This window comes from Eptesicus fuscus, chromosome 11 (genome assembly GCF_027574615.1).
Source record: "Eptesicus fuscus isolate TK198812 chromosome 11, DD_ASM_mEF_20220401, whole genome shotgun sequence".
NCBI classification, from domain to species: Eukaryota; Metazoa; Chordata; class Mammalia; order Chiroptera; family Vespertilionidae; genus Eptesicus; species Eptesicus fuscus.
In genome coordinates, this window is record NC_072483.1 from 37,372,604 (window position 1) to 37,895,000 (window position 522,397).

Genomic DNA, 522,397 nt, shown 5'->3' on the forward strand with positions numbered 1-522,397 from the left:
GGCATACTTCTTCCCCCTGCATGATCTCAGCACACCACGGAATAGGATTAGAGGCTTACGTTTGCCTATGTTTGTGGTTTCATCATGAAATACAATCACATTTATTTTCAAATGAAAACCCTCAGTAATGCAAAGAAAGATTCTCCTTTTTCTTCAGAAATCACAAATGATTCAATCACCTTCTAGCATTCTTTTTTTCCTTTGAAGGAGATATATTTTGAGGAGGCTGTATTTTTTATGTTATTTCCATGTTTACCTAGTAAATGGAGAAATTAGTCACAACTGACTTTAGACTTGAGTTCAAAATGTGAAAGCCTTCCTTTGGTGTGACTTTGAAGCAGGTCCTGCCCACACCCTGCCTGTCCTCCCATTCAGTTAGACCCTCTGGGAGGCGCTCTGAGTTGATGCTCCTGGGGAGCGGGGGGCTGATCTAAAGCTGAAACACTTAAGAGTTGGGGAGCATGAATGGGGGTTGAGTGCAGGAGAGCTAACAATCTTGTATAGTATGTCACGTTGTGTATATATATTTATATGGTTGTGACTCAAATAAAGTTTAACTTCAACCAGATAGAGATTATTTGCATCTTTTTACTCAACGACAATGAACAATCCCCCAAGAGGTACATCAGTTTGGGAATTTCTTTTGGCAATAGATATGTTTGGAGCACAATTTTAAGGTACCCCAATAACTGACCAAAGATCAGAACTAAAAGTTAAGTAGAGTAATATTGTCATCATTAGTGGAGTATGCACTTTGTCCCATCTTTTGTAGACCAAGTGGGAATAACCAAAATGCTCTTCATAACCTTTCAAACCCCAGAAGTTTGAACTTCTTTCTTGTCTGCTCCTAGAAAATCTTTATTTCTGTTTTATTGAGAGAAGAGGAGGCCATGGGAGAGACAGAAAAATAAAAATTACGGTTAACTCCTGACTGGGCGCGTGTGAGCCTGTGCGGTGCATCTGCATAGGTTCATGTCTGTGTTTTCATGGTATCAGCTGCACAAGCCAGAACCTTGGAAACTTCTCTGGTGATTCAGTCTCCTTCTTTCCTACTCCAATCAGTTGCCAAGACCTGTTAATTGATTCTCCTAAATACTTCTCCATTTGTTTACCAATGGAAAGCCTTCCTGGTCCTCAAACAAGTTTCCATTTGCAGCCATGACCAGCTCTTCTACTTCCATGTTTCACTCCCAAATACCAACACAGTGGAAGTTTAATGATTACTTTTTGGTCCAAAATAGACTAAATAACTTTCCCTGGCTTATTTTTACCTAGGTATAGAATATTATTTAGTACTTTGTACCCTGTGGGTGCTCAATAAGGACTATTAACCATCAGTCTCAACAACATCTCAGTCAGTTGGAATTTTATTTCTTTCTTTTAAAAATATAGTAGCTCTTGACATTTGGGACTCGTTTTGCAGAAGGTCGATAACAACCTATGGACCCACTCTGCAGGAAAAGGCACATTCATATGTCTACCCCTGAATTTGCATATCATTTCATGAGTTCACATACCTTCCTTAGGCTGGGTCATGGCAGGATACCTGTGTCCTCTATCGAAGACCACAGTGCCTGTGGGTGGCCCCTGCCACACCCCTGCCTTCTCTAGCTTCTTACAATTACTCACCCTCCAGCCCCCTTCGATCAGGGCTGGTAGCAGCTGTTCCCAGCTGCGCCATCCTTTGTTGTTCCCTAAATCCTGCTTACCCTTTGTTAACAGTCCCATCAGTAAGTTCTGTCAGTTCCCCAGTTTAATTGTGCCACTTGGTTCCTGCTGGGAACCAGAACACATTGGAGAACCCAACATTTTTTGGAAAAACAGTGACTTGAGAAACTGAAGTCATTCTATATGAAGATCTCTCCATTACAATATTTTTTCTACTGCAAAACAGAAATTAGGATTTTTGTTTTTAAACTGGTAGAGAACTTTTAAAAAGGCAATCCTTTATAAAAATATGTATTCTTGCATTTAAAAGTCCTCATGGAACTCACCAGGGCTTGCAGCTTGAGAAACACGGGTTTTGATGTATTTTCCTAGCCGGGTGCTGGGCATCACATGTATGATAGAATTGAAAGCTTGAGTCAAAGATAGATAAATGGCCTCTATTGCTTGCTTCTGAGCTACGTGTCCCATCATTCTGTCACGGAAGGAAATTAAAGTTGTCTGGCACATACTGCATTGCAGACAGCCACACTGTTCCTCATCAGGATCCTGTGTGCCTCTAGATGTCTATGCACAAATATATTTTTTTAAGATTTGATCTACAATCTTCATGTCAGGATTAGAGATAAGTAAACTAATCTTCAGTTATTAGGCTCTCACTTTGTCCCTTTAAAAAAATAATAAAGGAAGCAGGACTTTTCCTACATCTTCCAGGACGTTCTCTATCTTCAAAGAATCCTGAAATGATACCCAGTGGCTCCACAACCAACGTCTCCTAAGATGAAAACTGAAAGTACATATAATGTTCAACGTGTTTTATTATTTATTTACTTAACAGTTTTCCATTTCTCAGCTCCTTTTTTACTCCTTTCAAATAGGTGGTACTCAATATAGAATCAATTTAACATTTATTTCTCTAAAATTGAGCATAGCAATTTTCCCTTGAGAACAAAACCCCACCATTAAACCACTTCTTTCCCTCTGAAACATTAAACATAATTTAAATGTTACTTTTTCCATAATATAGCTTATATTTTAAAATCATCAGGCAAGAAACCTAGAAATGAATATCATAAATTTTATAGAGAATTAGTCAAAATTATCCCACCAAAAGGTAGTTTCTTAGGGTTATGTCCATTTTTTCTAAATGTCTAAAGTGTCTTGGAAAACATCTTATTCTCTATAGCACCTTAATCAATAACATTGTGAAGCATTGGGCATACCAGTGTTAGAGAAACTAACTGAATAATCTGATTTTTTTCTATCCCTTGTCAGAAAAGGAAAAACAGGTCTTTAAAAATATGGATTCTTCTTTTCATTTTCATATTAATTTATTTTTTATCTGAATTTAAGGTCCTTTGCATTTATATTCCTCCAGACACCACAACCAAAAACAAACAAAAAACAAACACTAAAACAAAAACCAAACAAAACAAAACGCTGTAGCAAACAAAATGTCACCAAATTCCCACTTGCTCTGGGTAAATAATCAGCAGTGACCACCAGTCCACCACTCAGATCTGTTTCCTATACTTCAGGGTCCTCCCATCTCCCTCCTTCCATCGGGACTGGGGGGTTTCACCTGTTACAGAGCTGGTTCCGTGATTAATTTAAGGTTGCAATCCATGGACCCACTCTAAGTAAACAGCAAAGGCTAAAACAGACATATTTGTAAAGGACTTTATGCAAGTTGCAATGCTAGGTGTTCTGAGAGAGCAAGACAGTCAGTTCCTTTAAATAACTCACAGCATATTAAGTTTGAGGCACTATGACAAATATGTGGCTAACTATAATTAAAAATATAATCTGATAGACTCCAAAAGAGAGATAGAAATAAAAGTGCTTTGAGGATTCAATAGAGGGAATAAGCATATGAAGGGGGAGGGATTTGAAAGGTTTCTTGGACAAGGTAAATATTTGAGATGATCTTTATTTAAGGATCATAATTTTAAAAGACTCTGGGGAGGATTTTGCCATCAAAGGGAAAAGGCATGAAATAAGACAACAAAGGAAAATTTAGGACATATGATTAGAATAGTAAAGAATCCTGTTTGGCTGGGTCTGGAAGGGTAATTTGGGGTTCTATTATTTGGAGCCTCAAGAGTCAGGTTAAGGAGATTGGACCTTATTCCTCCACAAAGGGAAGTGGTTGAAAGGCATAGAGCAGGACTGATCAGAAGTTTGTTGGAACTAAGTGGGAGGAGGAGGAGCAAGGTTGAGATAAGTACCAGTAACAAGAAACTGTGCCTGGGTGTGGATGACCAAGACTTGACCTTTCCCGCTGTTCGAGGTTAGGGGGAGGGCAGAGATGGGTTAAAGGTAAGCTGAGGCCACCAAAGACATCCTTTTCTTGTTAGACCCGTCAGCTCCCCTGCTTGTGAAGGTCAGTGCTTTCAAATTTTCACCTAAGAAATCAAGCAGCTAACATATTTCAGAATAAAAATTCCCTCTTCAGGTGAAGCTGGTGTGTTTCCAAGGTCCTTCCTTTTGTTAAAAGGCTCAGGAAAGTTCAGACACGACAGAGCCGGAGCTGCAGCTGTGGGAGAGATGGCATTTAAAGGGCTGATGAGTGAGAGATGTCAGCGATGATCTCAGCGTCTATGCAGATAAAACGCTTTATGGCTTTGTGACTAATCAAAAATCAGCTTACCCAAAAGGGTATAAAGTTCAATACATTATAAAGTAAAGGCTTAATAAAATTCTGACACATGCTAAACCATGGATGAACCTTGAGGACATTATGCTAAGAGAAATAAGCCAGTCACAAAGGAACAAATGCTGTAGGATTCCACTTATGTGAGACACTTTAGAGAGTCAAATTCATCGAGAAAGAAAGTAGAACAGAAGTTACCAGGGGCTGCGGGAAGGAAGAAAGGAGATTAGTGTTTAATGGGTGCAGAGTTTCAGCTGGGATGATAAAAAGTTCTGGAGATGGGTGGTGGTGATGGTTGCACAATAACATGACTGTACCTAATGCCACTAAACTATACTCTCAAAAAATGTTCAAATGGTAAGAACTCCTGTATGCACATTTTACTACAATAAAAAATAGTAAATCCTCAATTCTAATTTACTAACCTGCAGGGAGAAAATTCACACAATGTGGCCCAATGGCAGATGCCTGCTGGTTGGCATTTCTACAGGGGCTTCTTTGTTCTACGGGAGTGAAATGATCTAAGAAAGCTGCTTAGTAAGTGAGGAATCAGAGCAAAGGAATTGGGTATGGCAACGGCTACCAGGAGAGAGGCAGTTTTGCCTAACGCCCTCATCTTCGTTATAGGAATGTATCTGCCAAGGAGGCCTGAGCCTTTGCAGCAGCCAGTCTGGGCGACAGCACAGCCAACCACAGTTATTTTGCAAAACACAGTTCATCAGAGTCAGGAATGCAGTGAGGAAATATGACTAACACATCAGAGCTATAAAAAAGAATGATTAAATCTAAAATATTCACTAGAGAACAGAGCAGCGTGACACCAGGGAGTATTTCTACAGGATTAAAGTCGGTGACTTTAAAATGAAATTTTCTTGCACCAGCCCAATATGCGTTGCCCTTGGCATAAATGCTTGGGTGTCCCAGTGACAGTAGAAGACCAATTAATAATGTTATTTTTCTTTTCCGGTTGGTGAAGCACATATGGGACTCTGTAGGATCACAATATGCTACCAGAGAAGGAGAGTAACTGGTACAAAGTGGAAAATAATAAGAAAAAAAATGAAAGTAAATACGGAGAGGGAAGGGAGACTAGGAAGAAAGGAAGACGGCTGTGAAATAGTGTGATGAGAAGGACCAGGTCTACTGGGAGTTGTGCAAGATGGAGACCTAGACACCCCAAAACACTGGAAGCATCTACCAAAACCCCATGATAGTTCCGGAAGAGAATCAAAGCTGGCTCCTGAGAAGGAAGCGTAAAGCCAGAGTAGTGACTTGAGCAGCTACCTGATAACCCGGAGGCTTCCATTTAAAGCTCATGGAGACATGAGGCCTCCATTTGGGTGAGGTGAGGTGTGGGGACTAAGGCCCAAGAGGGGGAAAAAATCTGCCCACCTGGTCTTCAGGATTCCTTTTTGGAACTGGGGAAGAGTCCCTATGGCTATTTTTAAAAGGAGGGGGTTTCTTATTCATCATTATGAAGCAGAGTTTTATTCACTTAAAATGTCATTTAAAGATACCACTAGTACATCTTGTCTGTCTCTGTCTAGGCAACAAGGTGGGGTGTGGGGGAGAGACATAGAATCCCCTGAGAGATCCAAACTCTGTATTTGATCCTTTTTTAGGCTTGGGGTTTACATTTTTTATTATATTCCGTAAAACCCCATTTCAAGATATGAACAGAAAATTTGGCTCTAGAACAGAGTGTTCCTGGCACTGCTGGCATAAGCACATGCAAAATCATTTGGGGGAACACAGGCACACCAAGTAGGCAGGGGATTCTCACAAAATAGCCAGCTTCGGTGAAGGTGAGCTCATGATAAGAAGTGACAGAATAAGCAGGTAACATTCATATGGGAGGCCCAGACAGTGGACACAAGGTGCAAGAGAATTAAATGAAAAACATGTATTACTAGAAAGGGACTTAGAAAGTGACTACAAAGAAATTATCTTTAAAACAAGTAACACTCTAATAGGAGTAATTAAAGCACAGAGATAAGAAATGCAAAACGACAAGGCTACTTTGAATGATGTTGATGATAATAATAATATACAGCACTGACCACTTGTTAGGTGTTTTTCTAAGTGCTCTGCAACTGTTAATTCATTTAATCCTCACAACAATCCTGTCTTTACTGCATTATAAAGTATTAGTATTTTTCCGTTTTATAGATGAGAAAACGGAGGCACACAGAGATTAACTAACTTGTACCAGGCCACAGATCTAATAAGGACGGGGATGAAATTTGCAGACATTCTTTATCAAATGCCTTAGTTCCTTTCAGGCTGCTGTAGCAAAAATACCATGGGCTGGCCCTAATCGGTTTGGCTCAGTGGATAGAGCGTCGGCCTGCGGACTGAAGGGTCCCAGGTTCGATTCTGGTCAAGGGCATGTACCTTGGTTGCAGGCACATCCCCAGTGGGGAGTGTGCAGGAGGCAGCTGATCGATGTTTCTAATCGATGTTTCTAACTCTCTATCCCTCTCCCTTCCTCTCTGTGAAAAATCAATAAAATATATTTTAAAAAACATACCATGGACTGGGGTGGCTTAAACAACAAACATCCATTTCTCACAGTTCTACTGGTGGGGAGAACTAAGATCAAGGTGCTGATAGACTCAGTGTCTGGCCGGGCCCATTTCCAGGCTCACAGACAGCCGTCTGTTCACTGTAACCTCACATGGTAGAAGGGGCAAGGCTGCTCTCTGGGCTCTCTTTTACACCGGCACCGAAACCATTGTATGTGGGCTCTCCCTTTATGATTTAACCACCTCCTAGAAGCTCCATCACCTAATACCATCACATTGGAGGTTAGGATTTCAACATATGGTGTTTGGGAGGACACGAACTTTCAGTCTCTAGTACCAGAATACAGGGTTGTTAAACACTACACTAAACCAAGAACCAAATTTTACTTCCAAGTGAAATTTCAAAATTTGAAAATTATAAAAAATGAAAAAATTTGTAATTGTAAAGAACACTTGGTCAATGAGTTAAATAGCACATTAAGCACAGCTGAAGAAAGAATTAGTGAAGTATAAAATAGAACTGAAAAAACAATCTGAAAATGCAGCACCAAAAGAAAAAAAGATTGGTAATATAAAAGTGAAAGTAAGAAACAAAAAATAAAATGAGAAGACCCAACATATTACTAAAAGAAATTGCAGAAAGAGAGAATAGAAAGAACAATAAAGAGGCAATATTTAAAAATCTACTGACTAAGAAATTTCCAGAACTGGTACAAGATATGAATATTTAAGAAGCACAGTATAAAGGTAAATCACACATGAAAATATTGCAGTGAAACTATTAAAGGAAACTAAAAGAAAATGTTAAAAGCAAGCATAAAAAGAGAGAGGGGGGTTCTCTACAAATGAATAGATCAGCAGCATATATCTCAACAGCAGTAATAGAATCTAAAAGATTCTGGATTATCTAAAAGATAATATCTTCAGTGTCCTGAGGGAAAATATTGTCAAGCTAGAATTTTATACCCAGGCAGAATATCATTAGGTATGAGGTCAATGTAGAAATAGCTTTTAAAGCAAAGGTGAAGAGAGTTCCCTACCCTTAGATTCTTACTAAAAGAACACCTAGATACGGTAGGTCCTCGGTTTATGTTGGAGATCCATTCCTACAGTGTGGTGTAACGCGATTTTCGCTGTAAGTTGGAACCCACCTACATAAGCACCTACGTCACTCACATGGAGCACATACACAGCAGTAATGAAGTGAAACAGTAAAAAAAAAAAAAAAAATTAAAAGAAATATAACAATTCCTGACCTTTACTTGTGGTAAATAAATAAAATAAAAAACCATAAAGCACATATGTACATATGTCGAAATAACAGAACTTTTTTTTATATAAATAAATGGAAGATGGCGATGTAACCATGAAACGACATACGTCGAGTCCAACGAAACCTGAGGACTGCCTGTAATGTACTTCAAGGAAACTAAATTGAATTCAGAAGGATGTCTAAAATTCAAGAAGCAATGGTGAGCAAAATATTGGTAAAAATTGACTGAAAAATAAATTTGGAGGAATTAAAAATCAGTACTAGATAACACTAAAATGGAAACTGAAGTGTGATCAGCTGAAGGGATTTAAGGACCCACCATCGTTGGGGAGGAGAGTGGAGGTCTGGAAAGATGTTAGACTTTATTTAAGTTATTTGTGTATTAATTTTTTTTTCTTTTTATAAATGTCCTCCCCCACTCCAGTTTTATTGAGCTTGTATTAAAATATTAAGGGCTACCAGCAAAAGAATTGACATTTAATGTTGAATATCCAATAATTAGAGTGGAAAAGAAAAGAAAAGAAAACCTGATTAATATAGTATAGAGAAGAAGAAAAACAAGAATGATTAGAAATAGCATGGTAAACAGGGAATAAAATATAAGATATCAGAAATAAATATAAATGTACCCATACACAGAGTAAGTGTAAGCTGACTTAACTCAGTTAAATGACAGATACTCTCAGATTGAAAAGTAAAACAAAATCCAGCTATATTCTGTTTTTGAAAGAATTTCTAAAACATAATGACACAGAAGTTGACATTTAAGAGGGAGGAAAAAAAAAGTACCAGACATATTTCCAGCAAATGGAAAACTAGGTATTAAAAAAATCCCTCTGCCATGCAAAACACCCAGATCTGGACAAACCACTTTACTAAAGTAAAGAAACTTTAAAAGGTATCTATAATAATAAAAGGATAATATGCTAATTAGACCAGACATCATTCCAGATGTCCTTCCGGACGAAGCTGGGGCTGGAGGGAAGCCTTGGTCCCAGGTGCCTGCCGGCAGCTGGAGCGAAGCCTGGGTACTGGGTGCCTACAGGCAGCCGGAGGGAAGCCCAGGTCCCAGGTGCCTGCCAGTGGCTGGAGCGAAGCCCAGGTCCCGGGTGCCAGAGGGAAGCCTGTGCCAGCAGCCAGGGGAAGGAAGGCCCACTCTTGCATGAATTTCGTGCATCGGGCCTCTAGTTATCTATGGATATAAAAGCCTAAGTGACCGAATGACCGAACAACCAAATTACCAAATGACCGGTCAACTGGTCGCTATGATGCGCACTGACCACCAGGGGGCAGATGCTTAATGCGAGAGCTGCCCCCTGATGTCAGTGCGCACCCACAGCCAACCTCCTGTGGCCGGCCAGCCTCCTGCGGTCCCTGCCTGGCCCTGATGACCCCGATCGGGGCTGCTGGCCAACCTCCCATGACCCCTCCCCCCACCGGCCAACCTCCTGCAGCCCCAATTGGCCCTGATCACTGGACAGACCAAGGGACCCCACCCATGCATGAATTTGTGCACCAAGCCTCTAGTTAAGTTCATAAGAAATGAGGGGACATCCTTCAGAGACAGAGAAAGCAAAGAGGCAGCCCGCAGCTCAGAGGTAGAGAACATAAACACAGAAACTGGTGCTGTTCTGGGTCGGGGTCAGGGGCCTGCAGCCTGGGAGCTAGCCCCTGCCTGCCTCCTGCTGTTGTCCTGTGTGATGGGAACCAGCCAGGCTCAGCGTTCACATACTGTCTCTGGTGCCTGCTGCCCTACAACAGTCCAGTTGAGTAGTTACGACAGAGATCACATGACCCTCAAAGGTGAAAACCCTTACTATCTAGCCCTTCATAGAACAAGTTTTCTGACTCCTGTTCCTTGGGCCTAGAGATATGGGGGTTATTGGCCACTGGGGTGGCACAGGGTGAGATGCAGAAACAGAAGCCCAGGACTTCGGTTCTGTGCACAGTGAGATGAACTGCAGACCCCCCACACGTGAAATGATTCTGTTCTCTGTAAAAGAATGGGCTGCGGGGAAATCTGCCTCTCTGCACAGGGCACGCATGAGGAGACCTGTTGGCCTGTGACCCTGCTGTGGATGGGTTACTCTGAGCTGGACAGCCACTACCTGGACTCACACTGCCCACCACGAAAGCAGCCTGCGGGCTCAGGAGCCCACTCCCAGAGACATTTTTGCAACGCTTCCCAGCTGTGCTGTAAATGAGCTGTCACCAGCACGTCCTCCCTGTGGTTTCTGTGCATTTTTTCATTCACTGTGGTAGACTCCTGTGTGGTCCAAGCCAACACCCCGGGTGACAGTTGTTGATGTGAATGTTCTGGTTACAAAGTTGCATATGCTTGAAGTGATCTGTCCCTAACCCCAACTTCCTTATTTTCTATTACTTTTAATGCACAATATTACAGTGTGCAGGTATTTTCATATACCCACACACCAATGTTCCTTTTGGAAAACCTGAATGCAGTGGAAACACCTGAATTCAGATACGTTGGGTTGAAATATTTTATTTCATTGAATAATGTGTTTGGATTTATTTTTTTAGTAGAATGATTACACTAAGAACTATTTTTTTCTAAATCTATATTGAGATGGCTCTATGCCTGAAAACTGTTCTCGTTCCTGAGCGCTCTGTATGTTTTTGCCTAGGCATTTGCTTGTAGGAAATTTTGGATAGTGACTGAGTAATGAGAGGAGGTATGGGGCACCTGACTGTGCCCCATTCATGTCATACTGGAGAAGAGATGGACAAATAAAGTTGGGTTTAGTGCAGTGAATTCTTGGTGTCCCCAGCACAGTACTCTTCAAAGATAAATAGTTCTCTGGAGAAGGGTGCCCCATCACAGCTTCTGATGGGTACTTTGGTGGTACCTGGGGGCAAGTCAAACCCAGCAGGAAGGGATGGATCTCTCCGTTTTCCCTGGAGCCCCTCCCCAGGCCCAATCAATAGTTCTGGGAAGACTCTAAGGCAGGGGAATAGTTTCATCCTTGGAGCCTGAGAGCCGGAGCCTGGCCTTCAGGCCAAGAAGACACCTAGGCGATGCCGAGGAGAACGGTGGCTGGTGGCAGGCTTCCTGTGCAAGAGCTGACCTGTGGTCACATCTAGTATATCAGTTCTTTATCTCTCTGAACAGCATCTCCTCTTAGAACCCAAGCTGTCAATAAATGTTGTGAATTGTTACAAGCTGATCATAGCTCATAGGGTGTGGAATTAAGGAAATTCCATGTTCATGCTTAGAGCAAAGTTCGGAGGGAGACCAGCAAATGCCAAAGTGAGGCAAATATGAGATGGCAAAAAATGATCTGCGGGGCAGTGGGGTTGGGGGGGGGGGGGCACAGGCTCTGAGATGCCACGCTTCAAGCAGGACACATCCTGTAACATGTAGGGGGCTTGCTAGGGCACTTTCTCGGCATTTCTTAAATCACGCCATTATAATCCATTTGAGTCCATATGCAGTAAAAACCCAAAGAAGAGACATCGCTGACTTGTGGTTATGTCCCATCATATTCCGAAGATGCCCAACAAAATTCTAGATATTTATGACAAGAGAAGGATGGTCAGACTGGCAAATCCTGAGAGTAGCAGGCAGTAGAGTTCAAGGTTTAGAAGCCAGTTTATAGGGCTTTAAATCTAGGCTCTATGAGCTGTGTAACATTAGGCAAGGCAAGTCACCTTATTGTGCCTTAGTTTCCCTCACTATACAATAAGGCCAACAATAGTGCACATCTCATAGGTTGTTGTGCATAGCAAATTACTTCGTACATTCAAAGCAACAAGAACGGTGCCTGGTATGCAGTTAGTGCTCAATAAATGTTGGCTGTTCCCATTAGAAGTTCAGGCAAAGGACTAGAATGGTCAAGGATTTGTTGAGTATTGATTCACATATCTGCTGTTACACAACTAACCACCTTAAAAGACTATTGTGGTGTGTGGTTTTTTTTTGTTTTTTTTTTTATGATTTCTCCTAATTCCATGGGTTGACTGGGCTCAGATAGATGGTTATCCTGGGGCTCTCACTGGTGCTCTGGTGTCTATGGTCAAAGTGGCCATATGGCGGCTGGGACAGGAGTCATTTGGGGGCCTGACTGTGCAGGCTGGTCCCAGATGATGTCTTCCCCTGTGGCTGGTGCTTTATGTCCCGCCCCATGGTGTCTCTCCCCACAGAGCTCCTCATTTTTTAGGGCTCCCTATGTGGCCTCTCCTCCAGCCGGGTAGTTGGACTTCACACAGCAACTGGCTTCTGAAAGCACAAAAGCAGAAACCACAGGCCTTTGCTAACGCTTGGGCCCAGCATCACTGGCACAGCATCACTTCTGCCCATTCTATTGGTTAAAGAAGTCAGAGACCACCCAGATCCAATGAGGGGGGGTGGGGCGGGGAACAACAGAGGGGCTTGCTTGCTGGGCGGTATGGTTTCTCGAGGTTGTCTTTGGTGACAGCTACCAAAGTGGACATGTGGAGATGAGTGTGGAGAATGTGTTTCTTTCCAAATGAAGGATGGATAAGGTGTGAGTCCCAGTGACTGAAGTGAACAGAGACAAAGGCCTGGCATAGAGAGAGCTAGGCCGGGGAGGAACAGGGTAGACTGTTGGCAGAACTCCGTGCAGGTGATTGGAGGCAGATGAGTGAAGGTAGGCATCACAGGAGCTGGAGGTTTTGGTGACAGAACACAACCTCTGCGTCCTGGAAGACCACAGGAGCAAAACCATCACCAAGGAACCAGAGAAGCAGCCACAGACAGGACCTGGGCAGCAGACCAGGCCCTGGGCACAGGTGACGGGCTGACAAGAGGAGCAGCAACCTCAGGGCCTCAACGCGGAGCGAGGGGGGAGCGTCCTTCTCACCCCCTGTTGGGGATCCAGGTTGATCACAGATTCTGGAAGAGCACTAAGTGTCCTAATTGGGATTCAGAAGCACTTCATTTGGACAAGAGGAAAGGAGAAGCTAGAGGCAGGCCAGTCATCACACCTTCGCGCTCAGGAGTTATGTTTATTTTCATCTCTATGTCTGCTTGCCCAGGGCTTCCTTTGTAGGTGGACCTGCTTCCCCAAACCTCTAAGGGAACTTTGCAAGAGGGAAAGGAATAAATGAATTCAGAGTTCAGTTTTCCTCCTTAAGTGACAAGGATCAGAGACTCCACTGATACCCACTTTCACTTCACCTCACACCTGATTTATTCTAAATAACTATAAATGGCTTCCTCCATCCCCTCTTTCCCCAGATACCATCCAACTTGTACCCGGTTCTCATATTAGCCTTCCAGAGCACTTTGTTCCTATGCCCAACAAAGCTTTTACTATTTTGTAACGTCGACATGATAAAGGTTAAACATCATAGGCTGTTATTCAAGGGTCCATAGGCTGGCATCTGAGAAGAAGGGGGCTAGGTTAGAGGATGATGGAAGGGAAACGCACAGATACCAATAGGTACTGCTTTCTAGCTTTAATAAGCCTGAAAGGGGACAAACAACACAAAAGAAACATCTGAATAGTGTATCATGTCCTCCCTCATGGCACAGACCAAGGAGGTGACAATGGTTGGTCAGCAGCACCAGGTCGGAACAAAAGGGCTCCTGGAAATTTATCTTCCCTTCTGGAAGGGCCCAATCACGTAGAAAAAAAAACACCTTCTGCTACCTTGTAAAGCCTCTCAACAAGCCACGCCACTTAGAACAAGCTTCCATGCCTAAGGTTTGAGTTCTGGGTCCCAACATCCTTGCTGCATAATATTCTACCACCTTATTTTTTTTCCCTGTGCCTGCCCACAGGTTATTCATTTCCTTTCTCTAAACTGTGTAGAGGACTAGGAGATTTTCCATTTCTCCACAGAGAAGTTTTCTGAGGATAATCGTGGTCATGCTCAACCACAGAAGTCTTCTGCAATGTGTGGATTTCAGGTTTTCACTTCAGACGCATATGCCACACAAGAAGTCTACTATAAAACTCCCCCTACTCTACAACCCTTTGGTCCATTCAGACCCATTCTGTTCCCTTCACTTCCTGGTTCCTTCTTATTCCTGTGCACTAGGTGGAAAGAGACAGGAGGGAAGGCGTGAAGATGCCAGCTGATCCCGTGTCCCAAGAAGCTGAGGGGTTGGATCACATCCGTCAGGGAAGCAAGTATGACAAGAGGTGTCTGCTCCGTACTTCTCTCATAGCTACTGCCTTTTTCTTGTATTTTTTTCTTAAATGTGTGAGACGTTTTATCTCCTCAGCCAAATTCTGAGCATGCTTTAGGAAGAGAAAGAATTTATTTTAAACTATGTCTGTTTGTACCTTGTCTATTTCTTTTTACTCAGGGTAGCTATAGATAATTGTTGGCCATAGGCAAAGGCAAAATTCATACAGATCACCCATCCGTCCATTAATCCATCCATTCATCGAGTCAAAAAACCTTTATCAACTGACCCCAATCCACCTCACACCCCTGCTGGGTGCTGCCCATCACAGAAGATGGTTTATGCAGGTTTGGAACTCTTAGATCCCCCATGCCTGATACATTGCACCCTATAAAAATTCATATTTAAAAATCATTATTCCAAAAGTAATACTGGCTTGTGATACACATTAAAACAGTATAGAAGGGTATAAAGGAAAAAGTAAAGCTTCCCTAATCTTCACTCCACCTAACTTCCCATTCCAATCACCCAGAAGTAACAGTTGCCAACAGCTCCTTATATATCCTTCCAGAAATGTGCATTCTTTTGCACATAGGGAGGGTCATTCTATAGGTATTGATCTGTCGCTACTCCCTGATCTTCACCTATACAATGTATCTTGATTTTCTTTTCAAACACCATACAATTTACCCACTTAACGTACATAATTCAATGTTTTTAGAAAGTTGTACAACCATCACCACAATCCTCATTCTTTTTCATGGCTGCAGAGACTTTATTCAGTAAATATTTGTTGAATCAAATTAAACCCTAGGTTTGGACTGAGAAAGCAGGGAGAAGAGCAAATTGTCTAGAAACATTGAAATGCAGAAGCCCTGAGGCTTCTACTTTGATGGCAGTTTTAAGCAACAGTGTTATGGTGATATGGCAACATGGATGAGAAAATACTCTCTTCACATTATCTGGATCTTTTCTCTCCAGATAGCATGGTCCTAGCCCATGTGGACATAAACCCATGTAACTTGTGCTGGATTTCCTTTAGCAAGTCAAGAATTTTCACTTCCAAGTAAAGTTTTACTTCATTTTAGTAGATTCAAAAATAAATATTACTTTTAATCATCATCCCAAACTAAGTTAGTTCATAGTAATAGTAACAGGACATCTTGTGCAGCATTTGTTTTAAATATACTGTGAAGGTAAGCATTTGAAATTAATACAATATTTATAAAATGTCTAAAGAGATGTAAGCAAATTGCTTTTGAAATTGTTTATAAATATTAGGAGTTTTAAGCATATGTGGTGCTAAGTAATATTAACATGTCTGGGAAAATGTGCAAAATAGAAGGAAAATAATACCACTACTCTTTCCCACACTTACATTTCCACATATAAAATAACAAATTCTCTGAGAGAAAAAAAAAAGGTAATTGGTAAAATTAGTAAGGCCTACAATGACATTAAAAGCATGTACTCAAAAACAAACCTAAATCGGTTTAAACAGTGAAAAACACAAGGCTCAAATACTCTTGAAAGTAGAAAAGGAAAGGAACACAGGCAGTTTTTAGTGTAAAAAGAGAAATTCCCAGAGAGGTTGAAAAACATCTTTCTAGAGATTTTAAAAACTTGGTACGAACAGGACAGATTTGATGCCACATTCCTCTCTAAGGATTGAGACTATTCCACTAGAGGTCATGCAGTTAGTGAATTCTATTATTATTATCCAGTCCCGCATTGAGTCTCAGAGTGAAATATTCACTGTTCCTAAATCTCAATGAGTAAGTTCCTGAACATTTTCTCCCTCAGGACCTCTCTGGTAGTTGGCAGCATCTATCAAGTGTTCATCCTCAAATGCACCAGCAAGCATACAACTATTTTTCCGAAACACATCGATCAGATGTCAGAAACAGTAGAATACTCAGACCTTTTTTTCTTCATAGGTCAAACTTCATCATTTCTGGGATTTGACTGAGATCTTAAACAGTCTGTATCTTAGAGCCATGGCCGGGTATCAGTTGTGGATTCGATCCCCAGTCAGGGCACATACAAAAAGCAACCAATGAATGCATAAATACTGTAAGTGGAACAACAAGTCGATGTTTCTCTCTCTCCCCCCGCATTTCCCTCTCTCTCTAAAAATCAATCAATAAATTTTAAAAGTCTGTATCTTAGATTTTCCTCTTGAGTTTTCCAGGCAATGTCTTAATTTTAAAAACTCTTCAATTTCCCTAGGTTTCCTTCAAAATGGCTTGTTACCTTCAGCTAAATAGATAATGAAGTTATTTTAATGATGGCAACATAAAACCCAAGAAAATAGATGTCCCATAAAACAAACAAACAAAAACTAAATAAATGTCCGAAGAAGGAAGCCCTACTACTCTTTTCATGATTTTAAAAAATATTATTTAGGACTTCGGATATGGACAAGTGGGCTGAACTCTTTGAGCAGAAAGTAATTTTTAGTTGGCCTTCCTCCCATTACGAGTATGTTAAAAATAGTATTTAGCAATTAAGAGTCTGTTTTTAAAAATGGAAATGTTCTCTTCTTTCTACTTTCTGAAGAGGGAAAATGATAACTGAGAGGGCAGATTACAGAGCTGGAGAGATTATCTATAGAGGGCATGAGACCTGAGAACTCAAACAGAGCCAGGAAGTACCCACAGGAAATTGTTTCAGTGGAAACTGAGAGCTTTACACTTTCTAATAATGAATGAGTACAAAGAGTTGGCAGTCAAGTCTGAAGGGCCAAAGAAGTCTGGGCCCCATGAATTCCCACAATGACTAGTCAAATCTCACTTCTAGGACAAAGGCCCACAATGCCGAGAAACTGCTGCAAGGAGAATACAATTGAGCAGCACAGAAACAGCAGAATCAAAGGAAATAGCAGGTAGAGAAGGACATATCTCCAGAAAAGAAGCTGCCAACTTTTTTTAACCGTGCACAAATACAACTTAACAGAGAATTTCAGAGCTGTAGAATTAGAAGAACTATTTTGAGCCACAAATAATTCTAAAAGTTAAGCAAATTAATTTCAAGTAGAAATGAATAAAACAAAGGATCAGATATTAATGTTGATATAAAAAAACACAGATTAAGCAGCATAATAACATCCCTACAGATAAGAAATGAGCACCAGAGAGACATTACTGCAATATAGGTTAACATTATAAGCTGAAAGTTAAAATCCATAAAAATGATATAAGGTATGAGAGCATGTTAATCAGAATTAGGAAAACTCAGGAATTAGGTGCTATATTCTCAGGAAAAAATTATAGATAAAAGGAAAACATTTCAGAAATGAGACAACTAAAAAATACCCCAAATTAATGAAAGATATAACAGATAAGGCCTTAAAGAAAATAAAAGCTAAGAAATAAAAAAACAAAGACCCAAAATAATTTTCTATTTTTAAAATATACATTTTATTGATTTCAGAGAGGAAGGGAGGAGAGATAGAAACATCAATGACGAGAGAGAATCACTGATTGGTTGCCTCTTGCACACCCCACACTGGGGCTCGAGCCTACAACTTGGGCATGTGCCCTGACTGGGAATTAAACCATGACCTCCTGGTTCATAGGTCAATGCTCAACCACAGCCAGGCAATTTTCTATTTTTAAAAAATGAAATCATATTTTTCAAAAATGTTGATGTCATTCTCAACAAAATACTAGCAGACTGAATTCAGCAGTATATTGAAAGCGTTGTATACAATGAACAAGTGGGATTTATTCCTGGAATGCAAGGATGATTCAACATATGAAAATCAGTCTATGTAATACACCACATTCACAGAATGATGGTAGAAAAACTACATGATCTTGAAGATATCTGAGAGAAAGGGCATAACGAAAAAAGAGAAATTATCATGAAGTTGAGAGGGGATGAAACCCAAAACACACTTTGGTGTTTGATAGAGAGAGAGTTGCTCCCACTGCTAGAGGAAGCAAAAGGAAAATGCAGACTTGGATGTACTAGTATTTGCAGATTTGGTGGTGGGGACTTAAGGGACTTCCTACCAGATGGAAGGATTCCAGTCTTTCCACACAGTTTGAGACAAATAATGAGGTGGAGTTGAACAGGCTATATCTTTATTAACTGTGGGATTGAGAGTAGTGGTTTCTAATTTTGGGGGGCCATTAATAAATACATTTTTGTTTTTATCTACTATATACACACGAATAGGTGAAATCGAATTTCATGGCACAGTGCTGATTCCTATTGGGTATGTATTGTTTTCTCTTTTATGCCCACCTGAAAAGCTAGACTGACGAAAGTCTAAGTGAAGCAGAGCACAAGGACTGGGGGGAGGAAAATAAAAGGGACGATAACCTATGTCAGGGTAAATATGACTCCCAGGCAGGGACTACCCTTGCTACCACAGAAATTCCTATAAAATAGAGATATTTAATCAGAAACTGGCTAAATAGACTGTTTCTGATGAAATTATACTTTTAATAACTTGCTTTCTTAATATTCTTTTCTTCGGTTTATTATGAATTTATGGCATTGACCTAAAAGTATATAAACACTTATTTACAGTGTAGAGAATGGAAACATCATAAAATCTTGGATGATGTTTGGAAACCCCCCACCCTGTCAGCCTTCCTATCCCCAAGAGGGAATCATTACCTTGATGTTAGTGTTAATCATTTGCCTATTTTCCTCGATTGTTTCACCACCTACCCTTAAACATTATAGGTTAGTTTGGTCTGTTTTTGTACTTCAGATAAATAAAATACAACACAGTATGTATACTTTTGCATCTGAGTCCTTTCACTAAATATTATGCTCATGTTAATTTTTTTCATTTTTATCTCTATTTGCAATTCCATATATGAATATAACACATTTTTTATATCTATTTTACTATTGATGAACATTTGGCTTGTTTTCATTTAGGAATCCCAATCCATGTGTCCTCATACACATATGCAGGGGCTCCTCAAGGGCATATATTTAGGAATAGAATTGCTCTATCCAAGTGTATAAACAGTTACAACTTTATCTGATAGGTCCGGACTTTTCCAATTTACACTTTCACCACCAGTGGGTGCTTCCTATTATTCTGTAGGGTGTTACTGATATCGTTAGGTTTCTTGGTATTGGTGCCAATCTGGTGGATGCATATTGGTATTTCATTGGGTTTTTAATTGGTATTTCCATCTTTTCATATGTTTCTTAGCCACTTGGATTTCAGAATTATTTTATTTTGTTTCATTTTTTAAAATGCTGGTCAGGACTCACTAAATTAATTTAATGACTCACAGTTGAAAAACAAGTGATCTATGGCATATTATTCTACCTTTCTGAACCTGTTTCCTTATCTGGAGAAATGGAAATAAGCTCATAAGGTTGTTATCATGGTCAAAGAAGACTTTATATGTAAAGTATATTCATGGCACTGAGCATACAGTGTGTGTTCAACAAATGGTACTATCATAAATACTGTTTTTAAAAAATGAAAGAAAATTAATAAGGTCTGAGTCAATAGCTACACTGCTTCCGCATAACCTCAAATATGAACTCCCTGTGGCTCTCAAAATAGTGGCACCCCCTCCTGCTGTACATCACCAGCTACTCGTATTTGTGTGGTTCTTTAGAAATAGTAAAAAGAAAAAACTTATGCTTGACTTATATTTGAAACATTGCCTTTCTATAAAATCATCTAGATATTTAATAGATAGTGAAACTTTTGATAGCATTCTAAATATTATCAATGTTAAAATATTCCTTCCAAACAGCCATACACATTTTTCCCCTAACCAAAATAGATATTCTGATGTCTGAAATGCTATTTCTAATTTCTAATTTATTCTTATGGGCTAATTTGCAAAATGAGATTGTCTTGGATGATTGGTTTGCAGTAAACATGGTATACCAAATTGGTTTCTAAATTTAGAGAAAGGTTGAGTCTTCTATTATAATAATCAAGAAACAATAGAAGTATTAATGGTAATGAAGCTTCCATGATTAAAAAGTTAAATTCTGAAAATAGCAAGCAGAAATGATTGTTAGCAGGTAGCAGTAACATAAATTATAATTCTCGCAAATGGTTATTTTGATCTCTTTTTATGGGATAAGGCAACTTCCAAATTGCAATTTACTAAATGCTAATATATGTACCAAATGTGTCATAATTAAGTTCCATAATGTTGGAGAATTTAGTACCATTAAAGAAACAAAGATATTGGAAATAGTGCATAAAATTCTAAGAATCATTTTTTTAAAAGGCAAGGCTGTTTTAATAGATGCTATGATTCTATGTCAATATTTTTAAAAATTTTAGAAAGCAGTAATCATTGTTATCCATATAAATGTATTCAGAGAAAAATTTTGTTTACATTTAATAGGATTTGAAGATGAACTCTAGGTTTTAAATACAGTAGATTCCATGTCCTTTCTTGGTGGTTTTTGAGGACTGATTTTTGGTAACATCTCTTTGGCATAAAAGGTTTTATGAAGTCCAGCTTCTCGAAGGGCTAACTCAAAACGAAGTCTAGGGTCAGAAATTATCTGTAGAAATAAAGTACAATGTAAATAAATAGCAACTCATTGAACTACAGTAAATAGTTTAGTGCCATATTTCCCTAAGCTGCATAATTTGTTTTTGCTAGATAAATGACTAGATGACAGTAAATTTTGTGCATACAGTGACTATATCATGGTTATTTTTACTGAAAACATCCAAACCTTTTTGACAGTGCCACTTTCCAGTGAATCAGTGGTTTCCAACAAAAGGTGTATAGACTGTTGCATAGTAGATGAGTCAAAATACAAAACATTAGAATTATTAAAAGATGAGATGAAAAAAGTTTACTTTCAATAATATCATTGATTCATTATTTATGGATGGCTGGAATATGCAAATATAGACAATCACTAATTAAAATAAAATAAATCTAAACCACAACCTTCTGCATCTGCCTTTAAACAGACATTTTAATTTCTCCATCACTTGGCAATATGTAAATTAAGTTTAAGCACATGGCCACTACCTGAAAAACAAAAATCAATAGAACCTTCTTCCCAAGCCAGATTTCTATTTCAAGCAGAACTAGAAAATGCTTCCATCTATCTGACTCTAAGTGGGACTAGACATACGAGTAGTTCGATTTCTGTGTTCACTTATAGCTGATTGGACTTTACTCCTCCTTCTGTGAATATTAAATGTCAGGGGTGCCGTTTGCAATGATAAGAAGGTAGTCACATGTGGATTTCAGCTAGGGAAGCATTTTACTTGGATTTAAAGTCCCCCTAGAGCAGGTACGGAGAACCTTTTTTTCTGCCGAGGGCCATTTGGATATTTATAACATCATTTGAGGGCCATACAAGATTATCAGCTTAAAAATTAGCCTGCTATATTTGGTCAAACATTTCATTAATTCACTCCAAATGCCTTGGCAGGGCCAGACCAAATGATTTCGAGGGCCTTAGAGGGCCCTCGGGCCAGACCTTCCCCACCCCTGCCCTAGAAGATTGGATAATAAGCTGTTGAAAGCAGCCCCTCCTTGAAGGAGCTCTTTCATAGGGGTAATAAGATTATACCCAGATAACTACCGTTTGTGGCAACATGTGATAGATACCCCTAAGTGGTACGTCTCTTGGTGCCGGTGAGACTAGCATGGTCTCAGGTAAGGAGGAGCACCGAGCTAAAGTCCAACATACTCTTTTCTAAAGCAGATGGGGGAGGAAGAAAGATTGAGCACGAAAGGAAGGAACATGCAAACTTAGAGGTCAAATCGGTCCATTTGGAATCACCATTGGGGAACACTGGAAAAGGACACTGCTTTCTTCCCCTGGGACTTGAATTTGAAAGGCTTTTGGGCTCTGCCAAGGAGTCTGGAGAGCTACTGAGGTTGTATTTGTTTCTGTTTGGGGCATGGAATTAATATAATCACTGTCATTATATAAAAAGATGGATCTTATTGTAAGTTCAGGATAAATTAAGAAGGCAAGGAAAGAAGAGATGGAAGCAGAGAGAGTGGTTAAGGTGGCTACTACAATGGTCTAGACATGAAGTAATAAATATGCCTAAACTAGGCTGGTAGCAAGGAAGAGATAACTGTCAGAAACACTGAAGGGAAGAATTAATAGAACTTGGCAACTGGTCAGATTCCGGGACTAGGGGCAGTGATGCATACAGTCAAGAATAATACAGAGATTTAGGTCTGACAAGCAACATATGTGATCCTTAGCCCTAGGTTTCTCCTCCTCTGCTCCAATCCAGGCTCCCTGGTCCCTCTCACCTACTTCCGGTGGTTCATGCTCCACCTGCATGTGTTCACTCCTGTTCAGCTCCTGGGGGGTGAGGTTTAAACTGCTTTAATTATTCTACTTTTTGAATAAACAAAGTGAAATGGAGATCTCCTTTGAATACTGACCACAATCTTCCCAATTTCCCAGAGGCAGCCAATCGGTTTCTTGTAAATGTGTACTAGACATTTTCACCCAACACATGACTTGAACAAAAGTTCTCTCTTCCCAAATCTGTTTCTCCTTCTATATTCTTACACTAGAGGCCCAGCACACGAAATCGTGCATGGGTAGGGTCCCTAGGCCTAGCCTGCGATCTGGGCCATCTTCTGCCCGCTCGCCAGTCCCCAGTTCTGCCCCGCCACTAATACCCACCCCAGTTCCCCGTGGTTCCCCGTTGGCCATCCAGTGATCAGAGCCTGCAGGCTCGGGGGAGGGACCAAGAGGTGGTCAATGCACCTAATAGAAGCTGGTCAATCGGTTGTTCTGGTCATTACGCCATTATGGTCACTGGCCTTTTATTATATAGGATGGTTGATGGCAGCAACACCAAATACTTACCATTTACTGTATTACTACTCGGTGCCAGGTAATATTCTAGGCCAGTGGTCGGCAAACTCATTAGTGAACAGAGTGGCAAACTGCGGTTTGCCGACCACTGTTCTAGGCAATTGACATTTATTATCTTAATCCTCATAAGAACCGTGCAAATTATTGTTTTACAGATGAAGAAACAAGACAGGAAGATGTTAAATAGTGTATACAACTTCACACAACTAGCAAATAGTGGAACAAACTGTCTGCTTTAAAATTATTCTCACTTTCAAAATCTCTCCTTCCTTCTCCTTCCTCCTCCCTCCTCCCTTCTCCTCTCAGCCAGAGCCATTCCTGCTCCTCCCCCACTTCTGTGAGGGTGCCATTTGACCCCACATGACCTCCAGCCCCCACCCCCCAGCCTCACCAATTTTCCATTCAGGACATGTTGCTAAAACATAAATTCCGTTCTGTAATTCAACTGCTTCAAAGTCTCGCCTCTGCTCAGGATAAAGGTGAAATGCAAGCAAGACCCCTAGGACTTTTCACAGTCTGACCCTAACCTATGTTCTGAGTCTCATCTCCCAGCACCCACCCTTGCCCAGTACTTTCCATTGAAGACACAGCAGTAAGGGCCTCTTTCCACGCTCTTCTACCTGGCGAAACTACTTCTTCGGCCCAGGTGGGGAGAGATTTCCAGCCTCTGACTCAATTCTTTGCAAGCCCCCGCTGCCCTCCCCACTGTGGCTTCTGAAGACTCCCTTGACTCTATGATTTGTCCCTCGCCCTATGGCCACTTCCTCCCACTAATCTATTTTTTGTTTGTTTTTAGCTTAAATCATCTGGAATGAATTTTGTTTCTGCTGCTATGTCTTCAACTAAGATACAGCTTAAGTTTTCTCTTTGACACTTTCTCTGATTTCCCTAAGCCATTCCCTTCCCTTGGTGGCTGCGGCCCTTAGACCTCCGTTATGGAGGTGTCCTCAGCTTAGTGGCATTATTCCCATGCATGTTACTGTCCTCCCAGCCCAGCTCCCAGCTCCCCACTTCCACACAGGACATGTCTGCGTTGTTCAGGAAGGCACCTGGCACAGTGCCAGGTGTAGTATCTGTTCCGTCAATAGGTGTCCAATTAATAAATTAATTGTACATTTTTTAATCCCTAGCAAAGTATGCAGCACATACTACAGGCACACTTGATTTATTTGTCAGTGGGTGAATGGATGAAGTTTCCTGCCTTTTAAATAATTAAATAAGCATTTAGCAGGTCTCCTTAGATTTGCAAAATTAACTACTTTCTCCTTTAATTTCAGGGATACACGTTCATTCATCTGTCCTCCCTTCCTAGAAATGGTTAAATTACCCCTTAATACTTGTTTTCACAGAAAATGTTGTATCATTAACTATCATGAATTATCTTCTGCTCATTTTAATTTCTGAAAACTTCGCTCTGCTTTGTTTAATCATCATCAGCTTTTTCTTCAAAAGGATTATGGTATGAATTTAAACAAATTCTGAATATGATAGAGCAATATTCACCAACAAAATACAGTACTAACACAACTTTAAAGTATGATTTTGTAAAATTATTTTTAAGTTTAAAAAATAATTTTCAATGACAGATTCATAACATTTCCAGATAAACTGCTTTTTCTATGCTCACCTACCAACTATATTATAATATTAACAGTTGTTCTATGTAACTATGTGCTATCATTTAGAAGTAAAAATTGTGTTGATATGTGTAGTATTCAAATATAAATGTTGAAAATTCTTTGTAATGCAAAACACACACTTCTACAATTCTTATAATCATCATAGCTTTTGTACCAAACATGCTAATTCCCATAATTACCTGCTGTTCGTTGTATGTATTCAATGTGAAGAGTGGCTTTTGAAGAATAAATTCTTCCTCAATTCCAATACCCATCCTCGCTTTCGATGCCATTGTATCTGACATCATTCTAACAGGATCAAATTGAGCAACAATAGCAACCTAAAAGAAGAGAAAGCATAGCAACTTGGAACAAGATACAAGCTAAATGCTCTAGGCAATATTATTAATGTTTCATGTCCATTACAGTTCAGAAATGTTATTAAAGATAAAATCCTAAGAGGGGAGAGTAGAAAGCATATTGAACCAGGCCAGTCCTAGAGATCCACAAAGGAGTTGGTAGTTTAAAAACAAAATATAATATTAAAAGGCTGTGATATATCATTGTTTCTAATGACTAAAATTATAGTTATTATTACATTTAGACAAAAATTTGTCTTTCTGATACAAAGTCATAGGAAATCTTATATAGAAAACCTACATATTCAAACACCTTGAAAGTAACCAAAAGTAAAATAAAAACAGTAATCTTTAACCACTAGCGATCTGTGGCCATGGTGACAACCTCATGAAACTTTCTAGAAAGTTTGATCTGAATAAACTGAATCTAGAGCATATTATTCATGGGTAAAGTTGAGTGTGTTGGCATTATAGGGCCAGGTGGGTAAATTTCCATTGTACCAGGCAACTAGATTTCCAGGGGCTGTTATACACCAGTGCTCCCACTTCTGCTGAAAAACTTTAACCCAAGTGCCCTTGTTCTTTATTATAATTGAAATAATCCAAACCTGTGTCCTGATGAAATGAAGCCACTAATTTTGTAAATCATATGCACCATTAGTAACACCTGTCTGTTAACTCCTAAAGTCAAGAATTAGCATTAAAGCCCTGCCTGGTGTGGCTCAGATGGCTGAGCATCATCCCATGCACCAAATGGTTGCTAGTTCAATTCCCAGTCAGGGCACATACCTAGGATGCAGGCTCAATCCCAGTAGGGGTGTCAGGAGGCAACCTATCAATGTTTCCCTTTCACATCCATGTTTCTCTCTCTCTCTCTCTCTCTCTCTCTCTCTCTCTCTCTCTCTCTCTCTCTCTCCCCCCCTCTCCCTTCATCTTGCTCTAAAAATCTATTTTAAAAATCTTTAAAAATAAAAAAAACTTAAGAGAAAAAATATAATTATCATTAAAATGGCATTTTTAATGCATTTATGAACTATAATGACATAACTGGGAATTGAACATACTTTCATTATTATAGGTTTCCTGATCAAAATCTTACATCATAGTTCTGAACACGATTTATAGATAATAGGCACAGATATTTCCTCTTTCCAAGGATTCACAGATGGAAACAATTCTAACCATATGGATTCCATAGTTGTCAGAGTTCTATTTTGAACAAGGATGTGTTTAGTAATAGTGACATTAAGTTTTGTCCCCAGAAAGCCATGGTATATACTTATTTGCTAATGACTGAATAATTTAAATTTTGTTGAATCTAGCATGACCAGGACTTACATTCCTATGCTTTGAATTTCTCTAATCTATTTTATCAAAGAAGATGAGATGTGTTTATCCCTCCTCTATACCACCTCACCTAACTAGACTTGGTTTGAATCCAGCCTGATCTTTACTAGCGGTGTAACTCCGGGGAACCTCTGTGTCTCCTTGGTTTTCCCTTCTATAAAACAGGAATATTAATAACACCTATAGGATAGGGTTTTGTAGAGATTAAATGATTTAAAACCCCAGGGTGTTTATAAGAGGACTTTATACTTAGTAAATATTCAAAAAATGTAAACAGACATTACTACTGACCTACAAGGCAGGGACTAATATTGTTATTCCCATTTTTCAGAGGGGGAAATAAAGCAACGGGAGTTAGGTAAAAGGTCTAAGTTTCTTCTGCCAGTGAGTAGCAAACCAGGTTGTACCAGGTTTGAAGGACACCAGAGGCCAAGTTCCTATCCAAGATCCTATGTTGCCGCCACTGGCACTAACAGAAACCCATCATTCCCTGTCAGCTGGGAAATGGTGCCAGTGAAGACGTCAGAGCTTGTGGGTTAAGCTAATCACTCCCTGGCTAAAAACTCTGAAAAATTACCAAATAAAACTATTTTATCACATTTCCCAAGTTCTTAAATTTCTGATCTTGTCAAGTACTATCTACTTTCTAAACTTTTGCCTACTTTTATTAGGCAAAGCAATGGGAGACTTTTATTTCTCCACCAAAAAAAAAAAAGTGAGGTTATATTTTTTTAAAGTACTTTTGAACATGTTTATTTATTATGGGATATATCCAAACAGAGGTTCCTACCCCAAAGAAGATTATCTCGGTCAAGCACCACCCATTTTTTGAGGAGAGTAAAATCTTTGGGCTAGATGCAGAGTTTCACTGCGGTAAATGGATACTATTCAGCTATTAAACTGGAGGTAATGTGGATGCATTTAAATCTTGGGAGAGCTTTTTAAAAGGTGCTGATAAAGTCCTTTTAATATACGAAGAAACTGGAAATGGTTCAACATAAACCTAATTGCTCCCCGGAATGAAGATCAGTGTCTCAATTGGGACAAGTTACATTTTATACAGCAGAACGCCTAAACTAAGCCCTAGGAATAATGTTATTAGGAGCACTTAGCAACATTCTTTTAAACCACCCATGAACATTTCAAATTAAAAACACCTGTTTCCTAAGGGCTTCAAGCCGCCTCTCCCTTTCTTCTTCTTCATGTGCTTCTTGAAGAGCCACCTCTTTTTTCTCCATCAAACGCTTTTCCAATAATTGTTGTCTGTAGTTAACCCTTTAAAAACAATGCACAGGGAAGTTGGGAAAACATCACCATAATCTCAGACATTGTAGGGTAAAAGCTTAGCGGCTGAAGGCCCCTCAGGTTTTGTTTTCAGTTGCTTTGGGTTGATTCCTCATATCCAAACAATAAAAGACATTTGTGGAAAATGCACTTTACTAATAATTCTAATAATAGCAGGAGAAACTACAGGCCACAGGGCAGGCAAACATGGGATAAAATCCAATCCATCTCTTTACTCATTGAAATAATTGTTTTGACTCTCCAACTGCCTGTTGGCTGCCGCACCTACAGCTCATTTGAGTCTTCTGATGAGTTTTAACAATTTGAGATTTTTAAAAGGTGATGTTACTTATTAAATATATATACACACACACACACACACACACACACACACACACATATATATATATATATATATATATATATATATATATATATATATATATATATATATATATATATACTTTTAGAAAGAATATTAAATAAAATACTAAAGTAACATGCCCAAATTATCTTCATTTCTAGAACTTAAACCAAACTATTTATATTGTCACTTATTTTGTCAAAATGTTCTTTCTGAATGTGTGTGTGTGTGTGTGTGTGTGAGTGTGTGTGTGTAGCAACTTTAAACATTGCACTTTGACTGTAGATGGCAGCAAAACATGACTTTGCCTTCGCATTATGCTTCCATCCTCCTTAACATCAGCAGCTATTAGAGCAGGGCATAAACAACTGTCTTAATACCCCCGCAGCTCATTTGGCCTAACAACGTTGTCTTTTTTGGGCAGCCTCTCTTACCATCTTCTTGTCCAAGCTACTCTTTTACTGAATTATAGAGATGAGATTTGTCTTCTCAAAAAGAATAGTCACCTGGGTTCTCCAGGGAGTATGAGGTCATTGCTTCTCTCTTCCATCATTGATGATTTAACTTTATTTGTGACATCAGTCACAGATGTGCTTTCCCCTTAGTGTGTACACCTGCATTTTCCATGGATGTATCTTCCCTAAACCCTTTTTATTCTGAATCCTGATGTTTACTGACTAAGATGTTCCCTGTGCAACAAGGCTTGTGCTAAGTCCTTTACATGAGTCTAAGTCTCATTTAGATTTCACAGCAGCCCTATGTTGGGGTGCCATTATTGATCCCACTTTAAAGATAAAGACATGGAAGCCTAGACAGACGATATAACATGTTCATGCTCTCACACCCAGGAAGTGGCAGAGCCAGAGATCCAACCCAAGCAGACTGGCCCCAGGGCCCATGTCAGACCCTCTCACCCCTATGCCATTAACATTATATGCTCTTTTCTCTTCTCCCCTTGATGGCTCCACTCACCTCACTGGCTTGTGAATCCTGACGCCATGCCAAACCCTGTGCTAGATAATGACTGAGAAAAAAGACTGTCCTTAAGAAGTCGTAGCTTAACATCGAGATAAAAAGGCAAGCCTAGGAACTAAACAAGGTAAACAGAGAGGTATAAGTAAGGCCTCTGGGAATCTGGGGAAGGGTGAGATGACTCTTGCTGGGAAGGGGAAAGGACTGCTGGTTTAGCAAGGGCTTCACTGAGAAGACAGCACCTGAGCTGGGGCTGGAGGATTAGGAGCCGCAGAGGCAAGGAGGCATGACGGCTGAGCGGGGCGGCCTTGCAGGCAGAGAGCGAGGGATGAGTCAGGGGAGGCGCTCAGGCTGAGCAAGTGCAGGGCTGGCATCTGCGAGGGGGTGATTCTCCAGTTCTGTCCCTGGGAACCGGGCTTGCCCCACCTGGTCACAGCCTCAGAAGGAAAACACTGGGGTGGCCTGCACAGAGTGAGCGAGTGACCAGGGACCGGTAAAGAGGGGCCCAGGAAAGCATCGGCGGCCGAGCCAGGTCTTTCCCCTCAGGAAGATTTGCCTCTAGGGAGGAAATCTCTTTAAAACCAGGTTGCTCCTGCCCTAGCTGGTTTAGCTCAGTGGACAGGGCGTCGGCCTGCAGACTGAAGGATCCCGGGGGTCCGATTCCAGTCAAGGGCACATGTCCGGGTTGTGAGCTCGATCCCCAGGAGGGGTTGTGCAGGAGGCAGCTGATAATGATTCTCATCATTGATGTTTCTATCGCTCTCTCCCTCTCCCTTCTTCTCTGAAATCAATAAAAAGTGTATTAAAAAAACACAACAACAAAAAAGAAAACCAGGTTGCTCCTGAGGCTGGCATTGAAGAGAAAGCCATTGAAGAGGAAGCTCAGAGAGAAGAAAGGGGGGGAGCACACAGTAAATCCCTGTGGAGTACAAAACCCGGAATGGGATTGAAAAGGGCAATCCTGGCCACTTTGGTGGCTGTGGCTGTCCTTCCCACCATCTCCTGTATCAGGAGCTGGTCCAGTCAGACACACAGAATAAAGAGTCCCCAGACCAGATTGCTCCCTTTCCCCGACGCCTCCATGTCATGGAAAGCTGTATTTCTCATTCTCTCCATTTGCACTAAGGCATCCCTAATGAGGTTCTACTCAATTTAAGCCCTGAGTACAAGCTAAGTGAACCACTGCGAAGGTTCGATTAAAAGATACCCTGGGATTTGACAATTACCATATGCTAATTCTCAGAACCTCTGGAAAGTTTCTCTCCCTTTGGGATGCACATGTTGCTTTGTCAGCAACAAAGTTTTATTTGCTTTTTGGAACTGGACTAGTGAGGAAGAAACTGCAGGTAAGAGTAAGGCATTTTGAACCTGTGTCATACGAAAAGTTCATGGTTTACTGGGAGGCTCATTCATTCATTCCACAAATATATACTGCATACCAGCTCTGCATCAATCACTGCGTGAGTCACTGGAGATACAATTTCAACACAAAACACATGCTCCTGTCCCCACAGAAGTGGCAACCTAACGGGAATACAAAGACCCAGGAAATTATGACACAGGATGGCTCTTGCTCTTGCTCTAATGGGACAATGGGGCAGAGGCCGTGAGAGAGGCACCTCTGCCAGGCTTAGGACATTCAGGGGAGCATCCAAGAGGCAGTGCTCTCAATTTTAGACCCAAAAACTGAAGCAGGAATTCACCAGAGGGGTAGTAGGAATTTTCCAGGCAGGAAAAACAACAACAACACAGAATCCAGAGGTCAGAAAGCACAGTATGTTTGAAAAATTGAAAGAAATTAAGTGTGACCCCAAAAGAACAAAGCAAGGTTAGGAGTCCCAGGAACTGAGGCTGGAGAGGGGAGAGGGGCCAGATTGTGGGGGCTTTGTAAGGGTGGGGGCTTTTGATCAGGGAAATGCAGTGATCAGAAAAATCTCTCCAGTGATATGGGAGATGGATTGGTAAAGGGGAAAGGCCAGAGAGAGTTATTGAGATGCGAGTTGCTGGTTTCCTGAACTAAGGCAAGGGGAGAGGTACTGGTAAGAGGTAGGGAGAAGATATGAATTTAAAATTTATGTAGAAAATAGAATAAATAGAATAAACTTGTTAGTTTATTTAATGGGAGAGGGGAAACATTAGAGAGGAAGAAGTTAGGAAGGTTTCTGTCTTGCACAGTGAATGATGGACTCCCTCACTAAAAATTGAAACTTAGAAGGAGAAACAGAGAGGAATTAGGTTTAATTAGGACATAAGCCTGCCTTCCCAAGATCTGGACTGAAGAAGTGGATGGGGAATCTTACCCATGGCATGGAATTGAGGCCATGGGGCAGATGATATCCATCAGGACTAGAGTAGGCATACCTCGCTGTATTGTGCTTTGCAGATATTGCTTATTTTACACCAACATAAAGATTACAACTCGCTTTATTGAAAAACTCGCTTTATTGGGGTGGTCTACAATGGAACCCCCACTACCCCAAGGTATGCCTGTATAGAGTAAGAAGAAAAGTTGGCCTAGGATTGATTCCCAAGGAAATAACATTTAGAAAGGGACAGAAGAAGAGGAAATTCTCTGGGAGAAATAGGAGAAATGGTGCAAAGAAGCTAAGGAAAATGGGATCAGTGATATCAAATGCTATGAGAAAATCAATTATAATCCAAGGTATTCTTTGGATTAAATAACAGGGAGCCATCGGTGATCTTGACAAAAGCAATCAATAGAGAGGTGGCTGAAGAATTAGTTGGAGGTGAGGAGGGAAGAGAGGAGTGGAGACCAGAGTAGAGACCACGCCTTCAGTAAGACGTATGCAAATGGGGGTGGGGGAGGGAGATAATAGAGGGGAGCTGAAGAAAGCACAAAGCTGACCACTGGCTCTAAAGTGGTCAAGATTACTCTGATTCCCTTAAAAATCTGCCAAAGGAAAATTTAAGAAAACAGGCGACACACTCCAATTCTCTATTTTTACAGATGCTATGGTTTAAACTCAAATAGTAATTCACTTCACAGGGGTAACTCCTGGTGCCTCTTTGTTCTTCCTCTCTGGATAGAAAAACTTCTTTGCCTAAAAGGAAGTGATGCAGAAAAACTTCTGGAAGAATGCCAAAAACTCACATATTTACGGAGAAAGAAAATTAGCAACGTAGTGAAGTCAATCATTTGGAAAATTTTCCACGTAACTACCTTTAGCCATTTGGGGTAGCAGCTTTCCTCCAAATTAAACTGCTGCTATGAAAGTCAATGTCAGAAAGTGGCTAAACTCAAAGGTCTTTAAGTTGTGCCCTGAATTCCCAAACAGAATCCCAGGCGCATCTCCCAGTCTGTTTTTTTGCACCCTGAGTCCACAGAGGTGGAAAAGGCTGCAAAAGAGGCATTTTCACCTTCTCTTGGGGGAGGAGAAGCATCGAATTGTTCAAAAGCAACAGCTGCTGTAGAATCAGGCACAGCATTAGCAATAACGTGAGAAGGATGTATGTAAGCCTCCAGGCCTGAGTGTAGTTGAAGGGACAGGAAGCTTTCATGTAGAAGTGGAGAATTTACGGATCATTTAGGAGACTTTTTTCTGTGCATCCTGCACTCTAAGAGATAAATGCATATGATTTGGAATCACCCTGGGCTTCAGTGAACCTTCAGTAAGAACTTGGCAAATTCTTTAATAACACAGAACCTTGAACTCTCTTTATCTGGAGCCACAAGTAACTTTGATCTAAAAAGAAGCTACAGAAAGCAAGAGGGGAATGAAAGACTTCTGAAGAACAGCTGATAGTGGCAGGTTCTACATCTAAAAAAATGCTTCAAGCAGTAAGTAAAGCAACCTAAAGATGTCTTAATTAGAGTATTCTAATTCTAATTAAGTATTGAATTTTCCTTCCCTTTCCCCTATGTTTCAGGGAAGTAATCTGCCCTACCGAATTAAAGGCAGTTTTATGAACAAACGTGCTACTCAGTGTTTAGGTCATGTGGCTTACTCAACATTGAACACGAAATCGGTTAACGGCACATGCCCTCAGTGCTACTGCCAGAGGTATTTTGCCTGCTGGGAAATTCATTTTTAGCTCAAACTCACTCAGAAAGTTGTTCTTGCCACCAAGCAGAAAGAATCCCTCCATTCGCCTACAGGGCATTTCAACAAAGGAGAATGTCCAGATGAAAAGAGAGGTGGGCCAGGTGGCAGAACCCCCAAAAAGTGGGGGGAGGAGAGGAGGAAAAGAGAAGTGGGCCCAGAGGAAAGAAGGGAAATTACATAACTGGGTACTCAGATCAGAGGGCATAACCTGCCTAATGAAAATGGCAATGAGGCCCGACTCAATGGTGATTCTGGCTAAGGGCATAAGCAGGGGCCAAAGATAATGTGAATCCTAATACAAGGCAGTGGCATCCTGGTACAGATGGGTGTGGGACAAGAACAAAGAGGATTCATTGAGAATTCCCAGAACTAGAAGAAGTTGAACCCAGGCCAGCCCCAAACAGTGACCATTCTTCCAGCTCAGAGCACTTACTGGTTCCTTTATGAGGTGTAAAAGCAATTTCCTATTGGAACCCATTCTTCAATGGATGAATTTAATTAGTCAATGTAGTGATTTGAGCACCTACTATGTGCCAAGCACTGCCCTGGGTGCTCAAGATACAATAGTGAAAAATAAAAAACGGACAGAAAGATCCCCACCCTCTTAACTCTTACATTATGTGGGGTTTGTTCTATATAAGCATGCCTAAACTAACACTCTAGTAAAATGAACAAAGTTGTTCTCAATAAATTGTTTTTCAATTCATCACAAAGCCCTAAATTAGAGAGCCCATTCTCACATTATAACAGAACGATGGTTCTCAACTATGACGGTCATTAGCATCGTTGGAACTTACAAAATCTAATGCCAAGGCACCACGCCAAACTAATTAGATCAGAATCTGGTGGTGGGGCCCAATCACTGGTATTTTTAAAATTTATAGTTGCCTCAGATGATGCTAATGTGAGCCTGGGCTGAGAACCAACACCACCTGGCCCAGTGGTTCCCTAACTGGAACTAACATCAGGATCACCAGGAGGGCTTGTAAAACACAGACTGCTGGACCACCTCCAGAGTTTGTGATTCAGTAGTGGTGAGGCAGGGGGTTCAAACTTTTGCATTTCTAACAAGTTTCAGGTGATGTTGATTCTGCTGATCTGAGGACCACAATTTGAGGACTATAGCACAGATAAATAATTCAGATTAGAGGGACTCTACCTGACTATCGTTATCAAGATAAAACCAGGTATAAATTGCTACCTAGACGAGGCTTATTTCTGATTGCATGCATGGAACATCACAGTTATATGCCTCAGGATTGTTCCAAACTAGACATTCCTGCTTTGGCACCAAGAGACGTTCAAGAGCAGAATTTTTCAACCACACCCCAATACACATGGATGACAGGTTCCCTCAGTGACAGTGGCCCTCTGAGGCTTGGGTCAGTGTTGGTGATGGGCAGCCACAACAATGGCTGTCACTGAACTTCTTTCCTTCCCTCGGATGGACAAAACACTGGTATATCTGATGACAGTTGAAACCTCAGGCTACTGGTGATATTTAAAGGATCTATTCAGTAAAATCAAAGAAGGAAGAAATAACTTGAAAGCAATTCAGCCTTAAAAAGGAGGTGTGAGGCACTTGCTTTGCGAATAGTCCTTGAAACTCTAAGTGGGTGGATGCTTTATCATGCTGGATGTGAAAACCCGTAAATGAGAGTAAAGTACATTTTCTCGTGGGTTATAATCAATCCCAGCCTAGCTGTCTGAGTTCACTTGAGTTGGAAGTGCAGAGATATAAACAGTTGTGAAACAGGGACTTAAACCTGGGAATTCAGAACTGAGCAGAGGACAATATGTGAGGAGGAGGTTACTGGAACAAGGCCGCAAATATCATAGTAGCCCTTTCCCCAAATTAGTGCAGAACAACATTTCTGCCACAATGTATGTATCCTCCTCTTTTTGAATAATCCTAACTCTTTCCATCTAGCTTTCAGTAATCCTTTTATTTCTTCAGATGTCCTCAGAATTTTCCTAGAATAGTTCTTTTCAATCACATTTCAAAAGTGGGGTATAGACAGTAAGAGGTACATTGTCTGTAGGGAATTAAAAATAATAATACTGATAGAGGCCTGTCTTGTGTTTTTAATTGCCATGCACCAGCAAGTCTGAACAAAGTCAGTGATCAAATACGCCCTCCATGGGAACACACAACCCTCTCTCACTCCACTCTCCATTGCTCCTTAGCAAGGTTTTCCTTCATTGAAAACCAGTGCCTCCCAGATGATGCTACTTCCATTGCTACCCTTTGAAAAAGTCAGGGAAGGAGGGTTCCCAATGACAATTCCAGAAAAGTTCTACCCATTGACTTTGGGATTAGACCATCCTCATTCTAAATGGGTTCTTGGAATCAACTGCTAGCTGCCCAGGTCACAGTTCCCAACGTTACTGAGGGTTATTCAAAACTATGCCATTGATCCCCAATAGCATTCACTTCTCTCTGCTTTAACAGCCACTCCTTAGACCAAACTTGAGCTTGGCATCACCTCGAACTAACGGTTCCCCTGTCAAAATCTTAAACTGGGGGATTCAGTGCTGACTCCAGTCTCCAAAGTCACTGCATATATCTGATAGAGATCTGCACTGCATCGCGCTAGGAATGGACTGCCTGCAGACCTCCTATCTTCCTTATGTTCTCACTCGACCTTACTCAGCCTGCTGCCTTAGCTTACCAAGCTCACCATTTTCCTACAATATTTATTCACTGTGCACTGTGTACCAGGCACCGGGCTAGATCTTCCCTCATGAAGATTATTGTCATTTCACCTCTTCCTTTCCCCCAGCCTATAAGATACAATCAGACTTTACTTCATTCTCTCGCAGCTTGGGATCCCTGGGTCTCGCTCTTCAAGGGCATCATCACCAATATCCTTTAATTATCTCATCTTCTTTTCTTTCCACACCTGCCCTACCAACTCTCAGCCCTAATTCCTTGTTGGATTTATTACACACTTATGAGGTTGAACCTTAATTAGACAGTCAACACTCCTCCAGTATCACTTTATTTACCCCCAGATGATGGACGTTCTCCATATGTTTCTACCTCATGCTTAATTCTCCCTCTTAGCAGAAAACCTCACCTCTTACATTATTGAAAAGAAAAGGCCACTAAACATCCATTTTCCCAACACACTTTGTGCGCTTCCAATCTTGTCAAGAGTCATCTTCACTCATTTCTTGCTCCTTACTCCTGGGCTTTTAATCCCATAAACCTAGTTGTCTCCAGGATCTTGCTCCAAAAAACGAACATCTTGCTTTGCTATCCTATTTCTTCAGTCTCTCCCCCCCACCCTCTCTCCCTCTGTCTCCTTCCTTCCCTCCCTCCTTCCCTCCCTCTCTCATGTTACCTTTGTATCTCCAACAACTATCATAGTGCTTAACAGAAGGCATGTGCCAATACATGAAAAAATAATGAATTTAAAACGTTATGGAATGTATTCAATTGAATTTCTTCAGTTGTAGATAAATCACAGGATATAGGAATTGACAAAATAAAAATTTATGAATAAATTCAATATATACTTTTATATTAATTAGTCAGTAGGTATTCCTTTGTAAAATATGTAATCATCTGAGAAGTTTACTAGTAAATAGAAGTTGAGTCGCTGAAGAACAGATCAGGTGTCTAGTTCCTTTGGACAATAAGAACCCTGAGTGCTAAAAGGCAAATCAGACATGATATCCACGACACAGACTTGCCGGTACTGTGGTTTTGGAGGGGAAGCACAAGCAGGAATGGCATGTTGGCTTTAGGGGATTATTTATTATGAACTGAAATTTATAAGGCTACCCGGACAGACCAGCATTTACTTGCCTAATTGCCTCCATACATCCACTTATTCAACATATTTATATTAAGTGCCATATATAAATGTGTAAAAATCATATAATACAAAACATAAGCCCAGAGCAACCGGAAACACCTATCAAGTAGACAAGAGCAGAGCCTACATCTGGATTTTTTAATACATACAGGAGCTCACCACTTGTCATCATATGAGTTCACTAAGAAAAGCTACGTGCCATTCGACACTAATTGGGTAATTTGCATTGTGACTCTTGAATTCACAAATGATTTATAGTAGAAAAATTTACTTCATAATTAATATGTATTGCATTTTTAAAATCCTTAAGATGCTGTAAGTATTTTATTGGATACAAGAGAGAAACTCACATTGAGGGGTTTTCTCACAATATTGGAAGCTTTCTTTAAATTCTTTTCCCATTTCGATTTATTTAAAAAATAAATGACTTAAAGGTAAGAAAATGACAAGCATGGGTGACTAGTTTTATTGGAGTTTTAAAAATAATTCTTATAGATACATATAATTTCTGACCCCCCAAATTTCAGTATTTTCAGAATCACAAATACTGAAAGAAGCATTGCTTTAGTGTGAAACTTTAAAAAGCCATGTTATTAAAGTACTGATCTGTTGTCAGATCTGTTAATAAAGTACTGATCTGTTACCAGATCTGTTAATAAAGATCTGTTACCAGATCATAATATTTCCATCTGGCTTTATCTATTTTTCACTTCTGACTTAATTGGTCCTCATTTCCCCAGAGACAGACAGCGGCATCATTCTGATGGACCTGCTTTCTCTTCTTCAAGACTGGCGGGGGGGATGGCACTGACACAACAAAAGAAACTACTGTCGTCTCCCTCAAACAAATGGCTGAAGTGAGCTTAATAAAACCTGCCTTCCCTAATTGCTGTTTGGAAACCGCACCCCCCTTACCTTCCAGGTCTCTCAGAACTTCTGTAGTCAGCAAACATCAAAGGGACCAAAGATTCCTATAGTGATTCAGCCACCCACGGCAGCGAGCAAACCCTGATTCCCGGCCAGCCTAGGCGACCATCAGCAAAGAGACTTCACCAACAGCCTCTTTAGCATTTGAGGTTTAAAACAAGTCAGTGTCACAGAAAGGTTACTGTCATAAACACCTTTGGGGACTTGTTTTCTTCCTCCCTCCCCTCCTTCCCCCTCTCTCTCTCTCTCTCTCTCTCTCTCTTCTCTCTCTATCTCTCTCTTCCTTCCTTTCTTAACCCTTCTAATTCCCCCGTCCCCTCAGTCTACAAACATAATATTTTTTAACAAAACTTTTGGTTAGGCATTTTAAATATGCTTTTTAAAAAACAAATGATAAAATATATTTAGTTTTTTTGGGTGAGTGATGTTCCGTGCACTTTTGTCCTTGGCTCCCTCCAATGCTGACTGACTCCCCCTGCACTTGAGTTTCCGCCTTCAAGTTTCAACTCGCTCCCCCAGGGACTTGCTGCCAAGCCGCGCTTGTCTGGGTCTCCTTTAGGTCTCAGCTCAGCCCGCAGGACTGAGCTCTGGAATCATTCATCATCCCTCTTTTCTTTACAGATAGTCACCTCCACAAAGCAGGAACCCCAAAGCCCCGGCGTGTGAACCCTGGCCTTGGGTCTCGGGGGACAGGGCCCGTCCCTGGTGCGAGCTTGCTGAGCTCCGCTGTCTACAAGGCAGTTTTGTCAGGTGCGATGCTAAAGTTTCTGTTCTAGAAAGGCTGTCACTTGAGGCCACGAGAGACATGAGTGGCTTTCCCCAGAGCCCAAGCAGATACATAAAGTTGGAAACAGCATTATTGGCTAAGTTGACAGAAACACAACTGTACTGGAGAAGATAAAATAATAGACTGGACAGAGATCCAGATAAATAAACAAATCATACCTAGATCACTGATCCTCAGTCCCGTTTTTACAAGATGCATATAGTTTCTCAACAGCACTATTTAGGTTTGGGCAGAACTAAATCACCCCAAACCCTCTACTTTCCTTTCCTAGATTAAGCTGGAGATGTCCACGCCCATATTCCTTGGGGCCTCTCTCTGGCTGGCTTTCACAGGAAATGGAGAGCTTCCTAGAGGAGGGTTAGATAGGAGCCAGAGAAGAGTAAAGCAGACTTACAAAAATGCACAATTTGTACAATTTAACATTATATCAGAATTTAATTAATTCTCAAACTTGGGGAGGGGGGTGAGTGGGGAGACGATGGATAGGCTGGAAGAAAAATAGGGCAGAGTTTCCTAAGCCAGTTCACAGTATAAAAAGAATAGATAATTCATTTTTATGGAATTTTATTTTAATGAAAGTTACAACAGCCAAGTTCTGCTCTATCTAGACACAGCTTTGTTAGGACACGAAGAGGGGGCTGTGTCTCTTTGTTCCCATTTTGCACAAAGAGTAAAGCATGATCTGAGAGGCCCCTTAGGAAGGAGAGTTCCCTCTGGTCCCGAGGACGTCACAGGAATGGAGCTCAGAAGACAGACCAACCTGGCTCTCCCAGGGAGCCTGCGCATGGTCCCCCAAACGGTGAGCCCACCGCAAATTCCACTTAGTCCACGGTAAGCTGACAAAGGGACATTAATCTTGCTCCTCGGAGGTAGATCCTTCACTCTAATCCAAGCTACTGGGCAACCCAAGGCCTGGACAGCAAAACAAAGGCTATTTCATTCTCTCTCAAAGCTATAAGCTGACTGTCCACACAATTCCAATATCTCACAGATACAGCCAACCTTGTCACATTTATACTAAAAAGCAACTCACATGTTCTCTCCAAGTGACTCTAAATTTTAATCTTTATTGTCCTCTCCCAGATGTCACAGCTCCTCTCTGCCAGGTTCCCTGTTATTTCAAGAGACAAGAATATTCCCTAAGGCCTCCGTTTGAATATACATCTTTCTGAGATTGTGTCTCTGGTTTCCCCGAAGATTGTCACATCAATAAATCTATCTTCTGCCTGGATCCTTGGTTCTGAAAATAATTTTATTGCCTTAGCCAGGCACAGCCAACATTTCTCTCTTCATGTATTCTTCAGTTAAAGCAGAAAGTCTTGCTTAGACTGCTCCATTTCTATGGATGAAAATGTTCATATGCAGAGCTCGGCATCATTGCAAATGGAGACAAGACTTTTTGCAAATAGACCAGTTGCCACACCTGGGCCATTGCCTGAGCCTGGTCCAACATAACATCAGTTACATCCATTACCTGGAAGCCCTAGGAAGGTCTGGCTTGTGGAGCAATAGTCTGACAGATCATAAGGATTAACGTGCACCAAAAGCTCCCAGTATTTTTTTTTTTAAAAAAAGCATCTAAAAGACTTGCTGTTTTAGAGACATTCAGAGCTTTTCAAGCCCACACACACTCAGATAGTACTGATAATCCTCTCTGTGTTTGTGGGATTTGGAAGAGCTACAAAGAATAAAGAGCCACAATATTGTGAAAAGTGATGTGTTCCTGTCTTTGTGCAAATGTTTGGACTCCCCCACCCCAACATCATAAATACAAGAACATGTGAATATATAAAAAATTTACAGAACTACAATAGATAAAATACCCATACTTATTTGTTATATATAAAGGAATGTATTTTCAAATTACCTATTTGTATAAAACTTTACAGTTTTCAAGGTATTCCCTCATACATTAACAAGACAGATTTAGTAACATTATTATCCAACTAATAATTAAACAGCATCTCTCTCTTTCTCCACTTCTCTTGATGATATGAGAGAGGGCATCAGCAATTAAACTTTTTATTTAATTAGGATCTATACCCCATCTGCTTCCAAAGAAAGTTTGAAAATATATATATTATTAAACCCAAGGTAAAATGTCAACATTCAAAATCAAAGATTTAAAAACAAACAAGTAAAAGAAGTAGAGATTTTCAAGCAACTATAACAGGTTGTGACAGCTGGGCCATGAATTTGCCTCGCAAAGGAGTCGGCATTTGCTCGCCAGGTGAAATGCTGAACCCCTGGGACTGCTTAGCAGTATGTCTCCAGACACGTCTCTCCAGCAGGCCCCTGCATTAATTATCCTGCCGCAGTTCTCAGAAAGTGCTGGGTAAACCAACTGAGTTGGAATTTTCAATGATGCTTATTTTTTAAATGCAGATTCCTGGGCCCAAGTGAAGAACACCGGTGGTAGGATCCTGGGATTGATATTTTCACATACCCACCACTCCCCAGGTGATATTTTTGTTCTCTAATGTTTGGAAACCACTGCTTTTCTGGGATTGATGCCTGTTGCATGGGAACAATAGAAAACCCAGCACCAGGAAAGTAGAGAATTATCCTCATGATCAGCCCCTTGTACACGGCTGTATGCCTTCTTATTTCTGCCTTGCGCTCATAAAGCTTTCAAACGCCTGGTTCATTGCCCACTTGGTGTTTTACTTTGAATGGTCGCACGTGCTTGGCCTCTTCTGAGGTTACTAATGTTACTCTCCTTCCAGCACCCTCTCTCCTTCATTGTCCATTTCTTTTTTTATTCCTGCCACAGACTCCTGATATCTGTGTATGTTCCATTACCTGCTGGTTACTCCTGAGCTCACTTTGATAGCTCTGCACATAAGACCGCCTCTGCTTGTCTCACTTGGGATCAATTTACTCCACAGCTGTTCATGGGAACATGTGAGACACTGCCTCCCCAGCGTCTGGCCGTGATGCCCGGATGTGGGCCTAGGTATGAGGAATGATGTGTTCTCTGCTCATTAATATTTCCAGTTCATGGGCTTTATTGAATTACTCTCATCTTATATGCTTTTCCTACTCTCCAAATTCTCTCAGACACATCACTGCCCCGTTACTCTCCACTTTCCTCCATACACTCATTGGCTTTTACAGCTGTCTTTGGATTTTCCCCCTATGTTTGCCAATTTCACATGAAAGTACATCCAACATCCCGACTTTAAAGTTTATGGTCCTATTTCTGCACTGACATTATCAGTTCTCTATTCACATAATTGGGAATTCATCATCGTTTAACATTCATTGGTCTCCCAAGTTTTTTCTCCTGTTTTCTGTAAATTTTTGTCTTTTCTTTTAGACAGCTCTGGTGGGGGTGGTTGGGGGGAGGGAAGGGATCGAGCAAAAAAGAAAGAGAAATCAGGGACATGGACAACACTCTGGTGATTGTGAGGGGGAGGTAGAAGTGGAAGAGGGCATAGAAGAGATGGAAAAATAAAACAATTTATGCACTAAATAATAATAATGAAGTAAGCTCATATTTAGTGATGTAAACAATTTCAAATATTTTCTCTACCTTTGAGAACTATCCTTTGTCCATAGCTCAGAGCCTCTCTTTCTGGTCATAGACTGCCCAGGAAATCATTTTTAAAAGATCATATACAGCACATACTAGTACTGAGAAATTTATATGTTTGACTTTGCTTCCAAAGCTACCAGTAATCAACAAAAGACCGGTGGAAACATTACCTCCAGTCTTCTACTCAAGAAGTGGAAAAACCTTCCACTTTCCTTCCAAGTGACCATCCAAGTCAAAACAAGTGCGGTGTCTGGTGAGAGCATGAGGATTAGGACCTCATTTCTGAACATGAGGTGAGTTCACAGGGGAGGCAGCACAGCATGAGGATTAGGACCTCATTTCTGAACTTTGGGTGAGTTCACAGGGGAGGCAGCACAGCAGATAGAGCATAGCAGGTCCGTACACGCTATTCCACAGTAATCTGTAGGGAACCACAATTATCTCTTCATGGGACTTAGTCGTGTAATTTCTTTCATCTGCTGGGTACCTGTGAACCCTACTCAGGTGCCAGAGCTGCCTCCCACCAGCTACACAGAGCCGATTGCTAAACCTTTAGGACCTGTGCAAGCTAGCTGTTAAACACAGGCATTAACAAACATTAAGTTATATAAACTTAAAATGAAATAAAAACAAAGGTAGCAAATACTCAAAACTCATTTCCCAATTATTTTACTATTATCTATGCTCTTGGGGTTATTTATGTCTATTATATCTGTCTGACAGAAATTATATATAATGACATGCAACTGTACATTTCTTCCTGATTCTGTGTTTAGTAACATGAAGTTGGTAGTTTGAAATAAGCCATGGTGTATTTACACCACAGAAATCAGAAAATGCTACAAATCAGGGCTTACCCGTGCCCCTCCTCTCACCTCCAGCCAATTGTTAAATGCTTACCAGTATATAACTGCTGTGCACCCTCTTAGTATGAAGATGGGAAAACACAATAGTACAATACAGCTATGTAAAATTTCCCAACTTTACTTAAAACGTTTGCATTCCCTCCAACCTGCTTTCCTTTGAATGTGGTCTAACATCTCCCAAGTCAAGGCCTGTGGAAGTATAACCTATATCAAACAATGGATGTGAATAATGTTCACATGGAGTTGTTACTTCATGTATTGCTTTCCTTCTCTAAGATGAAGTCAGAAGTTCCTTTGCATAAATTTTGTCTAATTTTTCTCTGCTCAAAATCCCTGCTGTTTTACCTACATTATCTCTTAGACCCTATTTACACACGTTTGCATCTGTGTTGTGTTTGTGTATGCATATCTGTATGTGCTGTATAGTTGCTGCACAGTTACTTATAACTGGCTAACTTTAACTTAAAATAGCTACAATTTAAGCCCAGCTCAGTATCTACTAATATACTAGAAAGGGAGATCATTAAATGTCTTAGAATCAATATTTGAATTCTTAAGAGGGAATTCAGGAAGAGGTCGGCAAACGATATTAAAGGATCAGGAAACTGACTCAGGGAAATCTAAAGAAAGTGAGACTCCTTCTATAGCAATGAGAAGGCTAATGGGAAACTGAAAGTGATCGTGGTGGATGATTGGGAATTTAATACAGAGGCGTCATTGTTCCCTGTTTCCACTCAGGATAAGTCAAGAGGGATTCAACTTACAGCACTTTATAGAAAGAACTTTAAAGAATTCAGCAAGAGAAAATTATCTTAAGGTTTTTTTCCCCTAAAGTTGTTTTTAATCAGCCATTTTAATCAATGATCCCATAGAAGCTTAATTTAAAGGCAGAGTCTTATTACTAAAAAGTCAAACAAAAATGCAGTCAATGGAAGAGGGATGTCTGCATTTCCCCCACAAACAGATATGGACATTAGCTTTCTAAATATTCTCCAAAGAGCTAAGCTTAATGGAAGATCGTATTTACTAAGGCTACTCCAAATAGGTGGGTATGTGTAATTAAGGGATAAGGGAATGACTCCCTAACACACATAATACGGAATAAGACCAAAAAAAAAAAAAACATTCTGTTTGGAACTCAGTTTCTGATCATGTCAATGAGGTCTTTTTGTGGGAAGGCCTATGAAGGCCTCAAATAAACAATTTCCCTTAATAACCCACTATGTCCATTTGTGTGTCTAGTCCCATTTTAAACCCATTTATGTATCAACCTTCTAGGGTAATTACTTTCCTAGTTTTTACTACCCCTCTAATGGTAGATATGATTTCTATACAAGGTTCTTCTAGTATCCTGGATTTTGTTAAATCTCTAGGTATGCATTAAAATTCTTTTGAAAATACAAAAGGTATAAACCACTAAATTCACTCATTAATTGTTTAATGCAGTTAATGATAATTAATTAATTAATTAATTAAAACAGTAAGTAAAAATTTAGCCTACTCAAACACTACAAGATTTAATTCTTCCAAGGACTTCCATAATTTGGCTTCTACGTATCTATTCAATGTCTTCTCTTACCACAGCCTTCCCTCAACTTACTCCAAATTTTATGCTTCAACTATACTAATTTATTCACAGTTCCTTAAAATTGCCATGGGTTTTTGGCAGGAAGTCAATTCCCATTTGTAGAAGACGTTTTCCTTCTATTTTCTGCTTCACCCCTGCTACTCCCTGCTCTAATATATTACCATAGTACTTTGTCTTGCCTTCACCAAGAATATCCAAATTTTCCATTAGACTGTCAGATCCTTGAAAATAGGGACTGTGTCTTTTTTGTTTATCACTCTATGCCAAGATAGTAGTAATTCAATATAATTATTTAATTTATAAATAAAAATTAATGGATTTAAAATAATATCAACACTAGGTTTCCACACTAGAGGCTCAATCCATCAACTCTGTCCTCTACAAATAGCCCAGTTTCATGGCGATTATACTCATCAGTTTCTGAATCACACCAGGAATCATGTAATCCCCCAAATGCAAATTTATGATGATTTTATATACATGCCAGTTCATGTTTTTGCTTTCTTTCCTAGTGGTGCCTAGGATTTTATTGGAATTTTTGGCTGCTTCAGACAATACTTGTAGTAACCTCATGATCTCTTTTTCAGGTTAGAAAGAATCATTTAGAACTATCATCCTATAAATATGGTTTATAGGTTAGAAAAAGCAGAAACAGTGAACTGAGGGTAAATTTATCTTGTTTGATTTTATACGTTACTGGCAGCACAAACTTTAGCCCTTTGTTAAACAGAACAGAAAGGCTACTATAAAGTTCAAGAACATCTTCTCCCCTAAGGAACAAAAGCAGGAGAAACTTTCATCATGATGAGGGAAATCAAACAAACCTTGATTTTGAAACAGCTTTGTCCTCACAAAGATGAGTTCTTAAGGGAGGAGACCAAAACAAGAGTGGAAAAACAGAGGCCAGGATGAGCAGCCTAGTAAAGATCAGTTGAGCATAAACAAGTCAGCTCTACAGTTGTATGTAGGCTTTACGGGCAGAATGGAAGAATAGCATGGAAGTGAGGTGTGAATTATTTTTAATGTCTTGGTCTGTAAGAGATCTTACTTGGCTTTATTAGTTTGCTCTAAAGTATATGATACTTTAAGCTTGAAAAATAACTCTCTTGTAAATAGTTTCAATAAAGAGATATGTTGATATTCATTTAAAAACCAGTTTTCAGCTTCTCCGTTATTTTAAATTATTTTTCTATAACAGATCTTATAGATGGCATTTTTTGAAGTAAGTTGAGACTTTAACTTCAAGTCCTATCTTGTAGGAAAATTGCAAGTGAGTATAGAAGAACACTTTACTATAATTTTTAGTAAAAACATAGTTATCTGCTTATATTGTTATTAGGAAGAAGCAAAATTTTTTTCCTTTGGGCACAAAAGTGTCACATGATTCAAATGACTTGCTTGTGACTAATGATAATTAAAGACTGGTGATTAGAGCATAGCTGTTTTTTCTCTGCCTCTTGCTCTTCATAAACTTGTTTTCTTAATGCTTTTAATAAGTTTAGAGAAAAATAGTATTGATTTTATTTCATGAAATTTTGAAAAGCAGCTAAAGTGGGCTAAGACACTCTCAAACTAGTCATCCTGGTAGTGATTGCAAATCATTCCGATAGAGGGAAGGAAATAACTGAAAGATTCTGCACAGAATAGAGATGTCCTAAAAAACTAAAAATTAGATCTACCATATGACCCAGCAATTCCACTTCTGGATATTTACCTGAAGAAACCTAAAACACTAGCTTGAAAAAACAACTGCATCCATATGTTCATTGCAGTATCTACACTAATAAAAGAGAATCATGCAAATTAACCATCACTCCACTACACCCACAAGCCACGCCCACCAGCCAATCAGGAGCAAGTATGCAAATTAAACCAACCAAGATGGCTGCAGCCATGGAGCTGCAGCAAGCAGGAGGCTTGGGTTTCCCCAGCAATGGAGGAAGCCAAGCTTCCCTGCCGCCCTGGCCAGCCCTGACCTCCACTCAAGGCTACAAAGTTTCAATTATAGAAGATAAGTAAATCCCAACAAAAATGGCGGCAGCCACGGAGCTGGAGCTGAGCAGGAGGCTTGAGTTGCCCTCAGCGATGGAGGAAGCCAAGCTTCTCACAGCCCTGGCCTGCCCTGGCCTCCGCTCAAGGCTACAAAGTTTCAATTATAGAAGATAAATAAATCCCAACCAAGATGGCTGTGACCATGGAGCTGCAGCAAGCAGGAGGCTTGGGTTTCCCCAGCAATGGAGGAAGCCAAGCTTCCCTGCCACCCTGGCCTGCCCTGGCTTCCACTCAAGGCTATAAAGTTTCAATTATAGAAGACAAATAAATCCCAACAAAAATGATGGCAGCCATGGAGCTGGAGCTGAGCAGGAGGCTTGAGTTGCCCCCCGGCAATGGAGGAAGCCAAGCTTCTCACAGCCCTGGCCTACCCTGGCCTCTGCTCAAGGCTACAAAGTTTCAATTATAGAAGATAAATAAATCCCAGATACCAGGGCCTCCGCTTGGGTTGCCAGAGGGCGTGGTCGGCCTGCAAACCACCACAGGCCCCTCACCCAGGCCGCCCCACGCCCCAAGGAAATCCCCACCCTGATCCGGGATACCCTTCAGGGCAAATCAGCCGGACCTCACCCATGCACCAGGCCTCTATCCTATCTAATAAAAGAGTAATGTGAAAATTGACTGTCACTCCAACACACAAGATGGCTGCCCCCATGTGGTCAAAGATGGCTGCTCCCACGTGGACACAAGATGGCGCCACAAGATGGCCAGCAGGGGAGGGCAGTTGGGAGGGACCAGGCCTGCAAGGGAGGACAGTTGTGGGCGATCAAGCCTGCAGGGGCAGGCAGTTAGGGGTGACCAGGCCAGCAAAAGAAGGAAGTTGGGGGTGACTGGGCCTGCAGGGAAGGGCAGTTGGGGGGGACCCAGGCCTGCAGGGGAGGGCAGTTAGGGGTGACCAGGCCTGCAGAGGAGGGCAGTTAGGGGCAATCAGGCTGGCAGGGGGGCAGTTAGGCATCGATCAGGCTGGCAGGGGAGTGGTTAGGGGGTGATCAGGCTGTCAGGCAGAAGCAGTTAAGGGCAATCAGGAAGGCAGGCAGGTGAGCAGTTGGGAGCCAGCAGTCCTGGATTGTGAGAGGGGTGTCTGACTGCTCATTTAGGCCCGATCCTACCAGGCAGTCAGACATCCCTCGAGGGGTCCCAGATTGGAGAGGGTGCAGGCTGGGCTGAGGGACACCCTCCCCCCATGCACAAATTTTGTGCACTGGGCCTCTAGTTATTTATAATAGCCAAGATATGGAAGCAACCTAAGTGTCTATTAATAGACAAGTGGATAAAGAAGAGGTGGTTTAGCTCAGAGGATACAGCGTCAGCCTGTGGACTGAAAGGTCCCAGGTTTGATTCCAGTCAAGGCCACGTACCTTGGTTGTAAGCTCAACCCCTAGTCGGGGCATGTGCCAGAGGCAACCAATTGATGTGTCTCTCTCACATTGATATTTCTCTTTGTCTCTCCCCCTCCCTTCCACTCGCTCTCTAAGAATCAATGGAAAAATATCCTCGGGTGAGGATTCAAAAAAATAAAAAGAAGAAGAGGTGGTACATATATGCAATGGAATATTCTCAACTATAAAAAAAAGAGTGAAATATTGCCATTTGTGACAACATGGAAGTACCTAGAGGGTGTTGTGCTAAGTGAAATAAGTCAGAGAAGAAAGAAAAATACTGCAACGTTTCACTTATATGTGAAATCTAAAAAACAAAATAAACAAGCAAAACATAAATAAGCTCATAGATACAGAGAATACACTGATAGTTGCCAGATGGGAGAAGGGTTTTGGAGCTGGGAGAAAAAGGTGAAGGAATTATGATGTGCAAATTTTCATTTATAAATATAGTCATGGGGTGTAAATAGGGAATATAGCTAATAATATTGTAATAACTATGTATGGTATCAGATGGGACTAGACTTATCAGGAAATCACTTAAGTTATAAACATGTCTAATCACTATGTTATACACCTAAAACTTAATATTGTATGCCAACTGTAATTTAAAAAATTAATTTATAAAAATAAAAAAGAAATATCATGTGCACAAGACAGGGGAGGGGAGGTAGGGTTTAGTATCTCCATGTATGAAAAAGATGGTTGTTATCTTGGTTCACACATTCAAACTGGTTTTTATGTCTCACTAGTTTACATAAGTCTGAATAGTTTCATCACTTTTTTTTCCCCCCATAACACTAACTTTTTTGAAGCATTTAAGAATCTGTATTGTAAAGTGTTCCTCATTTTGGATTTGCCCAATTATATTCTCTTGTTATCTGTTTTCTTTTGTTCCTCTTTCACCTGAATTTTCTGTAAACAGTTAATTACTTTTCAAATGGGGGTTGACAAACTACAACCAGCAGGCCAAATTGAATCTACCACTTACACTTGTAAATAAAGCTTTATTAGAACAGGCACAGCCATTTGTTTACATGTTGTCTATGGATGCTTTCCTGATATAAGGGCTGAGTTGAGTAGTTGTGACAGAGACCATATGGCTCACAAAGTCTAAAACAATTACAATCTGTCTCTTTCCAAAAAAAATTTCTCAATTTCTAGGAAATTGGTTAGATTGAGGTAAATGTTTTTGGCACAAAGGTGATATATTTTATATTGCATCACCTGTTGGGACACAATGTCAGGCGGCCCCACTATTAGTAATGCTAAATGAATATACTTGGTTCAGGTGGCAATAGCCAGATCTCCGAATTGTAAAGGTACATGTTTTGTTTGTTTGTTTGTTTGTTTGTTTCATTTACTAAGTAATTCATAGAGTAATACTTTGGCTCTGTGTAAATATCCCATTTCTCAAAAATCTTTCATCTAAAGGTTTTACCATCCATTGATGATCTTTGCCTGAATTATTACATGAGGGATTGAAAAATGTGGTTTTTCTAAAACTATCATTTCTTCAACATTTATAAGCTGATACAATACAATAGCCTAAGGCCACCTTGCAAATTTCCTACTCCAGACCTGGAATCAACCTTTTTTTTTTTTTTTTTTTTTTTTACAATTAGCCCTGATTCCTTTGAGTGAAAAAGATGTTAAAATCCATATTAGGAATGCTCATTGCTTCAGATGTGTCATTGTTTGTAGGCCCTTTCAGTGACCCTTTCAAGTGGGAGAAAAATATTTGAAAAAAGAAAAAAAATCACAAGTTTTATTGATATTTTCATTTTACAATATTATATTTGTAAAAAATGTATTTAATACTAGAGGCCTGGTGCATGAAAATTCGTGTACTTAGGGGGTCCCTCAGCCCAGCCTGCACCCTCTTGCAGTCTGGGACCCCTTGGGGAATGTCCACCTGCTGGCTTAGGCCTTCTCCCATGGGGATCAGGCCTAAGCTGGCAGTCAGACATCCCTCTGGCAGCCCGGAGGGGGATGTCTGAGTGACCACTTAGGCCCACTTCCCATGTGGAGCGGGCCTAAGCCGCAGTCGGACATCCTTAGCGCTGAGAAAGTGGGAGTGGCTCCTGCCACCACCGCTGCACTTGTAGCCATCAGCCCGGCTTGTGGCTGAGCGGAGCTCCCCTGTGGGAGCGCACTGACCACCAGGGGGCAGCTCCTGAGTTGAGCGTCTGCCCCTGGTGGTCAATGCATGTCATAGCGACTAGTCGTTCTCGGTCGTTCTGCCGTTAGGGTCAATTTGCTTGTTATCCTTTTATTATATAGGATTGGTATCTTTTCTTGTACACTGAGTCCTAGTTATGTTAACGCTAAAATGTTTATTTATACACGTTATCTTACCACGAAGGTAAAACATTTCAAGGTCATGATATCAATGTTACTACCAATAAAAAGCCTACTAAGTCAAGTTTAGGATTTCCTTCCAGTGCTTTTCCCCTTAGAATATATCCAAATGAGGATGTAAAGAGTACTGTTTTCAAAGGTTACAAAATAAATTTTTTTCTTTATGTGGCAACATTATCTTAGTCGGAGAGGTAATAAAAACATTCTAATAACAATTAGGAAAATGTGAATATGAACTGAATGCTAGATAATACTATGGAATTATTGTTCATCTTATTGTGTTTGTATATATGTATGTATGTGTGTGGGGGAGAGAGAGACAGAGACAGAGACAAAGAGAGAGATAGAAACAGAGCAAGAATATAAACAATAAAGCAAATAGGGCAAAATACTAAAAATTAGTATATCTGGTAGATATTCTTTGTACCACTCTTGCAACTCTTCTTGCAACTGATGAACAAAATAGGTCCAGAGCCGAAACCGGTTTGGCTCAGTGGATAGAGCGTCGACCTGCGGACTGAAAGGTCCCAGGTTCGATTCCGGTCAAGGGCATGTACCTTGGTTGTGGGCACCTCCCCAGTGGGGAGGGTGCAGGAGGCAGCTGATCAATGTTTCTCTCATCAATGTTTCTAACTCTCTATCCCTCTTCCTTCCTCTCTGTAAAAAATCAATAAAATATATATTTTTTAAAAATAGGTCCAGAGGCATGGATATGTAGAACAGAATGACAGACCTCAGAGGAGAGGGATGTGGAGAGGACAGGAAGAGATGAACCAAAGAACATAGATGCGTGTATGCATTGCCCATGGACACAGACAATAGTATAGGGAAGGCCTGGGGTCGGGTAGGGGCAAGGTGGGGGGGGGGTGGTAAAGGGAGGAGGAATGGGGGACATCTGTAATACTATCAACAATTATAAAAAGAATTTTGTTTTTTATGCAACAGCATTAATACCCATTCCTCCTACCATCCCACTAGACCTAGGGTCAGCAAATGTTTTTTGTAAAGGGCCAGATAACAAATATCTCCGACCTGTGGGCCATACAGGCACTGTGTGTGTCACTGTGGCCCACAAAAGCAGCCATAGACAAATGAATGGACATAGTTATGTTCCAATAAAACTTTGCTTATGGAAATAGACATTTTAATTCCATATAGTTTTGCATAACATGATTTCTTCTTTTTTCCAACCATTTAAATATGTAAAAAACATTCTTAGCTTGCAGGTAATACAAAAAATAGGCAGGAGGGATAGATACGGTTCAACCCAGAAAACAAAAGGGGAACACTTACCAGTGCACCTTTGTTGCCTGCCTTTTGGCTGCCTCGCTTGGCTTCGATGAAGGAAGGGGCTCCTTTGGATACTGTAACAGATCTAAGCAGCCCTGTGCTCTGAAGCCATTGAGCAGACAGTAGCAGATCTCCAAGATTGAAGTTCATGAGCTGCTCAAAATAGAAAGGCTCATTCCAAGTTTGTCATCAGTGTAATTGGGGGGAGCCATAAAGTAGGTGATAACTATCAACCCAGGATCCATCTGGAACTAGAGGGAGGCATGCCATTCTCTCCTTCTGCATATGATGCCACCTCACTCATGGTGCACTCTGGACCTCTACCTAGACAGGCCAATCTCACGTTAATACCTCTGTGCAATCAAATCAATTTGCCTCAAGATAGAAACTTGTCTTATTTAAATTAATGTATATTAGGTACTGATACAAATAAGTCCCTACATTATAACCTTTATATACAATCATTTATATCCTTTGACAATACTATTTCCATAGTGACCCTAAACCATGATATATGGTGAATCATGATGAGGGTTTTCCCTTAAACCCTTCTCCACTGTAAATGACAAATGAGCTGAAAACATATCCTTCCAAAAAGACCTTATAAAAGAAAGGATTTATAGTGATGGAAACATGTATGGGGCAAGAAAAATACATAACAATCCTCAATATTTAAGTGGTTGTCAGGGGAAAGAAGGTACAGACTTGTTCCACATGGTCTCAACAATAGAAGGGGGATTGATGTGTGAAAGTAAGTGGGACAGAGCTGGGCTTACTACCAAAAACTAAATCAAGAAAAGAGGGAAAGCAAAAAATCCAATAGCTGCCTGAAGATGGAACGGACTGCTCTGGAAGACAGCAGGTTTAGCATCAAGAGATATATCCACAGCTAGGATGTATTACCGCTTAGTGGAGAGGCAGTAGAAGAGGTTTAAAAATGGAAATCATTGAACTAGATAACTTTTAAAATTTATGACCTTTTACAATTAGGCTTGAAAGTGTTGGCATGGCATTATTTTCTTTGTTAAAAACACAAAGGCAACCACAGATAACCAAAAGAGTGAGGTAATTCCTTATTCTTCTACTTTAACCACAACAAAGACAAGTGTGGCTCAATCACCTAACCCTAATCAAGGCCCTACCATTTGCCTAGTAGTGGTGTACTCTAGTTATAGTCATTCCTCCACGTAATAATTATTTGTTGCGATTGAGTTACCAGCAATGTACCAAATATGAGGGTATTGTGGTGAAGACAGATACAGATTCCACTCTCATAGAATTTACAATTTCCTGGAAAAGATAAAAATGCAACAAGTAATTTCAATTTTAAAAAATGAGAGTTGAGACTGTGCAGATATAGGGGACTATGGTGGTCTTTAAACATGATTACAAGTCTTTTGGTACTCCTGCTGTTAGAAGTGTGGGTCTAAATTCCCTTCACCTGAATCTGGATGGGCTTATAACTACTTTTACCAACAGATAAAACAGAAGTAACACTATGTGACTTCCAAGGCTGGGACATAAAAGTTGATTTGGCTTCTGCCTTGTGTGATGGGGCCCTGAGGGACCCTGCAGGAAGTCCTGCTACTCTGAGCCCATTTCATGCTTTGCAGAAGTCAAGCTTCATGCATAAGACCATGCAGAGCTCCAGTAGACAGTCCCCAGCTACCCCTAGTTTTCTAGCCACCCCAGTCCAAATGAAAGAAGTCAGGTTATTTCAGCCATTCACTCTCAGCCATGTGCGTCTTTCTGGCTGCTACTCCAGACACCATGGAGCAGAGACAAGCCAGCCTGTCTGTACCCTGACCAAATTCCTAACCCAATGAATCCATAAGCACAATAATAACATGCTGTCTTATGCTAGTAAGTTAGGAGTGGTTTGTAATGTAGCAATAAGCTCCATGTAAACATATATCAAGAAGAACCAACCTTGCCTACGGGCCAGAGATGCTTTCTCTGAAGAAGTTACGTTTGAGCTAAGACATGAAGAAGGAGTAGGAGTTAGCCACAGGAGGGTTCTGGGTAGAAGAATCAGTTGGTCTGAAGAGCCAGTGGAGGCAAGAGAAATCCTGAGGCCCTTTAGGAGGTGGTAGAGGTAGGAATGGAATGGGTAGAAGTGAGGCGGGAGATAAAAGATGAAGCAGACTAACCCTGGCTCATCTCATAGGCAAGATTAAGGCATCTGAACTTTGTCAGTGCAAACTTCTGAACTTTGTCAGAACTGCAGGGTTTTCAGTATCAGAATAACGTGATTAGATGTGTTTGCATTGCAGGCAAAGCTGAAGTAGAGGGAAGCTGTAGGGAGGAGAAAATAGTGGGGTGATCAGGATAGCAAAGGCGATCAGTATTTAAAAGGTAAATTCAAGGGACCTACTAAGCCCTTGCCATGGGAATGGAGAGTGAAAAAGGGAGTCACCTGAGCAGTGGTGTCATTTACTAAATGCAATGCAAACACATCTACTAAAAAGGCAACACGAACAGAGGACCAGACAGGAGTGGGTGATAAATAACTCCATCTGGGACATGGAGAATGTGAAGTGCCAGGACACAGCTGGCTGGTCATTATCGATAAAGAGGAGAGAATGGAGAGAAACGAATATTACTGAGTGTGCATTTTAATCCAGGTATTTTGTAGATGTTCTTTCCCTTAATTCTGAAAACAACTATGTAGGAGTCTTCAGAAAGGTAACTAACTTGCCTAACATCAAAGAAACAGGATGTGGCAGGATAGGGATTTTAATACAGACCCTCCATGTTCAAAATGACAGACACGTGGTACTTTTTTCCAATAAAAATAACACAATGTGAGGTGATGCTCTTTGGGTTTTGAAGGCAGCAAAATCAGCTCTGGGGAATGCCTCTCTGGTCGGTTGAATGGGTGACCTGAAACGCCAGCAGTTTCGAAGAGGAGCCAGAGCCAGAGCAAGCTGCCCAGCTGGTCCAAGCCACAGGGAGACAGCAATGCCACCTGGCCCGTGATGCAGGGGATTCGCTGGCGCGCTGTGAGTTCTGGATGACCAGAGGTTCCACAGAGCCCGCCAAAAACACATGATAGGTCGTTGTATGGTAGAGACCCTCAGAGTTCAGCAGCACACCCATGCCTTCTCTGCAAGTTAAGAATTTTCTTTTAACAAATAGCTCTTGGCTTGTCATTGGGCCCTGGTAAGAATTATGGTAGCTATCATTTGTCAGGCAGATACAATGTGAGAAGCATTCTAGTGAGTGCCTCCCTGTTCAAACTTATCCCTCAGCACAACTAGATGAGGTATCACCTGGACTTTTTGCCTTTAAGACACCGGGTGACAGTGAGACTCTGGGTACTCAAAATGAGCTGGGTGCTCTCTGAGACACCTGGCCATAAGGCTGGGCGTGACTAACAGCACAGACTAACAAAATGAAAGTGGGCTGGACTTGAGCAGGAACTGAAGACACAGGTAATTCTCATGAACAGGTGGCTCACGCTCCTTCCACACTGACATTCCTCCCTGAACCCACCCCTGTGGCCCCTGGGGCATTCTCAATGACTAGCTGAGTGAGGAATAATTTAAAAATGAGCCAGTTTTACAGCGGGGTCTATACATACTGGCCCCAGACGAGAGCGCTGCTATGGCAGACCGCACTGCTCTAAGGTGCCCCTGAAAGGTGGCAATGAAGGGACATTTTCCGTGTGGGTATGATTTCAAGAGGAGTATCTCAATGTTCACTTTACCTGAGGTAAAGGATTAGTAACTGTTACATGCTAGCTATTCAATAAATATTTTTGGGTAAACGAATAAATGATGGATTAATAATACTTGGTGGGCACTAGTTAATGGTTTGGCCAACTGGTTAGGGGCACTGAAGGGATATGATTGGAGGAGTTGTGACAGGAAGACTCAGAGAGATGATGTGGGTGGACCTGTTGGAATTGGTCCAGAGGGCAGGAATACTGTATGGAGGTGATCTGAAAGACTGGGGTGGAAGAGATTATCTTTCATGTGTGTATGAGTCTCCTTCCCCAGCAGCCTGGTACTTGCTCAGTGGGGTCATGATAAAATGCTCCCAGCAGTAGGCACAGAAGCTATGCATTGCTCACCATCCCTCTGAGCTCTTGACAGGGTATAACACTCTGGAGAAATGAGCCTAATGTTAGCTGGTTACAACATTATATCTCACCGTTTTATAATGGGAAAGGGATTTTCTGTCCCTATTCACCAGGTTTGCGTCACCCGTGCACTGATAGTGTTCAACTGGACAGCGCTTCTTCCTTCGGGAGAAGAAGCAGGGCAATGAGCTGACCCAGGGACCCACTACATCACCCGTATGCTGCTGTCCTTACAAAGTGGAGGGATGGCCTATTGAAGACTTAGGTAATTATGAGCGTGGAGATAATACTTTGTAAAGTTGGATGCTATTTTATAGGGAGTGGTTTTGTTCTGAAGTAGTGACCCATATATGATTCTGTTTCTCAACACTGACAGAAGACGTACATAGGTGGACCAATAAGCACAAGTGAGAATGGTGCTTTCCGTAATTAACCCTGAAGAACCATTTATAAAATTTGTTTCCCATCCCTGAGATTCTAGGCTCTGCTGGTCTTAACTTCTAATACTTTCACCAGGAGGATAAGCATGGTTAGATTGAATTAGGAGCTGATGAAGTACTTGCCTTTTGGGGTTTATCAAACTACTAAGCAAATAGATAGAAAAGAAGTTACAGTGGTGGCTGGAACAATGGCCCATCACAAGGAAACAGGGCTGCTGTGATTTAACAGAGGCAGGGAGAAGTAGACGGAATCCAAGGAACTCCCAGAGGAGGAGACAATCCGGGGCAGCTAATGGTCAGTGGTTCGATTCACTGGGATGATTCTGATGAGGGAATTGGGGTACAGTCTTGACTCTTCCCTATCTTCCCAGCCATTTTCAAAGCTTGGTTCCACAGATGATTCGGTGAGCTACCCAAATATCTTCCAATAAAATATGTTTACTATAAAATTCAACTAAAAAAGATTTCTCTTGTTTGCAAACCAGAACCCGAGTTACTACAAGGAGGCTGGACTGGATGCTTTCCAAGATTCCTTCCAGCTTTAAAATTATATGATTCTATAAAACTCATATTAAAATATATAAAATAAGACTGTTAATATATAAAATAAGATTGTAAATATGCTTTCTTCACTAGCTAAATAAACCATTACCTGATCGCTCTGTGTGTGGGTATGCTCTGCAAGAGTTCCAAACAAAGGATACACATCAATGCTTGAAGCTATATTGTATCCAGTACAGTGGTTGCGCTTCGTAAAGTGGCCATTATATTTCTCCTAACCCATGGCTTTATACTTCCTTCGTGTGACTATGGCTGCTAAGTTTCTGCCTACCTAGCCCTGCAGCTTTATAACATCTTCCTAGAGTTTGTCTAAAAGGTCAATATTTCATTACCTGAAAGTGCTCAGTAAAACTCCCTACGTAAGGGGTTCGTGGCAAAGACATCAATACATACACAGTGGTTGCCGCCATTTCATTCACAAATACTCTGTGTGGTCCTGGAGAGCACAGCACCGCTTTGCAGCTGGAGAGGAACAGCAAATTGTTTACCTCTGCGGAGCGGTGTACATGTTGATGTGGAGAAAGAGAATGCAGTTTCAAACACCCCAGTGCCCCAAAAAGAAACCTTCAATGTGTCTGCAGCACTAATTATGGGCCAAGATAAAAGTCTGTGTTTCTGAGGAAGAAAATATGAGATAATTGGTTCTTGAAAAGACCAGAGCATCTAGCTGTTCCATTTATAATTACAGCATCTGTGGTCACTTCATTGACACATAACTAGTACATGTGAAAGAAAAATAGTGGTGGGCACTAAAAGGATTCAATCATGCTCGTTTTGCATAAAAATGTTTTATAAAGGGTTTCTGAATATTGCCTGCTCCTACCAAACGCACACATTATGATATTCCATTTTATGTCGATTCGTGGGGTCCCTCAGCATAGCCTGCGGGGATCAGGCTGAAACCAGCAGTCCAACCCCACCTGCCACTCCTGCCTGCCGCCCCTGCTCACCCCAACCCCCACTGCGCCTGCCGCCGCTGGGTAGGCTTGCTGCCACTCCACTGCAGTCTCCAGGTTGCAGTGGCCAGCCATGAGCCCTGCTCTGGCACCCGATGGTCAGCTGAACAGCGCTCCCAGGAGCACACTGACCACCAGGGGGCAGCTCCTGCATTGAGCGTGTGCCCCCTGGTGGTCAGTGCACATCATAGCAACTGGTCGACCATTTGTTTGCTCACTTAGGCTTTTATATATATACACTAGAGGCCCAGTCACGATTTGTGCACAGGTGGGGTCCAGCCGGCCCAGCCCCAATCAGGGCGGATCAGGGTTGGGCCTGTCGGGAGGAGGAGATGGCGGGAGGTTGGCTGACTGGCCTGCCCAGATCAGGACCCGATCAGGGTCGAGCTGGCTTGGGGAGGGGCCACGGGTGATTGGCCAGTGGGCCACGCCCCCTATTTGGGTGGGCGGATGATCAGGAGCAGGGCCAGCTGGGGGTAGGGGCTGCAGGAGGTTGGCCAGCCAGCCCCGCCCCCTATTGGGGTGGGTGGTGTGATCAGGGGCGGGGCCAGCCAGGGGGAGGGACTGCGGGCCTATCATGGTGGGGCAGGCCAATCAGGGGCAGGGCTGGCGGGGGCGGGGGGACGGAAGGGGGTGTTTGGCTGGCCAGCCCGCCTTTGATCAGGGTGGGAGAGTCCGATCAGGGGCGGGCTGGCTGGGGGAGGGACCACAGGAGGTTGGCCAGCTGGCCCCACCCCCTGATCCAGGAGGTTGGCTGGCCACAGTGGACGTCATAACAACCAGTCGTTCCGGTCGTTACAGTGTTATGGTTGCTGGTTTTTTATATATATATAGATGAGTAACTGCAACAGACAGATCAAGGTGGCATACAGAAGAAGTCCAATAGCTTTTGAAATGAGCTAAGATTTCTAAAATCAAACATCAAAGTCATAAACAATAAAGTAAAGGCAGTCCGAAGCACTAAACAACAGGCCCTCTCTAATTGCCTGTGGTTTGGAAAAGACCACAGATCTGAAGCTGGACTTGCATACCTCAGGAGGTAAGCTGTCATCCAAGACCATGAGGATGACCTCGGCTGAGCTTGTCTGCCTGGCTGAGCTAGTCTGCCCAGCTGCTGCTCCGTCTGCCCACTGGCGCATGCTTGCTTGTTCATTTTCACATTAAAATAACTGCACATTGTTTGTCCATAAATTTCTTAGCTTCCCTCTGTCAATCATGCTTGTCAGCTCCAATCCATTCAAGGACCACTACAATTATGTCCAAATAATCTGTGTATCCATGCCTCAACTTATGAAAAAACACACACATGCCATAGTTAGTTATGTTATACTGATGAGCAGGTTCTAAGTGTTAGTATTATTTGACAAAATTACCTCTACATTTGGAAGATGGCATGTTGGCTATCAGTGGGATCTTTTAAATTAATGTTAATTTGTGGAACATTTCTAACTTCATTTAAAAGGCAAAACAGACAGACTCACTGAGAATGATATCTGTTTAATGCCTCCCAGTAATCCCTGGTTGACATCATTTGGCACCTCTACTTGGAATGGAGATTTGGTTGACAGAGATTTAATGAACAAGAGCATTTCCACTAATTTGGGGAAATCTCATGCTGAGAGGCAAAAACATGACAAATGTTTGCAAAGTCTCTGTTGACTTCACTTTACTCAGCGTACTCTAAAAATCCCAAAGATTAAACTATGAACCCACTTTAAATGCCCTTAATGTCTTCCAATAAAACATGCTGAATTTTGCATATTGGTAAGAAAATACATGGAAAATAGAGAGAAACATCTGGTTTTACCACTTAGAAAATGCAATAACTGTCCATTCACACTGTTGGCAAGCACCCAAAAGCACACACTGGATTAACAAAGCCAATTTAGTGCTAGGAAGGCAGCTGGTTCCAGTGTCTTCCTTCCCAATGGTCATCACCATCTTAAACTTCAAATGCTGATTGTCTTACAACATAGGAAAACAATAATGAAACTAGTGTTTGTTACTATAGAAAGCAATGTTTTCTCCATTAAATGTGCACTGTGCACACACACGCGCGCACACACACACACACACACACACACACACACTCTGCTTGGAGAGAGACACCCAAGGCTTGTTCTTGCAGAGGATTTCTAGAATTCTTCCAATGAATGGAAAGTTTCACTTACATGACTTACTTGAACTATTTCCGTGAGGGTATAGCATTGAGAAAAGAGAAGTGAGGGCCACTTCTACAAAAAGTGGGATCTTCTCAAGAATTTAATAGGTGATTAGAGACCCATACTGCAGAAAACATGCAAAGAATCCTAGTACACTAGTTCTCAAACTTCACTGCACTTCAGAATTCCCTGGTGATTTTCAAAAATTGTTGCAGAAACCCCATTGCCAGAGATTCTGATTGACTTGGAGGGGTCCCTGGCCTGAGCATCAGGACTTTAGACAGCTCCCCACGTGACTCTATTGAATGGAACCACTGCTCTAGTATTACATTAACATTGACCAATAAAGTTCTTAACAACCCATACCTTCCTTTCGTTGGGTATGCCCAACTTCATTCAGTTTCTTCTGGTTATGAAATGATATCCAGAGGAATTTCCTGGCCAAGTAAATTTGCCTTTAGAAATCTTTAAAATTATTAGCTAGAGTATATAGTGGAAAAAAAATTAAGTGTATTAAAACTATTACAAAGGCGGTAAATGGGAGAGGCAGACTATTAACTTACAAGAACAGTAATGAATAGAACTGAAATGCCACGATCATATCTACCCCTGTAAAAACACACATTGTACAGAGAAAGGAGTGTACGTGTCAGCTGCAAGAGAGCTGAACTTCAGAAAGTTACAGATTGAACATTCTAACAAGCATTTATAAAATGTCATAACAATAGGAGAGAGGCCTCGGTGCAAGGAAGGGTGATCTTATTTCTGCTGGTTTAGTCCGCAGCTTTCAGTGGTAATGGGAAGCAACGGTGCTAAGAAAAGATACAAAAATGAGGTCTGACCATTGCATGTCCTTGTTTTCTACTCCTCCCTATGTGTATCTAACATAAGGAGTGCTCAGTAAAGAAAATATACATACAGAGTGGGGCAAAGGTAGGTTTACTGTTGGTTGCATGGAAAATAATACAAAAAAAATAATACAAGAATAAATTCTGTGTTTTGCGTGCTCACAACTGTAAACCTACTTTTGCTCCACTCTGTATATATATTTAAAATTACATCAAACAAAAGAAACAAAAATATCACAGAACCACTGCAGCTTACAGGGCTGCACACTGCAGTGACGAGGGCTGCGACACTGGCCCCGAACAGGCACCAGTAGGAATACTGTGGGGAGCTAGTACATTCACAGCCTGCCGGAAGGAAGGAAAGAACCACTGTCTGCGAAAGAAGAGAGTTCAGCTTCCGGCTGTGGGTGGGGAAGGAGTCTGTGGAGACAGCCCTTAAGAGTTCAAATGACAAGGAGGTGGGATGGCTAGAAAAGGACCTGGAATGTAGAATTAGAGAAATTAGACAACACAAGCTATAAACATTATGGAAAAAAAAAAAAGAAGAGGAGTATATGCTCTTATAATCTGTTTTGAAGATGATTTCTATTACCTGAAAATACTCTTATATGTGGAGTAGTATATTCACTTTTATACATTGCACATTATTTTCTACTTTGCCTACCAGTTTCAAGCTCACATTCAAATCACCAATGAAAATGGAAAAGTATGTTTTACTTATTATTTTCAAAACGACTATGGGTTTTTCTTACTATCACATATGTCTTCTCGTGGTGGAAAATACAAAAATATACCAAAGAAAATCAAAACTATCCTTCATCTCATTACCTGGAGACAAAAACGATTATCATAGGGCTATGTTTCTTTCCAGACTTTTTCTTGACATAGATATCACAGAAAGAACATTTTGAAAATATTAACTTCATCTATTTTATTTCTCCTGGAAATTATGTTTCCCTTTGGCCATCTCTGGAATGGAAAAGAGAAGTAGGCGAAGTTCTCAGACACCTGCTCCATCACTTCCTGTGCCGTAGTGGGTCACCCTGTGATGCTTGGGGGCTAAGTAGAAATACTGAGATAGCTAAGGGAGCATCCAAGGACATGGGGCTGGTCCCCCATTTACCTGGTGTGAAATGCCTCCCAGGAAAATTCTGCATTCCATGAAACAGAAGCAGGCGGGGGTGTTTAGTAGAAATTATATGAGAAAACATTTGTTTCTCACAGCTTGCACAAGGTCTAATTGGAAGCCCGTGCAGGGAAAACCAGGGCTGTAAGACCTCAGGACCAGAGGCAGGTTCAGCAGTAGCACATGTTGGCCCACACCCTAAGACTAAGTGGGTCCAGTTATGTTACCAATGAATTGGATAAGGCCCAATGCCAACCCCAATAGAAGAGATACCATAGACATCCCGGCAAGGGTAGTGAAGACACTGAAAGATGCAAGAAGAGGAAAATAGCAGGGTTCACCATATATGTAAAATGTGATATCAAATTCTAGAAGGGAGTCAGAACCTGCAGGAGGAGCAGCCACTCACTTCCCATCACCAGGAAACTGGGAAAGTTTCCTATAAGCTCCACTGGCCAAAACCCTACCCATTAACCACATGAGGTTATTCTGCACTTGAAGCGTGACTACTCCCAATTGAAATGTGCTGAAAGTGTAAAATGTACAGCAGATTTCAAAACTTCATATGAAAAAAGAACATAAAATACCTCAATAATTTTGTATTGATAGCATACTTAAAGGATGTTTCTAAATATATTGGGTTTGATAAAATTTATATTAAAGTCAATTTCACCTTTTACTCTTTATATCTTTAAATGTGGCTACTTGAAAATTTAAAATTACATAAGTGATTTGCATAATATTCCTATTGGATAGTACTGCCTTGTACCCTGGGAGGCAAAGGGATGAGGTGATATAGCGAAGAGTGATGAGGGCCCTCAGGGGCATCAGAACCTGCAGGCTGACCAGCTGCCGTCTCCCCCTTCCACTAGATGAGGTGGCCTGACTTCCAGAAGAGAGTTTGTACTTTACCCCCAAAGGGATAGAGATGACCCAAAATGGAAGAGCTTGAGATACTTTTATTTAAAAAGTTCTCATCTTTCATCACTACCCTGAAGAAAGGGGGTTCATAAAGCAGTTGAGATCAGTTACTATTCTTCACACATTTGGGAGTGGTGTGAGTGAATATTTGACCTTGGTACAAATGAAAGTCTTTTATAGAATTGACTAGAGGCCCGGTGCACAAAATTTGTGCACAGGGGTGGGGGTGTCCCTCAGCCCAGCCTGCACCCTCTGCAATCTGGGACCCCTCGGGGGATGTCTGACTGCTGGTTAGGCCCGATCCTTGTGGACAGTCGGACATCCCTCTCACAATCCGGGACTTCTGGCTCCCAACTGCTCACCTGCCTGCCTGCCTGATTGCCCCTAACCACTTCTGCCTGCCAGCCTGATCACTCCTATCCACTCCCCTGCCAGCCTGATCAACACCTAACTGCTCCCCTGCTGGCCCGATCACCCCCAACTGCCCTCCCCTGCAGGCATGGTCACCCCCAACTGCCCTCCACTGCCAGCCTGGTCGCCCCTAACTGCCCTCCCCTGCAGGCCTGGTCACCCTCAACTGCCCTCCCCTGGAGGCCTGGTCACCCCTAACTGCCCTCCCCTGCAGGCCTGGTTGCACCCAACTGCCCTCCCCTGCCGGCCATCTTGTGGTGGCCATCTTGTGACCACATGGGGGTGGCCATCTTGTGCAAGGGCATGACGGTCAAATTGCATATTACCTCTTTATTATATAGGATATCATACTTAGTGGTTGAGTGTTGACCTATGAACTAAGAAGTTATGGTTGATTCCCAGTCAGGACACATGCCTGGGTTGTGGGCTCAATCCCCAGTAGAAGGTGTGCAGGAGGCAGTCAATCAATGATCCTCTCTTATCACTGATGTTTCTATCTCTTTCTCTCCCGCTCCCTTCCTCTCTGAAATCAATAAAAATATATATTTTTAAAAATTAAAAAAAAACAATTGATTTTTGTATATTGGTCCCGTATCTTGTGACCTTGCTAAATTCATTTATTAAACATTATTGAATTGTACACTTAAAATGGGAATTTAGGATATGAGTTATTCTTCAATAAAGTCTTTAGTGATAAAAGTAGCAGTGTTATCCTGGCTAGTATGGCTCAGTTGGTTGAACATTGTCCCATGTACCAGAGGGTCACCAGTTTGATTTCTGGTTCAGGTACATGCTTGGATTGTGGGCTCGATCCCCAGTAGGGGGCATGAAGGAGGCAGCTGATCGATATTTCTCTTACATTGATGTTCTCTCTCTCTCCCTCTCCTTTTCTCTCTCTCTAAAATCAATCAATATATATATATATATTTTAAGTAGCAGTTTTAGTAGCTTCCGATAAGCAAGCTGAATTTCTGCACATTTTTATGCAATGACCTGGGAAGTAGAGCTGTAGAAAATGAAAACTATCAGCAACCTCGCCTCTGGCAAGCACCCCAATATCTACCAATTTATTGTTAGGACATCAAACGTGAAATGTAAAAATTTAGTAATTAGATAATAAAAACATATTTCAAACCTTGTATAATGTGGCCAAAGATATAGAGAAAAGAAAAGCCTATAGCCAAATACATTTATTAGAAAATAAAAGAGACTGAAAACAAAATAACTAAAGCTTTCGACCCAAAAGGGCAGAAAAAGCTCAGTAAGGTTCAGGATCACGCTTCTTTCTCTGTCTGTGCTCCAACTCCACCCCTATGAAATGAGCCACCATATCTTACCTAATCTAAATACTTTATAAACATCTGTCATCTCTACAACCCCACTGCCACTTCCCACTTCAGACATTATTTCTGACAGACCTACGAAAGAAAAAATGTTTTAATCTGCTTCTTACTAATTCCAAAATAATATCCAAGCCTTCACCAGAAAACTACAACAACAGAAAGCTATGAAATTTTCTAAAGAACCTACAAGAGGATTTGAACTGAAGAGCTATTCTGGAAGCATGATCCTAGATTAGAGATTAAATTTGGTTTATATATCAGTTCTCCTTAACAAAATTTCAGGGCAAAAAATCAACAGGATTTTTTAAATGAAATTTCGCATTACTAATTAAGATATTTTTGAAAAGAACAATGAGTGAACACTTGCTCTATCAGATAGCAAACAGAATAATTAAAATAGCATGTGAAAATATAAATATAGATCAGGTTTTATTTCATCTAATCAAGAGTCCATATGGATAGAAAAGCATAATTAGAAGTGTAATATACGATAAAGATGGCATTTCAAATCAGTGGGTAAGAATGAATCATCAAATAATTGGTGTTGAGATAACTTGCTATCAATTTAGGCCTAAAAATGAAAATCAGACACTTAGCTCCTATCATTCATGAAAATAAATCCCAGATGGCTAAATTTTAGAAGAAACATGGATAATATGTAATATTTTGAAAGAATTCAGTAAGTCTATTTGCAAGGATAGCATGTATCATTTTGTACTTTGCAAAAGTGATGCCCAGCCAGGAGTAGAAATGGGGAATGATGTCCGTCCAGCTTTGCCAGTACTTGTCAAGCTGTGTCCCATGGTTCGGTAGTCTTTCCTTTTTCTAATTTTCTACTTCTAACACTTTGCCACCAGAAGGAAGCAGCTTTTCTAATTGGAACAAAAACCTTACATGACAGCAGCAACCAATAAATAGTATTAATAACAAATAGGTAATTTGTATGTACATATATTCTTTTCCCCACACACACAAATGGTGGCTATAAATGGAATGTGCCCCTTCACAATCCATATGTTGAAGTCCTAACCCCCAGTGCAATGGTATTTGGAGGTAGGGCCTTTGGGAAATAATTAGGTTTAGATGAAGTTATGAGGGTGTGCCCTCGTAATGGGATTAGTGCCCTTAAAGAAGAGGCATAAAGAGTTAGCTGCTTCTCTCTCCCCACTGTATGAACACAAAGCAAGAAGACAGCTGTCTTTACGCCAAGAATATAGTTCTCAGCAGAAACCAATCATGCTGGCAACTTGATCTTGGACTTCTAGCCTCCAGAACTGTGAGAAAATAAATTTCTGTTGTTTAAGTCACCAGTTATGACAGCCAAAGCTAATAGAGTGGTATGTTATCATAAAATGTATTGTTTTTTGTTGCTGTTCTTAAATTCATTTTTATGTAGGTACACATAGGTGGCATGTATATATAATGTATATATATGTATATGTATATATATGCCTATGTATTAAACAACTGATAACAGAAATAATTTCTACCGAAGAGATTGTATGAAGATAGTGATCAAAGTTTGCTCCTGATTTAACTTTAATGTTTTATTTATTATAAGACTGTTCTCATATTACATGTTGTATCTAAAATATTTCAAATGCTTATGTATTTTGAGAAAAATTTATGTTGGAAGGTGTCTCATGTTTTCAAATGTCAATTGATAGTAATAACATATATTTAATAAATACCTACTATGTTCCAGGAAGTGAGTATGTTAATTCAATATCTCCTTAATCCCTTGCAACAATTCTATGAAGTATAGACTATTTATGCCTTCATTGTACAGAAGAAGAAACTGAAATTCAGAGAAGTTAAATGACTTAGCCAAGGGTATACAGCTATAAAGGGTAGAGCCAGGATTCTAACCTCAAGAACCTGACTCTAGACTATAGCCTTCCCTTTTAACCTCTACAGCATGTTGAGAAATGAAAATAAGGCATCAGGAAATTAGCAGGGTAGTGAAAACTCTGGCAATAATTTCAGTAGAAAGATGAAGGCAAAAGATATTTTATAATAGAATGAGAAGGGAAATATAATTAATAAATGAATTGCTATTTTTTAAAAATTATGTTGAACCACATGAAATTGTGAATACTTAACCATTTTTTACACAAAAAGTGAAATTTGCTTATGGTTCAACCTAATATATGTGCTAATTTATGAATATTATTTTCAAGAAACTTTCTTAGAATTATAAAAAAGACAATAAAGAGCAGAAGTTTCCAAAACCCTCAAGGCTGTATGTGTGTGTTTTTAACAAATCTGAAAACTGTGTCAAGCCTTCTTATTCTGACATGAGAAAAATGTGCCTACAAGTATAATATCAAATATGAGATTTGTGAATTGTATTTCAGTAGTGGAGAAAAACATTTTAACCAATCAACCAATTTCTTAGTTTCAGGATGGTTATGAAAAAATACAACTTTTGGTTCAGAAGAAAAAGCCACCAGCAATTTTTACATGCTGAACTTTATTTCCCTAAATCGCAGAATGAGGACTATGCTTTTAACTACAACATCACCCACAATTTTCTGAGTATTATTTCCTAATATATTATCCTAATATTTTAATGACCTTTTTCATGGATTTTCCATTGGCATGCAAGTATTGGATTCATAATAATCTTAATCTACAACATTTCACATGAGCAGAACATACAGATCATAGACCCTTAAGAGTTAATAGCTCACTTAACTCACAGAAATCATCCAGTTCACATTGACAAAGCACAAAACAGAGCCTTGTAGAGGTGAAAAGAATGCTTTTCCTTAGGTCACCCACTATTCAGGAAGATTTAACACTAAAACCCTCGTCGTCTGGTTCCTAGTCCTTAGTAATCTTTTTACTTTGTTATAATGTGCCTATTTTTATCCTGTTACATAATGCAGATTAATCTGACTTTCCTTTTCTTCTTTTCAACTGGAGTTCTGAGTCAGCTAATCTTGATAATTATTGGGACAGGAAGCAAAGGACTAAAATGGCTCAGTAATCAAATAAACCCCCGGCTATGAGGAGAGATTCTATTAGATACATGTCCCCTAGCTGCTGGGACCTCGAATCTGTTCTGTTTTTCCCACCCCCTTTAATTCCTGTGGCTCACTTTTGTTTCCCCGGCATAGTTTCAGACTATCAAGCCAGCCTTTTGACCCTCACCTTGGCCTTGTCCTTGTCCTTTAGTACTTAGTTGTCTGAGAGTTTTTGTCTCTGACCCATGGCATGGCCTGTCTTCTGATTTCCACTCATCTCTTGGTTTGTGCTTGTTTATCCGGTTTCTCACTGGCTGCTTCACCTCCTAGCCTTGAGCCCGGACTTTGCTATATTCTGTTTTCTTTATAATAGACTAAATTGAACTCTAAAATCCTGAGATACCTGGAAAGTAATGTGAATTTCATCTAGAAAATCCTTAGGGATTTCCTGGCATCTATGTGGAACTCCAGATTCACGCCCCAATCTTGTGATTGGAGTCTGCAATGACTGTCCCACAGGTCACACCGGGAACTTCCTGGATACAAGGGAACCCACTGTATCAAATGGTAAGACCTTCAAAGTTATTCACAAGTCTAAGGAGCAATATTTAAAATTGATTTCTATTTTAGAGCAGTTTTAGGTTCCCAGCAAAATTGAACAGGAAGTACATAGTTCTGGGCAATTTTTTTTTTTTTACATTGACTAACTATAAAGAACCTTTATTGTGATTTAGAAATGAAAGATCTATCCTTAATTTATCTTTTGTGAAAGTCCACTCATGAGCTAGCAAAACTAGATAACTATGCCAATTACCAATTTATTGTCTCTCAAATCCAAATCCACCCTTCATTGTCTGCTCTAGGACAAGATCTGAACCCTGTAATTATTTCTCTCTCGCAGCTCGTACAATGTTATGTCAGAAAGGAGTGCTGGCAGGACGCTAAAGAAGGAAGCGGTTTTCCTTTCCGGATCCAGTGTTTACCCCTTCTTGCTCCCACCATGTGGCAGCCGGTGGCATGTGAGAGACACACGCCCTGGTGCTTGTGCCCATGAAGTTCCAATGGCACCTCATAATCAGGTGCCCATCAGATTTTAGAGGCCCTCCCATGGTCAGAGTCCCAGGGAGTCTCGCAAGCATATCAGGGGTTGGTTTTCAGCTTTGGCCTCTTGCACCAAGGAGGGGGTTTCCTGCTTGCCTGCTGACTGTGCACGAGATCTTGCTGAGACCACCCAAGAACTTCTCACCATTCAACGGGCCACAACCACACCTTCGACAATGAGGGCTGAATCCCAACCATGGAGAGGGATGGGAAACAAAGCTCCAAATTTCTTTCTTTCTTGGGAACCCTCCTTTATCCCTGGGATAAAGTTCTCTTTTTAAAGTTCTCTTTATCCTTTTATGTAACAGATTTTTCTGTTAGAATGAATAATTCTTTACTTAAAGATTTTCCTATTCAAATTACTATGTTGTCTCTGTCTTTTCCACTGAATCTGATTGATACAGTAACATTGGGAAAATAGCTTTAATTTCTCAGTATACTCATTCATAGAATGAGGAGATTGGGTTAGTTGATCTCAAATGTCCTTTCCAGTTTGAAAACAAACAAACAAACAAGCATTATTCTAGGACATTTGGTTTTTTTCCAGTTCAAAAACAAACAAACAAATATTATTCTAGGAAATTCAGGGATTTTTTTCTATACCTAGGTATAGGAAAATGAAGTATACTACAGTGAATACCATACAGCACAATGTAATTGTGTATTGTCTTCCCCAGCCTCAGCTATAATAAGGGGGTATCCCTTCTCATCTGAATAATGCTTTCCTCTTTCTGGGTCAAAATATTAAGTGACAGCAGCAGCCAGTATCATTCATGTACACAGTGGGCAATCAAATACTATGGAATCTTCTGTGAGGGTTTTAACTAGGGAACTATCTAAGGAACAAAATAAAAAACTAGAGGTTCATGTATGAATGTGAGAGTTTAAAATACATCAATAAGGACACATATGTAATACCATAATCAATAAAGTAATTTAAAAAAAGAAAAAAATACATCAGAAGTATCAGTTAGCCATTTGTGAATATAAATACTGTAAGTTTATATTAAGTATAAAAAAATGTTCCTACTGATATTGTTTATCCTAACACAGGATAGAAGATTCCATCCACTACCTCCATCACCACACAATTTAATTTTTTTCTTTTACCTTTCTCTGTCTTTTACTGACTGTTCAGCCATTATTTTCTTCAATTCTTCTAGACGCCGAAGATCTCTCATTTCCATTTCTTGCCAATTCTGTTCTTTTTTAGCCCAGTATTTTCTGATCTGTTGTATAAATGTTACATAAAATTTAAATTAACAACAGAGATATAAAAACAAGGAGAAAAGTTATAACATTACCCATTGGCTCATAGAGTGAAGATTGAATTTAAATGGCACTTCATCCTTTTCATTTTTTAGATCTGCTTACAATATATTGGCAACAGAAAAAATAAATTAAAACACGAAGGGTCACATTCTGAGACACTGTATGGTTTAACAATTTCTGAAGTGGAAATGTGACTTGGGCTGAGACCTAAGGTTTTAATCTACGGTTAAAATAATTGACTTTCAGGGAACCACAATAAAGGCATGTTATTGTCTCTAAAGTATATGATCTACCTGTCACTCAAGAATATTTTTATCCCTTCTGGTAATACAGTCTTTAACAAATACAGCATCAAGCCTATTTATACTTTAAAAGCATGAGTTTATTTATGCTAATGGACAGCAGGATGTTGAAAGCTTTATGCTTCTGGGGAAGTAGCAGGAGATAGGTGGGAGGAAGGAAGAAAAGAAAAAATTAGCCGTGTTGTGATATATAGCAGGTATGACTTACGCGGTAAAATAAAGGACAAATTTAGCAAACATTGTTCTTGTTAGGCCTGCTTCGTTTTCCTTCTCTGGGGGCAGATGAGAAAACCAGAATTACACACGTGCTATCATCAGGGGCTGAAACCATCTCTCAGGGCTCTCCCACTGATGGGGCAGTTGAAGTTGATGTTTATTTGACTCTGGCCTACCATGTTTTGTCTGGGTCGAGAGACTGGATCTTACTGGTAAAAAACTGAGTACCTCACAGGTGAACGATAGTGAGTGACTCACAGAGGGTCTGCCTTAGAGGATGGGTTAGCCCCACCCCCAATGTGGCATTTTCTCTTTTTAAAAGTGCATGTGAAAAGCTCAGAGGTTTCCGGATTTTCCCTAGCAACGCGGTTTCTGAGCCCTGGGAGGACCAAAAGGAGCATCCGGAGCACCGTGGCCACTACGACTGCCCATCAGAGCCTGCAACCTCAGCAGCCACATCCGTTCACCACTTAATGAATAAGTGGACGAGCTCCGGGTAAAGCGACTCCACTACAAAAATGATTGAAATCTGAATTTGGGGAGATCAGGGATGAAGCCTGAAAGGGAGCAGCACCACAGATGGGCGTGAAAGAGAGGACAAGCGAGGGAGAGGGAGAAAACTGACTGACAGGTGCACTTCAGAGCCCTAACGAACAAAGGCCAGGGCGTTCTATCAGTGCCAGACAGGGCTCTGTTAACAGTGATTATATTGTCTCCCTCTGGAATTTATAAGTGATCTTTATTTTATTCCTTATACTTTTCTGTGTTACTTTATTTTTTGCAATGAGTATGTATTTCTTTCATAATCAGAGAAAATAAAGCTACTTCAAAACTAAAATTTGAAATAGAACAGACATTGGATTGAAGAGCATTTTTCTCAGGGTTCCAGTGTTTGCTTACTCCCAGCACTGGCCTTGGAGACAAGTCAGTGATCCTTTGTCGACAATGCCTTGACTACAAGTAGACCCACCCCGGGTTCCTAACATCCTGAGATCGCTGACGCCATTTGGTGCAGTGTCCTGTGCAGGCCCTAGAAGTACGTCACACCTGAGACTTTTTGACATCTCAGGATGAATTGTTTTCATTCTTTACTCTCTGGTATCCTCATCTATTGCTGTACCATGAGTCAGTCAAACTGCCTCTCTCTCTCTCTCTCTCTCTCTCTCTCTCTCTCTCTCTCTCTCTCTCCTCTCTCTCTCTCCCTCTCTTGATTTACTCCTTTCCAGTTCTTTCTACCAGGCCTCTGAAACCTCTGTGTCATCATACATCCAATCCTCTACTTCTTTAACCTTCCAAACACTATTCCATGATTTTGACTGAAATTCTCTTAAGTGAGGGAAGGGATGCTCATCTTCTGATGCCTCATGTGCCAAGAAGCTGGGAAATGGTTTGGTCATTTTCCTCCTTCACCACTCCCTCCTGTCGGGTACAACACCTTCTTCCTTTGATGTCCAAAACAACTCCTTCCACCTTCCTAGGCAACTTCAGCATCTGTCTGAATGCCCTTCCCACCTGCAAATCTCAGTTCCATGACTTCCTGCATTCCAATGAGCCACCTCCTTCTCCTCCTCCTCCTCCAGGATTCTATTACCATCAAGAACAGTTCCAGTTCCGAAATCTTTCATTATAGCCTTTGATCCTCTAGTATAGCCCTCATCACAAGGCTTTGCTAATTAATATACTTGTTTCTCTCCCCCATGAGATGGCAGAAACTGTGATTTATTTACCATGGCACTTACAAAGGGAACTAAATTATAGAGAAGGTAGTATATACCTAATAAACATTTGATTGATTAATGAATTACACAACCGTAGAAACTAGTGCCATAGTCATGATTTCAACTGATAATCTTCATTGACAATCAGCACTCCTTTTATGGATTCCTGGTCAATGCCTCTCAGTTTCTCATGGTGGTATTCCAAAACCTGTTCACTATGTTAAGCTCTATACCAGCCTCTACTTCTTCACTTTATCAGAGGTAAGGGAGATCAAGTTCATTTATCTCCCTTTGAGGGGCAAGATATCTAAAAGATACCTTCCTTGATGTCTTGCCCCTCAAAGGAAGAGGTGTCCTACCTTCTGTCCAAGATTTTCCCCTCAGCTGGGCACCAGATCCTTTTCCCCAATCCCACTTTTTCATAACCTTGCTCTGTCATCTACCTCTCTCCCCGCTGTACCTGCAGCCTTTAGTCTTTGCTGTTTCCTTTTCCTCACATGGAAATATACATAAATCTCACCCATTAATAAAAATCTAAAAGAACTTTCTTTAGACTCCCAAAACTGTAACCACACACTCTTCATTGTTCCCTTTTCAGTCAAGCATCTTATAATATTTATTGTTTGACATCTCCTATTTTACTCCTCACCCATGGCATTCCTACATTGCAAATTCACTGTTCTCTGAATACACTACTCTCACCAGTGACTTCCAAAGGATCAAACCAAATGATCCTTTTCAATCCTTATGGTACATAATGCATTCATGTATTTGATTCTTTCAACCCTTATCTGTAGTTTTAAGACATTACTGATTTTGGCATTCATTTGTTCAACAAATGTTTATATGGCACATGCTGTAGGCCAGATACTGTGCCATGTATGTGGGATATGGTGATTAAGGAGAGATAAGACCTCTGTCTCATTGAGCTGGGACTTTCTAGAAAGAGAGATAAATGAATGAACAGAATATTACACTAAGAAGAAAATAAGTATGGTGATTATTTAGAAAAATGTGGGTAGAACTATTAGAAGGCATAATTTTTAAATGACATTTGTATCAAAACTTGAATGAGTGAGACAACCACGGAAAGAGATAAGGGAGATCTTCCCACTACAGGAAGTGGGAATTTTAGGTGCAATTGCACTAAGTGGGAAGGACCTTGCACATGTTCAGAACTGGGCAGAAGAAGCCAGTGTAGCTGGAGCAGGTGGTGTGAATTAAGACTGGAGGTGAGATCAGCAAGCTAGCTCGGGACTTGATATTAGACAATGATTTAGTTCTAGAAAAAAGGAAAAGCTACCAAAGTGCTTAAAGCAAGGAGTGACCTGATCTGGCTGATATTTGTAAAAGATAGCTCGGCTATTGAATGATGAATGGATGGTAGAGCAGGGAAGAAGAAACAAGGAGGCCAGAGAGAATAAGGCAAAAATGATCACTTGCACTCAGAAAATGAAGTGAGATTACTTCTTGGCCTCTTGGCTATGATCAAGTATAGGAAATGAAGTGTTCAAATCCGAGATATGCTTTTGAGTGTAGTCAAATGCTCATTGAGGGAGTAGATATGAAGGGTGAAGGAAAAGGAATCAAGAATGATGCCTAGCCCATGCCAGTTTGTCTCAGTGGCTAGAGCATCGGCCTGTGGACCAAAGGGTCCTGGGTTGGATTCCAGTCAAGGGCCCATACCTTGGTTGCAGGCTCCTCCCCAGCCTGGGCCCTGGTCAAGGATTGTGCAGGAGGCAACCAATTAATGTGTTTCTCTCACATCAATGTTTCTCTCTGTCTTTCCCTCTCTCTTCCACTCTCCCTAAAAATCAATGGAAAAATATCCTCATGTGAGGATTAACAACAACAACAACAACAACAACAACAACAACAACAAAGAATGATGCCTAGGTTTTTGCTAGAGCAGCTGGTTGGATGATGGTACCAATACTGAGATGGAAGAGAGGAAGAACGACAGGTTTGAAAAAAAGACAATCAGGAGTTCAGTAGTGAACATTAAACAGTTGATATAACTATAAGACCTTTAAGTGGAGCTTCCATACAAACATCTGAAGGTATAGATAGGTGGCTCAAGGGAGGATTCAGAGCTGGAGATCTAAACAAAAGAGACATCCACTTAAAATGGTGTCTGATGCTACAGGACTGAACACCATCTCTAGGGTGACAATGGAAATAGGAGAGAGATGGCGGCCATGCACTTGCATGCTTATTTGCCTTTTGCAGATTTTTCTCAGCTAGAATAATTTTATTTCCCTCTTTCACTTGCTAATTTTACTCTACCTGTAAGACCAGAACAAAGGCCACCTCCTTGCATCTTCCTCTGAACACTGCAGTAAAAATGTTAGCAGTGTCCTTGGCACACCAACGACCTTTGATTAAGGTTTATTACTTTCCATTCTTTGTCCTATCTTGTATTCCTTGATTATTTTTCATGAGGCTCTGCCACTGGATTGTTATTGAGATATTTGGGCATTTACTATATGCCTGGCAAGCTCTCCCTGTCTTGTTGCCTGCTAAAACCCTCCTGTCCAGCTAGCATTCAATTTCAGTATTGCTTCCTCAGCCTTCCTCCCTCTCCCTCTTCTCCAGACATAGCTAGGTTTACCTTCTAAGGCACTATTTATGTATCCTTAGCATAGCACTTTCCATATTGATCTGCATTATTCATCTTTTTATCCCTGGTACCTTGTATTGTGTCTGACACATAATAAGGCTTAATTGATCATCGTTAGCTGAGTGGAAGCTTCTTCTGGTCTCTGGTCCAAGAATAACAAACTTGTGGATGGGAACTAGCCAGCAATTTTATATGCAGGATGATAAACTCTGAAATAAGCACTTCCCTAAGGACAGTTCCTTTCACTTTCCATCAATTAATAGGAACAGGAAGTGTGTGTCAAGAATTATTGGAGTTGCAAGACAAACTAAAGTTAAGGCTAAGTGTATTTAACTAGCCCTTTGGGACATTTGTTGAGACAGATTTTAAATACATTGCTTTTTAGAATTCTTGAGTGATTCTGGATAGGGGGATGAGAAAGTCAGTGCAAGTGATAAGAATTGAATTTAAAGCTTCTCTCTTGACTTCCAGCTGATGGTCTAGAGAAAGCTTGTTTTTCTTAAAACCAATACAGGCGCTCATTGTTCCGCATATCCTCATATTATCTCTGATTTGTATTGAATGTTACTCTTTCATAGTTCCACATTTTGTTCATTTTACCAAAAGCCAGTAAACGTGTAAATAAACCAAAGAAACTATTCCCTATAGAAATTTGTGAGTCAAAATAATGCTATGTTATTTTTTTCAGAGTTTTAAGATCACTTTTATATCTCATCTTACTTTTGTAATCTTTCAAGCAATTTGCTTCTCATTAAAAACATGATGTTTATGATACTGGAGTACATCAGAGTTTAATTTTTAAAGATTTGGATTAATATTACACAACCATTAAATTATATATTTTCTACTCCTTCAGTCCAAGAATTATTACAACTCAGCATGAAATAAGAATTTCTTGTTTGTAGATAGAAAGTATAAAGTTAGTACTAAAGCATTATTAGGAAGATGGTTTGGTGTCTGATTTCAAGCAATCTGTATAATATTGAATCTTTGAACAAATAGACTTCTGTACCTTGCTTCCAGGTCATTATTTCAAATGCTTTAATGGCTTATTCAGGAGGAGGTCATAATTCTTAACTAGATACACAAAATATATATTATTCACAAACAAGAGCTAAATGCTTCCTTTTAACTTTAACTATGTTCAATTACAGCACCCTTTTTTAGTCTTGGTTTGAGGACATAAACTATATTCCCATTCTCTTAATTTTTTTGTCTCTCGTTCTCTTACTGTTTTTCTATATTAATGATTCCTAATAGGAAACGGATAGAACACGCAAAATTAGGATAAGTCCAGAAGAATGTAAGAGGACAATTGACAAGGGAGGGTTGGAATGCAGGGCAATCACAAGGGGCCATTCAGTAGCTTGGCTGCTTCAGAGCCATAGAGCAGAGTCAGAAAGGCTGATGTGGGGAGAGCCACTTGACAGGAGCTGAGACCTTTGGTAGAGGACACAGTTAGTCAGCACAACTCTGCAGGGCAAGGAGTTGGGGACATAATGCTTCCAACCTCACTGTCCTCCCTTATCCTCATTTCCAATGTTTCACTTTGACTGAGCCCAACCAGGAGCCAGAGGGTAGGGACCCATGTAGGACAACTCCCTGGTCACAGAGCAGAATGAAGAGTAGATACAACCTAAGGGGAGGACGTCCAGCATGACAGTATTAATGCATTTTATTATAAATTATTTAGAGGTAGGTGATGTCTACATGCGTAAGTAAATAACATGAATGTTTTGTAGGTGGTATTTAATTTCATCACTTATGTGAGCCTTTTTTCATGCCAGAGCTGCCTACTCAAATGGTAATAGCTATTTTCTGCCGTGATGTAGTCTTAGGTTCTTAGAACATGATGAGCCAAGAAATGGAATAAACACATTAGTTATCTCCCTTTTAATTGAAATGTCAGGTAGATTACAAAATAATTCTGATGTCTTCTTTAGGAGTAAGGCCTATTTTCAGCAGAGGCATTGAAATATTACATAATGATCATGTCATATGTTGATATTACTAAAATGAATTTGTCTGTAATCTTGTTTAATTTCTCCCTTTTCACTATTCATTAAGAAGGGAGTATATACACTGAGGATGCTGTATTTCACTGCCTGAAATGTCAGGGAGAGTGAAAAGTAATCAAATCTCAGTCATTCAATCATGACTTCTTAGAGCTGTGTTGATTTCAGCAATCATTCAATCCAAATACCTCATTTTACAATTGAGGAGGTAAAATCTCATGGAACCTACATAACTTGTCCAAGGTTGCCCACCTTGTTATGGCCTCCTATTTTGGAATATTTTCCTCTATACCCCAACAAGGAAGAATAGTCTACTGCTTGTTCATTAAATTCATTCATTCAACCAGTATTTAATGAGGGCCTTGCTAGGCATTGGAGATAAAGCAATAAAGAAAACAGACATAACCCTCTTTTTAATGGTGCTTATATTCTAGAAGAGGAAGAGAAAGCAGTCAACAGATAGATACATGTCAGGGGGATGATAAATGCTTAAAAAAAAAAGTTGGGGCCCTGACCAGTTTGGCTCAGTGGATGGAGCGACGACCTGCGGACTGAAGGTCCCAGGTTCGATTCCGGTCAAGGGCATGTGCCTTGGTTGCGGGCACATCCCCAGTAGGAGGTGTGCAGGAGGCAGTTGACTGATGTTTCTCTCTCATCAATGTTTCTAACTCTCTATTCCCCTCCCTTCCTCTCTGTAAAAATCAATAAAAGTGTATTTAAAAAAAAAAGTTGGGTAAATGAACAGAGTAACAGGGGAGGAGGATGCTGTTTTAAGTTTCGTAATTGGGGTTGAACATTCTCTTTGATGACATTTGAGTGGGGCCATGAATGAGGTAAGAGAGTGAGCAGATCTGGGAGAGAAGAATTCCAAGCAGAGGGAACAGCCAGTGCAAAAGCTGAGGAGAGATGTGGTAGGGTACTCAAGGAGGAGGAAGTGGATTGGTATGGCTAGAGTAGGATGAATGAGGAGAAAAGTGGTAGGATGTGAGATCCAAGAGATATGGAGTGTAGTGCAGGGAGTGACATATCTGTCGTGACTTTTAAAAACATTACTGTGACTGTTGTGTGGAAAATACACTAGAGGGTGGTGGGAATGGAAAAGAAGGAGGCAGAAAAATTAATTAGAATATTAAGATGTTATTAAAATCATTCCAATGTGAAAGGAAGAGCCTTCTATTCATGACAATGAACTTTGGGGAGCCAGGTGGGAATAAGAATCAAATATAATACCAAGGCTTTTGGCCTGAATACTGGGAGCATATGTTTTCATTTTTTGAGGAAAGAAATACTGGGGAAGGAACAGGTTTGGAGGGAAAAACAAAAATAGATTTGAAGCAGTGGGATGAGCAAGTTTAGAGTTCAAGAGAGAAGTCCAGACCAGAGAAATTAATTGGTACTAGTCAGCATATCATTGCATATAAGTTACATTGGATTGATTGAGATCACCTATAAGATATACATACTTAGAGGACTGAGTACCCAGGCCACTCTCAGACATTAGAAGCTAGAATGATGAGAAGGATCCATCCAAGTTTATTGAAAAAGAGAAAACAGTGAGACAAGAGAACAAAAAGAATTGGCTTCCTAGAAGCCAAATATCAAGTCTTCCAAGGAGGAGGCAGTAACCACTTTCATCTGAATGTTCCTGTAAGGTAAGAACTGAGAAGTGATCCCTGGAATTAGCAACATGAACATCAATGATGACCTTGGCAAGCACAGCTTTGTTGAGGGGAGGGACAAAATGGCTCAAGAGAGAATGGGCAAAAAGAAGTTGGAGACAGTGTGTATGTGCTATAGAATGGTGCGATTTTCCTAAGGGAGGAGGTGAGTGGTCAAGGGAGATTATTATTTTTTTAAATACGAGCCATAATGATATATTTGTAGGTTAGTAGGAAATAACTTGTAGGAAAGATGTAGAAGAAAAGGAGGAGATGGTGGTGGAAGAACGGTTGGGATAACCTTGACAGGGAGAGAGGGAATAGGATGCAGTGTGTGAGTGAAGGGTCTGGCCTTAGACAGAAATGCAGACACTTAATTCATGCATTGCAAAAGGATGGAGGTGGGTACTAGGTACAGATTCTGATAGGTTGGTAGATGTGATATTGGAAGACTATGGAAATTATTTTCTTGTAAAGTAAGATACTGATAAGTAAAAAAAAATCACATCAAAATCATTAATATTTAATTCAGTCTACTACTTAACCAAAGAACAGCACTAAGGAGGCAATGAAAGTGTTTTTTAATCTATCCATAACACAAGGTTATAATTTATGCTTTAATTGTGATCAAACTATAATGATCCATCTTCTTTTAGTTTAGAGTGGTTCATTAACCCAAGGAGAGAAATCCTGAGAGAATATTACGAGTAAGGAGACAAACACAGTGAAACTGTGTGCGCCTATAGAACATAAAATACTTCTAGTAAGCAGACTATTACAGAGGTAAAAGTATCAATTACCTATCTACTAACAGGTAAAGTGGGACAGGACTAGAGCCATAAAAATGACCCTAAAGCAAATAGTTTCAAAGCAAGACTTCTCAAAATTGATTAATCACAAACTTAACAGCAATTATAATGATGGGCAGCATACCAGTGTTTAAAATCATGAACTATGGAGTTAGCCCTCCTGAGTTCAAATCCTAACTGCACCTCTTAATGGATATATTACTTTGGAAAAATTATGTACATTCTTTGTATCTCTGTTTCTTCATTTATAAAATGAAGATCATGCTAGTACAAACCCTTTAGGGTAATTAAGAAGATAAAATGAACATAGAGCAGTGACCTGCACATAGCAAGCACTCTGTAAAATTAAATCACCATCCTATATAATAAAGAGGTAATAAAGATCCTATATAATAAAGAGGTAATATGCAAATTGATCGTCACGCCCTCACACAAGATGGCTGCCCCCAGGTGGTCACAAGATGGCCACCACAAGATGACCAGCAGGGGAGGGCAGTTGTGGGCAATCAAGCTAGCAGGGGAGGGCAGTTAGGGGCAACCAGGCCAGCAGGGGAGGGCAGTTGGGGGCAACCAGGCCAGCAGGGGAGGGCAGTTGGGGGCAACCAGGCTGGCAGGGGAGGGCAGTTGGGAACGACTGGGTCTGCAGGGGAGGGCAGTTAGGGGTGACTGGGCTGGCAGAGGAGGGCAGTTGGGGGCAATGAGGCCTGCAGGGGAGGGCAGTTGGGGGCAGTTGGGCCGGCAGGGGAGCAGTTAGGCATCGATCAGGCTGGCAGGGGAGTGGTTAGGAGGTGATCAGACTGGCAGGCAGAAGTGATTAGGGACAATCAGGCAGGCAGGCAGGCGAGTGGTTGGGAGCCAGCAGTCCAGGATTGTGAGAGAGATGTCCGACTGGCAATTTAGATTTGTTACATTGGATTGATTGATTGATTCTTCCTCTTCTAGAATACAAAGCACCATCAAAACCAGCAGTCGGACATCCCCCAAGGGGTCCCAGATTGGAGAGGGTGCAGGCTGGGCTGAGGGACACGGCCCGCCCCCCCCCCCCCAGTGCACAAATTTCGTGCACCAGGCCTCTAGTAGATAATGAATTCCTACCCAGAAAATAGAACCCAAAATTGACACCTGGAGTTAATTTTTAAGACTTTTCTTCTAAAGCTGTCTATTGGGAAATATTTTACAGGAAAACAAATATATCTAGCTCTTGATCATCCAGAGGTTTTTTTCCCCCCTCCATCTGACTTTTTTAACTTAAAAAAAAAAAAAAAAAAACTTTCCCAAGAAGACATACAAATGGCAAACAGATATATGAAAAGATGTTCAACCTCACTAGCTATTAGAGAAATGGAAATCAAAACTACAATGAGATACCATCTCACACCTGTTAGAATAGCTATTATCAACAAGGTAAGTAATAACAAGTGCTGGAGAAGTTGTAAAGAAAAAGAACCCTCATTCACTGCTGGTGGGAATGTAAACTGGTACAGCCACTATGGAAAACAGTATGGCACTTCCTCAAAAAATTGCTAACAGAGTTACCATATGATCCAGCGATCCCTTTTCAGGGTTTCTACCTAAAAAACTCAAAAATATTTAATTGCAAAGATACAGGTCCCCCTATGTTCTTTGTAGCTTTATTCATGGTGGCCAAAACATGGAGACAACCAAAGCATCCTTTGATAGAAAATTGGATAAAGAAGTTGCGGTACATATATACTATGGATTACTATTCAACCATAAGAAAAGATGAAATGCTGCCATTTGCAACAACATGGATGAACCTTGAGACTATTATGGTAAGTGACATAAGTCAGTCAGAAAAAAACTAAGAACCATATGATTTCACTCATAGGAGGGACATAAAACTGAACCTCATAGACACAGACGACAGTAAAGGGGTGTAGTAAAGGGCAAAGGAGGCCAAGTATACAGTGACAAGAGAAGATTTGTCTATGGGTGGTGGGCATGCAATGTAATATACATATGATGTATCATAGAAATGTACACTCAAAACATATATGATCTTATTGACCAATGTCACCCCAATAAATTTAATTTTAAAAGAACAAAAAAAAGAAAAAGAAAAAATCTGTCCTGTCATCAGTTTTTTTACTTTAAAAAAAAAAAAGTTCCAATGGAAATTTCACTATTTAAAAAATATATGTTTTTATTGATTTCAGAGAGAGGAAGGGAGTGGGAGAGAGAAATAGAAAATCTATCAAACTATAATGATCCAGTTTCTTACAGTTCAATTAGAGTGGAACTAAATGACCAAAAAATCATCAATTGGATGCCTCTTGCACGCCCCCTCCTATGGATTGAGCCTGCAACCAGGGCATGTGTCCTGACTGGAATCAAACCATGACCTCCTGGTTCAGGGGTTGATGCTCAACCACTGAACTACACTGGCTGGGTGGAAATTTCACTTTTAAAAGACAGTTGAAACCAGAAAAGTGAGCTTCTTGGACTACCATCTGCCTTTCTGCCACTTACTGACTCATATACTGAGAACTGACCCTGCGTTCAGTCTCATATGGGAAGGTTAGAATTAGTTAATAAGCTTCTATTAATATTCATTTCCAAATTTTAATAGCAAAACAAGAAACATTATGAATATTTAAAAATTATATGATCTCTTGGATAATTAAACCTCCCATACTACACTAATTTCTTTACTCATGTAATATTAATCAGATGACTGATATTAAATATTCAGAAAATAAAGTACGAACCCACAGTTTGTTTTGGGAATCATTTCTACATAAAATATACATTGTCTTCTGATTTGGATCATTATAAAATTCTGATAGTTAATTTACTCATTGGGTTTCATAGCTCCCATGTTTGGAGTATTTAATCAGATTCTCAAAAAAGACCAATAATTAAAAGAAAACCACCCTGTTAAACTTTGATTGCAAGATCACATTTCTAGGAGTTAGTAGTTGAGAGAGCCTCAAAACTGAGGGTAGGAAGCAATTCAACAGATTGGTCCTCAGCCAGATGGGGATATTTCACTCCAGTGGCAGGTGGTTCCTTTGCAAAGAGGATGCTTATAGTGAGAGATTTGGGTGGGTGGATGTTAGAGCAAAGGTCAAACTGTTATAAAGGTTCAAAGACATGTTTTCAGGGTCCAAAGAGTCTATGAGAGTTCTTATATTCAATATTCTCCATTTTATGAAAATGTAAAAAAAGTGTTGTAAGCCAATTTTAGATCATCTGGATGTGACTGCATTAATGAGTACTGCCACAGTGTTTTTGTGTTCACAGTTCAGCTGGTCCCCTGTGATATCTACACTAATAAAAGAGAAACATGCAAATTGACCATCACTCCGCTACGCCCACCAGCCAATCAGAGTGAGTATGCAAATTAACCCAACAAAGATGGCAATTAATTTGCATACATAGGCAAGAGGAGCGAAGACTGAAGACAGTGTAGAAAGAAGAGGGAGGGAAAGTGGAAACCAGGGCGGCAGCAGCGGGAGGGAAAGCGCGGGGGTGGGGGGCGGTGGTGGCGGCGGGAGGGAAGCCTGCCTCGGCAGGCTTTGCTCCCTTCTCTGCTTCACTCAGGCCGCAGGAAGCCCTATTCTTGCAGGAATCTTCCTGCAACAGGCCTCTAGTATTATATAAATTGACAATATTTATACCTTGAGTTGTGTTTGTCTAAATGGGTTCCAGTTAGATATCTCTCTCCCTCCCCGCAACCTCCTCTCTCTCTCACACACACACACACAACCTTTTACTTTACTCATAGTTGAGAAGGAGCAGCATGAGGGAAAAGGAGTTGGAGGAAACAGACCACGGTCTGGACCAGACGGTCCCATTTCTGAGGGGCCTTTCTGCCAGGGATGCTTTCCAAGCAGAGTTCTGATTATAAAGGTCCTTTCTCCCACTAAGTCCCCAAGATCTATGTACCCTCCCTCTGCAACAGCAAGGCATTCATTACATGAAATGAAAGCCAATTCGTCACAAGTATTTGGAGGAAATTGCAGAGGACAGTTTCATATCCTGCAGCTCCTAGAGTGCACAAATGCACACAATAGCAATTAAAGGCCCAAGCAAAAAGAAAAAATTAGTAAAAAGAGAGATGATGAACCTTATTGGAATCAGTGCAAAAAGTTTATACTCCAAGGCCTACACTTTGATCAAATGTGTCAAAACTAATTACCTTTATTGGCATAGGAGCATTCACACTAGGAAGAAATCAGACCAACATGGGTCGGTGTGAGTATAGATGGCCAGTATAGTTTGATGATACAAGACCAGGAAATAAGAGAGGAGGAGGTCCAGGCATGAATGACTGAGGTCAAAGTTTCCATGCAATCCTCCTCAAGCTCAGGCCTTCATCAATCCCCACTGAGAGGGGCAGGAGGGTCACACAATAATTATGGGTGTAAGTGTACATACACAGATATACGCATTTGTACTTACTATGTATATGTGCAGATATATTTTATTTACTGTATGTAGTTATACTTAATTTAACTAATTGCAAACTCCATATAGTTCAATCCATTTTATATTTTTAGTTTTTCTCTACTAACCCTTTTGTTCTACTTATAAAGTTTGAAGCTAAAAAAAAAAATAAAAAATCCCGAACTAATAGTAAGAGCATCTACGGACATAACCAAGAATTGCATATTATCTTTGTGGCAGAACAGGCGAACACATCCCTTTAAAAAGATACCAGAAAAGGAGCAATTTCTGTTTGAGTGGAGTGACCTTACAATTGCATGGAGGACTGGGTGCACTATGTGTTATAATAAAGGCACTTGGTGCATACTTATTGAATAAGTGGACTAATGAATGAATGATCATCCTATTCGGACCTTTAGTGACGCCTTTGGGAGTATACACAGTCTTACTGTCAATATGCCTTACTAGGAGCTGACATAACTATTCTATGTGTAAGGTGGTGAGGAGGGAAGGGAAGCTTTTCCCAAGCCTGGATGGCTGGGTTTCATTGGGGGCTGGAAGTAAGAGGAATGTAGCCTGCTTCCAGCCAATAGAATTGGGGTGGAGGGGGAGGGTGGATCCATGAGCCTCCTTTCACTTCATACTTTCTCAGTTCCTTTCAGTCCAAGCTGGCAATGTTTTAGACAACATATTTTTGTCTTATCAGAAATCAGTGTTTCTAATAAAATTTTCTCAAGAACCAAATGAGCTATTGTGGATTTATGGGGATTCACGCCATTAGACAAATGCCACACCCACAGGTATTTTTGAGATAATCTCTTCTCTCTTTTGGCTTCCTGTTGAGGTGGCCAAGAAAAGACTGTCCTTAAACATCCTAAAGGCCTTCTAGTGTGAGAAGATCTGTAAGAAACACCATTACTTTCCTGGAAGGGTCTTTCATGTGACTAAACACTCTAATCTTTTCATCTTTTTGAGGTTATAACTAAGGGTTTTATATTAGCACACTCAGCCTTTTCTCCATCCCATGCTGTCGGCAACAATCTCTTAACTCCAGAGTAGGTTTGGAAGTTAAAACAAGAATATATTTTGGGCATATCAGATTTGAAGCAGTGAGATATGTGAGTCTGCAGTTCAAGAGAGAAGTCTAGTCTGGAGATATTAATTAGTATTAGTCAGCATATTAATGGCACATAAATTATGTTGGATAGATTAAGATCACCTAGAAGGTACACACACTTTAGAAATTGTTTTCAGTTCATCACACATGGAGTTCATTACTTAGGAGAGCTTTCCACCTACAAGACAGAATTTCCCTAGACTTTTTCCCACCACATTACTGTGATCTTCCTATCCCTAGTTTCCAATAATATATTCGCTGAATTTTTCTGAGCCCTCACCAGCCACACCTCTACCGTTTGTATTTCTATTAGCAGTCTGTTCAAGGCGTTCTAGTCTTGTTTCTATCATGCTCCTCAGATTCTTTCAGCATCTCCCCAGACCCCAATTCCAAAGCCACTTCCACATATTTCTAGATTTGTTTTGGCAGCATTTTACTTGTAGATACTAAATCCTGTGTTAATTTTTTAATTGCTGTGTAACAAATTACCACATATTTAGCAGCTTAAAACAACACTCACTTATTAGTTCAGAATCCTCTAAGTCAAAGTTCACTATGGTGTGGCTGGACTCTCTGCTCATGACGTCACAAGGCTGAAATCAAGGTGTTGACAAAACTGAGTTCTCATCGGGATGCTTTAGAGAAAAACCTGCTCATTCTTGCTTTTGGCAGAATTCAGCTCCTTATGGTTATACAACTACAGTCCAGGTTGTAGGTTCTCACTTCCTTTCTGGCTGTCAGCCATGGTCAGCCCCTAGAAGCCCCTCCTCCCATTCCTTGCCATGTGATCTCCTCAACCTTTAAGCCACAAACGTGAGTTATGTTCTTGTCGTGTTTCAAATCTCTGACCACCCCTCCTGTGAGCAGCCAAAGAAAACGCTTTGCTTTTAAAGGACTCATGGTTAGGTCAAGCCCACCCAAATAATCTCCCCCTTTCCCAAGGTGGTCTGTGTCGTACAATATAACCTAATCCAGGACATTTACCGCCCTGGCGGTTATACAGGGCATGCATCTCTCAGGAGCAGGAAATCTGGAGGCCCATCTTAGAAGCCTGCCTATTACAGGAGTTATTCATTGGCCCCTTTATGTATCAACAATCCCAAAGAAGCAGAGTTTAAAGTCTCAGAATTTAGTTTTTTATCATTCTCCTGTGTTGACCTTTCCCCTCTCACCACCCCCCTCCCCACTTTTAGCTTTTTAGATCAGTATATTATTAGATTAAGAAATAGCCCAAACCGGTTTGGCTCAGTGGATAGAGCGTCGGCCTGCGGACTCAAGGGTCCCAGGTTCGACTCCGGTCAAGGGCATGTACCTTGGTTGTGGGTACATCCCCAGTAGGGGGTGTGCAAGAGGCAGCTGATCGATGTTTCTCTCTCATCGATGTTTCTAACTCTCTATCCCTCTCTCTTCCTCTCTGTAAAAAATCAATAAAATATATTTTTAAAAAAAAAATACTGGAGAAGAGATTGTTATGATTTTATAACGAACTGCTCTCATAAGAACCCAGAGATTCCCACCCTGAGAGAATGGTTTTGATCTGAATTGGAAGGTACTGTGGATTCAAGCACAGAGCTTCCTGAATCTTCTATGAAGCAGCACTGCATTCTGTTTATGATAGCCTGCCCTCTTTTGTTTTAGACTCTTCCTCCTCTTTGCTGGTTATCTGTCTGCAGGACGAATATAATTCTGAGTATTTGCCAGGTCACCTGAAGACAAGGGGGAGCACCCAAGTGCCAGGGTTCTACTGGAGACTGGGTCTCTCGGTATTCACTGGTGCGATGTCCCTTAAAACTAAGAGATCACAAAATGATAGATTCCTCCCACCCAAAAATAAATAAATAAATCTCTGAGGTAAGGCTGAAGGCCACATGGCTGTGGAGTCATTCTGACTTCCCTGATAATGCTCCTCATCCCTCAGTCATACAATGTGGCTGGTTTCAATGCTGAATTAGGAGTTGGCTAAATTTGGGGGAGACTTGTGGTATGCCTGACAAAGGAAGGGGCAAGTCTCTTTTTTAGGTGAGCCTTGGTTGAAATCTTCATTTTGGGAGCAAGGCTGAAACTTTCCTTACTTAGGATTCCATAAAACTCTGAACATCATGCAGCAACAAACTCCTAAAATGCTGTGATACAGAGCAATCTTTTATGTTACTCAAGCCATCCGAAGAGCCACATCTACTGAAAAGGTGATGCTGAGACCAATATCACATATCAAGTGTTTTAAGGTTCATCTAGCACAGTAATTTTGTTTCTTGCAATAGCTCCTAGGGATAGTTTATAGAAAGGCAACATCTTTTGATTTTATCATGACAATAATTTCAAAAGTGGAAAGAGGCTTCTGAAATATTACCATTATCTCCTAACAGCTTATAAATCAAAACTTTCCTGGAGTCTAGAATAAAACCATGAAAACTGTGGGTATTATGTTCAACTAGAGTTTTAAAACACAGAAAAGAGTGATCTAATAACGTAAAGGTAGATTTTGACAGGAGATGGGCACCTACTAGGGTAAACTTTGACACTGAATACAAATCAAAATGTTATTCCAACAAAAATACAATATTATTCCAACAAAAAGACATTATTATTCCATAAAAGACAAACACCGGGAAGAAGAATTAGGACAAAGGTATCTCTTGTTCATGAGCCCTGCAGTGGGGTTTTACACATAGTTTCTCTATCTCTGTAGCTGCTCTCTTAAAATAAGAGAAAGCCAGGCAGGTGAAACAGCCTCAGCTAACACAGCAACCAGTCTCAAGACAGTGAATCTGCCTATGAGAGTTTTTCTGCCAAGCTAGTGGTATAATTAAAGCACTAAAATTGGTCACCAACATATAAATAGCTAAAATAAATAGAATCTGGATTTCTGGTTAGTATACGTAAAGGTAGCCAGAACTATGGTGAGTATGTCTGAGTTAAGATGGAAATCTCCTTTCCTACTTTAAACACATAAATATTTTGGACAAACTATAACACAACACTACACACACACACACACACACACACACACACACACACACCCCAATGTCCCAGTGCTGAAAATAAATGGAACTCAAAATCAGAGCAGTGAGAGGAAGCCAAAGCCTAGGGACTCTTGGGGAAATGGGGGCCTGAGATGGATCTGAGAACTTGGTGGCAGAACTTTTAATATTAATTAGTTGTAGGGCCTGTGCACACAGGAGCTAGAACCAAGCTTACAAAGAGCAAGAAGTCATGCAGGGATCGTCCATACACAAAATGGGAACTAGACGCACTATGACCAGCCCCCAGGAAAGTGACAAGGGGACCAGAGGAGTGAAGGGTCAACTGGAGAACCCAGGCTGGGGCTGTGCATCGGTGTTGAGTCAGCACCCACTCCAGCTCCCAGCACAGGTCCTGAGTCTCAAGTTAATATACCAACTGTTCTTGGGCCAATGAAAGGCATGGGGCCCTTAGCAGAGGCAAACATAAAAGGTCGCTGTAGAGATGCTCTCACTACCAGATCACAGTTCCTAAAGGAATGCACAACTCAAAAAGAGAAAGCTTAATAACTTCAATTACTTGATCATTTTAAATTTCTGTGAAACTACAGACGCCACCGAGAAAATTTAGAGGCAAGTGACCAATGGAAGAAAACATTTGGAACCCATATAACTAATGAAAAGAAATGCAGAATTTATAAGAACTTCTACAGATTAATAGAGAAAAAAATAGACAAATGGACAAAAAGTACGAACAAGCAATTCACAGATGAAGAAAACTGCCCAATGAATATGAGGAGATTTTCAATCTTGCAAGTGATCAGGAGAGTCCAATTTAAAACAATGAGACACTGTTTACATTTATAAGATTGGCACAAGTCAAGAAGAAAAGTTATAATATCTTATAAAATAAAAATAAAAAACCATATGAAATGGAAAGCATACAGATCCAAGAACGTAGTAATTCCCCTCCGAAGTGTACCCTAGAGAAAGCTGTGCAGATATGCCCCAGTGGACATGTATGCGGTGGCTGCTACAGCATGGTTGCAAGAACAAAACTTTAGAAACTTAAATGTCAACCACTAAGAGAAGGGATAGGTGGTAGCCTAGTTTTACAATGGAACACTGTGTTGCAGTTAAAAGGCATGAACTAGGTCTCTGTCTATTAACATAAATATATCTCAAAATTGTAAGGTTGAATGAAGTACATGCTGCAGAATGATCCAATATGATAGTATTCATGAAAAAGTTTAAATTCACAAGCTACATATTAAAATATGTGAAAAGCAATAATAGATGGCCTAGAAAGATAGAAATAAAATTAATGATGGAGATTGCCTTTGAGGAGGTAAGAAGGACAATGAGAATGAGTACATCCTCAAAAGAGGATTTCAACTTTATCTGTAGAGTAAAATAATCTGGAGGATGAAAATATTAACAGTTTCAAGGCTAGGTGGTGAATAGTAAAGCATTTTTTACATCATTCTCTGTACTTAAAAAATACTTTCTAAATGTACTTCTATCCTATATAATAAAAGTCTAATATGCAAATCGACCAAATGGCAAAACCACTGGCGGAATGACTGGTCGCTATGACGTGCACTGACCACCAGGGGGCAGATGCTCAATGCAGGAGCTGCCCCCCAGCCCGCAGGCCCCAGGCCAGCCAAGGGAGGCAACCAGCGGTGGTGGCGGGGGGCAGGACCAGTGAGCGGGCAGCACCAGGCCAGCCAAGGCGGGTGCCAGTGAGGGCTCCCCCGATTGCCCTGCCAGTCACTCCACAGATCAGCCCTGATCGCCGGCCAGGCCTAGGAACCTTACCCATGCACAAATTTTGTGCACCAGCCGATAGCTATGATGTGCACTGACCACCAGGGAGCAGACGCTCAATACAGGAGTGGAAACCACAGACACGGAAACATGGACTAGACTGATGAATCTCAGAGGGAAGGGGGGAGGAGGAAGGGTGGGAAGAGATTAACCAACGATCTTATATGCATAATAGTGGCCTGGTGCACTGATTCATGCACCGATGGGGTCCCTCGGCCTGGCCTACAGAAATCGGGCCAAACCCAGCTCTCTGACATCCCCCAAGGGGTCCTGGATTGCGAGAAGGTGCAGGCCAGGCTGAGGGACCCCACCGGTGCATGAATTCGTGCACTGGGCCTCTAGTAAATAAAATAAAACAGATGCCTTGGTCCTATTGAATTGTAAGAGGTTGACCATGAATTTGGCTTACAGCTTAATTATTCCTTTTATTACTCTTAGTTTAGTTGTTGTTTTTGTTTTTGTTTTGGTGTCAGGCCCAATATCAATAGCTCATCTGCAAGCTGATAAAAGTCTTTCTGCCATCTTTCAAAATGCCTTCTCACACGGACATTTTTTGACAGTCATTGACTGCACTACAGTCAACCAAAATGCTATCCCAGTACACTTGGTCTTTGCCATGGCCCTGCTCAGTACAAGACTTAACAACAGTCACAAAATCTGTCTTTTCTTTACCCTCAGCATCTTTTCTAATCATAAGTATCTGTGCTTATGCAGGTTAATAAAGTGGGTTCTCCTTCATGTCCAAAAATCTTCCTAAGAACTGCCTATGAAAATTCCATGCCAAACACCAAGGTTAATCAAAGCTCAATCAGGCAGTTAAACATTCATTCACACATTCACAGCAATAGCGAATTTTATACTTTTTCTTTCTTCTCTTTTCTTTGTAACAATTTCTTCTTCTTCCACAGTTTCTCCTTCTCCTCTTCCTTTTCCCTTCTTCTGGCAGAAATTTCCATTTCCAGCTGTGCTACCTCTTCCTGGTGGGCTCGCCATTGAAGAACCTGAAATAGAAATTCATTTCAATAACTACCCACACTCATGTGATTTTACCGATCACAATGAGACTAGGTTCTGTAACAAACAGATGTCAAAGTTTTTCCAAATACACATTAAAATTCTGTGTGCACATGAGTGTGATATGTGTGCCAATATGTGCGTGTCCTGTAGTGTTAAAAGGAGAAAACAACCTTAAAATCACCTCATTCAGAGATTCTTCACTTGGATTCATAGAGTGAAATCCTAACGACTCTGTGAATTGATTTAAAAGGATCTATGGATTCTCATAAATAGCATATGAAAATTTCTCTACACTGGTGTGTTTTTCTGGAGCAACAGTTCCAGCTTCTGTTCAACAATTTTTTAAAAATCACAAATGGTCCTAAGGTGCTAAAAAGTTTAAGAATCACTGATTATTTCATCCTCTTTATTTTATAAGTGAAGAAAATGAGCCCAAAGGAGGATGAAGAAACATTTTTTTCAAGACATTTAAAAGAACTTTTGGGGTACTGATAGGTGTTATTGGTAGAAATAAAGTGCTACAGCCCTTATTAGGCAATATGTATCATAATATAACATATGTATAGCCTTTGACCCACATCCCACTTTTAGGAAGTTACCCAAAGACAATTGGACAAGTGCACAAAAATGTACCCATTGTAACATTCACTGCAGTGCTGCTTAAACACAAAAATTGGAAAGAGTCTAAATGTCTGGCAATAGGAGACAGCTTAAATGAATTATGGTACCTTCATAAAATGACTGCCATTGAAAAATATGCTTTTTATTTATATTCACTTACATAGAAAATGCCCACAACATATTGTTAGGTGCAATAAAGCAGGTACAAAACCACTTTACAGTGTGATCTCATTAAAATAAATATCATCTAGGTATCTACACATAGAAAGAGATTTTGAAGGAGGTTTATCAAAATAATATATTGGCTATCTCTGAATAGCATTATTTCATGGAATTTTAAAAATTTATTCCTTAAGCCTGTCTGTGCCAAGGTATATTTTTACAGTGAACATGTATTATCTTTGTAAGCAAGAAACCAATGAAACTAACAAATAAAATCAAACCCTCACATGTTCCATGGACACATGTATATAAGGAAGCAGAGAGAAGGGAGATGGAGAAATGTGCAGAACTTTTTTTTAGTAAAGGAGGGAACTAGCATTCCCAAATTAATACCTTGCATTACATATTTGATATTAGCATGACTCATTATGGTAATATGTAAAATGAAAACTGAATAACTAAAATGTCCTAAAATATGATGAATTCAAGTGACTAAACAGTTAAACTCTTTTTGCACTTTAACTATTCTAAGTTTGTTTTCTAAAAATATATTTGCCCTATATATCAAAATAACAACAACAACAAAAAAATCAGATTCTTGGTTTTGAAACCTGGGACCCTTGAGTCTGCAGGCCAATGCTCTATCCACTGAGCCAAACTGGTCAGGGCTCATGTCTCTTTTCTTAATCATTTTGTTATTCCACTAGTGGCCCAGTGCACAAAATTTGTGCATGGAAGGGGGTGTCCCTCAGCCCAGCCTGCACCCTCTCCAATCATGGACCCCTTGGGGGATGTCTGACTGCCAGTTTAGGCCCGATCCCAGTCGGCCATCCCTCTCACAATCAGGGACTGCTGGCTCCTAACCACTCACCTGGCTGCCTGCCTGATTGCCCCTAACCACTCTGCCTGCCAGCCTGCTTGCCCCCATTGCCCCCCTGCAGGCCTGATCACACCCAACTGACCCCCACTGATGGCCTGCTCGCCTCCAACTGGCCCCCATTGACAGCCTGCTCACCCCAACTGCCCCCCCGCCACCAGCCTGATCACCCACAACTGCCATCCCATCCTGGCCTGATCACCCACAACTGTCCTCCCTTCTTGGCCCCTAACCGCCTCTACCTCAATCCCACCACCAGGGCTTTGTCCAGAAGAATGTCCAGAAGGTCTCCTGGAAGGTCTCCCACTTTAATTAGCATATTACCCTTTTATTAGTATAGATAGAGGCCTGGTAGGGGCCTGTCTGGTTTGCCCTGAAGGGTGTCCTGGATCAGGGTGGGGGTTCCCTTGAAGGGTGGGGTGGCCTGGGCGAAGGGCCTGTGGTGGTTTGCAGGCTGGCCATGCCCGCATTGGGGTGGGAGTCCCCACTGGGGAGAGTGCCACCCTGGGCGAGGGGCTGGGGCAGTTTGCAGGCCAGCCACACCCCCATGAGGTGAGGGTCCCCGCTGGGAGGCGTGGCCAGCCTGGGTGAGGAGCTGAGGACCATTTTTAGGCTGGCCACATCCCCTTCAGGGTGGGGGTCCCTGCTGGGGTGCCTGGCCAGCCTGGGTGAGGGGCTGATGGCTGTTTGCAGGCTGGCCACACACCCCAGCAGGGACTCTCACCCCATGGGGGTGTGGCCAGCCTGGGTGAGGGGCTAAGGGCCGTTTTCAGGCTGGCCACACCCCCTTCAGGATGGGGGTCCCTGCTGGGGTGCCTGGCCAGCCGAGGTGAGGGGCTGATGGCTATTTGCAGGCTGGCCACGCCCCCCAGCAGGGACCCTCACCCCATGGGGACATGGCCAGCCTAGGTAAGGGGCTGAGGGCTGTTTTCAGGCTCGCCACACCCTCTTCAGGGTGCTGGTCCCTGCTGGGTGCCTGGCCAGCCTGGGTAAGGGGCTGAGGGCCATTTTTAGGCTGGCCACGCACCCCAGCGGGGACCCTCACCCTGATGGTGGCGTGGCCAGCATGGGTGAGGGGCTGAGGGCCATTTGCAGGCCCCTCCCTTGGCAGCCAGCCCGGGTGACCCAAGTCTCCTGCGCGCTCAGGCCAGCTCCGTGACCGCCGCCTACAGGCCCCTCCTTCAGCGGCCAGACCAGACAGGCAGGAAGCTTGGCTTCCTCCATCACCAGGGGTGACCCAAGCCTCTCGCCCGCTCTGGCTGGCTCCATGGCCACCGCCATCTTTGTCCCACTAATTTACATGTTCCCTCCTGATTGGCTGTGGGCATCACAGAGTGATGGTCAATTACCATATTTCTCTCTTATTAGTATAGATAATTGCTCTTGACTTGTTTTGAGCATAATGCTTCTAGTTCTACTTAAAACAGAATTCATGATATATATTTATCTTCCCTTTTTATTGTCTTGCAAAGTGCTAGCACATCATAGATAATCAATAATTACCTATTTGTTTACCAAAATAAAATTTTTTAATTAAACCTAATAAATGAAGAAGAAATTATAACATTAGAATATATCATTTTGAAACATTTAATCAAATAATGGGTCCTCATTCATGATCACCAATGGCTACTAAAAACTGCACGTTAATAGCTGATGGGAAACTTTATAATGGTTTGGTCAGAGTGGCAACAATTGAGCACACAAAACAATTTAACATTGCAGAAAAGTAAGCAGACATTTTGGCATCTTTTTTTTTTATTTAATAAATCTTTATTGCTCAGATTATTACAATTGTTCCTCTTTTTTTCCCCTCATAGCTCCCCTCCACCCAGTTCCCACCCCACCCTCTGCCCTTACCCCCCCACACACTGTACTCATGCATAGGTATACAATTTTTGTCCAGTCTCTTCCCGCACCCCCCACACACTTTCCTCCCCACCCCTGAGAATTGTCAGTCCACTCCCTTTCTATGCCCCTGATTCTATTATATTCACCAGTTTATTCTGTTCATCAGATTTTTTTATTCACTTGATTTTTAGATTCACTTGTTGATAGATATGTATTTGTTGTTCATAATTTTTATCTTTACCTTTTCTTCTTCTTCCTCTTCTTAAAGAATACCTTTCAGCATTTCATATAATACTGGTGTGGTGGTGAACTCCTTTAGCTTTTTCTTATCTGTGAAACCCTTTATCTTCCCTTCAATTCTGAATGATAGCTTTGCTGGGTAGAGTAATCTTTGTTGTAGGTTCTTGCTATTCATCACTTTGAATATTTCTTGCCACTCCCATCTGGCCTGCATAGTTTCTGTTGAGAAATCAGCTGCCAGTCGTATGGGTATTCCCTTGTAGGTAACGAACTGTTTTTCTCTTGCTGCTTTTAATATTCTCTCTTTGTCTTTTGCTCTTGGCATTTTAATTATGATGTGTCTTGGTGTGGTCCTCTTTGGATTCATTTTGTTTGGGGTTCTCTGTGCTTCCTGGACTTAAGTCTATTTCTTTCACCAGGTGGGGGAAGTTTTCTGTCATTATTTCTTCAAATAGGTTTTCAGTATCTTACTCTCTCTTTTCTTCTGGCACCCCCATAATTTGGATGTTGGTACGCTTGAAGTTGTCCCAGAGGCTCCTTATACTATCTTCATATTTTTGGATTCTTTTTTCTTTTTGCTTTTCTGGTTGAGTGTTTTTTGCTTCTTTGTATTCCAAATCTTTGACTTGATTCTTGCGATCCTCTAGTCTGCTGTTAGATCTCTGTATAATATTTTTATTTCAGTCAGTATATGCTTAATTTCTAGTTGGTCCTTTTTCATATCTTTGAGGGTCTCGCTACATTTATCGGCCTTTTCTAGAAAATTCTTGAAAAACCTTATAACCGTGGTTTTGAACTCTATATCCAGTCATTTGCTTTCCTCCATTTCTTTCATTTGTGACCTGTTTCTTTGTCTCTGCATTTTGGCTGCTTCTCTGAGTTGATAGAGTGGCTTTGTGTGCTAGGTGTCCTATAGGGCCCAGTGGCTCAGCCTCCCCAGTTACCTGAGGTGGACACTCTTGGTGCACCCCTTTGTGGGTTGTGTGCACAGTCTTGTTGTAGTTAAGCCTTGATTGTTGTTGGTATCACTGGGAGGAACTGACCTCCAGGCCAATTGGCTGTGAGCATCAGCTGTGTCTACACTGAGAGAACTTCTGTGCTGGAGACAGCCTTATGGAAGAAGACTTGCAAAAGCCTCTGTGCTCAGCTTGAATGGGGTGGAGTCTCAGGGTGGAGCAGACAGCATTGGTTTCCCGTCAGCCCTGCACTAATAGGCCCCTGTGTCTCAGTGTCCCATGGTAATCGCTGCAAGTACCTCTGAGAGAAAGCCGCCCTCGAGTTCCACCCGCTGCCAGACAGTCCAGTTTCTCCCCAAATGAGTCTGGGTTCCCAGAGTCTCGCCCGGAACTGGAGTTCAGTGCAGTCAGGAGCTTTTGTCTCCCTACTGCTTGAGAAAGCCAGCCGCGCACTCAGTTGCCCGCCCTCTCCACGTGCGCGCCTTGGTACCTCTGCCTTCCACAGTTCCTCTGAGTCTCAGTGTGCTTTTCTCTTTCCTGACAATCCAGTTTCACCCCGTATGAGTCTGGGTCCCCAGAGTCTCGCCTGGAACTGGAGTTCAGCGCAGTCGGGAGCTTTTGTCTCCCTCTCGCTTGAGAAAGCCAGCCACGCACTCAGTTGCCAGTCCTCTCTCCGTGTGTGTCTCAGTACCTCTGCCTCCTGCAGCTCCTCTGAATCTCAGTGTGCTTTTCTCTTTCCTTCTAGTTGTAGAATTTCCACTCAGCCAGCCTTCCTGTGGTTCTGGATGATGTCCATTTTGTCTTTTAGTTGTAGTTTTGAAATTGTTGTGCAAGGCAGCAGTTTAGGTGTTTACCTATGCCGCCATCTTGGTTTCTCCTACTTGCCTTTTTTGCTTAACAGCCATTTTGGCATCTTGATGGAAGTAAGTAACATTCCCATAAACTTTTCTTACCAAAAAAATAAGAAGGAATATAATCAAACCTCGATATCCATGGACCAGGATATAGGAAATTCAGCCAATGGAGAAACACAAAGTGACAGTATGGGAATGCAGTCAGCAAAACTGAACCCTGAAAACTTTAAAGGACTTTGAGAAATTACAAGAAAAAATAAAATAAGGAGAACTATGGATTAGAAGAGATCTAAGAAACATAGCGACCAAATATAATATATGGATCCTATTTGGATTCTGACTTAAATAAACCAATGTGAAAAGAAATTATAAAACAATTAAGATTTCAATTTTGGTTAGTTAATTGATGCTATTAATGAAATATTGTTAAAGTTTTTAGGTTTGATTATAGTGTGGCTATGCTTTTTGAAAGAGTTTTTCATTTTAGAGAGATACTGAAGTACTAACAGATGAAATGATACGTCTGGGGATCTGCTCACTATTAGTTATCCTATGGGCATGGAAGAGTAGGTAAAGGCATAGATGAAACAAATTTGACTAATGAGGTGATGATAACTGTGGAAGCTGAGTGATGACAGACTTTTGTCTATGCCTAAATGTTTCCACACTAAAACTTGTATTTTAAAAAACCATAAAATATAATGTATGTCCAAAGATATTTGTATAATCAAATACTGTACTCGCAAGGTTCTCAGAGAGTAGGAAGAAAATTTGAGATGCAGTGAGCTAATGAAAAGAAAAATAGCATACACTTGGCCTTTCTGAGTACTGAGATTATTTCTGTAAATTCCAATAGAAAGAAGTTTGGGCCTTGGAACTACTCTTTTCACCTTTCGATTTAAGACTAACTTATGGAAATTATAATTAAATAACCTTTGCATAAGTGATACCACATAATGTGAAGATGCAAAAGTATAAGTAGCTACCTGTAACTGGAGAAGATTTCTGTTTCCAATGGCAAATATAGCAAGAAAATTACCAGAACAATAAAACTGGGATAACCCAGTTTACCCACCAATTTATCTGATTTCCCCTCCCTTGTCATTTGCAAGTCTAAATGATGTTTTTCCTGTTCTCCAGAAAGTATAAGATTATGGCTATTTTTTTAAACGGACATAAACACCATAAATGAAACAAATGTAAGTTCAGCAACCAAAAGCCAATGGGTTGTAGCTGCCAAGCAATATATGAAATGCTGGATCGGGGAGGGGAGGGGGACTCTCGGGCAAGTCAGCATCAATCTTTAGACTCTAAATTGCTTCCATTTGATATTGGAATCATGAGAATGGTCAGGGACTCTGAGAGGTTTATTGACTGAAATCAATAACTCACAACATCAACTGTAGTTACTACCATACCCCCCAAAAATGTGAAGAGTAAAGGAGAAAAGGTTGTTGAAGCTGGCATTATATCCCAAGTAGCCAGAGATGTGAGATCTTGATGAGAAACATACTCTGCAGCAGTCGGTATCCAGGCAGCAAGGTAAATGGGGCTTTTCAGAATGCACAATGGGGAAGGTCAAGAATCTAGTGGGAAAGGGGGGAGCATTGAGAAATCCTTAACCAATGGATGCCCACAGAGGCAGCCAAGGGCTTTGGATGGCTCCCATGTGGAGAGAATGACAACCGATTATGGTATTTTTGAGATGCCCAAGAATAAGAAAGCTGGCTGGTGGGTGAAGAAATCAATATTAGCACAATAGGCTAAAGCACAGAAAACTTCTGAGCAAACAGTGAGCAAAAAGGAAGAATAGACTGGAGAACCTTTTAGTGGTTTTATCTTAAAGTGTTGGCTAATTATGCAGCTTTAAACAGAGCTGGCGAACATAACTGTGTAATAACAATAAACACAAAAGAACGTTACCACATGGCAGTCAGGAGTGCATTGTAAGGAAAACATTATTTAGATTATTAACTTCGGGACACTTTACCAGATCTTTAGTTGATATTTTAATATTCCTGCCAGAGGTACAGTCTTTGAGTGAATCACTAGCCTAACAAAAATCAAGTAACGTTTAAAATATGTTCATCTATTGCAAATAATAAATTAAGGGTTGAAAATGAAAATGGTTAGCAGCATCACATATATTCCTTGCTCTTACTGTAAAAGTAAAAATGGTTCAAGTGAAATTAAAAACACATATATTTTCAGAATGAATAAAATACTAGAAAAACAAAAAATGAAACCCATAAAAACTTCAAAGGTAATAATGAAAACTAATATTAAGGTAACAATAGTAACACAATTTTATATCAAAGTTGAGAGCTTTGAAAAAAAACCTATTATAAATGGCAATGTGCTAAAAAAAAAAAATGAGTACAATGGTCCCCCTTTATCTGTGGGACATATATTTCAAAGCCCCCAGTGGATGCCTGAAACCATAGACAGTACCAAACCCTATATATACTATGTTCTTTCCTATACATACATATCTATGATAAAGTTTAATTTATAAATTAGGCACACAAAGAGATTAACAGCAATAACCAATAACAAAATAGAACAATTATAAATATACTAGAGGCCCGATGCACGAAATTCCATTTAATACTGGAATCGTGAGAATGGTCAGGGACCCTGAGAGGTTTGACTGAAATCAATAACTCACAACATCATCTGTAGTTATTACCATACCCCCCAAAAATGTGAGGTGATGCGGCCCGCCCAGTGGTCATTCCAGGTCCTTCGCCGTCCGTTCTAATTAGCCTATTAGCTCTTTATTATATAGGAGGATACTGTCATAGACTCTATGTGACTGTGGTGTCTCTCTCTTTTCTCAAAATATCTTATTGTACTGCACATACGGCATGGATATGCTGGACAAAGGAATGATTCATGTCCCAGGCAGGACAAAGCAGGACAGAGCGAGATTTCATCACACTACTAAGAACAGCGTACAATTTATCTTATAAACTCTTTATTTCTGAAATTTTCCACTTAATGTTTTCAGAGCACACTTGATGCTGGGTAACTGAAACGGCAGAAACTGAAACTGAGGATAAGGAGGGATGACAGTATTCAACTGTTAGTCGGTACACCTGCATTTTTGTCTTATTTCTTCCATTGTTACATTGTACAGTTTTCTCATGTATTAATGGAGAGGACTGAATCAGATGATTTCTATAGCTTCTTTCAAAAAATTTTTTAATTTAAATATAATTTGTATACAATATTACATTAGTTTCAGGTGTACACTATTGTGATTTGATGTTTCTATACCTTACAATGTGATCTCCACACTAAGCCTAGTAATCATCTGTCACTGTGCAAACTTATCACTACATTGACTATATTCCCCTCCACCTTTTTTTGCTACAGTTTTTAAATTCTATTATTCTGATTTTATTTTACGTTTTTCTTATATGGATATATCACAATATATGACATGCTCTGAATTTTCTTCTATAAGCAAAATGAATTGCAATGAGAAACATTAGTATTTTACCGACCTGTTAAATAATAATAGGCAATTAAATATTAATATGGCATTCTATCAGCCATATTTATGGAAACATTGTGTCATGCATGCTGTTTCATATAAGAAAAGTACCACCTGACCAGTGCCTGTAACTGACAAGAATAAAATATTAAAAACCACCATTAATGAGGGTTTATTGTGTGACAGGCCTATGCTTTATAAATGCATTAAACACATGGTGTGATGTAATCCTTGAAACAAGGAAGCTGTCTTCTTCACACTTCATCTGGCCAACTTCTGCTTATCCTACTCAAGTCTGAGCTAAGATGTAATTTTTTTTTAAATCCTTACCTGAGGATATTTTCCCCTTGATTTGTAGAGAGAGCAGAGAGAGGGAAAGATAGAGAGAAACATCGGTGTGAGAGAAACACATCAATTGGTTGCCTCTGCACGAGCCCTGACCAGAGCCTTGGCCGGGGAAGAGCCTGCAACCAAGGCACATGCTCTTGACCAGAATCGAACCCAGGACCCTTCGGTCTGCAATTTGACGCTCTATCCACTGAGCCAGTCCAGCTCGGGCTGAGCTTACATGTCATCTGCTCCAGGAAGCCTTCCCTAACTCTCCAAGTCCAGGACACGTGTCTCCTCTTCCTCCCTGGAACCCTGACCCTTTCCTCTATCACAGCATGCATCAAACCATTCGGATTTGCCTGTTTCTCTGACTTGGCTACAAACTTCTTTTTTTTTTTAAATCCTCACTAAAGATTTATTCATTTAATTTAGAAAGAGAGGAAAGGAGACAGAAAGGAAGAGACCGAGAGAGAAATATCAACCGGTTGCCTCCCATACATGCCTGAACTGGGAATCAAACAAGTAACCTTTGAACCTTTCGGTGTACAGTATGATGCTCCAATCAACTGAGCCACTCGGCCAGGCGTGGCTACAAACTTCTTAAGGGCAGGGACCAAATTTGTCTTATTCATAGTCCCTCTCCAGAACATAGAATGGTATCTGGCACTCAGGAAAGGTTCAAAAAATACTTGTTGGTGGAAGCATGAATAAGGCCCTGGGCCATGCCTGGAAGTTAGATTGACAACATTTCCCCTTCTCCCTGCTGAACTGGTCTTTAGAAAGAAAAGGTACCCTCACCAAACCAAATGCTACCATTTTCTGACCCTGCTGCTGTGGACTCTCCATCCTTGCTTTCCTCAGTTCTAGCTGTTTCTGGGCTTCCTATACTCCATGCCTGCTCGTCTGATAGCGAAAATATCCAGAAAAGCTATCAGGATTTTCAACAACTAATCTGTATTTCCGCAAAGTTAGAGGTCATGCGCAAAAAAGTGGCAAGCACACCCCTTTCTGTCTTCTCCCTACTTGTTCCTATACTAGTAAGCTTCTAAATTCAGTTCAGCTGAATAAATTTCATTTTATTAAATCTTTAATAGTCTGATAGGTCCATTAAATTCTTTCCCAATGTCCCACCACTTTCCAATATTACCTAAATAAGCTTTTTTCATCTCAGTGTCCCTTTTATGTTCAAATTTCTCCCATGAAATGTGGTGCCTGTGCTTTCGCACATGTTATTAAAACTCTCTATTCTCTCCTTGGCATTTTTGCTTAGCAGGAAGGTTTGGTTTTTCCTCTTGGTTTCACAACTGTCCTTTGGTTTTTTGAGTGACTTCGTAAGTGCATTTCTATCACCTCTCTTTGATAACTGCTTTCCGTTTTCTTTTTACTAGTTGTTCTCGGAATCTTAAAGATTATGCACTGTTATCTTGACTGTTTCATATCCTTTACTTTTCAAATAAAATCTTGCAACGTTTGATTTAATTAGGTCCTAAAGAGTCTTAACCTTTAGTGTAAAACAATACTTGTAAAGGAAGAAACAAACTAAATGTTAAGAAGAAAAAAACTATTAACAGATTTTTTTTTCCTAAGGAACAAATTTTACAAACCTATCAATTTTATTTATAAAGTTGCCAAAGCCAAATTGTATAATAGAATCAGAAAATGGAGCTAACCGTTAGGAAGTCGTTTGCCTGTTGATGATGAGATCTAGGGAAATCACTTCACATTTCTGGGCCTCAAATCCTCTTTGAAAAAAATGTATAGGACCAGATCAGCTTTTCAAACAGAGGGTCACAACTCCTTAGTGGGTAGTGAAATCAATTCTGTGGAAGGGAACTAGTGTTTTTTATAGAAGAGAAAATATCAGAGTGTATCTCATTATTATAGTAAGGCCGTTTCAAGAAATTTTTTCATGAAATTGTGTGTGTGTATTTGTAATGCAAAATACATTTTCACTGTAGGTCGCAGTCAAAGAAGCTTGAAAAACACAGCATGAAGTTCTCTATAATCTTTTCCAATCATAAAATTCTATGGCTCTGAGATATAAAAGACCAAAGCTATTGTCTTTCCATCATTAAGCCACAGGCACTCCTTCTGCAGTCAACCCAGAAACATGATATAGAAAAGAGAACCCAGGATTTGAAATCATAAAACAGACTTTGCATCCTATTTCTGAGACTTGTTAATGGTACTCCCTCATGTACATTGTTTAACCACCTGGAACTTCAGATTAATGTAAAATGTGATAACAGTGACATGCACCATACAGGGTTGCTATTTAAACACTACTAATTTACACAAGCCAAAAACTCAGGAACCATTCTGACACTCCACATATAATCCATTGCCAAGTCCTGTTGAATGTACCTACAACTACCTCTTGGACCAATTCACTCCTCTTCATCTTTATGGCCCCCATCCTAATGCTACAAGGATGCATCCTGCATCCCCTTTTTTTCAATCCCTGTCCATATCCTCATCCCGCTCTCCATAGTTTCAATGGTTTTTACTGCTCTGGGAGTGAAGTCTGAACTCCAATTATAGGCCTCCAATGTTGACTCTGCCTATGTCTGCAGCCCCAATTTATTTATTTTTTTATATTTTATTGATTTTTTTACAGAGAGGAAGGGAGAGGGATAGAGAGTTAGAAACATCGATGAGAGAGAAACATCAATCAGCTGCCTCCTGCACACCCCCTACTGGGGATGTGCACGCAACCAAGGTACATGCCCTTGACTGGAATCGAACCTGGGACCCTTCAGTCTGCAGGCCAACGCTCTATCCACTGAGCCAAACCGGTTAGGGCTGCAGCCCCAATTTAAAACCCACTCCCAGTGATAGACTCACCCTCTGGGTTCCAGGAGCACTGGCCATCTTACAGATACCTGAACAGGATCTACATGGATGTTGTATGTGCTATTTTCTTTGCTCTTCCACTCCTTGCCTCCTCCACACTCAGTTCTAAATTTTACCTACAATGCCTGTTGAAGAAATCTTATCTACTCACCCTACATGAGGAAAAGCCACCCCCCACCCCAGTTGCCTCCCATAACATTGTTAATTTTTCCTTCAAGGTAATTATCATAGTTTGAAAGTAGACATTCAGTCTTGTGATTACATGGACAGTGTCTGTTTCCTCACTAGACTGATCTCTATGAGGGCAGAGACTGTATTTGATTGGCTCACCATTGTATCTCCGGTGCCTTACACACCATCTGACACATAACAGGTGCTCAATAAATATTTTTGAATGGATAAATAAAGGAGATAAGAAAGCATAAATGTTAACCATGTTCCTAGACTGTTGCAATTGATTTTCTGCTGACTTTCCTGACTTCAGTGTCACTTTGATTCAACCCATTCTGTACACATTTGTCTATGAGAATAATTTTAAAATATTTTTGTTCCCTCAGTAGTAACTTTTTCAAGTGGCCACCCACCATTTTTAGTGGCTTTTATGGCTATTTCTTTCTTTATTTATTTGGACACCACTTTGATCAGAAGGTGGGCTCAATCTTGTAAGGCATATTTGGACTTGACCCAACACACATAAACTTGTTCCCTGTTATTCCCCAAAGCAAACAGGCTAGCCCTTCCTCTTCCTGTTCTCTCTGTCTCTCCTCCCCACCCCTACACACCCATATTTATCTCTGTCCCAGACCTTTGCCTGTAAAGCCTTCATTCCTGCTCATCTGTCCTTCAAGGGCATTCAGGGCTCCTGCCTAATGATTTTACCCAACATTTGTCTATCCCATCTCTGACCTGTATCCGTGAAGAGTATCCAAAATAGATACCAGCCACTTACTCTTTAACCTCTTCTTTATTTTCACTTCACTATACAAAATTATATTATCACTAGAGGCCCGCTGCACAAAACCGGCTCTCTGACATCCCCCAAGGAGTCCTGGATTGTGAGAGGGAGCAGGCCAGGTCGAGGGACCCCACAGGTGCACGATAGGGGCCGGGGATGGATGCGGGAGGTTGTCCAGCTGGGGAGGGACTGCTGGAGAGTTCTAGGGCATGTCCAGCCCATCTCACTCAATCCTGATCGGCCGGACCCCAGCAGCAAGCTAACCTACCAGTCAGAGTTTCTTCCCCCTGGTGGTCAGTGAACGTCATAGCAACTGGTCAACTGGTTGACTGTCTTCCCCCTGGTGGTCAGTGCACATCATAGCGAGCAGTTGAGCGGCCTTAGCATATCATTAGCATATATTGAATGGACAACCGGACGACCGGACACTTAGCATATTAGGCTTTTATTATATAGCATAAGAGTTCTTATGACAAAGAGAATTTTTTCTTTTCTTTTTATTGTACCTATATGAGCTGATGGATGTTAACTAAACCTATTGTTTACATTTCAGGATATATGTAAATCAGACCATCATGCTGTACACCTTGAACATAGAGTAATGTATGTCTACTTCTTAATAAAACTAGAAAAAATTATATTATTAATCAATTGATTTATTTTCTTCTCTGTGCTTCTCACTAGACTTTAAGCTCTATGATGGCAGGAACCTGGCCTTATTCATTGTTCTTACCCCACTCCTGGACAGTGCCTCATCTGAAGTGCTCAATGAATATTTCTTGGGCAGAAAAATAAGTATCTAAAATTCAGATTAGCAATCATATACTTGTTTAGTCTCTAAACCTTGGGTCCAGATGACTATCACCTAGTATGTCACTTCTGGGATTCCATAATTTCAATAGGAAATTTTAGGATGAACAATTCCTTATATATACTATACTTCCTTCTATGTCTTCTCCCCTCCTCTCCGACCTTTTATCAACATGATAGGCTAAAATCATCATGGTTTTATACAGCTAGTAGGACCTACACTCAGCTGTGAACTAGTCATAAGAAAGAAGGAGGCTTTAGACTGCAAGACAACATAATAGGTCAGAATGCGTTAAGACTCTGCTTTAGGGTATATACTCTATGAATGAAGTTGTTGAGAAAGGTTAGGCTGATATATGTGTACAGCTATCTTCCCCCAGTGGATAGAGGGGATTGACTTACTCTATATTTTATCTCCCATAGAAATTATCTCTGTTCCGGGCACACAGTAAATGCGTATTAATGTGTGTTAAAACATATTTAGCACTTTATTATCTTATATAAAAAGTTTTTATTTATAAAACTACTAGAAGAAAGCATAGAGGGTAAACTCCTTAGTTATGATATTTTGGAATTTAACAGAAAAGCACAGTCAACAAAAGCAAAAATAAACAAGTTGGACTACATCAAACTAAAAAGATTCTGAACAACAACAACAAGTCAACAAAATTGAAAGGCAGGCTACTAAATGAAAAAAAAAATTGCAAATTACTTAACTGTTAAGGGGTTAATACCCAAAATATATAAAGAACTTATACAACTCAATAGAGAAAAAGCAAAACATCCAATTTAAAAATGAGCAGAGAATCTAAAAAAAAACAACAAACATTTTCTAAAGATGACATACAAATGGCTAACATGAAAAGGTGCTGAACATCACTAACCATCAGGGAAATGCAAATCAAAACCAGAATGAGATACCATTACACATTTGTTAGAATGGCTATCATCAAAAAGATAAGAGCTAACAAGTGTTGGGGAGGATGTAGAGAAACTGTTGGTGAGAATATAAATTAGTGCAGCCACTATGAAAAACAGTATGGAGTTTTCTACAAAATTAAAAATTGAATTACTATATTATCCAGAAATTCCACTTTAGAGTATATATCCAAAGAAAACAAAATCACTTTCTCAAAGAGATATCTGTACACCAATGTTCAATGCAGCATTATTTACAACTAGAGGCCTGGTGCACAAAATTCATGCATGGGGGGGCGGGGTGGGGGGCGTCCCGCAGCCTGGTCTGCACCCTCTCCAATCTGGGACCCTACCCCCCCAGGGATCAAGCCTAAACCAGCAGTTGGACATGCCTCTCGCAATCCGGGACCACTGGCTCCTAACCCCTCGCCTGCCTGCCTGATCACCCCTAACCACCTCTGCTTGCTTGCCTGATCACCCCTAACCACTCCCCTACCAGCCTAATTGCCCCTAACTGCTCCCCTGCTGGCCTGATCGCCCATAACCACCACTGCCTCAGCCCCACACCCGGGACCCAGGATTCCCTCCTCCGGCTGGCTATAGGCACCCGGGACCTGGGCTTCCCTCCCTCTGGCTGGCCGCAGACACCCGGGACCACAGGCAGGCAGCTTCTCCCAGGCCCGCTTTGTCAGCAAAGATGTCCAGTATAATTAGCATATTACCCTTTTATTAGTATAAATAGCCAAGACATGGAAACAATCTGAGTGTCCATCAATATATAAGTGAATAAAGATGTCATATACAGCCATAAAAAGGAAGGAAACCCTGCCTTCTGACAACATAGATAGACATCGAAGGCATTGTATTAAGTTATTAAATGAAACAAGTCAAATAAGACAAATGTTGAATACTGTATGATTTCATTTATATGTTGAGTCTAAAAAAATGTGAACTCATAGATACAGAGAAGAGATTGGGGGTTGCTAGAAGTGAACGGATAAGAGTGGGTGAAATGGGTGAAGGAGGTCAAAAGATACAAACTTCCAGCTATAAGTCCTGGAGATATAATATACAGCATAATGACTATGGTTAACAATAATGTAGTGCATATTTAAAAGTTGCTAAGAGGGTAAATCTTAAAAGTTCTCATCACAAGGAAAAATAATAATTACGTGTGGTGCTGGATTTTAACTTTAACTTATTGTGGTAAGCATTTTGCACAGTATTTGCACAAATCATTAAGTTGGACACTTAAAACTAACATAATGTACTATGTTGCTTATATCTCAAATTTTTTGTTTATTAACCACTTCATATGTATACCCCACTTCCCAATTAGACGTAAGCTTCTTGCAGTCTGAGGTCATATATGCAATTTTTGTAACTTATAAAATCCACTACAATGCTAAACTCATAGAAGGTACTCTATAAAACTCATTATTAAAAATAGCTGTGTCAAACCTCAGAGGGAATGCAGGAGAGGGTGGAGGGTGAGATCAACCAATGAACTCATATGCATAACCCATAGATACAGACAATAGGGTGGTGAAGGCTTGGGAGAGGAGGTTGGAGAGGGCAATGGGGGGAAAAGGGGACATATGTAATACTTTCAACAATAGCAATTTATTTAAAAAAATAAATTGCTATTATCTTATAAACATCCTGTAAGAAAGTTAAGATGAATTCCTGTGAAGCCCTAAGTTCAATTTTGCTATTGGGAATTTTCTGTAGTCACTAACCCCCCAAATTACTCCACTTTTGATTTTGCAATTCAAAGCCTTCTTATCTTGGGCTATGATTGAAAATAAAATACATGTAAAATATCTAACACATTTGCCTAACAAGGCATTTGCCTAATTAATACAAGTGAAATGGATTACAGAGAAGAAGAGTTATCTAGAATCCTTTCCTGTAATTAGGTGGTATGATGTGAACAGAAAGTGGAAGATGTGTATTAAATAAGCATTAGTAAGCTATTTTTACATTCACAAGTTTACACTAGCATAACCATACACCTCCAAGCTCTGCTCTCTCCCTTAGAGTTATTATTTTAATGAACAGAACCTCAAGAGAAATGTTCATAGATCAGTAACCACTGGAACAGTTTTTGTTTGTTTTTTTGAGAATTAAATACTTTTGGAGCTATGAAATGGAGCCCACTGCTGAGAACAAAAATTAAGGAAAGTGATTATAGAATATGATAAAGGTGATTACAGTTTATGGATTCTCTAACTCATAGGACCCAAACAGGAATTCTTCAATGAGAATATTTATTTTCCCCCATCAGCTCAGTTCTTTCTGGATATAGCACAAAATCAAAGAATCAACAACCAATCATTTAAAGAACTTGGCAGTACTTGTAATCTCTTCACACAAACTCATTACTGCTTACCGATATAGGGCGCCAAGAAGAGGCAAGAAGCAGCGATCACAAGAAGATTAACTGGGAAAAATCATAAAAGCACATGACTTCCATTATCATCAACAGAACCCCCTTCACTTGGGATGTTATTCAGCAATAAATATTTCAAACTAGATGTAGTGCATGTTGCCTGAATGCTTTCCTCCAGAAAACATAGTCAGAACATATACAAAAAAAGAAGCAATACCGTCCTAAGAAAGAAAAAAAAGCAATAGAAAAAAGAGGTGAGGGGAAGACAAAAGATAAAATATAAAATCAAGGGACCATTATATCCATATTCAGGGGCCGCACCCAGATTATCCTCAAAGATGCTATGGAAGTTACACACATCAATTCCCTAAGCATTCATGCAAGATGATAAATTCCATCATCTTAAACTTTTTCTAAATAGATACTAAGAAAGAGGCAGGATGCTATACTGATATTACAATATGTTCATGGAAATGGGAAATCTTATTCTTTTCCATAAAATCTCAGTAAACCTCTGAAGTGCATGTTCTGAGCAGATAAATACTAGAACAATATGCACTGTTTTTAATTCATTTGTTTTATGTTCAACATTTAACCAGTTTTACTTTTTAAAAAACATTTTTTATTGATTTTGGAGCAGAAGGGAGAGAGGGGGAGAGAGAGAGAGAGAGAGAGAAAGAAAGAGAGAGAGAGAGAGAGAGAGAGAGAGAGAGAGAGAGAGAGAGAGAGATCAATGATTACAGAGAATCATTGATCAGCCGCCTCCTGCACATCTCATCCTGGGGATTGAGCCCGCAACCCGGGCATGTGCCTTGACTGGGAATCAAACTGTGACCTCCTGATTCATAGGTTGACACTCAACCACTGAGTCATGCCAGTGTGACACCCAGTTTTACTTTTAAATGACAACTTCACTGAGGCTCATTTATACATTTCTCCAACTTCCCTTGTCTTCTAATTACTTATTCTGCATATGTTTCTCAAAGAAATAGCTATGACCCCTTACATAAAAGTATATATTATTCTGCCAAGGAGACAATTCTGTTCTAACCCATAAAAATATATTAAATAACATATGAAGCAAGATGGTGTGAATCTAATTGCCACTTACGCTAGGAGATTTAGAAATTTGAATTAGGTTTTTCAAGACTATGTTCTATAGCAAGTTTCCTGCTTACAGATAATTACTCCCAGCTAGAAAAAAAGATTGTCATAACAGAGATAATGTAACTGACCAATAATTCTACACATCATTATGTGCAAAAGTCTTGGGGATTTTTTACATTTAAAACTACTCTGTCTCCTCATAGGAGTCAGAGGAGGTATAAACCTCCAGGTTTCTCAATGTCTGACTCCTTTATATCACACACACTCCATGGATCACATAGGGAGAGGCTGTGATCCTTGAATAATACTGTCGTTAGCATTTAAATTAAGACATACTCTGTGACATTAATAAGAAATGTCTCTAATTTATAACTGAATAAAAGAATATTTTGAAGAATCAGTAAGATGTCAGAATTAATAACCCTAATTGTGCACCTCCTCAGTCAGCTGGGTTAACCTCCTCTATGTACCCTCTGGTGTTCCCAGGGTTTCCTCTCTGGTTCTTTTCCTTTCACTCAACCTGTTGGGCCTCCAGTTCAAATAGCTTTGAGTTCTTCATTGATGTCTGAAAGAATTTAACTCCACTTGCATCTACACTAATAAAAGAGAAATATGCAAATTGACTGCACCTCCACGACGCCCACCAGTCAATCAGGAGTATGCAAATTAAGCCAACAAAGATGGCAGGTTAATTTGCATATGCAGGTGCGAAGCAGCTGGGTGGGGCAGGACGCCTGCTATGAGGGCAAAGACAGGGGTTGGAGGGAGCCACAGGAGTGGCGCTCCAGTCGGAGCTGAGAAGACTGAAGGCTTTGGCCGGAGTGAACACTGAAGGCTTTGGCTGGAGCGAACACTGAAAGCTCTGAACACTGAAGACTCCAGCCGGAGCAAAGATGGAAGGTGGTGGCCAGAGCAAAGGCATGGGTCCTGGGTGCCGGAGGAAAACCGGTGCCGGCAGCCAGGGGAAGGAAGACCTATTGCACGAATCTTTGTGCAACAGACTTCTAATATAAATATAACAACTTCAGCTTTAACTGAAAAATGATTTTACTCTGCCTCTTCTCCTGGCTGGCCAGTCCTCCATTCATTAGTAGTGGCTTTGGCCTGTTTTCTGACCCTATAGTTTTGCCTCTTCCAGAATTTTCTATAAAATGAATGATATAGCATATAGACTAGAGTTTGGCTTCTTTTACTCCACAGGTATTGGAAGTCGATTCCTTCATATGGCTGAGAAGTATTTCACTATATGTATGCACCATATCACAGATTGATTATCCACTCACTAGTTGCAGGACATTAGGGTTGTTTCAAGTTTTATAAACATTTGTGGCAGGGTTTTTTGTGTGTGTGTGTGTAAACATAAGTTTTCATTCCACTTGGATAAATACCCAGTAGGATTGGCAAATTGTACATAAGTGTATGTTTAACTTTATAAGAAACCATCAAACTATTTTTCCAAAATGGCTGCACCATCCTGCATTTCCATCAGTGATGTATGAGAGTTCCAATTGCTTCATATCTTGACCAGGACTTTGGACAGTCAATTTTTCTTATTTTGGGTGGAGAGGAGTGATTGAAGCCATATTGCATTGTGGTTTCAATTTGTCTGACCTCTCAGAAACCGTTTTTTCTTCACTCTCCTTTAGTAGCTAATGTGTTAGACATCTGTGTCCCACCTCACACCCTCTTGGCCCGCCTTTTAACTGCAACGGTTGTAGTCACTAGTTGCTTACAGGTAGGATCTAAAAGCAAGGACCTCACTTGCACCATGTATCTCTCACTTTCTGCCACATGGTTTCTCTGTCCCCACCTGACATGTGAAATATTTGCACTTGTAAACCTAGAAATGCAAGAAAACTTATGCCCTAATGGGTAACTCCTGACCAATGGTGACGGAAAACTGGAGAACACGTACTCCTCCCTTTGGAAGAATATTAGTAAGGCATTTTCTCTGTGGCTCCTCACAGGGTCCCCCGTGAGAATGAACAGACTGAGCACTCCGTAGTCCACAGTGAGGGGTCAGCAAAGTAAGATATCATGGCAAAGGCTTTCCTGCCTTACTTTTTGACTCTTTCAAAGCCCCTACTTTTCTTCCTTGAGGTCACTTTCTAAAACAGATTACCTGCACACAAGCTTGGGCTCTGCTTTAGGTGAAATTCAGGCTAAGCTATCTTTGGAAAGTACTTCAGCTTAAAGGGAAAGTAAAGGGCAAAACCAAGCAGAAGTTATACTGAAACTCGGGCACAATAACACAGTTTTTTCTCTTTGGTGAGTATGATTCTTTAGGCATGTCTTCAAGCGTGAAATATAAGATTGCAAAGTTATGTGACTAACGGTTGGATTTTCAATACTTAAATACGTCTCTTCAATTAGAATTTTAAGGAGGTACGTGAAGATAGTATTTTAGATGTATTGAAAACAAAATATTAATGTCAACTTGCTGAACATTAATATTTAACTTTTATTCTTTACCAAAATAATTTGCAAATTTGCCTTGTTTTCTTTTACTTTCACATTTTGTGACAGAGCCTCATGGGAGGAATCTGAATAATAACTGAGGTGGCTTGCCTAGGTGTGGTATCTATAGAAGGGGTGTTACTCTGCACAAGGACTCACACCAGGTCTAGAAAAAACAGATGAGTGATAGCAACCCTTGTTATTCAGGACAGAAGCAAATAGCAAAGGAAAAGATTATTTTATATGAGGAACAAAGCCTTGATCCTGATAATGCTGCTCACTAAAGCTACACTCAAATGGCTCAGATAAAACTTACCACTAATAAATGTCACTATAGAGAACAATTCATAGGTAAATTTGAAATCTTGTAAATGTTTGCATTACATCACTTTTGACAACAGATACCAATGTGCTGGCTGACCATACAAAAGTAGCTTTTGTTAGCAAGCAAGAGAAAGTCTATTCAGCAGAACAAATTTCTCAATTTTCTTGATGAAAATACAAGTATAACTCAGCTCTTCATGGCATGATCTTTCCGGCACATATACATCACATATATGTGTTGACTATATCTATGGCTCCTTTGTGTGAGGGTTCTTTTCATAGTGTAGAAAGCATTCTTAGTATTTTCATAAAAGGTAAAGCTGACATATTGGTAGACAAAAGCCACAAACGTGTACTATAGCAGAGGCTAGCTCCTGAATTTCATTCACAGTATATATGCTTCATGGATGAGTGCTGGAGAAAAAGCTCCTGGGAAAAATGAGCAACTTAAGTTGGAAGTGATTCCAGATAAAACTATGTAAGAGAAAATTATACAAATAATTGCTTAGTACTTATAATAATCAAGCATCGTAAACATTCACAACATCTTGCGTTCGTGAAATTGATCTATCCTCTGTTTCAGCATAATCATCATCACCTTCACTGTCACCAATGAATGAAATTAATGATGCAGATATTTTAGGTTAATAAGCTAATTTGGCAGGTTATGTGTACTCTTCTGAATTTCTCAGATAATAATTACCAATATAGGAGTAACTTGCAATATGTCCGTTTTACTATACTGAAATCAGATAAAATGTTCTCTGTTTATGATTTTTATTTGGGGGTACAGCTATCAGATAAACCACATACCTTGAAAATGAACTTAGTGATTTTGTCACAAAAGTAAATTGCTCTTCTCTTTTCTCTATTCTCTTAAACATTTCAGGTTGAAAATTTCAGGCATCTTATGCACTCTTTGCCTCTTTACAATAAAGCTCATTATACCCTTTGTTTTATTTGATTCTTCTTTTCCAATCCCTCTTCTCCTAGCCAAGTCCAAAAGTTTAGGCTGATACTCAGCTGGTTAATATCAGGACCAATTATAAGTGAGCTCTGAGCTTATAATTACCTAACAAGCTTAATTATAGCATTCCAAGAAGTTTTCATAAGATGACTTATAGTGGGAATTTCTGGGGGAAGCAACAAAGAGCTGTAGCTCAACTTCAGACTTACAAATGACCTTGGAACTATCTCAGGGACAAGCAGAGCATGTGCTAGAGGTAGAGACAAATATATGGGAACTAAATGCAAGTTGTTTTCCTTGATGGGGGAGAATGATTTGGTACTTTCCTTTCTACACTTCTCATTTATGGAGGGTGAAATATAGTTCAAGGATGAATGAAATAAAGTATCCTTGAACTAAAGTCAAATAGAAAAAGAGTACAACTACTGCCAATTCTTTGGCAAGTCTTATCTTTGACATAGATAAGAAAAAGAGGAAACTCCATAATGCCTTAACCATAGGTCAGGTATGAAACTTCCCCAGGCAGCGTGAACTCAGATCTGATGAAGCTGCAGAAGCCACAGAGAACAGGACATGGTGCTGTGCTGGAATGGATGTCTGGTCCTTACTGCAGAGGACGGGACAGTGGAATGCAAGTCTGATGTGGGAAATCAACCTTCCAGTCAAGATTCAGGGAGAGCATGCCTAGAGTCAAGTACACCAACCTCCACATTTCTGCTCATTCATTGGGAAATAATGAAACAATAAAATCCAGAATGTATCTCTTGGACCTTAAAACCTTGTCTCAGAAATTGAAACCTTCCAGACACAAGAGTGGATACATTTTTTTCTTCTAATTGGAGATTGTGTCTTTGGACGAGGCTGGAGAACGTGAGAAGTAAATACTGGCTCTGAACAAAGAGTCAAAGGAAGGTTTGCTTTCTGCACCACCAAGTATGATTCTAGACCAGCAAACTTCTATATGAGCATCCTATAGAATCAGGAAGAACATTTTTGTGGGAGTCATACAAACCTGATATAGACTGTGTCAAGATGAAGACTGGTAAAAAGTGCATGTAATGGTGATAACAAGCATGATATACAGAGAATAACAGTGACGGAGATATTTGATTATCAATAGTAAGTAACAAATATATTATTTACTACTAGAGGCCCAGTGAACGAAATTCATGCATGGGGGGGGGGGTGGGATAGGGGTTGTCCCTCAGCCCAGCCTGCACCCTCTCCAATCCGGGACCCTTCGGGGGATGTCCAACTGCCTCTCACAATCCGGGACCGCTGGCTCCTAACCACTCACCTACCTGCCTGCCTGATTGCCCCTAATCACCTCTGCCTGCCTGCCTGATTGCCCCTAACTGCTCCCCTACTGGCATAATTGCCCCTAACTGCTCCCCTGCTGGCCTGATTGCCCCTAACCACCTCTGCCTCGCTCCATACCCAGGACCCAGGATTCCCTCCTCCAGCTGGTTGCAGGCATCCGGGACCCAAGCTTCCCTCCCTCTGGCTGGCCGCAGGCACCCAGGACCTGGACCGGCTTTGCCTGGGCTATCCACAGCCACACGGGACCATAGGCGGGTGGCTTCACCCAGGCCATAGCCGCAGGTGCCTGGGACTGCGGGGCAGGCGGCTTGTCCCTCTCCCAGGCCGCAGGTGCAGCCGCTGGCGCCCGGGACCATGGGGACCGTGGGACATGCAGATTGTCCCTCTCCTGGGCCGTAGCCCCAACCGCTGGTGCCTGGGACCATGGGGCAGGTGGCTTGTCCCTCTCCTGGGCTGCAGCCTGGCTGGTCCCCATTCCTCTCTCACGAGCTCATTTGTGCCTGGCTGGTTCCCATTCCTCTCTTGCGAGCTCATTTGTGCCTGGCTGATCCCCATTCCTCTCTCCCCAGTGTTGAGTATCTGAGTCGTTATGGTGTGGCGGTGTGAGGGCGCGATGATCATTTGCATATTAGCTCTTTATTATATAGGATTGCTATCCCAATGTCAACTACCAATGAAGTCACATTAGCATTTGTGTACACAATTTATTGCTTCCTCCTGCTCACCTCCTCCCATGGGAATTCAGCCCACAATAAATTTCCCTCAAAGCATTTCTAGAGATTAACAGGGGGTATACTATCAAGTTCATGTCTGATAGGCATTTTCTCTTTCTTAGACCTCGGGGGAGGATCTGCCATCTCAACTTTGCATGCACTAAGTCTGAAGCTCTTACAGGGGCTTTGAAAGCCATTACCTGGTGCTTGCAAACTCTAGAGGTGCTAACCAGCCCTGCATTCCCTCCAGTCTTCCTATGCCACAGTGATTCTGGGTCCCTTACAGAAATGAGTCATGCTCATTACTCCCTGTTCCAAAGGATTCAGATGCCAGTTCATCCCTTTGTCAATATCTCTCATGCATTTTTCTCAGGCATATCAATACCAGAATAAATGCATGGCATGAAATTATAGAATCAATATAGGTTTTGCAGGATCTATCTTGCTCCTGTTAAATATTATAAGTCTCTGGGAGAGGATTCCAACCTCAGCCACTGATTCTTTCTTAAAGAAGGGAAGAGTGTTTACTCTGCAGCTCCCTGGCCCATGCCCCATGCTATGTTCCAAGATAGCAATATATTACATAAGATAGAATCTGTATATTACTCCAATATATAGATGACTCCTTGCTAAAATTCATGAAGTCTTGATGGAACTTCAAGATTTTACTGAACTATCATAGATGTTATTAGCCTCTGGTTACAAATGAAACTCGCCTAGTCCAGGCTCTGGCTATGCAACATGTGGTACATGGACCATCAGCTTAGCATTCACATGGGAGCTCATCAAAAAAGCATAATCTCCAACTCCACCTCAGGATGTGCAGTTTAAGGAGATCCTCAGGTGATTCATGTTTACATTAAAGCATGAAAAGATAGTATTATAAACTATGTCATTAAATTTCATTTTAGAAAATTATATCTCTGATGGCAACACGGCTCATAGATCTGAGTCATGAATACACATCTCTGTATCCATCAGCTGCTACAGCCACCACAGCCTCTGTGATTCACATATAGGTGCCAGCATCTGACCATTGTAGCTTCTGGTGGTGTTACACCCAAACATTTAAACATTGGAATATATATTATTTTATATTAAACTAGAGGCTTGATGCACAAAATTCATACAAGGGGCTTGGCCCCCCGCTGCTGTGGCTTCATCCGGAAGGACATCTGGAAGGATGTCTGGTCTAATTAGCATATTATGCTTCTATTATAATAGATTATTATAGACTAGAGGCCCAGTGCATGAAATTCATGCACAGATGAGGAGGAGGTTCTTTCAGCCTGGCCTGCACCCTCTCACAATCTGGAATCCCTCTCACTATCCGAGACCACTGGCTCCTAACTGCTCACCTGCCTGCCTGCCTGTCTGATCACCCCTAACCACTCACCTGCCTGCCTGATCATCCCTAACTACCTCTGCCTGCCTGCCTGACCATCCCTAACCACTCACCTGCCTGCCTGATCTCCCCTAATTGCTTGCTTGCCTGCCTGATCACCCCTAACCGCCTCTGCCTGCCTGCCTGATCACCCCTACCACTCACCCACCTGCCTGATAGACCCTAACCACTCGCCTGCCTGCCTGATCACCTCCAACCAATCTGCCTGCCTGCCTGATCACCCCTAACTGCTTGCCTGCCTGCCTGATTGCCCCTAACAACTCTGCCTGCCTGCCTGATTGCCCCTAACCATTTTGCCTGCCTGATCACCCCTAACTGCTTGCCTGCCTGCCTGATTGCCCCTAAGCACTTGCCTGCCTACCTGATCGCCCCTAACTTCTTGCCAGCCTGCCTGATCACTCCTAACCACTCTGTCTGCCTACCTGATCTCCTAACTGCTTGCCTGCCTGCCTGATCACTCCTAACTGCCTCTGACTCAGTACATGGCCACCTCTGCCTTGGCCCCTGCTGCTACAGCTTCACCCGGAAGGTTGTCCAGAAGAACATCCGGAAGGTCGTTTGGCTGTCAGGTCTAATTAGCATATTATGCTTTTATTATTATAGACTAGAGGCCCGGTGCACAAAATTCGTGCATGGAGGGGATGTTCCCTCAGCCCAGCCTGCACCCTCTCCAATTGGGGACCCCTTGGGGGATGTCTGACTGCCGGTTTAGGCCCGATCCCCTGTAGGACTGGCCCTAAACCAGCAGTTGGACATCCCTCTCGCAATCTGGGACTGCTGGCTCCTAACTGCTCACCTGCCTGCCTGCCTGATTGCCCCTGACTGCCTCTGCCTGCCTGCCTGATTGTCCCTAACCTATCTGCCTGCCTGATTGCCCCTAACTGCCTCTGACTGCCTGCCTGATTGCCCCTAACTGCCCGCCCCTGCCAGCCTGATCTCGCCCCCAACTGCCCTCCCCTGCTGGCCTGATCTCACCCCCAATTGGCTCTGCCTGCCTGATCACCTCTAACTGCCCTCCCCTGCTGGCCTGATCTTGCCCCCAACGGCCCTCCCCTGACAGCCTGATCTCACCCCCAACTACCCTCACCTGCCAGCCTGGTTGCCCCCAACTGCCCTCCCCTGCTGGCCTGATCTCGCCCCCAATGACCCTCCCCTGTCAGCCTGATCTTGCCCCCAACCGTCCTCCCCTGCTGACCTGATCTTGCCCCCAACTGCCCTCCACTGCCGGCCTGGTTGCCCCCAACTGCCTTCCCCTGCTGGTCTGATTGCCCCCAACTGCCCTCCCTTGTCAGCCTGGTTGCCCACAACTGCCCTCCCCTGCAGGCCTGATCTTGCCCCCAACTTTCCTCCCCTGCAGGCCTGATCTCGCCCCCAACTGCCGTCCTCTGCCAGCCAATTTGGTTCTGATTGGTTGGTATCTATGCCAGTCAGTGTCAAAAGCTCTGCCTCCTAGGCAACCATTGGTTCCTCACAGTTGACCCAGGTTTGGTTCTGATTGGTTGGTTTCTATGCCATTCAGCTCCTCTGGGCCTATCAATGGGGCCTGATCAGAAAGATGGGGCTGATCAGCAGCCCCGGTGGAGGCCTGGAGAGAAATGGAGGCACAGCTGCTGGCCCAGCCCAGAGAGAAAGAGAGAGGTAAGTGCTGATCAACAGCTGCCACACAGGCTACGGATCAGACCCTGCTTCTCTCTTCAGGCCTCTCTCCAGGCCTGATTCGCAGTCCCCTCAGCAGTCAGTGCTGGGTCACCATGCCTGCAGCTGCAGCAGTCAGTGCTGGGTCACCACGGCAACCCAGCGCTGACTGCAGGACTGACTTCCGGTTGGTTGAGCCTCCAGTCGTGACAGACCCTGGGTTTTTATATATTAGGATTATTTTCTTTTACTTCCATTTTACATTATTGCTAGGGTAGGATAGTGATTTTATTTTCAAGTTATGTATTTAGGTTGATAGTATTTCCTATGGATTTCATTTTGGGAGAGTAAATGAGATGTTATAGTATATTTGTTACAAATAGGAGGCATTGGGTCTGAGGGCATTGACAACTACTGCAAGATCCATGGGAAGCCATTCACAAATTTTATGCAGGGAAGTAACATGTTTTCTTTCAGGTAGTTTTTTCTGATGGCTCTTTGGGTTATAAGACTAGTGTTAGAGGAGTTGATTTCTGCAATCCAAGGGAGTCTGTGAAGTGGACAGAGATCAAAAGAAAAACTGAACAGAGGGGAATTTCAGAAGCAAGCATGGAAGGATTCAAGAAGAAAGGTGCAAGTCAACAAAGTTGAATGAATTTATCCTATCTAATAATAGACAAATATGCAAATTGACCATACCTCTGACACACCCACAAGCCACACCCACCATCCAATCAGAGTGAGTATGCAAATTAACCCAAACCAAGATGGCTACAGCCACAGAGAGCAAGGTTTCCTAGGTAACAGAGGAAGCCAAGCTTTCCGCCTGCCCTGGCCAGGCCTAAGCCTCCACTCAAGCTACAAAGTTTCAATTATAGAAGGTAAACAAATTCAAACAAATGGCAGCAGAATGGAGCTTGAGAGAGCAGGCCAGGGTTGCCGCCGGCAACAGGGGAAGCAAAGCTTTCCGCACACCCTGGCCGGGCTCACCCACTTAAGGCAACAAAGTTTCAATTATAACCCCAACACAAATGGCTGCCGGCCGCCGCGGAGGGAGCCCCAGGCTTGGCTCCGCTCCAGGCTACAAAGTTTCAATTGTAGAAGGAAAATAAATTCCAGATACCAGGGCCTCTGCTTGGGTTGCCAGGGGGCGTGGCCAGCCTGCAAACCACCACAGGCCCCTCGCTCAGGCCGCCCCACACCCCAAGGGAACCCCCACCTGATCCGGGATGCTCTTCAGGGCAAACCAGCTGGCCCCCACCCCTGTACCAGGCCTCTATCCTATCTAATAAAAGAGTAATATGCAGATTGATCATCACTGCAACACACAATATAGCTGCCCCCATGTAGTCAAAGATCCTGCCCCCATGTGGACACAAGATGGCCACCAAAAGATGGCCAGCAGGAGAGGGCAGTTGGGAAGCACCCTGCCTGCAAGGGAGGGCAGTTGAGAGGGACCAAGCCTGCAAGGGAGGGCAGTTGGAGGTGATCAACCCTGCAGGAGAGGGCAGTTAGGGGTGACCAGGCCGGCAGAGGAGGGAAATTGGGGGCAAACAGGCTGGCAGCAGAGTGCTTAGGGGGTGATCAGGCTGGCAGGCAGAAGCGGTTAGGGGCAATCAGAAAGGCAGGCAGGCAAGCAGTTGGGAGCCAGCAGTCCTGGATTGTGAGAGGGATGTCTGACTGCCCATTTAGGGATCCGACTGCCCACCGGGATCGGGCCTAAATGGGCAGTTGGACATCCCTCAAGGGGTCCCATATTGGAGAGGGTACAGGCTAGGCTGAGGGACAACCCCCCTCCGTGCACGAATTTCGTGCACCGGGCCTCTAGTATGAACTATAAAATGAGTACCTAGGTAACCACAAAATTCTTGCACAGCTGGGAACAACAAGGCTGACTCACTTAGCTTTGGCATGAGTGTTGAAGGAAGGAAACATGGAAAAGGAGAATGGAGAAACAATGCTACCTGGCTTTTTTCTGAACAGTATTTTCCTTTTGTCCCTACGTCCCTGCAAGTGGTCCTGCAGTCTTTAGGAAATGGCACTGCTAAGAATCTGCAGAGTGATTTCTAGTCCCAAATCAAATGCCATATACATCACTTCTGGCAGGCCAATTTTCTGTGGCTCCATGTCCTCATTGGTAGCTTAGGGATAATAAAGTGTGCTCGCTCATAAGATACTGGTAGCTTTGATGACAGAAAAATATTCATCAACATATTTGAAACCATTAAGGAAGATAACTAATTTGTAATTGTTATATTATTTAGATTTTCGCAATATAACAGGTTTCCATTCATAACCTGTGCACGCACAGGTGGCAGCCATGCCATTCGCTTCTAGGTAGTAATTAGGTTTCTCCTTTCTCAAAAAAGAAAGAAAGAACTTCTTGATATTAAGACTTCTTTGTGGCTTCCTACTAGGGAATTTATATGAACAAAGAGACCTAACAGCTCTGTGGCTTTTGGGAGTCTCTTTCTTCTCAAATCTCTATCAATTTAGTTTTACAATCAAAGTATATTCTTTGGAGACCTTTGGTGACAGCTGGAAGTCAGAGTTGCACTTGGTTATATTTATTCATAGCATTTTGTAAAAAGATTCTTGATGGGGAAATTTTAAATTGAAAATATATCTCCGGAGAAATTATTATTACTTTAGACAAGTGTAGATAGTCACAATGACATACTGTGGTGAGCGTTTTTCCCAGACGGAATCACCCCTGTGGAATGGCAGCAGTACTGTCAGTACCCAGAGTGTGTGGCCTGAGCATCTATTCACTTTCAAATAAAAGAATGACCACTATACCTATAGATTCCTGACAAGCTTTCTGATTTATTTTAAGAATGCCCAACTTTTCCCAAAAAGTCTATTGATATACTTAAATGCAAACATTAACATGTAAAATAGTGCTATTTAGTTATAGATTTATATGACTTGAAGTTTTTCAAGAGTCTCATCAGGCCAGGATGAGGCACTAGAAGTTTATTGGGTTTCAATTCAAAACTGCCTAATTGTACCATTGAGCCAACTTTAAGATCAAGTATAAAGTATTTCATTAGGTGAGCTGAAACTCCATTCAGACACAGAAAATGGTATTTCTATTGTCACCGATGAAGACTTTCTTCAGCCATATGAATTACTGTGAAGTAAGTAGGCATCCCATATGGTCATTTATACACAGACTAGAGGCCCGGTGCATGAAATTCGTGCATGGGGGAGGGTCCCCTCAGCCCAGACTGCACCCTTTCCAATCCGGCACCCCTTGGGGGATGTCCAACTGCCTGTCTAGACCAGCAGTCAGACATCCTTCTCACAATCCTGGACCGCTGGCTCCTAATAGCGCACCTGCCTGCCTGCCTAGTCATCCCTAACTGCCCCCCCCCCCACACCAGTCTAATTGCCCCTCACTTCCTCTGCGTGCCGGCTTGATTTCCCCTAACTGCCCCCCTGCCAGCCTGGTCGCTCCTAACTACCCCTGCTGCCGGCAAGGTCGCCCCCAACTGCCCCTTCTCTTCTGGTCTGGTCACTCCTAACTACTCCCCACTGGCCTGGTCACCCCTAACTACCTCCCCACTGGCCTGGTCACTCCCAACTATTCCCCTCTGCCAGCCTGTTTGCCCCTAACTCCCCCCCCCTGCCGACCTGGTCACCTCCAACTGCCCCCCTGCCGGCCTAGTCACCCCTCACTGCCCCCCCCTCCCACCAGCCTAATCACCCCAAACTGCCCCCTGCCAGCCTGGTCACCCCCAACAGCCTCCCCTGCTAGCCAGTTGCCCCCTACTTCCCTCCCCTGCCAGCCTGGTCACCCCTCGCAGCCTGCTTGTTCAGTCATTTGGTTGTCCCTCACCAACCTCGCTGCCAGCCTGGTCGCCCCACACAACCTGCTTGTTCAGTTGTTTGGTCGTCCCTCAGGCCGGCCCTGGGTGGCTGGGGGACTGAGGGGACTGGGGGTCTCGGGAGGCAGGCGTGCAGACGGCCAGACCTGCCTAGGGGTGAGCCCAGCCGTGCCACATGCCTGCCATCCCAGTGGGGCTGAGGGGACTGGGCGTTGTAATCTTGTGGCTGTGGGCGCCGCCATCTTTGAGGGCGTGGCAGTCAATTAGCATATTCCCTCCTTATTGGCTGTGGGTGCCACCATCTTTGTGAGGGTGTGATGGTCAATTAGCATATTCCCTCTTTATTAGATAGGATTACCATGGTGCTGGAACAGACTTTAAAAAGGTCTCTTAGGTCAGACTAAGCCTCATTATTTTATTTTTTATTTTTAATGTATTTTATTGCTTTTTACAGAGAAGAAGGGAGAGAGAGTTAAAAACATCAATGAGAGAGAAACATCAATCAGTTGCCTCCTGCACACTCCCTACTGGGGATGTGCCTGCAACCAAGGTACATGCCCTTGACCGGAATCAAACCTGGGACCCTTGAGTCCGCAGGGCAACGCTCTATCCACTGAGCCAAACCGGTTAGGGCAAGCCTCATTATTTTAAATGCCACATATTTGTTCTAGAAAATGTACATTTTGTTAACATGGCAAATAGGAGAAAAAGTATGATGCTTCATGCTAATTAACAACCTATACACAAATTCCAAACTGACCAGCTAATTACTAAAAATGCACTCAAAGATGCAAATGCACCACAGAGATACTAAAATGGCATTTACATGGGAATCACAGAATATTAGAGGTGGAGATAATTTAGTCTAACTCTCATCTTTTATGGACAAAAACATGAGGCCTGGAAATATTAAGTCCACACAGAAAGTGCCAGGGCATGAAACAGAATGCAAGAAATTCTCTTAAGAGGCAAAACTTGTTAGGAGTAATTACGACAGATATCTTAAGTCCAATTATGATTTGCAAATGTGTTAAGGCTATTCCCAGGGCTACTGCAAGTAGTTTCGAAGAATGAATGCGGAGAGCAGATCTAGTGGTAGAGACTAAAGTGAGGCAGCACAGCCTTAGGATTAAGATTTAGGGTTGTTTTTTGTTTGTTTGTTTGTTTTCATGTTTGACTCCCTGGTATTTAGAAATATGCAAGCATATACTCAGCACTCACTAAATATTTGTTGAATGGATGACTGATTGTATGAATGAATGAATAAAAGAACAAATGAATGAATCATCCATTCAATAATGAAAGCTATAAACCTGGCCATCTTTGGCTTTTTCTTCTCCCTCACCCCATTCTGTTGATTTAACTTTGTAAATATCCCTCCATCCCTTCCTTCTCCCTCTCTATAATCATCACTCTAGTTCACACCACTGTCATCTTTCACCCAGTCTATGGCAACCGATGCCTGACTTCCCTCCCTTCCATTAGCCCTGTCCCCATAAAATCCATCTTCCATGGAGCTATAAGACTGATCTTAAACTTGTCAGTTTCCTACTAAAACTCTTTAATGGCTCCTCATTACACACATTGACTAAATCTCCAGCCCCTCCACATTGCACACAGGGCCCTGCAAGATCCAATAAACACCCACCTCTCTCGCCCTCATCCCATTACTCTCTGGCCCACAATTTATGAAGAAGAAACAACAAAGTACTATTGAACCCTGACATGTTGGGTATCGATCTATAGGACACTGGCTCATCTGTCCCCAGGTCTGGAATGTCCTCTCACTTCTCATTTTACCAAGCTAACAAATGCCATCCTTTAGGATTTAGTTCAAACGGTTGCCTCTCCTGTTCCTTACCTGGTAAGACCGCTGGTCTCCTCCTGTAGGCTATGTACCCTCCTCTGTGCTCCCATAATTTCATACTTCTCTCTCCCAAGGCACTTACCACCCTCTATAATAACTGTATGTTTGCATGCCTGTATTTCCTACTAGAATCTGGATCCCTGATGGCATCGTATCCACCTCTGAGTGCCTAGCGCCTATCATAGTGCCTGGCACAGTGTAGGTGCTCAAAAAAATATTTGGTGACTAAGTAAAGGAATGGCTTATGCTATATACAAAGGAAAAGAATTTTTGTAATAATCACTAAGTAAATAGTAACAAGCAACTTGTGCCACTTTTAAATACTCAGCCATTCAACATATGTCTTTTACAAATTCCATCTTTTGTTAAAGTAAAGAAATAGGCACAGAGCCCAGAGGAATCACTTTTAACATGTCTTTTATGGTTCTTTCATGCCCGGAAATTTGATTCTCTTTATTATAAATGCTTCAGGCACCAACAGATTATTTTTCTCATTTTTTGGTTCAACTTTATCCCTTCCTTAGTCTGCCTCTCTCACCCACAACAAAGAACTTCCATCAAGCAAACACAACCAAATGTAACATTTGTTATAAGACAAAAATAGGAGAAACTTGATATACATTATTTTAGACATTTACAAAATGGAGATGTTCTCAAGTAGTCTGCAGTGAAAATACTCCAATGGGAATTCACTGGGTTAAAGTCAGCCTGATGCCAAGTAATCATTGTGCTCAGAGTACTAAATGCTTCACTACTTAAATACCATAGATATCAAAACAGAGATTTCCTTCAATAGCCAATTTATTTCATTTCTTCATTATCATCCAGAGTGCTATGAAAATACATGACACATTAAAAAGATGACCTCACCCACTCACTTATAACCTGTCGATCTTAAACTTGAAATTCTTTTGATGAAAGACTTCTGTGCCATCTGGGGCTAAGAGCAAGGAATCAGTGTTTCTACCCAATTATTCTCTCATTCGCCGCCTAAAGTTTCCCCAATCAAACAATGCTAGGGTGAAAGGGCAAACTACAAAACGCAAATAGATCAGCCCTCTGAGTTTTTGCTGGAGAAAAGTATATATAGAAACCAGAATGAGCTCTGGTGTTATGAAAGCCTTAGGGATTGCCTTGAACGGAATAAGGTAAGTTTGTACCATGAACCGATTTTAAAATACAAACTTTTTAAAACTATGACAAACAAGAAAGCCAGATGTGAACAATTTGAAACATAAGTAGATTATCAGAGGACATAAATGGGTACACAGGATTCTTTCTATAGCTCTTTTTTAAAGTTAAAGTCAATTTCATGCAAATATGACTTATTCAAGGGTATATGAAATTAATACTGGTGGTTATTGACTACTTATTATGCATTATAACTGGTGTTAGGCAATCCTATATAATAAAAGAGTAATATGCAAATTGACCCTAACAGCAGAACGACCGGTCGCTATGATGCACATTAACTACCAGGGGGCAGACGCTCAATGCAGGAGCTGCCCCCTGGTGGTCAGTGCGCTCCCACAGGAGGAGCTCCGCTCAGCCACAAGCCGGGCTCATGGCTGCAAGTGCAGCGGCGGTGCCTAAGCCAGCAGGTGGACATCCCTCGAGGGGTCCCAGACTGCAAGAGGGCGCACGCCGGGCTGAGGGACCCCCTCCCCCGAGTGCACAACTTTTCTTGCACTGGGCCTCTAGTAATGATACAAAGATGAATAAAACATATATCCTTCTCTTCTTATGTTTAGAGTCCAGCAACAGACGTACACACATTTATATCAGATCTAATAAATATAATGAGAGGTGAGAACAGGGAGAACAACGTGAGGTAGGAGGAAGATCACATTTACCTAATGCATAATGTGTAAAATCGGATCTCTAGAAAAATATAATTCATCATTATACATATAATGTAAAAAGAGCCCACACACCTACTTGTCTACATACTAGGTTGCACCATATGAAAGTGCTGGTATGCAGCCATTCTGACCTACAAAAATAGCAATTTGACATGTTTTAGCCTATGAGTTTCAAAGCAAAGTTTTATTTATTTATTTTACAATACTCTGTCTACACAAAGCAAGTACAGGTAGAGAGAAATGGAGAGGAGGAAGGTTACATGGCACCATGGGATTAAGAGAAGTTAGGGAATATAGTTACCTCTTAAACAAGTCTTTTTTTTCCCCCTTAAATTTTTCTAAAAATTACCAGATACTCAGCCTTCCAAAAGAGCTCGAGGGTCCTGTGTTTGTCCTTAGAGAGATTAGTCCATAGAGACCCTTTATGCAAATGCCTGAAGCAGAGGTAGAGTCTCAGGGAGGCAGGTACCCCCAAATCCTTGCTGGCAACTCATAGCCATAGGATCTGCTAGTTGTCCCTCTTATCTATTCATAGTAACACCTCTTAATTTTGGTGGACAATAACCACCTAAAATAAACAACACTGTTCAGCTTGCAGCCATGTATGGAAGGTATGAGTAAGTGCTGGTTCATGGGAGGTTATATGGGACCAATTGCTGGAAAATAAACTTGAAGGCAGTGGTGGTTTTCTCCTTCACTTCTTCCTGATGACTGGGGACGTCCCTCCTTCCCAGTTCGTATAGTTTTGTCTTTGCAAGACGATCATATAAATGAAATCACATAGTAGGTAGCTTTTGTGTCTGGCATTTTTCATTTAGCATCATACCTTTGAGATCTGTCCATGTTGTTGTGTATATCAGTAGTTCATTACTTTTTATTGCTAAGTAATATTCTACTATATGGAAGTATCATAGTTTACCTCTTCCCCAGTTGAGGCATTTGGGTTGCTTCCAGTTTTAGTAATTACAATAAAGCTGCCACACATGTTCATTTATAGGTTTTTGTGTAAACATAGGTTTTCATTTTAAATGAGTAAACATCTAGGAGTAAAATTGCTGGGTCATTTGGCAAGTGTATGCTTTATTGTGTAAGTGTATCACAAAGTGACTGTATCATGTTGCACTCCCACCAGCAATGCATGATAATTCCAGTTGTTCCACATCTTTGTTAACATTTGGCATGGCCAGATTTTTTTATTTTAGACTTTCTAGTAGGTATATACTGAGACCCCATTTTGGTTTAAATTTGAATTTTCCTAATGACTACTGATATTTAGCAACTTTTCGTGCCTTATTTGCCATATATCTTCTTTTGTGAAGTCAGTGTTCAAATATTTTGCTCCTTTTTTTATTGGGTTGTTTGTTTACTTATTATTAAGTTTTGAGAATTCTTCATAAATCTTGGTACAGGTCCTTCATCAGACATGTCATTGACAAATATTGTGAAGGCCTGTCTTTTTATTGTCTTCACATTGTCTTTCAATGAGCAGCAGATCTTAATTTTGAGAAAGTCCAATTTGTCCTTTTTTTTTTCTTTTAAGGGCTAATGCATTTGGTGTGATGTTTAAAAATTTTTGTGCAACCCAAGATTATAAAGATTTTTCTCCTATGTTATCTTTCCTTTTGTTTTGTAATTTTCAGTTTTACAGTTAGGTCAATGATCCATTTTGAATTAATTTGTGTATAGGACACAAGGTATGTATCTAAGGTTCATTTGTTTTTGCATCTGGATAAGCAATGGTTCCCACACCATCATAATAATAAAAGGCCAAGAGGCGTCACAACCGAAATGACCAAACGACCAGTCACCATGTGGTGCATGGAGCACCTCTCGGGCCCTTCCCCACAGCCCACAGGCTCCAATCCCAGCAAGGCTGGTGGCCAGTGGGTAGGCGAGGTGGCAAGGCGGGCACAGCTGCGAGTGCAGCAGGCAGGTGGGCGGGGCTGCACAATTTCGTGCACTGGGCCTCTAGTTCTCCACTGAACTGACTTTGTATCTGTTGAAAATCAACTGACTATGGACGTATGGGTCTATTTCTGGATTCTCTATTTTGTTAAATGAGACACACTTAAAAAATTTTTTTTAGTAAACATGTCTCTATTTTAAATAGAAATTTGAAAAAAATACTGGTTTTCAAAGCTATGGCTTCCACTCTTAAATTACCAGTCTTTGAGATTATGGCTGCCTGAAGTTATATCACGTAAAGTCACTGCAAAATACAAACATACAATACAATGTATGCCATACCACGTAGCCTCATTTCCAAAACATCTTGTGAGGTGATGTTATGACTTGTCACTGAAATATAAGGCTATCATTACAAAGACCATTAAAAAGTACAGCCTCTTTTTAGACTTTATAAAACAGACCCTAATACTATCACATTGGAGGTTGGGATTTCAGCACATGAATGGGAGGAATACAAACATTCAGTCCAAGCCACTATGCTTTTTAAAACAGATAGTTTAAGAGTAGGGCTATTTTAAGTATTTTACTTGGAACTAATACAAAGATTCATCAAGTCCCCAAACCTTGTGGAATTTCAATTAACTACCTGCCAAGAGCCATGGATACCATAGTACAGCCAAACAGAGGAAATACCATCTGCTTCTGTGACCCAAAATCACTCTAGTATCAATGCCTATGGCTCCTCAGAGCTCTCTTGATTCTGCCAATGTTATAGCCATGGTTAACCACAGAGAACTTCTCTGTGATGCCCCAACTGCAGAGGCTTTAGGGAAGCCAGTAATGCAAGGGGTTCATCAATATCACTGATTATGCCGATGGTTCATGGCACAGTTGATGACAGCAAGACATTCATGAACAAATGTCCTCAATTGGCAGCAGCTACTGAATGCTTGCCAATTGCTGTGGTAAACTAGACATCTACATTTTTTGAATTATGTTGTTTTTCTTTTCTGATCAAGGAGGTATATAATGTGAGGATTATTAATGTCCAAGAAGAAACTTGCTATATATCCCATTACCAAGAGAAAAAAATAACCCTGAGATGATGCCAGAAAGAGAAATGACAACGATGGACACTGATAGGTTGTTATGTGGTAAAAGCGTCCTTTCCCCTGCATCTACTCCCTCAGGCCATGTGACAGATGGGTAAGCTTTTTGTGGTCACTTCTCTCTTTCAGGTGATCTTATACAGCTAAGTGAAGAGTCAGTGCTGGTTCTGACTCCTGCTCATCCAACCTGCAGTCAGCAAGCAGTCATGTTAGACTAGCACAGCAGGACCCAGACAGCATTGGGGTCAGAGTTATTAATAGCTGCACACAACAGAATGCACACTAGTTAGCTTAAGAATAAAAGTATTAATTACAGGATTTTAGAAAGTTCACAAAGACTTTGGAAGGATCACAGAAGTAAGCTCTAGATTAAGCTTCCAGGAATAACATCCGGAACTGCATATCACAGAGCTGTCTGGTAAGTCACACTGCCTCTGGCCCAATTAGGAAATTGCTGCCATCACCACTGATCCCAGAACACGCTGCCTTTGCTCGTGACCACACCAGTAAAATGGATCTCTATGCCTTCACTCTCTTCACATAACTCCACCTCTCTTCAGCTTTTGTTTCAGTAGTTTGATAAGTATGTGCCTCGGTACCATTTTCTTTGTATGTATACATGTTAGGATTTCCTGAGCTTCTTGAAATTTGGTAAGTTCTTGGATATTATTTCTTCAATATTGCCTCTATCTCATTTTCTCTTACTTCTTTCTGGGACTTTAATCGTGTGTGTGTGTGTGTGTGTGTGTGTGATAAATAAATATATATATTTTTTCAATCTTTTTACTATGTCCTATATCTCACTTATGCTCTCAATTCTATTCTGCTTTTTTTTTTTTTTAATTTTCTCTTTATGTGCTTTAGTTTGAATATTTTTCAACCTGTCTTCAAGTTCAGTAATCATGTTTTCTACCCTGTCTTGCCTGCTTTTAAAGCTTATCCAATAAGTTCTCAATTTCAGGAATTGTATTTTGCATTTCTAAGATATCTATTTGATTTATTTATTTATTTATATGTATATTGTAATTCTTCCACTAAAATATTAAATATTTTTATCCACTTGCCCATCTTTTCTTCCATTTACTTGAATATATTAACCATAATTATTTTGAAGCTCCTCATTGCTTCTCGGCCTTTTGGCTAAGATCAAGTGTATTTTGAAGTTCTTGCCTTTCAACTACAATATACAGATCATTTCTATATCTGTTTTATTATCAGTCACTTTTTCCTGTTTCTTTGAATGTTTGGTAATTTTTATTGTGTGTTGAACATTGTGAAGGATCTATCATAGAGGCTGTAGATTATATTATTTTTCTCTAAACAGTATTGAATCTTTCATTTAAAAGGCAATTAAAATGCCAGAAAATCTCCTGGATCTTGTTGATGCTTTATTTTTACTTTTTTAGGTTAGGTCTCTTTCAGTTTTGTTCATAATCACAGAGTGCAGCCCATATCCTTAAGGCAAGACCATTCTGGAGTAATGGAATGTTTAGAGTATTCCCCAAGATTTCTCCTCTTTAGCTGGACTAGAAGTCCAATACTTATACCTCCCCAAAATGCGTGACCTCTGAAATCTCCATCAAATTCTCAGCCTTCCAGTAGTTGTTCTCTGTTGGCCTTTTGATATCTCACTCTATATATTCAGAGCTTACAAGTTGCAAAGGACTCATCAGGTATTTTTATATGCATTTTAGAGGCTCTTTATCCGCTGTTTCTTTATCAGTGGTACCTTGACCCCAAATCTCAGCTACCTTTACATCCCAAACTCCAGTCTCTGCTTCCTATAGTCTATCAGGACTATAATTTTCTGCTTTGGTTACATTTATTTGCACCTCATATTGAAAAAAAAAAAAAGACACCAGGAAGAAATACAGAGTGAATTAGGGCTCACCTTAGAAACATTTCTTATTTCAAGGATATTATCCACCACTGGCTGTCCAATACCTGCAAATGGTATTTTACCATGTTATCACAGTTGCTTACCATGATATCAGTCATTCATTATCACTGGAATTGGAACTAAAAAAAAATACCTATATTTTGAATTAAAATACAATTTACCATCTGATTTGTGAAACCTAAGTCTAAGTCTATACTCCAGCATTCAAGGAAACTGAAAGCTATGGAGAAGGGAGATCATGGAAGGGGTGGATGCTATGAGAAACTACCAAAATGAGAAAAGGTGTTCAAATAATATTTATTAAAAAAAGTACCTTCTACCTTTCCTAACTACTGTGGCTTCCTGATTAGGACACACAATTGGCTAGTGATGAGGATAAGGAGCACAAAAACAAGATGAACTGGAGAAGAAACCAAGTGCCTGGTAAATTAGTTCATGCCTGAAATGTGCCTCAGCTTTTTAGGTTACCAGGTTTTATTTTTAAAACCACATTTGACATCTCAGCATATTCAGTACTGACAATGAAGAATTGAAATTCACTTCTTTTGTGTGTGTGTGTGTGTAATTACTTCTTATGACTTTGCATATCCACATACTTGTTTCTACAGCAAGCTTCCTTCCTCATAAGTAAGGCAAAAAGAAGGTAATGAAAATAGTACTATATCAGGAGGCATTATAAAAGGGAGAAGATGCCTAAGACTTATTATATACTTTATTTCAACAAAGTTACTGAGCATCTACTGTGTTCCAAGCACTGAAAAATCTCTTATATTGGGAGAGGGGGGTGAAGGCATAGGGGAATTGGAGGGGATGTATATAATGCCAAGATGTATAAGATAGGGCTCTTCCTTGCAGTTGTGCAGGGGACATGGATTTTTCAGTATGCCATAATCGCTGGCAAGTCAGGATTATGTACAAGAGGTTAGGGAGCACCAAGAGAGGATTGAATCTAGCCAAGAACTCAAGGAGGTCTTCCTATAGCAGACATTTGAGCTCAATCTTGAAGATGAGTGAGACTTAGCCAGACAAAGAAAGGTAGGAGGGACATTCTAGGCAAAGCCAACAACAGCAGGAGCAAGAGCACAGAGTCAGGAAATAAAATGTTGTACAAAGGGAGAGGGAGAGTAGATTACAAGGAGTTTTGTATTTCTAATTTGTAAAGTGTGAGGTGGAATGTGTCAAGAAGGGAGGCTGGAGAGGGAGCTGGGGTCCATGCTACTGAGGACTCAGAAAGCCATGCTGAGGAATTTGGCCATTATTATAAGCACAGGGGGTGCCACTGAGGAGTTGCCATCAAGGGATGAGATAACCCAAACCGCACTTGAGGTAAAGCATTCTGCCTGTGGTTTAAAGGAAAGATTCCCCAAGGGCAGGGTGTGAAGCATCGCTGTCCAAGGACGGCTGTAGCGGTCAGGAACAATGTTCCAGGGCCCAGAGCTGACCCCGGAGGTTGGGAGGTGGGTTCATGGCTGCCACGGGATTGAGGCCTACTCCTCCACCTCTCAGTGCTGTTGTCCCTGGGTCCAGCCCCGACTGGGTCCCCTGGAGAGGCGAGTGCTCCAGCTCCATGGAAGATGCCGGACCAGGGAGCAGCTGCTCAGAGGGTGGGTCCACAGTGGCTCGCTGACCGGGATGAGCAATGCTCCCACAGCGGGCCACTTCCCGCAGGCCATACCCCCCACGAGTGAACGAATCACATGCACCGGGCCTCTAGTTAGCATATAAAGTAGGTAAAGTCATAAGGGGGTTTGGGAGCTAATGAAGTAGAGAGAGAAGAGCAAAGTGCAAGGACGGAAACCTGGAGGACACCAGGGTTTTACGAGTAATGACAATACATAGGCAAACTGAGAATCACCTTCAGATGTGGTAACATGAATAATTATTTACATGTTAAACGGAGTGAACAATGTCAAAGAACAAGTGATCAAAAGTGAGAAATGAAGCTGAGAGGTCCACTAGACTCAGGAAGGAAGAATGAATTAGTTAATATGGAGGTCACTGGTGACCTTGGGAGAGGGGAGGATTGTGGTAACATGAAGGAGTCAGAAGTCCTGGAAAAAACAATATAGATTATTCTTCCAAAAGGTTGATTTCGAGCTAAAGGGTGGAGATTATGGAGCACCCAGGAATCAGAGGATGACTTAGAGTCAAGAGAATATTTTATTTGGATAAGAAAGACTTAACCATATTTACAGGCTGGGAGAAATATCCCACAGAGTAAGAGAAAAAAAGATAAGGAAAGTGATAAACATTAGAACCAAGTTTTAACGTGCTTACATGGATCAGAATTCCAAACATTAGAGGGAAGGACTGGGCATGAACAGGTAGAAGGCATCACATTCCACATCAGGAGGAAGGCAAGAGGCTACAGGAAACAGAAAGACATAGGGTGGGGAGGCAGGAATTAGGAGTCAATTTCATCCCCCCATGACTTCTTTTTATTGATAAAATAGGAGGTGGAGAGTCTCTTGGGAATTTGGTGGGACAGTGTATGGTGTTAGGTAAGGGTCTTGTAAGGACTGGTGACCCTTTGAAACAGTCATAAGAGGAATGGGGAGAATTGGCAAACTAAAGACAGTCCTAAGGCCTCTCATGTGGCACTGGGAGTCCAGGTGAAGCTGACTTTTCCTAGCAACACCTGGCCACCCAGCATGGCTGCAGAGGACATCATCTGTGTGAGGGATCTGAGATGAGTTTCCCCAGCTGCTAAGGAAGCAAGCCCGCACCTCGCTAGTGATCTGGGCTGGACACTGGGGAGGGGCTGGTAGACTGGGAAAGATTAGATCAAAGAGCAGGTTTTGTGGGAGAAGAATGAGAGTTCTACTCCCCCACTTCCTTCTTAGCCTCTGTCGAGAAGCCTAAAAGCCTCCATTTGCTACAGCATCTATAACTGATAGAACACCAAAATAGAAAGAGAGAAAAAGAGAAAGAAAATTCATTATTTCAAAATTCTTCCAGCACTATTCTTAAAAGACAAAAACCATCTAAATCAACTCCTAGAAGCCCTTTCAAATTCCAAGACCGAAAACAAAATTATGGTTAAATGTTTAATTAATGTTTATTATAGCTAGCATGTTAGTTTTAGAAAGGTCAAATTTATGATACAATGAAGTGATATTTTTCACATTCTGTGGGTCTACTTTATAGCACATTGGAGCCCACAGCATAATAAATATCTTCTATTATTCTGTAAGATGATTGTATGCAAAGCTTTGTAGGGCTGAGATAACATTGAATTTTAAGTCAAATGAGCTAGTGTGAACCTCAGGCAAGTCAGTTTATCTCTCAGGACTCAGCTTTCAGACTTGGAAAATGCAGGAGAGGGATAAATCTCCAAGTTCCCTTCCAGGTTAAAAAAAATCATGAGTATAACTTGATATTTTAAATTACTATTAGAATCGATAGGGTTACCCTTTTTTATCATGTATTTTTGGTCCTAGCTATATATTCTTGCACCTCAGTCCCTGATCAGGAACACAAACACCAATGATAACACCATCTCTATGGGAAATAAAATCCATTTTAGCACAGTTTAATTTATGCACCAATTTCTCCATTCTCTGCCCGCATTTAATCCTGGGAGGCTTCATCTTCAAAAATTCAGAGATATTTGTTCATCCTCTTGTGACCATGGTCATAAGACACTCAGTATTTTGTCTCTAGGATCCAAGCAGCTAATTTCAGTGGGTAGGCACTTTGCAGAAACCCCTGCACCTCTTAACTTAGATTTGTCATTGATGATAAAAGGAGAAAATGCCTATTAAGCATCTATTGGAAGGCCGAGATGTAGGGGGCCCTTAATAGAGTATGCCTGATACACTGAACAGCACAATGTGTGGGAAATAATAAAAGCACAGCATTATGTTTATTCCCCATTCAGATGTTTCTGTCACTAGATGAAAAGTAGTGAGAGCCCATGGCTCCCTCTTGGGTTACAGAGGATCCCAAAGTCACTTGAAGTCACAAAATACAGCCTTGATTCAAAATTAAATGGTCTCGTTCCAAGATTAATTAACTCTTCCCTCTTTATTCAGAAGATGACATCTTTCATTGCCTAGATGCTTAGACCCTCAGTCCACAGGTGGGAGGGAAAAGGAGAAGAGAGGTCAGGGAAAGGACTGCAGAGTTCTGATCATACTGGTGACTGACACTGTCCCTAGCAAACCTGGCAGGTGGGTAATGCTAACTCTTGCTCTCCTGCTAGTTCTGTTGCCATGATCGTGAGCTGAACCGTTCTCAGGAAATTCCCCTGGTGTGGGCCATACACATTTTCCTCTGACTAGCTCCTTCACTTCCACCCATCAGATTCCCATTTATTGTAGTTCCACCGCACTGTTCTGGGGGTCTCTCTTAGCTGTGACAGGAGAATGCCTTTGAAAATGACCCATGCCACTAGCCAATGATTTCTTAAATAGGGTACATAAAAGACTGATAGATAACACTTCATGAGGTCATTCCAGCTTCCATTTAGGATGTAGAAAAATGTTGCTCCTACATTAAACACAATAAAAAGTGAAATAACCACCCTAACCGGTTTGGCTTAGTGGATAGAGCATCGGTCTGTGGACTGAAGAGTCCCAGGTTAGATTCCGGTCAAGGGCATGTACCTTGGTTGCGGGCACATCCCCAATAGGAGGTGTGCAGGAGGCAGCTGATCGATGTTTCTCTCCCATCGATGTTTCTGACTCTCTATCCCTCTCCCTTCCTCTCTGTAAAAAATCAATAAAATATATATTTTTTTAAAAAGTGAAATAACCTGTAACATCAGAACTTTTTTTGAACCCACCAGAGTGTAGAGGCCACAGGGCAATAAAGTAGCATGAGATTTAAAGAAAAGCAGATGGCTCCAAGAAGAGAGGCAATGTGAGAACCAGCTTACCTGAGGCAGAGCACCTGAGGAAGACAAGCCAACAGAGAAGTGGGGAGGAAGACTGCAGCTAACGCTCTGAAATGACTCTGTGGTAGGCAGTTAGACAGACATGTGTAGAGCAAGGCTGATGGGCCGGGTACAGAAGGTCACCAGGGTAGAAAGCCCTGGGTGCCTGTAATGAACAAAACTGGGAAAATGAGGACCTCGCCCTAGCATATCGGTGGTCATGAGGTTCAGACGCCCTGAATTTTCTTATTGCTGGCCATGCTCTTAGAGGGGGAACAAATAAGGAGGCTGAAGAATAGCCCTTAGGCATTAAGCCCCCAGGACAATGGGGATCGGACCCACATCAAATACATCTAGGCCTAGGTTGTGTTTCAGCTCCAGGCCTAGAAAAGCAGCAAAATCAGACAAGCGAGGCCAGAGCTGACCTCAGGACCAGCTACATTAACTAATGACCTCTACCCGGGCACCAACCAATCAGTGAAGCCCACAACCCTGAAAGGACACCAGTGGAAAGCTGATGAATATTCTATTGGGATCCTCCCCTGAGCCCTCCCCTAAAATCTTCACCCTTAAAAGCCATTAGGATGGAGGGACCCAGTCTGCTCTCTCTCCCCCCAGCCCCAGGAGCATACCTGTGCTTTTCCCCTTTTCCTCTCCTCCCTACCTCCCTCCCCCACTCCCATAACCTTTACCTTCCTCTTTCCTAAGCTCCAAGGGCCCTTCTTTTGCCTCTGCAACTTGTTTCCTGACCCCATTTCTTCTACCACTCACTTCTACTACCTCTGTGACTCTCTTATAGTTTGAGTCTTGAATCTGAATTCCTTCCTAGCCAGTACCGAAGTTGCTAAACCAAGGTCCAGTCTGACTCCAGCAGTCTAACATCTGGTGCCATTTCGCCACCAACAAATTTGTAGTTAATGTTTACTAATTTGCTGCTGTATAGAAGAACCCATGGAAGCTACAGACACAAGGGGAATTTACACCCCCTTACAGATTTTTCTCCACAAACCTCACAGAATGCTCATAAGAACATCAGGGTCCGAATGGGGGAGCAGAGGAAGCATCCTAAGGTGGTGTAGGTCTGTGAGGGAGGAACAAAAGCCCCCAGGGGTGGGGAGAGATGAAGAGCAGCAAACCCAGCAGGGCCCAGGGTGGACTCATTACAGCTGGGGAAGGGGAACAAAGAAACCCTCCTCCCCTGGGGGAGGGGCAGGAAGCTCTCTCCCACACAGGTACCACCAAGACACCAGGCAGGGTTTGTTTGCCATGGGGAGGAGGGCAGGATTACTGAGTAGGTTCTAACCCCAAAGCCCAGGGACATAGGTCCTGTCTGACAGACTGAGGCTGAACCAGGAGAGCAGAATGCCTCTTCCCCTACCAGACTGGCAAGTGTCTACTGAGAATCTACTGCAGGAGAAGGAACAAGAGTGGCAAGTCTCTCCCTCAGGCACAGGCTATAAACAAAGTGACACAAGTTGCCCCAAACTGGAAACAATGGTGAATGGATAAATGATGATAAAGCATACCATGGAATACTACTCAGAATTTTAAAAGAACTATTAATATATATAATAACATGGTTAGATTGCAAATGCATTATGCTAAGTGAAAAAAAGCCAGACTCAAAAGGCCACATACCGTATGGTTACCTTTATATGACTCTAGAGGCCCAGTGCATGAAAATCGTGCACTGGGGGGGGGGGGGGGGGGAGGGGAGGGTCCCTCAGCCCAGCCTGCACCCTCTGGGAGCCCTCCAGGGATGTCCGACTAAGCCGTCAGTTGGACATCCTTAGCACTGCCACAGAGGCAGGAGAGGCTCCCGCCACCGCCGCTGCGCTCCTGTGAGCCTGACTTCTGGCTGAGCAGCACTCCCGCTTTGGGAGTGCACTGACCACCAGGGGGCAGTTCCTGTGTTGAGCATCTGCCCCCTGGTGGTCAGTGTGTGTCATAGCAACCGGTTGTTCTGACGTTCAGACAATTTACATATTAGCCTTTTATTATATAGGATTCTAGAATAGGAAAAACTATATGGGCAGAGATTTCTTGCCAAAGGCTGGAGGTAGATGCGGGGCTAACTACAAAGGAGCATGAAGAATTTTTGAAGGGTGATGGGTCATTTCTATATCTTGATTGTGGTGATGTCATGCATTTGTCAAAACTCATAGAACAGTACACTTAAAGGGGTACTATACTGTATAAAACATATTTTAAACACATTTAAAAAATAAAAAGAAAACAGAATTTTATTTAAATTAAGAAGTTCTGTTCATCAAAAGTCACAATTAAGAGAGTGAAGAGACAAGTCACAGATTGGGAGAAAATAAAAAGAAATACAATGCCCTAACCGGTTTGGCTCAGTGGATAGAGTGTCGGCCTGCGGACTCAAGGGTCCCAGGTTCAATTCTGGTCAAGGGCATGTACCTTGGTTGTGGGCACATCCCCAGTAGGGGGTGTGCAGGAGGCAGCTGATCGATGTTTCTCTCTCATTGATGTTTCTAACTCTCTCTCTCTCTCCCTTCCTCTCTGTAAAAAATCAATAAAATATATATTTTTAAAAAGAAATATAACTTGCAAACAGAAAATATAGAGAACATACAAATGAATAAGAAATAAAAAAGACAACCCAATAGAATAAAAATAAGCAAAATACTTGAGTGGCATTTTACAAAAGAGGATATCCAAATGGCCAAAATACATATGAAAAGCTGTTCAATATCTTTATCCTAAAGGCAAATGGAAACCATAATAAGGTACTCCTACACCTCCACCAGATAAGCTAAAGTTAAAGATTGGCAATACCAATGTAGGTGAGGATATGGAACTGAAAGTGGTTGCAAATTTCTATAACCACCCTTTGAAAATCTATTTGGCAGTATTTACTAAAGCTAAACACACCTGAGTCTTATAATCCAGCAATTCCACTCCCAAGTATTTATTCAATAAAACTGAGTGCAAGAGAACCCAAATAAATAAAATCAGAAATAAAAAAGACTGACACCACATGCCAACAAATTGGACAAACTGGAAGAAATGGATAAATTTACAGAAACATACCATCTTCCAAAACTGAATCAAGAAGAAACAGAATATCTGAACAGACTGATTATAACTAACAAAATTGAAGCAGTAATCAAAAAACTCCCAACATACAAAAGTCCTGGACCAAATGGCTCCACAGGTGAATTTTACCAAATATTCAAGGAAGAACTTACACCTGTCCTTCTCAAACTAGTCAAAAAAATTCAAGAGGAGGGAAGACTCACAAGCTCATTTTACAAAGATAGCATAATCCTAACTTCAAAACCAGATAAAGATACTACAAAGAAAGAAAATTATAGGACAATATCCCTAATAAACATAGATGCAAAAATTCTCAACAAAATATTAGCAGACCAAAGTCAGTAATACTTTAAAAAGATCACCCACCATGATCAAGTGGGCATTTATTTCTGGGATGAATATTGCTACAATATCGACAAATCAATCAACATGATTCATAAACAAAATGAAGGATAAAAATCATATGATCATATCAATAAATGCACAGAAAGCTATTAACAAAATCCAGCACCCATTTATGATAAAAACTCTCAGCAAAGTGGGAATTGAGGGAACATACCTCAACATAATAAAGGCCATATATAACAAACCCACAAACAACATCATACTCAATGGGGAAAATCTAAAAGTGTTCCCCTTAAGATCTGGAATAAGGCAGGGATGTCCATTTTCACCACTCTTATTCAACACTAGAGGCCCGGTGCACGAAATTTGTGCATGGGGGCGGGAGGGTGTCCCTCAGCCCAGCCTGCACCCTCTCCAATCTGGGACCCCTTGAGGGATGTCCGACTGCCCGTATAGGCCCAATCCCACGGGCAGTCGGACATCCCTCTCACAATCCAGGACTGCTGGCTCCCAACTGCTCGCCTGCCTGCCTTCCTGATTGCCCCTAACCGCTTCTGACTGCCAGCCTGATCATCCCCTAACCACTCCCATGCCAGCCTGATTAATGTCTAACTGCTCACCTGCCAGCCTGTTTGCCCCCAACTTCCCTCCTCTGCCGGCCTGGTCACCCCTAACTGCCCACCCCTGCAGGGTTGATCGCCTCCAACTGCCCTCCCTTGCAGGCCTGGTCCCTCTCAACTGCCCTCCCTTGCAGGCCTGGTGCCTCCCAACTGCCCTCCCCTGCTGGCCATCTTGTGGTGGCCATCTTGTGTCCACATAGGGGCAGGATCGTTGACCACATGGGGACAGCCATATTGTGTGTTGGAGTGATGGTCAATCTGCATATTACTCTTTTATTAGATAGGATAGAGGCCTGGTACAGGGGTGGGGGCCAGCTGGTTTGCCCTGAAGGGTGTCCCGGATCAGGGTGGGGGTTCCCTTGGGGCATAGGGCGGCCTGAGCGAGGGGCCTGTGGTGGTTGGCAGGCCAGCCACGCCCCCTGGCAACCCAAGCAGAGGCCCTGGTATCTGGAATTTATTTACCTTCTACAATTGAAACTTTGTAGCCTGGAGCGGAGCCAAGCCTCCTGCTCGCTCCATGGCCGGCAGCCATTTCTGTTGGAATTGATGTATCTTCTATAATTGAAACTTTGTAACCTGGAGTGGAGGCCTGGGCCAGCCAGGGTGTGCAGAAAGCTTTGCTTCTTCAATTGCCAGGGGCAACCCTAGCCTCCAGCTCTTTCCAGCTCCGTGGCTGCCGCCATTTCTGTTTGGATTTGTTTACTTTTATAATTGAAACTTTGTAGCCTTGAGTGGAGGCTTAGGCTGGCAAGGGCAGGCGGAAAGCTTGGCTTCCTCCATTGCCTCGGAAACCCAAGCCTCCCTCCTGCTCTCTGTGGCTGTAGCCATCTTGGTTGGGTTTATTTCCATACTCGCTCTGATTGGCTGGTGGGCGTGGCTTGTGAGTGTAGTGGAGTGGTGGTTAATTTGTATATTACTCTTTTATTAGGTAGGATAGTACTAGAAGTCCTAGCCATAGCAATCAGACAAGAAGAAGCAATGAAAGGCATCCACGTTGGAAACAAGTAAAACTGTCATTATTCGCAGATGATATGATACTGTACATAGAGAACCCTAAAGATTCCACCAAAAACATCTAGAACTGATAAATGGACTCAGTAAAGTAGCAAAATACAAAATAAATATTCAGAAGTTGTTTGCATTTTTATACACCAAAAATGAACTACCATCAAGGGAAACTAAAAGAACAATCCCATTCACAATTGCTTCAAAAATAATAAGATACCTAGGAATAAATTTAACTGAGGATGTAAAAGGCCTGTACTCAGAAAATTATAAGATACTGCAAAAAGAAAAGAAAAAAAAGACAAATAAATGGAAGCATATACTGTGCTCGTGGATAGGAAAAATTAAAATCAGAGGAGCCACTGAGGCAGCTCCTCTGTATTTCCCTGTGAACATTAGACACCAGTCCTCAAGCCTCCAACTACAGGGGTGACCCACTAAACTCCCCAAGCCGTCCTGGAGGCGCCTCACTGGGTCTGAGGAGGAAGGAAACCCCATCTCCTCACCCTCTCACTTTATTGAGGACTCACACACAGCCCATCAAGCTCTCCAAAAACATCTCTTCAGAGACTCTCTTTCCTCTCCATAACTTGACCCTTTTTTAAATGTGAATGAGAGGTTCACGAATCTTTGAGCCAGCATCAGACGGTAACTTTACAATTACACTCTGCGTTTTCACCCAGCACCTCACTCTGGCGTGCAGCGTGTATGGTTTGGCATTGGCTATCTCCCAATCAGGACTTCCATATTAACCTCCTGTTATAGGAACTTCAGCTCGAACCATATGAAATTCTTGATTGTTGATGGTTTGAACTAACAATTTTATTCAAAATAGGCTTTTTAAGGAAAGTGAACTTTAGTTAGAATTTGAACAAGAGGGAAAAGTGGATTCTTAAATGAATACCCATGAAAACACTGAAATACCTTGTGCAAAGCACCTCACCTTGGCTTTCAGGTCAGCACACAAATCCTGCTGCTTTCTCCTGTCCTTAGCCAACGTGCTCTCCATTTCATGAGCCGCACAGGCCTCGGCAAGTGTCAGCACAGCCTTCTGTATAAAATCCCTCCTATTCTTATTCCAGTTTGATATCAGGACCCTTCGCTGCTCCCTTGCAAAGTGATATTGGTCACAACATTTCTCATGTTCGACCTGAAAAGAAAACGGATGGATATTAGTACACTCATTACACTATTAACGAAAGTGAGATTATGCCTTATGTCATTGTTATGAAAATGAATAAAATGAATTATAACAACTGATATTTACTGGGGACAAACATCTTAATAGTTCATACAGCACCCAGGACTTGGTTCCTGTCTCAGAGTTCTGAGCCTGTGGCTAACTGGTGACTGGGGACTATAAATCCATAGTTTTCTCATACAGGATGGAGTCAGACACAGGCGGCCCTATAATAAATTCCACTTCTACATGGCAATGAATCTATGAGCAGAAAGCATTATTTCCCCTATATATAATTTCAAAAATACTCCATCTTTAAATTAGTTCTGGTATTTTAGCAATTTGTTTAAGTGCTTCAGCAGTTTGACATGTGCTAATAAACATTAAAAAATTGTTACAATAATCCTGAAAACTCAATTTGCCCTTGATAATGGAAACATTCAGATGTTAAGTTGTCTAAACTTGAAGTAATTCTAGAAATGACATTAGCCCTTCCCATCCCACGCTCCTGAGGGACATGGCATTCTCACATCAGCACCGGAAGTTCCTGTTGCCCATGAATCCCAAGCCGAGGAGATCTCAGCCTTGAGGGGAGGAACAGGAATAGAGAGAGCCTGAGTGGTTGGAAAAATCTCTGTAGGTGATTCTGAAATGCTCATTATATAAATGTGTCTCCTGAAGTTGAGAGTCACTGACCTAAATAATTCTTTATTTTGCCAGTACTGTATCGACCATGTTTCTGAATTTGACACATTATTGAACCTCTAAATGGTGTGAAAAAAGAAGGTCGCAAGCAGGGAAAGGTTGGTCCCACCTAAAAGAATAATACAGGTTTGTTTAATTAGGCACATGATGAAACAGGCTATGGCTTCACTTACACCAAACATCCACTGCTCAAATCTGTTCTGTAAACTTTTTAGCTTTGTTCCCCAAAGCCAAAAATACACTTAAAACCTGTCAAACGTTAAGAAAGGAAGCATGCACCATGCAGAAATGCATACTAATCAGCCCACTGCAAGAAGTATATGTAAAAATCTTTATTATGTAAATAGTAGGCAAATATAAAAAGTCTACAAAGATAAAAATGACAGCTGGTCACAGAAGCAACCAGATTTGACAGGGGATAAAAAGAAAGATCTAATTTAATAAATTAAGACTTTTTAAAAATTCTAGAGTGAATTATTTATTATATAACATGTTTTTTTAATGTGGTGTGTTGTGTGTCTTTTTTCAGAGAGAGAGAGAGAGAGAGAGAGAGAGAGAGAGAGAGAGAGAGAGATCAACCATTTGCTTCTCATACACACTCCAACTGGGACTGAACCCACAACCTAGGTATGTGCCATGACTGGGAATCAAACCTGTGAACTTTCGGTGTACAGGACAATGCTCCAACCAACTGAGCCACACTGGCCAGGGCTAACATGTTTTTTATATAACAGGTATCTGCTATTTATAGCTCAAAATTAAAACAAATAATTATGGGAGGGTGGGGGAGAGGATAGATGATGATCATACAGCTGTGTGGCCTTTGCTTCAATTTCTTCATCTGTAAAATAAGAATAACAATGGTACTTCCCTTATCAACTGTTATGTGTGCTACAGGAGTTTACTATGCACATGCCCGACATAAGGTAAACTCTATATACATGTTAGTATTGTTCTTATTTGTGTAATTTAAAACACTTATAAAAATGCAGATTATGTGATAATATTTTATAGGCTGGCCCATTTAAAAGTTAAGAGTCTATGCATGCTTATTTACATACTAGGAGCCCAGCGCATGATTTGAAATTGCGCGGTGCCACCCACCTTGAGTTGCCGGCAGGCCTTGCCTCCCTCTCCGACCCTTGAAGCAGCCGCAGCCACTGCTGATCAGGCCCTCCCCAGCTCAAGTGCGTGGAGGCCCCTGCTGCCTCGCCCCCGAAGCTGCGCACGCAACCTCCTCCTGTCTGGTCGACCCATTATGGTGTCCCAGTTAATTAGCATATTTCTCTATTTTTTCTATATATATATATAAACAGAGAAATATGCTAATATTTATATTAATTAGCATATTTCTCTATTTATATATATATAAAAATAGAGAAATATACTAATATATATATATATATATATATATATATATATATAGAGAGAGAGAGAGAGAGAGAGAGAGAGAGAGAGAGATACTAGTATTTTAAGGTGACTTTTATTAAATTAATTGGTAACAAGCTAACTTTTGTGTTCTTGTCTTGTTAACTAGAAAAATGAAACAATAATTTCCAGGCCCTTCTCAGGGAAATTTCAGGCATGGCTATGGATTTGAGGCATTTGTGTGTCAGAGCCATGTAGAGGGATCAAACAGAGTTATGATGGTGGGGATGGTATAGATAAGAACCAGCCCGCAAGATGAGTGTTGACTTCCCCATGACTAGAAGGACTGAGGTGTGGCAGCTCTGTGGGCCACGGAGAAGGAGCAGGCATTCCACTTTCCAGCAAGACCCAAAGGTTAAAATAACCTCTGATGGCAGGCAGGTCACTGTATACACACCTGGAAGTCCAATACTGGCAGAGCAACCAGGGAGGCACAGTGACGATCTTCTGTGACGATCACAGAAGAGCAAATGTTGCCAGGGGGTCACCCACCTTCTTATGGGCCACACAGACTTGAAATATGAGACTTCAACCTAGAACACTATTATTTTCTAGACTGTAGGAATAACTAAATTTTGGAGCACCATTTAATATATATATATATTTTTACTTAACAGTTATGGACCATGAAAACAACTTGCCAGTACTCACCAAAGCATGCCTAGATTTGTGAGGAAAATACCGTTGTAACATGTCCAGATACAGAGTCCTTCTGCCACAGAGATCTCCAGGATACTGATCCAAAACAGCCTGGTACATCCAGTGTTCTTCTTCACTTAATTGGAAGTTTCTGGAAGCAACAAAAATATTACACGTTGTTAAGCAATCACGGAGTTTGAGGGAACTCTAACTATTCAAGCTATTACCAAGTAAGGATGATTACTTAAAATGAAGTCTCTCTCTCTTTTTTTTTTTAATACATTAGCCAAACTAAATATCTGCTATTGAAAAGGTTCTAAATTTTACTACAATTGGTTCTTCCAATCCTTTATTTGGTCTTGCCATGAGTTCTAGGCATAATTTGAAGAAGTTTGACAATGAGACATAGTATTGTTAAAATATTTATTCTATCTTGCCTAATTTTTAAAATATGACTAGTAAATTAAAATTTTAAAACATTGGGAAATAAATGATTAAACACTAGAGGCCCAGTGCATGACATTTGTGCACTCGGGGGGTAAGGGGGGTCTCTCAGCCAAGAATGCAAGAGAGCGCAGGCCAGGCCGAGGGATCCCACCGGTGCATGATCGGAGCCAGAGAGGGACGTGGGAGGTTGGCCAGCCATGGAGGGACCATGGGAGGGCTCCAGGGCATGTCTGGCCCATCTCACTCAGTCCTGATCAGCTGGACCCCAGCAGCAAGCTAACCTGTCGGAGCGTCTGTCCCCTGGTGGTCAGTGTACATCATAGCGAGTGGTTGAGTGGCCTTAGCATATCATTAGCATATTATGCTTTGATTGGTTGAATGGACAACCGGACATTTAGCATATTAGGCTTTTATTATATAGGATACAGATTAAAAAGAAATTTTGCTTATTCAACAAAGTTCCTATTTCTAGACTGGAGGAAAATACAAATGTAGACAGTTAAATGAACAATAAGATACAAGAAGCTAAGGCCTGAGGAACGTACTTCATTTCAGGTTTGACTTTAAAAGCAAGTCTAAAATTATCTTTTACTTTACCTTCTCAACATCTCACTTTCTGGAGTAAGAGTAGACACTGCTTGCGAAAAGATAACCAATAACATTACATTTCAGATCATTAAAAAAATCATTTGTAAAGAGGATCCCTTCAAGTCATCTTACCAATAACTGTACAATTCAAAAAAAATTTCATACGTCTTCTCTGACCTTGAAAAAATATTTGACAATTTAAAACAATAAAAAAACTCTTTAAACCAGTGATACTAATGGGAATTCCACTGTCTTCACACAAGTTTACCTAGTATCTGTAAAGCATTTCATTATTCTGGTAAGCAGAAAGAAAGAAAAGATATTTCTCAAAGAAGATAATCTCTAACAGCTCTATAACTGGGGGAGAGGGGAGAGGGTTACAGATGTTCTACCAGGAAGGATACTCTACAGTTCTTCTGTATGGCCTAATTTGCTGCAGAGAAAGAATTTGAGATGAATTCATTCATTGAACACCTTGAGTGTCTTGTTCTGTCTAAATCGGTTGGGCACGTATAGACAGTCAAAGGCTTCTGAAAATAAAGCATTTCAAATAGGGATATTGAGCCTGGAGAAAAAGCTTGCCTGAGTGTACTTGGCATTTAAAACACCCTCAAGTCTTCAAGGGCAATATCTCTGGTGCTCTCTCAAGGAACTCATTTTCATTCATGATAACATAAATGCATTTTAATAGCAGAGTTAGCCACATGAATTCTCTATTACTACACCACAGCCACAATAATGAGTAGACCTAAAGTCCATGTCCTCATTCGTGATTTTAAACTGTTTCCATAAGCAAAGGGACTTTAACACGGTTTGAATTTCTACCTTTATTTGATTACAAATGTGGGTGGGTGCCTGTGGGAATGTGTGCTGGGGAGGAGGAAGTGACAGAGTCTAAGTTCAGTAATTTTTTTTGGTTCTTTTATATTGTCATTCATCTGTATAAAGGATGCTTTGAAACCATGACAGATCACCTTGATTAGGTAGAATCCCCATTACCAAGATGCTGATAATTCACAGATGCACCTTCCTTCTGTGGAGAATTGTTCTGAATCAATTGGGAGTTGCTTCATGCAGAAGGCTACTCTCTTACACAAGAACTAACCACAACTGATGACTGATTATCTGATGGGGGGCTACAGAAGCCCAGCCTACTTACCCCAAGATGGGACCAACTATGTGATACCGTTTGTGCTGCAGAGTTTCACTGTGGGAGCAAACGGCAGCTCATTCCCACTGAGAGATCTCTGCATAGACATTTTCCCCTCCTCTATTTTGCTTCCCTTACTACCCTTCTCCGGAGAGCATTGCCCAACAAATCACTTGTTACAATCTCTGTCTCAGCATTGCTTCTACTGAACCGGACCTAAGGTAATATACAAGCTTTCTTACCCATCATTTTCAAAAATAGTTTCAATCCTTTGGTAAAGGAAGTACTTCTAAGCTAATTGCGTTGACAGTCTCTCATACTGAATGGCGGTACAAGATTTCTCTCAAAGAGAAACTGCAAATAGCAAACATTTATAAAAATGCTTTTCAAATAAAAGCACACATTAAGCAGTGTACGTTGCTATAAATAAATATAGCAGCAGTAGAATGTGTGGTGCTCACTGCATTTTTATACATCGTGTGAATTATTTAGGTGTCATTTTAGTGACAACATTAAAACCCCTTAAATTTCTGAAATGATAATATAACATTAAAACCAAATATGTCATGAACAATGATCACATTTATTTTGCTCTTCTTATTGATTTTAGAAACCTCATCTCAACAGCTTTTCCCAATTATCACAATTACACAAATTGTAAGTCATTTTCCAATATATGTGGAATAAAAAACATCTGAAAAGAAATCATACATAAATACTCACAACATTATTATTTTTAGAGTATTCATAGCAGTTTCCACAGCCGCAGGCTTAAATCTTGAGGCAAATATTCCCATCAGCAATACTAATGGCACAGTCATACATCTCCATTAGGATGCTGCTTGTGAGGGAGAAAACTCCCACCACTGTGTAAGGAGTGAGTCTTCTGAATGGTAAAATTCAAACACAATAGCCTCTTCACAATAACAAAGTAGTCATTTCTTATGTACCCTCTAAAACAAAATCAAATTTAATATATCTGCATTTCTAAATTCAGATCTGGACATTTTTTCTTTCCTAATCCAACCTTTACCTTTCCATTGTTCAGAAAAATCTATACAGACTAGCTTAGCTTTATAAAATAATTAGGATTAGCTTTTACCTTCCAAAGTTCTTGTTTAATTTAACTGCTTTGCTGGTGATGTGATGAAAGAACAAGCTAAATTACACAGATTGAAAGAATATTCTGATCACTTATCCCCTTTCTGAATTAAGCAAAAATGACTGTCATTTTAAAGAAAAAAATTTAAAGAAGACTTTACAATTATCCTACGCTTTTGCAAGTTTTAAAATATCCTTAGACAAAAGATCTTTGGCAGGTCTCTGCAATTTCTATTCTTTTCGTCCACCCAAATTTTCTAATTTAAGTTGTTTTGTAATTTTTATCTTTAAAATAGCACACTAAAATTCTACAGTTTCCAGGTTTATTGGGCACTTCTAACACTTCAGGGAATTGCAGCCTACGGATGTATGAGATATTTACCCCTCAATCCCACCCACCACCTCCTGCCCCCAAACATTGAAATCCACTGATCTCATTTCATCATGATTTCCCAGGATGTGAGGTAAAACAGATAATGTAGAAAAGGAGGACTATTGGGCTGTGAGAATTCAACCAGACTGAGGCTGGTTTTCTCCCTATTTCTACCTATTTGAATCATTCCGAAAATCCAAAACTGACTGACAATTAAGTTAGCTACCAGTTTTCTTAGTAGTCATATTAAAACCATTTCCCTGGAATCTGGTGTCATGACATCAAGATACATTTGGGGGTGTGTGTGTGTGGGGGGGGGGGGGGCAGCCAATAGTGGTAAATAAAATTCATAAGGGTGATATGATCAACAAAAACAAGTCTATGAAACTAAACATTGTGTTTACAAACTGGCTGAAAGTTGTTTTACATTTTCTCAGAGTGAAGGGAGTTTTCCAGCCAAAAAGGTAATTAGTGCTTCCTGAAGCTTGCTGATGCAGTGCTCAGCAAATGAGGGCTGCCTGCAGAGTGGGAAGTGGCCATGGTACATCTGGCCTAAAGAGAACCTCCTCCAGTGTAACACTGTCAGGGGACACCCAATGCTCCTCCACTAAGAAGCATGCTTGCAGTAGCCACTGTGGGTGAATGTGGGCGAAAGAGAGCTCTCACACCATCTGCTTGTCTGGCTGCATTGGGTCTGACCCTCTAGAAAAGATAACTTGACTTCACTTTTTAACACTGTCTTTCCAGATTCGGCCCATCCAAACACCAATTCTAATTAGCCCGGTTCCTGAAACTGTCTTCCCACCCACCACCCCACCACAGGTCTATTGTCCAAAGACAAATCTGTCTTTGATTTTCAGCCTGACTTACAGGGAGCTCCCTGGCCTCAGACTCATTTCTGACCAACGGAACCTGTATCTTGGGTTTTCTTTGGTGTGTACATTTTCTTCCCACGGGATCCATTCCCACTTAGCAGTTCTTGCCTCCAGGGTCCCTAGGCTCTGCCCAGTCTGGCTATGCAGGTGGGAGTTGACAGCTAGAATAAAGTGGGCTCTCAGGAGTATGGTCATAATTCACTGAATTGAAGAATCAACAACAGCAGAGTGGCCCACCAGACCTTGGACCACATTCTTCGGAGGGGTGACAGGAAAGTGAAAACATGGCAGAGTTCTAAAAGTAATGGCTCCAGAATTTCTTATAGGTGGGTTAGGGATGAGAATCTGTTCAGAAGAGAAGGCTACGTAATTATTTGGAAGGTGCAATTGTTATTTTCACAGCAAGCCTGTTGTTTTTACTTATAATTTTTAAAAACAATATTTTGCATAGAAAGCTCAATTTTTGCTCAGAATGTGTATTTGTTGGAGGTGGAATGTGTACTTTGGGATGATGGCAAGATGGTAACTAATCCATCCTTTTTTCCTACATCCATCGACCACTAATTTTAAGAGGCAATATAGTTACTAGTGGAAGTTTTGAGAAAAAATAATCAAGATAAAATAGATTGTTAAAAGTAAAAAGTAATGACTCAATTAAGTAATTATATTCATCATAAAAAGTGTAAGGAAAAGGTAATTGTAGAAAATATTGCCCTTACTCCTGCTCTTGTCCACCAGAATCCTGATTTTATTCAAGATCTACCTTCTTCCATAGCCCTCTTCCATAGCCCTCCCCGCCTACCCTAACCACTTCAGGGGAGGTGAGCTTTCTCCAGCCCTGGGAGTGAATCTTGATTAATCTTAAGACATTCACAAATGTTCATTCACGAGCTTCCTATTCCTCTGGCCACTGTTTGGAATAAGCATGGACAAAAGACCCAGTTCTGGCCAATGAAGTGTGAAAAGTCTTCTGGGGGAAAGGCTTCCTAGCTCTTAAGATACGTCAGAAGGAAGAAAGGGGCCTTTCTGCTCCTGAGTGTTGTGGTGTGGAGCAACAGCTGTCTGGTAGGAAGTCCTCTAACCTGCAGGAAGACAGGGCAAGAGAATGCAGAAAACCAGACCTCACTGCACTTGACTTCTCTACCTCTGCACTTCGTGTGAAATAAGAAATCACCTTGTTGTTAAAGTTGCTTTCACTTGAGTTGTGTATTCTCTTACTTACAGCTAAAGATATCCTATTTGATAGTTAAGTGAAGGAAAGAGAAATTTTTTTTTTAATGTAGCATCCTAATATTCACTTTGGAAGGAAAATATAATGAAAGATATAGAGATTAAAGAGATGCAGACCCAAGGTGGCCAGAGACCAGCATCTACAGTAACTCTCCTCAGCTCATTGGAAACAGACAAGTGTTCAACACCAACAGTTATTTTTAGGACAAATAAACTAAACAAAAAAACTCAAACTCAAATGAATCAGTAAAGACAAGATAATCTACAAACACATTATTTGCCCTCATTACTTTTTAAATCTTTCTATTGAGCCAAAATCTGCCTCCATGTTACCCCATTTTATTTTTCATTTTTAGAGCATAAGAACATATTAAATTGCAACAAAGTTGAACTGAATAAAATTACTTTATATAGACATTATGATTCAGTTTTCCAGGTTCAAAAGCAAGAATGATAAAACTGGTCTACTTCTTTGAAATAGCATGAGGAAACACTTAATTGACTATTTTAATTACCACTAAAGACTCTACAATATCACCTCAAACCTACCAGTAATCATTAAGAAATTAAAAAGATGAATTAGAAGAGTGATGGAACTCTTTCTGAGTTTGTTATTTGTTTAGACATTAACAATATTCAATGTTATGTTTCTTTATAGGCACTAATATGGCAAATAAACATAAACCTGTGAGCATGGCGATTATAATTCCTTACATTACTGGTTCTCCATAGTCTCAGTTTTAAAAATAGGGTTTCCTCTAAGTATTATATTTGCCACAGTTGATCTTCAAAATATAAGGAGTAGGAAAAACTTGTTCTGAACACTTGATTTGAAGTATAAATAGGTGTTATAATTCCTCTATGTCACAATTCGGCTATCGTGTCCATAGAAATTTTAATCTTCTCTTTGCTCAGAGCTACACATATTTTTATTATTTTAATAACAAATTCTATTTGTAGTAGCCAGGTTAGAAAATAACATGTCAATTGTCTTGGACACAAATCTGTCAAGCTGCTATGTTTCCATCCTCTCCAATCTGATTTACTCAAGGTTAATTTGATTTCACACCCAGAAACTTCTCATCAATGATTCTCACTCCTTGATTTTGTAAAACCCAGATTTTCTAGTCTCCCAACGTATTAGAAGTGTAGCTTCGTGCATCATTAACCTGTAGTTCCTGGCTGAAACTATTATATCAAGAAGGCAGATGTGGGCTGCAGTGATATTCACAAAAAAGACTGTTGACCTAGACATTTATAGCCACTATTCTTAGATACACTTTTCACAAATACATTTAAACAAACATAATATACAGATAATATACAAGCTGAGTTATTAATTAAGCAAAGGCAAACTCTAAGACCAATTTTGAGTATACCCTAGAAAATGGACCCATTGTTTTCCCTTGATAAAATGCATTCCACCACAGCCAAGAGAATTCCCACAACAAACCAAAGTAGGTTAAACAATCACAAAATATAGCTTTTGGTTCAAAAGTCATAAAATAATTGTTTTCAATGATGTGTTTATTTTAAGAGAAAGCTACTAAATCTATATGACAAAAATAAGCTCTTAACCTACAATTATTTCCTCCCCCAACCCCAACAAATATAAATTCCAAGGTCAGGCTGGACAATCCCTGTTGCAATACACCATGAGAAAATGGGAGTTGCAGTGACCCCAAATATTGCTTGAGTGGGTCATTTAACCACTTGATTAAGTGAACACATTAGTGTTCAAATAATTATGCTTCCGTTTCTCAGCACTTCTCCCCTTGTTAACCACCCTTGACACACAACCAGCCCAGACCAGAAACGTAGAACCTGAGACTGGACATGCCCAAGAACTGAAACTTTCCAAAAGTCAGAGACTACATTCTCAGAGAAAAACGCTACCTGGTAATTAAGGCTCCAATGCTCTAACTTGTTCTGAGTTCATCAAGTAAGCAAATGTCAGTTATTTATTATGCTCTTTTCCCTCCTCTTCTATCTTATATTCATCAAGCAACAATCAAACATGTAACTATTTGTTTAATCAAATATTTTTAAAATAAAATTATGTCAGGCCACTCACTGTCTCTTGAGTACTGGCTTCTGATACTGGCTTTTAACTATCTTATCTTTTATCTTTTTCATCTTTTTGCCACTTCTGCTGGCAAAAATTTCACATAAGAACAGGGATGCTACACCGCTGTGCTATGTAGATAAATATTGAAAAAGAGAAAGAGAATATTAACAAGACACTGGTGCTATTTATGGGTGATGGCAATATCCACTGCCCTAATCAACATGCCTACAAGATGGATCAAATGACAGACTGTTGGTGAAAGTATAAATTGTTTCTATTTTCCTAGAAAGCAATATGGTTAAACCTACTTTTAAAAAAATCATTATTAAATTTGCTGGGGTGACCCCAGTTAATAAGATCATTATAGGTTCAAGTGTACATTTCTATAACATATGATCTATATATTGTATTGTGTGCCCACCATCCACAGTCAAATCACCTTCCTTTACCATGTATTTGGCCCCCTTTACCCTTTATTAGGTTAAACCTACTTTTGTAGGTTTCACCTACAGTTAATACATTGTATTTCAATAAATACATAATTGAAAATACTTAATTACTTTATTACTTTTAACATTCTCACAAGCCTTAGACTTTTTCACACCCTTTGATTTATCAGTTCCATTTCTAAGAATTCATCTTAAAAGAATAATCATGGGATTACTCAAAATATAGTGAAAAAGTTATTTGTGTCAAGGTTTTTAAATAAATATCAAAATATGTAATAAATAACTTTGCAAAACCAGGTAGTGGGTTGAATTTTTGTGGTACAACCATATATTGTAATACCATGCAAGTAATAAAAAATAGGTTGTAAAAGAGTATTTAAAACAATGAAGGTTAGTAAACATAGAAGGTTAATAAACATTTATTGAAAAAAAATGGATAATATTGGACCTGATTCATCAACAAGAAAATCAATGGATATGTGTAGAATACTTTTTCATTTTTATAAACAACATACCTATAACTCATATAACTGACTGTCTTTACAAAAATCTGTACTTGGAAATCTGACAGCATCTCAAATTCAACATCATGTCCAAATCTGAACACCAGATCGTCCCCACAGGGAGGTTTCTGCTCCTGGGCTTCTTCTCGGTAAAATGTGACTCTTTGTATTGCCTGTCTCTCCAATTTGGAGGGCAGCAGTTTGCCCTGTGACTTTGCTACACGAATGTATCTAAGAAGAGTTGGTGATTTTTTAGCTTGCTCAGGTGTTTAGAGCAGAGTGACAAACTCTAAGCTCCTTACCTGCTGGACCAGACACTGGAAGTCCCTATGGATTATTTAAAGATTTAACTTGCCTGAGAAACCATCCTGTTAGATTTTTTTTTAATGCTTATGTCATTGCACTTATTTAAACCTTTTCTTTATGATTTTCACTGCAGGTAGCATACTTTAAAAGGCCTTCCCCATTCCAAGATTACTTAACATTTGTCTTGTTTTTTATCTCATTATTTTATGATTTTTCTTATTCATATTTTAATAAACCTAAAGTTTTTTAGTAATATGGGATAAGAAAGAGCTCTAACCTCAATTTTCCAATTTCCTGTTATTTAATGCTCCTATAAATAATCCAATCTTTACTATAGTTTTAAAATTTTTCCTTTATAATAAATTAAATTATTATAGATATGTTCTGTATTTCTATTTTCTTCTACTTATCTGCTACATATCCCACAGATATATAAAACTTTATAATCTATTTTGATATTATATATTTGTATTTGGCCATGCAAGTTTCACACCCAATCTCAGTTATTCTTCATTTGGAAACTCTGGCTGATTTTACAACCTTAATCTTCCTAATACATTTTAGAATACATTTTAATAATTCTTCAATTGTAATTGCACTAAACTAATAGATTATTTCATAAGTTATGGATACATTGAAATCAAATCAACTAGCATATAAAATTTTAGTTGCTTGCATTCCTACTCACACTGGCTTTAGACATTAATGTGGACTAATTACCCTTGAAAATCCAATAGTGAGGGTGGCTTCCACACAGTTCAAACAGGGCGCCAGCTCAGTTTCCCCGTGATTACCTGGGCTGCTTGTGTGCTGTTTTTCTTCATTCACACAACAGCTGCCAGCAGCAACCTCAACTATGTACTTTCTTGGTCCATCCACAAAAAAAAAAAAAAAAAAAAAAAAAAAAGGCACTATTCTTCAAGTACCTAACGAAAGTTCTGAGCTTTGTCCTTGACTTGGGGACCACCATGAGCTAGTAGCTGTGGCCGGGGAGATGTGGTGACGGACTGGTGCACAATCCCACCAGGGCCTACCTTTGGGTCAGTGATAGAGTCATTCCAAGCCAAACCAGTGAGCCGCTACAAAATGGGAATTAAAATAAATGTTGGGATTAACCTTGAGGTCCACTGCGGTTAGCCCAATGAAAACTTACAACTTAAAAATGTCCCCCGGAAATGTCAACATTCTTATATCATAGCAACAGACATCTATTTAAAATATGCACAAACTCACTTATGTAGTTATGTACCTACATGGGCATAATCTATGTGTATCCTTACAAAGCCTAATAACTGGAACCAAAAGGGGAAATGGCTATATCAAAATAATGGCAGATACTGGGCAAACTCATATAACAGTTGAACAAATAATTCATTGTGCTAGTTAGAATATTATTTTGCCCACCTTACTGCCCACAGTCAGATTGTTGATGCCCATGACCTCTGTGCTTATTCAAAATAGCCCATTTACTTTCTTTCTCCTCAATGAAGCTACGCCTGAAACGTCATTCAGTTTTATCTCATCATTCACAGGCAGCATATTATAAAATAGTCTCTTAGTTGCTGTGAGCATGTAATATGTATTTGATTAGGATACATGTAAATAAATTGCTTCTCTAAATATTTCAAGCCCTCTTAAAGGCAAAGCCATATCCTATCTAGTCTGTCTATTGAACACCTAGTAAGGAGCTTAGCAGAGATCACTGATACGTTAAGGATTACCCAATAAATATTCATGAAGTAAAACATCATTAATTTTATAAACTTTATTCTGTATAATTATATGTGGGAAGCACACTATTAAACAAGGATTCATGAACCTGTATTCCTCCAAACTAGATTCCTACTGGCCCTATAGCATGCCTTGCCATGCTCACCTTCATTGTTTGCAACTCAGTTGAACAATCATTTATTTTACAGCTATGATGTGCCCAGATATGCTAGGTGCTAAGGATACAAATGTTGTTAATAAATTACTTTGTCTTCAAGGGATCAGAGTCTAGTCATTTAATATCCCTTTTTAAAACATCCTCCCTAGCCCTTTTCTGTCTTGTTCTAATACTTGTTTCTTCCCTTAGCATGTAATTACATTCATCTTATTTTCTCCTTGATCTTCAGTAACATCAATGGAGCTGTGAATCTCATCTTTTTCTGAGTGTTCAGGGCTATAGGAAGGAAGAAGTCAGATTAAAAGGAAGGTAGGAAAGTGGGCTGTGAGGGGTAGGTCTTAGCAGGAGGGAGGCATTACAGGCTGCGGAAGGCAAACTCCTCCATGTTTAGGAGCTGCTAACCGAGAGACACCACCATCTCAGTTACCTGTGCTAAGGGGACAAAATGCCATGTGTAAGGAAAGGTCATGGGGCAATCAACTTGCTTTAAAAGGAGTCAGCCTGGCTGGTGTTGCTCAGTGATTTAGCGTCAACCTATGGACCAGGAGGTCACACTTTGATTCCCGGTCAGGGCACATGCCCAGGTTGCAGGCTTGATCCCCAGTAGGGGGCAGCCAATCAATGACTCTCTCATCATTGATGTTTCTATCTCTCTCTCCCTCTCCCTTCCTCCCTGAAATCAATTTAAAAATTTTTTTAAAAAAGGACAGAGTCAGATTTATCTTCCTCACAGCCCGAATCAGCCTGACGGTAATGCATCTGTCACAAAACACACACACACACACACACACACACACACACACACACACCCTCTTCTTTTTTCTTGCTGAGTTCTAAAACCTCTTTAATAAGGTTGGGATAGGAAAGGGAGAAAGGATGTTTACTTTACAATTAGTGACTTAAATCAAGTGCATGGTGGAGTCAATACATCACTGTGACTGATTTTCAATTATATCATCAATTAATCAACAGTATAAATGATATATTATTCATTTTTTCCTCAGCTTTATTGCAATATGGAAAGGAAAAGTGGAAGGCAGAGAGGTGGGAGAGATGAAGCTCTTAGGAGACCAAAACATGTTTGTTAGGGCAGTAGATGAGACCATCACCACAGAGATGTAAGAAAGAAGGTTAGGTCAGGAAAGACTCAGATGCCACCTAGGTCTGCCTCACCGAGTGTGCAGAGACAAGTAGTAACTGGGTCAAGAAGCTACTAAAGCAAATAATTCTACTTGGTTGGATTTAAGGTTTTCCTTGTTGTTATTCATTTCTTAACACTAGTAATATCATATAGAGGCATTTCATTTACAAACAATTCATTAAGAAATGTAAGAAATACAAATATTTGTCATTTATTTTCTTCTGTTTCAAAGTAACAGCCCTTAGTAAAAGGACATTATAAATGTATCTCTGCAATAGTTTTTCTTTCTTTTTAAATACATATTCTTTGGGGAAATTTTTTAGGTCAATGTAATAGAATAAAAAGCATATTTCCATACAAAACATTCCCCAGAAACTTCATATGCCAAACATTACATGAGGTAAACTATTGATCTGAGCCACATGGCATTTCTGAGTTTGTTCATGAAATGAATTTTAATATAGAATTTACACTAGAGAAGTTGACCCTGCCAAAACTGAATTTTAAATCACTTAACAGTGTATTTGTCATTCAAGAAAGGATTACAACTAAAAATACACTTTCTAAAAAAATTTTAGCATGTTTTTTAAAATTTACAAAATATACTTATGTTCACCATAAGACAAAATCATGGTGGATTACAAATAACCTAATTCCATAACTACATTTTTCATTGCAACCAATTGTTACTACTGATCTGTAAATCTCCACTGAAGAAGCGCTTCACATCTTAAAATGAAAATCCATAGTTACTAAAATTTCATCTTTGAAAAAAACTATTTCTTCCCTGTGAAGTAGAGTGCTCAGTGAGAAGGCTATTTTCATCATGTTTCAACTTATAAAAACCTTTAAAACCACTATTTCAGAGAAATCATTTTGGAGAGGGGAAAAAGAACCCTTTCCATTCAACAAATATTCAATCTAAACATTTATCGATTGACTGTATTCCAATCACATAGTACCTATGAAAATGGTAAATCAGAAGCATAGTAACCTCCCAGAAAAATAAAAATGTAGTAGCAAAAATCTACATAATTCAAGTAGTTTTATGTTATTACCTATTTATGTCTTCTAACTGCAGATCAAAATCTTGAAGTTTCTTTTGGTATTTCTCTGTAAAGTTACAGAACTCATTAAAAATTGAAGATTTCAAATCAGGGTATGGGCATTCCAAAGCTTCTAATTCTATTGGCAGTTCACTAAGCAGGTTCCTCCTTTCTTCTGAATAATGATCTACTATCTGAAAAATAAATTAAGTGATTGTTTTATTTAACACCAATGACAAATTGATAAACAAATTACTGTCTGTTTCACACTTACTTTAATACTCCAGTCTGAAAGATTATTTTCTAAATTCTGTTGCTCCAGGCTAAGTCTTTCAAAGACAGCTTTTAATTGTTTCTTCACAGAGTCAACCTATTGGAACATTTAGAACAAGTAGTATGCAAATTATTGTGATTCATTCAATATGCATATTTAAATTCACAGGAATTAATCTCAAAAGCCAGTAAGTGATGAGAAATTAGATAAGAGAACATGCCTTTGAGGACCTGGGGAAGAGGATTCGAGTGATGCCATAGCCGGGCGTGTGCTTATCAGACGGTCTTCTAGACACATAACTCAAAACTAAGCTGGGAAGTACATTGGGATCCTAGCCTCTGCACCCACATTTTGATTTTGTTTGTGGTTAGGCAGAGAGCTTACCAGATTGTCTGTTCTAATCACCCTTTCCTTCCCTTGCAATCTTGCCTCTAACCCCCAGATGGGCAAGATTTTAAATATAGTTTTATAAATTATTATTTACGAAAGCAATATAACAACACTACAGACAACTGAAAAATAGAGCGAGAAAAATCACCTAAAAGCCTACGTCTAGTGCAACTATGATCACGGAGTTTATGCTGTAGTCAGGGGAGATAGTCAATAAACTAATGAAAAATAGCTACGAGAGTATCAGGAGGAGGTAAGTAATGTAAAAACAGGGTGAGTAATAGGGAGTGACTATGGCTTCTCTCAAGTGGACTATCAGAATAGGTCACTAAGAAGAGAGGACATTTAAGCAAACACCTAAAGGACAAAAAGTACCCTCAGTGAAACAGAGGAAATAGTCAGCACACAGGCCCTGAGACAGGAAGGAGCCTGATAAGTGTGAGAAGAAATAGAAAGAAGTCCAGACCAGTGACAGTCTAGGAGGAAGGGGGTTTCAGGTAGGAGATGAGAGTGCAGAAGCAGGGAGGGGCATGATGTGGGCCAGGAGGAGCCCTGAGGGGATTTACCAGGGGAATGGCTTCATCCATCCCATGCACTGAAGGTAGGTCCCAGAATGCAATGGGAGGAGGAGCAAGAATGAAAGCAGGGAGAATAAGTATGAGGCCATTGTAACATTTCAGGTTCCAAATGAACAAGCTTGGACAGATTTAGGGATGTTTAAGATACTGAATAGACAGAATTTGCTGTATCTTCTATTAAAATACACCCATGTTGGTTCCTTATCTCAAACTGTTCTAGTTGGGACAAAAATGAAATATTACATTATTAAAAGTAAAGGTAATATACTGACCTCTTCCAGTACATCCACTGAGTTCAACTCACTGTGTGAGTGTGAATGCTGTGCAATGTGATGCTGTCTGTATTTTAGGTCTGCTATCAATTGCTGAATAGGATTTATCACATTTTTAAGATACAGGCACCATTGTTCAGATAACTCTTGTTCTATAGTGAAACAAAATTAAATCAAGATAACACATTATTTAAAATTTTTAAGAACAGGTTCTTAGAGTGCAGATTTATTTTTGGATTATTTTAGAAAAAAACAAACAGCAGTTAATAAAAGAATATGAAGTGAGTGGTCCACTTTCATTTTTAAAACATCCCTTTAAATATAGGATAAAAAAAAAATCTCACCAAAATTCTTAAGGTCAGACAGACATTCATTTCCAATGTTCTCTTCTTTAAAAAAAGATTTTATTTCAGATTCCACTTTACACCTGAAATAGACATTCCTGGGTTTTAAAAATATGGGTTTAAAAAATAGTAGTAGAATTTAATCTAATGTGGTTTTATTCACCAGTTTATTTATTCTGATCATATGCTAAATTCCTAACATGGATTTGGTACTTGCCTGACACAATCAGTGAACATTTGGTCTCTCTAAAATGTCCATTGAGACATTTGGTCCATACCAAAAGGTCTTTGATAGTTCATCCTGACCAAAACATCCATGGAGACTTTGATCTATGGCTAAAGGTCCTTGAAATTTGGTCCTGTCTAAAACATCCATGAGCATATTTGGTCCATGCCAAATGGTCCTTGGTACTGTCAAAAAATACCCATGCTTAGGAAATGCTGGATTCAGATAAAAATCTTTATTTCTACTTTTGGCTTACAGGAATAATACATCAAAAAGTACTATCATGACCATAGCTAAGATTTGGAAACAGCCTAGGTGCCCGTCAGCAGATGAGTGGATTAAAAAACTGTGATACATCTACACAATGGAATACTACACTGCAGTAAAAAAGGAGTTCTTACCATTTGCAACAGCATGGATGGAACTGGAGAGCGTTATGCTAAGCGAAATAAGCCATTCAGAGAAAGATAAATATCACATGATCTCACTCATTTATGGAATATAATGAACAACATAAACTGATGAACAAAAACAGATCCAGAGACAGAGAAACATCGATCAGGCTGTCAAACCTCTGAGGGAAGGTAGGGGAGGGTGGGGGTAAGGGGGAGAGATCAACCAAAGGACATGTATGCATGCATATAAGCCTAACCAATGGACACAGACAACAGGGAGGTGAAGGCATGAGTGGGGGGATGGGGAGGTAATGGGGGAATAAGGACACATATGTAACACCTTAATCAATAAAGAAATTTTTTTAAAAAGTACTATCATGTTTTATTGTTCCAATAGGGTTGTGACTGTATTGCCAGTAATAGCCCTTCTTGCCTCAGTAGCCTAGCTGGTAATGGCAAATGGGGCTAGCTAGATGGTTCCAGGTTGGAATCTTGCAGAAGAGAAGAATTTATATTAACTATGCATGTTTTTAACAAGACCAAATATCAAGGCGTGGACCAAATATCAACGTCTGTGGACGTTTTAGTCAAGACCAAATGTTTTGCAAGGAAAAGAAGCATAAGTGAACAGTCTGGGGAGAAGTAACAGCGAAAACCAAGGTGAGCCCGTGACATGCCCTAGCACCACTTCTTTAGAGAGAGCTCAGGGCACTGGGAAGCCATTGTGGGATATTAAGCTGACCTCCCCTGCTCAGCAGATTTGTGTTTCAGAAAGATTCCCGAGGCAGCAAGATGCAGGACAGACTGAAAAGAGGGGTGATCAATAGAAAGGGAAAATGAACAGGAGGGGACAAGGTAAATATGAACCAACAAGGAGGTTATTTTAAAAGTTAAGAGAAAATGAACTCCTGAACTAAGGAAATAAGGGTAAAAGTGTATTTGATTTTTATACAATAGTAAAAGGAATAAACCTTAATGACCTTTTACATATTATTTAAATATAGTGATTTTTAGCCCTAGTTGGTTTCTCAGTGGTTAGAGCATCGGCCCAGTCAAGGGCACGTACCTTGGTTGTGGGTTCAATACCCAAGCCCAAAAGGACTGAGAGGCAACCAGTTGATGTGTTTCTCTCATCTCTCTCTCTCTCTCTCTCTCTCTCTCTCTCTCTCTCTCTCTCTCTCTCTCTCTCATTCTCTCTAAAAATCAATGGAAAAAATATCCTCCAGTGAGAATTAAAAACAAACAAAAAATAAATATAGTCATTTTTAGAGTAAAAGCATAATCTGCTCTAAATGGCCATTCAAAAACATTGTAGTTAATTCTTTGTTTGTGGCAGATTTAATGAAATAATAGAAAAGAGTTTTGACTCATTATGATTACAAAAATGCAATATTAAAAATTGCATAAAATTAAATAGGAACAATTACAATACTTTAATACAACAATTTTTAAAATTTTGCTTATAAGTTTCTAGCTGTTGTCTACATGTATATATATTTTAAAGGGTTGTAATTATGGCATATTTACCATTTTATATTGAGGTTTTTTTGAATAATATTTTAAAGATATTTTAAAATAATTATCATGGTTACCATTTATTTAAATGGCTGCACAGTATTCCATGTTATATATGTGCCATCTTCTTCTAAACCTATTCACTTACATGGGCCAGGGGTTTTGTTTGTATGTATAAAAAAAAAAGGGTACTAGTGTAGATGACACTTCACTATGTTTTTCCCAGTGTGTAATTTTTGCCAGAAGTAACTTTAAGATCACATTTGAAACTATTAAATGAATGATAGGTACATAGTAGTGTAGTAAAACCAGAAATTATTTCATAATGAATTTATTTAAACAAAAACATAGTACTTATGAAACATCTAGCTTAGTTCCCTTATATGATATATATATACTTTATATATATTTTAAGATGATATATACTTTATATATATTTTAAACAATTTTTTTTTTCAGAGAGGAAGGGAGAGGGAGAGAGAGATAGAAACATCAATGATGAGAGAGAATCATTGATCAGCAGCCTCACACCCCACACTGGGGATCAAGCCCACAATCCGAGCATGTGCCCTTGACTGGAATTGAACTGGGACCCTTCAGTCTGCAGGCTGACACTCTATCCACTGAGCCAAACCAGCCAGGGCTGCCTAGATGATATATTAATCTACTTTCTAGATAGATATGCCCATTGGCAAGGCAACCACCTGCAAGGTAAACCAGCCTGGTGAAGGGTGTTTTGAGCTCTCAGAGTCTACCCTCAGTACAGGTCCTCCAGGATGGTGCAAAAGTTCTAGGTGTAGAATCAGTCTCTTCAGAACATCAAAATTATCCAGAGTTTCCTAGGGTAACCACTTAGATATGATTATGGAAAATCAAGTGAAACATGGGGTCCAAGAGGGTGGTAGAGTCGGAAGCCATTTAAGCAAACAATAAGCAAAGAGACATGGGTTGTAAAAGGCAGAGCAAGAGAGGAAGTTGAAGTTCTATAAATGAAACTAACAGCCAGGAGATCTGCAGAAAATTAGGGCAGCAGTGCAGGCTGAAGGCCAAAGCTTTAGTCCTCCAACAAGGAAGGAACTCAGCAGTGCAGACAGCTTGTACCTTAGACTCAGCTATTTGATCCACTTCTCACTCTTAAAAGTGTCCCAGGTGAGTGCACACAGAGGCCAGATAAGTCTCACACCTGTTAGCTAAGGAATGCGTAGGAGCTGGGCTGAGAGAGAGCCCTCTGGTGCCCTGAGTCACACAGTATGAGTAGTGATTGATCTCAGTGTCATTTTTAGAGATTCATTTCCAGACAGCATTTAATTGTAGGTAAAACCCCATGATATCCTCTGCGTAAAGGTGATACTTTAAAATAATGCTTTAAAGCAAAAATTGTGAGCAAGAGACTACATATATTACTAACAGATATTTGGTTATAAAAGCATCCCCTGCAGGAATGATAGTAAAAGTAGTAAGGCGAACAAGTAAGCCTTCAAACTTTATTATTCCAAAATCCTTATTAAAATAAAAATTGTAATTCTTTATCACACAACCAATATAAATAACTTTTTTTCTGAACCTCTAAACCTGCCATTCTGAAACAAAGGAGCAAGGGACCCTGGGAAGTACATCAAGGTCTTCAAGAGGTGTAGTTTGGAAAAAAACATTAATTATTGAATACAATTTTATATTTAGAGATTTTATGTGACTAGTTTCTTTATACAGATTTCAAAGAATTAAAGTTCAAGACCCAGAAACAAGGAGACATGGATCAGACTGTCGGGCCTCAGAGGGAGGGTAGGGAGGGTGGGGGTAAAGGGGAGAGATCAACCAAAGGACTTGTGTGCAAGCCTATGAGCCTAACCAGCGGTTAAGGACAACAGGGGGGTGGGGGCATGTGTGGGGAAGGGTGTGGGATGGGAATGGGGGGATGAGGACATATATGTGATACCTTAATCAATAAAGAAATTAAAAAAAAAAAAGAATTAAAGTTCAGCAAAATCTCGTGTGTTTTTCCTAGCAAGGCTAGACCAATTAGGTGTGGAAAAAGAAAAAGCTGCTCAACTCCAAGTACATGGAGCACAGCGTTAAAGGCAAATGCTCCAATCCCACATCCAAATAAACTAGCTCATTTGCTGTCTGCAAATAGCTTTAATCCTCTGAACCTCAAGATTCTCATCTGTAAAATGAGGACAGCATTGATACCTCCTCTGCAAGTATATTGCAGGGAGTAAATGAAATAAAGCATGTAAAGTAGTTAATACATATTAGCCAGCACATACTAATTTATCCCCCCAAAAGTTAGATGACATTGTAGGCCCAGAAGATAATTCTGCAGGCTTAAGATTCTCAAATGAAGTCTCTCATGATGATGTGTAAGAATATTTTGCTTTTTTTAAAGGTTGTTGATTTTTTACAGTTTAAGAAACACTGATGGAGCTTAAACTCCTGATTTCCTGGTAGCCCTCAAATTCTCCACAAATCTAGCCATACTCTAACTGTCCTCCTTTTGCTATTATTTTTTAATTTCACTGAACACATTTTGAAATTAGCCTACTTTCTAGAATAGCACAGAAAATTTTCTTGAACTTCTTCTTGTCCAGTTTTCAGCCCTTAAAAGTCTCAAGACATTAAGGTTATTGTTACATGAATGTTCCTCATCTTTGTGTCATGCCAGGTCAACAAAAAGAATTACTTTCCACAATGCCATGTACATTATATGCCTCTTCCATCTAGCTCAAGAACAACGCAGTAAGAGAATATAAAACAGCCATGATAAAAACCGTTCATGTCCTAACTGGTTTGGCTCAGTGGATAGAGCATCGGCCTGCAGTCTGTAAGGGTCCCAGGTTCGATTCCAGTCAAGGGCATGTACCTTGGTTGCAGGATTGATCCCCAGTAGGGGGTGTGCAAGAGGCGGCTGATCAATGTTTCTCTCTCATCAATGTTTCTCTCTATCCCTCTCCCTTCCTCTCTGTAAAAAAAAATCAATAAAAGATATTTAAAAACAAAACAAAAAACGTTCACTAGGGTCTTCCTTTACATTTGAGCTTGTTTCAGTGAGCAGCCACCTCCTGATGGCTTTCCTTTTTGTCATGTTTCAATTCATGCAAATTTTCCCAAAAAAACTTCTAATGAGCCCAAACTTTCTCTCCACAATAAGTGACCTTTTGAGGGATAAGTCTTATAAGATAGCAGCAGTATGGTGACAAAATCTATATAATTTTGTTTTTCTGTGTGTAAAATTATATAATGATGTAAAACCATTTCCAATCATGAGCCTTTTACTTCACATGTAGAAATCTCGTGGCAAAATAAAAAACTCCTATGAAAATACAAGTGTCAAAAGTAAAGTTAATGGTATTTGGCAATTTGACTTAGAATAAGACCACAAAATTTACCTATTTTGATATAAAATATACATTTCAAAATCTGCATTTTTTTTCCATTCATTTATTTTATTTTAAATATTTTTATTGATTTCAGAGAGGAAGGGATAGGGAGAGATAGAAAAACATCAATGATGAGAGAATCATTGATCAGCTGCCTCCTGCACGCCACTCACTGGGGATCAAGCCCACAACCTGGGCATGTGCCCTTGACCGGAATCGAACCTGGGACTTCTCAGTCTGCAGGCCGATGCTTTATCCACTAAGCCAAACCAGCTAGGTCCAAAATCTACATTTTAAAAAGCATACTTTAGAAATACTACTATCGTTAAAACTAGTATACATGCCTCTAATAGAGGGAACCATCTGCCTTCTCTTTTTGCCTTAACCTGTGGGAAGACATTTATTTTTCAAAGATTACAATTAAGATTAAGTATAGAATCATTATTTTGTTTTAATTTATCTTGAAGTGAATGCTGGAAATAATAACAAAGGTCAGAAATCAAAATTGAATAAATGAGTCATGATGTAGCTCCATCCAGAAATCACTGAGCAACTTAAGCCCCTTGGTTTATCTGTGCATTTATTTATTTATTTTTAATCTTTTCTTAAAAATATATTTTATTGATTTTTTACAGAGAGGAAGAAAGAGGGATAGAGAGTTAGAAACATCGATGAGAGAGAAACATCGATCAGCTGCCTCTTGCACACCCCCTGCTGGGGATGTGCCCGCAGCCAAGGTACATGCCCTTGACCGGAATCGAACCTGGGACCCTTGAGTCCGCAGGCCGACGCTCTATCCACTGAGCCAAACCGGTTTCGGCTATGCATTTATTTATTGAAAACATTTATATATCTCCTATAACGTATCCTACAATGAAAAAATGAATATGATGGGATGGTTGCCCTACTTACCACTTTTGCGGATAAAGATTATCTTTTTTTCTGAAGGAAAGCAAAAGTCATTTTAATATAGTCACTGAATTCCAAATTAAATTGAGGAAATGAAATTATTTTAATTTGGCTCACATTCAAACTGTAACTTTCAATTTTGGTTATAATAGTTTAATTAACATGGAGGGTTATAGACCATCTAACTAAATCAGTGCAAGTCTTAGTAATTCCTCTGTGTACTTACTGAGATCTCCCCCAGGCCTTACCCGACTTCCTTTAGCCTTTGGTGTTCCTGCCACCACACCTGCCTGTGCTGTTTTATTAGTTGTTGTTCCTTAGATATCTTTGAAGTCTGCACTGCTTTTCTGATCTAGATTTAGAGAAACAACAGATGAGCCATTTAAAATTCCTAAAATGTGTTTTCCACAATGGAAATGTTTAATCTGTATTTTCTAAATTAAATACTTACTCTTTTTCAATCTTATTAGTACATCTTTTAACACAAAATTTACCTTAAAGTAAGTATTATATTAAACAAGAAGCAGGGAAGTGAAAGAGAAAATGGTTTGGAATACTGACCAGTTTAAGAACTGTTTTTAAAGCATTTATGAAAAGAAAGATGAAGTGGTTATATTTTCCATACAAACAATAAATCCAACACCTAATTCATTCAGTCCCAGGACATTTTTCCATGTATTTTCTCACCTTCTGACATACCTTCCCTGCCAAGCACCGTGAACATCATTAGGCCCATTTTACAGATGAAGACACTGATGTTCAGAGAAGTTAAAAGACTTGGTCAGGGTCATAAAGCTCATAAACATGAGGATCACACAGAACCTCGGTGTCTGAATTGGTTTTTATCTGATCCTTTAGCAAAGGATGAAAAAAGTCACTGGATAAATTGTTAGGAGGCCTCGCTATATGACCATGAACATGCAATTTTAATCTTTCAACTCCATGACTTTGTAAATAGTTTCTTAAATATTTATTTGAAGATATTTGAAATTGCAAAAATTTATATACATTAAAACCCATATTTTTAAAATTGAAAATTTCCCCAAATTTTATGACTTTAAAAACGGTAGCATAGAATTAGTACCGGGGTTTCTGTTGACAAGTTCTGTCAGGCCGGGGTTTGTTTGCCCTAAGATCCATTCTTGGCCATCTCTCTGACCTGCTCCACTTCACAGGGTAGCCTGTGCTTCTCAAACACTCCCATCAGCTGGCTTCCTGTTGGGTTCAGCCAAGGGGAGACACTAGCAGTGGGAGATGGAAGGGAAGGAGGAAAGGAGAAGCCAAAAGATGACTGCTCCTACCTCTCTACTCTCACAGGGGTCTCCATTTGTTCCAACTTTTCTTGACAGTCTTACTACAGCTCCAACTATCTCTGGGTAGGTAAGCTCCATTCAGGAGATGGATGTGGTACAGCCTTGCTTTTGTTATTGACTTTATTGGGGTGATATTGGTTCACATGTCCCTTTGACTTAGGCATGGATGATTTCCTGCTGTTTTAATCTCATATTGCTTCAGGGTCCTGTTTGGCTTCTCAGCTCTATCACCTGGGTAACCACTTCCTGAATTAAATACCCCTCTGCTCAGTAAAAACCTCCTCAAGGGGTTTCTGTTTCCCGGTTAGACTCTGACCAATACTCATGTGTATTTCCAACTTGTGTATTCCATGTTCATACTTTTAAACACCTACAAACGTGCTACTCATATCAGAAACTTGATGAAATATGCATATTTTACATTTTATCTGCTACTAGTAGCCTAAAAGCTTTAACAGACCAATATTTAAAATGTAAAAACTTCAGAAGACAAGACCTAAAAAGTCTCTATAATGCATGCTATTTCTAGCTGTCATTCACTGATTACTTTAACCTTGAGTTTATCTTTCTGCTATTCTGGTTACTGATTCAAAATTAGGCCTGTAACAAAACAAAAAAAAAAATAACCCAAGCATTACTTTAAAAAAACACAGTCAAAGTCACATCTTTTCTTCAGAAGGTCTTAAGAGTGCTACAATCATGAAATTTAGAAGTACATTCAAATAACAGGACACCACCAGAATACATTCAGAATCTCTATTTTATCTACACACAAAAAAAGTACATAATGACACCATGTATTTCTAAAAACTGACACTCTCCTAAATTCATTCCAACTATTTGTCATCTATTGTCTCTAAAGTTTGTTGCAGCAGACACAACTTTTAAAATTAGATTTCTTTGACATATTTGGTCCATGTTGTACAAAAAGTTAAAACACATTGGTGAAAGATGTAGACACATTTTTATAGCTTAAAAAAAATCAATACTGTTGCCTTTGGGCCCAGGGAAAGACAAATTAAGTAGACTATAAACATCAAAATAAAGTTACTATTTTTCACTAGACACTTCCAATATCTTGCAGAACATTCTAATTTTTTTTTTGTAAATTCACTCATTGACTTCATTTCTATCCCCAAGCCAAAAATTAAGAAAAATAAAGTCTTAAAAAAGCAAAAAGTTTTAAGGTTGTATCTTTATCAATATAGAGATTTTTAAGGTTATTCCAATTCATGTTGCTGGGCAATGAGCCATATGAAATCAATATTTAAGGTGGATGATGATTTATGCAGAATGCTGATGAATTTAAAAGAACAAAAATAATAAATTCATAAAAGAATCAGAAACTAGGGTTCCTTATGGACTTCATTATGATGATCCGAGATAATAAAACTTAAACAGGCACCTTGAAATGCCATAAAAGCCCTTTACGCCAGATGGTCCATCTTTAAATATAAATAACAATAATTGGTGGACTATTTAAGTGTTGGTTACATGTGTGTAGATATTTGTTAAAATTCATTGAGGTGTACATTTAAGATTTGTACACTTTATTATATGTGAGTTATACCTTAATAGAGAATTGTTAAATAAATCAAAAGAAAAAACAACTATATACACTAAGTTGCAATTTCACATCTAATCAGGTTGGCAAAACCGCAAATGTTTAACAAAACTCTCTGAGGTTATGGGAAAACATGCTCTCTCTTTAGTTGCTAATGGAAATACAAAATGATGCCAACCCGCCCCCCAAGGGAATTTGGAGCTGTATAGCAAGATTTCATATGGATTTACCTTAACTTATAGAAATCTACCTGAAAAGTATCCTAGTAAAAGCATAAAAAGATAAATGAACAGAGCTGTTCATTCACTGAAGCACTATTTGTAAGAGAAAGACTGGAGCACAAAAATTCCATCAGTAAGTATTCTTGCTAAAGTAAATGGAACCTGAATCTGATCAAATCTCTACATACAACTATCAATTTACTGGAAATGCAAGAGACAGAAAAACATGTTAAATGACACCACCAGGATGTAACCAGCACAATCCAGACTGTGAGAAACTATAAAAAACAAACAATAAAATTTATTCAAGAGTCTGAGCTGGCTTGGCTCAGTGGATAGAGCATCGGCCTGTGGACTGAAGGGTCCTGGGCTCGATTCCGGTCAAGGGCACATGCCCAGGTTGTGGGCTCGAGCCCCAATGTAGGGCGTGCAGGAAGCAGCTGATCAACGATTCTCTCTCATCATTGATGTTTCTATGTTTAAATTCATAACAGTTGCCTTTTTAAAATATCTTAATAATAAAAAGCCATGCAAAATGAATGTGACACAAAAATATTAAATACAAATGAAAACTTGTGAAATACCAGATTTTTTATGCCACGACACAATTTATAATGTAATACTATGCATGATGTACTCTGTTATTTTATACAAGAGGGAAACATATTGCATGGTAATCCTAAACCATACACGGTCCTAAAATACTGTGCACAATCACTTGCACATAAACCCCTTTCAAATCTAGTCCAGATTCACCCTTTCTTAGGTCAGGGCAAAAACGGGCATTTAGAACAGAGGCACCAAGGACATACTTGAACAGTGTTGCAAAAGGAGCCTTAAATCAGAGGGTAATCCATGGCTGGCATTTACTCGCAATTTTTATTTTTCTGATTAAGATAGAAATCGTGGAAAGCTAATGAAATAGCAATCTTACTAAAAAATAAAGTTGAATTCATACTTCATAAGTTGTTATGAACATTAAGTGAGTAATGAATGTAAAGTGCATAGCACAGTGTCAGAGAACATTCAATAAAGGTTAACAGCTATTCACTATTATTAATAGAAGATTCTAAATACTATTTAAAATGTTATTTATTTTCACATTTACATTTAAATATTTTACTTCCTAGCAATTCAGTTTTATAAAACTAGAAAAACACCCACACACAACTTCTAACCTTTAGCTCTGTGGAGGCAGCAGCTAATTTCTTTGCTTCAGTTAATGTGTGCAATTGCTGATAGTCTACTGGCTTATAGTTAATGCTTCTCATTCCATTTTTCATACGAAATATCAGATTATCTGTTTTCCATCAAAATATAAAACGAGAAAGAAATAATATCACGTTATTGGACATCAAAATACAGTTATAGCAGCATGCTGACTACAGGTCTTATTTTAAGTATTTTAAAGTAAATGCAAGAAATAATATATTATAACATTCATAGTATATTTGAACCTATATCTGTAGAAACTTAAAATATATTACCACTATATTCCTTGCATAAAATTACTTCTAAATGGCTAGCAAAGAAATACTTACAGTTAAATTAGAATAGTGAGAATATTTTAAAGTATAATGCCAAGATACCAACTGTGACTACTTTTTTAATTTAAAAAACGTTAGGCAGCAACTATAAGTATTTAAGTATCACATTATTATGAATCAAATTAAGTAAATATATTTTTTAAAGTTACAGCTGTATTTCTTAGAAAAACAAAAAAAAATCAATTCAATTTGAAAAAAGGTTGAAAATGAAAGCTAAAATATGTAATAGGCCAAATAAAACCAAAATGGTATGAATGGATAGAGTGGGGCACTTCCTAGCCGCCCCATCTGCTCCGCAGCCTCGCAGGCCATACACACATGAGCTGCGCTGCCCTGAGCTGTGGCCAGCAGAGAGCTGCAGGCACCGTGAGTCAGAGGCAGGTGCTGCAAGTGTTGGAGCAGTTCCAGAAAGCCCGAGTCCAGTTCCTGCAGATGGTGGCAGAGCTGGCGACCAGACCCCAAAACGTGAGACCCTGCATAATGTGGGTGTAATGTCTTTGCTGAGGCCTATTCTTCTGGATGTGGTCCCAACAATTCAGCCAACTGACGCTCTGGCTCTTGGGAGACTGGCTAATTATAATGATGACCCAGCAGAAGCAGTTGTCAAGGGCAACATTCTTCCACAGTTTGTTGCTTCAGTGGTAGAATAGAATTCTGTTCTAGATATGGCCACATCCTGCCAAAGGAACATGCAGTTCATCTGGACCCCGCTGACTCCAGCTCCATCCCAGAGCCCCCACCTTAACCTTTCAATGGACCTTAAAAACCTCAGCCCCTGCCGAAACCGGTTTGGCTCAGTGGATAGAGTGTCGGTCTGCAGACTGGAAGGTCCCAGGTTCGATTCCGGTCAAGGGCATGTACATTGGTTGCGGGCACATCCCCTGGTGGTGGGGGGTGTGCAGGAGGCAGCTGGTCGATGTCTCTCTCTCATCGATGTTCCTAGCTCTCTATCCCTCTCCCTTCCTCTCTGTGAAAAATCAATAAAATAAAATAAATTAAAACAAAACAAAACAAAACAAAACCTCAGCCCCTCACAGAGATAGGGCCATTAGCTATCTATCACTCTTGGCCCCTTTGCTCCCTTGAAAAGTGAATACACCTCTTTCTGCTCAAAAATAAATAATAAAAATAAAGTGATATGAAATGTTTGGATAGGCATTCTCCATCCAGATACTTAGTTTAGTATATTGACTATTTTGATAAAGTAAAACGTAAGTAGAGGGTACTTAAGGCCAAGTTGCATAAAGAATAATAACCTGATTAATTCAAGAAAAAAAATTACTTTTACCTTAATTATGAATCATGTGTCATGTCATGTAATTAAGACTTGTTAAGTATATCATGGATCGCATAACTATAAGAAGGCTCTAAACAATTTAAGGACAAGCACAGTGAAGAAAAGCATGGTTGGAGATGATTAAAACACCCATTGTATTAATGGGCCAATATTGTATTAATGGCCCTATCTCTGTGAAATAGCATAGTACTGGCACAAGAACAGGCATATAGATCAATGGAAGATAACAGAGAGGCCAGAAATCAACCCACACCATTATCCTCAATTAATATTTGATAAAGGAGGCAAAAGCATACAATGGAGTAAAGACAGTCTCTTCAATAAACAGTGTTGGGAAAATTGGGACAGGTACAGGCAAAAAAAATGAAACTAGACTACCAACTTACACCATACACAAGAATAAACTCAAAATGGATAAAAGACTTAAATGTAAGTCACAAAACCATAAAAATTTTAGAAGGAGCCATAGGCAGCAAAATTGCAGACATCTCACATAGCATTTTTGCCTAGGGCAAGGGAAACAAAAGAAAAAATAAACAAATGGGACCACATCAAACTAAAAAGCTTCTGCACAGCAAAAGAAACCATCAACAAAATAAAAAGGACACAGTATGGGAGAACATATTCATTAATGATACACCTCATAAGGGCTTAATTTCCAAAATATATAAAGAACTCATTCAATTCAACAAGAGGAAGACAACAATCCAATTAAAAAATGGGCAAAGGACCTGAATAGACACTTCTCCAAAGAGAACATACAGATGGTCAATAGACATATGAGAAAACGTTCAACATCACTAATCATCAGAGAGATGCAAATTAAAATGAATGGCTATCATCAATATGTCAACAAACAACAAATGCTGGCGAGGATGTGGAGAAAAGGAAAAACCTGGTACACTAGTGGGAATGCAGACTGGTCAGCCACTGTGGAAAACAGCATAAAGTTTCCTCAAAATATTAAAAATGGAACTGCCTTTGGACCCAGCAATCCCACTTCTGGGAATATATCTTAAGAAACCCAAAATACCAATCAGGAAGAATATATGCACACTTCTGTTTGTTCATAACAGCGTTATTTACAATAGCTAAGATCCGGAAACAGCCCAAGTGCCCATCATTAGGTGAGTGGATAAAAAAGCTGTGGTACATTTACACAAGGGAATACTATGCAGCTGTAAAAAAAAAAAAAAGAAGTAACTCTTACCCTTTGCTACAGTATGGATGAAGCTGGAGATTATTATGCTAAGTGAAATAAACCAGTCAGAGAAGGACAATATCACATGATCTCACTTACTAGTATATGTGGAATCTAATGAACAAAATAAACTAACAAAATAGGATCAGAGGCATGGATACATGGAACAGACTAACAGATCTCAGACTAACAGATCTCACAGGGTGTTAGGGAGGACTGGAAGAGATTAAGCAAAGAACATACATGCATATATGCATAGCCCATGTACACAGACAATAATTCAGTGAAGACCTGGGGTGATGCAGGGGGGCTAGGTAGATGAGGGCATGGTGGGGGGGAGGGGGAATGGGGAACATCTGTAATAGTGTCACCAATAAAAAATACTTTTCAACACTCATTGTAAGGGAACTAAAGAAACCTTCAATTTGACCCAAAAAATTAGCTTTTCATAATTAAAATTTTAAAAATCAACATTCCAACTTTATATCATGCATAATCCACCATAAATCATAAAACAGACATGGAAATTTAAAAAAAAATACCTGAGTTATCTTTTTTCTGAATTGTCATGAATGGTCGGTCTCTTTCATTCATGCTTTCCATATCTGTCAAGGAAACAAGAGACAGCTAAATTTTACAATGTGATTTTTAAAAACATTTTTAAAGATGTGTTAATTGTAGTGTTTTTTAAAATAAGGCCCAGGACTAGGTGCACTTTATTAAAATTTTCTTATCCTTGCTCTTAGAAGCCTCCTTCCATTTGTTTTTTCCCCCCTCTTGTCTTCCTGTTTTTGGTCTCCCCAATCTCTAACTTCTTAATTCCCCCCTCTTAGATTGTGCCAGTGACTGATAAATATTTTGTAATTAAAAAATTATGTATGTTTTCCTTTGAGTTCCTGGGAGGAAAGAAACTACATAAATTAAAGAATAAAGCAGCTATCCAAATTACTCCCTACTTCGATTAAGCAATATTGCACTTGTGGTGGACATGGGATATGCCATCCACTTCTACAAAGCACCTGATGCCCGGCTGTCACCTCCTTCAGGGATGGACTCAGCGGCAGAGTCCAAAGACATACCATTGCTGGGGCAGCCTACACCTAATGAATGAGCAAGACAGGGAGGTAAAGACCCAGCAGCTTGGACCCAATGTGGGCCACTCTGATTTGCAATGTATGTTCCAAAGTTCCTTGCAGGGTTGACCCAGACTTTGTTGAACCTGCATTGAAATTTATTTTTTCATCTCTTCTATTTTTTCTTCCTCCATCTTCCTTTCACAAGTTTGGATCCCCGGATAAATATCTAGCACCGCAAATTCTGCCTCAGCATCTCCTTCCTGAGGAAGCATGCACTAAACTGAACTGAGCATCTCTAGGGCATCAGACTAATCAAGTGGTTCTCTAAGTAACACTACCCATTTTTCACAAATTTTTGCTCCATATACACCAGGCTGAATTGTAACCCACCTCTCTATTCTTTGGATATTGTTTCTGTTAAAGGTGTTTTTGTTAAAGATGAATTGTCAACTAATACGTAACCTGTGAATAAGCAGCATATTTGTGTTAAGAGTCTAGGAACCAGCTTTGGGGGAGGAGACTGACTCTAGCAACCAAATGTTCTGACTCCAAGAGACTTGCTGACTCTCAACCATAAAAACCAGACCTCTGTTTGACCAGTTTCAAGATAATCATAGGAATGGACTGTGCTGACTTACACGAAGAGAACCTTCAACCTCTTCCACCTGATTTCTTTTTTCTGTTTCCCCTCTCCATCCTAATAAAATTCCCTGCCTGCACTAAGACCTTAAAATGGCCTTTGGGATGGGAGTCTGCCATCTTCTCAAGCTGCTCAGGCACTTGAATAAACAAACCATCTTTCCTTGCACCAGCACCTGTCTGTCAAAGTGGCAGGCAGCCAAACCTGAGTTCGGTATCAGAACTACCCATGTCTAGTGGTCTTTGCAGTAGCCTAAGTCTTCCTAAATGGAAGGAAAAGTAGCACAAGTCCGTGACTTTTGGAAACTCTGCCAAGTTACCAAGAATCATGGTGATTGCCCACCAACTTTAAGAATGTAGGGATAAACTCCAGTGTGTAATTCTATAGGGTCTCTGGTCAAGGGATTCTTTTTTCAAGCCTTTAATAACATTGCCAAATAGTCTTGTTTCTCCTCACAGCCACATCCTACCCATTAAGATTCTTCTTCTTTTCAGAAGGTATTGCACATCCAATCTGTCCATCCACACTGCCTCAAGTCACCATCACCTTCAGCCAGGATGACAGGAGAAGTTTCACTTTGTACCCTTACAGTCCATTCTCCACACAGCAGCCCAAGTAACCTCTTAACATTCTAATCTGATCTTGCTTGAATTCCTTCAATGGTTTGTCATCAACCTTTAGAATAGTATCCAAACTTCTAATGGCTTTGCCTTATCTCATTCACACATTCCAACCACATTGTTTTTTCTATTTTTCATATACGAAGATCATTCTGCATCCAGGCCTTCCCACTTGCTGCTCCCTTTGGCTTAAAGACATTTCCTTCATTTTTTACCTGGTTGGTTCTTTCTCAGCCTTCAGTGTGACCAACATGTGACCACCTCAGAAAGAAAGATCTAAAGAGACTTCTCTATCTAAATAAGGGAGGACCCCTATTTCTCTCTCATCCTATTCTTTCATTCTCATAATAATGTGTACTAGTCTTCATATTTGCATGTTTACTGATTTGATGTCTGTCTCTATCCATAGACATGTGGCCCATGTTTGTCTTATTTCTGATGATAGCCCCAGTGCATAGCACACAATAGTAAATGCTCAATAAATATTATGTAAGGAAAAGGTAGCTGGTGGTAACTAGATAGTTTCTAGTCCCTCAGAAGAAATGTAATTACAATTCCTAAATCTATACTATAGCTTCTCTCTACAAACAAAAAGATTTCCATTTTTAAAAATCTGCTTTGATAGCATCGCCTACAGACAGGAGTAGCAAATTTAAATGCCCTGGGCCATCAGGTAAGTTAAATGAGGCAAGTGACAAGGTACACAACCATAGGGAGTGGCAGAAAACATGGAAAATGAAAGAGTATTTCATTCCTAAAAATAATCAAATACATTTTTTTTTTAAAACACAGGTGCTAGACAAATAAAGTAAGTCTCCAAAACAAATATATGCTGTCCTCAGCAGCCAGCTTGTGAGGTCTGGCCTACTCCATCTCACCTCTAGTTTTCACTTCATTCTCCCACCCTAAGTTTGTCATCTCCATTGAGGAGAGACCTCATCAGTACTCTGATTGATTAGTTTTAGTCTTTCCTTATTGGGGAGCTTAGTCTCTATGTATTTAGGACTCATTTTTTCTTGGGATTTAGATTGAGATTGAGGCTCTGAAATTAAATGGGGTTTTGCAGATTCCCTTTTGTTTACCCTAGGTCTAATCCTGTTTAATTTCTTCCTCTTGGTTTTCAGAGGAAAATTATGAAGCCTACACAATGTTTCTCACCATTTCTACATAGTTCAAATTTAATTATGACTATGGGACCTTATGAGATAGAATATATGGCAACACAGCTGCAATCAACAAAAGCTACAGGAACTGTCAAGAAGTAAGACCATCCCCCACCAGATTTATGGCTTCAAACCAGCCAGATCAGTTCAATCCAACATGGCAACTTATTTCACCTAAGGGTAACCCCAAGCCTCATTATACACTAGTTTTAATACATTAGCATGCTAAACGACACACCCTGTGCCATCATAATCAGAAACAAAAAGCCCATATAAGGACACAAAATGGTGACCAAGTTCCTCTGAGAAACCTCTACCCCTTTCCCAGGAAGCTCCTGAGTAGTCCCCTTTTTATTGAGCACCCTCCCCCCCTCCCCACCCTCTTTAAATGAAACTAAATAAAAGAAACAAATTCTGATAAAGGGGGGCTGCTCTGTCTGTGGAGTAGCCCATTCTCTGTCTAATGGCCTCACTAATAAACTCACTTTCACTTTAAACTCTATGCCGGCTCTATTTTTAATTCTTTCCTTTGTGAAGCTAGAACCCACAGTGGGTCATGAACCTCTGAGTCCCCAAACCCCCAGAACACCTGCATCACTTATACTAGAAGACATTCTGGAAATCAAAATTGCAAAACTAATCTGTCTTCATGAATTTGAAACCTAGTTTGTTTTCAACTATATAAAAGGCCAAGTGGAAAGACTTCTTGACCTACATTTCTTAATATTTATATATAAATCATAAATAGCTACTACTCATCTTTCAAGAATGTGGAGGGCCGCTGAAATAATTATTATACTGCGATATTATAAAACTGATTTAAGTGTAGTGTTTATTCATCAAGGAATTAAATAGACATTCAGATTTAGAATTTGAAAAGTTTATATATAATCTACTTATTCTAACAAATTGCCAGTTATAAAAATAGTCTCAGATGTAAAGTGTGGTATTGGGAATAGAGTAAAAAATAATGTAATAACAAATATTGTAATAACTGTGTATGGTACCAGATGGGTACTAGACTTATCGCATGACCACTTTGAAGGTATATACATGTCTAATCACTACTGTACACCTAAAACTAACATAATATTTTTAAAATGTTTTTATTGATATTAGAGAGAGAGAGGAAGGCAGAAGGAGAGAGAAAGAGAAACATCAATTTGTTGCCTCCTGCATATCCCCTAGTGTGGATCAAGCCTGAAACCCAGGCATGTACCCAGACAGGGAATCAAACTTGCCACCTCTTGGTACACAGGATAACACCCAACCAACTGCGCCACACTGGCCAGGTGCTAATGTAAATGTAAATTGTGTATCAACTGTAATTGAAAAATAATTTAATTTTTAAAAATGTTCTCACCACACACAAAAGAAATAATTTACATAGTCTAGCTTCTCATTTTAACATTTGAGATAATTGAGGCCCAGAAAATTGATCAAGATCACAGAGAACTTCAAGTCCAAAATCTCATATTCATAATATAAATATCTCTGAAAATGAAGGTTCATTTCATAATCAAAATGGTGGCCTAAGCCAATCTGAACTGAAATTGATTGGTAGCAAACTTGACCAGAACTGAAGTTTTTCCTGTTTAATGTGAACACACATACATTTGTGTAAAAGTGTTAATGTATTTAGTTATGGGATGTTGCTCAGGCACCACCAGTTTTAAGTAATATGCTCTACATCACATTTCTAAACATCTGAAAAATTCAAATACATCTGGCCCCACAGACTACAGATAAGAAATTTGAAACTATATTAAGACATTCTCTGATTCCCTAACAAGCATATGTCATCTAGGTCTTTTCAATTTCATGCTTACTAGTGAGAAATTCAAAGTGGCTACTTCAGCTTGTAGTTAAAATGCTTTTGGCTGAGTAATGGCTACTTGAACAGAATTTTCCATGTTCAATAATTTAAGAGCACTTAGTTTCAGAAATTATTCCATGTTCACATTGTGTGACATTTTAGAATTGCTTATGAGTGTTATCAAAATGTTAAGCCTTTACATCTACTCAATTACTGAAAATATTTAAAAATAATATATGTTATGGGAAATTACTTATAGTGTAGGAAGCACATTTGATATATAATTTAATGATAGCTTTGCAGTAGCTAGAAGGTTGAAAAACATTTTAATGTAAAGTTAATTTTTACAAATTTACTAGAGAATCTAAACTTTAAAAATAAAAAAAAAATACATGACCCCAACTAGTCTCCTCCAGGTAGCTAAGCAATCAGGAGTTTAGAGATGAGGGGAAAAATAGCAAAGAGATCATTTATATAATGAGGTAATCTTTTTACAGTATTAAAATCTGCATTCTTCTCTTTCCTAATAAAAATCTCTTTTAATACACTGAAGAAGAAAAGGTCAGTTGTACTTAAACTTAAAAATGCTTAACATGTGGACAGTTTGTTACTCTAAACTGCTTAGCTGTGTAGATATATAGATTAGCCAGTCACCCTCTGAGGATGTTTTCAAAGTTGATGGGGACTCTGCCAGGACAAAAGTGTGAGAACAATACAATCGGAAAAAATAGTTTGGATATAGCATCAAATTATAACTTTTTCATATGAAAAAATCTCAAGACATTTTAAATGTTAATTCAAATATTATAGCCAAAGTCTAACTTAAGCAGTATTTTTCCAACACGCAAAATTCTCTTTTAGATTTTAAGCAGAACAACACACATTATTTCCTTTATGAGACATTACGCATTATAGTTATCACAAGGTAAAATGATTGTCCTGGAAAAACTAATGGAACCTAACTGTACAGAAAACTGTAAGGTAAAAATTAAAATGTCCATCTCTATTTAGTCCTTATACCCCAGTTGTGCCATTTCTTTTTTTTAATAAATCTCTATTGTTGAAAGTATTACATATGTCCCTTTTTTCCTCCCATTGCCCTCTCCACCCTTCACCCCCCTCCCACCCACTCCCCAAAAAACACACAAACTTCACCATCTACTGTCTGTGTCCTTGGGGGAGCCGGGGTGGGGGTGGAGAGGGTGGGGAAGAGATCAACCAAAGAAAAGCCATTTCTTTAACAAGATCCTTTCTCCTTTCAGTTTGTCCACTTCCTTCCTTAATCATTAAGCCCTTAGGACATCAGATTCTGGTCAGCATCAAACTGTCTTAAGAACAAAGCCTCAGGTCAGTTGACCATAGAAGCAGAGTTTAATAAAGCTAAAGATAACAGATTGACTTCAGTTGTGTTTCAGCCCCAGGCCGAGGAAACCAATGAATCCGTGCACTGGGCCACTAGTATATGTATATTTATATAATTAAGAGTAATAAATATTATTTTCAAGTGCCTCAAAAACTTAAATATTTGTGATCTACCAAATGGTTTCCCACTGCTTTCTAGGACAACATTGAAACTCAGCATAGAATGACAAGGATCTTTTAAATTTAGCCCTATCTTATTTGGTCCCTTCCTTACCCATTATCTTGTATCCATGTTACACTCCAGCATTTTAAAACCTTTTGCAGATTCCTAAATACACAATGCCTGTGGTAGGCAGATCAATGGCTCTCCAAAGATGTCTACATCCTAGTCCTCAGAACCTGTGACTATGTTATATTACATTGCAAAGGAGAATTAAAATTGCAGCCAGCTAATCAGTTTACTTTATCCATAGAGATTACCCGGGATTACCCAGGTGGGCCCAATGTAATAACCAGGAATCTTATAAGAGGAAGACAGGAGGGTCACAGTCAGAGGAAGTAGGACGACAGAAACAGAGAGAAGGAAGATTTGAAGATGCTACTCTGATGGCTTTAAAGTTGGAGGAATCAGACCATGACCCACAAAATTCAGGCAACCTTTCAAAGCTGGAAAAGGCAAGGAAATAAATTTTCCCTCAGAGCCTCCAGAAAATGCAGCCCAGCTCAAACCTTGATTGTAATCCAATGAGCCCTATTTCTGATGTCTGACCTCCAGGATTATGAGATAATAAATTTCTGTTGTTTAAGCCACTAAGTTTGCGGTCATTTGTTACTGAGCAATAGGAAACTAGTAATGCTCTGTCACACTTCCCTGCCTTTGCACATGCTGTTACCTATGCTTGCAATGTCTTTCCCTGTTCTTGTCTCTCAGGCCAATGCCTCCTTATTTTTCATTCCCATCTTATGCATCCTACTGGAGCCTCTTTTAATCTAGGTAGAGATGATTTTTCTCTTCTCTTGTATGGATATTTACTTTGTGTATACCCCTACTGATGCAGTTATTCATTTATTCCAAAGGTTATTGAACATCTATCGTATACTAGACAAGGGATATATATTTGTTCAGGCTCTGCAGAGAGGCCTGTCCTGGCCATCTCATCTGAAGCGACCCCCTCCCTCCACCATTAATCATTCTTCATCTCCTCAATTTAATTTTTTTTCTTCATAGCACTTTTCACTAAGTGACATTATACTATGTACTGATTAGTTTGTTTATTTGTGTATTGTTCCCTTCTACCACTAGGAAGTATGCTCCACAAACACAAGGCCTTAGTGATCATCTCTATTTCTCCAGAGTGCCTAAAATCATGCCTGACATATATTAGACACTTAATATATACATGCTGAAATAGCATCGAGTGATTGCATTACAGATTACAGTCCTGTCTCTAAGGCTTGCTAGTATTAGAGACAAACACAAAGTTTTCACCTCCTCTTCTTCAATATTTAAAATCTAGGCTGGACTGTTTGAGATGAAAATGATTATCAAGAACAAACTCTACACCAAAATGGGCAGTGGATTGATGTGCATGTCAAGAAGTAAGGAAGGAGAAACAATCCCACTTTATCTTGGTGAGTTTCAGTACTGACCGTAAGTTCATGTTAACTGCAGCTGAATGTGCCCCTTGACCAGCCAGTGATTAAGCTGCCAGTCACAGCACACAACCCCCTACATGCAGAAACCTGGGCAATGTCTGCATTTATTAGAAATCTAAGGCTCTATATGCCATCTTACTTCTCCAAGGGCTGAAGGGTAAAAAGGACATTCTTTGCATAATAGACACATAACCTGTCTTTGCTCCAACATATACTGAGTGAAAAAGGCAAGTTGCTCCATGATACATACATTACATAAACATGCACAGACACAAAACAATATAATCTAATAATAGACAAATATGCAAATTGACCGCACCTTTGCTACACCTAAGCCACGCCCACCAGCCAAGCCACGCCCACCAACCAATCAGGACGAGTATGCAAATTACCCCAACAAAGATGGCGGCTAATTTGCATATCAAGACAGTGTCCAAAGAAGCCAAGAGCTGCAGAAGGGAGTAAAGCTTCGAAGAAGCAAGCAAGCCGGGGGGGGGGGGGGGGGACAAGGGCGGGGCGGAGGCGGGGCCGGGGCCGAAGGGAAACGCGGGCGGGCCAGAGGAGAAGGTGAGGCAGGCGGCAAGGGCGGAGTGGAGGCGGGGTAGAGTGCAGCAGGAAATCCTATTGCAGGATTTTTCCTGCAACGGGAAAGCTAGTATATGTATATTATAGACACACACACTTACACTCTACAAAGGGAAAAAGTCTAAAGGATATACAAATAGACCAAACTGGAGAGGATACTGCAACTAGAGGGTAGTTTCAAAGGGGATTTTAGCATTATCTGTAATGAAATCTTTGCATTTTTATAAAGAGAATATATATGTGTATATAATTAAGAGTAATAAACATTAGTCCAAAAGGTCTTATGTCTAAAGATTATATTATCTATCGTGGGATTAATGCAGTTACACTAGAAATGAAAAGTGATTATCCAGTGGGTTCAGCTAGTGAGAGCCCCAGAGCCTGATCACCCAGTCACACCCATTCCTGAGCCTGCTCAGTTTGGGCTACTTCTGCAGCACCCTGACCCTACCAAGTTGCATCAACTTTGTGAAGCCCAGCCTCAAATATCCAGTTAACTTTATTTTTAATTTGGAATATAATCAAATAATATTTATGCAAATTTGTTGTGCCTTGTATATTTCTTCTGATATCTTTAACAAAATGATTCAAAACAGAGTACTTTTTCTTCTGATTAATAGTCACAAATGCATTGCTTTTTCTGTTAAGTACAAGCGTGTTCATTAAAAAAAAACTGTCGCCATCAAGGCCACAAGTAAGGTTGTAGAGTTCAACAATTATGTGGAATTTTGATGTGCTTTTCACTATTATTGCTGCAGAAATAGTAGCATCTGAAGTTTAAAACTGTGGCAGACACAGCTAGCTGCTAATATCTGTCCTTATTTTCTTCCTAACAGAATCAATTTTGTTCAGGGTTAGAACATTGACCTTCCTTGATACCTCTGAGACTCTCAGTGACATGTGACACAGTTAAGGCCAATGAGATATAAGCAGAGGTCTTCTGGGAATTTGGAAACAAGATTTGCTTTTTCATATGGGCACTGCCCTTCTTCCCTGTCCTTTCTCTTTCTTCCCATCTCGAATGTGGATGTGAAACTAGACATAGGTAGGCTGTCTATGACTATGTAGTGAGTATCAGGATGAAAGATACACACTATTGCAGAGAGGAAAGCCAAAGGAGCCTGGGGCACTGATGATACCGAGAATCTGCTGGGCCCTGGCCTGGTAGCTTAATTGCTTAACATGTCATCCTGATAGGCCAAGTTTGCAGGTGTTTTTTGTTTGTCTGTTTGTTATTGTTTTTATTTTTTTTCTTTATTAAGGTGTCACATATTTGTCCTCATCCCCCCATTCCCATCCCACACCCCTCCCCACGGATGCCCCCACCCCCCTGTTGTCCTTAACCATTGGTTAGGCTTGTATGCATGCACACAGTCCTTTGGTTGATCTCTCCCCGCTACCCCCACCCTCCCCTCCCCACCCTCTGAGGCCCGAAAGTCGGATCGATGCCTCCTTGTTTCTGGGTCTGTTCTTGTTCATCAGTCTATGTTGTTCATCATTTCCCCTAGATGAGTGAGATCATGTATTACTAGAAGTATACTTATAAGAACCGAATGTGAGACGAGCAATAATAGTTATGCTGACAGGCAAATGAATCAGTCTGTAGTAAGTTTCTTTCTGGACCACCAGTTCTTTTGAGACCCAATTTCAATGTCCACCAGTCCCTTATGTGTACATGTCGGCACTGACTTTTCAGCTCTGGATGGTGGACAAATGGTGGTAATGCAGGTCCGACTCCCTCTGGTTTGGTCTCGCCCGGACCCAGGGGCGTTGCTTCACCTGGACTCAGGGGCACTCGGCCTCACCCAGACCTGGGACCCAGCATCACCCGGGCCCCGGGGCACGTAGCCTCACCCGGACCCAGGACCCAGCGGGGCTTCATCTTCTTGATCCCAATTCCTGTCGGTCAATTCCCTCTCAGCAATTCCTTCGGCCATTTTCTCAAAGCTCCGGGGCGGCTGCCACGGAACTCACTGGGCGGCGGGCTTGGCAAAGCTCCGGTGCACCCGGTGCACGGCGGCGGGCTGGTCCAAGGTTGCTGCGGCGGCACTCGGGTCTGCAGCGGTGACCAGTCGCCCGGCGAGCGCACCTGGATCTGGGACCCAGCGGGGCCTCGTCTTCCCGATCCCAACTCCCATCGGTCAATTCCTTCTCAGCAATTCCTCCGGCCATTGTTCTGGATGGTGTCTGCTCTATTTTCCAGTTGTAGTTTCAAAATTGTTGTGGTAGGCAACAATCAGGCATCTGCCCTATGCCGCCATCTTGGTCCTCCAGAAGATTCTTAAGTAACCTTATAAATGTGGTTCTGAACACTGTGTCGTCCAGTAGTTTACTTTCCTTCATCCCTTCTATTCGTGACCTGCTTCGGTGTCTCCACCTTTTGGCTGCCTCCCTATGTTGATGGGATGGCATTGTGTGGTCCATGACCTATAGGGGCCGGTAGCTCAGCTTCCCCAATCTCCCTAGGTGGTCACTCTTGGTACCCCCCTTTGTGGGCTGAGTGCAAAGTCTTGGTGTTGTTTAGCCTTGATTGCTGTTGGTACACTGGGAGGATTTGACCTCCAGTCCAATTGGCTGTGAGGATCAGCTGTGTCTACGCCGAGAGACAGCCTTATTCAACTAGACTTGCAAAATTGTAAAAGCCTCTGTGCTCAACTTGGATGGGGCGGAGTTTCAGGGTGGAGCCTACAGCCTTGGCTTCCCGTCAGCCCCGCCCTATGAGGTTCCTGGGTCTCAGTGTCCCTCTGTACTCCCTGCAAACACCTCTGAGAGAAAAGTGCCCTAGAGCTTCGCCGGACGCCAAACAGTCTAGTCTCTCCCCCAATGAATCTGGACTCCCAGATTCTCTCCCGGAACTGGGGTTCAGTGTAGTCGGAACTGGGGCTCAGCGCAGTCTGGTGCCTTTGTCTCCTTCCCACCAGGGCAATCCAGCGGCACAGTCAACAGAACATCCTCTGCGCGCGTTCCTGTGCACGCCTCCAGTGCTCTGCCCTTCGCCGATCCCTTGAGTCTCCGCCTCACAGCCCAGGTTCCTCCAGCATGAGCCTGGCTTCTCAGGGTCTCGCCCGGAACCGGGGCCCAGCGCAGCCGGAACTGGGGTTCAACACGGTCCGGAGCCCCTGTCTCCTCCCCGCCAGGGCAATTCAGCGGGACAGGCAACAGTCTGTCCTCTGTGCGCATTCACGTGCGCGCCTCCAGAGCTCTGCCTTTCGCCGCTCCTCTGTGCCTCCGCCCCTCAGCCCAGATTCCCCCAGCATGCGCCTGGCTTCCCAGGGTCTCGCCCGGAACTGGGGTTCAGTGCAGTTGGAGCTGGGGTTCAGCGCAATCTGGAGCTTTTATCTCCTTCCCGCTAGAGAACGCCGGCCAGGTCATCAGCCGCCCCGTCCTCTGCGGCTCCGTCCTCCCCGCATGCGCGCGTGCTCGTGTCTCCACCCATGTCTCCATACCTCAGGCTCCTACGGCTCCTCTGATACTCCTTGTGAATTTCTCTTTCCTTCTAGTTGTGGGCATTTCAGTCAGCCAGCTTTCCTGTGGGTTCTGGATGATGTCCATTCTGACTTTTAGTTGTATTTTTGAAATTGTTGTGCCAGGCTGCAGGTTAGGTGTTCAACCTATGCCGCCATCTTGGTTTCTCCTCGTATGTTTGTTATTGTTAAACCTCACTCGAGGATTTTTTAAAATTTATTTTTAGAGAGAGTGAAAGGGAGACAGAGAGAAACATTGGAGAGAGAGAAACACATTGATTGTTTGCCTCCTGAATGCTAGGGCAAGTTTGCAGGTTTGATCCCTGGTATGAACACATAAAAGAATCAACCAATGAATGCATAAATAAGTAGATCAGCAACTCTCTCTTCTCCTCTCCTCTCCTCTTCTCCCCTCCCCTCCCCAGTCCTCCCCTCTTCCCCTCCCCTCTCCTCTCCTCTCCTTTCCTCTCCTCCCCTCCCCTCTCTCTCTCTCCCTCTCCCTCTCTCTCTCTCTCAAACACACACACACACACACACACACACACACACACACACACCACACCCTTCCCTGTCCCTCTCTCTAAAATAAATTTTTTTTAAAAAAAGCCCTGTACCAGTTATGGACTACTTCTCTCTGGACTTGTTATTATAAGAAAAATAAATCCCCAAGTTTCTGCAATCAGGTTCTATAACTTTCAGCCAAACAAAATTTCCAACTAATAAAGACTGAAATTTTCTGAAGCACACAGGAAATCTTGATGCCTCTTCATAAAGAGCAGTATAAAAATTCTTCTAGAAAAGTACCCATCAATACAGGCACAGGATAAAATACTAGAAAATATTACTGTCATTGTTCTTCAATAGTAGCATGAGAAAATTACATCTAGCAAAACTTCTTATTTTAAAACTCCAGTAGAGTTTCATTTGTAGTTTCAACATCGATGAAAGAGAATAGGTAAAACGATGTGTAGGAGGTTCTGAAAGGTGAAACAAAAAAAATCCTCAGAAACTTAATTTCACTACCAAAAGGTACCACAGAAGAATGCTATTTGTGGGTTTTCAATACTCTAGAATAAATAGTTTTTCCACAAAGGATCAATTAAGAGAGTAGAAATGTTCTTTTAAAATGCTACATGAAAGTTTCTTTTAATTTTTAATAAAATGTAGCAATCTACCACTCCTTAAGAACAAAGACCATAAAACCCAGTTAAATGGCAGTTCTTGAAACATGGTAGCACTAGTACATTTTGAATAAATGAAATAATTATAATAGGTAAGAAATATTAATTTTTTATGTTATTGACAATTAAGGAAAAGATCTCTCAGCTAAGACATGAAGAAACAAAGGGAAAGATTAAAGGAGTTAGGTTTAGAGGGAGGGAGAGAAGTCGACATATGAGATATCCATGCATTGGGAGGTTTTAAAAAGATATTCCTATAGAAAACATTATATAAGACCAACAAAATAGATTTGTTTAAAATGTAATTGAAATCAAAGCATAACCTCAAAGGTAAGGTATGCCTTAGTTCTACAGTAGTGTTGGACTTTAGAATAAGGTTACCAAAGACTGAATTTCAACTCTATCCATCATAAACTGGAACTCTCAGCAAATTACTTACTAAATGGAAGATGAGACCAAAGAACTGTAAAGATGCCAACTATTCAAAATTGATTTATACAATATCAAATGAACTCCCAGAAGATTTTTTCTGCATATTAAAATTGGCAAGCTAATTAAAAAACGTGTACAGAAATACAAGGGACAAAGAATAGCCAAGGGAATCTTAGAAGAGAACAGAGCTGGAGGATTTACAGAACCATATATCAAAATCCATTATGAAGGTACAGTAATTAAGACAGTGTGTTATCGGTACAAGGATAGATAAATAGGCCAACCAACAGTATAGAGAGTCAGGAAAATAATCCATACACATCTGATGACCTGACTTATGACCAAGCCGAGGCACACTGCTGGGCAGTGTGCAATGAACAGTCTTCAAGGAATGGTCCTGAGTAAGGTGGATGTCCATATGGAAAAAAGGAATCTTGACCCCCTATCTCTCAACATTCAAAAATATCAATTCCATATGTATTAAAGGTCTAAATGTGAAAGATAAAAAATAAGGCTTTTAGAAGACAACATATAAGAACATACTCATGACCTTGGAGTTGACAAAAATATCTTAAACAGTTCACACACAAAAATGCTAATCATAAATGGAAAATATACTGTTAGGAAATACTAAAATCAAGAACACCTATTCATCCAAGTATACCATTAAGGGAATGAAAAGGCAACTCAAGGGGTGGAAAAATACATTATATATATATATATATAGTATACATTTAATATATATACATATATATTAAATGTATTCTCCTATATATATTTATGAAAAAAAATATATATTCAACAACAGACTTGTATCCAAAATATAGATATTTTTAAATACCTACAATTTGATAAGGAAAATGCAGACAACCCAATAGAAAATGGGGCAGAAGACATGACTAGATACGCCATAAAAAAGGATACCCAAATGGCCAATAAACATATAAAAAGGCCTCATCTTTATTTAATCCACCTTAAACCCAAAATGCAGTACTGCCATAAACACACCAGGGTGGCTAATATGAAAAAGAAAATACCAAATGTCGTAAGAAGGTGTATCAACCAGAACATTCATACACTGCTGGTGGGAGCGGAAATTGATACAATCTCTTTAGAAAACTCATTGGCAGTTTAGCTACTATGACCCAGCCAATCTACTCCTACATATACCCAACAGAAATGTGCACAAAATGTATGCATATATACATATAAGTATAGGTACAAAAAGTATATGTATGTATACATATCATTATATGTACGGTATAAGTATATTCACAGCAGCACTATTCTTAGTAGCCTCAAATTAGAAACCACCCAAATGCCTATCAGTGGTTGAATAAATAAATTGTGGTATATTAACAAATTTACTCTTTGGCTTTTGCTATAGGGGATGAGGCTGTGTGAGATGGAGAGGGTAGTGAAATATTCGTGAACATTAGTACTTTCTTAGGTCAAGAAAATGATGCTGCTGGTTCTGTCCCAAGGGAAGGGTTCATAAGGAAAGGGTGCATAAACATTAGGCACTGTTCTTCTCTGAAGTATGAATTAACTTATTTGTTCTAAGACTTGTAATTACTAGTGGAGGTTAATCTAACATGGTGACAAAGTTGACAAACTTGATGAGAGGCACTCACCTAATTTTAAAATCAAATCTGAACATTCCAAATGACAACACAATGTACTTTACATACAAAAAAAGTACCATAAAATTAATATCATAGAATACTGTTTAATGAACATGTAGATCATATAAAAATCATAAAATAAGATACAAAAGAGACCCAGCTGGTGTAGCTCAATGGTTGAGCATTGACCTATGAACCGGAAGGTCACAGTTCGATTCCCAGTCAGGGCACATGCCTGGGTTGCAGGCTGTCTTCTGAGTCCATACAATTCCCAATAGGGGGCATGCAGGAAGCAGCCAATCAATGATTCTCTCTCATTGATGTTTCTATCTCTCTCTCCCTCTCCCTTCCTCTCTGAAATCAATAAAAATATATTAAGGGGAAAAAAAGAAAATTATAGGCCAGTTATTTTGTGGAATGCCCTTCAACTTGAATTTATCTGATGTTTCTTAAAGGTTATGCATCTTTGGCAGGACTACCATATAAGTGATTTGTGTTCTCATTGTATCCTACCCTGATTTCTATTTGTCCGTTACTGATGATACCCACTTTAAACAATTCAGGCAGAATTTGCCAAGTTCCTCCACTATAGAGTTACTTTTTTGTCCACTTGTAATTAAGTATTTTGTGGACAGTTACTTTGAAGTGTTATATATATACCATTTTTTATTAAACATTTATGTATTTACCTATATCTGTGTATATCATTTTATTCAATGGGTTACACTCTGTTACTAAAATTATTAATTTTGATGCTCAAATTATGCCCAATTTGGCCAGTGGAAACTGCTTCAAGCTGTCTTCTGAGTCCATACATTTAAAAAACACACAACATTTATTAACTCACAGTTCTGTAGGTTAGAAGTTTAGTAAGGCATGGCTGGGTTTTTTTTGCTCAGGTTATTAAGGCAGGTTAATAAAAAGGTAGGAAATTTCCTTAGCAAGTGGAATGGGGAAACAGACAGATAGCTAATTCAAACTGGCCCACCAAGCACCCTGACTCACCTGCCTCTTCTCCCTTACACGACCACTCCCTTCAGCATTAAGCCATCAGGACAATGAGGTTCTGATCAGCATCTTAGGAACAAAGCCTCGACCATAGAGACAGGGTTTCCACTAAACTGGAGATAAAATCTAGGCCTCAGTTGTGTTTCAGCTCCAGGCCCAGAAAAGCAGCAAAACCAGACAAAGCAATGCCATAGCTGCCTCAGGACCAGATGCAGTGACCAACAACCCCCTACCCTAGCGCCCACCAATCAGTAGAGACCAAGTCCCTCACCCTATACACTCATTTGGATAAATCAGCATATTAAAAGAGCAAACTGGGAAAGCTGATGAATATTCTATTGAGATTCTCCTGAGACCTCCCCTAAAATTACTGCCTTTAGAAAACAGATAAAAGATTGGTAGGTAGATAGATGATAGATAGATGATAGATAGATAGATAGATAGATAGATAGATAGATAGATAGATAGATGACAGATAGATAGATCACCATGTACACTAATATTTCCAACTGCAATACAACTGTGTAAAGCTCATTCTTGTTTTCTCCTTGTGTGTATTTATAACTCCTATTCTAACATTAAGAAACCCCGCCCCTGTTAACCTTGGTATCTTTTATTTGATCAACTTCCCATATACAACCAATCTCCCATTTTGGATACCTCCCTTCCTCTGCACTAATGCCTTTCTCATCCATCTTGCATGCCAACAACCGACAGCAGGTCCCCGCCCCCCACCACCACCATATGAGCTCCAACATACCAGGGAAGACTATACCCTTCCAAATGGACTCCTTCCTCACTCTGACTCCTCATTCTGCCCTCGGAGCTACTGCATGGATATGCCTTCCCCTCCAGTTGAGTTTCAAAACCTTATGTCAGGCTTCCCCTCCATATATATTGACGCTCCTCTCACCCTGCCTGGACTCTGATGCGCTGCACTGGGTTATCCCCATTCAGAGGTGCAGTGGCCCCACTTCACTGGAATTCTGACACCCACATCAGGCTGCCCCTCTGCATGGATACAGTCCTTATCCTGGTTGGTCTCTGACACTAGCGCAGGTCAACCCACCCAAATGAATGCCCTCTCCCCACCTTTTGGGCTCTGATACCATGCTCTGGCCCGCTGTGGTTACCTCCTCTTCCAGTGCAGAAACCAGTCTTGTTCTGCCTCATCTAAAGGCTTTAGGACTTCAGAAAGGCAAGAGAAAGAAGAAGAAACTGGTTAGAGGAAATATTGCCTTCTTAAATAGCTAATGTACCTCTACAGAAAATCTCTACTTTGTTGCTATTGTGATTTAACAGTCTTCTATTGACAACTCTAAAAATATTTGTTATATAAATTAATTTCCTCTATAGTAGTCACACTCTTAAAATAAGGACCAGTCAACCTTTCTGTTTGTACAGCCTTATTTACAATAGTAAAACAACAACAACAACTGGGAATAACTCAAATGTCTATAAACAGATGAATGAACAAACTAATACTGATATATTCAAAGATAGTAAAAAAAAAAACATATCATTGATGAATCTCAAAGTAATTATGCAATATAAAGGAAACCAGAATAAAAAGAGTAAACATTTATTTATTCTAGTCATGTAAGTTCTAAAAAATACAAAGGTATCTATATTAATGGAAAATATTGAGAAACAATATATTAAAATGTATACTTTGTCACTTAGGTGATCACGTGGCACTACTGTCATTATAAATTCACATGCACAAAAATGGGCACCAAATTGTATGAATGGGTTTAAGACTATATATTTATATATACCCTTAAAGATTGTGTTTGAAATAGAAACATAAAGTATTTTAATTCTCAGAGAGAACGTATAACTTTCCTACCATATGATCTCCAGTGTGAGAATAACTTCTTATTATGTTATAATATTTTTTTTATTCTCTCTAAAACTTGAGGTAATATAAGACAAAACTAAATAGTTCTTAAGTGAATTTGATTTTAGTTTAAATAGGCAGGTCTTCTTTCTAAATTATTCTAAATAAGAAGAATCTAGAACACAAAAGTTTATTTATGATGGAAGTGATGCTAATCAACTGTAGAACATGAGAAGTTTATGATAAAATTAATTGAGCTAATCCTCAATCAACTCCAATTTTCAACCTACATTCTCTTAAGTACTAGATCATTATTCTTTCAAAAGCAATTATCCACAGTTTCATAAACTAATTAAACTAAAACTTCATTTTTTTCTCACTTTAAAATATTTTCACCATAAAACTAAGTGAAAAATGCTCTGTGGGATCACCACCTTATCTATTTAGATCCATCCTGCTCTCTAACTAACTTAAATTTTAAAATGCACTTTCAGGACAAGTTATTTACATTTTGCAAATTCAACACCAAAATGTAAGTGGAAGAGCGAAGATGAAATGTCCTGCTCTAAAAATGGGCTGGTACCTCCTTTGCTCATAGTCAAACATGTCATTGTCAAACCTGACTCAGGTGGACTCTGCTGTGGCTTGTGAAGAAGGAGCCTTAATGGACTCTCCCGAAAGAGAAAGAAAAGACTGTATTGATAATTCTCACGCTTCAATATATATGTGCCTTTTTACTAATCAAGGTCATTTCTTAGTACTTGTTTCAGAGAAAATTCTAGTCGTCTGATGATTGAAGGTGTCCCACTTTTCAAAAGAAGTTATTTTAAGAAGTCCTACTCTATTTACATGCTGCTTGGGAGTACAGTAGATATAAAATAACTGCCTTTTGTCCTTAAGTGAAAACCTTTTAAAAGTACCAGGAAATTTTAATACAGCTATGGCTTATGTAATCTTAAAACTTGCACATTATATGCCTCAATTCCTCCTAGACAGAAAGCTGGAAGGGGGATTCCTGGGTGGAGTCCTCAGTCAAGACAAGAGGATAAAGGGAATAAAAGCCATATCAAGCACCAGGAACAGAAAATCCAAGGGCCAAATATGCCAGGAGGAGATTATGAACAGGGGAAGACTAGGGCCAGGAGATCCAAGATGAGAATGAGGAAAATGGCGCTGAGGGAAAGCAGATAGGGACACAACCAGAAGGTAAGAAAAAGAGTGGTGGGATTGCAAATAAATTGCTTAGAGTGAAAATGTTTCAAACCCTTTTCAATAGCCAAACTCTTTGTAAACAAAATTCCTTCTCCAAGATTTTTAACTTAAGGCCAAAGAAAGCTTCAAGTCAGTCTTTGTTCAGTAACTAAAGTTCTAAGATACCAAGCTTAACAGCTGTCATAAACCGTGTTTCCCACTGAAAGAGAGCAGGCGTTCAGTAAGCATGCATGAAGCTGACATGCTGAGGGAGGGAGGTGGGGAATTTTTCTGAGGCCTACACTGAATCCTGCCCTTTCCTTGGCTTCATTTGTTCCACCTTAGTTGGTTTTCCTGAGCCAATAATTATGCATATACAGTGTATATATTTTTGCATTGTAACTAAGGCTGAAAATATCCTCAGAAAGTAATTCATTGTTTGCAGAGCCCCTCAGCATGTCTGCAGTGCACCAAGGTTCCCTAGATCAGAAATGGAAAGCCACTGCCCTAAGAAATAGCTATTTCCTGAGACTTGTCTTTATGTGCAGACAGGGCTATAATGGGGGCTGGTGTCAGGGATAAACTTACACACACTTCATTCATTCAGTCCACATATATTTACTGGATTCCTCTATGTGCTGGTGTCAGGGATAAACTTACACTTCATTCATTCAGTCCACATATATTTACTGGATTCCTCTTATGTGCTTGGGGATTACAACAGTAGATGAAAGAGACATGTTCCTTGCCTTCCTGGTGCTTACTGTCTAATAGCCTGATATACTCATTGGCAATAAATCACAGAAGGCAAGCTCTCCTTGTTATTGATGGTTGCTATTCTTTCATAATAATGCAATAAAAAATATTAGTGCTCAAAATGAATATTCTATGTTTATCATGAACATTTAATTAAAAGATCAATATTATTTGTGCAATGACTACATTATTAGTCCTAAGACATACTAGGTTAGCTTATGACCATAAAATCTTTGAGAACATTTAGTTAAGATGACATAGATGAGCTAAACATATGCTAGCAAAGTAATGAGGCTTTATTTTACACTAGGGGCCTGGTGCACGAAATTCGTGCACTGGGAAGGGGTCCCTCAGCCCAGCCTGCCCCCTCTCACATACTGGGAGCTCTCAGGGGATGTCCTATGGATGGCTTAAACCCATTGGGAGTGGACCTAAGCCGCAGTCTGGCCTCCCTTTGCTTGAGGCGACCGGGCTGATCAGGGGAAGGCGCCAGCCAGCCCCATCACCCCGCTGCTGCAGCCACTGCCAGTCACCACAGCCACCAAGGTATTTTCATCAACATGGACTCCAGTCCCTTCACCATGAAAAAATGACAACTTTCTTTAAGCATTTTCAAGATGTATCTTTCATAGGATATGACATTTCTTTATTTTTCTTTTTATCCTCACCTGAGGATATGTTTCCATTGATATTTTCCCCTTCCCTCATATCCCAAACTCAGCCCCTTCCCAAGCCAAAATCCTCCACCCCAGGTTTAGGCTTGGGAAGGGGCCCCCTTCCCCCGACCGCAGGCTCGGCCCCTTCCCAAGCCTAAAGTCTCTGCCCCAGGCTTTAGGCTTGGGAAGTGATTCCCCCTCCCGCACCTCCGATCGCAGGCTCGGCCCCTTCCCAAGCCTAAAGCCTCTGCCTGATGGCCGGCTGGGAGAGACCTGGGTGCCGAGGAGGTTCCCCGGACCCAGGTATGTATGCAAATTAACTGCCATCTTTGTTGGGTTAATTTGCATACTCACTCTGATTGGCTGTGGGCGTAGCGAAGGTATGGTCAATTTATATGTTTCTCTATTATTAGGTAATATTACTTGTTACTGAAATTGTTTTGCTCCTTTAAACAAAGAGAAAGGTATCATTCTTTACATTTGAAAACACAAGTTGTTAGCTCATATTGTTTTCCTTAGCAGTTAATATTATTATTTATGAATAGAAATGATTAAAGTATCCCTCTATTAGGAACCCAGAACTTCCAAGCATAATACTTAAATAGTAAAACAACTTAGTCCTACGGTGAGATTTTGGTGCAGTTATCATGACATGAATTTGAAAAGACTTTTGCCACCATATTGAAGAATGAGGCCTGGACTTGCAGGGTTGTGTAAGTAAAATTATAATCATTTATCAGAAAATACCTTTGGGCTTTGATCACACTGGAGATAAATAAAATCATCCAAGAATTTAGGTCAACATTTCAAGTTTCCACAAAGTTTCCATCGTACCAGAGGCACCAGTGGAAGGTGTGAGAGGACAATAGCAGGATGAGAATCCGAGCAATGAGGTGCAGTTTCAGGGTGAAATCGCAGGGAGAAGGATCTCAAATTCTTCCATTTAACTGGCAGTCTCCCTTTCCCGTGAGACAGGAAGTGATGACCTCACCAGATATATTTACACTGTAGGGTCATAATTCCACTACATCTGCTCAGACATAAATCTACTTCCTGCATCTGAGTCACCTGATTTTTATCTTGGTTCCCCACCTCTAGTTTGAGGTTGCACCAGGTACCAGCTTAAGCTAGAAAAGTGACTCAGGTTTCTCGGCAGAGCACTCCCCTTTCTGTACTGGTTCTTCCATTGATTTATTCACTCACTCAGTATTTACCGAGTGTATGTATTCTATGTTCCAGTCACTGTGCTAGGTGCTGAGCTACAAGGATGAAGAAGACAATCTCTATCTTGCAACAGTGTCGAAAGTCATGGTAATGGTCTCTAAACTTTATCACACACTCCTAATTATTTTCAGTAAGTTTTGGCAATAATGGATACTTACTATTTGCAAATTTTAATACTATTATTGTATTCTTGTCATCTAATATCTCAGGGCAAAATAAACTCCCAGGATATTGTTCCTAAATAGCAATAGTTGATGTAAATCTATATTTTAAATGATCTTAATCACTTTAAATCTTCTGTAAAATGCAATCATATTGCTACTGTGACTGTTTTCACCTATAATGGGTCTGATGGCAGGTCCATTACATGTTATAGCCCACAGCCACATGTCACACTGCAGCTGACGAAGTCCTCATAGACCGCTCTGGCTTGTTCTTGTCATTTGTTGTGGCCACATTACCACGTCATCTAGAATCCAGGGATCTTTGTAGGAATACATTTAAGGAACTTGTCCATTTTATGAAGGTTAGTTTTGGCTTTAAAAAATTTTCCATAATTTGTAAATCCTCCTAAAAACCACATAAAAGTAATTATAACATTTCACAGTATGCTGAATTTGGGCAAATGAGTGAGATGCAAGTTGGTGTAATGAGGGACTAGGTGAAGGTAGCTGGATGGATCCATGCATTAAAGATTGGAAAAGCTTACGTTGTTTCCCTAGATTTGAAATAAATATAAATAGAAGAGCTCACACTGCCTTCCTGCACCTTCCTGCATGGGACCGACCTGCATGCCACCCCGAGGAACAGTGGTCTGCACAGTGAGACAGACTCCGACATCTGCGATACGGGAGCACGAAGGGCAGACAGCCTCATTTTGCTTGAGGCAGAAGACTGAGGTGAAGAGAGGTAGGAGTAGGTGATGTATACGGTGCGGCTTAAAGAATCACGGTGGTGTCATCATGGAAAGGGGAAAAGAAGGCCTTAGAAGACACAGCTGTTGAAGTCAGGGGGGTCACAAGAGCAGGACGTGTTTGCAAGAGCACAAGCAAGCAATTCTGGTGGCCGCAGGTTAGGGCAGCCTCAGCTGTGGACAGGGAAGTAATGGATGAAAAGGGGATTGACAGGAATCTGCTGGCGCCAAGAACACTGATGGCTTCGATTCAGAAAAGGGCAGCCAAAATTAAATAAATGAGCTGACAAGAGAGCAGATCACAGAGGTGGATAGATTTTTAAAGAGAAATCATTGAGGAACATGTCATATTAAAAGACACTGATGTAGAGCAGATTTCTTGGCAACTAAAGAAATGGTTTTTATCTCCATGACTATCACAGAGAATAGAGCAGTTACCCATAAAGGCCTTTCCCAGTATCAGATGTTTCTGGGTTAAACCAATAAAATAATTACATAACAAATTTGGTTTTAAAGGATCTGATGACCATTTTGTCTTGCATGGCCACAGAGCTTTCTGAACTCCTAGCCACTGACATTCCTCTTTGTAGCCTTCCTCCTCTTCAATATCTCTCACAAACTCTGGAGACTGATCCGTGAGAGCTGTGTAGGTACAAGGAGCCGAGGCTGTATTATGGAGCCTTAGCCCACTTACTACTCTTATTATATCAAATCATCACATTGTACACTTATATATCGTACAATTTTATTTGTCAGTTATGCTTCAATAAAGCTGAAAAAAAACACACACGCTATTCGGCTACTCTTGGAAAATTCAAACTTTTGCAGAAAGACAATATTCTATATTTGAGGTATTACAACAATTACATTGACAAATAATTAGGGAACTGAGTTGAGGATCTCAAGCTGCATCTGAACCACTGTAAGAGAATAAATTTTTTTTCATAACTAGTGGTGTCCAAAATGAAAGAAAAAGGGAAGACATTAAAACTATTCTGAAATTGCCAAATAGTTGGGAGAGAGAGAGAGAGAGAGAGAGAGAGAGAGAGAGAGAGAGAGAGTCATGTTACAAGGAAGCATGAGCAAATTCTAAAAGGGTTGGCACATCAGGGGCTGTTTTAGGCAAAGCTGTGTAATAAATAACAGTCAGTACGAAGGCTTGGCAGATGTCAGAGAACTCAGCATTGAATCACCCTGAATTCTTCCAACTCTGCTTATTTTCTCCTGAAGAAGGAAAAACTTGGGGGGAACAGCACACTCCTTGGGGCTAAGGAGAGAAAGACCAAGTAGGACTTTGCAAGTCAGCCCTTCCACTGCCCACTTCCATGTGCCCTCTACCCTCAGGAGGACCCCTCTCCTTGAGGTAATTCCTGATGTTACCAGGGAAGCAGTAAAACTTCCCCACCTTGTTCATACCACACCTTGACAACTAAGAATGTCTTTATTCACTGTTTCCGTAACAAAACTCTTGTTTGTTCTCCTTCTAAAATGAGTTATCTTATTATAAAAAAAAGTTTTAACACTTAAAAAGTCCACCAGAATCCTATCCCTTAGAGACAGCCATTTGGTGATCGTTTTTTCATCTTTTCTTTTTCAAAAAAATCTTTTTGTTATTAATCCTCACATGAGGATATTTTTTTCTTTAGAGAAAATGGAAAGGAGGGAGGAAGCGAAGGCGGGGAGAGAAAGAGGGAGAGAGAGAAATATCAACTGGTTGCCTCCCCCACAAGCCCTGACTGGGGTAGGGGGAGAGGGTGAACCTACAACCTAGGTATATGCCCTTGATTGAACCCTTTGGTGTGCAGGCAGATGCTCTAACCGCTGAGCATACCAGCCAGAGCAAAGGCTGCATTCTTGTAGTGTAAATAGAATAGAATAAAAAGCACCAAGCAATAATATGGCCACATCCATTTGAGGGGACAGCTCTATACAAAAAGTAAAGTAGCTAACAGACTTGTGTGTCCCCTCTCCTGCTTCTGAGGCATCCAGAAGCCTGCCTATTCCAAGTTCCACCATCCATTCTCTCCACCTGAATGGTGACCCATACTTCAGAATGGCCTGTTTCTCTGTCCTGCTGTCTCAGGAAAATTCCCATGATGTCAGGTATTTTTTTGAAGGATGTACTCTGATTAACTTCATGTTAACATGTGAATGAAGGTAAGGCTGCTTAGGGCCGGGACTTTCCCAGGAGTATACTTGTTCATGCAAAAGTATCTCTGAAGGCTAGAGTTTCAGGTTGGGTGCTAGAGTGAAATGGAAGAATTTCCCATAGTGTGCAGAGATCATTTTGATTTGAGAAATTATCCCCCACAGAAACCTAAAATCACAACATGGAAAGTCTGTCTCGGCTTAGTACTTGAGTTCCAGCATAATGCTGAGCTCCCAGCAATAGCACACTGTGAAGGCAGGCGAGCTGGGCAGCAAGACCCAGGCTTCGGGATAATGTATGTGTACATGCAAACCCTTCTTGCCCCTTCTTAGAGGAACACCTTTGGCCAGATGTTGTTGCTGTTGTTATTTAACTTCTCAAACCTCTTTCCTCACCTGTTAAACAGGGTTGCTCTGGGACTAAAATGAGTGAAATAGCTGATTTAAAGCGCTTGGCACACAAGAGGTACTCAAGAATAGGAGTTACTGATATTCTTGTTATTTCTTTCCGTATTTGTATAATATTTAATAAACTGGGATTTTCCCAGTCGTCTGTTAAGCAATAGTAGATGGAGTGGAGAAGGATGGTCCTGCTGACTCCTGGCCATTGGGGAACAATACATCTCTGTGCACTGTTACCACTCACTGAAATGCTTAGATGTTGCACGTTTTTTACCCTGAGAGAGGTTACAAACGAGGCCAAATTTGGTCCCCAAACATAATTACTTTAACCTTCACAGTGTTTAGTTTAGTTTTGTTGAGTTCATTGTCAGCCTTTAATAACCAGGAAATATGATATAAAATACTTATTTCCATCATCTTTTCAAAAATTCATGTTTCAAAAGCTTATTCCTTTATGACAGTGGTTGGCAAACTGCGGCTCTTTGGCCCCTTGAGTGTGGCTCTTCCACAAAACACCACGTGCGGGCGCGCACGTACAGTGTGATTGAAACTTCGTGGCCCATGCACAGAAGTCGGTTTTCAAAGGCTCTGAAAAGAAATTTCAATCGTTGTACTGTTGATATTTGGCTCTGTTGACTAATGAGTTTGCCGACCACTGCTTTATGAGAACAATGGATGGAGTAAATAGCAGCTAGCTTTTTTAGCTAGGGCATATGTTCTTCAGTAAGCCACCGTCCTCATCTTGCCTTATTGTACCCTAACACCAAGGAAGCATGTCAGGTGCCACTGATTATCCAGCCTGCACTGTTGCCTTGCTAACTGTGGGCTCTCTTACTAATTTTCATTTCTGGCCTGGCTCTTATGGGAATTTGAATTAGTGACCTCTGCCAAAGAGCTAATGAATATATTCCGTAATACCACTTAGCACTGTATTCAGGTTCTGAAGTCAGATCATCTGGGTTTGAAGACTGATTCTCCATATTCTCGTTTTGTGACCCCAGGCAAGTTACTTCCTCTCAGTCTCAGAGTTTCTCACAGCTGCAAGAGTAGTAATTGACTCATCTCACGTGGTCATGATGAGGTTTAAATAATGCAATGCATCTAAAGAACTTTTCATCCTATCTGCCTGTAAAGAGGGGCAATAAATGTCAACTACTACAATGACAAAATTGAGAGGACAATGATGATGATGATGATGATTGCTGCTACTGCCACTATCACAAGTATTACTAGTAGTAGCACCGCCACAATTACTGCTGGTTAGTTGAGAAGGATAAAAACACTTTGGGGCTTTCTTCATCCTCGTGCCTGCTTTCTCAAAGAAACTGAAACTCATTTAGAAAGTCCTAGGTAACTTGGAGCCTTTCTAAAGTGGGAAGACCAGTTTCTATCCTCCATTGCCCATGAGCAAAATAAGAGAGCTCCCAACCTCATTCAAGCCCAGGTGAAGAAGGCAAGAATCGGTCTCAAAATCCCAGTAAAAAATATGTTTTGGACAAGCCAACCCAACAGAGAGACCAGAGTGGGGAGAAGATAGAACCTCTAAAGCAGTGGTTCTCAACCTTTCTAATGCCGCGACCCTTTAATACAGTTCCTCATGTTGTGGTGACCCCCAACCATAAAACTATTTTCGTTGCTACTTCATAACTGTAATTTTGCTACTGTTATGAATCGTAAATACCTGTGTTTTCCGATGGTCTTAGGCGACCCACAGGTTGAGAACCGCTGTAGAGCCTAAGACCATCGGAAAACACAGATATTCACATTACGATATATTAACAGTAGCAAAATTACAGTTACGAGGTAGCAGCGAAAATAATTTCATGGTTGGGGGTCACCACAACATGAGGAACTGTATTAAAGGGTCGCGGCATTAGAGAGGTTGAGAACCACTGCTCTTAAGCCTGGAAATTAGACAACTTCTGAGGGGCCAGGAAGGTATCCAAAAGTTGCTGCTGACCCCAGGAAAGCAAGACTGCCCCTTGGGGAATGAGGTATTGAGACAGAGCAAGGGAGGAAAAGGCGACAATGCTGGTCCAGTGATTGCAGAGAGGAAATACAGTGCAACCTGTGGCCACAGCAGACAGGCTCTGACCTCAGCTAGGGAGCCAAAGACAGGATTGGAAGAGAAGGGAGCTCACGCAGACAGGGAGAAGCCCTCCATGTGTGACGGCACAGTCTGAAATTATTTCTCCTTAGGGCTCCACAAAGGGGAGAAAAACAACTGGGGTGTGCACCAAATGCACCTAACAGCCCCAAGGCAGGCCTTATGTCATGAACACAACTAACATCTATCTTTAAACAAAGCACTTCCAGGTTTATCATTTGATCCCGAGCTAGCTATATGAAGTGGTATTCTCCGATTTTACAGATGAATGGCAGAGAAAGGGATTAAGTCAGTTGCTTAAAGGCACAAAACCAGGAAATGGTGACTATTCCTAGAGCTTAACTCTTCTGAAACCAATTATTATGCACTGCTCACTGCACCGTCTTCAGAAATTGCATTTTGTTCATCATGTGGTTTTCAGGTTTGTTTTTTCCTTCATAATTGTTCTTATCTGCTTCAGGAAGTTTTGTTTTGTTGTTTGTTTTTAATGCAGATATGCTTTGGCTGAATACAGAAGGGGAAAAAAAAAAAGATTTGTCAAAACCTGAACCAGCATATCTAAAAAGATGAGTTTCTCTGTGGTGTCAGGCATTGACTGAGTCATCAACAGTCCCAGCTGTGGATTAGAGTAACCCAATTTCCCACCCCAGCCCCCAGACCACTAGAATTTGAGTTGGGGATTATCTGTGGTAAAATTTTGGTAATAGATACATAGTAACTTTATCCAAAATATCTTCACCCCCTCCCAGCCCCCATGAATAGATGAATCTTGTATTATTCTACTAGGAATGAAGGATTATAGTCAAGAAGAGAATGAAAAGTGTTAGAAAAATGTAACTCAAAGGAATATTCTCTTCCAGGATTTGAAATTTGCCTGTTTAGATAGTATAACTTTGCCAAGAACTTTTCAGTTAATACATGTTTCCAACACTGATTAGAAAGTAAAATGAACTCTCTCAAACTAGAGTGCTACCTTTTATTTTTTTTATTTTTTTTTTTTAAAAGGAAGGGCCCTTGAAGCTTGGGATTGAGGAAGGTAATGGCAACAGCCTGGAGGGAAGAGGAGGGGGCGGGGAAAGGCACAGGAGTGCTCGCAGGAGGGAGAGTTCAGTCTGACCCTTTTAAAATAGATCCTATGATTTTGCTTTAAGAGAGTTTTCCAGAGCTGAGAATAGAACCTGTCTCTAAGGCTCCCAGTCCAGTGAACTAAAGAATGTAGCTTCCTCATTTTTAAAGGTCTGTTTTAAAATGAACAAATCTTAACACTTCATCAAGCTAAGAAACAAAAGGAAAAAAATAGTCTCTTTGGCCAGGAAGAAGCTGAGATAGGTCTGAAGTTACCTGTAAGGCTGCCAAGCTAAACGGAATCCACTTCTTTTTTTTTTTTAACCACACAAAACCCACCACAAAGCTTTTCTTTTTCCTGACCCAAAGTCTGCATTCCGAAGTCAAACAGACGAAATGCCTATCAAATCCAATGATATACAATAGATTCACAGGAAATGTTGATGTTTCATAAGATAGAGATTTAAGGATCCAGTGTGTAAGTTTGTAAGACTGGGCTTTCAAACAAGATGTGCACGAACCCACAGACGCACACATACAATTCACAGACCACACATACCTACACCTTCCTGCAGAGGCACAAAGGTACTCATTTCAACCACTGAGGGAAAGCACCTGTGACACATATTTATGACATCACCCACTAAAGTGTATGTTTTTAGCTCTACTGACCTTTATGTGAACTAAGCAATAAAGCTGTTCACAAACCTGACAGAGAGCAGCTTTTCCAAAATGATAGAGTAAACCACTGTCCCTAATGCATCCATCAAATTAAACAATTAAAACGGCATCTGGTAAAAAATTTTAAAAGCCATTGTAACATAACACTGCTAAGATGACTGGGCCTATCTAAAAAATAATAATAATAATTTGCCAAGGCATTTATTTAAAAAAAGAATAAGAACTTAGTCCAACTGGTGTGGCTCAGTGGTTGAACGTCAACCTATGAACCAGGAGGTCATGGTTCGATTCCCGGTCAGGGCACCTGCCTGGGTTTCAGGCTCAATACCCAGTTGGAGCGTGCAGGAGGCCGCCAATCAATGATTCCCTCTCATCACTGATGTTTCTATTTCTCTGTCCCTCTCCCTTCCTCTTTGAAATAAATAATAAAAACATATATTTAAAAAAGAATAAGAACTTATTCACTTATTTAGCAGATGAATGGACTGAATAAATTTAAGGCAATCAAAAGACACTCAGTGGTCCTCAGATCTCCATGCTGCTGCCAAACTCACTTGGGCACTGGTGGCCACAGACTGGTTCTAATAACACAGGAAGAGACAAGAGTCCCCTGGAATCACAGACATCCTCTTAAAGGAAAAACAAAATTTCACTCAGTCACTCACCCTACAACCAAGACTACTTTACCCAGCAAGGCTAACATTTAAAATTGAAGGAGAAATAATAAAATAAAATAAATAAATAAATAAAATAAATAGACATAAAGAGCTTCCTAGACAAGAAAAAGCTAAAGGACTTTGTTACCATGGCACCAGTATTACAAGAAAGGTTAAAGGGTCTATTTTAATAATAATAATAAGAAGAAAAGAACAGAAGAAACATAGTTAAAAAGATAAAATGGCAATAAATAATATCTATCAATAATCACTTTAAAAGTAAATGGCTAAATGCTCCAATCAAAAAATATGGAATAGCTAAATGGATAAGAAAACAAGACCCATATATGTTATTTATAAGAGACCCACCTTAGAATGAAAGATACACACAGACTGAAAGTAAAGGCATGGAAAAAGATACTTCATGCAAATGCGAATTTTAAAAAGCTGAGATAGCAATACTTATATCTACAGTAAAAGATAAAGATGGACACTACATAATGATAAAGGGAACAGTCTATTTATGCACCCAACATAGGAGTATCTAAATATGTAAAGCAATTCTTGATGAACATAAAGGGAGAGATTGACAGTAATATAGTTAGAATAGGGGATTTTAACACCCTATTGACATCAAGAGATAGATTTTCCAGACAGAAAATCAAGAAGGAAACGGTAGCCTTGAATGACACACTAGATCAGGTGGATTTAATTGCTATCTTACCCCAAAGCATCAGAATATACATTCTTTTTAAAAATATATATTTTATTGATTTTTTTACAGAGAGGAAGGGAGAGGGATAGAGAGTTAGAAACATCGATGAGAGCGAAACATCCATCAGCTGCCTCCAGCACACCTCATACTGGGGATGTGCCCGCAACCAAGGTACATGCCCTTGACCAGAATCGAACCTGGGACCTTTCAGTCCACAGGCCAATGCTCTATCCACTGAGCCAAACCAGTTAGGGCAGAATATACATTCTTATTCATACAACTTAACAAAAGGAAGATAAACAACCCAAACCAAAAAAAAGGCAACGGACCTAAATAGATACTTTTCGAAAGAAGACCTAAGGAAGGCCAAGAGACATATGAAAACATGCTCAAAGTCACTAATCATCTGAGAGATGCAAATCAAAACAACAATGAGGTACCATCTCACACCTGTCAGAATGGCAATCATCAACAAATCAACAAACAACAAGTGTTGGCGAGGATGAAGAGAAAAAGGAACCCTCCTGCTCTGCTAGTGGGAATGCAGACTGGTGCAGCCACTGTGAAGAACAGTATGGAGCTTCCTCAAAAAACTAAAAATGGAACTCCCATTTGACCCAGTGACCCCACTTCTAGGAATATATCCCAAGAATCTAGAAACACCAATCAGAAAGAATATATGCACCCCTATGTTCATAGCAGCACAATTTACCATAGCTAAGATTTGGAAACAGCCTAAGTGCCCATCAGCAGATGAGTGGATTAAAAAAACTGTAGTACATCTACACAATGGAATACTATGCTGCAGTAAAAAAGAAGGAATTCTTACCATTTGCAACAGCATGGATGGAACTGGAGAGCATTATGCTAAGCGAAATAAACCAGTCAGAGAAAGATAAATATCACATGATCTCACTCATTTATGGAATATAATGAACAACAGAAACTGATGAACAAAAACAGATCCAGAGACAAGAAGCATCAATCAGACAGTCAAACCTCAGAGGGAAGGTAGGGGAGGGTGGGGGTAAGGGGGAGATATCAACCAAAGGACTTGTATACATGCATATAAGCCTAACCAATAGACATAGACAACAGGGGGGTGAGGGCATGAGTGAGGGTGTGGGGGAGCAATGGTGGGATAAGGACACATATGTAATCAATAAAGAAAAAAAAGAAAAAAAGAATATACATTATTTTCAAGTGCACATGGAACATTTTCTAGGACAGACCACATGTTAGGACACAAAACAGTCTCAATAAATTTAAGAAGACTGAAATTATATCAAGCATCTTCTCTGACCATAATGGTATGAAACTAGAAATCATGCACAAGAAAAAAACTTAAAAATACACAATGACATGGAGACTAAATAACATGTTACTAAACAATGAATGGTTAAACAATAAGATCAAAGGATAAATGAAAGATACAGTGAAACAAATGAAAATGAGAATACAATAACCCAAAATCTATGGAACACAGTGAAAGCAGTCCTAATATGGTAATTCATAACATTACAGGCCTATCTCAAGAACAAGAGAAATCTTAAGTAAACAATCTAACTTTACATTTAAAGGTACTAGAAAAAGAACAACAAATAAAGACCAAAGTGAGTAGAAAGAAGGAAATAATAAGATCAGAGCAGAAACAAATGAAATAGAGTCTAAAAAAAATCAATGAAACCAAGAACTGGTTTTTTTAAAAGATAAACAAGATTGACAAACTCTTAACCAGACTCATCAGGAAAAAAAAGAAAGAGGACCCAAATAAATAAAATCAGAAATGAAAGAGGAGAAGTAACAACTGACATCACAGAAATACAAAGGATTGTTAAGAAAATATTACAAACAATTATATGTCAACAAATTGGACAATCTGGAAGAAATAGATAAATTCCTAGAAACATACAATATTCTAAAACTGAATCAGGAAGAATCAAGAGTATCTGAATAGACAGATTACAATTAGTGAAATTGAAATGGTAATTAAAAAAACAACCTCCCCAAAAATAAAAGTCCTGGACCAGATGGCTTCACAGGTGAATTTAACGAAACGTTCAAAGAAGAACTAACACCTATCTTTCTCAAACTGTTCCAAAAAATTCAAGAGGAGGGAAGACTCCCAAGCTCATTTTATGAGGCCATAATTATTCTAATTCCAAAACCAGAGAAAGACACTACAAAGAAAAAAAAATTATAGGCCAATGATTCTGATGAACATAGATGCTAAAATCCTCAACAAAATATTAGCAAATTATCCAGCAATACATTAAAAAGATCATACAGCATAATCAAGTGGAATTTATTCCAGGGATGAGAGGTGGGTACAATTACCGCAATTCAATAAATGCAATACACCACATAAACAAAATTAAAAATAAAAATCACACAAGCATATCAAAAGATGCATAAAAAGCATTTGAAAAAAACCAGCACCCATTTATGATTGAAAAAACAAAAACAACTCTCAGCAAAATGGGAATAGATGATGTACCTAATGTAATAAAGGCCATATATGACAAGCCCACAGCCAACATCTACATAATAAGCAAAAACTACAAGTGTTTTCCTTAAGATCAGAAAAAAAAAAAAAAAAAAACACCACAACAGGGATGTTCACTTTCACCACTCTTATTCAACATAGTGCTGAAAAGTCCTAACCACAGCAATCAGACAAGAACAGTAAATAAATGGACCCAAATGGGAAAAGAAGAAGTAAATCTGCCATAATTTGCAGATGACATGATACTGTATACAAGGCTCCTTAGAGTCCACCAAAAAACTACTAGAACTGATAAATGAATTCAGTAAAGTAGCAGAATATAAAATAAATACCCAGAAATGGATGTTATTTTTGTACACCTTAAATGAACTATCAAAAAGGAAAACTAAGAAAACAATCCCATTCACAATTGCTTCACCAAAAATAAAATGCCTAGGCCTTGCCAGGTGGCTCTTTTGGTTGGAGTGTCATCCCATACACCAAAGGGTTGTGGGTTCCATCCCTGGTTGAGTGAGTACAGAGACAATCAATCAATGTTTCTCTCTCTCTCTCTAAAACATCAATAAAAATATATCCTCGGGTGAGAAATAATAAATAAATACACAAATAAATACATAAAATATCTAAGAATAAATGTAACCAAGGTTGTAAAAGACCAGTATTCAAAAAATTATGAGACATTGAAGAAAGAAATTGAAGAAGATACAAATAAGTGGAAGCATATACTGTGTTTATGGATAGGAAGAATTAACATTGTTAAAATGTCCATACTACCCAAAGCAATCTATAGATTCGATGCAATTCCCATCAAGATTTCAGTGGCATATTTTACAGAACTAGAACAAATAATTCCAAAAATTTATATGGGACCACAAAATACCCTGAATAGCCAGAGCAATCTTGAGAAAGAACAAAGTTGGAGAAATAATGCTACCTGATATCAAACTATACTATAAGGCCATGGTAATCAAAATAGCATTGTTCTGGCATAAAAACAAGCATATAGATCAATGGAATAGAATAGAGAGCCCAGAAATAAGTCTATGCTTTTATGGTCAATTAATATTTGAAATAGGAATAATTAAATAAAAATTAAATTAATAATAAAACATCTAGAAAAGAACCCAAATAGTTGGAAATTAAACAAAAAAATTGACAAAGGAGGCAAAAACATACAATAGGGAAAAATAGTCTATTCAATAAATAGCTTTGGGAATATTGAACAGATACATGCAAAAAAATGAAACTAGATCAACTTCTTACACCATACATAAGAATAAACTCAAATGGGGGGGAGGAACCAAGATGGCGGCAGAGTTAAACAACTAAACTGCCACCTCGCACAACAATTTCAAAAATACAACTAAAATACAAAACGTCTACCACCCAGAACCACGGGAAAGCTGGATGAGTGGTAGATTTACAACTAAGAAGAGAAGGGAGCGCAAACGCTGGAGAGCTGAGGTACAGAGGCGCGCGAAGCGGGCTGGCGGCGGGCGACTGGGTGCGCGGCTTTTCTTCAAACCAAAGGGAGACAAACTCCCAATCACTCTGAACTCCAGTTTCTGGGGACACACGGGGGACCCAGACGCCTACGGGGAGAAGCTGGACTCTCGGCCATCGGTCGGAGAGTGAGAGTGACTTTTCTGCAGAGGTGTGCCCAGCAATCAGGGTTTGCTGCGCTGGAGCGTGGGACACGGGACTTAGAAATGCAGAAAGGCAGAGACGGCTGAAGGCAGCCATTGCCGTTGGCCACGCCCCAGCCTAGTGACACCCTGAGACCCCGCCCTGCCCTGAGACCCCGCACCGCACATTCTACAAACCTGCCCAGGGGCCTTTACATATAAATGGCCTGTTCTGTGGCAGCTCAACCAAATTAACTGCAGCTCCAGTCAGAATGCTCCAAAACCGCCCAAGCAAAGAGGAGAAAACTGTAGCTCTTGCTGTAGCTCCTGCTGGGAGGCCTCAGACCTGCACCCCATTGGAGATCCAGACACTAGGGTATCTAGTGGTCGGTGTGGACGACACCAGATTTCAACCACTCTCATAAGGGACACATTCAAGAGGCAGACTCAGTGAGCACCAAAGCCCTACTGTGTCTCCAGCACAGCAATTCTTCCGTTATAGACACAGCAGGTCCTCACAGCCAATTGGCCTGGAGCTCAATTCCTCCCAGTGTACCAACAGCAATCAAGGCTTTTAACTACACCAAGATTTTCCACTCAGCCCACAAAGAGGTGTACCAAGAGCGACCACCTAGAGTGATTGGGGAAGCTGAGCTAACGGCCCCTATAGGTCACTGACCACACAAAGACACTCCATCAACACAGGGAGGCAGCCAAAATGTGGAGACACCGAAGTATGTCATGAGTAGGAGAGATGGAGGAAAGCAAACTAATGGATGACACAGTGTTCAGAACCACATTTATAAGGTTACTCAAGAATCTTCTAAAAACCACTGATAAACTTGAAGAGACCTTCAAGGACCTTAATGAGAATACCAAAAAAATGGAAAAGGACCAGTCAGAAATTATGCATACACTGTCTGAAATAAAGAATATACAGACACTCAACTATAGACCACCGTACCCGAAGAGTCAAACCAAAGATCTGGAATATGAGGAAGAAAATAACACCCAACCAGAGAGGCAGAAAGAAAGAAGAATCCAAAAGTGTGAGGATAGCGTAAGGAGCCTCTGGGATGGCTTTAAGCGTACCAATATCCGAATTTTTGGGGTGCCAGAAGAAGAGAGAAAGCAAGATACTGAAAACCTATTTGAAGAAATAATGACAGAAAACTTCCTCCACCTGGTGAAAGAAATAGACTTACAAGTTCAGGAAGTGCACAGAACCCCAAAAAAGAGGAATCCAAAGAGGACCTACACCAAGACACATCATAATTAAAATGTCAAGGGCAAAAGACAGAGAGAGAATATTACAAGCAGCAAGAGAAAAACAGTTAGTTACCTACAAGGGAGCACCCATTCGACTGTCAGCTGATTTCTCAACAGAAACTATGCAGGCCAGATGTGAGTGGCAAGAAATATTCAAAGTGATGAATAGCAAGAACCTACAACCGAGACTACTCTACCCAGCAAAATTATCATTCAGAATTGAAGGGCAGATAAAGAGCTTCACAGATAAGAAAAAGCTAAAGGAGTTCATCACCACCAAACCAGTATTATATGAAATGCTGAAAGGTATTCTTTAAAAAGAGGAAAAAGAAGAAAAAAGTAAAGATAAAAATTATGAACAACAAATACATATCTATCAACAAGTGATCCTAAAAATCAAGTGAATTAAAAATCTGAGGAACAGAATAAACTGGTGAACATAATAGAATCTGAGGCATAGAATGGGAGTGGATTGATAATTCTCAGGGGGAAAGGGGTGTCTGTGTGGGGGGTACAGGAAGAGATTGGACAAAAATCATACACCTATGGATAAGGACAACGGGGGGAGAGGTAAGGGCAGAGGGGGGGCTGGGAACCGGGTGGTGGGGAGATATGGTGGGAAAAAAGGAGAAACAATTGTAATAATCTGAAAAAAGATTTATTAAAATAAATAAATAAATAAAATAAAAAAAAGAATAAACTCAAATGGATTAATTACTTCAGTGTTAGATTTAAAACCTTAAAAATCCTAGAGGATAACATAGGAGGTAAAAAGACATTTCTCATAGAAAAATTTTTTCTGATATATCTCCTCAAGCAAGGGAAACAAAAGAAAAATAAGTAAATGGGACTACTTCAAACTAAAAAGTTTTTGTACAGCAAAGGAAACCATCAACACAATGAAAAGTCAACCCACTGAATGGGAGAACATATTTGCCAATGATACATTTGATAAGGGGTTAATATCCAAAACTTATAAAGAATCTATAAAACAACACCAAAAAAATCCATTTAAAAAGTGGCCAAATTACCTGAATAGATACTTCTCCAAAGAGGACATACAGATCGCCAATGGACATATGAAAAATTGGTCAACATCACTAATCATCAGAGAAATGTAAATTAAAACCACTTCATACCTGTCAGGAAATCAACAAACAACAAGTGTTGGGGAGGATGTGGGGAAAGAACACTGGTGCACTGTTGGTGGGAGGGCAGACTGGTGCAACCACTGTGAAAAACAGTTTGGAGATTCTTCAAAAAATTAGAATTGGAACTACCTTATGACCCTGCAATTCCACTTCTGGGAATATACCTGAAGAAACCCGAAACACTAATTCAAAAGAATATATGCACCTCTATGTTCATTGCAGCATTATTTAAAATAGCCAAGATTTGGAAACAACCCAAGTGTCTCTGAATATATGATTAAAAAAAAAAAAAAAAAAGCTCTGGTGCATATACACAATGGAATACTCCTCTGTCATAAAAGAGTAGAAAATCTTACCCTTTGAGACAGCATGAATGGATCTAGAGAGCATAATGGTAAGTGAAATAAGCTAGTCAGAGAAAGACAAGTACCACATGATTTCACTCATACATGGAATCTAATGAACAAAATAAACTAACAAACAAAATAGAAACAGACTCAGACAGAGAACAGAGGGGTGGGGGGTTGTGGGACTGAGTGAAAATGGTGAAGGGATTAAGCAAAAAAATATAAAATAAAACCTCATAGACACAGACAACAGCATGGTGATTACCAGAGGGAAGGAGGGTGGGAGGAGGTAGAAGAGGAGATGGGAGGGATAAATGGTGATGGAAAAAGACTTGCTTTAGAGTGGTGAACTCACAATACAATATACAGATGATGTATTATAGAACTGTACCCCTGAAACCTATGTAATTTTATTATCCAATGTCACCCCAATAAATTCAATTAAAAACCAACTATAAACTTTATAGTCATGATAGATGATATTTCATAGTTCTAAGTGAAGAAAATGAGCCAGCCTTAAGTAATCCACAGATACAAATACACAGACACAATTTATATATAATCCACAAGATCTTATTACCCAGATTTACACAAAATTTGAAAAGTAGGTAGAAACAGAAAACAAAGCTGAAGAAAATATTGGAAATATGTGCAAATATTTTCAACTTAATTATTTACATGAACAAAATGTATTAGATGTTCAGTTAATTATCATTAAACATTAAAGAACAGTTCATTAAGATTGAATCATGATTTTCAAATTCCCCAAACAAGTTAATGACTTCCATATTTACATATTTCATATTCTGTTACAGTAGACACAATAGGAATAATTTATAAGAATTATAAGTATCAGATAGTTTGTTGGATATTGTATAGAAGAATGGCTAGGTTTCATAAATATATGTACATTTGAAACATATATGAACCTTGTGAGTGTGCCTTAATATATAGGGTGTCCCAAAAAATGTATACACACACTTTGAATAATTATAAAGGCAGTGTTTAGTAAAGTACATTTTACTTTCAAAATTGAGCTATCAGCTGTTAAAGTGTGTATACATGTATAGAGAAATATGGTGACATGTGAAATTATTGTTATGGTTATTTTTGAAAACATAAAAGTGATAACTGGTTTATATATGTGAAAGCAATCTGGCTGGAACATCTGCCTCCTGATTGATTGCCAGCGTAGTTCTGTGATATGGCTGCCCGGCTGCACCATCACCTTCTTCCCCCTTGAGCTCTCAAGTGCATCTCCCTCACACCAGCCCGCTCTGCCACCTTGCTACTCCAGTTCACATTTACTCGGATAGTTTGAAAACAAAATATTGTAGACGCGCTGGCTTATAAGAGACCTGGAAAGTCTTTACAGAGACCCAAAGGCTCTCCTTATCCTTTCTACTGCCTAAAGCCTAAGCAGAAATTCAACTGTAACAGGGCTGACACACAGGGCTGGGCAGAGAGTTCACTGCACAAGCTGGTCTGGCAATAGAGGGAAACAGAGGCTGAAATCTCAACTGTGCCCTGGTTTCCGAGGTATGTGCCCTGGTGTGGGGCTGCATCTGCCTGTTTGTAATTCATACAAAAGTGTCCTGTGGGCCAGTGGGTCATAATTTGACGTACAGGTAAGAGACCGGCCACTTTGTATTCTCTGATTCTCTTCCCCTTGCTATGAGGCCTAAAACACTATACTATACACTTTCAGGAAGTCATTTTAAAGTACCACACGTGAGATTACTTCCTAGTAGGTACATTACATTTCCAGTATAATCTGTGAGGTCTTTGTTGTCTAGATTAATACAAGTATGGCTTCTTTCCTGAACTTCTCTTTTTCTCTATTTTTCTGTTTTACTTCTCTCTCTCTCTTCCACTCCTATCTCATCTCCACTCAATATTTCTCTCTCACTCTCCCACCCTTACCTGATCCCTAAGACCTTGAAGAAAACAACATTCTATCTGTCTGAGTTTTTGGTACAATGCTCAAATTTGGGTTGAAACAGTTGTGGTTTTTTTTTTCCCGAAGCCATCTGCCACCCAAGCTGTTTGCATCCTCACTGAATTCCCATTTCTAAAACCAGGGAGGAATAAAGGGCTATGCTGCCAGCTTCCTCTGAATTCGCCCGTGACTCCAGTCTGCCCTAGGTTTTGCATTGCTGGCCTCTGGTCACTCAGTTCCTTTCCTAGGCATCTTCTTTCTCCCATCACATTTCCATCAGAAGTCACCTGGTCTAAGGTATCTGTTTCTCTATTCCACAAACTGTCAACTTCTTGCTCTTCCCATAAATAACACCCCCCAAACCCATAGCTGTACATGAGATTTTTTTAAAATACAAGGACATATTAAGCAAAAACAAGTACAATGACAATATATGACCTATTTAACTGGAAAGAGAGATACATACAGTCAGGAAAATGACAGTTACTAAATTTTGGGCTGTAGGGCATCTGAGAAAAACACACATTAGAGGTAAAGACACTTAGGTATAAAGCAAAATTAAAAATAAAGTAGACCCCAATTGAAAAATATATCTTAAACTGGTCCATGGTTGGGTTCCATTATTATATGTCAGGGTTAGTAAAAAACATGTAATGATATGCAAATTTTGTGTGTGTTCATTTTCCTGGGGAGAGATTACACATATTTCATCAACTTCTCAGAGGGAAACTGTGACCTAAATAAGCTTAAAATATTGAATGAGTGTCAGTGATGGAAATATAAAAAAAAACAAAAAACACCTCACTCTAAGTAATAAATAAAATTGTCTAATATTTGGCCTATTTTAAGTACAATTATTAACTTCTATGTGTAAATATTAAAATGGTCTCATCATTGATGGGAGTATATGAGAGGTCCAGGTGAATTTTTCAAGCCCCATTCAAATCACTTCATACACGACTGAAAAAATGTGAAGATATTCTTTAAAGTAGCATTTCCTAAACTCTGATGATGTGGATTACTTGCAGTGCTTTATACTTAAACAATAATGAGTCCTAGGCCCTAACAAAATTTAGAGGGGGTAGGCCAAGGAAGTTTTCATTGCTTTTTTGTTTCAAGATTTTATTTTTTTAGAGCAATGTTATGTTCAGAGCAAAATTAAGAGGAAGGTAGAGAGATTTCCCATATACCCCTTACCCCCACACATGCAAACAAACAAGCCTCCCCCATTATCAAGATTCCCCACCAGAGTGGTACATTCTTTACAACTGATGAACCTATATTGATACATCATTATCATCCAAGGTCTACAGTTTACATTACAGTTTACTCTTGGTGTTGTACAGTCCATGGATTTTGACAAATGTATAATGACATGTATCCACCATTGTAGTATTGAAAAGAGTAGATTCATTGACCCCTAAATCATCTGTTCTCCCCCTATTCATCTTTTCACTCTGCAATATTTTTAAAGAAGTGTCTCAGATGATTCTTATCAATAGGAAGCATTTTATGGAAAATTTCCAAAGTTGTTATTAATTGATGTCCTTGTTTATCACACGAAGACAAATGGACAAACAGAAGGAAAGCCAGAAACCCATGGCCTAATATTTTAAAAGTATCATTTATTTAAAGCTAGATTCCTTTCCTTGCAAAATTTTGAATACAAATGATTAATAAATAATAATAGTTTAAAATGTTTTTACCTTTGTAGCAATATAATAGGAACTAGTTAATTTCAAAATTCATATATAACTAGATACAAAGGGTTGTTGTTTTTTTAACCTAATTTTTCCAAACCAGGTACTAGAATACACTTATTGAAAATATTTGGAGATCACCAAGCATGTAAGTTTAGGAATTTGATGAAGTATCATGTCTAAAGTATTAAGAAATTATTAAAGGACTTTTAGCATAAAAAACAAAACATTAAAAGAAGCAGCAGGGGGCCAAGTATTCTCTCTCAAACACATTATTCCATTAAACTAATAGTTTTTTCACCAAAATAATGCTTTTCTAATGTTCTAAACCACCCCAGGGAGATTATTTATAATGGCCACTCTAATGGGCTTGCCCAGCTAGTTTACTCCACAGTGCCAACTTTAATAAAAAACATACTAGGAGGACATTTCTTTCTAATTTTAAGCATTTAATTTTTCAAATTAATGTAATCAATTCAATTTGACAAATATTTGTTTAGTATCTACTGCAAGCCTGGCTGTAGGCTAGCTGCTAAAGAAAAGCAATGAGTAAGGCACAATTCCTATGCTCAAGAAGCTATTCTGGTAATGAGGTTGGGTGCCAGTGCCAAACAGACATGAGTTTGAATCTTAGCTTTACCACTTAATCACAATGATCCTTGAGCAACGTATTTAATTTCTGCCAAACTGGGCTTATTCACCTATAAAATTAAAACAAAGGTACCTACCACCTGGGGATGGGAAAGAAGGAGGGGAGAAGCTATCCTATTTTTAGATATTTTAAATTTTTTTCTTATGCTTTTGAAAATTTTGGGTAAACTAAATTTTGTCAAACTTATTCTGTAAGAGGTCAGATAGTAAATATTTTAAGCTTTGTGGACAATACAGTCTCTTTTGTAATTACTGAATTCCATTGTGTAGCATGAAAGTAGCCATAGACACTATGTAATCTAAAAAGTCAAGACCAAACCAGAGGGAGTCGGACCTCCATTACCACCATTTGTCCACCATCCAGAGCTGAGGGGTCAGTGCTGACATGTACACATAAGGAACTACTGGACATCGAAATTGGGTCTCAAAAGAACTGTTGTCCAGGGGGAAGCTCGCTACATTGATTCATTTGCCTGTCAGCATAAATATTATTGCTCGTCTCACATTCAGTTCTTATTAGTATATATCTGTGACATTTGATCTCGTTCATCTAGAGGAAATGATGAACAACATAGACAGGAACAAGAACAGAACCAGAAGCAAGGAGGCATCGATCGGACTATCGGGCCTCAGCGGGTGTATACGGGAGGGTTGGGGGTGGGTGGGGGGGGGGGGGAGAGTTCAACCAAAGGACCTGTATGCATGCATATAAGCCTATCCAACGGTTAAGTTCAACAGGGGATTGGGGCATGCGTGGGGAGAGGGGTGGGATGGGAATGGGGGGATGAGGACAAATATGTGATTAATCAATAAAGAAATTAAAAAATAAAAAAAAAAATAAAAATAAAAAATAAAAAAATAAAAAAAAAAAATAAAAAGCATGGTTCCGATAAAACTTTATTTACACAAACAAGCTACTGGACAGATTTGGCCCTTGGGCTATGGTTTGTCAACCACTGGACTAAATAATTTGTGAATTTAACCTTTCAAGTGCTTATTTAACCTTTTATTACATTTGGCTTACTAAAAATGTTTAGACCAGGAATAGTGAAAAAAGGATATACCAAGGAGATAGAGAATTAAAGGATAATAGAAAAAATAGGCTGTGAGAAATCAAAGAAGATGTTAAAGAAGGAAAGGCAGTGTTACCGGAACAGAAAGTAATTCATCAAGAAAGGTCAAGCTGCAATGCGTTACCATCTCACACCTGTCAGAATGGCTATCATCAACAGATCAACAAACTACAAGTGCTGGCGAGGATTCGGAGAAAAAGGAACTCTCATGCACTGCTGGTGGGAATGCAGACTGGTGCAGCCATTGTGGAGAACAGTATGGAGTTTCCTCAAAAAACTAAAAATGGAACTCCCATTTGACCCAGTGATCCCACTTCCAGGAATATATCCCAAGAAACTAGAAACACCAATCAGAAAGGATATATGCACCCCTTGTTCATAGCAGCACAATTTACCATAGCTAAGATTTGGAAACAGCCTAAGTGCCCATCAGCAGATGAGTGGATTAAAAAACTGTAGTACATCTACACCAGTGGTCCGCAAACTCATTAGTCAACAGAGCCAAATATCAACAGTACAACGATTGAAATTTCTTTTGAGAGCCAAATTTTTTAAACTTAAACTTCTTCTAACACCACTTCTTTAAAATAGACTCGCCCAGGCCATGGTATTTTGTGGAAGAGCCACACTCAAGGGGCCAAAGAGCCTGCATGTGGCTCGCGAGCCGCAATTTGCCGACCACGGATCTACACAATGGAATACTAGGCTGCAGTAAAAAAGAAGGAATTCTTACCATTTGCAACAGCATGGATGGAACTGGAGAGCATTATGCTAAGCGAAATAAGCCAGTCAGAGAAAGATAAATATCACATGATCTCACTCATTTGTGGAATATAATGAACAACATAAACTGATGAACAAAAACAGATCCAGAGACAGAGAAGCATCAATCAGAGGGAAGGTGGGGGGAGGGGGAGTAAGGGGGAGATATCAACCAAAGGGCTTGTATGCATGCATATAAGCCTAACCAATGGACACAGACACCAGGGGGGTGATGGCATGAGTGGGCGTGTCGGGGGCAATGGGGGGGATAAGGACACATATGTAATACCTTAATCAATAAAGAAGAAAAAAAGGAAGGTCAAGCTCTTTAGAACAAGACTGAACACTTTTAAAACATTTGTGCAATAATAGCAGTAATAATATTAGACATAGAATAGTACACCTCTATGCAAAATCACGTTGGTAGCTCTAACTTGCTTTAAAAAGTGGACGTATTAAAGAATTGGGCATAGCCTTAGCCAGTTTGGCTCAGTGATAGAGCGTCGGCCTGTGGACTGAAGGGCCCAGAGTTCGGTTCCGGACAAGGGCACATGCCGGGGTTGTGGGCTTGATCCCCAGTGGGGGTCGTGCAGGAGGCAGCTGATCAATTATTCTCTCTCCTCATTGATGTTTCTACCTCTTTCTCCCTCTCCATTCCTCTCTGAAATCAATAAAAACACATTTTTAAAAAAAGTTTAAAAAAATAAAGAATTGGGCATAAAATTAAAAATGTAATGCATAATCATTTCTTAAATTAAAAATACAAATAAGCACAACGAAAAAACATCTAATATCTCCTCAAATATTACCAACCCAAAGACACTTTTTTCACTAAATAATTTCTAAATGTGTTAGAAAGGCTCGTTCTTCAAAGGATCCTTCTGCAGCTTGCAGCAGCTGAGCCTCATGCATCCCTTCACTCCCTGAGTTCACCTCTTAGATTGCTGAACCCACTCCAGTGGGTCACCCTGCAGTGCTCAGTGCCTGAGTCATCACCACCGGAATGGTATGTGCCAGGCACGTGTGAAGAACACCTCCCTGACGCCTCTCCACAGTTTAAAGAGGCAGGCACTGTTCATTGCTTCCATGTTAGAAATGAGGAGTCAGTGGCAGAATCACAGTATGAACCCAGGAATTCTTTCTCCATCATCCATGCTCTAAATCTTTAGCGTGTTTCCTAAGGAAAAATAAGTACATATACATCTTATCATGTAACCCTGCAGCCAGGGATAAATAAAAATATGAAAAGTATGAATGTCTCCGCCACCCCTGAAAACATAATAGAAACAATGCCACCGTTTTCAATGGTTTGGTGAGTAACTCCTGTTTATTGACTTTCGGTAATAAGTTGGAGTCCATACTTTGGTTTCTGAGGGCCGCAGTTTAACCATTCAGGTGTCAGAACAGTTGATGGTTCTGCACTTTTTGGAGGACCAAGACACATTGAGAATATGACAAAAGCCAAGACACTTTCCCCTGAGGAATGCACATGGGCACATGTGGTGGCCCTGGGAGCGCATGGCTCCCATCTCCTTCCAGACAACCGTTGCCTGCAGCAGAGTTGATGGACAGTCATGGCTGCTGTCCCCTGTATCCATGGCCGTGCTCACAGCAAAACCACACTTTCCCTGGGGCTGCTCAGAGCCAGTAACAAAACATGCCAGTGCCTTTCTACCCAACACGAGATGCCTCCATCTGCAACTTTTGCTTGGAGACTCTCACCGCCCCCTGCCCCAGCCCATCAGCTTGGATGAGACTTTCTTGGAAACTGTACTGCAGTTTGAGACTTTCAACCCAATCCTTCCTTTCCTTTCTCCCTCCGCATATGAAAGATCTGCATTCTGATCTCCTTCTACCTACTCCTGCTCCCTCTCCTTTATCCTCCATAGGCATTTCCCCATAAATTGATTTTGCCTAATCCTGTCTTATGTCTGTTTCTTGGGGACCTGGGATGATACTCACAAGCATGTAAAATGTTATATGGACCTTACAGCCCATTTGTGGATCCCTTGGAGTGTAAGAACACCAGGTTAAGAACCTCTGCAGATGGTACAATGCAAGTCAAATGAAAGATAAATACTAAGTCAATATCTGCATTATTCTGCTCTTATAAGAATTTAGCCAATGAACTAAAAAACATATATAATCCCAAAGTAAAACAATTAACCATACTTAAATACTGGTTAAATTATGAAAAATTGTTACTTTTTAACAATCTAATGGAAAACAGAACCACAGAAACAGCATTTAAAAAAAATCTTTTTAATGTTTTCTTAAAAACTGTTTTTCTACAAAGAGCATGGGACCCTATAATGCTGAAGCCTGAAATCAAAACCTGGCTTGTCTGGGCTTGCTGAGTTCTCCTATCTAATAAAAGAGTAATATTCAAATTGACTGTCACTCCAACACACAAAGATGGCTGCCCCCATGTGGACACAAGATGGCTGCCACAAGATGGCCAGCAGGAGAGGACAGTTGGGAGGGACCAGGCCTGCAAGGGAGGGCAGTTGTGGGTGATCAGGCCTGCAGGGAAGGGCAGTTGGGGGGGACCCAGGCCTGCAGGGGAGGGCAGTTGGGGGGGACCCAGGCCTGCAGGGGAGGGCAGTTAGGGATGACCAGGCCTATAGGAGAGGGTAGTTGGGAGGGACCAGGCCTGCAAGGAAGGGCAGTTGGGGGCAATCAAGCCTGCAGGGGAGGGCAGTTAGGGGTGACCAGACCAGCAGAGGAGGGAAGTTGGGGGCGACCGGGCCTGCAGGGAAGGGCAGTTGGGGGGGACCCAGGCCTGCAGGGGAAGACAGTTAGGGATGATGAGGCCTGCAGGGGAGGGCAGTTAGGGGCAAGCAGGCTGGCAGGGGAGCAGTTAGGCATCAATCACGCTGGCAGGGGAGCAGTTAAGGGGTGATCAGGGTGGCAGGCAGAAGCAGTTAGGGGCAATCAGGAAGGCAGGCAGGTGAGCAGTTGGGAGCCAGCAATCCTGGATTGTGAGAGGGATGTCCGACTGCCCATTTAGAAATGGGAGAGAACACCCCCCTCCCCATGCACGAATTTCATGCACCGGGCGTCTAGTCTCCTATAAGTCACTTTACCTTTCTGGGCTAAAATTGCCTTGTCTCTAAAATGAAGGAGTTGAACTAGGTAATTTCTAAGGAACCTTTCAATTCTTGAGATTGTATGATAATATATGTCTCTCTCTGATGTATAATTAATAAATAGTGCCAGGGAGATAAAATTAATTCTAAGGCAAATAGAATAATATGAATAATGCTATATTCAGAAGAAATGGATGGTAACTATAATTTTATTTGAAGTCTTTAAGATTTGGTCCCGACTCTTTCAGCCTTACAAACTATGTTTCAGCAGAACCTTCCTTGTTCCTCGTTCCTCCAAAAGTCATTCCTGCCTCTAGGGCTGTTGTATCTGCTTGGGAAGTAGTCTGGCAGCTTTTCAAGTGGCTTTTTCCTTCCCATAATTCAGGTCTTAGTTCAAATGTCACCTCCACCAAAATACCTCATATGACCATTCTGCCCAAAATAACCGTGCCCCTTTGCCCAACTATTTATTTATTTATTTTGCAGCAAAGCAAGCAAGAACTTATTGACCACAGCAAAAACAAGGAAGGGCTAGGAGAAGTAACAGGAGAGCATAGCTTGGGCTGCTTTGGCTCATTGGGAAGTCAGAGAAAAGAGGACCTTGGAGAGAGGTTCAGTTGGGCTAGCCTGGGATGAGCTGCCACTGCCCACTGTTTCCCTGGTTATAAGTCTCATGGGGTCTCTTAGAGTTTAGGGGATACCTGCCTGTGGGGAAGGGAATGGAACGGGCATGCTCCCCAGGGGGATAGTGTGCCTCCCCAACCTTCTTTACCAGAATGCCTTCTTCCTATCAGCAGTTATCACAATTTCATTGTTTGGTTGTCTACTTCTCCCCATTAGAATAGAATATCTATGGTGCAAACATTTCATCTGTCTTCTTGACCATTATATTCCCTAGAATGATGCCTAGAATATAGGAAGCACTCAATAAATGTTTGTTACATGAACAAATGAGTGAGCAAATAAATATTCACATGCTAAAAAAAACCCCATACATTTTAATATTTAAAGAGTGAAAGCCCCAGCTGGCGTGGCTCAGTGGTTGAGCATCGATCTGTGAACCAGGAGGTCTGGATTTGATTCCCAGTCAGGGCACATGTCCCGGGTTGTGGGCTTGATCCTCCAACTGGGGCATGCAGGAGGCAGCCGACCAATGATTCTCTCTCGTCATTGATGTTTCTATCTCTCTTCCTCTCTGAAATGAATAAAAATATTTTTTTAAAAGAGTGAAAGGAGTTATAAAAATCATCTCCCATTCAATTTTTATTCAGGGTCATGTAGAAGCAGAATATAAACTTGGCTTTGTGTGTTGTTTTTCACAATCAGAGAAGATAATTAAAATGTGAGCCAGAAGTAGCATTAGTATTAGCTTTTGGCTGGGATTTCCCTATTGGAGGTAAGTGGAAGTGTATGTTGATCAATACCAAGATTGCATTCTAACTAAGTGAGCAAAAATACTAAATTACTTAGCTTTTAATATTTGGAAACAAGCAAGTATCAAAATAATTCTATTGACTTCCAAAGAATTGAAAAACACAATGCCTAATGATAAAATCATGAAATACCTCTATGAAATTTTAATTACTATAGAAAGGTTATATGAGAATGAGTCATAGATGTTTAAAGAAACAAATTTTTATAAGATAATCCTTTCACTGAATTTGACGTCATAAAGTCCAAGAAACAGATGAGTATAAGACAATTCTCTATTTTCCATGATAGAGCCAGGTTTTGGCTCACAAAGAAGTAGCAAAAAGCATAAACGTTTTGTAGCTTCATAAGTTCTGTCTTTGATCCTTACCAACTATGGCTTTGAGCAATTCACTTAGTTGTTCTAGGCATTCATTTACAATTTGTAAAATGTGGTTAGTAATGCATGTTTTGCATCATTAGTAATACTGTTTTTAGAGTATCATAATATTCTAAGCACTGAATGTGGGACTAGGCACATGTGAGATAATAATGACAACTAAGCTGGACAATGTAAGTCTGTGGTGCTTCCAGAGTATGTGTGTGAGAGGGGCGAGATATCAGAACTACCTCTACACGCCCATTTCCCTCACCAAAAACTGGATACTACCGCCTCCTTTGTGGAAATACATAATCTGTACAGCTGAAATGGACTGAAATATTTTGAAATTAAGCCTCTTTCCAATCTAGAAAGACAAGTGTGGCAAACAGCATCTAGAAGAATCTTTTAACCATCTATGTTAAAAAATAAAAATTTGCCCACATCATGAAAGTTTATTTGAAATTAAATTCTTCTATGCTATTATCTTCAATACTATCAGTCTCATTTTTTAAAAAGCTATAAACTATCATTTAGGATATATGAAATGATGCACATTAGACAATAATTCATAAAGTGGTCAACAAATTTCATTTAGAATCTGTCATGCTCACGATTCTATAAAAACAAAAAGTCAATCATTGACTCAATTTTCACTATTCATTCATTCAACAAATATTTATTAAAAGAGCTGCTATATTTTTAAAACTGCTTTGATAAAGAATTTTAAAAGAGCCCCATTATCAAAAGCAAAAAATTGGTAATGGTAGTATTAAAAATAAATAATTGGCTTTTGTTCACCAATGGCTAATTCTATTTTATAGTTTAAAAGTGCTAAGAACATATTGCTTCCCTCAGATTGTTAGCAAAGAAATGTTTTCATCAATTAGCATTCTTTGCTAAGAACAGCTTTTTCCAGTGCTATTTATCAAATGGAGTATTATATAAACAGGCCTGTCCAAAGGACAGTTGCTGAGATGTTTTCTTTAATATCTTAAAGTATACCAATTAGGGCATGCCAGTTCAGAATTACAGCAGAAAACAACCAACAACAAAAACCACATTTCAAATAGATAATTTATTTGGAGAAAAAGTTGCAATGAATAGTCATCTCTGCAATTTAAACGAAAGGCACACTATCCACAAATCTTGCCAGGCTTCCTCTTCATCATTTTGCCCAACATTTACATCCCGGAAGGATTGAAGGGAAAAAACAGGAAGTCAGGAATAGAGTGTTGTGGCAAAAGCGCCCCCCCCACCCCCTCCCGAATTGTAAGACAACATTCTCCTCATTGAGAGCTATCCTGTGCCTCCACTTCACTCTTTCCCCTTCTTCACTATCATTTTATGAGGATCTATATAAAAAGATGCAATAATCGCCAACATTTATTGAGCAATTACTATGAGCCAGGCACTATCTTAAGAGCTTTACCTATTTCGATTCACTTAATTCTCACAATAATGTTTGGGTAACACTGCTATTTTTATTTTGCCAAACAGGAAGCTAAGGTCCAAGATCATACAGCAACTCAGTCGCAGAGACCAGATAAATACCCAGGCAGTCCACAGCACGTGCAACTAGTATCTATTCTACTCCCTGTCAGTGAAGGGTGACAACTCACAGGCGGTGCTCCTCAACATGCATAGAAGTATAGAAGTGGATGCACTTCTGCCATGCTTTTTTTTTTTTTTTTAAGTAAACAGCTGCTCCCTTGTTAAGGTAAAGATCATGTTCTAGAGAGAGAGAAAGGGAGGCAAGATATAAGTAGAAATTAAGTGGAGAGGCAGATCTTGGACAAAGAAAAAGGGGGAAGTCTTTTCAAAGAGAGTTTATGGAAAAAAGAAGGTGATGGAAATAAGCTTAAGGGCTACAGCAAAGTGATAAACATTTTCAGTAAATTTCTTTCAAAAGAAAACAAAGCCAAAGATAAATTAAAAACAAAAAACAAAAAACAAAGCCAAGATTTAGAATGAGATCATGCTGTAATTCATTTTATAAATGAATTCATCTAAGCCAAGACAAAATTTTAGTCTGACTGGTGCATTTTACAGATCTGTAAGCACAGGGCCAGAGGGATTCAATGCTTTGTTCAAGACTTGAAGAAGCAGGTAGCATGGGTCAGGCTATATCCTGACTCTGAGCTCAGGGCTCTTTCACCGAGTGTATCAGCTTTTAAAACACAGAAGCAGTACTCAATAGGTTTTGACTCAATTCCAAGAACATAAAAAATAACTACAGTGATTATATATTGACGATTAAATACAAAATACCTAATGTTATCATCTTCCTAATAGTTAAATAAAAAGCATACACAACCATTAGAACCCCCACAGGGGAGGGAGGTAAATAAATAATATTGTAGAAGAGCAGTGTAGATAACATAGTCATTTATACATGCAAGGAAGAGACTTCTTGGTATAACTGCATATTAGTTTCCTCTATTGTTTTATCTCTATAATTGTTCTCAAATTATTATTTTAGTTTGAGAAAATTTAGTCACACATTTTTTGGCAAACAGTGAGATTTCTAAATGATGTTAATTTTTTCTTCATTAAAAGAGATTGATATGGTTGAATGGATAGAGTCTTAGGGTGGTAGTTATATGATTAGTTTTAATGCTGGTCTGCAATCTCTAAGGTTTTTTACAGCTCTAAAATTCTATGACTTTAGGAAATTGATAATTGAAGCAAAAATTGGATTAAAATACTAAATTTAAGTATGTTTGACAAATGAGGTTATGAAATACCATTTAACCTGAGCCTATGAGAAAACTGCTATAGTGGTTTCAAAAAAGGGAGATTTACAAGAAGTTAATAAAATGCTGATGATTATGTTATCTATGGTAGTTCAGACTATGTTAGTTAATAAAGAAATTTTTACCTAATGTTAACAAAAAAGGGAAGGAAGCAAAAGGAAAAGTAGGTAGAAAGGAAGAGTCCTTTTCTGAGATAAATTCTTAGATCCTAAAGACCTCTTTCTTTATGGTCAGATATAGGTACAGCATATTCACACTGCAAGTTCAGAAGTTTACATATTTTACATTTTTTTAAGTTTAAAGGTTAATAATTAATGTTTGTGAGAATAGAGAAGTATATTAAGCCTCATTTTCATAGACATGGGGCCGAGGCAATGGAAAAATAAGTGGCTTTTCCAAGGTCAAATAGTAAATCATTAAAAGCCTAGGATTTTGAAATCAGGTTTTCTACCGTCCATAAACCACACATTAATTCTGTGTGGGTAGAATATTTTTCCTTTCTCTTATTCTCTACTTTACAACAATTTCCTTGGCCTTCTTTGTATTGAATATTTGTTATTTATGTCTCATTTTACATCATTTGGATGCGTCAAAAGAAGAATACTCTTCTCAATACCAGTCAACATTTCACTGACTTCTCTGAAGTTGGATCACAATAATGATCAGTGTCTGATGATGTTAGAGATTCAAACATGATTTATTGAAGGTAAATGATCTACATGATCTTCAAGACAAAGGAAAAAGCAAAAGAAAAAGATCAGAATCTGGTCTTCCAAAGACTTAATCTTACTACATGGAGTAGACAAGAAGACAAAAACTTTTTTTAAAAATAACAAAAACAAACCAAAACAAGAAGGAAAGAATGTACATTTAATTAAAAGATATTGTATAACCAAGGTCTCCAAACATTCTCAACTACATACTTCTATTACTAAACATCCTTGAGCACACACTTCTAAAATTATAAATTCTTTAAATATAATATTGTGTTAACATTATGCAATTATAAAATACAAAAATCCATACGAACATAATATTAATAATTTGAATAAATTTTAGTGAGAGTTAAGTGCTGGAAAATGTTGCATTACCTTGAAAAACTTGGTTTTAATACCTGATTATAGAAGAATTCAAAGTCTAAGTTTAGATTATTTTTATACTTGAGTATAAGAACTATAATGCTAATATACAGGGTGTCCCAAAAATGTATACGCACTTTGAATAATTATTAATTCCAATGAGTTAAATCTGAAAAACATCAATTGAATTATAAAAAACTGTATGTGTAGCGTGGCCAGTCTGGGTCAGTGGTTGAGCATTGACCTATGAACCAGGAGATCATGGTTCAATTCCCAGTCAGAGAACATGCCCAGGTTGTGGGCTCGATTCCCTAGTTGGGGGCATGCATGAGACATTCAATCAATGATTCTCTCTCATCATTGATGTTTCTACCTATCCCTCTCTATTCCTCTCTAAAATCAATAAAAATAATATTTAAAAAAATATATATGTATATACATTTGTGGGGGACACCATATAGTTACCACAAAAAAAGATATGCAAGTAGTGCAAAATTGGCTTCATGCACTCAATTATGATACTCAAATTTCAATTCCATTCACTAATTACCAAAGGGTTGTAGTTTAGTCTTTTTTTCTAGTCAATTTCTGATTTCCCTGCTAAATTTTCCTTTAATGTTTAACAAATGAGGTCTAAATCCACTGAAATGCCATTAGGAAGATTTTCAATCATGTTAGACAATACTTTCCAAATTAAAATAAAAATAAAACAAAACAAAACAAAACACAAAGTGACTGAGTACTCATATACGAGAATTTTAAGATGTACTTGTTATTTTTAATTTTAATAGCCTTATTGAGATCTAATTTACATTCTGTGAAAATATGTTCATTGTTAAGAGTACAATGCAGTTAGTTATTTATAAAATTTATAAAAATGCATTGCGCAACCATCACCATCATTCATTCCATCACATGAAAAACTTCTATCAAAACCATTTGCATCCAATATTCCCCTCCCAGCCCAAGGTAATTACTGATCTGCTATCTGCCTCTATAGTTTTTTCCATTTTGGAACTGTTATATAAATGGTATTATGCAAACTGTGTCCTTTTGTGGCTAGTTTTTTTCCTATTGGCATTTTGTAGCATGTATGGGTTATTCATTTATTGTTGAATATTATTCCATTGTGCCACAATCATTAGTTGGTGGACATTTGAATTATTTCTAGTTTTTCTTTTTCTTTTTAAATTCTCACCCATCATATTTTTCCATTGATTTTTAGAGAGAGTGAAAGAGAGAAGGAAAGAATGAGAGATATATCGATGTGAAAGAAACACATCGATTGGTTGCCTCCTGCACAAGCCCCCACCAGGGCCCAGCTGGGAGGAGCCTGCAACCAAGGTATATGTCCTTGACATGAATCAAACCCAGAATCTTTCAGTCTGCAGGCCGATGCTCTATCCACTGAGACAAACAGACTAGGGCTAGTTTTTTTCTTATTATGAAATAATACTCTTATTATTCATGTAGAAGTCTTTGTGTGGACATGTTTTAATTCCTTACTAAATTTCTAAAAGTAGAATTGCTGGGTCATAGGATAAATTTGTATCTATATTTTTAAGAAACTATCAAACAGTTTTTCAAAGTGGATATACCAATCATCAATGATTTAGATTTCCAGTTTTCCCACATTCTTGTCATTGCTTGATATTATCAATCTTTTGCTTATACCCATTCTAGTGGTTTTGTATTGTGATTAATGAGCATTTCCCTAATGATTAATCAGTTGAGCATCTTTTCATGGGTTTATTAATCACATGCATAACTTTTGGTGAAATGTCTATTCAAATATTTTGCACATTTTTAATTGAGTTGCTTTCCTTCTTACTTTGATGTTTAGAAGTTCTTTACATTCTAGTTATGTCCTTTATCAATTATGATTAGCAAATATTCTTTCCTAGTCTGTAACTTGACTTTTCATTTTCTTACCGTCTTTGGAAGAACAAAACTTTTATATTTTATTAAGTCCCATTTATCAATTTCACAATGTGGTATCATATCTAAGAAATCTCTGCTTAAAGCAAAGTCACAGAGATTTTGTATTATGTTTTCTTCCAGAAGTCTTATAAATAGTTCTTAGGTCTATGATGTATATTGAGTTAATTTTTCTGTGTTGTGTAAGAGTATGAGTTCATTCTTTTGCATACGGTTGTCTAATTATCCCAGCAACGTTTCTTGAAAAGACACCCCTTTCACCAATGAACTACCTTGGCATCTTTGTTGAGAATCAATTGACATAAATATAAGGACATATTTCTATACCTCCTGTTCTATTTCATTGACCTAAATGGTTATAATTATGCTAATACTATATTCTATTTTATCTCTATAGTAAGTTTTAAAATTATATATTGAAATTCCTCCTACTTTGTTGTTTTGGGGGATATTTTTATGTATGTTCATTTTAAGATTGGCTGGTCAATTTCTACAAAATGTGATTGCTGGGATTTTGATAGGGATCACATTGAATCTATAGATCAGAGGTGTTATACTTATTTTCTAAAATTTATTCCTAGATAGCACATTCTTTTTCATGTTATTATGAATAAAATTGTGTTCTAAAGTACATTTTCAAATTGCTAGTTCCTAGTATAAAAAAATACAGTTAATTTTTGTATATTGGTCCTGTATCTTGTGACTTGGCTACATTTTTTATTACTCCTAGTATTACTGTTGTAACGCCCGGAACGCTGGCCGCACTCACAAAGCACCAAAAGAGGCTTCTCATGCAAAAAGCAAAGGGTTTATTGGTACAGGCATGCCCGGTCCCACAACATACTCTGAACACAGAGCAGAGGTTGTGGGCCCCGAAGCAGGGTTTGAGCACAGGTTAAATACATTTTAGGGGGCAGGGTCTTTCCATTTTACAACCAGGTAACTTTCCACAGCGGGTTTTCTGCTTCCTGGAATAGTTAAGACAATTAAGTCTGTTGACATATAAACATTTTTCTTTATCTATGCACAAGCTCTTGGTATCAGTTCCCCCCAGCTATAGATTTAGATTATAGGTTTCTATCTCAACATTCTTGGCTGATTTGTTCTAATTGTCTTCAACTGACCTTGTCTTCAACTGACCTCAGGCCCTTACTGAAATGCTGGCTTTTATGATTTTACAACTATTCATTCCCCCCTTTTTCTGTGGGCGGTCTCTAATCCTAGAGACCTTCAGATTCATGTAATGCTGAGTATTGCTGCCTGATTAAAGTGATGCTGGTGGGCGAAGGGCAAGGTTTGGGCCCACAGGTACGGGGACAGCTTCCTGTCTCAGTCTTATTGTAAACCATAATCTATAATCATAGCCCGGAGTATAGAATCTAAGACCCCATGTCTGTAGATTCTCTGATTTTTTCCCGTTCTCAGTGAGGGAAATGTTTAACCCGTTACATAGAATGCCTGTCCCACAAGGGGATCATATTTCACAATCAGTGCTGGCTCTTCCCGTGATATTCCTCAATACCTGTATCCAGTCCCTTGGGGAACCTCGTATTCACTAGGCTGCCCCTGTTGTTTCACACCCCCAAGCAGCACAATATAGAGATTCAGGCCCCCCCACAGGTCCTTATTTTTCCTCATTCCCTCCCTTCCTCGGGGCATACATAAAATTCAATGTTACCGAGAACACACCCCTGGCGGGAATCACTGCACCCTGAGGTATGGGCACCGCTGGGATGGTGCCCATCATCTCGTATGAGCAGGGGGAGTTTGGTGGGGTCTTCTACTGCTCCCAGATCCCAAGTGTCTAATACTGTCAGTCTTTTCTACCGTTCATTCTGGTCCCGGCTGCTGCGGCGCAGGCTTGAGATGGGAGGCATGGATCCAAGACGTGATGTCATCTACTTTTACTGCTGTCGGGGTGGTCGGCAGCACCACGTAGGGTCCTTCCCACCGGGGCTCTAGGCTGTGAGTCTGGTGTCTTCTTACGAGTACCGAGTCTCCGACTCGGAATGAGTGGGGCACCTTAAGGTCTCCTGGTTGATAAGCGGAGGCCAACGGCTTCCATTCAGACAAATTACTGGATCCCTTCCAGAGCCTTTAACCTGGCAAGCAGAGGGGTATAGGGTAATGAGCCTTTACCTAGAATGGGTGATATTCTTGAGACCGGAGGTGGGGTTCCATACAGAATTTCAAAAGGGGTGAGATTGTACATAGGGGACGAGGGCGTGTTTCGAGCCCAAAACAGAGCATAAGGCAGGAGCAAGGTCCAATCCTGAACGCCAGTCTCTAAGGTCAATTTATTTAAGGTCTCCTTAATGGTTCTATTCATTCTCTCTACCTGCCCTGAACTTTGGGGAAGATAGGCACAATGTAATTTCCAATTAATCCCCAACACCCTGGCCACTCCCTGACTTACCTGGGCCAGGAAAGCAGGTCCATTGTCTGACCCAATTACCTGGGGAAGTCCAAACCGAGGGAAAAGTTCTTCCATAATCTTCTTTCCTACCACTTGGGCTGCTTCCCACCGGGTGGGGTAGGCCTCTACCCATCCTGAGAAAGTATCTACAAAAACTAAGAGAAATCTTAACCCATACTTGGCTGGCCTGATTTCAGTAAAGTCCACTTCCCAGAATTGGCCAGGCCTATTCCCCCTTAGTCTCTTTCCCTCTGAGGTTTGGGATGGATGTGCATTCACAACCTGGCAGGCTTGACAATTTTTAGCCACTTGTTCCGTCAGCCTCTTGTTTTCTGTAGCCGTTAAGGAAAAGGGTTGCTCCCTCAGCAGTTCCTGCATTTCTCTGGCACCTAGATGAGTGAGCTGATGAACATGCTGTAACAGTTGTGGGTGTCAGATTCTCCTCTTGGGTCTCAGTTACTAGTGCTAGAACTTCTGCCCCTCGAAGGGCTGCTGCCTTTGCTTCCTCATGTGCCCGCCGGTTCCCTGCGGCTATGGGGTCTGATCCTTTCTGATGACCGGGGCAATGGACTATAGCCAATTCGGTGGGCAGCAGAACTGCCGCCAGTAGCCTAAGGATTTCAGCCTTATGCTTAATGTCCTTTCCGGCTGAGGTTAGTAGTCCTCTTTGCTGGTATATGGCCCCATGTACATGAGCAGTAGCAAACGCATAGCGGCTGTCAGTGTAGATGGTGGCCTTTTTCCTTTAGCCAATTCTAAGGCTCTTGTGAGAGCAATTAGCTCCGCTTTCTGGGCTGAGGCCCCTTCTGGCAGCCCTGCTGACCATATGGTCTTAGTTCTGCTGACTACCGCCGCCCCCGCATGTCTCTTACCATCTCGCAGGAAGCTGCTACCGTCCGTGAACCAGGTTACTTCTGAGTTAGGTAATGGAAGGTCCTTCAGGTGGCGGCGAATTCCTGCTTCCTCTGCCAAGATGTTCTGGCAGGAGTGCAAGACCGGATTCGCAGCTTCGTATTCCTCCTGAGACGGTGCAGCCAACAGTAGGTCGTCTACATACTGGAGCAGAGTCACCTCCGGGTGTCGGGTTCTGAAGGGACCCAGGTCCTGGTGGAGGGCCTCATCGAAAATGGTGGGTGAATTCTTAAAGCCCTGGGGTAGCCTTGTCCAGGTCATTTGCCCCGCTATCCCGGCCTCTGGATCAGTCCACTCAAAGGCAAACAATGGTTGGCTGCTTTCACAAAGCCGCAGACAGAAGAAAGCATCCTTCAAGTCTAATACAGTATACCAGATTCTGTCAGGTTGGAGGGTGCTTAGAAGGTTGTAGGGGTTAGGTACAGTGGGATGTATGTCCTGTACCCTACTGTTAATTTCCCTTAGGTCTTGTACTGGTCGGTAGTCCCCTGTTCCTGGCTTTTGACAGGGAGAAGCGGCGTATTCCAAGCCGACTGGCAGGGCCTCAAAACCCCCTCCTGGATTAGCTTCTGAATATGTGGTCTGATTCCTTCTCGAGCCTCCCTGCTCATGGGGTACTGCCTGACTCGAATTGGGACTGCAGAGGTCTTCAAGGTAACCACCACTGGGGGTTGATTTTCTGCCAGCCCTAGCCCGGCTTTCTCGGCCCAAGCATCTGGGTATTCCTCAAGCCATGCCATCATGTCCTGGACCTTTTGGGACAGTCTCTTTTCCAATGGCCCTTCTCCTTGCAATATGCGCACTGGTCCGAGTCCAAATTTGACCGCCATCGTGGACCCAGGTCCCCTCCCTTTCTACTTCCTTTCTCTTGTGTTACTAACTACTGTGGCCAGGATTTTAGTCAATGCCTTGTCTCTCCTCTGTCTCCCTTTTGTGAAAAACCTTGTCTGCCTCCTTAACTAGGTCTCTGAGAGTCAAATCCTGGAGCCCATCAAGGCACTGTAGTTTACGCCTTATATCCGCAGCTGATTGGCCAATAAAGGCCATGGCCACCGAGGCCTTCTGTTCCTCTGATTGCGGATCAAAGGGCGTAAACCTCCGATAGGCCTCCATTAACCTCTCTAAAAAGACTGTGGGCGATTCGGGGGAGCCCCTGAACGCCTTCCCTTACCTTAGCCAAATTGGTGGGCCGCCTGGAGGCTGCCCGGAGACCTGCCACAAGAGCCTGGCGGTAGGAGGACAGATGCTCCCTACCTTCCGGGGTATTAGGGTCCCAGTCTGGGCGGCGCAGGGGGAAGATGTCGTCAATGCGGTCTTGCAATTGCGTTGGTCGTCCGTCCCGCCCGGGAACATTTTTCCGCGCATCTAGGAGCCTAGTTTCTCTCCTCAGTGGTGAAGAGGGTTCCCAGGAGTTGCTGACAGCCATCCCAAATGGGTTGACGGGAGAACATTAAGGGCTCCACGAGACCTGTTAACCTAGGATAGGGCGGAGGAGAGTCTAAAAGGATCAGATCAGGTTGTGCCGAGAAGACGGGAGGGGCCGAGGGCGGCGGGGAAGGGGTAGCTGGTTTCACAGGCAACATCACGGTCTGCGACATCGTCGGCAGGGTCCTGGGAGAGAACTGAGGAGCCAGAAAGGCTTTCTGACCAATGATCCAAGGTCAGGGACAGAGGAGTGGAGGTGGACTGACCCATGACAAGAACCATACAAATGACAGTAAACATTGAACAGAAGACAAGGACAAACACAACACGCTCAGACAAAAATCCAAAAGGTCTCACAGCACCAATTGACCTGGCTGGCAACAGAATTTCAGAGTATTCTAACAGATGGGAGGATTCCAGGTGCCCCTGGGCCTCCCCAGATGGGAGGATTCCAGGCGCCCCTGGGCCTCCCCAGATGGGAGGATTCCAGGCGTCCCTGGGCCTCCCCAGATTCCACCAGGGCGTCCCCCGGGGATGTGGCTTGCGACCCGAGGACACGTCTGTCGTCGCAGTCGGGGGAGACTTACGCCCCGCCCCAACAGCCACCAGACCAAACAGATTTGCCAGCCTTAACCCTCAAACTAAACAGCAAACAGAAGACAAAGACAAGCGATCGCTATCCGAGAGGCGCCATTACTTACCCCAAGAAGCGTCTGTTGGAGCCTGAAGGCGGCTGCAGCAATCTCGGTGGGACCTCCAAATGTAACGCCCGGAACGCTGGCCGCACTCACAAAGCACCAAAAGAGGCTTCTCATGCAAAAAGCAAAGGGTTTATTGGTACAGGCATGCCCGGTCCCACAACATACTCTGAACACAGAGCAGAGGTTGTGGGCCCCGAAGCAGGGTTTGAGCACAGGTTAAATACATTTTAGGGGGCAGGGTCTTTCCATTTTACAACCAGGTAACTTTCCACAGCGGGTTTTCTGCTTCCTGGAATAGTTAAGACAATTAAGTCTGTTGACATATAAACATTTTTCTTTATCTATGCACAAGCTCTTGGTATCAGTTCCCCCCAGCTATAGATTTAGATTATAGGTTTCTATCTCAACATTCTTGGCTGATTTGTTCTAATTGTCTTCAACTGACCTTGTCTTCAACTGACCTCAGGCCCTTACTGAAATGCTGGCTTTTATGATTTTACAACTATTCACTGTTTGTTTTTAATATTTTAGGCAGCTTATTTTTGGGGGGCATATTTCTTTTTTATTTCTTTTTTTCCTCCCTTGATTTCAGAGAGGAAGGGAGAGAGATAGAAACATCAATGATGAGAGAGAATCATTCATTGGCTGCCTCCTACACCCCCCCCCCCCCCCAGTGGGGATCGAGCCCGCAACCCAGGCATGTGCCCTTCACGGGAATTGAACCTGGGACCCTTCAGTCCACAGGCTGATGCTCTATCCACTGAGCCAAACCAGCTGGGGCTGTCTGTTTGTTTTTTAATTCTTTAGAATTTTCCATGTATAGGATCATGTCATCTGTGAATAAAGATAGCTTTAATTTCTTTCCCAATCTATATGCATTTATTTTTTTTCTCTTATTACATTGCTAAAACCTCCTGTACATTGTTAAATGAAAGAGATGAGAGTGGATACCATGTTTTTTTCAATCTTAGAGAGAAAGCATTCTGCCTTTTACCATAAATGCAATGTTCAATGTAGGTTTTCTTTTGCTGTTGTTGTTTTTAATTTATTTTTTATTGTTGAAAATATTAAATATGTCCCTCTTTCACCCCCATCCATTGTTCCCCTCCATCTTGCACCCACCCCTAGATATACTTTATCACATACTTATCCCTCCTATTTCTAATTTGTTGAACATTTTTATCATGAATAGATGTTGGATCTGGTCAACTGCTTTCTTGTGTTTAGTCTCATCATTTTTTTATTTTCTTATTTTAAAAATCCATTAAAGTACAGAAAAATATAGCAGTTCTTGACATCTAGTTTCTGGCAAAGTAATGTGCTAGCAGATGTTCTTGACTTGCTCACCCAATCCTGTCAGGAGCCAAGAGTCGGTCAAAGGATTAACTCTGACCTTCAGTAAGTTACTGTAACTAGGCCCACTTCCTCTTGCCTGAGGACAAAGCATTTCTTCTGTAGCCGCCCTTCAACCACCACACCCTTTATCTATAGTTACGACTTTAGCCGATTATCTAGGTCAGCCCCCACCCCTCCTAGGCATCCACCCTTCTAGAAATCACATATAAAGAACGCTGTAAAAAATAAAATTTTGAGGCTTGATCAGAATCCCTTTTGTCTTGCCTCCATTCTTCTGTGTCCCTTGTCTGTCTCTCATTCCCTTAGGTGCGCCGCCTCGGTACCCCCGTTAGAAGACCCCGCTGGCCGGGGCACAATCCAACCCCAGAGATGCACAGAAACTGTCACCAGCTGTGTATAAGTTCTGTGGTGACAGCTGACCTAGTGTATAAAGGAAATGGGGCCCTAGGAATGGAAAGGGTCAGGTACCACGGCTGGAGGACAGGATGAGAAGAGGATTCTTGCATGTGATTGACTTTCTCTCTGCTACTGCTCTAGTCAGCGGTTGCCACCTTTATGAGGCATTGAGCTTTGAAGTTAAGAAAATAATGTCTGGTCGGTGTGGCTCAGTAGTTGAGTGTGGAGCAGCCAATCAATATTTCTATCTCTCTATCCTTCTCCCTCCCTCTCTCTCTAAAATCAATTAAAACACATTAAAAAAAAGAATGAGCCCTGGCAAGTGTGGCTTGTTTGGTTGGGCAGCAGCCCACACATGGATAGGTTGCCAGTTCAATTCCTGGTCAGGGCACATGCCCATGTAAGGGGCTTGATTCCCGGGTAGGGGGCATGCAGGAAGCACCCAATAGATGTTTCACTCTCACAATGCTGTCTCTCTCCCTAAAAATCAATAAAAATATATTTTTAAAAAAGAAAATTATGAGGTAATATTTTCTGGGAGAACTTCAAAACTAGTATTTTCTGTTGTCGTTAATCCTCACCTAACGATAGTTTTTTCATTAATTTGTAGAGAGAGTGTTAGGGTGAGGGAGAGGCAGAGAAACATTGATGTACGTAAGCGAGGGAGACACATCAATTGGTTGCCTCCTGCACATGCTCAGACCTGGGCTGGGGATGGAGACTGCAACTGAAGTATGTACCCTTGACCAGGATCAAACCATGACCCTTCAGTCTGCAAGATGATGCTCTGAGCCATATCAGCTAGAGCTTCAAATGTAGTATTTTAAATAGCATTTAGTATATTGATCATTTGATGTTGGCTTGCCAGGTATTCTGCATCTTCTGACAGCCTTCTTTTGCTTTGAGCTTCACTCAAAGCTGGCAGCTATATGGGTCCTGTCCAGTAATTAGCACACTTTCAACACAGATTCATTTATTACGACTGCCACCTTAATTTCTGATAGTTTTTCCAGATATACAATTCTTAATTGCAATATTTTTTTTCTATTAACACTTTACATCCGTCACTCCCTTCTAGTTTTTTGTTTTGTTTTTGTTCCTAATAAATCAACTGTTAATTTTATTGTGGTCCCTTTGTATATGATGAATTATTATTCTCTTGCTGCTTCAAATTTATTTTTTAATCTTTGGTCTTTCAGCAGACTATGATGTACCTAGTTGTGGCTCTCCTTATGTTTATTCTATTTAGAATTATTGAGTTTCATGGATCTATAGGTTAAAATTTGGAAACTTTTAGGCCATTGATTCATAATTTTTTTCTTTTAAAAAATATATTTTATTGATATTTTACAGAGAGGAAGCGAGAGGAATAGAGAGTTAGAAACATTGATGAGAAACATAGATCAGCTGCCTCTTGCACACCCCCTACTGGGGATGTGCCCGCAACCAAGGTACATGCCCTTGACCGGAATCGAACCTGGGACCTTTCAGTCCACAGGCCGATGCTCTATCCACTGAGCCAAACCGGTTTCGGCCATAATTTTTTTCTTGAAACCAGAATATTTTAGATAAAATATTATAGCAATTTGGTACAAAGTCTGGTTTTCCTCCTGAGAGGCTTTTTAAAATTGCTGCAACTTAAACTTCATAATTTGTTTTCTCTGAGTTGTGGGGCCACTGATCACTGATGTCTCTGATAAATTTTCCTATTTTATTTTTTAGCATGGTTCCTAAAAAATTGGTATAAATCTATAAAATAAATATAAATTTTAATATATTCCTCTGATACCAATGGTGTGGCAAAATTATTCTACCCTAAATAGGCAAATATATTGTTCGTTTTCTCAAAGTTCTTTTCTTGCTCCCAACTTATAAGGAGAACCGAGGGTTGAGGACTATAAGGCTTTGATGTTGTAGATTGGGGCTAAATAAAGGTCTTTTATTCAAACTAGGTTGGCAATATTTGGAATTAGATCATTCACTTTCTATTCTTTGCTTGTTAGAAAATTTTAGATGGTTGTGCTTCATAGTCCAATAAGATGGTCACAATATATGTTTTCTTTTTTGTTGTAAAATATTTGCATAATACTTTAGTGAAACGTTTTGATTGTAAGGAAAAGAGGCTCACTAAAGGCAAACAGAGAAAAGAATGGCTTGGGGGTGATTATAAGAAAAATAAATCTTATGGAATAAAACATGACGTATATTCTGGCTTCGTGGGGAGAACAGTAACTCAGAAACCATCAGGACCAAGATAGTTGCTCTTTCTGGCTCACTTGTTCTCTCAATTCAAAATTTCCAGAAGAAAAAATCTGATTGGCACTGTTAAAGGTTATGGGTCAATGGTCAGCCAATGAATTGGCGACATTTGAAACAGGTCCCCGCTGGGGCAGATACCATGGTCAGATGCAAGATCATGAAGCATGCAGGGCTGCCTACTTCCAGGGCTGTAGATATAGGTACTTGGAAACATGTCTGTTATACTTACCAGATGTTTGAAGCCTTTTTGATTTTATGAAGTTGTTAAATTCTCATGATTATACTGTGTTCCAAAAGACAGAGCAACCTGAATGTTTCAGATGGAAAAAATGTAGGTAACCCTTACTTAACCTGTTTGAAAAAGCTGAATTTCAACTGCTTTCCCTCATACACAAAATTTTATAGCCTTAGCTCTAAAGGTAACTTCATGCCAAAATGCATGCAACCAGTCTTTATCACACTAGTCCCCTCCCTCATCCAGGGGTCCAGATAAAATCTGAAGCCTTTTCTCTCTTCAGAGGCTATGTGGCAAAAACTTCTACTCGGCTCTGCCACACATGACCTCACTTTTCCACATTGAACCTCTAGCCCCACCTTTTTCTAATTACCTCCCAATATTACTGATTCCAATTTTTCATTGTTGGAAGTCAAATTCTTCCAAGGACTAAAAGAAAGGATTAATGAAAATTAGCTTTCCTTAGCATGAGAAACACTTCAATAGTCGAGGGAAGGATATGGTCATGACCATGATATGTATCCTATCCTCTAGGGCAGTGGTCGGCAAACTGCGGCTCGCCAGCCACATGTGGCTCGCGAGCCGTGGTTTGTCGCTCTGTTGACCAATGAGTTTGCCGACCACTGCTCTAGGGAGAAGGCTCAAACACAAACACAAATACATATTCCGTGGGGCAGAGAGGTTTAAGTGCCACAATAATACACTAAAGCAGAAATCATCCTCTCTGGAGGGAGGTAAAGTAAGGAAAGTCTTTGCAATTGTGTCAAGTAATGATTGGGCTGGGCCTCTAAGGGCAGAAGAAGATTTACATATTCAGTGCTGGGCTGCAGGTGGGGCACAGTGGATTCTGAAATCCTGAGCATAACCTTTGTTAAGCTCTAGCACCCCTTCTCAGGACCAGTTTGTTCACTGCTTTCTTTGCTTAATTTGCAACCGGCCTATGTTTTAACGTTCCTTAGTCCAAACAAACAAAATCCCACTATCAACTAACTTATCAGTGTACTTTTGGGAGTTATTATCTTCACTGCCCTCACCTTCTCTAGAGACATGCTAGAATGAAAAGAGACCGCGTTCCTGCTGCCCCCTTTTCCTCGCTGCCTCTGCTAATATGAAATAAGCATTGACAGTTTTCATAATCATGAATGGTTCAGGTTGACTTTCTTTCTGGGATGGTAAGTGAAAAGTTCCCTCAGATTTCTGCTGTTTACATTTGCTCTTGAGGGTGGAGCTCACCAAACTTCCTTTTTTCTAACCTTCCCAACTTGCCCTGGGCCTCTCTACCAGCCCCTCTTCCCACACCTACTTCCCAGTGATTAGACCCACCCAGGTGCTGCAGCCACAAGGTAAAAGCTCCCCTTCTCAAGTAGATCATTTGCATTTCTATAGACCCTCGGGGTGGGAGACAATGGTCTCTACCCTTCACTGGAAATCTGGAATCCAGGCGTTGCAATTTGCAAGAGAAAGGCACTTGTTTTTTTTTTTTTACAAGACAACTTTACTGGCAAAGGAATTCGGATTCTGAGGAAAAAGAGCACCATCTTCACAGATGTTTAGGTTGTTTTCAAACACCAGAACATTGGGGCAAAAAGAAATAGAAGCCTGGAGAAATTCCCTTCAGACCGTTTTTAGGTGAAAGAAAATGCCAATAGATGAAGATGGATGTAGGATAGAAGGGAGGTGCTTTTACAAAAGGTCAGGTATTTAAGGTGTAGGGGAAAGATTGTAATACATGACCAAAGAGAAATTATAATCAGCAAAGCAAAATGGTGGAGGATAAGAATGACCATGTTTGAAAGCACAAGTGGAGTATGAGCGTAGAAGGGAAGGGTGGGCACAACCCTTCTCAGCCAGATGCAGTGTAAAAATTGAGACTGAGGTTTTGGAAAATTAAATTGAGGAAGCTCATGGTGGATGCCTCAATTAAGTATGAAGCGAATTTATAACTGGACAACCAAGGGGTCGGGGCTACCTGTCACTACTTGACCTATTAAGCAGAGACAGGGTTGAATCATATTTGAGCATTTATTCCAATATTGCCGGCAGCATGGGAGAGCAGCAGGTCATCCACAAAAATCTGCTCTGCACCCTATCATAAACGAGCTGCTTATGTTGGATAGAAGAACAAAGATTAAGTGGGGAAGTAGGAATTACAGGCATGGGAAAGTAGGCACGGGATAATCAGCACGAGCTACAAGTCATGTGGGCTGGGGGAGAGAAGGGGCTTGCAGGAGGGTGGGCACGTCTGGACCAGATTACATGTAATAGGGGCAGGGGTTGTAAATAGCAGGTGCCTCCAGGACTAGATTGTTTTGGCCACGAGGTTGTAAATCTTTCCATAATGATAGGTGGTTCTTGGAAGGAGGATGGACTGCATTCTGATGCTGGCTCCCATGTCCCAGGGCCTACAACTCCCAGGCAGGTTAGAATGTGCTTTCTCTAATCAGTACAGAACCATCATGGTTAACAGAGCATGATTAATATTTCTTATAACTGTAGCTGGTCCCCAATATTCTCTTTCTGCCCCTAACAAATTCATCTGCAGAACTGGAAGAAGACCAAGTACAGCGGGGGTTTAAGGACAGCAGAAACAGGACAGGTTTGGGACAAGCACTCTGGATAAGTGTCCTGGATAATCACCCTACTGATAAGAAAAAGATTTTAGAGCATCAATGAAGACCCAGTCAAGGCTGAAAAGCATAAACTTTTAGTGGAACAAAATTGTAAACTTTATTCAACAATGCTTGGTAGTATAGGAGCAAGTTCAAAAGAAAGCTTTCAAATGAGCATAATGATTGTGAAAAAAATAATGTTAAATGGAAACATTTTAGGGACATTACTCATGGTGGATTTTAGTAACATTTTAAATTACAAACATGAAATATATGGTATCAAAGCACTCTTCAAACATATGACCTGAGAATAACACAAAAAGAAAAGATTACTGGAGTAAAAAGATCAATTGGTTCTTGTTTTCTTCTTTCTATGCTAGCCCAAGGCAAGAAAAAAGGAAAGTTCTTTTCTTTCCATTGGACACATCTTCCTTTCATGCAGTATTATTACATTTTTTTAAAAACCAAATCATTGATATCTTGTTAGTGTATCAGGGAATAAAAACTTTACACTTCTCTTACTAATCTTTGAATAGAACTAAAATAAGAATGTACTCACCAAGGAAACTAGTAAAAATCTATATAAAGAAACCCATTTTACTCTTAGTAAATGTTAACTCCAGCTTATTACTCTAACCTGATTTCCCCCCTCAAAACTAGAGCTTGTGGCCCTAGCCGGTTTGGCTCAGTGGATAGAACGTTGGCCTGAGGACTGAAGGGTCCCAGGTTTGATTCTGGTCAAGGGCACTGCCTGGGTTGTGGGCTTGATCCTCAGTGGGGGGCATGCAGGAGGCAGCTGATCAATGATTCTCTCTCATAGTTGATGTTTCTATCTCTCTCTCCCTCTTCATTCCTCTCTGAAATCAATAAAAATATTAAAAGAAAACTAGAGCTTGTGTATGGTGAAGGCCTGGGGGTGGCAGATATAGAGTGGAGGGGGTAAATGGAGAAAAAGAGGGGACTTCTGTAATACTTTCAACCATAAAGGTAAATTAAAAAAAAAAACTAGAGCTTGCATGTTAGAAGTTTTTTTGTTGTTGTTTTTTTAGTATAATTTACAGGGATCTGCAGTTTTAGTTCCTGTTGAACCTAAGGAGCAGCCTGACCTTAAGACATCCTGCCCCAGGAAGTCAGCTGACAAACAACCAGGAGGCCCACTCATGGAGCTGACCATAAAGATCCATAATCAAAGCCTACGGGAAGGTGCCCTGCACATCCTACACAAAATCTTATTCTAAGAAACAAAACAACTTTCTTGATTAAATAACATATAATGAACTATACTTCTCCATGAGTTGGGAAACAGGATGTATGCCTTAAAATAAAGACCTGGTTAGTCATGTTTGCCTTAAACCCCTAACATCCTTTTTTGAGCACATTGTAGAAACAGGTTGTTCTGGATGCTGCCTGGGTCTGGGGTGACTTGATTACAAGACTTCAGATGACATTAAAAACCTATATCAGGACAAGCAAGAATACTGCCTGAAGGTCCACAGCCCCCTTCCTTGATTTCTTTGTTCTGCTTTCCCTCTCCTTCCTGATAAAAACCCTTGCCTACACGGAGATGTTAAGATGGTTTTTCAGGACAAGAGTCCGCCATCTTCTCAGGTTGCCAGAACTTGAATAAACCATTTTCCTTCTTACCAGCACCTATTTCACGAGTTTGGCTTTCACTAAGGCAGGTAGCCAAATATGCGTTTGTATTCATTACTACCTTAAAAGTGAGTCTTATTTATAAAAAGTTGCATTTTGTCCATTTCCCCATAAACAAACACCAAAAAGTCAGAAATAAAAAACATAATGATCTAATTTCCATGATGGCAAACGAGCCACCATTCCATGGCCCCTGATAATTCCTTCCCAATTTGGGAAATGCTTAGGGGGAACACTCATATGCTCAGCTGTTTTGTTCTGCAGTCCAACCTTGCATAGGATTATTGAATAAGTTCAATTTTACTACAAATTGTGAGAAATATTTTTCTAATCAAGGAACCGAATTAATAATTCTTATCTATGTTTATAATCTTCAAATACAGTAAGATAAAAAAACAACAAAGCATATTATCTAATTTAAAACTCAGGACAATAATTAGACATATATAGCTTGTACACACATTAATCTGTTTCTCTCAACAAGATATTTATAATTTCCAAAATTCTATTAGCTTTTTCTCACAATATGGTCCCTCCAACTTGAGGGGCAGTAACATAAACATAGTCTTCTTACTAAAGAGATTAGTATACCATAAGAAGGAACCTAAGAATATTGGTGGCTATATGATAGAGCAATATAATGCTTGAAAGCCTAATGTATTCATGAAGTTCCACTTTAATAGCCAGTATCTAAATAGGAAAGTTATTTAAAAAAAATTGGTATTGACAAATGAACACAAAGTAACTTTAAATCAAAGGTTGTTATTAAAGCACGTGATTTTTGTGTGCACTGATTCCATGGCTCAGTGTTATCAGATTTAGAGATAAACTGGAAAATACCCAGAAAATAAAATCCATCAACTGTAATCTATTTCCTTTACTCTCTTGTGAAATCATTAGAAGTATGGATTTACTCTGTCATCCGTGTCTTTCCCCACCTATAACCTTTTAAGGGAAAGAGCAAACACCTGTCAAGCTCATAGTGCAGAATGCACACACAGATGGGTGTTTAATAAATATCTTTCAACAGAGAGATTAGAGGTTTGCTTTGGGAAGCAGGGAACACATTATCTTAAGTGTTGAGCTGATGACATCCATTATACAATACCTCAGCCTGTTTCTTTACCGAAATATCATTCAAAGGAAATCCTTTCTTGAGTATCCTTTAGGTAGGGCTATAAGTTTGAAGAGCCAAAAATTTGAGGCAAGATCAGCCCCAGGGAAGGGCGAGTGGCTGGCATGAACAAGGAAAATTCAGGAGTTTCAGTGACGACAGGAAGCAGCGATTGAAGGGATGGGGTGCAAACTCACCTGGAGACGCAGAAGCTGCACGCGCGTCAAGGATCAAAGGGCATAACCTTTGGGGCTCCCCAGCCACGGGGAAAGTGGAACACTCACTCCTAGGCTCTTACATTCAAATATTCGTCTAGGGGGGCTCAGCTGTTCCTACTTCTGACGCCAGGGGACAAACCCTACCTTTCACAGGTGGCACTGACAGAGAGGCAAAGCACAAGCTGCTCCAGATTTCAGAGCCAGCTCCCGGGAATCCCCCAGTACCTCTTTCCCCGACCGCCTCCCGCGCCCCAAACCACAGACCCCTTCACCCGCACTCCGCACCTTCTCCAGGCCCTCTCCCTCTTCACAGCATCGGTCTCTATGGCGACCTGAAACCGCAGTTCCCATTGGCCCGTTCAATATGAGGGCCGGGCCAATAGGGAGGGCCAGCCTTTTCTTCCCGACCAATAGGGTTGGCGGAGGCCAGGTCCGGAGACGGCGGCGTGCTGACGTTCCCGGGAGTTCGGGGCTGGCTGGGCAGGCGGGCTGGCGGCTGGGCGGGCGGCGGCGGCGGCCTCTGGGCAGTAGAGGGGGCTCCGGGGCTGAGTCTGTGTGGTTGCCGGTCGCGGAGGCGGCACCATGGGCACGGGGTAGAGGGGCAAGTTGGCCACCGCCGCCGCCGCCGGGGGTGGTGGGAGAGCCGCTTCGGGGGAGGGGGCGGGTGGGGGAGGGAGGGGAGGGCGGACGCTCGCCCGCGGCACTTTTTCAATTTTTTCGGGTGCCGCAGCGGCGACCCATCGGCGCTGATGCCCCTCATCCCCGGAGCAACGACGGCCTCTGCCTCGCCTGGAAAGTAAGTGTGCGGGCTCGCGGGAGGGCGCGGAGACTCCTGCCCACGAGAACCTCTGCCCTCGCGCCCCAGCCGGGACCTGCCCGCGAGGGGTGCGGGTGCCTCCCTCCCGTTACTCAGTCCCCACCGCCTCGCAGCCGCCTCGGCTTTCCTGCCCCGCCTCGTGTTCCTGCCCGCACTCGCCTGCCTGCTCCCCTCCCCCCGGCAGGCGCACAAGTTTCACCTCCATTTGCTTTTCCCGGTGACTACTCTTCCTCCGGTCTCCCTTACACGGCGCGCAGGACCCCTACCCACGTTGGCCTTTTCGGATCCAGAGCCCCCAGCCCCGAACTTGAGCACCGCGCCGAGTCCTCCTGGACTTCTGCCCGGAGGTTTCCCCCGCTCCTGCCCGCCTGGCACTCCGCCCTGCGCCCCCAGCACCCCGAGGCGCCCGCCTTCCCCAGCTTTCGGGGCCGCCTGTCCGTCCCTCCTGCTCTCCTCCCCTCCCCTCGCACGTTCTCTGCTGCCTGCGCCGTCTCGCGTGTGGCCCCCGAGTCCCGCGCTCCTGCCAGCCCTGCCGGCCCCGCTCTGCCCGGTGCGCCCCGCTCTCCTCGCGGCGTGTGTTCACGTTCCACCCCTCCAGCTCCCAGCCCCGAGCTGCCCCGGCCGTCCTGCGCCGCCGCTGCCTCCTCTCCCTGCCAGGAGTAGAAGCGGAGCTGCGGCACCCCGCTGGCGGCTCGGGTGTCCTTTCCCGGCGGCGCTGGGGCTGCCCGGCCGGCCCTCTTCCCTTTTTCCCTTCCCGGGGAAGCCAGGGGCTGAGCGGCGGGCCGGGGTTTGGCTGTGTGCTGGCCGAGTGCGACAAACAGCGAGTGCGGGCAGTAGATGCGCCGCGGCGGCCGTGGCCACTCGGGGCGCAGCAAATAGGCAGGTGTCTGTGTCCGGGTGGGGGTGGGGGACACGCACGCCACCGGCTCTTCGGCTGGCGACAGATTGTGCAGGAATGCGAGGAATGCACCAGAGGCAGCGTCCGCAGGGCCCGCCGCGGCTGCTCTAGCGCCTTCCTCGCCCAGCACCCGCCGCGCAGCCAGAGGTCACCGGAGCATCTTGGAAGCTGGTGAGGTTCACTCGACTTCTCTCCTCCCCTTGCCTCTCTCCATGCGGCAGAGGGGGGCAGCCGAGGGGAAGCGCAGCAGTTCTGTTGGGCTTCAGCTAGCCTTTCGCTTGGGTTTTTGCTGCATTGGTCTCCAGGACCGTGAATTTGGGGCTTGATGGCAGTGTAGCCAAGGTTATTGATCATTGCACAAGATTCTTGGCAAGTTTGGTTTTGCAAGGTTTGAATTGTGCCTGGTTTTTTTTCCCCCAAGGGTTTTCTGAAAACCTGCAGGAAAGGGTGCCGAAGGTTCTTAGTGTAATGAGCTTGCAGCTCTATCAAAAAATGTCTGTTAATGCTCATGGACAGGGATGTAGTGCAAAAGAGATCTTGAATGCATCACTTTGCCGTCATAAGAATTGCATTTTTTTTCTCATCATACTGGGTTGTGTTTAGACCTCTTATAATACATAATGAATAGAAACAGAGAAGCAGTGTTTGGTCAGCGATGGGACAGATAGAACTGTCTGGTACAGTTAAATTCGGGGCGTGTCAGTTACCATTGAAAGTAACATGGGGACAACACAGTCATGTATATTTAAAGATGTAATTTATTAGTTGAAGTCGCAGTTCTTTTTCTCTTTGTTACTGCGTTTGAAAAATAATATACCCCTACAACCTTAAAAAATGGTAATTATTTATGTGTAAATTCAATACTGATTACTATACATTTTTGGTCATTTTATTTTCTTTAAAGCAGAAAGATAAATGTATGACAGAAGTTGCTTTTCTAGAATTAGGCTTAGATACTTTTCTTTTAAAAGGGAAAATAAAGGACTGTTTCTCTTTCTGAATGCAGTATATTGCTGGTTCCTGTGGAATAGTTATGGAAAATGGCATTATGAAAATGAGGACAACTGGCTTTCAAAATAAATGTTTCTGGATGTTGAAAAGCTTACTATGTGTGTGACACAGTTTGCTTTGGAGGTTGAGTTTACTGTAAGCCTCTTCACACTTGGTTATTTTGTATCAGATTCAGGAATATAAGTTGATTGCTCAGCTGCCTTCCAACTCCTACTTTGCTTGGATCAAGGGCATTGAAAAGTATAAGATGATCACCTTTTAGTTAAAGACCTAATGGAAAGGAGAAAGAGGAAAGAAAAACACCTTTGCACTGAGAAAGGTTGTGTTTTTTGGCTGCTACATTGTTTTTCAGGTATGTCCATAGTTAAGTGGACCTGTGGACCTTCCAATTTAGAGGTTTAACTCTAAATCAGCGATTTTCAACCAGTGTGCTGCAAGAATTTTTAAAACATGCAATGCCTGAATATTTAGTCAGGGATACTGACTGAACTCTTTTTCCCTTAGATTGTCAAATTAAAAAAAAAAATAAATAACAGCCAACACAATAAATAGCCTTCCAGAGTGAAAGAATCAAAATTGTACTTTTTTTGGTCAGATTGGCAAAAAAATACATATATTTTGGTGTGCTGCAGAATTTTAGTAATTAGTTTATGTGTGCCATGAGATATAAAGGTTGAAAATCGCTGCTCTAAATTATAGTTAGCAACACTGTGCAGGATATTGGGAGATGTTTGTAGATGCCAACAGGAACTATATTATGTAACAATATATTACAGCAGAGTTTAACGTGCTTATTTGATTTGATGTGAAGATTAGAAAGTAAAAGCACATTTAGTTTCTTTACTGCATTGGAAATTGAAATAACCCCTTCGAGTATATAGTTAATGTATATGCAGGATTGGCTGTTCAAGTAGTTTTACCCATTTAAGTAAAGTTGGGCTTTCAGTTAGGAATATATTCTATATGTTATACATATTTGGAGAGAGGACGTTTTAGAACAGGTTCACAGTCATAAACAACAAATTATGTTTGACCAAGTATGTTACTCCCCCATCCCCCACTGTTATGTAAGGAAAAGGTGTGGCATTTCATGTTTTATGTCATACTGAAGATTGCAAATAGGGGGACTAAGTGTCCAGTTACCTTAATTCTTATCTATACTGTTTTTGGAGGGAGATAGGGGGGAGTAGGGTTGTGATTGAAAGCATGAGAGAAGGTAAGTAGAAAGGGGAGCAGCTAGCATTCATCCAGGAAAAAAAAGTATGTGAATTCCACATTTATAAGAATAAAGCAAATTAATTCTGTGACTAGTTCTGATATCATAATTTGAATTTAAAGAATCTACTACCGAACTCAGTTTAATAAAACCTTTAGCAATTGTAAGATCTGAGTATTTGGATGAAGTCTAAATTAAGTCAGACATGCAATTTTCTTTCTTATCCTGTTCTATACAAATTGGAAAAGTAAATTTAATTAAAAACTTTAAATACACATACTTTTTAAAAATCCAGTTATTGCCAATTTTAAAACTGAATGGTTTCCCTGCTGTTGACCAGTTATTGATTTAAATACAGAATTTTCATACCCTGGATGGTGCCAATTTGCTAAGTCCAGCCCTTCACCTTAATAACTTAAAATACTAAGATATTTTGAAAATGCTCTCTAATTTAATTTTTATTTCAATCAAGAGGTAAATCCCTAAATTGCTTCATTCTAAAATGGACATCATACCTTCATACTTAACCGGAAGATAAAGTAGAGGTTATTCCAGGGCATAAACATTCACTGAATTATAGGTCACTTTGGGAGTTGCCTTCACACCTTCAGTATACTGGGAGATAATTACTTCTTCAATGTGTTAAATGGTTTTGTAGCGCCTTTTCTGCACTGAAAGGGGGAAGAAGAATCTAAAACATAACACAAGTGAACTGGATATGTTTGGAAAATTCAGTAAACATTTTATCATCCAAACTGTCACTACAGATGACAGAGAGAGGGAGGGAGAGAGAGAGAGAGAGAGAGAGAGAGAGAGAGAGAGAGAGAAACTTGAAGCATATCTAAATATAAGGCCAGAGGCTTCATATACTGCTAGTAAGTGATAGCAGACAGCAGGTCAGTTTGATGCCCAGCAATAAGAAATAACAGGCTTCTTTTAGGGCACGGATATGCCCTAAGTCACAAAGAGCAATAATTCATGTGCTTGCTAGTTTCAGTTGCGGTGTTGTGGGGCATTCGGATATTCACATTGCTACTGTAATAATTCAGTGGAATTATGTTTTATCTTTCAGGCTCTGTGTTACCATAACTAAATTGGGGACATTACATGATGGTGCACTTCAAATTAAGCTTAGAATGCTGCAGACATTTCATTTGTCATTGGTCTAAATTTTTTTCTTTTTATAATTTAGATTTATTTTTATTTGATAAAGCAATAAATGTCAGCTACATTGCTGATAATTTTATTATTCATAGTCTTGATAATATAGTTTATTATGACTCATACTAGAGGCCCAGTGCATGATTAAATCATGCACGTGTAGGGTCCCCTAGGCCTAACCTGCCATCCAGGCCATATCCACTGCCCCACAAAGCCTAGCACGCTCCGTGGACACTGCTAGCAGCCTGCTCCCCGCTTTTGATGGCAGGGGGTCCGCTGGTGCTGGAGCGGACACACAGCTCCCCGCTTTCGATCGCGGGGGAGCTGGCTGTCTGTCGGCTGGTGCACCAGGCCTTTCAAAAGCCTCTGGCGCGGCTGAGGCTTTTGAAAGGCCTGGTGCCGGAGCGGACAGCCAGCCAGCTCCCCCGCTTTCGCTCCCCGCTTTTGATGGTCCGCAGCAGGACGTGGGCTTGCTGCCCCAGAGGCCCCTTCTGTGCCACAGCACAGCTGTGGTGCAGACGCTGAGCTCGCGCCGCTGGCGAGCTCAGCGTCCCACCGGCCCAATCGGCCACCCCGAGTCCCGCCCCCTGCGCCTCCTGCTGGCCCAATCGTGGGTGTAGCGGAGTGATGGTAATTTACATATTACCCTTTTATTATGTAGGATGATTTATAGTAGATGATAAAATGTCATTAGAGTTTGGATTTTAAATTTTTAAAATGCTATCTATATATATAAAAAGCCTAAGTGACCATTATGACCGAACGACTGGAACAACTGGTGGACCAGTCGCTATGATGCACACTGACCACCAGGGGGCAGACGCTCAATGCAGTAGGTGCCCCCTGGTGGTCAGTGCGCTCCCACAGCCAACCTCCTGGGTCCCTCCCTCAGACCAGCCAACCTCCTGCAGCCCCTCCCCCCAGCCAACCCCCACATTGGCCCCAATTGGAGGGCTGGCTGGCCAACCTCCCATGGCCCCCCACCCCCCTAGCTGGCCGGCCCTCCCATTAGGCCTCGATCACTGGCCAGACTGAGGAACCCCACCCATGCACGAATTCATGCACCAGGCCTCTAGTAAAATATATAAATTAAAATATGCAAATGTCTGGATTATTTTAAATCATGTCATTGTGAGGCATTTTTCCTGAACTGAATAATGCCTTCTGATTGGGTAGATGCCAATCCATGTAGGGAGACAGACCTCACAAAGTCCAGAACTCACAAATGAAGGGTGGGGTGGCTGGGGGAGCCAGTAACCCTTTATTTTCAACAGGCAAGGCATGTTTGACTTCTGTAGTTATCATTTATATTAAATAGAAATTTAGTGATCTGCAAATATCCAAGGGTGTTTATCCTGATCTTCACTAATCTGGACCCCTCCCTGTCTGGCACTTCCTTCCCCTTACACACACACAGACACACACACACACACAGACACACACACACACACACACACACACACACAACACCAATGCATTTGCCTGCTTGGAGAGGCAGAGAAAGCCCCTTTTCAGGTGCCATTTACATAGAATATAGAATTTGGTGCCTAGTGCTTCAGGTTGAATTTAGAGTGGATGTATGTTTTTGTCATAAAATCATATTATATATGAAAGTTAGGTAAAATGTGTAGTTGAAATGGGACTATTAGGGTACTGTGCAGGCTTTGGGGACCTGACAAACGGAATACAGTTTTTCATAGACACCCACAACCTATTTACTAATGGACTTTTAAGACACTGGGTAGGTGATATTTGAAATTCTGGTCCACTATAAGCTGTCTCTTAAATTGCAGACATGAGAGGGAGATGAAAAGCACACTAAGTCAGAATTAGGAGACCTGGGGTTGAACAGTATGACCTTGGCAAACCATCTAGCATTGGGCTATAGTTTACCCCTTTTATTAGTAAAAATTCAGGGTTTAGATTGCATTGATCTAAGGTATGTTTCAGCTCAAGGTTCCCAAAGTCCTCTGTATCGTTTTTAAGAAAAAAGGGTTTCCTAAGCATTCATGTATATAATCCATCCTGTTCCCCCTCCTAATCCAAATCATAGCAAAAAGGAAGTTGGGGTTCTCTTTTGAGACTTTTGAATCTCTTGTAAGTTCATCTTAAATAGATTTCTTAAAAAACAATGTCATTTTAGGAAGTGAGGAAAAGAGAAAAAAGCACATAATGTTTTCAAGGTCTTGCTGTCTACCCTCATCCCAGTCCAAAATTAACTGATACATTAGGCCAGGGACAGTTTTTTGGGCTGCACCTTCACACTGAGTGAAACCCTTAAGTGTCATTAAGACAGTGAGGTGTGGTGGTTAGCAGCTGACTGTCATAGTTCAGTTCTGGCACTTCTTTTTGCCAGGTGTGTAACTTGGTAAATTATATAATCTCTGTAGATCTTATTTGGTTACCTATAAAACAGAATGATAAAAGTATCCACCTCGTATGGTTGTTGTGAAGACAAGTGAGTTAATATAAGTCATTACTTTTATTATATTGTAGTACTTAATGATGCTTTCTGTAGCATGTACTATATTATATGCCAGGCAAATTATTGGCTTGCGTTCTGTGATCTTAGTCAATATGATTATGAATCTAAGCAGGATCTTTCAGGGAAGAAGCAAACAATTAAAATTATTGTGAACTTGATAGTTAGCAAGAAATTACCTGTAAGAAAGAGAATCCAGCAAAAGAAATAAGGGCCCCTCCCCCTTTTTTTCTTTATTGAATGAATTTATTGGGGTAACATTGGTTAATAAAATTATATAGGCTTCAGATTTATAATTCCTACTAGAGGCCCGGTGCATGAAATTCGTACCCGGGTAGGGTCCCTATGCCTGGCCAGCGATCAGGGCCCATCAGGTTCTCCGCCTCCCTGCCTTTCCTTTCCTCTCCTTCCTCCCCACCTCCTCCTTTCCTTGCTCCCTCAGAACCCCCCTGCCACCACTGGTCGACCACCATGTTCCACGCCACCCCCTGGTGGTCAGCCTAGGTCATAGCAAGCGATCGAACTCATTCTCCTGGTGGAACTCCATATTAGCATATTAGCCTTTTTATATATATATAGATAGAGGGCCTTTTAAAGTAGGGAAGTTGTAACTTCTTTGTGTAGGTAATACTTAGAGGCATGCAAACATAACTATCACTTGTAGGAGGTTTAATAAACTGATAGGTTTAAACGGTGAAGACTACTAGTATCATACTACAGGAGCTTGAAGTGGAAACACTTGCAAAATGTAAAACAAAATGTTAAAATATGTATACAACTATTGCATTTGTAATTCTAAGTAGCAGTCATTTTATACAATGTCTAATCAAGTCAATGCATGAAGGAAGTGTTAGAAAGTGTTAATCATTTATGGACTAAAATGCAGCTTGTAAATTAACTCCATCAGCTGCCTTTTCTGTCCACAAGTAACCACAACTGAAATTGGCAGAAAACTACCAAAGCAAGAAAAACTAGAAGAGAAATTTGGAAGATATCTGATGTAAATCAGTAGATATCAAGAGGCGCTAGTTCCAGTCCTGGCATCCCTTGAGCAAGTCATTTAACTCATCTGAGCTCTAGTTTCCTCATCTACTGTATAAAATGTATTCCACTACTCTTAGAACATCAGGGATTCTCATTTGATTACTTCCCCCTGTTTACCCCCCGCCCCCCAAGCAAGAATATACTGTCTTCTCCTCAAGAATTAATTACAGTTTAGCCTCCATGATAAGGGGGAAAATTGAGGTTATATACCTGAAATGCTCAGCTCCTAAAAATGTGTGTTGCAGCCAGACAAACTGACTTCATACTGGCTGAGTCAGTTGCTACCCTCTTGGATTCTTTGCACATTTGAGGCTTAGGCCCTGATTGAGACTAAATTTTCCAAAAAGTTAAATAGAAATAGAAGGGGATTTTAGGTGGTGGTTAAAGGGGAATAGTCTTGTTAAAATGAGAAAGACCCACTTACCATTTGCTTTGGTTTGATTTGTCCTCAAAAAAATTAAATAACTGAGACAGTTGTTTCTCTGAAAACATGTTACTTTTCCATGAACACTTTATGTTCATAGAATTTCACTGATTTATATCCATTATAGAATATAGGTATGTTTTATTTAACTCTAATTTTTTGTGTATAGACAACCTACCGATGTTTAGAAATTGTGGTGGATGTCAATAGGATGATGTTTTGCTTGGATTAGTACTCTTGGATATGTGTGGGATTTTTTGTATATATTTTTTAAGCAATTTCAGAATCCCATGAAGAGAATTTCTCCTAGATTCTGCTTTCCCCCTACAAAGGTGGGGATTGGGGTAGGGATAATCCCTATAAAATTTGCATATGTATACATTCACAGCGTAATTTAAAATATTGAGATTGGCTGTTTCCCTTAGCTAATGGAACAAATACATTATTTTCAAAAAGGAGAATCAATTATACTACTAATGTATGCAATATTACATGAATTCTCAGTGTCATGATCAAAGTAAACACTTGAACAGGCTCTTCAGTTTCCATACGTTCATGAGAATTGTAAACACGCCTGTAAAATGTAAACCCATAATAACCACTTTGCAGTGAAGTGCATCGTGTTTTCTGACACCTGTACCCTGGATTGAATGGGAAACAAAGACTGATCTAGTTTGAAGTAATCTTCTTCCTGAGTAACACCTGGGGTCCAAGCTAGCAGACAAGACAATTAGTGCTTCACATATTTGCTGGAGTCCTATTTTGTGTGAAGTATTGTATCCTGTTTTAAATACCTCTTATTTTAAAAGATGTCATTTATTTGAGTTTAGCCAACATTCATTAATCCCTCGCTCTATATCAGATTGTGCTGGACCTCATGGACAAAAAATGATTTCCCCCCGGGAGTGGACAATGTGTGTTGGATTCACTATTGAGAGTCTCCACCTTTGAGAAATCTGATTAATTTTTCAATCTAGTTAGGTAAGATAGGGACACAAGCACTGGAAAAAAATTGTCCTAGAAAACTTAGGTATATAAATAAATATGTAAAATTGGTCTGTGTTAAGGATGAGCTGTAAAATGATTTTGTATTAACTAGGTTTTAGCTAACCCTACTTTTTAGCTGTATGTTACTTGATACATTATCAGAATCTAGATAGACTGTTGCATTAACTGTCAGTGGATTTTTGGGAAAAGCCTGCATTTGAAAAAGTGTTCCTTAACAATGAAAAGATAGTGATTTCAGAAAAGAATTTAATCATGAAATTTATTATTTTGGTTATTTTTCTTGGAATACTTTACCATATAGCTTATGTAAATAATCGATCACAATGAAAATGCATTATTTATGAAGAATCTTAATTTATGCCTCAAGACTTGCCATTTAAGTAAATTCTTATTTTCATACAGCAGTGCTTTGGTTTATTGTCTTTTGTGCTTTTCTTTATTTTTTATGCAATTTTTTTGCCTTTGTAAGTCCAAACTCATTATCTATTATTGCAAATATTCCCTTCCATTGTTATGAACAAACAGAATAATGTTTTGAAAATCTCTTGTGACATCTGCTAGAATAAATGATCTCATTGAATCATACCTTGAATCTCAGACTGATGCACTGATGGGAATTTTCCACTTATTGTCAATTTGTCATTGACTAAATAAGCAACAAAGTCGGTATTTAAAAGCACTGAAAAAGGGATCAGAAAGACCATTGGACTTTCTCAAGAACTGCTGTGATAAACAATTCAGCTGTTAAAAGTCTGTCAGTCTGAAATTTTGGGACATTATATTGGCAGGTGTCAATCTTCCAAAATATTTTCTGTGAGTCACTTGTTTGGCACTCTGAATACAATTTCAATAGAAGCAACATTATGTATAAGACCACCACCAATCAGTATATTGGTTCCATGTCCCCATGACCTGCTTCCCTGAGCTAACTTGACAGCAGGGACTTGGTCTTTTAACATGACTTATTTTGACCTCTAGTCTTTCTAGATACCTATAAATGAGTGAACAAGTTTTGAATTTTAATCTCGGCATACCTTTACCTACCACTCTTAGATACATTTTTCTCTGCCTTATATGGGCCCTCCTTCCTTTTGTAAATTGCTTTTCTTAGCTTATGCAAGTTTCAGTGGAAAAACTGCATTGACAAAAAATTACCCTTGTAATACAACTTGCTAGATAAATAGTTTATCAGATTCCTTACTAAAACATTAATTATCAGATTTTAAACATTGATTCCCATACATTCTAATCTCAATTGCTTGGATTATAGCTATGGTGAGAGAAGTTTACATAGTGCTCTTTCTCAGACTATTCATGTGCAGCGGGCAAGTACCAAGACCAGCCTCCTTGGCCAGGTGTTGGCAGCAAACTTTGTGTCCTTGCCTTTTGTGAACTAGTAGTACCTTTTGTATAACTTAGCTGATGAATTGAGATCAAAAGTAGATGTAATTTTCAGTACATGAAGTTTTTCAGAGGAAAATGACACGAGTGTAACTAGTACTATATAATTATATAAACATTAAAAGTAATAAAATAGGAAATATTATAGCTTGTTTTGATGTAATAGGTGTAGCAAATATTCTTTGACTTTAACAATGTAGTTAGAAATACTCTCAGCCCAGCTGGTGTTCCTCAGTTGGTTGAGCATCGTCCCATGAACCAGGAGGTTACAGTTTGATTCCTGGTCAGGACTCATGCCCAGGTTGCCAGCTCGCTTCGCTCTCCTGTAGGGGGCGTGCAGGAGGTAGCTGATTGATGTTCCTCTCTCATCGATGTTTCTCTCTCTCTCTCTCTCCCTCTCCCTTCCTCTTTCTGAAATCAATAAAAACTTATATATAAAAAAAGAAATACTCAAATATTTTGGTGGTCCCTACCTCAAGTTTTCACTATAAGATTTGAATAAATTATAATTTTTAAAAACTAAATTTTTAATTGTGAGATGATTATGAATTCACATGCAGTTATCCTATATAATAAAAGGGTAATATGCAAATTGACTGTAATGGCAGAACATCCAGAACGATTGGTTGCTATGATGCGCACTGACCACCAGGGGGCAGATGCTCAATCAGGAGCTGCTCCCTGGTGGTCAGTGTGCTTCCACAGGGGGAGCTCCGCTCAGCCACAAGCTGGGTTGAGGGCTGCAAGCACAGCAGCGGTGGCGGGAGCCTCTCCCGCCTCTGTGGCAGTGCTAAGCTGTCAGTCAGACATCCCCCAAGGGCTTCTAGGCTGCCAGGGTGATGTCTGACTGCCAGCTTAGGCCTGATCCCCCAGGGAGTGAGTCTAAGCTTGTAGGGGAACATCCTCTGAGGGGTCCCGGACTGCGAGAGGGCGCAGGCAGGGCTGAGGGGACCCCCGCCCCCCCCCCCCCCCCCCAGTGCATGAATTTTTGTGCGCCGGGCCTCTAGTCTATATATATAAAAGGCTAAGATGCAAAGTGTCCCCTCGAGAGTTCGACCAGGAGAACAGGAGTTTGATCACTCACTATGATGTGCACTGACCACCAGGGGGTGGCATGGAACATGGTGGGTGACCAGCAGCAGTGGTGGGGCACAGAGGGAGTGAGGGAAGGAGGAGGTGGGGAGGCGGGGGTGGGGGGTTGTAAACTTGATCAGCCCTGATCACCAGCCAGGCCTAGGAACCCCAACCGTGCACGAATTTCATGCACCGGGCCTCTAGTAAGAAATAATACAGGTATCCTGTGTACCTCTTAACCAGTTCCCCTCAATGGTGACATCTTGCAGAACTGTAGTGCAATATCACAACCAGGGTCTTGACATTGATACTGTCAAGATGCCGAACATTTTTATCACTTGGGGTACATGGGTCATGTTGCCCATTTATAGCTACACCCCCACTTTTTATCTTCTCCTTTCCTAGCAACCATGAATTGTCCTTCATTTCTATACTTTCGTTATTTTAAGATTGTTATATAAATGGAATCATACAGAATGTAACTTTGGAGGATTTTCTTTTTCACTCAGCATAGTTCTTACATATTCATCCAGGTTGTTACATGGACCAGAGTTTGCTTAATTAGTCACCTATTGAAGGACATCTGCCTGGTTTATGTTCAATTTATAATAATTTTCAACTTACAAATAGAACTGCTATAAATATCAGTATATAGGCTTTTGAGTTATGTTTATGTTTCTTGGGGGTAAATGTCCCGGAATGCAATTGCTAGCTTAAATTATAATTTTTTAGAGCTTTCTTTCTATAATTACACACTGAATTACATGAGATCTTGGTAATTTAAAAGTTATTTTTATAGTTTCAGTAAATTACAGAATTTGTTTTAAAAATCAAGTCTTTTCTCTTTGTTACAGTGTTTTACAGATACTACCTCCTGAATTTAAGTGGAATTCATGAAATTGCTTTATAACTTGACTTTAGGATTTGTTGTTTTTTTCTGTTTTGTTTTAGACATCAAGTGTATTTAATTTCTAATAAAAACACTATATTTTAATGTGGCTCTTACAGAATTTTACCTGTTTTTGATGTAAACAATTGTAGATAATATTCTTGAAGAAAAAAAGTTTATTGTGTACCATGCTAACAGGCAAAGTGGGGATGTAACATGCAGACAGTATCCTTGTTTGTATTTGGAATTGATCCAGTTGTCAGGTGGAAGTCATCAAGCACATCTGATACTTTTAAAGGCAAGGGCTCTTTCTTTCTAGAATAGAAGGCATTTCAATAAAGCACAGTTTTGTCATTCCCCCTCCCCCCTAGTTGTCTTTCTGATTTTTGCATGAGTGTTGTATACAATTTCTGCCAGAGGAAAATGTTGAAATGATGTCTGGCCTAAATAAAGTCATCACGATTGATAATCGGATTTTTTCTACTCTGAATGTCAAATATGTTGCTTTTTATAGCTTAAAATACCACCAGATCATTTAATTAGTTTTATTATATATCTTGTTCTGTATTGCTTATGTATATCCTAATATTTTTAATGCTTTTAGCATTCATGGTCTTCAGAAGTCATAGCTGAGAGGACAATTGATGGCTGCAATCATTACTAAAATAGAACTATACAATAACATTCTTCTTTAACACAGCTTTTCAAGATTTGGTTCTTTATATTTGAATGATATAACCTTAGAGCCCTTTAATTTTGCAGAAATGTGATCTTCCCAACAAGTTGTATATTTCTTGAAGGCTTTTTCTGTAGGTAACTAATAGGTAACTAATATGCCCTTCTCTGTCTGGTGAGCCCATGGTTTTCTTCAAGGTTAATTACCCCTTCTTAGTGAAGACTTCCTTGGCCCTTCTCTCCAGATTTAAATCTTCCCTTTTGTGCTTCTTAGCACTTTAAAATTATATATTTTTTATTTCTGATAGGAAGGAAGAGGGAGAGAAAGATAGAAACATCAATGATGAGAGAGAATCATTGATTGGCTGCCTCCTGCACGCCCCCTACTGGGGATTGAGCCCACAACCCGGGCATGTGCCCTTGACCAGAATCAAACCTGGGACCCTTCAGTCCCCAGGCTGATGCTCTATCCACTGAGCCAAACCACGTAGGGCCTTTCTTAGCACTTTGTACCTAACTCAGCTATGAACATGTGTCACCTTGAGTTGGAGTTGCTTCTGTATCTGTGTTGGCTGGCTATGTTGTGAGCCCCGCCCAGGTTAGGACTGTGTCACAGCCATCATTGTAATGAATAATTAAATACTCTGTTTATAACCTTAGTTTGTCCCTCTCTCCTCTAACTTTTAATGCCTCCCTGTTGTTTACCCTGCAGGATCACTTCCAACTCCTTAGCTTGCCTGCCATTTAAGGCCCTTCACAATCAAACACTAATTACTCTCCTTCCTGAACATTCCACCTCAGCAAAAGGAGTTTTTACTCACTGTTCCCTACCTCCCTGCACTCGAAGTTTAAATATTCATAGCCTCTTAGACCTAGTTCAAATCCTTTCTAGTGTGTGTGTGACCTTCTCAGACCACTCTCTCTGACCAGTGGTCATCTCTCCTCCAAATGTCTTTACTTGTTCTCTGGCTTTTAATGATAAACTCTCCATGGTGATTGGTTTTTCTGTTGTTGTATTGGACTGCTAATTTCTACTGCTTAACTTTTGTCTTTCTTCCAGCTAGATTTTAGTTTCTTAAGGGAAGGGTTCTTGTCTTGTACATTTTCTATGTAAAATAATTGATCACACTGAAATATTTCAAGAAGTCACTCAGGAAGTAGAGGTTGTGTCGGCTGGGGATGTTGAGGACAAGGTCAACCTCTAATTGGGTCATACTAAGATGTACACTCATTTGTCCTTTCATTAATAGTTACTTTCTTTTTTTATCCTTACCTGAGGATATATTTATTAATTTTTAGAGAGAGAAGAGGAAGAGGGGAAAAGAGAGAAAAAGGGAAACATTGATGTGAGAGTGAAACATTGATTGATTGCCTCCCGCATGCAACCCAACTGGGGATTGAACCTGCAATTTAGGTATCTGTTCTGACCAGGAGTCAAACCTGTAGCCTTTTGGTGTACGGAACAACACTCCAACCAACTGAACCACCAGCTAAGTGCAAAAGTTATTTTCTAAGCACCTAGTATGTGCCTATCTTTGGTATTGGAGACTTCATTTAAGATCCCATTTGTCAAACAAGCTGTATTAAGTGGTGGTTTGCTTCTCTAAGTTGTTGTCTTTGATTTTTATATAGTACTGTCCCAAACTGAAAAGAGTGGAAACTGGTTTAGAAAAATGAAATTTCATCTCTTGAAATTTTTAACAATGGGAAAAATAAGTTTCTGAACATATAGAGTTGTGATATCCATATGATAGCCACTGACCACATAAGCTATTTAAAGTTTTAAATTAAAAATTCAGTTTCTTATCCACACTGACCACATATTAAGTGCTAAATAACCACGTATGGCAATTGGCTCTAGTAATAAGCAGCTACAGAACATTTCCTTTGTAGAAAGTCTTATTGGAACTGGTGCAGAGAATAGCTGGGACCAGTTGTAAATAATAAAATGATAGATGCTTTTGGGGTAATGATGCAAAATAACACAGCTTTCCAGTTTCCAAAGCGTTATATTAATATTCATTTGGTCCTTCCAATAACTCTATAAAATAGGTGATATATTACCTTCATTTTACAAACAAAAAAATTATTTAAAAAAAAAGATTTTGAGGGAGAGAAAGAGAGAGAAATTTGTTGTTCTGCTTAGTTATGTGTTTATTGTTGTATGTGCCCTGACCAGCGATCAAACCCACAACCTTGGTGTATGGGGAAGGTGCTCTAACCAGCTGAGCTACCCAGCTAGAACAAGAGTCAGTAATACTTAAAAAGGATATTAAAATTGCTATAAGTGGAGCTTATGGTTCAGTTCTACATACTGAAACAAAATAGATGTTATTCAGTAGTTAGTAAATATTTGATTAATGAGTTATGGAAAGTATTTGATGTATAAGAATGTGTAATATTTTTGCCTTTGCTTAAAAACTCATCAAATTTAAAAAACAACTTTGTATTGGCTTATGTTTTGAAATTTTAAGTGGAAATTAGTGAATTCTAGTCAGTAATAATTTATTTCTGAGGTCCAGTACTAGGGATGGGGAGGATGGAATTGAACTTGGTGGGTTCCTTTTGTTTACATTTTATACTAAGGACATTAGCTCTTAGAAATGATTTGATAGTAGCAGCGGTGCCTCTGAGATTTCAGAAATGCCATTACTGACTACAGAAAGGCTTGAATGTCTTCATCTGTGTAGTAACTGGGAGTTTGCCAGAGCATTTACTCTCCTCTCTACAGTCTGCATGCTGAGACCTACAAGGGCAGCAAAAAGCTTGTCCTCAAGAAGCTAGTATTAAAATGTCCCATGATTCTGGGGGTAAAGAAGGAAAAAAAAATGTGCTGGGCATTTTTGATTTGTAGTTTTGCTTCAGAAATGAAAATGAAAAATGCCTGAAGCACATAGAAATTTGGGTATACAGAGTAAGTTAACCCATATGCGAAATATAATTCATATAGTATTTAGAGTATCACCTGTTCTGCCAAGGGCTATTTGGATATTTATAATATCATTTGCGGGCCATACAAAATTATCAACTTAAAAATTAGCCTGCTGCCGAAACCGGTTTGGCTCAGTGGATAGAGCGTCAGCCTGCGGACTCAAGGGTCCCAGGTTCGATTCCGGTCAAGGGCATGTACCTTGGTTGCGGGCACATCCCCAGTGGGAGGTGTGCAAGAGGCAGCTGATCGATGTTTCTCTTTCATCGATGTTTCTAACTCTCTATCCCTCTCTCTTCCTCTCTGTAAAAAATCAATAAAATATATTAGAAAAAAATTAGCCTGCTGCTATATTTGGTTAAACATTTAATTAACTCACCCCTACTGCCTTGGCAGGGCCAGACCAAATGATTTCTTGTGCCTTATACGGCATGGGCCAGACTTTCCCCACCCTGCTTTAAATGGATGCCTTAATTTCATGTTTTTATCATTTACTGTATAACAAAAGTCTATGTTACAGCTTATAGTCTTAATTTCTCTGCTTTTAAGAAATTAGGTGATTGATCCTATTCAGGGGGAACACATAGGCTGTATCTAGTGTTCAGGTCGGACTCAATCAGATTGTGTAGACATTTTAGAACTGATAGAGTCAGTTGGAAGAGCTTTTTGTTCACCTTTTCTTGATTCATTTTAATTTTTAGTTTTGTGCTTAGCTTGTTAAAGCTTTTGGAGTAGGGAAAGAACTGAGGAAGAACACATTTTCACTCTGTCTTTTAGAAATTATTTGATAAGAAGTATTTAAGTTTTGGCTGTCTGTTGAAGAAGAATGAATAATTTAAGCATGTTTAATTTTTCAGTAATCAGAAACATTTAAATGCCTTTGTTAAGTTTAATGTGGTATCTAAAATGGAATTACTTTTCAATGACTAGTGCTTCTTTTCTTTGAAATAATGCTTAGTTCAATAAATGGCAGTTAATAGAAGGAAATTATCCTGATTTCTTAACTATGAATAAGATTGAAGGAATATTAAAACAGACATTCATTGATACTATTTAGGTTGGATGCTACTGCTTCTGTCACATCAACTAGGAGAAAAGATGAATTTTGCTTCCAGTATGTCTCCTCTCATATGTGTGATGTGCTTCTGTTACTTCAGTGATGTGCACAATTTGAAATAAAGCACACTTCTTCATGTCAGCATTTGAAGGTGGTGTGTTTTTTTTTTGACAATGAGCAAAACATTAGACATTTCAGTGAGAATAGCTCTCATGATCCAGAAAATACAAGCAGACAATTTAATTGTTCTTGACTATAAAAATTAAATCTGATACTAAATTTAATTCAGGAATCCATTCATGTAGGATTTCTCCCAGTATTTTAAACAAAAATTAAACTTGCATGTCTAAGCAACTGATGTTTCATTCAGAAGAAAATTCTTGCTAAGTGATTCATAGCATGTCCTACTAACTGCCTGGTTATTATTAATCCTACTAGAGGCCTAGCGGCACCCCGCCTCCCACCTTGCGGGAGTCAGGCCAGACCAGTGCCGCGGGGGGCTGGGACCCAAGCCTGACTCACAGCTCTTGCCGCCGCGGAAGTCAGGCCGGACTGGCGGTGGGAGGCCGGACTGGCGCGGCGGGGGGCCAGGACCCATGCCTGACTCACAGGGCCCCTTGGCCCCCCTGCCTGTGTCTGCTCCGGGAATGCCTGAGCTGCCGCGCCGGCTCAGGCAGGCCCCCTGTCTCTGTCTCCGCTCTAGGCCTTACCTGCGTGTGAACCTCCTCCTGTCTGGTCGTGACCCGTTACGGAGTCCTGGCCTAATTTGCATATTACCTCTTTTTATATATGTGTGTGTGTGTGTGTGTGTGTGTGTGTGTGTGCGCGCGCGCGTGTGTGTGTATGTATATATGTATACATATAGATAGATAGATTCTTTGACTTTGTTGCTACATCCATAACCATGCTCACCTTCATCTTAAAACTTTTCTTCTATTAAAACCTGCTGATTTGCTATCATTTTCTCTCCTTTAACTCCAAGGCTCTGAAAAATCCATCCACACTGGTGGCTCCATAGTGTTTGTTGAGAAGGGGCTTAGGCTGGCGGCCTGGTTCAAGATTGGGACCAGGGTCTTGAAATTGTGTCTATAACAGAAAAGCTGTTTTTAAGTTAGACTGTTCATAAAATGGTGTGACATAGGTATACTGACTGAAATTCCCAGCTGCAATGGACTTACACCATTGTCTTAAGGAAGAAAAAGTTGTTTTGTTGTTTCATTTCCTCACAGTTTAAGGCTTTTGTTCTGTAATAGAGATGAGAGAAGGATCCAGGTAAGATTCCGGTCTTTCTCACAGTGCTGCTCTTCCCTCCCCCATGCCTCACCTAGTGGGAGATTGCCTCAGGACCTGGCCAGTCTTTCCTGTTAGCAGCTGGGGAGGCCCACAGAGAAAAACATGAATGTAAATTCACCTCCTGTCTGTGGCCCTAAGGGGTTCTATGTTCTTTTGCTTACCTACATTTAGTCTTTACCAATATGGCAAAAATTCTAGCTCATCTCTTTTAACAGCATTTAGTAGCATCTGCCCCAGGTAAAGAAGTTCATCCTTGCCTCTCTTTCCTTTATTTCAGCTTAGTTGGTTATAATGTGTTTTCAGCTCTCTGATGGGTTGAAAATATTGTGAATTGGCAGATTGTGTGGTGTTTTTGTTGCTGTCATCAGGGTGAAATCTCTGCTCTTTCTTCCTTCCTCTTGAAAGAAATGTTATGCTCTATTATAGCTGCTTTGCAGAGGATAATCTTTCTACTAGAAATGCCAAAAACCCTGGCCCTACTTTTAAATCCTTCTATTAGAGCTTTTTTAGTTTTCGATAACTTGTATGCCACTAAATTGTGGACTAAAAGTCATAAACTGACTTTATTCCTCTTTTAAATCATCAGTGCCCAACAGAGTTCCTGGCACAGACTGGGTGCTCAGTAAGTGTTTGTAGTTTGCATTTTAATCTAAGGAAGGGCATTTTTCTTAGTGTACTTAGGGGTGGCAGCCCATTCTGTCTGCGTCCTGCCCGCATCCCATGGCACTCACCACCAGTTTATTGTCTTCTGACCCAACAGCTTCCTAACTGCAAGCCCCTGGGACTTTGAGCCTGGAGGCTTTCCCTGCCATGGTAATAGGTCAGGTCAGAAGTGCCAAGAAGTTACTACCCCTTGAAGCAGCCCCAATCGTTAACTAGAGGGAACTGGACCGGTAGTCCCAACTTCTTCACCCAGAAGTCCTCAGAGGGCATGGCACCCATTGCTCACAGCCTTAACTGCTCATTAATGCACCTGTATTGACTTCTTTCCCTGGCCTGTCTCACTTGTCGACCTCCCAAGTCTATTACTTGCACTCACATCCTGTCTTGGGTTCTGGTTTTGGGCAATTCCAGCTCAATACAGACAATTATATTTCACATAAATATTCAGACATTTGAAATAGTTCCAGATATTAGGAACAGTTTACAAAATCAAGGAGACTTGCAGTCTTTCTTTTTTTCTTCTTTTTTTTTTTAAAAGAGAAGTTATAGCTTTCAACAGATTTTCAAATGGTGTTTTGCTTTGCCCTTCCCCACAAAGAGTTAGGATAAATTGTAATAAAGGGGAAGAAGTCCTTTTTTTCCTTTTTAACTTAAGACATTAATGCAATTCTTTTCCTTCCAGAGGACTGGTACACTGAATCTTTTTAGATAAGATCAGAAAACCATTGGGACATTGTAGGTGTATATGTGATCATATCTCAATAAGTGAATTTTAAAGATGATTTCAGTTTACATTTATGTTATTTATGTCATCAGCCACATGCGGAGCAGAAGTGTGTTGTGTCATATTTTATCACTCCTTTCTGCACTTTTGAATTGAGACTCATCCTCTAAACTTTTAATTGAAATAAAAGAGTGTTAGTCTTGGATTCAAGAACCACTATCTTAAATATAGGAAAATTCACTTTTTAAATAATTTTTTTACCCTGATTATAAATGTGATCTGTACTTTTGTAGAGAAATCTTCAAATGCAGAGAAGCACAAAAGAAAGTAAAACCCACCTATATTTACCTGCATCCAGAGATGAGCACTGTTGGCATTTTGATGTAAATAATCATATTCCTTTTTAAATTTATGGCTGTATTAAACTTAAGCCACAGATATAATGATCACACTTTAAAAAATAATGCTTTAAAAAAGGAAGGGAGAAGAAGAGAGAGAGAAACATTGATAAGAGAAAAACATCCATCAGCTGCTTCCTGCATGGCCCCAGCTTGTGCCCTGACCGAGAATCCAACTGGCAACCTCTCGGTGAATGGAACAAGGCTCAACCAACTGAGCCACACCAGTCAGGACATGATCACACTTACTTGAGGATAACTGTGAGGATACTGCTGATGAGGTCAATGCTTAGAGAATCAAAAACTTTTAGGCCAAGGAAGGATGTTAGCAATCACCATATGTGGTGTGGTCCCTTGTTCCCTTTACAGGTGAAGAACCTGAGATCTGGCAAGGTGGTCATTCAGGTTCATAAGCATGCCTGGGTCTGAAGGCTAGGTGCTTGTGGTCGTGTCTGTGTGTACTGCAGCGTGGTCCTCCTTTGTCAGAATAGTCTTTGCAGGCTGCGTCCTTCCTTGAGGAGTGCCAGATTGTTCTCTGTAGCCTTATTTCTGCTTTACTTCTGAAGACAATCAGCTTGCTGTTCCAATGATCACCTTACTTTAGGATACTGTGGAGGATTTATTAGGTAGGCTTGACTTCAGGTTGAGAGGCAGGAAACAATGACAGGTGTGTAGCTTCTTTGGAATCCTTGTTACTGATACCATTTTTGTCATCCAGTCCCCAAGGCAGGTCTAAATCTCAAAGCTGAGGAACAGACCTAAGTCTTTACCTGAAGCCTAAACCAGATATCATGTTAATATCCCAAATTATTAGCCAGGTCTTAAAAGATATATTGATCTTATTGAGAGTTAACATCTTTCTGTCATTTCATGGATTAATTTTATGTTTGATTTTAGGGTTTAGATCATATGAGTATTTTTTAAAGTTTGTATAGTAATTGCTACTTTATGCTTTTAAATTTTAGGATGTACTAAACACGCACATGTTATGGAATCCAGATGTAGCCCCAGATTTGACATTCAAATGTTTTCAAAAAAATGCAATCAGTCTGTTTTGCATATTCAAAATGTACCTTTTTATAGAAAGTAAATACGATATATATAGTTTTTCTTAATGATGCAAATGTTCTATGTAAGATGAATCAAGCAGTTGATCCCTCAATCATTTATTCTCATAGCGTCACCAAAGCTGTTCAAGTGGCCCTCTATCTATTCTTGGACTTATTATCTTGATGAAAAGGTCTAACCAAGGAAAATCTTTCTGCTTCAAGTTAAGTAGCTGGCCTTAGTACTTGAACAATTGGTCTAGTGGTGCATTGTGATGTTGACAAGGAAATATGAGAAGCTAAAGATACTATTGAATAAAATCTTAGGCTCTAGAAGTTGCAAAAAAGAAATTGGTGAGGTGGCAGTGAGTAATGTGCTAAATAAATTTGCATCAGGATTTGTCTTTTATTGATGTACTAGTGGCCTGGTGCACAAATTCATGCACATTGAAAGGAAATTAATTAGAAGAAATATTTTAATATCGCTATTTGCCCTTTCTCTATAATAGAAGTGTCAACCAAATTCACAATTGACAATGACAGATCGAAACACACGTGTGCGATTGGCACCAGCGAGAGCTTTATATGTATCGCTATTGCGCGAGTCAACTTAACCTTTTATGTATATAGAATAAACTTGCTTAATTAGACCTGCTTTCTGATTAGCTAAACTTTTTTCACCCCATTGAAGCACCCCAACTTTTCTTTCTGGTAATTGTCAGCAACACAGCAGTTAATTTCAACATGAAGCAGATTATTATTGTAGATCATGCAGGGAGAACAAAGGGTAAAATATTTAACTACAGCAGTGTTTGACTATATTCTGCGCAGTGAGAAAACCTGAAGTCATTTTCAAGGTCCACCATTCCTTCTTTTCAGTCTCATCAAGTTCCTAAGCTTTCTAAATCTCCATTTTCAAGCTAATGAAAAGAAAATAGGATTCTACCGAGTCTTCTATCTACCTACTCTAGGACTTCAGTGAGGATCAAATGAGATGAGGCACAGGAAAATGCTTCACAGACATTTGGTTAAAGTGTGAAATGTTTCCATCTGGCTATAAAGCAAGTTGTGTTCCTGGGCTGAAGAAACTGCAAGAAGGCTAGTTGCTAGGGAGAGGAAGTCGGGCATTGCTACGCCCAGGACATCATTACCCGGTGCTCACAGCAACCTTTTCCAGGCTGGCCAAGGGGTCTCGGCAGCATCGGGGTGGTGGCGGGGCCTGTGTCCCACTTGAGTGAAGCCGTGTGTTGCTTTATCGGATCCAGGTCTGTGCTGCGGTTTCTCTGTCAATGGCCAGTGCACATCACGGCAGCTCCTGTGTTGAGCATCTGCCCCCTGGAGGTCAGTGTGCATCATAGTGACTGGTCAGACGGGTGGAGGGACACTTAGCATATTAGCCTTTTATATTTATTGATGTATTTCAATTAGTTTGTTGTTTCAAGTATCATGTCTTAGGGCCAACTACAAAGCTAGCCAGCCACAAATCCCAGGAGTTTGGACTCCAGTTTGATTACATATAAATTTTTTAATGTATAAATTCACATTATCCAAATTTGTGTAGTCTTGAGGTACTTTATCACAAGATTTTGCTGTAGTTTTTTTCATTACAAGACTGTTCCTATCCTGAATTTCTTGGTGACCAGAAACAAGTTCAGGATATTAACCAGGTGGTATCTATTAGTCATTGTATCAAAGGAGAGCAATAAACCTGTCATCAATAATTACAGAAATCTTCAAGTGCTTGCTAGGTATCTGATTTAGGAGCACTGGCAATGGCCAAATCTTTAGGGAGTCTGACCTTACCTCTCGGTTTGCCTTGAACCTCTTTCAAACCCTTAAGACGCCTACGTGCATAGTGCTGTGCCTGATAGGGAAGACACACAGGCCCAGTGCATTCCATACGTTTTTAATATATAATCTGCCCCATTATGTGCACCATGGAGAGGAAGAAAACTTGTTGACAGCAGTGGATGGTGGGTCCAGCTGTTGCAAGACCATAGGAAACTTTTTCAAAACTTCAGGTCTAATATGATTATATCAGCACCCTGGGCAAGGTACCATGCTTTCCATTAGCTAATTTAGAAAAGAATTCTGGACTTTAATTCCCTCCCTCCCCTCCAAAAATTTAAAAACAGAAAATGATCTAGGCCAACTCAGCTGGAGATATGCTTTTTGCAAATAAGGGATTGGAAAGAAACCACGCCAGAGTAAATGAACTGCTTCACTGCAGCAGAAGTATCAGCTCCCATGCCATTGAAATATTAATTATGGCCTGGTTTCTCTGGAAGCCAAGCAGCGAGGGACAGATCCTGTAGGGAACAGTGAAGGGTCAGTCTACATCCAGGTTCCCTGAAAATCTGCTGTCATATTCATCAACTGGGGTTAGGCTGAGGTTCAATTTCCTGGTAATAATTTCCTGATTCAAAAAATGGATAAAGCCCCATGCCAGCTGAGCTGTAGGGACTGGCTTTTGAGGTATGCAAATAGTTGATAACCATAATAATACTTCATATCTGTTACCAATAAGCCAGGGACAAAGTTGATTCTCTCAGCCCTTGTGTTCTAAAGAGAAATTCCTAGTTCAGGCAGAAACATTTTCAGTGTGTTCTAAAATAGACTGGCAAAGGTTTGAGACCTTAAATTTTCAGTTTTGTTTTTGAAAGGGTGTGGCTTGAAGTTTAACCTCTTGTTATCTACAAGATGTGAGGCTGTTGGAAAAAGAAGACTTTTTTTTAGCTGTATCCCAGAGTATAAAGACAAAATCATTACTTAGGTTATTTTGACTTTGTTTTTAATTGGGAAGGATTTAAAAGAATTACTTCTGTACCTTAAAGTAATCACATTATGTTGTGTGTTTTGTTTCTTCCACTCAGTGGGTTCGAATATTTTAAGATGAGAAGCTCACAAGCAGATGACATGCCACGATTTTGACTTTCAGTGTTTAGTAAACACTTTGGAATATGCCGACAATATATGTGGTCATTAAATTTCTGTACTAAAAGGTATTCACCCGTTATAGAGGTGGAGTACTAATCAAGATAAATGCAGCCATTAGTATGTGCCTACTGTCCACTGCTCTACTTTGACAGTATTTTATCTTTTTCTGTTGGGTAGCTTTGTAAATATTTTATTGAATTATATAAGTTATTAGCAATGGCTTAAACCTTAATCAGCATGGTGAAGCACAAACAAAATATAAATTACCAACATATTTTGGTAGTTGTTCAAAACATAATTTGAACTTTTGGGCTAAATGAAACTGATGATCACTAATGATCATAAGACTTTATTTAGGGTTTTTAGGTAATATTTCAAAAACAAAAAGATACCAAGATTAATGTAATGAATACCCATGAAACTATCCTTCGAATTTAAGAACTCTTACCAAATTTGCTTAAGGTTTCTAAAGTTGGTGTTTATCCTTTTTTTTATTATTATTATTTTTTAATATATTTTATTGATTTTTTTTTTTACAGAAAGGAAGGGAGAGGGACAGAGAGTTAGAAACATCGATGAGAGAGAAACATCCTACTGGGGATGTGCCCGCAACCAAGGTACATGCCCTTGACCAGAATTGAACCTGGGACCCTTCAGTCCGAAGGCCGATGCTCTATCCACTGAGCCAAACCAGTTAGGGCTTTTTTTTATTATGTTTTTATTTTCACTACATTCATATATTGTTATGAACATGGGCTTTTAAATGCTGAAAATTTTGTTATGCTTGATTCCCTGTGTCTCCTCCCTTCCCCCCATTAGAGTTAGTAAATTCCACCCACTCGTTCTTTTTCTAGGCTGGGCTCCCCCCAAGCCAACATTCTCCAGGAGGTTTCAATTATTTTTTTCCTTTCCATTAGTAGGAGTAACTTAAGCAGCATTTATTTTTCAACCCTTTATACTTTCCATCAATTTAGATATTCATTAGCTAATTTTAAATGCAGCATAATTTTTAAATTTCATTTTTAATTGATATATTTATATTTAAGCTTCCATAGGCAGCTTGACATTTTTATACTTAAAATAAGACCTGAGATATTTATCAAATTGGAAAAGAAATTCAGTGAAGAACAACCATTTTATGGGGGAAAAAACTTTATTAACCAACAACAGGTGGTAATTTTGTTCCCTGTCGTGAGGACAACTGAATAAGACTTTATGAGTATTGATTACTCTTTGATGTGTTAATTGGTCTTTGACTTATTGTGTGACCCAGACAAGTGATCCTTTTTTTTCAAGCCATGAAATAGAAATGTATTTCTAAAGAATTTATGATTTCTTTTTTGGATTTATGCAACTTTTGTACTTCCTTGTTCTTATTGCCTTATTCTTTACCCCAAGTTTCTCTTTGTATCTTTCAGGAGAGACATTTCAGCCCATTTCTCACGTTTACTTGAGTAAATGTTGAAGCCCAGGGCTTGCCTATTACTTGGTTCCACAGTTGTAGCGTCAACCTTGGGCTGCCCTGGTTAAATTTTCCTTTCTCAAGATGCCTCCTTTGTCAGCTGAGAGGAGGTCAGAAAGAAAGGGACTCAGTCCTTCTTTTCAAACTTTAGCTCAGAATTGCTACTGCTTCGCATGAGAACCAAATAGCAGACTCTACCCTGTGTCTCTAGGTCAGGAAGGTATACCTGTCCTCTTCTACTCAGAAGTCAGTGCCAGCTCAGTGCTCTTCCTGATTTCTATTGAATGTTTCCTTCTTAATTCTAAATAACTAGCAACCTTTAAAATTTGCAGCCTATATAGCAGTGATTTTTAACCGGTGTGCCCCAAGAATTTTTAAAGCATGCAATACCTGACCATTTAGTCAGTGGCATTGACCTCTTCCCTTAGATCCGTGGTCGGCAAACTGCGGCTCGCGAGCCACATGCGGCGCTTTGGCACCTTGAGTGTGGCTCTTCCACAAAATACCACGGCCTGGGCGAGTCAATTTTTGAAGAAGTGGCGTTAGAAGAAGTTTAAGTTTAAAAAATTTGGCTCTCCAAAGAAATTTCAATCGTCGTATTGTTGATATTTGGCTCTGTTGACTAATGAGTTTGCCGATCACTGCTTAGACCAGTGGTTCTCAACCTTTCTAATCCGTGACCCTTTAATACAGTTCCTCATGTTGTGGTGACCCCCAACCATAAAATTATTCTCGTTGCTACTTCATAACTGTAATAACTGCTACTCTACAGCAGAGTCGCCTAAGACCACCGGAAAACACAGATATTTACATTACGATTCATAACAGTAGCAAAATTACAGTTATGAAGTAGTAACGAAAATAATTTTATGGTTGGGGGTCACCACAACATGAGGAACTGTATTAAAGGGTCACGGCATTAGAAAGGTTGAGAACCACTGCCTTAGATTATCAAAAACAATGATAACAGCCAGCACAATAACCATCCAGTGTGAATGAATAAAAATTACACCTTTTTTTGTTATCAGATTGGCAAAAAATACATTTTTTGGTGTGCCTCAGAATATTACTAATTTGTGTGCCATGAGATGAAAAAGGTAAAAAAATCACTGATATATAGAATTTTTGTTTACACATAATCTCTTTTTACACAAAACCATTTATTAAAATGGCTAGTGTATTTCTTTAGAGAAAAAAAAACAACAAATATTTTAAAGCAAAATTATGTAAATAGAAAATTAACAAAAATTAAAAAGCAAAAATTGAAGTGCTTTTAAAAATTAAGGTAAAATTCACATACTATAAAATTTATTCCTTTAAAATGTACAATTTAATAGTTTTTAGAACATTTACAGAGTTGTACAATCATCATTATATGATTCCAAAACAATTTCATCATCCCCAAAATAAATCCTTTATCTGTTTAGAAATCATTCTCCATTTCTCTTCTCCTGCAGTTGCTAGGAACTACTAATATATGTTCTCTATGGATATGCCTATTTTGGACATTTTATCTAAACAGAATCATGCAATATGTATACTTTTGTGTCAGGCCTCTTTTGCCTCTCCTATAATGTTTTCAGGATTCATTCATATCTTAGCATGAATCAGTATTTCCTTTTTATGACTGAACTAGAGGCCAGGTGCATGAAAAATGTGCATGGGTAGGATCCCTAGGCCTGGCTGGCGGTCAGGGCCCGTCAGGGCCCATCAGGGCCTTCCTTCCCCCGGCTGCTGGCTGCTAGCTGGGGCCTTCCTTTGTTCAGCGTTACCCCCCGGTGGTCAGCTCACGTCATAGCGAGCCATTGAACTCCAGGTTGGTCGAACTCCCGAACGGACACTTTGCATATTAGCCTTTTATTATATAGGACTAGAGGCCCGGTGCACGAAATTCCTGCACTGGAGGGGGTGTCCCTCAGCCCAGCCTGCACCCTCTCCAATCTGGGACATACCTCTCACTTCTGCCTGCCAGCCTGATCATCCCCTAACTGCTCCCCTGCTGGCCTGATTGACACTTAACTGCTCCCCTGCTGGCCTGATCACCCCCAACTGCCCTCCCCTGCAGGCCCGATCACTCCCAACTGCCCTACCCTGCTGGCCTGATCACTCCCAACTGCCCTCCCCTGCCGGCCATCTTGTGACAATGTGGGGGCTGTCATCTTGTGATGACGTGGGATGGCCATCTTGTGATGATGGGGCTGCCATCTTGTGGTGACCATCTTGTGATGACATGAGGGTGTAGTGGTCAATTTGCATATTACCTCTTTATTATATAGGGCAATATTCTATTATATGTATATATCACAATTTGCTAATCTGTTCATCAGCTGATTGACATTTGGGTTTTCAGACTTGGCTATTAAGAAAATGCTACTATGAACATTTGTGTGTGTTTTTCTGTAGACATATGTTTTCAGTTCTTCTAGGTACACACCCAGGAGTGGAATTGCTGGGTCATATGATAACTTTATGTTTAACTCTTTTGAAAAACTGCCAACTGTTTCCAAAGCAGCTGCACTGTTTTGCTTTCCCACCAACAATGTTTGAGGGTTCCAATTCTCTGTACTCACCCACACTTGGTATTGTCTGTCTTTAATTACAGCTTTTCTAGTGGGTGTAAAGTGATAACTCATTATAGTTTGATTTACATTTTCCTGATTTAGTCATTCGAGCATATTTTCATATGCTTATTGGCTATTTGTGTATATTTTTTGGGAATATGTATTTAATTTTTTTGCCCATTTTTAATTGCTTTATTTTAAGTGATTTTATTTCAAGAACTATGATTACTTTTGCAGAAAGAAAACTTTCTAGGAATGAATGATAATGTATGAGTAAAGTACTTGTAAACGTATTGACTGCCTCATAGTACATGAAAATAGCAAAACTGGTTACACAAATGAACATTATCCAGCCATGAGTATTATTGTAATGGTGCTAGATTAGTTTATAGCCTTAGTGTCAGGTATTAAAACATTAATGTTAGAGCTATTTTATTCTACTTAGAGTAATATCAGTAAAGTTTATAGATTTGTTAACTGTGGTCTGTTATGCCTTAATTATCTATTTGTGCTACTATATATCCACTGGCCACATTTGGCTATGTAAGTTTAAATTTAAGTTAATCAAAATAAAAGTTAGTTCCTCAGCCATCACAATAGCCATATTTCAAGTGCTCATTAGTAGCCACATGTGGCTAGTGCCTACCTACCATACAGGGGAGTACAAATATACAGCATTTCCATCGTCACAGAAAGTTCACTTGGGTTGTGCTGGTCTAGATTTATTTTATCAAAGTTTCATACTCTAAGGAAAATGTCACTGGGATAAAAAATAGTTTTTTGTTTTTTTTTAACCTGAATTAGCTTAGAGCCTTATAATTTGAAATAGTAACTTTAGAGTATTGGGTGGTAGTACACCTGTTCATATTATTCCTGTTAACATTGTCCTTTGTGTGTCTTTGAGATTTGTAGAGATCCTAACACCCCACCTCTAAAGTCATTTGCAGTGTAAAGTTTTTGTTCTTATTATCCTCCCCAATGGGGTCAGGTTGACTTCTCTCTTAATATCCTATGACCTTTCTGAAACTTTGAAATTTTACTTGCAGATAACAGAGTGAAGGGAAAGAATTGAATTCTTAAGGTTTATAGTCTAGTGTTTTTTTAAAAATATTTTTATTGATTTCAGAGAGGACGGAAGAGGGAGAGAAAGATAGGAAACATCAATGATGAGAGAGAGTCATTGATTAGCTGCCTCCTGCACGACCCCACTGGGGATCGAGCCTACAACCTGGGCATGTGCCCTTGACCGGAATCGAACCTGGGGCCCTTCAGTCCACAGGCCGATGCTCTATCCACTGAGCCAAACCGGGTAGGGCTAGTCTAGTGGTTCTTAACCTATATACAGACCAATTAATTTTAAAGTAGCTTTTCCCTATCCAGTGTGAAAATAGTAAATATTTGCAGATTTAGACATCAAAAGTAGTCATTTGACCCATGTCAAAATTACCAGTAAACAGCTGTCCACTAGTGTGTCCTTAGAAAAATCAGTATTTTCAGTTGGGAAAGTTGGTATATTGGAAAGTGGAGGGAAGGATTATGGGCCTATGATTGGTTTTCTTTTCTTACTTTTTATTTACTTATTTTTTGTTTGTCCAGTTCTCATGGTAGAGCTAGTTTCTTGTCCACAGTTCTGTGTTTCCTTAATACGTTTTTCTCAAAGGTGCCTTAATTTCTGGTGCCATTCTGAGACTTCTTGATACTTGCTCTACTTTTTCCATTCTGTATAACACACTGCTCTTGAGGGCATGTATTTTGTTTTTGTTTTTATTATTTGTCTTCTCCTTCTGTTGTTATATTGTTGAGGTCTGTATCCTCAGTTTGCAGTACATGATCCCTGGTCATTCATAAATTTCATGAGGCAGTAGAATCACCTGGACATTAATTAGCTCTACGTAGATATTAGTAACAAAATACAGGGTGGAGCAAAAGTAGCTTTACAGTTGTGAGTATGGGAAATACAGTTTATTGTTGCATTACTATTTATTGTATTACTTTTCATATGAACAGCCCTATATATAACATCATACTGTTATAGAGACTGTCAGTGGGGCAGGTTGGAAAGTAACATTTTGTGCAGTGAGGTGGTGTTTGAGGAACTTGTTATCTTGAAAAGCATTTTTTGTTGGTACTATTTTGAAACTTGAAACCCCCTATTTAAAAAATACTATGGGTAAAGTTAATTATTGTTTTTTTTTTTTTTAAATATATTTTATTGATTTTTTACAGAGAGGAAAGGAGAGGGATAGAGAGCTAGAAATATCGATGAGAGAGAATCATCGACCAGCTGCCTCCTGCACACCCCCTACCAGGGATGTGCCCGCAGCCAATGTACATGCCCTTGACCGGAATCGAACCTGGGACCTTTCAGTCCACAGACCGACGCTCTATCCATTGAGCCAAACCGGTTTCGGCATAATTATTGTTTTTAACTCTTGAATTTATTACCATTTATTACAACCAGATGAATTTGTGGAATTATGTTCTACTCTAAAAATTTATATAGGTGAAATTAGGAGATAGAGAAATTAACAGATAATCTGAAAGTTATTGGTTTTCATCAGAGTTCTGCAAAATATTTTAAAACTGCCAGTAAAATTTATTATTAGTTGATATGAGTTTTATTTTCTAATCTGTTGCCAACCTGACTGATGAATCTGTAGTATGTGTGTGGACATTAAAAAATAAGCCTAATAAGAATGTGAATAGTTGCACATTTTTCAAAGCCTTTTGATATTGAGCCAACTCTGCATCAATTTACTTGCCTTTGAGAAGTGAAGCATTGAGGTTCTGCTGTTCAAAGTCTACATTGCTGTCTTGGCTTGGCAAATATGTTAGAGATGTTTCTAGTTCAAGGTTAGCATTTCTTATATGTTGTCTATTCTTAGGAATATTTTTTTCTTTTTGTTTGCACACTCTGAACTTTGTGTGTGTGTGTGTGTTGTGTGTGTGTGGTGTTGTTGTTAATCCTCAACTGAGAATATTTTTCCATTGATTTCTAGAGAGGGTGGAAGAGAAAGGGAAAGACAGAGAGAAACATCAATGTGAGAGAAACACATCGATTAGTTGCCTCCTGCACGCACCCTGACCAGGACCCGGCCAGGGAGGAGCCTGCAACCTGGGCATGTGCCCCTGACAGGAATCGAACCTGGGACCCTTTGGTCCACAGGCCGACGCTCTATCCACTGAGCCAAACCGGCGAGGGCTGCACACTCTGAACTTTTAATGACTAACTACCTGGTCCATGTTGGATATGCATGTATATTCCTTTTTCAAAGAGGACCTTACCTAATGAGCCTCTGGTGTATTTCTTGTGATAACGATGGTGACGATTGACCTTTATATCAACGGACATTTTGGAAAGTTGTAATAAGCAGACTTATCTCCTTTATACTAGTAAGTGGGTTGTTAGCTATGGAGCTATTCTTTGAAATGTAGGTATAGGTAAGTGCAGTAAACAGAAGATTGCCCAGTTCTGTAAACACTTGAAAACTTATAATAAGCGGGGTACCAGCACAGTCCCATGTGGATTTGTTAGAAGGGAGTGCTTACAATAGGAAAGTTCTGCAAGTGGCAACCAGAATAGAAGATGCTAAGATATTGTTACTGTAAACCATCTGGTCTAGCATACTCATCTCCTCTCAGTGTACCTCACTCAGTTGTCCCCAAGTGAATTTAATCTCCACAGCCCCACGAACCAGGTATTATTAGTCCTATTTTACAGAAGAGAATGCACAGAAATACTTAACAGTGAAGCGTGTCACCTAGAGACACACAGCTAGGAAGTAACAGCACTAGAATTTCAGTTTAGGCCACTTAATCCTAGATTCCCTGCTTTTAAACACTCTGCTCTCTCTGCCGAAACCGGTTTGGCTCAATGGATAGAGCGTCGGTCTGCGGACTGAGGGGTCCCGGGTTCGATTCCTGTCAAGGGCATGTACCTTGGCTGCGGGCACATCCCCGGTGGGGGGTGTGCAGGAGGCAGCTGGTCGATGATTCTCATCGATGTTTCTAGCTCTCTATCCCTCTCCTTTCCTCTCTGTAAAAAAATCAATAAAATATATTTAAAAAATAAATAAATAAATAAATAATAAATAAACACTCTGCTCCCTGGGATAGGCTGTCAGCGTAACCAGTAATACTACTGTTCATAATTTTATGTTTATATATAGGATTATTTGATTGAAGTCTGTCTTCCCCAGAAGACTAAGCTGCATGAAGGAGGAACTATATCTTTTTCCCTTTTATCGTGTTTTTAGAGTTCATTACAACCATCTGATGGGTAGTTATTGTATATTTCTTGGAAGTCATTTGCTGTGAACCATCACTGTGCTTAAACATAAGACCAGGCCCTTTTTAAGCAAAATATTTAATCCTTTATTATCATCTGTAAAACGAAGGGCTGACATTAAAATTTCTATAAAGGATATTGGACTCTAATACAAAACGTGTAACTTCACAATGGCCAAAGATTTGTTTTTGTACTTTTGTTTTGATTGCAAGTTTGAGAATAGGTTTTAATTAGCTTGTGTTAGTAATACCCATCCATAATTAAAATACATCGCCACATGTAATCTAATTAAGGTTTATAGTAATTTAATTTATTTAAAACTTGTAAACAGAATTCATACTTTGTTGCAAAAATAAAATGCACATTTTGATTTTGGCCACATTGAATTTTTTATTTCTAGTTATCTCTATGTAATCATTAATAGCGGAATTCAAACTAAAAGAATTACAACAGTGGAATTTGACAAAAAGAACTGGATTTTATAATATTTAATTAGTAATTATAGTAAAATTATTTTGGAGCTACTTGGCAGCTCAATTTGTAAATTCTTTCTGATGGACTATAATTAAAGTAGTTTACTTCTATTTGAATATATGTAGATACAATATAAGAAGAAAATTTTATTAAGTTGTATGGGGTATGGAGACAATATTATGTCATAAAAGGTAGGATTTTTTTCCTTTGAGGTTGTTATTAGAGTAATAAATCATGGTGAATCAAGAAACTTAAACAATACAGTTGAACATTTTCTTTTGTATCAAATCTAATGGTTTTTTTGAAAGCCAGAATTCTAGCGGCAGTAAAGCTGGGTGATAGGACACTGAAGACTAAAGGACAAAGTTTTGGATGACTCTGAAATCCATCAGGCTTGCAGATACCCAGCTTTTAGAGCAGTGTTTCAGCCTAACTAAGTTGTGGGGTGTAGAACATAGTGGCCCACATTTCAAATACAGCTCTTCTCAGCCTTGTCCCTACATGGCAAACTGATTTGGGAAGCAGTGGAGAAAGGTACTTGAAAGATGTACCTTTGTGTATCACAAGCAACAGGTGACTGATGGTTCCTCTTAAGCATGAAGAATTTGAGGCTGGATCAAAGACAATAGAACATGTGAGTCCAGTGACGATCTATATAGGTTGAATAAGATTATTTGGGCAATGGTCATTTTAGTCACAGCCTTGCATGCAAAGAATGGTTATGGTCAGAAGTACCTTCCTTGTGACTTCTATATAACTTCATAGTTGTGACCCTGTTTTTAGCCTTGTGACATTTCTTATGAAATGTTACACCAACATCCTTATATAAGATCTAAATGTAAACGGGGGAGAAAGGTCAGCAAACATACAGAAGCAAGTGGCCAGAGCATGGAGTTTATCATATGATGACTCAACTTGTAGTAGTGATCTTAGCACTAGCATGTCAGTTCTGTATGATAGTTAAAAATAATTGTAAATGTACTGAAATCTTAAGGCCCTAAACGGGACGTTTTTAACTGGCACAAAGCCTTGTTAAAAGTGCATTTGTAGAAACCATGCAATGGTTCTCTATATTTTCTCATTTACTAGTTGTCTTCACCATAATCTTCAGAGATATGTGATATACATATAGTTTACACAACTGGGAAAAGACTAAGAGAAACCTGTGACTTGCCAAAGATCTCACAACTGGTGAGAATCCAAACCTTATTTTTCTATATAAAAAGGATAGGCCCCTGTTTGATTGTGCTGTTGCTCTGAGTTAATGTGGGAGATGTCATATATATATAAAACACCTATGAATTTAGAATTTTGGTTTGTTTGGGTATAATGTTTATATACATGTTCAAGTTAGATTTAGATAGACTTGTGCTGAAAGAATTTGAATATTAGGATAGTTTCTGCAGATACTGTTAGACCATTTTTGATTACTGAATAAGGACATTGTATATCCACTGCCAGACACAGTCCTGGCTCATAGGGAGTCACTGGTGTCTAATGAATGGAATGAATGAATAGGAAAGGAATAAATTAATTTTGCAAGTGCTTGTATCTGTAAGAGAAGTTCTCTTGGGAATAAAGATGGTGATGAAATATATGGTAAAATAAGTAGAAAACTCCTGAGATGTCCCTAGATCATAAATAAATGTTGATTTGTTTCTTCAGTTATGGAATCATTCAGTTCTGATTTCATTCCATCGAGTCAGACCATATTCGAGGTAGGTAGACCCTTCTTCCCCCCCCTCCCCCCAGTTTCTTCCCTCTATACTCACACATTTTATCACTGCCATTTATTAACGTATTTCTAACTGTTGTCTGTGTGATCCTATGGTAGATTTCTGTACACATGCACTACAAATCAGATTTTATATTCTCATGAAATCAAATTATTGAAAGGTTAAAGTCGGTGGGTGCGCAGGCAGGCTAAATAGCTATCTCAGACAGTGAATAAAGAAAAATTGAATTTATTTAAGGAGAAGGGGATGGGGGATGGGGATTTCCAAAGGGAAGGACTACACAGCACTGAGCCAAAGATATTGGTTCCATACTGGCACTTAGGACAGTAAAACAAGGAAGGGCATAGAGGAAGCATCAGGAAAGACTGGGCTGGGCTGCTTTGGCTCAAAGGACTCCTTGGAGACAGGTTCAGGGGGTAAGCCTGGCATGAGCTGCTGCTGCCCTTTGCTCCCTGGTTGCAAGTGTCATGGGGTCCCTTAGAGGATAGGAGATACAGTGCCTGTGGAGGAAGGAGAAGGGGAAGGGAATGGCACAGGCGTGCTCCTTGGAGGGAGAGCATGCACTGGGTCCTTTGTCCTGAGTGTACTGATCTCTTTCTTGCAGGTGGAACTCTTAGGGGAGGTCTTAGGAGAGGGTCTTATTAATAAAATAGTCATCAGCTTTCCAGGTATTCTCTTTCAAGGTCATGGTCTCCCCTGATTAGTTGATGCCAGGGGGTCATTAGTCAGTGTAGCTGGTCCTGAGGCAGCCATGGTGTCACTTGTCTGGTTTTGCTGCTTTCCTGGGCCTGGAGCTGAAATACAACTGAGCCTAGATGTTATCTTTAGGGAGGAAAAGATCAGGGGGTCTAAACCACCTGACCAGCGATATGAAAGATCCAGGGTCCAAACCGCATGACCATTGATATGCTTGGGGAGGATCAAGTTTCTTGTTTTCCCAGTTTTGCCCCTTGCTAGGTAGACATCTGGGGCTTTCTGTCCTGGTGATTTTCTGTGCTTGGCCCACCAGCCTTGCTCTGGGGGTCTGACAACTATAAAAATATTTTTGAGAGCTGTAAGATACAGGTAGGGTATACACTTTAAAAATGTATGAAAACGTAACAAGAATTTGTTGGACCTACTATGTGCTAGGGGCATCCTTTTTTTTAGCACTCACTCACTAGTACATTGTCTTTGCTAGAATTCCTTCACCTTCTCCTTCTCAGCACTTTGTTTCCTTTAAAAGTGACTCTTCATTTGGTCTTACTTTGTCTACTGAGGCTTTTCTAGACAGTGTCTTGCTGAATTTTCATATATAACATGTCTTCTTTCCTTATTTTTCTTTCCATACAATGTATATTGTTCTCCCACTTCTGAAGAATGTGAGAAGCATTCACACAAAGGATCTTCCCCAGCTCTGTCTTGATTGTTGGACAGGTATCCAGTGTATGATTCCCCACCTCCTGGAATTCATTCTCCTTGAGTGTGGCCTATTTATTGACTTCTAATGAATAGAATATTCCCTACAATTATATGCCAATAATGTCACTTCCAAGAATAGCACTGTTATCAATATTGAGATCTTGATAGCTTTGTGGTGAGAGAACTTAGAATTTGCTCCTGAGCCAGGGAAAGGACGAGTCCTGTGACTATTTAGAAACAGCGGGCCAATGGATATCTGGAAACAGGAACAGGTGAGAAAGGCACTGAGCCTTCAGAAGAAAGCTTGTCTTCATTTCTGTAGATTACCTTAGTGGTCTTAGAGAATGTGTTACATCTCCCTGAGCCATTTTCTCATCTCTACAATGGATGGAGTTGAACTTGAGGATTTTGATAAATTTTTTCAGTTTACTTCCTCTATATCCAGAAATCTAATATTTTGCTTTTTGATTAAGCTTCATTAAAAAAAAAAGTTCCATCCAGGTACAGTGAAGTTACTTTTTCCTTTAGAAACCATATATTGTAAGTATGAAATTTATGTACCATCTTAAATCTTCCAACATTATGTCACTGGATATTCACATATATGGGCTTCTCATTTTTGAGTTACTCTTTACAGTAACTTCCTAGAGTTATACTTCTTAAAGTCATGAAAGCAGTTTTAATGTGGTTAGACTATCTTAATCTTTTTGACTTTGTGTGTCTGATAAATCAGAGGTTTCTGAAGCTAAAAATTCCTTGTTAGAGGAAAATGATATGTGTGCCTTTATCTACACTGCATGTATTTTGTTCCCTCTGTGGAGTTGCTCTGGCATGCCTGGAATCATCTTCTACACTCTAAAATGTTTCTGGTATGTGGGGCTCAAAATGTGGTTCCCCTGACCCTCGGCCTCCTGTCTTAGCTCTTAGTTGGGTGGAGGCAGATAGTTTTTTGCTGAGAGACCCTTCCCTCTCAGGTTCAAGGTTTATTAACTTTTTTTTTCATGTCAGAGTATCAGAAACTAAATTCTGCTCACTGCATTTAAGCCCTATCTTATTCATGTGCCTTAGAAAAATTTGCCATTTGGAATCAGTGGAAATAATTTTTAAAATTATGTTTATCAAGTAAAACAAAAGTATATATGCTGAAACCATAATTATGTCTAACAAAACAGTAACAAGATATGGTAGAATGACATTAAGGTGAGGGGAGTCTGGATTCCACAGGTCTCACTCTTGTGATGGCTCTCAAATCCTAGCTACAGCCCTCCCTGCCCCTCGCTCTAACCTTGTTTGGGAAAATAACTGACAATGTAAACCATTTTTCTTAGCTGTTGGTCATTATTAAGGAAACAATTAGGGGAAATTTTGTCCTCAAACTTCATTTTAAAATAGGCACATTAGAGATACTAGGTCAAACAGTTGGATTTATTTAAATTATTTTTAGCCAGTTTAAGGGTTTGTAAATCATTAATACCAGAAGTTATCTACCCAGGATTTTTAAAGGGTGAAATTGCGATACTTGTAGCCAAAATGTATGAATTTAGCTTATGAACAGTTACTGTGCCAGCAGATTGGTTGGTGCCACTGTGAACATGTCGAAGGAAGGGGATTTAGAGCGTTAGTTGTCCGGCTTTCTTTCCTGCTAGGCTTCTGGTACCTCTGTGATAACAGGCATGGTTAGAAATCAAATTTAAAAAACTCTTCAGAGGGAAAGCAAAACTGCTATCTACAGGGACAAACATATTTACTGGAACTTTTTGAGAGGGTAAAAACCTACATAAGTCAATTATTTTTCATAGATTTCAAAAAAACCTATAACAAATTTTCACTTTTAATGGCTGTTTATAAAAATACTGTTGGGCTTTAAATGTCGAGAGTGGCTGATTTGTCATAGGTGGTTGAAGTCTGGAAATCGGAAATACCAAGTCGGAATAAGCTGGTATTTTTCTGAAGGAAGAAGTGCAAATAGCAGTGTTTCCTTAGACTTCCTTGCAGGGGATGGTTTTCGACATTTGTCTAATCTGTATTGAGGAGGGCATGAGTCTGGGTTTTAGTAGTGAACTACCCTAGAAGACTGATGAAAGTGCCTTCTGGTTTATTCTCCTCACTTCTAGTCTCCTCCCTTCACTCACATTGCTAATTTTTATTTTGTAGAAGTTTTTTAGTTGGACTTTGGGTGGAATTGTTCATACATCTCAGTTGGTGGCATTTTGTCATCATTGGTCTGGGCCAAACCAATGTTTTATTTATTAGCTCTTGTTATTACCATCCCCTGCATATCACACCCCTTCCACTATCATAGGCATTTATTCTAATGTGTGTAGTGTGATTCTTTTTGTTTGTATATACTCTTGTGTAATGAATACTTTGTATTATATAAATGGTTACATAAATGACTTTATTCTCATTTGGTTAATATTTTCACCCAGACATCCTATATAATAAAAGCCTAATATGCAAATCGACCGAATGGTGGAACGACTGGTCACTATGACGTGCACTGACCACCAGGGGGCAGACACTCAACGGAAGAGCTGCCCCCAACCCGCAGGCCCCAGGCCAGCCAAGGCGGGTACCAGCGGGGGGGCCCCCCCGATCGCCCTGCCAGTTGCCCCACCGATCGGCCCTGATTGCTGGCCAGGCCTAAGTATCCTATCTGGGCATGAATTTTGTGCACCAGGCCTCTAGTTTATTATAAAGATTTGTCCCTGGTCCTGTGTGAATATTATCCTGTTGATTCTGACTTTAGTTGAGTATTTTGTGATGTACATTCATTCCCTTTTCCCTCTCCACTCCTTCTGATTGGGATCTAGACTGCTTCCACCTCCTCACCATCACAGAGTGGACAGTATGTCCCTTGGGACCTGTGTGACAGATTCTTTGGGAACTATGCCAGGACTAGAATTGCTGGGCCTTAGACTCTGAGTACATTTAGTTTGTAGAAGCTATGCCTAACGTTCTCTAGATGGCTGTATTCTCAAACATGGTCCAGCTTCCTAATTTTTGCCAGTCTATCAGTTATCAGATATCTCATTTCTGATTTGTATTTCTCTGACTACTTGTGAACTTCATTATCTCTTCATCTGCTTTTTATCTTTTTTGGGGTATCTTCTTTTATAGTTTTTGCCCATTTAATGCTTTGGATTCTCATCTTTCTATGTTGATTTGAGGAGTATTCTTATATTCTGAATGCTCGTCCCCTATCAGAGCATTTCAAAAATCTAATCTCTCATCTGCCTGTCAACTTTATCCACTGAAAAGAAACCCTTAAGTGTGCTATCAAAATTTTTTCATTTTTGCCTTATGGCTTATAGGTTTTAAGTCTTTCCTACCTGTAAGCTTCAAAGATGTTCTCTATCATTTTCTTATTTTAACTTTATTTTGATTTTCACAATTGGGATTTCCTTCATCTAGAGTCCACATCATGTCACTTCCCTGATCAAAAGTAATCAAGTGGCATCGCTTGGGCGTATTAGGCCCCTCAGGATCTGTCTCATGCCTGTCCCCCAATTAAGATGTGCCCACACTGCCCCTTATTCACCTTCATATTCCAAGTACACAGAATTTGATGTTTTCTAAAATCCCTCTTAACAGAAAAGTGAGTATTGTAACAACTTAAAAGGTATTTTTCCTACTGAAATCATTATAAAGTCTAAAAGAGGTATTCCTTTTGTTAATTTTTAAATAGAAGTACTTCTATTTAAAATATAGAGGTAGTATATTCGAATTGTTTAGGAAGTCAAACGATACAGAAATGCTCAAAGTAGGAAATTAAAAATTCTAAGCCCCACGCCTTTAATACTTTTTCTTCTCTTTAGTATACATATAATCATTTGGGTAGGAAGCCAGGGGTTTAGGAATGTCAAAAATTCCAGTGCCCAGATAAAGTCACCCAGAATCCCTGGCGTGGGACCCTGGCATTGATATTCTTAATAGCTCCCTGGGTGATTCTGATATGCAGCCACTAGTAGAAATACTAGATCTTACAACACTTAAAAAAATTAGAAATGAGTCATACCAAACACATTCTTCAGCACCTTGCTCCCCTACCTTCCAGCTACTTGTTAAGTGAGATTTAAAACCCTACCTTTGTTTTAAAATATACCTGTAACCAAAAATTTATTTTGCAAATGTTACAAGCATGCCAGCCCTGTTAGCTTGATAAGCATTATAGAGTAATTATTTTATTATTTTAAATTTATTGGGATGACATCGGTTGATAAGATTATATAGGTTTCAGGTATACATTTCTATGAACTGGATATTGCATTGTGTGTCCACCCAAATTCAAATCATCTTTCATCACCATACATTTGGCCCCCTTTATTTTTATTATCCTCCTTCTGATAACCACCATGCTGTTGTCTGTGTCTATGAGTTTCAGTTTTATATTCCACATCTGGGTGAAATTGTATGGTTCTTAGCTTTTTCTGACTGACTTATTTCACTTAGCACAATATTTTCAAGGGCCATCCATGTTGTTGTAATTGGCAGTATTTTCATCTTTTCTTATGGCTGAGCAGTATTCCATTGTATATATGTACCACATCTTCTTTATCCAATCATCTATCAAAGGACACTTTGATTGCTTCTATGTCTTGGCTATTGTGAATAATGCTGCAGTGAACATAGGGGTGCATATATCTTTGTGAATAAACGTTTTCAAATTTTTGGGGTAGATACCAAGAAGAGAGATTGCTGGGCCATATGGTAACTCTATTCTTAGTTTTTTGAAAAATCTCCATATTGTTTTTTAAAGTGATTAAGTATTCTTGTGAATAATAGTAACTTGACTTACATAATAGTAGTAGTAAAAATTCTTCTCTTTTAGCATTAGGATTCATAGTTTATCAAAATCCATAACTAATGGCTACTGGGTTGTCCTCATGGGTTCTTTGTTTTCTTTGTGCCTAATGACAGAATATAGTCAAGTACTTAGTGGGAACTAAGGTTTGTAAAAATTAGAAGCCATATATATAATCCGTTTACTCAAAGTTAAATTGTTTTTTTGTTTTTAACTGGGAAATCATCTTTTCTCTTACCCTAAGTCACTTTTCCACTGGTTTCTTTTCTCCTTAAACATCCGTCTCCCCATATTTTAACAGCCAGAAACCTGCCTTTCCCTCCTGAGAACTGGCCTGGGCTCTCTTCCTTCTCGGTCAGTATCTGATGCCATCTTCTCTTCTCTCAGTCCCTGTTCTCTGTTCAGATCCCACAACCCTGCTCTTTCCTCCCCAACATCTGCCCAGCAACACTTGGCCCCATTGACTGCCCACACCTTGGTGAAATTTCTTTTCTTCCTTAGGATATAATTGTGTGTGTGTGTGTGTGTGTGTGTGTGTGTGTGTGTGTGTGTGTGTGTGTTTCCTTTTCTTTCTGACTCATATTTCTTAAGTTTCATTGCCAGCTGACCATTTTCCTCCTGCTTATTTTTTTTTTTAGGTTAACTTTTCTCCCCCTCTTGTAAAAGTGTTATATATGTATACAGTAGAAAATATGGAACAATAAAAAGGGTAGACTATTCAAAATTTCACCACTTAGACATGGTGTTTTGGCTTTGATTCTTTATTAAAATGGGATCATGCTGCATACACAGTCTTTATACATAGCACTTTAGTTTCTCCCTACCTAATGATATGTATTTACCAAACAGTTTTAATATGTAAATATTATTTATCAATGAGCCTGTTGTCTTTTTTTTTTTTTTTGAGTAGATCTAATTTTTAAAATATATTTTATTGATTTTTACAGAGAGGAAGGGAGAGGGATAGAGAATTAGAAACATTGATGAGAGAGAAACATTGATCAGTCGCCTCCTGCACAACCCCTACTGAGGATCGATCCTGCAACCAAGGTACATGCCCTTGACCGGAACCGAACCCAGGACCCTTCAGTCTGCAGGCCAACGCTCTATCCAACAACCGGCCAGGGCTTGTTGTCATTTTTTATACAAGTTTTTTTCTCCCTCCGTAGAAATATTTGCCTCATTTTTCCATTTCCTTAATTTTGTTTAGATTTACAGCAGACTCTTCCCATAACCTTCTTCATTCAGCCTCTTAGTACCATTGGCAGATAACTGAGTTGCATTGTCTTCTTTTGACCCACCCTTTTGGGGCCAGCCCTCTGTTCCTGCTCCAGACTGGGCTGGTTGCTCTCTAGGCCTGCTTCACAATGTCAATGCACCTGAGTAACCCTCATCAAGGGAGTGGAGGGATTCGGACACTCCTGCATGTCAGGAGATAAATTCAGTGGTAAAATGATGTTAGCAGACTTGGGGATTTGAGAAAGTCTCAGTCTCTGGTCCCTGTGGGTGTCAAGCACTTAATGCTGGCGGTGAGTATGGTTCATCCCAGCCTTCTGATTTGTGTGTGCCTGCTCATTTGTCATCACACTTTCCCTTGATGTTTCAGGAATGCTAGTCTAGGTCTGACCATTGGTTTCCACTCTTTCCTCCTTCCACACTCTCTGCCTCCTGTAGATCCCTGTTCTCAATCCCCTTTTATTCTCCTGTGGGGTTATTAACATCTTTTGGTCCTTTGGGAAGAAGAGAATGGAATCCAGGGGGTGCAGAATTCATTTAAAATGAGGCTGACATTTTCAGATTTCAGGAACTAGGCAGACTCTTGCCATTATAAAACTTGGATCATTTTTTTCCCCTTAAAATATAGGAACTTTAAATGATTCACTGATGAAGAGGGAAAAGCTGTTAGCACTTAGCATATTTCTCATTATACTTCAACTCAGGATACTCATCTGTTACACTACTTTAGGCATTTGCTCTGTTTTCAACACTTTAGGACAAAAGGTTATATATTTTCATTATGTACATTCTTAAAATCACTTCACCTCAGTATTAAAATAGTGTGTTTATGGGTTCAGTTTAAACCAAAAGGATTTCTTAGTAGTAAAAAAAGCGGTGACCTTTAGAGTCTTACCTGAAGTTCAGTGAAAATATCAACTGTGCCAAAAATATACTGTGAACTAGAAAGTTATTTACAATAGTATAAATAAGTAATTTAAAAACATACCTTAGTTATTTGAAAGCAAATGAGCAAATTAATAACATTAAAGATGATTTGTTTTGAAATAAAATGCTTGAACTCAGTAATCACAGATAGTAAAAATAATTTAAAATGATAGTTGATGACTTTCATATTTAATTATTTTTTATTTAGTAATTTTAATATGAAATTTTCTAAACTAACTGCAAAGACTTTTTTGAGGTACTGAATATTCTTATAGATAAAATACATTTAACACTTTTAATTTATAAGTAAACAGTTATTAAAAACAAAATAGAAATTATAGTTTTGCTATTTGCTATAAATTTGGAAATATTTTAACTGTTTTGAATCTACTTCTTTACCAATAAAGTGAAGATAATTCCTACCTCTAGAATTTTGTGGGGATTTTTTTAAAAATCTCAGTGAGATTAAATAAATTGACATTTTATTTCTTAAGCTTCTGCCTTTTTGGTCATAAAAGAAAACAATACAAGTGTTGTATCATATTTTTCAGACTGAGAACGACTGGGAAGAATGATGGAACCCTATCCCCCCCCATACTGATGAGGGTCAGATAGTCGAGCTGACATTGCCACAACTCTTTCGTTAGGAAGCTGGCAGGAGGCATCAATAGCCTTAAAAAAACAACAAAAAGTACTTTTCTTCCGTGAGTTCTAGTGTGCTGTCATGTCTCACGTGGACAGAGATTATTTTCAGATGAGTTGTTTAGAGTATTAAAAACTATAAATCTAAATATTATGTTAATACATCATACAATAGACTTCTTTGTAGCCATTACAGATAGTCATATGTCAAAAAAGGATAGGTGTATGTATGAATTTTTAGCCTTTCATTATGGTAAATTGATATCAGTTGAAACATTTTTATATGACATCAGTGATAGGCTACCTTTTGCTCCTCTGGGTTGGGCTACAATTTTTAGTGCCCTTTCTTTTTTTCCCTTGGCTCTTTGCCTAGTTTATACTCCCAGTTCCCTTCCCTCTTGCCTGATTTTCCTACTCCTTTTTAGTTCCTTGGTTTGGCTTGCCTAGTGCTAGATATAAACCACATGGAGAAAATAAATACTGATAAGGAGAAGTTATCTCCTCTTCAAAAAAAAAAAAAAATCTTCCAGTTCTTTAAAGTGTGGCTTTAGAAAATGGTTTCCCAGTTTTTCTGGAAACTTAGAATACAGACCTGGGCTTGAATACAGACTGTGTGACTTGCTAGGGGTGTTACCTTTAGGCAGGTTATTTTGCTTCCTTGCTTATATATTCTCAACAGTGAAATGGAGATAGTGTTTACTCAGTTTTGTCTCAAAGATTAAATGATATAATATTTGTAAAGTGCTCAGTGCTATCTGATTCATAGGAAATCTGTCTATATATATAAAAAGCCAGCGACTGGAATGCTGTAACGACCAGAACGACTGGTCGCTATGATGCCCACAGCGGCCAGCGAACCGGCCCTATCGGGGTGGGGCTGGCCAGCCAACCTCCCACGGCCCCTTCCCCCAGCTGGCTCGGCCCTGATGGATCCTGATCGGGGTTGGCCAACCAGCCAACCTCCTGCCGTCTCCTACTCCTGACAGGTCCGTCTCCTCCTCCTGACAGGTCCGGCCCCGATCTGCCCCAATTGGGGCTGGGCTGGCCGGACCCCACCTGGTGCATGAATCCGTGCACTGGGCCTCTAGTATTTTAATAAGATGGTTGCTGATATTGCTATTACAGCATTAACTTTTCAAAGATGAGATGCAGGCCAGGCTTCATATTTCAAATACTGGTTCAATTTTTAAAATCCCAGTAAACATTGGTTTCTCAGTGTATAGTAAAAAAGACAAAAACCCCAAAACAAATCAACAAACATAAACATGGGGTGGAACTCAAAAGAGTCATCTGATTTTTTATTAGTATTATAAACTTATCTATGGATATAGCAGAAAGGGAATGCGGAAAGGATAATAGGGCAAGGGAAAAGCCCGGGTATTATGAATGGATGCTTGCCTCAAAGGCAATGTGAGGATGGGCAATTGGGGGATTCTGAATTGTACAGCTTTCCACACATTTTTAAATGAAGGTGAATATTAAGTTAGAAGTTACAAGGTGATTTGAAATGGGCAAAAAAATGTTCCAGACATAAAAAGCATTTTTACAGTTTTCCATACATTCTCATAATGGACTCTGTGTTTTTGGTATTTTGTTTCAGAATTTTTGTTGTGAAATACTTTGGAAGTGTTAACACTTTATCATGTTATTAGTTTCACATAGTGTTCCAAAAATGTTAACTGTGTTGTGAAAAATAATTTTGTTTCTTGGGCTTTATTTTTCTTTTCAGCATTCCTCTAGTGGTTATAATCATTGGGGATCCAGTTTATTATGCTGATGTTGGCCACATAATCATCTTTCTTCTAATGTCTGGGGACCCTGCAGTGTTAAACCGTGGAGATAAGTTGGTAGGGCAGTCTTAGGCTGCTCTAGAACTTACTGTGCTCTGCTTTGCTCTTATACACACTTCTGCTCCTCTTGTTCAGATAGTGCTGTTGCCCTGTGCCAGCAGTGGGAGGGTTGTGAGTGTTTTTTTCTCTCCAGAGGTGGAAGATTGGGGGATCCAGTTGCTCTTGACCAGTCACGGTCTCTACAGCACAACTGCCGATGCTGACATCACACAGCCTGTGGCCACACAGGAGAGAGCCCCCCTTATCACCCAGGGATTGATCCATCGGGAGAGTACATCATTCTGTGCTCCTGTATTCAAAATAAGTGTGGAAGTATATACAGTAAGAACAGTAAGGCAGGGGCGAGGTATGGTAAGAGATCAACTAAAGGACTTGTATGCATGCACATAAGCATAACCAATAACACTGACAGTAGGGGTTGGTGAGGGCCTGTGCTTAGGAGGCAGGAGCGGGCAGGGCAGGGAGAGGTCAGTGGGGGAAAAAAGAGACATATGTAATACTTTCAACAATAAAGAATTTAAATTTTTTAAAAAAGAAAGAGGCTGTGTAAGGGCCCAAAATAGCAATTACTTTAGATTTTCCACATGCTTGGGAAATTTAGTATGGTGGTTAATGGGGACGGCTTATGAAGCTTGATTTTAGATGCGTAAGACTAAATGGCCTTGGACTTTTTTTTTTTTTAATTAAAAAATGGACCGCTTTTCCTGAGCACTGTAGATGCATATATTGCGTGAGGCTGCACAGCCACCAATCCAAGCGGGTGGTGTTCCAATGGGGCCTCCACGATATACCCCGCCTGGTGAGCAACCTGCCCCATCCTGCACCGCTGTCAGTGAGGCATGCCGTTGACCCATCTTGCTCCATTTTCTAGCTTATTCTTAGGAGCACTTCATTTCTTGTGACCCAGTTGTGTCTCTAGCTCTAGAGAAATGGTAACGCCACTGAGTTTTGGCCAGATAACATTTAACACGTGTCTGCATTTAGGTTAGAATATCAGAGGTCAGTGTTCTGATAATCCAGAAGGATAATTGGGCATGTGTCCACTGGCCTGGAGGAAAATTTGTATTTGTGTTGGTGGCAGAGCAGAGCACCACTGACGTTACTGCAGTTTGAAAGCTCAATGGTCTGTCTTCCTGACACTGTGTTATAAATCATGCCATTGTGTTAGTGCTTATTCTTCATCCACTTGGTTAGAAACGAGGTCAATTATTTCTGGGGGAAAAAATTGCTAATACTTAGACCAAGTTAAAAGATTGCCCTTACCCATAGATTTTTCTCAGACTTCTTGAATAAAATGAAGGATGTTGGAGCACAAAGACAATGGAGATTGGGAGTTAGAAAGTAGGATGCATGAATTGAACAAAGTATCACCTCTCCAGACTTGAATTTGCAATTGCTAATTCTATTATTATGCACAGTAATGTCAGTTGTTAGAAAGTGGGTGGTAATCTCCTAGAAATGTAAGAAAGTTCTAATTACTGTACTAATACTATAGAAAGTAGTCATGCAAGTCATCCTCAATAGTAAGTTGCTGGCATTTTTTATGGACAGTATATACAGTAATTTAGTATATTTTACATTCATGAATAATCAGGACAGACTAATCTTACATGTTTGCTTCCTAATTACTCTATTTTTAGCACTCCATCATTTCTCTTGCTACTGCAGGAAGCTATAATGTCCTAACTGCAGTGCAGTGCCTGCATCCATAGCACAGTGGCCAGTGTGCCAGCCCCAGTCAGCTCAGTTGCTTCTGCAGAGAAAGCAATCATCCCAACTGCCAGTAATGACAACCTTGTTGATTATACCAGCCAAGGACTATTACTAATCATGCAAAATGCTCATTTTTGCCTTACAAATATATTTTTGTTCTTGGTAAACATGCATAATAGCAAGATAAATAAATAAATAAAATAAAGATAATGCATCCTCATTAAAGCCTGAATTCTATAAAGAAAAGGCACAAAAAAACTTCTCTATTTATAGATATTTTGTTTCCCTGAGCAACAGAAAATGCAGTTCTTTTTTAACCAAACAGCAATGCCATGGAAAAATATAATCCTGCAGATGGTAATAGTCTCCATTTTTTTCATGAAAGTATCTCCAAGTCCAAGTCTATGGTTCACTTGAGTCATGCATGAGATTAGATAGCTCTCAGCATGCATGAGATTAGATAGCTCTCCTGTATTGTCCCAGGACCCTGGACTGTGAACTGCTCTTGCCACTTTGGGACCGGAACCTTGGCCAAACAAAAGCAGCCTGTAGCAGTGAAGCTGTGATTCCAGATTAGGTTTTTTCTGCTGGCCTTCTCCATCCGAGTGAACTACCAGACCTGAAACCTGGTGTGTCCAAACAGCGCCTAGCATTGACCTTCCTCTTGTTTTTCCTAGTTTCATTCTGATACCAGACATAAAACCTTAACTCACCTTTGATTTGTCTCCTTCCCCTGCCCCTGTGTCTAGTCATTTATCAGGTCTTATTGACCTATTTGTTTGACTTATTTCTGAAACCTACAGTCTCAGTTCAATTCCCACTTCCATTTTTTCTGCTACTGAACTTTTGGAATAAGCTCCAAGCAAGGCCTCCTGTCCCCTCTTTTTTCCAGTCAGCCTAACATGGTATAGCTAAAGAGGTCTTCCTGAAACAAAGGTGATGTTGTCATTCTCCCAATCAGATATTTCCTTTGGAGCCTTGATGCCCATCAGACATCATACAGGGTCAAACTTATTGGTCTAATCTGAGAGTCCAGCCATCCTTGCATTTCTCAGGATTAACCATTGTCCCCCTTCAGGTCTCTGTCATTCACCCAAACCAGAATGATCATCATCTCTATTCATTCTTGCTGACTGTGTTCTTCACTCTGCCTCGAATCTTCTTCCCACTTCTATACTCATGGGCTAGGACTTTGTACCCTTCAAGGCCCTGCTCAGTTCTTTCTTTCACAAAGGTGTTCGTGATCTCCAGCAACCCCCTTCCTCCTGCACACATGTGCATGTACACACCATTTCCCACATTATTTGTACCACCTTTAATTACCTCAGGTGCTTTTTAACAGTGTGTTTATGACCATATGTCATATTATTTACTGTTGAACTTACTTCTTTGAAATCAGCATTAGCTTCTGATTCATTGTTCTGTTCTCCATGGTACTAGGCATGGTGCCCCACACATAAATCAATAAATGGATTCAGAGAACTTGATTTTTAATATTCCCACTTATCTTTGTTTTTTCCTCTGCAAAAGGTGTTTTATATTTAGTAATATTTATAAAACTGTAGGAAGTAATGGTAAAAAAACTAATCTTTGACCAGTTATAATAAAAGTATTATTTTGTGATTTAACCAATTTTATGAGGATTTTTTTGGTAACAGTTATTATGTTCTGTTTATAAGTGGGGAAAGATATTCTTTTTGTAATAGAGGTAGAATGTAGACATTCCTACCTTTTCATACTTTGTGATATCTATAAATCAATCTTATATGTTAAGTATGTTTTTTATATTTTTAACAGGCTGTGGAAGTTTGTGTATTGGTGAAGAAGTTGTAAGGGTTGACCACTGTAAGAAGTGATTTCCATTCTTCTGTTAATTAGAAAAGGTTTCTCTAGGACAGTGGTCGGCAAACTCATTAGTCAACAGAGCCAAATATCAACAGTACAACGATTGAAATTTCTTTTGAGAGCCAAATTTTTTAAACTTCTTCTAACGCCACTTCTTCAGAATAGACTCGCCCAGGCCGTGGTATTTTGTGGAAGAGCCACACTCAAGGGGCCAAAGAGCCGCATGTGGCTCGCGAGCCGCAGTTTGCTGACCGCGGCTCTAGGAGAACGTTTTAGACTCCAATATTAGAGCGAAAGAAATTCAGAGAGATGTAGGTACCTAGGAGAGGGCATGGACCAATGGAAAGGTATTTATTTGTATTCTGAGCAGCTATGGCAATCACTCCTTAAGGAGCTATCTCATCATTATTGTCAGCAGCTCTGTTTTGGACAGAATGGACACCAGAGGGTTATGACAGACCCCAAATCTCAATGCCCATCCTCCTTGCTTTTCCTCTGCTGCTTGAGGCTGCCTGTACGTTAAGAGCCATTTGGTAGAGCTGTTGTTTTGTTTGAGACTGAGAAGCTAGGAACATTTATCATAGCTGCTAGACCTGGGCAGAGATGGGTATTAGGTTGAACTTGGCAGGGACAGCAAGCATCCTCCAAACTCCCCAAGGGAGTCCTAGCTAAGCCCTCTGCCAACACTACCCCCTGGGGCAGGTTCCCTGACTGCTGCGCTAGACTCCAGGGCCTCCTGAGGTTGGCCCTCAAGTGGGCTACTTCACTTCTGAGATGTGTAACCAAAAAAGGCTAACATTACCAATGAAAACCTTCACTTAATAAAACAACAACAAAAACCGTATGTTTATTGTTGCCACACACCTCTTCCTATTTGGCCTTCCTGGGTATTCAGTGTATTACTTACAATGGATTGTTTTATTTCTGATTGCTACATGCCAGATTGGTTTACGTGCTTCTGTTTCTCAGCGTTCCACAGAGGCCGCAGGACTCAGAGCTGTGCTTAGTGCATCTTCACAGATTCCTCCCTCTTGGCCCTACAGTGTCCCTGCTTGAGGTTCTCATGCAGCAGCTGCTTGCATATCCTGCTGACATCCTTCCGCAGCACGTGTCCAGCCAACTCAGCTAATGGAATGAATGTGCCTCCATCGGTGAACTAGCTGTGCTCCAGGACTTGCCACTCCTTTCTTGCCCTCTGTTTATAAGTGGGGAAAGATATTCTACTTGTAATAGAGGTAGAATGTAGACAAGTGTTCTGTCGAAGAGGCAGATTTAAGTCCGTGAAGGCAGAACCAAGTTTCATTAGCTTTGTTAAAAGGTGCCTGATTATTATTTCAGTCTCTCCAAATTGTGTTGGCTTTGATTCATTTTCATGCTATCTTCTCAGCACAAGGACAGCATCTGCTAGTTAAAGTTTTCTTGACTAATGTGGATTATGACCTTGATCTTTCCACTTACCTTTCGATCTTTAGTATGTTCAAGGCTACAGGATCACTCAGCAGCTTTCCCAAATATGCACTTCAGGAGCATGTTGTTGGCATTAGTCAGGTTCTGGACAATATTTGTAAAGCTTCTAGTCCTGTAAAGTTTACATTTAATCCTGTTTACAGTCTCACTGAGGTTTTTCTGAAAGAGCGCAATTAGTGAAATAAAATAGCATAAAATGGGAGCCATTTATATTTTACTTTATTTAACTACATTCATCATGAAGTATTGACCATCCATTTAAAAGACTACAGAAGCTTCAAGGTCTTAGGAGTACCTAAGAGGAATCATATTTTAGGAACCGGGATAATCCAGGTTGACTGATGATGGAAACTTACCAGGTATCTTGATGGTTTCTGGAGATAAGGTACTGGACGACTCATTTGTGACCTCCAGGTCCGTTAAAACCCAGCTTGCTGCCTTTATAGCTTAGAGTTCATAAGAACTCTGGTTCTAGTCTCTTCTGAGATTGATGTATCTTCCTAATCCTAGTGTGGGGGTTCCCCAAAGAGCTTTCAGAGATGCTAGCTGTCATCCTCAACCTAGTGCTCTATGCTGAAAGCCATAGTTTCAGTTGTCGCTCAAATCCCTTTGCGCTTTAAAATTCTGTGACAGAATGCCTCACCTTCAGTTCCTGCCTCTGCTCTTTCCTTGACATCTTACCTGTCTCCAGGTTCCATCTGGTCTGCAGTTGAAGTGTCTTCTCATCACCCCTCACCATCAGCACTCTTCATTCTTCCTACTCACCTTCCAGGTGAGTCACTGCAGTTGCTTTTGGCTGAACTTCTACCACCACCGGACTTCTCTCCAGTCCCTTAGCCCAGCTAGTCTCTCAAACATAAACCTGGTACCCTTTAGAGAAATACCAAAATGCACTTGGTGCAGTGGGAGGCAATAGGTGGTCCACAAAGTTGTGTTAACCTCACGTGCTAATAGGTGCTGACGGTGATACAGAAAGTTTGTTTACCTGTGGTACAGCCTCTACAGTGTGTTAGAGGAGGTTTGGGGAACAATAAAAGTAGACATTCATAAAAGCAAAGAATAGTAAGCTCTCTCTGTTTTAAAATAAACTTTTGGCACAAATCCTTGAGACTTTCTGCTCAGTTATCTGCTATTTATATGTTTTGAGAATGCCATGGGAATTCTTGGTAAGAAGTGTTAAAGACTTGAGGCCTATTTTATACCTCTCTTAGCTTTGCTCTTCACATCTGTTTTGCCTAAATCCAGTTTGACCTCTGCTTGCTCATAGGAATTTTTCAATCTAATTAAAACTTTGAGCCAATACATGTGAAGAAATTGGAAAAGCAACATTTGTCAGATGATATAAGCAGTATCCAAGTTGTGAACTATACTTGCTATGCGTCTGATATTTCATAGATACATGTCAACTCATGTAGGAGATATGGTGAAAGGAATTTCAGTGCTTTAATTTGTTTCATGTTTAATTTGTAGCTGACTGTTACACTTTAGCTGCAGATTCCCTTGATTCTCCTTTTACCTCTAATTTCATCCTCCTAGGATTAAAAAATATTGTGATAACTCATAAATAAACATTTTAATGGCCAATGAAAAGAACTTGGGACTAAAAGCAGACCCTTCAGGGGCCCTGGTTGGTGCGGCTCACTCACTTGGTTGGGCATCATCCCATGCACCAAAAGGTCGCTGGCTCAATTCTCAGTCGGAGCTTATGCCCAGGTTGCAGGCTCCATCCCCTGTAGGGGTTTGCAAGAGGTAGCTAATCAATGTTTCTCTCTCTCCCTCGCCCTTCCTCTATCTCTAAAAATCAATTTAAAAAACATATTTAAAAAAAAAGTAAGCCCTGCACGTAGTTTTATAAATTTCTGTAAAGTGACATTATATTCTCATATGTAATCTTTTAGCAAATCATATTTACTTCATGAGGATACACTTATAATTTTTTAATATGTGCTTTTGAAACTTCAGATTTTATATTTCTCACTAAAATGTTCTGTTAAAATTTGGACAGTCCAAAGTATTTTAATGCCTCCTATTTTTTAAATGGAAATTTTAGCAGCTGTTCAAAGCTTATACCATTCATTTACTTTGAACTGTTTTTAATCCCAAGCCCAATAAATGACTTTAATTAATTACTGACAGTCTCAAAGCATTATTCCTATAGTTAAGAAGAAATTATGATCTTTAACAAATTTATTACAAAATTTTCTATGAATATAAAGCAATCTTTATGCAGTTAGGAAGCACTTTGTTTTATTGTATTACTTCTGATATGTTATTTTGGGAGAATGATTCTCAATCTTTAGTGTGTTTGGGAATCACCTGGAGGGGTTGTAAAGTGTGGAAAACACAGATCGCTGTGTCCGCCCCCAGCATCTCTGGCTCAGTAGGTCTGTGGTGTTGCTGATTCTACTGTATCACACTCTTAGGACCACTGGTTAGGATTCTAGTAAATAGTGTTTTGTTTTTATGATTTTCAAATATAATGAGTTCAAGATACAATAGAACATAGAAAAGATAAGACAGGTTTGCCATAGCTTTTATGGTTCACAGAGTTATATTCAAGCTGCCTTTTAGCCATATTCCCTTTCTTGCTGTTCTCAGGATATTGCATTTTACTTATTTTGATTTAAATGTATATAGTTTTGACAGTGTGATGGTATTACTTGGTAAATGACAAAATGTACATTTACTAGTTTTTAAAAAATTATTCACCCCAACTGGTTTGGCTCAGTGGATAGAGTGTCGGCCTTCGGACTGAAGGGTCCCAGGTTCGATTCCGGTCAAGGGAATGTACCTTGGTTGTGGGCACATCCCCAGTAGGAGGTGTGCAGGAGGCAGTTGATCGATGCTTCTAACTCTCTATCCCTCTCCCATCCTCTCTGTAAAAAAAATCAATAAAATATATTTTAACAAATAATTCAAGAGGTGGTAAATGGAGCATTGCAATGACTATTATACTGTTAATTTTGCATCTGTGTTAGAAACTAAGTACAAATAGGTTTCTATAAGTCCCTGATACATAGTGGGCACTCAGTACATGTTGGGATGAACAAATGAATGTACTAGTTGCCCATTTCCCCCCAGGCTAATAATGGAGTTACTCCTTAAAAACTTGGCTGATCTGACGTTGAGTATCTGTGTGTTATCTGGTTAATCAACTTTATTTCTTTGCTTCTCGTGCTTCTCTTTCTGATGTATGGTTATCTCACTGATAATTTATTTTAATACCTCACTGATAATTTAGCCTTTCTACTAGAAAGAGTGGGAGACAAGTTAAACATAAAATTAAGCCTTCACTTTTCTCTTACTTGTTATTAATACTTAATTATTTACTGGAACAGGTAGTATTAACTTTAAAAACTTCATATAAGCACTTTGGGGATGATTTAGGTTCATAATTTAAACTGATTTTACGATCTTCTAAATATTACATTTTTAAAAACTTAGCTAATCTGGAATATAAGTGTATGGCAAGTTAGATATTACTCTTACAAATCCACAGAAATTTCCAATTCTCTATTATTGCATTCTAACCAAATTTGTTTTAGGATTCTGTTGCTTTGGTTGTGTGCTGCAATAGAAAGAACCCTGCTTGGTAGTTCAGTTTGTTCACTAAATTCTACATATGAGTGAAATCACCAAGTGAAATAGAGACAGATACATAGATAGAGAGCAGGCAAACAGCTCTGGTGGTGGGAGGTGTGTGGAGGGATTGAGCAAAAAAGAAGAAAAAAAGAGAACTCATGGACATGACAAAAGTATGGTGATTGCATTGGGTGGGGGAAAGTGGAAGAGGGCATAAAGTGGACAAATGGTGATGGGGAAAAAAAAAGAAAGAGGGGAGGGGAGGGGAGACGAGAAGAGACTGGGCAAGTTGTGTCCTGGCTCAGAGCCTCTAGTGGTCTCTATTGTGTGATCCTTGATGTTAAATAATCTTCCTCAGGGAGCTTCCAGGCTGCTGTGGCTGAGGAGATTGAAGAAGGCCCAGGAGCAGTAGCTCCTGCTTTTATTTTTTTATGTATTGGTGTTACTATTTATTTAGAAAAAGAGGGTTAAGAAAATGACGAATTTGGAAAAGTGCTTTAGATGAGCTTCAAGGTCCTTTCATTTTTAGAGTTCTGCGACACTATTGTTTTTATTAGTCCTCTAGTATATGTTGTTACCACATAATCTAGCCACAACAATGTTTAAACATGTGTTGGTGACCTCAGGTGTTTCTGACACAAGTGCTTCTTGACTAATCTTGTATTTGGTATGAGGGCTTCCTTAGCTTCTATATTTAATACTATTTGTTTTGTTGTTATTTTTGAAATCTCAAGAATCTACATCATTATCTCTTCACAATTTTACTTGTCTATTTATTTTTAAAATTTTAGTAAAACTTTATGAATTGCAACATTCTAAATCTCTGAATAGAAAAGGAACATTAGAGTAGACCTTTTCCCGATTTCCTCTGACCAAAGTGCTTATATGAAATGTTGCCAAGAAATTTCTATAGATGTAATTTCATCTTGTATACTTTTAGGATGGGTGGGCCAGCCAACTGCTGGTTAAAATATTTTATTTTTGACTAGGGAAGATAAATCAAAGGTGTTTAATAAAATAATGACTAAGTTTGCTACCAGTACCATATTTAGTTTATGATCATTCTTTAAGGTTATATTCTCTTTAGAGGACATATTCTTGTGAGGCGTTGTCACATACTGTCTCATGAATAGCAGTATGGAGTCGTGGCTTCCCTGGGCAACATAAAGCCTGTTCCATCCAGCCATAGACTGTTTTATTCTTTTTTCTTTTTTTTTGCTTTGAAGGCCAAGGTAACATGTCCAGCACTTGGATGTTTTCATATTCTATACATCATTTATTTATCACAATCCATATATTTTATTTTGCAGTTCTGCATATAGATTGTTTTGTATCATAAATACCAGTTCATACTATAAATGATTGGTGCTATATTGCTTACTGAATCAGAATCCACAAGTTCAAGTCTGGAGAGAGACCTGTGTGTTTCTCAGTATTTTTTCTGTGACTGATTACTGTGAAGGTATGAAGATGAGTTTAGGCTGTTAACAGGAGTGGCTTTGTTGTGATGTAATTTCAGTAGATGCTCATGGCAGCTGTTAGTTGAAAGTAAATTGAAAACCAGCTGGTTTAAATATCACAGTGGTGAAGATCAACAGAGGACTGTGAAACTGGGACTCAGCTATGGCAACATGAGACTATCCCAACTAACTCAGATGTGTTTCATCTGACACTCTCTCAGCTTGGTCCCTGGCTTAAATCGCTTCATTTGAAAAAACTCCCCTTTTGGGGGGAATGAATTGCAGGTCTTGACAGAGGAACAGGCTTTTGGCTTCGTGGTTAGTTCAGTATTTTTCAGTTATTTTGTGACCGTCAGATTATTGAAGTTAACATTGATGTCTTCCTCAAACTTCTTTGGTTTCTCTCACAGAAATCAAAAGAGCAGAGGAAATATATTGTCAAGCAATTGGTAAGAAAGTGATGCTTGGGGCTTGGGGTCCAGAGGCTGGCTGTCTTGAATGTGGATTACTAGGACAAACTCTCTAAATCTTTGTTGCCAGTTGAATGCTGCAGTGTAATGTGAGCCCAGAACTCTCTCCATGGTGAGCTCTGTCCTCTATTGAAAACTTCCTGGAGCCATCCCCAATAATAGACTTCCTCCACTTTGCTTATTATACTGGAGCACAGGGTGGGTGCTGCCTTTCTCCCTTAACAGGTACACCCAATTTTCTGCACCCAGAGAGCATTTTATCCTTTAGACATTCCACATGAGACGTTGTGAAAATAGAAATAAAGATGCCAGTGAAGGAAAGTTAGAAACCACTGCATGTCCTAGGCCAGTGGTCGGCAAACCGCGGCTTGTGAGCCACATGCGGCTCTTTGGCCCCTTGAGTGTGGCTCTTCCACAAAATACCACGTGCGGGCGTGCATGTACCGTGAGATTGAAACTTCATGGCCCATGCGCAGAAGTCGGTTTTCGGCCAGGGCGAGTCTATTTTGAAGAAGTGGCGTTAGAACACTCAAGGGGCCAAAGAGCCGCATGTGGCTTGCGAGCCGCGGTTTGCCGACCACTGTCCTAGGCCCATGGTCGGCAAACTGTGGCTCGCGAGCCACATGCGGCTCTTTGGCCCCTTGAGTGTGGCTCTTCCACAAAATACCACAGCCTGGGCGAGTCTATTTTGAAGAAGGGGCGTTAGAAGAAGTTTAAATTTAAAAAATTTGGCTCTCAAAAGAAATTTCAATCGTTGTACTGTTGATATTTGGCTCTGTTGACTAAAGAGTTTGCCGACCACTGTCCTAGGCAATTGCTAACTGACAATTCTTGCATGAGTTTTGTGATAGTTTATCATTGATGTATAGGTAGGTACTCTAGATCCAGATGCTCTCATAGTAGTAGTCTCTCAGAAAGAGCAGAGAATTGTTGAGCTTTAAAATAGGCAATTAACCTTTTTTGTCTTTTTCTGTCATCTTCACCAAACATTAAATTAAATATCTTATTTATTATGGTGCCTCTGATGTTAAAAATGATATATATCACTGTAATTCTTATGATTTGTGAGGGTACATGCTTCCATGTGGACAGATGGTACTTTTGACACAGCCTTTATAATCCTAGTAGGCTGCTTGGGCATCAAAATTTTATATTCTCACTATTACCTTAATTGTAGAGAGATTCTGGGGTGGCTGTGGAAAGTCGTCCAACATGTGTTCTCTTTCTCTGCATTGCCAGAGCTCTAAATATTTATCAGTCATTACTTATTTATGCTCCGTAACACCATACTTTATTGGTGAGTGTTCTACCTTTCAGAGGGCATTAGGTAGTTCTCTGCAGTATCTAAGAGAAATATGAACATGTCCTTATTAGTGAACTTCAAATCATAGTTTATGATAGTCCAGATTAATAAAGGCAGGTCTCTCTCTATACTCCATACACTCCCTCCTCCCCAATTAAAATGACACAAAAATGCATATAGGGCACAATGTTTTAAATTCAAAGTATTTATTTTTGAGATTCAGTTATGTCACATCAGTTTAGATTCTGATAGCTTATGAATTTGTAACCAATTCAGTTTGGTAGACTGAAGTTATTTTGAAACTATGAGTAAATGAAGCATTAAGCAAAAAAAAAAAAAAAGTAAAACAAAATTTTAAGAGATGTAAACATAGTTAATCTTTGAGATATTTTACCACACTATTTTAGAACCACTGGATGCTGCTTTTGATCTATTCATTAAATAAGGGCACAGATATATACTTTTTATTAGCAATAATAAAAAACATTGTTAAAATGTGGAATAATCCATTCCTTTCATTTTCCTGCCCACTTAATCTGACCAGGTGATGTTTCAGTATATTTTGATGTTATCAAAATCAGGACTAATAACAGTTTTCTAATCATAATCTGATTCATTGGGTTTGATTAAAAGCAACAACAACATTTTAGTTATACACTAGATCTGCAGCTGATAATTTAGAAATACCATTGTGACCACATCGTAACACAGATGTGTTACCTTCTGCTAATGGAATGTAACTTCCTTGACTTGGGGTTATTTTCCTAAAATTTTCCTTTTAAGAAAGTCAAAACCCTCACCTGAAAAACAAGTTACCCAACTAGGAAGCTTGAGAATGAAATCTGGTCCTTTCTGACAGTTTTAGTGCCAGTGACTGAACAAAAGACTTCTGTAGGGAAGCAGTTTGCTCAGTGGTTCTTTGACTACGAGCCATCTAATATATTAAACATTTTTCAGTCAGCGCAGCAGTAGAGTGCCAGTCTCTGTTTTCAGCTGCTTGCATAGCAGAACCAGTTCTGTCAGCAGGCATTGTGTGAAATGCCCCAGCACACGTGTTACACGCCAAAGGAAATACAGACGTAGACAGGAGTTCTGGTTTCAAGTAACTTCAGTCTAAATAGATGAGAGAATATTTTAAGGAGCAGATAAAAGTGGGTGAAAATGAACATTGTGCATTGTTAAGACTTTAACTAGATTAGTTGGGACTGGAGGAGTGAGTCATCTCCCCAAAAAGGGCAATTTCAGAACACACTGAGGAGTGCCTTCTTAAGGGTGAGACACGGAGCGAGTGTGTGTGGAAGGAAGGAGGTTTGGTGAAGCAGGAGGCAGTGAGCCTGGTGTTACGCCTGCCTGTGGAGTTTGAAAGACAGGAGGTAGAGTGGCTGTGCTCGGGAAGTGGCAGGAGTGCGGGGCTGAGCTCTGGCGGGAGTGGCAGAGGGGCCCCTTCCACTTCCCCAGCCTCAAACAGCTGATTGAAGACATGAAAATGGCACCACCGTAGGGAGGCTTTGTTGAGAGGGAACTCCTGTTGGCCACAGTTTAGAGACAAGCACATTACACTGTTAATCTACCTTCATGGTCTCTCTACCATTCTTCTCAATTCTGTTGTTCCAAAAGACCACAAAGTATTCAGGGAAGACCTCTGTGAGCGAGTAGTTGAGGGAGGCGCCCTGAGAGGAATGTGGGGGAGAGGGAATATCCCAGTCTATAAAACCCATGAGTCTCTACTACCTAACCAGTCATCACAGACCTTAGTGTTGATGGTCTTTATTTTCTATACATATTGTATTATGTCAATCAAAAGTCTACTTTTTGGTTAATTTGAGATACACAATTTTATTTGAATGCTGGTTAAAACTTAAACTTAACAGTGCTCTAAACAAATGTTTTACTCTTTGGAAAAAATGAGTAAATTTGCTGTAACTTTGAAAAATTTGATGTACTGTTTATCTGATGAATAACATTTGCTCAGTTACACAATGACTGTTTATATTTATACTAGAGGCCCAGCGCACGAAATCGTGTGTGGGTAGGGTCCCTAGGCCTAGCCTATGATCAGGGCCATCTTCTGCCCACTTGCCAGTCCCCAGTCCCGTCCTGCCCCGCCACCGCCCACCCCGGTTCCCTGTGGTTCCCCGTTTGCCATCCATCAATCAGAGCCTGCGAGCTGGGAGGAGGGACCAAGAGGTCTGTCTTCCACCCACTTGCCAGTCCCCAGTTCCACCCTGCCGCCGCCACCCACCCCTGTTCCCCATTCGCCATCTGGCGATCTATCAGAGCCTGCGGGCTGGGGGAGGGACCAAGAGGTCAGCCGTCCACAAGCCCGCAGTCCCACCCTGCTGCCAACACCCACCCAGGTTCCCTGTGGTTCTCCGTTCACCATCTGGCAAAAGGAGCCTGCAGGCTGAGGGGAGGGACCGATAGTTGGTCAATGCACCTCATAGCGACTGGTCAATCAGTCATTCTGGTCGTTACACCGTTATGGTCGCTGGCCTTTTATTATATAGGATATGAGAGACAGAGAGAGAGAGACAGACAGCCTGAGACCAGTTAGGAAGACATTTTCAAAGTGAAACATTTCTGTCTTGCTACTTTATTTTTGTTCAGACTTTTATACAGAAAACATGTATTTACCTTTCATCTGGTTATGACATACCACTTCAATTTTATAAGTGAAATAGGAGCATATGTAAATGTAAGCTAGTCAAAATAGATCCCACTCTGAATCAGACCCATTAGGTGTTTTAAAGAATCCTGAGTAGAGCATATTTAATCATAAAAATGGGTAGTACTAAAGTCAATAGTAATGGTATGGTATGAATTATATCTTAATTTTTAAAAATGTTATGATGCATCTGTTTGGAGAGAAGTTTTTCTAGTCGCTTATTCAAATTTGAAGACAATTCTATATTACTAAACTATATGGATTTGTATGTACCTGCACCTTGGGGTGACCCAAGTAGAAACATGAAACACTGTGAATTTTAATGAGGACAGACTTTATTCAAAGATATGCAAAATAGAGATAATTGTGTAGGTGCTTTCTGGATTCATGTGTGGAATACTGAACCATATCATTCTGAAGAAGTTTTGGAATTGTTTGCACTTTAAATAATTAAATGCACTGTTATTTTAAAGCAAAAAACTTAAACAGATTATTAGCCATAAATGATAACCCCTGAATTAAGTCATGGTTCTGCAAAAGTTGATGTAAACTAGTGAATTTTGGAGGAATTGAATCTGATTAGCATTCATGTGGTGTCATCACAGTGCATGAGCACAGCAGTGGTGGAGAATCGTGGCATGTTGGCTTGTAAAACCTTCCTAGCAGCCAGCCCTCTAAGCACGGAGCTGTTTCATCCTGTTCTAGAGTGACTAATAGACTGTGTTACTCATGGTGACTAACCTTTTCATCTAAGTTTTGTGTTAACTATTTCTTAAGATTCTGAATTGGAATGAGTGGCCATTCAGCTAGGTTGTTGTCTGGAGAGAACAATTACTGGTGGAAACAAGGCCTCCCCAAAATCACATCACATAGCATTGAAGTCACTGCAGACCTGGCCTTGTCCTCATCTTTGCAGTTATAAGAAGTAGGACTGGTACAAAAATCAGAGTGCTAATTAATTATTAGCTCACTAGAGGCCTGATGCATGAAAATTCATGCACTGGAGGGGCGGGGGGTCCCTCAGCCTGGCCTGCCCCCCTAAAAGGTCCGAGGCTTGTCTGCACCTTGGGCCAGCCCTGGGTGGCTTGGCAGCCATCATCGGCAGCTTGCCTGTGCCTTGGGCTGGCCCTGGACGCCTGGGCAGCCACCATCCAAGGCTTGCCTGTGCCTCGGGCCGGCCTTGGATGGCTGGGGGGCTGAGGGGACTGGGGGACTCCGGAGGTAGGCGTGCAAAGCAGCCAGTCCCGCCTGGGGGCGGGCCCGGCCGTGCTGCATGCCTGCCACCCCATTGGGGCTGAGGGGACTGGGTGCTGCTATCTTGTGGCTGTGGGTGCTGCCATCTTTGAGGGTGTGGCAGCAATTAGCATATTCCCTCCTTATTGGCTGCAGGCACATATTTGTGAGGGTGTGACGGTCAATTAGCATATCCCCTCTTTATTAGATAGGATAATTACCAAATGTCCCCATGTTTGCCAACCAGGCTTTTCCCTTCTGGTATCAAGGTCACTGTTGAACCTAGAATCTGTCAAAGATAAAGAGAATTTCACAAGAGATTTCATTTCAAGATTATCTCTGTCCCTTACAGCAGAAGATTTTACAGAGACCTCAGGTTTTCCACTTCCTCAGACAGGGCCAGGATCTAGGTTTTCTTTTTCTGTGCTTCATGCTGACTGTTCCTTCTCCAGTTCTGATGGGAATTGTGATGGTTCACAATCAAATTCTGATTCTGCTCTGGGTGTTATAGTCTTTTCCTTGATTATTATACAACTTTTTAGGCTAATACATTTACTGACTCTTAGTTTATTTCCACCCATATTCAATATTCTCCTTATTTTATTGATTTTCTAAATTTCTTCTGGGAGCCGCCCAGTTTCCTGTCTCTGTGGGTTTTGAGAACAGCTCCCATCTGCATCTGGATGTACCTGGTGATACTGAAGCAAGGAAGGTCGCGCTACTAAATACATCATCATAGTCTCCTGTAATAGACCACCTGGACATGATGGACAGGTTTCCTAGGATTGCAGTCATCGTGGTGTCCCCAGGGGCTTGGCGTGTGAAGGATAGCCTAGCCTTAGTTGTTTTCTCCTACAGGTTTCGAATGAAGTCTTCTTAAATGAAGTTGCTCTTTTCCCCATAGAGGCTTTCTAGGTCTTTCATATGTTTTACTAGACTCTAAGTTGACACCTTCTAGCTTTTACTCTCTTCCTCTCATCAATTCTAACTCCAGGCCATATTACCACCTTTGCAGAGGCAGTGGTACCTGACTCATTGAATTCTTTGCCTCAACTTTCACCATCATATTAGGCAGTCCTTCATCTTCTCATTTCCAAAGTTCTTTCCCTACTTTTCTCCTCACCCTCCCCACCCCAAATTTATATGGTTGGCTTTCTCCCAATGCAACATATTAAGATGTTCTCTGCCTCTCTGTCTTTATAGTAAGTCTCATCTTTGACCACTTTCCTACTGCGATATGTTTTATGCCTCTTTACTGGTGCAATTTTTACACTATTTTTATTCCTTTCTTGCTAGATGATGAGCTACTTCAGCATCTTGATGGTTCCGAAACCTCACACTACCTGGCATATAAATGTTATTTCAAAGGCAGCACAGATTTGTTGTCATTTCCCCTCAGTTTGTTTCTTTCCTTCATTGAACAAACTCTAACGAACATCTATTATGTTTCAGGCACTTTTATTGGAGCTGTGAATACAGTGGTGATCCAGATAAAAATCGTCCCTGTTCCTACTGAACCTAGAGTACATGGCTAGCGTTTACAGAACAGGAAATATTCAGTGTATACAGAAAAGGAAAGTACAATGTAGTCCACTGCACGCTCCATCTGTCATCAACACAATTCTAGAGGCTTTATAACGTTGATATTTTTTCTTGTGCTTTCTTCAAAAAGCTGTTTGGAGATGTTAAGTGTGAAAATGTGTTTCTTTTTGAAAACAAAATATGGTTTAAGCATACAGAATCTAAACTGAATAAAGGAGATAGAAAGATAAGCATCATTTCTCTAATTTTAACTTGCTGAAGACATGGACAGAAAGAAAAGATAGTTTTACATTGTTAATCTACCTAACTTTATTTTTTTAAATCTAGAATTTTTCCCTTTTACTCTAAAGAGCTACTTAAGAAATTGGAAGTCATTAGATGCATCATTTCTTAAATCAGCATTGTTAAAAGTGATTTTAATAGGACTAGCATCAATGGTTTTGATGATACTCCAATTCAAAGCTGTTAACTTTCCTCCTTTACCTTGCTTTCCATAAAGCACCACTTAGAGATTAACATCTGTCCTAAACTGGTCATGTTTTAAACAAATTCTTTTTTAAAAAAATAATATATTTTATTGATTTTTTTTACAGAGAGGAAGGGAGAGAGATAGTTAGAAACATCGATGAGAGAGAAACATCGATCAGCTGCCTCCTGCACACCCCCTACCGGGGATGTGCCCGCAACCAAGGTACCATGCCCTTGAATGGAATAGAACCTGGGACCTTTCAGTCCGCAGGCTGACGCTCTGTCCACTGAGCCAAACCGGTTTCTGCTTAAACAAATTCTTACATGAGTCCCAGATGGGGAGTTTATCGCCGCACCCAAAGCACCAGTACGTACTATGCACCTAGGGTATTTCTAATGAATGTTCATGAGATGAGAATGAAAAAATATAATTACAACTTGCACCTGGCCTGGAGCAGGCTGAGTTGTGTTTTTCTTTTTCTGGAAAATCATTTATTCCTTCGTTTAGAAACTAAGTTTTCCACGAAATTGGTACCCAACTTATAGCCAAAGCACAATTTTGTATTTAATTTTGTTGGCAGGAATCTTGATTCAAAAAGCTTAATTTCTTCTGTATCATTTTCTTTAAAGTACTTTCATTTTTAAAATAGGCTGACATTGGTCAAGCCAGGGAGAGCCAAATTTTAATTGTGGATAGAGCAATACCTCTCTTTAGCTACTTTTGCTCATTAATAATAATGATTATTGCCTGGCTGGCATGGCTCAGTGGTTGAGTGTCGACGTATGAATTAAGGGTTCATGGTTCCATTCCTGGTTAGGGTTCATGCCTGGGTTGTGGACTCTATCACCAGTGGGGGCTGTGCAGGAGGCATCTGACCAATGATTCTCTCACATCATTGATGTTTCTATCTATCTCTCCCTCTCACTTCCTCTCTAAAATCAATAAAAATAGTTTAAAAATGATTATTAATATTGTGGGATTTTCTAAAGTATGTTCCTCAGATTGTTAATAGTTAGCCCTCAAAAAGAGTGGAGGTCAAGTAAGTAAGATACTGAGTTAGATGAGATTAAACAAGTTCACTGCTTCTCAAATTTGAAGGTAGGTACAATACACTGGGGATATTATTCACATGAAGATTCACAAGTCAGTAGATCAGGTGGGGCCTGAATTTCTGCATTTCTTACAAGCACTACAGTGCTGCCAGTGTAACTTGGTTTGCAGATCACACGTTAAGTAACAAGGTTTTCAGGAATCTTTAAGAGGAAGCATGCTCTGCAGTATTTCCCAGACTTACCTTGTTTTTGACATACTGAAAGTAGCCTGTGGAGCATAACTCAGAGAACTTTAAATTTTAAATTGTACCTTTCAAATTACAAATGAATTTATAAGTTAAATAGAAGTCTAATGCAGAAATTCTAAAAAGATTAATACAGAATTTCTACATTATTTTTAGCTAGAGGTAGAGGCCTAGTATAAATCCCAAGACACTGAAAAAGCATTCAGCTAGTTCATGTAAAAAGAAAAATCAATAGCATAAATTGACAACCACTACATAAGATAGCAGGTTTTTACAAGATTGTATGCCTTTTATTTTTAATACACCATTATTATTTTTAAATGCCAAAGTCCTTAATTAAACAATTTTACTTTATTTTTATTGCCTGTAGTAATACACTTACAAATTACCATTTTCTAAATCCCTGTCTGTGCTGTGCTAGTGATTTTATTAGTCTTTAATCTTTTTGTTAACACTAGCATTTGATATAAGAAAACTAATGATAAGAACAAATCTTTTATTTAAACAGCTTGAGATTTGATACGGCTTACCATATCCTTAATTGCAAATAATATAAAACAATAGTCTAGGGAGGTTTTTGAGAAATTTATTGAAGCTAAAGTAAATTTTTAAATATGAAAGCTTAATAAAATTAATTAATGCATTATTGGTAGGCTTTTGCCCACCTGGGTCCTTCTGCTGCACATGTCCCCTTTTATACATGCCTATTCAAACCCTTCTGTGAGCCACCTGCTTTCTGTTTTTGAACTCTTGGTGCCTTTTATTGTAGTTGTGTGTTCATTTGTTTTGTCTCTCCTATTAGACTGTAAATTGGATTAGAGGTCAGGGTCTTATTTATCTTTATACTTTCAATAACACTATATGGTGTAGTACATAAGCGGAAGATCAATAATTCATTGAATAAATTATATTTTATAAAGTAATTCAGCATGTAAAATTTAATTTTTTTATCTTAACAATACTTAAAAATAATGTTATTTTTTTCCTTGATCCTCATTTCCTGTCTTGACCGTTGTATTAGTATCACTTACTCATCTTATAACAAGTCATCCTACATCTAAGTGGCTCAGTGATTTTTAAATTTCTTGCAATTCTAGGATGCAGGGAGGCTCTGCTGCTGGTCTTGCCTGGCTACTCAGGTGGCTGCAGTCAGCAGTTGGTCAGATCACTTTCTAAGAGGGCCTGTCTTCATGTTCTGAGGTCTTGGCTGGAGTGGCTGGGACCCTGGGCCTCTGCACCATGGAATCTTTTAATCCTGAGCTCATTCATAGCAGTTATCTCAGAAGACAAAGCTGCAGGGCCTTTTAAGATTGAGCCTCAGACGTTGCACAAGATCACACCTGTCACATTCTAAAAGTCTCAAGAGGCCAGACCTACATTGAAGGGTGGGTGGTGGGCTTCGCCTCTTCCTGAGAAGACAGGAAAAGCACAGTGACCTGGAGTTACTCTGTATGTATTTCTTCCCACTAAATTAAATAAGACCATTAGTACAATCTTATTTGCTTCAGCTCCTCACTCCTCTCTTGTGGATATCATGTAGAGTTTAGACTTATTCTTCAATTTTCTGAATTAATTGCTTAGCACTCTTTCTTGTGCCCTAATCCTTCCTCTTTCAAATGCGCTATTTGGTTGCAGAACTTCCTTTAAAACAGTGGTTCTCAACCTTTCTAATGCCGCGCGACCCTGCTAACAGTTCTTAACCTGTGGGTCGGGACCCACAGGTTGAGAACCGCTGCTGTAGAGCCTAAGACCATCGGAAAACACAGATATTTACATTATGATTCACTAACAGTAGCAAAATTACAGTTATGAAGTAGCAAGGAAAATAATTTTATGGTTAGGGGTCACCACAACATGAGGAACTGTATTAAAGGTTCGCGGCATTAGAAAGGTTGAGAACCATTGCTTTAAAAGATTGTTGAAATACTTACCTGGCAGGGGAGATACCATGATCACGAAGGTGGTTTTCCCAGGGTGAGGCTTATCCATTGCACTCCGGATGTGCTGACCCCTGCGATTTCCCCGAATGTGGGAAACTCGACTGCATAATTTGTGGTAGTGGGGGACTGCGTTCGCGCTCTCCCCTGAAAAAAAAAAAAGATTGTTGAAGCCACACACTTTGAGTCCTGGTATGTCTTAAAATGCCTTTATTTTGACTTCATATTGGAATCATAATTTTTATTTAGCATCGGAAGCTATTGCTATATCTGCTGTAGTTGATAAGAGGTCTGATGCCAAACGGATTCTCATTCCTTTGCAAGCATTTGTTTTTCCTCCACAGTAACAGTTACAATCTTTTCTTTGTCCTTGGAACCAAAAAATTTCCATGGATTGGGTTTGTCTACATGTAGTTTATCTGTTTCATTTATTTTCTTCACTTATTGGCCCTTCTTAAATGATTCGTGTTTAGCTCTCAGAAATTTTCATTTAGGTGTTTTTTTTGTTTTGTTTTTTTGTATTTATTCTCCTTTTTTTCCCTCTTTTTAGTACTGTTAGTAAATAAACATAACGCCAGGATTTAGTCTATAGTCTCCAAATGGTTTATCTTTTTCATCTCTTTTTATTTTAGTCCCCAAGAGAATTTTTTAGGTCACTCTTATGGAATACTCTTTAAAAAACATTATTCATTCCATTGATTGAGATTTTTGTTTTTAGCCTGTAACTTTTTTTTTTTTTAAAGGTCTCTGGCTATTTCTCTTTCATGCATACAGCTTTTGATTGAAACACAAAGGATATTCTATCTATTCCATTTGTTCTGTTTAGGGAATTTGGTCTCTTGGACATCAGTCTCTGGCTAAGGCCCTGTTCTGTCTAGATCACTCCTTTGCTCGTGGCAGCTGTGTGAGCATGTGCAGGACAGAGGCTGGCCACCGAGCTGCACTATCTTTCTACCCTTGAGCTTCTGATTTTGACCTAGCCTAGAGTCTGCTATTCATGACTCTGAACAACTCTCCCATCAACTGCTCCAACCTCTAAAGCAGCCCTTTTCTCTTTTGTGTTACCGTTTCCTTGGGTTATTTTGTTGTAGGGCTGCAGCCATTATTTTTCTGACTTTTTGGTACATTAATGGCCTTTTTAAAATTTCTAGACTAATTTTCTTATCCTAAAAAAGAGGAAATACCTTTTCTTTTATTTCATGACATTGTGAATTGAAAGAGTGGACGTGTATATTCATCTTGTCTCTTGATCTAGTTATCTCCCTCAGAGTTTTAACTACATCCTTACACTATTATCTCAATTGAGTCTTTTTTTTTTAAAGTATATTTTAATTGATTTCAGAGAGGAAAGGAGAGAAGGAGAGATAGAAACATCAGTGATGAGAGGGAATCATTGATTGGCTGCCTCCTGCACACCCCACACTGGGGATCAAGCCTGCAACCTAAGCGTGTACCCTTAACCGGAATTCGAACCAGGGACCCTTCAGTCTGCAGGCTGACGCTCTATCCATTGAGCCAAACCAGCTGGGGCTCCATTGAGTCTTTTTTACATCCTTCAGCATGCCAGGCTTCTCCTTTCTCCTCACTAACATGCTACAAAGAATCCCACCTCCTAAGAAAAAAAGTGAACCTGTAGCACTTTCCAAAAAGAGACTTCCATTTTCCCTTCTTTGCTGTCCATAAGAAAGATTTTCTTTGGAAAAGTTGAAAATAGCAAAGTGAAATCTATATTTATCCAACACAGAATTTTCACTTTTTATTAACAGTTTTTCAATATGTACCTATTGTTAGAGAGACAATATCAACACTTGGCATAACTCCAGGGAGCACCATTCACATAGAATACAATGAGAACTGCTGCCTCCAGGTGTGAGCAGTGCTGACCCTGAGGTTATATATTAGCCAGGGGGTTATTTTCAGAAATTTTAATTCAGTGGAATATGGGGTTGAGAGCATTCTGTTTTGTAATGAAAACCCCTTATTATTGAAATGAATAAAATTGTATTTCGTGTAGTTTTATAACCAGAAGTAGTTTAGTTGAAAAGCATTTTGCCATTCCTGTGGTTATATATTAATGCCTCAATGGAGTATGAATTTGCAATTTTCTAATTACTAATGAGGTTGAGCACCATATTTATTGGCCAGGTAGATTTGATAGGGGCAGAAATAGAATGTTAGGGAACCAGGTAGAATTGTAAGAAATATTAATCATGCTCTGTTAACTGTGATTGTTTTGTTCTGATTAAAGAAGGCACATTGTAACCTGGCTGGCAGCAGCACATGGGAGCTGGGAGCTCACCTGGAAATGCAGCCCATCCTCCCCAGTTGGAGCTGCCTATTATCATGGAAAGATAAACAACTTTGTTGCAGAAACCAGAATAGCCAGCCCTTTGCAGATCCCCAGCCCTTGCATATCACTAAGCCCTTTGAAGATCCCCAGCCCTTTTGCATACTTGCAGGCCTTTGTAAATCTCCAGCCTGCTTACCTGTTAACTGCACATTTGGCATACCCTTTGGCTACTTCCCCATGTAATCTTTGTACTTCTACCCAATATAGGCAGTTGGTTTATGGTGGGGTGCAGAGCAGATTTTTGTGGATGACTTGTTGCTTTCCCATACTGCTGGCAATCCTATATAATAAAACCCTAATATGCAAATCGACCGAACGGCAGAATGACCAGTCTTTCTCCTCCCCCCCCCACCCCACCTGTGCACAAATGTCGTGCACCGGGCCTCTAGTATTGGAATAAATGCTCATATATGATTCAACCGTGTCTCTGCTGAATTGGCTCAAGTAGTGACAGGCAGCATGGACCCATTGTTTGTCTGGTTGTGTTTGTTTATATTGCATTGTGTGCCCACCACCAAAAGTCAAATCATTTTCCATCACCATATATTTGGTCCCCTTTACCATTTACTAATTCACCCACTCCCTTCCCTCTGGTAACCAGCATACTGTTGTCTGTGTCTATGAGTTTCAGCTTTATATCCCACCTATGAGTGAAATTATATGCTTTAGCTTTTTCTGCCTGACTTATTTCGCCTAGTATAATATTCTCAAGGTCCATCCATGTTGTCCCAAATGCAGTATTGCATCTTATGGCTGAGTAGTATTCCATAATATATACTAGTATGTGCCACATCTTTATCCAGTCCTCTATCGAAGGACACTTTGGTTATCTTCATGTCAACCAAAGTGTTCAGTGAATAATGCTGCAATGAATAGAGGGGTGCCTGTAGCTTTGTGAATAAGTGTTTTGGAGTTTTTCATGTAGATACCCAGAAGAGGGATTTCTGGTTCATATGGTAACTCTCTTCTTAATTTTTTGAGGAACTGCCATACTGTTTTCCATAGTGGCTGTACCAGTTTACGTTCCTACCAGCATTGAATGCGGGAACCTTTTCCTCCACAACCTTTCCAGCATTTGTCTTGTTGATAATAGTCATTCTAACAGGTGTAAGGTCGTATCTCATTGTACTTTTGATATGCATGCATGTTCTAAATCTAAAAAAATGTAAAACATTGTATCTCTCATAGCAAATTAGATTTAAGATACAATGACAGTCTGCTTTGCCCATATTATGTAAACATATTTTTCTAATTCTTTAACTATTTTTTTGTGTTACATGTTAAATGTAGACTCTAATAGATATATTTTTTTAATTTTTATTTTTGAAAACGATACATTTCCTGTAATGGAAGTCTTGTGGTAATATATTTCCTCAGCTTCTATTTGTCTAGAGAAGTTTTTATTGCTCTTTCATATCTAAAATAAAACTTTGCTGGATGTATTATTCTAGGTTGATAAAATCTCTCTTTCAGTAGTTTAAATATTTGTTTCCATTCTCTTCTAGCTTGTAGAGTTTCTGTCGAGAAGTCTGATGATAACCTAAGGGCTTTCCCTTATAGGTTTCTTTCTTCTTTTCCCTGGTTGTCTTGAGAATTCTTTCTTTGTCATTAATTTTTATAGTTTTAATACCCTGTGTATTGGAGAAGGATTGTGGTAATTAGGTTTCTCTTTGCTTCTTGGACTTGAGAATCTAGCTCTTTCCATATTCAACTATTTGTTTGAAATGTCTTTTCGTTCCCTTTTCCGTCTCTTCTGGTATGCCTATTATTATGTCAGTCTTCTTAAGTTTATTGAGAGTTATTTTGTGACCTAACATGTAATGTATCCTGAAGAATGTTCCATGTGCACCTGAAATGAATGTGTATTCTGCTGTTTGGGATGAATGTTCTATCCATCTTGTCTAATGTGTCATTTAAGGCAGGTGTTTCCTTCTTTATTTTCTCTCTGGATGATCTATTTATCATGGTTAGTGGGGTGTTAAAGTTCCCCACTATCACTGTTATACTGGTCAATCTCTTTTGTCATATCTGTTAATATTTGCTTTATGTATTTAGATACTCATAGTTGGGAGCCTAAGTTTACAAGTGTTATAGCTCCTTCCTTTATTGAATCCTTTATTATTATGAAATTCCCTTCCTTGTCTCTTATTACAGCCTTTGATATAAGTATTGCTACCCCAGATGGGCCCCCCCCCCTCATTTACATGAAACATCTTTCTCCATCCCTTCACATTCAGTCTGTGTGTGTCTTTAAATCTGAATCTGAAGCGAATCTCTTGAAGGCAGCATATGTACAGATATGTTTTTATTTATTCAGCCACTCTATGTCTTTTGATTGGAGCATTTAATCCACTTATATTTAAAATAATTATTAGTAAGCATATACTTATTGCTATTTTGTTAAATGTTTTCTGGCTGTTTTTGTAGGTCTTCTCAGTTCTTTTTCTCTTGCTCTCATCCCTGGTGATTTGTTGACTTTATTTCCAGCCCCTTCTCTTAAAATTTTTTGTGTGTATCTATTATGGCTTGTGGTTACCTAAGATTCATATATAACAACCTATGTATATAGCAGTGGATTTTCAGTTGCTGGTCGCTTAAGTTTGACACATGATTAAAGCACTACATTTTTACTCCCACCCTTAACAAACTTTTAAAATTCTATATTACTAATATCTTACTTTGACTAATTAAAATATTCATGCTTACTTTCTGCCCTTCATTTTTTTTAGGCATCATTATTTTACCTATTTTGAAATAGTCATTAACCATCATAACATGAGTGTTCAAAATGAAATGATGAGATGTGTGTTATACTCCAGATTATTCTTCAAAAGAGGAGAAATGTGTAGACTCCCAATTTATTTTGCTGGATAAGATGAAACAAAGTATACTTAGTATACTTTGACCAAAAATTACCAGTAAGGAGAGTAGAAAGGAGTAAAGAGAGGAAAATTTAGTATCTATTTGATATTTTATTCCAGAGAGATTTATCTCAGAGATTATTTTTGTGGATTAGTATCATCTGTGGTAAAAGGGATTAGAGGTACTGAATCATAGGTTGTTGCCTATATATTGTGTTACATCAATAGCCATATTATATCCACAGCCTTGAGAATCAGTAATCACACTGGATATATGTTGCCTGCAGTCTTGAGCAAAACATTTTCTGTTAATCAATTATAGTTTGCTATAAGATTGAGATATACATATGCACACACGCACACAATTACACTAAATTTCACATAAACACTTAGCCTTTCAAAAAGTTGCTCAAAAGAATGCAACTCAACCAAATGATAAAATTAGACCTGGATAAAGAGGAAATTTAATCAGTAATAACTGGGATAAAATGAGAACTCACTTGTTAGAGTTGGTCACAAACTCATCTCTGAGCTTCCTTGGTACAACCAGAGAGAGACACAGCACTAAGATTTCCAGTACTCATCAAGCCCTCAGGAAAAGCAGCGATTCTGGCCTTCAATTGCCTTATTACAGGAAAGTGTGATGTGATAGACAGCTGTTCTGAAAACTCCTCAGTAACCTTCACATTAATTTAGAATGTAGATGTCTTATCTTATTGGTAGCCTCAAAATTCTGAGAATTCCTATTTCTTCATACCCAATGCAGGATCCCTTCTGTACCATCACACTACTAGATCTTCTGAGCTGTGATTAACGACCTCTCATGATGGGGAATATAGCACCTTTGGAGGCCAGTCAGTTTTTGAAATTTTGGACATTTGAGTGCTCCAAAAGGAAAGACCATCCTGGGCTTGCCCTCATGGCTCCAGACTTTAACTTTGATTAAAAGTAATACAATCATTAGCCAAATTTGACTCAGTGCATAAAGAGAATAATAATATAATCTGATACAAGTTTGTTACAAACATTAGTTTTTGGTCTAGCTCTGAAGATCATAGCCTAAAAAATCTAACCTTGTTTGTCCATGGCAGTGCTTGTAGTTAATCTGCTTTTTTTTTTTTCCTGGTCAGAATTTCTCTTTGGTCTATTAACTGTTCTTACTGTGTCCCTTGCCAAGGCTTGAGCTCATAAGAAACTGGCGCTATCGTTCATTTCATCTCCATACCTGTGTCTGGGAATAATGACTGAGTCCCTTTACTATCCTCTTTTGAATGAATATACATGTGTCCATTCCTGCTAATATGCCACCCATAACTGAAAGAGGATGTGTCCCAAGGAGCCTGAAGGAGAGTTGTGTGCTCATTTGTCCCCTTCTTTCTATTATCTTAAATACTAATATCAGTACAGTATAAGATCACCGTGGCTGTGGAGTAGCCTTGTCTCATTCATGGCTCACTCATTCTCTCTTGAACCTAAAGTATCTATATCTTTTCCCCAGTGTCCTGCTGAGCTAACCCAAACACAAGACCTGACATTTATTCCTATTTTATCTTATAGAGGCAGCTCATTACTGTAGTTTAGCAATGTTATTCATATTTTAATTTTATATTCTGGTAAATTCAATATTCTCAACATTATTGAAGAATTTGAGCATGCCTGTCTATTATTATTATTTATTTACATTATGGCTATAGTTTTGGTTAGATTGTGTAAATATTAGACCTCCCTGGCATTACATTAGAAATCTCTATAGGGTGATATTTTTCATTCAGCTATTTAAAGATCGTGAGAATCAGTAGTAGCCTGTGCCAGCCCCATTTTTGTGCTGCTTATAATGTCGGAGGTGCTTTCTAACATGATGCATGCCTCCCTGGAGTCTAGACACACTGCATTTCCGTGGTTACATTGCCAAAGACAGAAAGTAGACCAGCATAACGTGACTTTTCTTTGGTATGCCTCTTTTTAGTTCTTGCACATCGTCTCTTGGATAAAATCCTTTTTTTAAGAATCTCACCTAAGATGTATGTCTAGCTCTCTAGTTTGTAACATGAACAGAGTCTACTTTCTGCTTTCCAAAAACAGAATTGGCATTTTCCTACTTCCAGTTTCCTGTGATTCTCCAGAGAGCCCCCAAATGGTCCAGAAGCCTATTTGCAAGTTTCCCCAGGTTCCTAGAATGTTATCATTGAAGTCAGGCAAGTTGAGGTCACTGAGGCCTAATTTTTCACCGTCTCTTTGCCACATAAGTACTCAGTGCTTTTTTCCTTTGCTCTAGTGGGAAGACGTTATAATATTTTCCTGTGACTCTAATCTTTGCTTGGGTCATGCAGCTCTTTAAATTGTTATGAGAACTGCAAGAAAATGGACAACCTTAATAGGTTTATAACTTGTCATTATTGTGGTATCCCTCCTTTGCCCAGTATTGGTTGTAGTATTTGGGGGCTGTTCCAGAGATGAGGGATGGGGAAATAGTCTCACCCTCAGTTATGCATGGGTACTGTGGTCATCATTCTTCATCTCATGTGTGTTAGTGATTACTGGTAATGTCTCCTAGTCTTTGAGGAATCAGAGAATAAAAACATCATCCCTGCCTGTGAAAATCCTCTGCTGCTGAGTAGTATCTTCTTTTACAAAGGTATAAACTCTACAACCTCTGTCCATTAGCTTCTGTGCTGTTATTCCATTGCTTGCATCTTGCTGTACTTTGGCTTGATCTATTCATATTTTGCTGCCTCGGCTAGATGATGAGTCACTAGTGGTCAGTGACCTGCCTTGTGCCTGTGTCCCCTTAGCACCCCCCCTGAGTACATGGTCAAAGCAGTACTCAGAAAATGCTCATCCAGTTTCATCAATTCTGGACAAAGTTACCATGATAAGTATCATGAAATTGTGGTACACCCGAGTGATGGGATCTAATTACAATAATAGAATTCTGTATCTTTCTTTAAGCAGTAAGGCTCCTCCTCTCTGTGGTAAAGAATTAATAAGTACTTTCCCAGTGATGTTTCTAGATCTCCTTTTCCAGATTCTCTTTGTTCACTGAATTTTTGCTTCTCTCTTTCTAACATATTGGTTATTTCATGGTATTATACTCTTGACATTTTAAATTTTTGATTCTTGGCATTATTTGTTTCACTGTTGCATAGTAACATTTTTGTTCTTTGCAACCATCTGCTTATTTTAAGGTGTGTAATTTTTCAATGGCATGGAATACTTTTATATCTTTAAATGTTTTAGAGACTAATCTAGGATCTTTATGTGCATTATTTTTCTTCTTGGTAGAACTCATATTTTGTCTTTAATGAGCACTCAGTAAGTGCAGAAGTGGGTTATTTTATAGTTGATGATATTTGAAGTGTATTTTATGTACTAAAATGTAGATTGTCATAAAAAGCATTCCATTTGTTGTATAAAGAATTAGTAAGGCCATTTTTTATAAGTGAGGCAAGGGGGGCTCAGTGAGGTCCTCACTTGTCCATGATGACTTAGGTTGTGATCCTAGCCCTATTTATTCAGGTCTGAAATGTCTCCTACTGCTCATACTTGAGGAAACTCCTTGCCAGCTATGTGTCCCTCTGAGCCTTGGGCACCTGGAAATCGGAGATGGAAAATTCACCTGTTAGAGCAGAAACTTGTCAGACCCATTACCTGTTTCAGCCTGTTAATATGACAAGAATAAAGCAACCACTCACAGAAACCTGGAGCCTAGAACTATCTCCACTGATGTGGAAGTCAGGAGAGTAAGAAAAGAAATAAGTTGGAAGTTCAGGTGGTATGCACCTCCCCACCTCTCCCCCCCCCCCCTTTTTTTTTTTTAACAGATTGTGATTTTGGGGAAAAACAATAGCAGGCTGATACTGAAATTTGAGGGAATGAGGAAAAAAAATCCCTAGATTCTACTACAGAATTGAACGTTATAAAGGTTTGATACAAAATTAAATACAACAGTAGAATAATTTTTAGTAGAAAACTATGAATAATGTCAAGAACAGTATTTATGTTCTTAGATATCTGTATATGAGTATACAGAGTAAAACAGTGAACAAATAAGGACTCATGAGCATCATAGCACTTGGTTAGATTTGCCTAGTGCCTAGAACCAGACATGGAAATGATGGTCGTCCTTCATCCACATTCACACTTATTCAGCAAACATTAATTGAGCACCTATTATGTATGCCAGGCTAGTTTCACAGTATGGTAGATAGATTGTGCTCTCAGGCTAATGGTCAGAGAGACTGACATGTTAAACAGGTTATTAAAATATTTACAACATTTTAGGTGGGTATCTTTTCCTAATCTTTTTTAAACTCGTAAAAAGTCTGCATCAGGTCAGTAAGTCTCTGGCAAGCACATCACTCTGTGTGTGTGTGTAATCCTAGGAGAGGCACTTGTATTCTGCCCAGAACCTAATCTGCTGTCATGAGCTGTGGGCCTGACAAATGGTTTCTCTTGTCAACAGCTCCCTATAGCCATTGTCATCTTTGACTAATCTCATTCTTCTAAGGAAACCAAACTAACTGTAATATTCTACCAAAGATATCATTATTAACTAGAGGCCCGATGCACAAAGATTTGTGCAAGCATGGGCCTTCCTTCCCCTGGCTGCTGGCACTGCCTTCGCCTTGGCCGGAGCCACCTTTCCGCCTTCCCACGCTGCCCGGAAGCCCAGAGCAGCTGGGTCCTTGTGGAAAGCCTGTGTCATCACTATGGTGATGACACAAGTGTCCCGCCCCTGGCCACTAGGCACCTGTGTATGCAAATCAATCCTCCATCTTTGCTGGGTTAATTTGCATACTCCTCCTGATTGGCTGGTGGGCGTTGCGAAGGTGTGGTCAATTTGCATCTTACTCTTTTATTAGTGTAGATAATTAATGCCTTGCATTTCTTATAAGTACCACGCGCTAACCGATTGTGCCACTGGAGATCCCCTTGCATTTCTTTTAAGTACAGCAGACTTTTGTTTATGTTCAAGGCTTCCTTAAGTTTTGTAACCTTTTTTTCTATTGCCTAAGCCTCTTCTGTAATTGGTACAGCATTTGTACATTTGTAGCTGTCTTCTTGTGTGTATACTTTTCTGAAAACTGGCTCTTATAGCAAATATAGAGTGTTTATTGTTATTTGTTTCATAAGAATCATATTTACTTATTGGTTATCTGATTACAAGGCTCGCCAATTATTTAACAAGCTCCTAACAACTTTATTGTCCTTAGTATATTTTTAATTTAAGAGCCTTCCTTTCTAACCCTTTTCATGTCATTTTTTTTTTTTACTATGATGTCTAAATATTTTCTTAGTATTTTTTATCATTACATTTAAATTTATTTTTTAATATTTGGTAATACTCACTATACATTTGGCCCTAGATGTTGACTTCTAAAAATCAAATAGCCTTAGGGTATTGTGATCATTATGTGCTTTCTAGGAACCCTCTGCAGATCCTCAGAGGAGACCTGGAGAAAGTGTTAACTCTTTTCCTGCTTGATTGCAGGAGGAATGCCAGCTCCTGAGCAGGCCTCACTGGTGGAGGAGGGGCAACCACAGATCCGCCAGGAAGCTGCCTGCACTGGCCCAGGCATGGAACCCGAGACCACAGCCACCACTATTCTAGCTTCTGTGAAGGAGCAGGTACATCCTCTTACTGGAATTTGCAATTAATTATTTCTTCAATGCCTTTAAAAATTAATCTTTGGATGTGTTTTAAATTTGTCTAACGTCCTTGACGCCTTCACGTTTTCTAATTATAAGGTGTTTACATCCCTGAGTACATTGGGATGACTGGCATGTAGAGCTGCTCCAGGTGCCAGTCAGAATCGGAACATGCAGGATACTTGTGCGTCTGCAAGTAAGGACAATATTGATGGTGATCGGTGTCTGTCTCTCCCCCATTGCAGAGTGTGTGCATGCGCGCAAAGCTTCGTCAAGCGTAGTCATGTTGTTAACTTCTCTGCCAGGACTCTGGCAACTTTTGGCCTGTAGTGTTGAACCTTTAACATGGGTATTATCTAGGGCTGTCTTTGTGATTTTTGGATAAAGGCTATATTTGTTGTGTTTGTCTGAATCAAAGTATATTCATTTTGTGAGCTAGTGTTCTAATACTTGTCAAACTGTGCCAGTTTGCTTCAATGTCATATTTATGTTGTTTTTCTTAAAGCCCTTAATACTATTTATCCTTCAAACCCAAGTAGCCTTCTAAATTAGAACTTATCTGTTATGCTTAGAGATTGGAATTCCTAAATTTAATTTTTTATGCTTTAAAAGTTTAATAAAGTGAATGTAATATTAAAGACACAGAGATAGACTTCTGTCCCTCCCTTCAAAACAAAACAAAAATATACACCATTTGTGAGAGTTACTGTGTTGGATATAATCTAACTAAAAACTTAAAAATCTTATGATTAACCCCCTGGGTCATTTTTTCTTAAGAGATACAAATGTAGATGTATATTTGCTGGAGTATTCTTTTAAAAATCAATATTGGCAGTTCAAATGACCACTGAGTACAAATAGTAAAGAATTTTTTAATACCTCATTTATTTACTGTTGCTGTAAAGTAGGTCTGTGTTATGAATGATACTCCAGAACTATGACATATGTCTGACATTAGAGCTGTGTTTTCAAGAAAAATGATTTCACAACTTACTCTAATATCAAGATGTCAAAATATTTACCATTCCTCCTAGAAATTAATTTATAAACATCCCACAACGTAAGAATTTGAAAAGACAAGAAAATTGTGTTTGGTACTGGTTTTTTTTTCACCAAACCATGAATTATCTAAGCTTCTCTCATCTCTAGGGAGGGAAAAGGAACTCTTTTTTGATTTTGATTTTTTATAGTACTTCATGGTTGTCAAGATTTGACCCAAGGAGCTGTAAAATGAAAAGACTCTGATTTATTTGGGGCTCTTAAAGTATACTGCGTTCTTGTGAAATATGATGGTAAATTTATCAAAAGGCCCAGAACTGACTTAAAACTAGAAACTGTTTTCAGTAACCATAGCAGCAGGACTTTGTGTTTTTATCTTGAGACCAGATACCCTGCATGTTGAGGACAATTGGAAACCTATCATCAGTTTGGCACTGTAGTTCCTTGATGGCTTCAGATGCCTTCTAAGTTTTATCTTTTGGCAGTAAGTAGTGTTCTGAATGGATATTGTCTGGGGGATAGCCAAAAGAGTTCCATTTTTTCAAGATAGCTAAAAAAACCAAACCCCCCAAACCAGATATTTGTTGTTTATTAGGAGAATTACCTTATGTCTCCTGTATTATTTTGTTAGTAGAAGGATATATTCTACTCTTTGCTTCCATTCCTGTTCTAAAATTTTGAGTTCATTAGCATACATTTATAGTTTTCATTCTTAATTTCTTTTAAAGTTGCTTTTTCAGTATTTAAATCATTTTAAAGTCAATGGTCAGTCAGTATTTCAATCATTCAAGCCAAGACACTGTATCTATCTCTTGTTCCAAGATACTCGTCCAACTTTAAATAACTGTAGCTCACATAGGGTTTTTGTGGCACCAGGCAACATATTCTGATTTCTCTGTAGTTGGCATAAAAATTTCTTAGGACTTTCCTAAAATATGTCACTCCCTATTATCTGCCCAATGAGACAGAGTTATATAGAAATAAGAAACCTAATTACTATTCATCTTATATATTTGATTTTATTAGTCTATTAGTCAGAATGTGACATTCTCAGTCTTATTATACTTAAATGGAATAGTTATTATTAGATTATGTCCTTGATCATGTATTTTATCAATAGAACCATATTCTTCTATGGGCTGCATAATTATTTAAATACTAGAGGCCTGGTGCACGAAATTTGTGCACAAGTGGGGGTTGGGTCCCCTCAACCCATCCTGCACCCTCTCCAATTGGGGGATGTCCGTCTGCCTGTCCCTAGGATCGGGCCTAAACCGGCAGTCGGACATCCCTCTCACAATCTTGGACCACTGGCTCCTAATTGCTCACCTGCCTGCCAACCTGATCGCCCCTCACTGCCTCTGCATGCTGGCCTGATTGCCCCTAACTGCCCCCCCCCCCCCCCCCCCCGCCAGCCTGGTCGCCCCTAACTGTCCCCCACTGCTGGCCAGGTCGCCCCCAACTGCCTCCTCCCTGCCATCCTGGTAACTCCCAACTGCCCCCCCTGCTGGCCTGGTCGTGCCCAACTGACCCCCCCGCCTGCCTGGTCACCCCACACAGCCTGCTGTTCAGTTGTTTGGTCGTCCCTCACTAACCCCCCTGCTGGCCTGGTTGAAGGCAGCCATCTTGTGAGTGTGTGAGGGTCAATTTGCATATTACCTCTTTATTATATAGGATATGCCGTACTACTGTGCAATGCTCATAGCCCTGGATTGATGGTATCAGCTCCACTGATCTCAAAGAACAGGCCTTGTTTGATGGCAGCCATATCTCAGGAAGGAAGTTTGCTTAGGGTACGAAAGGAAGAGACTCTGCAGTGCAACTGGATGGATGGTCTGGGTTCCTGTCCTGGCCCCACTACTTACTGTGTGATCTTGGAAAGATTTCTTAACCTCTCTATGCCTCCGTTTTTCAGTAAAATGAGGATAATAATGGTTATTGAGGGCATTAAATTAACCTATGTAAAATACTTGCAACAGTGTCTGGCACTTAGTGCTCTTAGTAAGGATTAATATTACTATTGTCATCTTCATTTCCACATAAAGAGAAAAAGCTCTTCTTATACTGTTTTTAAGTATACACAGGGGTTCAGTGAGCCTTCTTTTGGACAATTGATCTGAAAACAAGGAAACATTCTGAATACTGGGCCATATTTCTGCTGTGACAATTTTTCACTTCTGCATGGTATTAAACTTCCAAACCTTATCATGTTGGTCTCACAGATTAGAACAGTTTTAGGTATGTAGTATAAGAAATAGAGCATGTGAAAATATTGTTTTTAACGTGCTGATTTTGTGCAACCCCAAACGTAACATAATATCAAGGCATTTGGTTAAATAATTGGGAAATGCTATCTTTTAGTACACAACTGAATTTTGAGGGAAAAGGTGTGGTTTCTTGAATAAAGCACATTCAAGCCACTAAAATAGCTTCCTTGCTACATACTTCCTTGCTACCCCAACCCCCTGACCGCTCAGGGCCAATTTATAAAATAGTTGGGAAGGAAATGGCAGGCAACCAGAGTGGTCTTGTTAACAAATCATTGGTCTATTAGTATATGAAATTGGTTTTAGATTGTCATAAAACAATTAAATCTTCCTCTGCCTGGCTACATGGTGACACTTTTCTGGGATCTAGAAGCCAGAAACTGTTCCTATTCCTTGACAAAATGCTGATACTCACATTCCCCTCTCTTTTGTAATGTGATAACCTTTCATATTTATGTCAGTCACATAGATGCATACCTGTGCAATTATATATTTAAAGTCCTTGCTCTTTGGCAGATAAAAGAAGGAGCCTACTTCTGTTCAAGTGCTACCTCTTTCCTGAAGCCACCTTCACCCACCTGCAGTCAGATCTCCCTCCTGACCTATAGCACTTTATACCCCTGTTGTGACTTACCCCATGCTCCTTGGGATTATAAAATCAGCTACCTGAGGACAGAGCCATGTTTTATACATTGTGTCACACATGTTACCAGCCCCTTTTATATAAGTGATTGTTCAAGAAGGGAATGGATGACTAATACAAGCTATCACATTGTCTCCCACTGCCAGACTGTTTTGTGAAGATAATGGGACCTGGAGCCACATTCATAGAAACTTTACTAAGCAAGAGAATCTCAAACGGCACCCAGAAAACTAATTACCTAGCTGTACGTTCTTGTCTCTAAGACAGCATGAATTGCATTTATCCATACTGATCTAGGAATTAAATCTAGTCTCTGCGTGAAGCAAACTAAAATTTTATTTTATAGTGATGGTCTAATAATGGCATAAGGTTAGGTATTTCATCTCCCATCTAACTTAGCTGAATTACGTGTAGGAAATAAAAGGATGTGACTATCTTGGTGATACCAAAGAATATCTACCATCATCCTCTATACCAGGAGATATAGAAACCACTAAAGAAAAGTCTCTCAGTTAAGGTTCATGCTTGAGAGAAATATAGTCAACCCGTGGGAATAACGAAGCAATGTGATCCTTGGACTTGAATCCGAAATGACAGGAAATGTCAATTGAACTTTAAGCTACCAGTTTGCTGTAATCAGGATCATCATTTGGCAGGTCCTACTGTTCAGCTCAGCTCTTAGTAAGAGTCCAGGAGTCCACGATGAATGCAGATGTTGGAAACAAAGACTTAAAAAAATAATTATTTTTATTGACTTCAGAGAGGAAGGGAGAGAGAGAGAAACATCAATAATGAGAGAGAATCTTTGATTGGCTGCCACCTGCATGCCCCCTACTGGGGATTGAGCCCGCAACCCCGGCATGTGTCCTTGACCGAAATCTAATCCAGGACCCTCAGTCCGCAGGCTGATGCTCTGTTTACTGAGCCAAACCAGCTAGGGTGGAAGCGAGGAATTTTTTTTTTTAATCCTGATAGTTTTCAATTATCTGGGAAATTTAAGAATGGTCTAGGACCTAGCTTAATATCGTATATACAGTAAGATAAAGAAATGTGGCCAAATGTGATATCTTCAGAGCTCCTGCTGACATCCCTGTGACTTAGTCAGAGGTGTCAGCTGACTTCACAGGCACAAAGGAAGCAGTTGGCCATGGCTGTTATTATCAATTGGAAGAGGAAAATACTCTTTAAAAGACCATATGGCCAATCATGGATAGGGTTAGCAAGTATAATTCATAGCTCTATATAGAATGTAAGTTGATTTACGTTTGTAAAATTACACATGTACTATGTATTATACTCTTTTGTTTTCTGTCATGAAGTTGCTTGAATAATTGAGATCTCTATTTGAACTTGGCCATACTCAGGCACTCTTAACTTCCTTTCTGTTGTTCTCTCACAAACCACATTCCTTATATTTGGTTTATGATTTAAGAAGTTTGGAATCCAGATGGAAGGTTGAGGCCATACTAGAAAGTATGAAATGGTAAGCAAGGAAAGATTTGGTAAAACATAATAATTTTATTTGTACTTCTCTTACTATGGTGAAGTCCTAATTAGATACCACCGCATGCACTTTTTTTGTTATCTTTGATGAGTGAAAATTACAGTGTTCTTCATTAGTGAGTCTCTCGAAGAGAACACTACCTTTCAGGATAATATTTCTGACTTCTGGGAAAATCCAGTTCTACCTTTGGTATTAACTTAAGTGATATTTAAATTTCAAAGAGTAAAATGAGAGTCATTAGAAATCCTTAATTTTTTGAAGATAAAATAAGGAAATTTGGAGCCCAACTGTGCCCTATTGATATTACTTCATTTTTACATGGATATGTTAGCCCTAGTAATTACACACCCTTCCTGTATGGCAGAATGCCCAGAACTGAACAAATTCCAGTACAATTATTTACTTTATTCCTCTGAAACTGAAAAACTCAACTGTTGTGCACTTGCCTTTGCAACTTCCTTTTATTTGGCCCCTACGTTTATTTACAATGAAATAGTTCTCTATGACACACCTCACATGCAGAAGATAGAGTTTTATTTCAGCTGTAAACAAGTGTAGTTTATAGCCTAGCTAAAAGCCCTGTACTAGAAATACAGTGCCTGAAACTTCACATTTTTTTCTATTAGTAACTTAGTATTTTTTTATTGGTAACTGTTAATTGTAATTATTGCATGATGTATGGTGAAGTCTCCTGTGCCTGTACTGCATCATCAAACACAAGGTAAGATTGTGTCTTTTCTTAGTGATGTCTGTGGGATCTTAAAGTTTTTAGCTTTATCTCCTTAATATTATGGAAATGAGGTTCAAAATGAGGTCAAGTGTTAGAGCTCTTAAGACACTGGCCTGGACTCAAGAATTTTGAACCCTGATCATTGGCTCTCAGGAAATCAGCCTTCTTAAATTGCATGTGTTGTGGTCACAGTGTAACATTTCTTCTCTTCTATGTCTTAATGATGTACTATATCTCCCACTTCAGGTATCTCTGTGATTAAAGACTACATAGAGTGTGGCCAAAAGGTTTATTTAGTATTTGAGTATTCAAAAAAATTTTTTCCCTCAGCAACATACAGAAGGAGATTGCCAAGTTAGCTGACAACCGTTATAGCTAACATAATATTTTAACATCTGCCCATGCTTTCTGAGAGACTGACAGTTAATCAGCTGGATCTGTTAGCAAAGTTTACCAATCTTAAGTATCCCAGGAATACATTGTTAATAACTGAGTATTCTCTTTTGAGTCAATTGGAGACATTTTTTAGGTGCATTGACAAATCTCCAGAAATTTGAACAAACTCCATCTGGCTTTTCACACAAGCTAGATCACATATACAAGACATGAAATACATAATAGGTGCCCCCAAATATTTATTGGGTTAATGAACTTAGAATGTAAAAGTGCTCACTGTCCCCTATAGTTAGCTTATGCTTACTTTTAACCAAATAAAATATATTGATTGAAAGCTCTCTGTCCAGGAAAGGGAGGGGAGGGAAGGGGTGAGGAGACAAAGATGATGTGTTTTATACAGTTTTTACCCTCAGAAGAATGCAGAGACACAAATAGTATCATATACTTTTATGTGTAGTAATTGGACCCACAAAATCTAGAAACATGTACTCTCATCCCTTTTTTATTTAAGCAGGCTATAGATATATGCAGTAATGTATCAGTTTTATGTAAATTTGTTAACTTAGGCACTCTTAATTTAAATTTTTACCACTGAATTAGCATTACCATTCTTTTACATTTGAAAGTAATATATTATTTCTTTATTAATACTTAAAATCAACCCTGACTTTGCATGTTTAAAATGATAATTTCCTTTCCAGTTCACAATTCCTATTCAGTTAAATTATGAATATATGGAATAATTTTTCCCCTGTACATGCAAACTTTATGCTATTAAATTTGAAATGAGTGACTGCTGAGTTGGTGAGATTAAATGGATGACAGGATCATTCAACATTGAATTCTCTGCACTGCATGATCATTTTTCTTTTTAGAATCACTTCTCGAGAGAAAAATATTTCAGAAACATATTTTCCCCCTCAGGTATAGCCCTGAAGTTATGCCATAGCTATAGAAAAATACAGTCTATCTTCATGTTTAAGTGTACTCAATTTCTAAATTGCCATTTTTTTTTACTTTTGCAGAAATGGATTAATATGGTCTTACTGCATCTGTTTCTATTTTATGAATGTATTGTTTCCAAAGTGATCAGATCTGCATAGTAATTTAGGATATGATTATTGTGTTTTAGGCATTCCTAAGAAAAATCATTTAAAATGTATACTTTTTTCCCAAGTAGTTCAAAGAGATCTATTCTGAGCTTATGAGTTTTTATGTGTTCAGACCTTAATAATACAGGGGCTGCAAATAATAGAAACAGTCTGCAAGGAGATTGGGAGAGCACATGATTGAAACTTGAAGACAAATGCATGTTATACAATTAACTTCTATATAAATCATTTCAGAGATGAAAATGGCTACCATAAGTTAGAAGATAGTTTTCTTAGAATTGAGATCTCTTGGCTCTTGAAAAAATTTTAATTTTCTTTTAAAAATTAGAATTCAAGGCATTTCAATATATAGACTATTTAATATATAGACTTTTACATATGAAAATTTCTATAAAGCAGCATGACATCAAAAAAATGTTTATTATGTGGTATCACCTACCCTAATAGGCATATATCTGATTAGTAAATTTTCCTACAGTCATTCCTAAAGTCTAAATCAAGATAAAGGTCCTTCGCCACTGCATGTGAAGGAATTAATTCTTACTCTTTCCTCCATATTTAGCATTTCTGTATTTTTTTTAGAAATTTATTTCCATCATAAAATTGATGTAAACTCTTACTTATCCCCTTTGCAAAATATTTTCATAAATTGTTTAGTTTTTTTTTTTTTTTTTTTTTAAGAGTAACCCAGCCCAAGTGTGAACTTAATTAGCACTTCATTTTTCTCTTCATGACCTCAGCTACCTCATGTTTCTTGCTTTAAAGCTATAACTGTTGGAAGTGGGGTAGTGTGCTGGAGTTTTCCCATTGCAACTTTTCTCATTGTTTCTTGATAAAGTGAATATTGTTTTTTTGTTTAATGTAAACTATTAACAGCAGGATCTTGATTTTTTATTTCAGTTAGCAAAATATAATGAGAAAGTGAATTTTTGTTAAATTATTTTATGGAAAAATATATCTTAGTAATTGCTACTGTTGGCATTATTCTAAACCAATTGATTAGAAGATTTGATGGTCTAGATAAGAACATAAAACTTACATTTGTGTAGTGATGGATATAAACAGAATGCTATTAACACTTAGCTTATCTGAGCAATACCACAAATAGGGAAAATGTATTTTACTGATGTGAAACTATTTTTTGGTTGGTTTTTAAAATTTAACTTTTGATAAAACTTCTTTTGATTTCCTGTTAAAAACCATGAAGAGACTCACCCTATTGCTAGAACTGGAGAAGATTTCTCCTCCTCTCTGGCCAGTAGAGTGGGATTGAGAAGAGTGGTCAGTGCATCACCAGTTCCAGGCCTGTCATGAGGACAAAGAACCTACATTAGTAGCTTTACTGGGCCTGCCACTTTCTGATACAACCCAATTTTGCTCTTTTCTCTCCCTACTACATACTACTGCCATCACCAGTACCACCACCACAGGAAACAGACATTAGCCCCTCTAACCCAACAAGCCTAGAGACAGTAGACTGACTACGTTTTGAAATGATTTCACACATCTCTTTGCGGTGGGGACCTCTCTATACCAAGATGATTATATTTTCTAGCTTTTAAATGCTTTCAGCATTGTTTCATTAAAAATGTAGCCCTCATGAGTCATGTGTAAGCCTGAAGAAATATCAAAGAAGTTGAGAATTTATCACTGCTACAGTGGCACATACCCATCTATAATCTATCCTTGCCTTTCATAACCTGAATACAATCCAAAGCCAATTGTAATCACACTGACTGATTTATTTGAGCTGTCAGAGCTCACATCAGTATGCTCTCTAAATGTTCCCTTTTGATATATTCCTAAACAAAAGAAGGTTAATGTAGTAATTAGGACTGTCGTATTTTATGACTAGAGCTATGCAAAAAATACGGAGCCATTTCCAATACAGTTCTTGTATCTGAAAAAAAAGTTCCACCTTTGAGGTCCTTTATCCCAGGCATTCTAGAAATGCTCAATAAAATAAAGTAGGTTGGCTACAATATTGCAAAGCATAAGGTCCAGTTTGCTATTCTGTGGCTGTTTTAGCTAGCATTTTCATTGCTCTAAATAGATTTTTAAACATCTTGAGAAAACTGTTGACCAATACAACTTTTCATTTCCATAGCAGATTAGCACTGCAAGTTGGAAGGGCAAGTACCTTGACGGCTCAGAAAAAAGTCAGATGGTCACCTGGGAGCATCCTCACAGCCAGCCAGCTCCTGGATCCTCTAGAAAAGGCACAGAGAGCCCTGGGGGCTTCAGTTTGCCCTGAGGACATCACTGTGAATACTTTTAATTGTTACCCTCGTCTTTATTTATAGCAATAATCTGATAATCCAGGGGAGTGAGTGGCCTAGATGTGACTTGTTCCTCATAGGCATAGAACTTGGTCACTTGCACTATAGCAAGTTGACCCGGAAGGTGGGAATACAGTCTCCAGCTGAGCAGCTTTGAGAGCAGCTAAAATAATAATTTACAACCAACAATTTCTGCCATAGTCATAGTCTGCTTGGGAAGAATGTGAGTGTCCTTAAACCTGACAAGGGATGGGTCCAGGCTTCCTTTCACTACTTGTGCCAATTAAGCAGAGGTAAGGTTGAATCGCATATGAGCATTTTATTTTACAAATAGAGGCCCGGTGCATGAAATTTGTGCACTGGAGGTGGGGGTGTGGCTTCAGCCCAGCCTGCTCCCTCTCACAGTCCGGGAGCCCTCGGGATGTCCGCCTGCCAGCAGTCAGACATCCCTTTCACAGTTTTGGGCTCTCACAGTCCGGGACCCCTCGCTCCTTACCACCGGCCTGCAGTGGAGGAAGGAGAGGCTCCCGCCACTGCCGCTGCACTCACCAGCTGTGAGCCTGGCTTTTGGCTCATCAGCTCTGAGCCCAGCTCCTGCGGTGAGTGTCTTCCCCCTGGTGGTCAATGCACATCATAGCGACTGGTCATTCTGGTCATTCCGCTGTAACATCACTTAGACTTTTATTATATAGATAGTGTGGGCAGCATGGGAGAGCAGCAGGTTATCTGCTTCCCTGCACCCCCAGAAACCAGCTGCTTATATTGGGTAGAAGAACAAAGAATACATGGGGAAATAGGCAAAAGGAATATGAATCGGTATAATGGTTACAGGTTACAGCAGTGTGGGCCGGGGTTGCAAAAGATGGGTGCCTCTGGGACTCTATTGTTTCAGCAAGGTTGCTAATCTTTCCATGGTGGTAGGCAGTTCTCAGATAAGGAGAATGGACCACATTTTGAAGTTAACTCCCAGGTTCTGGGGTGTACAAATCCCTGCCAGGTCAGAATGTGCTTTAATCAGAACAAAACAATCATGGTTAAAAGGCATGATTAATATTTCTATAACTACAGCTAGTCTCCACTATTCCATTTCTCCCTCCCATCGCCAAAACCCTGGCAACCAGGCCTTGCTGTTCCTCTGTTCTCTATCTGCCTTACTCTACCCTCCTTTTGGTTAGTGTTAGGCTGAACTGAGCTGGACTTGATGTTCCTTGGTGGTCCTTTCTGGACCAGAATCAGAATCATTACACTGAGTTTTACAATTTATGGGAGATAGTTTTGTTTCTCTATTTAACATTTGCAATAAGAAGTGCTATGGAGAGTAGAATAAAATTTCATTTCCTTGGGTTATCAATAAGTTCCCATTTTGAATTGCTTTAAGCTCTTCTCCCCTTTAAGCCTTAACATGCCAATTTTTAACATTCTACAAGTATAGATTAATTTTTTTAAAAATCCTCATTCATCTTGTCATGCTGTTGCCATCTCGTAAAAATAGTGTAATGGAAATCAATTTGTTTTTAAATCCTCATATTGAACTTCTCATGCTATTACCATATTGAAAATTGTAAAGGAAATTACTGAATATGCCCAGTATGAGTAATTAATGTTGCTGAGACTTAAGTGTTTTGTTTTTATTTCTTTACTTCTTAGTTCCTGCATTTGGAAAAATTGTACTAGGCTCTTAAATTTAAATGTATTTTTTAAAAATATGTTTCATTGATTTTTTTACAGAGAGGAAGGGAGAGGGATAGAGTTAGAAACATCAATGAGAGAGAAACATCTATCAGCTGTAACCTACGGGGATGTGCCCGCAACCAATGTACATGCCCTTGACCAGAATCGAACCTGGGACCCTTCAGTACGCAGGTTGATGCTCTATCCACTGAGCCAAATCACTTAGGGCTTAAATGTATTTTTATAATGTCACCAGGTTTCTCTTCAGAGAACTCAGAATCGCAAGTTACATTTGTAGGCATGTTTAATACAGACACCCGCCCCCCCATACTGCCACCACCTGAAAACTGTTTCCTTTACGATTGAAAATGAATAAATTTCAAAGTGTAATCTCAACGGAAATATTCCACTTTAAGGAAAACAGAAGTTTTGTAATTCAAACATCTGATCCATAAGAGTAGCAAAGTTATCTATTTTATTCAGTCTTTTTTTTTTTTTTTTTTTTAAATATATTTTATTGATTTTCTACAGAGAGGAAGGGAGAGGGTGAGAGAGTTAGAAACATCGATGAGAGAGAAACATCGATCAGCTGCCCGCAACCAAGGTACATGCCCTTGACCGGAATCGAACCTGGAACCCTTGAGTCCTCAGGCCGATGCTCTATCCACTGAGCCAAACCGGTTAGGGCTTTATTCAGTCTTTTATTCTCAGTACCTAGTATGCACACAGGTGTAATTCAATACATGCACAGGTGTACATTTGCTTGTGGAGGTCAGGGTACTGGCACCTACAGCACTTTGAGATGTACTAAAAATTACAGTGAAAGTGCCTACGAGTAACTAGAGAGATCCTATATTTTGCTCTTTAGGCACTCAATCTTTTTCAGTGTAGTTTGAAATACATACTTTTGTTAACTTTGTATTTTTGTAGAATATGTTTTAGATGTTAAATTTGGCTAAGGCATGGGGCGTGGACAAGACGAGGAGAGAGCTCAAAGGGCAGGAAAGGATGGAGATCAGAATTAGAAGAGGAACAGTGATAGCAACAGCTGATGTTGAGGGAAGGGGACAGAACAACGGGAAGGCAGGCCCAGGGATTAATGATGTCACCATCTGGTTGTGAATGTTCACAGTGATACTTTCAAGTACCAAGAAAAGTGTATTCCATTTAACAAGTATTCCATTTAACAAGTCAGGAAAAGGCTTAATACCTTAGGAGTATTGAAATTAGAAAATAAATTAGCATTTGAAGGATAAGCTTTGAATATCCAGAAACTTTAGTCTCTCGTGGAACAGCTCTTCACTCCAAGATGATAGAGAATGAAATGTTACTAACCAGTACAAAGGATGCACGTAGCAGTTCTTAAAAGAGTGCATGAAAAGGTCATAACTAGGGAGAAAGCCACTGAGCGACTGGACTTGCTCTACCCATCTATCTTTACCAGAGAGGCAGGCAGACTTGTTAGAATAACAGTGTGTCCTGAGCACTTACTGTGGGCCAGGCACTGTGCAAGCGATGGCAGTGTGTGTAGCTCATTTAATTCCCATCACTAAATTGCAAGAATTGTGGAGATTATCTCATTTAAGTATGAGGGAACTGAGGTGTGAATGGCTTAAGTAGCTGTTCATGGCCCCTCTTTTGCCCCCAGTTACAGAGCTTGTGCCCTTGCCAGGGCTCAGGAGGGCCATGCTAGTGGAAGCATGACCACTTCCTAGCTGTGTGGCTCCAGGCCAGCCATGTAGTGTTTCCAAGGTCTGTCTGTTGGATAATGGGGATAAGAGTAATTTATTGATGGTCTATTGCATGCAAGCATTGTGAGATACATGAGAATAAAGGGACTTGGAAACTCTCTAAGTTGTAAAAGTTATTATGAAGCATTGTTATGATATCCTTATACTCGGCAAAATAAGAATAAAAAATGTCTTTATAGGAAGTACAGTTTTATTATGTAGCATTGTGCACTAAGAAGTAAAGATTAATTTAGTCCTCAAATATTTTCAAGTTAGACATCTAAATTTGGTTCTCCCTGCCATATTTGTCTCTTATTCCATCCTTATTCCCACTTCCACAGCACAACAGAAAAGTCCTGGTTGCATTGTATTCCTTTTATTCCACTCATGAAGCTGCATAAAGGAGACAGGGACAGTAATAGGAACTTGTTTGGTTGTGGTTTCTTTTGCATGATTAGTGAATGGTCTGAATTGAACATGCCACCAGAAGCTAGGAGGTCCTGTGTTCTCATAAAGTCATTCATCCAACTTGGTATATACACATCTGTTATCCATTTATAATTGACTTTGGGACAAGTTCACATTCATCATCTGTTGGGACTTGAGGAGAGCAGAAACCCTGCCGAGCCCTCTTTACTTGCAGGTGGAAACAGGGAGTGTAGCAGTGAAGTGTTAAAGAAGCTTAGTCACAATGAATGAAACTTCCCTGTCCCACCCAGAACCCTCTCCCCTCCGAGGCCAATCATTCTGTCCTCTGCACGCAGTGCCACTGGGAGCCCAGAGATCCAGAACTTGGGAGAATTGAGTACGCAGCGTAGAAGAGAGCAGGCCCGCTTCCACATTTAGGTGGGAGCCATGGCGCACTAGACAATTGAGATTTAATTCTGATCAGCTTTGTGCCCTCAGGAGGAACTCTTTCATCCCTCTGCCTTTTGGGGGTGTGGCCTCCTCAATGGGAGTCTGTGCCTCTCTTCCTCTGTTTCCTTTCTTTAACAGCTGTTTCCTTTTCCTGCTTCCTCAGTTTTGGCCTTTTGCTCTTCCTACACCCCCACCAGCAGCAATGTCTTCTGTTGTTTGTATAAAAAGTAGGGAAGGTGGAAAAGAGTTTTTAAAATGTGAGGCCTGGGGTCTGTTCTTTTAAGTTGTAAACTGCTGAAGGGCAAGTGCCCTTGTTACCCATTGCGCAGAGCATTAGTAAATCTCATGAGCTGAAGGCCTTTTACGGTAACAGAGCACAACTATTAGGGCATCTCAGCAGATGCAGAAGTTAGGATTTTCATAATAATACCTGCATATAGTTAATAGCATTCATACTTATTTAAACCTGATCCCAGTAGTTCTCTTTACCATATCTATGAACAATTATAGCTATTTATTAATACATGTCTGCATATTTACTACCTAGGTCATGTTTGATTTAAGCCTGGTACCTTAGTGAAATTTCACAAATACATTGCGTGATTTCATTAGTTTAATGTTTATAGAAATTATTTGAAGGTAAAATCTCTACATAAATGCCAAGAGTTATGATTGCTTTCTTCATGTAATTCCCAGGACTCATTTTCTCCTGCATATAGTTTCTCTCATGATCAATCAAGAAAGGTTTATATGCAAGCCTTTGAAAATATTTCAAACTTAGAAGCATATTTTTGGTTGAAGTAGATAATGGATTATTCTTGCTGGGTTTAGTCTTTTAAAAAATGAACTGTAAATTCAGATTAAATTGCTATCTTTTCAATTATTTATACCTGGAATACCTTAGGATACTATCCATCAAACATTCTGCATTTGACTGTCAGATTATTTTTTAAATGTATACTGAATTTGTGCCACTATTCTGGGATTTCTTTGAACTGAATATTGTGTAAGTAGAGAAATTCTATGTGAGACCTTCTAAATGGTATTAAGTAAAATGAAGAAGAAAAATATCTCAAATATGAATCTTTTTAGATTCCATCATATAAAGTTCTCTTCCCAATTTATTTTTTATACAGTAATTTTTTAATTCAAACAGCATTTTTCTTCAGGTGTTTGCTTTACTCTCCTTGAGAGATTGTGAAAACTTTATTTAATTACTGCATTCAGAGAAACTTGCAAACAGGAAATGCTTAGGTTACAATGGTTAAATAGCAAAAACTATAGGCAATATATATTTAAACCTAATGTTTTTGGAATCTTCCTTTTGTAAGTAGTCACATGATATTTGTGAGTTTGGTTGACGTCAGTATATAGTAAAGAAAAGTGAAATTTTTGTTGGGACATATATCAGCATATGGCATGAGCCAAAAAATGTTGCAGTAGGCAGCCCAAGTGAGATGTCAAAATCAACTTAATTTTCCTTTTGAGAAAAAGATTCCCTCTCAGACAGTGCAGTTCAGTGGTTAGAAGATAGACATAGAGAAATAACATGCTGAGCATTGAGGTAAGCATAGATTATGAAGAAAAAGCAGATAAAGAGACAGTACAAAAAAGGTATTAAATGGTATTTAATACCATTTAGAAGTAGGCCTGGAGCGTATGCAAAAATGGCTGAAATATAAAAGTTCAAGTCTAAAAGCTAAGACAGTGGTCCACAAACTGTGGCTTGCGAGCCACATGCTCTGTTGACTAATGAGTTTGCCAACCACTGAGCTAAGAGATAAGTTGGAATCACGAAGCACGAGGCCAGAGTAAGTCAAAGGCTTTTTAAAAATAATCTTAATTCTGTCACTGGAGATGGAGTGATTTTTAGAAAAGGGCACTTACTGATTTAAGCATTACGACTTCCCTCCTGACAGAGTAGTCAGGGACAGTATGGCATGTCATTCCGAAAATGGCCTTTGGAGTCTACCAATGTGTCTTGAACTTTTAACTTTTTGTTTATTTATTTATTTATTATTGTTTTAAATATATTTTTATTGATTTCAGAGAGGGAGAGATAGCAATATCAATGATGAGAGAGAATCATTCATTGGCTGCCTCCTGCATGCCCCCTACTGGGGATCGAGCCCACAACCAGAGCATGTGCCCTTGAGTAGGACACTTCATTCCGGAGGCCAACGGTTTATCCACTGAGTGAAACCAGCTAGGGCTATTTTATTTTTTAAATATATTTTATTGATTTTACAGAGGAAGGGAGAGGAATAGAGAGTTAGAAATATCAATGAGGAACATCCATCAGTTGCCTCCTGCATGCCCCCTACTGGGGATTGAGCCAACAACCAAGATGCATGCCCTTGACTGGAATCAACATAGGACCCTGCAGTCCGAGGGCTGACACTCTCTCCACTGAGCCAAACCGGTTAGGGCAGACTTTTAATTTTAACTCTTACCAAAAAAAAAAAAAAAAAAACAATTTTTTAAAAATCTTCACTCAAGGATACGTTCATTGTGAGAGCGAAAGATGGACTGGTTGCCTCCTGTACCCACCCCAACCGGAAATTGAACCCGCAACCTAGGTATGTGGCCTGACCAGGAATTGAACCTGCAACCTTTTGGTGTATGGGACAATGCTCCAACTAACTAGGCCACCCAATCAGGGCTTAACTCATTTTTAAATGGTAAGTATTAAATCAGAGTAGTAAGGTATATATAGCAAGTATGTTTCTAGAATTTTATCAGGAGAATTACTTGTGAAACGCTGTTTGTATTTCTTTCCATATTTCAAAGAGGAAAAGCAGACTAATAGAGGAAAGAAGAACCTAAAAAATATTCCTTAAATTTGAATAGTACATGTAAAATTACTCTTATACCAAAACAAGCAGCTGCAGCGATATTTCAAGAAAATTACAAATCAATATGTCTCATAAATGTAAATGCAGAAAATTTTTTGCAGAAAATTACCAACTACAATCCAACAACTTGTAAAAAGTTAATTTCTCATGACTACATGTGGTTTATTCTGAGAATGCAAGGTTGGCTTAGGATTTGAAAATTTAGCAAGGTAATTCACCATATTATTAGAAAGAGAAAACCCATGTTATCACCCCAATAGAAAAAGCATTTGATAAAATTAAATACTCATTCATGAACTCTCAGTAAAATATGATAAGAGGTATCTATGGAAAACCTAAAGCTAATTAAATATAATATAATAGTGAACAATTAAATTATGAATTATAAATTAAATATATATCCTATATAATAAAGAGGTAATATGCAAATTGACCATCACTCCAACACACAAGATGGCTGTCCCCATGTGGTCAAAGATGGCCACCCCCCTGTGGACACAAGATGGCCACCACAAGATGGCCAGCAGGGAGGGCAGTTGGGAGGGAACAGGCCTGCAAGGGAGGACAGTTAGGGTTGACCGGGCCAGCAGAGGAGGGCAGTTGGGGTGGACCAGGCCTGCAGGGGAGGAAATTTGGGGGGGACCAAAGCCTGCAGGAGAGGGCAGTTTAGGGGCAATCGGGCTGGCAGGGGAGCAGTTAGATGTCGATCAGGCTGGCAGGGTGTGGTTAGGGGGTGATCAGGCTGGCAGGCAGAAGCAGTTAGGGGCAATCAGGCAGGTGAGTGGTTGGGAGCCAGCAGTCCTGGATTGTGAGAGGGATGTCCTACATTGGTGAGGGTGCAGGCTGGGCTGAGGGACAACCCTCCCCCCCCTGCACGAATTTTGTGCACCGGGCCTCTAGTATATATATAAAAGCCTAATATGCAAAGTGTTCCCTTGGGAGTTTGACTGACCGGGAGTCTAATCACTTGCTATGATGTGCACTGACCATCAGGTGGCAGCGCTGAATGAAAGCAGGCCCTAGCTGGCAGCCAGGGAAGGGAGGCCTCAGCCAGTGGCCAGCAGCCGCTAGGGACCCTACATGTGCACAAATTTCATGCACTGGGCCTCTAGTATTATGATAAAAGACTAAACACTTTTCTTCTAAGATTTAGGCCAGTGCAGTAAGTCAAGAAAAAGAAAGGACACACAGATTGGAAAGGAAAATTAAAACTCTTTTTAGCCCATCCGGTGTGGTTCAGTGACTGAGAGCTGACCTATGAACCAGGAGGTCACGGTTCAATTCTTGATCAGGGTACATGCCTGGGTTGCGGGCTTGATCCCCACTGTGGGGCCTGCAGGAGGCAGCCTATCAGTGATTCCCTCTCATCATTGATGTTTCTTTTAAATATATTTTATTAATTTTAGAGAGGAAGAGAGAAGGAGAGAAAGATAGAAACATTAGTGATGAGAGAGAATCATTGATCGGCTGCCTCCTGCACGCCCCCTACTGGGGATCAAGCCTGCAACCCAGGCATGTGCTCTTGGCCGGAAAGTATTAATGTTGTTGTTTTTTAAATCCCAGCATGATTTAGCTGAAACGAGACTGTGAGCTTTAGCAAAGCACAGGTTCTTTGGCAGACATTTATTTTACTTCCAGTTTGGTACCAGGCACCCAAGAAATAGTTTTGAACAAATGTCTGAGTGAACAATAGACACAAGGTGACACGATTGGCTGGGAGTAGAAGGAAGCTCTTGGGAGTTCAGCCAGTGAGGCTCAAAGGCTGAAGTTCTAGTCTAGCTGCGGCTGCGTGAAGTGGTGGATATAAAATTTTTGGTTTCGTTTTTTTTCATCTACACTTTTTTTGTGGGGGAAGAGGAATGTGTGCAATGTAATGCACCATGGCTGGAATCGCAGATAAAGTCTTTGGATGGCAGACAGGGATCCAGACAATTACCTTATATAGGAAATGGTTTTATTGAAATAACCTAAGGAAGCCTGTATTGATAGTTTTAATAAAATGAAACCTTACTTATCTATTTGAGGACCAGGCTATGGAAATAAAATCTTATGCTTCAGGAGTATTTTAAGATTGAAGCAGTTACATTCATATTTACTTATAAAGAAACAGAATTGGTGGATACGTAAGACTTTAACCCTGTGGGAAAATTTATTATTTATATTTGGTTTCTTTGTTAATGCTGAAGAAATTGCTTTAGGTTATACAACTCCATAAATGTTAGGTTTTCAGTAGTACCAGAATCGTACTTTTACTGGGGAAGATTGTTTTATTTCATATCTGAAAAATAAACTTGACTCAGTATAGTCTGCCTTTTAATCCTTTAAAATGTTATTGTCCTACTTTTCAGTTTTTGGGAAAAATTCTAGTGGCCCTGCATTCATATCCCTGTAAGGGTGGGTTCTTTAGTTGAATTTCCATCCTACCCCCAATCCAGATTTAGACTCTTCCCACACCCTTTGCTATTTCTCTGGGGACTGCTGGGCCCATAGGTAGATAGGTGCAGTCACTGCTCTGAAGTCATCCATATTTCATCTTTATTTTGTCTTAACCCTAATAACTCATCAGCTTATCTTTGCCTTATTGTGAAAAGTTCATGCATTTGATTATGAGGGCTTTTGAATAAACAAGTATGGTTAATCTAGGGAATGCATCATTGTGTTTTTAATAACACCTCTTGTAACTGGAAATAGGTGTTTCCATGAAAAGAAAAGAAAATTAACCCCCACCTCATTCCATTAATTTATCTAGTTTTCCTGTAGAATGTTGGCAGCCTTCCTCTCTGGTAAAAACCAGATCAGGATTCCTGAGGGTGTGATTGATAGACTCCCTTCCTCCTCATCATCCAGTATGTCTGCTTGTAAAAATCAATCCTAAAATAATGGAATTTGGGGGGAGGTATATTTGGTAATCACCAATGGTTGTTAAAATTAGTGGGTAAATATGATGAGAAATAGGATATTTACATAATTTATTTACATAGTCTCCAAGTATCTCCTCACAAGATGTTATTAATTACAAAGGGGAAGAAAGTAACTTTATAGTGGCACAAACCACCTAAACCAAGTGATCTAAGTTAAGTATACTTTCTTTCCCTCTTGCCATTTCTGTGCATAAAATTTCCTAGCTAGCATCTCTGGACCATGATTTTGATTTCCAAGACGGAGCAAAAACGTTGGTTGCCTTTTAGATTATGCTGGATGCCATAATAATGTCAACACTTGCCTGCTGTATTTCTGCACCTTGACAACATGCAGATGCCTTTAAATCTTATATATCTGAGTCATTCACCTGTTAGCCTCTTTGTGCAAATATCTGTTTTAAAGTTTTGAACAGTGTGAGTTTTTTGGTTCCCGGATGGGGTTCTTGAAGGAGCACAGACATTTCTAAGGTGTCCATACAGATCTTTGTAGGATTTGTTAGGGCAAATTGGCAACTATCCATTGTATTGCTACAATACTTCATGTCTCCTGGGATATGTTGGTCACCAACAACACATGATCCATTTCCTTGAATCACTTGTTCTGCAGATGTCAGAGCTTTCAGCGGTCTAGAGCCACCATGAGATGCTGCAGTCCCTGCTTGTTAGCCCCCTGTGCCTGCAAGAGTGGGAGCCAGTCATCTCTCCTCCCTGGATGGTTCCTTCATGTAAGATGTGGACAGAATCATAGAGACTAGCTCAGAGACCTTTTAGCTTTTTACAGGTAGAAAAATATTCTATCCTCATTAAATTCATTTTAAGTAGACAAATTTGAAATTGAAAACAGGAAACTTAATCAAAGGAGAAGGTAGAGATTGATTTAACTGCATAGCCTAGTAATTAATCTTTTGTGTTGATCAGTTTGGAAAAAGTCATTAATATTCCAATGCCCATATTTTGCACTTATTAACAAAATTTTAAATTAATAAGTTTTCTTGGTTTAATTACCATGATTTTATTGAAAACATAGTAGCTTACTCTGATTGAACTTAACACCTTTCAATCATTGCTTTAAAAATTACATGAATTTATAGAAATAAAGCATCTAAGTTGTGAAAAATATTTATGATTATGCCTAATATGTATGGTTGTGGTTTTTAAAATGATTCAACCCAGTGTAAATGGTGTTTCACTTCAGAGCAGTGTAGCTAATGGTTATGGTGTTGTCCCAGCATCTTAGCGGAGGCGGAGAAAACGCCAGAAGGGTCTGGCACACATGGAGGATCAAAACTCACTCTCCTGAGGCACCTTCTGTGGGCCTCACAGGGGGACAAAAATCTGCTGCCAAGAAGTTAAATTGGACAGCCCATTCATGTGGAGAAATGTTGCCTGAAGTGCGTGCGCGCGCGTGTGTGTGTGTGTGTGTGTGTGTGTGTGTGTGTGTGTGTATGTATGGTGCATCAAGGTGGATTAGTAAGTAAATCTCTAGCAGTATTGCCAGAATTATAAGAAAGGTAGCTGTAGGTTAAAATGTTACAACCTGAACAGAAAAGATGGAAATGTGTGTTAATGTTTTTAAAGCAGGTTTATTGATGTATAATTTACATACAATAAAATATACCCTGTCAGTGAATAGTTCTATGAGTTTTGACAAGTGAATACAGTTATGTAACCACACTTGAAGTATAGAGTATTTCATCACCCCAGGACATGTGCTGTAAAACACTTTTCAAAGGTGGGTGTGAGTCTTTGGACACGCAGTGTGGCCCAACAAGCACTTGGCCGCCGTGGCTGTGCCTCCCTGCAGGGCTGACCTTCCGCCCTCCTCTTTGGCTGCACAGTCAGCAGGGGTGGCAGCCTGGGATCTTTGCAGTTTGACAGACTCATGGTCTCTGTCTGCTTCTCGGACCCTGTGGAGGGCTCCTGGCAGCCAGGGTTCCAGTGAAAAGTGGTGTTTGAAATGCTCTGCACTCTAAATTCTCTAGCTGTCGATTTTGAAGTTTATGCAACACTGGGCACTTATGTTCTAAGCATTCAACATTTCTTGCTACTTTGTTAGGTTAGGTTTGCAAAATGAGTACTCTAAGAAAAGCCTGTAAACTTCTAGAAAACAAATGGGGCGCCCTATTGGGGAATTCAGTCAAGACAACCTGGCCTTTTAAAGATGTGACTATTAAAGCAGCATAGGTTGTTTTGCTGCTTACCCATGCTTTTTTTGTATCAAAAAATACAGCTATATATTCAAAGTATCTTGCATGAATAATTGTTTTTTAGAATAACATTTTATAAATACAATTACTTAGTTGTCATTATTCTTTTTTTTTTCACTTAAGTATTAATAATCTGCTGCCAATGTAACTCTGGTTTGCCTGATAGGCTTAAATGGAAAAGAACATCTTTTCTTAGTGTTAAAATTCCCACCAGGCCTGTGGTCGTTGGATTCACTTAATTAAAGCTATTAACAGCGACAGCTTTTATTTGGCCATTATAGCTCTAGACAGAGAACTCAAAATTGTTTGTTTCTGGGTTAGAGAAAGGGCATTAATTTGTTTAGCACCACTAGTGCTTCTCTAAATGTTCCCTTCTTTCCTGTAGCAGGAATGTACGTGGGGAGGCAAAGCCACTCCCAAGATAATTGATCAAACAGACAGGGCCTTAGCTGCCTGCAGCTCTACTAAAACCACGATAGCCAGAATTCTCCCACCTGGTATTGATCACCTTTGGTCCTTTATCCCAGAGTGAAAGTGTCTACTGAATAGAACTAGGTTTTAAAAGAGAGGTGCCAGCCACTTATTCACACTAGCTCCTAAGGGGGAGTGAGAGGAGGGAGGGACATTTACTAAAAAGTAGTTTTCTAAAATAAAGGCATATCTATCTCTAAAATTTTTTTTCCTTTCTGCAGAAATTTTATTTAAAAATCTTTGCAGCTATTTATATACTATTTGATAATTTACTAATGCTTCCTTTACTGTGAACCTCATTTTAAAATTATGTTTACAAAACGAATTACATTTATCTGTAAATGGAAAAACCAGGGTAAGTGCCTTACATTAACATAATAGCTTCAGAAAAGTAAGTTTGCAGCTTTTTATTGTAATGTTAGGTAATGAATGGTCACTTTGAAAGAACCAAATTTTAACACTTTTTTATAGACACGATAGTGTTGCTGCACCTGTATACTAATTGTGGTGGACAAAGTCATGATCTCCTCTTTAAGGACATGAGATCCTAATACTGGAGCCTTCAAATGTTACTTTATTTGGAAATGAGATCTTTACAGGTGTGAGTAAGTTAAGGCCCTTGAGAGTGAGAGCTTATCCTGGATTACCCGGGTCAGCTCTAAATGCCTTCAGAAATCCTATATAGCAAATTACCCTTATACCCTCACAAGATGGCTGCCTACGACCAGGCCGGCAGCGGGGTTAGTGAGGGACGACCAAACGACTGAACAAGCAGGCTGTGTGGGGTGCCAGGCCGGCGATGGGGAGTGGGGGCAGTTGGGGCGACCAGGCTGGTGGGGGGGGGGGCAGTTGGGGGCAACCAGGCCAGTCAGGGGGCAGTTGGGGGCGATTAGGCTAGCAGGAGGGCCATTGAGGGTCAACTAGGCTGGTGGAGGGGGCATTGAGGGGCAACTAAGCTGGTGGGGGGACAGTTGGGGGCGACCAGGCCGGCAAGGGGGACAGTAAGGGGTAACCAGGCTGCCGGGGTAGGGGGGCAGTTAGGAGCGACCAGGCCAGCAGGGAGGGGCTGGTTGGGGGTTGGCCGGCAGTGGGGGGCAGTTAGGGACGACCAGGCAGGCAGGCAGGTGAGCAATTAGGAGCCAGCGGTCCAAGATTGTGAGAGGGATGTCCGACTGCCGGTTTAAAAACCGGCAGTCGGACATCCCCCAAGTGGTCCCGGATTAGAGAGGGCGTAGGCTGGGCTGAGGGGACCATTCCCCCTTCCCCCCCATGCACTTATTTCGTGCACCAGGCCTCTAATTGTCCATATAAGAGAGAGGCAGAGGGGGACTTGACACATGTATGGAAGAGATGGCAACGTGAAGGTGGAGACAGAAATTGCAGGGATGTGATCACAAACCAAGGTATGCCAGCAACCACCAGAAGCTGTAAGAGGTGAAGAAACGTTCTTCTCTCCAACCTCCAGAATGAATACACCCCAGATTACAGCCTCCATTTCAGCCAAGTGAAACTAATTCACATTTCCAGCCTCCAAAGCTGTGAGAATATAAATCTCTGTTGTTCTGACCCACCAGGTTTGCAGTGGTTTGTCATAGGTTTTGATGCCTCGAGGTAGGACATTATTTAACAAATACCTAAAAATGGGGAAGTGGCTTTGTAATTGGATAATGGGTGGAAGAATTATGGGGCCTATGATAGAAGAAAAAAAAAATGAGATTGCCTTAAACAGACTGTTGGTAGAAATAGGGACTGTTAAAGTTGCTTCCAGTGAGAGCTCAGAAGGAAATGAGGGATATGAAATTGGAAACTAGAGGAAGAGTGATCCTTGTTATATAGTGAGGAAACTCTGTTGAATTGTCTCCCATGGTTGTGTGGGAAGCATATAAGCAATAAACTTGGATGTTTAGCTAAAGAAATTTCCAAGCAAAGTGCTGAAAGAGTGGCCTGATTTCTTCTTGCTGCTTGTAGTGAAACGTGAGGGGAAACACATAAACTAAGGATAGAACTCTTCAAGCCAAAAAGAACCACAGCTAGGTAATTTGAAAATTCTCAGCCTACCCAGATTGCCATAGACACTAAAATTAGGAACTTCGTTCTTAGGAGAGTGTGTTCTGGAGGAGAGAAGCCCAAACAAAGGTGTAGCTGGACAATCTTTAATGCTAAAGAGATTAGGTATGTGACTCTTGGATCCCCTCATCCATCTAAGCAGAAACAGAAATGAAGATGGGATTACCCAGGAAAGATCTGTGGAGGACACTCTCTTGTTTAGTGGTATCTCAATACACAGGAGACCCACAGGTTTTTGAAAATTTATATCAGCAGAAACAATGCCAGCTTGACTGAAAGGGGCATAGACAGAATGAATTGTAAGAAGGCATCCAAAATTCTAGGCATTAACAGGCAAATAAAACTACTCCAGTGCAAATATATGCAAACCGTTCAGAAAAAGGAAAAATGATTCATGCCCCACTATTATTCCCAGCTCTTGAAACCTTGTCCTAATGAATTTTGAATTTACTGGGTGACTCTTTTGCCTTTCTTTTTCCCTCTTTTGGAATGGGGATGTCATACTGCTGTTCTATGTCTCCCTCACCATCTTTCTTTGGAATCAGATAATGTGACTTCTAGTTTCATAGATCAACAGGTGGAGAGGAATTTTGCTACAGGATGGATCACATCCAGAGTCTCGCCCACCCCTGATCTAGATATTTAAATGATGAGAGTTGGGGCTTCTGAGCTGAAGAGATTTACATGAGATTTAGTTCTTTTAGTTGATGCTAGAATACTTTTGGGGATGTTAGGATAGGGTGCATGTATTTTGCACATGGGACAGATGTGAATCTTTGAAGGCCAGAGGATGGACTATGATAGGCATAATAATGGTGTTTGCTCCAACCACCCCACCTCCCCACCCCTAAAACATCAGGTCCTTACCCCTGGAACTTGTAAATGTTAATTTATTTGGAAAAAGCGTCTTTGCAGATGTGATTAGGGGTCTTGAGATGGATAAATTATCCTGGATTACCCAGATGAAGGTTAAATGCCATCACAAGTGTCCTTATAAGAGAGAAGCAGAGTAAGATTTGATATGTACTGAGAGAAGGAAATGTGAAGGTGAAGGCTGAGGTTGGAGTGATGAGACCACAAACCAAGGAATGCTGGTAGCAACCAGAAGCTGTAAGAGGCAAGGCTCCTCTGTAAACTCCAGAGCTGGTGTGGTCCTATGGACACCTTGATGTTGGCCCAGTGAAATTTATTTTGAAATTCATGTCTTTAGAACTGTAAGGTAATAAAGTTGTGTTGTTTTAAGCCATCAGGTTTATGGTAATCTGTTACAGCAAACATAAGAAACTAATACAATGGCCCTTTTACATTTAGCCATTATTAAATGTTTGCTTTATTTTTCATTTCAGTTTGATTTATCCCAGGTTATTGCTAGGAACCATCAAACATTTTGAGGAAATAACTGATTGTACTTTTAGATATTTTTCCCTTTTGCAAAATAATTTAGAAATTTCTCTGTGTTATTGATTTTTAAAATGTGATGCCTGGTTTTGATACATATATTACATTGTCTGACAATCTGCATTCATTTTTCAAGGAATTCATTGCCTGTTCTTTTATCTTCAGTAGAAATATTGTTACTATTACCTTGATTTGCAGCTACCCTATATCTATGAGGACCTTAGATATAAATGACAAAAGAGTTTTAAAAAGCATTGAAATTGGCTCTGGCCTGTACGGCTCAGTTGGTTGAGTGTCATCCTGTGCACCAAGGCTGGTTAGATTCCCAGTTAGGGCACATGCCTGGGTTGCCAGCTTGATCCCCAGTAGGAGGTGGGGAGGAGGCAGTTGATTTATTTTACCCTCTCACATCAATGTTCCTCTCTCTCTCTTTCCCTCTCCCTTCTCTCTCTAAAATCAATTTTAAAAAAAAAGACATTGAAATTATCTTAGTTGCTTCAGTCAGATATGGACTTCACTTATTAAGATGTAAAATGATTCTCTGAATTAAGAGACTAAAGATCACATGAGAAACCTTTACCCTGGTATTGTTAGACCTGATTAAGTCCTGACTCTGCCATTGCTATGTGACCTGTTTATATCTTCTGTGCAAGTGTATGTGACTTTGTTTTTGTTAAATAGCAATTTAGGTAACTTTGATGTAGTAGATTTCCCAATCTATTCATTAAGACCATCATCTCTAAAAACCATCCCAATCCAACTGCCCTCGAATATGCAAGATCTGAACCTGTGAGTGTACTACCTCTATTGGGTTGAAGCAGTTCCACCAGCAATTGACAGACCAACAAATTTCACAATTTCCTGCTTCATATTTCATATTCTTTTTTAAAGAACTAATATTTGAAGAGTAACAAACAATAATAATAATGATGGTTATGATGATGATGATAAAAAGTATAGAGCTTTTCATAGCTCAAACTAACAATTTTAGCTGCAATTTTATAATGACATCACATTGAAGGTGTTGTTAGCCCTGTTGTATATTTGATGAAATTAAGGGTTTTGAGTTAAGTAACTTCTTAGAGGTTGCATAGCAAGCAAAAGATAAGGCTGGAATATGATCCCAGCTCTGATTCCAGTGTTTGCATCCCTAAAATTACCATGGAAGATTGGACTTGGATTTGATGGGGGTGGGGGGAAATGTTATTATAAAGTTTTTAAAAATGATAGTTAAATGGCAATATTAGACAATGGTTTTAAGTCAAAAAAACATTGATAATTATATTCATTTTTTCAACATATGCCTAGTAGAGTACTGGAAAGAACACAGTGATGAAGTAAAATTAAAAATGCATGGTCCTTACCCTCATGGAGCTTATAAGTGCTTGCAGCTCAGATTTAGCAATCTTAATCATTAGAATTTAGCTCATTAACTGATTTAATGGTGGTTCCCTTGCTACATCTCTCTTCATGGTTTTTGACCATGTTGAACTAATAATCTGGGGAAAGACACACATTAAACAAGTACATTTTTTAAAAGTGTATTATATATATGAATTGATTTGGAGAAGTGTGTGAATGGAAAAGAGTGGATATTATAGGAGAATATCAAGGGAGGCCTACTTTAAAAATGGATGTTCAGGTAAGGCCTTTTTCAAAGAGATGACATTGAAGCTAAAACATGAAGAATGAATATTCCTTTCTATTCCTCCCTTTATGCTGAGGTAGGAAAGTTTTTGAACTAAAGAAGATCCATGGGCATCTATCATTAAAACATGTCCAGAATCCAACTGCTCTCTACCCTCATTGTCCAACCACTACATGTCCATAATCCACTCTCATGCACCTTTGTTCACAGAAGCCTCCTAACTCTTCTTCCTGCTTTTACCCTTTCCCATTTACAGTCTAGTTTCAAGATTTCTCTGTTAAAATTGAAATCAAATTTGGGCACTCTTCTGCCCAAATCTTCCCATGATTTCTCATTTCCACACGAGAAGGCAGTGTTCTTCAAAGAGCCTCCAAATACCTCCATGATCAAACCTGTGGTTTCTCCTGGTCTTTCTCCTCTCCTCCTCACTCACTGCTTCTGCCACACAGGTCTCAGTGAACCCACCAGTCACATTTCATGGCCTTTGCACTTGCCTCTGCCTGGAATGCTCTTCTGCAATTCTGCCTGCCTTGATTTCTCACTTCCTTCCAGTGGTGATGCATTTGGTAGTCTCTGCAGGATTTTATCTGGGTTCAGTAAGTAAAACAGGGAGACAGGAAGGAGTTGCTGCCTGGGGCTGCCACATTGAAATATTAAGAGTAGGGTTTTCTTTTGGCTCCTAAGTCCAGTAGTCTGCAGACATTTGCCTGATCACATTGTGCCAGGCTGTGACTACCTGCACGTTGAGTGTAAGATCTCTGTCACATGGAGCAACAGGTGACTGCTACTTTACCCTCTGAGGCCTAAGACCTTCTAAAACCTGGAGCACTCACCATACCTGAACCTGAAACTCAATAGGATAGGCATATTCAGCTATCCACATCCCCCTCTCCCCGACAATCCACAAGTTTCTGGTCTACTTCCATAGACCCAGTCTCACATCTCACATTGTCTTTATTTAATTCATCACCAGAAGTCCATGCTGTCTGGTTATCCTGTTAGCTGTCAATCTCTCCATCCCCATCTTTGTTTATCCTTTTATCCAGTCTGTTTCCCATCCTCTCCATGCTCCCTCCCAAACTCTTTTCCATGTCTCCTGGAATGTGGTCAGCCACTAACCCCACATCCTCAACATCCTCAGCTCTTTCCTTCTCTACTTCTTGCCTTAATAGCAGTCTGCTGTACCCTGAAGGGACTCCACATCCCCTGAAACTCACTCTAGGGACATATGGGTTTTTAGAACTCAGGAAATAGGGTCATTATTCTTCTTATTCCCCAGTCATTTACATACGTGCACCCTGCACTAGTTTTACTCCTTTGTGACTTTCATTGCTGTCATTCATCAGTGCCCTGGTTACTCAGCCTTATTACCTAAAGTCTCAACTCCCAGTTCATAGCCACTTCTCCAAATCACCTCCACCATGAGTCTCTAGGTGACTTCAGTATCCACCCAGCTTTATGCCTTGACCTACCCTATTCTTGATATATACCAAACTCACATTGTCAAGGATAGTGAAGGTAGGTCTCCCTACAGGGAAATCTGAATGCAATATCTAGAAGAAAGGTAAAAACATGCTAGGAGGCTAAAGCAACAATTGTCCACTACACAATACTTGCAACATTGCATGTTTCCTTGTATTATTATTTTCTGTTTGCTTGCTTGCAAGAAATAGTCCTGTATATTCTAATTGTATGAATAGATTCTAAGGAAATTGTCTCTTAGAAACCATTAATCAATTAAATATAAGTACATGTTTATTTAATGAAATGATAATTTCTAATTTTGCTCTAGGTAGTTCCAGGAGCTTCTCAATCTCCTAAGAAGGCCAAATATACTTATATAACATCAGCAAAAATGGGAGAAAAGAAAGAAGTGACGTTTGCCAATCTTATATAAACTTTAAGTGCTTATAAAGTAATCATGGTTTAAGATTACTCAGTTACTTTTTCTTCTGTGGAGCCTGTCTGGTGGATTTGTAATTGTGAGCTAGCTGTTCTGCCCTGCAGACTTCTGGGACACCACTTTTTCCATATAGGAGGTGTTTATTAAGGACATGTAAACTGATTTTAACAATAGAGCAAAACGTAATTAGAAAGGCAAATCTGCTATAGACACATCATATCATGCATTACAAACCAAATGTAAATAATTTGGATTAGATCCACACCATTGGCTATCTCTAATAGCATAAATAATAGAAATAAAAATAACTCTTCATGAATGCTCTTCTGTCCTTTCATTTGAATATTTGTGAAATGTTCTGTTCTGTCTTCAGCACAATTTACAGCCAAATATTTGGACATGAAGATTGATGGCAATAATTCACACTCATCTGGATTTGCCTTGAGCTGATTTTCTGATGGTTGTGATAGATCCTCCCCCCCCCCACCCCCCCGCCATCTGTATCCTCACCTAGTCTTTCTTTTGGTCATGACATAATTTGTAAGATAGTTGACTTTTGTGATAATCCATAGGCATAAACTACTTTTTTTCTCTGTGGCCTATTTTTGTTATCAATATATTATCCCAACTGAGCAATAGGCCTACTCCAAGTAAAGGCTGTAAGTGTGAGATTGCTTTTACTTCAGGTTCTTTTTCTTTGGTTATTTTGGTATTGTTTATCTAACTCAAGGCACTTTAATGCTCCTGATCAAATTCTAAGGACTGTACGTTTGTATTGTCATAATCACAATGGAGGATTGAGCAAATATTTATGAGCCAGAATAAGAATTCAATGTTCATCTGTGATAAAGGGCAGGACTTCATTTATTACGTTACTACACTGACATTGACAAGTTCTGAAATAGTTTAAAGATGTATCTCTTGTCCTATATAATAAAAGCCTAGGTGGCATCACGCACTCGCATGACGTCATAAGATGGCTGCCCTCGCATCGTCACAAGATGGTCGGCAGGGGAGGGCAGTTGGGGGGGACCAGGCCTGCAGGGGAGGACAGTTAGGGGTGACCAGGATGGCACAGGAGAGCAGTTGGGGCAACCAGGCCTGCAGGGGATCAATGCGGGGAGGGATTCCGCGATCAATCACCCCACAGAGGGAGGCCCAGGCCACTCGCCAGCGACACTGTGGTGGGTGTGCGGGGCCCGGCCAGCGTTTGCACCGCAGAGGGAGGCCCAGACCAGCCAAGCAATTGCACCTCACGCCTGTCACCCGCAGAGGGAGGCAACCGGTGGGAGGGGAGGATGGTCAATGCTGCACAGATGGCAAGCAGTCGCGGGGGCGGAGCCAGCTGCTGGCAGCTGAGGGAAGGAAAGCCCGATAGGCCCTGATTGTCGGCCAGGCCTAGGGATCCTACCTGGGGGGTACTGGGTTGCGAGAGGGCTCAGGCCCGTCTGAGGGACACACACACACACACACACACACACACACACACACACACATGAATTTCATGCACCGGGCCTCTAGTTTAATAAATAAAAGGGAAATGGGCTACATACAATTAAACACATTTCAATATGAATGTATGTGTGGAAAATATCTTCACACAGGGTAGTTTAGTTTTTAAAGTTCCTTCAATAACTAATGGCATACAGTTTAGTTTAACAGCTCGGTATGTTGTAATCAAGAGTGTGAATAGGCAATCAAATACCTTCTGTAAATTCTGCTCCCTAAAGAATTCATGGCAAGTCTGTTGCTATGGTGTAGTCTCACCTGGGACTTGTTTAGCTTCTTTCTCAATCAGATATATTAACAGTGATGAGTTTAAAAACAGAAATCCTCATAGAAAAATCAGAATGAAGAAATCCAGATAGATAAATGAAGTACTATGGCTCTTCTTTTTTTTCTACTCTCATTTATGGGTTCTTTTTTGTGATCTGAAGAGTCTTGAGATCCAGTAAAGGCATTGCTGTCTCACTGTAAAATGAGCTGAATGTCATAGAAGGCACTGTTTATTGGGATGGAAACTATGGAGAAGATAATCTTTAAAAAACTGCAAGCTAGATTCTCTCCATCTGCAGCTGCTTCCCTAGAACTTTAGAAACTATTAGTTGTTTGAGACCATCAGGGTACTATTTAGTAGTGCCATCTTATTTAGGTAATGCCAAAGAAAGGCTTTTGAGTCCCAGTTATTAAATTGAAGAGGCTAATCACATCAGAGGAAAATAACAAACCAGACAGTGTGACCTTTGATGGATTGTTTGGGCTTATATATTTTTAAATATATTATTATCTTCCTCTTGTCACTTTGAAATCAGTTTCATTGCCATGTTCCATAAGTCATGGTGTGAGGCTGAGGACAGTGATAAAGAGCACCAACTTCACATCCTTGTTGACCATTTTCCAGGTGTGCGACCTTGGACACTCATGATCAACCTCTCAAAAATGAGAATAATAATACATGTCTCATGGAGTGGTTATAGAAATTAAATAAGGGGTGCTTAGCACATAGAAGTCATTCACTGGGTATTGGTTGTAATCACCATTTATGATATGCATAGAAAGTGTTATATAGTTATCTGGCTTATAGTCAGCACCTAATAGATAATAGCTAATACTACCAGTATCATTATAATTCTTTAAATGAATCTGTGATTTGTCCAATATTATGCAACTAGCAAGTGAAAAAGCCTAGATTCAGATCCAGGTTGGACCCCAAATCCTATAATCCTTCCATCTTTGTTCTGTTGTTCCTCAAATCATATGCCTTTAAAAGAGGCTTATAAGTTTTTAAATTCGAGGATCTGGGTCAGCAAACTCTGGCCCACAGACCAAATCTGGCCCTCTGCCTGTTTTTTTACAGCCTGCAAGGTAAGAATATTTGTTTTATATTTTTAATGGTTTAAAAATAATCAGAAGACAACTATTTCATGACACCTGAAAATTAGATGAAATTCAAATTTCAATGTTCATATATAAAATCTGGTTGTACACAGCTACGCACGTTCATTTATGTTGCTGTCTACAACTGCTTTCACACTACCAAGGCCAAGGTAGCTGGTTATGACAAAGACCTATCTTATCATCTACAAAGCCCCAAATATTTACTATCCAGCCCTTTTTAGAAAAAGTTTGCCAACACCCTCTCTAGGATATTAGAACAAAAACCTGTGATTAGAAGTTTTTATGAGACTTGAAAGTTCATTCAAGCTCCCACACCTTAGAGACTCAACAACTAGTGAGCCAGATGGTGTTTGCCTTGTTGTACCAGACAAATAGGAAATAGATGCCAAACGATAGGGCCGTGGTCGGCAAACTGCGGCTCGCGAGCCACATGCGGCTCTTTGGCCCCTTGAGTGTGGCTCTTCCACAAAATACCACGGCCTGGGAGAGTCTGTTTTGAAGAAGTGGCGTTAGAAGAAGATTAAGTTAAAAAATTTGGCTCTCAAAAGAAATTTCAATAGTTGTACTGTTGATACTTGGCTCTGTTGACTAATGAGTTTGCCGACCACTGCATAAGGTCTCATCAGCACCACTCAGCTCTTCATGTTCCTAAACTTTCTGCTTAACCTAAGTTTATTTGGCATTTTAAGATGGGGATTTATCTTTATATTTAAGCTTGAATGTTTTAATTCAATTCCCCATTGTCTTGAGGAAAAATTTCATGTAAGATATAGATCACTCTGCTTCTGGGACCCCCCACACAGACTTCCTGGATCTGATTGTGGAGCTCATGTGTTCCTTCTCTCTCTCTCCTCTCTCTCTTTCTCTCTTCTCCACCTACCCTTCTCTCTCTTTCTCTCACTTCATTTCTGCCCACCACAGTGTCTGGCACATAATAGTTTAAACAAATGAATAAATCATTAAGTCAATCGTTTAAATTGCTGAAGGGAAAGTCATAATTCTGGTTTCATCCTTGTAGATAAGACCTTTCACTACTGATTTTGGTGAAAATTTCTTAGTATTTTTAACAGGAGAAGAAGCTATTAGAGAAGAAAATATAAATATTTTCAGGATATGTTTTGTTGGAGAATTTGGCTTAAGTTTGATACATAATATTGGGTTTTTAAAAAATATATTGAAGCAACTCTTAAGTAATCATTGATGGATGAATGTATAAACAAGTTGTGGTATATAAATGCAATGGAATATTATTCAGTCTTAAAAAGGAAGGAAATTCTGACACATGCTACAATATAGATGAAACTTTAAAACATTATGCTAACTGAAAATAAGACAGTTACAAAAAGACAAATTGTATGATTCAACTCATATGAGGTACCTAGAGTGGTCAAATTCATAGAGACAGAAAATAAATTGGTGGTTACTAGGGGCTTGGTGGAGGGAGAAATTGGGAAATCTTATTTAATGTGTATGACATTTTGATTTGAGAAGATGAGGTTGCAGAGATAAATGGTGGAGATGGTTGCACAATAGTGTGAGTGTACTTACTGTCTCTGAACTGTACACTTAAAAATTGTTAAAATGGTAAATTTGATGTTATATATATTTTCCCACAAAAATACATATATAAGTATATATACTTATATATATTTTTTTTATAAAAAGCCAGCGACTGGAACGACCTAACTACCGGAATAAGCGGTCACTATGACGCCCACTTCAGCCAGCAAACTATCTGATCAGGGATGGGGCCAGCTGGCCAACCTCCCATGGCCCCGCCCTCTGGCCGGCCTCACCCCTGATCCGCCTATCCCACCACAATAGAGGGCGGGCTGCCGGCCAACTTCCCACCGTCTCCTCCTCCCCACAGGTCTGGCCCTGATCTAGGCCAGTCTGGCCAGACCCTATCTGTGCACAAATTCGTGCACTGGGCCTCTAGTACATATAAATAATCATCTATGATTTTAAATATCATTTCTACTTTGAATACTTAATCAAAATTATATGACACAATAAATTACTACTCTCTTCAAACTAATATTAGCTTATGAAATGAAAAATTTACTATCTAATACATAGTATCTAAGTGATTCGGCCCTGCCTTTATTTAAAATTCAAAATTAAGGGTAAGGGTCCTCTTCCATGTTTTATTTCCAAAAGTATGTTGATATATAGAATTTGTAACAAAGATTATGTTGATTTGATTTTATGTTGCATGAGCAGAAGTTCCTTCTTAGCAGTTTATGGAAGGAAATTAAAACTATATAACCACCTGTAAAGCACATTTCGAAAAAATACCGATTCTTTATTAAAAAATCCTGCAAAGTTTCAATAAATATGTACAATGCAGTAGAATCCATTAAATCAATTGGCTCATTATACAGCATATATTTTCAAATGAGATATTTATTACTATTGTCAGGTTTTTCATGCCCTTCAAAAAACTAATTCTTACAACTTTTCCTTTAATAGGTTAGAATTGGAACATTTAGTTAATAGTAAAAAAAAAAAAAAAAATAGGGTTTCGTGTGGTTTTACATGAATAAATAACTATTTTGTTTACAAAAATTAATAATGAATACTCACGGTAAAAGAAATTAAATATTCACCTAAAATGTGTAAAATAGAAGGAAGCTACCCAACAAATGTCTAGTCCCTTTCCCCAACTATTTATCCTTTCTCTGAAATTAAGTTTTTGGAACATACCTCAAGGAAACAGTTTTCTGCATGCTCCAACATATGTCTTTTTAAAAATAACTATCTTGTTCTATTTTCCTGAGTAATCTTTCTTAGAGATTATTATACATCAGTGTATGTGTATTTACTTCAATCCTTTCTAGCATTTGCATAGAGTTTTATTATATAAATGTATGTAATATATTTATTTAACTGGTTCCTCATTGATGGATGTCAATTGGATGGGTTGGTTTTGTGTACTTTTCCAAGTATATCCGAAGTCTCAACATTAGAACTGATGGGCTCATGGGTAGCTACATATTTAATTGGGTTAATTGGGGGGGAGGGGCGGATATTGTTAAATTGCTCTCTCAGTTTACACCAATTTATATTCCACAGCACCTTTTCTCCAGACCCTTAGGAATGCTGTGTACTTGAAATCTGCTAAGGGCTGTTACTCATTGTTAGAATGGGTCTTTGCAGGTCATTAGAATGTTATTGAATCCCTTTAAAGTACTTTATTTATTTATTTACTTTTTGGAAGATCTAATTGGGTTGATTAGGTGATTCTTGAATCAGGCAGCACCCCATCTAGCAACTACTAGAAGGGCACTTCTAGTACTTTAATAGCTTCAAAAAAGCAAAAATACCAATTCTCCTGTCAATCAGAATACCATTTTCCAGCAACCAGACTGTTTCCTTAGCAGGATCTGCCGTGGTAGCACTTAAACAATATTTTATTTCCTTAGCCCTTTTTTTCTTTTGTTTCTTCTGAATTAATTTTAATTTAAAAAATAATATGCTTATAAAAAGTGAAAATATGAAGAGATAATATAAAAGTGTAAATAATATCTCCATCCCTTTCTTGATCCCACCCTCCTGTGGTAACCAATCTTTCTGATCTGCTATGTTCCTGTCTGTTTTCTCCATGCTCAAACCCATATTGATCTTCGTTTGTTTGTTAAATTTCATTATTTTGTTGTGTTTCACTCAGCTCTTCAACTGGCTTTTTCACTTAATTACATATAATGGTCCTTCTGAGGCAACAGATAAAGGCCCAGTTCATTCTTTTTAATATCTACACAGTTCTTAAATTGTACATGTGGTATGGAGAGTCCTTAGTTTGTTGAAATATTGCCATGTTAGATAGATATTATTCAAATTGTTTTATAATGCTGCAACTAATATTTTATATATACTGTTGCTTTTATTTGTGTAGATATCCAAAAGAAGAATTACAAGTTATGGGGAATAGGTATTTTTAATGTTAGTAGATGTTACCAGATTGTTTTCCCAGAGGTTTATAACAGATTACACTCACATGAACAGTATGTTCCCTTTTCCCTGTCTCCTCCCCAAACTTGGATGTGATCACTTTTAAAATATTTGCTCATGTGATGAAAAATGGCATGTCATTGTTGATTTTTTTCTCCTTATGAGTGAAATTGAGCAGTTTTGTTCTGATATTTTGATTAGCATTTACATTTCATCTTAGATGACTTTGCTTATTCATATCCTTTGTCTGTTTTACTGTGGTTTTAAAAATTTGTTTATATGGGATTTAAAATGTCTGTTGTGTTCTGTGTTACATATTTACTTTTTTGTCACTTAACTTTGCATGATCTTTCCATATAAAGTTCTATTTTTATTTAGTTAGATATGTTTATCTTTTACCCCTTACGATTTGAGGTTTTTTGTATTTTTTAAGGAGATCTATATCATCCTAAGGTTATAAAAATATTCTCCTATATAGGTCATCTTATATATTTTGGGATTTTCTCTCCATTTATTATAGAATATATGTGTGTGCATGGTTTGAGGTAGTAATCTAGCTTTATTTCTCTAATTATGCCATGAGTTCTTTTCCCGTGAATGAAATTCTACTTTTGTCATAATTAGTATGTTCCCATATATACTAGCATCTGGTTCTTTAATTCTTATTACATTTCAGGGCTTTCTTTGATTTAGGAAGAGAGTTTTAAAACAGTAATATAAATTACAATTCTAAATATAACCTTCAGGAATAGAAAATAAGACAACCTGCTTTTTTTTTTTTTTTCTTTTAGCTTCCTGTAATGGAAAGAGCAACAATTTAGAATTTCATCTCCTGTTCTTCACTTGATAATGGTGTGACCTTGAGCAAGTCGTTTATTTTGCCTCTCCCACCCTGTGATAGCTCAACTCATTAGCAACCTGAACTGAACTTTTGTAGAATTAGAGAAAAAATATGAACAGTGCCTGGTATTCATTCAGTGGTACTATTTTTATTAGTGTATGACCTAACACAAAATAAGAAAGTAAGACATTTGATATCAAATTATACCTGTTCCAAACATAAGCAGGTATATTTCTTCATGAAGTATATATTGTGTGCAAGAAAAAAGAATTCCAAATGTGGTGATTTAAAGATTCCTTCAAATGAGTAAATTAGTCTGAACAATAAAAAACAAAAATAACACAATATATTCAAATCTGGAACTTCTTTTTTTTTTTTTTTCCTACTGAGTTAAATAGGCCTAGCGCAAGCAAAAAAACATTATTTAGTTGGTCTGCTTTTTTTAGGTAAGTAGGGAAAACACAGCTATTAAATAAGGGTAACAAAGAGTAAATTAAAATTGCTTTGATATATAGCTAACCAGTGGAGACAGCTGGGTGTTAGGGGAGAAAGCAGACTCAGAGAAAAACAGGGATATTAAATATAGCAGCAGTTGTGGACCTGCAGACTGGATGGACGTGAGTCTGGATGCAAACACTGAGGCTGGACTCAGCCTTTAGCTAGCTCCAGTTCTGTCCTAAGGCTTTAATGCCTTTTGCAGGTTAGACATGCCCTATGTTTATCAATAATACAGTGGATTTTCTTACCCTTATTTCTCAAGAATCCCAGGTCAATCTGGAGGTTTATTTAAAAAGGAATGGTTAAGTTAGTAAAACCATACAGATAAAATGTAAAATTAAAAAATTAAGAGGACAAAATTGAAAACCTCTTATACCTCTTGAGCCAGATAACAAGTCTTCACAAGGAACCATTTAAGTGTCTAAGGTACAACTTACCAGGGGTGCATTGTAATTCCAGTAATACCACCCTCTCCACCCCATGCACTTTAGCTATAAAATATCTGCAAAAACAGAAAAACAACTGTAGAAGTAAGCAGTAATTTTATGAGTATAAGAAAAGATGGTATTTGTTTTCTTTTCTCCTTACATTTCATTGAATTACTAACCAAACCTTTATCATTTAAGAAATTAGCCTCTTATTTCCTAGTGCTGTTTATTAGACCTACTGAGGAAGATTAAACTTAGCCTTGTTTTTGTTTTCCTTATCATTTTTACATTTTTTGCCTGTTTGCAAGAACTAGTCTACATAGAGGAAGGGGGAGATTGGTCATTTATTCATCTTAGTTTTCCATTCCAGGAAATAATAATTTATATGCATTATTATAATCTGTGCAGTCAATTAACTCCCAAATAAGCACATTAGGTGATATGCATTGTTGGTCTTACTAATTTTGAAATATGTATGTACTGGAAAACCAGATAAATTGTTAATATTAAGCCACCATTATTTTTTATAATTTCTTAATGAATTTTAAAATAGTGGCTAATCAAATATTTAAGATATTTTAAAGAAAATCTTCTTGTGTTTTGACATTAATTCTACCGAGCAACTACCTTGTTGTAAAATGACAGCCGTAGTTGTTATTGACTCCTACAATGGACACTGTCTTCAAGCCTCTGTTTTTTATGTAGTAAATCTTTTCCTCAATATTTATTTGACTACTAGGACTTCTTTAAATAAATATAATTAGTAAAATCTCATCTAATAGCAAACAACTAGAATTATTTATATTAATGTACATATATTCATCACATACATAGCACATAAATGTGATGAATCTACATGCACACTTTCTACTTAATGAAAGAAAGGTTAAATGAAAATAAGAGAAGGCATCGTTAGTTCAACAATTTAAAATGTCATTGTGTTGGCAGTGGTGAGACCACCACCAGGTGTTAGAACTGTGGGGTCAGACCTGACCTTGGTTCCGTAACCTCAGTACTTGAGTTCTGGCTAGGAAAGAATTTAGAGGTGAGACTCAAACTACTATGTGTACCAGTTAATGATGCAGATTTTTTTCAATAGATGGAGTTAAACGTATGTTGATATATATGCGATTTGATATGTATGCTATTTTGTTGTATTGACAGCAAGCTTCAAAACTTCCTATGTCAAATTTTCTGAAGATGTTAACATCATAGATATTTTTACGCTTAAAAATGTCCATTTTCGTGCCAGAAAAAGAGCATTTGTGGGAAGTTTTAATTCATTACTTTATATTGAAGAAAATTTATCATATACTTCAGGAAGCTTATGGTGAACATGCTTCATCTCAAGATACTTGTGAATGCTGGTTTAAACGCTTTAAAAGTGATGATTTAGATGTGAAAGACAAAGAACGTCCAGGTCAACCGAAAAAGTTTGAAGAACAACATTTACAAGCATTATTGGATGAAGATGCGTGTCAAACTCAAAAACAACTTGCAGAAAGATTGAACATTGCTCAGCAAACAATTTTCAATCGTTTATAAGCAATGGGAAAGATTTTAAAGGAAGGAAAATGGGTGCCACATCAACTCAACGAAAGACAAATGGAAAACCGAAAAGTCATCAGTAAAATGTTGCTTCAACAGCACGAAAGTATTTTTTTGCATTGAATTGTGACTGGCGATGAAAAGTGGGTTTATTTTGAGAATCCCAAATGCACAAAATCATGGGTGGATCCAGGTCAACCATCAACATCAATTGCAAGGCCAAATCGCTTCGGAAAGAAGACAATGCTCTGCGTTTGGTGGGATCAGGAAGGTGTGGTGTATTATGAGCTTCTAAAACCAGGTGAAACCATTAATTCTGATCACTACTGACAACAAATAATCAATTTGAACCTCGCTTTGATCATGAAACGACCAGAATGTGCCTGAAGACATGGCAAAGTAATTTTGCTTCATGATGACACACCATCACACACTTCAAAAACAGTTAGACACGTTAAAAGATCTTGCCTGAGAAGTATTAACCCACCCGCCATATTCACGAGACCTTGCTCCTTCAGATTACCACTTGTTCTGATCGATGGCACATGCACTTTCTGAGCAGCACTTCAAAACGTGCGAAGAAGTTGAAAATTGGGTCTCTGAATGGTTTGCCTCAAAACAAGAAAAGTTCTATTGGGACAGTATCCACAAATTACCTGAAAGATGGGGAAAATGTGTAGCTAGTGATGGACATTACTTTGAATAAAAACACTTTTGATGTTTCTCTTCAAATTACCGTGTTTTCTTTGATTACACGCATTATTAACTGGTACACCTAGTATGAGACGGTATATTTAGAAAGTCACAGAGGTAGAAGAATTGAGCAGTAGAAGAAATGGGCTCTAGAGGTAATGTCCCTTGGGAGGGGAGAGAAAGGCGCAGGCCTGCTCCAAGAAGGGAGAGGTGGATGCGTCCTGTGTCTTAAAGGCTTTTAATGGTGGAGATTTTAAGGAAGGTCTCAGGGGAAGGATCTCAGTAGAATATTCATCAGCTTCCAAGGTGTCCTTTCAGTATTGTGGTCTCACTGTTAGACACCAGGTCAGGGGGTCATTACTCAATGCAGCTGGTCCTGATGTCAGTCCTGGTGTTGCTTGTCTGGTTTTGATGCTTTTCTGGGCCTGGAGCTGAAGCGCAACTGAGGCCCTGATGCATTTGATGTGGGTCAGAACCTCATTGTCCTGTAGCTTAATGCGAAGGGGCTACTCTCAGGCACCTTGTTCGTTCCCCCTCTAAGGGGTCTAATCCACATGACTAGCAACTGCCAGGGAAGGAAAGGTCAAGGGAGGCTCTGAGCCACATTACCAGCTACGTGAAGGATCAGGCCTAAACTGCATGCAAGGAGAGGAAAGGTCACCCTGCGGGCAAGGTCCTTGTTTTCCCAGTTTTGCCCGTTGCTAGGCTCCCAGGGTTTTCTGCCCTGGTAACCTTCTGTACCTGGCTTATTGTTCTTGCTCTGCTCCTGTCTGTCTAGCTGCCTACCACATTTGGACTGGTAGACAGGTTTTCAAAAATGACATACCAAAGCAGGGAAACTCCTGAGTTTCTGATAAGCAGGATAAGATGCCTGAGAGATCAGGGAATATGGCAAGTGGAAACAGGTATAAGCAGTTGCGGGGGGTTGGTGGAGCAGTGTCATAGGATAAGTCTATTAACAGCAATAAGCCACATACCACTGAAATTATTCACACCTTATTTATTATTTAAAAAAAACCTTATTTATCTGTAGCATTATAAATAATATGAAATCCTGAGAGAGCTAATTTGTTTAAAGAGCAGTCAGCAAAATTTTGGGAAACTCAGCGTCTAATACTAGCTCTGCCTCCACATCTCTCTCTGACTTAAAAATAAAAGTTGAACTTCCTTTTTTTGTACCATTGACTTTCTAATTTTCCTTACCTACATGGTAAGGATATTATTATTATTATTATTATTATTATTATTATTATTAGTGGCCTGATGCACAAAATTTGTGCACGGGAGCGGAAAGTCCCTCTGTCCAGCCTGCACCTTTTCTAATCTGGGACCCCTCGGGAGATGTCCCACAGGGATCGGGCCTAAACCAGCAGTCGGACATCCCTCTTGCAATCCGGGACTGCTGGCTCCTAACCACTCACCTGCCTGCCAGCCTGCTTGCCCCCAACTGTGCCCCCCCCCCCCCCCCCCCCCCCGCCGGCCTGCTCACCCCCAACTGCCCTCCCCTGACACCCTGATCGCCACCCAACTGCCCTCCCCTGCTGACCTGATCGCCCCTAACCACCTCTGCCTCGGCCCCACCACCATGGCTTTGTACAGAAAGACATTTGGAAGGTCTCCTGGTCTAATTAGCATATTACCCTTTTATTAGCATTTCTTGCATTGCTGGTTTGGTGGTAATAAACTCCCTTAGTCCTTTTTTGTCTGTGAAGCTCCTGATTTTCATCCTCAATTTTGATTGATTGCCTTGCTGGGTACAGTATTCTTGGATTCAGACCCTTCCTTTGCATGACTTTGTATATTTCATTCCATTCCCTTCTGGCCTTATGTGTTTCTGTTGAGAAATCAGTCGCTAGTCTGATGGGGGATCCTTTGTAGGTAACTTTCTGTGTCTCTCTGTCAGTTTTTAAGATTCTTACTTTGTCGTTGGTGTTTGCCAATTTAATTATAATGTGCCTCAGCGTCAGTCTTTTGGGGTTCATTTTGTTTGGGAATCTGAGATGCTTGGGACTTGTGTGAGTTTTTTCTTCCCTATATTAGGGACGTTTTCTGTCATTATTTCTTCAAACAGGTTTTCTATTCCTTGCTCAGTTTCCTCTCCTTCTGGCACCCCTATTATGCGGATGTTGTTTCGTTTCATGTTGTCCCAAAGTTCTTCTTCTATTTTTTAAGTTTTTTGTTGTTGTTTCTTTGTGTGTGTGTGTGTTTTTGTGTTTTACATGATGCTCTGCTTGGGTATTTTTTCCTACCTTGTCTTGTAGCTCACTGGTGTGGTCCTCTGCTTCTTCTACTCTACTGTTGATGCTTTCCATTGAATTCTTTATTGCAGTGATGTCATTTTTCATTTCTTCTTAGTTCTTCTTCATTTCCTCTTGGTTCTTACACATATTGTTGAATTTGTCTTCCAACCTTTTCAGCTACCTTATGACCATTTCTCTGAATTCTTTCTCTGACATATTGCTTGCCTCCGTTTTGTTAACTTCCTTTTCTGGTGATGCCTCCTTTTCTTTCGTATGCGGGCTCTTTCTTTGTCTCCCCATGATCTCTCCTCTCCAGGTGTTTGGTTATGTAGCTCTCTCTCCTGTGTTGACTGAAAGGCACAAAATACAATACAACAAGGCACAACACACAAGGCACTGAACACAAATGTATTCACGATACTTTCTCTGGGTGAAATCTGACCTTTCCATGAGATGGTGCAGAGCTCATCCGAGTCCACGTGTTTGCGTTGCTTGAGACCTGGTGTTTGTGGGTTAGCTGCTGGTCCCTGGGTGTAGTGGTTGTAGGGTCCCGGGAGGTATCCGATTCTTCCCGATTGAAGGTAAGGCTAGGCTTCTGATCACAGCCACTCTCCCCTTCAAGATGGCACAGTCTCTGCGGCATAGTCGGTCACTCCGGGAGAGATTTCAGCAGCAGTGGAGGCTTCCCGATCAGGGGATCCTGGTCCGGCAGTCTCCAACAGTCCCTTGGAATATAGCTGTCCCTCGGAATATAGCTGTCCCTCACTCACAAATAGACACTTCCCCTATGTCCACACACTCTCCTTTCGTTCTCTCACTCACACACTATCTTCTAGCCTGACTTCCAGTCGGCAGCCATCTTCTTCTTTTCTCCACCAACCTTTTGATGAACTTCTTGCATTTATTACATGCTGGAATTAGCCCCCAGCAATATGATTTCAAATCACAGTTTTGAATGACTTTCGGAAAGTCAGACCTCTGGAAGGTTATAACCCTTACCACCTCGAAAGCTGATTGGAGAGTTAATGAAGTAATGCATAAAAAGAACTTAACAGAGATCCTAGAGCCCAGTAAACCTCAAAAAGGATAGATATTATTGGTGGGTAGTATTCAACAGATTTATCTGGAAGGTAAATAACCTTATTTAGGGGTTATTGCAGTAATTTGAAGTTAACGTGACTCTGAATTAGGGTAACAATGGCAAAGACTGGGGAGGAAGTGAATGGATTGATTCAACCAGTGTTAGCGAGGTAAAGTAACAGAATTTGGGAAACCGTTTAGTGTGTGAGGAATGGCGAATAAGGAAAGGGAGGAAATAATGGAAGGATGGAAACGCAGTTTGATCCTGAGTCAAAGGAATGATGGTTCCATTAGGACAGTGATTCTGGAACTGAGGTGTGAATGAGAACCCCTGAGGGATGGGTGCAAGTACAGGTGGCTGGACCCAATCCCTTTGGATTGAAGGAAGTTCCAAGCTGATGGTAATGCTGTGACTTGGGGCCCACACTTTGAGAACCACTGCAGTGAGAAAATATAAAACAGGGGTCCTCAAACTTTTTAAACAGGGGGCCAGTTCACTGTCCCTCAGACCGTTGGAGGGCCGGACTGTAGTTTAAAAAAAAACTGAACAAATTCCTATGCACACTGCACATATCTTATTTTGAAGTAAAAAAACAAAACGGCAAAAACACCCGCGTGTGCCCCGCGGGCCGTAGTTTGAGGACGCCTGATATAAAACATAGGAGGGTGTGCTCAGTAGTTACTTAGCAGTTAACCATTGATAACACGGGGTTTGAATCTGATTAGATATAGTGAATTTGGACTAGTGGAATGTCACTAGTGTACATGAACCTAGGTGATGGTCAGAGAACTCTTGAGACACAGAAGAGCTAAAAGCATTGAGTTACTATTGAGTAGACAATATTTTAAAAAGACATTCATAGTGCTGTAGGAAAAGCTCAGGCATTTATTTATTTATTGTTTACTTGGACATTTCGCATGTGGCTGTAATAAAGCTTTCCTTGTGTGTTTTAATGTAAACTTCTCTTCCTTTGTTTTGATTTCCTAATAAAGGAGCTTTCGTGATGAAGTTACAGTTAAGAGCCTGAGCTTTAGAATACAAATTTAGAGCATCTGTCAGGCATTGCTCTTTATTTCTCTGCGTCATTAAAACTGAATGAAGATAAAGCTAGAACCGGGTGCAATCCTGTGTGGTTTGGAAGTAGGATAAAACAGTAATGAACTTAAAATTGTTCATCTCCTATTAGAATTTTAACTAGCAAACAATTTGGTAGTTGGACCTTGTATTTTTCTTTTATCTCAGGCAAAATCTAAATGTACTATAAGAAGCAGTGGGCATAGTGAAAAGCCATGAATCCTGCAGAGGTATCCTAGTAACATGCACTGATGTCCTGGGAGTGGTGTGAGGTCAGCAGTTAAACTTCCATTTGAAAGTTAACCCTTTGTGGTGCGTGGTGCTCTGCCCTATTCAGAAAGTGTTTGGACAAAAGTGATTAAAATTTTGTTTCTCCTTGCATTAAAAATATTTTAAATGTGGAATGCATTGTAGTACCCCTTAGTTCAACCATCTGTAAGTACATTAAGTGAGCTTGATTTTCCAGTATTGCCTAAGTTGTGTTCTGCAAGGCAGTATTGTTTCTTGATATGTTTATAGTTGTTCCTTGAAAAAGAAAATTGTGCTTAGTTTAAGTGGGTAAAAGAATTGCTAGGTTGAATAATTTTAAGCTAATTTCCTATTGGTAGATTTATCAGGATTTTTAATGTCCTAAGAGTTCAAGATTTGGAATCTTCTAGGCAGCATTTCCCAAACTACATGACCCAGAACCTCTTCCTGTGGGACAGATTGGTGTTTTCAGAACACACTTTAATCGAGGAAGGTAATATTAGTTGTTCCAGCCTTTTTTAGTGTAAATTTCATTTTAAGAAAGGGAACTAGTCAGTACAAAGGATATACATCATATGCCTGGCATTTTTAAATTAATTGTGAATGATTTAGAGTCTGCAAAGTAGACCTAGTGAAGATTTATCAGTTACTAAGTACACTGTGATAGAAAGTCAGGACATTTGGCCACCTACCTTTACACGACTGGTTATCCTAAGGCTGAGAAGTTCAAGGACACTTTGGAATGGCTGCTTTGATTTTAGTAACAGACTAGTTTAGAGAATGGTGTTTTGGATGTTCTTGAAAATTTTTTATTGCTCTTAAATATTCATTTTAAAAATTGTTTCCTATTCCTGGTTCAAGAGTCTTAAAGATATGATTGTGACCATAATTTACTCATCTTTTGAATGTGGGAAAGAAGGGGAAAATGCTATAGTGTATTTGTCCTGAGATGAGGACATGCCCTGCACAATGCTGTGTACCTTAAGAAATCTAACATTATAACTGACTAGAGGCCTGGTGCACTTGGGGGCGTCCCTCAGCCCGGCCTGCGCCCTCTCGCAGTCCGGGAGCCCTCTGGGGATGTCCAGCTGATGCTTAGGCCCGCTACCTAGGAGGAGGAGGCCTACTGGGGAGCGGTCCTAAGCCGCAGTCTGGCCTCCCTCTGCGGGAGGTGACCGGCGGGCCAATCGGGATGGCACCAACCAGCGAGCGGCTGGTCCCACCCCCATCACCCGCCGCCACCAGTCTCCACTGCACACCCCCCCCCCCCCCAATTGTCATCCCCTCCCTCTGCCTGCTGGCACCACCTTGGCTGGCCTGGCACTGCCGCTCGCCGGCCCCGCCCCCCCCTAACTTGTCTTTATGCTGTTCAATTTGTATATTAGGCTTTTATTATATAGGATCTTTTAGTGATATAAAACTTTCAGTTAACTAAGGCAGAAAAATGAAATTGCAGGGGTAGGGGGCTTAAGCAACAATGACTGAAAGACAAATGTTTTCTTACATAACTACTAATAGCATCCACCACATGATAACCGTGTCGGTTTCCTTCTTTCAGCATAGCCAGTACTCAGTGCAGTGCTTTCCTGCCAGAAAGGCATGTTGATACGAAATGATTTTTGGTGCACAGATGAACATTTTAAAATATTATGTATTTTAACTTATATTAGTAAGATTATATAACGCATTCAAAACCATGATTTTAATGACTTTCATACCTGGAATGATACTATGTCTTAAAAATGAGTCAGTTTAAAAAGAAAAATATTTAGTAAAAGGTAGTATAGGTCAAAGGGGAGGGAAACAGATTAAGAAGTCTTGAGATCAAAATTTTTTTTTCTATGAGAAAAATTGGTGACTCATTAAACCGAGAGGAAACGCTAAAGAGAGAAGCTAGACCCTGGGGCTTGGAGAAGCTAGCCATTCACAAGAGGGCACTCCCTCGTCTAAGCCTGAAAGAGAACTGAGGATTAGTGTGCACATAGAGATAGGAAGTTGAGGTGTTATCAGGAATGGCCTGATATGACTACCTATTGCTTCTTTTTTTATATATATTTTTTTAAATTAAATTTATTGGGGTAACATTGGTAAATAGGATCATCTAGGTTTCAAGTGTATATTTCTATGATACAAGATCTCTGTGCCCACCACCCAAAGTTAAATCATCTTCTGCTATTTTTTAATTGTTGTCATCATAGAGGTAATAACTATTGTAGCTACTCCCAAATTAGGGAATCAGAATAATTTGAAGTAATTAGATGGGAGTGATATAAGTAGGCAGATGTAGTTGGATGTCATTTGCCAGAAATGGGAGTCTACACATTATCTTAACCAGTTTTTCCCCCTGGAAAAGAAAATGTTTAAATTGGCTTTTTAAAAGCAAGACTAAGCTGTAAATAAAGTAAGGGATTTACAGAAACCAACACTGAAATGAAAGTGAGAGCCTGGCCGGTGTGTCTCAGTGGTTGGGCAGCGACCCATGCACCGAGAGGTCACCAGTTCGATTCTAGGTCAGGGCGCATGCCCTGGCTGGATCCCCTGTGGAGGGTGTGCAGGAGGCAGGCAATCAGTGTTGATTTTTCTCATTGATGTGTCTGTCTCTCTCTCCTTCTCCCTTTCCCTCTCTCTAAAATCAATAAAAACATTTTTTTTTTTTTTTTAAGTGAGAAGCCTAAACTAAATAATTAGTAAGCCTGGCTTTCTCCTTGAAAGTGTCTGCCAAACCTAGGTGATCTTGAGGATGCCGTTTGCCAGGTACAGGAGGGCTGTCCCAGGTGGGGAGTCTTGTGGAAGATCCCTTACCGAAAGCTAAAACTTGACAGAGCTACAATGGTAACACAAGAGTGATGAGAAAGAGGGCAAACCCAGGAGCTAGCCCTAGGGAAATGTCTCTTTCTGAGAGTTTACACCTATGATGGCCAATAAACATATTGAAAAGATGAGGGCAAACCCAGGAGCTAGCCCTAGGGAAATGTCTCTTTCTGAGAGTTTACACCTATGATGGCCAATAAACATATTGAAAAGATGAAAAGGTGAAAGATGTTGGTTGTCAGGGAAATACAAGATAGCATTATGTATCAATCAGATTACGCCCCCCCCCCCCCAAAAAAAAAAAAAAAAGAAAAGAGAAGAAGAAGAAGAAATTTTAGCCCCAAAATACAAACCAATGTCATTGAGAATGTGGAGAAACTAGAACTCTGTCCACCATACAAGGCCATTCAAGGTCATGAAAGTGACACTTTTTCTTCTATTCTCGTGACCCTCAAACTGTATTTAACAGTATATTTACATAAGTCATGAGGTACAAATAAAGAAAAGCTTTCAAATGTGAACTGACTCTATTTTTATAGCACATGAGAGGCCCAATGCATGAAATTCATGCAAGAGTAGGCCTTCCTTCCCCTGGCTGCTGGCACCGACTTCCCTCTGGCACCCGGGACCCAGGCTTCCCTCCGGCCTCTGGCAGGCTCCAGGACCCTGGCTTCCCTCGCAGCCTCGGCTTCATCCAGAAGGATGTCTGGTCTAATTAGCATATTATGCTTTCATTATTATAGGTTAGTAGCCTTAAGTTTCCATCAAAGCTTGTTGATGGTCTTTTTTGCCAGATTTTAAGAGGAAATTATCATATTCTAAATTGTTAATCCATGCTTCTAACATTATTTAATCTACTATTCTCAAAGGAGAGCAAATCTCTGGTCCCCTTATAATTCAGATGCCCAGTTTTGGGATCAACCTTGGAAATCATTATATGTGTTTTTATATGACTGTCGTACTGTCTTATCAGTCAATCTTAGAAGCCAGTGGACACAAAGTTGTCAAATATTTATATATCCTATTTATCCATCTTGGTCCCAGTCACACATGAGCGTTCAGTTTATATTCTGTAGTTGTAATATTAATAATTGTGCAACAAAGCATTTACATATTTTAGCTGTACATAAATATTCACTGGTATTAGGTAATTGTTAAGAAGCCATGCTTCATAGCTTCTTGATGTTCTGCTTTTGGAGGCCTTAATGACATCCTCCTTGTGAGATGTGTGAGCAAATAATGAGTAGAATAGTTTTGATCATTGTAGCCAGTGGTATTCAATATTATGGGCTCCCTAATATTGAATAATAGGAATATACTGTGGACTTTACTCATTCCATATGAATGTTAAAGGAATTACCCATCTTTTAAATTTAAAAATGTAGCTATGCCATAGGTACATGGGCTCTCTTAAGTACATAGCTCAACGACTGTAAATGGTGTCTATCACGGTCTCTAGTTGCAAGAAACAGAGACTGACATGGCTAATTGTGCAGAAAGGGGCATTTATGAAGTGGGTTTTAGTGAATTCCCAGATTTGTTGCAAAGCCTGGAATACAGTCTTGAGACTCAGCTTCCAGGAACAGTGTCCAAATCTGTGCCACAAAATTGGTCAGATAAGGAAGCCACTAACACTGCCACCAAGCATAGAAGTAGTTTGAGTGAAGGTCATTTCCTTTTTAGGAATGTGACCTTGGGACCTCTTGCAGGGAGTGTAGTAAGGAAGTGAAAGAGAAAGTGAGCCTTTATGTGTTTTCTATATCAAAGTCTTGGGTTGAGCATCTGAGTCACTGTCTAGCACAGGCGTCCTCAAACTACGGCCCGCGGGCCACATGCGGGGGTTTTGCCGTTTTGTTTTTTTACTTCAAAATAAGGTATGTGCAGTGTGCATAGGAATTTGTTCATAGTTTTTTTTTAAACTATAGTCCGGCCCTCCAACGGTCTGAGGGACAGTGAACTGGCCCCCTGTTTAAAAAGTTTGAAGACCCCTGGTCTAGCATCTTGGCAAAGCCAGACTCACCTGTCTTTGCTTCTGAAGGAAGAAATTATGTGGACATTGGTTGCAGCTTGTTCCTTCAAACAGGAAACTCCCCAACTGTTTTCTGGAAAGGATGCTCAAAAGCTCTTAGGCAGCCACAAACATGATAAAAATCTATTAAAATGGATTTTTTTTGTGTGTCCTAATTTGACAAAACATACCTTAATCTTAACTCTGGCAACTTTTATCCATCCCAAAATGTAGAAAACACTCTAACCTTTGTTCTCTAGTACAGCCGTCGCCAACTGGTGGTCCATGGACCACTGGTGGTCCGTGACGTCCGAAAGGTTGGCGATGGTGCTCTAGTAGCCACTGAACTAAGAACACAGAGTAATGTGATGTCTCAAGGACTATTTTGTGATTCACAAACAGTCCTTGCCTGGCCTAGCTTGATACAAGTAGCCAGTCTTCTGGGAAGAGGTGCATAATAAACAATTAAAGTCAAATAATTGAAAGGATAGCAGCGTGTCACACAAAAATATACTGTTTAATGACAAAGAAAGACTAAATGTGAAGTAAACAATACAATTTGTCCTTAAAATCAATTATTTTAGCCTGATGTTGAATGTTATACAATATTATCTGTCTGGTCTTTTATGGCTGGACATTTATTAAGGACTACGAATAGTTGGGCAGAGGTGGGCAATATCCCACTTACCCACTGTTCATATTGTACAGCATTATGGAGCCAGCTCTTATTTATTCAGGCCCCACTCTATACACCCACACCAATTGGCTCATTAGGAAAGGAATCTCATGATCAAAAAGCAATGAGGAGTTCAGGAACTGTTTCTTAAAAATGATTCTTAGAAGAGTTTGTAAAATTTGCAAAGCCAGGGCTATCAAGTAATTGCACGTTTGCCTGATTCCAAAGGGACTTAATCATATACTTTCCAATTAATTTTTATTTTTGCATGGCTAACAGATACTTGACATATATTGTCATAAATAATATTTCAGGCCGTTCTCTTTCTGATTAGTTTCTAAGTATAGGCTTTATGTGCCTGGTATTTTGAACTAGCAGTCACTGTCCAATTAAACAACAAACACGTGCAGCATTTACTTTGGGTAGACTTATAAGGAGATAATGCGTCACAGGGGAGCTTGAGGTGTTACCCGCGATGTTATTTGTGGCTTTGAAGCCTTTGCAGCATACTTGATTTGATGTGCATTATGTATATATAGCATGGCATACTTTCTATTTATTAAAATTCTGTCAAGGTAACCATGAGATAAGTACCCCAAAAAAGTTAAAATGTTTTCTCCTGTAATAGAACTTCCTTGCCCTCATTATGCAGCACAGAATGAAGAACCTGATTTCTTCAGACAATGTTTCCAGCTTTTTAATATAGTTTTAAATTCTATATTATTGCTCAGACTTTTTTTCCATCCCCTGCATGCAGTGACTCATGAATACATTTGTAGGCAATAGAAAAAGTTTGTTGCTTATATTGTAGAGAAATATAGGAAGACTTTTTTCTCTAGGACTGGAATTGTTTTGTGTTGTTTTTTTTTTCCCCCTTAATAATTAAAGGCTTTTCTCAAACATGCTAAAGTGATTCTTATAATGGGAATTTATGTTTTTTAATGCTGTGCTAACATACAGCATGAGGAATATAAAAATGAGCAATTGAGGATGAAGAGCTTGTACTGGTTGCTGAGCCTCGGTTTTAGACACATCAAGTAAGGACCCTGCAACCCTGATGTTTAATCCAGCACAGGAGTAGAAGTGCTGCTTGAGATCTCTGTGAGCACCCAAAAAAGAAAAAAAGAAAAATATCTACGTGTTTTTGATCCCAAACAAAGGCTAATATTCTAGTGCCTTTAAGTTTGAAAAAGCTACAGATCAGTAGCTTATTAGGCTCACAATTCCATCAAAAATGCTAATTTCACAAAGCCATAGTATAGTGTTACGTAATGGATGTTCCTTTGTTTCCTGTGACATATGACATACTTTAATTCATATATCTGCCTGAGCAGCAAATCTCAATCCCTTATGTGCCTTTTATTTTCTTGAATCACAGGAGCTTCAGTTTCAGCGACTCACCCGAGAACTGGAGGTGGAAAGGCAGATTGTTGCCAGTCAGCTAGAAAGATGTAGGCTTGGAGCAGAGTCACCAAGCATCGCCAGCACCAGGTACAGGGCCGAAGGCTCAAGTTTTCTCCACACCTTCAAGTCACATGTCTTATTAAGTTGTCCTGGGTGCAGCAAATGATTCTGTTAGTGTTGTCACTATGAATTCCTTCCTGAATTTGACACCAAAAATGTCAATTTATTCTAATTTTGAGGAGCCTCTGCAGTATTGATTATACTTCAGTCCTGTGCTTGATATGTTTTATACGACGTTGGGAAGCTTTAGTAGCAAAAGCTATGATGCTACATTTAGAAATTTGATTTCTCATGTGTAGATACAGTTAATGGATGCTTTTCACAATTAAGTGCGAATTATTGGTAAAGCTAACTAGCTCTGGAAGCCTGGTATTGATTTTTTTTAAATTGGGAAATATTTTAAAATGATAACATTTAGTTAGCTTTCGAAAATGTCTTTAATATATTACAATATTGCATAATATTTAAACAATGTTTGCTATTATTTATGAATGTATGCATTACTAGTAAAAGTAAAAATATTTTGGAATGACACCAGTTTAAGACAGTGGTACCTCTAGGAAGTAAGGGAGGAGGAAGCTATCAGGAATTAAGCTTTATTAAAATGACCATTTGGAGCAAACATGACAAAATATTAACATGTGTTAAATTGATATGTGCATGGCTATTGGATTGTTTTCTGCACTTTAAGTTTTAAAATATTAAATAACTTTAAGGTTACATAGTTGAATTAACTAAATCCATAGGTTTGTTAATAAAATTGTCGGTAGTGTGTGTGTCTGGGTGGTTGCTGGGGCTCAGTCAGCGAATGGTGGCTGAATGAATGGGTCCGACAGAAACAGGAGTTGGGCTGACCAGAGAGGCGGAATGCATGCACAAAGATATATACGCTTTCCCACTGTTGTTGTATTGAAGCATCCAGTTGCTTAGTAGTGTCTAGGGTGTGTCCTAAAAGGACCCAGTGATTTGCGAAGTTGGAAAGGTAAAGCTGGCATTTGATTGTGGGGAACTAGGAACCGGGGTCTAAGCTTTTCACCTCACTTAGGTTTGTAGCAGAGTTCTATTGGAAGTTGCTGTTGCTGTGGTTGTGGTTGTTTGTTGTTGGCGGCAGTTATCCTAATAGTGTAGTGTGTGGGTCAGAATGAAGAGAGGCCAGGCAGCAGGAGAGGAGCCTGTTGTGGAATTTTAAAGGTTGTGAGTAAGGTGGGTTTATTCTTTTAGTGAGCTCTGGTTGGAATGATAATTAGTCTACTTTGATTACCCTCATCCCATCTCAGGTTGGATTCTCATGTATTCTCAATGCTCCCAATTAAATGCTAAAGCTTCCTTATAGCCTTTCCCAGGTTTCTTCAGGAAAATCATCTCTCTTCATCTGAATTCTTCTAACTATTCCTTTGTGCCTGTATTAACTCACCTATGAGGGCAAGGCCTGGTGGTCAGCAGGCAGGCACCCAGCCAAATGTTCATAGAAAGAACAGTGAGCCTTAATGAAGTCCAGTGTGTTTTAAGCTCAGGTTTATCTGCCTGGTTTCCTATCTGCTCTCTTCACACCTTTCCATGTGCTTTTCAGTGGACCTTCAGAAGACTACTGGCACAGTTACTCTGCTCTGTGACCACCAGGTTTACGCACTGTCAAGGAACTCATCAAAAGCAATGTTAGTGAAGGGAGCATAGGTTTATGTTGTCACTTCAGAGATCTCCCTGTGTACTCCAGTCCTCGTTAATTGTCAGTTTTCCAGGCCTCAACAATTGTCCATCTGGGAACCAGAATCTAAAGATACATAAATTAGCTCTCAGACCAAAGCCCCCTTTCCTGTTAGCCATTTCTGATTTACTCAAAGGAAATTAAAAGTGGGGTTGGTGCTTATAGTCATGAAGTTTCCTAGTTCTTCTTGAATGAAGTGAGTTTAGTCAGCAAAATGGGACATTTGATCTTTCATTTTGCTTGATTTAGATCATGTGTCAGAGTTGGTAAGGTGGTCTGTAAGACTTCCTTACTTTTTCTAGTCCAATGATGACATTAATAACTCAAAGAGAAATAAAATTATATTTTCATTTATTTTTGCAATTATCCAGAGTTGTCCAAAGCTTGCCATTATTGGGCGCACCCAGAGAATAAGAAGGAGCAGTGGCATGAGATGCAACATGACAAATGACCCTGTCATGTGCTAAAGAACGTACTGTGGAGCCCTCTGCGTAACAGGTGGCTCCTAAGTGAGCAATTGTGTTTCTTCACATTTGTGGTACCAAAGATGGAATTTTTAACCCAATGCCATGAGATGTTCCCATTTTCTAGATGGAGAAACTGGGCCTCTGTATGTTATTATTTAGGAAGTGTCCTAAAAAATGAACCCCACATTTACCACTTGCAAATGTACTTTAAAAAAACCTTAATGATTAAAGTGATAGCTTGGTTTTCTATTACTGACTCTTTGGGAGTAGTAATTTCTAAATAAGGTAATAATAACCCCATTTCTGATATGATTTTTGCATTTGTTTTATTTACTGCAAAACATTATACCACAAGCAATATCAATATGTAATGATCCTTAATGTGCAATAGATGGAGCCTGTATCCAAAGATGATGTATGTATTAGACCCAAAATTACCATGCTAACTCTGAAAACCCTGAAGGTGAGCTATGGGATTAGTTAATAGAGAAGTTACAGACTTTTTGCTGTTATACCAAGTATACTATAGTTACCTGTGCATTTAATAGTTATGTATGTATTTAACAGATTAAATGTATTGAAGGTAGGCTATAAAAATAGTTAATAGAGAAGTTATAGCCTTTCTGCACTTATACTGAGTACCATATAGTTATTTATGTATTGAATATTTCACCCCATTTAAAGTAGGCTATGGGATCAGTTAATAGAGAAGATAGTATTCTGCATTTGTTTTGAGTATGCTATAGTTATGTATTTGGTATTTCACCTTATTGAAGGTAGGCTATAGAATCAGTTCATTGAAAAGTTACAACCTTTCTGTATTTGTACTATATTTCACCTCATTCCAAAAGTATTTGAAACAGCTTTTAAAAAATATGAAAACCAAAACTGGAGTGAGGAAATTTAGAGCAAAGGGAAGATATAGATTAAAAAATAAAATGAAGCCAAGGTTAAAATTGTATGCAAAATGTATGTTGCTAACATTCCATGCTTTTGCTAAAAGTATATACAAAGGGAACCACTTTGGGTCTAAGTGTACTGGTAGCCATGCTAAAGAGAGAAACACTAATGAATTACATGATTCAAAATGTCTAGAAGATAAAAACCCAAGTTGCTCAGCTGGATCTACTGTTCCTGGGTCTTAGACTTGAGTGTTTTCTCTTGTGAATTACCTTTGAGAGACCACTATGTGGTGAGGTCAACAGCACACATAGAAGTTTACCTCTCTTGATTACAAAATCACACTCATTGGACATCTTCTTCCATTGCTGAATCTATATATATAAACGCCTAAGTGACCGTCGCAACCAAAACAACCGGACGACTGAACAGGCTGGATGGGGTGACCAGACCGGCAGGGGGGGTTAGTGAGGGACGACCAAACGACTGAGCAGCAGACTGCATAGGGCGACCAGGTCGACGGGGGGGGGGGGGGGGGGGGGGGGCAGTTAGGGGTGATCAGGCCAGCAAGGGGGGCAGTGAGGGGTGACCCGGCTGACAGGGGCGGGGGTGAGGGCAGTAAGAGGCGACCAGGCCGGCGGGGGTGGGGGGGTGGCTGTTGGGGGCGACCAGACTGGCAGGGGAGGGCAGTTAGGGGTGATCAGGCAAGTGAGCAGTTAGGAGCCAGTGGTCCCGGATTGTGAGAGGGATGTCCGACTGCCGGTTTAGGCTCGATCCCCACCATCAGGCCTAAACCGGCAGTTGGACATCCCCCGGGGGGTTCCGGATTGGAGAGGGTGCAGGCAGGGCTGAGGGGGGACACGCCCCCCCCCCCCCCCGCCCCCTGCACGAATTTCGTGCACCAGACCTCTAGTAGAATATAAATGGCTGGAATGGCCCCTTAGCTGAAAGTAATTCTCCAGGAGACCAATTCTGACACTTCAGTTTTGGCTCAAGGATGGCATTTAGTGTATGTAGATGGATGGATCAAATTCAGGTCCTCCAAGCCTTTTAGAGTCATGGGCGGCAATGGGTGCCAAGATGTGAGATGTCCTGTGTTGCAGGTCACTGTACAGGTGTACAGTGTGCATGCTTTAGCAAGGTGTGCATGCTTTATATACCAATAGGGTATATAAAGCTAACCTCAGGAGAATCTCAGCACAATTGCCTTGGAAGGAAATATACCCTTTAAGCCTCTTGCCTCCCATGGGCTAAGCAACAACCTTCACATCTAAATTTTGATAAACGTGGGATTTATTCTTTTTCCTTTTGCAATATCATCAATGCGATATTGTTTTCACATTAGTCTAGTTTAGATGTCACTGGATGAGGTGACAGGAAGTGGACTCAGTAGCCCACAGTGAGGGGCCCACCACCTTACCCTGGGACTTCCTCTGCCCACCCACACTCCAAGGGCATGGAGGAGGGGGCAAGAGTGGCCAAAGCAGCCAAAACCGGTTTGGCTCAGTGGATAGAGCGTCGGCTTGCAGACTGAAAGGTCCCAGGTTCGATTCCGGTCAAGGGCATGTACCTTGGTTGCGGGCACATCCCCAGTAGGGGTTGTGCAAGAGGCAGCTGATCGATGTTTCTCTATCATCGATGTTTCTGGCTCTCTATCCCTCTCTCTTCCTCTCTGTAAAAAAATCAATAAAATATATTTTTTTAAAAAAAAGATAATAAAAAAAAAATTAAAAAAAAAAAAAGAGTGGCCAAAGCAGGAGTCTTACTCTGTTTCTTTGAGTGTGGGGGCGTGTTTTTACTGACTGGAGTTAAATAATGCTGATTTTAGACTATTTGTTAAATTCAAGAAAGTATAAAGAGGAAAATCCATAATGCTATCATTCAGAGATAATCGCTTTATTTTTAAGTCAGGTTTATTGCAGTGTAACTTAGAGCAAAAATCACTCTTTGTGGCATACAGTGTAATGATTTTGACATGAGTTTTGGCATGTAGTTATATAACCATCACCACAATGAGCATACAGAATACTTCTATTAACCTCCAAAGAGAAGCAGGTACTTTAAAAAGTTTGCTACACATCATTTTCTTCAATTTTTTAAAAACATGGGTTTGAGGTATATACTGTGGTTAACATTTTATCTTGTTTCTGAAGTCCCACTTTGATACCAGGCCTAACTTTTAATGGCTCCCCTCTGCCTGAGAAATTCCCAAAAGGACAATTAGTTTGGGGCCGGATCAGCCTAAGGATGCTAATTTAGCAGTGGTTAGAGATCATACAGCCTTCCAGTGGCAAAGCTGCACGCTGCAGGTGGAACACTTGGCCAGGGAAATGCTGAAGGTGAATGTCGCCTCCAATATACTAGGTATGGTCTGTGCTGTATGCTTCATGCAAGCAGAGAAATTGCATTCATGGATCAGCTTTTTGGATACAAAAACTGTAGAAAGAGAAGAAAATACAGTTTGAATTGTAGAGTTAGTAAGTGAAAATGTCACCTTCGAATTTAAGAAACTGTCTCCGAGATTTTATTGTACAGAATTTCAAAACTATTCATTATAGTAGATTTGGACTCTTACCCAGAAACTGAGAAACTACACTCTCAGTTACTTCTGGATAAGTTGTAGATGGTGAAAGAGGAAGTTTACTTCTTTGGTGTGTCTAAATTGGTTCCACGTATTTTATCTTGTACATCATAGCCTGTCTTCTCATTAAGATAGAGCACTAACTTTCCATTTATATTGAAGCCCAAAAGAGATATTTAGAAAGTAGACCACTTATTAATTGTACAAATTATTAAATGTTAATGGACACTGTTAGAATTGATTTTTGTGCATTAGTTAGAGTTGGATTACCCCATTTTGGAAGTAGTTGGTCCCTTCACATTGTCCATCCATTAACTGGCTTCTACTGATGTTAGAAAGTTACTCTGGACCCTGAGAAAAATGCTGTTTACATCATCCGAGTGAGGGGGAAATGGTTGGCAATACTGAAGTTGATTAACTTAACACTCTTCCTAAGGTTATCTCTCCCTTTTCAGTTAGCTTAATTAAAGCCCTACTAAAATAGAATTCTTTATGGTTTTCAAAAAGTCATACAATTTTGACAAATAGTCTTCTTATTGCCACTTAAGAACTGTGTTATTTTTTACTGAAAAGATTTGATTTCCCACTGCCATTCAAATATTTTTTACATGTTAAAGGGTCATCTCCTGGTGCCCATCCGGCTTCCATTGATAATAATAAAAATTCTAAAAATGTTTAAACTCTGAACAATAGCAGAAAAGTCTTTTTCATGGTTCAGGTCTTTTCTTAGGCAATTATTTTTAAGTCATTATGAAATAAACCTCCTCAATGATACATTCTTTAAAAATGAATAGTCTTGGGAAAGATTGAATGTTTGTGCCATGACAGTTTATTACTTATTGTTTGTATCTCTTCAGGAAGATTCTGTCCCTTTGACCTTCAGTGCTCTCACCAGCCAAAACCTGATTTAAGTAATAGTTTTATTGATACATATTTCACCATACTTTTAAAGTATTTTTTAGTCCATTCACAGAGTTATGAATCCATCACCACCGTTTAATTTGAAAATGTTTTTATCACCACAAAAAGAAACTATCCATTAGCACTCCTTCCCCATTCTCCCTTCCCACTGCCCCTGGGAACCTGGTTCTACTTTCAGTGTCTGTGGATTTGCTTAGTCCATCACTTCCTATATATGATACAGTACAATATGTGGCCTTTTGTGACTGCCTTCTTTCCTTTAGCGTACATGACGCAAAATATGGCTCATCCAGATTTTGCATGTATCAGTACTTCACCCCTTTTTTATTTATAAATAATACTAGGGGCCCAGTGCATGAATTCGTGCACCTTGATAGGAACTGTGGGCTGCAAGGCTGCGGTGGGCACAGGGGCAGGTCTCTGCCCATCCTCCACACCCCCACCTGGCCCCTCCCGCCACAGCCCCCTGGTCCTCTGTCTGCCGGCAGCCCCGCTCCCACCAATGCCATTCCCACGTGCTGACAGCGCCAGCCCTGCTCGCACCCACTGACAGCGCAGAGCAATTGGGCCTGGCACCAGCAGTGCGTGCAAGCGGCATCTCCTGCCCCAATCGCCCCTCAGGAGCAGGGGAGGTGGAGAAGCCCTCAGGGGCGATTGGGGCCGGCAGCCAGTGCTCACACCCACTGACGGCACCAAGTGAGCAGGGCCAGCACCTGGCACCGGCAGCGGGTGCAAGCGCTGGGTGGGACTGCAGCACATGGGAGCAAAGAATTTTCAGTAACCACCAGAGGCTTGCCCCAATGACAGCGACCGGCACTCCGCCTTGCTCTGGCGCCCCCGCTCACCTGCTGCACCATCCTGCCACAGCCAACACCCACCATGTTCCATGTTCTGCCGCCTCTTGCCAACCCCTGCCATATTCTGCGTGCACCCCCTTGTGGTCAGCGCACGTCATAGCGACTGGTTGTTCGGTTGTTCTGCCGTTAGGTCTATTTGCATATTAGGGTTTTATATATATATATATATATATATATATATAGATTCCATTGTATGGAATGCACCTTTTCTGTATTCATTCATCAGCTAAGAGACATTTTATTTCCACTTTTTGCTATTGTGAATAATGCTACTATATCTCAGGATTTATGAGCGGGGTGGGGGGGAGGCGGGAAATCCCACTGGTTTTACTCTGAGCATTTTTAGTTTGGGGGTCAGGGAAAGACAGGAATGGTAGAGATTCCCCTTAGCTTCTCTACCATCCTCCTACTGTGAAACAAGGGCTTGCCTTCTTTCCTTTCTCCTTTGCTTTCTGTTACAGTAAATCTGTGTATATTGCTGAGCTAGTTGTCCCTGTTGAGTTACTTGTAAGTGCATAGTACGTATACCTATTTGGGAGTCCTGTGGTATTCAACAGAATGTAACTCCACCTATTTTCTTTCTTAGTGTTGTATTTGGTCACTGGTAACTCTCTTAATGGCCAAACAAATAAAAACTCTCAGATTTCATTTCTAATTCAGACTAAATGAAGAATAAAGTATTCGATATTTGGATGTAATTATCAGAAATCCTCTTGGGGATCCCTGCAGTGAATATTTATTAAATGGATGCTCTTATGAGCAAATTTAGTAACTGAATTTTTATGATGCAACTCCTGTTGTAAACAGAGTAAAGAATACTATATCTGATAGATACCAATGAGTCCATGGTTGACTTGCAGCTCTACAGAAGTCGCTTATCTGCAGCAGTTTGTTGAAGCGCAGTTCTTCCAGAAGGAATTTGAATTATTATTTCTCGTTGTCATTACTGTCACAAGCCAATGTCATCAGGGCCATACATAGCCAAGTGGCAACTATCTCTACACATTTGAATTAAACGTATAAACGAAGTCTTTTGTAAGGCAGGTAAGCCCCAGGTAACTGAACCAGGATTCCATTAAGCTACCCTATTTTAACCCAAGAATGTAACCATGTAGGATTTGGATTTTAAGCCCCAAGTAGTTTCCATAGGTAATAAAATCTTTTATGGACCTAGAACATTATATAACAAAATGTTTTAACATAATAAATAAATATTTCATAATGAACCTACACATCATTATCACCCAAAGTTCATAGTTTACATTAGGGTTCATTTTTGGTGTACATTCTATGGATTTAGACAAATATAATAATGGCATATATTTACCATTATAGTATTATAGAGAAGAGTTTAATTTTGCCCTAAAAATCATCTTTACTCCATCTATTTATTCCTTTCTCCCCTATAACTCCTAGCAACACTAATCTTTTTACTGTCTCTATAGTTGTCTTTATAAGAATATCATATAGTTAGAATCATACAATAGGTGGCTTTATCAGTCAGTTTATTTCAAATTGTAATATACATTTAAAGTTCCTCCATGTCTTTTCACGACTTGAAGCTCATTTCTTTTTAGCATTGAATAATATTCCATTGTCTAGATCAGGCGTCCTCAAACTACGGCCCGCGGGCCACATGCGGGTGTTTTTGCCGTTTTGTTTTTTTACTTCAAAATAAGATATGTGCAGTGTGCATAGGAATTTGTTCATAGTTTTTTTTAAAACTATAGTCCAGCCCTCCAACGGTCTGAGGGACAGTGAACTGGCCCCCTGTTTAAAAAGCTTGAGGACCCCTGGTCTAGATGCACCACAGTTTATTTACCCTTCATCTACTAAAGAACATCTTGATTGCTTTGGTCTTTTAGCAATTATGAATAAAGCTTCTGAAAAGATCTTAATGTAGGGTGTTGTTTTTGTTTTTTTTTCTTCCAGTTTTTTCTTTTTTTATTTCAAGAAAAACCATTTTATATATAATAACGTTACATGCAATAAACAATATCTCAAGAAAAATGATTTTAAATATGATAATGTCACCTGCAATAAACACCAATTATTCAAGAAAAATGATCTTACATATAATAATATTACATGCAATAAACATTAATATTTCAAGGATAAAAGGATTTTAAGTATAATATTACCAAAACTGTACTAACATAATATGATATCACAAAAGTTGTAGGAAATATTAAAAATCTGCAAATAACAGGATTACTTTTTTATATTCTAGTATATTTTCCCCCCTCTGGCTCTATTTTTGTTCATCAGTTTATATTGTTCATTATATTCCACAAATGAGTGCGATCATATGATATTTATCTTTCTCCAACTGGATTATTTCACTTAGCATGATGCTTTTAAAGTCTTATTTTGTCAGATATGAGTATTGCTACTCCAGCTTTTTTTTTTTTCTTTCCCATTTGCATGGAAAAAATTTTTCCATCCCTTCACTTTCATCCTGTGTGTGTCTTTTGTTTTGAGGTGGGTCTCTTGTAGACAGCATATAATTGGGTCATGTTTTTGTATCCATTCCCCTACCCTACACCTTTTGATTGGAGCATTTAATCCATTTACATTTAGGGTTATTATTGAGAAGTACTTATTTATAGCCATTTAATTCTGCATGGCTAGGTTTTTCTCTCTTTCTTCTTCTCAGCAGTCCCTTTAGCATTTCTTGTAATGCTGGCTTGGTGGTGATGAACTCCTTTAGCCTTTTTTTTGTCTGAGAAGCTCTTTATTTGACCGTCTGTTTTGAATGATAGCCTTGTTGGATATGGTAATCTTGGTCTCAGATCCTTGCTTTCCATTACCTTAAGTACTTCATGCCATTCAATTCTGGCCTGTAGAGTTTCAAGTGTCAGCCTTATGGGAACTCCTTTGTAGGGTAACAGTTTCTTTTCTCTTGCTGCCTTTAAGATTCTCTCTTTGTCTTTAATTTTTGGCATTTTAATTACGATGTTTCTGGGCGTGGGTCTGTTTGGGTTCTTCTTGTTTGGGGTTCTCTGTGCCTCCTGAACTTGTGTGACGTTTTCCTTTACCAGGTTAGGGAAGTTTTCTGCCATTATTTCTTCAAACACCTTCTCTATTCCTTTCTCCCTTTCTGCCTCTTATGGCACACCTACTATTCTAATATTGTTACATTTCACATTGTCCCTCAGCTCCCTTAAACTGTCCTCCTGTTTTTTAATTGTTTTTTCTTTTTGGTTCTCTAATTGAGTGATATTTTCAACTCTGTCTTCTAATTCACTGATTCGATCCTCAGCTTCCCCTAATCTGCTATGTATTTCTTCCAATATGTTCTTTATTTGTGTTATGTCATTCTTTATCTCAGACTATTCTTTTTTCATAGTTACTATATCTTTTTTCATACTGTTGAGCATTTTTAACATCATTACTCTAAACTCAGTTTCAGATAAATTTCTTATATCTGCTACATTTATCTCTTCTTCTGGAGAATTCACTGGTTCTTTCATTTGGGGGTTGTTTCTTTGTTTCCTCATTTTGGTTATCTGTTTGGGTTTGTGACCATGTTTTAGGTCAGTGATGGGCAACCTTTTGAGCTTGGTGTGTCAAACTTTGCCAAAAAACTGAGCATAACTTGGGTAGTGTGTCACTTTGAGGATAAAACATTATTTCGCGATATTTATAGTTTAAATAACATAAATGTATAATTGTTATATATAATTGTATTTAATAAACCAAAAACTAAATATTTAACTTACCTGCTTAGTGACTTCTTTGTTCATCCGTCAGTCAGTTTCTTTTGTTGGTCTTGATATTATTTAGCTTGTGTGGGGTGCCGTGAACTAAGATAAGTGAGGGGGAGGGGGAATTCTTTAACCAACTTGCCTATTAGTGACTTTTTTGTTGCTGAATTTCACTGGCTAAATCTTCAATTGAAGGTTGGTATTTTGTACACTTCAGGCCCAAGCAAGTGCTACTAACTTCATCTGTCAATCTGTTTCTTTTGTTGGTTTTGATATTATTTAACGCTGAGAATAAGGCCTCACAAAAGTATGTAGAGGGAAAAATTGTGAGTAAAGCCATTGCTATATTTTTCAGGGTGCTAAAATTGTCTGGTAGTCGGTTCCAGGCACTCCAAATTTCCTGTTTGTAGTGGCACTCCTCTTGATTCTCCAAGCGGCACCTTTCCATATTCTCAAGCTTTGACCTCAAGTCGACAAACACCTGAGCCCAGATACTGTCTTGAAATTCTGCAAGTTGCATCTCCAAATCATCCATTTGCATCCATTGGAAACCATTTAATTCCAAACTACTGTAGACTACTACATCAGGATACTTAATTATTTTCATGGTCTGTTCTAGACTTCCAAATTGACTAAATCTATCACTAAACTGGTCAAGTAACGAGTCTAAAACATGCTGGTACTTCATATGCAAGAGTTCCATTTGATTTTGTACAGCTGCACTGGCCTTCTTAAAATACTTTGTTACTCGAGGAAAATACTTATAAGTTTTAGTTTCTACATCTCGCTTGAAAATTTTAACTTTACTTTCAAAAGCTTTTATGTATCCAAACATAACGTCAATACTTTTGCCAAAACCTTGTAACTTTAAGTTCAGTTCATTAATATGAACAGAGAGATCTGTAAAAAACATCAGGGTGTTGACCCACTTATCATCATTAAGCTGAGGAAAGTTTCCCAGATCCTTATCGTCAAGAAATGCCTTAATTGCCGAAACCGGTTTGGCTCAGTGGATAGAGCATCGGCCTGTGGACTGAAAGGTCCCAGGTTCGATTCTGGTCAAGGGCACGTACCTTGGTTGCGGGCACATCCCTAGTAGGGGGTGTGCAGGAGGCAGCTGATCGATATTTCTCTCTCATCGATGTTTCTAACTATCTCTCTCCCTTCCTCTCTGTAAAAAAATCAATAAAATATATTAAAAACAAAAAAAAAGAAATACCTTAATTTCTTCAAAGCACTCCACAAAGCGCTCAAGAACTTTGCCTCGGCCCAGCCATCTTACATTATTGTACATCAGCAGTCCACTGTAGGTGGAATCAACCTCCAGTAAAAGTGCCGAAAATTCTCGCTTGTGAAGGGGGCGAGCAGCTATTAAATTAACTATTTTTGTAACAACTGACATTAAGTCGTTTAAGTCGGTGAATCCTGCCTTGGCACATAAAGCCTCCTGATGGATAATACAATGAAAAGGCACAATCGGATTTCCAATAGCTTCTGTAAACAATTTGACAAATCTGACTTTTTTCCCCACCATATTTGGTGCCCCCATCTGTCGTCACTGACAGAACTTTAGAGATATCAATGCTTATTAGGTCATGAAATGTTTGTATAACAACCTTACATATTTCGCTTCCTGATTTACTTGTTGACACTGATACTAACTTTATCAACTCTTCTCTCATTGTGAGACCATCAGAATATCCACAATAATGGCCAACTGAGCATGTGATGTGACATCAGTAGTTTCATCAAGAGAGATTGAAAAATATTTACACTTCCTTATGTTTCTCTTTAATTTGTACGTTTGTGTTCAGTCTCATTATTCGGTCTTTTATGATATTTCTACTGAGTGGTAACTCAGATATTCTCTTAATAATTGCATCTTTATTCTGCATATTGTGAAATAGAACTGGTGCACATCTTAGAAGAGTTTCTTTAATAAATTCTCCCTCACTGAGCGCTTTTCCATGCTGAGCTATAGAGTGAGCAATGCTCAAACTTGCAGATGTTAAATTTGTAGAGCCTTTCATAAATTTAAGGATGGAATTAGATTGGCTCTTATAAAGGTGTAGCTGCCTGGAAATGTATTCCTTCCTTTCATCCTCACTTTTTTCCAAGAGCTGGGAATGATTAGTTTCAAAATGTCTATTTATATTCCACGTTCTGCTTACTACCGTTTCAGTACATAGAACGCAAAATGATCTGCCATTTTTTTCTATAAAGCCATACATCTCGGTCCATGTCTCTTTAAAGGGTCGGCCAGTGCTACTACCACTTCCTTTACTTAACCTTAGTTTTTTATTTTTTGGGTTCTCCATCAGGGGGGCAGTGACAGAAGATAGAATTATAGATAGCTTGTTAGGCCTGCAGGCAATTAGGGGTTAACTAGCCTAACTAACCACAAAATGGTGCTAATAACTGTCTTTTAGGAAAGGGCAGGGTTAATAAGCAGAAATAGGGGTTAATAAGGATGCACAACAGTAATAGTGGTGAAATGGAGTCTGCACTATGGAGCAAGATGGTGTTCCTTATGTGAATTAAAATGGCTGCCGCTATTTCTAATGGCAGGAAATGGCACCCCTAGCACGCCACAAACCCTCGCCTCTCCCAGCCTCCCCCTCACTTATCTCAGTAATGATGGATTAGAAATCCATGACACCCCAGAACAGTAGATAATGGTTGCTATGGTTAACTGTTATTTGGTTACTGGTAATAGCAGGGCCCCCAGAGATGCGTCCCCCACTGCATTTCGCTGCTCCCTGCTCTGCCGGCGGAAGCGAGAGCAAAGATCCCTGCTTAACCGGAAGTCCCATAACTAGACGCTCTGTGCCGGACTTCTGTTGTTTTGGCCTACAGACCTCTCTGGCACAGAGTGTCTAATAGGGGAGATGAAACATTTGCGACTAGAGTCTCGGAGTTAGAGTCTAACTCTTAAGACTCTAGTCGCAAATGTTTCATCCTCAGGATCAGCAAATGTTTCATCCTCGGCATGCGGCCGCCTGTCATCAGAAATGGCTACGCGTGTCATAGGTTCGCCATCACTGTTTTAGGTAGATCCTCTATACCTCTCAATCTCTAGTGCAGGGCAGTGTTAAAGGCTGTTTCTGACTAATTGGATCAAGCTAAGACTCAAAGCCTCCAGAGACTGCCTCTGACTATAGACTAATAGGATTCTGACTTGAATCATCCCTAGGCAATCATCCTCGGGTGTGGTGAGAGTTTTTTCAACAGGGTGGGGCAGTTGCTTCTGCCTGGAGGCTAATTGTTACTTCTAACCTCTTAAGTGGCCTCAGGGCAAGGTGTTTTCCAATAGGGTGTGTCAACTGTCTGCCCCCCAGGCAAGACAGATGTCTATTTGGGAAGGATGTCCCAGGCAAGACAGATGTCTATTTGGGAAGGATGTCCTCCGCTGTGTAAGGGAATGACTCGGCCCAGGAAACTTGGGGTGTCTGCCTTCTGAGCTCTATCCCCCGAGTCCCCAGTCCTGGGATCTGCTCTCACAACTCCAGTCCACTTCACCTCCCCTCTGCAAGAGTACAAGGTGGGTAGCTCCACAGGGTATTTTTGTGCATTGGCCCTTTAAGAAGGTGCTTGAACTTTCAGCTACCACTCCCTGGCAGACAATACTCCACTGCTTTTCACAGCTAGATGTTATGTGGGTACCCTCCTCAGTTTGGGGAGCCCAGGTTCAGGATTAGATCCCAGAGTTCTCAGTAGCACCCCTCCACAGATGAGATGTCTCTCTGGGACTTCAGCTGCCATTTGTGGATGCCCAGCCAGCCCTTTTGTGCCTCCTACCAGTCTCTATGCGGTCACCACCTTCGGTCCTTGGGTATCAGGGTTCTCTCCTGTGAGTTTTCCACTGATTATTTAGGAAGCCTTTCCACATTTCAGTTGTAATTCCAGCTTGTTCCTGGGAGCATGTCCATGCAGCATCCTCCTACTCTGCTGCCATTTTTCTTAACATAGGTTTTTATGTGGATACTAGAGGCCCAGTACACGAGATTTGTGCACTTGGGGGGGGGGGTCCCTCAGCCTGGCCTGTGTCCTCTTGCAGTCCCGGAGCCCTCAGACATCCTTAGCACTGCAGCAGGTGAGGCTCCGTCACCGCCGCTGCACTCACCAGTGGTGAGCCATAAGCCAGGCTTCTGGCTGAGTGGCGCTCCCCCTGGTGGTCAGTGCACATCATAGCAACCAGTCGTTCCACCATTCAGTTGATTTGCATATTACCCTTTTATTACATAGACTTGTTTTTACCTCTTGTGGGTAAATACCAAGGAGTTTGATTGCTGTATCATATGGTAAGAGTATATCTATCTATATAAAAGCCTAAGCAACCATCGCAACCAAACGGATGACTGAACAGGCTGAGGGGGGCAACCCGGCCTGCAGGGGGGTTAGTGAGGGGCGACCAACCGACCGAGCAGCAGGCTGCGTAGGGCAACCCGGCGGCAGGGGGTTTAGTGAGGGGCGACCAAACAACTGAGCAACAGGCTGTGTAGGACGACCAGGCTGGTAGCAGGGGCAGTGAGGGGTGACCAAACGACCGAACAGCAGGCAGTTGACATCTCCACAGGGGTACTGGATTGGAGAGGGTGCAGGCTGGGCTGAGGGGACCCTCCCACCCCCCCCCCCCCGTGCACGAATTTTGTGCACCAGGCCTCTAGTTTAATTTATAAGAAACCACCAAACTATCTTCCAAAGTAGCTATATGATTTTACATTCCCACTGGCAGAGAATGAGAGTTACTGTTGCTACACATCCTTGTCAGCAATTGTTGTCAGTGTTTTGGATTTTGGCCATTCTAATAGGTGTATAGTAGTATCTCATTGTTTTAATTTATAGTTTTCATATGCTTAGTTACCATTTGTAATCTTCTTTGGTAAGGTGTCTGTTCAGGTCTTTGGTCCATTTTTTAATAGAATGGTTCATTTTCTTATTCCATTTTAATGATTCTTTGTATATTTTTGATAAGTCCTTATCTAATGTCTTTTGCATATATTTTTTCTCAGTCTATGCTTGTCTTCTCATCTTTTTATTGAAAACTAGAGGCCTAGTGCACGAATTCGGCGGGGGACTGGGACCACGGGTGGTTGGCCAGCTGGCCCTCCCCCTGGTCGAACTCCTGTTGAACTCTGGGTCAAGGGGACAATTTGCATATTAGCCTTTTATTATATAAGATATTTAATGTTGACATTTTTACAAGTATTTTCCTTTTTTGTCCACCTCCATTTTCCCTCTTCTCTTCCCCTCCCTCTCCATTGGCCTTCACCAAACTATTGTCCATATCCATAGGATATGAATATATGTTATTTAGTTAATCCCTCCACCTTCTTTATCCAGTCACCCTCACTCCCATCCCCTCAGGCACCAGCCAGTCTGTTCCATGTATCCATGTTTCCTGTTCCATTTGTTCATTAGATAAATGAGTAATTTTGCTTATTCTTTTTGGTTCTATCATTAGTTTGTTTTTGTTTATTTTTAACTGAAATAACTCTGGGATGTATATCTTAAAATAGTCCAGTACATCACAACACAAAATACACCATATTAATCTATTTTTAGAATACAAATATTTTAGTATTATGACAAGTATGTAAAAGAAACAACCTTCTATATATGATATATAATAGATACTAACTTATCCAGATCTGCAACTTAGGGTAAGTGAAAGCCCAAACATATGTTACTAATATACTAACATTATTTTCTATTTTCACATTTCCTTGAGTGACTCTGTTTTTTTCTCTCTGCAAATGTTTATGATATCTTCTAAATTTACTCAATAAATATTAATGCCTTTGCTTTATTATAGAGATACAAAGACACAAAAGCCTAGAAATTTCCAGTTTTGCAGGAGAGCTCATTATGCATAACTAGCAAAATGACAAACACCTTAGTAGCACCATAAATATATGTCAGCATTTTATTATTTTTAATTTTGTGAAGAATGCTGGTTGATCAGATTACATTATCTGTCCTGACTGTCCCAGGAGGCCTTACCTTGGTGTCTTTGTTTCTCATATCCTTAGGTGAAATACTTTTTTATAATTATATTACAGGAGAAGAGAACAATTGCCATTGAGCACCTATTGCATAGCAGACACTTGTGCTAGATGTTTTGTACCCATTTTCTTTTGTTTATTAGGGTTTCCATTTTGGTGGGTTTTTTGTGTGTGTGTTTTAGTTTGCTTTGGTTTTGATTATTGCATACATGAATTTAACATGAGGACAATATTTTCCCCTAAAAATAGTCCTCTTCTATTGATTTCCCCCTGGAATGTCAGTAAGTATTTTAAGAAAATTTCACCTCACTTAACTCCACTCTACCACCCCAAATAGACACAGTCTGTATAAAACCATGCTAAACAAAGACCATTGTAAAACCCCTTGGCCCCAGCCCCATCTCCACTACCATTATTCTGTCTCTCCTTCATGTAGAGTCTGTAGTGGCTACTATTTCTGTTCTCGATCTACACAAACATGTTATAAGAAGTCAAGTAGATACTAATTCAGAGATTTTGGAAAACAGTCTTGAAAAACATATTTTCCAGCTCATTATTTTAAGGGGGAAGGTTTACCATTCCTTCATCTAATCACTGTAATCTCCATGGTGAAATAAAGGAAGGTTGATGTTAACTTCACATTCTCCTTAACCTTTCAGAGAACTACTACTTGTACAGCTCTAAGCCAGTGAGGTATGGAAAGGGAAATTTGAAATGTGATTGTCTGCCTAAAAGTGAGATCTGTCTATGAGTACATTTTCAGCAGTTAATCAGCTTGCTATAAAAATGAACATGGCATATCTGCCAAGGGGGATAAAAAACAACTGACAAATTTGCCAGGCTCTGTAGTGACTGAATTGTTATTATAGCTATCCTCCCTAAGGCTTCACAATCTATTTAATAACAAATCAATCTAATCTGTTTCTTGCATAGATTTTTCTACTCTGCTATTGTGTTATTCCACAATTAAATATGGGGAAAAGCACTCTAAAACCGGCAGGGGAAAAAGTCTGTAGGCTATAGATTTTCACAGCTTAAAAAAAAAAAAATCTTATATTAAACAACTGTACATTTTAACCACAGTCAGATAGTTTAGATACAACATTTGGTTTGCATTAATAAACTGCTTATAATCCAAGGAGGAATGTCTTTAGAGAATATGTGTGTGTTAATTTCTTTTAGACTTTTTTGTTTAATTGGAAAGGAACAAAAAACAGCCAATTATTCTAGGAGCCCATGATGTGTAGTCTCTGCTTCAGAACATGCCAATTAAAGGTTAATCTACCACAGTCCCTCTTTAGTTACATTTTCAGTAATGGTGCTATTTGAGCCCCAGAGAAAGTTCAAGTAATCTTCACAGTGATACAAGCACCAGTGCTTAGGCAGGAAAAAATTATTTGTAAATCGTTAAGTGCAACAGTATTTTATTATATTCCATATGAACATAAACACAAAGGTAGAAATTATATTATTGACTAGAGCAGTGGTCGGCAAACCACGGCTCGCGAGCCACATGCGGCTCTTTGGCCCCTTGAGTGTGGCTCTTCCACAAAATACCACGTGCGGGCACGCATGTACAATGCGATTGAAACTTCATGGCCCATGAGCAGAAAGTCGGTTTTTGGCCTGGGCGAGTCTGTTTTGAAGAAGTTCTAACGCCGAGCCACACTCAATGGGCCAAAGAGCCGCATGTGACTCGCAAGCCGCGGTTTGCCGACCACTGGACTAGAGTAAATATTAAAAGTCCAGAAGTTAAACTCTTGAGTGAATTTTGCAACTACTAACAAAGTAATGTATCTAGATCAGTGATTGCCATTTCTAAAATTATTAGCTGAAAAGATGATGGGAAACTTGACTCATAGCACCTGAACCCACTGGTCTCCCTGTGTTAGTGTCACCAAACAGGAGACAACCAGAAGTTAGGGCTTCCTGATATGATATGCTGGGAAGTATATTACATCACCTATGACACATTCTTTCCCCAAAATTGCCCAACCATCCTCCTTTTTTCTCACTTTTTTTTGAATGATTTTACTTGCCTATAGAATTCCTGATGGACTGGATCTAACTAATGTATCAGAACAATGATATGTAACATGTTCTTCTGTCTCTGTATTCCTGTGAGCTGACATTTATGAAACTGTACATTAAAACAGATTTTTAGAGACATAGCAACAAAAACAATGTATGAAGCTTTGTTTGATCTTGATTCAAACCAACTGTTTTTAAAAATTGAAACAAGGAATTTTAATACTGACTAGATATTTGTTAATATTAAGAATTTTGCGGTTGCCTAACCAGTTTGGCTCAGTGGATAGAGCGTCGGCCTGCAGACTCAAGGGTCCCAGGTTCGATTCCGGTCAAGGGCATGTACCTTGGTTGCAGGCACATCCCCAGTGGGGAGTATGCAGGAGGCAGCTGATCGATGTTTCTCTCTCATCGAAGTTTCTGACTATCCTTCTCCCTTCCTCTCTGTAAAAAATCAATAAAGTATATATATATTTTAAAAAGAATTTTACTGTTACTTATACATGTGATAATGTTATTTATTGATTAGATGTTATGAAGTGATGAGATGTCTGCAGTTTACTTCTAAATAATCTAATGCAGAGTACATAGTGGGTGAAGGTATAGTGAAATATGTGTGACCGTGTTTTCACTTTTTTTGTTAAAGCTGGATGTACTGAATACATAGGGGTTCCTTATACTGTTCTCTTTTCTATATGTGTGTGTTTCTGCACACTTAAGTGCTGTGTAACAAAAATAGTTTTAAATGCTAAGTGATTTGATTATTAGTTTTCTGGCTGAAACTACAGTTAAAATTTATTTCACTTTTATAAAATGAAGATTGTTATATTTCTTAATCTGAGTGATGTGTGTTCTTTTCAATAATTTAGATAAAAATTATTTAAATTGAATACATTGTGAAACTACACAGTATGCTCCATATACCCCAATAATGCCTTTTCCATCAATAATGTTAGCTCATGGTGGCAATGACTGGGAGAGGGAGCAACAGGGGGAAGAGAGGTAAAGTTGATCAACCACTTTTCTCAATTACAAACCATTGTTCCTCTTTTCATGTCTATCCAAAGAATACTGGACCTTAAATCTGGGAATTTAAAGCAATTTTCCAACCACTTCCCTTGTCTAGTTGCCATGGAGGGTGCCTATTCAACCACTGAATAGTGTTTACAGATCTTGTTATGCCTCAAAAATGTGGTTTTGAGAGACTACCTCGTTCCTCCATTATCCTTATTATCATTCTTTCTCATTTATTCTTTCAGTCTTTTTTCTTTTCATTCCCCTTAATATATAGAAACGTAGCAGCATTATGCTATGCCAAATGTTGACTGTATCCTTATGTATCCATTCTTTTTTTCAGGACAGTTATTGATGACCCTGGGTCTGTACTCTGTCCCACATGTGAATTCATTCTTCCTTCCTCACTAAAACAGCTATTTTATGATGCTTGTCCATGAATCAAGAGCTGAAAATGCTCTTACACCTTGAGAAAGATAATTTCCTTCAAAATCAAAGCAGAAATTTAAGAAATACATTATGTTCTTGGTTTTTACACTCAAAATGAGAATAAAATTTTTCTCAAATTGAAGAAACTATTGTTTATAAAAATAAGTTCTTATTCTGGGTAATACCATTTTTTGTATTTTTTTACTTTTTTAAATCCTCACCCGAAGATATACTTAATGATTTTAGAGAGTGGAAAGGAGAGAGAGAGAGGAAAAGAGAGAGAAAAACACCAGTGGGTTGCTTCCAGTACACACCCCAACCAGGGATCAAACCCGAAACTTGAGTATGTGCTCTGACTGGGAATCCAACACACAACCTTTTTGTGTATGGGACGACTCTCCAAACAACTGAGCCATCTGGCTGGGCTAGGTAATTTCAGTTTTAAACACACTAAATTTGATAGTGCCTTTACATGAATATCAAATAATTGAATGTCAATAAAGCATTTGCTTTTGAGTTTCTGAACAGGATAAATCAAAGGAGTACTAGTTTAGTAAAAAATTTAAACATATGATATCTTAAAATTTATTTTAAGTAAATATTTACTTAGACTTTCAAAGCACTTTAAATTCTAAATAATGTACAAAATGAAATTGCATGCATCATAAACCTATTCATAATGATGACATTTTAAGGGTTTGGATTCCAGCCCCAGGGTATCTCAACAGCTTAGTCCTGTGCTCCATCTCACATAAAGCAAATAGAAGAACAGGACCCCTGCTCGCCTCCTTCCCCGTGCTAGCTTTATTTAAAAGTGAAGATTTGAATTGTTTTATACATTTCTTTTAGAAAGAAAAAAAAAAAGCATGTTCGTGTGTCTTCTTTCTTGATTTTAAATTTTAAAAACATTTGTTTTTCTGTTTTCTTCACCTTTGGAAGAATACAAATGAGGGAAACAATAACATTTTGTAGACCATGGACACATATAATTTGCAGTAGTCTATATTCTAAGGCTGACCTTTGCATAAATAACGTCCTGAGTTATGCAGAATACTTAGGAAAGGGAGTCTGCTGTTGTGTTTAGCCATTTTACTATTTTCATCTCAGTTACTTTTCACTCTTTCAAATGTCAACTGAAATGTTAGAAAACACTTCTATTCTAATTTTACTTTGACTGGTTGGAAAACCTGTTGTGGGATGGGCTTAAACAGAAGTCATGCTTCCTGTATAATTTATGGAGACCCCACAGGGAACTATTTGTCTCATTTTTGTCTAGTACTATATCCTTTTTGATCTTCCCCTTCCCATATGGTCTTCTGGATCTTTTATTCATGGATTCAAAGCACTAACACAAAATGCTTTTGTCAAAGAATATTTAACATCATCTAAAATGTGTTCACCTCCAATCCCTATGAAAGTTACTTGAATTGTTGAAAGGGCTATTATGTAGAATTTCCTGTTCCTTTAATGTTTTTGCTGTGCTCAAATACATAATTTTCTCTTCAGGAGACTGCTCATAATAATATTTATTTATATCTTACCTTTTCCTGGAATTTATTTTCAATAGCTGGGTTTTTTTCTTCTTCAATTTTTTAATCTATTGATTGATTTTGAGAGAGAGAGAAAGAGATCAATTTGTTATTCCACTTATTTATGCATTCATTGGTGATTCTTGCATGTGCCCTGACCAGGGATTGAACCTGCAACCTTGGCGTATTGGGACGACGTTCTAAGGGTCCAAAAATATGGTAGAGTAGTCTAAGGGAAAAGTGAAATGAAGAAAGCAGGGTGAGAACAAAGTAGAGCCAGTAATGAGATCACAGTGTCCCCCGCAGTGTCTGGTTATACATTGTACTCTACACTTGCCAGCAGCCCATGGGACCAAGTCGACCTGCTAGACCACACTTTGCTGTCCCTGTTGCATGTGATTTTTGTTTAAGACTAAAAGTGTAAAAGCACATTTTGTGACCATAGCCAGTTTTTTTTAGGCGAAGTGTCATTGAGGGAATATATGGTTCAAACTGTTAGCTTTTGATCTTCCCTGTGTTCCATGCACTATCAGGCCTACCTCCCTACAGCTGTTTTGTTTGCTCCTTCTGTTGGCCACACAAGCTGGATTGGCACACATCCATCACCACTGTTAAAAGGAACCTTAGTCTCTTGTTCTGCTGCTGGTGGGTCAGGGGCAGCTGCATTCTATGAAAGACATTTTTAATTTAGGTGCCCTTTCATTTCTCTATCCTATATAATAAAAGCGTAGTATGCAAATTGTCCCCTCTACCAGGAGTTCATCTGGGAGTTCTACCAGGGGGTGGGGCTGGCTGGGGGAAGGGAGGGAGGCCCCTGCTGGCTGTGGCATGTGGCCGGGGGAAGGGAGAGAGTACCTTCCCTACATAGGGGTTCCTTATACTGTTCTCTTAAGGAACAGTATAGATTTTTAACTGTTAAAAAATTGAAACAAGGAATTTTAATACTGACTAGATATTTGTTGATATTAAGAATTTTGCGGTTGCCTAACCAGTTTGGCTCAGTGGATAGAGCGTCGGCCTGCAGACTTAAGGGTCCCAGGTTCGATTCCGGTCAAGGGCATCTAGCTGGCAGCTGCTAGAGACCCTACCAGTGCACGAATTTCATGCACTGGGCCTCTAGTTAATAAATATGAAAAAAATCTCTTTGCCCTCTCCTATTTATAATGCTTTGCTTAGTTCAAATTGTGGACATATTGTGTAGAATTTTCAGGACAATTTTAAACTATAACACATAGAAATAATAAACTTCAATTATGAGCATGTTGTCACGTCATGGTTTCACTTTTCCTGATTGCTGAGATCAAGTGGTCCTTTCTTAGGAAGAAGGAAACCAGTCTTCATCTAATAGAGAATTGTCCAGGGTCTGATTCCATGATAAAGAGAACGTAGAAAGGAGCCTTGGTCCTGGGATGATTGTGAATTTGGAGGAAGAGCTTTTGTTTTTGTTGCTATTGTGATTGATTGTGAATAGTCAATAACTAAATTTTGAAAAGGCTTTACTACATATTTTCATGTAATTCTGTGAATGCATGCATCTTCCTGAAAACTAACATTGTTTATATTAAAATGAGTAGCCTTGATTTATTAATTTGCTAATTAACTTGCTTTTAATTGTTGTTCACTGACTAGACAGTACCCAACTTCATTTATGAATGGATTTCATTCTAGAGGTTGTTGATAATTAAGTTATTGGAAAATGTAAATACATCTTCCCGCTGAAACTAAGTTATTATGTATGATTCCGTTTTTGTATTTGAAAATGTGTTTCACATTCCACTGGAAGCTCCTGAACACAAGCTACTTGGCATCTTCAGATGAGAAATGAAGGGAATGGGATGGAGTCATTGTGGGCACAGTGCCTATAGACACATTGTACACATTGAATAAAAGTTGAGGAAGTGTTTCTAGGAATAGATGGATAGAGGGTGACAGGGAAGAAGGAGGGAAGAAGCTTTTTTAACAGGGAGATGCCCCTAATTGTTCTAATAAAAGCAGGTTATATTCAGTGATTTAATGTTTCAGAGGGATTAAGCAGAAACAAAACAAAATGTGATAGATAGATAGATAGATAGATAGATAGATAGATAGATAGATAGATAGATAGATAGATGATAGATCACAGACAACAGTGTGGTGATAGCTAGAAGGAAAGGGGAGTGTGGGAGTAGGTGGAGGTGGGCAAAAGGGGAAAATGAGGATGGAAAGTGACTTTGCTTGGGGCGATAGGCACACAATACAGTGTGCAGATGATGTTTTGTTGAGTTGTACACTTCAAACTTGCATGGTTTCATGAACCAACATCACCCCAATAAATTCAATTTTTAAAAAAATTCAAAACTTTTTAAAAGCAAGTTACATTCCGTGACTTAATATTTCACAATTGCACATGTTTATTGTCTTATCTCTGAATTTCAGAATAGTGAACAATTGAGAATCATTTGACGTGAGTGATTCAAAAGGAAATAGTTTGTTCTGAATAATAAATATAATGACCAGTTTTATTTTTACTTTTTTTTAAATCCTCACCTGAGGATATTTTTCCATTGATTTTTAGAGAGTGGAAGAGAGGGAAAGACAGAGGGAAATATTGATGCGAGAGAAACACATCAGTTGGTTGCCTCCTGCATTAGCCCTGACCACAGCCAGGGCCAGGAAGAGTCTGCAACTGAAGTATGTGTCCTTGACTGGAATCGAACTCGAACCCGGGACCCTTTGGTCCACTGCTCTATCCACTTAGGCCAATGCTCTATCCACTGAGCCAAACTGGCTAGGGCAATGACTAGTTTTTTAACAGAACTGTAGGGTTAGTGTGAAGACAATTGGGCTGAATATAAGGGGTCGGCAAAAGAAGGTTTACAGTTGTGATTACATAAAACGGAGTTTATTCTTGTGTATATTAATACAAGATGAGAAATGAAGGGAATGGATGGAGTCATTGTGGGCACAGTGCCCATATTGTTTTATTTTCCATACAAACAACTAAACTTACTTTTATCCCCCTCGTATAGTCATCAGAATATACCATGGCACTTTTTTGCTTATTTTTAATCATAGTATTAGCTTAGTTTCCTAATGATTTTTCTCTTTTATCTAACTCAGAGTAGGGGAAGATAATATGAACTGAGGCTTTCCATTGCCTTCACTTAGGAATGCCTTATTGTATTGGTGACGAAAGAGGCCTTTCAGCAGAAAAATGCTGTTTGCCTGCTTGTGACACAATGAGGCTACTGGAATTTCCTGCCTTCAGTAGAGGAGAATAAGGTGACTTGCTTAAGCAAAGTAATAACTGATTTTTTTATACCTGATCTTTCAGAACAATGAAGTACTCAGTATTACTTTTATACAATTTGTGTTACAAGAACAATATATATCAAGCACCTGTGGTATACTAGATACTCGGCACGAGGACATGAGCAAAAGAGCAACAGCCCTTGCCCAGTTGGATCAGTTACCATGAGTTATATCCTATGATCGATAATTTCGAGAATAAAAAGTCTTGCAAAGGTATTTCATTAAAGTTTATGTAAGTTTTAAACTCGGAAGATAGTAAGTAGACTTCCATGATATTTCCAAGAAACTTGACATATTAATCATTTCTGGATGGCAGTTTGATTCATTGTGTATTTTAGTATTGGCAAGAAATGTGAACATCTTGATGGGAACACAGTTGAATAAATACCAACCTCAGTGCTTAGAAAACTAATTTAAATAATAGAACTAAAAGACAAAGATTCCAGAGAAGTTGAAATTAGGTGTAGAGAGCCACTGTTAGAATCAAAGAAAGATTAAGTACAAGTACCCTCAGGAGCAGGACAAATGTGCCCTTACTGATATTTGACCAAATTTTCACCTTTTTCCATCTCATCAGTCCTTTGGAATTCAGGAGTGCATCAGATAAGGGACATCACTGAAGTGCTGAAGATTAGCATTAACTGATTGACTCCATTCTTTGGGAGCGTGCTCCCTGCTTGCAGCTAATTTCAAGGTCCTGGAATGTGGCCTGCTGTGCCTCTGGTGAAGAAAAGGCAAATCACTCAGAGTTAAGTTCAGGGAGTTCTTACTCAACCTTCAGTTTTTAACCAGCAAGAGTTCTAGTAAGCACTTAGTGACATGGGGAGGGTAGCCAGGGGTTAAAAGAAATTAAAATCTTAGAACTATTGCATTGAAAGGATTGTTCTCTTCTTCTGTTTCAAGTCCTTTATTTTATAGTGTTTCCTTAAGCCCAAAGTCACACACCTTTTCCTTAAATTTAACGCCACAAAAATACTTCAATATGTATTTTATTCTGATTTCAAAAAAAAAGTGCAAATGTTTAAAAGAAAAATCCTTTTAATTGTGCCCCACAGAGATAACTGCTTACTAATTTGGTTTGTACTTTTCTAGACTTCTTTCTAGGCATATTGTATGTATGTATGTATGTATGTATGTATGTATGAATATATGTATGTATGTATGTATGTATGTGTGTGTATGTATATGTTAATGCAAAAATGGGGTCACAAGCTGTTTTACCATACAGCACAGTGATGAGAAGCCCTGACTTAGGGATCAGACCATCCTGGGTTTGAATCCCAGCTCTTCCTGTTATATAACATAAGTCTTTGTCCAGTTACTTTATCTGTAAAACACAGATAATCTACCTATCCATAAGGTTGTTCTGAGTAGTATAAGTAGATAATATATGTGAAGTACTAGTAATCAAGCATTTAGTAAATGCTTAATAATCCAGCCTCTTGTTTCTACCACGCTGTCCCCTTCTTACCATGCTTTCCTGTATTGATGCTAGGGGTGGGGGGAGCAGAGGGACACAGATATGTTTTTAAATGGGTATAAACCAAGAAAAATATATAGTTAAAAATTTCTCCTGGCTTGTAAAACCTTATATTTTTTATATAAAGTTTTATGATTTAAATTTCATAGGTGAACATTCAATTCAAACTGACCCCATTAACTTTTGAGTCTATTGTGTCTAGGGCTTCTTTGGAAAATATGTAAAACAAATAAACAGATTTTTTTGGTTCTTCTTAATATATGTGTAATTTGCATATTATCACAAAAAGCAGCATAGTAAATACCATGATTACCATATGTACTTTTGCTAGTTTATTTGTCTTATCCAAGGAGAATCTTATGTCACTTTATTTGCCTTACTTTCCAAGTAGACATACAATTTTGTCTGAAATTAATGGAGAAGGTTAAATATTTACCTTACTTGGAAGAGTAATTTTAATTTTAAATTTCGTTTCAGATTTTTTATGCTTTGTGGAATTAAATGTGAAATTTAAATGTGTATATGCAAAATGGGTCCACAGTTAAATTTCATGACAAAGGAAGTAAATGTTTTTTCCCCCTTCTTTTTCTCTAGCTCAACTGAAAAGTCATTTCCTTGGAGATCAACAGGTATGAGTTTTTATCATATAAAAAAAAAATCTTTATTATGTTTTGCACAAACACACAAATAGTTTCATAGCATGCTTTCTGATTTACCACCTCTTACTAAAAAAGCCAAGCAAGCAAATCCTTTAATTATAACAATATTGAGCTATTTTTCTTTGAAATAGTAATTTTTAATATGCTTAATTTTTAAAAAAAATAATTGAATAGATTTGAATATGTCAATGGTAAAGAAAGGTTACGGCATTGGACATCAACACTGTTAATATCAACCCAATAACCGAAATTTTTATATCATAAGGAAACACAGGAGATTCCTTCACAAAGGTTATTGTATAATCTGGGAAAGTTGGCTAACTATTTGTATACGTCAAGGTTTTTTCTTTCACAGTGTTTCTCATACTCAGAAGAGTTACCTGAAATGGTCATTTTCTTTATGTAGAATATCTAGTAGCTTCTCATGTAGTCTGGAAGCTTCTTTTTATTTTTCAGTTTTACCCTAAATTTACTTCATATAAAAGAAGAGCATCTGCCACTTCCAGAAATATTTGATGTCTTAGCCTTCATTCATTGAATGTTTATTGAGCAGCCACATCATGGACCCAGTACTGTACACATTGCTGGTCAGACAGTGATGGGCACAACAGACACATGTCCTCCTCACCTGCCAGGAGCTTATAACGTAAAGGATGTTGCCAACTATGTATACATCCTAGAATCAGCTTTGATATCTAAATACTTCGGCAGTTTTTAAACAAGGCTTGAATTGCATAAGACTCAGATCACCAAATGCCTGGTATCTGCATTTGCCTGACCCTGGTGCCAGCAGTCTTGTGTTACTTATAGTGCATACAGGGCACTCTGCTGTTTATCAAGGAGCTATTCCCAATAACTGTCGCGTTTACTCAAACCCTCGAGTAGGCAGAGTCATGTGAAAAGTTACCTACTGAGACTTACAAAGAGCAGTTTAATACAGGGCATGCCATGAAATGATATGTGGTTAATTGCCAAATAAGTATTATGTGGGAAATATAGTTATAAACATACAACCTGCTTCTGAGAGAGCTTTGCAGACAAGATGGGCCTGGAACCCAGGGCCTGACGTAGAGAGAGCATTGTCATTAGGCAGCAGAAGAGAGAGTAGAAGTGTCAAATGGGAACCTTTAAAACTGGTTTGGGAGATGATACGATGTGCAAAGACTAGACAGCCACAATGGGTCAAATTATAGATATCTGCAAATATCAGGGATGTTGAACTCTCCTCTTGCAAGTTTTGGGGGAGCAACTGGAATTCCTTTGAGCAGAAAGTCACCTGACCAACATTCTTCAGTAGAAATAGCAGATCTATGAACTGTTAAAAAGTGACTTGAAAAATTTAGTTTAAAGAAAAATGCTAGGCACACCATACTGCATTTGTTAATTGGCTTTGGCGAAACTTTACCATTTAATATAAATTTTTTCTGTTAGTTCATCTTTAATACTGCATCATTAATTTATTCCAGAACTGTTTCTTGAGAGCCTTTAATAGCTGTATTGCACATAGTGTCCATGTTTAAATCAAGTATCCTTGACCTCTTCAGTGAATGTATATACTGTGTACACCTACAATTTGGGGCTGGGGGGATACTTTAAAGAAAAACTATTAAGTATATACACTATCTTCAGGTTTCTCATTTTTCATCCTCATAACATTGTGGTAAACATCTCTATATAAAATTATATCTGCATCTTTGATTTACTTTAAGTTAGATTTTTTAAAATATATTTTATTGATTGTTTACAGAGAGGAAGGGGAGGTATAGAGAGTTAGAAACATCGATGAGAGAGGAACATCGATCAGCTGCCTCCTGCACAGCCCCTACTGGGGATGTGCCCACAACCAAGGTACATGCCCTTGACCAGAATCAAACCTGGGACCCTTCAGTCCGCAGGCCGACGCTCTATCCACTGAGCCAAACTGGTTAGGGCTTAAGCTAGATTTTTAAGAAGAAAATTATCTAATGTATATGGAAATTTTTCAAGGCTCTTAATAACTGTAACCAAGTTGCTTTCCTGAAAAGATTGTATTAATTCTCCCTCCCTTAAGGGATATGAGGTTGATCCTCTCATATTCTCTCATTAGTGTCATCATTTATATTTCTAACTACACAATATTAAAGTACCACTGTATTGCCCCTCTCTATTGAAGGGTTAGTGTTTGACAGGCGAGAGTTCTCTGTAGCCCAAGGATAAAAGCTGTATCTTCCAGGGCCACCAGGAAAACTGGGCTGGTGCCAGGTAGCTGAATATGAGGGATTTGATACAGGGAAGTTATAGTTAAGAAAGTGTGGTGGGTTGGAAGGTTTGGGAGAATTAAACAGCATGATGAAGCACCCAAGAGATTAATCATATTAATGGAAGCTGCCACCATTTCTAGGATTGCAAGGGCAAAGGGCTTTGCGGTTTGGAGGTGGGGCAGGGGGGGTTTTCCAGCATTAGCTGAAACCACGAAGGAGGTACAGCCTCACCAGCATGTTGGCTCAAGTAGAGCTGCAGAAACGCCCTGGCTTTTCCGTGTCATCCTCCCCCAAACCCACACCAGTCAGCCATGCTGAATTGGGCGGGAGTGACAGGCGTAGATTTTAACTACCAAAAAGCCAGGAGGCACAGTGCATAATTGTGTTGATTTACATATAGAGAAGGTTACATGGAGAAGTAAGTTACATAGAGAGAATGATCTTCAATTATGAAGACACATGATAGGCCATGAGATATCTGAGCACTGGTCACTCTTTCTACCCTTCAGTACATGTACTCAGCTTCAGTCATTTGACCAGCACCTTCACAATTTACTAATGCACTAAATATAGATCAATAAAATATGTTACATATGTAAATATTACACACACACACACACAGCTCCCCAAATACTTTAATGTTAGGGAAATACAGCTCCAATAATTCATCTGTCTCACCACAGCCACATTCCTAATTCACACCTAATAACTGTGCTTCATGCCTTTTGTCAGAGTGTACTCTTGCCCAAACTCATATTCAGTCCTGGGAGGTGTTATATTTACCTATGCTGTTTTCTCTTGGCACGGAGGGGGAAGTATATTAACTTTCAAACACAGCAATCACAACTGATATTTACTTCACTTTGTTATTTAAACTAGTTATTTGTTATTGTTATTACTTGTTATTATTTTGGAGGGTTTATTTTAGATTTGCCTGCTTTTCAGCCATGGTAATAAGCTATAATATGGTAGAAAACTGAAATTTGATTATATGGTTAAAAGAGTAAACTGATTTATTTCATGTTTTTTTTCTCTAAGTAGTTATAGATGCCCTTTAGAAGTTTGATTGTAAGTAAGGAATGGGCGAAAATGACAGTTTTGCTGCTACTTCTTTATAAAGTTTACCTGTTGTCTTCTCATTACCAGTTTGCACACAAAGATACTGAATGTAATATGAAAATCAACTTGTTTTTATATTTGGCAGTCCTACTCAGATTGAGGCAGGGTGGCTTAAATGTAAAGAAACAAAAGTCTTCAGTATACTTTGTCTTCAGCTAGGTCTTGACAAAAGAAATATCTTTCTTCAATTTTCTTGGTCTCCTAAATAAAAGATTACACAAAAGGACTAAAGATTGAATGTCTGTTATTGTTCCTCATATTTCTTTAATATTTTACACATACTTGCAAACAATTTTTCTACCTTTTTTATTATAAATTTGACTTGAAAAGCTTAGCACTTTGAAAGCTTTTCAGCAATAAGGTGAGCTGTTAGCCTAACAGTTTGATCTCTCACTACCTGGGAGAGCTCCCTGCCTACTCAGGTGTTGTCAGAATGTTACAGTCAGTGGAAGTGCCAGAAACAGAGACCAGCTGCTGAATTTTGTTTTTAAACAGCTAATTCCTGCAGAGTCATTTTCTAAGAGCTCAGGATGCCCTAGGCAGAAAAGATTTTCATTTCTTTTTTATTCAGTTCAACAGAACCAGAAATGCTTGTTTTTTTCTGGTTGGTTGGTTGCTTGCTTGGTTTTTAACCAGTACTAGGGATAGTAAGTTGTTTGAAAGTAAAAAAATAAAAATGAAAACAAGCCAAAGCTTTTTAAGTTTGGATGCTCAAAGAAGTAGCTTTCCAACTTCTGGGAAAGAATTGTCTATTTTACAAAACATTTTATTTTCCCAGGCCAGTTGGGAAGGAGACTGAAGGAGATGCTTCCCTAGAAATAATAAAGTTGGTCTGACCCATTTATGCTCTACTAGAGACCCGATGCATGAAATTTGTGCATGGGTAGGGTCCCTAGGTCTGGCCGGTGATCAGGGCTGATCTGTGGGGGCAACCGGCGGGGTGATCGGGGTGCCCCTGCTGGCACCCGCCTTGGCTGGCCTGGCACCACCCACTCAGCACCACCCCCCATCCCCCCTCCCCCCCCGCCACCGCTGCCAGTCACCTCCCTCTGTGGGGTGACTGGCGGGGTGATTGGGGGGTCCCCACTGGCACCCACCTTGTCTGGCCTGGGGGCAGCTCCTGTGTTGAGCATCTGCTCCCTGGTGGTCAGTGTGCATCATAGCGCCCAGTGGTTCCTCCGTTCAGTCAATTTGCATATTAGGCTTTTATTATATAGAATTGTTACCTTGCCTTCTGTGGCCTTCTCTCTTCATTATTCTGAATTTTCTAGCCTATCAGGACTGCTTATCTATTGTCTAAAAACATAAATGATTGTCCTTTTGTCTTTTATGAAGAAGAAGGCTTGTCACTTTTTGTTTTGGCTTTGTCTTTTTCTTAGCCTTTCATTTTTTATAACCATTAATTTTTGTGTTTTTTATGTATATTCTGCTAAAAAAGGGTGAAGAGGGCATGTTATCTCAGTGTTCCTTTATTCTCTTTTATTAAATGTGCATTTTTTCATGTTCATAGCTTCATATCTCTTAACAGTTTATGTGTTTGTACAGTCTCTTATGTCCCACCAAAGTTTGAAGTAGTTAAGAATAATATAATAAAAAATAAAATAAACACCAGAATCACAGAAAAATACATATTACAAAAATAGGTCTTGAAGAAAATGAGCATACAAATAGATGCACATGTAATTATACTTCTTCATGATGGAAAACATTGTGCAGAACAGCTTTTAAAGAAAAAAACCTTGGACTTCCCTCAAGAAAAAGCACACCAGTTCAGTCATTGAAATAACCATACACCGTGTGTGCTACCCACCAGGAAGAAGCTGTTGAAGCCATAAATTGAATTCTTTTTCAAAGTTATCATTGGTTGTTGCTTAAATCCGCCAGCCACATCCTGTAAAGTGAATTTTGTCACAAATCGCAACATCCCAGTTTCTCTGTTCCAAGGAAAAGAAAATTATGAGATCCTAGGCTAGGTGGTTGCTGGCTTTGAGGGAGGAGGAGCGCATCCGCCTGAAAACCCACCCTTTCTCCTGCCCTTCCCCCTCCTTGTAGATTTAGGAGTAGCAGCCTGCAGAGCTGATGCCACTGTCAGTTCCCACCAGGCCAGAGTCAGGCTTTCTTTCACTTGAAGAAAATGTTCAGGAAATAGTTGCAGGAGCAGAAATTATGTAACTCGAGTAAGTGATTGGGAATTCATACTCATAGATAAGATATTAAAGAGATCTAAAGATGGGAGTATCTAATAAAGCAACAAGTTATCAAAGGACACAGGATTGCAAAAATGGGGAGATTTCTGGTTGACCCAGAGGCATAAAGGACAAATAGACTTAGTTTTTTAATGCAATATGTAATGCATTGGAGAGAAAATATTAACAATTCCGTGCAGTTAGGATATTTGACAATAAATATGAAAGGGAAGGGAAATGTTTGTAGTAAAAGGAATTTTAAATTAATAAAATTATTTAATTTCACGGTGCCACATTCACTTATTATAGAATATGTATTGAAGTACCATAATTTTAAGATACTATCCATTTAAATCATGATTTTGTGGTACATACTGACATAGTTAATATATACTAGTACTATATTGGGGTTAGTTTTTATATTTTATTTATATATTTAAATTTTGTTTCTAAAATGTGTGGGCACAAGTTTCTTTCACTGGGGTGGGTTTAGAAAAGAATAATAATACTGAAGATAAATGATAAATGAAAGACTAGCCCTAAGTCAATTTTTCTTTTTTTCTTCATCTGGAACAAATAATTTACAACACAAAAAACCATCAGCACATCATAAGACTCAAACTTAAATGGGAACACTTTATGCCTCAGTAGGAATGTACTGAATTTATAAAGTAGCTACAATAGGAAGTTATATTACTTGTTTATAAATAGGCTATTAGAGTAGCAATCATGCAGAAAGGACTATTTTTTTAGGGTTTTGGATATTTTTTATTATGGCTATAAATTGTACAGATGACAAAATTGTATCATATAATCCTTGCTGTTTCTCTTCTAAACACCAGGAGGAATGCAAATTTCTGTTAAAATCCTTAGAGTCCCAAGTTTTTCCTCCCTTATATGCTGGCCTTTTTAGCCCCAGGGTTGTGATAGTCTTCTTATCACAACTGCAGTGCTATAGCTTCCTGACCATCACTCTAAGGGGTCTCTTAACTTTTTAATGTTTTGTTATAAAAGTAAGGCATGCTTCTTATTTAAAAAATAAATCTAGAAGAATTTAAAGGTAAAAATTTCCTTCATTCCTACATCTCCCCCATACCATGGTCATTGGCTCACCCAGTGGGCATGGGTCCTCTTTGTAGAAGTTTTATGACATGAAGAAAGAAAGAGGGGAGGGGGAGGGAGGGAGAGAGGAGAAAGGAGGGAGGTGGGGAGAGAGAGAGAAAGAAAGACCACCTGTATAAATAAACATTATCACAAACTTGCTTATCTCCTGTTTGTTCCCTAGAAACCAATTTGTTCTTCTTCCCATAGAAACCTTTTCTCCCCCTCCCTCTCCCTTATTATATCAGCTTCTCACTTTAGCCATTGGTGTGGAATGCTATTAAATGTAGACTGTGGTTTAAAAAAATAAAATTTAAAAAAATAAGAAAAGCTCCAGGAAGGCATCTGTTGAATTGCTGATGCTTTTGTTTGAAATAATCTTCATGCCAACACTCTCAAGGTCCAAATGGGTTCCTATAAATATATATTTCTACATATACCTATCTACCTATCTATGCCTACTATGTTAGCAGGGTGTAGGAATGTAAGTCTTTATGAACATTTTAAATTTTAATAAGTTATTAGGCTTTAAAGTATTTGTTTTAAGTTTCCTTACACATTTTATGGACAGATTAAACAGTATATTTAAGGAAATAATTATTAAATCAGAACAATCCTTGGAGACTTCAAGCATTACCAGTGATAACCTTATTTTTTACTAGAGGCCCAGTGCATGAAATCCCCTCGCAGTCCAGGAGCCCTCAGGGAATGTCTGACTGATGAGGAGTGTGCCTAAGCCGTCAGTCGGACATCATTAGCGACATCCTTAGCGCTGCCATGGAGGCAGGAAAGGCTCCTGCCACCACCACTGCGCTCACCGTCCGTGAGCCCGGCTTCTGGCTGAGCCGTGCTCCCTTGTGGGAGCACACTGACCACCAAGGGGCAGCTTCTGCGTTGAGCATCTGCCTCCTGGTGGTCAGTGCGCGTCATAGTGACGTTGTCCCGCCATTCGACTGATTTGCATATTAGCCTTTTTTTTTTTTATAGGATTAGTTCTTATGAAAATTAGAAATCAACCTGATCTTGGAATTTAATAAAATTGTCATATTTCCTTTCAATTTTTCTTCCTTTATATCTGGTTCAAAATGATCAGATGCATTTCCTGTCAACAAAAATGCAACAACCGCCCAGCTGGTGTGACTCAGTGGTTGAACATCGACCTATGAATCAGGACACGATTCGATTCCTGGTCAGGGCACATGCCCAGGTTTCAGTCTTAATCCCCAGTAGGGGGCATGCAGGAGGCAGCCAATTAATGATTCTCTCTCATCAATAAAAAATATATTTTTTTAAATGCAACAACCACTGCCAAAACAAGCAGAAACCAAACTTTTTCATCACTGTTGGAGGTAATTTGGGTACAAACATCTCATTCCAGAGATCCCTAAACGTTGCTGCACGTTAGAATTGCATGTGGAGCTGTTAAAATTTGATGCCCATGCCTCCCCCTACACAACTCAAAAATCTGGGGCCTGAACCAGCATCAGTAGACTTGAAAGAGCCCCAGGTGATTCCACTCTGTAGTTTGTGCACCACTGCCTTATTCATAATTAATTTAATTTAATTGCTGGTAATTAAAGAGAAGAATTAACAGTTTATCCTGCCTATCCTATACAGATTGTATTTCAGGATAACCAAATAACCCCAGATTTACTAACTCCATAAAGATTTCTAAAATATGACAAAAGAATTTCTCCTGATAAATGTAGAAAGAGCAGTAAACTTTGAAGAAAAAAAAATCACCAATTTGCATCCCCTAATGAAATAATTGATTCAAGCAAAGATTGTCAATGCATGCAAAAACCTCTATATTCTCACGCCTAGCTGCACATTAGAATCACCTTGGGAGCTTTTTAAATTTCTAATATTCAGATTACAACTCTGGTTGATGGAATTGGGATATCTGGGCATGGGTCTCAGTCAGCGGTGGTTTCTAAGCCCTGACCCAAGGTGATTGCAGTGTGCAGCAAGGGCTGGGAACCATTGTTCTGGGAGAAAGGTGAAGGGTGAACTTAAAAATAGAAGGGTCAGGCTGCCATCACTTGAATTGGCTGTCTTAGCAACTGTAAAAGTGGTGATATGACATGATGTGAAATACACAACATCGCCCATAAACCACAAAAGTTTGACCTGAGAGCTCTAACTTTCTGCTTATAGACGTATTGCAGACGTATTAAAGTTAGAGGATGTATAAATGCCACCCTGAGAAACCCAGGGCACAAATTCTGAATGTGGAGCATCCTGTGTGAGTCCACTATGGTCCCTTCAGTGAGCCAAGCAAATGAAAAGGGGGGAATCTTTTTAGATTTAAGGGACTTAAGTAGCAGTCACATTCAATACAATCATTGAACCTCATTTCAGGCTGACCTAGTATAAGCGAACTGAAGAAAGACATTTCTGAAACATCAGGAAAATTTGGTCTGAACTTATAATGTAGCATTATGGAATAACTGTAGTTTTGTAAAGTCCTTGTTTTATAGAGTTACATATAGAAGTATTTAGAGTTTAAATGATCTGATGTGAGGGATCTTTTTTTAAAATTCTGTAACAGGAAAAGACAAATGAAACAAAAATATGGCATTAATATTATAATCATTAAATCTGGGAAGAGGGTTAATTTTACCTTTCTACTTTTATATTTCTGAATACTTTAATTAAAAAGACTTAAATACAAATATTTTTAACAAAGGGTTCAAAAGTTGGGTGACGTGTTAAAGCCAGCAAACCGTACTCTGAAGTTTAGCCCTAACATAGAATGAGACCTGCTATGAGATATGACATGAGTTTCTCAGCTAATGGGTGCTATTTAATTTGTGTTTCTGCATAGCTGGGATTTTGTTAAATGAATCCTTATAGAGCAAAATTCCCGGCCGTGTGCTGGCCTCAGCCTTTCTGGTAGACTAGAACTCTACATTTATCACTGTGCCTGTGCATAGGTGGCAGCCCTGAGATACAAATACTAGCATTTTGCTTTCACCAACACCTATGTGAATGTTTCTAAGCCATCTATAATAATAAAAGCATAATATGCTAATTAGACCAGATGTCCGAGGGAAGCCTGGGTCCCGGGTGTCAGAGGGAAGCCGGTGCCGGCAGCCAGGGGAAGGAAGGCCTACTCTTGCACGAATTTCATGCATCGGGCCTCTAGTTTATATATGATACACCAACACATTCCCAAAATGCTTGCTATAAGTGAGTTAGTGCTTTGTAAAAATCAAATATCCAGTTTTAGCTTTTAACATTTTATGTTTAATACAAACATGTCAAATATTTAAAATTTCTCGTGTTTTAGTGATATATGAAGAAATACTCTGTTAACTATCTAAAATAAAATCGAAATTATCAAGTCAGAACGCTCTCCTTTTTCCATTACCACCTTCTCAACACAGAGAGCCACACTTCCTCAGTTTAAAATTATTGCTTTGGGGAGTATCAGAAAGCCTACCATCTATTATTCCACATTTTATTCTTATGCTAGAGTTAGTTTGCATTTAGCTTGATCTTAGTAATCTTTATTAAAAAAGATAATTCAGTAGAAAAGTATAGAGAAACCAGTTGCAGACAACCATTCATTTATTTTGATGGTAAATATATATGCAGTTTTTAAAAGGTTTTTATGTAACAGAAGAAATCTATCTTGTGTTTCTATCAAATATTCCCATTTCTATATTTATTAACATATTTTTTCTAAAAGGAATGAAATGTGTCTTTGAAAAAATATTTTTGTGTGACTTTTCAGCACTTATTTTCCATAGACCACCAACTTTTACATCATAGCGAATCCCTTATTCTTTTTCCAGCTGTCTCTATAGAAGCCAGAGCCCCGCGGCCTTTCATGAACCACTTCTTGCACTCAGTGTTGGACACTTTACATGTGTGATGCATTTTTTTTATCTTTATATTTTTAAATTCCTTGTTTTTTAAGTTTTCCTCTATACAGATGTGGAATATAAAATTTTTATGGTTGTGTGATACCGATATTTTAATTAGTACCCAGATAAACATACTTAATATGACTATTTGTGGGAATTATTTTTTTTCCTAAAAATTATTTTTAATTGTTTTGTATCTCTGAATATTTATGGCCAGATCTTCATGGTAACATATAAAACTAAAATACTGCTCAGATTTGTCATTGTTAGAAATCAAATCAAACACTTTATACCAGTTTTACATATACAAAGTTTGCTCAGTATGTGAAATTGAATTCAAATAGCTGAGCTTTTTCAGTGGCGGACTAATTGATGTTTAAGGCAAGATTTAAAGTGAACTTCACTATTGGTTTCTATTTTTGTAGGTTTCTCATACAACATTTTCTCCATGAGTGAAATATTTAGAGCCATGACTTCGTATTTAAATCATGACATAGACTGGTGTAAACCCAAGAACCTAGATATACTCAAGAGAACCAGACTAGGAATAGTTTCAGGAAACATGGTCTTCTGTCTGTTCTTGTACATCTTCACTTCCATAAAACCCAACTTTTCAGGGATATAAGGTGTTTGTAGTAGTTTATGTTTGAACCAATAAACTCCAGGTATCTGTAATTTTCTTTTTTAAAAATATGTTTTTATTGATTTTTAGAGAGAGAGGAAGGAAGAGAGAGATAGAAACATCAATTGGCTGCCTCCTGCTGGGGATCAAGCCTGCAACTCGGGCATGTGCCCTGACCGGGAATTGAACCAGCAACCTCTTGGTGCAGGGGTCATTGAACACACTGGCCAGGCATATCTGTAATACTCCTAAAGCATCAGTGCACATCCATCTGTATCTTGTATAGACCAAAGAATGTTCTTACGTTTTATGTTTCCATCAGCTTATTTACATTTTCACTCTGAAACAGTATTTTCCAATGATCTCATTTCCTCCAATGATAAGGTTACCTACTGTAGGTTACGTGAGTCTTATACGTCAGAGAAGTTACAGAAGAGGAGTTTTTTTCAGGTCCATGTTCCACATCCCCTTTCATAATTTGGCAGCAAATTTTATACTTCTTAGCCATGGAAGGCATGGGAATATTTCTGCAGCTCTGTGGAAAGTAGACTCCTTCCTGGACCTATTGTCCTACAGGAAGCAAGAGTTCCATGGCCATACAGGAAGTTCCCCATACCACAAAATGTTTTGCTTGTATGTTTTACAAAGTGCTTTCCCTCTGAGTATGATAGCTAGACTCAATTTAGGCCAGAATTCAAGAAGAGTATCATTTGCCTTAATATTGCATACTGTTACCATCCCAAGAGTCCTGCCATAACTCACACCACACTATCTTTTATGTAAGGGCACATTTATAAACACCAAGCAACTTGGGACAGGTACAAACAATGAGAATCTCAAATAAGGTCACAGTATCTGGACTGTGAAAGACTAGTTACAGGTTTGTATTTACAACAAATCTCCTTACTGATCTTTATCTTCCTTTTGCCATGGTGATTTTACACACAGTACATACCACCATCATTTTATGGAGCATGAACAGTAAGACATAGATTAACAAAACAGAGACATTTTAATAATTTCAAGTTCTTCAGAGAGACCTTGGGCTTTTTACTGAGCATATTTTTATTCAATTTTGGTATATATTTGGGAGGTACATCACAGAAAAGATAAAATAATTTGCTTTGTATTTCATCTCTTACTATGAACTTAATGGAGTAGATAATATACCAATTTTCATATACCTACAGCATTATTGTTCCTTATCCAGTAATATATTTTTAGCTGCAACCTTCTACTTTTTTCTTTTTTGTATAAAATTGGGGCACTCAGATGAAATGTAATAGGCAAGAAGGAACGTGCTTCCAATAATCTTCCAGTCTTAAACAGATGGAGATTATTTCATTCTACCTTGAAGCTTGTTCAAGTTCTGTATTTTTAGATATGCATTTTCTTGGAAGATGCTAATTTGATGTTTGAAAATGCCCCATAGTATATTTCTGGTATCCCAGAAAACATGTTTGTGATTTTCTTAAAAAGGGAACACATGTTCTTTAGTACACAGATTAAAGAAGTAGCATTCGTAGTCTGTTTGTCATTTTTACTCATAAAAATATCTCTTGATTTCATGTTCTGATTGTGCTATATAACAACATGCCAACTATTTAATTATAGTTTACAGCACCAATCTTAAAGTGATTAACCCCATCATATCTGCAGTCTCTCGGGTAAATTTGACTAGTGTCTTCTTCCATTCCATACAGCAGATGCTGTTAAAAGACATTCCTTTTAAAGTAAGATTGCACAAATAACGCATCATTAATAATTGTGAACCTTACCATACTACATAGAGCACTTTATTCAGTAATTAGTAAATGGGTTTTCTGTTTATCTGATTGAGGCTGACTGTGTACATACATTTAGATGTGTGTGTAGAATTTGTGAATTACAAGTTTTTAAAGAAGCAGTAAATAATAGTAAAACTATTTTGAAAACAATTTAACTTAGTTTTAATGATGGAGAAGATACGTCAGTATCTTTTTGTCTTTGCGGATACACATTATCATTGGGCTGGCTCCATTATAAAAGTAGAAAAATGACCAAAGACCATTCATGTATAGAATTTGGTGGTTTTATAGTTCATATTAAGTAAATCTCTTAAATCAACTTTTTAAAACTTTAACTTGTCCATTTACTCATAAAAGAAAAAACCTATGGCCTGTTCTGTAAGCACAGCTATTTAAATCTTCCAATTGGATTTAGGGAACATGGGAATCTATTAATTTAGTGTCCCTAAATTAGCTACCCGTGTCCTTTTCTATATTTTTTCTGAGGCATTTTTATTAGTGTAGAATCACGAATGTCACAATTTGTGCTTACTCTATGATTATTTTAAATGGCTTCTCTTAAAGATGTTTAAATGAGCACAATTGTTTGTCACGTGGTTTTTGAGAAAATTTCCCATTATATGAAGAAACACATTTTTAGTGTAACTCTTTCTCTTTCTGTTTTTAAATAACAACTTCCAATAGTTTAAAAATAAAAGGTGGAGGCATACACAAACTAATGATTTCTGGTTTCCATGGTGATAATTTTTAGATGCTGGCATGCATGCTACCTAGTGTTCCCAATCCAAAAGCTTTGATGTATTGGTTTCCCAGGTTTTATCTTTTACTAAAGATGAAGCTCAGGACTAACTAAACATTCTTTTCTTTTAAAAATGCAGTATATTTTATTCATGTATGAGAAGTCTTAAAGCCACCACAGTGGTACTTCCCTATCCATACTTAGTTGCTGTTTCATATTTTATTTTCCAGTGTCACACTCCTGGAAGAAACAAAGGTGAACTGCTCATAGCTCTGATTTTAGGCCATCTCTTCTGTAGCTCTTCCCAGGCACTCCAAGTCCCTGCAAAAGTTTTCTAGCCTAACAGACTGTGTATTTTACATAATCCTATATAATAAAACCCTAATATGCAAGTAAACTGAACAGCGGAATGACTGGTCACTATGACATGCACTGACCACCAGGGGCCAGACTCTCAATGCAGGAACTGCCCCTGACCTGGGGCAGCTCATGTGTTGAACATCTGCCCCCCAAGAGAGAGGCGACTGGTTGTGGTGGCAATTGGGGGCCGGGGCCGGCCGGCCAGCGCCCTGCCAGTCACCTACAGCAGAGGGATGCAACCAGCAGCAGTGATGGGGTGGGGTAGGGCCAGCCAGCGGGCAGCGCCACGTGGGTACCAGCGGGGGAGGGAGGGGCCTCCGATCGCCCCACTCCCCACTCACCCCACAGATGGCCCTGATAACTGGCCACGTCTAGGAACCCTACCCTATATATTGGGAACAGTCTCTTAGATTTAAAAATTAAAACCTGGGAAGGCTACTCTAACTGAAAAAAAAACAGAATGATGCAGCGATAACATGCATTGACTCTGGCTTGCACATTTTGTGGTCAGCCCTGATTCTGACACTTAAAACTGTGTGACAAAGACAATTACTTAACTTTTCTCTGCTTCAGTTTTCCCACCCATAAGATGGGGAAAATGGTACTGCTGCCTCAGAATGATCATGTTGTGTACTACTTTTTATAATCAGGGCAAAAAAATGTACCTGCCCATACAACAGCAAGATGCCTTTCCCCAGTATGAAAAGTATGGTCACTGGTGCATGCAGCGTCCCGGATTGTGAGAGGGATGTCCGACTGCTGGTTTAGGCCTGACATCCCCCAAGGGGTCCTGGATTGCGAGAGGACGCAGGTTGGCCTGAGGCACATCCCATTCCGTCTCGTCTCCCCCCCCCCCCCCCCCCCCCCCGCCTCCATGCATGAATTTTGTGCACTGGGCTTCTAGTCCTTAATAAAACTCTTTCAAGAATTGCTGAGTAAGAATGTTTAGAACTCTGGAATTTCACGCAGAAGACTTACAAATGAAGCAGTAACTCTTCAGCCTGATAGATACTTACATCATGTTTCAACATGTACCAGGGAAACCATATACACTGTAATTTTTATTGAAATACCATACTTCAGAACTGACACAATTCAGAACTGACACAATTCTACCACCTAAAAGTGTACTGTCAAATAATAAATCAAGAGGTAGGTAGTTAAAAACCTATATTAAGAACATCAGCAAATCTTTCCTGAGGCTAGGAAACAAAGCCTTGAATTGAATTTGACATCAAGTTGAAGGGTTAGAATGTAGTGGGATTTCCCAGTTTCCCCATAAACCTTGAACCTTCAAAACTAGCCTGATCAGCACTGCCTAAAAGTTTTACTTCCTTTCACATAGACAAACTTTATTGAGGACAGTAAAATAAAGCCATAGCATGATGCCAGGTATGAATGATCTCAGAACTGCTATTCTTGTTAGGAGTTTGTTCAATAAATATTCATTGGGCACTACCGAGTGTTACGCACCTATCCTAGGCACCGAGAAAACAATTAGGTAACAGTATACAAACCAAAGTTCCTGCCCACGATGAGTTTATATTCTAGTGGATTGGGGTAGAATGGACAAACTGACCTCCTGTGATAAGTGGATACTGCTTAGATCTTACTTCCTTTAGGAATTTTTCCCTAAGCGCCTTTCCCCCAGATATTGGCATTCATTCATTCATTTCCTCTCCCTCTCCCTGTTTCTTTCTCTCTTCCTCACACATACACGTGCCCTGTCTTCCCTCATAACTATATACCTAGGGCCTGGCATATAATAGCCTCTTAATAAGTAAAGGAAGAAAGTCAGAAAGGAAAGAGACATGAAGGCATTGAAATCCTCACGATTGTGTTTGGAGCTCAGTATGTGATACAAGATTTAATTTAAATCTTTGAAGTGAGAGTGAAGCAGTATTTCTGAAAAAAGAATGTTAGCAACATGAGGATGAAATTTGAGGAAAGAAAGACTTATGAAGATAATCACAACATGGGCAAGTGTATTTTGAAGGTACTGGGGAAAGGCAATATAATCTACATCACATAAATTTATAAAATAAAATAAAACAAATTGGAATAGAGGGAAAGGAGATAAATTGTTCTGTTTTTAAGTTCAAGATGGAAGAGTGGTACAGTTGACAATAAAACAAGATAATGGGAGGACTAGATTTGCCTAGAGGAGACAATATCAAGTTAGATTTGTCTATATTCATTTGGAAAAAGACTAAAAGAATAAGAAAGCAAATGGATAAGAAATTTAAGTTTTCTTTGCAACTCTAAAATAAGATATTAAAGTTTCCATAATTTTGTAACTGAAAACTGTACAGCTTTCCATTGATTTTAGATGATATGAAATATGATATGAAAAGCTAGCCTTGTCTTCAGAGGTTTTATTGCCAAGCAATAATATGAATACCATGTGAGTTTAAGTTCAGAAGTTTCCGTTATGGAAGGTCTTTTCAAGTTCTTAGCCACCACTATCACGCAGTCTGTGAATCCTCTTGGAGGAAGTCACCAGAGAGGTGAGTTTTCCAAGGGAGAACATTTATTTAATATAGGGTATATATTAATTTGAGGCTGGTAATCAAAATGAACATGACATTTAGCAAAATATATTAATAAAGTGAGTATATGAAACTTACAGAAAATAGGCAAATGATTGTACAGTTTAAGGTAGAAATAGTCTTGTATTAATGTAAAGGTTATAATACGTTACTGATAAATAACAACCTTTGTAGCAAGTTTTTATGTAAGATTGTCCTTAGATTTAGCTAATTAAACTTGTCTTCTTACAGATGTGCCAAATCCTGGTGTAAACAAGCCTAGAGCTTCTGACACTGTCCATCCCAACAACTATCTCATCAGGACAGAGCCAGAGCCAGGCGCCCTCTATTCACCAGAACAGACATCTCTCCATGAAAGTGAGGGTCTGTTGTGTTACCTTTTCACTATTAGATTTTCTTTTAATATCTTATTTCTGAACACGAACCTCAGAAGTGTAAAATAAAGGTATTTCCTGCTGGTTTCATTCCTACAGGATCATTGGGTAACTCAAGAAGTTCAACGCAGATGAATTCTTATTCTGACAGTGGATACCAGGAAACAGGAAGTTTCCACAACAGCCAGAACTTGAGTAAGGCAGACAATAGACCATCGCACTCATTCATAGCATCCACTAATAACCATTTGGTGAGGCATTCAAGAGCTGAAGGACAAACTCTGGTTCAGGTAAACCAAACACATCAAGATCTTTGTAAAGAAATACCCTCCTAATTGGAATATCTGTTACGAGTATTTTTAAAAAGTAAAACCAATATGTTCAATTTTGAATTTATAGAAAGGATAAAATAGTGAATACATTTTACATTTTGCAAGTCTATGGTGTTAAGGAATTTTTAGGCATGAGACCTAAAAATATTTTAATTGTTTAAATGAGCTCCTGTTAATGGATTCTGATAAATTCCAGACACAGAAGAGTAATTAGTTTAAAAGAAGCAATTTTTGCATGAGGGGAGTGAGAGAGAACTGTGTGGAAAAGACAAGAGCTAAAGTATGCTCCAGAGTACTAGAGGGTCGAGCAGTAGTTCCACACCTGCATGAAATGGGAGTGACCCATTCCAACCAAAGGTTTTTGCCTTCATCATTGAAATTACTCCCTGAGAACACATTTCTTTTCTTTGCTAGCATATAAATATTTCTGCCTACAGAAGCATAACCGTTCTGTTAAGTGAGGGTTTTCTAACTTGATAATCAAAAAAATAATAATATTGCTTATCTATACTAATAAAAGGGTAATATGCTAATTAGACTGGACATCTTCTGGACAAAGCCATGGTGGCAGGGGCCGAGGCAGAGGCGGTTAGGGGTCGATCAGGCCGGCAGGCAGAGGTGGTTAGGGGTGATCAGGCAGGCAGGCAGGCAGGCGAGTGGTTAGGAGCCAGCGGTCCCAGATTACGAGAGGGATGTCCCTCAAGGGGTCCTGAATTTGAGAGGGTGCAGGCCAGGATGAGGGACCCCCCCCTCCCATGCACGAATTTCGTGCACTGGGGCTCTAGTCTATATATATATAAAAGCCTAAGCAACTGTTATGACTGGCCGACCAAACCACCGGTCACCGTGATGCGCACTGACCACCTGGGGGCAGACGCTCAATGCAGAAGCATCTCCCTGGTGGTCAGTGTGCTCCCACAATCAACCTCCTGCGGCCGTCCAACCTCCCGCAGTCCTTCCCCTGGACCGGGCAAGATGGCCCTGATCAGCCCTGATTGCTGGCCAGGCCAAGGGATCCCCACCTTTGTACGAATTTGTGCACAGGGCCTCTAGTATGTTTATAAAACTTCTTAAGTCCTGACTTGTTGCCTCTTTATTCACTTCAGTCCACCAGCATATTCCAAAATTAATAGAAGCAGTAGGAGTTCTGAGTGTCAGTAATCAGTGAGGATAACCGTCTGTCCAAGTACCTTAGTGATTTCTCTGATTCTGAAACATGGTAAGATGATCAGACAAGTTAGGCAAACACTCATCTTCCCCTAATGCAGTACAGGAAGCCCTGAAAGTACCACAGAAGTCAGCCAGCGTTCCCAGTGCCAGAGGAGAAATAATAGGACTTGGGCTCAACAATCTAGGGGAAATTTTTAAGAAATGAGAAACATTTCTATATTAAAACAAATACAAATATAGTGCCTCAAATTTTAAGCTAAAACAAAAAATCTTGTATTGCCTGAAGCAATCTACTTCAAGCTGCACCCCCAGTCCTCAGATTATACATTTACTCCTTTGCTGTTAGGAATGCTTTGATGGAAAAGTTTGAGAAACTTTAGACTAAATGCTCCCAGGCATTCATGTCTGAGGTGAATTTCTGTCAGCAGGTCTGAAGTCACACTTTTTAATAATAATCTTAATTACAGAAATTATCTGTTTTTTCCCCTCTAAAAGTGGTCATGTTACCTCTTTTTTATTTTAATTATAAGTTTATTTTGTCTCTAGAGCTGATGAATTAAGTTGCAAGGGGTGTGAGAGGTGTCTCTAAAACTTAATTTACATATAGTCTGGACAATACATTTTTTAGCTATCTGGGCCAAGTATCATCCCATTTTGGTAGTAAAAAGTTCATATGTGGGATTTTCTTATTTTTAGCACTATTAAACCCAAAGCACAGATTTTAATTTTCCAACTATCTACTAATTTTTAACCCCCCTCTTTCTTGCCTGTTGCTTATTAACAATTCTCTTTCCTCCTCATATCCTCGACTTCCCTGAATTGAGCTTGAGCATGATGTCTCAGAGCAGGTGTTTCAGCCAGCCTAGTAGCTGTGACACCTGGAGACTTAGCATGCTTTCCCTTAGGACATCTAGGAGTGTACAAAGTCCTTGTCTTATCCCTGCCATTATTGCCCAAATAAAAGTGAGGAGGTAATGGCAATCACTAAGGAGATACAGAGCAAGTGCCGGGTCCTGGGCTTGTAACCAGTGTCCTAGTGTCTGTTTCCCCTGCCTGTTCCCCTTAGGCCCATTCTCCAGTCCACCCCATATTCTTCATTGTTGTACCACTTTGAGAAAGGGATCTGAGACCCAGTGTTTGCGGGAGTCTACGGATTCACAGAACGACCAGCCTTGGCAGAAATGTTTTTCATTTCTGATTCTGGTCTTTTCCAGCTGGCTAGGCCAGGAACCCAGCAGAGACTTTGGCATTCCTCTTGTGGGAACAGCTTTTTTAGGGGTACCTTTGTATCTCTTTAAAGCCACCCCCTAAAGATAAGAGCTAATAGATTAAAGGAGGTAAAAGAATTGGCTGAAATTGCTAGAGGCTACACTAGAGCTAAAAGAAGAGACAAATTTGGCTGCAGCACCTGTGCAAACAGGCTGTCCCTGGAGAGTTAATTCACGGGAGAGGGTGGACCCCAGGCGCCGTCCAAACATTCATTTATTCAGCATTGAGAGAGCACATTCCTTTTGTTAATGGGGCCAGTCCATAAAGACTAAACAGTTATAGATGTTCCTCTAGCTACATTACATGAATTAATTCAATTTTTTGTTGTTGTTGTACAGAAATACATTATATTGGCCAAAATTTGACTCTCGGGGAACAAAATAAGTACATTGCTCCAGTGACACGTCATACTTGCAACACAGTGTGTTATGTGTTATGAAAATGGATAGGCAAGAGGCAAAAATGTAAATACAGAAGAAAAGGGGATAGTAGATGTCTTGAGGTCTCTCTTTACTGGTTGAATTTAGTATTCTGAAGGGGAAAGTTAGAGATTATGCCACCAAAAAAAGGTAGAATAAGAAAAACGCAATAAGGAAATATTAAGATCCAGCTCTAAAGCATAAAAAGGAAAAGAAACTTGGATGCCTAAAATAATCATGTTATAGTGAGCTATATGCATTTGTTTCTGTGATGACAATGGACACAAAACCCTTGATAAACCCATTCTCTTTTTTCCCCTTTTATCAGCCATCAGTAGCCAATCGGGCCATGAGAAGAGTTAGTTCAGTTCCATCTAGAGCACAGTCTCCTTCTTATGTTATCAGCACAGGCGTGTCTCCTTCAAGGGGGTCACTGAGAACTTCTCTGGGTAGTGGATTTGGCTCTCCATCAGTGACCGACTCCCGACCACTGAACCCCAGTGCATATTCCTCCACCACATTACCTGCTCAGCGGGCAGCATCTCCGTACTCTGCGCAGAGACCCGCCTCCCCAGCAGCTGTGCGGAGGATTGGGTCAGTCACCTCCCGGCAGACTTCCAATCCCAACGGACCAACCCCTCAGTACCAAACCACCGTCAGAGTTGGGTCCCCACTGACCCTGACGGATGCACAGACTCGAGTAGCTTCCCCATCCCAAGGCCAGGTGGGGTCGTCGTCCCCCAAACGCTCAGGGATGACCGCCGTACCACAACATCTGGGACCTTCACTGCAAAGGACTGTTCACGACATGGAGCAATATGGACAGCAGCAGTATGACATTTATGAGAGGATGGTTCCACCCCGGCCAGACAGCCTGACAGGTGAGTACAGGTGACAGCACTCGATAAAGTCCCGTGAGAACATCTGTGTAACTTCCACTAAAATAGAGCGTGATAACATGGAAAGCTTGTGTGCTCTTCTCTAAATGTATACTGCGGACTTCAGGCTGACCGATCTTTCGGCCTCTGTAGTTCACATCACCTGACCTCTTCTGCAATGAATAAACTTTTTTCTTTCACAGTATTAGGATATAAAGGTAATATTGCATTTTAGAAGAATGGTTGGAATTCTATGCTATTTGTTAGTTTATTTGTTTAATGAAAGGTTTTTGTATCACCTAGGCCTACCCATATCCAAACCCAAGTTATGTTAAAAGGTAGTATCAAAATATCTGTTTAAATATTAATATTTTGAAAAAGTGCTTTCATAGTATAGGCTAGAATATGGATTTTTCTCACCAACTGCTTTGATTTTAGCATCCCAATGGGAAAAACACAAAGTTATGAATTGGCTTCAAATGCCACTTAGATTAAATCAGAAAGACAGCAGCCAGCTTCCTGATGTTACAGCCATCTCCTTCAGGCTGTCTTCATGGAGGGCTTCCCACACAATATGTCGGCATGGTTCTTTGTAAAATGAAATTTATCTTCAGCTAGTATTTTAAATTACATTTTTTAAATAACATATACACAATGGTAAAAAAAACATTGAAACTACAAAAGAAATATTAAGTGAAAAGGGAAAGTCCCAAGCTCCTCTTTGTCCCTATGCAGGCCCACTCACCACTTTATGCACCTTCCAGAATGTTTGCTTGTTATATAAGTATATTCATTACATACAAATGTGCATATATTGTGTTTTTATACTATGGGATTCTATAATATGTATCTTCTTTTTAAAATATATTTTTATTGATTTCAGAGAGGAAGGGAGAGAGAGAGAGAGAGAGACATCAATGATGAGAGAGAATCATTGATTGGCTGCCTCCTGCACGCCCCCTACTGCGGATTGAGCCTGCAACCTGGGCATGTGCCCTTGATTGGAATCGAACCCGGGACCCTTCAGTCCACAGGCCAGCACTCTATCCACTGAGCCTAACCGACTAGGGCTCTTCTTTTTTAATATGTCTGAGAGCTTACTTCATTCTCTCAGTGGATGCCTAGGACCTCATTTTTATAGATGCATTATAATTTATTTAATCACTTCCCTATTAATAGACATTTAGGTTTTTCATTTGGGGCTATTGGAGACAACAATGCTCAATACGCATACTGTTATTCCTGCATATTTACACATAGATGCTAAGATAGCTGTGGGATCCACTTCATGGCACAGAATTGCTAGATTGACTACATACTTGTTCTTACTGATATATTGTCAGATTACACTCCAGGAAGGTGGCACAGATTTAAATGTCCATCACTAGTCTGAGTGTGGCTGTTTCCGCTGTACCTTTGCTAGCACAGAATGTTTCATTTTTGCCAATGTCGTAGGCAAAACTGTACTTTATTGTTGTGAATGGCCTACTGAGTTATGCCAAAGGAGGAAGATTTCATGTTTATCAGCCATCTTATTTCTTTTGTAAACCATGAGTTCAGGTCTCTTGCCTATTTTTATAAGGTGTAAAGCTTTTTATACTTGAAATAAATTAGTCCCTTATAAATTCTTCTTAAGTATTTCCCTATTTTCTAATCTGTCTTTTGACTTTTGTTTTTAGTATTTTTTATTTACAGAAGTTTCTTTTTAATCCTTACCCAAGGATGTGTTTTTATTGATTTTAGAGAGAGAGGAAGTGGGAGAGAGAGAGAGAAAAATTGATAGGTTGCCTCCTGTATACACCCCAACCTGGGACCGAACCCGCAATCTACTGTGCCGGGCTTGCCTCTGCCCGAGTGTGAGTGAGTGTTTGTGGCTCTACTGAGCAACCTGGCCAGGGCTTTATAGAATTTTTTAATATTTTTGTGTAGTAAAATTAATGTGTTTTCCTATGGCCTCTAGGAAAGGTAAATCCTTTTTGAGATTTTCTAATTGAATAATTTTTCATGAAGAATTAATATTGAACTTGATTTTGAGCTCGAATAAATTCCTAGTGGAAAAACCACCTCTCTTCACTCAGCCATCAGAGAGGTATACCTGGCTTAGATATTTCCTGGCATGCCTCTGAAAAGTATACAGCAACGTGAGGTGGGAATCATTTATGAAATCCTATCTCCCAAGGTAACCTTAAAAGATAGATAGTTCTGGAGATTTCTGTCTTCCTCCCTGTGTATGTCTAGAATGGCTGTGCAGTAATCTGTGAAGAGCGAAGTGGAAACCCAGGAAAGAAGCGAGCACATAAACACTGTCACCCTGTTAACCCTGTGGTTTACAGATGAAATAAGACTTTATGTTACAGTCGGGGGAAATTATACCTAGCCTAGCACAGAGGTTTTCCTAGAATGCTACCATCTTCAGAAGAAGCAAAGGGTTTCCTTGAAAATGTTTCCCATCATCTATCTGCCCACTTATTCTGAATGTGGATTCTATTTTGTGAATTCCCTTTTTTATTCTTACTTCAGAGAATGATGCCATTGTATTTGCTATGGTTCTTGATTTCAAAGAAGTAATAATTTGCTAATTAATAAGCCTGAAGCAATATTTTATAATGGACTCAGACACTTGGATATTTGCTGATCATAACTTAAATGATGATGTAATGTGTGTATAAGTTAATTCCTACAACAGAAAAATATGTCTGTCCTGAAATATGTCAATGTAATCATCGCATGCTAAGAAAAGTTGAAAGAATAATACAAAGAATCCATATGCGGGAGATAAATATGTGTTTATTTCCAATGTCTTAAATATAACAGTTTTAAATCACAGGTAATACATCATTGTAACAGGTAAAGTAATAGGTATTTGTGGAATTGCAAATAGAAACTATTGAAAAGAAAAGTATTGTTGTGGAAGATCAGTGTTTTCTGATACTTGGATGGGGAGATAAAAATTACTCTGGAAATACTTCTGGAAAAATTATTTCTAATTAACAATTATAGAACATAATTAGTTGTCTTTCATTTTAAAAGGTAGTGAATTATTGTGGGTTCCTAAACATAGTTATTTAACTTAATCTGTAGAGGCCATATAATTTTCTATTTTTAACATGTTAATCTATAGGACCCTGTGTTTTACTTTTTCTCATGAATGATCAGATAAACAAAATAGTTACAATTACTGTTATGTTACTCACGAAGATTTATAATATCAAGAAAGTACTATGTCTCACTATAATTCTGTCTTTTATTTCACATTATAGTCTGTCACATGGTAGTTTCATTTCACTAGTAGTCCTGTAAGTGAATATTCACTGGATACTTTTAATTGTTCTAAGTCAGCTCATTTTGTTACCTTTCCCATGAAATTATAGTAAATATTTACAGTATTTTCATGTTTTATGGATTCCAGCAGAGCATGCAGCCAGATCCTCCCACCATCTATAATAATCTATAATAATAAAAGCATAATATGCTATTTAGACCAGACATCCTTCCTTCCGGACAAATGGGCGGGGCTGCAGCAGAGGCGGCAGAGTCCCCAGGCTGGGGCTGGCGGTGGTGGCCGGCGAGGGCCCGGGCCAAGGCCCTTGCACGAGTTACGTGCATCGGGCCTCTAGTGAGAATATAATGTTCTAATACTGGCACAGAATGCTTTGTTCTTATCTCAAAGCACCATGGATGGTGGGGCCACCACCAGCGCCAGCCTTGCCTCTACCCAAGTGTGAGTGATGTTCTGAGTCTCGGTGAATCAAGAGTGTTTGTGGCTCTCCTGAGTGTTAACATTGCACCTCGTATTGATAAGGTTACCAAGGACTAGCTATATTGACCTGCCTGCTTTGTGTCATCATTAACAAAAAACAGAGCCTGCCCTTTTGTTCAAAACACTCATGAGCTCCATAAAGAAATGGAGCTTGTACTCTGCTGAAAGAATGAGCAATCTGCCAGTAATAAAAAGCTGAGATCCTCAAGTGAGAACTTTCAAGTAACAACCCTAATATCATCTCTAGAATTACATCGGCTTCTGTGGAGCCCTGGAGGGCTAACCTTGCTCTTGCTCTTTCATTTTGTGTTTTCAGAGGGCTTTGTGGAGTTCAGGGTTTCTCACACCACTTCTCATTGACCCTTGAGGGATAGCGTGTCCAGTGCTGAGTGTGCAGTGATAGACCACTGACCTGGGTTCCTCGCAGCCCTATTGGAAAGTACCTCTGGTGGAGATAAATCATATTTCCTTTGGGGCTCTCATTTTCCTTGGTTTTGAAATGAGAAGGTTTGGCTGAATAACCCCCAATTACAGGATTGTTTAAACCTTTGATCTTCTTTTAGCAAGTGAGGAGCCCATAGTTAAAACCCAGATTGATGCATTTGGTTTCTTCCCATGTCACTTTGCTATCCAGGGTAGGTAATAATCATTCATTTTAGAAGTTTTTTTGTATTAACTTTCTTGCTACTCCTCGGTAAGCAACGTATAATTACCACTCACACTCAAGCCCATTTGCTTTTATTTGTGCTATGGTTAACTGAGATGTTAACAGGATGGGAATGGTGCTATCTTTTTACAATTAGTTACTGTGTTAATTATTTGCAACCTTTTTAAAAGCAAATATATGACTGACTTCAGATATATTTGTGCTTTCCCTTGCTCATATTTGGATATAACTGTAGTTGGTATTCTTAGCAAGTGGCAGATTTTACTCACAAACTTCTGAGCAGGATAGTATAGAATATACTAATACACTTTTATTTAGAAAATAAAATGTTTGGGTTTGAAATCTACTTTTTTACCGTGAGTCCCATGTGTAAACATTAGTTATTAGCAATTTGAATGAAAGAATATTTCAAATGATTTAATATTCATGCACTAACTTTGTACTTTTTCTTTACACTGGAAAGACAGTAAACAAGAATCTGGGCCGAAACCGGTTTGGCTCAGTGGATAGAGCATCGGCCTGTGGACTGAAAGGTCCCAGGTTCAATTCCGGTCAAGGGCATGTACCTTGGTTGTAGGCGCATCCCCAGTGCGGGGTGTGCAGGAGGCAGCTGATCGATGTTTCTCTCTCATCGATGTTTCTGACTCTCTATCCCTCTCCCTTCCTCTCTGTAAAAAATCAATAAAATGTATTTTAAAAAAAAAACAAACAAGAATCTGGTATGTGGGTTTTTATGAAAACAACTGTTGATGTTTTTTAAGAAAATAAAAAATGCAGTGATAATAAATAATAAAGTAATACTTCACAATACTTAATAAGTGTTACTAATTCACTGGTAATATTCCAAATATTGTAAGGTAAAATTCTGTTTTCCTGTAAAAATCATGAGTGAATTACTTGAGAGACATATTTCAAAACAGTTCTTAACCATCAGCCTTCACTAAGCATTACTAGGTAGGTGTTGTCTTAGGAGTTGGGGTTTAAGGAGGCGTGGGACATGGTGGGCCCTGCCCCCAAGGAGCTGATTGCCCACTTGGTAAGACGGTAATTCTGAGGGCAGGAAAAGAGACAGACCACCGTTGGTATGTTTTTAACAATGGAAATTGTATAGTGATAGAAGAGGACATGCTCTTTTTGGTCATCATGATAAGATAGCTTACAATTGGGAGAATAAATTTCAGACTATCAAACAAATTAGTAATTCCTTATTATTTTTTCTTAGAAAATTTACTTTTATCTTGCTACTAAGAGAGAATTTTATTCTAAAAATTTATGAGATGTCCTTTTCATACCTGGAATCCTTCCTTTGTAAAACTCACTAGGTTTGGTGTTTTGACTTAACATTTGGTCCTTTTGCCTAGGAATTTAACATTTGGTACTATTGGCTAGGAGTTTCATTAGTGCTTTTAACCTCACCACAATTTTCTTGCTTTCTTAACAATGTCGTTTTCCTGCCTCTAGGCTTACGGAGTTCCTATGCTAGTCAGCACAGCCAGCTTGGACAAGACCTTCGTTCAGCCGTGTCTCCCGAATTGCACATCACTCCTATATATGAGGGCAGGACCTACTACAGCCCAGTGTACCGCAGTCCAAACCACGGAACTGTGGAGCTCCAAGGATCACAGACAGCATTGTACCGCACAGGCTCAGGTGGGCACCAGCTGAAATCACACCAATCTGGTTGTCAAGAAAGTGGCTGTGGCAGCAGATCAATAAACAGTAAAACATAAGATCATTTTTTAACCTATTTTAGGTGATATCTTTTTACCTTAGTTCAGTCTAATCAGTGAGTGGAGTGATTATGCTGTGAATTCACAAATAAGTTTATGGAGCTGTAAACGTGACTGTCCTTGGATTAGAACTATAGCAGATATAGAAAAAAAGACCTTTATTGGGATATTTTTTTGTTGCCTGGAATGTGTATTTGGAGGAAATCCCTGTATGAGTTACTTCGCTATCTCTAACTAGCATGTATATAGTCTCGAGTGATTTTGGTGTTATTCTTTTTTATATAATGGATTCCCTCCGAATGCTCAAGAGTGGAATGTGAAAAACATATTCTTTATGGTGGACTCAAATCGGGGACAGAATGCAGTAAAGACATTTTTAAAAATAGGGAGCTAGTGCATCACACCCTTGCACCCCACCCTCACATCTCTGCCACACCAGCCTGTAATGGCTGGTGGAGCAGAAGCTGCAGCCCATGGCCATGTAAGCTGCAGATTGTGCTGCCAGTTTGGCTCAAGGAATCTCCTGTGGCCCCTTCTTTAAAAAAAAAAAAAAAGGCAGTTCAAGTTTATTAACATGCTCACAAATGAACTCCAGGTAGCTATGATAACTCCCTAAAGGCACAACCCCAGGAGACATACCTCCCAGAACAAAGGAGGGTGAAGGCCGTGTTTGAATTTGTTTTTTGTCAAAACATAATTTGGTCCACTGCAGGATTTTTCTTCTAGTAGAATGTACCAATTTTTAATAATGTTAGTACAGAAATGTTTCACTTTATGTTCTGTATATTGAGTATTTTCTTTAATAGGATTAAGAAGTAATGTTATTAAACTCTTTTGATTGCAGGAATTTCAATCATTGGAGAAATGCCTACTGCAATGATTAGGAAAGAAATGTTAAATACAGTGTATAGCATCTTTTTAAAATATATATTGATTTCAGAGAGGGAGGGAGAGGGAGAAACATCAGTGATGAGAGAGCATAATTGATCAGCTGCCTCCTGTATGCCCCACACTGGGGATCGAGCCTGCAACCCAGGCATATGTCCTGGCCGTGACCTCCTCGTTCATAGGTCGACACTCAACCACTGATCCACACCGGCTGGGCCAGTGTACAGTATCTTTATACATAGGATCATGCAATAATTTCAGGGAGTAGCTATGGTAGAATTTGATATATCAGTCTTCTTTCTTGTGAAGTGAATTTTCCAAGTTACCAAAATCCACAGGTCTATAAATGAAATGTATGGCAAACTGAGTAACCTTTATACACTATTAAAAGTTTGATAGTTTTAATTTTTTACAAGTTTGACATACCTTGTTTTTTATTGCTAAAATGAAGTTTTGAAATTAGTAAATTTTTTCTTACATTTCTCTTGCCGTTACTGAATTTTAATAAACATATTAAGACCTATTATCAGATTTATAGTTTCATTTTTGCTCTTTTCTGCTAATAAAATGAGCATAATATTGTTAGTGTATATTGTTAGCATATACAAAAATCTGAAGTGCTATTTTTAGCACTAATGAGCTAGATTGGTAAAATCTAAAAGTAAGCAAGTTATACAGTTGTTAAAATTATAACCCTTCTTGAAATTGAAAACATTTGACTTTGATAAGTATCACCTCATGGAGAACATACTAACCTTTTTAAAATAAATGTTGAGCCGAGGCCGGTTTGGCTCAGTGGATAGAGCATCGGCCTGCGGACTGAAGGGTCCCAGGTTCGATTCCGGTCAGGGGCATGTGCATTGGTTGCGGGCACAACCCGGTGGGGGGTGTGCAGGAGGCAGCTGGTCGATGTTTCTCTCTCATTGATGTTTCTGGCTCTCTATTCCCTCTCCCTTCCTCTCTGTAAAAATATCAATAAAATATATTTATAAAAATAAATAAATAAAAATAAAATAAATGTTGACTTTCTGGTAGGTATTGGAAATCTGCAAAGGACGTCCAGCCAACGAAGTACCCTTACATACCAAAGAAATAACTATGCTCTAAACACAACAGCTACCTATGCGGAGCCCTACAGGCCAATACAATACCGAGTGCAAGAGTGCAATTATAACAGACTTCAGCACACAGCACCGGCCGATGATGGCACCACGAGATCCCCATCAATAGACAGCATTCAGAAAGACCCCAGGCAAGTACTGTTATGTGTCTTCCAAATGCTACAGAATTATAGAAGCCAACCAGTTCCTTTATTCTCACTTCTTTTCAAGTTGCCAAGACTCTTATAAGATCAGTAACTTATCTCTAATATTTCCAGTTGCATTCCAGTACTATAAGTCATTGTGGTTAATTTAATTTTAAATAATTCATTTAAAGAAGGAAGATGGATTCCTTCTTTCAATGCTTTAATAATAGGTTAGAGAATGCACTGTCTGTCTGAATATCTGCAGCATTCATCACTGAAATACTTCACCAAGACAGCTCTCTGGTCTGTCCTCTGAGTCTGAATCACACAAAAGACTTTTACAGGATCATTTTACCCCTTTTCCTTTTTTCCTGACTGACTTCATAGATGAGAACTTCAGGAAATGCATATGGTTGTTTTAAATGGGAAAGACCAGTGTTATACATTTTCAATCATATTGATCAATGTTATTTTGTGCTTTTATTAACTTGGTCCTTCAAAAAGCTCTTTGCCATTTAAGAGAAAATCATTTACAAAAAATGCTCATAAGCAAAAAATATTTGGCACATAATAAATGTTTCCTTTTGTAAGTTTTATTTGGACATGTAGAAAATGTGTTTTATTAAGATAAGTCTGAGTCATTTAGTACTTGCTTTTTACAGACTGGCCTCATCTTTAATGAAAGCCATTTAAAATATTCAGGAAATAAAGATGTTTAGAAACTAAAAGAGAACTCTAATTTCTGTAAAAGTGAAATTATTGCTAAATTTTAAGCAGCTTGAGTGCTATTTTAAGGCATATATTAGCAAGATTTCATTCACTCTTCGCCCACAGACAGTTGTTTCACTGGAAAATTGTTATAATTATCAATTCATTTTTACCAACCTACCAACTTATTCTAATGAATGTGAAATAAAAGCATCAGTGAGGTTTTGGTCATTAAAACAAAATAACTAAAGGTACTTTTGAGTTAAATGGGAAGCCCACTGCTTTCTTAAAGCCACTCCACTTAACTCTTTTTCTAAAATTCTTTATGGTTTATATATACATTTGATTCTGCTATTCTGCTTGCTACCTTTTTGTCATTTTAAGGATTTTGTAAAATAATTTGTCTAATAGCACCTCAATGTAATTCAGAAATACTTTTACATGATTTTGTTTTTAAAAACCTCAAAATGACAACGAGTATGGCACCCTAATACATGGAGAAATCCTAAAAAGGGCTTTGAGTCATGGGTAATTTAGACCATACCTTGGCTGAACCTACAGAGAAAAGAACAGCTACCCAGAGAGGCAGTGCTGTGATTAGAGCTTTGAGTTTAACATGTGTCCCTGAAGAATTCAGTTCTGACATCTGATGTGAGTTGATTGACTATAAACAAGGATTTCGTGTATGATAATATATTTCAGCTATTCATAGTATGATAATTTATAGTCTAATGCATAAAACAGTTATAGCTAGCTTTGATTATGTGAATGCTTACTGATAACGCATTTGTAAGTTGAATAAATGATTATCTTATAATAATAGGTGTACTTTTTCTACCTGAAACTGGAATCCAGGTGAATTTGAAGTTTGAATATTCAAAGCTAAATAAAAAGCTTATGTTAACTATTATTTAATTTTTAGTTTTGAAAATAGCAACTTTAAGTATTTACTCACTTCTAAACCTACTTACTTTATGATTAATGTTACATTATAATTAGCCTGAAAAAATCCTGTAAGACTGAAGAAATTACTCATGTTTGCTTTGTAAAAGGTATCTATGAGGGTTTTTTTTTTAAATAGTTTTCTAGTTTGGAAGCAAAATGATTAAAAGTACAAACAGTACATCTTAAAGGAATAAAAAAAGTACTTCCTATGGAAAATGACTTAAAGTGACAGCATCCTGGTGATGTTTTTTGAGCAGGACTTAATCTTTGATATTCTATGGGATAATTTCATTTATCATCTCCTTGACATTAATATATTGTCAAATGTTTTACTTCGACATATATTATAAAATCCATAATATACTGTTACTATTTTTACTATAAATAGTCAATTGTCTTTTAAAGAAATTAATATTAGTAAAAAAAAATATGGTTATTGTATTCACCTACATATCTACTATTTATAATTCTTCCTGTCTTCCTGTAAATTCAATTTTTTATCTCTTCTCATTTCCCTTCAAACTAATAATGTCCTTTAGCCTTTCTTGTACTGCCTATCTACTGGCAAGAAATTCTCTCAGCTTTAAACCTGAAAATATTTTTATTTCACTAGTTTTTAAAGGATAGTTTTGCTAGATATAAATTTTGGGATAGATAGGTATAATTCTCTTCCCCGCCCCCCACCCCCCCCCGACTCCCCTCCTCTGGTAGTTTAAAAAAAATGTTCATTTATTGTCATCAGATCTTCATTATTTTTTATGAGAAATCAGACATCATTTGTATCATTGTTCTCATTATGTAATGAATCTTCTCTCTGGCTGCCTTTCAGATTTTTCTCTTTATCTTTCACTTGTAACAGTTTACTGTGAGAGGCCTAAGTATAGTTTTCTTTACATTTAACTTGCTTGGGATTCACTAAGTTTCTTTAAATATTGGTTGATGATTTTTACGAAAATTGGGACATTTTCCACCATTATTTGTTTAAATATTTTTTGTGTGTCCCAAATTACTCTCCTCTTCTTCTGGGATAACTTGACATCTCACAGGTTACTGATGCCCTCTTCAGGTTTTTTAATCTGTTTTTCTATATATTTTCCAGATTGGATTTTTTAATTGATTTGTCTTCAAATGTATTGTCTTTTCTACAGTCTCTAATATGTTTAAAGGTCATCCAGTGAATTTTTTCTATTTCAGATACTTGAATTTGGTTCTTTTTTTTTTTTTTCCTTTCCTTCTTATACAGTTTTTGGTTCTTTTTTTTTTCTTTTCTTCTTATACAGTTTCCATGTCTCTGATAATATTCCCCATCTATTCAGTTCTTTAAGTCTTTGAGCTCATTTACAATATTTTACAGTCCTCTTCTTATAATTCCAACATCCAGGTTTTCTCTGAGTCTGTTTCTATTATTTGGGTTTTTTATACTTTTTTAAGTCATTTTTTAGTTTCTTCTGATGCCCACCAGTTAAATTATGTGTGAACTGTTATGGATGATACATTGTAGGGACTCGGGATTATGTTGTCTCCTGTTAGGGTTCTGAGGTTTTTTTGTGGCAGATAACTCAATTACTGGCAGACACTTTTGATTCTTTTGAGATTGGTTTTGTTCTTTGTTAGGATGGGTCTATTTCAGATTTGTTTAGCTCCTAGCACATGGCCCTTACTCTGTGGTATAGTTTGTGAGATTAGGTGCTGAGTAAGGTCTGCACTCCGACTGAGATGGAAGTCCACCATCAATTGGCATAAATTCAGCCCTAAATTTTAGCCAACGTGCTGTCAAAGCAGGCACATGCTTAGCTCTCAATCTTGGAGCAGCCACTTTCCAGCGGACCTGTATATGTGCCCTATACATGCACAGCCCAACACTCAACTCCGAACTTGTAAATAATCCCCCCACACACATGTAGAATCTGCTCTGCAGAGTTCCCTGCTCTCCATTACCCTGCCCCACAAGTTCTAACCACTTAGGCATCTCCAAATTCCAGTCTCTCTCTCAGCTCACTAAGCTCATCATTGATACTTTCCTTAAGGTCTGTGCTTCCTATGCCACAATCCCAAAAGTGCCCTCAGGCAGAAAGCCAGGTGAATATGAGGCTCCTGCGGTAATTCCCTTCTTTCAAAGATTACATTCTTGTGTTACCTGTTGTTCAGGCCCTGAAAACAGTTTTCTTATGCATTTAGAAGTCTGATGTACTACCCACTGCACTACAGAGTCCTCATACATTTAGTCCAATTTTGTAGGTGTTTGTCGTAGAAGGGTAAAGTTCATCATGGCTGAAAACAGAAGTCCGGGCTTAGGTTTTAATAAAGCAGATCCTGGCATTGATGCCATGCCATCCCACCAGCCCGTGAACTGATAGCCATTTCCACAGGGTAAATTTCTGCTGAAAATCAAGGTTGGAGTTGATGCCAACCAAGCCTAACTACCCATCTCTGTCTGGAGCCTTCTCTTTGTGTTGTCTGGCCCTCATGACACCCAACAATGCCAGGAAGTCTTGGCCACCCCTGTGCCGTTTAAAGGGGACAAAAATGTGTATTTGTAATAATTGTGAGTCATCAAGGAAAGATTAAATCCCACTCTTTGTACCCCGTTAATTACAGCATAGATTTACATAATGGGCATAGGTAGATTTTAATCAGAAATGGCTAGAATAGTTTCAGTGCATAAAAGGACATGTTTTTGCAGAGAATATGCCTGTTTATAATAGTTCTTATGTTAGGGATAATGAACATTAATAAAACACCCATATCATAATTTAAAGTATATAAAATATCTTAATATACATTATAACAACTTAATCATCACAGCCAACCTAAGAAGAAGGTAGAAATAATAGTTTTATTGTTCCTGTTTTATAGATGGTGAAACTGAAACTCCAATTAATTAACTGGTTTTCAAAATCACATAGTAAATGAAGGACCTGGAACTTTAACATAGGCAACCTAACTCTAAATTATGTGCTTTTTCTGCTGTGTTATCCTACCTCTTAGCATTGAGGGATATATATATATATATATATATATATATATATATATATATATATGTTTTTATTGATTTCAGAGAGGAAGGGAGAAGCAGAGAGAGAGAAACATCAGTGATGAGGGAGAATCATCAATCAGCTACCTCCTGCATGTCTCCTACTGGGGATTGAGCCCGCAACACGGGTATGTGCCCTGACCAGAAATTGAACCATGACCTCCTGGTTCAGGGGTCAATGTTCAACCACTGAACCACACTGGCTGGGCCATTTCTGGTGTTCTTAATGTCTATTCATGACATGGTCATCCAGGCTGTCCTCCAAGCCAGAAATCTCCACTGACTTCAGTTTTCAGAGGATCATATGGAAGCTGTGCAAAGAGTGGATGAGAGGAGGGGTGGCGTTTGAAGCAGAGAGAACATGTAGGAGGCTATTAGAGTGGTCCCAGCAAGACGGAGAGAATGGATGAGTGTCTTCCTTATAAATGTGACCATGTCCCATTCTGTCACTCTTCTGCTTCAAAACCTTCATTAGCTCTCTGTTGCTTATGTGGGGACAATGCAGGAGGGGACAAAAGTAAGTTTACAGTGATGAGTACACAAAACACAGTTTATTCTTATATTATTATTTATTAATTTTTGTATTTTTTATACAAACAGCTGTAAACCTACTTTTGCCTCACCATGTCTATAGATCACCTGGCTTTCACTAACCTTCACCACTTCATTGGTTCTTTGTCTATATCTAAAGTTATTTAATAGTGTTTACCTCATGGGGCAGCCATGGAGGTAAATGAGATAATGTATATAAAGCTCTTGACCCAATGCTTGATGCCAGTAAAATCAGTAACTAATAACTTGTTATTGGTATTAAGACTAAACTCTTCAGTTTGGCATCCATAAAATTAAATTCAGTGTTTGTACCTCTAGCCACCTGCAGCCTAGGAAGGAGTCACTAAATATTTGTTAATGCATGGAGCCTTCCAAGACCAAGAGAGACACTAGGCCTTTAAAAACTGGGCAATAGAAATATCACTGGGTTGTTAATTTAAATGTTTTTGTAGAAGCAAGCCAATTGTCCATAGAGAAATAAATGGGTAAAGAAAATGTGGTATATGTACACTATGGAATATTATTCCTCTATTAAAAGGGAAATCATGCCATTTGCAACAACATGGGTGGACCCTGAGGATTATGTTAAGTGAAATAAGTCAGACACAGTCTACCAGATCAAATACCATATGCCCTCACCTATATGTGGAATCTGGAAAAACAAAACAAAACTAAACTCATCAGTACAGAGAACAGATTGGTGGTTGCCAGAGGCAGGGGTTGGGGGTGAGAGAAATGAGTGAAGGTTGTCAAAAGCTATAAACTTCCATTTAAAATAAATAGTTCCTAGGGATATAATGTACAGCATGGTGACTATAGTTAACAACAATGTAGTGTATATTTGAAAATATGTTTGGAGAGTAAACCTTAAAAGTTCTCATAACAAGAAAATAATTTGTAATGGTGTAGTGATGGGAAAAAAGTTTATTCAATATTAATTCATTTTTGGATTAACATTTTATTTTGTCCTATAATCAAAGTCTGCGAATTTGTTGCTTTTTTAACTGTTTGTAAGAAATTGGTCTACATATGATATAAGCATAAATTCATATTTAAAAAGGATTCCAAATAGTGGGGCAATCAGCTGACATCTGAAAATTCTGTCAGTGTGATGTTACCTGAAAAAGCAAAATGTAAAAGTATATATGCTTGGTATAATTGTATACTTCTTTTACAAGAAGTAGGATAGATAACACAGGGTGTTAGGCTTCAGGCTCTGAATTCGGATTGCCAGAGTTCAAATGTTGCTCTACTCTTGGCTAGCTGGGTGACTTTAGACAAGTCGCTTCATCTTTCTGCTTTGGTCTCCAAATCCATAAGGCTGCTATAAGAATAAATTACTAGTAATGTGCGTAAAATGCCTAGAATAGTGCCTGGCACAGAATAGGTACTCATAAAATTTTAAGTGCTGTTCAATAACAATCCAGTTCTTTGAAAAAAAATCTGTACGCACACATGAGCACATTTGCACATATTTTGAAAAAAGACCAGCAGAAAATGCCAGCAGTTTTTCAATTTTCTGCACGTAGGATTGCTGATAAGAAAATATTTTTTAAAAATTTTCTGTGTTTCTTGCTTATAATTATAATCAAGAGCAGCCATAAACATGACACTTGTTGAAATTTATCAGGTCCACATTTGCAATCTGTATATTTCCACCAGCCCTTCTTCCTCTCCGCAAGCGTGACATCTCACCTAGCTAAAGTACACTTATTTACCTGAGCCTTGCACCTGCGAATTGCTTTATGGGCAGAAAGGCATAGAATTAGAATCAAGGCAAGGAAAATGAGAAAGTTACTCATGTTAAGAACTTGTTTGTCCCCTTGAATCTCTTTCTGTGCATCTTGACTGCTTTAGGATCCTAAGCAGCTGGGCCTCTGGTATGTCCATCAGGGGGAAAATTATTTACATATACATGTATTTTAGGACTTTTGTAACAATTTTGGTCTCAGCTGAGCTTTTTTCTTACGTCAAATGTTTTGTATTGTTAAAAACATGGGCCTTCTTTCTGAAGCCGTCTTTTTCTCATGCAGGGAGTTCGCCTGGCGTGATCCCGAGTTGCCTGAGGTCATTCACATGCTGCAGCACCAGTTCCCCTCTGTGCAGGCGAACGCAGCGGCCTACCTGCAGCACCTGTGCTTCGGCGACAACAAAGTCAAGATGGAGGTACAGGACCCAGTGCCTGGGCCGCAGGCAGAGGCAGTGCCTTTTCGTTTCGCAGTCTCATGCCTGTGTGCTTAAGAAATTACCAGGTGCCCTTTTAGAGGGATTCTGATACCAGGGACTCTTTCACTTCGTAACTGTGCATTTCAGTATTTCTCAGAAAAAACTGAGATGAGTATATTTCTTAGAGTGCTTTTAGCACTTTCAAATTGTGTGTCCACTCATTAGGTCATTTGTAAAAAATATAAAACATGAAGCAAAGGTCAATTTAAAATGCATTTATAAAGTATTTTTCATAAAAATTATAGTATGTCTGAAACAAGTGAGCCTCATGTATTTCATGAGATTCTGGTCAAGACTGTTGCCAACATACAGTTAAGTAAAATTACAGAAGATTTATAACCGTTACTAATACTGAACATATAGGAATATTTTAGTTCACATTTTACGTTTTTTGGCATTTGCAGAAACACGGTGAGTCATTGGTTATTGGCTGGTGTCCTATATCATACAGATTATTTCTTTTAACATTTTAAGCCATCCCCCAACCCACTGCAATTTCACATAGAACTTAAGTGTTTCTCCTTGATTTAATATGCAAAACAACATACCAGTTGCAGACCTAAAGGTGGATGCAATAAATAAAGTCTAGAAATGTTCAGATAATGTACTGATGAATTGACAAATGGAAGAAAATTTAGAGTATCTTAGAGGAACAGTTCTAAGAATCCATTGACTTTAGTCACAGATCCTTTTCTGTGTGATCTCCAACCCTGCATATAGCTTTCTTGTGTTTGTGTATTTGTTCTTTGCACTCGAGAGTGGAAGCACATCCCTGTGTGTGTTCAGAGGGTTGGAGTAGGACTGTGCTACCCACACCTGCCATTAATCCACCTTGGTCTCCCTTCCCTTTTTTAAGCCATGAACCCAGGAAATGAGCTGCATCTTGGATAGTGTCCTTAACATTTAGAAAAGATGGGTTATGTAGAATGAAAAGTAAAGTTTTGAAATTATCTGGAGTTGTCCATTTCCTGTGATCTTTTTATAAAAGACTTTTGTTTGATCACTGCTGAATCTCATGTCACTTAGGCCTGGTACCTAATATTTCTCATTCTAGGTGTGTAGGTTAGGGGGAATCAAGCATCTGGTTGACCTTTTGGACCACAGAGTTTTGGAAGTTCAGAAGAATGCTTGTGGTGCCCTCCGAAATCTTGTTTTTGGCAAGTCGACAGATGAAAATAAAATAGCAATGAAGAATGTTGGTGGGATACCTGCCTTGTTGAGACTGTTGAGAAAATCTGTTGATGCAGAAGTAAGGGAGCTTGTTACAGGTGGGTAAAGAATGTGATCTTGTCCTGGAGGAAATGCTGAAACGGTCTGGTCTGTGCCCTTGTATGGTGCCTGGTGAAGGAGTTGGAGGGTGTAGATAGGAGATGAAATAGTGCTCACAACTGTGACGTAGGCTGAGTGTAACTTAACGCAATGATTCAGAAGGCTCTCAGGTGATGCTAGGATAGTTATGCTTAGTGATGCAGAAGTGTCAGCTAACAGATGTCTTGTTCATAGAGGGCGGATGTCGTTTTTATTATGTATTCCATAGTAAATCTCCATTTAAAAAGACTATCTCTCCTTTATTTTGAAAATAAAATACTACACTTAATGGATCAGCTGCCTTCCACTTCAGCTCAGCCCAAGTCCTAATGCCTGTTAGTACCTCAGATGCTTTCCTGGGACCTGGGGATGAATAGAACTCAGTCCCTGCCCTCAGGTAGCACGCAGACTCGGGAGGAACACGAGGTCCTGCGGATGGCAGTGAAAAATGCAAGTTAAAGGGCTCATTAAAGAGGCTTTGGGTTCTAGCTGGTTTGGCTCAGTGGATACATCGGCCTGTGGACTGAAGGGTCCTGGGTTCAATTCCGGTCAAGGGGACATGCCTGGCTTGCAGGCTTGATCCCCAGTAGGGGGCGTGCAGGAGACAGCCAATCAGTGATTATCTTTCATCATTGATGTTTCTCTCTCGCTACCTCTCCCTTCCTTTCAATAAAAATATATATTAAAGAGAGAGAGAGACAGAGACAGACAGACAGACATTGGGAGCACAGAGCATGAATGGGTAGGGAAGTTCCGTTTGACATGAAACTGAAGTTGTCCTAAAGGATTAGGAGGCTTTGGCTGGGTAAACGTGGGAGATACTTCAAGTCATAAGCAGAGGTTCAGAGCCAGCATGGGAGGGATGTAAAGTCAAGAGGTACCAGCCAGAAGAGGATGCTGAAGGGAGACCAGGCCAGAGAGAGATGCAGGCCTTGTTTGGGGAACCCAAATGAGGGGTCTGTGTCCCGCATGCAGTGGGGATGAAGGCAGGGCAGGGCAGGTTTGGGCTTTTAACCACATTCTTCCTCAGGCAGAAGATGGAGGGTTGATTGGAAGGGAATGAGCCTAGCATCTGAGAGGCCTATGAGGACTTCAGGAGTCTAAAGATAACAGCTTGAGCTCTATCAATAATAGAAGAGGTAGGTGGTGAAGAAGAGGGAACAGTTAGAGAAATATTCATGGTCAAGGCATGACGGACTAGTGTGAAGAGTGAGAGACCAGGAGGAACTGAGCTATATGTCTCAAGAGACTGGACATTGCAACACCATCAGGTAGATGCAAGAGTGCTTGAGGTCAAGGTGAAAGAAAGATTCTGCCGGAGGGCAAATAAAACGGCAGCATTATTTATAATAGAGCATTAGTGGGAAATACTGAGTGTTCATTGGTAGGCAAATGATTAAATAAATGGCAGTATGCTCACCCAATGAAAGCATATACAAGGTTAAAATAAGTGTATTAAAGCGATCTATAGCAACATTGGTATATCTCCAGAAATATTATACTATTTTTATAAAGTTTTTAAATATGCAGGTTTAGGCTTTAAATTATTTTTGATATATGCAATAAAGTTAAAAGTTTTCATTGGAATGGTAATAGATTCATGATAGTGGTTACAGGATGGGGGGATTGGAGAAACTGAGATTGGGGGCTATAATCTAGCTTTGTGTCTTTAAAAAGGAAGTAATTTGAAACAAAACAATTCATATTTAACAAAGCTGGATGGTAGATACCTAGGTGTTTTATAATTGCTATGCTATTTGTCATGCTTGAAATATTTAAATATTTTTAACAACTTTTTTTTCTTCTTCAAAATTAATCCCATTGCCTACTGGCTTTCACTATGAAATCAGAGCTGCAGGTTCTGTCATCTACAATTCAGTAACACGTGGGAATGTAGCAAACCATCATGAATCTAATATTTCAAGGGAACTAATTTCCTCGTAAAATATTAGGTTCACCATACAGTACCCTGCACTCCAAATAAGATACGAAACTTATGTACTCGGATTGTGCTGCCTGCCTTAATATTGTTTGAATATTAATGTTTTAACACATTTACTGGTAAATTGCATATTGATTTATTAATATGTACTCTCTATTTCTAAAATACTTTGAGACATCTCATCCTTTCACGCCAAAAAGTAAATTATTTACACCTGCATATATATGTATGCGTGTATATATACAAAATGAAAATTAGAAGAAGCTAAATAGAATTAAGAATATTCATCCTAGAAGTCCACACAGTCACTGTGGTAACACCCAGAACGTTGCCCTGTGCTCCCTGTTGGGAGGCACAGCGGAGACAGTGGTATTGCAGTCAGTGAGTGCCTTCTCATTGTTTGATGTTTCGTTCCCGTCACTTCACACTTTGTGTGTGATGTCCAAGTATCTTCTCCCAGTAACACGCCTGTGCAGCCAACAAGGCTGCCAACTGATGCACGTGGCTCCCCAAGGGGTCAGCAGTGATCCAGGGACCACAGCTCACCCTCAGACGTATTCTCTTTTGATTAACTAGGCAGATTAATGGTGACTTGGTTCTTACATTCTTAATGTGCAGTTTTCTTCTCATTTTCTGTCATAGGAGGAATAGGTCTCTGCTGGAGTTCTGTTTCTGAGGTGTTTGTCTCTGGGAGGAACAGTGGCAGGGACTTTTTGAGCTGAGTTCTCGGAGCTTGTAAGATGTAGTGATAAACAGGAAGAAAAGTATATGAAGGTTTCGTGATTGTTTTTCATTTGAGAATAAATCAGATTTATTTGAAGTAGAGCCAGCCTTCACTACGAAGGGCTTTTATGTACTAATTTGCCTGATTTATACTCTGGATGTGAGTACTAATTTAGATCTTTCCTCTATATTTTTCCATTTCTGTGTGGCTACCGTACTCATTGCTGAGAACACGAACTGTTTTAAAACATGGACCCTGACCTTGAAAGGAGGATGTTAGTGTTTCCTAATTCCAAAAGAGCTATTTCCCTGAATAGATTATGTCGCTTCCAGTGTAACACCAGCACCAACCTCATATTTCTTTTCTGGAAACAGCTGCCAATAGCTTTTAGGCTTTAAGAAGTATTTTTTGGCCATACTTGTAGGGTAGGGGAAATTACGAATTCTTTATGACTCTATCATTTTACCCCTAACAATTTATTCTGATATGTGGACTGATTACTTATGACATGCTCTCTTCAAAAGTAGTCTTTACTTTGGAATAGGTGTGGTCAGTGTGTAAACACCCAATTGCCACATTTTAAGGAGCTGGCCCAGAGGACTTCAGAAGTGAGTTCCAGTTCCAAAGGCTAGATGTCAGCCAAGTTTAATGTCTTTATAAACATTATCTAGCTAACGTTAAACTACCAAGTCATAATATAAATCTAGCAGAGTTGCGTGTATATGACATCAAAAGATCTCTGAGCTCTTTCATTAACTCTTCCTCAAGCCAAGTACTCATAAGCTGTCTTTAAATTACAGAACCACAAGGTTGGAGGGGAGCCTCAGAATTCATTTTGCCCAGTTAGCCATGGCTCCCATGTACAGCTTTCACACAAAGTCACTGCCCATTATGTGCTTGAACCCACAGGGACAGGGAGCTCATTACTTCATGAAATTAAGGCTGAGCAGCAGGGTTATTCAAAAGCAACAAGGAGACATTAAGTGTGACTTGAGAAGGCGAGGAAGATGTGCCCTCAGGAGCTCGTTTTGCCAAGCAATGGCCCTGCAGGAGAAGACCTATTAGCCCCATCTATAGGTGGCTGACATCTAACCAGCCTCCCATCTATCTCCTAAGCAAGAAAGTGTATCCCCATCTGAACCATCCTCATTAAAATATGTGTGTTCCAAAATGGGTGGCAGGGTGCTTGTGACCCTGTTACCCCGTGTTCCATATCAGCTGCCCATCTCTATAAAATCCCCTTTGTAAATAGAACAATATCCTTCCAAATTTCAGTGTTCTGCCAGTGTCCTCTACAAATTACTGTGGCCTTGGCCAGCCTTGCATGATGCTCGGACTTTGTAGGTATAGCCTAAGAATTGTTTTTGTGGTTTTTTTAAATATATTTTTTATTGATTTCAGAGAGGAAGGGAGAGGGAGAGAAACATCAGTGATGAAAGAGAATCATTGATCGGCTGCCTCCTGCACACTCCCTACTAGGGTTTGAGCCCACAACCTGGGTATATGCCCTGACTGGGAATCAAACCGTGACCTCCTGGTTCATAGATTGACACTCATCCACTGAGCCACACCAGTTGGTGCCTAAGAGTTCTTTAGTGCAAATTACATTCAACTTAGGATCATGGAGTGATGAAGCACAATGAACTGATGTGTTCACAATATTGTACTATTTGAAGAAATTACTATCCCTTTGAAGCTAGGTGTTCTATTATCCTTAATATCAAGTAATTCTACCTAATTATTAATCCACAGCCTTTTTCCCTAGTCCCCTTTGTTTCAGTTTGACATTTTTATTGTACTTAAATGAAAAAAATTTAGCTATTTTCTTTGAAAGATGCCTCGCCTTTGCTTTAAATTTAATGACTGCCCAGGGCCTACATTTTTGGCCACATCTTTATGCAGGGAAATAAAAGGAAAAATGTTTTTTGCCAAGTGTATATTTGCAAAACAGTTGGGCTGTCACTGTTAATTAAAATAGTTCCCTAATATGTAACATGATATTTGTGTTTTCTTCATTGTGTTGAACATTTCCAGGTTGAAACCTAATGAACATGTTTTTTTTTTTTTTAGTAATTGTTAATATATGTGGGTGCTCAGGGTGAGGTTGCTTTTTTTAAAAAAAGAAAGCACAGGTACTTGAAAGCTGGATGAAGTATGGTTCCCCCCATTGGGTTATAAGATGGATGACTGCTAAGCCACAGACTGTGGATGGAAAGTAGGAACATCTTGTCGCTAGAAAAGAACTCATTTGTTTTTGATGGAACAAAGGAACTCATTTGTTCTTGTTGAACTCATTTGTTCAAGATAATTAAATATAGTGTTCCTAAGCTAGGAAATATGAGTTTCAAGTTTTTAAGCATCCTAAAAGCATCATTTTTAAGACTATAGAGATGGAAGATATTACACAGAATCTGGAGGCCTACCTTTTAATAAAACAAATGTCCCCAAACTATCACATGTCTCTTACCACCATTAAACTGGTGTCAGATACCAAAAAGTAGCCTTTGTTCTTAAGTAATAATAGACTTTTAACCAGTTAACTGCCACGATATTTTGAATTTAATTTAAAAAGGTCCACTGCTTGCATCTATAGACGTTTATGGCGTACAAATGGTTAAAGTGGCAGCTATATTCATATTACTTCCAATTTAGTAAGTGATTAGTCATCCATATGGCTAAGTAAAACATTTCTACACATTTATTTTAAATTTTTTGGATGCCAGCAGTGGATTCCAGATACTATGCAGAACATGAAATGAGGCATATTCCTTCCTGGTCATTAGCTCCTGTTTCTAATTAGACAGTAGATAAATAAGAAAATGAGTCATGCACTAAGGAAGGGCAGGTGGGCAGGCTAAAGTTCAGCAGACAGCAGAGCATCCTGTAAAGAGCCAGGGCTTAGTGGACATGCATTTAGCCTTTTGGACTGTTACCTGCCATTGGAGCATGAAACAATTTACTGAACATGACCCCTTGGCCTAATTAATGTACCACTAAAACAGTCATTTATTCTCTGATTCAGAGAGGAGTTGTTCTGTTAGTTTCTATCCTGCCTTTTCTGGGCCACTTGACTTTGAGGAGCTACATGGGTAGTTTTCACAAATTTAGCGATATCCCCTTCCAATTCCCAGCCCAAGTCAGTAGGATCTTTACCATTTGGCCCACTTTATAAAAAAGAGCAATAGAAATATGTGCTCTCTTCTTTACTGAGCATTTCAAACCATAAAAATTGGTGCTAAATAAAATGATAAAAAAAAAATGTAATAGCAACAAGAAAAAACGGTTTATTATAAATGGATAACTCCTAATTCAGAGTCACAGAACTTTGAGCTGGAAAGGACCCTAAATAAGTCCTCTGTTCTGCCCTGCACTCCCATACAAGAGAGGAGAAACAGGGTCCAGAGATTGAGTCCAGGCCGGGCTCCTGGCATGCAGGCGGAGCTCTTCCTTCCCTGCCTCTGTCGCTGCCCGCCCTGGCCATCCCCAGGCCACCGACACGTGCAGAGCAGGCACAGAATATGAGGTGCCCATTGTCAGGTGTCATTTCTCTTGTTCTTCTAAATTCCCACCAGAAAGGTACCGCATACCTCCTTTGAATTTTACCCAGGAATATAGAGAAGTATTGTTTAGCTTGGCCACTAGCACAGCCACATCAAACTAGTGATCAGGTGTAATCATAAAGCTTCATGTTGCTTAGAAAGCACGGGAATGTGACACGGAGTACAGCCTTCTGTCTGTGTGGGGGCTTCTAAATGTTAAGCAGAATGATGCCATCAAGCAGGGAGACTCGGAGGTCCCCTGTGAACTCAGGTGGTCAGCCATGGGTCAGAGTAGGTTTCTCAGCACAAGAACAGTCCCATAATGCCGCGCTCCCTTGGTAGACCAGAAAGCCAGTAAATGCACAATTTATCAGGGCACCTCATAAACATCTAAAAAGAAGATGCCCAAGAGACCCTGATTCGGGTCCTTCAAGTTCTTTGCAGCATTTAGTCTGTAATTTCCCAAGGCTTGGGACTGGAGGCACTGTCTCTAAGCTGTGAATACCAAACAACGAGGTTGAGGATTGAGTGCAATTACAGATGAATAAGCACATTTCTGGGAGAGGTAAAAGTCCGCACGGAACAGTGTAGTTGCCCTACTTCTGTGTCAGGAGCTGAAGTAACCTGAAGGACTACTGGGTGGCCTGGCTGCTGCCCTCTCGCTACCTCTGCATCAAAGCGATGCTCTCAGGGGGATTTCCGCTGCTGTGGCCTGTTCGTGTTAACAAACTGCCCTAACAGACAGACTGTCCTGTGCACCCCTTACAGGCAATCTCAGTCAGCATTTTGGGATCGTAAGCTGGTTTATTTTCCGTGGAAATGCCTTCCCAGGGTATGTGGGACTACACTATGTCATTAATGCTCTCAACCTACCCATGGAAAACCACCTAGAATGAAGATGTTCAAATGCAAATGTGAATTTATAAAGGGATCTCTAGAAATTGATAGATCTTTTCAAAGGTGCTGTGAATCACCTTTGTACCTGAAAAATCACAGGAACACAGGCTAGCCCTCATGTTCTTTAAAGACTAAAGATCTATCACTGGTGTCCATTAGCTGGGAAAAATCTAAACAGCAGGAGCAAGCCCCTTCAAATGGAGTATGTGGGCCGGGCCCCACAGCACAGCATTTGTGGCTCACACAGGTCTTCAGTACCACACAGCCAGCTCCTAGGAAGCCGCCTTCACTCAGATCACCTACGGACTCAACTCGCCACCTCTTCTGAAACCGGAGTGGTGACTGCTGTGACCCCAGCTGTGGTTAAGTTAGCTTTCCCTGCCTGACATGGATTGTGCATTAACTGTGCAGCAACCAGGTGATCAGGCAAGGCCCACGGGCCAGACTCTCCACCACCAAGGAGGCCAGCTATGCCAGACAGCAGGGGACTCAGCAGGCAGGCCCATCCTGGCAGCAGGGAGGACGAAGGAGCCACACGCCAGGCCTGCAAGCCAGGAGCAGGCCTGCACGTTCACTGCTCTGAGAGTCGCTGCTCGCATTGCAGGAACCTCTGCTGAGATGATAGCATCTTGGGAACCCCGGGAGTAATGCTACACCACTGTGGCTGGTTCTCCTCATAATTTATCCAGAGCGAAGTGTTTCTGTCACTGAACACAATACTTTTCCCCAGTCTCATAATAATTGCTTTCCCATTGTTTCAGTTCCATTTCAGTCTCATGATTTGTTCACAGCCTTCCAGTACTGGTGGAAAGCGTGAGTGGTGTGCCTGAAGCCACAAACGGCAGGCATTTTGTATTGCACTGCTCCCTTCCCACTCCCCCTTGGGTTGCCTCACTTCTGCTACAGCACATATTCCCACACTTGCCCAACTGCTGGCTCAGCTTTGACGCCACCCTCAGCTTGCATCAGGCTCCAGTTCTTATCACAACTGCTCCCCCTCCCTCTTTGCTTTCCCACAGCACCCCTCCAGAGCCTCATCACATCTCCTCTAAACTGCTGTCCTGGGACATAGGCTCTGCCCCTCCTGCTCCATCAGCCTCGCTGCCATCCCTGGAATGACACCTGTCCCTGTTCCACACTTCCCCACCTGCCAGTCAAACTGCTTCCCCATTCTCACCTGCGAGGCCAGCCCCAGCCTCGAGGCTCCCCACTCTTTCTCCTCCCCCTGGTCTGGTCCACCTGGAAGGTTCTCCCTGCCCCTCACGCCCCATCCCAAATGTGGTGGTCTCCAGTCTTGCCAGACAGGTTCCCGCACTCAGGAAAACCTGCGGGGAAAGGCAGCATGGTGTCGGGGAGTGAATAAGTGTGAGCTCAGGTCAGACCCACATGTTTCCTTCCAGCTCTGGCCCCAAGCAAACCACTTCTCCCAGTACCAGCTTCCCCGGTGCCTGGCACGAGCGACGAGAGAGCCGTGCTGTTGCTCATCCTGTGCTCGGGTGCTTTGCCCTGCTGCCTTGTGTTGTCACCATGGCAAGGCCTTCCGAGGATCAGCCTGCATGTCTCCCTTAGAGCCAGTGGCATAAAATGAACAGCGCCTCTACCAGCACTATCCACTAGAAGTATAACACAAGAGAAACAATTCTCAACTTTCTAGTAGCCACATTAAAAGGGAAGAACAGGTGTTACTTCTTTTAATAATGTAGCCTCTTTAACCTAATAGCTCTAAATCACTTCACCTTATAAGCAGTATAAAAATTATTAATGGATGTTCCATAATTTTTTTTTTGTACCAGGCCTTCATAATCCAGTGTGTATTTTATGTCTATAGCACACCTTTGGACTAGCCACATTTCAGGTGTTCAGTAGCCATCTGTGGCTGACAGCTACTATATTTACTGCACATGTGGGTCTGTGCTAGGCTGGGTAAAAGTAACTGCGTCTAAAAGGCATGAGGGACTTGGCTTTGATGGACAGCGATGCAGGTGGCCATAACTGTGACAGAGTGTAGTAGCCAAACTTAACATTATTCTCTTACCAACAAAACATCACCAAAGTTTATAAAAACCATACTGGGGTTAGGAGAGAGCTTCAGAGAGAAGAAACGGTGAAGTGTTTTTTACTAGATCCTAGTGTTTCGCCAGAGACTTGTAGGGAATGTCTTGGAGGCAGGTGCCAGGATCGAGGGTGGCTTATCGTCCTGATTCGTCATCCACAGACTGAGTTTACGAGATGCACACACTCTGACCCTCGGATGCAATCTGCAGTCTTGAATTACATTTTGAATATTAGTCTGATATTTCTACCCCCATTTATCAAGACTGCTTGCAGGGTGGGTACACACGGCACCAGCCTGTTCCGAGAAGTCCACAGATGCACACTTGCCAGGTGGGGACCAGTACATCTACCAGAGTGTCCTCAGCCCCAGGGGGGTGGGGCATGGTTAGGACAGTGACTTGTCATGACGTTCACTCTGCCAGGAACTGTGGGTGCAAGACCTATTGGTCTGTTTTCTGAGTAGATATTCCCCACACCCTAAGGCTTGGGGACTTGAGCTCGCCTCATGGACATCGTGGGAAAGAGCATGACCAAAACAAGAATGTCAAGAACAGACACTGAGAATGAGGGTAGCTTGTGAATTAAATTGTAGGGTCGTGTCTAGTGGTGATATTTGAAGTGCACTCGGACTTTCTTTTATTTTATTTTTCCTTTTGCGATGTCCAAGAACTCTTGTGGGTGTTTGTGGGTTTTTTCCATAATTAGGAAACTGGGAATAAACGTAATACCATGTAAAAGTTAATAGTTTTTTATTTCTTTCATATCAGAAAAAAATAATTGTTTAGGGCATTATGTATGTGTGCAACCAGAGAAATTGCATTTTCCAAATGTTCTTTGTTTGACTTTTAATGTTCTTTAAGAAATACATTTTTAAAAATAGTGCCATTATTTTAATTAATCAGTTAAACCAGTTTCTAATTTGACTATAAAATTATCAGTTGGCCGTTAGAATAAGCTATAAAGCTAGTTTTAAACATGAGCTCTTTGGAAATCCTGCAGCATGGGATTTGTGTAAAATGGTATTTTAATTACTTTTATTCATTCTTTGGGGGGAAAATGAACTTTCATCTCTCCTGGAAGTGTTTCATTACGGCTGTTGGCTATTTGTTGTGTGTACCTTTCCCTATGGTAGAGAATAAGCAGCATTTTCTAAAATAATTGGCATTAAATTCCCTAGGATCTTTTCTATTTTTTAATTATTATTTTTATTTTTTTTATTGTTGACAGCATTGCAGATGTCCCCCAATTTCTCCCCATTAGTCCCCCTGCCCCTTCACCACACTATTGTGTGTGTCCATTGGTTATGCATATCCTAATATATAAAAAGCCAGGGGCCATCACGACCAAAACAACTGGACGGACAACCGAACAGCAGGCTGTGTGGGGCGACAAGGCTGGCAGGAGGGTTAGTGAGGGACAACCAAATGACTGAACAGCAGGCTGCATGGGGCGACCAGGCCCACGGTTGGGGGCGGGGGGGGGGGGGCGACCAGGCCAGCGGGAGGGAGGCGGGGGGCAGTTTGGAATGACCTGGCCAGTTGGGCTGATCAGGCAGGCAGACAGGTGAGTAGTTAGGAGCCAGTGGTCCCAGATTGTGAGAGGGATCCCAGATTGAAGAGGGTGCAGGCTGGGCTGAGAGAACCCCCATCCCCACCCCCACTCCCCGTGCACGAATTTCATGTACCAGGCCTCTAGTATGTGTATAAGTTATTTGGTTAATCTCTTCCCATCCTCCTTCCCGCCCGCTCCCCCCCCCCCCCCCCCCACACACACACACACACCCCTGATATATGTCAGCCTGTTCCATGCATCGATGCCTCTGGGCCTGTTTTGTTCGTCAATTTATTATGTTTATTTGATTCCACAGCCTAGTATTTTCTAGATTAGTTTGTATATTTATATTCTTAGTCCTCACAACAAATAGCTAATTGCTTTAAATTAAATAAATACCTCAAGCTTTCTAAACTAAATTATAGTTTATTTTTAACTTTCTCTTTGGGAACCAGGAGATCATGGAGTGTGCTGCTAAATATTTTTAAAGCAAGTTTTACATTAGAATGTTGGAGCTAAAGGTTTATCATGATGATGGAAAGTGCTCATCCCACAGCTCTGTACTTGCTCATCAGCCTTTCTACCTCTGGGAGTTGGTGTATCTTCTATTCATTACGTACTTCTCTGGCAACATTCTTCCTGACCCTATACAGACTAAGTGAAGAGAATGAAGCCCTATACAGACTAAGCCCTATACAGACTAAGTGGAGAGAATGAAGCCCTATACAGACTAAGTGGAGAGAATACTGTTTTATTACTACCTATAAATGAAGCCCTATACAGACTAAGTGGAGAGAACACTGTTTTATTACTACCTTAGTGGAGTGGAGTGTACACAGGTGTTATTAGCTGGCCTTAAGAATGGTGCTTTTTACTTTTGAGTAGAAAAGCTAAATTAATCAACCCATAACCAAGGCTTTTACGTTTAATTGAACCTTCTACATTCAATATTGATTCATCAGAACAGGTTATTTTGGCTTTCCATAACCTTATTTTTGAAACAGAAAGTGAGGAAGGAAAGCCAGTGTCTTAAGATTTGCTTTGATATTTGAAATGGCCAATTAAATCCACACCAAATGTCCTAGCTCTTTGTGTTGCGCGGTGAGGTGCAGGAGGGGTGGGATCATATAACTTACAGTGCAGATGGCCAAGCTGTCTTTATGTGGGTCCCTTGAGTGCCACAGACTCAGCAAAAATTTAAACACACACACACACACGTTTTTTTCTGGTCAAGAATAATTTTGAATATTTTTTTGAAGTTGCAGAAATGAAAGCTTGACTTTCTACAATGTTACTGGTACACTGGTTTTATGATCCATAAATCAACTCAGTTGACCAAAAGGTAGCATAATCAGCTTGTCTACTGAAGGGTTACATATTTTTAGCAATTTAACTATTTATAATTGGACAACACTGATCCTTTCTTGTTAGAAGTTTAAGGAATGGGAAGTTTGGCATGTTGATTTGAAGAGATGGAGCAGCAATGGGATTCTTCTATACCCATAGCTAAAATAATAGTTTCAACAACCATCTGTTTGAGTCTTCATGTGAAAGGCAGGCAAAACTATGCTGGCAAATTACCTTAAAGATCCAGAATTTTGTTCTGACCTTCTCCACATAGACCTTAAAGATAGTCCTGAATGCAAGGGAGGTAACAATAGCTAAGTTTGACAGTCAAGGAAATAAAGGGGAAATCCAAAAACAAATAGAATATATTAAATTGGATCGATCAACAAATATTTTTGATTAACTGTTATATTCCTTGCATATGTGTAACAAGACATAAAAATAGGGTGATAGAGTTTTGTTCTTCAATATACTTGCCTAATAAAATGTAAATTAAATTTAGAAATACAAATGCTTATCATCCTTTAAAAAATCATGTAAAATTTCAAGCCTTGCCCATCCGCTGTGGCTCAATAATTGAGCGTTGGCCCATGCACCAAGAGGTTGCTGGTTCGATTCCAGTCCGGGCACATTCCCGTGTTGCAGGCTCAATCCCCAGTAGCGGGTGTGCGGGAGGCAGCCGATCCATGATTCTCTTTCATCGAAGTTTCTATCTCCCTTTCCCTTCCTCTAAAAATCAATAAAAACATATTTTAAAATTTCAAGCCTACAAAATAAATTGGAAGTTAATTTTGTGCAGTTTGACTCTTTAAGGTATTATATGTAAAGCACACAATTCCTGAGACAGAGTTAAAAAAAAATGAACAAACAGCAAATGGTCATTATTCTTGTTTACATTGATTTATGGACATTGATGCTCTTCAAGCCCATGAAGATGTAAAGGCTATTAGTAAACTGTAGGATGACATAAGAAAGCAGTACAGAATTCTTGTACCTACACAGAAAATCATGGAAAATTGCAAATCTGGGAAATAGCCTCTTACCAAAAGCAGGTCTTAGAAGCAGCCAGGAGTGGAGGCAGGACCCATGAAAAACAAGCTTTTCTGCAACTGCTCAGCCTCAACTCCAAGCTCCAACGTACTAAAGAACCACCCCCTTAGTCATGTTTTCACCTGAAGTTTGTGACTCACGCTGTTTAATTTTCTGCAGAGAGATCTAATTTTATACCCAGAGCCTATATTATGATAGGTTTTGCTTTCTACAAGCCTTACCTTGCTGTTAACTTTGCTGGGATGCACTTACTTTGTGAAGTATTAGAAACTGCAGCTCTCCCTACATGATGAATTTTGTGGAGTGAGGAATTTGAAAGCTTTGACAGAGATAACTTGCTCCGATGGCATTAGGAATCACATGCCATAAAACTGTCAGCAGGGACAGTTATGAAATGACCCTTGTCCACCAGAGCCTGGGCTCTGGCCCCTTGCTGGCCTGTGGCTGGCTCACGCCCCGGCGGCCCCATCAGTGCCCTGGGAAGAGTATGGTTGGCCTTGTTAGCAGGAAATGTTAGAGCTCCATTCACGGCACCCTTCATGCCTCGTCCCATTCCGTCTTCTGTCTTGCTTCCCATCTCTTGTTATTGGGGTCGGACAGACCTCCAGAGACTCATCTTTAGCTCCCAGGCCCCTTCCGTGGTCATCAGTCCTCTAATCCTTTTCCACTAAGACAGTGCTTTTCAAATGTCTTTGGGACACGAGACCCTTTTTAAAACAGAAACACCCAAAGAAACCCAATCTTGAGGAGAGATTAGTATGGAGCCGCTCTGGGTGAACTGGATGGGGATCATGAGCTCTACTCCCAGCACCCCCATTCCTCACAGGGCCAGCCCTGAGTCCGCAAACGCCCAGAAATAGCACAGTGTAAAACCATTTTATATAGAAACGTACAGCCCATTTTCTCAGAATCCCCGGAGGACTAGCTCTGCCTGTGGAATTTGAGTTTGGTCCATAAGCACCGGTAGGACCTCCCTGCTGTGTGCCACCACACAAGCAGTGATCTGTCGTGGTGGGAAGAACAAGGTTTCAGAGACCAAGCAAGGTCTTCCCTTCTCCTCATTTTGAACTCTTGCCCCTCTCCCCACCCACGTCCCTCTCCAGGCCTGACTAGATGGGCTCTGCTGAGGCAGAGATCCTAAAAGGCTGTGGTTCTGGTGGGCTCTCCAACTGCAAAAGGTAGGAGCAGAGGGAGCAAGGGAAGCCCAGGTACAGAAGGCGCAAGGGAAGCCCAGGTACAGAAGGCAAAGCCACGTGAAAGGGGAGAGGCGCAGGCACAGTGTGGAGTACAACACAGGACCCACATGTTTTCCCAGGGTGGAGCCGACCATTCCCTCCACCCCATCCCCACAGCCCCCATGTGGCCGGGTCAGGGCAAGCTTTCGGGCAAGGGGTGGTCCTCTCTTAGTGAATCGTCAAGAGTATTGCTGCACTACCTTCTTTCTAGCCCTTTGCTTTTACCTCTCCTTCCCCAAAAAAGAATAAAAGCTTTTGTCAGCTCTCTGGACCACCCTCCCTCATAAAGGGTCCTGTGCTGTTTTCAGGCTGGCTCCTGGGTCACTACACACTGTCCTTGTTGCTGGCTCATACTCTTGCTCAGTCACATTCACAAGCCTGACCTGCACCCGCGGACATGGCAGATTTTGCCGACTCCTTCCCCTCCACCGGCCGCGTGTTCTGAGAGCACTGTGCAGACTTGAGCAGCTCGCCAAGGATACATCAGGCATGCAGGGTTCTGAGGCCTCGGCCACAGAGGAACTGCAGCTTCTCTTCCACCTCCTTCCCTCTTACTTAGGAAAATGCATTGATGTGAAAATGACATTAGAGTAGATGTAATCTTGAATTTGCTCTTAGAGTAATTATTAGAAAATATGTGTGCTACAACAATAATTTAAGCCACCTCATAGTTGACACAGATATGAAGATAATCTAATGTGCTTACAATTTTGATAGCATTCTAATAAGCTACATTTTAGGTCTTTTGTCCTAGCAATCTTGTTGTCAGTTACAGTATGGTGACTTAATTTCTTGAGGTTCACCTGTATCCAAACGGAGTGGCAGTAACTTGCACTTCTAAAACACATGGTAATAAAACTCTTAAAGTGGAAATAGAAATATCCAAACCTTATCTAAATAAATATGAAGCAAATGTAGCCACCCTCTGTGCCATTAAAGCTACTGCATTAAGTGTGAGCGTCCCAGTACCAAAAGTAAGAAGAGAAAGCATGATGAGGAGAGACATGTCGTCTTTTGAGAAAAAGAAACTTATTCCAAGTTCTAAAAATGGTTTGTCTCACAGAACATTGAACGACAGGGAAAACGCAATGAATGGCAGTTTTACAACAATCATAGATGCGTTATATTATGACCTGTGATTGGATTGTGCCCCTCACCTCACAGAGCAACTAATTTGCTTTGCAAAAGCCATAGTTGTCTTGCCTGATTGATACATAGGCTCTAAAACTTGAGAGAAGGACTATCCCAGTTTTGTAATAGTGCCAGGAGCTCACATATGTTCATTCGACATTTATCAGGGATCCAGCCCAGCCTGGATGCAATAGATTAGGTTTAGAGCAGACTGGGTTCACATCAATTAGAGTAAGTGTGTTTATTTCATTGCTAAAACTGCAGCATCTTTCATTGATGATTTGATGTCTAAAATCTCATTTTTAGGAGTTCTTTGGAATTTATCCTCATGTGATGCTGTAAAGATGACAATCATTCGAGATGCTCTCTCAACCTTAACAAACACTGTGATCGTTCCACACTCCGGATGGAATAACTCTTCTTTTGATGATGATCATAAAATTAAATTTCAGACTTCACTCGTTCTGCGTAACACAACAGGTTGCCTGAGGTAAAGACTTTATCTTTTTTTTTTCCTAATGAATTCAGTGATTAAATCATAGGAGGGTTTAATTCATTTTGTTAACACCTACCTAAATTTTCAAGTTTGTTTCAAAATGTAGGCCACTAGACTTGGTTATCCTGTGAAGAAAACATCATGAGCTCAGACTAGGAGCCTGAAAGACATTATCTTATAAATGACTCTTCTGTGATTTAGTCAAAGGGCCTTTCAGCCTGAAATTCTGCCAGAATTCCTGCGTTTTCCACTTGACCAGCATTTTTCTGGTTATCACATCCTGATTGCTAATGTTGTAGCCTGGTTTTTAAGTTCAAAATGTGATGGTTAAAGCGTTTTTGTTTTTAAAAGAGTGCAAAGAGGTGTGTGGTTTAAACAGTCGTTGGGTTTGGTTTTTATAAGTAAATGAAAACATGCCCAAATAGTATTTTCCGTCATTATCTTTAGCATGTAGACTCCATAAAGCCTCCCTTAAGTGTACGCAGTATTGCTCATTAGTTGCCGTTCACACTCATGAGCTCAATTTCTGCCCAGTTTCCCTGGCTTAGAGTGCCCGGGACAGAGCAGCCTGGTGACGACGAGAGGGGGCTCTGGCCTCAGGCACCTGGTTTCCCATCCCACTCTGAGCCTCAGTATCCTCATCTTTAGGGAAAATAGTACCACCTCAGAGTTGTGAAGAATCGGCTTGTATAGAGTGCTTAGCGTTTCACTAGTATGTGACACACAGTGAGCGCTATTTAACACCTAAACAGCTCTGCAACGGAGAGCTTGGGAGAGGCAGAAGGAGGCCTGCCTGCTGCTCTGAAGCCTTTCACTGTTGTGACAGGTGACTCTCGGCCCCCTCGAGGGTGGGGGATGGCAAGAGGCAGGATCCTGGAAAACAGGCCAGCTCCCTAACTCAGATGCCTGTGTCTGAAGGCAGCTCCTATCACCTACTGGTCATTTGTGGAAGCAGCATCTCGTTCTCCCCGCACCTGGATCCAGGGAGGCTGCGATTACTCCTCAGCCAGCCAGCCTGCCAGACTTCCAGGAAGGCCCTGGGGCAGGACACACGCCCAGGGGCAGGACACACGCCCGGGCTCTCCAGTGGTTCATGGTTATAAACATTTGTGAATGCCTTCCTTGTGGAATCAGTGAACCAGATAGACTAGATCCCTGCTCATGTTCTATTGGGGAAGACAGACAAACAAAAAGTCACAGTAGGTGCCATTAAAAAAATAGGGTGGTGTCAGAGTTTTTAGGTGATTGTTTTGAATATCAGATGGTCTCTCCCAGGAGGTGAAATTTAAACCAAAGATCTGAAAACCCTAAGAGCTACCCATTTGAGGGTGAGGCATCAGGAGGACGTGAGTTTGAGGCAGCAGTGATGTGTAGCATAAGACTCAGGGGCAGGAATGGTCAAGGCGCAGAGTGGAATCAGATAATGTAGGATTTTTTAAATCAAAGACGGAGTTTGCACTTTATCCCAAGTGCCATGGGAAACCATCAGAAGTTTGACTCATGGGAGTGATGGACTGGTTTCTGGTTGTGATGTGGAGAACTGAGTGTGGGCAACATAGAGACAGAAGACGAGGCCGCTCAGTGAGTGACCCAGACAAGGTGACAGTGGCCTAGACCAGGCACTGGGGAGAGGTAGGCATATGGGGGGTGTTTCATGGAGAGAGAGCTGGCAGGGTTTGCTAGTGTACTGGATATCAGGGCAAGGGAAAGGGACGATAGACGGATAACGCCTAGCTCTTTGGCTGGAGCAACTAGGAGCACAGAAGTGCTGTAGGTGAAGTCAGGGAGGAGAAAGGGCGGAGGGAGAGCAGGTGAGAGTGTTGGCCACGTCCATTCTGAGATGTCTAATTAGGTACACGTGTGGTAATATCCTGGAAGCAATTGGATAAATGGGTCTAGAGATCGAGAGAGAGGCCAGGCTAAATATCCACGTTTGGGAGTTAAGGGTCCAAAGGCTATATTAAAGCCAAGGAGAGAAGGAAGGACCACCTGTGAGAGGGCAGAGATAAAGGCAAGAAGGGCTCAATGTAGCCCTGGACAGTCCAGAGGGACCCACTGGCAGAGAGGCTGAGAAGAAAAGGCAGCGAGATGAGAGGAGAACCAGCCACGAGGGGCCAGGAGCTCGTGGAGGAATGCAAGAGGCAGCTGCTGAGAGGTGACAGGAAGGACCACAGGTGACATTACCTTTCTGGCCCCAGAAAAATAAAGATGAAAAGAAAAATCTTAAAATTTGCAAAAATCTCAGAGTTAGCCTAGAATCTTGCAAATGGGACATAAAAAAATAGATCTTTCTGATTTGATATCAATTCATGAAGGCAAACATATCAAAAATTTCAAAATGGATGAGACCTAAAACAATTTTCAGGTTTTTTAAATAATTGAAGAAAAGATTATAAAAATTACAGCATAAGAAAATGTGCATATTGAACTTGAATGTTTATACAAAAAATGCTGCTTCCTGTGTTCGTCGAGAAGTGTTCATGGCCACCTGCTACATGCAAAACATAATAGTCGCAGGGACTGGAAGGACCTTCAGGCCTAACAAGGCGGGTAATGCGAGTCTAAAAGAACAAGCATGACTGACAAACACTGGGAATTTTATGTGGCAGGCACTTGACTAATTGCTTTATATGCATCAGATCATCGCTTCTTCACAACAACCCTATGAAATAGTTACTATTATTCTCCCCTTTTACCTATGAGGAAACTGAGGAGGATAAACCCCCAAAATCATTATCTTAGGAGGTTAGAAAGTGGCATGCCACATGTGCAAGAGAGAAGGCTCAGATGCGCCTGCTCCCTTCTTTTTGTGTGGATCATGGGGAGGTAGCTATTGTGAGCTCTCGGAATGTTAAAATGTAAGCCCCAGAATGCCTACTCAGACCAAACCCTCATGGCCACCGTCTTCTCTCAGGTCACTGAGGTAAGGCTCGTGGCTACCGGTGAGTCCATCTCAGCAGCTCCCTGTGTCTCTCTGTTTAGGAACCTCAGCTCTGCAGGGGAGGAAGCCCGGAAGCAGATGCGATCCTGTGAGGGGCTGGTGGACTCGCTGCTGTACGTGATCCACACGTGTGTGAACACATCCGATTACGACAGCAAGGTCAGTGCCTGCCTGTCCATGGAGGGGCACGATGACAGATGACAGCAGCTGCCTGACACCGCTAGTTGCATGCCATTGGTTCTTTCTGGAATTCCTGAGCCTCTCCTCTCATTGGGCTACTCTCCAGATTAAAGCGGGGAGAGGGGAAGGGGATGATCTCTAAAAATTACAAGTTCACAAGGGACATGACGACTTCAGAAAGTAGCACCATGACAGGGAAAACTGAGGGACTCCATGTGGTAAAGGACCTAGCACTTGTGGGGTCCTGACCTTCTCTGTGGCTCCCTGGGCCCTTTGTCGATTTTCCCTGCTGCTGTTCCCTCCAATTCTGTATTCCTCCTGCCAGAACCAGATCCACCTGTATTTGAGTATCTACTGGATAAAAGTTCCTAGCCAGGCACTGTAACCCCTCCGTACACCCACAGCCCGGCTCCAGCACCAACTTCAGGTGCCTCTCTTTACATCCCAGTCTTGGCCCTTCCCCTCCCTCCAGTGTCAGGATGGTCTGTTCCCAGCACGAGCTCCTTGTCCCCCTCTCCTGGTTTCTCCATCCTGGCCCTAGCACAGGCATTCTGCTCTTCAGGAGCAGGGACTGAGGAAGGTCGGGAGAAACAACAGGAGGGACTTAAAAGTGTCAGTTCAAGGCCGGCTGGGTACTTGGTGTTTACCGTGGGCGGAACCGGGAGAGCCCCTAAGAAGTCCTTGGGTTGTAAATATGGGTCTGAGAGAGAGAAGATGGTGATGGCCAGGTTTTTATTTGAGCCTTGTTGAACCAGGAGATCTGCAAATGAAAATGAAGGAGAGAGCAAGTGGGAAGGGAGCTTGCTGAGCAAAAGCTGAACTTGATTTGAGGCACTCTCAGTGAAGTGACTGTTGGCCTCCCAGTTAGAAATGTGATACAAGCTTTAGGAGCAAAAGACCAAGTACAGAAGGCAGCTTCTCCACAGAGAAAAGAGATCATGGAACTTTGCACAGAGAGTAGGGAGAGTATGGAGGTGGAAGGAGGAGACAAAGATGGGACTTGGGGGGAGGGCAGTCCCCAGAGAGGGTTGGTCACACCTGTTGTCATGACGAGGACTTGGTGAGGCGTAAGGTTCTGGCAGCTCAGCTGCATTTTGCCACTGCAGCTGCCCTGAAGCAGAAACACTGGGCACTTTCTCTCCCAGGGTCTTGCACATTTTAGTTGGCATGAAATCAGATCCTCAGATGTACTGGATGGCTCTGCATTCTGTCCTTTGGGTATTCCGTAGAAGTTCTAGAACCATAATTCTTCCCTTAGACTGTTTTAGGTTCCTGTAAGAAAAGGCAAATCTTTCATATTCTACATTTATTTAATATTATTGGCATTCAGTACAGAAGCATTGTGCACTGATGTGCTGGGATAGTTTTAATTATACGCTGTGTTGGGTTTCAGACCGTGGAGAACTGCGTGTGCACCCTGAGGAACCTGTCCTACCGGCTGGAACTGGAGGTCCCTCAGGCCCGACTGCTGGGGCTGAACGAATTGGATGACTTACTAGGCAAAGAGTCTCCCAGCAAAGACTCGGAGCCAAGCTGCTGGGGGAAGAAGAAGAAAAAGAAAAAGAGAACGCCACAAGAGGATCAAGTTAGTATTTTACTTGACATGAAACTAAAGTTTCATTCTTCTGGGAGTAAGAAATCACATATTGGCTGAGAAAAATAGTATTTTCATGATACCCTTGTTCTATATAGCTGGAGCTGAGCCCATCAGAGAAGGGTGTTTTCCGATGTTGGAGATTGTGTTCACTTTGCTTCATTTAACCTGTGCTCTCTGTCTTTCAGTGGGATGGAGTTGGTCCTATTCCAGGACTGTCAAAGTCCCCCAAAGGGGTTGAGATGCTGTGGCATCCGTCGGTGGTAAAACCATATCTGACTCTTCTAGCAGAAAGTTCCAACCCAGCCACCTTGGAGGGCTCTGCTGGATCTCTCCAGAACCTCTCTGCTGGAAACTGGAAGGTAGGGCCTCTTCTGCCTGTCCACACTTCCCATCTCTGCAGTCACGTCAGCAGCGGTGGTGAAAGGGATATGGTTGTCCAGAGTTTGGAAAGGGAGAGACAGCAGTTGGCTCTGGGGATCCAAAGATGAGTATGGCATGGCCCAGCAGACAGATCAAGTCAGGGCAGTGTAGATGTCATAGCTTGTGTGTGCTGCGGGGTCTTGGTGGGGAACATCTATTCCAGCCCAGCACGTGAGGGAAAGGCCAGGAAAGGGGAGACCCAGAGGCAAGCACAATTTCTTGGAGGGGTGGTACTCTCCAAAGGGACTCTTAGTTCTGCTGGCAGAACTAAGCCAGCAGAGTCTGAGGTTGGGGTGCAGAGGGAGTGACCCAGGTAAAGGGACAAGAGAAGGAAGGCCTCAGGTGAGAGTGTGAGTGGAGACTGCGGGCTGGTTGCTGGAGCATTTGCGGGCAGGGCATGGAGTGGCCCTTGGTGGAGCCAGGCATCGCGAGCAGGTGTGACTGCCAAGCTTCAAGAGCTGGGACCTGACCCACAGACCAGAGGCACCACCAAAAGGGGTTAAGCAGACAAGTGGCACAGGCCGACGTGGGCACTATCGGGTAGAGCTGTGCAGAAGGTGAATTCGCAGAAGAGGAAAGTAGAGGCTGGGATTTACTGGGGAGCAGGCAAGAGATGCTGAGGGCCTGCAGTAGAGCTGGGGTTGGGCAGCGATGCAGCGAAGGAGAGGGGCCACTACTCCTCTCTCAGGTGCTCACAGAACATGCACATGGTGAGTTTCCACATGCCTTTGTTTCCACATGTGACTTCTTTATGAGAATGAAGGTCGTGTCCTGCCATTACCACTTTAAGCGTGTCCTCAAAACTTTTAAATGTCATCTAGCAACTTTCCAGACAGTCCTTGTTGGAAACATTTTCATCCTCTAGGAATGTCCTGACAAGTGTATGTTAGTAGAGTTACTATAATGCTTGTTTTTGGCTACCTCCTCCACCACTACTTCGCAAATGAGAATCTTTTGGCCACTGTATTATCCATGAGAATAAAAAGCATGGCTAAGCCTGCAGCCAGCTGCTGTTATGAATATATACTGATAATTGTGGGCTACTGCTAAGCCAGTTTGGTTATTTTGTTATTGTTTTTAATTAAAGTGCTAATAGCTTAGCATCTAAGTATTGGCTCTGGAGTCAGAACCCTCAGCTTTGAATCCTAGACCCTCCACTTACTAGCTGGGGCCTCAGATAGCCCTGTCCTTAGTTTCCCCATCAGTAAATGGAGATAATACCTACCGCATGAGGTGGTTGTGAGGATTAAAGGAGATTATAAATGTGGAGGACCTACGACAGTGCTCAGCATATAATTTTGTATTCATAACATTTCTGTTGGTGACTCAGCAGTCACCTCCAGCTTGTGACTTAAGGATCATTTGATGATAATTTTAAGAAGATATAGTAATTAAAAGAGGTGTGATTTAAGTTCTATAGAATTTCATTTCTGGGATCATTTAGTAAATGAAAGTTAGATGGTAAACTCATTTAAAATATGAACAGCATCTAAAATAGTAAATCAAAATATTGGACCCTTGTTAAGAAAACCAGGTAATCATGGCCACAGAGGTTACCCAGTCAGAAGCTGTTTTGGGGAGCAGTGATGACCAGTGCTCTGAAGGGAGGCGCTCTGGGCTGGGCTGAGCCGTGGTCTCCAAGGGAGACAGGCGTTGGCTCTGTTGCAGGCGTCAGAGAGAGGCTGATAGAGCTGCCGGCCCTACGGCAGTCATGCACTCTGTTTCCCCCTGGAGATTTCATTTGGAAAATACGAGTATTTGTTTTATATGAAGAATGTTAATAGGATCTTTGAAATGCATTTTTCCTCTTATTTATATTATTGAGATAATCTATGCTATTGGTATTCAAGAGACTGAGTGGTCAATCACATATTTTAATCTTCAAAATAATACAAAGGGCTGGCGGAACTTTGTCCTCAGGTCTTGACCACAGCAGTAAAGTATTAGATGTTTAATGAGCAGCATTTTTCAATTACCCTGAATTTTGAAAGACAATTTGCCTTGGTAAAAATGTCAGTGAAAGCTCAAAACAAGATTAAAGGCCCATTTTCAAATGTTACCTTTTTCTGATTTTTTTGGTGTTTCCCTGATAACTTGGCGTTCATTTCCCATTCCTGTGGTGCACAGACTGACTCATCGTTCAGCCCTGCAAAAGACTTGGACTGTAGATTTTAAAAAGCAATAGCAGCTGACTAATCTTGAATGAGAAAACATTTTACACAGGAATATACTTACTTTTTACCAATGTACGTGAGTTGTATTGCTCAGTGTTTCTGGAAAATTCATTTTCTTCTGAGGCAGGGATTGTTCCAAGGAATCTCTTTGAAAGGTTTTGAACTCTAAATATTGTTACAGACACAAGAGAGAAAAAGCATGACTTGATGGAGACAGGCTCTCCTTTAATGCGTGCTGATCAGTTATGCCTCTGCCATCCTATTTATAGCCTCTGGACCTGGCTTGGGTCCAACTGCAGAGAAGATCGAGATTCTTCCTTAATCGTGTGTATGTAGCTGAGGCAGCCAGTAATCACTGCCTTCTCTTTTCTGCACAATATCTGGCAGATGGTGGTTTGAGATGTTCAGGCTTTGAGATTTCTTTTTAAATCAGTCATCCTAGCCTATCTTTATCCCAAACTATGATTTTTCTCTTTACTGACACCACAGATTTAATCTCCAATTGGAAAGAAAACATTTAATCTATTAGTTCATCATTTTTAGACAACAATAACATCTGAGAGCTGAACTCTGTTCTATTTTACTAATTGCCTTGTTTTTCTCACTAGTTTGCAGCGTATATCCGGGCAGCCGTCCGCAAAGAAAAAGGGCTCCCCATCCTTGTAGAGCTTCTGAGAATGGATAACGACAGAGTGGTTTCTTCTGTGGCAACTGCCTTGAGGAATATGGCACTAGATGTTCGAAACAAGGAGCTCATAGGTACGTACTGGTGACCAGGTGAGCTACAGAGAGGAAGAGTAACTATAGCGTTTATAAAACTCTTCTTTTGATTTATACAAATATGACATTTAAAATGATTAGCAACTGAGTCCTGGTCCTGTCCTGTTTTCTCGGCAGTTTTGGGTACCCCTGCTGGCTTTTCTTTGTGGCCATTCCTTTTCATCAAGAGGCGGGCTCATTAATTAAACCTTAATCAGAAAAGCTAGCATTTTCCATTATACTTTACAGCACTACTTAATGGAATTGATGTCTTTGTTTCCTAAGAAAGGTTCATTTCTTGAGCAACAAGAAAATGTTTAATTCTCTTTTCCTGACTTGAGGCTAATAGTACCAACACTACAATCTTCCTACTTTAAAGAAAAAGAAACCACATGAAAGGTTTGTAGCTTTTCCCTCTCGGATCTGGGTAAATGCTCACCCTAGGCGGAGCAGAGTCACTGTCCCAAGGCCATTTCCCCCCAGGGCAGGGTCAGGCGAGGGTAAGGCAAGTGAAGCACACGGTACATTTAGGAGGCATTTATCCTCACATCCACCCAAGCATAAGGTTGGCCCTTGCATGAACCTGAGAATGAGCAGCTCTTCAAGTTGTGCACCCTGGCCGGCTTAGCTCGCTTGCCTCCAGTGCGGTGCCATATCTCAAGCAGAGAGTGGGGTAAAGAGAAGACCAGAGACCCTCCCAGACTTAGGTGAAATCCTGGCTCTGCTGCTCACTGGCTGTGGAACCTGGAGGGTCCTGTATGGAGCCTACTAGGGCTCAGTGCCTTCATCCAAGTTGAAAACTCCCTCAGCCACTCTCTGAAAGGGAGCTGACGATGCCTGCTCCCCTCACCATGGATCTGCTGTGTAAATGAGATGAGAGGTGAGGCAGCTGCTTATAAACCGCCAAGCTCCATGCCAGTCCCGCAGCTGGTGACAGTTCAGGAGAGAGGCAAGGGAAATTTCACAAGACCTTGTGTGGATTCGTGAATATATATTGAAGTAATTAAAACACACCTGCCATTAGAGAGGGAGGGAGACCGAGGTGAAGATGGGAAGAGAGAGAAAGAACAAGGGCAGTAATGTTTGCCTTAAAGAGTTGCTGTGAGCATTCAGTGGCACACTTGCTATTCTAAATTATCGCCTAGATTACCCTACTCTCAACACCCCATTTCTTTGAGCCACATCATCCCCACAGAGAGGAAAGGAGCCTCTGTTCGTGCAGTCGAGTGTGAGCCTGGTTCCAGCAGATGTGTCATAACTTACTTCCCACACTTCCTTAAGAGAAATCCTGTCGGTCCCCAAAGAGATTTTTAAAGTTATTTTGTTACATCTGTATTTGCATTTCTTTTAAAAAGCACAAGTGGTTTGGGAGTTCTTAATGCTGAGAAATAAAGGGTTGACAACATAAACCCCATGGCCTGTCACTCACCACAGGGAGGAGGCGCGGGAGAGCAAAAGTTGCAGGGCCAGCAGCACTGGCCCGAGTCCTCCTGGAAAAGGAGCCTGTCCCTGTACTGAGTCCCCGCCTCTCCCACTGCGTCCTGTGCTGTCTGTGAATGTCCGCGTCCCTTTTAAACTTTGACGAGCATTTTCTCTCTCCACTGGTGAGCATTGTTTACCCACCCGGCACTCTTGGACCGGCTCATGAGCCACTTTTTCTTGTGTCCCTATAAAGATTCCTTCCTTCCTTTGAGGTCTGAGTCCCTCCCGGACTCTTAAGTTGCCCAGCACTTCTGTTCCTAAGAACCGTCCCCTTCTCTGACCCTGCCACTCTCCTCGCATCCATCACCAGCACTAGCAGCGGACTTTCTCTTCAGAGACATTTTTACAACTAACGTTCTGTCAGCTGCATACTCACCTGAGTCCAACCAACCCAGCTGTCTGGAGCTGCAGGCTCTAATGCAGGGGTGGGGAACCTTTTTCCTGTCAGGGGCCACCTGGATATTTATAACATCATTTGCGGGCCACACAAAATTATGAACTTAAAAATTAGCCTTCTATATTTGGTCAAACATTTAATTAACTCGCCCCTAATGCCTCGGCAGGGCCAGAAATGATTTTGCGGGCCGAACGTTCCCCACCCCTGCTCGCTTTATCCCAAGAGTCAGGAGTACAATTTGTTTAATGTGGTATCTTAGCAGAATGACAAATTACACGTCATGGACCTTTCGGTCGTTCATGAGTATTCAAAATCACTAGTGCTAACTTACCATCTGTTCTTAAAAACCACATCTATCTTCAGGCTTACGGTGTCATCACAGCTTATCCGCTCTGTGCAACAGTGTGCGCTGTGGCTCGCCCTGAGGCACGCAGTGTGTGCTCAGGGCCTGTCCGCTGCTCACCAGCGTATACAGATAGGTCCTTCACCAAAGCCCTTAATATCCACTCAATTATTAGCTGAGGGGAAAAACTAAGGAAATATTTACTTGGGCTTCAGTTAATTTCTTTTGTTTGTAGTGCAATTATTCCAGTTTGTCACTTGGTAATTGAAATTGGAAAAGCAAGAGATAATCTCTTTTTGGAGAGGAGTACGAGAAATTGAGTTTCTTAAATACCTCAGTAGCTAGTGGACTCCCCAACCTGTCTTATCAAGAACGTTATTATTGTTGAGTTGCTCCAGGGAGATAATAGACCCATAATTATCTTGTGTCTTCTTTAAAAGAAATGAACACATTGATATCACTACTGATGTCAACAGCTGGTATGTATTCTCAACTTGATAAAAATGCGGAACTGTACGTGGTTCAAGTGGTGAGATCCAGGAGAATGTAATGAAGACCCTTGTTTGGTGGTCCTACTTTGTCCAGCTAAACCTTATTCAAAGGGCAGCTTTTAGAGCTTTAAGAGGAAGCTGAGGTATTTTTGACACATGAGAATTGAGTCAAGAATAAAATTTACTATCATAATTCCTTTATTTCTTAACTGTTAACGAAAACGGTTGAACTAAAGCAACATGATTGGTGTATTCAGTTTGATCCACTGACTTACATTTTCTGTCAGCGATTTACAGTAATGTTTTATTAAATCATTCATTTCTTCATGTGCCATTGCAATACATGTCAACTTCCCCTTGTGTCTGTCCTTTTACCTTTCACGGTGGTTCCCCTGTTATCTCCTCTCTCGGCATTTTGTTTTTATGAGGCTACCCAGCCGCCATCTTTAAAGAACAATAACAAAAACCTTGCACCTTCTGAAAGTAGAATGAAATCTTTTGCATTTGGCAGGTAAATACGCCATGCGAGACCTGGTCAACCGGCTCCCCGGCGGCTCGGGCCCCAGTGTGCTGTCTGATGAGACCATGGCGGCCATCTGCTGTGCTCTGCATGAGGTCACCAGCAAAAACATGGAGAATGCCAAAGCCCTGGCCGATTCTGGGGGCATTGAAAAGCTGGTGAACATAACCAAGGGCAGAGGAGACAGGCAAGTCTGCTGCAGGGAGATGAGGTCACAGCCTCACTCCTGGGATTGTCCTGTGATAAGGGCCTTTGTCCAGGATATGCTTCCTATTGGAAAGGATGTGTTTATTTCTGCATATTTTTAAATCCTCGCCTAAGGATGTTTTTTCCGTTGATTTTTAGGGAGAGCAGGAGAGGGGCGGGGGGGTCGGGGGGGGGGGGAGGTAAGACATACCAATTGGTTGCCTCCCACATGCATCCCAACCAAGACCGTGGATTGAACCTACAACCCAGGTATGTGCCCTTGACAGGAATCAAATCAAGAGTCTTTGGTGCACTGGCCAATACTTAATCACTGAGCCACACCAGCCAAGGCTATTTCTGCATTTTTTACAGCGGGTTTGCAGTCATGTGGTCCTTTTCCTGGTCTTTTTTATAACACCTCTACACTTGGTTGTGCCAACCCTGGAAGAAGAAGAATCAGAAATGCATGATGAGGAAGATCTGGGGCGCTGTTTCCCTTGCTCCTTCCTCTCTGCTTCAGGCCTGTTCTTCAAAAGCATCTTCTTCAATCCTCTGTTGAGGGTTGCCCAGAGTGTATTAAACTCACCACTCTGCACAGGGCCTGCTGTGTGGCCTCAGGCTGTGCCCTGGGCTTGTCTCCTACATTTCCCTTTGCTTTTGGGTGACACCTAATTGACAAAGCAACAAAAGCAGGGATTAGAGAACCAGTGGCAAAAATAGAAGGTTTTTGTTATGGAGCTATAGCAGAACTATGAATTGGGCTTAGTATCCAATCAGAGTCTCCTTCAAGGAAGTGGGAAGTGGGGCTGCTTTTGCAGCACAATAGCACAGCAGCCACTTGAAGTAAAACATCCCTGGTCTCCCTCTCTCTCCCTCCACCTGCTCTCTTCTCACAGCACTGACTCCCCCTGTGTTATTTATGGCTTTCTCTGGCTTCTCCCCCTGCAGCAGGGACTTGGTCTTTTTGTTCACTGCTGTATCCTCTGCATCAGCAAAGCCTGGCCTATAGCAGGTGCTCAGTAAATACTTATTAATTGACTGAATGGCAGTGTTAGAACTCATTCTGTCTTGTCTGGTCTTTTAGTTTATACTTTTGAAGGATTTTCTAAGATGTAAGAATTATGTTACAAAGTGTATTCTCATCCCTCAGAAACTACACCTATCAACATTAACCGTATTTCCTTTCAGTCCTTTTTTAATGAATCTTTATTCCATCCTATCTAATAAAGAGGGAATATGTTAATTGACCCTCACGCCATCACAAATATGGCAGCGCCCACAGCCAATAAGGGAATAGTCATTGACTGCCCCGCCCTCAAAGATGGCAGCGCCCACAGCCACAAGATGGCGGCACCCAGTCCCCTCAGCCCCGCCAGGGCAGGTACGTGGCAAGGCCAGGCCTGCCCCCAGGCGGACCCAGCTGCTCTGCATACCTGCCTCCAGAGTTCCCCACTTCTCTCAAACCCCAGCCGTGCAGGGCCGGCCTGAGGTGCAGGCAAGCCTCAGGTGGTGGCTGCCTGACCACCTGAGGCTCAGGTAACCAGGGCCGGCTGAGGCTTGCACTGCTGGCAGTGGCAGCAGCAGAGGTGTGATGGGGCATCACCTTCCCCTGATTGCCGGGTCGCCTCCCGCCCCTGAGGGCTCTCGGACTGTGAGAGGGGGCAGGCTGGACTGAGGGGACCCCCCCCTCTCCAGTGCATGAATTTTCATGCACCGAGCCTCTAGTTAGTAATAAAAGCACACAGTCATTTTTATTTTAAAGGAAATGAAATGTCATAGATAAAGCTAAGATCCATTCGTTAACTCCCAGTCCAGGTCCCTCCCCTCTCCCTGAGGTACGGTAATAACTTTTTGTGCTCTTAAGATGTTGTTAGCCCAGCCAGTGTGGCTCAGTAGTTGAGCATCAACCTATGAACCAGGAGGTCACAGTTCGACTCCTGGTCAGGGCAGATGCCCTGGTTGCAGGCTCGATCCCTGGCAGGGGTGGGGTTGGAGGAGCCGGGGGTGCTGGAGGCAGCTGATCAATGATTCTCTTTCATCATTGATGTTTCTGTCTCTCCCCCTCTCCCTTCTTCTCTGAAATTTAAAAAAAAAAAAATAAAAGAAAACAACTATGTTGTTAGCCTTCATTTGTGAAAGACATACAAAGAAGCTGGGGAAATCCTGAACCAGTACCAAAACCTGGTTATCTTTAAAAAAAATTATTACCCTATCTAATCTTTTTTCCCCAAAGTAAGATATTCAGAAAGTCCTAGATCAAATCAAGTTGTCTTCCAAACATATCATTACTTTCCTTCTTCATTCACCTGCCTTGTGCTGCATGTGGTGAGTGGATCACACAGCAGCCTCTGCCCTCGGGTAGCTTACGTCCCAGGGGTGAGCTAGAGCTAGACGAGGTATCAGTTGAGTGAGAAACACACTTGGATGGTGCTGAGTGGTCTGTGAGCAATAAAATCAGGGAAGGCGATGGGGATCGCAATTATAGACAGAGTGGCCAGGGCAGGCTTCAGGGAGACAGTGCCTGAGGGAAGAGGGTTGGGGCAGAGGGCGTACGTGGAAGGGCCCTGAGATGGAGGGAGGAGTGCCTCGTGTGTGATGAGCAGCGGGAAGCCAGTGGGACTGGCACAGAGCCGGTCAAGAGGAAAGAGGAGAAGAGAAAGGACCAGAAGTAAAGGACCTTGTGGGGAAGCTAAGGACTGAGACTTTTACGCTGAGTAAAACCGGAAGCTGTTGGAGAGTGTTCAGCAGAGGAAGGATACGATCTGACATCCCTAGAAGGAATCATAATGACAGACCCTTCCCCCAAGTGAAGACTCGTGGGGCAGCACTTGGGGTGGTGAAATAGTGGTCGGTTCTTCATGGGTGGAGGTAGCATCAGTGGGATTCACTGAAGGGCTGCGTGAGCGGCACGAGAGGAGGTGAATGTCAAAGGATGACTCCAAGGTCTTTGGCTAAAGATAGGATGGAATTGCCACTTAGCAGCATGGGGAAGCTTGCTGGAGGAGCGGGTTTTAGGGAAGGCAGGCAGTTTGTTTTGGACTCCACCTGAATGTCTGGTCAGCAGGAGAATATGCTTAAGTTGAGTTCATCTTAGAGGTCCAGGCTACAAATGTAAATTTGGGAGTCATCAGTGTATAAATAGCATGTTTAGAGAAGTGGCTGAAATCAATAAAGAAGTAAATGTAGATCGAGAAGAAAAAGAGGCTCAAGGGCTGATGTCCCTCTTAGTTAGAGGTCAAAGAGATGAGGAGCCAGCAAATGGGCTCATTCAGAAGAAAACCAGGGGCATGTGGTACCCCAGAAGCCAAGTGAAGGAGCTGCTTCAGAGGTGAGCACTTGTCAAGGAGCTGCTTCAGAGATGAGCACATGCTCCTGCTCCATCAGGTAGGACGAGGGTCGAGACTTGCCTGATTGAGAGAAGGTGGGAGGAGATAAATTAGAGATGAGAATACATAACTCTTTCTAGAAGTTGTGCTGCAAAGGGAAGCAGAGAAACTTACTTGCTTTTCTTGAGAGTCAAGTTTCTGCTCATAGAATTTTTCTCTAAAAATACCTAGCCTGGCCGGTTGTGTCAAGGTGTGTACCTGGCAGGCTCCTGCTTTGTCGAGTGTTGCGGGTATGAGCCAGCCATAGGTCGGCCTTCCTGCCTGTGTCCTGCTGCTAACACTTAGAGACAGGGAGGTGAATAACAGCAGGAATGTCAGGACCCACTGAGAGTGGGATTGTCGGGGTTGGAGGGGTAAAGACCTTGTGAGGCCATCGCGGTGTCTGAAATTTCATCTGTTCATTTCTTTGAAGTATCTCCTTGCTCTGTGGTCCATTTTGAAAACATAAAATATAGAAAGGCTTTGAGTGGATTGGTTTGACCTGGTTCTGCCCTTGACTTGTCAGGAACACCAAGCAGAGTGAGTCTTGGTGGGAGGAGTGATGGAGGAAGACAGGTGAAGGCCCTGAGTTTGCCTATACTCTGCCCTTGCTAAGGACCTCAGCCTCCATAGCAGCAACATATCCTGTTGTTGGGGGTGGAGACAGCTTGCAACCTGCTCGCCTCTCTTCTTCCTCCGCTTCGTGAGGGTATAATTGGGAAAATAAGGAGTGAAAGAGACCATCAGATTTTAGATCCGTGATATACATTCAAAGTCAGTTTTTAATGTTAAAATGAATTCTGAAGAATTCATCCTCACGCCTCAGCACGGCTCCACCCCCGGTGGGGGATCTGAAGACCTCCCCTGAGGCAGGAAGCTGCACTTGCCTCTTCACTTACTGGCGAGGCCACCGATTTACAGACACAGCCCCCGAGTGAAATGCGGCGCCTGGGAGCGGTGCTCACACAGTGCCTGGGTCAGCAGTGTGTCTCCAGAGAGGGGACGTGGTAACGGACCATATTTTCTGAATCAAACTTTGGAGCACATATGTACATGTAAACATTTGTGGGGTAAATGATAAGGCAGTGAAGGTGTTTTATCAAGGCCTAATAATGGAGGAGGAGAGACATTAAATTAACTTGAGAGGGTCCTCAGACACTCAGGGTGTGTGGTCGTGGTCACATTAATCCTAAAGCCCCAGCGAGGTCAGCCCCTTAGTAGATGTGGGGGACCCTGGGGGCCCCCCATGGGGAGGCTGAGACACGCCCTCAACTTAGAGGTCACAGGCTCCACCAACCCTAGTTTCTCACCACACAGCTGACTACCTGGGAGCCTCGCTTTGGTCCTTGCCACCCCTGAGCCTAACCGACTCCCAGGTGTGCCTGACTCTGGTGGTGGTTTCTAGCAGCATCTTCTGTGCCCTCTGTCTGGTCCTTGGAGAGAGGGCCTCCTGGCTCCTGGTTTATAGCCTGAATCTCTTCAGGTGCAGCCTGAGGCTGTGCCATCCACACCCATTAACATCCACACTCTCTCCCCAGATCATCTCTGAAAGTGGTGAAGGCAGCGGCCCAGGTCTTGAATACATTATGGCAATATCGGGACCTCCGGAGCATTTATAAAAAGGTAACTTACAGGAATAGCTCTGGCATAATTAGCATTCATCAGAGTGCACATTCGTAATCATTTATTGTAATGAAATGTCATTATTCATTTTGAGAGGTTTCTTTTTCCGCTTTGACTCCACAGGATGGGTGGAATCAGAACCATTTTATTACACCTGTGTCGACGTTAGAGCGAGACCGATTCAAATCACACCCTTCCTTGTCTACCACCAACCAACAGATGTCACCCATCATTCAGTCAGGTTAGTCGGTAAACTCCCTCCTTGGTGAGAGAACATTATTTCTCAACCAGAGAAGACTGTGCATAGCTGGTTAAGCCAGTCATATTCAAACACTCTGCTCTTCCAGCCTTCTTTGGGAATTACATGAGACTGTAAGCAACAAACCCACTTTCCAAGTCCTTTCATTTTAAAAGTTTATGCAAGTTTACTCCAACTACAATGCATAAAAGTATCCCAGGGTCCCAGTCCTTTCCCTCCCCCAAGCTTCACTGGTTTCATGAAGGGGCCCAGCAATCTGCATTTTACAAGCTGACCTGGGGGTGCAGGTTCAGGAAAGTGGAGGAGCACAGTTGAGAACCCCAAGTTGGTGCCTGACAATGGTTGCCCTGCCTACCCGCTGGTCGTCAATTTGGAATCTCTTCCAAAGTGATCTTGAGTTTTCTGAGTGAAAACTCTTAACAAACAGGGTCCTTTAGACAAGATCTTGACACCGACAGCCTGGGAGAGCTGTGGTCTCCTCTGCCTTCCTCACAGTTGACCCTCCATCCCCCACTGTGTTCAGTCCCCAGCGTCAGGACTAATGGGAACAGGCCCTCCAGGTGCGTTTACAGGAAGTCCCTTTGATTTGCTACATACTCATTGGTTGTGTTTGGGTAGAAAGAATGATTTGAGACTCAGACTAATGTTATTTTTACATGTAAGGACAGAATATTACTACCAAGCCAAGTCAGTCTTATAAATTTAATTCTTACCTATATGAAACAGAAAAAATAATATCTTATTTAACTATAAGTCTCTCACTCAGACATATCAATATGATTAGTTGTATTCTGCCACTATAGGCAGTATTCTCATCTGGACATACGTGTCCAAAAAGACTAATATATGACCAGTGGTTCTTGTCACATAAATGGACGTCCCTACTCACACTAGGAATTGTTTTAAATTATCTGTGCCTACTGTGTATGGTGTATATTTATATCTTAGTTTTTAAAATATGAGTTGTCTTCAGAGAGACCCATGCTTGGTTTTTTCCATCCATGCTGAGCTCCCAGGTGGGGCCCGAGGCTGTCTTCTTTATAAAAATGCTGAGAATTACTTCGGGGCTTAGAAAAGGGGGTGCCAGGGGAAGAGATTGGGCTGCTTAACAGAAGGCATATGTACAGGCAAAGGGTAATTTCAGATAGATGAAGACGAGTTACTAGCCAATGCACTTGTTTTGGGGGTCTCTGCAACACTGGACAGCGTTGGCGAGCCCCCATCCAGGTTCCTAGGTACCTTTCTGGGTTCTGTTCAGCTAAGGACACGTCACCCATCCCTCAGCTAGTGTGGTATCTGCTTGTGGGCACATCTGAAGCCTCGCTAATGTCATTGTGGAGGCAGGTGGGTGTGCTGTCTGTTCTAGCACCTTCTAGAAAGTGAGCATGGGGAGCAGCACATGGACACTGCCCAGGAGTGCTCACCTTTGTGTGACACGGAGCAACCCCGAAGTGAAGTGACTTTTAAAGGGACACTGTGAATGTCGGTCTTTCTCTGAAAGCATCAGCACAGCAGAACTGCTGGTGCCCGGTCCCGGCGCCATGCTTTCAGGTCCAGCAGGTTAATGGGTGACTCATCTATAATTAACTTCAGCGCAGGCAAGATGATTTCTTACTGAGAGAAAGGAAAAAGATAAGCAGTGCTGTCCTTTTGTGCAAAAATGTCCAAAAGGAGACCCGTGGATAGATATGCTATTAAACGTTTGGCCCACCGTGAGCCTCTTGATAGCTGGGCTTACTGAGTTGACATAGTTTCCCTGGCAGCCTATCACCATAAAAAGAATGATAAATTTTATGGTCTGGCACTCTTATTCAAACACATTTAGAGATGCAGATATTTTTTAAATAATTAGAAATCAAAATATTTACTTACTCAAGAGCTATACATAAAGGATAATAGACGGGTGTTTTACATGCAGCTGAGCTGGGCTTATACTTCGCAACTGTAACTCTTGCATGGCTGGCTGGTCAGTTGTTCTCACCCAGTTTCAAAGGCCCGATGGAGTCATCGCGGCCGCTGCTGGGGCCCTGCGTGATCTGCGCTGCGCGTCTGACTGGGCAGTCGCAGCTCAGCTCCTCGGGCGTTGACAGCACTGCGCAGGGGCCGGCCTGCAGGTCGCCTCCCGGTGGCTCAGGGCCGACTGCTGTGCACTCACAGCACCACTAAGAGCTCATATTTAGCGCCAGCTGCACGGCACTTCTAATTACTGACCTTTGTTTTTCCAGAGCCACTGACAGTCTGATTTCTTTCTCCTCCTCTTTCTCCCTCCCTCCTCCTTTTGCTTCTCTCTCCCTTCAGTCGGCAGCACCTCCTCCTCACCAGCACTGTTAGGAATCAGAGACCCTCGCTCTGAATACGATAGGACCCAGCCACCTATGCAGTATTACAATAGCCAAGGGGATGCCACACATAAAGGCCTGTACCCTGGTAAGATGCCAGTGGGGTGTGTGATAGAGTACCTCGAGAAGCTGTGTGTTTCCAGGCCCCCAGCCGGCGGCCTGGACAGATGCCTGCCCTGAGTCGGTCCCCCAGCAGCGAACCGTGTTCCAGTCTCTCCATTTCCTGCTTTGGGGGCTGTTGCCTTTTCTGCTTGTTTTCAGTTAAATAAGCTGAGGTAGTTGGTGACCACAGATAAAAAGCACATTGCACCCAGATGACACGTGAGTTCTGGCTCGCCCACCACGCAGTCCCTTTGTTCAGCCCCCTTCCTGCTCGCCAGCAGGTCAGAATCCTGAACTCCAGGCCACTGTGCTGGGCCACCTGTCCTAGACCGGCCTGAGAATGGAGAGCAGTCTCATTTACATTTTCATGGAAAAGAGTTTGAATAACAGTATATAATGTGATTCTCCTCCGAGTGATTTTTTTTTAAGAATAACAAAAATTAAAATTAAAATTATTAGTATTACTATTGTATGTCCTATTCCAAAAGCTGTGCTTACACTTGACTGAAAGGATGCCAGCCCCAAGGGTTACCAGAATTTCATATCGTCCCTGTGCCTGGCTATCTTGCATATTGTAACTACTTTAGATGTTTCAAAAAAGGCAGTGTGAGCTACCAAAAAAAAAAAAGTACTCTTTTCTCAAAAGACCAGTTTATTAAAAAGAAATAAATAAAAGCTGATGGCAACCTAACTGCTGGGGGAACAGTCTCTGTTGTGCTGTTGTCATTAAAATTGTGATTTCACAGGACTGTTTGCTAATCGACTATTGTTACTATGGCAATTAATAGCTCAGAAAATTGCAGATGCTACATTTCCAGCATCCAGCTCTTTGCAAAGGAAATGCACATACAAACTGAAGTGCGCTGCTACTTCAGATTTGCAGCAGCCAGCTTTATTATAAAGATTGCCTCCATAGCATGCGCACCCTTCTGTATCTTCTTTGCTTGCTTCAATAAACTAATTTACCGCAATTATGTTTCATTTTCCTCATTAAAAAAAAAAAAAACTTTGCTGGCCTTAGCAATAATAGAAGAGTAACCTGTGACATCATTGGCATCAGAGTCTACTGTGGACTCTTAAAAGACAACTATCTGATTGCCAGGTTTTTTTTTTTTATTTCAAAATGTGCTTAAATGTGGCAAACCCAAGAATATGCCTCCATGTAGTCAGACCGCTTAGAACATGCCTGTGCCTGCTCTTTCCAGGTCCTGGGGTTTCGAGTCAAAGCTGTTCTGAAGGCATGGAGCTTGTTCTAATGTTCCCCTTCCCCCGTCAGACCCACTGAGTTTGGTAAAGCGCACACAGCCTGCTCATGGGTCCCTAGCAGCCCTGGGGTAAGAGCAGCCAGGCCAGACCCAGGAGCCCACTGTCTCAGCGTGTGCTGGCCCCGGGGAGGCAGCCTTGTCAGGGACACACCAGCCCCACTGCAGGGAGCCCACGCAGCCTAATGACCAGAGTAATGAGCACTAGTTTTAATTTCATAAAATATTTTCTTACAGGCTCCAGCAAACCTTCACCAATTTACATCAGTTCCTATTCCTCACCAGCAAGAGAACAAAATAGACGGCTACAGGTGAATTTGCAATATCAATTTTACAGAAGGCCAATTAGCAGGCATCAACACAGTAAGGGGGCCGCGCCGTTGACTTACCAGAGCTGGGCCAGCACGGCAGGGCCCTGGGAGCTCTCTCTGGGGATCTCCACTCCTCGGAAGCTCATCATAGTTTAAGCAAACCACTTGCACAGTAGCCTCATGTCTTAAGTATCCGTATCGGTGCTGCTGAGACCACCGTGCCACTGATGGGAACCTGCTGGGAAGCCTTTGACTCCTGTTCTTTGCCCAACAATTTCCTTTCCCCCTTTTACTTTCCCTTTGATCTCTAAAAGCTCTCCCATCCTCTGGGTGGGGAAAGGTTGGTAAGCACACTTCATTCTCTCATCTCATTGTTCTCTTCTGTGCACCTCATTCTCCATCTCCATGACTCCCTCCCAACGAGGCTTCCAGGGTTTGAAAACACTCGGGTTCGTGGCCAGGGCTCTGTTAGTCTCAGAGGTGAAGGTGGACTCCGCCCTGCTGCAGGGAGCCCCACTCTCCATCACACTGGGTGCATGGTTGTCACGTTCAGTCTCTGCTTTCACGGGGAGCCTGATACTCGTTTGGGTTCTTCCTGATGCCGCCCACCTGGGTCATCTCTCTCCTCCTACCTTCCACTAGCACCTGAGCAGCTGGGGTTCCCCAAGCAGCCTGCACCCTGTTTGTCAGATGAGGGTTCTCTAAGACCTCCCTCCATTTCATTATCTTTTCTCTGGGGATGGAGGAAAAGGTACTTCCCAAGTTACTCAGAAGTTATGCTCTAGTTTTTTAGTCAAGAGAAATAGCCTCAGAATCAGAACTCTAACTTAAGTTAAAAAGAGAATTTAGCTCTGAATTCCATATAATGTTGGACTGCATTTAGTTGCAGAATATGAGTTGATAATCCGTGTGGTAAATTTGTTACATCTTATTAAAGGGGGGGATTTGGGCATGGTCAAGAGGAAAGACAGACATAGAAAGACATGACAAAAAAAAAAAAGAAAGACATGACAGTTTTTCTCCAAACGTCTTTGAAAAAAGTAACGTGAGATCAGTGATAAGACAACACAGGAAGAAATGGGAGATGCCCTGCGTGGATGCACATGTGTTCACCTTGCTTCTTCCTAGTCCTCTTCATTAGCCCTCGCCTAGGGAAGTCTTTCCTTTAGCATCGGATTTGTTCACGTAGCTCTTGTAATTTTACTGCTCTCCTGCCTGGAGATTGCTTATTCTTTTAACAGTATAGCAGGGGTTTTAAAGTGTAACTACACATTTCTCTAAAATTGAGGGATGGACTAAATTTTCATCTCTAAAGTACATGTTTTAAATTAAAAGAAGGTTCTACAATTGTACAACTATCTGAAGCCAAAAAATCCACCCTCCAACTAAATTCATCGTGTGTTAATGGTTCCCCTGTATCAGAGCAATAATCAGGCCATCCTTTGGCTGGGCAAGTCTAGGTAATAGGCCCTCCACAGCGGAGCACAAACTGGGCCTCTGCGGAGGGAGGTAGCCTGGGACTGTCTTGGGCTTTTCTGAGACATCAGCTTGTAGAGGCCTTGGGACAGGACTTGAGCAGACTGCAAGCCCAACTGTCAACGTAGTTCAAATCCTTCAAGTCCATTAGTAAACATACAGTGTGTACCAGAGACAACTTTGAACCTTAAGCTCACAAATACTGAATATTGCTTTCAAAATACGAAGCAGGAAGCACACATTAATTTTCCTTAAACATGTATTTCCAAATACTGCTTTGATTTATTTGCTTTTTCATTTTGTCAACAGCATCAACAGCTGTATTATAGTCAAGATGACTCCCACAGAAAGAACTTTGATGCATACAGATTGTATTTGCAGTCTCCTCATAGCTATGAAGATCCTTATTTTGATGATCGAGTTCACTTTCCAGCTTCTACTGATTATTCAACACAGTATGGACTGAAATCGACCACAAACTATGTAGACTTTTATTCCACTAAACGACCTTCTTATAGAGCAGAACAGTACCCAGGGTCCCCAGACTCGTGGGTGTAGCATCAAGATGCTCAGAGAGGAACTCTTTCTTTCTAGCCTTGTTTGGATTGAAACGAAAAGTCCGTTATGCTGATGTGCTGATGAAATGTGAAAGTGACATGGAAGGAACGAGTGAAGAGCATTTATTTTCTTTTTTGAGGAATTATCAGGGAAGTGAGGAAACCTTTGAGAGAGAGAGAACTTTCTAAGCTCTATTTAGGTGTTAGATCTAATTACTTGTAGATTCCGTAGTCTGGTGAAGGTGTGGGCGATGTGATGAGAGATTTGAGAAATGGGTGAAATGAGATGGGGATGTGTAGGTCAAATCAAATTAAAGATGATTTTTTTAATGTGAATAAAGTTATGTTCTGATAGTTTGTACAGAAAAAAAAATAAAATGGATGCCCTTCATGTTTTATTGCTATTACTAAACGTCGAGATTGTATGCTATTATGTCTTGTAAATTTCTTTGTTGGTGTAAATATGGAAATGCCACATTGGTTAAGTGCCATCATTTGTAATGCAGTGTGTCATTTGAAAAGAGATTTGAAGAAACTTGACAGCTTAAGAAACAAATGGGAAACCCAAGAAATTGTTAGCAATTAAAGACAAGCTACAGCGTTTGTTTTCAAAATGAATAGTGTACTTTTGAAGCACAAAGTCCAGTCTGGTATAGCAGCGCCACGGCCATTCCCTGCCTCTTTCCTAGGACACTTCACTGCCATTTTCTATGCACATGAAAGAAAATAAATGTGGAGATTTCATCCTTGGAAATTTGTTCCCTGTTCTTTTTTTTTCTTTTTTTTTTTTAAATTTTCTGTGTGTAATACAGAAAAGCAGATTTATACATGCAAATCTAATTACATGTTGGAAACAGCTTAGATATAGCCAACTATTTTGGACTTTTCCTAGTTTTGTGCAATTAGTAGACTTTGTGGGATAGACCCTACATCCAAGAATGAAGCTGTGAGTTTTCCTCCTCTTTATCTATCTTAGTATTTTTATTTCTTGGGATCTAATGTGCCTTCCTGTTTTATCATGCAGGTTTTTTTTCAGGCTGCCATATGTATTTAACACAACTTTTCACTTAAATCTGATAGCCTGGCCATAACTAAATTGTTAGACTTTTTTGCATCATTTTTAAGAATCAACAACATAAGAACGGTGGTTGGGCACTTACTGGTTGGCACCAATGTAGTAAACCTAAAATAATTATTTTGCTGAGTAATTCCATGAGACACAATAATTCCTGTGTTAGAGACAGGCTGGGGAAAGCCCACATACTTGATAGCAGGAGTCTCAAAAATACCCAAATAATGTTACTTGTAAACTTGCTTCCACCTGTGGAGACCCGCCCCAGGGGGCCCAAAGTTGGAGGCCTTCCCAAATCTTGCAGTTTTCACCCTGGATCTTCCTTGGAAAACAACCCATATGGCAAGTCAAATCCAGAGGTGTTGACTTATTTCGGTACATCCTGCAAAGGGGATACAAATCCTACATTAAAATGTGTGGCTTATATTTGTGAGGATATGGAAAAACAAAACAAAAGAAAAGTGCTTTCTGCTGAATGGACTACAGCCCAAGATCAGGAACCAAAGTGAAATGGAAATCGAGTACAGGCAAGTCTGCCAGCGGGGGGCTCTCTGATGTGCAGGTTTCTGAAATACCAGAGCCAGTTCCCACTGTCAGACTGTCCAGGCACCCCTGGCCTCATGCCTGGGACAGAGCTCAGAAAGCAGCGTCTAGAAGGCAGAGGCTGCCAGATTTCCCCAAGGAACCAGCATCGGGACTTGAGATGCCTGGTACCCATTTGAGCTTTGCATCACTGACTTTCCTAAACCTGATACTTTGTGGATGGGTTCCAGGCCCTGACTCGAGGACTCAGGAATACGAGGGAAGCTACAGCTGGCCTGAGCGGGTTGACAATAACGGACTTGCTTTTAGTGACCGCATGAGTCTGGGGTAGCTTAGTGGACCCAGGCCCTCCACTCTCACAGGCAGCATTTCAAAAACTGATCCAAATTTGAGTTGCAAAGAACTCACTTGGGCCTCCTGCCCGACCTAATGGGGCAGGGAAGAGGTCTGCGGGTGATGAATGAGCAAATCAAAGCCCTCGAGGGCTCCTCCCTTGTGACCAGAGAAAAGAAACTGCAGAAGGAGCCTGAAAGATTAAAAAACTGCCATTGATCAAAAAACTGAGGCCACTCTTCCCTCTAAGCCTGCTGAAACGAAGCTGACTTTTTATTGCTACTCACCAAGGAGCCTGCAGAATTCAGCCCTCAGGAAGAGGCCTGTGGTTCTACTCATCAGGAGTTAACACTTCCACCCTATCCTGGAGGTCAGGGCTGAACTGAGCCCATGCTAGTGAGCTAAACCAGGGTGTCTTCACCCTACCGCGCGTTTATGTCACCTGTGCAGTGAATACTTAAACGGAGGGGCCCATCCTGCCCAGTCAGAGCCACAGGCGGTAAGTCCAGGCTCAGGATTCTTGAGAAGCCCCCTGGGTGACTGCAATGCTGTCCAGGTAGAACCACCTGGCCTCACACCATTCCCTCACTGCCTGCCTGCTCTATGACCTGAAAACTTAGTGGTTGGGGTTTGGGGTGTGGAGTTTGCCTGGAAGGAAGTTATAGGGATTTGGAGTGTTACAATTGAGAACTTAGTCTTGGAATGTCAGAGGTGACTTTTAAATACGTTTTTATTGATTTTAAAGAGGAATGGAGAGGGCTATATAAAGAGAAACATCAATAAGAGAGAAACATTGACCGGCTACCTCCTGCACACCTTCCCCCCTACTGGGGATTGAGCCCACAACCCAGGCATGTACCCTGACCGGGAATGGAACCAGTGACCTGGTTCATGAATCGATGCTCAACCACTGAGCCACACTGGCTGGGCAGAGGTGATGTTTTCTTTCTTGCCAGGGTATATATCTTTTGCCTGTTCATGCCTTTTTAAAGTTGTGTCCTTTGAAGCTCACGGGTATTTCATGAGAGTCAGAAGTGATGACCTCACAGACCCATAACTTCAATCCCCGGTCGATGCTTGGTTGTCCACAGGATTGCTGATTCCTGCAGTGAAATACCAGTAGTTTATCAAGCACTCACTATGTGCTACAGGTATCACATACATTATCACTTAATCCTCATGTATAAAGTCTGTACTAATATCCCATTTGTTAGATTCTGAAGCAAACTTGGAGAGTAACTTGCTAAAGATGACCCAGGGAATAAATGGCCAAGGCAGGGTTAGTTAGCACTACAGTCTAAACTACAATACCAGTGTTTTTAAAATTCATTCATTTGAGTTTCAACTGAAATATTTCCTGAGAGTTTTTCATCATTGTCTTAAATTTGCCAAATGAACCTCTATCACTACTGTAAGGGGGAAATCTTTATTATTTGTCATAAATATAAGGTAACTATAAAAATGAACATTTATGTCCATCCATGCAACACCAAAATTCATCTTCTCTACCACCTCTGATGTTACATGAAACTCATGTTGGGCAGTAGGTCCAGATCCTTTTGAAATGTGTGATGATTAGGTTGGGCTGAGAACTGCCCTGGAAAGAACATTGTAAGCCATGTCTACAAACAAAATCTGCCTCCAGGCAGCCCTCCCTTTGGGGGCCTCGGCAGTATCTTTGGGGGAACACATCTAAATCCCCTAGTTCCACGCTCAACCAGATTATAGGGGGGAATTTGTAAACTAGGCGATTGCTTTTCACTTATTAGATTTTTTTTTTTTATTTTTGCTTTATAACTATTATTTATAGCCCAAAACTGGAAAACAACCCAGATTTCTAACAGAAGAACAGATAAATTGTGATATATTCATGTAATAATAGCAATAAAAAAGAATCAGTCATAAATGCAACATGGATAAAAACATTATCAAATAACATGGATCAAAAACATGTTGCTTAAAAGAAAACAGGCCCAAGAGAGTACATACTGGATGATTCAAGAACAGGCAAAACTCACAATGGTGATAGAAGTCAGAACCACTGTTGCCTGTGGGGGGTGGGCAGAGGACTTGGAGATGATGGTATATCTTGACTGGGGTGACTCTCACACAGATATATACATTTATCAAAATGTGCACCTAAGATTGGTGCATTTCAACATACCAAGTAGAATTTACTCCGATAAAAATTTTAACACTTCAAAAGTCACTATTTTTTTTGATGGTTTCATTGTCTGAGACCTAATTTTATGACCTAGAATCAAAGCTATGATTACAGTCTCCCCTGGGTTGAAAACAAATCCAATTTATATATTTCAAACCTTACAAAACATTCACTTAGAGTGGTTTCTCACACAGATTTTAGCACAAAATTCTTCATAGTTATATACACGTTTATTTAAAAGCTGGCAGCTTACCAAAGTTAAATTTAAACAATCTTAGAAAATACGTATTTGAAAAGCACATGGGAGTGTCCCTGAGCTATGATTGTACAGGTTTACATGTGTGTTGACAGGAAAGTAAGTTGAGAAGTAAAAACTGGGGCTCATGTTTAAACATGTTGCCAAGTGAGAGAAGTGTGGCGCTCCTTTTACCTAATGACCCAAAGAGGTGCGCAAACACACACCTCCGCAGGCGCAGGGGTAGGGGGTGGGGGGGGGGGGTGGGGGAAGGGCCCTTCCAGCCTGTGAGGTTAGCAGAAAAACAGTCAGTGAAATCAGGAAGCTAATGGGTCTTTAATTCTACAAATGCAGGGCAGACTGAATTCAAAGAGGATCTTTGCTGTAGGTCAAGGAAATCCTTGCAGGAGAGGAAGTGAACAGTCTGACTCTTAATGAGTGTCCAACTGGGGAGGGAGTTGGAGGAGAGAGCAAAGGTTGCAAACCATGTTGGCATATCGCAGGGCAGTTTCTCCATGACGGACAGCTGCCCTTTGCTGGCCTGGGCCAGAGGCTGGCCTGGGCCTCAGAGACGTTGTGCAGCCTGGGCTGCCACCCATAGAGAGGAACGCTTCTCAGCCGGTGCTTGTCAATCCTGCCTCCCAGATCACCCTGTTACCCGAGTGATGTTTGACTCGCTATCTTTATGAATCCACTTATTTAGGACAATCCTGCAGACACGAAAAAGGAAATTCTTGGCAGGCAAATTATCACTTGGACTTTATCTGTTTTAGTGCCACTCCCTGTTTTTATGCCAGCAGCTTCACTGGAAGCAGCTGGCATGTCGCCTAAGTGGCTATTTGTGCCTATTGCTGTTGCCTAATTCTAACTTGAAATCACTGAAAAGTATTTTGTGCTGTTATAATCGTTTGCATGGGCCATAACTAGCACTTTCATTATTAAAGCCCCATTCAGTGGTTGGGGGAATTTTGATAAAAGACTTCCTGATGTGTGTGATGAGCTATTTCACCCTCCACTCACATCCCATGATCACAGAGCTGACCAATGCATTGTCTTGTAACATAAAATTAGATACAACTTGTGCTGGGTCAAAGGTGTAATTCTGAGATCAAGTGGGAACATATTCAATTATTCCTTCAGAAATCCCTATAACTTTTTCTTTTTTTTTTTGTTTTTGTTTTTGTTAATCTTCACCCAAGAATATTTTTCCATTGATTTTTAGGGAGAGTGGGAGCGAGAGGGACAGACAGAGAGAAACATCAATGTGAGAGAGACACATCGATTGGTGGCCTCCTGCACATGCCCCAACCAGGGCCTGGGCCAGGGAGGAGCCTGCAACCAAGGTATGTGCCCTTGACTGTAATCAAACCCAGGACCCTTTGGTCCAAGGGTGATGCTCTATCCACTGAGCCAAACCAGTGAGGGCCCTTTAACTTTTCACTTACTCCCCAAAGACAACACCCCAGAAATTGGCCTTTATTTGCTGGTGAACAATTGTAACATATTTGGCACCAATGCCTTCATGAGCTGCCATCCACTGAGTGCTAATCTAATAAAATGACTCATGTCAGGGAGAGTGATACCCCTCTAGGGTCTCTCTTCAGAGTCAGGGGCCATTCCAGGCCAATCCTAGGGAGCTGACTTTCCTTTCCAGGTGTGAGAATGCGTGCAGGGAGGTGTGCCTGGCTTCCTGGGGACTAGAGGAAAGGGTTCAATGCTGATGGGCTCCAGGTTGGAAATTACCATCGGGGGGGAGAGGGGGGGGATCTGGCATTTATAGAAATGGTTGTACTATGAAGAATGCATTTCAGCCTCCACAAAACTAGTTCATAAAGACAAACCAGGAAGCACATTCTATAGCTGTATTATTTAAATATTTACATGTCCACCAACATCACTACAATTATGGATGGCCTCAGTGACCAGAACTCTCCTCTCCTTTTCTCTAAATTGTGGTCAAAAGATAATGGTGTGTTTATTTAGTTTGCAAATAATTGGGTGCCTCTTTTTCATTTTTATTGCCTATATCCTATTGTTTAGTGAATTTTTTGATAACACTTCTATGGAGAAAAGATATCAGAGGAAAGGTGAAGTGCTATTGAAACTCATCAAGCCAGTCACCATATAACATCTTGATTGGAGAAAAGCAGTTCTAATTAGTACCTATAACTACTAATATTGTCCTCCAAGGCCACATCACTGGGTTCTAGCAGTGATGTATCATTACTGAGGAATTATATTTGACTGATAAAATTCCTCAATGATGTAGCTTCAACAAGATGAGTTATAGAGATTTTGTTTTCTCCCTCACATTTTAAAATGAACTGAAAAAGACAGACCAATGCTAGTTTGATGGTTCCACAATATCCTCATGGACCCAGGCTCCACCCTAATCTTTGGGCATGGACCTCGTCCCCATGGCTTCCCAGATGGCTACTGGAGCTCCAGCCATCACATCCTCATTCCTCAACAAAGAGAAAGGAGTTGGGAAAGTGGAACCTGCCAACTGAATCAGCTTTTTAAAAGAGTTCTTTTGGAATCCTTGCCCATAATTCTTTTTGAAAAGTAGTTTTTATCTGGGACCAGTGACACCTCTGCTCAGGTAGAGGTTCTGTTAAAAAGGCAAATGAGGGGATGGGTAAGGGGAAGGCACATCGGTCTCTGCCCAGGATACAGATGATGCTATGAGGTATTCCCTACAATTCCACTACTTGGGTTTCTATTAATGCAGGCTCCAAGCCAGAGAGTTGTGTTGTATTAATTCCATGCCTGGGCAGAAGCCACAGTAGCCATCCCTCCCTATGAAAGATAACCAGAGCTGAATGGAATGTCTTAAACTCAGGTTGTCCCAGGGGCTGGACTCCCCTGCAGATCAGGTTCAATGTACTGCTGTCTCGATAGGATAACCATGGGTATCCAGTTACCATCAGTAATGTGGGGTCAGAACCCCCACCCTCCTGGTGGCTTCCAATCTCCAAGGGAGTCCAAAAATGCTCCTCAGGAGTCAAGGAGAGGGGGTCCAAGCCCTTTACCAACTGCACCAAGAACAGCCCACCATGAACAGCTTTCTATATGTCCATGTGAGATTATTTTAGCAAATTTTCTACAACTAAAAACAAACGTAATACTAGCCATTTTGTGGCCAAGGACTGCTCCTGGTTGGCAAGCCTGCTGGAGTCACAGTAGCCGCAGGATCCTTCAGCCACCCAAGCGGGAGTCGCTTCCACTCACTGTGCATCTGGGCCTGTGGGGAATCCGGAAAACTGCTGGAGCTGCCGCTCCAAGCACTCACAGCCCCCCTGAGCTCATCAGAGCAGGCAGCAGCCCTCGAGTCTGGGTTCAGCTGTCAAGAAAAGCCTCTTAGAGCGAGAAGGACTCAGGTTAATTCTAAGCAAAGGCACCAGGAAATAAATGAGAAGGGCAGGGGGCTAACGAGAAGACCAGTTCAACCCAAGTACAGGAAGAGGTCAGGAGGGAGAGGCAGGAGGAAGCAACAGTGAGTTTCTCTGACTGGTTTTGGGTGAGGACGAACCTCCTTGCGCTGACTAACCCTTTGCTGAGTGTTTACTAGGATATTAGGTGCCAAGGACTGTGCCGAGTGCTCTACTCACATTACCCCACTGAATTTTCATCACGGTCCTAACTCTGTACAAGAGACGAGAAAACTGTCCTGAGAAACACGGAGAGTAAGCGGCCCAAGGTCACATCGATCAGAGGTTGTGACCACATCTGTTGGATTCCAGAGCCCCCCTCAGCCCTTGGTCTCCCTGAGGAAGCCGTCGCCTCCAGCCTTCACATAACCTATGTTCGTGCCAAGTAAGCCCATGTGACAACCCCTCTCCCAGCCAGGAATCTCCCTCCAGCATCCTACCCGCTTCCTGCCAAACAAATTAGGCTCCAACAATGCTAACTAGTTTTAATGTTTGCCTTTGCAAAGGTACCTAGGAAAATACCTTGTTGGCTTACGTCAAAGTTAATTTTTTTTTAAGGAAGCTGTAAAGTGTCCTGCTGGAAAACTATGCTGAGTCCTAGCACATCTGCAAGAGCTCAGGCAATCAAATGAACCCGAGAGAGCACTTTCCCAGCTGGGGCCAGCCCACTGCCGCCAGCTCAGCCAGGGGGCCGGTTGGAGGCCTGGGCAGGAGGAGGGCAGGGCAGTGCAGTCTGGGAAGGGGCTGGAAGCCCCAAAGGAGGGAAGGGCCCAACCCCTGCCCTAGCTTTGGTGGAGAAAGACCACTCCCCAAACAATGCGTGGCTCCCCGCTGCCCTGCAAGTCTATCAAAAGGGAACTATAGACACTCAGAAGGTGCTGAGACCCTTTTATCTCTCTCTGTGCTCTGCACTCCCTCTTTACTCCTCACGCTCTTTGGAGGGCTGAGGAGGGACCATCTGGTGAGACAAGGGGAAAGAAGGTGTAAGCTCAGCTGCCTGGCCTCTGCTCTGGCGGGCTCTGAGCTCGGGGCCCTCGGGGCCTGGTTACATGGGTTCAGTTCATCCACGTTCAAGCCACAGGCCTCACTTCACAATCGAGAAGGGCATCCGGGTATTTTAATACTCACAGCCCCTGCGTATTGCTCATTGGTCTGGCCTCAGGGAGGAGAGGAGGGCGCGGGCACATCGGGCTGCCCTCTTAACAAGGGGAGACGAAACTGAGCCTCAAGATGAAAGGCAGGCCCTGCCTGGAAATGGGGGAGAAGAGGGCTTGTGTTCAGGGCCTGGGTTAACAGAGCCCTTCAGCCTGTGTCCCGCCCGCTGACCTGGGCGCAGTAACCCGGGAGCAGAGCTTGCGGTGAGCTCTGCAGAGCGGGCTGAGCCTGAGCTAGAAGCCGCACTTCCCACTCCTCCCTCCCTCCCGCCACCACGTGCAGAGTAAGCCAGTCGCGTCCACCGTGCAGGTCCCAGCTACCTGCCTCTCCCAGTTCCAGGCGGAGGGGACACTAGAGAAGGCGCGAGTGGAGGGCTCCCCCGGGTGAAACGTGGCAGGAGAAAGAATGACGCCACAACATTCAATCTGTGTTGCAGGCACGGAGCAAGGCCGTTCACGTGGATTATCTCACTGGGAGGCTGTGAGGAAGGCTCCCTCCATTTCACAGGTGAGGAAGCCCGGGACGGAGGTTAAACTCACCCCAGTGACAGTGGCTGTGTCAGCCTCCACCTCCCCTAATGAAGAGCAGGTCTCACCCCTGGGTTAGCAACTGCCCCTCTGCCGGGGAGGGCGGGGGAGGAGGGCGAGAGCTCCGCCCAGCAGCCAGGTGCCCAGGGGAGTGAGCATGGGCATCCCTTTATGGGCCAAGGTGGACATTCCGTTCCAGCTTCCTGCCCTCTGACTGGGTGGGTGAGCAGGTAGGACCTGCCCTGACTTCCCACCTCTCACTGATCACTGTGCCCTTCCAGGGGGCTCTGGTCTCCTGTCCCCAGTACCCCATGTTCCCCACTAACTCTGGGAAGCCTCCATTTCTGCTTCCCCTGACCCTCCCCGTCGCCCCCAGGCCTGCCCTGGGCTTCCAAATCACCTCTGTCCCCGTCCGCCCACTCCAAGTCATTCACTTTGGTTGGGCTGAATGTTCCCCAGCCTACAGCACCCCCAGCCAAACCCACAGCTGCACACCTGGGGTGAGCATGCAGCCAGCCCTAGCTCTCCTCGCTGGTGCAGGCAGGTGGCCGTCAGGATACTGGGCAGCTCTCCGCACTCAGGGGACCACTTCATCTTTCACTGCGGGAAGCAGTGTGTCATGCTCCGTGGAAGCTTAGTGCCACTGGTTCTCCCTAAGAAGAGTTTCGTGGTCAGGTAAATCTGTGTCTTTCGTAGAGGCTCACAATACCTTCAATGCTAGTTGAAAGGCTAAAGTTGGTGCTACGTGGGCAGGCTAAATAGCCATCTTAGATGGTGATTAAAGAAAATTGAATTTATTTAAGGAGAAGGGGATTGGGGGATGGGGATATCCAAAGGGAAGGGCTACACAGAGGAAAGGGGGCTTTGGAGACAGGTTCAGGGGGTTAGCCCAGACGAGCTGCTGCTGCCCACTGCTCCCCTGGTTGCCGTCTCATGGGATCCCTTAGAGCAGAGGTTCTCAACCTTCCTAATGCCGTGACCCTTTAATACAGTTCCTCATGTTGTGGTGACCCCCAACCATGAAATTATTTTCGTTGCTACTTCATAACTGTAATTTTGCTACTGTTAATGAATCGAAATGTAAATATCTGTGTTTTCCGGTGATCTTAGGCTCTACAGCAGCGGTTCTCAACCTGTGTGGGTCTAGACAGGTTGAGAACCGCTAGCAGGGTCACCTAAGACCACCGGAAAACACAGATATTTACATTACGATTCATAACAGTAGCAAAATTACAGTTATGAAGTAGCAACGAAAATAATTTTATGGTTGGGGGTGACCACAACATGAGGAACTGTATTAAAGGGTCGCGGCATTAGGAAGGTTGAGAACCTCTGCCTTAGAGGATAGGGGATACGTGCCTGGGGGGGAAGGAGAAGGGGAAGGAATGGCACAGGCATGCTCCTTGGAGGGAGAGCATGCACTGGTTCCTTTGTCCTGAGTGTACTGATCTCTTTCTTGCAGGTGGAACTCTTAGGGGAGGTCTCAGGAGAGGGTCTTATTAATAAAATAGTCATCAGCTTTCCAGGTATTCTCTTTCAGGGTCATGGTCTCCCCTGATTGGCCGCTGCCAGGGGGTCTTTGGTCAGTGTAGCTGGTCCTGAGGCAGCCACTGCATCACTTGCCTGGTTTTGATGTTTTTCTGGGCCTGGAGCTGAAATATAACTGAGCCTAGATGTTATCTTTAGGGAGGAAAAGGTCAGGAGGTCTAAACTGCATGACCAGCGATATGAAAGATCCAGGATCCAAACCGCATGACCAGTGATATGCTAGAGGAGGATATGTTGCCCTAGGAGTGAGATTCTTGTGTTCCCAGTTTTGCCCCTTGCTAGGCATCCAGGGCTTTCTGCCCTGGTGAGTTTCTATACCTGCCCACCATCCTGGCTCTGGTCTAACAGTCATGTTGAAGGCTCTGAGACCTGAAGTAAATACTGGATTCAGAAGTCCAGTATTTCTCAAGTTTATTTGGCCCAAGATCCCTTTCTGGGAGGGAGGGAGAGGGTGCACTTCTTTTAGAAACTGTTCAGCAGAACTTGCTTTGTTTAATACAGTGGTTCCCAACACGGGACACGTGTCCCATAGGGGGGCAATTTGATTTTTAAGGGGGCCAATTCAAGAATGAGTTATTAACAGTGATTTTTTTTTTGCATTTCTTATGGTTCTAGGGGCCTCATATACAGCATATAAATATATATTGTGACATATTTATGTATTTCAGTCCTCTAGTATATGTTTTGAAACTTTATTTGCTATTTTTTCATATCACTTCATATTATTATTTTTTAACCATTTCTTAGTGATTTCTTCCTCAGTACTTCAAATGTCCTTTTGTTCTTTTATTTTTGTCTTTCATGGATGCCATGTTCTTTGGAAGCTTGTTTAGACCAAGTTAATGGCCTTTTAGGCTTCCTCCATGTGAATAGTTCACTTTCTGAATAATAAGAATTATATGTCGGCGGAGGGGTGGGTGGGCATTAGAGATGCTTAGGTGGGGTGTGGCCAAAAAAAGGTTGGGAACCACTGGTTTAATATAAGAGTAGATAAAAGTGTTTTTCTTCACTTGTAGATAAAGATTCCGTTTTCCTTTCAGTCTATACTTTTATAATTAAAATATATCTTCTTAGATTTTAAGATCTCCTTAAATTCAAGATAGCCTAATTAAAACCTGGACTCATTTATTTATTCTGAAGAGGTAGGGAGCAGGCATATAATGTGGCCCAGAGGCACTGATGCTAAATGATGTTGGGGCGTTCTGTTCCCTCAGTATCTTCAGTGGTTCCCAAACGTTTTGGTCTCGGGACCCCTTTGTATTCTTAAAGAATATTGAGAACCCCAGAGAACTTTTGTTTGTGTGGGTTATAGTTGTTGATATTATGAAACTAAAATTAAAACTCAGACATTTTAAAAACATTTTAATAATTAATTTAAAAATACCAGTAAACCCATTACATGCTAATTATATACATTTTAGGAAAAATAACTAACATTTTTCCAAAACAAAACAAAAAATCAGTAAGAACAATGGTATTGTTTTACATTTTTACAAATCTCTTTAATGCCTGGCTTAATAGAAGCCCGCTGGATTCTCATACCTGCTTCTAATCCAGTCTGTTCCGATAGCACGTCATGTGGTCGGCATAATGTGCCACTCTACACTGGTGAGAGAACAAGAATGAGAAGAGAAATTATGTATCACCATTGTTATAACAGTCCTTGCGGACCCACTGAAAATGTTCCCAGGCTCCAGGGTGCCCATGCCACACTTGGAGAACCACCAATTCAGATGACCAGTCCAGTCCCTTCTTACTCGGTACGCACCTGAGCGGGGTGGAAGGATGGGTGGGTCTCCCTGCTCCTGGGGTTAACACACTCTGTTAGGGAGCCCTGGTTTTCTTGGGGGGGGTGGGGTGGGGGCAGGGCTACCTCAAGGTCAGCTTCAGCCATCAACCAGTATTGCCCTGCCTGGCAGGTGCTGATTTCTCCTCTCAGCCCTCCATTTCTCACCGTGGTTACTGGAGCCCAGTGGAGCAGGGGGTCAGTTTGCATGTTCTTAATTCAGAGGTTTTTAAAGAGCTTTGATGTATAGAATTTCATTAAAGCCATATCGGCCCCAAGGTAGCCATTGTCTAAACACAGATATTGCCTTCATTTATAAGCTGCCTAATTCCTGCCAAAATTGACTTAATCTTTATCTACAGTCCATGCCCTGTTCTCCTGCAGGGTTTGAGTGGGCCCATGGTGTGACTGAGCCAAGAAGAGCAATCTTTTATTCGTCTTCACACATGGAGCATGAAACGGTGTTTCATCTTGGCCCCGGGGAGCTTTGAAGCCCAGACACAAAGAGAACAGAGGGGAAAGAAAGACACCAGTCTGGTAGATCTGAGCACAGAGATGACATGCTGCCCTGCAGGAGTCCCTCCCTTGAGCTAAGCCTCGAAGACCATGTGAGAGATGGATCTAGATGAGTAGGACCTGATTGGGTCCCTGTTCTATAGCATCCCCAGGTGAACAATCAGACGCAGCTAGCAACTTTTCTGTCTTTGGCCAAAATGAGACAAAATGAAATCCTGAGAATCCTGCTTTGTACTAGGGCAGTAGCTACACCCCTGTTCCTTCTGTAAGAACCTGTGTTATGAGACTCAAGAAGTTTTGGTTTTGGAGTTGGGTGGATAGGACATAGTCCTGGGTCACCCATGAATTAACTAGCAGGGTGACCTTGGGCAAAGCACATGGCCCATCTGAGTCTTATTTTCGTCATCCATAAAATGGGTTGTTTGGGGATTTGCTGAAATTGTGCGTGTAAGCACATAGCACAATGCCTGGCCTACAGTTAGCACTCAATAAATGCTGGTCATTAATTTCACTGTAGCTCACCTTCTAACATGATTAGAAACACAAAAGTGTCTTTAACACCTTTAACACCTGCAGAGCACAGAGAAATATAAATGGGAGCCTGCATATCATGTAGATACATGTAAAAGATATAAATTTCCTAATAAAATGTTTCATATATTTATCTTGACAAGTATTTCTTCATAAAAACAAAAAAATTAAAACATGCCTTAAGGTATGGTTTTTATATGACTAAAAGTTTGCAAAAATGTCAAATCTGACTGAATTTAAATATATTCATACATCTGGGGACCAGATGATTTGAATAAGTAATAAATATAAACATAATTTCTTATTATAAATAATTTTTTCATATAATACTTTCTTGTCTTCATTTTAGAAAAATAAAAAAATGATGCAGTCAATATTTACATATTTTGTATTCCATTGATATTTAAAAATTTTTAATGAAATGTAATTGTATTTAAAGTACAGCATACTCAAAGTGCAGTAATATATTTTTATCAAAATGTAAACTAAAGCACATGTAAAAATAAAAAAATAAAATTTTTGTTTCAAAATATAATTTTTATCTAATATACTCAAATGATAAAAAGCAAAATATAAGTTCTCATTCACGAATATAAAATTTTAAGTTTAAGAATTTAAATAAAATTGACATTAATTTACTTTTGAAATTTGATTAAATCTTACCTATTTTGATAAAAATGAAACTTTTCACAATTCCAGGATGCATGTCCACCCAGTTAGCAGAATAATGATTTTCATGCTTTATGCATGTTATCTATAGACCATCATATATATAAATTTAAAGTAACATGAATTATTACTGCAGAAGTTCCTCAGTTACCATGTATCATTAATTGTTGTGAATACACGGCTCCTTATTGACTACTGTTCCCATACATCAGAACTTGAAAAGACAACAATAACAATCTAGTAACCCAGTTAGAAAGTGGGCCGAGGACTTAAATAGACATTCCTCCAAAGATGATATACAAATGGCCAGCCAGCATATGAAAGATGCTCAACATCACTAATCATCAGAGAAATACAATGAGATCATAGAAATCGCCATGAGGTATCAACTCACACCCATTAGGATGGCTACTATGAAAAAAACAACAACAGAAAATAACAAATGTTGGTAGGGGTGTGGAGAAATTAGAACCCTTGTGCACTGTTTGTGGGATTGTAAAATGGTGTAGTTGCTGTAGAAAACAGTATGGGGGTTTCTCAAAAAAATTAATGATAGAATTGCCAGATGATCCAGCAATCCCACCTCTGAGTATATATCCAAGAGGGTTGAAAGCAAGGTCTTGAAGAGAGATTTATTTGCACACTCATATTCATAGCAAAACTATTCACAATAGCCAAGAGATAGAAACAACCCAAATGCCGATTGATGGATGAATGGATAAACAAAAAGTGGTATACACATACAATGGAATAGTATTGAGCCTTTGAAAAAAGGAATTCTGTGTATGTGGGCTTAACCTCTACACTTTTTTTAAAATTGATTTCAGAGAGGAAGGGAGAGGGAGAAAGAAACATCAATGATGAGAGAGAATTATTGATCAGCTGCCTCCTGCATGCTCCCCACTGGGGATCAAGCCTGCAACCCAGGAATATGCCCTGACCTGGAATTGAACTGTGACCTCCTGGTTCATAGATCAACGCTCAACCGCTGAGCCACACTGGGTAGGTGTAAATCTCTATACTTAACCTTGCTCCTAACCTCTACACTCTCTTGCTCTGGAGTGGTTACCTATATACTCATCAGCCAACTTAAATTTTCTTAAGTTTATGTTCTTGAGAAAACTAAACTAGGGCGCTGTTGAAACAGCATCTCAGGAAGGATTTATTGAATCAAAACATCTGGGTCATGTTTGGCCTCAAGATGGCACAACCAGTGATTATTTGGCTCCCTTGTGTGGATGTTCTGCTTTAAGCTCACGGAAAATGTTCTTCTTGACTGTGAGAGACCTTGCCTGGGACCGAGTCCTTTTCCTGGTTTTTCTCCTCATAGCCCCTGAGATCAGTTTCTCCAAAAGGAGAATAAAAGTAGCTTGTTTACCATGTGACTTGTAAAATTGAAAGTTGAAGAAACAATTTTATATTAATTTATATTAAACTTTAGAGTTCCAGTTTCTGGTCCGACATGTAAGGAGCTTGGAAATCATCACTCCATCCTAATCGTCAGCAAAAGCTGAACAAACTGAAAAGTGACAACCCTTCATACTTCTGCCAGAGAATTGAGGTAAGAGGCCAGCAGAGCAGAAACCATAATTGACAAATTGGTAGAGGCTCAGTAATTCATCAATCTCAACTCTGCCTTAAACACTCCAGGGTGCCCCACTCTTGGCGGTGGGGGTTGGGGTGGGGCTCACACTTGTGTGAGTTCAACCCCTAGAACCCGATCCAGGTTCTCACCTTGACATCCCCTTATACTTCCTGCAGGAGGAGAGGAAAGACAGTCATTTTTAAATAAGCCACAGCATTCTATTCTTAACAAGGCCTGCCCTCAAGGGAAACTATTTTAGCCTTACCCACTGGGGTTTTAAAGGGAGTATAACCAGCCTGGGGAAGAAAAATACCCCCCCCCACCCTGACTTCCTGTCCCTCCTAAGGTGGGGGAAAAACTGAGAAGCGCTTGTGAAGGTCACAGCCAGAGGCACTGGGTCACTGAAAGACTGAGGCCTAATCATAGGATTACAGAATGCCCCCTCCCCTTATACCTTACCACTACCACACTGAAGGCCTAGCTACCTTAGTTCCTTGTACCCAGTACATCATTCCTGGCATTCAACAAAAAATTACAAGGCAAGCTAAAGGGCAATACATACATACATGCATACATGCATACACATATCCTACCTAATAATAGACAAATATGCAAATTGACCATACCTCTGACACCCACAAGCCACGCCCACAAGCCATGCCCACCATCCAATAAGAGCGAGTATGCAAATTAACCCAAACCAAGATGGCTACAGCCACAGAGAGCAAGGTTTCCTAGGTAACAGAGGAAGCCAAGCTTTCAGCCTGCCCTTGCCAGGCCTAAGCCTCCACTCAAGCTACAAAGTTTCAATTATAGAAGGTAAACAAATTCAAACAAATGGCAGCAGAATGAAGCTTGAGAGACCAGGCCAGGGTTGCCGCCAGCAACGGGGGAAGCAAAGCTTTCCACACACCCTGGCCGGGCCCACCCACTTAAGGCAACAAAGTTTCAATTATAACCCCAACAGAAATGGCTGCCAGCCTCGGAGGGAGCCCCAGGCTTGGCTCTGCTCCAGGCTACAAAGTTTCAATTGTAGAAGGAAAATAAATTCCAGATACCAGGGCCTCCACTTGGGTTGCCAGGGGGCGTGGCCGGCCTGCAAACCACCACAGGCCCCTTGCTCAGGCCGCCCCACACCCCAAGGGAAACCCCGCCTGATCAGGGACACCCTTCAGGGCAAACCAGCTGGCCCCCACCCCTGTACCAGGCCTCTATCCTATCTAATAAAAGAGTAATATGCAGATTGATCATCACTGCAACACACAATATAACTGCCCCCATGTGGTAAAGATCCTGCCCCCATGTGGACACAAGATGGCCACCACAAGATGGCCAGCAGGAGAGGGCAATTGGGAGGCACCCGGCCTGCATGGGAGGGCAGTTGAGAAGGACCAGGCCTGCAAGGGAGGGCAGTTGGAGGTGATCAACCCTGCAGGAGAGGGCAGTTAGGGGTGACCAGGCCGGCAGAGGAGGGAAGTTTGGGGCAAACAGGCTGGCAGCAGAGTGGTTAGGGGGTGATTAGGCTGGCAGGCAGAAGCGGTTAGGGGCAATCAGGAAGGCAGGCAGGCGAGCAGTTGGGAGCCAGCAGTCCTGGATTGTGAAAGGGATGTCCGACTGCCCGTTTAGGCCCGATCCCTGGGATCGGGCCTAAACGGGCAGTCGGACATCCCTCAAGGGGTCCCATATTGGAGAGGTACAGGCTGGGCTGAGGGACAACCCCGCTCCGTGCACGAATTTTCGTGCACCGGGCCTCTAGTACATACATATAATTTAAAGAGACAGAGCAAGTATCAGACAGAACCAGACTCAGATATGGCAGGATGTTGTTTATATCAAATGTTGAAAGAGGGGTGTTGAGGTCTCCAGCTATAATTGTGGATTTGTTTATTTCTCCTTTCTATTCCATTTGTTTCTGCTTTACATCGTTTGCAGCTCTGTTGTTTGGTGGATAAATATTGAGTGTTGCTATATTATTAGTAAATTGATCCTTTTATCATGATATAATGCCCTGCTCTGTCTCTGGTAATTTCCTTTGCTCTGATGTGTACTTTAACATTAATTTGGCCACTCATGCTTTCCTTTGAATAATATTTACATGATCTATCCTTTTCTATCCTTTTACTTTTTTCACCATTTTAACAATTTTTAAGTGTATAGTTCAGTGGCACTAAGTGTATTCACACTGTTGTATTCACCACTCTTCATAGCAAGAACTTTTTCATGTTCCTGAACTGAAACTCTATACCTATTAAACCATAACTCCATTTCTCTCTCCCTGCCAGCCCCTGGGAACCACCATTCTACTTCTGCCTCTATGAATCTGACTACGCTAGGTACCTCACATAAGTGGAATCATACAGTTATATAGGTCTTCTTGTGACTGACTTAATCCACTTAGCATACTGTCTTCAAGGTTCATCCATGCCTTTGCATGTGGCAGAATTCCTTCCTTTTTAAGACTGAATAATATTAAATTGTATGTATATACCACATTTTGTTTATTCATTCATCCATCAGTGGGCACTTGGTCTACTTTCACCTTTTGGCTATTGTGAATAATGCTGCTATATACATAGATGTACAAGTATCTATTCAAGTATCCACTTTCTTTCTTTTGGGTATACTGTATACCTAGAAGTGGAATTGCTAGATCATATAGTAATTAATTCTATGTTAAATTTTTCAAGGAACCACCATCCTGTTTTCCATAGTTGCTGCACCATTTTACATTCCTTCCAGCAAGGCACCAGAGTTTTACTTTCTCCACATAATTACCAATATTTGTTTTATTTTTTTAATTATAGCTATACTAATGGATGTGAAGTTCTATCCCTTTACTTTTTATCTGCTTTTATAATTATACTAGAGGCCCAATGCATGAAATTCGTGCAAGAGTAGGCCTTCCTTCCCCCAGCTGTCAGCACTGGCTTCCCTCTGGCACCTGGGACCCAGGCTTCCCTCACAGCCCCGGCTTCATCCAGAAGGACGTCCTGAAGGACATCTGGTCTAATTAGCATATTATGCTTTTATTATTATAGATTTGAAGTGAGTTTCTTATAAACAGCATGTTTTTAGATCCACTTTGCCAAACTCTGTCTTCTAATTGGTGTTTTTAAACCACTTACATTAGAGTAATTATTATGTTAAGGCCTAAGTCTGCCATTTTATTTTTATGTTTGTTTTCTCTTTTCTCTTTTTTTTCCTGCCTTGCAGTGGATTACTTGAACATTTTGTAGAATTCCATTTGGATCTATCTATAATTTTTTAATATATCTCTTTGTATAGTTTTTTAGTTGCTCTAGGCATAACATTATACATATATAATTTTTCCAGTCTAATGGTATTGTCATTTTACCAGTTTGAGTGAATATAGAAACTTTACTTCTCTTTTTAGCTCTTGGCCCTCCTGTGTTTATAATATCACTACCTTAAATATTTTCTCTACATATGTTTAGAACAACATAACATAGTGTTGTAAATTTTTTCTTTAAACATTAAAAACAATTTAGAAAACTTACGAGGAGATATAAAGCCTATTGTAGTTACCTATATTTTTACTTACCATGTTCTTCCTTCCATACTGATATTCCAAAGTTCCTTCATTTTTCATTTTCTTTCTATTTAGAGAACTTTCCTTAGCCATTTAAAAAAAATATGTTTTTATTTATTTTAGAGCAAGAGGAAGGGAGAGGCAGAGAGAAACAGAAACATCGATGAGAGAGAAACATTGATCGGCTGCCTCCTGCACACTCCCTACTGGGGCTCGAGCCTGCAACCAGGGCATGTGCCCCGACTAGGAATTGAACTGGGGACCTCTCAGTGCATGGAACAATGATCAACCAACTGAGCCAAACCGGCCAGGGCTCTGTAGACATTTTTTTTTTTAAATATATTTTATTGATTTTTAACAGAGAGGAAGGGAGAAGGGATAGAGAGCTAGAAACATTGATGAGAGAGAAACATCGACCAGCTGCCTCCTGCACACCCCCCACCGGGGATGTGCCCGCAACCAATGTACATGCCCTTGACCGGAATCGAACCTGGGACCCTTCAGTCCGCAGACCAACGCTCTATCCACTGAGCCAAACCGGTTTCGGCTCTGTAGCCATTTTTTTTTTTTTTTTTTTTTTGAGGATGCTTGCAACAAATTCTCTTAGTTTTCCTACATCTCAGAATGCCTTGATTTGCCCTTTATTTCTGTAGAATATTTTGACAATAGGTAATAGGATGCTAACCATTCTTTTCTTTCAGCACTTTAATTTTTATTTTTTAAGTGTATTTCCACTCCACTGTTTTATTTTATTTATTTAATTTTTTTAGAGAGAGGAAGGAAAAGAGAGAGAGAGAGAGAAATAGAGACATCAATGTGTTGTTCCATTTATTTATGCATTTATTGGCTGATTCTTTTTTTTTTTTTTTTTTTTTTTTAGACCAATGGATTTTAATGTAACAGAATACAAAAAGTGTTCTTTATATATTCTAGATACTAATAGTTGTTTAATTTTGGTGTGCTTTTATTTATTTATTTATTTATTTATTTTTTTTTACTTCTTTTTTTTTTTTTTTCTTTTATTTTATTTATTTATTTATTTTTTTAATTTCTTTATTGATTAAGGTGTCACATATTTGTCCTCATCCCCCCATTCCCATCCCACCCCTCTCCCCACACATGCCCCAATCCCCTGTTGAACTTAACCGTTGGATAGGCTTATATGCATGCATACAGGTCCTTTGGTTGAACTCTCCCCCTCCCCCCACCCTCCCCTACCCTCCCCTATCCTCCCTCTGAGGCCCGATAGTCCGATCGATGCCTCCTTGCTTCTGGTTCTGTTCTTGTTCCTCAGTCTATGTATTGGCTGATTCTTGTATGTGCCCTGATGGGGGATAGAGCCCACAACCTTGGTGTATCAGGGCGATGCTCTAACCAACTAAGTTACTGGGCCTGGGCTCTTTCAGCCCTTTAATGTAATTATACTGGTAACTTCCAGCCTCCATGGTTTCTCATGAGAAATACACTGTCATTCAAATTAGTTTTTAACCTGCAGATAGCATGGTGTTTTTCTCTGGTTGCTTTCCAGGTTTTTTATTTGTCTTTAGTGTTTAAATATATAATTGTTGTGTGTCTTGATGTAGATTTATTTGAGATCCTATTTGCATTCCAGTCAGCTTCTAGAATCTCTTGCTAAATTGGGGAAGTTGTCAGTTATTGTTTCTTCAAATATTTTTTCATTCTTTCCCTCTTTCTCTCTCTTTCTGGGACTCCAATGATACAAATATTAGATCTTTGTTATAGTCCCTCAGGTACATGTAGCTCTGTTTATTTGTCTCAGTCTAATTTCTCTCTGTTGTTCAGATTGGGTAATCTCTGTCTTTCTATCTTCCAGCTCACTGAATCTTTTCTGTTACCTGTGTTCTGCTGTTGAGCCCATCTATTGAGGATTTAAAAAAAAATTATTTTTGTTATTGTGATTTTTAGTTCTAAAATTTCATTTGGTTCTTCTTTATATTGTCTATTACATTGCTGATGTTTTCTATTTCTATTTTTTCATTTGTTTCATATGTGTTAATAATGGGTTGTTGAAGCGTTTTTAATTGAATTTATTGGGGTGACATTTGTTAATAAAAATATGTAGGTTTCAAGTGTACAATTCGATAATATATCACCTGTATATTGTATTGTGTGTTCACCACCCAAAGTCAAGTCTCCTTCCATCACCTCTTATCTTCCCTTTATCCTCTTCTACCTCCCCCTGCCCCCCTTTCCCTCTGATAATCACCATACTGTTGTCTGTGTCTATGAGTTTTGTTTTGCTTTATTCTTAATCCCTTCATTTTTTTCACCCAACCCCCAAGCCCCCTCCCCTCTGACAGCTGTCAGTCTGTTTTGATTGTTTCAAAATCATCCTATATAATAAAAGGGTAATATGCAAATTGAGTCTAATGGCAGAACGACCAGAATGACCGCCCGACCAGTCACTATGAGGCGCACTGACCACCTCTCTGTCCCTTTCCCTGGCCAGCAGGCTCCGATTGCCCGATGGCGAATGGGGAACTGGGGGTGGGTGGCGGGGGGCATGGGTGGCGCCAGGCCAAGGCTCCCGCCCCACCAGTCACCCACAGAGGGCAACCCGCAGTGGGGGCGGAGCTGGTGAGCAGGTGGGAACGGCCTACCTCTCGGTCCCTTCCCCTAGCCATCAGGCTCCAATGGTCCGATGGCGAATGGAGAACCGGAGTGGGTGGCAGTGGGGGTGGGGGGTGGCAGGGCCAGCAAGCGGGCAGAACAGCTGACCTCTCAGTTCCTCCCCTCGGCCAGCAGGCTCCAATCACCCAATGGCGAATGGGGAACCAGGGGTGGGTGGCAGCGGGGGACAGGGCCAGCTGCAGATAGCCAGGGAAGATGGCCCTGATCACAGGCCAGGCCTAGGGACTATACCCGTGCACGAATTTCGTGCACGAATTTCGTGCACCAGACCTCTAGTCATCAGATAACTCCAATAGCTCTGTCATTTCAGTAATGGTGTTTATCAATTGTCAAGTTGCCATCAGTTTGAGATTTTCTTGGTTTTGGGTGTAATGAGTGAATTCCAATTGGAACTTGGAAATTTTCATATTATTTTCCATTTTAGCCCGTGTTCTTCGGCACTGCACAAGCAGGAGAAGGGGGACATGCTGCCTCGTTTTTGTCATGTGAAGGTAGAATTCCAGGTTCCCCACTCATCTCCATTAATACCCATGGCCGAGGGGGTTCCTGGTTACTTCCATGGGGGAGTTCTGGCTTCCAACATGATATTCACTGACACTACCCTGGGGATGGCCTTGTTACCTCTGGGAAATGGTGAAGCTCCTCAGACTCCATTAGGGCTTCCATGACCCCAGCCAGGATGGAGCGGGAGGAGATATATCATTATTCTTGGATGGGGGTGGAAGTCCAAGCTCCCATTATCAGCCAGCAGGGGTGAAAGTCTGGGCTTCCTGCTTGGCTTCTGAAACCACTTTGGTGGCACTGTTGGGGCTCCTCAGTGTAGCCTCATGAGGGTGGAAGTCTGGACTCCCTAATTGGCCTTTGCTAGTGGCGGTGGAAGTAGGGGCCACAGTTTTTCTGTGGTGTCTGGTGGGAGTGGAGTTTTTATTGTCCCAACATTTTCTATCTGGTTAGCCCCTTTCCTGGTCCTTTGGCTAAAGGAAATGCACTTTTGTGGGAGATTGTTTTGGTGTGTGTGTGTGTTTTTTTTTGTCTTCTGTGCTTGTTGCTATTTCCAGCTTCTTCATTTCTGAACCTCGGATATATGAAGCAAAAAGAAAACCAGGAGAGTATGTTATTCCTCAGGTTCAGGTTCCCTAGCCAGTTGGCCTTCTTTTCTTCACCTTTCAAATTCTTCTTATGTTTGCTTTACACGTCACGTCCATGGTTTTCAGTTGTGCGCAGGAAGAATGGAGAAAAGTATGCCCACTCCATCTTCCCAGGATACAGTTTGAGAGAATTGTTTTTAGCAGTGGATTGTTTTTAATGAAGCTAATATCAAGAACAGCATAACCTTCTGAAAGGTTTGTGACGCAGGAAACAAGACACAGAGTCCAGGCGATGAAAAGCGGGGGAGGTTTTAATCTTGCGCTCCCGGGCGAAACTCACCGGTCCGAGAGTGGGCCAGGGAAGTTCGCGCCAAAAAGGGGGCTTCGGTACTTCCTTTATACAGCTGTTTAGTGAGGGGAGGGTGGAGGGCATGAGAGGTGCAGAATTCCTGCCTCGGGCCAGGGTCTGGGAAGGGGCCAGTTATCTTTGTCACCATCTACCTTGCGGATGCTTGCATCTGCTCTGGACTTCCCCCCTGCCTCGACCTAACACCTTCTTTAGTAAAAATTCCAGATATTTTTGTATAGCCAAAGGCATAAGATTGAATATCAGCATTTACCACCCTGTTCTGAGACACAGGAACATTATGCCATTAAAAAAAAATATTCCCCTTTGATCAAAATCATTGGGTAAAGGCTGCATTTTGTATCCCTCCCTTTGGGACTGGCAATGCAATTTGCATATTAAAGGCTCCTAGAATATCTGCAATAAAGAATGTGATTACTTTTTTTAATCCAGTGATGGCCAAATTAACTTGAGCATGAAACATGTTTTCCCAGAACATTTAATAATATCCCGTAATAGTGTCCGCTTTGGAAATATTGAGCCACACCTATAATCCAGGGGAGTTATCTCAGGACACAGGCTCTTCAAGGGAGGGGACTGGCATCTTACTGTGTGAACTCTCCTCCCAGGTCTCGGGAGGGGCAGACAATCTGTCTTTTTTTTTTTTTTTTAAATATGTTTTATTGTTTTTTTTACAGAGAGAAAGGGAGAGGGATAGAGAGTTAGAAACATCGATCAGAGGGAAATATCAATCAGCTGCCTTCTGCACACCCCCTACTGGGGGATGTGCCCGCAACCAAGGTACATGCCCTTGACAGGAATTGAACTTGGGACCCTATAGTCTGCAGGCCGATGCTCTATCCACTGAGCCAAACCGGTTAGGACCAGACAATCTGTCTTGATGGAATATACACAGGAGGGGGAGGAGGCATAGTAATTCTTTGCATTTTCCTAACTCTAGTCACTTCTGTGCTTTTACTTCCTTTTGCTTATTTTTATCTATACACTACCTCTACAAGGTAAGAGGGGAAAGTATGACTACCCCCATTTTGCAGGTGACAAACAGAGGCCCAAACAAATGACGGTATGTTCCTAGAAGAGCCAGATCTAGATCTGTAGCCTGTGGACTACAAAGGTCCTTCATAATTACTGAGTCTTTGCACAGGAGCCCTGTCCTGCCAGACAGAGGTGTGGTCTGGCCTCCTGGGCCTGCCCTCCAGAATTCTGTGCCCTGAATCCTAGCTGGGCTCAGAACCTCATTCCCTGCTCATTGCCCCCGCACTCAGAATTCTGCTCAGAATTCTGTGCCCTAAATCCATCCATGGGCTCTAGAACCTCATTCCCTGCTCATTGCCCCCACACAGGGCGCTGCCAGGATGGCCTTCCTGCTTTCCAGAAATGTTTGTTCCATGGAAAACAAGTGCTGTTTTCCAGAACAAACCCTCTGGGGAGGGAAGGGGAAGCTAGAATCCTAAATACAGGATGAGGATCAAAATTGCTCCCTGACCCGAATTTCCCCTTTAGCCACCACAGCCCACTGTGTGACTGGAGACAGGAAGTGGCCAGGACTCCAGAAAGCATTGTTACCGTGAAGAAATGTTCCCAGTAAACATAACATCCAAGGGGCATCACAATAGTGACTTGTCTGCCACATTGCCTTCAGGGAATCAGGAGGAAATGACCCCTCTCTTACTTTAAAGATGGTTCAGCGTGAGGACAAAATCACCTAATAAAGTGAAACACTGGATGATGCTGTAAAACTCAATTTGTGTCCCAGGGAAGAGCACCTGTCTGAAGCCTCCTGGTGATGTCACAGTCCCCCTTTTCTCTGCAAATGGTCGAAAAGGGGGGCAGTTCTTTAGTGGGAGAAGCGATGAGAGAGAGCAAGGGATTTTGTGGTTGACATCACTTGTCTGACTGGCGTGGCCAGAGAATGGAATTTACTGTTGCCTGCAATTAGTTCTTCCTTCCTACTTAGCGATGTTTGCTACTACGGAGATTAACTAAGGCATTAAATTTTTAAATAGTTCCCCTACTGATCAGAGCCAGCTGCTGCAATAGCTACAGGCTTCCTATGCCTTAGGTCCGTGGTCGGCAAACTTAGGCTCACGAGCCACATGCGGCTTTTTAGCCCCTTGAGTGTGGCTCTTCCACAAAATACCACGGCCTGGGCAAGTCTATTTTGAAGAAGTGGCGTTAGAAGAAGCTTAAGTTTAAAAAATTTGGCTCTTGAAATTTCAATCGTTGTACTGTTGATATTTGGCTCTGTTGACTAATGAGTTTGCCGACCACTGCCTTAGGTCATTGATGGCTGCTATTAAAATCCAGCTATAACCTGTCAGGGGGGAAATAGTGTCTGGTGTTTATTCTTTAGATTGGATGAGTTTTTCTAGCGTGACCAGATAGTCCTCAGGAATCAAATGGGGACACAAAGCAGATTTAACTGGGAGGGAGCTCAGAAAAACATGGAACGTGTTCAAATGGTAGGCCCAAGAGGCCCAGAAAAGCCACTGTGGTCAGTCTGGGGCCAGCATGAGCCCCAGACACTTGAAGCGGTCACCACAGCGGTGAGGGGGAGGGAGGGATGTAAAAAGTCAGGTGAAAGAGCACCGCAAACGTGCTTCAAACCCCACAGCTCAAGGGGCCCTGGCATACGGCCCTGAAGGTGGAGCTGAGGAAGGAGCAAGGACAGTCAAGACAGCTGCGGGGTGGAGTAGGGGGGGGGGGGCGGCGGGGGGAGGGTCCCCCCCATCCCTCACCACCACCTGACTGTGTGGCCTGGGGCAGTTGCTTCACCTTCAAGACAAATTCCTGCTTGGGCTAGATCATCTCTGAAGCCACATTTAGCATGAACAGTCCATGATTTTTTAAAAATATTTTGGGATATTTTTATTTTCCTCTTTTTCTCCAGATTTGCATTTTTATTACTACATATTCACCAAAACAAATTACCCAAGTGTATAAAGTAAAAAGCGCAAGACCTCTCCCCCAACACACACACACACACACACACACACACACACACACACCCCTCCCCTGTCCCACTTCCCCGAGGTCCTTGCCCCTGGGATTACATTTCGACAGGATTAGTTAGAGCAGGGAGTTTAAGACCATGGGCTCCAGAACCACATGGCCTGATGCAAATCCATTCCCTGTTCCTTCTCGCCTCTGGGGCTTGAACACAGCTGTCCTCTCCAGCTTTCTTCCCTCATCTGTAAAACTAGGACAGTAATAGTATACATGTTACTATGAATTAACACGTATAAACACACCAATGCCTGGTACATGGTGTTCAATATGGGCGAGCTGTTGTACTGCAGCACACCTCCACTTATAATAGGGGAGCATTAATACAGCAGGCCTGGGTGCTGCTTGCAAGGAGTCAGCCCAGGCAAATGCCAGGGCCCACTCTGTCTGTTCCATGCCCCCTGTGTGTGCGTTTTACAGAGAGAAAGAGATGCTGGGTAGAGAAGTTACTGGTACAGCACACCATGTGACATCACAGTATGCAATCCCTTTAGCCCAAGGAGTCCTCAAAAGGAAAGTGGACAAGCCAGTTAAAAAGAAGCCTCTGAAAATGGCATTGCAGAAAAAGCAGCAGAGGGAAAAACTAAATTTCTTATTAATAATGTGGGGGTTTTTGCATGTGCTTGTCATTCACTCATTTATTGAGCAAGCATTTATTAAATGCTTTCTTTTTTATAGTTTAAAAATTTTATTGAAAAGCACAAATGACATTGTATTGTATTATTCATTATATATATTATATATATGGTCAAGCCACTTGCTTTTTTTTTTTCACTTATGTTCTATAGCAATTCACAGAAGACTGTTTTGTGTGTGTGTGTGTGTTTTTTTAAACAGATACAAGGGAACCCCATGTGTGGAAATTCAAGTTATTTAACCAGGCCCCTGCTAATGAACTTTACCTTGTGCAGTATTTCTGTATATAAAATACAGATAATATTATAGAATTAGATAATAAAATATCCTAGAATTAGAATTGCTTGGCCAAAGGGTATGTACATTTTAATATTTGAAATATTACCAAATCGCCCTCCAGCAAGATTATCCCAGAGAAGACTCAACTAGCTTATGAATATTTTCAATTATTTTTTACTTTTCAATTACAATTGACATATAAAATTATATTAGTTTCATGTGTATAACCCAATGATTATACATTATATAACTTACTAAGTAATCATCCTGATATATCTTGTACCCATCTGACACCATACATGGTTATTACAATACTAGAGGCCTGGTGCATGGATTTGTGTGCCAGTGGGGTCCCTCGGCCTGGCCTGTGCCCTCTCTCAATCCGGGACCCCTTGGGGGATGTCAGACTGCTGGTTTTGGCTCGGTCCCCACAGGCCAGGCTGAGGGACCCCACCAGTGCATGAATCCGTGCACCAGGCCTCTAGTATGCATATAAGATATTTGGTTAATCTCTTCCCGCCTTTCCCCCTCCTTCCTCCCCACTTTCCTCTGAGATTCATCAGTCTGTTCCATGTTTCCATGCCCGTGTATTGAGTGTCTGCCCCCTGGTGGTCAGTGCATATCATAGCTAATAGTCGAATGGTCGCTTAGGCTTTTATATATAGAGATTATTGACTATATTCCATATGCTATACTTTACATCTCTGTAACTATTCTGTAACTAACAATTTGTACTTCTTAATCCCTTCACCTTTTTCACCCATCCCCCCAACTCTTCTCCAGTCTAGCAACCATCAAAATGTTCTCTGTATCTATGAGTCTGTTTTTGTTCTGTTTGTTTATTTTATATTCAATTGTTGATAGATATGTATTTGTCATTTTAAAAAATTATGATGTGTCTTGGTGTGGGCCTCTTTGGGTTTATCTTGTTTGGGACTCTCTGAGTTTCCTGAACTTGTATTTCTACTTCTTTCACAGGGTTAGGGAAGTTTTCTGTCTTTTTTCACTTAGGTTTTCAATTCCTTGCACTCTTTCTTCTAATTCTGGCACCCCCATAATGCAAATGTTAGTACACTTGAAGTTGTCCCAGAAGCTCCTAATACTATCCTCATTTTCTTGGATTCTTTTTTCTTTTTGGTGTTCTGTTTGGGTGTTTTCTGCTTCCTTATCTTCCAAATATCCATTTTGATCCTCTGCTTCATCTACTCCACTATTGATTCCCTGTAATGTATTCTTCACTTCAGTTAATGTATTCTTCATTTCTGACAGGTTCTTTTTTGTTTTCTAGTTCTGTATTTTATGTTTTCTGTCTCTTTGTGAAGTCCTCACCAACTTCATCTACTCTTCCCCTAAGTTCACTGAACATCCTTATAACCAGTGTTTTGAACTCTGCATCTAGTAGATTGCTTCTCTCCATTTTTAGTTATTTTTCTGGAGTTTTGTTCTGTTTTTTCATTTGGGACATGTTTCTGTGTCTCCTCACTTTGGCAGCCTTCCTGTGTTTGTTTTTATGTAATAGGTAGAGATGCTACATCTCCCAAGCTTAGTAGAGTGTCCTTATATAGTAGCTGTCCTATAGAGTACCTATGAGGCTGTTCACCTGAGCTGGGCACTCTAGGTAAGCCTCACACCACCCTGTATGGTCTGTGTACACCCTCCTACTGTAGTTGAGCTTTGATTGCTGTTGGCACCTCAATGGGATGGATTTACTCCCAGGCCAACCAGTTACAAGGATTGGGTGCTACGACTGTGGATAATCAGCTATGCAGGGGCCCACCCCACAGAGCAGGACTTACTTTGGTGTGACTCAGATGCCTGCTGAGTTCACCCCTTGAGCATGTCAATTGTGAAGGTGATTGGGTGGTGCATCGACATGGTCTGAAGCTGTTCACCATGTGTCTGCCTTTGGGGCCTCACAGGAGGTACAGGCCAATGTCAGCTGCCACTTGTGTTCTGCCCGGGGCCACCCAGCATGAGCTACAAAGCAATCTGCATATGGTCACTACTTGTGCTTAGCTTGGAGGTGCCCAGAAGAGGCCAAGTGGTGAACTAAGGCTGTTGCTGCTATTGCTTGGCCTGGGGCCATTTAGTGAGAGGTATAGGGCAGGTGGAGACCTGATGTTGCTTGTTTGAGGGATTTTAGGAAAGTCTGAAGAATGAACCAAAACACCATTTGTATGGAAAAGCCACTGGAAACAGATTAGGTGGGCCCACAAGTTGGGTGGGGTTTCAGGGAATCTCCAGGGCATGGCAAACAGTGATAGCCAGGTTGATGGAGACTCAGATACAGCACTCACCTCCCAGTTCTGTGGAGAGAGGGCTCATCAAAGGACCAATGGCATGTGCCAGCTCTTCTGTATGTCCCTCCTGTTCTTCCCTGTATGTCCCTGGTGCCTTTTGAGCTTCTGCCCCAGTGCTGGAGCTCACAGCAAGTGAGTCTGAGTAAGTCCATGTGTGGGTCCTTTAAAAGGAACGCCTGGGACTCCAGCAGCCTCTGTCTCACTCAGCCACACTCCCTGCTGGTTTTTACAGCCAGAAGTTATGGGGACTTCTCTTCCTGGCACTGGAACCCTGGACTGTGGGGCTGGGATCCCTTGCTCCTCAGGGGGGACCTCTGCAGCCGAGATATCCCTCCTGATTTTTATCCACCACACACGGGTGTGGGACTAGCCTGGTCCATGTTTCCACCCTCCTACCAGTCTCAATGCGGCTTCTTCTTTATATCCTTAGTTGTAGGACTTCTGTTGAGTTAGTTTCAAGTAGTTCTGAATGATAGTTGTTCTGTAGTTTAGTTGTAATTTTTATGTGAAATAATGTGTGTGTTTTTAAAAGTCCATTCCATGCAGAAATTCCCAACCAGGCATTGCCTGGAGTTGAATACTCTACAGCAGAGAAATGCAGACCTGCTTCTTGATGCAGAGAGCAAACAAACCCCCCCCCCCCCCCCCCCCCCGCCCCGCTCTGGCCCCATGCATCCCTGCCTCTCCAGGGTTATGTCCTGCTTTCTTCAGCCTCCCTGCAAAATGAGCTTAAGACTTTTCCAGGCTCTGCAGCAGGTCCCTAGTCTGAATGAAGCTGTCTGGCTTCTCCACCTCATCATCATGACAGCTCCTCCCTGGGCTGATTTGGTGGCCTGTGACCTCAGGCCCCCAGTCTCCCCCATCAGCCAGGCCCCACTGAGGCTTTCCCTCCTGCCCCTGAGTGCCAGCTGTCCCTTCCTCTGATTCTTTAAGACTTATACATGTTATAAAGGGGCATCAGAACTGGCATTTTTCACAGTAACTGTTACATAAGAACTCACTATCCTTATCTCTAAAATGGGCTAATAGTGTAATCCTTCTAGGCCGAAGCAAGACTAAATGAGGTGATAATGCAAATAAAATGTTCATTATTATGCCTGGTATATAGATGATGCTCAATAAAAATGTGTCCCCTTGTCACTTCCTATTGCAATTTTATGTCTGTCAACCCCAATAGAGTGTGAGCTCCTTACAACTAAGAACTATGTCTTATTCTTTATATTTCTCATTCTCTGTGGCTCCAGACTCCAGAACAGTGGTAGTATATAGTAGGTATCCAGTGGATAGGTTATTTATTGCCATAATAATGTCACATAGCAAACCAAACTTAAAACAATTATTATTTCGCATATGACTCAGCAATTAGGCTGTTTAAGCCTGGTTCAGCTGGATGGTTCTTCTGGTTTGGGCTGCAGGTCATGTAGGCTCTGACATGAGGGCAGGGGAGTCTGGGGCAAGGTGATGGACCACGTGGCTCTCATCCAGCTGCGGCAGAACCTGGGCCTGATCACATGGTGGCTGGCAGAGTTCTCAGAGTGGACGATGAAAGGCCTCTTCAGGGCCAGACTTGAAACTGGCAAGTTGTCACTTCCACAACTTTTTATTGGCCAAAGCACGTCCTAAGGCCAGCTCATGCTCAAAGGATAGCAAAATAGACTCCATCCTTCCATTGCTTAATAAGAAAAAAATATATAATTTTAAAGGGCATGCATTCAGAGAGAAGTGTGGCATTACCACCATTTTTGCAATTTACCACACCCCAATTTTTTTTTAAAGGACTCCTGCTTTTCTCTTTTTTTCTTTTTTTAAAATATATTTTATTGATTTTTTACAGAGAGGAAGGGAGAGGGATAGAGAGTTAGAAACATTGATGAGAGAGAAACATCAATCAGCTGCCTCCTGCACACCCCATTACTGGGGATGTGCCCGCAACCAAGGTTCATGCCCTTGACAGGAATCGAATCTGGGACCCTTCAGCCCGCAGGCTGACGCTCTATCCACTGAGCCAAACCGGTTAGGGCACACGCCCAGATTTTTTAATGAAAAAAGGTTAGGCAGGAAAAAGTGAATCAAAAAGGCAATAAGAAGAAAAGTCCAATTTATGTCTTCACAGTCATGGGCAAGGACACCAATTCTAGGTTGCTCAATACCAGCAAGATGAAAATGACCTCTCAAACCATTAAGAAGTTGAGCGTTCTCTAAGGTACAGTAAAGAGACATGTGCCAATTGGGGGATAAATCAAGACACTCCTCTCCTTGGTGTCTTGGGAAGGCAGATGAGTCTGGATTTATTGAGGACACTCAGCCCCTGGACAGCAGTATGATTACAGACTCCGGCGTCATTAATCAGCAATCACTGACGACCGAGGGGGTCTATAAACCTCCACGTCTCTCTGTTCCAAAATTGATTAGACTTAAAAATAATTATTTAAATTCCACATACTTGAGCACTTGGCTTAGGAGGAAAAAGACAAAATATCTAAAAGAGAAGTTGGTGTTTTCTTAATTAATATCCACCTATCAAACATCTTTTATTAGCCTTTCAGTGATTTGATGAAATGTCTGTTACACACACACCCACACACTCACAAAGCTTCTCTCAGAGAAACTTTCTGTAATGTCAGAGACAATGGGTCAGGAAGTCCCCGTTCCACCTCCAGCAGGAAGCCTGGCATCCCCAGTACATCTCCGCAGGTCCAGGGGCAGGGCTCACAGTCTTCTGGTCAGTTCTTGCTACCAGCTGCTTCCTCACTGTCCCCTCAATCCCTACGGTGCTCACCTCTCTCCTTCCTTAGGGGGTCCTGGCACGGCTCATTCCTCCTTTCCAGCTTCTAAAATAACAGGGGCTTTCTGTCGTCTGTCCACTCTGTCTGGCAATGTGAGTCGAAAGCTCAGAGTGCTGTGTCTCACCTCCATGCCTGACACCCTCCACCCCCAAAAAAGGTCATTCCTTCAGGTGAAGGGATTAGATCCAGAAGACACATGTAATCAACATCTTATTTGGGAGAAGTAACCCATTGAGCTAGAAGTTCTCAGATTTTAGTGTATATGAAAATCTTTTGGTGCACAGGTTAAAAATATAGTTTTCCTGGTCCTACCCTATCTGGGTCTGATACTAAAGATCTGTGTAAAACCTAGGAATCTGCATGTTTAGAAAGTGCCCCACCTCAGGTGCTTCTGCTGCAGAATCACACCTTGAAACACACTGCCTTTCTGTTTGACCTCTGGAGATAAAGTGGGGCGCCAAGGATCAAATCACTGTCTGTGTTAGTTTCCTGTGGCTGCTCTTACAAATTTCCTCAAAGGTGGTGGCTTAAAACAACAGAAATTTGCAGTAGTATTCACAGTAGTCAAAAGGCGGGAACAAAACAAAATGTGGTAATACATAAAACGCAGTATTAGTCAGCCTTAAAAAGGAAATTCTGATGCATGCTATGACATGGATAAACCTTGAAGACATTATACTAAGTGAAATAAACCAGACACAAACACAAAATAAATATCGGATGGTTTCTTGAAGTATTTAGAGTGGTAAATGTCACAGAGGCAGAAAGTAGAAGGTTATTTGGCAAGGGGCTGTGGGAAGTGGGGCATGGAAGTGAGTGTTTAATGGGTACCGAGCTTCCGTTTGGGATGATGAAATAATCTGGAGATGGATGTTGGTGATGGTTGCACAATAATGTGAATGTACTTAATGCTACAGAACTGTACACTTAAAAGTAGTTAAGATTAAAAAAATTTATATTACTAGTATGTATATTTTAATAGAATTTCAACAAACAAAAATAAAATAAAAAATAAAGCCCAGATATGCATTCCCTGACACATCTGAAGGCCAGAAGTTGAAACTCGGGATCACTGGGTCGCCACACTTTCCTGCGGCTCCAGAGGAGAATCTGTCCCTCGGTTTGTCTGGTGGCTGCCAACACTCTCAGCCACATCACCTCAGCCTCTGCCTCCATCTTCATATCACCTTCCCCTCCTCTCTCTGTTTGAAATCTCCCTCCCCCTCTCTCCTATAAGTAAGGACTCTGTGATTATATTTAGGGCCCACTCAGATAATCTTCTTACCTTCAGATCCTTAACTTAATCCTATTTGTAAAGTCCTTTTTTCCCCCCAAATATACTTTTATTGATTTTAGAGAGGAAGGGAGAGGGAGAGAGAGAGACAGAAACATCAATGATAAGAGAGAAACATTGATTGGCTGTCTCCTGCATGCCCTCCCCCCCCCCCAAATTGGGAATCTAGCCCGCAACCTGGGCATGTGCCCTGACCAGGACTCAAACTATGACCTCCTGGTAGGTCGATGCTCAACCACTGAGCCATGCTGGCAGAGCTGTAAAGTCCTTTTTTTGCCATACAAGAGGACATTTACAACTTCTAGGGATTAAGATGTGGATATCTTGTGCGCCATTTTCAGCCTATCATACTGTCAAAATTCTAGGGAGCCTGGCTGGTTTGGCTCAGTGGTTAGAATGTTGGCCTTCGAACTGAAGGGTCTTGGGTTTGATTCCCCAGTTAAGGGTCCTGTTGAGTGAAGGGCTCCAGTTCAGGTCGGACAAAAATAAAATAAAAAATAAAGCCCAGATATGCATTCCCTGACACATTTGAAGGCCAGAAGTTGAAACTCAGGGTCACTGGGTCGCCACACTTTCCTGGCCCTGCACTTACTGGCCATGTGACCTTGGACACACCCTCTCTTCCCCTGCTTCCTCATGTCTCAACGAGGGGAACTGCTACAGGAAGCATGTGCCCCGTGGATTCAGTTGTTAAGAAGGTAAGCATAGGTTGAGTGCAGTGCCCAGATAACCAATGGTAAGATTCGCAGCCCTGCCCAGGTGCAGAGGGCAGGTCCGCCCTGCCCCGCCGGCTCCTCCCTCCCTGGCTGGTGGGAGGGCCCGGGGCAAGCACGCAGTCCTGAGCTGGGCTGGTTGGGAAGGGCTTTCAGTACAGAATAGCACCTGAGTTCGCAGCAACTGGCTTCTTCCAGCTCTGCCCTCTGCCTCCTCGGCGAGTCCACCATTAACCCTCAGCAAAGCAGAGGGAAGGGAAGCCTGGTAATTCCTCAGGTTCTACACCACTACGCCAACAAGGTCTCCGTGGGCTTCGAGGACTGTGTTGTTCAGCTCAGTCAGGGACCTCAGCAGGCCCAGCCTCACCCCCAGGCCAGCTGTAGCCACAGGGCTGGCAGCCAGACCGGGGGAAGCAGGAGCTGACCCCATCCCCTGCCCTGGGCCTGTAATTGCACAGGTTGTTTTAAAGCAATAACAAGTTATTTTAGCAAACACAACCCACCTAACAATAGCCTAACATTGACTCTGAGGTCACCAAGCCCGGGTGCCCCAAGGGAAACCACTGTGGTTTCGACTGCGAGGCACTGAAGGCCTAGCTCTGTGTGTGTGTTTGCGGGGTGTGGGGGGGTGGGGGGGGGAAGGCAGGCAGGGGACAGTGGGATAGCCTTGACTCCCATGAGCCACAGTCTAGGCACACCTGACACCCAGTCAGGAGAGACTCTGCCCTTCATTGAGCGCCATTGTATGCTAAACCCTGTCTATCCCATCCCGGGTGAGGGGCTGGGGCCTTCTAATGCCCCATGGTCCTGCCCCAAGGTCTCAGTGAGTTTTTCCCAAATGAACCTCACCTCCCTGCTCCTACCTGGTATCTCTAGCTTCTGCGCTGAATCCCCATAACTGGCCTCTCCCTCCAGCTCCTCCGAGAGCACGGTGTGACAAGTCCACACTCACTCAGCGCCTTGTTGGCTCACTGCCAAGCACGTTTCTATTTGTCACAGGCCTTGCACAATGTGGACTGCCCGTGCGTGCTGGCACCCGGGCTCATGCCCAGCCCTCAGGGCAGCATACTGTCTCTCTTCCTGGAATCCTCCTTTAAAATTGAAAGTGCTGCAGGCCTAACAACATGACCCATGTGGACTGGCTGTCATTATCTATGACATCAGTAACAAAACAAACAAACAAAAAAAGCACTCCTAACACATAAGTGAGTTTCCTTCGTTTTTATTACAACTGTATTAGCATCTGCAGACTGTGGAGCTGCCTTCAAAACTGTGAAGTCCAGCTCTTTCTGGAACCTGGAGCAAGGATGACCTCCAAGCCACACAGCTGGGTCTGGACTTTTGAACCGTGTGGCCCCAGTACATTATTATTCCTGCTTGCCGATGACAGCCTGGTGACAAGGTTCACAACTGGAGTCATACCAGGACTGTCCTCAAAGCAGGATCTGAGCCTCCATCCGGGTTGAAGACTAACAGCTGACCTAACCATTCCTTGTGGGACTGAGTCAGGGGCCGGGTTGGGCAAGGGCGATCCACAGGAGAGGGTCAGGAGGCGAAACTGGTCACAAGCAGGCACAGGCTGATCCAGGCGTCCTCAGAGAAGTGAGGCAGGCAGAGGGAATCCAGGCAAGAGGCTCTGCTGGCTTCCAGGCCGGGAGGAGGGGCCTGAGAAAGGGCCTCTGCCCTGCAGCGCTGCAGCAGTGGGGTGGCTGAGTGGAATGAGGACTCTGGCTTCCTGTTCTTATAAAACTGGATAGCTGTCTCAATTGCCCAACCCCAAGTTTAGAACCTGCTTTTTTCCCTATTAATGTGGAGTAGAAGCTTGTTAACTGACTCAGGATTAATCAGTTTCAAAATCAGCACACACATGTCAGTTTTGTAGGTGCTTACGTAATAGTCTGAACAAGATCCCACAGAACTACACCTCCCACCTCCCGTCCCAAGGCTCTTCCCAGCAGACCAAGGAGCTCACTGCTCACGCAAAGCCCAAATTCATTGGGAAAAAAAATGTTTATTTTTCACCTGTGTTTACCCTTCTGGTTTGGAACTGAGGATTTAGCTAATTTAAAAAAAGGTTAGCCCTAGCTGATTTGGCTCAATGGATAGAGCATTGGCCTGCAGACTGAAGGGCCCCAGGTTCAATTCCAGCCAAGGGCACCTGCCTGGGTTGCAGGCTCAATCCCCAGCAGGGGGCATGCAGGAGGCAGCAATCAATGATTCTCTCACATTGACGTTTCTATCTCTCCCTCTCCCTTCCTCTCTGAAATCAATAAAAATATATTAAAAAAAAAAAAGTTTAGCTCCATAATGAGCAGCAGGTCCTGCAGGAGGAATGGTTAGGTCAGCTGTTAGTCTTCAGGCCAACTCAGAGATGGACCTATTACTCTGGGCCTCTTGCTCCAATCATAAAAATTAAGATAAAGGTGGAGAACTGACTTACCTAGTGGTGGTTGATTTTCAGGGACCCCCAACTTGCACAAGGACTTTTCAAGGCTTATATAGTACATTTATAATTTTGTATTCTTTTACTTTAAAAAGCTCCCCAAATTACATATTCCTAAGACTCTATAAAACATCATTCATCACCAGATATGTAGTGTCCTGTAGCTAGTTCAGAGTCAGTGAATTCAGATTTAATTCACATTCACAACATCTTGAAGAAGGAACCCAGCCTTCCTGAGAGAAAGACTGGGAACAATACAATCTTATCTCTACTTTTGCCAACTCCTTCACCCCACTCCCACCACTAAAGTGTTGGAGATGTCGGTAGCAACAGCAAGCTAACACCAGATATGCATTAACATGATTCTATTTGAAAAGCCACAAAGCTTTGGGTTATAGTGGTGTCTCTTACTAATGGGGAGATGGGGAGCTTCCACTGTAAAAAATAAAACTAAGCTCATACAAAACTGGGCTAATTTGACTTGAGGTTTGCAGCGCAGGAGGAAGCCAGGAAGAGGGAAAAAAAGAAGCTGAAAGCTATGAAGCAGAGAAAGATTGGCAGACTGGTCAATAGGACAGGAAAGAGCCATCCCCTGACATGGACATCTTGTAGCATGGAGGAAAAACATCTCTGAGCCCCTGCCAACGTTCTAGTAGCAACTGAGGTCACAATCCGGAAAAGATCTTCTGTGCTGAAAGGTTGGTCACATGTGCTGTGAAGGGGTTCAGTCATTCGTTGTTCATTCAACAAATGTTTTAAGTATTTGTTGCTAGATGTTGGGGACAATGATGAGCAAAACATCGTTTCGGTCTGGAGAGGAATACAGACAACCAAAGAGATGGTTGCAAACCGGTGAGATATGTGCTCTGATAGGACAGGTACAGGATATCAGGGGACCACCAGAGGCCATCTAATCCAGATGTAGGGAGTCGGAGAGTTCTCCAGGGAAGTGAGGAACCAGCTGGGATGTGCCAGATGAGTCGGCATCCACCAGAAGAAGGCACGAGAGGCGTGTTTTAGGCAAATGAAGAGAAAAGCAGTACAGTGTTCTTGAGGGGCTGTGGACCAGGTGTGTGTTGGGTTGTGGGAGGAGGGTGGAGAAGGCACGGCTTAAGCAGGTGCTGGGTCACATAGGTTTTGAAAGCCTTAGTAAGGACTGTGGACTTTGCCTTAAAGGCAATGAGAATGATTATATAGCCCTAGCTGGTTTGGCTCAGTGGATAGAGCATCGGCCTGAGGACTGAAAGGTCCTAGATTCTATTCTGGTCAAAGGCACATACCTCAGTTACGGGCTCCTCCCTGATGCAGGCCCTGGTTGGGGCACGTGCAGGAGGCAACCGATCGATGTGTTTCTCTCACATCAATACTTCTCTCTGTCTTTCTCTCTCTCTTCCAACTCTCTCTATACATCAATGGAAAAATATCCTCATGGTTGCAAACGTTCTAGTAGCAACTGATGATTAAAAAATAAAGAAAGAGAGAGAATGACTTTATGAAGTCACCCAGATGGTGTGGGGCGTGGACTAGAGAGAAGCAATGGTATAAGGAGGCCAATTAGGAGGCAAAGATAACAGTAGGCTCAATGGAAGGAAGTTGGGATGGAGAGATGTGTACAGATTCAAAAAATGTTAAGAGGCACAGTGGATGTGCTCTGATAATCAGTGAGAAACGAGGTGAGCTGTCTGAGGAATCTAGAATGACCTCAGGTGTGTCTGGCTTGAGCAGTTGGGAAGCCAGATGGTAGAGCCATGTGGAGAGAAGTGACTCCTGAGTGCACTTGTTTACTGCTTCTGCACTGAATCGCCATTAGGGTAAAAGGAGGCTTTGGCATTTGCTGCAGGAGGCCAGGTTGAAAAGCCCAAGAAAGACCGACCTATTAGAGTTGTGGAGGTCAGGACAGAGAGGGGAAAGGCAAGAGGTGGGGAAGTTCAAGTAAAAAGATGCTCCGATGAGCAGAGCAGGCTACAAACCGTATGTACCATAGAATACACACACATGCACACACTACATGGAAGGAAAAGACGCGGCTGTATCTACACAGGCACGTTAGCAGCAGTTATTGCTTCGTGGTGAAATTACGAGCGATTTATATTTCCTTCTTTTCGTTTGGCTGCATTTTCAAAAGTAAGACTTGTGCCATACGTATCATTTGTTTGTAATAAAAACAAAGTTATTTTTGAAAAGTGGCTGGGTAGGTGAGGGGAGACTGTTAGAGGGCTTTTAACGGAAAGTGGAGAACTTAATGGGGGAGGTAGAAACAGCTGTAGGAGATGGACAGCAACGGGATTTGCTTCCTCGCGCACGTGGTTGAGTATAGGGATCACCCGCAAAGCTTATAAGCTACTGATCCAGGATCCCACCTCTAGAGATTCTGATTTAATTGGCAGGAAGAGTGGCTTGAGCGCTGAGAAGTTTTAATTGCCCCTCTCCCCCAGGTGATTTTAATGTCAGCAAAGATGGAGAACCACTGATGTAAAGTAAGAGGGGTGGCTTTCAGAATAGGGTTTTGACTTGTTTAGAACAGAGTGAGCATCTTGGGAGACTATCACAGTGAGCCATGAGGCAGGGTCAAAGGTTAACAATGAGATGGCGTCCCGGGTCATGCCTGGGTCATTCGCACAGTAGGCTCTTAAATGATAGTTGAGTGAAGTGAGCTGAACTCAATCTTAAAAAAAAAAAAGGAGCCCCAAGAAACTTTGCAAGAAATGGGGGCATCTCACACGGGAAGAAAATCTCTACCATCAAGAGCAGGTGGCAGCCGGTTCCATGCTCAAAGGCAAGGGCTCTGGCATCCCCAGGTGTTTAACAAAGGGCCCTGGAGTCATGGGCACAGTGTGCGGATTACTCACTAACCCTGAGGAGTAGTTTTCAGACCGTTCGCCGTGGGCTGCGGGCTGCAGGGCACAGAGGCTGGCTCCGTGGGCTGCGTGGATGCCTCCTTTGAATCCTGGCCTCTCCACTGACAGTCCGTTGTTCTTCTTGGGTGAGTGATTTTCTCCCTCAGGTCTCACTCTCTTCACTTGTGGGAGAGAGGATAGTAATACCTGTGTGACAGGTTTCTTGGGATTAAATCCAACAACACTGCATAAGCAGCTAATCGTTTTTTAATTTTTTTATTGCCTTTGAAATAGGAAAAGGGGACAAAATAGCTGTTAGAATCAGTTTGTAGCAATGCCTCTCTGCCTCATTTCCATCTCTTGCCTGATATTTTCTTTTATTCTTATTTAACTTTCTAAAATATAGTGGGTAGAACAGACAAACTGTTTTGTTGTTTTTTCTTACGCGGACATTAAAGGCATGGAATTGTTGGACCTAAAAATGTGTAAAACTTAAAAAGCAGGATCAACACACTCAAAACTGGTATTTTAAGTAAAATATCTTGGTGTTAGGAATCATCAGAGTGAAATGATGATTATTGAAATTTAAACTCTAATAGAAAAGTGAAGTGTGTGGGATTTTATATTCATCAAATCTGAGGTGCCTTTGGTTGTAAGATGTACCATCATTTTATGTATCATTAAGGAAAAAGAATGTTCCTAGTTAAACTATGACTCAATGCCTTCTTCCCTCATATAATTTTTTCCTAATTGAAAGAGCCCTCATAGATTAATCTAAACGTCTCTCGTTACCATGTATCACTCTTACACATACCTCAAAAGGAAAACGGTGCAGTAAGTTGGTCAAGGTGATCTGCAAAACTTGTTCACATTCAGTCTAACCCTTCTGACTCACTTCCAGTCATTGATGCCCGGTTATTCCACACAATAATGTCCTTGGGCTTTCGAGGGAATTGGTGATACGCTTTTATTATCTCCCAGATTCTATGTCACTGACATCTTTTCGGAAGCTTTTTTTGCCTAGGGTGTGATAGACAATCCTTTTGTGAATAACTTGTGTGTAATGGCAGAGAGTGCTAGCCACCTAACGGAGCTCTGTCTTCTTGTGGATATCTTCCTTCCTAAGTCCCATAAAGCTATGCTTCTCAAACTTCCATGTGCATAAAATCACCTGGGGATGTTGCTAAAAAGCAGATATACACAGGTCTGGGCTGGAGCCTGAGACTGCAGTTCTCACATGCCCCCAGGTGAGGCCAATACCACTGGTCTCAGTACTACAGTCTGAGTAGCAACACTATAAAGCAGTTGGTTTGTTTAGTTGCTTCTCTGCAAGAAAATGTGGAAGTATTGTTATGTGAGGAAATGCTTGTCTCGCTAATATAAATGTATGCTCTGCTGCTGTTTTCATGCTGTTCTGTGTACACAACAATTTTTCATTTCGATACCAAATTAGAGGATAATCCTTTTGAAGTCACTTAACTGGCAAAGCAGCTCAACAGGTATAGCCCTGCCATGCACATAATTCGTTGTGTGATGGCTGAGTGAAGAGGTAGGACACATTGCTGATTGTAATGCACCATCAATTATAAGCTGCACCCCAATGTCAGAGGTGCTAGAAAGTGCAAAAAGGCACAGCTTCCGCTCAAAGAAATTGGAAGAATCTGTTGCAAACCTCTGTCCTATTTCAACCTGCACTCTTTTTGGCTTTTTGTACTTAAGAAAATGTTGCAGTCCGCATTGGAAAGTATGAGAGATAACGGTAATAAGCCCAGTGTGTTTCTCGGTGTCTCTCTCTCTCTCTTTTGTTTTTTATTCTTTATTATTTAAAGTATTACATAAGTCTCCTTTTTCCCCCATTGACCTCTCCCCGGCCGCCCCTAGCCCCCAGCACATGCCCTCACTGCCCCCCCCACCCCATCTGTGTCCATTGGTTATGCTCATATGCATGCATACAAGTCCTTTGGTTGATCTCTTACCCCCTCACCCCCCACCTTCCCTCATAGGTTGGGCAGGCTGTTCGATGTTTCTATGACTCTGGTTCTATTTTTGTTCATCAGTTTATGTTGTTCATTATATTCCAAATGAGTGAGATTATGTGATATTTATCTTTCTCTGACTGGCTTATTTCGCTTAGCATAATGTTCTCCAATTCCATCCAGGTTGCTGCAAATGATGAGAATTCCTTCTTTTTTATGGCAGCATAGTATTCCATTGTGTAGATGTACCACAGTTTTCTAATCCACTCATTTGCTGATGGGCACTTAGGCTGTTTCCAAATCTTAGCTATGGTGAATTGTGCTGCTATGAACATAGGGGTGCATATATCCTTTCTGATTGATGTTTCTGTTTTCTTGGGATATATTCTTAGAAGTGGGATTACTGGGTCAAATGGGAGTTCCATTTTTAATTTTTTGAGGAAACGCCATACCGTTTTCCAGAGTGGCTGTACCAGTCTGCATTCCCACCAGCAGTGCAAGAGGGTTCCTTTTTCTCCGCATCCTCTCCAGCACTTGTTGTTTGTTGATTTGTTGATGATAGCCAGTCTGACAGGTGTGAGATGGTACCTCATTGTCGTTTTGATTTGCATCTCTCTGATGATTAGTGACTTTGAGCATCTATAATAATAAAAGAATGATATGCTAATTAAACCGGACAGTCGAACGACCTTCCAGTCATCCTTCTGGATGACCTTCCAGACAAAGCCAGGGCTGCGAGGGCCAAGGTAAGCTGCTGCGGCTGCAAGAGCTGAGCCCCTTGCACAAGTTCCATGCATCGGGCCTCTAGTGTTTTCATGTCTCTCGGCCTTCTGTATGTCCTCTTTCGAAAAGTGTCTATTTAGGTCCTTTGCCCGTTTTTTGATTGGGTTGTTTATCTTCCTTTTGTTAAGTTGTATGAGTTCCCTGTAAATTTTGGAGATTAAGCCCTTATAGGAGATAACATTGGCAAATATGTTCTCCCATGCAGTGGGCTTTCTTGTTGTTTTATTGATGATTTCTTTTGCTGTGCAGAAGCTTTTTATTTTGATGCAGTCCCATTTGTTTATTTTCTCCTTAGTTTCTATTGCCCTAGGAGCTGTATTGGTAAAGATATTGCTATGACATATGTCTGCTATTTTGTGCCTATGGCTTCTTCTAAGATTTTTACGGTTTCCCGTCTTATGTTTAAGTCCTTTATCCATTTTGAGTTTATTTTTGTGTATGGTGTAAGTTGGTGGTCTAGTTTCATTTTTTTTTGCATGTATCTGTCCAATTTCCCCAACACCATTTATTGAAGAGACTGTTTTGAGTGTCTCTGTTTTTTAACACGTTAAGCACCCAGCCTGTTCTGTCTTCCGGATGGAAAGTATAGTGTCAGTCACCGGTGACTGGGCGCTTAACGTGTTAACCATTTGGCTTCACCTGGGTGAAGGGAACACAGGATGGAAGTTTTTCAGTGTGTGAGCGCTGCTGATATGCATGTTGACAGCTGACTTCTCAGTGATCAGAATCACCTGAGCACTTGTAGAAACTGAGTAACTCTGAGTTCACCCAACCCACTGAAGGAGCATCTGGGTGGTGGGGTGGGGGGAGGGGGAAGAGGTCCTGGGAAACGTTCACCAAGTCCCCAATACCACTCCAGGGTGAAGTGTCTTCACACCTTCCGGCAGGATATAGTCCATCAGTTTCCAGGTAGGGGTCCCTGCCATGTATCTAAACCACTGTGCCAGGTGTTCCAGGGAACGCCAGACGGTCTGACACAGCATCTTCCCCGTCCTCAGAGCTTACACTCCTCATAGGTCCAGAGAGAATACTCTGCGGTGGGCACTCAGAAGGTGAGTGTAAGAGAGGAAGAAGGTTGCTGTCCACGGTTATGATAAGAAAAGGCTTTGTGGAAATGTGCTGGGTCTGACAGGTGGATGAAGTTGGGATAGAACAGGAGAGGATGGGGTATCTCAGGCAGGTGGTGCCGCATAAGCAAAGGCAAGGAGGCAGAGAGCGCCACTCCCATTTCATAAACAGAGAGAAGCTCAGGTGTTCGAAGGAGGTGGTCCCGAATCATATACCAGATGCTTGGAAAGCTTGCTGGGAGAGAGGTGACGCTTGTATCTGGTCTCTCCATTTAGCGTTTTCATATTTGTTTCTTTTTCTTCTTCTCTTTTTCCCTCCGCCTCTATTCTACTCTCTCTTCAAGTTAGAAGAGAGGCGGCCAGAGCCTTTGATTTGCCATCAGTACTTTAGGCCACACCCCTCCTTCCTTGTGTGTGTGGCTTCCCCTGCCACTCAGCTTGCTTCTGAGCAGACTCCTCAGTCTTAGCCCCTCTGCTATCTACTTGTGCATGGGGGGAAAGGCAAGTTCACGGCAATATTAATCTGAGCAAACACAACTCGAGGGGAAATTTTGCTGCTCTGTTGCAAATAGCATATGGTATCTTCCAAAAGCCAAAAGAAATGATTTTTTTAATCATCTGCTGTTCAGGATTATGCACGCTCCCTTTCCGCAGCGTGAATAATGGAGGGTTAGCTGTATTTGGATTTCAAAGCAGTGTGGACTTTATTGGAATCCAAGGCTCCCCGTTTGCACCCCACCCCTCAGTGGGCATTCGTGCCTGTAATTAAATGGATCTGCGAGGGGATGGCCCAGAGGTGCCGCTGCTGTGAGTGGTTACCAGAGAGAGACAGTCGGAGTTTTTCTGTTGCTCACAGGGAGCCAAACCCATATGCCCTCTGCGCTCTGGCACTGGGTCCCGCCACCCCTAGGCATTTCAGCCTGCCCTCCGATACATCCTCGGGGAACTTAGCGTCCTTCAGAGTAAGGCTT

At 40.5% G+C, this 522,397-nt stretch overlaps 2 protein-coding genes and 1 non-coding gene across 4 annotated transcripts; 2 read left to right on the plus strand and 1 right to left on the minus strand.

The window, feature by feature from the left end:
• Nucleotides 1-4,131: 4,131 nt before the first annotated feature.
• CCDC148 (coiled-coil domain containing 148) lies at nt 4,132-173,312 on the minus strand. 2 transcript variants are annotated; one of them, XM_054723172.1, is made up of 15 exons: nt 173,252-173,312; nt 169,843-169,964; nt 165,815-165,918; nt 159,145-159,227; nt 158,801-158,952; nt 157,561-157,656; nt 157,299-157,480; nt 144,134-144,272; nt 141,113-141,319; nt 90,385-90,525; nt 69,708-69,826; nt 27,537-27,654; nt 24,874-25,014; nt 20,573-20,744; nt 4,132-4,201 (listed from the first exon to the last, which is right to left on the minus strand). In XM_054723172.1, exons 1-14 carry the CDS (start codon nt 173,310-173,312, stop codon nt 20,598-20,600), a joined length of 1,812 nt encoding a protein of 603 aa, XP_054579147.1. In that variant the 3' UTR covers nt 4,132-4,201; nt 20,573-20,597. The 2 variants fall into 2 exon arrangements, with proteins under 2 accessions (XP_054579147.1, XP_027996993.2); XM_028141192.2 differs by lacking the exon at nt 4,132-4,201 and having other exon boundaries at nt 20,476-20,744.
• A 69,904-nt stretch (nt 173,313-243,216) lies between these two features.
• PKP4 (plakophilin 4) lies at nt 243,217-477,945 on the plus strand. The gene is made up of 22 exons (XM_054722743.1): nt 243,217-243,455; nt 320,873-321,009; nt 373,064-373,176; nt 400,658-400,692; nt 417,529-417,654; nt 417,771-417,961; nt 421,190-421,742; nt 427,628-427,816; nt 429,820-430,040; nt 437,307-437,435; nt 438,550-438,763; nt 454,581-454,764; nt 457,753-457,870; nt 459,285-459,476; nt 459,674-459,847; nt 462,691-462,841; nt 466,066-466,261; nt 471,164-471,248; nt 471,372-471,489; nt 473,806-473,934; nt 475,448-475,521; nt 477,307-477,945. Exons 2-22 carry the CDS (start codon nt 320,878-320,880, stop codon nt 477,553-477,555), a joined length of 3,573 nt encoding a protein of 1,190 aa, XP_054578718.1. The 5' UTR covers nt 243,217-243,455; nt 320,873-320,877; the 3' UTR covers nt 477,556-477,945.
• LOC114230504 (U1 spliceosomal RNA) lies at nt 310,157-310,320 on the plus strand. Its single transcript, XR_003616430.2, has one exon. It is a non-coding gene; the product is annotated as a U1 spliceosomal RNA (small nuclear RNA).
• Nucleotides 477,946-522,397: the final 44,452 nt, after the last annotated feature.

Coding starts and splice junctions, on each gene's coding strand:
- CCDC148 (XM_054723172.1), bottom strand. CDS start 173,312: ATGGAAAGCATGAATGAAAGAGACCGACCATTCATGACAATTCAGAAA. Junction 169,965..173,251: donor TCAGAAAAAAGATAACTCAG/GTATTTTTTTTT, acceptor GATGGAAAACAG/ATAATCTGATATTTCGTATG. Junction 158,953..159,144: donor GTCTGACCTTAAGAATTTTG/GTGAGATTTTTT, acceptor GTTTCACTATAG/AACAAGAGTTATCTGAACAA.
- PKP4 (XM_054722743.1), top strand. CDS start 320,878: ATGCCAGCTCCTGAGCAGGCCTCACTGGTGGAGGAGGGGCAACCACAG. Junction 471,249..471,371: donor TCCGGAGCATTTATAAAAAG/GTAACTTACAGG, acceptor TTGACTCCACAG/GATGGGTGGAATCAGAACCA. Junction 473,935..475,447: donor ACATAAAGGCCTGTACCCTG/GTAAGATGCCAG, acceptor ATTTTCTTACAG/GCTCCAGCAAACCTTCACCA.